Source organism: Tiliqua scincoides, chromosome 1, assembly GCF_035046505.1.
Source record: "Tiliqua scincoides isolate rTilSci1 chromosome 1, rTilSci1.hap2, whole genome shotgun sequence".
Taxonomy (NCBI): Eukaryota; Metazoa; Chordata; class Lepidosauria; order Squamata; family Scincidae; genus Tiliqua; species Tiliqua scincoides.
In genome coordinates this window covers 232,683,036-233,259,751 of record NC_089821.1, presented here as the reverse complement: position 1 = coordinate 233,259,751, position 576,716 = coordinate 232,683,036, and the positions used below count along the sequence as shown (strand labels likewise).

The 576,716-nt window shown below is 42.7% G+C and overlaps 4 protein-coding genes, 1 long non-coding RNA gene and 1 pseudogene across 19 annotated transcripts; 4 read left to right on the top strand and 2 right to left on the bottom strand.

Moving 5' to 3' along the window:
* Positions 1 to 11,172: 11,172 nt before the first annotated feature.
* On the bottom strand, positions 11,173 to 19,403 carry ZBTB18 (zinc finger and BTB domain containing 18). 7 transcript variants are annotated; one of them, XM_066617585.1, is made up of 4 exons: positions 18,105 to 18,518; positions 16,412 to 16,468; positions 13,994 to 14,681; positions 13,797 to 13,881 (listed from the first exon to the last, which is right to left on the bottom strand). In XM_066617585.1, exons 1-4 carry the CDS (start codon positions 18,115 to 18,117, stop codon positions 13,875 to 13,877), a joined length of 765 nt encoding a protein of 254 aa, XP_066473682.1. In that variant the 5' UTR covers positions 18,118 to 18,518; the 3' UTR covers positions 13,797 to 13,874. The 7 variants fall into 7 exon arrangements, with proteins under 7 accessions (XP_066473641.1, XP_066473632.1, XP_066473665.1 ...); XM_066617544.1 differs by lacking the exon at positions 18,105 to 18,518 and adding an exon at positions 19,023 to 19,066 and having other exon boundaries at positions 11,173 to 14,681; positions 16,412 to 16,494; XM_066617535.1 differs by having other exon boundaries at positions 11,173 to 14,681; positions 18,105 to 18,507.
* Positions 19,404 to 104,494: 85,091 nt separating this feature from the next.
* AKT3 (AKT serine/threonine kinase 3) lies at positions 104,495 to 305,300 on the top strand. 3 transcript variants are annotated; one of them, XM_066617492.1, is made up of 14 exons: positions 104,495 to 104,943; positions 127,903 to 128,042; positions 223,913 to 224,038; positions 246,960 to 247,071; positions 249,906 to 250,050; positions 259,468 to 259,599; positions 261,600 to 261,665; positions 263,146 to 263,214; positions 264,934 to 265,056; positions 276,922 to 277,050; positions 284,216 to 284,430; positions 286,231 to 286,318; positions 296,611 to 296,713; positions 298,032 to 305,300. In XM_066617492.1, the coding sequence occupies exons 2-14, from the start codon at positions 127,997 to 127,999 to the stop codon at positions 298,115 to 298,117; spliced, it is 1,440 nt and encodes a 479-aa protein (XP_066473589.1). In that variant the 5' UTR covers positions 104,495 to 104,943; positions 127,903 to 127,996; the 3' UTR covers positions 298,118 to 305,300. The 3 variants fall into 3 exon arrangements, with proteins under 3 accessions (XP_066473589.1, XP_066473597.1, XP_066473604.1); XM_066617500.1 differs by lacking the exon at positions 223,913 to 224,038; XM_066617507.1 differs by lacking the exons at positions 104,495 to 104,943; positions 127,903 to 128,042 and adding an exon at positions 222,481 to 222,527.
* Positions 305,301 to 308,730: 3,430 nt separating this feature from the next.
* SDCCAG8 (SHH signaling and ciliogenesis regulator SDCCAG8) lies at positions 308,731 to 459,374 on the bottom strand. Of its 3 annotated transcripts, XM_066617459.1 has the most exons (18): positions 459,180 to 459,374; positions 451,580 to 451,738; positions 451,412 to 451,497; positions 446,282 to 446,395; positions 440,268 to 440,393; positions 438,166 to 438,282; positions 434,887 to 434,951; positions 430,288 to 430,476; positions 424,946 to 425,084; positions 419,924 to 420,076; positions 418,298 to 418,432; positions 414,870 to 414,986; positions 404,196 to 404,338; positions 376,085 to 376,212; positions 370,883 to 370,991; positions 366,903 to 367,034; positions 321,766 to 321,892; positions 308,731 to 308,881 (listed from the first exon to the last, which is right to left on the bottom strand). In XM_066617459.1, the coding sequence occupies exons 1-18, from the start codon at positions 459,316 to 459,318 to the stop codon at positions 308,873 to 308,875; spliced, it is 2,187 nt and encodes a 728-aa protein (XP_066473556.1). In that variant the 5' UTR covers positions 459,319 to 459,374; the 3' UTR covers positions 308,731 to 308,872. The 3 variants fall into 3 exon arrangements, with proteins under 3 accessions (XP_066473556.1, XP_066473563.1, XP_066473574.1); XM_066617466.1 differs by lacking the exon at positions 440,268 to 440,393; XM_066617477.1 differs by lacking the exons at positions 451,412 to 451,497; positions 459,180 to 459,374 and having other exon boundaries at positions 451,580 to 451,665.
* On the top strand, positions 335,151 to 387,650 carry LOC136641590 (uncharacterized). Of its 2 annotated transcripts, XR_010793886.1 has the most exons (5): positions 335,151 to 335,213; positions 336,129 to 336,202; positions 378,073 to 378,233; positions 379,979 to 380,151; positions 387,346 to 387,650. It is a non-coding gene; the product is annotated as an uncharacterized lncRNA (long non-coding RNA). The 2 variants fall into 2 exon arrangements; XR_010793885.1 differs by lacking the exons at positions 378,073 to 378,233; positions 379,979 to 380,151; positions 387,346 to 387,650 and adding an exon at positions 344,699 to 344,913.
* An 874-nt stretch (positions 459,375 to 460,248) lies between the features above and the next one.
* Positions 460,249 to 568,516, top strand: CEP170 (centrosomal protein 170). Of its 4 annotated transcripts, XM_066617448.1 has the most exons (19): positions 460,249 to 460,395; positions 480,951 to 481,096; positions 486,667 to 486,756; positions 489,936 to 490,014; positions 493,334 to 493,392; positions 493,846 to 494,008; positions 496,224 to 496,355; positions 510,024 to 510,494; positions 513,176 to 513,813; positions 524,992 to 525,141; positions 536,619 to 536,739; positions 537,631 to 539,478; positions 545,207 to 545,441; positions 547,143 to 547,290; positions 552,684 to 552,851; positions 555,151 to 555,239; positions 560,223 to 560,316; positions 564,414 to 564,465; positions 566,308 to 568,516. In XM_066617448.1, the coding sequence occupies exons 2-19, from the start codon at positions 480,992 to 480,994 to the stop codon at positions 566,592 to 566,594; spliced, it is 4,929 nt and encodes a 1,642-aa protein (XP_066473545.1). In that variant the 5' UTR covers positions 460,249 to 460,395; positions 480,951 to 480,991; the 3' UTR covers positions 566,595 to 568,516. The 4 variants fall into 4 exon arrangements, with proteins under 4 accessions (XP_066473545.1, XP_066473527.1, XP_066473519.1 ...); XM_066617430.1 differs by lacking the exons at positions 460,249 to 460,395; positions 480,951 to 481,096; positions 486,667 to 486,756; positions 489,936 to 490,014 and having other exon boundaries at positions 493,340 to 493,392; positions 547,143 to 547,239; XM_066617422.1 differs by lacking the exons at positions 460,249 to 460,395; positions 480,951 to 481,096; positions 486,667 to 486,756; positions 489,936 to 490,014 and having other exon boundaries at positions 493,340 to 493,392; positions 547,143 to 547,320.
* On the top strand, positions 463,098 to 463,219 carry LOC136637813 (5S ribosomal RNA; annotated as a pseudogene).
* Positions 568,517 to 576,716: the final 8,200 nt, after the last annotated feature.

The window sequence follows — 576,716 nt, the reverse complement described above, 5'->3', positions numbered from 1 at the left end:
AATTGTATCAGGGGTTACAAAGTTTCTTTGGGCCCCTTCCCAAGGGGAAGGGGAGGAGGTGAAGCAGAGCAGGGGAAGATGATGAGAGAGTGGGCAGAATAGGAGTGGGGAGGGGGCAAAAAGAGCAAGGGGAGGATGGCGACATCTGGAAAAGTCTTTGGAGCCCAGGTCCACTGGGCTTCCCAATGGAGAGCCCATGTTTACCTACCCATGCAGCGCTGGCAGCTAGATACAGTAATACAGAAAACCAAATGCACTCCTAAGTCTCCTGAAAATCTTTTAAATATAGAAAATCATTGCAGAAAATTAGCATCATTATATTTAGGCTCACACTAGAATAGACAGTGTCCTGTGTGTACCAAAACTTATTCCTGCAGCAGCTATAATCCTGCAGCTGTGTCCCCAAGCTTCTATATGCTCCTTCATGGTAAGTGGCTCTACACAGCAAAGAGCTACTGTAGCAGACCAGTTTCCTACCAGATTTGACAATGTTTAGGAGTGTCATGTATGCATTCCTTGGTTCAGCACACATGGCTTTTAGTAACTGCAGCAGTCATGCACCCAGTATCCCATGAAGGCAACCAGTCCAGGTGAGACAGGGAATATATAAAATGTAAGATCTTGGGAAATTTCTGGGCCCCCTTCTTTGACTCTGGGCCTGGGTACAAATTACCCCCTTTACCTCCTTGTCATGGGCCCTGCCAGCTGATACTCCATTCCCGAGCCCAAGCAACCCAAGATTTTGTAGGTCAGCACCTGGAATTGAGCCTGAAGCCAGTGTCAGTCTCAGAACATGGTGAAACTTACTTTCCTTAAGAAGTTGCAAGCATAAAGTATGTTACAGTATAACCCTGTCTCATGCTTATTGACAAGGAAAGACATCAGCTTCAGTGATTGCAAATATTACAATTGCTATGATCAGCACTCAGCTGACATGATGTGTTGCAAATATTGCCTGCCCCTCCACAAAGTATGCCTGCCCTTTTTCTTTTTGATAGAGTGTTTTACTGTCCACGTATAGTTGGGATCTGGGCAAAAAGAAGAAGAAACGTCTCCTCATTGGTGTGGCAAATGGGCTGATGCACCCTTGTCTTAATCCATTTGTTTTGATTAGTTGAGGCACTATGCAGATGGGGATGTTCATTTGGACATGCCTCTGAATGAACATCCTATTGAAATGAGTCCATCTGCACTACATTACTTTCAATGGCATGTGAATTCACCAGTACCCATTTCAAGATCATTGCTAGGAGATGGGGCTGTAGCTCAGTTGCAGAGCACATGCTCTGAATACTGATGGTCCCAATTTCAATCCCTGGCATCACCAGGCAAGGCAGAGAAAATGTCCTGTCTGAACCCCTGGAGAGCTGCTGCCAGTCAGTGTCAACAATGCTGAGCTCAGAGGGCCAAGGGCTTCACTTAGTATGAGGCAGATTCCTGTGTTAACCATCATCCGTCCTAACTAGTCAGCTGTGCGCAAAGGGTTTCAAATGGGGAAGCAGTTGCCTCAGCAACGGGGATGCATTTCCTTTCCTTCCAATCCACAACCCCTTGTAAACAGTTTGACTCGCCCACATTAGGAGTTAAACTGAGGCAAGAGTCTTGCAATGCAAAGCTTGCCAGAATAAGATCACCAGCCCAAGACAGTAAGCATTGGTCCAACTGCCAGGACAATGGGCACTCATTCCCTTTACTTTCAGAGTGAGGGTAATGGGAGAATCTCATTTTCCCTCAATGATGTCATCACATAGCCAAATCTAATTGGCTGTGTGGCACTATGACTGAAGCATGCTCATTATATGATCCCTGATTGACTGGGATCATGCAAGGAAGCTGCCCTTTCTAGAAATAAGAAAAGCACAGAAGCTGCAGCAGATTGCAGCCATTGTTTCCCCAAGCACGCAGGGAAAAAAAAGTGTAAATTAATGGAAGGTTCTATTTTTTCCTTTAATGGACCTTTTAACCTGCATCCAAAGTAGCAAATTTCACAGAAGACTTTCAGGCTCATGAACACTGAGTGTAGCACTAGACATGCTGCTTGCAGCAAACCAACAGAGGGCGAAGACAACCATTTACCAAATGGTAATTTACCATGGTGTGTATGTGCCTATTTGATATATTAAGTGGACAGTCTTGTGGGGTAGTGAACATAGGTGTGGCAGAACAGTCATCTGAAACCATTCACAAGCACCTCCATTTTTTGATTGCTCTATTTCTGTTTCAGGCCACTTTCAATAAATAATTTTCATCCCACTGCACAGTTTGCTTTTATTGGCTATCAGACAGAAGACAGTCTCAGATAGCCAAGAAGAATAAACGCCTGTCAGCTTATTTAACCCTCACGTGTCATCTCATGCAGCCTATACTACGTAACAGCATGCAGGACTTCAGTCAATGCCGCCATGAATGGCAGCTAAGCCAGAGAAGAGAAAGTGAAAAGGAAGCTATCACTGCATTCGTGACATGATTTCACTCCACTCGTAATTCCCTTCAATGCATATGTTTACAATATCTGCAGTAATAATTATTAAATATAGTAAAATACCTCCAAACTTGGCTCCTCATATGATAGTACTTCTAGGCAGAAAAAAAAAATTCTGAAGTTTTGACAGCATGCCACTTCCTCCTCCCCCAGCTTTTAACAGAAGCAGCCTCCAGTGAAATAATCCAAGCTGTGTTCAAGAAGTTGGCAAGTGGGTCCAATTAAATGTGGTTTTAGTGTATTCTGGCATTTGCATATCTAGTGTGCCAAGATGTAACGTTTAAAAAAAAAAACCCTGCTTTTGTCCAGACACAGTCAAACAGATAATACTGCATTTTCAGAAAAATAAAATTACGTTCCATTACCCCATTCTGGGCTTGTAATGTGCTACAGTGTGGCATATTTGCCCATACATTCTATGTGACTTGATCAGAGATGATGCACCAAAGTAGCAAATCCTTATTTTCCAATTCATCTTTTCAGGAATAATAATAACCTTTTAAGAGTGAAATATTTTTTTAAAAAATATTTTGCATTCTGGCTCATTTATGCACTGGGTTAAGGCATTGGCAGTTTAAATATCCTTTAATTAGGATTGTTGTCCATTTAAGACTTATACAATTGTTGTTGTCATATGTCTAAGACAGAAATACATTTTCCCTTTAATATCCTCCATCTCCAAAGAGTATAGCATGGACAACATGCACAGGACAGAGTCCCCATTTAGTTTCAGAATTATCCAGTGAAATAAAAGTTCTCATCTATGCTCTCATGTAGCTTCCCTTAGTGAAGCTCTTAGGCAAAAGAGCAAACTCCCAATAACTTTACATATTAAAATTAATGAACATTTCAAATCTTTTTGCATACAAGGATACCATCTGCATGTATGATCGTTTATAATGAACACAGAACATAGAATTAGCCTACTAATTAAATTTATTTATTTATTAAATTACCACAGTTGGACCACTGTTTCAGTAAAACTCCCCACCTCCCAATTTCTTCAATGGAGCAGTTAATTTCTTTTGGACTCCAGCTATGGAGTCAAGCTGCTCCCCCCCCCCCGCTTAAGAATGAAACCTTTGCCCAAACAAACAATTAAATAATCATCAGATAAGAATATTTAACTAAAAATAAACATAGGGAACTATTAGATCCTAAAGATACAAATTAAATCCCTCCAGACACAAAAGGAGGTTGAGTCACAGTAAGGAGAGACTAAATGCATTCTGGTTTGGTTGTTACTGAACTTGGCTACCTCAGAGGACTAAACAACATGCAGATCTCCTTCATAGTAAGAGCCAAATCAGGGACCCAGTTACTGAATTAAATTTACAAGATGATAAATTCCTTACAAGTAAAAGGCTGTACTGGCTAGTGATAATTTGAAGGTATTTTTTACAAGACAAGAACTCCTTTTGGTTTGAGATGCATCACTTGTGAATGCAGTAAAGAAAATAAGACAGAGCTTTGTTTTAAACTGCCTTTGCCTTAATCAACTGTTTAAGTCAATGTACTTTTTTCATTAATAGATACAAAAAATGTTACAAAAACCAGTGTGTCACTTGTGGAAAACAGCCTAATGCTCTGATCTTATGAAGCTGCTCAAAGCAATGACCTTTCACTTTGATGGAAGTACCTGCATGAGCACACATGACTGCAAGTTTTTACTTCATACCTTTAAGGTAAGGGGAAAGAAAAGAGATGCTTTGCATGGAGCAAAAGACACAGTCTTTAATGAAAAGTGCTCATTGTGGTGACTTTCTTGCAGATTAAGTTGATGGATTAAGAGCAAAGTGCTGAAATTTCAGTGTTTTGTCCAGATCATATATGGATCCAATCATATATAGTGTTTTGTTAATACTTTGGTAAGTGCAGAGCTACATTCAAGACTGGACTAGATTTTAATTTACTGGATATCTGCTTTTCCACAAACAAGCAAACATGGCTGTCAGTTTACATGACTGCAATGGTAGGGTGCAGCATCTGATGGAGAGAACTGATGCTCCGTCCTTCTCGCACCTGCTGATTCTTCCCTGCAAATGTAATCCAGCCTGTTTTCTCCTCAGCAGGGCTTCCTTCGCTCTCCGATCCTGGGAGAATCAGTTATATAGAAAAAGTACTCCCCACCCACAAATCCTTTCTTGCAAATACTACTAGCATCACAAGGCCACCAGGAACACCTTGCACTTGTGTGGCAGCACACAGCTCCATCCTGAGGGCTGCTCTACTCATTTCACTGGCTACAGATAGTTCAGCTGAAATCACCTTTAAGGCTCCTGCTTTGTGCCACAACTGAAATGTCTAGTGCAGTTCAGCTTTCTGCAATCACATGTTCCTGACTGCAGTTGGCAGTAGCACACTAAAAGGACAAGCAAGAAAACCTGCTCTCACCGTGATAGCCATGGCATGAAAGCTACTTGCAGTGGCCACCATATGGAAAATTATAACATGTAGATTGACCTTAAGCGTGAAACAGGGGGGGAAAACTTGGAATCCTACTATGTCAGAGTCGCTACTGAACTGCTGTTTGATGACTGGACACAAGAGCTGAAACATACTAAGAAGTGTCACATATTGGCTGCTATAATCATGTTGTTCCCTGCCAGGCATAAGCAGTCACTGATAAGACAACGATTTTCACCACAGCTCCCATCCCTGAAACCGCCATGGCAAACATGGTCACTGGGCCATTCATGCTAGCAGGGCCACTATAACAGATTACAGTAGAAGCAGAAGGGCGGGCTGTGACATTTAGCGAGATCCAAAACTCTTGGGTGTCTCAAATGATAAGTTGCATAAAACACTGATTTTTCTGGAACACTTATATCTTTGAGGTATAAAAAATAGCCATTAGTGCAAGACCATCATAGAATCCCTTTTATCGAGCAAAGGGAACCACCTATTTAGTATGCAAACCAATTCTTATACCTATTTATAAATGGCGATGGAATGTGAAACCAGCAAACTGGTTAGAAAAATGGGTATGCTTGAAGTGTAATTGTATACACTCAATACTTTCCCCTACACTTGATAAATGGGATCCATGTATGCTAAGTTGCACATGTGTTCTCACTGAAAATGAACATACTATACAAGGATGACCACCATTTTTTTCATCTCTAATTTTAATAAGGATCCTAAAAGGAGAATATGTCACTGGATATCAAGGGACAGTTCCATAATGGTACTGCTCAGTGATTTGAATTCGATCAAGAACCTACTCTCTGTGTGTGAGTGTAAATCAATGACCAAATAATATTTTTTTCTGTGGGAACTGAGAGAAGAGGTGCAAATCCATAGAATTCTTCTGTTCCATAGAAGTATTTGGTTTGATACAGGGCTCCATAGAACTACAGTTTTGTTCTGATTTTAAAAATGCACCCAATAATCTTGAAGTATTTGAAAATGTATGGATTATGTTGAACAGGGCAAGGAAAGAGGACATACTCATTAGTCTTGCATTTATTCATTTCACATAGCTTCCATAAAAGCAGCTCAGCCACTTTAGCTTTGTATTTTATCCAATCTACATCATTACAGAATGCATTAAACTGATGAAATAACTGTGTTTCTTCAAAAAGTTAACATGTAATTTTGCAAAGGGTTACAGAATATTAAGTCTCCTTTGCATATGAAGAATTTCTCGAAGTATCAAACTTGTCTGCCGACACTTGAATGTATTCCCATAAAATTATAGTACATAAATTATTCTTAGAAATTAGGCTCTCACAATATTCAATTTTTTTTCCTTAAATACTGCTACAAACTTTTTTAAGAGGGCATACTTTTTGCATTCACTTACTTGGAATTTCCTCTACTATATATGTTTCTTATCACATAGCAGGAAGCACAGATGTTTAAGAGTAAACCTTTAGCTATAATCTAAGGAAACATTTTTGGCCTTGCTGCTTTGCTATTCTCTGGTTTTCCCAACACACCACAGATATAACATGAGGTTAGTCCGTTTGAAAATGTTACTAATTGTGTCAGAAAAAAGGATAAATTTTCTCTGTTTTTTGAGCAATTTCTAAGCAAAGCATGCTGCACTTTAATATGAAAGAATATCAGCAACATTACTACACGTCTATGGTGCATAGTATCTTTCCTTTTTACCATCAACAGAAGGACCATTAACCCAATGTTTGCCAACAGTGTGATACAAAACACTATGGCTGCAATCCTATACACACTATCCTAGGAACAAGCCCTACTGAAGCTATTGGAATTTACTTCCAGGTAAACATGCATAGGCCTGCACAGTTAAAAATGTAAATAAGGATGTTTAACAAGTTTATTCAAGAAGAGTAAAACAGTTCATATCGCTTTTTGGGTAGCATTTCCTCCACTTTGAAATATTTAGCCAAGATTTAAAGTGCTATAGATCTTAGCATCTTCATGTTGTAATCGCTACTTTGGACTGATTGGATGTGCTGGGTTGACCTTGGTTCATAAACCCCAGCAGACAGATAATATAACCCACTGGTCAACATTCACTGAAGCCCCGTAGAAATAAACAACAGTAGTTGCCATGTTCCTCTGGACCTCCCACTCACTTCAGCAGCGCTTACTGCAGACGTTTCTGCAGACGTTACTGCAGACGTTGGATTGGGTCCTCTGCATACATATTCTTTGGTAACATGTTACAACTATAGCTCTGCTCACCACTTCTGGAAAAAAAATGTTCATAAACTCACCCGAAATGCATCCCCTAAGGTTTCTATAAAAGATAGTCTCCAACCCCAGAAACAAAAATTTAAGACATCTCCAGATGATGTTTTTTTTTTTTTTAAATCAAACCTTGCATTTAGCATTCAGGTGCAAAAACTAGCCAACACTGACATTTAAAAGGTGTGTTAGTGATTGCCATTTGCACTAAGTGTACTTTTAGGAAAGTCTATGCACATTTTAAAAACTAAAAGTATACTTTAAGCAAAACATCTTTTGCTTTTGATTCTCCAGGTTCTAATTTTGTAACACATTGCTATACTGCCTGTTAACTCTTCTTTGAAGAGTCTCCTTCACAGTCATGAAATACACAACTTACTCAGTATAATTTTTTTTAAACTGAATATAAGGATGGGCTTCATGTACTAGCCTGTAAAGATTAACAATGCCCTATGATAATCCACATTTTGGCATGGTATTTTGGCATGTATCATACGTATGATAAAAATCCTTCTTACAAACCAGATTAACTCCATTAACAATATCAAGCAACCATTACCAGATATATCATACAAAGTTGCTCTAGAAAACCTTATGAAAATACTTTAAACATGGTGCTTAAAGTATCTCACAGATACACAATTTATATTTGAATCCCTTCGACCAATGTTACAACAAAATATGCATTACATTGAGATGTGCAGTGTTTCAGATTCAAGTGTGAAGATTTATCTTTAAAAAAACAACAAATTTGTGTCTTTGCCACAATCAATGAACTACAAGTTAAGCCATTTCTGCCCAAAGCTGCATATATGCAACAGGGACCAAATGTGTACACTGGTGGGCCAGGTAAAAATGGGTTTAATTTGCAAGCCCAAATTATGTATGATCCTAACAAGTTTTGAAATCTGCATTGTAACTTAGAAAAACATCCAAGTGTTGCAGGACAGAAAAGATGAGCCAATACCGATGTTAAACCACTCAAGACAATTTTAGAAAAGAAGTGACAAATTTTAAATACTACTAATGATGTCTAAATTATAAAAGAATTCTTATTTGCAAGTATCTTGCAATCTAGCAATAGTTGCGGGATTCTTAGCAAGCTGTCAAGTGAAAGAGCAAATAGAATTAATTCATGTACAAATAATATTTTACTGATTTAGATGTCAGAAATTCAAGAGCACTTTAAAAGTTGCTTAATTTTATGACGGGCAAGTTATCCAGCATCTCTAAGAGACTGAGAAATGTCAAACTTTTGTTTTATTAGGTTTTAATGTAAAGCTTAAAGTGATGCAGAAATCTCACTCAAGAGGTACAGTACTATTGAAAACTTTATAGCTAAATACAATGCTTTTTTCAGAACCATAATGATAAAAATGGATAAAAACACAATCTGTCATCAGTAAGGCCCTGTAACAGGTTTATTTGAATTTTATCACACTAGAATGAGTTTCCACTTCTAGACTTTATGCATTATTCTTTTGGACATAACTCTTGTAATGTAGTAGGCAGTACGCTCCTACCTTTTCACTGAAGAGTCTAGTAAGAGGAAAACCAAAAAGCAGTATTGTTCTATAACTAAAAACTAGCATCAGTGTGCTATATGATCCAAGTGCAAACATTCAACAAAAAATGTCAAAAGGCTGAAATTGACAAAATTTAGCAAACAAATGCAATGTCAGTATAGGACGATTTTCTTCTAATAAAAAAACTATACTCCTATGGAAACATTTTGAAAGCAACCATTCTGTTAACTAATTCTGTTCAATACGTATCAGATCAGTAGTCTAACACAAAACTATATTATTCTGGATTAAGTCAGTATGCTTCAGCATTGAAAATACCTGCACCACCACCGATAATTTTCCCAGTTCAAATCTACATTTCTAAAGATTCCTTCAGTAGTAGAGTAAATATTTTAATTCAGCAGCAAAAGTGAACCTCAGCATATTTCCTGAGCAGGTGAACAAATGCAGCTGCTACCAAAGGGGAGGATCAAACAGCAAAGAAAATAGGATGTTCTATTTTCACTGTAAAATGACTTTATTCTGAAATCTATATTCTTGCATCATTGCTTAGCAGGATTGGACAATTTATCTTGCTCTGCAGTGTATGCACACATATCAGAGATGCTTGCACGCAACCAATCCTTTTTTCCCCACATTAAAAAGTGTAAAATACTACAGTATTTTATAATGGTTACTAGCAAAAATAATGAGTTTGTTGCTTTAAGTTGTAAGACAAACATAAGAACAGGACCAATTTTTTTGGTCACAGTTTAGATTTTTAACATGTAGAAGACCATTTTCAAGTGTAATAATCCAAAATACCATGTGATTTTTAGGATTAAATAACTGTATGAATCAATGGCATTTTCAATCAGTGCTCAGAAAACCTTTCCAGTAGACCTACAACCAACTCACAGCCCAATCCTATGCACATCTACTCAGAAGTAAGTCCCATTAGATTCAATGGGGCTTACTCCCAGAAAAGTGTGGATAGGATTGGGCTGTCACCTGACTAAGATAGAGGAGTGTTGTTCTTGTATATACCTAGGCATTTTACTGCAACTTCTACATTCCAAGAGAATTTTGTCACACAAGCTTCAAATTACTGTACTGCAGCCTTCAAAAGCTTATTAAGGTACTGGCATATTCCATGAACAGAAAAGCAATTTAATGCATTCTTATAGATGTACGCAAACAACCCTGAGCATTTGCTCTTCAGCATGTGGTTTACAGGTACCTTTCCAGCTGCTTGTCCATATCTACAGTATGAAAAGAACCATTGCATAGCTTGATATTAGTTCTAATCACAACTTTTTGTATACTTCAAAAACAGTGGGAGGAAGAAGAGGCTACAATGGAAAAGTGTAAACACTACTTCTAAATTCACATCCACAAATGATCGCTGATTCTTTCATGGATATGTTTACCTCTGTTTTTCCCTGTGTCTTTTTTCAAGGCATTTGTACAATTTCTCATTGCAAAGAAATGAACCCCTTGGAAGTCTATTATGTATTACTTTTAGAGCATTAACATTCAGAAGAAATGAAGCCTCTGTTATGAATTCTTTTTAAAAAGTTAGTGTGTGGATAATATGCCATCATTTCTATTAAATACAACCATTATGATGAGGTACACTAAAGCACGCTGGAAACTGCCAATAACTACATGGTCTTGAGGTTTTTTCTTAGCTTATAATAATCTGTCAATATTTGGAGTGTTCCATTGCACAGGCTCCTAAGCTAGTAAAATGCTGATGAGAACCAGGCTCTTAAACTTTTTTGGGTCATGGACACTTATGAGAATCTGACAAAAGCTACGGACCCCTTCTTCAGAAAAATGCACATAAACACAATTTTTTGCTACTTGGTTCATGGACTCCCAATTAAGAAATTTGGCTCCAATGTAATAAGGATGGACATCTTTTGGACGACATGATCTGTAAAGTAGTTCTGCTTCAAAGGTGTCTCCAGGCATTGTTAAAGCAACCTGGGCTGCCAGGTTAACCAATTAATCTGACAGAGGAAGGATCTGTGCTCTCCCATAATGAAAAGTGGTTTGGGGCAATTTCTGATCATTGGAATGCAGACTATTTGGAATAGCCACTAATTCAATTTTCATGGGTGCCAATTATTAACCAAGCATTTCTTCAAATTAAATTACTCTCTCTCCCCACTACACCCTACTTTTTACCCAATATAAATCCATTTTGACACATCTATTTAGAGTTTTGTGCCTTCATAAAACTTTTAATAATGTCCTAAAACTTGATGGATACTACAGTAACTACTTGTTTCTCTGCAGAATAACAGAAACTTATTCACCAATGTATTTTAGAAATGCAGCCTTTTGGGATGTTCAATTTGTGTAATTGAAACTATTTTTGTTGCACATCCAATTCATACAGAGCATCATTCCATAAAGCCAGCAAAAAGAATCTAGACAAAAAAGGTAACAAATAGGGACATTATCAAAAATACTCAGTGACTTAAACAGTTAAAAAGGGGAGAAGACAACTTTTGATTTCTCAGTATGTATAATTTATTGCAGTTAGCACACAGTTTTAAAAATTCACCAACACACCAATAGTACAAAACTAAACAGCATTATAAGTTATTCCCCCTCCCCCTCAGGAAAATAAAACATACTATGATTGTCAAAGCTAGATGTCAGTCTAATTTTTAGAACCAAAGAAGAATGTGAAACTAAAGGGCAACATCCCCCCAAAAACAATCACGACCACAAAATAAAAAAGCCAAAAGTAGTCCATTTTTCTGAGACACTGATTGTCTTTTCTAAATTAATAAAAAGAATGAATTTTTAAAACCTAGAGACTATTCAAGTAACTAAAGATAATGCTCCAAGGCCATTTTCACAGCTTTTTTGTTTTGTTTTAAATGCCATTACAGCCAAATTAACATACATTTGACCAAAATATTTCCAAAGCAGTCCAGCAACACACAATGGAGTTTTCCATTCAGTTTCTTAAGCACAAAAATAGGCTATGTTTACAGTAGTTAAGGCGATCAAATTCTAAACAAAAGCAGAAAAAAGAAAAAAATTTTTCCATGCTACTCCCATAGACCTTATTTGTAAGTGCAAGACAGGAAAACAAACACTGTGCAAAATGCTTTCGCCCTGCGTGTTGATCATTAAAACCACACGTCAGGCTGCAGTCTTTGCTGCTTGGATACACAGTTCACAAAACCTCCCCCAACTTTCCTCCCGCCAGTCCCCCACCCCACCCCATGTCAATCAAGGTTTTCTAGTCCTTCCAGCCTGAGGCTTTTTCACTCCACAGAATCTTTTCAAGGGGCGAAAAATGAATGACCTATTGTTAATTTGTGCAGCAGGAATTCTAAAAATGCTCATATGGATAATGTATGCACCTAAAGTTGGAGCTGGCAGGAATTTTGTGCAATCAAATCTTTTTTGATAGATGTACACTGCACATGCAAATCTCTAAGCCTGTTTGTAAACATTACTATCTTCCTTTACATAGCTAAATCAACACGTAGCTTTTGTTCAACTTAAAGACAGTGGGCAATTTAAATTATATAAAATAAAAAAACAGTGCATTTATGTTCTTCATAACACCAAATTTTCCAGTGGTGTTTTCTTCCTACAAAAATTAAATAAGTTTAAAACTCACTCATTAAAGTTATACAATGCAAACAAAGACAAAAATATACTGAAACGCATGCATCTCCGTAGCATTAATATTTACTTTTCAAGACTCAACTGAGAGCAACACAACTTGTCAATTTCCTTGACACCCCTAGCCCATTTAATCAATTACAGTATACAACAGTAATTCACATTTTTAAATGCAGTTTGCAACTGCTGAAGCTGCAACTTCCTTTACCATCCCAAGCACACCTTTACACAGTCCCAGCAATTCCAGTGTATTTTCAAAAATCTTTTTTTTTTTTTGAAGTTGAGAACTGTTGCAATCAACAAATTACAATAATATCTTAACTGCTTGTTTAAAAATAGATACTCCATCATTTCAGAAATTTACTGTTTGGGTCTAAAAGCATTCAGGTTTCCCACAGCTAGAAAAAATGCATGCAGTTTTAAAAATTTAAACAAACTGATAACACTGGAGGGGGATTTTTTAAAAATTGGGTTTGAAATGATGCAGCGTTGCAAGTATGGTTAGACAGAACCTAAAAGTCACTTGTTCATTTGCAGTTTTATTTTTTTTAAGTACTTACTTGATGGGGAGACATGAGAAAAGTTTTATGAAGTTTATTAGTCTCATTTCTATATTTCATAACATCAGAGTACGAAAGTAGTGAAATGTTCATGCCGCCTTAAAGTGCATAAAACAAGCTAATGGTCAAACTTTCAGTTCAAGGAAACAAGACTGCTTTTAGACTGTACCACAATTATATAGATTTATATTTATATTTATATATATTAATTATATATATAAAAATTCTATTTCCAGAGTTCTTGTGAGCTATCTTCTAATGTCCAGTCTCTGACAGTAGGTAAGCTCAGTGCTTCGCTTTTGACAGACAATGAGTTCACTAACTCACAGTGAAACTTCCGAATATGTCTGTAAAGATCTCCAGACTGTGTGAACCTGCGCTCACACCACTTACAAGCATGCGGTTTCTCCCGTGTGTGAACTACAGCATGGCGGCTCAGGTTGTGGGAATACTGGAAGCTCTTTCCACACTGGGTGCAAGTGTAGGGTTTTTCACCTGAATGAGTCCTCTCATGGCGTTTCAAGGTGTACATGCAAGAAAAAGTCTTACCACACAAGGAGCAGGTCGGGACATTGACATCAGTGGCAGGCTTGCTGCGGATCCCGTCCTGCTCTCGAAAGTGCGTACTTAAGTGAATCTGCAGAATGTGGGGACTAGGAAACACTTTGTTGCAGAGGGGGCACATGAAAATTTGGCCTGCAGGGTTAAGTATGTTGGAGACATAAGGGAGCAGACTGCTGTCCATATTCCCTTCCACCTGAACTCTCTCGTTCTCTGGAGTTATCATTTCATCATCACTTGCTTTGTCCTCTCTATCTAGCTCCCTCAAAACAGAATCTTCCCTCATAGGAGCCAGATGGGCTGGCTCGTATGGTACCCTGTTATTAGTGCTCACACTTTCTTTCACAGTGCTATGTTCCATGTCATAGTCATTAGTGCCAACATCACTCTCATCACAGGAAGCCTCTTTCTCCACCTTCACCTGCACCAGGTTGTTTCTAATTATGTCCTGTGAAGAGAAATAAGAACTGTTCAGATTCTCAACTCCGGAAAGGCTGGACTTGACAGACAAGTCCAGGACACAGTCAACATCTGCTGAATCCCTCATGGAGGTGACAGACCTCTGGGACAAAGACTCTGTTGAGCTGCAGGGGCTGGCTACTGTTTTTCCAGCTGCTGTTGCGTGTGTCTCTGCCTCTCCACCACTCTGGGGAATGCCTGCTGAGTCCGAGGGCAATCTCATCCACATGTTCCCAGGCTCAACTGCCAAGTCCCTTTTGCTAGGCAGAATGCTCAATTTCTCATCTTCCCCTTCATCTTCATCACTGGGTATATCTCCTGCCATGTGGCTACTTCCATCAGAGAGGCTCTCCACTTTGTCGGAACAACTCGAAGCATCTTCTTCCTTTTTTGTACTGTCTGCCTCTGTGGTGGCCTTTTCTTTTAGCTTCTTTTTACAAACTTTCACTATGTCATACATATGAAGGTAACTGGCAGCTGCTAGCACATCTTCAATGGGCAAGTCTTTGAACTGGAGTTTCCCTTCATACATGAATTCAAGCAGGAGAGCGAAAGCTGGGGCTGTAACAATGTCGCTGTTCAGATGAACAATGTCTCTTTTGTCCAGCTGGTCCTTGTAAAATAGGTGGAAATACATGCTGCATGAAGCCAGGACAGCTCTGTGTGCTCGGAATTGGGCATCTCCTACCAGAACAGTGCAGTCACAAAGAAAACCCTGATGTCTTTGCTCACTCAGACACTGTAATAAATGCCTACTATGGTCAGGAAACTCCATGCTGTCTTCATAACCTGGAAGCAAAACACAAAAACGTTAAACATTAGTAGAAATCAAACAATTTCTACACTAGCAGAAATAGTAAAAAACCTTCATAGGATATGAAATTATTAATTATACTATTAGTATACAACAAACCATATGGATAAATCTATCAACTTCTTATCGCTTCTTCTGTTCAATTATCTCCTCAACTTCCATAGAGTCCTATCAACAGTTACTTCAATGTTAAAAAAGCACACTTAGAGGGAAAAAACACAAGTATCCAAACTTTATTAAGTTAAATGCTACCACAAATCTGACTGTGCTAAGGCAGAAGCAAAACCTTGAGATGTAACATACATAATCCCAAAGAGGTAGGGAAAAATAATCCTTAACTGATCAATAGGACAATAGCTACTAAAATGATTTGACAGAAATGCTGGCCTTATTTCTGAATATTGGCCTTTTCTATTATTTCTTTTTGGTAAAAGCTAACTGATTATTAGGTCAAATCTTAAAACATTAAAATTCAAAAAGTGACAGTTATACAAGACAATGTTATGCCTCTCCTCTATTAAGAATCCTAAATGTAAAGACTTGGAGAATGTTTTCTTAGAATGCAGAAATGATAAAAAGAAGTTAGGCAAGATTCCAACATTTTCCTTTTCTCTTTTGGATGCTACTAGGATGACAGTTTGGTCTCTGCGACCATAAGCAAAGGTTTCAAAATGAATATCTGAAGTTTCTACTTAAAATCCTGAACTATTTTTCCTCATCTCTGTGACTTACACTCAAAGTTGTGCTAAAGCACTTATGTACAGCAGCTGCTTCTTTGAGCAGAGATGTTCTTAAAGTTACAATCCTGACCCAGGTATATTCTATAAAATACTACTGCTAGAATAAAGCAAGAAGATTTACAATACAATCACTTTAAGTGCCCCACAGCCAACATCAATCCTAATCCTTAAGAGGGCTAAAAATAAAGATTGGAGGGCAGCTCACAAGGTAGCTGTGATCAAATTAGGAGGCTGAAAGGACAGAGAGGGACGAAGAAGGAAGCTTATAAACATCTGATCCAGCTGACTGTGGCCATATGGCAGCTGCTGCCCAGATAAAGAGATTAAGAATAGAGGAGTGCGATTACAGCTGTCTGGCCAATTCAGGCAGCTCAAATCTACAAGTTCTAAATTAGTCGTGAACACAAAAACCTCCCCTTGAACAATTATTGTTGTATTAAAATAAACTTTTATATATATCCAAGAATGAAAAAAAGAGAACAGACAAGTTTAACACACAAATGATTTCCATTTTTCAAAAATAGAAGGGGTGTAGATTTATGGATTTTGCAGTGTCTGGGTCTTTAAACAAAGTTGAACAGTGAAAATCACTAAGCATAAGACATCCACATATACTTTTAATTCTATCCTATACATTCAAGTTGAAACACTTGTTTAAAAAGCAATATCATTAGAACGTGCACAACTATAGTACTGTTATAATAATTTCTCCCTATATTATAATCTGTTGCCTCAGTACATAGGAAAATAAAAATAAAAAAACATCATTTAGAAAGTTACTTTTGATACAACTGCACAAAACAGAACGGGCAATATATATTCCAAGTTTCAAGTGCAATACAAACCCTTATCCCTTTTACACTGATTCTTCCTCAACCTCATTAAACTAGTAATATGAATTTTATTCCATAATTAAATTAACACCATGAGAGAAATGCACTTAGCTAGCCTATTGCTGCTCCTACCTTTAGTACACATAAACCTGATTAAGTCCTTTTGTCCAAGTCTTGCTGGCTCCAGGTCTGTTAGATCAGTGGAAAAAAGCAGACTAAGCAAGAGACAGATGCAAAGTGGAGATGATGTTAGAGAGGAATGAGATACCTTCCCTACACACAGATCGGCACACACACTAACTCCCTGTCTGTGTGTTAGAATAAAAGGCTGAGGGATGGCAGGCTGTCAGCTGCTCTGACATCATGTTCAGATGGAAATGCTACCTCCAGCTGTGCTCCTTTTAATGCCATATGCTACTCCTCTACACTCCTGCCACCAGCTTTTTCTTAGGAGAACTTTTCTTGTCTGTTAGTATAAACAAAATACTTCAAAGTCTCTTTTTTCAAAACTTTCTAACAGAGAAAAGTAAAAAAAAATCCTTAAACATATGGGGCTCCACTGCATGTACAGTATAGCAGCCCTTCTGTCATAACTTTGTGGAGTCTTTTATACACTGAGAACTTACTCAAGCCCACACTAATTCACTTTTACAGAACCCAGAGGTTTGTTTTAAATGACAACTTTTCTCTAACTGGTTCATCACTTCCAGGGATTTAGAGAGGCTTTTTGTTTTTAAATAACGCACATAGGTATCAGTGCAATTACAGCATTTTAGTTATATTTAAAAAACAGAATGCCTGTTTAGGAATTCATGTACAACAGCAAAGTGGAATGCTCTTTTATCACACTTAAAATAAAAAACAGAGGACAAAGTCAAATTGCACTATCGATTTTGCACTTGCAAAATAAGTTATATCAAAAGAAGGAATAACAACAAATCCCTCCTCACCCACCCCCTACACTGCAATGTATTGTATAATGATCTGATAAGGCAGTGGTATTCAAACTGGGGCGTCAGGACGCCCCAGCCTGTGGGTCCTGGCCTCTGCCCCCTTAAGGGGCGGGGGCAGCCAGGAGACAGGGGGAAGGCAGCAGTGTGATCCGCAGGATCCTGCTGCTCAGGGGTGCATCCCAGTCCCTACAGCCCCGAGCGACACGATCCTGGGGATCACATCACTGCCTTCCCCCTGCCCCTGCTGCCTCCCCCCGCCCCCACCCCACAAAGATTTACTGTGGGTAAAATACACCATTTCCAACTCTTTTGCTGGGGATTGCCTTCAGATCTTTATAGCCAGTGCTTCATTTCAGAAATGAGCAGTATCAGGGCTTTACTGTGGGTTTCAAACTCCAGGAGAGTGATCACTGCAGTGATAAGGGATGTAAAAATATAGTCTATGGTGGGTATTAATATTAAGTTTTCTATTTTTTAAATCAATGAAACAATATTGCAACTTGGATTAAGGCACACATTGCTACTTTTATTGTGCAGAGACAGAGAAAATTCATTCACGTGAAAAATGTTATGGCCTCTTTTTACCTGACAGAAAAGAATCTTGAGTAATGGGAAATAAGTTAAAATGAAGTGAGCTGCTCTTACGCAGCAAAAAGTCAACCCACTTGACTCAGTTTGCTTTATATTCAATGGACTAACTTTTCAGTGTAATTTACTCCTAATGACACACCAGCACTTCACTGCAGGAGCTACTAACTAATCCAAGCCCCACCTTTGTTGCCACCAATCTCAACAAAATATCATAAGGGGGGGGGGTGTAGAAATATGAGAGGAACACCCATTGTAAACTGACAAGCAATATGCATTTTCACCTTTGCGCTTCATGGAGATATAGGAAGTTGAAGATTAAGCCAGCTATCGCTTAATCTGTCCCTCTGACACTTTGTCAAGTGTGGAGACACCAAAGCAAGTCAAGTGTGCAGACTGGGGAGGAGGGGGAAGAGGAACAGCAACTCAGACAGGACAGGCGGAAGCAGCCAAATGCAGAAACAGACTAGCTCACAGTAGCCAAAGCGACAAAAGGAAAGTAGTGAGAAGAGTTGAACAGGGAGTCCAGCTGGGAGGAAGTAAGCCTGCTCTCTCCCCTCCTGCCTGCACAGCTGCATTGCTCCCCACAGCACCCACTCCCCCTTGACCTTCTGCGCTGCAAGACAAAACACACACTCTGCTTGTGCCACACACAAAGGACTCCCTCCCTGCCCCCCCATCTGTTCCTATTCCAGCCCAGCCCAGCCCCTGCAGGGGAGGCTGCAAACTGGGAGCCTTACTAACTTAGGGGCTGATCCTTTCTTCCAGTCGCAGCCCTGTTGCTCCTGCATGCCCTTTCCCAGGCAGGCAGGCAGGCAGGCAGGCAGGCGCTCCCTCCCACCCCATCTGGACCAGAAGCAGCCTGCCCCTTCTCTCCCTCTCCCAACCCAGAGCCCCATCCCAGGCACGTCTACTCAGAAGTAAGTCCCCTTAGAGTTCATGGGGCTTGCTCCCAGGGAAGAGTGGACTGGGCTGGGCTGGGCTGTCACTGCGCTGCCCGGTCCCTTCCAGGAGCAGGTGTGACCTCTCGGCCCCCCACCCCCTTCACAGCCTGCGCCTCCAGGACCGTCCTGCCTCCCGACAGCTCCTCGCCCGAGTCCACCGGCTGCCCCTCCAGCCACCTGCTGCGCTCCTCCCGCCTCACCCGCGCGGGGCCACCACTGCAGCCCCAGCCCTGCCGGGGTCGGGTCGGGGGGACTCACACTCTGGAGCGGCCCCCGAGTCCCTGCACCGCCGCCGCCGCCGCCGCCGCTGCCTCCTCGTCCGGCCGCCGCCCCCTGCGCTCCCCCGCCCGGCGTCCCGCTCGCTCCCCGCCCCGGAGGCAGCGAGGGACGACCAGCGGGGCACGGCGAGCGGAGCGGGACGGGGCGGGGGAGGAAGGAGGGAGGGAGGGGGAGGCGGGAGCGAGGCGGCCCCCGCGTGCTCAACGGCTCCCCATGACAGCGCCCCGGGAGCCCGGACCGTTGGAAGGGGGAGGGGGAGGGGCGGGGGCCGGGCGCACGCAGCGCGGGAGCACGCACGGCGGCGGCGGCACAGACGGGCCCGGGCGGCGGCGGCCAGATGTTTCCTTCGCTCCCTCCTTCCTTCCTTCCCCGACGGACGGCGCGGCCCGCCCCCGGCACAGCTCCCGCCAATCAGGGGAAAGGAAGGACCCTGATCGACACGCGGGGCCCGCCCAATGACGAGCCGAGGAAGCCGAGCAAACTCCAGGCTCGGGCTAATCAGGGCTCCGGGGGCGGGGCTACCGTTGCCGGGCACGGAGGGGGCGGGGCCTGAGCAGTCCCGGGTCAGCCCGCGCGCCTTCCTCTTCCTCACTGCAGTCCCTGCGCCCTCAGGAGAGGTAGCGGTGTTGCTCCTTGCGCGGCTCCCTCTCCCCGGGCGCGGTGCATGGTGGGGGAAGAGGCCAGGCCAGCCTGCCGGGAAGGGTGGGTGGCCCAGGCGGAAGACCTCCAAGCGTTGCGCCGCGGGCTTCCCCACACGCAGAGCACGTCCCTGCCAGGCTTCTCTCAAGGGCTGAGGGGAGAGAAGGACCGCAGCTTCGTCCCCCACCAAGTTCCTGCGCTGCTGGATGGCTCCTCTTCTTCCCCCCCCCCTTGCACGCAAGCCCCAAGCACCTTCTAGCATCTTTACAGTATCCAGGGTGTGATAATCTGTGGAACTCCCTGCCACAGGATGTGGTGATGGCACCTGGCCTAGATGCCTTTAAAGGTCTATGCCAATAAAAGTTCTACTACTACTTTAAAAGGGGACCAGATGCATTTCTGGAGGAAAAGTCCATTAAGGGGTACAAGCTGTGATGCAACCTCCAGACTTCAGAAGTGGGCTACCTCACAAGGCCAGGTGCAAGGGAGAGCACCAGGATGCAGGTCTCTTGTTGCCTTGTGTGCTCCCTGAGGCATTGGTGGGCCACTGTGAGATACAGGAAGCTGGACCAGGTAGGCCTTTGGCCTGATCCAGTGGGGTTCTTCTTATGTTCTTCAGTGGGAAGAGGGAACAGCTGGGCTTCCATTTCCCCTAATGGTGTATTTCTACAGTTTTGGAAACCATAGCAATCTACCACACCACACGGGATTTTTCCTGAGACTTTGCGCACACACTTCCTTCAGCTTTTACTGAGGAAGGCTGAAATCACACAGGTGTGACTTTTGCCATTGCAAAGTGGTAGAAGGGGGTGGTGTGAAAGCTGCACCACTTGCTGCCTGTACCTGCTACTAAGTTCATAAAGAGGCAGGTGCTCCCCTTTGTTAAAAATATAAGGAGCCTAATGTCTTCTGCTCCTTAGCGGAAGAGATTCCTTTATCAAAGGTATGACTTCCAAGCCCTGATACTGCTCATTTCTGAAATGAAGCACTGGCTATAAAGATCTGAAGGCAATCCCCAGCAAAAGAGTTGGAGATGGTGTATTTTTGCTCCCAAGTCAGGGTTGGAACTGAGTAGTAGATCCTGAAACAAAATTAAACAATTTTGAGTTGTCTTAATATGAGAGCCCTATCCTTATCCAACTTTCCAGCGCCAATGCAGCTGCAATGCAGTCCAGAGGTAAGTGAACAAACATTCCCTTAACTTGTAGAGGTCTCTGTGACTACTTCTCCACTGCAGGATGCAGCACAACTCTCCGTGGCATGGCTACATCAGCACTGGAAAGTTGGATAGGATTGGGCCCTGAGTTTCCGTGATCAAAAGGTTGACTGAATTTTTTTCCCTTCTCTGTTGGATGCACTGGTCTTTGAGCATTTTTATTAAAACATGTATGAGAGGAACTGTAGCGTATGGTGTTTTCTAAGACTCTTACTCTGTGCTTGATTTTTCCTTTCTTCCCTCTTGTTTATTTGTTTATAAACAGCTCAGACCATATCCACAGAACTGGAGAGGTATGCTTTGCAGCAGCTGAAGGCTTATTTGCTCAGTGACTCTTTTGTCTTAGGAGGGCTAATACTGTTTGCTGTCACAAGATGTCACTACTGTGTTGTGTGCTTCACATGAACACAAGAATATAAGAACAGCCCCACTGGATCAGGCCATAGGCCCATCTAGTCCAGCTTCCTGTATCTCACAGCGCCCACCAAATGCCCCAGGGAGCACACCAGATAACAAGAGACCTCATCCTGGTGCCCTCCCTTGCATCTGGCATTCTGACATAACCCATTTCTAAAATCAGGAGGTTGCGCATACACATCATGGCTTGTACCCCATAATGGATTTTTCCTCCAGAAACTTGTCCAATCCCCTTTTAAAGGCGTCTAGGCTAGACGCCAGCACCACATCCTGTGGCCTTAAAGCAAAGGCCTCTAAACCAACACCAAGTGACAGAAAATTAGCATTACAACGCTGTTGTAGCATATCAAGCAAAAGCAGAAGTGCCCACATATTACAGTCAAAGAAATGGATATGTTTAAGCTAGAAGACATTAGTTTATATAAAAGGCACAGGAATTTAATGGCATGTACTGATCTTGTAAACCAAATGGACAGGAAGAGGCATGCATGTGAAGGAACTTCTTCATGGGCTCCCATTCTTGCAGTCTAGATGTTCTGCATCAAAGCACATAGGAGTGCTAATCTCAAAGACTCACACTTTCCTCAGATAACATAAAGGCTTATCTCAACACTTGTTGTGTATGCTGGTGTAGCTTAACTTGTTCCATCCTACACAATATGTGAGATTAACAAACTGTTATATCTCTACCGTATCTTTTTTTGCTTGTTCTTGCATAATTAGGAACCCGCCCTGGAAACACAGGGCTAACAATGTGCATCTAGTTAGCTAGGCAATCTTTTGAAATAATGGAATTACATAAGTTTTCAAGGTTTTAAAAATGAAAAAGTTATTGCAGGTGGGGAAAGGGCTATAGTTTCTGAAAAGGGACATTACTAGAAAAATGTGAAATATGGAGAATTCTACTATTCATAAAATATAACTATTGCTTTAGATTCAGTTTTATAATATGATCTAAATTAATGCAAATGTTATAACTACTCTGGTATTTCCTATTCATTATGGGCAATGTTTTGGGGACACAAGCCTGGGAATGTTGAGTTCGTGGAGAGCATCAATGGCTTTTCCAAAGTGATCATATATGAGTATCCAAGAGCCTTGTTCATAGACGCATATAGCAACAAACTGCTCTTTCCCCTTTTTTGCTATGTTACAAGAATGAGTACGAACATTACCAAGGGAACTGTCTACTCCTCCCCTCCCCCCCCCCCCCCGGTTATATTCAGAAAGGCAGCATCATTTGTTTTCTTAACCAAGTGGTCTTTACCAGTCTAGATGTTATAGTCACATGCTGCTAAAATATGAATTAAAGGAAATGGAGAACATCTGTTAAAAAAATTGGCTGCAATTCTGAACACAGTTGCACATGGTTTAGGCCCTATTGATATGTGAGAAACTGGTCTCAACTGGAATCACAATACAGTGGAAATGCCTCAAAATGGTAATTTTTAGGTAAACTAACAGTTTTTAAAGAAATTCTTTGGGGACCATGGCCTAAGGAGTTCTGGGAAGGAAGGAGGGCCAGCTGAGTCTTACCTTGTAGTTACTGCCACCATCTTTCACTAAATTCTGTGATTTAAATTGCACTGTACATGCATGCATAATATACAGTATTTCAAATGGTGGTGCGAGGGAGATGGTTGTGGCAACAACAAAACCGAGCCCCAACTGGCCATAAGGAGTTGGTAAGAGCCATACAGAACTGAAAAGAGAAATTGAATTAGCTAGCCAGTGGGGCACAGAATAGCAAGTTTTTCCCTCAAAACCTTAGATTCTAAATTTTTGAATTTAGGAAATAGGAAACTTGTGGCTGCTTAGTGAACTTTGTTGAGAAGTGATATAGAGTAGCCCCCCCCCATATCCATGGTTTTAGTTATTTATGGATCAAAAATATTTGAAAAAAGATTCCAGAAAGTTCTTCCTCCATCCCTCCCTTCCTACTGCCTGCCAGTGGTGCCATTTGAAGTGCACTGTGTGTGACTGCAGGCTATAGCTTGCTTCAATCATCGCCATGTTGTTCAGTAGCACTTTACCAGCAGGCAGCTTTTCAGTAGCCACGGTGAGGTGGAACATGGGAAGCTGCTGCATTTCCCCCTCTGTCTCTCAAAAGTGCCTCACCCAACAGCTTCCTCCCGCTTAGGTAGCTGTCAACATGGAAGCAGCCAACCAGTCTATCATTCAAGCAGGTTGCTTCTGGGTCTGAAAGCCTGGAGTCTCCAAATACCACACAGTATGCCGGGTTCGCTACTATCCGTGGTTTCTATTCCGTGGTAGATCTTGGAATGTATACCCTGCAGATGCAGGGGGAATACAGTATAAGTATTCTCAATAAATGAAAGTCATTTTAAGAGTGGTTCATTAAGGGTGCAATCCTAACCTCTTAAGTCACTGCTTTCCAGCACTGACTTAAGGGCACTGCAGCTCTGAGGTAAGGGAACAAACATTCCCTTACTTTGAGGAGGCCTCTGTGAGTGACACCTAAGTGCAGGATGCAGCACATGTCCCATTTGCACTGCTATGTCAGTGCTGGAAAGCACAGACATAAGGGGTTAGGATTGCGCCCTAAGGTAGTATACTTACACAACAGCAACAAATGCAACAGAAGTAGGAAGAGAGACTTGCCCTCCTCCAGTGGGAACTTGAAAATCTTACAGCCCAGTTCTGTTATCTGCTCAGAAGCAAGTCCCATTAAGTTGAATGGGACCTATTTACAGGTAAGTGTGCTGTATATAGGATTGCAGCCATATGATTGTACTATTTGTTGCATTATACACTGTTTTGTATAAAGATGAATGATGCTCCTGCCTTTGAGAAAATATGAAATAAAAATGGTGGCATGACTCAACAAAATTCCACCCTCTTCAGATATCACAGCACAATGAAGAGAGATGGCAAACGGTCTCAAGTTTGATCCTGTTGATTCCTGATAACCAGGGAGAGTAGTGATTTTAAAGCGCAACATGGGCAAGCAGGAGAGGGTGTGGATCCCTTGTGTTCATGCTTTCTACCCCAAGCTAGTTTTTTGAGCCATTTCTTTCCTCACTAGTGTTGGAGGATATCCTAGCTATCCTTATGGAGGATTCAGCAGGAGAAAAACAGCTAAAACATTGGGAGGAAAGTGAGGGTTTAGTTTCCCATTCTCCTGCCCACACATGCTGCACTTTCAAATCCCCCTTCCCTGCTGTAGGGGGATTCTGTGGCAGACTGGATTCTGCCCATGAGTCTGCTGCTGTCATGTCTAGTTTGGCCCTAAGCCTCTGTGAGAAAAAATTAAATACAAACAGGAGCTGTTTAGCTGGAGTGCATTTGTTTCTGCACGACATCTGGCAATGCATCTGGCCTCTACATACATTTATAAAACACCTTTTATGTCAGGCTTCCCTAGGTAATACACAAAACAAGCAAAAATTTAAGTGAAGAGCGTTCATAAACCAGAGAGAATGGGAATGTTTCTCATTGACAGTAAATCTTGTTCATGGGGGGGGGGCACATTTGGGAGGACATACTACAGTGAATCTAGGAAACACTTCTACATTTAAGCCTGCCAGCTTCAGTTTATAACCCCCAAGCAACACTAAACTTCAAGGTTGTTGGCTTGGGCTCAGTGCTGACATTGCAATGTGGAACTGTACATTGCTGTGTATTACCAGAGCAGTGTGTAGCGGTTCTGTTGGTGATGCCCATGGAACAGATCTTTGAACACAGAGGTACTGTGTTTCTATTTTATGTGCCTCTCTACCCAGAATCCTAAGATCTCATTGTTTTGAACAGAAATAACCTCCTTATTGAAAACCTGTTGAAGCCCAAGGAAACAGCATCCAAGAAAATAACCAAGCTCAGATGACTCTAGATCAATCTTTTTTTATTGTAGCATAATCACACAACCTGATCTTAAATGCATTTACTGAGAAATATATGCCATTGTTTTTAATAGTGATTGTTTCCAGGTAAAAGTGCTTAGGATTGCAGCCTTATAGATGTCTTTGTAAGACTTGTATGCATGCAGTTGATTTTTGGCCTTAAAAAGGGAAAACACTACTTCTTTAAAGCATATTAGAACAATTGCTCTGTAATATAAATGGTGGTAGTTTGTTTTTTTTAATTATTATTCAATCGGAAGATTGTTTTGGGTTCTGAATGGCAGATTGCTGAATTGAAAAGGGTCAAGGATAAAGAGAAACACAGAAACTGAAGGACAAATTTTATACAGGTCTAAATTTAATTTTTTGTAAAGTGCATTTGTAATGTAAAATTGTCAAAAGACTAGCACTTAGTATTTTACTTGAGCTGACAACACAGTTTTGTACTGTCTGAATGAAGTGACACATTCTTGTTTTACCGCAGTGAAAACTATGCTGAATACTCCTTCACCATTCCAGTAAAAAGAATCTAACTTTTGAATGGAATTGAATTATCACACTATTTATTTGGGCTTTTCAGTCCCTCATTTTGTTCCTAAATGATGTTTGAAAATGTGACATCCATCCTTCAAAAGCCACATTGTTGGGGTGATAGGATGACTAGGGCAATAAATCTGTGCTTATGTAGTTTGTGACTGCTATCTTGAAAATCTTCAAGTGATGGTAGTAGTGACTCTGTAGGGTTTTGACGTTGCAGAAGGACATTTTGAATTGGTAGTAGCTGTGCTGTGAAATTGTGTAAATAATGAGTGATTGGTAAAGTAAAGCTGAACTTTAACTTTGGTATTTAAAGTTTGGGATTCTAGTCTGCATCTCATAACAAGTTCTAAAGCATTGTGATCATGTACCTGATGAAATAGGTCCTTGTCTACAAAAGCTCATGCCCCAGTACATTAAGCAAGTCTTTTAAGGTAGGTCAGGACTAGGTCAAACAGTTAGAGAGCACATGTGATGCAGATGCTGAGTGCTGGTGGGGTGTGGAAGAGCACTTTGGTTCCCCCCTTCCATTGAGTATCCTGAGATTTGTCATAAGAATCCTCATCTCTCCACCACTTATTTGCCATCTCTCATTTCCCCAGAGAAATAGAGCATTTGAAGCTTTTATTAAACAGTATCTGAGGTGGGGTGAGTTTTGAAACAATACAGATGAATGAAGTCGCTAGTCTTTTTGTTCTAGCAGGGCACCTGTGCCTTTGAAATCTGCAAGACAGCAGAGAAACAAGTGTAGCTTTCCACATCACTGTATTACCATGCTAGGCATGGCTGCAATTAGTATATAACTGTTAGTTGTGTAGCTTTCAAAGTCGTAAGAGTTCTGCTGGAGCAAATAGGTGGCAACTGCACATAGGAGCAGCTGACTACAAAACCAAAGCTACAAGTACCAGACACTAGATACAGGAAATTCCACCTTCTTTGATGTAGAACACTTCATGCTCTGCTCGAAATATATTTGTACTGCTGAACACACTTCTGACATACACTTTATGCAGCTTCAGCCTGAATCTCGTGCTCCTTTCTTCCTTCATTCAACCTGTGCTATCTAAAATAGCTATTTACAAAAAAAATTTTCACCCACCACCACCTAAAGTTTTATGTAATTGATCTCTGTAATTCTCTGTAAAAAAAGTAACTGCTATTTTAATAAAACATGCCTTTTGCTCGTGGGCCTCTATTTAATATATTCTATCTCCTTTTGAAAAAGCTCAGTTACTAGTTACTGGTAGCCGAATTAGAGGCACTTTGAAGTTGTTTGCACTGCTGTCCATGTCAACGATCCCCAAACTGTCAGACGCTGCTAAATTTGACCATGCACTCTAGAAGTCTTGCTAATTCTCCCAAATCGAGTTTAATTCTAAGATGGGCAGATCTGAATCTGAGATTGTGTGTGTTTGTGCATGATATGCATAGGAGTTGACAGATGTGTGTGTGAATGAGCAATGTTGGCAATAGTGGCACTTTTCCCTGGGGAAGGATACAATCCAGACTAAGATGGTGACTCCTGTGATCTTCCCCCACCATTTCTCTCCAATATATAAATTTCTTTTCCCTTATACCTGTTTTACTTAAACTGACAGATGATTTGCATTGAGTTCAGGTTATTATGCCATCACTGCATTATTGTAACCTTCCAGCATAGAGGGTTTTGTTGCAATCCTATCCAGTTGTAATTTGAGAATAGGATTGCGCTATCAGGTGTTTGGCTTACTTTTTCCTTTTTTTTCTTTCGGGCTTTTCCCCCCATTTAATTGACTTACTGCACTGTTTTAAGTCCATCTGCAAAAATCTGTTTTGAATTCTGAATTCCCTGAAACTACCTAATGCCTATTCGGCATTTCACTTGCTGTTATAGCTGATTACAGAGACAGAAGCTGTCTTCTTCCAATCAACCTGTTTGTGCTGCTCAGTTCATTCACTAACTCATCTAATTGCATGATGCCATATGTTATTAGCTTGTGTAAAAGGTATGGAAAAAGAGAGAACAAGTACAAATACGCACAAAAGTGTCAGAACTCAACAACACTGTTCTCACAAAGATGGATACAATTGACTCTGCTTACCTGGATGCTTTGGGGGAGCAGAAACTTAACTGCATTTTTTAAAGTGACCAAAACAGGAACACATGGGCAAAAGGAAAATACAGGAATGCCTGACTCTTTGGGGCTCTCATGAAAATGTACACACACTTTATAGTGTCAAATTTTTTGTGCTATGATTCATGAATATACTGTACTTCTCACAAATACTGCATATGGTATACATAGAAGCAATTGACTGACCCAGGTTAATTAATCAGTTAATGAATTAGATCAAGTGCTTGAAATGTTCCCCATTGTCAACGATACACTGATGACATCATTGAGTAAAGGATATGTAGACACCCACCACCACTGTGTGTGCACACCTTTTCAATTGTACATCTCTTCAATTGCTTCCCCTTAGATGTGTAAGCGTTGCAGATTTTCTCGAATGAAGGAATTAGAGCTCGTTAAAACGTGTACATTTTTGGTGACACTCTGTAGATAATCAAGATTTAAGAGAAGCTGTCACCAGAGTGTGTAAAAATAAGATATAACTGTGTAGGAAACTGTATTTCACTAAGGAGAGAAGTAACAAGTTTTAGTCGGCAGTTGTAAACTTGCGTCTTGTGAACTAATGCCAGTCCTCATACTGCTTCTTGCCAGTGTGCAGTAAGAGAATTAGTTCACATATAAGCCTCTGACCTACTGGTAAGATGTTGCCAGAGTTTGAAGCTATTGGGCTTGGAGGTTGCCCCATGGTATTTAGTCGTGCCCCATGGCATTTTGTAGCAGGGAAACATTTAGTAGGTATCACATGTAGCATTAAGGTAATACAAGCATAGCAAACATATTCCTGTATTGGCAACCTTCAGTCTCGAAAGACTATGGTATCGCGCTCTGAAAGGTGGTTCTGGCACAGCGTCTAGTGTGGCTGAAAAGGCCAATCCGGGAGTGACAATCCCTTCCACACCAGGAGCAAGTGCAGTCCTGTATATTCCTGTAGTTGCCCAGAAAACCTGTGTTTTGATTAACAGAAAGTTGTTGATTGCATTTCCAGTGAAGTTGGTGGGGGAAGCCAGGGGCTACAGGTGTACCTTTTTTGACCACACATGGTTCAAGCCTAGAAGCTCCCAGGCATTGTTTACAGATCTGAATAGGATGGCCAAGCAAGGTATAGCCACTAATGGAATTTCCCAAAGGCAAGGCTTCTTGAAAGCCAGCAAGTGGTGCGGGAGTGGAGGTTGGTCCAGTGATCCAAAGGTCAGTGGGCCCTATTGCTATCTTGCCATCTGTTCATCTTGCCTAGGTCATGCCCTTTTGACATGTACCCAGCACTGTGTGCACATACATGTTGGACAGCCATGCATGTAAGAAAATTGTAGAAGGCCTCAGTCTTGTGGTGCTGAGATCTTCCTTTTCTTTAGGATAGATCATCTCTCAAACAATTAAAGTAGTCCAAGCTTTCCAAGGGAGATTGGATTAGTACAAATAGATCGTTTTGTGAATCAGAATATCCAGCTTGAAGTTCTTAGCATCGCTGTTGGGGGGGGGGGAGAATATATACTTTGGAATTGTGCAAAACAATTTATCCTGTAACTGTGAAAGCATAAAAGATTCGATTTTCATTTGCATGGTTTGCTGACTTTTATGTGGCAGATTCAATAACAACAGGCTACACTAAGCTCATAAAACAAAGTGAGACCAGCAGCTTTTTTTTTTTTTTAAACTGCAAAATGCAGTAGTTATGGCTGATGGCCTTTCATCATTCACCTTAAAGTTGGATGGCTGTATTTATTATTGCTTAAATGAAAATTAAATGGTGAGGGCCATAAAGAGGCTTCTGGTATTCTGGTATCATATCAGATGCTTGATTCAGTTGCCTTTTTTATTTTTTGCCATTCTAATGAGAAGCTTCAGTTTAATATATTTCACTACTATTGTGATATACATTGCATTGTATAAGGTGCAATTCACATCTCTTACTGTTTTTCTTCTCTCTGTTGGAGAATCTCCTCTTCCACATTGCATCCTTGACCTCTAATTTTTAATCCTAAAATATATATCTTGTGCAATATATTTAAAAGAGATCTATGAACAAAAAGATAACCAGTCTGTATTACAGACCAGTCTTGTGGATTTAGTGGAGAGTGTAACTTCCCTTGAGGTAACAGGACCTTTTAATTGACCACTATCTACTTGAAGTTTCAAAGCTCATTTTATTGTTTACGTTTATTTAGGCTTCAGTCCTGTTCCCAGATTCTTTTGGTCCAGGGGTTCTTAATTTATGAGGCATGTATCTCTATGTGAAAGAGCTCCATAGGGTGTATCTGGTGCTCCCAGAATTAAGAAAACATTTTGCCTTGATACACATATTTTGGACTAGATAATTTTTTTTAAATTCTCAAATTTGATTTGAATTTGGCCATGACTAGTGATGGTTCAATAAAAGCCAATAATATAGTTTATTATTGGTCACAATATTTATTGCTTTTAGCTTTCATCAGTATTTAAATATACCTACTGAATATATCTCTAAATGGTCAGCAACCCTGGACTTATTTGTAAATCTGGATTTTAACCAGTCTTCTTTATGATTTTTCATGTGAGTTTTTTGATGTCTTTGAATCCTATGAAATGAACACATTTTTTTCTATGATAAAAATTTAATGTTCTTTTTTGAAATCTCACTTTCTGCCATATATGTTCAATGCAGGAACATAGGAAATAATAATTGTAACAAAATAAACAAACAAGAATATATAATTTTGGTGGGGTGTATGAGCAGTTTGATATTCTCTGGAGGTGCATGAGACACAAAAGGTTAAGAGTTTTGGTCAGTAGTCCCTCTAAATGCAGGATCATAGAATCAAGAAAAGCATATTTTTCCTTTTTGTTTAAACAAAGTGAGTACTGAATACCTGCTAATTCTTACCAACAAACGTTGTCCAATAAAACCAACTAATGCACCCACTTTGTCTTCTGGGCCGCCATGTTGTCAACTTCAGAAGATACTCATATAATGGACTTTGATGCTGAAGGACATTAGGGTTTCAGTGAACAAATTCAATAAAATCACCTAAGGCTGCAATCCTATACTAGTGATTCTCAAACTTTTAGCACCACTTTTTAGAATGAGAATCTGTCAGGACTCACTGGAAGTGGTGTCATGACTGGAAGTGATATAAACCAAAAGGAAATTTTTTAACAATCCTAGACTGCAATCTTACACACACTTATCTAGGAGTAAGTCCCATTTACTATCATTGTTAAAAGCAAAAACAGAGTATTCTGTTAAAAGTGCAAATCTTTAACATTTCCCCCAGTGCAGTCACATGCCATGGTAGCATCAAGTCTATTATATTAAAAATAAAATATTGAAATGAATGGGGACCCACCTGAAATTGGCTCACGACTCACCTAATGGGTCCCAACCCACAGTTTGAGAAACACTGCTTATATACACTTACATGAAAGTCCCATGGGCAGCCCAGTTCTAATCTGTGCTGTCGCAGTGGGGCTGCATGGTCTTCGCTTCATTCAGTGCAGCTTTGGAACAGGCTGGAGGTTTCCTTGGGGTAAGGGGAATTTTTTTTTCCCTTACTCCAAGTAACACCCCAGCCTGCCCAATGGGGCTGCTTGGAAATGGTCTTTTCAGCATTCCCAGGGCAACGAGCCCTAATCATAGGACAGACATTTTTTTCTGCTTGGCATGAGAGGTTTTGCTATTTGCTCTCTGTGTCCATCATACTCCACCCCTGAAGCTCCAAATGCAGCAAACCCTTCTGCTGATCAGCAAGTGCCATTCTTTACCCCATCAGGTGTCACAAGGCTCCATCCCTAGAAATAGATATACGGTGGCCTTGTCACTCAGATGGCTGGGCTAGAGGCTAAATGGAACTTGGGAAGAAATATCATCATTGTCTCCTTGGCTTTTGAAAATAACCCCACCCCACCCCCCAAGAAAAACTACAAATGAAATATGAAGGTTCTAACTCTTTGGGTGCTACTCCATGATAGATAATTAAAATGACAACTGTTTTTTTAAAAAGATAAAACCTCTACTGCAGTTGCTTTATCATAGCTCTAGTCTATGTGCCATTGGCATTGAATTGATGGGACTGTTTACTCTCGTATTCAGTTTTTTCAATCCGTAACTGTGGCTGCCAATATATTTTAATTTTAATGTATTATTACACAGATCTCTGTTTTCCTTATTTTCTCTTCTATAACATTAACACATTTTTGTGTTAAAAAATGTGTGAAAGATTAATTTGTAGAATGACGGGATATGTGGGTGCACAGCAGGGGACAGATGGAGGGGGTGTAACATGATGGTTTTCTTCTGCAGCAACATTTTGTTTGTGCTGTTGCAAGTGAGCAAAGTATAGCCAAAATGATCATTTCTTCTCTGGGCAAAGCACAAAGAGTAATAGTTGACCTTTCTATCCAGCACCCTCTTTTAGAGCTATAAAATGCAGCTCTACCAACTTAGTTGACAGGTTACATTTTCTGTTTCTGAGCACTACTCTGTTAATTGACAAAAATGGACTCCCAAGTGGTGTTCCGCAATTCTTTGCTGCTCTTAAGAATGAAGTGATGAAGTGCACAGCAAGTGAATAAGATGAACAATGGCCTGTTCTATCCATGCATATTCTGATAAGTTCCATTGAACTTTGTGGGACTACAATCAAGTAAATATGTTTGATTGCAATTGGACAGCTTGATCATACGTATGTAAAAAATTCAGATGTCAATGTTGTTGAGTGCACCAGGACTTAGGGCCCAATTCTAAAGAGTGCGTGCCGGCTTACCACTGGTGTACACTGTCGCAAATGTGCCGTAAGGCCCTAGCGCCAGTGGAGCGCCAATACTAGCCCAGTGCTAGCTGCCATTGGGCTAGTGCTGGTGGAACACTGGAGCTCCACTGCTCAGTGGTCACAAGGACTGCCGGGCAACAGACAGGTAGGTCGGTGGGTGGGTGGGGGAAGGCGGGGAGGAGGTATTCCAGGGCAGGGGGAGCGGACAGAGGGTGGGGAGAAGGTGTGCTGGGGAGGGAGCGGGATGGGAGGGAGGCTCCACCAGATCCTGAGCCTCCATGTTGGGCCATCCACCCCACACAGAGGCACTAAATTCTATGGTTCTAAATCCCTCAGTTTGTCATAGAATTGAGAAGCCCCATTGTGGGGCTATTCCCTTTACGCGGGGCAAGGGGACGAAAATCCCCTTCTCCCAAGGAGGTTGCTGCAGCTGCCCAGGCACACTGGATGCAGCGGCAGCCATTTTCAGTGCAGCTGCAGCCCCACGCACCGGGCAGCTCAGAATTGGACTGTTATTCCCAAATAGGGATGCACTGTATTACAATCCTAGTGATTGATTAGTTTTCCTATGAGGAACTTTCATTTCCTTATTATATGACTGTAATTGGAAAAAAAATGCACACATCAAAGTGTCTTGCTATATTTGTAGTGATGCATGTTCAAGAAAAGGTTTTTGAATGGCCAGGCAGAAGCGCATGAAAGGTGGCAATCATGGTTTGTGGCCAAATCTTAAATTTACACATACGTATGGTAGGAGTTTAGTACAATAAATGTCCCTTTCAAAGAATAAAGCAATTAGCACAGAAACTCACTGTCATCTGGTACATAGAGACATTCCAAGAAAAAGTAAAACTTTGGGAGAGAAATTTAGGACAGCATGTGGGAGAGGAATATGGAGATGCTTTTTATGCCATTCTGAAGAGCAGAAAAATGACAAACATGGTGATTAAAAATTGTTATCAGTTTTTTACTTACATTAAAAAAAAACTTTGTTGATTTCTACAACAAAGATTTTTAGCCTCACTCTCATCTGTGTATAATGATGATGGTACAAGCATTTCAACTGACGCGAGCCTTGGTCATCTGATTGCACCAAGATTGTAACCATCTTGGTGCAATCAGATCTTCTTATGAAGGCAAGGCAGCAGTGCTTGTCTCTAACATTTTTAACCTCAAGGAAATAGTCAAAATTACAACACCCTCTTCTGGTTTTGAACTCTTGGAGGAGGCAAGTGGAGGAGAGATTGTACAGGTGCAACCTATACAAGGATTTTTTATACACAGATTTGACTCAACATGAATGGCCACTGCAAATGAGAAGGAATGTGCTGATCCCTGGAGAAGGGGAAAAATGCATCCCTTTAAAATCAGTTTTAAAAACTGCTTTTCTTACTATTGTAGAGAGAGTCATGCAAGGGATTGCAGGTATAACCTAATTATCCACAGATTCCACAGATTTTTCTATCTCAATTTGATGAGAAGTACCCTTTAAATTAAAGGAAAACAGTCCTTTAACAATAGTCTCTTGTTAATGTGGGAGACGGCAGCTGGCTGATTCTCTCTCCAAGGGGAAGTGACCCCTCCCTTCCCCCCCCCCACCATGTGAAAGAAAGATCACTTTGCTCTGGGTGAACAAAGGGTTTGTAGAGGGTTCTCTGGCTTGCCTGGAAAGAGACTGATTGATGGATTGTCTGCCTAATGACTCTGTCTTAACATCACAAAGGTCAGCAAGGCTGTTTTTAAATCACCAAAGCAAAGGGACTTTGTTTTTTAAATTGATTTGCTTTAGTTCGATTTTTGCCATCCAGAGTTCTGGGAGAGGAAACCTCTCTAATAATGAGACTCAACCTGTATTTTGCTTTATAGGTGTCACATTACACAAAGGTCATAACTGCTCCCATACTGTGATTTCCTGGACTTTCTCTGGGACTGAGGGCCTAAAAAGAAGTTAGTCATCTCATCAAGCATGTGAAATAACCTGAAGAGGGCAGTCATCTAACCTGAATCAGTTTTGGTTACACAAAGGATTTTGTAATGGTCTTAAAGCATTAAAACCTCCAAAACAATCTCTCCATGCTGCCTGAGTGGACAACAAAATGGTAAATAAGATTGAGCATAAAGAAGTACTACATTCCTTTGGAGGCAAAGGACCCCAATTGCACATTAACACTGATGCTATCTGCACTGGCAGTTACTATCCAGAAAACAAATCTTGAAGTTTGGCTGGATAATGCAATGAGATATCAACTCAATGTGAGACAACAGTGAAAAAGGCAAATTCCATGCTAGGGATTATTAGGAAAGTGATGGGAAGGCAGCTAGTACTTAATGCTTTCATTAAGGCTTTCCTGTGGGTGGAACACTGTGTACAATTCTGTTATTCTCATCTTAAAAAGGATGTCATAGAGCTGAAAAAAGTTTCAGAAAAGGACAACCAATATTCTCAAGGGGCTAGAGCATCTTTCCTATGAGTAAAGGCTAAAGCCTTTAAGACTTTGTAGTTAAAAAAATAAATAAACACAAAGGTGGGACATAATACAAATTTTAAAAGGTTTGCTTTGTATAAAGAGTAGCAGAGATTTCATACATCCTATAATTAAGTTATGGTATGAAAAAGTGATGGCCACTGGTTTAGATGGCTTTAAAAGGGAATTAACTAAAGTCACAGAGGAGAGATCTATCAAAGAACATTAACCATATTAGCTAAATGAAACTTCCAGATATTACAGGTAGCAGTAGGAGTCTTGGCCACTGTGTTGCCCTGGGGCAAGCTGGAAGTGGGCAAGCTGGAAGTGGAAGTTCACTTCTGGTTTTCTCTGTAAAAACTGCAAGTTACATTTTTAGGCCCTCTGGAGGCCTTAGAAGGCCTCCTGAGGGTTGGGGAGGCCATGACCAGCCTCTCCAGCCCTCAGAATGCCTCCAGGCGGGAATGCAGTGGGCATGGGCGAACTTCAGGGTAGTAAGGCTAGGGGTCACTGGTGCGCTGGTGCACCCCAGCTGTGCCACTCAGGAACACTTGCACCCATGGATTCCCCCTAGGTATGGCACTGACAGGCAGTAGATGTCTAAACCAGGGGTGTCAAACTTGTTTCATACAGTGGGCCAAATAGCACTCATGTTACTTGCTGAGGGCTGGAGGTGACATTATTAAACAGGAGTGACATCATTAAGCATAAGATGGCTGAAATGTGCACTTTGTTTTCACAAAGAAACCCATTAGCTGCAAGCGACAGAAGAGAAAATGTGTAAATATTGTTCATAGTTTCAAGATACAAGAAAGAGGGCCCAATTATCATTCTGAGAGAGCATGATGGGGGCTGGATAAATTGCTTCCGGGGCGGCATCCAGTCCATGGGCCTTATGTTTGACACCCCTGGTCTAAATAGAAATTGCTGAGAGAAAACTTTGAGGGATGGTTGTTATGCCTTGTTTGGCCATTGGTTGCTTTCAGAAAATATACAGTGTTGGAACCATGATGCAGAAGTGGATTGACTTTTGATCTAGCTGAGTTACTCCTACATTCTTAACCCCTATTGCATGACATTAGGGTGGCATGAACGTCCATTCCTTTTGGCACACTGAGACCTTAGACATGTTGTGCTGAACCCAGTGTTTTCACTCCATGACTGGAAGGAGCTTCTGACCTTGACTAAAAAGAGCTGTGTTCATAGAAGGACCGGTATATTCATAGAGCAAAAACACTGAATATAACACAACATTTTTCTAAGTCATGTTAACCTGGGATAATTTTTGTCTCTACTTAATATCTCTTCTAATTACATATTGTTACATAACTCTGTTTCTGTGCATACCAGCGTGCCCCCGTATCCGTGGGGGTTACGTTCTGGAACCCTCCGTGAATACGGGAAACTGCAGATTCGCAGGATGCCCCCCTATGCACCCTGGACCTTCTGGAGGCTCTTCTGAGCCCTGCAGAAACCGCTCACGTGAGATGCCCACGGCCTCTGTGGACCTCAGAATGGCTGTTACAATAAATAAGTGACATTTGGTTTATGCCTTTAAAAGGCATTATGGGAGCCAGGGAAACCTCAGTGGAGGGCTTCTGAGGGGTGTGTGGGGTGGGGGGCTCCCGTACCCATTGTATTGTATTGGCAACCTTCAGTCTCGAAAGACTATGGTATCGCGCTCTGAAAGGTGGTTCTGGCACAGCGTCTAGTGTAGCTGAAAAGGCCAATTCGGGAGTGACAATCCCTTCCACACTGGGAGCAAGTGCAGTCTGTCCCTGCTCTGTCTCCCTGGCTATGGGTCTTCCTTCTTTGCCTCTTTGCCTCAGACTGTTGGCCAAGTGTCTCTTCAAACTGGGAAAGGCCATGCTGCAAAGCCTGCCTCCAAGCAGGCCGCTCAGAGGCCAGGGTTTCCCACTTGTTGAGGTCCATTCCTAAGGCCTTCAGATCCCTCTTGCAGATGTCCCGTACCCATGGAACTGCATATAAGTGAAACTGCAGATATGGGATCCATGGTTACAAGGGGCCCCCAGTACATGAACTTTGTTGTGCTCTTTCTGTTTCCAGCCATTTCTCAGTTGTTCATGCCATTCTTGGTCAGCAAGCATAAAAAGTTATTTTGAAGACAAAAATAAAATCTGAGAATCCAGATCAGGTGTTGCACTGGCCCTGGCATATCTCTGGTATGTCTGGATTCTTAGATTTTATCTTGCAGATCTTTATCTCAGAAAGATCTTGCAGTACTTCAGTTTGGAATGTTATTTCCCTGATTTTCTGAGCAGGCTGATGTCATGGTCAAAGCAGACTGGGTCTTGCTAGGAGCTTGGTACATGAGCCAATGTAGAAGCCGCTTTGCTAATGCACAGGACTTTATTAGGGATGGTTCCTTCATGATGCCTCAGTGTTTTGGTGAATGTTTGAACTGCCTGGCATTGTCTCTAGACATGCACTAGGTCCCTGTACCTACTGTATATTGGCATATTCTTGGTTGAAAAATCCTTTGCATTCAAAGTATACATATTTTCTAATTGTAATTCTTGCTCATTCATACATTTTCTTGTTAGCTTGTAGTCCACATACATTTGTTCTCTACCCACTCTCTCCACCCCTTTGCCATATGTTTATTGTGACTGTTCAAGGGAGACTGAAGGAAGTTCTTTGTATTAATCATGTACCAAAAATAGTATTAACAATTAGTTCTATGAAGCCTTCTCTGAATACATGCTAGGAAAGGGTTTTCTTCCTTTGGCTGTTTTTACTAAATGTACAGGGTCTGCCATTCATAAATTGTAAGAGAGCCAGTGACTGACAGAAAGATCATGTTGTCAACAGCTTTCATTTGGTTTTTTCATTCTAATGAGCCATGCAAAATTGAAATATAAAAGTGTGCATGCATATAAATTGTTCTGAAGTTTCTCTCCTGTCACAGGGACAACCTTGGCCACTATGAGAAACATCTTTACTGGATAAACTACTATCCAAGTTTTTACTTTTTTATCGTTCTGCATTAGAGATGTAAAAAAATAGAGCAAAAAGAATGGATCTCATTTTACTCAATGTTTTTTGCCTCCAGTGGTATTTTTTTCACATTTTTTATACTGCATTTCTAAGGAGCTCAGGATGGTGTACATAATTCCTTTGTCCCTTTGTCCTCACCCTGTGAGGTAGGTTAGGTTGAGTGATAGTGATTGGCCCAAAGTCACCCAGGAAGCTTCATGTTCGAGTGGGGATTTGAATCTGGCTCTTTGTGGTCTAAGTCCAATTTCCAAACCACTACATGAGCTTTAATTCTCAGTTTAATTCTCAGTTTCTTTAATTCTCAGTTTAATTCTCAGTTTCTTTAATTCTCAGAAAAGTTACTTACCTTTGCATGGAGTAGGGGTTCCCACACTGGGGCGTTGGATGCCCCAGACTTGGAAGCCCTGTCTCTAGCCCCTTAAGGGGTTGGGATGGTGGCAACGCAATCACCACATTTGTGCTGCCACTGGAACAGAAAGGAAGGTTTTTCACTTACCACAGCCAACACTGGCCTCAGGGAGTCCCATGGACCCCTCTGCAGTGCCCCCTGCACTTCTGAAAAGTTAAAAATAGTGATCATGATTCACTTCCAGTTTGCAATAGCTATTTATAACTTTTCTGGGGCATGGGGAGCCCTACAGAGGGGTTCAAGGGATTCTCTGCACCCTGCGCCCCAAGGCTGGTGCTGGCTGTGGTAAGTTACAAAAAAAAACCTTCTGTCCCCGGTGGCAGCAATCATGGTGACTGCATCGCCACCATCTTCCCACCCCTGCAAAGTCTTAGAGCGATTCCTAACTCCCAGAGAGTTTAGGAACTGCTGGGCTGGAGGCAATGTATAACTGTAACAAATGGAACTAAGCAGAGAGTTAAGAGGAAAGTATTGACATTTTTCTTTGCTATGGAAATGCATCTGGCACAAAATCTCTTTTGTTCTTTAGAAAGAAGTTACTTGCCGGTAACTAGACCAAAGGGGAGAGAGAGAGAGAGAGCATGTGCACACAGACACTTTGCAAGCTGGCTCTATGCAATGCAGTCTCCCAGTGGTCTAAACTAGTATTCTTTCTCAGCTGATTTACTTTGGACTTGCCTGGAATTGGTGATCAAGTAGAGGGCTGGCTAGACGATCAAAGAATGTTTGCTACAAGCTCATTTAACAAGCTCTTTGGACAATATGCAATGCTGGTACAAGTTTGCTGGGGGTCCTGGGGCAAAGTCCTGCACTGCGTCCCTCTAGTACCCTGTGGATACCCTGATCGGGCCCTGTCACTGGTACTGATGCTCTAGGGCTGACCAAGCAGGTGAACCTCTCTGATGGTCATAGGACTACTGGAACTCCTAAAGCATACTCTTCCCCGCCTCTGCTGATTATGGTCAGTAGATAGGAACATGCTCAATGAGACCTGCAGTCTAAAGTATGAACAGAAGTGTTGCAACAGAAAAAACGGATAGCAGAAAGAGGCGATTCCTACAAACCAGCCTACATTGAGTTCTGCCACAACTTAGGTTTGCCTCTAGATCCTCAAAGCTGGAAGGCAGGAATAAATGGAGGTCTTCCCAATTAGGCACATCTGCTGCTTGTCCCATGTAGGTGGTGTATGCCAGCAATGCTGTCCCATCCCTTGTGATGTTTCTGTTCTGTTTTATTTTTATATTTCTGCCAGTTGAATTGTCCAAATGTTTCATTTCCCCCTCCAATATGGAAGGACCTATTTTAAGTGTTGAATAACAACATTTATTTATTTCAAGCATTTGCACACTGCCTTTCAAATAAAGCATGTTCAAGATGGTTTACAATTAAACACCACCTAGGCTGCAATCCTATCCACACTTTCCTGGGAGTAAGCTCCAATGAACATAAGAACATAAGAACAGCCCCACTGGATCAGGCCATAGGCCCATCTAGTCCAGCTTCCTGTATCTCACAGCGGCCCCACCAAATGCCCCAGGGAGCCCACCTGAAAACAAGAGGCCTGCATCCTGGTGCCCTCCCTTGCATCTGACATATCCCATTTCTAAAATCAGGAGGTTGCACATACACATCATGGCTTGTAACCCGTAATGTATTTTTCTTCCAGAAACTTGTCCGGTCCCCTTTTAAAGGCATCCAGGCCAGATGCCGTCACCACATCCTGTGGCAAGGAGTTCCACAGACCAACCACACGCTGAGTAAAGAAATATTTTCTTTTGTCTGTCCTAACCCTCCCAACACTCAATTTTACTGGATGTCCCCTGGTTATGGTGTTATGTGAGAGTGTAAAGAACATCTCTCTTTCCACTTTATCCTTCCCATGCATAATTTTGTATGTCTCAATCATGTCCCCCCTCAGTCATCTCTTTTCCAGGCTGAAGAGGCCCAAACGCCGTAGCCTTTCCTCATAAGGAAGGTGCCCCAGCCCAGCAATCATCTTAGTTGCCCTCTTTTGCAACTTTTCCATTTCCACTATATCCTTTTTGAGATGTGGTGACCAGAACTGGACACAATACTCCAGGTGTGGCCTTACCATCGATTTGTACAACGGCATTATAATATTAGCTGTTTTGTTCTCAATACCTTTTCTAATGATCCCAAGCATAGAATTGGCCTTCTTCACTGCCGCCGCACATTGGGTTGACACTTTCATTGAGCTGTCCACCACCACCCCAAGATCTCTCTCCTGATCTGTCACAGACAGCTCAGAACCCATTAGCCTCTATGTGAAGTTTTCATTTTTTGCCCCAATGTGCATGACTTTACACTTACTTACATTGAAATGCACCTGCCATTTTGCTGCCCATTCTGCCAGTCTGGAATGATCCTTCTGGAGCTCCTCACAATCACTTCTGGTCTTCACCACTCGGAAAAGTTTGGTGTTGTCTGCAAACTTAGCCACCTCACTGCTCACCCCTGTCTCCAGGTCATTTATGAAGACATTGAAGAGCACCGGTCCAGGACAGATCCTTGGGCGCACCGCTTTTCACCACTTTTCTCCATTGTGAAAATTGCCCATTGACACCCACTCTCTGTTTCCTGGTCTTCAAACAGGTCCTCAATCCAGGAGAGGACCTGCCTTCTAATTCTCTGACTGTGGAGTTTTTTCAGTAGCCTTTGGTGAGGCGTCGAACGCCTTTTGAAAGTCCAGATATATAATGTCAATGGGTTCTCCTGCATCCACATGCCTGTTGACCTTTTCAAATAATTCTAAAAGGTTTGTGAGGCAAGACTTACCATTACAGAAGCCATACTGATTCTCCCTCAGCAAGGCTTGTTTGTCTATGTGTTTTGAGATTCTATCTTTGATGAGGCATTCCACCATCTTACCTGGTATAGATGTTAGGCTGACTGGCCTATAGTTTCCTGGGTCCCCCCTCTTTCCCTTTTTAAAGATCGGCGTGACATTTGCTATCCTCCAATCCTCTGGCACTGTGGCCGTTTTGAGGGACAAGTTGCATATTTTAGTCAAGAGATCAGCAACTTCATTCTTCAATTCCTTCATAACTCTAGGGTGGATGTCATCCGGGCCTGGTGACTTATTGATCTTTAATTTATCAATGAGGTCTGAAACATCTTCTCTTTTAACCTCTATCTGACTTAATTCCTCAGTCAGGAGGGGCCGTTCGGGCAGCGGTATCTGCCCGAGGTCTTCTGCCATGAAGATAGATGCAAAGAACTCATTCAATTTCTCTGCCATCTCTAAGTCTCCTTTTACTTCCCCTTTCCCTCCCTCACCATCCAGAGGGCCAACCGCTTCTCTGGTGGGTTTCCTGCTTCTAACATATTTGAAGAAGCTTTTATTATTCCCCTTAATGCTGCTGGCCATGTGCTTCTCATAGTCTCTCTTGGCTTCCCGTATCACCTTCTTACATTTCTTTTGCCACAGTTTATGTTCCTTTTTATTCTCCTCATTAAGGCAAGACTTCCATTTATGGAAGGAAGCTTCCTTGCCCTTTATGGCCTCTCTAACATGGCTGGTTAGCCATGCGGGCACCCTCCTGGATTTAGTGGAACCCTTCTTCCTTTGCAGTATACACTTCCGCTGGGCCTCTATTACTGTTGATTTGAGCAACCTCCATGCTCCCTGTAGAGAATGAACTCTTTTTACCTTCCCTTTCAACCTCCTTCTAACCAGCCTCCTCATTTGAGGGAAGTTCCTCATCGGAAGTGAAGGGTTTTTGTGAGAGATTTGCCCGGTATTCTTCCCCCGACGTGCATGTCGAAACGAATCGCAGCATGATCACTGTTCCCCAATGTCTCAGTAACATTGACATCTCTAACCAGGTCCTGAGTACCACACAATATTAAATCCAGAGTCACCTGTCCTCTGGTGGGCTCCATGACTAGCTGCTCTAAGGCACATTCATTTAGCATGTCAAGGAATCCGGTCTCCTTTTTATGACCAGAACACAAATTGACCCAGTCAATATGAGGATAATTGAAGTCCCCCATGACTACAACCCTGTCCCTCCTTGTCCCCTCCCTGATCTGTTTCCTCATTTCAAGGTCCCCTTCCGGTTTCTGGTCTGGAGGACGATAGTACGCCCCCAGTATTACATTGCTCCTCAGGCTTGGTAATTTAACCCACAGAGATTCTATGGAGTCGGACCCGCCTTCAATCTCTACTTTGCTGGATTCTATCCCTTCCTTAACATAAATGGCCACCTCCAACATACCCCTGCCTGTCCCTCCTGTAGAGTTTATAGTCCTGGATTGCGGTATCCCACTGATTCTCCGCATTCCACCAGGTTTCCGTTATGCCCACTATGTCAATGTTTTCCCTTGTCACCAGACATTCCAGTTCTCCCATCTTTGCTCAGAGACTTCACGCATTTGCGTAAAAGCATTTGTACATGGAATGCCCCAGGATGGGCTGCTTATTAGCTCCTTTATCCCTGAATCCTCTCATTGTGCCAAACCGTCTATCACATCCCATCATGCTACCATTCCCAATTTCTTCTCCTACTCTGCCTTTGTTGTTCTCTAACCTCCCCATCGTCATTCCATAGAGATGAGGAGTCCCGAACTGGATGCCCCTCAGCTCCTGTCGGCCTTCCCTCAGGGATCAGTTTTAAAGCTGCTCTGCCACCTTTTGAATGTTATGCGCCAGTAGTCTGGTTCCATTCTGGTTCAAGTGAAGCCCATCCCTCTTGTACAGACCCCGCTTGTCCCAAAACGTTCCCCAGTGCCTAATGAATCTAAACCCCTCCTCCCTTCACCACCGTCTCATCCACGCATTCAGACCCCTCATCTCCGCCTGTTTAGCTGGCCCTGCGTGTGGAACATGTAGCACTTCCGAGAACTCTACCTTTGAGGTCCTGGCTTTCAGCTTCCTACCTAATAGCCTAAATTTGGCCTCCAGGACCTCCCGGCTACACTTGCCCACGTTGTTGGTGCCGACATGCACCACAACCACTACCTCCTCCCCAGCACTATCTACCAGCCTGTGCAACTTACTTCTAAGTAAGTGCAACCTAAGTAGACATGCATAGGTTGCAATGCTGGTGCTGAATTCTGCCGCATTCTTTGTTTTGGCTCCAGACTCTGAAGGGTACTCCCCCCTGCCCCAGTCAGTGATTGCCAGCACAAGTAAATAGGAATTCATTCTGTGAGGTTTGCAGTCTAGAGTAAGAACTGCCCCATTCATCATCTTGGCACCATTTTTGGTGCCTAAATATTGGAGTACTGCTTTCTAATTATTCTGATATCAATGTGGAGTTTTGATATTATAAGAATGTATTAATGTTTGTAATATACATAACATTTATGAACATTCTAAGCTCCCTGCTACACTGAGATCTGCCAACACTAATCCAAAAGAATTACACACTTTAGGCCTGAACACAACATACTGTATGCAGTAACTCACATCAGATCAACCCATATGCTACTGTTCATGTGCCAACTGACACATGTTAAGCCACAAACACGGGAAAGGATTGGAATTAAACTGAATTTTTATACATTGCTTATTCCTAAGTCCATATATTAAATTTTATTTAAAAGCTACCATATTGTCTCCTTTTTTCAATAAACATTCTGCTCCATCTACTGCATCTTCTACACCCCCTAGTGGATTTCTTTCCGGATATGTGTTGTCTCTTGAGGATTACACACTGCAAATCAGTTAACAAGACCTCTTAGATATGTGCATGTGTGGAAAATCAGTTTCCTGTAATAACTATCTAGGTCACTTTTCTTCCAATCCATTTGATTGCTGTGTCAGAAAATTAAGAATCTTAGAATGGAGCAGAGTTCTAGTCCAAGTTTAAAAGCATACAAAGATATTGCTTCAACATGCCGGTAAAATAGTAGTGTTCAAAATTTGCTGCCTGATTGCTGTAAATGGGCATGTCACTATGGTTTTGCTTAAACCTGTTTGTGCATTTGGGATTTGTCAATGTTATTGGTTTTTTTAATGACTGTGGATGTCATTAAATGATCAAGATGAATGTTTGATGGATTGTGTGTGACAAATAGCAGTCTTGGATTTGTAGACACAGGAAGCAATGGCTAAAAGTGACCCTACATTCAAAGTGCACAGTATCTGTGCTGGGGTTCTGATGAGGGTCATGGATCCAGCTTGTAGGAGTACCTGTTTGCCCCCATTTACATTCTATTTGTAAATAAAACTCAATGACACTTTGAGACTCAGACTTTATCAGTCAAAGAAAACTAAACTCGGTAACGCCTGGAACTTATCAGCTGGGGACATAGGGTGTGCATATTATCCTATTATTGACTTGGTTATTTAAAAAAAACACTCATCTGGATGGAAGACCAGACCAAACACATTGCTGTCAGACTGGGCCTTCTCCAGTAAGTTCATGTGCCCTTGTCCTAGCCTGGCCACCTGTCAACAGTGATGGTCAGATTGAGGATGCTGATGATCAAAGAGGTAGACTTTGCTCCAGTTTGGGATACTTTGGAAAGAATTTTTGTAACTCACTGAATGGGATGAGTTGAACCAGGATGAGTTCAGAGTCTAGTTATGATGACCTTTAGTACCACTGAAGCAACAGTACGAGCATAATAAAACTGCTTCCCGGTGCCAATGATAACACTTCTGGAATAGAATTCAAAGGAGAGCCATGTATGATGGAAGTCAAAATTATATGAGGAAAAACAAAACAAAATATGTTTAACATAGGCTAGAGCAGTGTTTCTCAAACTGTAGGTCGGGAACCATTAGGTGGGTCATGAGCCAATTTCAGGTGGGTCCTCAATCATTTCAATATTTTATTTTTAATATATTAGACTTGATGCTATCATGGTACGTGACTGCATTTGGGGAAATGTTAATCTGTACTTTGAACAAGCTACTATGTAACTTCTTTCTTTTAACAATGATAGTCAATGGGACTTACTCCTGGGTAAATGTGGGTAGGATTGCAGTCTGGGATTGCTAAAAATTTCCCTGCTTGATGATGTCACTTCCAGTCATGACATTACTTCTGGTGGGTCCTGAACAGATTCTCAGTCTAAAAAGTGGGTCCCAGTGCTAAATATGTGAGAACCACTGGGTTAGAGAAAGGGGTCATATTCAGTACTCAGATGTTTCTAAGAATATGTTAAAAAGAAAAAATGGGGAACAATTGTTCATTCTATCTCCTGATATTTGAGTTGAAGTAGTGTGTTAAAGTTAGTTATTTGATTTTCTCTGTAAACTGCATTGGGAACTTTTTTGTCAACAAGTGGTATAAAAATATCCTTCCTAAGAATAATAAAAGTACAGTAAGGTCAATTTAATTAAATTAAGAACTTCCAAATCATGATTTGAGTAGCAGAGGAAGCCCCTATTAACAAGACAAAGAGGTGCCTTTCTGAATGGTAGTTTTCTTATACTAAGTGGGGAGGGGGGACACCAATTACGGAGCTGAATGCTGGCCAGTGACAAGAGAAGCTGAATGTCACCTTGCTGTCATGGAGACAAAGATGCTGCATTGGATCGGTTGTATCACTTGTATGACCATGTGCGCAATGACAACATCTGGCAGTGGTATGGCATAGCTGCAATTGCTGACAAGTTGAGAGAAACCCAGCTTCAGTGGTAAGGCCATGTTCTTTGTGCCGACAGCGATACACTGGCGCAGAAGGACCTTCAGTTGGGGGTCAATGGCAAATGACCGAAAGGCTGAATGAAGCAGCGCTGGCTTGATACACTGCACAGTGACATGAAAATTGCCAGCCTATAGCCAGACCAAGCCTGCAACAGAGAGAAATGGTGACTCCAATCCAAAATAGCAGAACCCACCACCACATGGGACAAACACTAAGGAAGAGGGGGGCACACACCAACTGCCCCTATTAATTCCATCTCTTATAGTGGCTGTTGATGTATTTAAGATTTCAGTCTTCTTTGGGATAAGAAGCCATTTAAAAAATATCTTTTACTATGTCATTTGTGAACTTTTTTGGTTGAAAAGCAGGGTATGAATAGTTTTAATAATAATTGTAAGCTGCCCTGGGAGGTTGCGGGGTTTCTTTGCCTGGAGATTTTCCAGAAAATATTGTACAGACATCTGTCAGGATTTTTATTTAGATATCCTGCCCTGGGGTATGAAGCTGGACCAGATTATATATGATGATGCCCTCCATTCTTGTGATTATTATATGAATTCCAGATGACCAGGAGATCATTGTGAACAAACTGCAGAGGTTGTATACCACAGAAGGCAACCAGAATATGCATGCTTTAGAAACAAGAATGCCTTTGAGGACTCATCTATATAAATATCCTGGAGAAAATTTAGAAATTTGTTCCGTTCAGATCAATGGAACTTGTTCCTGAGAGATGGGTGCCCACTTCTCATTCTATTCCCTCTCATAATCCTACCGAAGAGAGTAGGGTTGAAACACTGTATTCAGAAGCAGAATTTGGCCTCTTGGCTGTTGTGGATTTAGTTCTTAATGCTGTATTAACTTAGTTTTCAGCATTAGGCCTGAACCGCAGATCAAAACATCAGGCAGAAAAATTTCTTTAGATGTATTAAAATACGACATTGCAAACAATTCAGAGCCCATCCTATGCACTTCTTCCCAGAAGTAAGCCCCATTAGAGTCAATGGTGCTTACTCCCAGGATAGTGTGGATAGGATTGGGCTGTCAGCTGTGTTATCTAATATTTGGAACCTGGAAGCAGAGGAATGGAATCCATGGCCAGTTTTCTAAGGTAATTTTGAAGAAGGATGTTCCTTCTTTCTCTCAGAGAGCAGACAATCTCTGAATGTCATTTCTTTAATTTTGCGATAAACATTTGGAGCTTGAAGCAAATAATCACTTTCGCTTTTCAGGATTGCTTCTTGTTAATGGAATGCCAATTCCATGTTAATGGAATGCCAATTACTTCTGCAATGTGTTACCATTGCTACTTACTTCCACTTTACAATTTTACCCGCAAGTGCCCCTGCAATATTTAAATGACTACATACTAAGTTCAATGCTGTTTTAAAATAAAAGAGCACTACTAAAATGTAGCAAGCTGGCATTTGTACTTCATGCACCTATATAATCATTATGGCAAAGCAGATGCAGAATATAAGACGGCTTGAACAATCAGCATTGCAATTTGCACAGTAACATTGTTTTAGACCTAATTAGTGCTTATGCAGACCCCTTACAAAAATATGAAAACTGCACCAGTATGTAATTGTTTAATGAATTTCATGTAAAGCTCATCTGCATAAAATTACATTTTAGCAGGGGGAAAAAAAGCCCTAAGTTCAAATGCTATTTGCTTAAGAGCCAAAACATTGTGGATTTTGCTGGCTGTGTTTTAGCTTGGGTGGGCTGGCTTTGATACTTCAAATAAATACTACAAAGTTAAAGCCTCCAGCTGCAGAACAACCCATCTGTAGATGTTTGGTATATTTGGCAGTTCTGAAAGATGATTTCCTCTCCCACTGAAAACAACATGGAAAAGGAAAGGATTTTATCTGCAAAAATCTCCTCAATTGTAATACTTGTCAGCCAAATAAATTTGAAACTTGAAAAAATTTTGACAGTATTCAGTTGACAGAACTCTTAGAACAGGGCTTTTCAAACTGGGGCATTGCGATGCCCTAGCCTGTGAGAAATGGCCTCTGCCCCCTTAAGGGGCAGGGGCAGCCTGGAGGCAGGGAGGAGGCAGCAGCGCGATCCCCAGGATCGCACCGCCCAGGGGGGCTGCAGGGGCTTGGGTGCACTTACCCAAGCCTCCTGCAGCCTCCCCAGGCTGCGGGGAGCCTGGCGCGACCTGCAGCAGGGCTCCCCGCAGCAGTGAAAGTAAATGCAGTGCGATTGCACTCCATTTCTGCTTTAGTGGAGGTGGGGTGCGATCGCTCCACATTTACTTTCACTGCTGCAGGGAGCCCTGCTGCAGGTCGTGCTGGGCTCCCCACAGCCTGGGGAGGCTGCAGGAGGCTTGGGTAAGTGTACCCAAGTCCCTGCAGCCCCCTGGGTTGCGTGATCCTAGGGATCGCGCTGCTGCCTACTCCCTGCCCCCGCTGCCTCCCCCGCCCACGCAAGTACTTAGTGGCTCTCAAACTCTCCCAGAGAGTTTGAGAACCACTGTCTTAGAACATCAGACACATCCACAGCCTGGCCTCCTACCTAAGGGCACTTCAATATGGTGCCGTTGTTCCAGTTCCAGTTGTGCAAGAACCTGCATATCATGATGCTTGTCATCAATTGCAGAACCACCACTCTCAAGCCATATGGCACCACATCTTAGAGCCAATGATGCTGCCAAAGGTGTTGCTATCTTCCCAAGAAGCAATAAATGGTGTGAATTGGGACATGGAGCATTTTTTACAAGACATAAATTAGCATTTCATTAATATAGTAACATGCCTGAAACTTCCAACCTGTGAACAAGCCAGGACCATACATTAACTTTTGCTCTGAGGATTACTAGAAGAACTAAGAAGAGCAACTCTTTTACCTGGGCTACTTTAGACCTGTGTGCCCTGAAGGCAAGGCAAAGAAGCCTAGGTCAGGGGGTTCATGCTTTCAGCTCCTGAAGGGACCTCTAGTGATTTGAGGGAACTGTTCAGGCATTCCTTCCCCACTTTTTCAGGGCCTACTTAAGACCTATGTGCCCAGATGGAGAATACAGCAGAGAAGAAGTCTAGGCCAAGAAGCTCATACCATTCACTAATGGGGTCCACCAATGGCCTAAAGCAATTATGTAATATATTTTGTAATGATGGTGTTCTTAATATTAATAAACTGTAATTGCCTTGGGTGCCTCAGCTGAAGGCAGTGTTTAAATGCAAAAAGTCAGTCAGTCAATAATTTAATTTTTTGTTGTCCAGTTCTGCCTGTGCAGGTGAAAAAAACATGAAGCTGCTTCAGTGAATTACACACACACAAGCATGAATGTATACATTCACCACCTGCACACATGTGTTAAAACCAAATAGTTATGGGCTGTGAATATTTTACTTATTGAGCAATTCACCTTTCTTTGTCACCCCAAACAGTAAATGTGCTTTGGCTTATATCCTGGACTATGGGGTGTGGTTTTTTGTTTTTGGTTTTTGGCATATGTTTGCCTGCATTAGAAAAAAGAAAAAGAATGAAAAACTTTCAGCAAAAAATTGTGGCTACTGTGAAAGGGGAACAAAAGGACATCTGTGATGTAGGCCACAACTGGCAGAAATGCTATTTTACCTCCAGTGCCAGCTGCAAGGGAAATGTGTGCTCATCGCCCCACAAAGCCTTCTTTGTTTTGCTGCATAGACCATGGAGTGGCTGGCAACTTTTTAAGTGATACAACTCGAAGGCTGAAATCTTGCTTGATTTATTTATTTGCTCTAGCCTGTTATCTTATTCTTGAACTCCAAATGGACTGGGCATCTGTTCCTTTAAAAGCTCCATGCAGGAGGAAGTTCTGTCATGATTCTGCTGTAAAAGGGGAAGCTACATCCACCAAATGCACTGCCAAGCAGGCCAACACATCCAGGATGGAATGTAGCAAAACTGTTTTTACTTTAAAATACAGCCTTTTTGTTCACAACTTCCTTATGAGCTCAGCCACAGGAACTAATGTTCATGCTTGTACGTACTGAGGGGATGCATCTACACAGTCTACCCAGAGGGGGACTGTTGGCACCTCCCATTTGTTTTCCTGTCATCAGTGTAAGAATAGTTTGTGTTGTATCAGACCAAGAGTCCATCTAAGTCCATTTTTCTCCCAACACAGGCCAACCCATCAAGCTCCGAAGGAATGTGAGATAGTGATAATCCTATCATTAGGATAGTGATATCCTATCATAGTAATAACCTATCATTTTCATTTTTTTACAAGATCCTCGTGGCTGCTAACAGCCACTATCACCACCACAAATAAAAACTAACTCAGAAAACTAAAGTAAAACAATCAGAAGACAGTCAGACAAAATTATTCTACTCCAAAGTGCCTAAAAAGGATGCACATACTTTATATAGATACATAGGAGTCTGACTGCTTGCCTGCTTTCCTACCCCTCCTCACTTTTTAAAAATAAGTTAAGGGTTTGTAGTAGTAGTAAGTTATGAGAGCTGCAATTGTACACCCATTTTCCTGGGAGTAAGCAGAAAATGACCATGGGGGAAATTTTGATTGGGAAAACTAATCTGGATAAAAGGATAAATCACCTACTGCTGCAGTAAGCAACTTCACAGTTTAAAATAAGATGCAGCCCAGTACTCCCCAGGGCTTACAGCAGCAGATCATGAGATCAGCCACCACAAGCCTCAGACTGGCAGTATGAAAGCTGAACCTCTGTCATGTGCTTTGGGGCCATCCCCTTGCAAATGGCTGCAGGCCCCTGTTCACAACAGTGGCTCCCAGATGCCCCACTGGTTAGGTAGGTTGGCAGCAGAGGTTTGGGGGAGTATCATAAGTGGTATGGGGTGGGAGTGGGAAAATCTTGGCAGTGGTGCATGCCTCAATCCTATGCCTGTTTCCCTGCCCGAACTGCCCTCTCAGTCTCCTTGGACGTATGCCAGTAAGATAGCCAGCATAGGTGGTTGATAAGACCCACCGGCCAGGTGACTTACAGTGAGGTAAGAAAAGTGTTACCTCTCATGGGCTTTCTGATTCCCTCCCCATAGCATGCAGTGCACACTGCATTACTGCATGCTGTGAGCTGGCATGGGATAGTATTGGGCCTCTAGAATCATAGAATAGGAAGAAGCCTTTAAGGCCACCTAGTCCAATCCCCTGCTTGAAACAGGAAATCCCATCTAGAGCATCTTCAAAAGTGCACAACAAGCCTCTGCTTGAAGACCTCCTGAAAATGAGAGCCCACAACATCCCTTGGTAATCAGGTCAATTGTCGAATTGCTTTTACCATTAAAAATGGTTTCCTGGTATCCAACTGAAATCTCCCGTCCTGCAGCTTAAGCCTGTTAGATCTAGTCCTACCCCCTGCAGCAACAGAGAACAAATCCTTGACCACTTCTATATGACAGCTCCTTGGGTGTTTGAAGGTCACTATCATGTCCCGCTCCTTGGTCTTCGTTTCTCCAGGTTAAAATATTGAATTCCCTCAACCTTTGCTCGTAGGACTTGTTTCCAGACCCAACCATCTTCACTGCCCTCCTCTGAACCTGCTGCAGTTTGGCTGCATTTTTCTTAAAATGTGGCACCCAGAATTGGACACAGCACTCCAGATGAGGCCTGACCAGCATAGAGAAAAGTGCAGCCATTACTTTTGTGACTTGAACGAGATGGTTCTGCTAATGCAACCTAAAGTCTCTACCTTCTTTGCTGCTATATCACTCTGGTGGCTCATGCTCAGCTTGTGATTCACTGCAACACCGAGCCTTTTCACACATTGTAAGGTAAATTACATCCACAGCATTCTTACTATCTGCTAAGCTGCTAAATCCAAAAACAAGATGAGATTTGTCTGGCAAACTTTTTTTTATGTCCATGTTGGTTTTTAGTAATCATTACATTGACTGCTAAAGCCGCCAACCCTCCACCATAGTTTTGCTCCCCTCCCACTACTGATAAATTTAACACTGCTTCAGTCAAATTGTGCAATGAAGCACATGTCTAACATGGAAGGTTAGATTCAGTTGTTTGGGAGGGGTACTGAATTCAATTTCCCCTCATTTCCCAATGCTCATTCAACAGTCAGTGGGATTTTAACATTTTAGAAAAGGCTCCTTATGCATAGCCTTGGCAGCCCTGCACATAGTGTTCTGAATCAGGTTGAGTATGTATATTTTAAATATTTGTACACTTTGTGTAAGACATGTCAAGCCTGTGCTTAATTGATAAGATGAGAGGGTCACATAGCATATTCAGCTAATTGTGCTGCTTTTGTAAATCAAGTCTTGGAATGGTGAGATCTGCTGAACTCTTCCTTCTGACATGCCAGAAGCTTTACATACCACTCACAATATGTTGTGTATTTACTGCAATATGACAAATGGCAACTGTGTTGGGTGAAGGTGAAACCAAACAGTCTTTGAGCTTTCAAATAAACACACATAAAGAAAGGATCAGGGACAAAAACAATTTATCTCCTATTGATAGAACTGGTGAACATTCACCCTAACTTGATCACCCCTTTGCAGGGCCATTTTACACATCATCCACAACCAAATGGGCTTTAACTGAGTCCATACTAAATAGTGAGCCACTGCTAATCAGAGTGCTCTGCAAAGTATTTCTGTGTGTGTCATACAATGAAGCGTTTGTTGCATACATTCATTACGTGGGCAACTACAGCATTTTAGCTGTATGCCTGACATGAGTAGTGTCTGAAATAGCCCTTAGTCCTTCTCTTACTTGTAAACCTGCTGTAAAGGAAGATGGAGGGAAGGACACATGCAGTAGCTAGTTAAAAGAGTGAAACAAGGATAAGGGAGGTGGGTTCCAGTCAATGAATGAATGAATAAATGAATGGTAGTATGCTGCCACTACCCAAGGCTAAAGAGCCTGAATACAGGGAGGCTGCCTTGGGAAAACCTTCCTCCCAGGTAAAAAGGAAGCCGCTAAAACTGGGGAACCTCCTTAAAATAAAATAGTAGCAGGATATGGGCAGTCTAGGAGACATAGAAACTGTGTTCCTCCCAAGCAAACAGAGCCCAGACTGGTAAAACAGTAAAATTACAGAAAGTGTATTGGAAGGCTGGGAGAGATATCAAAACAATGAAGGAAAAATGTAAGGTTTAAAAAAAAAAGGCGCTAAAATTCAATGAAGGAGAAAGGGGAGCACAGCAAAGATGGGCAAGGATGTTAAAAGGCAAACAGCAAATAAAATCTGACATGATATACAATATCTGGGGAATCTCCCTACTCCACTTACTCATGCTGTTCCAGGTTTTTGCAGGCCCTTTTTAGCAGGATGGGCAGTTGAGACTCAACAAAGCATAAGATACTCTTGATGCTAGTCCTGGGACAATGCTCCAAGAGGGATGTGTGATTTATGACCTGTGAGCATTAACCAGCTTTACCTGTGAGATTAGCTACTGAGTGTCACCTGGGCCACATTTCAAGCAGAGCTGGTCCAAAACCAAGTCCATTGTTTACCAGTCACTTGGGGAAGAAGGAGATTTTGAACAATGACCATTATATCTGGACTCCGCAGCCCCCTTGGAATGCTAAAGCATCACAGAAACCTCTCAGGTGATAGAAAAGCCCCAAACAGGTAAAATACAGGCAAAAACCAGGAAAATTAGGGATTTCTGACACATCTATAAGCACTTTTAAAAGCATAACTGGATTGAAATGTAAAATCTCACTGCAAAGATGGAGTATCCTTTGGTTTCCAGTAAGTGGATTCACAGAACCAAGTGAGAGGTGGGAACCTCCCACCAAGAGAGGTGGGAACAGGGCTAAGCAACCGCTGCTCTTGATATCTCTGCACTTCTCTCCCCCCTTTTATATGGGAAGATATGTCAAATGTATATATCAAACATTTTCTGATTCTTTTTCACCAGCAATACCCAGGATATGATTAGATAAATGAAACCTGTCGGTAAATCTGCTCAGATGGCAGACCATACAGAGTCGCGAGTACTGAAGTGTGGAATGTAAACATTGCTACTATCTTTCTCTTCTATACAGTGCCTGGGTGCCCTTTCATTCTTTACCACATTCCCTGATGTCTTCTCCATTTTCTTTTTTCTTCTTCTTCTTTGCCCTCAGAAGTTGACCCTTTGTGTTCTTTCACCTGTGCTTTGTCAGCAAGGGTAAGCCCAGGAACTCCTCTAGGCCAGTGGCTCTCACTCCCTTAGCACCAGGACCCACTTTTTAGAATGAAAATCTGTCAGGACCCACCAGAAGTGATGTCATGACTGGAAGTGACATCATCAAGCAGGTAGGAAAATTTTTTAACAATCCTAGGCTGCAATCCTACGCACACTTACCCAGGAGTCCCATTGACTATCATTGCTAAAAGCATATTCATAGTAGCCTGTTAAAAGTGCAGATCTGTGACATTTCCCCAAATGTAGTGACATACCTTGGTAGTATTAAGTCTAATATGTTAAAAATTAAATACTGAAATGAATGGGGACCCACCTGAAATTGACTCACGACCCACTTAGTGGGTCCCGACCCACAGTTTGAGAAACATTGCTCTAGTCAATATTTCTAATCAATATTTCCTTAACATAACTGTTTTTAAAATGATGGTTGTAATATTATAGACCAATGGTCCACAATACCCTACTAGATTACTGTGGAAGAATTTTGAATAAAAATTGATACCCAGCTGTTACCATGGATACAACTGAGAGTACGAGAAAGTACTGTGCATGTTCTGATTCTGAGTGATGGCAAGAGAGGCACCAGGATTATCAAGGACTTTCAGAGATGTATCTGCACTCAGCACTGAAGAGGTGCAAATGTTGCAGGAATATGGGGAACTGGGAAGGATATGGATAAAATCCCAATATCATTTCATGTTTCATATTTTTCATTCATTTGCTTGCCCTTCTTGAAACCCTTATGCTTATGAACCCACTGTTCATTTCTTCCCATTTTGCCATTAAGACAAGAACTGCATGCCTAATAAATCAAGGGCGTGCATGGAGATGCTAATTAGTAAGATATACAAAAGCAAATCACTTAATGCAAGCAGTTACTCTATATAATCAATATGTTACATTTGATTCCAATTGTATATGATTATTTGTACTGATACTAACCTACCAGGAGCTGATCTGATCTTATAAGCAGGGGGTTCTACAGCCTGAGTTGTTTAGGGACAGCAGCTGAATGGGACTTGCCCACTGCCACTCTGTGTGTGTGTGTGTGTGTGTGTGAGAGAGAGAGAGAGAGAGAGAGAGAGAGAGAGAGAGAGAGAGACATGTTTTGCTTCCAAGAGTTGCTCAACTTGTATTGAATCTACAAACAAATTTGTGAGAGTTTGTAGTGTACCCCCCTGCCTAGCCTCCTCCCAAGTCAATGGTTCAATATTGCAAGGGTTAGGAAGGCTATGGTGGGGCAACCAGTGCAGCTGATGCAGGTTAGGCTTCACAGTCTCTTAGGGACGGGTTCCAGAGTACTCCTTTGGATGGCCCCTATCCTCAGTTGTTGATTGTCCAGACCATCTAGACTTCCTTGCTATGGAAGGAAGGTCATTCAAAGACATTTCCACCACTTCATGGTGTCAGGGCTTGATTCAGGGCTTGGTTCTGCATCCTGCAGAAGAAACTCTGCAAAAGGAATTCCCTGGTTCTGCCAGCATCCTTTGGCACTCAGTGATGACATCATTGCTGAGCAGCCAAAACAGACATGATGTTTTCAGCCCAATCCTAACTTATGCTGGAACAGACAGGCCAGGGCCTGCACAGTAACCAGTGCAAGTTTGGGGCCAGAATTAGCACAACCTGAGGCAAGCGGAAAACTTTCCCCTTAACCCGTGTCGCACTGCACTGACCCCAATGGGTCTACTTGAATTTGCGTCACCTCAGGAGATGGCGCAAATCTGAGCAGAATGGAGCTGCCAAAAGCCGCGCCACGTCGCCAGGGAACGGGGTCAGGATCCGACATAACCACTGGATCCTGGCCTCGTCTCCCATTCCCCATGCACCCGCCTCTGGAAATGCCCGCTGCCTGCCCTGAAACGCCACTTCCCCATCTCCTTCCCAGGCCCCCCTCAGACCCCTCCATTGGCTGAGCTTGGCCGACACAAACGTACCCTGCCGGGCCTTGATCCCATGCAGGGAGGCCACAGCAACTGCTTGTGCTGGCCTTCTGACTCTTAGGTCGATGCAAACGTACCTTATAGCATGTTTGCAACACCCCTGGGTCAACACAAGTGACTTGTGCCGGCCTAACCTGGGGGTTAGGATTGTGCCTTTTATTATTTTATGCTGTGGTGAAACAGTACACTGCACCACACTATAAGGTGTTTGACCTTCCAGAATACTGTAGCTCATTCACATTCCTTCTTGAAAGACTATTGGAGAAGAGACAGCCCACTGACCAGTTGGTGAAAAGGATTAGAAGGCTATTCCTGAGCCAGCTGCTGGTGTCCTGTCCCTTCCTAAAAAAAAATTTTTTTGCCTATTGACAACGCATCGAGACAGCTGTTTTGCCTGAATGCCTGAAGGAATTCTCTTCAGTCTTTTGCTTCTGAGCTTGATCCTGTGAAACACTCAACATCTTCCGCTGGTTTGAAAGAAAAGGAATGCATGCAATCCAGTTCTGCTAATCTATTGAGGTCCCGAACAAGTCACTCATTGCTTTTTCAGTGACACTATTCCTTGGTGGAAATTAATGGTTGTGCATGTCAGTGAGGGGGCACAACATGGCAGCAGGCTCCACACTGACATCTCATGCATTCATTCCATGCCTGTACAGGTCTCCTGCACATAAAGTTGTATGCACACAGGCATACAACTGTGCGGGCAGAGACTTCTACATATACAACTCTATATGTGGGGTTCTGGTGTATGAATATGTATATGGAGACTGGGGATGGAGCCTGTTACTGTTCTGCCATATGTATTCATTTTGAAAAGTAATATCTGAAAATGGCAAAAAAAGTGTAGGAAATCCCTGGAGTTAGGGGTGACCTATGCTTTACAAATGTATGCTTAGCACTTTTGGTGCTTGGTTATTTTATAAGTAGCAGTCAGATCACCACCATAATCACACATTGGGACTGTGGCAGGACATGAGAGGCTTTAACCCTGCTGCAGCCCTGATGCACATCAGGAGTCCCACAGCTGTTATTTATCATGGGGGGAAAGTTCCCATGAATGCCAATAAGATCTCTCTCTTTTGCCAATAGCAGGTGTGAGGGGACTTGTCTGGATTGAGACCGTGGTGAGGAGTAAGGTTAAAGATGCCCCTCCACATCATGGCCCTGATCTGGGAGGCCCAAATCAGCAACTGCTTCCTATAGAACAAAACAGGAACAGAAATTTCAAGCAATCACTTCCTGTACTGTTTAGTTTGACTGTGAAATGTGAAGGAATTGTTGGAATATGGGTGCAATGCCGCCTGCAGGACAATAGGGGTTAGTGCAGAGCAGTGCAAACTCCGGCCTGTTACTCCGGGGGCCAGATCCAGCGTTCAGGCAGATCCGCCCATCTGGTGAGTGGACCTTTCAGTTCTACCTGGGCACCATGTGAAGTCCCCCTCAATTGGGGGACAGGGATGCTCTGGGCAGTCACATCTGCCTAGATGTCCTGTCACATGACCTTCTGGAATGCTGGGCAGACAATGCAACTGCCCCGAGCATCCCTGTCCCCCGATTGAGGGGGACTTTGCATGGTACCCTGCCAGAAGTAGTAAGTTTGAGTGCTGCTGGTTTAGTGTATTGACCAAATACCTGAGATGCCTTATCTGCCTTCTGTGGTATCTGTAGGTGGCGTGAACCTGAGCAACTTCCTTCCTCCCTTTCTCCCTGTTCCTGCTCCCTTTCTCCCTGTTCCCATGTTTCTCTCTCTCTCTCTCTCTCTCTCTCTCTCTCTCTCTCTGACTCTTGAAGAAGAAGTAGCTAGGCTGGTGTGCTGTGTTCCCAATAGCAGGCAGCCATTGCTGATGAGCATCACACCCACACAAAGAGAAAAGCTATAGGGTTCTTGTTTCCCTAAGTTTTAGAAGCCTCTGATACTTCAGAAGATGTGTACATTTGAGAAACTGTAAGTTATTTCTCTCAAAACCTTAACCGCCTTTGCTACTGTGTGAGTTCACTGATCACAGCAAACTAGCAGCAAAGTAGCTTGGTGGTAGAATTTACCATAGGAAAAGAGTACTTCTGCTGATTGCTCTGCTTGCTAGAACCCCAGAACCCCCATTTCCAACAGGAATGTCATAGAGATTCTTGCTAATTCTTTGACATGCAGCATTAAAAAGAAATGTAAAGTCTTTTGGTGCCTAGCACTTTTCTTGTATGTGAAATACTTCCCACTCATAAAATAACAGAACTGTAGGATTAGAGTATATCTACAGATCTTTTTGTCCAAACTCCCTGTACTGAGAGATACCATGCCCAGTATCTGAAACATTTATAGATCTACAGTATCTGTTACAGTTGGAGCATTGTCCACATTATTGCATACTACAAAAGCAGAATTGCACATCTTTTAGCCTGACAAAAGTACTTGTAGAATAATACAGAAATATTTAACCAAGCAATTAGATTGTGTGCAATTTTCCACTCTTGCCTCCATTAATACTTCAGTTGTTATGATCTTTATAGCTCTAAAAGAACTTGCTGTGTGACTACATATATTTGTACTGCCAGTTTTATAAATCTACATGGTGCTCTCCTCTCTACCATACTACCCCCATAATCTTTTTGGTCATACATAGTTCAGTTTTCACCCTATTCTCCCGCTTTTCTCTGGCACTGAAAAAAATGTTGCCCAATATACCAAATAATGCTACCCCTTTCCACATTCACTGCCCATTGAGAAAGAAACTCAGGGGAATTAATATTCAAATCATATTGGTGAAAAGACTATATGTATTTAGTCTGTGGATTCTATTGTGTATGGTAGAAGCTGTGGGTCTTGTCAGCACAGTGGAAAAAGTATAGATATTTGCTCTTTGAAGTTTTGCTCTGTGCAATTTTTCTGTATAGTATGCCATAGCAGAAAGTTGCATTATGTCTGTTTAGTCATTGCTGCACAGAACTATTGTCTCTTCTTTATTCATACTGATATAGCAAGCAGACAATAGTAGCAAGGAGGCTGCATTGGGTGATAAAGACTGTTCACAACATCCTAATTCTCAGAACGACTAGACAGATACTTGGAAGTACATAGTTTACTCGACCTTTACTTTCTCTATAAATGTTCATTGCAAGAAGCCCTAAAGTCTTCATTTTGCATACTGCCCTCCAGCAAGAAGATGCAAGTTGCAAATGAATGTGAAAGTCTGTTTTATCTAATGGTCTTATGTCCTACCTCCTTCTATCTATCAAAAATAGTAAGAATTTTGTCAAAATCTGGAATGTCCATCACTTGCAGGGATGCCTATGACATTTCCAGCAATATCTGTAAATGGTAATTTATTTATTTTTTGTTCTGCACTCTAACAAATTTGGCTTTAAAAAAATTTCTTTGGAAATCTTTGGAAGGTACAGATTGAATTTCTGGAAAATTTTCAGGTACAAAAATAAATGTCCCAATTGGTTTCCTGGCAAGTGTCCCTAGAGGCCTATTGTACATAGTGTATCAAAGAGACAGCTGAATGAAGATGTTCTTCCTGTCCATTTTGTACATCTATTTCCTACACATATATTATCTACATGAAGATAAATGTCACATGTGAAAGCGAACTTAGAGAGTTTTACTGTGCTCTCTAACTGATTTTCCTGTTGGCCAAAAGTACAACATGATGTTCTCAAGGAACAACTGTAAGCTGGAATGCCAGCAAATCTTTGAGGGCTTACAAAATAACATAAAAAAATGATGTTAAGATTTGATAAAGAACAGTTGCCTGACACATCATAAAAAGCCCTGTGAGCACAGATAAATTTTGAATGAGATACAAAGCTCAATCCTATTCTCTTCTTTACAATAGCAGGACGACTGAGGAGGATCTGAGGAGATGCATAGGCCATCAGGGGGTATGGAGGTAAGGTTCAAGACTGCCTCTGGATCACCACCACCCCCACCCCCCAATGGATGCAGTGCATACCTCTGCAGCACATTGGCACCAGTGGCAGGGGTTAGGATTGGGACAAAAGTATTGTGAAGTTATGGAAATGGAATGTGTTTGTTGATACACAATATCTTGGGTAAGGCAAATTAAATTAGTGCACTATACTATGTCATTTGCAATTCCATTTCATTTAGATTTAAGTGGCAGAAACAATTACATGGAGGTGAATCACTCCTAGGCACATCACCCATTTACGTGTGTTGGATCATAACTTTGGGTGATTCTGTTCAGTATTAAGGTTTATTGTTCCTGACATACTAATTTTGATAGGGCTTGTGCATTCTACCTAATTGTCACTACTTGCTCCTTGCCTTGCAAAATGGCTTCCCTAACACCTTTTAAAGGTAATGATGTCCACTAATGACATCCACTAAAATTGAGTGTTGGGAGAGTTAGGACAGACAAAAGAAAATATTTCTTCAGCATGTGGTTGGTCTGTGGAACTCTTTGCCACAGGATGTGGTGACGGCATCTGGCCTGAATGCCTTTAAAAGGGGATTGGACAAGTTTCTGGAGGAAAAATCCATTACGGGTTACAAGCCATGATGTGCGTGCAACCTCCTGATTTTAGAAATGGGCTATGTCAGATGCAAGGGAGGGCACCAGGATGCAGGTCTCTTGTTATCAGGTGTGCTCCCTGGGGCATTTGGTGGGGCCGCTGTGAGATACAGGAAGCTGGACTAGATGGGCCTATGGCCTGATCCAGTGGGGCTGTTCTTATGCTCTTATGTCATTTTGCCATCATGGCCGTGAAATAAAGGGAAAAGGAGCTCTGCAAGATAGGAGGCCCCACCCAATTCCCCATTAGTCAGGAGGAGGGGCTAGGAGTGAGTTAGAGACTCTTTAAGATACATCAGTTGATTCTCGGAATGCCTTCCTACTGAATTACGTCTGATGGAAGATTATTCACCCTTATCCTAATGCTGAAAATCTGATTGCCCAGACCACTGGGACTAAGAATTTGGCTGCCCTGCCCCTTTGGGGAAAATAATCATCTTTCACCCATCCACTACTTCAAGGGAATGGAGATTCCAGCCTCAGCTGCCTGTTTTGCTAAAGCAAGTCTAGGCCAGCTGTCTTTGGCTTAGCTGAGGGCAGAGGACCAAGATGGGGGATGGACTCACTATTCTCAACATGCAGCCATATGTGATAGTAATTCTGAACCACAGTGCAGTGCTGTCATGACATCCTGGATCTGACTGCAGTGTGGCATGGTGAACTGCAGTGCATCATGGTCACTTGTTTTCAGATGACCCACTGGACTAGAAGCACTTAGATATAAGCTTGAATTTTTTTTTTTCAAAAACAAATTCCATAGGCCTTTCCAATTCCATGGGAAAGACCACTTGTCAGTGTGATCCAGTCATTTAAAGATTCTTCCAGCTGTGCAGGAGCTGCTCATAGATAATTATACCATTGGGAGAACATCTATAGGGTTTAATTGCTCACTACAGTATGTCCAGTTACAGGCCGAGGTTCACAGGGTCTGCCATGAAGCTCTGCAGGAACCTAGTTAAGGGATCAGGACCATGGTCAGTTCACACTGCCACTGGGTATAGGCACTTAAGAGCAGTGAGCTAGGATGTTGCTGGTGTCTGCTGTACCAGCAATCTAGTACAACTGATGGTTTAAATAGTCCCTTTGTCAGGTTTGGTGAATCTAACTCTGTTCCCCACTGAAGAAAGTGAGGGTGCTTGCTGGGGCCATGACCTGGTTCTCAGGTATTGGCTTCTGCTGAGCTGAGGAATCTCCCCTTGCCTGGAGGATGTTATAGTAGAGAAGAGATGCCCTCCTGAATTGCTGAGCATTCTGAGGAGTCCTCAGAGACATAGGAGGTAAATGACTACCTCTTCAGGCTGTGTAAGTGAAGCATCACTGACTCTTAGGGTGCCTGATGCAGTGGTATCTGATGCAGGGATGTCTTTTCATGGTTCTGTTTCTTACAACCCAATCCTAGCCTAGCCCCCTCCCCCACTGATGCAGCCATGCTAAGGAGGCTTGAACTGTGTCCTGCAGGGGGTGGTGCCCAGATGTGGCAGGAACAGGAAGTAGGGTAAAGTTTTACTTATCCTACTTTGCTGCACCATGGTCTTCTATGGGTCTTCTCAGACCTGAGCCAGTTCTTACCTAGTGCAAGTCTGAGGAGTTGAAGGGGGCATGCCAGCTGCTATCAGAGGAGATAGAATCACCCACGCTGGGTATCACCCCTTCCCGCCTCACACCCCATCCCACTCTTCCCCCACCCCATTCATCCTACCTGTGTTGGCTCCCATCAACCTACCTGAGTCAGGCTACCCCGTCCTGTGCCACCCATGGGACCACGCACTGCCAGAGTATGTTTTACAACTGCTGTAAGGCAGGAACCACTGTTAGAACACTAGATCCAGCAGCAGAGAAGTCCAATAGGATTGGGCTCTTACATTTGAGTAGGATGGAAACTTCATAACTGTATTTTGAAAATATTGACAAGTACACCATAATCTTACTGATTTCTTCACCCTCATCAAATAAGTCTACCCTTGAGAGTACTTGTACTCTATTAAGATATAAGCCTTTTCCATATGAAAACCAATGTTTGAATTACCTTTTTGTCATGACGAAAGATGGTTTTCTTCATTCAGAGGCTTTGCTCACAGTTCCCTTTTCAAGCAAACAGGTAACACATTTTTGGCAGAAGGAACCCAGGGGTGCCATATTCATACTGGTGTTTATCAACCTCCATTTCGCTGTGGAACTCTGCACTTAGGAGAATATAGGAGAATATCAATATAACCCACCAATTTGATGGTAAACAAGCTTTGGCTTGAAGACAAAGCTTGCTTTAATCTCTGCAATCAGGATACAGATCTGAATATGCTTCTCCACAAATCTCTTATGAAGAAATCCTATCCATGATTATTATCTATATGAGAAATTGAAAATGTCTAATTGCCTTCTATTAAATCTGTATTTATCAATTGCAGCTTTCTCGGGGAAATTATAATTTGCAAAAATGCTCTGCATTCCAAGCTTTAACAGTTGGAGGTGGATGTCCTTAAGGATAGGGGGAGAAAAAGTTCCTTTTTAAATGGCACATTTACTAATTATAAAATGCTCTTATCTCTCTGCAGCCAAAGCCAAAATGAACATGTGCCTTGCACTAAGAAATCCCAGGATTGTCACAACTTGTGCCAGCTGTTGAGGTTATGACACCTGTGCCAGCATCGCCAGCTCTGCCCACTGTCATCTGTTCCAACTGTTCCATCTGCACTGTTTGTACCAATTCTCCCATTTCTGCATCTGTACCTTCTGCAGAAATGGTTCCAACCATGCCAGCTGTGTCATTGGTGCCAAGTATGCCAGATGTTCTATTTGTCCACCCTGGGCCAAATCAATGTAGTTTTGTGCTCATTAGTTTTAGCTGGTAGATTCCATTTCACATTTTTTTTAGACGGAATAATTACTAAATCACAACTACAACTGCTTAGCATCTATTTAGTCATCTATCTATCTGTAAACACAACTTTGCCACTGTGCATTCTGTCAACATTATTTTGATCATATTAAATCATGTGTGAGGACTGGAAGTTCTGTCTCCGTGACAATCTTTTTGTCCCCCCTCCCGTAGGGTATATAGCTCAGAAAAGACATAGAAATAAAGTTATGGAAAGCAGCCTGTAAATGGTGTTAATGACAATGAAAAACATTCACCAGCAATCAATGTACTGAATTGTTCAAAGTGTTGTAGAACTATTCAGAGATAACACTTCAATTTAAATCAGGTCGGTCTTCACTGAAGCCATTCTGGTTGGGTGATGTTACTTAACTGTTCTTGGAATCCTTAAATGTCCACTGTTGATCAATCATGGCAGACAGCCTCTCTCTCCTTAGCATTGTAGGTAAGCTGTTTGCCCGAGTTGCACCGAAGAGGCTCCAGGTACTTGCACAGAGCGTCTACCCAGAATTGCAGTGTGGATTCCAAGCCAACAAGTCATAAGAACATAAGAACAGCCCCACTGGATCAGGCCATAGGCCCATCTAGTCCAGCTTCCTGTATCTCACAGCAGCCCACCAAATGCCCCAGGGAGCACACCAGATAACAAGAGACCTCATCCTGGTGCCCTCCCTTGCATCTGGCATTCTGACATAACCCATTTCTAAAATCAGGAGGTTGTGCATACACATCATGGCTTGTACCCCATAATGGATTTTTCCTCCAGAAACTTGTCCAATCCCCTTTTAAAGGCGTCTAGGCTAGACGCCATCACGACATCCTGTGGCAAGGAGTTCCACAGACCGATCACACACGGTCGGTTCCACAGACTGACCACACAGTCCACCACTGATATGGTATTCTCCCTTAGACAGCTGCAGGAGAAATGCAGGGAACAACGACAGCCACTCTTTATAGCCTTCATAGACCTCATGAAGGCTTTCGACCTGGTCAACAGGGACGGCCTTTTCAAGATTCTCCCCAAGATTGGATGTCCACCCAGGCTCCTCAGCATTATCAGGACTTTCCATGAGGACATGAAGGGCACTGTAGTCTTTGACCTGCTCAACATCAGACCCCTTCGACATCCGAAGTGGAGTGAAACGGGGCTGTGTTCTTGAGCTGACCTTGTTTGGTATTTTCTTCACTGTCTTGCTGAAGTACAACTTTGGAACTGCAACAGAAGGCATATATCTCTGGACCAGATCAGATGGAAAGCTCTTCAACCTCTCCAGACTGAGAGTAAAGTCCAAAGTCCAGCTGAAATGTCTGCGTGACTTCCTCTTTGCAGCAAACAATGCAGCTGTCACCACCCACTCTGCCAAAGATCTTCAGCAGCTCATGAATCGTTTTAGCAAGGCCTGCCAATCAGGACTGACAATCAACCTGAAGAAAACACAGGTCATGGTTCAGGATTTGGAATCACCTCCCTGCATTGCAATCTCTGTGCATGAACTGGAGGTTTTCCATGACTTTGTGTACCTTGGCTCAACAAACTCTGACACTCTTTTCCTCGATACTGAGCTAAACAAATGCATCAGTAAAGCAGCTACCACATTTTCCAGACTTACAAAGAGAGTATGGTTCACAAGAAGCTGACAGAACATACCCAGGTCTACAGAGCTTGTGTTCTGAGTACACTTCTGTACTGCAGTGCGTCCTGGACTCTTTGCACATGACAGGAGAGGAAGCTGAACACTTTTCACATGCGCTGCCTCCGACGCATTCTCGGTATCACCTGGCAGGACAAACAACACAGTCCTGGAATGAGCTGGAATCCTTAGCATGTATACACTACTAAAACAGAGATGCCTGCATTGGCTTGGTCATGTCATGATAATGTATGATGGAGAATGGAACACACTAGACGCTCTTCCAGAACCACCATTCAGAGCACGATACCATAGTCTTCGAAGACTGAAGGATGCCAACAGATTTCAAATACCCCTGCACTGGTGGATTCTCTAGCTGTAATTAATAACACAGGCCTACAAAATTGAGGATCAGAAAAGTTTTTCCAAACTTTATGGTGGTGTGATATGAATTTGGGGTGCTGATCCCAAAAATGTCATCCGTTTTGCCCTATCACGTCTAGTTTTGGAGATATAGTATAGCCTCATTAGTGAATGGTTCAAGCAGCTTCCTCATGAGGAAGCCACGGTGTAGGCTTCCTCATAAGGAAGCTGCTTGAACCATTCACTAAAGAGGCTATGCTATATCTCCCAAACTAGATGTGATAGGGCAAAACGGATGCCATTTTTGGAATTGGCACCCCAAATATACCCAGGAATTGGTGTAATGTTTAAGGAAGCAAAATGTGTGTTGGCCTGTATAATCTTTACACATTTCTAAAACTTCTAAAACAAAACTAACAGTTATTCCCCAGATAACCCCAGTATCCACAGGGGTTCTGTCCTCCCCCCGCCCCATGGATATAGAAACCGCGAATATAGGAGAACACTGTATAAAGTGTAGTACACTACTCCATGCCCCCCTCCATACCCATTACTCTTGTTTTTCGTTCCTAGCTGTTAAGCACACATTTTCTTGTTTAACACAAGAACAATTTCTTAACACAGGAATGCGACAAACAGGCAGGGAGCCTGCATGCTAGAGGGAAGAGGCTAACCAAATGTTAACAGGAAGCAGAACAATTCCTGCATCCGGTTAAGGTTCAGGCTGCTTGCCTGCACATCACATTCCTGTGTTAAGCAAGAAATTCTTCTTGTGTTGAGCAAGAACATGCGTGCTTCCACAGCTAGTAAAGAAAAACAAAGGTAATGGGTGCAGGCCCCTCCACGGAGAACCATGAATAAGTGAAACCACTAAGTGGATCCTATCCAGATCCTATTTGGATCTGCCTGCAGTTTCAAATCAGTTAAATTTATGTCTAGTGCCTCTTTACCCCAGATAATAGGAGTTGCATTCATGGGAAGGAACAAGAAATGTCTAGACACCCTTTTGACACTATTTACAGCGCAATCTTATCAGGATTCCTATGCTGCAATGTAGCAGTGCTGAAATACCCTCTGCTGTATCCAGTGTAGGAACAGAGGTTGCTGAAGGTCTTCCTGTGGGAAGGGGACTTTTGTCCCCTTGTCGCAGGGTACACCTGCAAAATAATTGGTGCAAGTCCAAACAGCCTTGTATTGGGAAATCAGGCTCTGGAGGAGGTTAGGATATGGTGGGAGCCAGCCCTGCTGGTCCTGCCCCACTCCTGGTCCTGATCTGCCCTCCTCCCCCACCGCGCTACACTTTCTCTCCACCCCTGTTCTGCCATCCCCCTGTCCCTGCACTGACCTGTGGAAAGCCTACCTGCTTTGACATGCACTGGTGCCAGCAGGCCAGTGCAGGCCTTTCTGCCAGTGCTATGAGCCTCTGTGTTGCTGCAATGTGCTTTCTGGGACATTTGCAACAGTGCATGTGCTTACTCTGCTGGCACTAGGCCTGTTAGGATTGGGTTGCCCACTACCCTGTTATGGCCATTCTCGGGGCAGCGGAAGCATGGACATTTTCTACCTTTCAGCATCAGTCTATGAGAATTTTAATCTAGTTATTCCTAGACTTGACTAGGAATGTGACTTAACCTAGAACAAAACGGCATGCTGTTACAGAGAAAATTAAGAATTCTCAGAAAACTCCTGATTCCCAAGTATCTTGTAGGGAAACTATGACTGTAAAACTACCTTCAAAGTGGTTTGCACCTGTAGGGTAGATATAGACTTAGAGATATGCTTGCAGCTACCTAGGGGTAAAAGCAACCAATACTATTCAATACAGCAAACAAAGACTGAAACATGATGAATGCACAAAGACTAGGTAATTTAAGCACCTGAGCAGTCTCATCAAAGTCAACAAACTTAGGTTTTGCTGGAACTGGCAGAGGGCCCAGATCTTTGTAGAATAATGTCCTATGAAGTCATAGAATACCTAAACCTTGTTTATTAAGGTTTTAATCTCTCCTCATTCAGAGAATTCTCCCAAATAGTTCACTTGGTACATCCATCGATCGGATGAACATCTTATTAAGGTATACTAAGGCTGCAATCCTAACCTCACTTTCCTGGGAGTAAGCCCCATTGAACACAATAGACTTACTTCTGAGAAGACATGCTTAGGATTGTGCCCTTAATGATATATTGTTACATTTACAAGGATATATTTACAAAGGTATGTTTACAAATGTGTCATCAAAGGTCATGCAGCCTGACCAGGAAGCAAGTCATTACAGAATATAAGAACAGCCCCACTGGATCAGGCCATAGGCCTATCTAGTCCAGCTTCCTGTATCTCACAGCGGCCCACCAAATGCCCCAGGAAGCACACCAGATAACAAGAGACCTCATCCTGGTGCCCTCCCTTGCATCTGGCATTCTGACATAACCCATTTCTAAAATCAGGAGGTTGCGCATACACATCATGGCTTGTACCCCGTAATGGATTTTCCTCCAGAAACTTGTCCAATCCCCTTTTAAAGGCGTCTAGGCTAGACGCCAGCACCACATCCTGTGGCAAGGAGTTCCACAGGCCGACCACAGGCTGAGTAAAGAAATATTTTCTTTTGTCTGTCCTAACCCGCCCAACACTCAATTTGAGTGGATGTCCCCTGGTTCTGGTATTATGTGAGAGTGTAAAGAGCATCTCCCTATCCACTCTGTCCATCCCCTGCATAATTTTGTATGTCTCAATCATGTCCCTCCTCAGGCATCTCTTTTCTAGGCTGAAGAGGCCCAAACGCCGCAGCCTTTCCTCATAAGGAAGGTGCCCCAGCCCTGTAATCATCTTAGTCGCTCTCTTTTGCACCTTTTCCATTTCCACTATGTCTTTTTTGAGATGTGGTAACCAGAACTGGACACAATACTCCAGGTGTGGCCTTACCATAGATTTGTACAAAGGCATTATAATATTAGCCGTTTTGTTCTAAATACCCTTCCTAAAGATCCCAAGCATAGAATTGGCCTTCTTCACTGCCGCCGCACATTGGGTTGACACTTTCATCGACCTGTCCACCACCACCCCAAGATCCCTCTCCTGATCTGTCACAGACAGCTCAGAACCCATCAGCCTATATCTAAAGTTTTGATTTTTTGCCCCAATGTGCATGACTTTTGCATGATTTTTTGCCCCAATGTGCCCCAGTGTGCATGAATACAGGTAGCATTGGGACAAGCCATAGATGCAGTGCAAGCTTAGAGTTATCTTTTTATGGCTGCAGCTTATCCAAATCAACAGTTGACCATCAGCCAGATGGCAATGGGATCCCAACTGTATCGTGCTTAGGCACTTCTGAATCATTTATCAGTTTTAACATGGTCTTTGGGAGGTAAAAAGCACTCTTCCTGTTTTATAAATGGGTTAATGGGGTGAAGGAGAATTAATCACCTTCCCAAGATCAGTAAGGGCACAGTCCTAACCAGGGGCTTACTGGTTCAATGAAGCTCTGTTCAGTGGGGCTTACTGTCAGGAAAGTGTGGTTAGGACTGCAGCCTAAGACTGCTTTTATTTTTATATAGTGCCTAATCATACCAGGTATGCAATCATTACACTAGGCAGCTCACAGCCTAGAGAGAGGACAACACAAAATAGGAGAGGCCACTAATAGGCTTAGAATAGCATGGTACTTCATTCCCCAAAGTTTGTAAAAATAAATGTTACAAAGAAACATGAACTTGGTTCTCAGGACGGCTAGCCTAGAACTCAGGCTTCCACATTTGCCATCCATGTTACTACATATAGGGATGAATATTGCAACTTCATGGCAGATGCAGAAATAAGAGGTCTGATGCTATATACATTGCTAAGATGGGGAGGCAGAGGCAGAGTGTTTTCAGGGATTTTGTCTGTTGACTCTTCAGAATGGCTTCTGGTTTCCTCATGGGAAGCCTTGAACTAATTTAAGGGGAAAAAACTTGTGGTAATGGTGGTATTTTTTCCTGATAAAATCTAGCTGAACACCAAGGGTAGAGCATGCAGGAGCCTATCAGAGATTGGCCTAGGAAGATTTATTAATGGCCTTACTGAGAATAGCTGTGAGGGTTGCCCCGTGAAGGGGTCTCTAGGGGTCACTCCGCAGGGTACCAAGGGTCAGCTGGTTGGTCTCTTGGGGCCCCCTGGGTGGGTATGTTCACTTCCCTGGGGTTCCCTGCAGGGGATGCCTCAGACCAAGCCAGGGGGAGGGGGCTCACGACACCCTTGTCCTCTTCCCTGGAGGCAGGACCTGAGGCCCTTGTTCTTCAGGCAGGAGTTCCAGCTCCAGCCTTCCCTCTCCAGAACCGCCTGTCATCACAGGCTTCCCTGCTTTTATCCTCCCCAGCCACACCCTCAGCTCCTCCTCTTCCTCCCTCTCCAGGCTTAAAGAGGCTCCGACCCTAGCCTGCTTCCCTCCTCTCTGGTGGTTAATGGTGATCCTGCCCTGCTCATTGCTCTAGTCAGGTGAGCTCCGGAGCCGTCTCTCCCACCCAGCCGCCCTGTTCCTTGCCTGGTCAACTGGCGAGGTGATGGTGGCTCTGTGGCTGGGCGGTTCTGTCCCTGGCCCGCAGGCAGGTAAGGCGGGGTTGGACAAGGGCTTCACCCCTGACATAGCCTTATCCAGAGAATAATAGCCTTATCCAGAGAATCAGTGAAGATGTGTGTTAATTATGTTTTGTGCTCGCCATTAGTGCAATAACTCTGCAATCCTCTCTGTTCACTACTCAGGTTAGACATTATGGAAAGTTATTGCAGGTTATATGCTGATGGCATTAGCAATGTTTGCTATTCTTTTCTGAGATTGAAGGTGCAATCCTAACCCTTTATGTCAGTGCTTTCCAGTACTGGCATAGCGGTGCCAATGGGACGTGTGCTGCATCCTGCAGTTGGGTGTCACTCATGGAGGCCTCCTCAAAGTAAGGGAATGTATGTTCCTTTACCTCAGAGCTGTGTTGCCCTTATGTCAGTGCTTTAAAGTTAGGATTAGTTAGTGCTGGAAAGGGGTTAGGATTGTGCCTTAAACTACATTTTCCCAGTAACTATTTGTTGTGGTTTGAATCCTGGGAATATGCGATACCTCTGCTGCAGAAGGAAGGGAATACATGTGGATCCCCTGCAATGAAGGGATAACAAGTGTGCATTTGTTGTGCAAAGATACAATAATTTGGAAAGACTTTAAGAAACATTGTGTTCCCTTTCTATTCAACAGCTTTTAATATTGGAGCAATTATAATGGAGATTAGGTCTGTGTTTTTATCCAAGTTCCACATTGCCATGCAGACAAACAGCATGTCACTGCAGAGACATAATATTGTGTGGTGAAGGAACAAATGGTGTGCACAAATGCAAGCTGCAACCATCTCAACTCTACTGAAATCAATAGAGCTGACAACTCATCATCCAAGAAGAGTACAAATGAGAGGGAACAAAGAGAGGAGGGGAAGTTAACTTGGGAGGGATTTGTGAGAGCTAATAAAAGAAAGTTGAAGTTCAAACAAAAAATTAGAAATTACCATTGAAGTTAGGCATTGCTTTTCCAGAAAATGCACAGTCCATCCCTAAGGAAATGATCTTGAAAACACAAGAAAATGCAAGCAGTGATCCCAACCGGTTTTTGTTACATCCCAACAAAGCCTCTATTACCTCTTCATTTACTTGTATTCACCTACCAACCATCCCTTTCAAAGATTAAGCACAACTTTACCTCACCTTTGTGAGTGAGTGGTCTTCAATCGCCAGTGATCTTCAGTGGTCACCAGTGGTCTTCAATCTTTTTTGTGCCATGACCCACACAGTACAGTTTCTACCTTGTGATGGCCAGCTCTGCCCCTTCCAGCCTTGCTGATGTGTCACTTCCCTAAATGGCTGGTCTAGCACAAGTCCGTTCTGGGGCATTATCTGGATGGTGTGTCAGTCACCGTAACTGGGCATGCTGAGTCACAGCACGCAGACACTCCACTGCTGACAAGAATCAGCATCCTCTCAGGTCCCACAGCAACACAGGAACCACTGGGCAAGTGAGGCCCAGTAGTCTGGCAAGTGTCTGGCAGGTTAGCAGCTCAGAGGAGACTGGGAGCTCCTTGCAGGCTGGATTGGAAGTCCCCAAGGGCCGCAAATGGCCCCGGGGCCGGAGTTTGGGCATCCCTGTCCTAGATAGTCACCTCAATTCACCTAGTGGAAGAATCAGCTCTGCCTGAGTGATGAAACTCTGCAATCATCTTCTCTGACAATCTGAGGAATATTGTTTATAATATTTCAGATTTTATGTACCTCTGTTAGAAAAGCTCTTGGACTCAGTTCTTATTTTTTTGATGTGGGAATTAAGCAGCATAAATGCTGCTTAATAGGAGCATAGGAGCCATTTAGTTATTTGATTTTTCTCTGTAAACCGCTTTGTGAACTTTTAGTTGAAAAGCGGTATATTATTAACAGTATTTATATACCGCTTTTCAACTAAAATATAAATACTGTTAATAATAATAATAATAATAATAATAATAATAATAATTTTTATGTAAATGGTTTAGGTAATTGTTTTAAAAACTGCCGAGACAGACAGCCCTCTAATCGAGAATCTATTCCAACTAGTCTAACAAAACACTCATGAATGATTAATTTAAAAAGTAACTCTGTAAATTATGCATCCAGCATAGCTACATAATCTTATGTTCTTATTACTGCTACACATGTCTTCTCCTCCCTTCCCCTCCTACTGTCATATGCCACAGCCACCTGTTATGTTTTGCTGTTACTTAAATTAAGTCATTTGGAGTACATGCTATATTTTAATTTTTGTACAGTGCCTAGCACAGTAGATGATACTAAAAATGAATTTCATAGAAGCTCACAGGTCTATAGCAGAATGCATGATCTGCATGTATAATGTCCCATTTCATTCTTAGATATCTCTCGGTATGGGATCTCAGAACTAGCTATGGACTGCTCTATGTGTCACTTTTGAACTGATACTACTTTAACATAGTTGTGGACTTTCCATTAAGCCCAATGAGGCAATTGCCCCAGGTGCAACCATCTAGGACCCCACGAAAGCCTCTCTGAGGCTCCTGATGGAGTCAGAAACTGTGCTTCTGGTTTCCCAGAAGCACAGTTTATAGCGTCAGGGTTTTGTGAGGCTCCATGAGCCTCAAGTAAGGGGGTTGATTTTCTTGCGACAGCCTGTGGGGGGCACCATTGCAGTCCTTCGCCCTGGGCGCAGTGCTGGGGAGGTCTACTGCAGTTTCAACATAGCCTCTGTTGCACCACTGTAGTATCATTTCCTACTGTCTATCTCCTTGTTACCTGGTACATCTCCCACCAGCGGTGGAGGCACTGACACATAGACATAACAAAGAGCTAGGAAGTGGATTCTGTTCCAAAAACTTTTTAAAAACCTGCTCCTTAACCAGAACTGTAAATATTGCTGATTCTCATTTGGACGCATGTTGCTTATGTTTTTATGCTGCTGTTTTAGTTGTTTCATATTGTAATTGTCAAGAATTTTTATACATTCTTAAACATGAAGTCAAACATGATAATTGTTGCTCTACATTTCTTTGAATACATTGTATAAGGGGTAGTGGTAGTAGTAGTAATGACGATGATGATGACGACAATGATAATGATAATAATAATATGTTTTAAAATGGTTTGTATGAAATAAAAGGAACGTATAGAGTGATCAAGGCAGACACCATTTCATTAACATAGTTTTCCACTCTCTTGCTTTAATGTGTAGTATCACTTCTCAAATGGAAGCTCCTGACAACTTGGACATTTTCCAGATCAGTCACAGATGTTTTGTGCTATTGCAGGCCCAGATGGGCCTTCACGTCATTGGGAGTTTACATGTGAGAAGCTGTACTACATGTCATAGGAAGGGAGTGAAAAGCTGCAGGAGGAGGCATAAACTGCATTGATAATATGAGACTGGCTCTGCAACCCTAGATCAGGAGCAATCTAACCAACTGGGCAGCTGAGTGGTCCTCTGTGGCCGAGATGGTGGTGAACTGGTATTAGTGCTTCTTGAAACATAAGTGTTATAGCCATAGGGCAAGCAGTTCAAGCAGAAGTTAAACCTCAAACATAGGTTGCTAGCAGAAAAGAAGTAGCTCAGTCTGTAAGTAGCAATTTTATCCTAAGTGATCAGCTATCACACTATACAGAGGAAGAGGGAGTCACCAGTATGAAATGATGTAAGCATAGCAAATTCTTTTCCAACCCCTAGAAATCTGAATTTGTTTGAGGGTTTTTCCAGGGGAGAAAAAAATAGAATGGTCTGTTAGCACAAAAGCTACAGCTAAATAAACATAGCTCCATTTGGGGAAGCAGCAGTGTACTATCTTACATCTGCAGATGTAACTGGTTGTGTGAATTAGATCAGGGGTGTTCAACGTTTTTGGCAAGGGGGCCACATCATTTATCTGACACTGTGTCGGGGGCCGGGGGGAAAAAGAATTAATTTACATTTAAAATTTGAATAAATTTACATAAGTTTTACTGTTCTTATGTTGTTTTGTTCTTAATATATTAAAGATGAACATATATGATTGAATGAAGGTCTTGCAATAGCTCAAGGCCTATAAAAGGCCTTGCACAAAGCAAGGCTGGCCTTTCCTTTGCTGCTGCTACTGCATCACAGACATGAAACAGCAAGCAGTGGAAGGAGCCCTCTTCCCACAGCTCATGCAAGAGGTCAAACAGTCGCCCTCACGCTGAGAGCAGTTATGTCGGGCCAGTGCGGGCTCCAACAAATCTCCAGAGGGCCAGAGGCTCATTGGAGACTGGGGGCTCCTTGAGGGCCGCAAGTGATTGCGGTGCCACGGGCACCTAGGAGCATTTTCGCATATCCAGAGCAATTATGCAGCCTCCCAGAGAGTCCTGGAGGCTCGCAGCCCCCTTCCGCAAGCCTCCCCTCTGCAGCAATGAGCTCCGCTTCCAGTTTTGGAAGCTCTGTTCTAGATGAAGCTAGGAGTGATCAGAAGCTAACTCACCACATGGTCTTCAAAGTTTCAGTGTGTAAACATACCTTCTGGGCTGTTTAATAGCACCAGCAGAAAGATGCTAATAATTCTAGGCATACCTTCTACATGCAATGAACCAGGCATCTATTCATTTCAACAGTGTCCCTAGATCCCTAATAGGCAAGTCAGTTGTGTGGGGTTTTGTTTGTTTTGTTTTGTGGGGTGCATCTTTCATCACATACTCATAAGGGATCTGGGCAAGTGGTTAAACCATGAAATTTTACAACTGCAATACCACAATAAATCATTGGTTATGAGAACCAGGTCATATGTTTGAACCCATTCAACCAAAGTAACATAATAGTCAAAGGTTACACAGGCCTATAAAATTGAGGGTTTTCCCTCACTTTATGGTGTTCTGATATGGTAGCTTCTGATCACTTTATGGTGTTTTGATATGAATTTGGGGTGCCGATTCCAAAAATGTCATCTGTTTTGCCCTATCATGTCTAGTTTTGGAGATATAGTATAGCCTCAATAGTGAATGGTTCAAGCAGCTTCCTCATGAGGAAGCCATGGTGTAGGCTCCACATGAGGAAGCAGTTTGAACCATTCACTAAAGAGGCTATGCTATATCTTCCAAACTAGATGTGATAGGGCAAAACAGATGCCATTTTTGGAATCGGCACCCCAAATATACCCAGGAATTGGTGTAATGTTTAAGGAAGCAAAATGTGTATTGGCCTGTGTACTTAGATGATTCATTGACTTAATCAAGCAATAGCTATCCATAAGGAGGCACAGGATGCAATCCTAACCAACTTTCCCACAATGACACAGCTGAGCCAATGGGGCATGTGCTGCATCCTGCAAGTGGGGGACAGTCACAGAGGCTTCCTCAAGGGAAGGGAATGTTTATTCCCTTACCTCAGAGTTGCATTGTCCTTATGTCAGTGCTGGAAAGTGGGTTAGGATTGCAACCTAGATCCCTGAGCAGTGATGCAATGCACTTGTGCATGCTCTGAAGCATCCTGTGGAGGAATTTTGGCTGCTGGAGATCTCTTTTGGGTAAGCCCTAGCAATCACTATGGGTCAACTTGAACCTGCACCAGTGATATTGATGGTGCAAGTTTGAGTCGATCCATGTTGGCGAATCTGGCCTGGGAAGGGGGACAGGATACAACATACACCGACACTGCTGATCTCGCCTCCTCCTGGGTCTGATCTGCCTACCCTGTCCCATCGTCGCCCTTCCCCCGCCTTTGTGCTGGACCTACCTGCTATAGCAGATGTTTCTGCAAGCAACAGCACACATGGGAAGGCTCTGGCCTTCACACCAGCATGCCAACTTGAAGTGCTGTTGCAAAGTGCTTTACAACACTTGTGACAATGTGCGCTGGCACATGCACTCTACCAGCACGCTGCATAAATAGGATTTGGCTGCTCATGTATATCAATGTGTATCACCACCCAGTGCAGTCAGAATGTTGCGGGACCAGATCTGGCTGGATACATGCTCAAGTTCCATCTATTATAGAAATAGCCTCTGTTTAATAATGGATAGCTGTAGCATAACTATAATATTCAGTGCTTTGACATGACTTGAAAGGGCAAGAAAGTCACATATTTTACAAGCGCACCTCAGCCTCTACTATCTATGTAAATATCGTCTTTAAATGGCTAAAATGGAGACATTTGGTGAGCATCCAGATTGTTGTGGAGCCAAGGAAAGGATTGTCTGCACCTTTGCTTATAAGGGCCACTAAACATTGCTGATCAGTGAAAGGCTTAGCAAGCAGCAGGTGTGGGATGCCTATGGCTGATATAATGTCAGTGACTCTTGGCAGGGGTTGATATAGTTCATGGTCATATTCTAAGTGTCTTCAAAGGAATGAGCAGAGTACACTGTAGTGCATTATTGGCAGAATAATTCCCTTTTCTCCATTTAAAATAATCTAAAATAAAGCATCCAACATCACAAAGTCAGTTCGCCATGTTGTATTCTGCAGAACTACAAAACTACAAAGGAAAGTCATACATAGAAGATCTTGTATCACTTGGAAAATAATTGTCTCACTTATCTTGTGACTTTCAGGTCTGGTTTCTTTGGGAATAGCAAAGTAAAAAGGCAAACTGGGAACTTCCTGAATTTTTAGTGTGGACTGTTGTATTTCCATTGTTGTTTTTTAGGAAAATCCTGTCTTCAACCGTATCTTTATTTTCTTCATTTTGCATTTCTATATTTCTTATATATAATTCCCATATTATTGTATAAAATAAATCCATGTCAGAAGCAAAAGTAGGTTTACGTGCAGTCAATGTACTAAATCTTAAATTATGTAAACCCAGTAATTCATGATAATGGGGTTTCACTGGCAAAGCATGTATAGATCTGCACCCTCACACTGTAAAAAACAACTCGTTTGTCCCTTCTTACACTGTGAGTCTGTAGGAAAGACCCTTGCCTTGTTTGGGGAGGCAGCTTAGAAAACAATCCTATTCATATATTGCATCCACTGGGCAGGAATAGGATTGCTACTAAACTCTGTTCTACTAGCATAACTCAGGGTCAAATCCTATCCTTTCCTCCCCTCTGGTGAAGCCACACCAAAAACAGGTGCTGTATCTAGTGAGGTGGCAGAATGGGAGGCTTCAGGGGGAATGGGATTTAAATCCACTATAATTTCATAAACTTCACACACTGCAATGTGTCTCCTCAAAACTGCACCAGCACTTAAGCTGATGCAAGTCCAAGAAGAGAAAGGGGTGGTGGGGCTGTCCACAGAGTGCATAGGATCCAGTGTGCACCATAGCCGCCAGATCCATCCCCTCTTCTAGCATCCCTGCCCACATTCCACCCTCCCCCACCCCTCCTGTCTCCTCCAACATCCTACCTGCCTTGATGGGACCAGCACACTCCTGTGGTGGGAGCACTACTTTGCATGCTGCCAGAATGCCTTTTAAAGCAGCCATAAAGCAAATAGCGCTGGCAAAATGCTAGTTCCACCAACAGTAAGAGCCCATAGGATTGGGCTGTTAGTGTTTTACTGGTATAGCATTACCATTGCACCAGTAGAAAACAGCACCAATCTAACCATTTTGTTAGTTGCCATCCCAAAAGTCAAAAATATATGGGGTTGGATGTGGAGAAGAGAAGCACAGTTAGAATATAAGAACATAAGAACCGGCCCACTGGATCAGGCCATAGGCCCATCTAGTCCAGCTTCCTGTATCTCACAGCGGCCCACCAAAAGTCCCAGGGAGCACACCAGATAACAAGAGACCTCATCCTGGTGCCCTCCCTTGCATCTGGCATTCTGACATAACCCATTTCTAAAATCAGGAGGTTGTGCATACACATCATGGCTTGTACCCTGTAATGGATTTTTCCTCCAGAAACTTGTCCAATCCCCTTTTAAAGGCATCTAGGCTAGACGCCAGCACCACATCCTGTGGCAAGGAGTTCCACAGACTGACCACACGCTGAGTAAAGAAATATTTTCTTTTGTCTGTCCTAACCCGCCCAACACTCAATTTTAGTGGATGTCCCCTGGTTCTGGTATTATGTGAGAGTGTAAAGAGCATCTCCCTATCCACTCTGTCCATCCCCTGCATAATTTTGTATGTCTCAATCATGTCCCTCCTCAGGCGTCTCTTTTCTAGGCTGAAGAGGCCCAAACGCCGTAGCCTTTCCTCATAAGGAAGGTGCCCCAGCCCCGTAATCATCTTAGTTGCTCTCTTTTGCACCTTTTCCATTTCCACTGTGTCTTTTTTGAGATGCGGCGACCAGAACTGGACACAATACTCCAGGTGTGGCCTTACCATAGATTTGTACAACGGCATTATAATATTAGCCATTTTGTTCTCAATATCCTTCCTACTGATCCCAAGCATAGAATTGGCCTTCTTCACTGCCGCCGCACATTGGGTCGACACTTTCATCGACCTGTCCACCACCACCCCAAGATCTCTCTCCTCATCTGTCACAGACAGCTCAGAACCCATCAGCCTATATCTAAAGTTTTGATTTTTTGCCCCAATGTGCATGACTTTACACTTACTGACATTGAAGCGCATCTGCCATTTTGCTGCCCATTCTGCCAGTCTGGAGAGATCCTTCTGGAGCTCCTCACAATCACTTCTGGTCTTCACCACTCGGAAAAGTTTGGTGTCGTCTGCAAACTTTGCAACCTTACTGCTCAACCCTGTCTCCAGGTCATTTATGAAGAGGTTGAAAAGCACCGGTCTCAGGACAGATCCTTGGGGCACACCACTTTTCACCTCTCTCCATTTGGTGGGCCACTGTGAGATACAGGAAGCTGGACTAGATGGGCCTATGGCCTGATCCAGTGGGGCTGTTCTTATGTTATGTTCTTAAGCAGCCCTGAGCTAGTACAAGTGTGTCCCTGTATCTGTGGGTGTTCCATTCTGGAACCCCCCACTATTACGTGAAACCATGGATATAGGCGAACACCTTCCCCTCTCCAAAGCCTTGGGGAGCTCCTCTCCTCTCGCCTCTGGAGGGTACCGTGAGCCCAGCAGAGGCCACATTTGTCCATCTGCAGCCTCTGCTGGGCTCAAACTAAGCCTGACATTTAAAAGAAAGCTACTTCTGGTTTCTCTGTGAAAAACAATGCCAATATCAAGTTATTGCAGCAACTTGCCTGTGTTTAAACTATGATTGGGCTAACTGCTTTCCAAGGTCCTGAAATAGTTTGAATTACAAAGCTATTTACTTGATACAGGTTGGGCATCCCTTATTCAAAATGCTTAGGACCAGAAGTGTTTTGGATATTGGAATTTTTGGGTTTTGGAACACTTACATATACATAATGAGAGAATTTGGGGATAGGGCCCAAGTCTAAACACAAAATTCATTCATGTTTCATATAGCCCTTATACACATAGCCTGAAGGTAATTTTATACAATATTTTTAAAAATAATTTTGTGCATAAAGCAAGGTTTGTGCATGAAACACAGTGCGTGGTTTTATTTCCTTAGGCAAAAAAAGTTTTTAAAAGTCGTGTTGGAGCTTTAAAAAGTTCCCTGTTTTGGAATATTCCTTATTTTGGAATTCCAGATAAGGGGTGCTCAACCTGTACTAAAGTTTTATATTATCATTTTCAGCTTAACAAAGCATGATGGAAAGATTCATTGCTTTATATTAAAACATTTATATTCTTTCTTTTTCTTTAAAGTAAGGAACCAAAGTAGTTAACAATAAATCAAAATTTAAAACTATAAATAAAGGTTAGCAAAGGGAGGGAAGGACATCATACTACCAAATTCTCTCTCTCTCTCTCTCTCTCTCTCTCTCCCCTTTATTACCCTTTACTGCCTTTATAGCTTAGGGCTGAAGTATCTCAGGGACTGCCTTCTTTCATATGAGGTGGCTCAACCCTGAGGTCACCTGGAAGAGACCTCTTGCAGGTGATAAAAATCTCTGAGGCTCAAAGGGCAGCAACAAGAGGAGGGCTTTTTTAAATAGTGGCAACACAACTATGGAGCTTGCTCCCTATGGAACTTAGAACTGAACCCCCCTATTAGCCATCTTGTGGGGGCATAAGACTGTTTTTCTTTCAAATTACTTTTGCTCTTTGTTAGTTTTGCTGCCTTTGTTGCTATCTTTTTTGTTATGTTATTGCTGATTTTATGACTGTATTTACTGTTTTATTTATGGTTTTAAATTTTGATTTATTTTTAGCTACTTTGGTCAACTACTGCTGTTAACTTTTTGGCACAGGCAGATCATCTGGGAGCTACTGCCACATGTACTGCACTTCTTGATGTTCGTAGCAGCAGCCTGGAGGTGTGCAAAAGTAGTCCTACATAAAGGGCCTTGCACTACTGGAATGGGAGTGAGATTGGGCCCACAATATATTGATCAGGATGTTGCCATATCATGTTACACAGTAAGTGAATATGGAGCCACTATACATATTCTTTCTGCTTGTGTTCATGCCTGTAATTGCAGTCCCAGTGCTACTCTTGCTGATCACACTTCTTCTGACTACATCTTCTATGTTGCATTTCAAAATAATAATAAAATAACTTTCATCATGTTTGCACAACAGGTTTGTACAACATGTCTGCATATTTTGTCATGTTTGAACAACAAGTGTGATGTGATAAATGAGCTAACTCAGGGATGTTAGACTTGGTTTATACAGAGGGCCTGAGTTAGCATTCATGGTGTCAGCCAAGGACCGGAAGTGACATCGCTAAGCAGAAAGTGACATCACTAAACAGATGATGGCCAGAAACAAGCACTTTCTTCTCACTTAGGAATTCATTAACTGCAAACGACAGAAGAGAAAATATATATGATCACACTATAAATTAAGTCAATTTATTTCAATAGGACTTAGGCCCCAGTCCTACCCCCACCGCCAGTGCTGATACCAAAATCATGTTGCATACTATGGTGGGGGGGGGGGGTACTTGGACAGTCTGCAGAAGGTAAGTAGAACTATGTATGTATTATTGGCACTTAATCACCCACTCCTGCCTCCTTCCTACCCCATTCCCCACCGCCACTTCCAAACCCACCCCCTTCCTGGGCCCAATCTGCCCAATGCACACCCCATCTCCTCCCCGTTCTGCCCCCTGCCATGGCCAACCCCCTCGTTACACCTCCTCCATCCTGTTTTGCCCCCTGCACAAGACTTACCTACTCTGGTGACGCTCTGATACTCAGATGATGTGTGCAGGATGGCTACCATGATAGGAAGGTAGCCACCTTGAGCACCCTAATTTTTAGGGGGAAAGATGTGATATAAATCTTTTCAATAAATCAATGCTTCTGGAGAAGTAGCACATTGAGAAGTTTATTGCAACCACTGTTCCTATCATGTAGCAAGCTGGCCTTTTTAAACATTTTATCTGTTAGGGAGTATTTCTGGTAATGCTATACAGTACCCCACCAAGCTAATTAAATCAGGATTATACTGGGAATGGGAAATGCCAGACCCAATATAAACACTGCCTTTTAAAATAGATTTATGGCCCATACTTGGATAGAGTACTGTCCTAAAATAATTGGGCATTTCTTCAAATAACAAATTATAAGTTCAAATGATCATAGTGTCAAGAGAAACAATGCAGTGATGGAGACAACACTAAACAAAATAAATGTACAGCTGGTGGGCTCAGAACAAACAATGTTGCTAAAAACACAAATTTAGAAGTTTTCTCCAATTTAATTACAGTTTTGGACACCTGGTCAGAAAACTGGAAAGGAAGGATGAATTTAATCAACAAGAAATTATCTGGGTGCTTCATCATCAAGAGCAGTTAACAAAGTGGAAAGACATATTTCTGGCCTGGAAGACATGTGAGTTCATCATGAAATTAAGTATAATCAGGCCAAAGTGCAATCAAGACGTCTATTATAATCAGACGACAAAGACAGTATGTGTTCCATCAAAACCATGTGTGTTGGCATCCTTCAGTCTCGGAAGACTATGGTGTCACGCTCTGAATGGTGGTTCTGGAACAGAGTGTCCTCTCCAGGGCGCGAAGCCTGGGTAAAGTAGGTATGGAGGATAGGCTGTTACCCATGCAGCAAATCCCCCCTCTCCACGTCGCTGAAATGGTCCAATGGAAAGGCAGAGGCCAATACGGTTGGTTCCAGCAGCATCGCAGGAGTTGCCAGAACGTGACTGTGTTCAGCCATGAACTGCCTCAGGGACTCCGGCTCCAGATTTTGCCTCGAGGTTGACTCCTGAAGCCTTTTCCATAACTGAATGTAGCCACAAGGCAGTGGAGGTTTGGGATCAGAGTTTTCCTTCTCTCAGATGAGCTGCCTTCCCAGGCTATCGAGTCCCATCTACCCGGTGGCTGTTTAGTCGCCTCTTACGACAAGTACAGCCAAACCGACCATAAAAACCATAACTACTGTCTTTCTAAAACAAATGAGGAATTAGACATTACATTCTCTTTGGGGACCAGCTTTTTTATATGCTAGGATCAGAAATAAACAAAATACATTAATGGCCCAATCCAGCACACTCTCCATGCCAGCATAGCATGTGCTGTGCTGGTCTAGCCGTTGCAAAAGTGCTGTAAAGCACTTCATGATGGCATAGCAGGCACTGGTGTGAAGGCCTGCTCTGGCTGTGCATACTGGTAGAAGATCCAGTGCATGCCACATTGGTAAATTCTGCACCAAGCAACACAGGGGTGCGGAAGAACAGACAGAGGGAGGGTGGGGAGGAATGTAATGGAGTGTGAGAAGGAGCAACAGGGGCAGAGGTGTGCAGATTGGGCCCTTACTCTGTGGAAACCTCCAGTCTGCAAAATTCTTGTGCAGGATCCAGCAGAGCCTGGCTCTGCTGTATGCAAATCTGTGCTAGACTGGGCTGCCAAAGTGTATTTATAAAAAGTGGAAGAATCTCCGAATAAATAAACATCTATCCATACCAGTACAGGAACTTTTTTGTCTACTTTAGAAATGGCCAAAGTAGGCCTTGATTTTTTTTTTTTTTTTTACATTTTTCACTCCTTTTAAGTTTTGAAACACCATGCCCCTTGGGTGAAATACCTAAAAGAGTATTGTAATTCAGTGTTCAAAAATTGGAGTACATTTGGAACACTGTGCAAAATAGATTTGTAATTTACTAGAGGAAATTTCTAGCCAACCTTGTTATTTAGTTGAAACTGAATGAGATTTGGAAAGGACCCAGAAAGTCATCTATTGTTTCTAGAAAATGAGAACCATTTAGATAAAATTGTCATATTCCTAGGCCATAGTTTTTATACAAATTATTCCTCTCTCTCTCTCTCTCTCTCTCTCTCTCACACACACACACACACACACACACACACACACACGTGAATGGACATCGGAAAATTTTAACCAATTTACAGCCCAATCCTGAGCTGCCTGGAGCTGCGGTACCCAGCGGCTCCATGGAGGGCTCCCGCCGGATCAAGCGCCTCCCGCGCTACCACATATTAACATATTATAGGGCCTTAAACATATTTTTAAAATCACATAAAACAATATTAGTACCACTGAGGTAGGAAATAAAGCTCACACTGGATTCAAGGACAGCAGAAGGAAAAACTAAGGATGTTAACTAACAGCAGCTGAATCCTAACTAGGACCAGGCTACTCTTTATGACAATGGAATATAGTTCCATTTATGGCATTTGTGCAAATGGCCATAGGGTATAAGGCCATAAGGCAGCTGCTGTTTTGGGACCGCTGCTGCAAACAGTGGTAGCACTAGAGGCTCACTGCGGGACCCAACTACCTCTACTACCAAAGTTAAGCCAGTGGTGGGGGCACCGGGTGGGCAGAACAGGGTGGGGTATGGGACCTCTGGGACTGGCCAGAGAGCAGATAGGTGGCAATGGCTCTGCCAATATGCTCCACTCAGTTTTGGCCCCAACATGCTCTCTTGCTTCCACTTAAACTTGCATCAGTTAAAAAGCTGGTATAGGTCTAAATAGACCCATAGTGGCCCGTGTGGGAGTGGAGTAAGTAAACATCTCTCTGCCTCTGCATGATCTCTGGCTTTCCTCAGGATGTAGCAGAGCCTATATCAGTGTTGTTGAGTCCTGCAGGCAGCCTTTAGTTAGGATTGGGCCGTAGGATATATAAGCTAATACATCTTATAAACAAATAATGCAGATATGAAACAATTTAAATCATGTGCATGATTCCCAAAGATTATATCCAAAAGTTTTTCATTTGATTATTGTTTGATGACATTTACCTAAGTTTATTTGAAGAGAGGACTTGTTTTTAACAATCATCTTAAATCCTAGTAAACTGAAGAATTAATTAGCAAGAACATAGGATCAGCAAACTAATGCTTTAGTCTGTTAAACCATCTGTTCAGGAGCACCCCACTCAAATCCTGGCATTACTAGAACATGGGTGAATACTTTGCTTCTTATTACTAGTTGCAAGTTGCTCTTCTTAGCTGAGAACTCCTTTATCTTAATCTCAGAGAGGAAAAATATTTAAAAGGTTAATAATTGATCCATCTTCTGCTATCATGTCAAAGTTTGGCACAACTTGATGCATGTTGGCAGGAAATCCATTTTAAATATCTCTCATATTGTGCACCAGATTACCATATACAGAAGCTACGTAGATGTGTCAGCACAGCGAGTTATATATGTTGTACTGACTGAGCTGCCTTTGTGACACAGCACTGTTTGAAATATCTCTTTAACTAGCCCAAACGGCACCAAACAGCTTAATGGCCTAATCCTTTCTGCACCATGCACTGTTGGAACATGCAATATAGCAGTGCAAGACCCTCTGTGGCACTGCAAAAGCCAGACTGCCATCGCAGGCTTCTGGGCCTCTGCTGCAAATGGCAAGATGCACAGTGTGCAACTCCAACAACTCCTGGACACTCTGCCTATCTTGATGGGAAGGCAGCAGTGCCCCTCAACAGTGGCACGATTCTGGCAATCATGTCATTGCCTCCCCCCTCCCCCCCTTAAGGAGGCAGAGGTCAGGACTCTTTGGCTGGAACGCTGCAACGCCCCAGTTTGAGAACCACTGGTATAGGATGTCAATATGCATAATCCTCCTCCCACCACTGAACTGCTCCTGACCTGACCTGCTCCCCACCCCACCAGGGATGTGTGGTGCAGGGGCAGCAGGTGAGGCAGAACTACCCTATTATAGTCTGTGAAAAAGCACCACAGCTGCCCCACCTGCTTACACCCAAGGAGGCTCTCCTTATATCCGAGGAGGCTCTCCTTACACCTGCTTTCTTGGGTGTAAGGAGAGCCTCCTCAAGTATAAGTGGGTGGGGTAGCTGCGATGCTTTTCAACCATAGTGGGTGAGGTGGCTGCGGTGTTTTTCACCTGCCACCCCTGCACTGCATGTCCCTGCACCCCAACCCCTTGATCCTTCCCTGAACCTCCCCAGTGGTTGGCTTACTAGTAACAACAGGAACAAAAGAGGTTCAGCAGGCCATAGCTGCCTCTGACCCTTTGCCCTGGTGTCCATGGCCTGCTAAACAGCAGAGCATCTTTCCCGCTGCTGGTCTAGGACTTACACTGATAGACTGTGAGATCCACCAGTGCAAGTCTCAGATAGGTTTGGACTGTAAGAGATGTAGACTGAATTCACTCTATGGTTTTCACAGCCTTTGCTCTTGGTGAACAGAACTGAGATTATAAAAAGAGATAAACTGAAGGAGAACATGTGCAAAAACATACTCAGATAGGTTTGTACTGGTATTAGGGATAGAGTGCTGAAAAATTAAACAGTGTTGTAGGAAAAATCCCCAGCACCCAAAATAGCAGGAAATCTTATTATACCCAGAGCTTTGTGAGACTTCTACCTGGACCTAAGGCACAACTGATAAACATAAGAAAAAGTCAAACTACTGTAGTTTAAGGGTAGAAATGTGCCCCGAAGATATGTGAAAAAATCAAACGGTTCATCACCAAATTACAGAACAACACCAAATTCACAGTTGCCCATAATTATCATCATATTGTTATTAAGAATATTTACAAGCTGGAACTCACAATAAAACAGTAATATCCCATTCTAATTCTTACCCCTTCCCTTTCTCTGTCCAACCAGTCATGTAACAAGAGGACAGTTCTTCCATTTACTGGTAACTGGTGGACAGTCCAATTCTGAGCTTCCTGGTGCCCGCTGAAGCAGTGGTACCAAAGCAGCTACCGCTGTTATCCAACACATGCAGGAAGCCACCAAAGGTCTCCTTGGGGGAAGAGGACTTTTGTCTCCTTCTTCAATGGGGCTTCTCAAATCTCAACCTTCCGCAATGGGGTTTCTCAAATCTGCACCAGCTATTGAGAGACTCTTTGTCGGGCCTTCTGGCCCGACATAGAGTTCAGGATCCGGTGAAGCAGTTCTCCACCGGTCTCACATCCCTCCTGTTCCTCCCTCTGCCCTCCCTCCCCCCACCCCATGCTGCCCACTCCCCACCCCAAAACGACTTACCACCGGCCACTGCTACTGGAGTGCTGGTTGGCCTTCTGAACAGTGCTGAGGCTCAGCGCCATCGGCCCCTCCTCTCCAGATGCCATGGACATGCCTTAAGGCATGTTTGCACCACCCAGTGCCAGCACTGCAGCTCAGCACTGGCACTGAGGTGCTTTATGATTAGGCCCTAAAGCAGCCATTTTCAGCCACTGTGCCATGACACACTGGCGTGCCGTGAATGGTCTGCAGGTGTGCCACGAGAGTTTGGGGGAGAGTCATTTATTAGTAGAGCCACTGGGAGATATGAGCCCCCCATCAACAGCATGGTGTGCCTTGCCAATTGTCCAAAAATTGATGGTGTGCATTAACCATTTTAGCACCTTCTCAGTGTGCTGTGAAACGAAAAAGGTTGAAAATCATTGCCCTAAAGAATATGAAAGAGAGTAGAAATAAATGGGAAATTTTCACAGTAGAGGGAAGAAAGAAGTGTGGCCCTCAAGGATCTGTGCTTTTTAACTTGTTCATAAACTATCTGGAATTAGGGGTGATGTGGCCAAATTTGTAGATGGTACCAAGCTATCCAGGGCAGTAAAAACCAAAGCAGATTGTGAAGAGCTTCAAAAAGATGCCATGCTCAGGGCTGTGATGTCATGGACAGATGATAAAGTAGGGCCATTCTAATTATATCGTTAATCAAATATGGTTGTCTGCACATAATTATGAAGGAAAATATAAAGATTGTGATACTAAATTAACAATAAAATTTTTGTGAATTTTGAAATTACTTTAATTAAGATCCTGAACTACTGTCCTGTGTTATTTTTTGTTAAATATAAAAACACAGTAACAGTTATGTAACAGCATAATGTACAGCCCAATCCTATCCACACATTCCTGGGAGTAAGCCCCATTGACTCAAATGGGACTGACTTCTGAGTAGGCATGCATAGGATTGGGCTTTAAGTCTCTAAGGGAGCTTTCTAGCAATAAGGGCTATGCAGCTCTGAGGTAAGGGAACAAATATTCCCTTACTTTGAGGAGGCCTCCCTGAGTGACACTCAATTGCAGGATGTGACACATGTCCCATTGGCACCGCTATGCCAGTGCTGGAAAGCACTGATATAAGGGGTTAGGATTGCTCCCTAAGAAGCTGCTTTTATAATTCTCTGAAAGTTTTGTACTTTCCTTGTTAAGATATATATCATTTACCTGCCATAATAGCAGTAGCGATGATAGAAAGTAGCACTTCTGATTCTGTTGAAAATGAGAAAACTTTCATCAGCCTGGCTTAATTGGGAAACAATTAAGAATATTTGAATTTCAATTTAGTGTGGATGAAGACAGATAAGACTAGGCGAAAATTTTCCCAGGCCAGGGGGAATCTATAACACCAGATTCCATGGAGATCAGCACTGGTCTGATAGAACTTTTGGTGTCATACCTCCTTGATTTTCCTAGGGTTGTCTTGAGATCTGCATGCCCTGAAGCAACAGCGGACCCCCCAGCCCCATGCCGGGGCAAACTTCTGCAATGGCACCCCTCCTGTGGGCTGTTGCTGCCCCATGCAAAAACTCCCCCTACTCACCTGAGGCTCACTGAGCCTTGCGTGACCTAAGCCCATGTTGGGGAAGCCTCTCTGAGGTTCCCCCATGCTATAAACTGTGTTTCCAGAAAACTGGAAGCACAGAAAACTGTGTTTCCAGAAAACTATTGGGAGCCTCAGAGAGGCTTCCGCGGGGTCCTAGAGGCTCATGGCTGGGGCATTTGCCCCATTGGACAATGGTAGGTCTGCAACTGTCCTTAGGGAATAAGAAGAGGTGCCCAAGCCAGAGGGAGCTTATAATTAGTTTGTTTCTGGTGAGTAAGGTAGAATTACAGTCTTACTGAACACAAAGGGCTTACTTCTGTGTAAAGTAAATAAGACTGTTTTGTAAACACCTCTATAACACCAGTTCCCATGGAGTTCTACACTGACGTAAGAGTTTTATTTTGTTATTGTGTTTTGTGAGCATTTTGTAAGCTGCCTTGAGCATTTACTTTGTCAGTGGAAAGGCAGAGTACAAATTCTTTAAGCAAATAATCCTATGCATACTTACTTTAGAATAAGTACCATTGAAATACATGAAAGTTTCTTTTGAGGAAGTAAGGGCTGGGATGCAAATTACATTGTATTTTAAAAACTCTGTGGTTGATCAAAGCTAACCCACTTATTTCATACAATAAAATACTTCAAATTTTTAACTACTGTACTTAATAAGTTTTGTCAGAACAATTGTCTGCTCTTGTTCATTTGTCCTATTCCTTATGCAGATCTTATAGACACTAACACAAGTATATGTGGTCATTTGATCACTGCTGTTGAAATAAAAAATTTGTCTTTGGCTATCTTATCTCTGACCATCTGTCAGCCCTCTTATTCATGTGATTGCATGACTACATTTACGGTAATTTATTTATTTAATGTGTACCTGACTTTTTTGATGGCAAAATGATGACACAAGACAACCTTACCACTGGCTCGGAGTTATTTTGCACTGCAGTTGTTCTTCAATAGCCATTAGGCTACCATGTTGTAAGATCTGAATCCTAGATGAACAATTCAGCCAGAGCACAGTGGCAAACACAATGAATGCTAATGTGTTTTCATAATCTCAACAATGATTTCACTTCTTAAAATACCTGGCTTCAAATGCTGTAAATACTGGAGCGCTCATGAACAATAAAATGTGTAGTGTACCTTTCAAAAACACTTCCTGAAAGTACAAACTATTCATCTAAACAAAAAACTACTGAAAACAGGATGCTGGTTATTGTAAGAATGAGGGAACAAAGCAATACCAAAACATACACATTGTCCTAACTTTTTCTAGGAAACATGCCGATGCACCATATAAATACAGTAATAGATAATAATTGCAGAAGAGTAAACTGTTTTCTTCTAATGAAAGTATTCACGTGTTTTATGCTAAATACCATGTTGGCAACCTTCAGTCTCGGAAGACTATGGTATCGCGCTCTGGATGGTGGTTCTGGCACAGCGTCTAGTGTGGCTGAAAAGGCCGATTCGGGAGTGACAATCCCTTCCACACTGGGAGCAAGTGTAGTGTGTCCCTGGTCTGTCTCCCTGGCTATGGGCCTTCCTTCTTTGCCTTTTTGCCTCAGACTATTGGCCAAGTGTCTCTTCAAACTGGAAAGGCCATGCTGCACAGCCTGCCTCCAAGCGGGCCATTCAGAGGCCAGGGTTTCCCACCTGTTGAGGTCCACTCCTAAGGCCTTCAGATCCCTCTTGCAGATGTCCTTGTATCGCAGCTGTGGTCTACCTGTGGGGTGCTTTCCTTGCACGAGTTCTCCATAGAGGAGATCCTTTGGGATCCGGCCATCATCCATTCTCACAACATGACCAAGTCAACGCAGGCGTCTCTGTTTCAGCAGTGCATACATGCTAGGGATTCCAGCTCATTCCAGGACTGTGTTGTTTGGAACTTTGTCCTGCCAGGTGATGCCGAGGATGCGTCGGAGGCAGTGCATGTGGAATGCGTTCAGTTTCCTCTCCTGTTGTGAGCGAAGAGTCCATGACTCGCTGCAGTACAGAAGTGTACTCAGGACGCAAGCTCTGTAGACCTGGATCTTGGTATGTTCTGTCAGCTTCTTGTTGGACCAGACTCTCTTTGTGAGTCTGGAAAACGTGGTAGCTGCTTTACCGATGCGTTTGTTTAGCTTGGTATCGAGAGAAAGAGTGTCAGAGATAGTTGAGCCAAGGTACACAAAGTCATGGACAAGCTCCAGTTCATGCGCAGAGATTGTAATGCAGGGAGGTGAGTCCACATCCTGAACCATGACCTGTGTTTTCTTAAGGCTGATCGTCAGTCCAAAATCTTGGCAGGCCTTGCTAAAACGATCCATGAGCTGCTGGAGATCTTTGGCAGAGTGGGTAGTGACAGCTGCATCATCGGCAAAGAGGAAGTCACGCAGACATTTCAGCTGAACTTTGGACTTTGCTCTCAGCCTGGAGAGGTTGAAGAGCTTTCCGTCTGATCTGGTCCGGAGATAGATAGATAGATAGATAGATAGATAGATAGATAGATAGATAGATAGATAGATAGATAGATAGATAGCATAAGCATAGATATGCTAAATATTCAATGTTTATGACTGTTCCTGGTTATGATATTGTTCAGTGTTTCAAATGCAAGAACAAAATTACAGGACTGTGAAGGCACATTTTGATGATATATCAGTGGCAACAGTTGACAGGGTAGCGTAATACAATTTCGTTAAAACATCTTCCCAATGGTTTCCACCTTCCCATTTGGAATTCTACAACATCCTTCTACAAATCACTACTAATTGTACTGTTAAAAAAAGAGTTTATTTCTACAGAATTAAATGGCAAATGTGGCCCGCGAAGGAGGCTGCTGCTGGATCCTATCTCTCCTCTTGCGCCTGAAAGCCCTACACAGGTCTACTTTGATCTGTGACAGCGATTGAGAGGGTCCCGATCTGAGTTGACTCACAGAGGCTGCCCAGGCTTCACATAAGGACCTAAATTGACCTCATTAGGACTTACTTGAGGAGTCCTTCTGCTCTACCCCTGGGATACAGTGGTGGCCATTTTGCTGCTGCTGTACTGTGGCACAGGCAGCCTGGATAGGTTTGGGTTGTAAATGGAACGAAATGTTTATTTATTTGTGGAACTGCTGTAGGGTAAGAATGTGAACAGGGAGATTCCTATTTCACCACAGCCATCGTTATGTTGCAACACGATTATTGCTTAAGCCTCATTCCTGCCTCTTTTACTGTATTTTGGATATAATATTGGCTTATTGTACCAGGCTATTTAAGGATTACTAAAATAAAATGAAGCACCTTGAATGCTTTGTTATTTTATTGTATTGTTTGAATTTTAATGGTTGCATGTACATTACTCAGTGTACTTAGTAGAAAAGCAGTTAATGAATGCAATAAACAATTGAAATATGCTATATAGAGGCTGTGGCATCGTTATAATAATTTATAGGAAACTCTTGCTTTTATTGAAGTTATGGTCCCACTGTGGTATAATCAGGATAGCAGAGGGACTCTCTATGCCTCTAAACATTAAAAATCAGATTGTTGTTTGAGACCTTAAAAAACCTTGGACATCCAAGGCAGAACTAATTGTACTCATTGAACTCATTAGGTTCATTGGACCTAAAGTAAATTGACCTCATTTGGACTTACTTCTGAAAAAACACATACAGAGGATAAGATTGCACATTTTGGATATATAGTAATACAGCTATGCAAAATATGATTCCACTGTTGCTTAACAATTATTTACTCTGATTATTAGCAAATAATAATTTGGTCACACTTCAAATACCTTTTCAGCCATGAAGCCTCCTGGGTGACCTTGAACCAGTCCCAAAGACCTTGGGCCTCTCCAAAGAGGGGAAGAACTATGTATATTACCCTGAGCAACTTGGAGGAGGGCAGTATACGATGTGGAAAATAAATAAATAAATTTGAGCAGCCTCATTTCAGGTCATGCATTAAAATTACATTTTCCAAGACCCTGCTGCACTAGAAATCTGTTTGGGGGTGGACTAAGATCACACATAAAATTAAAAAATGGTGTTTTGAACATGTGTGTCAACTATTTAATAACCAGCATTTTTTTTGTATTGGCAACCTTCAGTCTCGAAAGACTATGGTATCGCGCTCTGAAAGGTGGTTCTGGCACAGCGTCTAGTGTGGCTGAAAAGGCCAATTCGGGAGTGACAATCCCTTCCACACCGGGAGCAAGTGCAGTCTGTCCCTGGTCTGTCTCCCTGGCTATGGGCCTTCCTTCTTTGCCTCTTAGCCTCAGACTGTTGGCAAAGTGTCTCTTCAAACTGGGAAAGGCCATGCTGCACAGCCTGCCTCCAAGCGGGCCGCTCAGAGGCCAGGGTTTCCCACTTGTTGAGGTCCATCCCTAAGGCCTTCAGATCCCTCTTGCAGATGTCCTTGTATCGCAGCTGTGGTCTACCTGTAGGGCGCTTTCCTTGCACGAGTTCTCCATAGAGGAGATCCTTTGGGATCCGGCCATCATCCATTCTCACGACATGACCAAGCCAACGCAGGCGTCTCTGTTTCAGCAGTGAATACATGCTAGGGATTCCAGCACGTTCCAGGACTGTGTTGTTTGGAACTTTGTCCTGCCAGGTGATGCCGAGGATGCGTCGGAGGCAGCGCATGTGGAAAGCGCTCAGTTTCCTCTCCTGTTGTGAGCGAAGAGTCCATGACTCGCTGCAGTACAGAAGTGTACTCAGGACGCAAGCTCTGTAGACCTGGATCTTGGTATGTTCCGTCAGCTTCTTGTTGGACCAGACTCTCTTTGTGAGTCTGGAAAACGTGGTAGCTGCTTTACCGATGCGCTTGTTTAGCTCGGTATCGAGAGAATGTGTGTCGGAGATCGTTGAGCCAAGGTACACAAAGTCATGGACAACCTCCAGTTCATGTTCAGAGATTGTAATGCAGGGAGGTGAGGCCACATCCTGAACCATGACCTGTGTTTTCTTCAGGCTGATTGTCAGTCCAAAATCTTGGCAGGCCTTGCTAAAACGATCCATGAGCTGCTGGAGATCTTTGGCAGAGTGGGTAGTGACAGCTGCATCGTCGGCAAAGAGGAAGTCACGCAGACATTTCAGCTGGACTTTGGATTTTGCTCTCAGTCTGGAGAGGTTGAAGAGCTTTCCGTCTGATCTGGTCCGGAGATAGATGCCTTCTGTTGCAGTTCCAAAGGCCTGCTTCAGCAGGACAGCGAAGAAAATCCCAAACAAGGTTGGTGCAAGAACACAGCCCTGCTTCACTCCGCTTTGGATGTCAAAAGGGTCTGATGTGGAGCCATCAAAGACAACAGTGCCCTTCATGTCCTTGTGGAAAGATCTGATGATGCTGAGGAGCCTGGGTGGACATCCAATCTTGGGGAGAATCTTGAAGAGGCCGTCTCTGCTGACCAGGTCGAAAGCCTTTGTGAGATCTATGAAGGCTATAAAGAGTGGCTGTCGTTGTTCCCTGCATTTCTCCTGCAGTTGTCTAAGGGAGAATACCATATCAGTGGTGGACCTGTTGGCTCGGAATCCACACTGCGATTCTGGATAGACGCTCTCTGCAAGTACCTGGAGCCTCTTTAGTACAACTCGGGCAAACAGCTTTCCTACAACGCTAAGGAGAGAGATGCCGCGGTAGTTGTTGCAGTCACCCCTGTCACCTTTGTTCTTGTACAGCGTGATGATGTTTGCATCCCTCATGTCTTGAGGTACTCCACCTTCTCTCCAGCAGAGACAGAGGATTTCATGCAGCTCAGTGACTATGATCTCTTTGCAGCATTTTAGGACTTCAGCAGGGATGCTGTCTTTTCCAGGTGCCTTGCCAAAGGCAAGGGAGTCCAGGGCCACGTGAAGTTAAGAACATAAGAACATAAGAACATAAGAACAGCCCCACTGGATCAGGCCATAGGCCCATCTAGTCCAGCTTCCTGTATCTCACAGCGGCCCACCAAATGCCCCAGGGAGCACACCAGATAACAAGAGACCTCATCCTGGTGCTCTCCCCTACATCTGGCATTCTGACTTAACCCATTCCTAAAATCAGGAGGTTGCGCATACACATCATGGCTTGTACCCCATAATGGATTTTTCCTCCAGAAACTCGTCCAATCCCCTTTTAAAGGCGTCTAGGCTAGACGCCAGCACCACATCCTGTGGCAAGGAGTTCCACAGACCGACCACACGCTGAGTAAAGAAATATTTTCTTTTGTCTGTCCTAACCCGCCCAACACTCAATTTTAGTGGATGTCCCCTGGTTCTGGTATTATGTGAGAGTGTAAAGAGCATCTCCCTATCCACTCTGTCCATCCCCTGCATAATTTTGTATGTCTCAATCATGTCCCCCCTCAAGCGTCTCTTTTCTAGGCTGAAGAGGCCCAAACGCCGTAGCCTTTCCTCATAAGGAAGGTGCCCCAGCCCCGTAATCAACTTAGTCGCTCTCTTTTGCACCTTTTCCATTTCCACTATGTCTTTTTTGAGATGCGGCGACCAGAACTGGACACAATACTCCAGGTGTGGCCTTACCATAGATTTGTACAACGGCATTATAATACTAACCGTTTTGTTCTCAATACCCTTCCTAATGATCCCAAGCATAGAATTGGCCTTCTTCACTGCTGCCGCACATTGGGTCGACACTTTCATCGACCTGTCCACCACCACCCCAAGATCTCTCTCCTGATCTGTCACAGACAGCTCAGAACCCATCAGCCTATATCTAAAGTTTTGATTTTTTGCCCCAATGTGCATGACTTTACACTTACTGACATTGAAGCGCATCTGCCATTTTGCTGCCCATGCTGCCAGTCTGGAGAGATCCTTCTGGAGCTCCTCACAATCACTTCTGGTCTTTACCACTCGGAAAAGTTTGGTGTCATCTGCAAACTTAGCCACTTCACTGCTCAACCCTGTCTCCAGGTCATTTATGAAGAGGTTGAAAAGCACCGGTCCCAGGACAGATCCTTGGGGCACACCGCTTTTCACCTCTCTCCATTGTGAAAATTGCCCATTGACACCCACTCTCTGCTTCCTGGCCTCCAACCAGTTCTCAATCCACGAGAGGACCTGTCCTCTAATTCCCTGACTGTGGAGTTTTTTCAGTAACCTTTGGTGAGGGACCGTGTCAAACGCCTTCTGAAAGTCCAGATATATAATGTCCACGGGTTCTCCCGCATCCACATGCCTGTTGACCTTTTCAAAGAATTCTATAAGGTTCGTGAGGCAAGACTTACCCTTACAGAAGCCATGCTGACTCTCCCTCAGCAAGGCCTGTTCGTCTATGTGTTTTGAGATCCTATCTTTGATGAGGCATTCCACCATCTTACCCGGTATAGATGTTAGGCTGACCGGCCTATAGTTTCCCGGGTCCCCCCTCTTTCCCTTTTTAAAAATAGGCGTGACATTTGCTATCCTCCAATCTTCTGGCACCGTGGCCGTTTTGAGGGACAAGTTGCATACCTTAGTCAAGAGATCTGCAACTTCATTCTTCAATTCCTTAATAACCCTTGGGTGTATGCCATCAGGGCCCGGTGACTTATTGATCTTTAATTTATCAATGAGGTCTGAAACATCTTCTCTTTTAACCTCTATCTGACTTAACTCCTCGGTTAGAAGGGGCTGTTCGGGCAGCGGTATCTGCCCGAGGTCTTCTGCCGTGAAGACAGATGCAAAGAACTCATTTAATTTCTCTGCCATCTCTAAGTCTCCTTTTATCTCCCCTTTCCCTCCCTCACCATCCAGAGGGCCAACCGCTTCTCTGGCGGGTTTCCTGCTTCTAACATATTTGAAGAAGCTTTTATTATTCCCCTTAATGTTGCTGGCCATGCGTTCCTCATAGTCTCGCTTGGCCTCCCTCATAGTCTCGCTTGGCCTCCCTCATAGTCTCGCTTGGCCTCCCTAGTTCCCTCCTAGTTCTTCTAGGGTTGGTTCACTGTCAAGCTCTTCCAGCACAGGCAGGCACTCAATGTTGTTCAGTGCTTCTTCGGTGACTACATTTTCTCTGGAATATAGCTCAGAGTAGTGCTGCACCCAGCGTTCCATCTGCTGCGCCCGATCCTGGATGACCTCGCCTGTGGCAGACTTCAGAGGGGCAATTTTCTTCTGTGTTGGACCTAGGGCCTGCTTGATACCATCATACATCCCCTTGATGTTGCCCGTGTCAGCTGCTATCTGTATTTCGGAACAGAGCTGGAGCCAGTAGTCGTTAGCACATCTCCTGGCAGTCTGTTGGACTTTGCTGCGAGCAGTTCGGAGGACCTGCAGGTTGCGCTCACTGGGACAGGCCTTGTATGCTGCTTGAGCTCTCCTCTTTTCCTCAATGACTGGTGTCAACTCCTCAGAGTGGGCTTCAAACCAGTCTGCCGCCTTGTTGGTCTTCTTGCCGAATATGGACGAGGCGGTGTTGTAAACGGTATTCTTGAAATGTTCCCATCTGTTGGATGCGTTTGCGTCGGCCGGGCCTGGAAGAGATTCCTCAAGCGCTTGTGCAAATTCCTCCACTTTTCTCTGATCCCGGGTCTTGCTGGTATCAATGCGAGGTCTTCCTTCCTTTTTCGTGTGATACAGTCGCTTTGTTTGCAGTTTCACTCTGCTGCACACCAGGGAGTGGTCAGTGTCGCAGGCAGCACCATGATAACTGCGTGTGATCTTGATGCTGGGAAGGCTGGAGCGTCTGGTGAGGATCAGGTCGAGCTGGTGCCAGTGCTTTGATCTTGGATGTCTCCAAGAGACTCTATGTTGGGGCTTTGTGTTGAAGAATGTGTTGCTGACACAGAGACCGTGATGACAGCAAAACTCTAGCAGGCGTTGGCCATTTTCGTTCATCCTCCCAGTGCCAAACTGACCTAAGCAAGTGGGCCATGAACTGTTATCAGCACCAACTCTAGCATTGAAATCGCCGAGGATGAACAATGGCTCTTTTACAGGGATTTTCTTGACAGTGGTGGCCAGGTCATCATAGAATTTGTCTTTGGCTTCTGCTGGAGATGACAGAGTCGGTGCATAAGCACTGATGAGAGTGATAGGTCCTGCTGATGACTGGAGCTGCAGGGACAAAATTCTTTCACTTCCCACAGTAGGTGGGATGATGGATTTCAGCAGGGTATTTCTGACCGCAAAGCCAACGCCATGTTCCCTGGTTTCGTTTGGTGGTTTTCCCTGCCAGAAAAATGAGAAATTTCTCTCCTTGACAGATCCGGAATCTGGCAGCCTAGTCTCTTGAAGGGCGACGATGTCCATCTGCAGTCTGCTCAGCTCCATGTCGATGACAGCTGTTTTGCGTGCGTCATCTATTTCTTGCAGGTCATCAGAGAAGCCAGGTGTCATTGTCCTAACGTTCCAGGTGCCCAGCTTTAGGGCAGTAGTTTTCTGTTTTCTGTTGCATGGTGCAGAGTTGTCGATCCGCTTGTCGGTTTTCACCCTAAACCCCACGCACCCCATGAGGTTAACGGACCGTGGCGAGGCAACACCTTACTGGCTGGGGACTGCCCAGCTTAAGGCGGGCGGTAGCTGCCCAATGAGATGCAATGATCTCTCCCACCGTCGGAAGCAGCCCCTGGCGTCATGCTCTACGCCAATCGAGCAAAGACTTATAACCGGTAAACTGCTGCTTCCCGTGTTGTGCCGACGCCGTATGGCGAAGTTGGAGTGTCCTCTCCAGTGCGCGAAGCCTGGGTAAAGAAGGTATGGAGGATAGGCTGTTACCCATGCAGCAAATCCCCCCTCTCCACGTCGCTGGAATGGTCCAATGGAAAGGCAGAAGCCAATACGGTTGGTTCCAGCGGCGTCGCAGGAGTTGCCAGAACGTGACTGTGTTCAGCCATGAACTGCCTAAGGGACTCCGGCTCCTGATTTTGCCTCGAGGTTGACTCCTGAAGCCTTTTCCAGAACTGGATGTAGCCACAAGGCAGTGGAGGTTTGAGGTCAGAGTTTCCTTCTCTTAGATGAGCTGCCTTCCTAGGCTGACGAGTCCCATCTACCCGGTGGCTGTTTAGTCGCCTCTTACGACAAGTACAGCCAAACTGAGGGCCTATTCTTAGCCCCCAGCCCCCAGGGGTTAACCAGCATTATCAAGGGAGATAGCATATTACACTGTGTTCTATATCTTTCTTGTTCCCCATGGCACAAAGTTTGTTGTTATTTAAGTACCAGTTTGATAATATCTATCTATCTATCTATCTATCTATCTATCTATCTATCTATCTATCTATCTATCTATCTATCTATCTATCTATCTATCTATCTATCTATCTATCTATTGCTGCTGTTGGCAACCTTCAGTCTCGAAAGACTATGGTGTCGCGCTCTGAATGGTGGTTCTGGAACAGCGTCTAGTGTGGTTGAAAAGGCCAATTCGGGAGTGACAATCCCTTCCACACTGGGAGCAAGTGCATCTATCTATTACATAGTAAAATAAATCCATAAATGTAGTTCATAACTGAAATATAAAATGATGTCCTGAATCTATGCATCAACTTTCATTTCAATGTTTCAGTTTGAAGAAAATGGAAAAATGAAGAAATTTCATTGTATTGTGTTCCACATTTTACCTATCCCCTTTGAAAAGTAGTGTAGTGGTCAAATTGGTACTTGAATTTAAATTTAGGGTGCAATCCAGAAATGATGATGGGCTGGTGCACTGGCACACCGGTGTAGCGAAAGTGTCATAAAGCACTTTCTCGCCACTGGGAGAGCAAAAAGGCCAGTGCAAGCACTGCTTGGCCAGCCCAAGAGGTAAGCCCGTGTCAGTCGAGTCAGGCCAGCATAGGGGTCAGGGGGGCATGGGGAGGACGGCGAGGAGGCGTTTTGGGCTGGAGGAGGGTCGGTGGCGGGCAGGCCTGTGGGCAGGTGACTGGTGAGTGGGGGTGGAGCCAGGATCCGGCACTTATGCAGGATCCTATCCTTGGTTCAGGGCAGCCTGGTGCAGCTCTGGGGAGTTCCATTTGGGCTGCTGCAGCTTTCCCGGGGTAAGGGGAAGCGATTTTCCTTGCCCTGGGTGAGTTGCACTTGGCCCCAAACCTGCTCTGGATGCAGGGCAGGCCAGCTGGCTGCCTACTCCAGGGCAGGTTAGGATTAGGTTGTTATAATTGTTCCTTGAACATGTGTGTCACAGATGCAATATTGTATTGTATTTGGCATTTTCTTATGTCCTTTGGACATAAGTGTGGGCTTTGAGCTTCAATTAATTCAAATGTGGAAATGTGACCAAAACGTTTTTATTCATTACAAATAATCTTGGGAAAGTGCACAAGCATTGGTGGCTATCCAATTCCAGGATCTCTTGGATGAGGCTGATTATATATATTTCACTTGGGCTTCAAGTCTAGTTTCTGGAATGAAAACTGCCTTTGTTGCTCTTATGGATGACAAATACCTGGAGAGAAACAGAAGTGCAACCCTTTCGCTTCTCCTGGATCTCTCAACAAATTTTGGATACCATCAACTACATTGGTTTTTTGGATTGGCTGAATGGGTTGAAAGTAACACTTTGCAGTGGTTCCACTCCTGCTTGGATGACTGATTCTTAAATGTGATGCAGTACTTGATTTGATGCAGTACTTGATTTGTTGGCATTTATACCAAGTGCTTGATTCCTTGATAATTACACCTAGTATACTAAGGTTGCAATCCCAGCCCTCCAATCCCAACCTGCAAGTCCCTTGTGCCAGCCCAGAGGTGTCACAAAAGTGCTGTAAGGTACTTTTTTGACACCTCAAGAGTTGGGAAGTCGGCCCATGGATGTGTGCTGGCATCCAGAGGCCAACTCTAGTGCCACTGTGCCAGAGAAGAGGTAAGTTTACACTGGCCATCTCGGACCGGTTCAGGGGAGGGAGGGGGAAGAGTGGAATGGAGGCATTCCAAGGCAGGAGGGCAGATGGGGCAGGCCCATAGGTGGCTCAGTGCTGAGCAGGTACTTAGGCCTAACCCAACTCCTGGGTGACCAGCACCTCTTTAGGTGGTGCATATCCAAGGAACCTCATTAAGGCTGCTGCTGCGTTACCTGGAATAAGGGGAATAAATTTCCCTTGCCTCCCTTAGCCCTGCACTGGATTCGGGGCAGGCCAGCTGTCCTGCCTCTTCCAGAGAGGGTTAGGATTGGGCTGTAAGAGTTTCTTAGGGTTTTGTTTTGACCCCCATGCCATTCAATGTATATGTGAGACTACTGACTAATATCATCCAAGAATGTGGAACTGGGCGTCATCCATATGTATATGATTCCCAGTACTGTCTTTCTTTTATGTCTCATTCAGATGAAGCAATGGCGGGACTGAACCAGTGGTTGAACTTCACTATGAGCTGGATAAGGGCCAATATTCTGAAACTCAATCCTGACAAGACAGAAATGCAGTTGGTGGGCAGTTTATCTGTTGAGAAAGGTTGTCTTCAGCTTATTTTGAATTGGGCTGTAATTCTCCTGAGGATTCAGGTTTGTAGCTTCTGGATGCTGGCAGATTCAGTTTTGTCATTAGAGTCTTGGGTGTGCCTTCCAAGGTGTGACCCCCTTCTGGACAGGGATAGCCTGACCATAGTCATCCAGGTTCTGGTAATCTCTGAACTGGATTATTGTAATGTTTTGCATGTGGGAATCAGTTCTGTTGAGAAACTGCAGTTTGTTGCTGTTTCTAGGCTGTTAACTGAGACTGGTGTTGCGATCACATCTCACCAGTCCTTAAACAGATAAATTACAGACCTGTACTTTTACCAGGCTACTATGTATAATCTTTTAACAATGATAGTCAATGGGACTTACTCCTGGGTAAGTGTGGGAAGGATTGCAGCCTAGGATTGTTAAAAAATTTCCTGCTTGATTATGTCACTTCCGGTCATGACATCACTTTCTGAGAGATTCTAATTCTAAAAAGTGGGTCCTGGTGCTAAATGTGTGAGAACCACTGGTTTCCCCAAATGCAGTTACATACCATGGGAGCATCAAGTCTAATATATTAAAAATAAAATATTGAAATGAATGGGGGCCCACCTGAAATTGGCTCATGATCCACCTAGTTGGTCCTGACCCACAGTTTGAGAAACACTGAGATAAACAGTACTATCTCCTCATCCTTTCAAGTTATTTGGTGCTTACATTTAAAGCTCTATGTAGAACTCCTCATGAGCCTGTCTGCATGCTAAGATCCTATTGGAAGCCCTCATTCAAGTGTCCTCACTATTTGATACTAGACATGTGGCAATGAGAAAGCCTTTTTAGTGATGATGTCCCATTTAGTGATACTGCTGGACCCAACTTCATCATCTTTTTGAAAGTGAAGCCTATTGCATAGCTAGAGGGAGGGGTCAAAATGCTAACTTTTTCAGGTGCCTGAACATGTGTGTAAGGTGGCCCCTCCCCCTTGCTACTGGAGCCATACCAGGTGGTGGAGCAACGTGGAGGAGATGCCCCAAATAGCTCTGAAGGCAAGGGGAAGGGGCAACTTTTCATGGGTGTTTAGGTGCCTGAATTGCATTTTGACCCCCAACTACACCACTGAGTAGTTTTCTATTTACTTTCTATTTTCCCTTTCTATTCTATTTCTATTTCTATCCCTTTCTATTTTCCACCTTTCTATTTTCCCTTTCTATTTTCCACCTTTCTATTTTCCCCAAGCCTTTCACTGTGATTTTAGTCCCTGTCAAATATTGTTTACTGCTTTTAAGTAAAGCCTCACTTCCTTTAGTTTAAATGATTACATTTTTTGATGCATTTAAACTTTGCATTCATTGCTATGGAAAAAATTTGTTTGGAAGGGCAAGATATGTTTTTTAAATAATAATTTTTCAGGTCCATTAGACATCATAAGCAATGATGTAACCAGGTATAGTAATTTCAAGGTAAAAGCATGTTACTTGGCCAGGATGGCCTCAAGCAGCAAGCATGATAGTTCTCTGGCAGACTAGAAACTCTTCTGTCACTCTACATCCATTTTGGTTCTTACAGTTAATCCAGATAACTGAATGACACAATTCCTTTATAGGTTTAGAAGAGCAAAGAAATCTTTCCCAAAGTAGTAGCAGGTTCTGCCTGGTGCTGAAAAAGTTGTAGAAACATGTATTGTGACTGATATTCATTTTATTTTTGGTTTTATATCTTGCCTTTGTGTTTATACAATTATACAATACAGCAGAAATCACTGCTGCACTGAAAAATGGCAAAACAAACCTTGAATTAAAAAAACATAATTTTCTGTTACATTATTTGTTGATTGTACATGTATCAATGTGAAAAAGAGAGTGATTAGTATTAGTCTTGAGCACAAACCCTTCCCAAGATTTGCAGTTACTCCTGGAGGAGACTTGGTACTACTAAGCTGGTACTCTCACTCTGTACTTACACAGGTCCAAATAACAACATAAAGCTAACAAAATCACTATGCACAAAAATCAACTTTTCTTTTTTGTCTGGGAAGAAAAACTAAAACCTGATCAGACTGAGATTTTAGCCAGGCTGTTTGGGGAGGGGGGGGGGTGGCCCTGTGGCTGGGCCTTCCAGGGGGCCTGGGCCATGAAAAATCAAACTATACGGTACAAAACAAATTTAATACAAAATAAATTTGGGCACCTCAATTTAAGTCTATTCAGGACTATGTATTCACTACAGCTTTCATCCACTTTCAATGTACTTCTATTTCTTTACCCAGTGTGTAATTAGACTGTGGAATTCCTTGCCATAGAATGTGGTGATGGCAGCCAGCCTGGAGGTCTTTAAAATGGGATTGGACAGATTTCTGGAGGAAAACTCCATCATAGGTTACAAGCCATGATGGGTATGTACAGTCTGAGATTAGCAGGTCGCTCATTATGAGGGCTGGGTAGAAATTTTTTTCTGTCATCCGAATTGGCCGTGGGTGGCAAGTTTTTTTTGCCCTACCCCAGACTGGCGAAGGAGGGAAGGTATATTCAGTAGGTTTCATGCATTAAAAATTGGTGTTTAATAAGGTAGCACAAGTTAAACCCAATTGCAATCTAGTGTGTTAGCTGGGGTGTGTGTGAGTGTAAATAGAATGCCTCCAGAAATCTGTCCAATCCCCATTACACATTGGGTAAAGAAATATTTTCTTTTGTCTGTCCTAACTCTCCCTTCAGTGGATGTCCCTTGGTTCTGGTATCGTGTGAGAGGGAAAAGAGCATCCCTCTATCCACTCTATTGATCCCCTGCATAATTTTGTATGTTTCAATCATGCCCCCTCACAGGCGCCCCTTTTCTAGACTGAAGAGCCTCAAGTGCAGCCTTTCCTCGTAAAGGAGGTGCCCCAGTCCAGTAATCATCTTAGTCGCTCTCTTTGCACATTTCCCATTTCCACTCTATCCTTTTTGAGATGCAAAACTGGACGCAATACTCCAGGTGAGGCCTTACCACTGATTTGTACAATGGCATTATAATATTAGCTGTTCTATTCTCAATACCTTTTCTATTGATCCCAAGCATGGAATTAGTCTTCTTCACCACCGCCGCACATTGGGTCAACACTTTCATTGAGCGGTCCACCAGCACCCAGGATCTCTCTCCTGAGCTGTCACAGACAGCTCTGAACCCATTAGCCTATATTAGCCCAGGACAACGGCCCCTGTGGTCCCCCTCCATGATACGCCACTGGGAATGAGTTTGCTAGGAGAAAGGGGGGCGGACAATAATAGGTATTTTGCCCCATACCCCATGGCAGCTCACTTCCACCTTGGTTTTAGCTACAGCTTTGTAATGAATTCTTCCCTTGTCAAGTCCACTAGAATTGAGTGATGGGACAGTTAGGCCAGACAAAAGAAAGCATTTCTTTACCCAGCGTGTGAGTGGTCTGTGGAACTCCTTGCCACAGGATGCGATGGCATCTGGGCTGGGTGCCTTTAAAAGGGGATGGACAGTTTTCTGGAGGAAAAGTCCATCCTGGTTGCAGCCCGTGTTTGTGCAACCTCCTGACTTTGGAAGTGGGCCACCTCAGAGTGCCAGTGCAGGGGAGGGCACCAGGATGCAGGTCTCTTGTTGTGCTGGGTGCTCCCTGAGGTCTCTGGTGGGCCACTGGGAGCTGCAGGAGGCTGGCCTGGATGGTCTTGGCCTGATCCAGCAGGGCTCTTCTTGTGTGCGTGCTTGCTTACAGCCCAGTCCTGCCCACACCTTCCTGGGAGCAAGCCCCATGGACTCTAGTGGGACTTACTTCTGAGTAGACTTGCGCACGACTGGGCTGTGATGGGCACTCCCTCCTCTCCCTGACATCATCTCTCTCAGCAGCAGTGACCCTTCTGCGGGTGGCTTCTCCCCTCCTTCGCTTGCGGCCCTGCCTGCGCGGGGATTCCTGGCCGCGCCTTTCACCTCAGTTTCCCTCGAGCTCCCTGTCGCTTGGTCAGCCTGCCTCCCTCCCCCCGCTCGCGCTCTGTCTGGCTCCCCCGCCTTCCCCCTCCCGCTCTGTCTGGCAGCCCCCCGCTCCACCGCGCGCTTCTCGCGAGAACTGGGGGATGCCGCTGCCGCCGCCGCCGCTGCTGCAGCCGCCGCCACCGCCGCCTCGGAGGGGGAGACACGCGGGGGGAGCCAGTGACGTCGGGAGTTTTCCTGAAAGTCAATAACGAGCCTGGCTGAGGCGGCGGCGGCGGCCAGAGCCGAGCCGAGCCGAGCGCTGGGCCCGGGCGGCTCCGGGGACCCTGAGCCGGGAGGAGCCGCCGCCCTGCCTGCCTGCGTGGATGCTGCGGCCGAGCTGCCCGCGCGGGCGCCTCCCTGAATAGCGGAGTGCCGCTGTCCATGTAGCCGCCGCCCTCCGGCGTCTCCTAAGGTCGCCGCTCGCCGGGCCTGCCCGGGGCTTGCGCGCCGTCGCTGGGCGGCCGTGAGGGACCCAGCCCGGCGGGGGGGACGAGGGAGGAGGGCGCGGGGCCCCCCTGCCCGGAGACGCCGCCGCCGCCGCCGCCAACCGCCCTCCCTCGCCTTTTCAGCAGGTAAGGCGCTCGAGCGAGGCGCGCGGGGAGGATGGGCGGGGGGGATGCTGGCAGGGCGCTGGCCGTTCTCGGGGCACGTGAGGTAAGGGGGGCCGGGGATGCCTCAGACCTGCGCAGGGGGGCGAGGCGGCCGCAAGCCCTGGCGCTCCCCTCGGGCCCCCCTTCGAGGGACCTGCCTGGCCTGGGCGTCCCCCAGTGCTGCATCGCTCGCTCAGCTCCTCCCCCTCAGTCATCACAGGCAGCCTGACATGTGTGTGTGTGTGTTTGTGTGGTGTATACACACGTGTGTGTTGTGTGTGGCGGGCCCTGCCAGCCTTCTGCACAGGCAGAGGTTATGTAACGCCGAAGACCACGCGGTGGGGGTGGGGGGGCTGAGGAGTGATGTGTGCTTGGCCCCGAGGCACAGCATCCAGGCTCGCTCACAGACACACGCAGCTCTTTCTGTGGGGCGTCGCGCCTTTGCATCAGGCGCGAGGGGGGGTGGGCAGGGTGGAGGAGCTGAGCACACTCACCAAGGTCTCCCTTTTCCCAGGCATGTCTACTCAGAAGTAAGTCCCATTAGAGTCAATGGCACCTACTCCCATGAAAGCGTGAATAGGATTGGGCTGTTAAAGGCTTGTCATGAATGAGAGGTGAAGCCTTCGTTAATAAGTCATCACTGCTTCATCCTCTGGCTCCAACGAGCCTGTGTGCTAAGAATAGAAATGGGAAAGGATCGTCTGTTCGCTTCATGGGAGTGCATTGCTCCAGCGATGCTGTTGCTGGCAGCTGTGGCTGCAAGTAAACAAACCAGCCTCTTCCTGCGCATCAGTCTTGCTGGAACAGCCATTATGATGGCTGCCTTGCGCATACATCAGTTGATGTGCATTTGTGAGTGTCGGATGTTGTGCCTTCTCTCCCACGCCACTTGTACGGAAGAGGTTGAATAGTACTGTATATTCTGATGAAAGGTCCTGATTTGGTAACCTGTGGGATTCACCTTTTGTGGATTCACTCAGTCATTTGTAAACAAATCCTGAAACACCACAATATGCAGGGGAAAAAGATTAACAGTGTGGGATTATGGGTGTGTAGATACAGAGGCATTCTCAACTCTTTTCACAGGCTCTTTAAACAATTTGGTATCTTCCCAAGAAAGTTTAATTACAGGAGTTTATAAATCCATACAAGGAGGTCTAGCATGGCATATGAGGAATGTTTAAATAAAACAAAACACTGGGTTTTTTTGGTGGTTGTTTTGCTTATGTTTTAAGCAAAGATGTTATTTGATTATTGGACTCCAGTCATCTTTAAAATCAGGACATATAATTATGAAGTAGATAAATGTTTTGAACATTGGGTCAATTAATATGTTTAATGAATTGCCAAATTAAATTTGTATAAATTATGCACACAGGAGTTTTGGAGAAAGTCTGGGGCTGAATTGAGTTCATAAACATATTTCTTGTAGAAGTTGACAAATTATTTGCTAGCATACTTTAAGGAGCCTAAAAATCTCTTCTGTGAGTATATTTATGAAAGTTTGATAGTGGGACTGTGTATATTCTAGCTGGAATATCTTTTATAAAAATTATTTGCAGCAGAAGGGAAGTGATAATATATAGTTACGTGTATATTTTAATGAAATATTTCCCACAATCTCTTATTGTTTTGCCAGATTTTTCTTAAAGAAAGTGTATTCTTATTTGCATAACGCAATCTATAGAACCCATTAGGAAAATGAAATTAACTGTCCAAAGAAAACTGCTTTGACTTCTTTCAGTATGCTCATTAAGGAGATTCTGTTTGTAGTTCTGTTTGTTTTCCAGTGGAGAGTTTTAAGTTGACCCCAATATCTTTAATTGGATTGGACTTCTAATTTTAATGTATGTGTGCTTTGATTGGATGAGACAAACATGGTAGTTCAGAGGAAGAATACACTGAATGATCTCTACTATTTCAGAAGTTCTGTGTGTGTATATTTGGTTAGTAAACTCTTTGAATTCCAGTGACCACAGTCTATTAATACCTTTGTGAGATCAAACAAAGTTTGTCACAAAAGTGTAGGTTTTGAGTTTTTTCTATGGACCAACACACAGCTCTCTATTATTCTTGTACAGTAGTCCCACCATGTCTGCGTGGGATATGTTCCCTTTGCTACTGGATACCCAAAATCGCGAATAGCAGTAAACTCTATATTTAGCATGTCACTGCAAGGCATTCTGGGGTGCAGTACTAACAAGTTCACTAATTCTCCCCCATTGCGCAAATAACTTATCTGTTTCTGCAGCCCTCCTATCACTGTTTACTGTGTTTCTTGTGCTGTCTGCTTCCTGTTGGTGTTGTTTTGCTTGCAGCCCTCCAACCTGCTTCCTGTTAATAACACACAAGGCAAATGCTGACAGGGAGTGGGTTGGAGGGTTGCAATCAACACGATGCTAACAGGGAGTGTACAGCACATGAGACAAAGAGAGACAGGAAACAGTGACAGGAGGGCTGCAAACAGAGAACAGATAAGTCATTTGTGTGATAGGCGAGAATGTGTGAACTGTGTTAAGTGAAACCACCAGCTACTATAAATTTTCTATGATTAGAGATCTGTGTTTTTCTTTTTAATTCTTGCTTTACAAATTGAATTGAAAACTATTGTTGTAAAGTTTTGCTATTTGTTATCAAACATTACACAGATAATTATTTAATTTTTTTCTGGATGGAGTTTGCAGTGAAACATATACATCAATATTTTACATGGAAGGAAGGGAAACTGAAGTCAGTGGGACATACTGTCAAATAAGTGTGCAGGGGATTAAGCATATCCTCAAAAAGAAATAGTTTTATATAATAATGGCCCTTTCCTAGCCATGTTTACTTAGAAGTACCATTGTTCAAATAAATTTATTTCCAAGTAGGTATCCATTGGATTATAGCTTTAAAATATTCTGTTGCTTTCCAAACAATTTACTTTTGAGAAAATATACTCAGGATTGTGCTATTAGAAATGGAAGGAACTTCTTGTTGTGGGTTACGAGTCTAGATAAATTTTAAGCAGGAAAATACAAACACAGTTTAGATAATTTTTAATAGTTAGAAGAATATCATTCTCACATAGAAACTGTTGTTGTCTTACATTTTGCATAAAAGGAATGTAAGCGTTTGTTTTTTTTTAAATGCTATTGTTTTTGTCCAGGGTTTTTAAACCCTTCCATGTTGAGCTGCACCTGCCAAAATTTCCTCTTCTGTACTTTGGTTAATGATACAGACACTCTGCTCTCCATTGTATCTGGTCACCCTGTTTTTGTCATATCCCAAGGTTTGTCCTGAGACACATGATGCTGCCAACTTACTGAAGTGGAGCAAGGCTGGTCAGTACAGGCAGGCTCCCTTATCTGAGGATATGAAGATCCAGGAAGACCCCTGCGCCCCGCTGCATGCCAATTTGTCTCTCTGTAGCATGCAGGCTGGTTGCCTGAAATTTGGTTCTTCAGTAAAGCAAAAATGTTAGGCAAGAAGCACCTACGCTGCAAGTGCTACTACAGTAAAACAAAGGTACTTGTAATGGGTGCTGGGGGCTATGGAGGGTGCTATTCATATAGCATTTCCCCATATCTGCAGTTTCCTTATCAGGGGGTGGGGAAGTGGAACAGAAGCCCTGCAGATACTGGGACCCACTCTTACTTGCATAGGAGACCACCTGGTGACCCCTTGAGTTCCACCATGGAAGAAAGACAGGATGTACATTTAGTAATAAATAAGTACTGGCTACAGTTCTATCCAAATTTATGTGAGAGTAATCCCATTGAATTCAATAGGACTTCTGAGTAGATATGCATAGGATTGTGCTGACAGTATATGAAAACCTATTAGATTTTTAAAGACTTGACCATGTTTTTAAAACATATTTTATCATCCTGATGAACATTCTAGGACTCTATAACTATCAGCTGGATTCTGTGTTTATTTACTTGAGCACAAGCTTTATTGAATGTGTTAAGGTTTACTTCAAAGTGAGTTTCATGTAATCAGAATTTTTTTATAAAGATAAATCCTAAGCAAGTGATAATGATAATAAACTTAATGCTTCCAAAAGTTTTACAGCCTGATCGTGAGTGTGCTTACTAAGAACAACTTTTACAAAGCTCATTGTGATTTACTTTCTTGTAAGCGTAATTTAGGATTAGCACTGTACTGCAGCCATTTTCAACCGCTGTGCCGTGGCACACTGGTGTGCCACAAGTGGTCCACAGGTGTGCCACTGGAATTTCGGAGACGGTCATTTATTAATAGGGCCAATGGAAGATGTTAGCCTCCACTGGCAGCATGGTGTGCTTTGTCAATTGTCAAATACCCCAGGGGGTCCCCTCATCTCCAATGGGCACTTGGCCCTCACCCCAGCCTGCGCTGGCCCGGCGTGCAAGCTCCGCACCTTGCTTTCCCTCGCTGCCTCTGAGCACAGTGGCAGCGAAGGAAAGACAGCAGGTCCTTTTATAGTGGGAAGGTAATGTGAGACTTGCAGGTCTTGCGTTACTTGCCACTTTAAAAGACCCTGCGTGCTTGCTGGCTTGCCCATGGGTTTTCTGCCTTGCCCATGGGTTGGGCTGGGCTGGGCTGGACTGGGCTACGATCAACTGGACTTGGCTCCCCTCCCCTCCCCTCCTGCAACCTGAGCCAGGGGAGGGCAGGAGAGAGAGAGATCCCCTGGGGGGGGAGGTCTCTCCCTGCCTTGCCCATGGGCTGGGCTCCGCTTGGCTGGGCTCCCCTCCCCTCCTGCAACCTGAGCCAGGGGAGTGCAGGGGAGAGAGAGAGAGAGAGATCCGGAGGGAGGGAGGGGAGCTCAGCTCAGTCTGCAGCACATGTCTCTGAGGGAGGGAGGGCTGGTTGGCAGCAGCACATGCCGCCCTAGCTAGCGAGGAAGGGCGGTTAGGTGGGCAGGCAGAAACAGGCAGACAACCAAGCGGGCGAGTGGGCTGCCAGGCAGGAGCACATACAGACCAAGCCCAAGAGGGAGGGAAGGAGGAAGGGTGAGGGGGCAGGCGAGCAGGTGGGTATATGTGTGTGAAAGTGTGCAAGATCCCCCCTCTATTTTTGTGTGTGTGAATGGGATCATAAACTGGCATGAAGATCTCCCCCCCCCCTTATTAGGGTGAATGGGATCATAAACTGGTATAAAGATCTACCCCCCCCCTTATTAGGGTGAATGGGATCATAAACTGGCATGAAGATCTCCCCCCCCCTTATTTTGGTGAATGGAATCATAAACTGGCATGAAGATCTCCCCCCCCCCCCCAATTAGGGTGAATGGAATCATAAACTGGCATGAAGATCTTATAAGAACATAAGAACAGCCCCACTGGATCAGGCCATAGGCCCATCTAGTCCAGCTTCCTGTATCTCACAGCGGCTCTACCAAATGCCCCAGGGAGTACACCAGATAACAAGATACCTGCATCCTGGTGCCCTCCCTTGCATTGGCATTCTGACATAGCCCATTTCTAAAATCAGGAGGTTGCACATATGCATCATGGCTTGTAACCCATAATGGATCTTTCCTCCAGAAACATGTCCAATACCCTTTTAAAGGCATCCAGGCCAGATGCTGTCACCACATCCTGTGGCAAAGAGTTCCACAGACCAACCACACGCTGAGTAAATAAACATTTTCTTTTGTCTGTCCTAACCCTCCCAACACTCAATTTGAGTGGATGTCCCCTGGTTCTGGTGTTATGTGAGAGTGTAAAGAGCATCTCTCTATCCACTCTGTCCATCCCCTGCATAATTTTGTATGTCTCAAAAATGCCCCCCCCTGAGGCCTCTCTTTTCTAGGCTGAAGAGGCCCAAACACCGTAGCCTTTCCTCATAAGGAAGATGCCCCAGCCCCGTAATCATCTTAGTCGCTCTCTTTTGCACCTTTTCCATTTCCACTATGTCTTTTTTGAGATGCAGCGACCAGAACTGGACACAATACTTCAGGTGTGGCCTTACCATCGATTTGTACAACGACATTATAATATTAGCTGTTTTGTTCTCAATACCGAAGAAGCACTGAACAACATTGAGTGCCTGCCTGTGCTGGAAGAGCTTGACAGTGAACCAACCCTAGAAGAACTTCACGTGGCCCTGGACTCCCTTGCCTTTGGCAAGGCACCTGGAAAAGACAGCATCCCTGCTGAAGTCCTAAAATGCTGCAAAGAGATCATCGTCACTGAGCTGCATGAAATCCTCTGTCTCTGCTGGAGAGAAGGTGAAGTACCTCAAGACATGAGGGATGCAAACATCATCACGCTGTACAAGAACAAAGGTGACAGGGGTGACTGCAACAACTACCGCGGCATCTCTCTCCTTAGCGTTGTAGGAAAGCTGTTTGCCCGAGTTGTACTAAAGAGGCTCCAGGTACTTGCAGAGAGCGTCTATCCAGAATCGCAGTGTGGATTCCGAGCCAACAGGTCCACCACTGATATGGTATTCTCCCTTAGACAACTGCAGGAGAAATGCAGGGAACAACGACAGCCACTCTTTATAGCCTTCATAGATCTCACAAAGGCTTTCGACCTGGTCAGCAGAGACGGCCTCTTCAAGATTCTCCCCAAGATTGGATGTCCACCCAGGCTCCTCAGCATCATCAGATCTTTCCACAAGGACATGAAGGGCACTGTTGTCTTTGATGGCTCCACATCAGACCCTTTTGACATCCGAAGCGGAGTGAAGCAGGGCTGTGTTCTTGCACCAACCTTGTTTGGAATTTTCTTCGCTGTCCTGCTGAAGCAGGCCTTTGGAACTGCAACAGAAGGCATCTATCTCCGGACCAGATCAGACGGAAAGCTCTTCAACCTCTCCAGACTGAGAGCAAAATCCAAAGTCCAGCTGAAATGTCTGCGTGACTTCCTCTTTGCCGACGATGCAGCTGTCACTACCCACTCTGCCAAAGATCTCCAGCAGCTCATGGATCGTTTTAGCAAGGCCTGCCAAGATTTTGGACTGACAATCAGCCTGAAGAAAACACAGGTCATGGTTCAGGATGTGGACTCACCTCCCTGCATTACAATCTCTGAGCATGAACTGGAGGTTGTCCATGACTTTGTGTACCTTGGCTCAACGATCTCCGACACTCATTCTCTCGATACCGAGCTAAACAAGCGCATCGGTAAAGCAGCTACCACGTTTTCCAGACTCACAAAGAGAGTCTGGTCCAACAAGAAGCTGACGGAACATACCAAGATCCAGGTCTACAGAGCTTGCGTCCTGAGTACACTTCTGTACTGCAGCGAGTCATGGACTCTTCGCTCACAACAGGAGAGGAAACTGAGCGCTTTCCACATGCGCTGCCTCCGACGCATCCTCGGCATCACCTGGCAGGACAAAGTTCCAAACAACACAGTCCTGGAACGTGCTGGAATCCCTAGCATGTATTCACTGCTGAAACAGAGACGCCTGCGTTGGCTTGGTCATGTCGTGAGAATGGATGATGGCCGGATCCCAAAGGATCTCCTCTGTGGAGAACTCGTGCAAGGAAAGCGCCCTACAGGTAGACCACAGCTGCGATACAAGGACATCTGCAAGAGGGATCTGAAGGCCTTAGGGATGGACCTCAACAAGTGGGAAACCCTGGCCTCTGAGCGGCCCGCTTGGAGGCAGGCTGTGCAGCATGGCCTTTCCCAGTTTGAAGAGACACTTTGCCAACAGTCTGAGGCTAAGAGGCAAAGAAGGAAGGCCCATAGCCAGGGAGACAGACCAGGGACAGACTGCACTTGCTCCCGGTGTGGAAGGGATTGTCACTCCCGGATTGGCCTTTTCAGCCACACTAGACGCTGTGCCAGAACCACCTTTCAGAGCGCGATACCATAGTCTTTCGAGACTGAAGGTTGCCAATACCTATACCTCTCAATACCTTTCCTAATGATCCCAAGCATAGAATTGGCCTTCTTCACTGCCACCGCACATTGGGTCGACACTTTCATCGACCTGTCCACCACCACCCCAAGATCTCTCTCCTGATCTGTCACAGACAGCTCAGAACCCATTAGCCTATATGTGAAGTTTTAATTTTTTGCCCCAATGTGCATGACTTTACACTTACTGACATTGAAGCGCATCTGCCGTTTTGTTGCCCATTCTGCCAGTTTGGAGAGATCCTTCTGAAGCTCCTCACAATCACTTCTGGTCTTCACCACTTGGAAAAGTTTGGTGTCGTCTGCAAACTTAGCCACCTCACTGCTCAACCCTGTCTCCAGGTCATTTATGAAGAGGTTGAAAAGCACAGGTCCCAGGACAGATCCTTGGGGCACACCGCTTTTCACCTCTCTCCATTGTGAAAATTGCCCATTGACACCCACTCTCTGCTTCCTGGCCTCCAACCAGGTCTCAGTCCATGAGAGGACCTGTCCTCTAATTCCCTGACTGTGGAGTTTTTTCAGTAGCCTTTGTTGAGGGACCGTGTCGAATGCTTTCTGAAAGTCCAGATATATAATGTCCACGGGTTCTCCCGCATCCACATGCCTGTTGACTTTTTCAAAGAATTCTAAAAGGTTTGTGAGGCAAGACTTACCCTTACAGAAGCCATGCTGATTCTCCCTCAGCAAGGCTTGTTCATCTATGTGTTTTGAGATTCTATCTTTAAAGAGGCATTCCACCATCTTACCCGGTATAGATGTTAGGCTGACCGGCCTATAGTTTCCTGGGTCCCCCCTCTTTCCCTTTTTAAAGATCGGCATGACATTTGCTATCCTCCAATCCTCTGGCACCGTGGCCGTTTTGAGGGACAAGTTGCATATTTTAGTCAAGAGATCAGCAACTTCATTCTTCAATTCCTTCATAACTCTAGGGTGGATGCCATCAGGGCCCAGTGACTTATTGATCTTTAATTTATCAATGAGGTCTGAAATATCTTCTCTTTTCACATCTATCTGACTTAATTCCTTGGTCAGGAGGGGCAGTTCGGGCAGCGGTATCTGCCAGAGGTCTTCTGCCATGAAGACAGATACAAAGAACTCATTCAATTTCTCTGCCATCTCCTTTTATTTCCCCTTTCTCTCCCTCACCATCCAGAGGGCCAACCGCTTCTCTGGTGGGTTTCCTGCTTCTAACATATTTGAAGAAACTTTTATTGTTCCCCTTAATGCTGCTGGCCATGTGTTCCTCATAGTCTCTCTTGGCCTCCCATATCACCTTACATTTCTTTTGCCATAGTTTATGTTCCTTTTTATTCTCCTCATTAGGGCAAGACTTCCATTTACAGAAGGAAGCTTCCATGCCCTTTGCGGCCTCTCTAACTTGGCTGGTTAGCCATGCGGGCACCCTCCTGGACTTAGTCAAGCCCTTCTTCCTTTGAGGTATACACTTCCACTGGGCCTCTATTACTGGGCCTCTATTACTCTATTATCTCCCACCCTTATTTTGGTGAATGGGATCATAAACTGGCATGAAGATCTCCTCCCCCCCCTTATTTTGGTGAATGGAATCATAATCTGGCATGAAGATCTCCCCCCCCCATTAGTGTGAATGGAATAATAAACTGGATTGAATTCATTCATTCATTTTCCGTCTCTAATATATTCATTTATGTAAATTTATTCAAATTTGAAATGTAAATTAATTCTTTTTTTTCCCTGGTCCCTGACACAGTGTCAACGAGATGTTGTGGCCCTCCTGCCAAAAACTTTGAGCACCCCTGATGTAAACAGTAGCAGCTTATGCAACACTTTGCTATAAGGTTTGCAACACTTTGCTACACTTTGCTATATGTATTCTTATATGCAACACTTTGCTATAAGAATTTCTGCTTCTGCTGCTGAGCACTGCTGGAAGGAGGAAGGGGATCCAATACTCTTTCCAGTGTGTCAGGACATGTGTGACATGTTCCTGTTGTGTGTGATATAATAGCACAATTGCTAAGAACCTGAGCAGAATTGGGACACTATCTCCTAGTACCTGGAGTACACTGCTCTAGTACTCCTAGTACACTGCTCTACAACATGCAGAAGGGTTCACTGCCTGATATCTGGGTTCTAAACCATTTAGCCCTTTATGGGTTAAAACCAGCAACTTGAATTGAGTGTGGGCACAAAATTGGTAGTCAATGCAATTCATGAAGAATTCGGGCAGGGGTGTCACACTTGTTTTATTCAGTTTTATTCAGTTTTATTCAGTAGGTTGAATAGCATTCATGGTGGCTGTTGAGGGCAGGAAGTGATATCATTAAGCAGGAAGTGATGCCATTAAATAGGTAATGACCAGAAATAAGCACTTTTTTTCCTCATGTAGGAACTCATGAACTGCAATCAGGGCTTTTCAGTGACAGAAGAGAAAATATGCAATCTTGATCATATTCTCAAGATATGGGAGAACCCAATTATCACGCGAGCCACCCTTTTAGCAGCACTGCTTTGCCAAGGTGTCACTTCACAGCTTAGTAGCTGAGAGATGCTCTGCAAAGTAACACCTTTGCAGAAGCAGCACTGCTGAAAGGGTGGCACTAGGAGAGCCAAATTATCATGCAGTCTGCCCCTTTAGCAGTGACACCTCAGTACTGTTGAAAGGGTGACCTGCATGAAAATTGGGCCATCTCAGCACTTCCATTTCAGCAGTGCTGCTTGTACCAATGTGTCACTTCACAGCTCAACCTCTGAGAGCAGCTGGTGGTAGTGGTTGGAAGAGCCCAACTATCATGTGGTCAGATAAAGAGCTTCCATGAACCACATCCTGTCTACAGGCCTTATGTTTGACACTCCTGAATTAGGGTGATGTGACCTCACCAAGCAGCCTGAGTTAACAGTGTGGCTGCTGCATTTAGCACCAACTGAAGTTTTCGAGCATTTCATGAGCAGTGCTATGTAAAGTGTATTATAGTAGTTCAGCTGAGAAGTCACACCTGCATGAATGTGTGGACACACATGCACACAAATATATGGTAAACTCCATTTCAGTTAAGTAAGATTTGCGAGATGTTTTTGTGACTTGATAATGTTAATGTTAGCTGCCTTGGTTGCCCTTTGGGGAGAAAGGCGGAATACAAATCGAATGAATGAATGAATAAATAAATAAAACTTGAATGACAGCTCTGTTAAATGATCAACAGTGCAAGCCTTTGCTTGTCTACTCAAAAGTAAGCTTAAGTTGATGGTTGTATGGAGTGATTTCAGCTGAGCAAGCTCTAACATACTCTTAACTTAGATTTTGGATAAAAATGAGTGTTGGGATCTTCTGTACAGAGAAGCTCATATCTCTCTCTTGACACATTTCTAGTTCGTGTTTCAGCATAGAGTTTCTTTATTCCTATTCTAGGATTCTTCAGTCTATGTCAGAGAGCAATACTGTGAATTTACTTGTGTTAATGTAACTTGATAAGAGAGTGGGGGGACTTTATTTGTGTTTGTGAGAAGAATCAAAATGTGGCAGATACAAGGTACATAGTCCTGAGAAATTCTCACAGAATTTAGTCTGCTTACACTTGTGCATATAAGCACAACAGAGCATAATAAACTGAATAGTAAAGATACCTTAATTGTTATCTGTGCTATGCTTAGATATCTAGAAGAAAAGGTATTTTCAAGAATTTACCTAGTAGAGATTTCTGTTTTTTCTCTGGAAAGATCTCTTCTTCTTTAATCCAGTTCTTGATTATGGTGTTTCTGGAGCTGAGAATTGATGTCAACCTGGAACTTGATACAGGTTTCCTGGAGAATTGCTGTTGTGCTTGTTATTTGCTTGTATGAAGTTACTTGTGTCCACTGATCTTGAAAGAAAGTGATGCTTTAGGAAAGAATCTACTTCACTATCATTAATACAGTAATATATATGTTTTAGTATTTCCATTGACTTTGACAAGCCGCTGTTGCAAGCCTTTATTGAATAAATCCAAAAGTGACTGCAAAGTTAATAGTTATGAAAATAATACAATATTATACAAATTTTGAGAGATAACAAATTCCCATCATTTTGATTTTCACAAAAGTTGAGCTGGCACAAGAGAAATATTGAATGTTTTGTCACTTTGTCTCAGAGAATGTCTTTTTTTGGAGTTTTCAATATACTAGTTCATAAACAATTAAATACAGATATAAAAAGAAATTTGGATGTATGTTCATATAATGTTTTTGTACACAAAATGGCAAACATAATCATTCTGGAAAATAGCTGTTTGGCTTGCATGTTTTCTGAGGTTCTTGATGATCTCCAGGTTTTTTTTTGAGAAATTTCATAGTGTTCCATTCCATTTTTTTTTATCTCTAATATATTTTTACATTAAACTGCTCAATTTTGAACAGGTGGGGAGAACTGTTCTAAACAGGGTTAGGTAAATGGAATGCTGCTGGATCATTGAAATAGTTCTGGGGCATTTTTCTTTAATATTTGGTACAATGTGGGATTTAGCACTTGTTGAACATATTGCCTTGTGTGGTTAGTTGGACAGAAAGAGTGGAAGAAATGGCTGTTATTACTATTTTGTGGAGAACAGTGTTACCTATGTAAGTATGTAGTTACCTTTGTTGTTGTGCCTTGATTGATAATATTCTGCTCTGGGCAGCATGAGTTAAAGCCCAATTTTGAGCTGCCCGGGGTGTGTGGCTGCGGTGGTGCTGAAAATGGCTGCCGCCACATCCTGTGCGCCCAAGGCAGCTGCTGCCAGCAGTTCAGGAGAAGGGGTAAGCTACTCGATTCACCCGCAGTGGGGCTACTCGAAGGTTGGCGGTGAATCAAGTGCCTTTGTGTTGGGCAGTGAGGCCAACACGGAGGCTTTGGATCCAGTGGAACGTTGCTCCACCGCCTCCCTCCCCCAACGCGCTTCCCCCCGCCCTCTCCCCACCACACCTCCTCCCTCCCCTCCGCCCATCCTCTGCGCAACCGCCAAGCTGCGGAGGTTGGGTGCCCGCCCAGCAGTAGCCCAGTGCTGGCCAGCACTGGGCTACCACCAGAGCTCGCCTGGTGGTAGGGTCCGCAAACGTGCCGTATGGTATGCTTGCAACAGTGCACGCCAGTGATGAGCCGGCGTGCCAAGCTCAGGATTGGGCTCTAAGTCCACACCAGATATATTTTGGGAGACTCGCTTAAGGATCTTCTCTTTCCTCTATCCATCGAACACTTCTCTGCCTCATAGGCAATAAGCAGAAATGAGCAGCAAAAAATGAAAGGGAAAAATGAGAGCTGATATTCTGTTCTTGCTTTCTTCCATAAGGAGCAAACCAGCTCCTTTGCTTACTGAAACAGAGAAAGAGATGTGAGTTGTTGAGTGGGTAGTTTCTTCTCAGGTTTGTCACCTTTTTCCTTATGTGGATGTAGATGGACATAGGGATCAGCTCTGTATAAATGATGTAGAATAATCAAGAGATGAGGCATGAAGTCTACTTTTGGTGTTTCTGAGTGGGTTCAAATACCAGAATCCAAAGTTAACAGATAGGCCACTTCACAGCCCTGAACGCTAAATACTAGTTTTCATATGAGTTCTAACCAGCATAAGCATGACTTAGTCCCTTTTGACACAGAGAATGGGGATTTTAGTAGTTGATTGATCCTTATTATATTGGGAATTGAGCGTTCAAGGAGTCTCCTGCCACTGGGGTAAAGAATTTCCTAGGAAAGATTCATAGGTGAAAGAGAAGTGACTCAGAATCTTGTTTTGAGCATGCACTTCTGCTTCTTGTCAAATTAGTCCTTAACAAAGCCAAGGCTTCACAAAGAAGTTTTATGAGTGTTATACTACTAAAGTAAAACAGAGATACAGTAGTTTCTTCAAATTTTTCTTTGGAGAAGGGAGTGTTGTCTGGTTCAATCACCCACTGGAATAGGAACATCAAGAACAATGTTCTTCCTCAAGATGTATTTGAGAGAATGATAGATAAGATTATAAAGACTCCGGGAATTTCTGTTACTGGGCAGACCAGCTTCTCTTCTAGTTTAGTCGTCTAAATATGTGCCTGCTGGATCCAAACCAGAGATAATTATTCCTTGATTCTGCTGTTGAACAATTTCTGAAGAGAGACTGGGGAGTAACCGCCAGGTGTCTCAAGATGAGCAAGTCCCTTCTTAGACTGTATGTTTTTACTAAGGCAGAGAAGCTGTGGTTCAATATTCCCTGGACAGATTCATCAACTGATGCATTGTCTCAGGCAAACTGTACTCTTGCAAGTAACATTCAGCTAAATAAATTGTATTGCTTTTTTACTCATATTGCTCAAATAGGTGCATCATTGCTATGTTTTTGCTAATGCCCTCTGAGTGTTCAGTAGCTGAATCTTATTTTGCGATTGCTCTCCTTTTCGGTGGATGAGTTTCGGGTTTATAAAAGTGCACATCTTCTTTGGCCAAGGCTTTTTCTGTGGCAGCATCCCTTGAGGCTCATTTAAGCAAAGCTATAGCTACTGTTGGGACAACTTAGAAACATTTGTGACTTAGACCTGACATCCCAGTGCAGACCCAGCTCATTGACATGGCTTTAGAGCAGCCATTTTCAACCTTTTTCAGCTCATGGCACACTGACGAGGCACTAAAGTTGTCAAGGCACACTACTAGTTTTTAATTACATTATTATGTTACAATTAATTTAATTAATATAACTAAGGGCTCAAGCCTAACCAGGTCTACTCAGAAGTAAGTCCTATTTTGTTCAATGAGTCTTACTCTCAGGAAAGTGTGGTTGGGATTGCAGCATAATATACTGAGGGCACAATCCTAACCAGGTCTACTCAGAAGTAAGTCCTATTTTGTTCAGCGGGGCTTACTCTCGGAAAAGTGTGGTTAGGATTGGAGCCTTAGTTCATTACATGACAATGAAAGAAATTCCCCAGAAGCTTGGAGAGGGATGTGTACGTGGTTTCTGGAAAGGAAGAACAATGTTTTGAAGCAGGTCTGTTCAAACTGATATGCTCTGAGATGCCAGGAGGTGCTGGCAAAGAGAGATGAGACTGAGCATACTGGAGAAACGGGGGGGGGGTGAGGGACAGTGAGAACATGTGGCTGAAACAAGTGCAGGATTCACCGGGGTGGGGGGGGGGAGAGAGAAAGAGAATGGGAGGCAACTGGTTTTGTACTTTGGAAGGTGGGGAAGAGGGAGGGGTGGAGAGGGGCAGTCAGAGGGGTTAACTGCAGTGATGATGGGGGATGTGTGTGCAGGAGCGGAGGAGGTGGGGTGGGGGAGAAGAGAAGAGCATCACTTGGCTGCTCATGTGTTCAAGAAAGAGTGCGACCAAGCCTCTGTACATCTATTCAGAAGTAAGCCCCATTATAGTCAATGGGACTTACTCCTAGGTAAGTGTGAATAGGATTGTGACCCAGCACTCCTCCTGCCAAAGTCTTGCCAGGTGAGGTAATGCCGGCAGGGTCACTTTGGGGCATTGCTGGGAAAAAAAAGGGTTTCTCCAGGATCTTCTTCCAGCCAGCTGCTTCTGGCTCCTACCTGCTTCCACCTTCAGGCTTGCTCTCACTCCCTCCTCACTCACCCTCACTCCCTCCACGTTCCCACCCGCTCTTCCAGGCTTCTCTAGCTGCCTGGCTGCCTGCCGAATCAGCGCGTGGGGCAGGCAACAGGAGCGTCCAAGCCCCTGCGAGGCTGTTCCTTTTTTTCCTGCTGCCGCGCGCAGCTCTGAGCAGCTGCTTCTCCCATGCGGGCAGCCGCTGCCGCCGCTGCCTAACTCCTTGGCCCCCCCAGCACACCTGAGGCAGCCTCATGGCACGCCAGTGTGCTGCGTCACAGCAGTTGAAAACCGCTGCTTTAGAGGAAGAAAGGTACTGTAATTTGAAGGCCAATTGATTGCTCAAATGTCTGAGACAGAAAAAAAAGGTGATTTCTATCTTCAGTTCCTCAAAAGACTTCCTTTTTTTCCAAAGGATACACCACCACATAGCTTCTGGGAATTGTTCCTTTTCACAGACTTACCTTTCAGCCATACCAGTCCATTCAGCAGTGCTTAAGAGACGGGAACATAGCAAGGCTGGTTTAGCAACCAGTGAGGATCAGGGCAGTTCATGCAGGCTCACTGACAGATGTCTTAAAGTGGTTTTTACTGATGGGGCCAGTAACACAGAAATTTCCACAGAAATTGGTGGATGAGGAGATTCTCAGTTGATATAGCATAGTGGCTAAAAGATTCCGCTGTGAAGCAGAACTTCATTGATTTAAATCTCTACTGCATGAACTCTTCTGTCATGAACCTTAAGCAAACTACTCCCTCAGCCTCTTAGCTTTCCAGCTACAATATGAAGATAGTAATGACTATTTTCTTTGTTTTTGTAAGCATTATATCAAAAATATGCATGCAAAACACTTTGCAAACTCAGAAAATGTTATACAAATGTTAAATATAACTGTATTCTCTGTTCCAAGATGCTTTGTCAAATTACATTTAATTTATTTAAATAATTTATATGCCTCCATTTAGTAAAAATATTTCCAGGGTGGCTTGCAAATTGAAAAATAACATACATTGTTGTACTGCCATTTCTTTTTTTTTAAATTGTAAGAAAGAGAACCAGATAAAAGCAGCAGTAAAATAGTTTAATAAAAACAAAAGAGACTGGAAATTTAATAGGTTTTTGCCAGGTGTCCAGAAATATTGAAGTAGCCAATGTTGTATTTATCTATATCTAGACAATTTCCTCATTCAGCATTTTCTTTGGAAGGATGCTCAAAGAACAGTTCTCAGAATGGGAGATGTTTCAACACAACACAGATTCTTGATAAATTGCAGCAAAATTCAAATGGAACTAGTTAATGGGACCAGCACTCTTATTTGGAATAAGAGTCCTTTTTTAAAAAAGGAAGAAGTTAGGTTTAGCTTATTAATTCAGTGATGCATGAGGATTTAGTGATTCAATGAGGATCAAGAGTCTTTCCAGGTCTGCGTAGTCTAGTTATGAACAAATGATGGAATTCTTCAGTTAGTGAGAGGACCAGAACAAGGCCAGACTTGTCTACCTAATGACAGATCTTGAAAGACTTATTATTACAACCGTTGTCAGTCTATGGGGAGCTCCCAAATTGTTTCAAACAGTACAAGTGCCTCCCGTATCTGCAGGTTCCATATCCATGATTTCACTTATCCACAATTCTCACATTTTCCCATCATGCTGATGACTCGCCTATCTTTGTTTGCAAATCCTTTGCAAATGGAAGATCTTTCTTCGTTTTGCTTTGGAATGGGAAGCAGACAGTGAGAACCTATATTTGTGGCTGCTAGAGGAACATTGTAGGAGGTGATTGTGAGAACACTACCAGGAAGTACTTTACTCTTCATTTCCTGTTAACGTTCTCATTATCATCTCATGTAGTGGTTCTCTAACAGCTATGAGTCTCAGTTCTTTCTATCTGCTTCCTGTCCTGAAAGATCTTCCTTTTCCAAATGAAGAGAAGTAACTATGAGTTTGATTGGGGGGGGGGATTTGAGTAGAGTTTACTGCTATCCACAGTTTTGGGTATCTGTGGTAGCAGCAGGAACCTATACCCTGCTGATTCTGGGGGACACCTGTAAAAGGCAAGTGATTATTGAAAGAGAGGTACACATCAGTTTTCTGGAACTGCAATTAGTATGTGTTGTGTTGCTTTCCATGCAGTTGAGTGTGCAGGCAGTATATAGTCTAGATCAGAGCAATTATGTTTTGATAGTAGCTTTCAACAAGGAGGGGTGACCAACTCTCTCATTCTGCAAATGAAAATACAATTTTTTTTAAGCAGAGATCCACTGTCTTTTTTTAGTGGAAGTACACATTAAGGGTATTGGTAAGCAGAAGGAAGGTTGGCTCAGTTGACAACACTTTGCTCTGACATGTTCTCTCAGTTGATAGATGTTCAACTTAATTGTCTGGACTTTTGGAATCAAGATGTAGATCTCTCTGCTTTCAGACACACTGCACAAGTGAAGACGTTGCAGAGATCCATTAATCCTGGTAGCAAACACGCTGTCTTGGAGATGCTAGTGGCTTCTGCTGTGTGCTTTTATACCTTTCTCACTTCTAGGCATAGTGCTTTACAACACTATTGAGGGCCGGATCCTCCTAGTGCTTTCCAGTGCTGGTGTAGCTGCAGTGCAGCCCCAAGGTAAGGGAACAAAAGTTCTCTTACCTTGAGGAGGCCTCTGTGACTATCCCCACCCCCCAACTGCAGTTTTCAGCACACACCCTGTTGGCAAGGCTATATCAGTGCTGGAAGTTGGACAGGTTTGGGCCCTGAGTGTTCTTTGTGCTGACGGTATAAGTAACTCTAGTATCTAGTGGGATTATATTCGCTGCACAGATGGGTCTCCAGGATTCTAGCTGTGAGGATTAGGTTTACTCTTACTGTAGATTAAAGTCCACATTTTTTAGAACAGTGTCTCTCAAACTGTAGGTTGGGACCCACTATTTGGGTCACGAGCCAATTTCATGTGGGTCCCCATTCATTTCAGTGTATTTTTTAAATATATTAGATTTGATGCTACCATAGTATGTGACTGCATTTGGAGAAATGTTACAAATTTATGCTTTTAACAGGCTATGATGTATACGCATTTAACAATGATAGTTAATAGGACTTATTTTCTGGAAAGTGTGGATAGGATTGCAGCATTTGGGATGTTTGGGGAATTTTTTAAACATAAGGAACTGCTCGGAAGGGTTAGGAAGGTAATTCTTAATTTTAAATAAATTTTTAAACCTACACTTATTGTAACTTTCAATTTACTTATAGTGCAATCCAGTGCTTGTCTACTCAGAAGTAAATCCCATTGTCTTCAGTGGTGCTTACTCAGGAAAGTGTGCATAGGTAGGATTGCAGCCTTAATTACTTAATTCATTTGATTTTGTCAAATTGATTTTGTCAAATTGTGTAAAATTTTTCTGTTTGATGATGTCAGTTCTGACCACAACATCACTTCCAGGCAGTGGTGTTGCTAGGGAGGTGCAGGGGGACGTGCCTCACCGGGCGATGCACAAGGGGGGTGACGCACCCTGGGAGGGTGACGTGCTAAAATCGCGGTGGTTAGGAGTAACACCATCATGTTAAATACTGTTGGATGTGGAATTTCCAGCAGAATGCAATGCAAAAAACGAGAGGTGAATATCTCCTTTCTATCAAAAGTTATTGGTAAAAAACCAGAAAACAAAAAATGCATGGAGCCCAATGGAAAGTGAAACCAAGCTGTATCACGCGTTTACTCATGAGTAGGCAAACGTGCCTTAGTCTCTCCGAAAGGGCAGGCTGAGAGGAATCTAACACCAGAGTGGTCCTGATCCAATGAATGTAGACCCCCCAAAAAAGGAGGTCCCTCCCTCCAAGCTGGCAAATGTATCAAGCCCTATGGAAAGTGAAACTAAGCCACATGGTCGCGTTTACTCACAAGTAAGCAAACGTGCCTTGGCTCCTGGGCAGGTCAGGCAAAGAGAAATGTGAGGCCACCAAAATGGTCCTGATTTAATGCAACTGGAGCTCAACAAATGCTCCAGAAGGCAGCCCCCTCCCCAAAAGAGTGAAACAGAGTCTTGACAGGGTAAGGTGAAATTTTTTTCTGTTTTAGGCTGCAATCCTATCCATACTTTCCTGGGAGTAAGCCGCACTGGCTATAATGGGACTTACTTCTGAGTAGACAGGCATAAGATTGGGCTCTCAGACTTGCAAAGCCAGGTGGGTCCTGATAGTGATATGCTTGAAATATAAGAACTTAAATTGAACTGGGTACTGGGTAGGGGTGAAAATCTTACTGATTCTTTTTCGGGGGGGGGGGGGGCTGTTAATGCAGGCAGGCTACAGAGAAAATTCACTTGGTGTAACAGGGCTGGCTCTCCCTTATTTATTCATTTTACTTTAATTTATTTATAATTATTTTAATTTGCTATATGATGGGTCCTGAACGGATTGTCATTCTAAAAAGTGGATCCCAGTGCTAAAAGTTTGAGAACTGCTCCAATAAGGTGTTAGTAAGTTGACACCCTGGGGGGAGGTGACACCACTAGTGACCAAAATCACTAAAATCACAGTTTGCAAAAATAATACCATCATGTTCTATATCAATCAATGTGTAATTTCATGCAGAATGCGATGAAACAAACTGCATTGAAATATCTTTATTCTATCAAAAGATAAAACCAAAAAGCAGTGGGGGCAGGGCGATGATAGAGCACCACGCCCACCACCTGGAGTGTTGCCCCACCCACTGCATGGGGGTGACACGCTGTCTCCCACACCGGGTGATGCGAACCCTAGTGATGCCACTGCTTCCAGGTTAATGACATCACTTTCAGTGAGTCCTGACAGATTATCATTCTACAGAGTGGGTCCAGGTGCTAAAGAGTTTGAGAACCATTGTTTTAGAACAAGTTCTTGCTCTTCATTCCAAGTTATTAGTCATGAATCGAATTTCTGGAAGTTGAACTGATGAGGTCTCTTTTTTTTGGTTGCGTCTGCTGCATGTAGGAAAGTCATCAAGTCATCAAGGAAAGTGCTGCATGTTTGGGAAACACTGAGTCTTTGTGGGGGTGGAGAGAAGTCAGTGACATGATCCCCAAGATCATGCCACTGCCGGAGACAGAGTAGGGCACAACTTTAATTTTTTTAACAGCATACACCTCTGCAAGGCTCCCCAAACCTTAGAAAAGTTAAAAAATAACGAGGAAGCCACTTCCTGTTCCACAATAAAAACTGGAAGTTGTTTCCAGTTGCTATTTTTTAACTTTTCTAAGACGTCGGGAGCCCTACAGAAGTGTAAGTCAAAACCCCCTGATTTGGACCAACCCACAGCCCATGCAGTTCTTTTAAAGATTGGGAGAAAGGAGTACACCAAGCCCAAGTCAAGTGCAGAGATCTTTTTATTCCCAGTACGCAGAGTAAACAGGCATTAAGTGCGCACGTAATAGACAAAATAAAATGAGACTTACAAACTCCATGAAATGGTGCGGGGGTGCAGAGAAGATAGAGTGTCATGCCAGTGGTGGATTAGCGTAGGGAAGTAATACTGGGGGTGTGGGATGCGAATTGGCCAAGACACATCAGTCATCCACCAGTGGAGGAACACTCCCAGCTGTTGTCAAAGCTCATAGCTGGCTGGGAAAGATATACCTTCTCCAGTAATGATCACTGCAGAAGCAGCTTGATCAGAATGGTGGAAGATGGGCAATTTTTTTTTATATTGGGTTGTATCCAAGTTCTTGCTGAAAGGGCAGGTTCTGGCCTTGGCCATTACACCCCACCCCCAGAACTTAGGCACAGAAAAAGGGGCCAGGCTTCCAATGAGGCCAAAGGGCCTATCTGCTCCACATCACAATATCTTCTTACCCAGAGGGACCAGATCTTGGCTCTGCCTTTTGACCTCTGGGCACTGGTTATCCCCACAGGGGCTTGTGAATAGCCACACATATACATCAACATCCTTCACACAGCAGGAACACACACACACACACACACACACACACACACACACACAGCAGCAACAGCAATAAAAGCGCATATCGACAAATGCTAGGCTGCAACATGCGGTGGCAGCAAAGAATAAGATTTGCTTCCACCATCCCCCGGTGCCTTGAAGCCATGCAAGGATTGAATCATCTTCTAAGTGGCAAATCTTGGAACTTTGCCTGTACAGGTCCTCTGCACTATGGTTCACCACACTCTGTTCGTTGGGAACGTACAGGCACCATTCTTGTTGGATCAAGGCTTACACTTTTCCGCTGGCCGAGGTTAGCATGTCTAGGGTGAGCTAATTCTGTAAAATGGCTGTCCTCATGTTGGTTATTTTGGCTCTTATGGCTTCCAGGGCGAGGGCTTTGGTGTTGAGCGCGGCCTCCATAGCCTGTTGAAAGATATTAACCTTATACTGTACATCATTGTGGCTATGCCACTCTCTGGCGGGAGGCCCAAGCATATTCAACACTGTGGAAAATACTTCTTTCCCACCTGACCTTCCAAGCTTGATAATTGCCAATCTTGAACTGTCTAGAGTGTGCACATACCAATGGGGGCCCCATAATACCCTTAGGGAGCATCTTCCAATCCATCCTGGAGGTGGCCAGGGCCAGACCTTTTCCCCACAAATTCAGTAGTTCCCATTGGGAGCACCCCGATTAATGCCTGGCCGCCACTTCCAGTTGGTGCAAATCCAGCTCTGTTCCCCCTCACTGGGGCACCCATGAATCTTTGGAACCTAGCATTGTTTCGCTATGTATTTGTTACTCCCAACAAATGAAGGGAGGGGGGTCACCCATCCCACGCTTTCAAACAACTGCTGAAAGCCACCATGCTGGTGAGCGGTTGCATTGGATTATTGGATCATCAGTTGAATGCTCTCGCCCAGGTTGCATGGGCGTTGAACCACTTTTGATCAGGGCTGGTACCATTGGGAACCTGTACGCCATTCAGTTGTTGGGCCTTAACATCAGCTAGATGGTTATAAAACGCATATAACAGAGTTTAAAGTCCAGCACTACGGTACTACTACTTCCTAAAAATTGTTTTGAGAAAAATCTGTTCTGTAGTTAATTGTGGGTACTTTTTTAACGAATGAGAACATTTTTAGTGAAAAAATATAAGAATAATCAACTGAGGGCCCAATGCTATCCAATTTTCCAATGCTGGTGCAACTGTGCCAATGGGGCATGCACTGCATCTTGTGGTGGGGCAGCAGTCACAGAGGCCTCCTTGAGGTATGGGAACATTTGTTCCCTTACCTTGGGGCTGTATTGCAGCTGCACTGGTGCTGGAAAATTGGATAGGTTTGGGCCTTAAGGCTGCAGTCCTAACCACACATTCCTGAGAGTAAACCCCATTGAACAAAATAGGACTTACTTTTGAGTAGACCTGGTTAGGATTGTGCCCTAAATTTTGCCTTCTTAGCAGAAACTTTGCTTGGTCAGCAAGGCTCAGCACACCGTTGTACACCCTTACTATATTTATATAGTTGTTTTCTTGACATTTTGAAGAACTTCTAAAGAAGTGTGTTGTTTTTGAAACTGGTGATAAATCTAAAGTGATGTTTAGATGTCAAGCAATAGGACACATCAAGAATTAATTTTGTGTTTTGCTTGTTCTTTCAGGATCATTTAAGTTACTAAAAAGCCAGAAGAGACGTGAAACACTGATACTGCAAAATACAGTTTCTCTGAGTCACGGGCTCAGTGTGGAGCCATCATGAGCGATGTTACAATTGTGAAAGAAGGTTGGGTTCAGAAAAGGGGTGAGTGTTGCAGAAAGTGAAATATATTGTATAATAAGCATTAATACTTGAACTTTTGCTGCAGTCCTGTTTTTTTATCCATTAATAGGGTATTTATATTATTATAGTAGATATTGATGGTTAACAAGGCTAATACTAGGAACAATTTTGGTTGAAAAGACAATTCTGAATATATAAATAAGAACAGTGAAATCTAACTATATTCCTTGTCCTCATTAATTTATTTACATGACCATGATTGTAGAACTCTAAACACATGAATTGTCTGCAACTACAAACCCACTATTTGGAATGTGCACTGAATTCTTTGTTGATTTGCAGACCATTTAGAGTAGGTAGAAATTATGCTGTGACCAGAGTACCTAGTTTTTAAAAACAGTATAAGAGAGATCCAAAACATTTTTGACCAGGAAGTGTCCTGGATGTTTCCTTCAAACTTTCTACTTCTTTACTGCTTAAAAATTTGATTATGGACAGAACTGGATAATATTTTTTGTTGATTACATGATGAATGATACAGTAGAATATTTATTTTGTTTTCCTGTTATTTGATTCAGCATTTTGGTCTGTTATAATCATTGTTTGCAGATTTTGTAGATTCCATTCAGGCATTTGACAAGTAACAGATTTATTGGGAGCTAGAGTGGTGCAAACCAGTTTAAATAATAAATTTACAACTTCAAAATATTACACAGATATACTTTAGGACTTAGGGCCAGCTTCTTACACAGCTTTACTTTGGGCCAGTTTTTTGAACTGCTTGGGTTTCTTTTTTTCCCCTCTTTTAAAATTTTTACCAATAATGGTGTGCATAAATTTTATTCTTGACTGTCATTTAAGTATTTTGTTGTATTGCATCAGATCTGATGCTGTTGTCAATATACAGACTTTTTTTAGTATAGTGAGTAGGAATTTCTTTCTGTTAATGTTAAGTAGACCAAAATTGCAACTTCTTGTAAGAGCTTCAAAATACAGAGATGCAAAATAGCTGTGGGTTTGGTTGAATAAGTTGCCTCTTTTCGATATGTAGGAGTAATTTTTGCATTTGTGGTTTAAATATTTTCAGAGGTTTAAATTAAGGCTTAGTGAGCATCGTTTGCCTTAATTTGTTTTGCAAGAACTTGTGGAAGGAATTTTGGTAAAATCTGTAATTTGGTATTTGAAGGTTGTGAAAGGTTGAAACCTTGCAAACTATCCTAAATAAATTGCGTGTACCCCCTTCCCCCTTTGACTTGAGGAAGGCTTATTTGTGAAGACTTAGGTTAGGCACTAGTAAAAATTAAAATTTATTTTCTCAGCAGCTTGGTACAGATTCAAAGGGTTATATCTAAATGCTGCCTCATATTTTGTCTTTTGCTAGTGCAAGAAAGGAAGTGGCATGAACTCTGGAAATTTCCACTTCCTTCTTCAGCCCCCAAATTGGCACCTGAGGACTGGGGAACCTTCTGGGCCAAATTTTCAGTTTCTGCAGAGTAGAAGAAAAGGGGAAGTGCCTAAAGTCATTCAGATGCCAGATGCAAGGGAGTACAGGATACAGACATCTTGTTGTCCTGTGTGCTCTCTGAGGCATTTGGAGCTGGGCTAAATGGGCCTGATCCAGCAAGGCTTTTCTTACATTCTTATTCTTCCCATCTTCTCATGCAAGTGGAGATAGCACATATGCAAGAGAGGATTTGGGTATGACCTATATTTTTTTCAATGGACTATAATTACCATATTAAGGCATTTTTCCCAAACTGTGGGTCACAACCCAAAGTAGGTTGGTGGTGTGTGAAACTGATAGCTGACAAGGAAAGTGTATTGAACCCCATGGAAAGTGAAACTGAGCTGTAGCTGCATGTTTACTTATGAGTAGACAAATTTGCCCCAGTCCATTTCAAAAAGCATGCTGAGAGGAATGCAACACCACCAGAACGGTCCTGGTCTGATGAATGCAGGCCCCAGAAAACACTTGAGAAGGAAGTTCCCATCTCCAAGCTGACAAGGAAAACTTGTTTTTAGTCTTTTAAAGCTAGGTGAGTCCCAGTAGCTAGGTTTTAAAAAGTGGGCCCTGATGCTGAAACATTTGGGAATCACTATTTTAAGGAAAAAATTAAGAAGCATTCAAATTGATCCTCAGTGTGAGTGATGCTATAGATTCATTTTTGTGAGTGTTTGGTTTAAATGCTTGAACAGATTACTAAAAATTCTGCTGTGGCTAAGAGCCCATTCCTATCCGACCCCTGCCGATGCAGCCACGATGCTGTATTCAGTGAAGGGGCGGATTGGGACGCTTGGAAGGGGAAAGGAGTTTATTTCTCTAAACTTCCAGCTTGCCTACATCTCTTCAGACCTGTTCTGGCTCATTAGCTGGTGCAAGTCTAACGACAAGAAAGAGTTTGATAGCCTCAAAAAGGAAGGGATAGGATCTGGCGTATAACATTCACTTTTCATAGGGCTCAGTACATTTTCTTTTTCAGCTTGGAGGGGGAGGATTTCCTTCTTGAGTGGTTTTTGGAGCCTGCGTTTGTCGTATTAGCACCATTCTGGTGGTGTATTGTTCTTCTCGGCCTGCCCTTTGAAATGGACTGAGGCACAGTTGCCTACTCATGAGTAAACACACACTTAACTTTATGTAGGGCTCAATACATTTTCCTGATCAGCTATCAGCCTGTCAGTTTTAGTTTCACAGCAATCAAGTTGCGAACCACAGTTTGGGAAATTCTGCTTTAGTTTTACTCACTTGCTAAAATGTGCCTGTCTTTGCTAAGTGTATTAAATAATGTTCAAGGGAGAGAAGTGCTGCTGTTACCAGAGGGCTAGTTTTATGCAGGGTGTGCCCTAATGCTGGTACCAAGGGATCTCTTCTTCCTGGGAACATGGGCCACAGTGAAGGGTAGACCAGCAGCTGCCACTGCCTGTACTTATGGATGGAAGGAAGATGCCTGTATCTCTTCTGGAGGCTAATACAGGCAGTGGGGGAGGGGGTTTGATTATCACATATTCTGTCATGAGACTATTGAGTGAAACGTCTTGTAGCTGTTCAAGTGGCATTGATAGCTATATTGCTAATCTATAACCAGAACTAGGGATAACCCAGTTTATAAGCAAGTATTGTTTTAGACGTGCTACTGATTTGAAAGTGCCAGAATGTCAGACGGTTTTGTTTAGCAACTTTGCAGCAAGACTTTTATTTATTTCGTTTAATCTGTTGTATTCTAAGCAGGTAATCTCCTACTCTTATTTCTCTTTTGAAATACTTGTGAATCTCAAGAAACTCCTCTGGATCATTATGCTACATTGTTTGGCCTACGCATAGTGTTCCACTACACATAGTGTTCCATGGTTCTTGTCCTAATGCTATCAAAGAACATTCTGTTCAGTGTACTTTAGTTAAAGCAATAAAATGGCTTAAGTAGCACAGTGAGTTTAAATTGTTTTAAGCAAGTGTTCAAAGTTAAAATCAATTATGCTGAAACTTGAGTATTTATAAAACTTCTACAGAAACTCTGTACTGGAATACATATCTAAAAATGTATTTATAAACAAATGGTGAACTTGGTACAGTTTGTTCAATCACTGTATCCTTTGTTTTCAGTGTTGTATCATAAAGTATGCCTTTTCAAGCCAGCTTTTCCTTTTTGCTGGATTTACGTAGATGAGGAAACATTTTTGTCAGGTAGTTGTATTACAATATTAAATTGGACTGTGTCCCACAGTTTCAGACATATTTTTACATGCATATACTTTCACTATTCACATGTGTATATAAGATGCCATTACGTAGAAAGGCATAAACTTTTGCTTTCATCGAGGACATGCAAGCACACCCTCTTTTATATTCAAAGTGTTGAACAGCGCAGGCCTTATATTTGAAACTTCTTCCTGGAATCTCAACCTATAGTTGCTCCTTGTCCTTGGTATAGTGCCCTCTGGGTGACAACAAGGACCTGCTGCAGAAGAAGATCTGAGGGTTACAAGAGAAGGACGCTTGGACTGCAGTTTAGGGAGTTGGCAGTAACTATAAAACGGAGAAGAAGGAAAGGGTAGAGACATTTTAAAGATGACAATGAGAAATGCTTGTTTTTTTTCCTCCCCCAAAACCCTCCAGTAACTTAGAGGACCATTGTTGCAGCTTAGTTCTGCTCTATACATGTAGCTCTCAATTTCCATGGGCTTTATGTTCCTGGGAAATTGTGCTTATATCAAAAATGTGTAAATGAAACACAGCTTTCCCATAGAAAACAATGTCTGGGTTAGGGGACAAGTAAGCAAGCACTAATGTTGATGTCTGGTGATTACAGAGAGAGGGTACTGGGAGTGAATAAGCAAGGTTGCTGATTTTGAAAACTCAGATGGTTTGTTGTTTCGGGGTGTTTTTGAGGAGTAGGATAGCAGTTTCTTTTTGCATGACTTTCTTGTTTTTCCCTGCAAGATCTCTGGCAACACTACATAGCTGAGCTTGCATCTCTGCTCACACTGGAGTTACATTTGGTGTTTGGCTCGTCCTTGTCTAAGATAGCCAAAGCACTCTTGATTATATTGAATGTCTCTGTCGACTGCTTAGCTGTCAGCATTCACACAACATCAACTTCCTCTTTTCTCTCCTCCTCCTTGTGTTCCTTCTGTTTCTCAAGCTGATTGTGGGGCAAAATCTCTTCTATGTGTGACTCTTCTGCACATCTTCTCACTCCACTTCCTCAAGACCTACTTTCTTGGCCAGGCTCATAATGTTTTCTTTGGTTGAAGGTAGGTCACTTTCTACACTAAAGCCTTGAGAATCGCCCAATAGATATGGGCACAACTTTCTCCAAACCCCATTCATACACAAATGACTGTCTTCCATGCCTCATCAACAGGCATGGAAGAGTCTCTGATGTCAAATAACTTACTTTCAGAATTCTTTAACACTCCTTGTCCCATTGTTAAGAGCCTTTAATACAGCATCAAAAGTTTTTTTGAGATAATAAGTCTCAAACATGCTTATCTCACCCTGATCCATTGGCTGGATGAGGGAAGTAGTGTTGTAGGGGAGATAAGATGTTGTGTATGATTTTATAAAAATTTTGAATGGCGCTGGGGTGTCCCGGGGTCATTGCCTGCTAGGAACGATCTTAAAGGACAAATTCTCTCCTTTGCAATAATGATGCAACTACTTATCTTTAGCCATGAGATGGTTGCAGAAAATACGACTGGTAATCCACCCCTTTTTGTTTGTGAAGAAATGACCTGGTAAAAATAATGGTTTTTTATGCACCCTTTGAGAGCTCAGAGGTTTGGAAGGTGATAGACAAGCTCTGGTTTCAACTTGCAGTCTCCTTCCCCATTATCCCCAAACACCAAAGTATAGCAATCCTTAGAGGACTTGAAACTAGGTGCCATTTTCTCCACCCAAGGAATGCAACATCGTGCTGGCATAAGAGGTCATCATGAAATTGAACAATGTGAGTAAGAAAGTCACTGGAGGAGCCAGCAGCAGAGTGGATGAACCTTCAGGGAGGAAGCTGGGGAAGAGAGAGTTGGAGGGAGCCTCCTTAAATTAATATCTTCTTCAACTTTCCTCTTTCCAGAAGAGAAAAGAGATTTGCACAAATTATGAATGGGTAGAGAGAGACACAGAGAAACAAAGATGTGGAACAGAAGCTACAGCATGTACCTCTGTTCGCAGGCTTGCTGCCACAGCAGTCACCACTGCCTTCACAGGCTCAGTCTCACCATGCTGCTGTTATGGCCTCCATGTGGCACTTGTGCTTAGTGTGCTGACAGAGGCACCAGAGTGTGAAGGTGGGATGGCAATTCAAAGACTGCTCAAGTCTGCAGCAGATCTCCAGGAGTCAGACAGAATAAATATGAGGCTCCATGATAAACCTTTTAGGGCGCAATCCTAACCTCTTATGTCAGTACTTTCCAGCATTGGCATAGCGGTGCCAATGGGACGTGTGCTGCGTCCTGCAGTTGGGTGTCACTCACGGAGGCCTCCTCAAAGTAAGGAAATGTTTGTTCCCTTACTTCAGATCTGCATTGCCCTTATGTCGGTGCTGGAAAGCACCAACATAAGGGGTTAGGATTGTACCCTTAATTGTCATAGCAACCTGACTCAGGCTGTAATCCTAACCTCATTTTCTTGGGATTAAACCCTGTTGAACACAATAGGACTTACTTCTGAGAAGACCTGGTTAGGATTGTGCCCTCACAGTGTTTGTCTAGCGCTTGCTTATGATATATCTAGAGGTGATCTTAAACATTTTTATTTTTTCACAGATTTCATTTTTTCCCATGAAGAAAGCTGTGTTATGTGTTTTTATTCCAAGGGTGCATTTTTATAAATTACAGTGATAAATTACAAATACTTTGAAAGTGTACTAGATAGGTGGTATAGTGTCAGCAGATACACCCCATGTACTCCCCAGTCCAGCCCATTTTTTATTTTTTCATGGATTTCCATATTTATTTTTTCACAGATTTTTTTTTTTTATTTCAAAAAGTAGAAGTGCAGAAAGTGATGTTCTGTGTGTTTATTTCACTACCACACACACAAAACATCATGTCTTTAGGCATTTCACTTTCATACATTTAAAAAAAAACACACACATGAATTTTTCAGGTATTTGAAACTTCTGCTCAGGGTGGTCAAAAGCGTCTTTGATATCTGAAAACAACAGCTCATACCAGAACTACACATGTAATACAGTGGCCCCTTAGTATCCACGGAGGATCTGTTCCAGGACTTCCCCCCTCCCCCCGAGGATACTGATTCCACAGATAGTGGGGTCTATGGAAAGCCTTTAAAGGACCCCCCTGTTTCAGGACTCCCCTCCCCCCAAGGATACTGATTCCAAGATAGTAGGGTCTGTGGAAAGCCTTTAAAAGACCCCCCTGATGTGACACAGTGTTGCAGTTTGCATACTGTGATGCCAGAATTCTCCCTCCTTGAACTTGAGTATGGAAGGAAGGTCCAAGGACCATTGGAGCTGGTGCATTTCACAACAACCTCTCCGAAGGGAAATATATTATTTATTTTGTTGATAATCTAAAAAGCATGCTAAGGGAGATGCCATCTCTCACACACAAGAACTTAAGGGATGCTCAGCAGAAGTGAAAGGCACAATACAACAAGCAGGTAAGGAAATGCTCCTTTAACATTGGGGATGAAATAATGGTGTTGGGCAGTAAGATCTAGAAAACTGGAAACCACTCAAGAAGGCTCATTCTAAATTAAGGAGTACCTTACTCCCATCAACTATCTCATTGATTTTCCAGAGACAAAATAAAAGCCCCACATTCATTCCATAAGCATTCTTATACCCTTTTTCTCCCAAGACACAATAGTGCTTAACAGTGGTGGAAGTGGTCAGTGGGCATCTGTGTAGAAAGCTACAATGGCAGAGACACAGAGGAGATGAGATCCCAACCAAGAGGACCAAGGCCACAAACTATCTCACCAGGTTTGTCATAATGTTCTCTGCCAAGTGGGGTGGGGGACACATATTGAGCCTGGAACACCAGTGATCATCCCCTTACTTTGACCCATTTGTACCCAGCTAACAGAGCATGGACACAGTGTATTCATGAAAAGATTAAAGAAATGTTGGAGCTGTGAATTATTTGACTGTCCCATAGTGCTTGGTCTTCAGTGGTTTTCCTAATTTCTAAACTAGAGAAGTCTGTTTCCTTGTAGATTACCGAAACGTCAGTGCTCATCATTCTCTGAGACACCTACCTGGAGTGAAGTTGCCAGTGTACACACTGGGCTGAATTAACTACAGGAGGTCCTCACGTAATGTCATTGATAGTTTCTTAGAAACTGTGACTTTAGGCAGAATGACATATAATGAAACTTATTTTTACCATGTTAATTGATATACAAGCCAAATATCCTGTACCTTGGACACTTGGGATCGGAATTGTTCCCTATTTTGGAATATGCAAAGAATGTACCTGCACTACTTTCTGTATTAATTTAGTAAAGCTAAGTTTCAGTATGATGAAGTCGAATGTTCAGTAGACCAAGCATCCTACCTCCTGCAAGGCCCCTTGAGCTGCCCACTTGGCTCTGCATCACCTTCTAAACAACCTGAAGCCAGAAGTTGCAGCACAGCCAGCTTCCTAGCACCCAGCATGCTTTGCACCATGCTGGCCAGCACACAAAACAGTAAAAGAAGTTTTTAAAAACTTACCAACATGCTAAAAACTTTCTGATTTTGGGCTTGATTCTCATTGCTGTTGGATTAAGTGAGGATGTCCTGTATATAATAAAAAAATAATAATAATAAAACTTTATTTTTATCCCGCCCTTCTCCCAAAAAGGGACCCAGGGTGGCTAACAACATATAAAACAAATTAAAACATAATTTCACAGATAAAAACATATTAAAAAACACATTAGCAGAACCCATAAAAACAGTAGTCAGAAGAGTCAGAATAAAAGAGCATAAAACAGCAGTTCTTAGAGGAATCGGGCCTGTAAAAAAGCAACTAAAAGATATATAAAAGATGTTAAAAAGGCCAGAACGTCAGAAGGCTTGGTTAAACAACAAGGTCTTCAGGCCTCGCCAAAAGGACTCAAGAGAGGGAGCCATTCTCAAGTCAAGGGGAAGGGAGTTCCACAACGTTGGTGCCACTACTGAGAAGGCCCTATTTCTTGCCGCCGCCCCACGTACCTCCTTAGGCGGCGGCACTTGTAAAAAGGCCTTCTCTGATGACCTGAGAGGACGAGCCGGATTGTATGGGAGTAGGCGATCTCTAAGATAACCTGGCCCAGAGCAGTATAGGGCTTTAAAGGTCAAAACCAGCACCTTGAATTGGGCCCGGAAACGAATGGGCAGCCAGTGTAGCCCCCGGAGAAGCGGGCTGACAGAGTCAAACCGCCTAGCTCCAGTGACCACACGGGCCGCCGCATTCTGCACTAATTGCAGTTTCCGAACCGTCTTCAGGGGCAGCCCCACATAAAGCGCGTTACAATAATCTAACCTCGATGTCACCGTAGCATGGATCACCGTGGCCAGGTCTGCACGATCCAAGTACGGACGCAGCTGGCGCACCAGCCGAAGCTGAGCAAAGGCCCCCTTAGCCACAGCCGCCACCTGGGAATCCAGGAGCAGCTGCGAGTCCAGGTGGACCCCCAAGCTGCGGACCTGCTCCTTCAGAGGGAGTGCAACCCCATTCAGAGCAAGCTGATAATCCAGCACCTGCATCGAGGATTTCCGAACCAGGAGAGCCTCTGTCTTATCCGGATTTAATTTCAGCTTGTTAGCCCCCATCCAGATCCTCACTGCTTCCAGACAGCGCTCCAGGCCCTCAACCGCCACCCTGGAGTCTGGAGGAAAGGAGAGATAAAGCTGGGTGTCATCAGCATATTGATGACACCCCACTCCAAACCCCCGGATGACCTCTCCCAGCGGTTTCATGTAGATATTAAATAGCATGGGGGACAGAATTGAGCCCTGCGGCACCCCGCACCTCAATGGCCAGGGTGTCGAACAGGCATCCCCCAGCACCACCATCTGGGACCGACCTTCCAAGCAGGAGCGGAACCACCGCAAAACAGTGCCTCCAACTCCCAACTCGGCCAATCGGCCCAGAAGGATACCATGGTCGATGGTATCGAAAGCCGCCGAGAGGTCCAGCAGGACCAACAGGGACGCACTCCCCCTGTCCAGTCCCCGGCGTAGGTCATCCACCAAGGCGACCAAGGCAGTTTCCGTCCCAAAGCCCGGCCTGAAACCAGATTGAAAAGGATCCAGATAATCCGCTTCATCCAAGACCCTCTGGAGTTGGGCTGCCACCACCCGCTCAATTACCTTGCCCAGAAACGGGATGTTGGAGACTGGCCGATAGTTGTTCAACACATTGGAATCCAGGGAGGGCTTCTTCAGGAGGGGGCGAACCACCGCCCGCTTCAAAGCAAGCGGCAGTGTCCCCTCCCCCAAAGAAGAGTTGACCACCCTCCCCGTCCACTCAGCCAGTCCCCCCCGGGCAGCTCTTATCAGCCAAGCTGGGCAAGGGTCAAACAGGCAGGCAGACGGCCTCACACTCCAAAGGAGTCTGTCCACATCCTCAGGCTGCACAAGCTGAAAAGAATCCCACAACACTGGACAAGCAGTTGCCAGGGGGACATCATCAGACATTGTCAATGTGGCATCCAAGTCGTAACGAATGCGATCGATTTTATCTGCAAAATGTTGCGCAAACACGTCACAGCGGCTGACCGTGTATTCCTCCTGGTCCACTGGCGGGGCCTGATGGAGGAGGCCCCGCACCACACGGAACAGCTCTGCCGGACGGTTATCAGCAGACGCAGTGGTAGCAGAGAAGAATGATTTCTTCGCTGCTACCACCGCCACGGAGTAGGCTCTGTAATGAGCTCTACTCCGTGTCCGATCGGATTCATCACGAGTTTTCTGCCACCGTCGCTCTAGATGCCTGCCCTGCCGCTTCATCAGTCGCAGCTCCTCAGTGAACCAAGGAGCCGCTCCGAGTCTGCGACGTGGCAGAGGTCGCTCCGGAGCAATCTCATCCACTGCCCTGGACATTTCCCTGTTCCAGAGGTCAACCAGGGCCTCAGATGAGACGCCAGTCTTGGCAGTGGGGAAATCCCCCAGAGCCCTCAGGAAACCTTCAGGATCCATTAGCCTCCGGGGGCGGACCATAGAAAATGGTCCCCCGCCTCTGCAGAGGTAGGAAGTTGCAACCAGTCTAAACCTTACCAGGAAGTGATCTGTCCATGACAACGGACAACGGGTATATTATGTTGGACTTGAACAGGGGCTACTGACAGGAACCCTTTGCTGTCCTAGAAAAGTCCCATCTTGTTTGAAATGGTCTCTTCAAGTTTATGTCCTGCCATTCAGCCACCAACCTCCAAAGATTCATTAACCAGTTAATAGATGGGCTTGGCCAACATTACACTGTGGTGTACCTGGGCTATGTTGTCATATTTTTGGACCCTTGGGAGGAGTATTTGCAGCACCTGGTCACAGTACCCGAGGATGTTGAACTGTTAAGGACAAAGAGTCCTTAAACAGGTCAGCCTTAATGAAGTAACTTATCTGGGATGTGGAGTGGGAAAAGGTGCAATGTATCCCCTATAGGCCAAGGTGGAGATAATCCAAAACTGGACCATTCCTGAAACCATGAAGCAGGTGCAAACTGTCTTGAAGCTGGCTGGATACTATTAGTGATTTGTGCCCAATCCAGTGAGACTACCACCTTCTTATTGGACTCAACAAAGAAGCATATCCTCACTCAGGTGCAGTGGTTAGAAGCCTACCGAAAGGTCTTTGACCAACTGAGAGCTAAACCGATGTTGAGACAGTGCTGCAACCTCTGATTTTTATAAGCTGTCTGTTCTCAATATTGGTGCCTTAGATCAGTGCCTTTTTGATGCAGGAGGACCCAGACTCGGGTGGCCAACTTGCAATGCGCCACGTGCCACTTTTTAGCTATAGAATTGTTGAATGTTCTACTCCACTTGCTCCTGGTGTCATTCCTGCTGTTTGTGGCTCAACTGGGTTGCACCATACTGTTGAGAGGGAGCAGAGCATGGTGCTTCTAGGGGCAGCTAGACACACCATGTTTTGTCCTAACATGCCGTACCAAATGCCTGCCACTCCAAAGGCCCTGTCAGTGAACTGGGTGAAGCCTTCACACTCAAACGCATGGACCGGCTCAGAAGAAAGGCCACCACTGAGCCAGAGCTAGCACAGGCCGGTTGGCTATCAGTCAGCCACACCAAATGCTGGACCGGGGAGTTGGTACCCCAGCATGTCTTGTGTGCCAGCAGCTGGCCTTCGCTATCACCCACTCGCTGGTGGCCTTTGCACTAAGTTGGTCTGCATGGTTGGGTAGAGAAGCTTCACACAAGTCACCAACAATGGAAACGCGTATGCCACTTGGGAAAGTGGCCACGTGGCATTAGTGACATGCATGCCACAGTTTGGCCAATGCTTACCCAGACCAAAAACTACACTCAATGGTTTACATCAACAAGAAACTGACACCTCAAGAATTCTTCTACATGGTAATAAAGAAGAAGTTTATACTGTCATGTATGCCATAGAAAATGACCAAATTGTGCTGTGAGATTTGTCCTGCAAATGGGCCACTCACATTGAACTGCTTGGCCAGTAGAAAGGCAACAGCCAGAAACTTACATTGGAATTTGATCCGCCAGGGATTTTGATTTTCACATTCCAGGGAAAGCCAAAATGGTGGCAGAGGCACTGTCCTGGAACGTTTTCTGAAAATCTCTTGACTATGTTTCTGCTTGGAAATAGCATTCTCTTCTTTATTGCCTCTACACCTATGTAATTGTATTGCTTTGCATGATATGTCTTCTGTGGAACCCATGTACTTTCTGGTTTTAGCAACCAGTAAATAATGTGTAAATCTAGTTATAAGGAACCTTATAACTTTCAGAAGGCGTTTGACACGGTCCCTCACCAAAGGCTACTGAAAAAACTCCACAGTCAGGGAATTAGAGGACAGGTCCTCTCGTGGATTGAGAACTGGTTGGAGGCCAGGAAGCAGAGAGTGGGTGTCAATGGGCAATTTTCACAATGGAGAGAGGTGAAAAGCGGTGTGCCCCAAGGATCTGTCCTGGGACCTGTGCTTTTCAACCTCTTCATAAATGACCTGGAGACAGGGTTGAGCAGTGAAGTGGCTAATTTTGCAGACGACACCAAACTTTTCCAAGTGGTAAAGACCAGAAGTGATTGTGAGGAGCTCCAGAAGGATCTCTCCAGACTGGCAGAATGGGCAGCAAAATGGCAGATGCGCTTCAATGTCAGTAAGTGTAAAGTCATGCACATTGGGGCAAAAAATCAAAACTTTAGATATAGGCTGATGGGTTCTGAGCTGTCTGTGACAGATCAGGAGAGAGATCTTGGGGTGGTGGTGGACAGGTCGATGAAAGTGTCGACCCAATGTGCGGTGGCAGTGAAGAAGGCCAATTCTATGCTTGGGATCATTAGGAAGGGTATTGAGAACAAAACGGTTAGTATTATAATGCCGTTGTACAAATCGATGGTAAGGCCACACCTGGAGTATTGTGTCCAGTTCTGGTCGCCGCATCTCAAAAAAGACATAGTGGAAATGGAAAAGGTGCAAAAGAGAGCGACTAAGATGATTACGGGGCTGGGGCACCTTCCTTATGAGGAAAGGCTACGGCGTTTGGGCCTCTTCAGCCTAGAAAAGAGACGCTTGAGGGGGGACATAATTGAGACATACAAAATTATGCAGGGGATGGACAGAGTGGATAGGGAGATGCTCTTTACACTCTCACATAATACCAGAACCAGGGGACATCCACTCAAATTGAGTGTTGGGCGGGTTAGGACAGACAAAAGAAAATATTTCTTTACTCAGCGCGTGGTCGGTCTGTGGAACTCCTTGCCACAGGATGTGGTGCTGGCGTCTAGCCTAGACGCCTTTAAAAGGGGATTGGACAAGTTTCTGGAGGAAAAATCCATTATGGGGTACAAGCCATGATGTGTATGCGCAACCTCCTGATTTTAGGAATGGGTTAAGTCAGAATGCCAGATGTAGGGGAGAGCACCAGGATGAGGTCTCTTGTTATCTGGTGTGCTCCCTGGGGCATTTGGTGGGCCGCTGTGAGATACAGGAAGCTGGACTAGATGGGCCTATGGCCTGATCCAGTGGGGCTGTTCTTATGTTCTTATGTTCTTACGTAACCAACCTTAGGCTGTATGTAAAATTGGAGGTAGGTATGATGATTGAAAAGTTCTAGGAGGTGCATCCAGCAGCTTGAAGATCAAGTTCAAAATCTTTTTTGACCCAGGTAGCAGATAGATGCCTTAGCTATGCCACTTGCTGGGGTGGAGGCGGCAGAGCAAGTGGGTGGCGAGCTTCTGAGGGAAGGAGGCAGATTTTTCCCTAATTTTCACTTTTTAAAAAGCCCAGGCATTATGTCACTTCCTGTTGTGACATCACTTCCGGGGCGACATCATCTTAAGCTATGCCGCTGCTCCCTCACTCTCTCTTTTTACTGAGTATGTATATTTGAATTCTTGCAAGTAAAATGCACATATGATGCAAGCTGACTGTATTTTAGCCTGCTACATTTTCTTTTCAATGAGAAGTAACAAGAGGGTTCTAATTTTTATACAGGTCCATGCATATGAAGGATTTAATTGATATATTTTTAGGATATTTTTATAGTAGTTTTATATTCTGTCAGTACAGGTTGAGTTTTGGCATCCAGGAGGGTTCTTCTACAGTAACCTCTGTGGATGCTGATTTTTGTGTTAAACAAAAGCAATTAAAAAACCCTTTAGGCAGCAGTTTAAAAACAGCCTGCTTACCATTGTAATGGGGCAAGCAGGCAATTGATCAAATCTCCCTCCTCCTCTCTTAGAACAGCTTAGACTTATAACAGCTTTGTTTCAACTGGGAGGCAGACCCCTCCCTTCCCCCTGGAGCAGCAAAAGAATGCAAAGCAAAAATTGGTTCCTAATTGCTTTGCATTCCTTCCTGCTCCAGAGTGAAGAGAGTTGTCTATGTTCTAAGCCCTGGAGTCTGCAGCCTTACCATGGTATTTTAAGCCATTGACCATTGCATGATGGGATATTTATCTTTTAATTTAAATGACTAGTAACATTTGCGCTGAGATAAAACCGTGGGTGGAAAATCAGCTGATAATTAGGTTATACTTGTATATCAGAAAAATTGATCATACTCTGATGTCTACACACACACTCCAATTTATTACTGGAAGTACAGTTTTCTACTTTGTTTTCTTTAAGAACAATTGCGTTACACAGCTTAGTCATATTAGTAAAATCACCATGAGGAAAATAGATTAATGGCCCAATCCTATTTGGATGCCGTACTCATGCTGCATGTACACTAGCTGAATGCTTGTCTTACCATAAGCCTATCCTGGCATTTCCACACCAGTGGTGCACTAACAGTGGCATAACTAGTGCCAAATGCCAAGCCCTTTCCATTCCCTGGTATCTATGGAAATGCTGACACAGCCTGTCGTCCCCAGAAGGATGTCCTGACGGCAGTACATCATCACCATGACGTTGATGCATCATTCATGTGTCATCTCGGTGAAGTTGGCATGTCATCTGTGTGATGTCAGTGTGCCATCTTGTGAAGTCAGCATTATCTGTGTGACATCTGAGTATTGTTGGTGTGATGTAAGAGGAGCTAGTAACGCCATCCCAGAGAACTGCTGCCAGGATGAACTGAGCAGTGGGAAGGTGCAAGGCTAATAATAATAATAATAATAATAATAATAATTAATACAGGTAATATACTGCCTTTCTTGGTCTTTATTCAAGGCGGTTTACATAGGCAGGCTTATTTAAATCCCCATAGGGATTTTTACAATTGAAAGAAGGCTCTATCTTTCAAGAGCCACAACAATTCAGATGTTTCGTTCTGATCTGGCCCCCATCCTGGCCTCCATCCTCCCACGCTCAGAGCAGATGGAATAGCTCGGCTTCAGCTTGTCAGCTGCTTCAAGGTCGCAGGGTGCTGGTGGCCTTGAACTGGCGACCTTGTGGATGTTATCTTCAGGCAAAATGGAGGCTCTACCCTCTAGACCAGACCTCCTGCCCTCCTGCCTAATGAGCAGACCTCCTGCCTAATGAGTAGCCAGTGGTAGGAGGACACCCCCTTACTATGGACTATGAATGAATTACGCAGCCACAGGTATCACCTCAACCACGGGACAGACGGGACAGGACGGACGACACCAAGGATACCACACATACACAAAACAGTGCAGCACCTCTGCCTCTTGCAGGAGTTAGCAAAGGGAAAAAAAGCAAAGAACTACTAGGGGCCCCTGCACCCAAGATTCAAGTCCCTTTATTCCCACTTATACAAACATATACACCTAAGGGATACCCTTTTGATAACAGCAGAGCAAGGGTAGAGAGATAGCTCCCTTGGAAGAGGGCTGCCTTATGAAACAAACAGACAGGCTCTTCTTATCTCAGATTCCCACTCTGATACATCACTCTGAGGCAGCTGATATAAGGAACAACAAGGATCGAAGAATGACTTCCTATCTACTAGCAAAGAGACTAGGGTGATGTAGCCAAAAGTTTAATGAACAGTATCTGTGATAGAGCAGTACTGAAATAGAAACACATGTGAAGTGCCCAACCATCTTCACCCAACAGGGCTGCTGTGTCATTGCAAGTTATACAATAGACAGCCAAGTAACAGATACCAATGAGGTCTGGTGCACCAGTTGGTTCTTTGTCTGCCACAGAGTTTGAAAAACCACAGGGACCTGACTGGAATGAATAGGTTAGCAACCTCACTGTCAACAGGTGGGCTCACCTGTTGCCACCACTCTTTTGCACTCCCCCTTAATGGTACCCATGTTTTCCACCTTTTTTTCACCATCCTCCTGGAGGAGAAGCTGCTGCTGCTGCAACTATAACTTTTAAAAAACGGTGGCTCCCACCGACCTGAGGAGACGGAGGAGGAGAAGCCACAGCACACAAGAGACCAGAGTGCAACAGGGCGGGCAGTGGAACCTCTGCAGTTACACCCTCCTAGGCGGCCTCTGATCGCCTCCCCTTGGCACAGAATGGGGGCAACATTTCTATTTCCATAGCTGTTTCATAGCTGTTTCCGAAGGAAGGGATGCAGTAGGTAGAGAAACACATGTAATAATCTTAGATCAGCCTGATCCAGCCTTACATTCTTATGTTAGAGTTTAGGGGATAGAGACATCAGAGGGAGATGCAGCATCAGTATATTGCAACATGTGCTTCTCTTCCCTGCTTTGCTTGCCTATATGGGGTTAATTGTCCTCCTGTTGGGGTGCTGAGGTAGAGGTTCCAGTTGAGTGTCTTTTGTGGAGTCCTGCTACGGCAGACAACTTGCAGTAAGAATTCTGAGAGAGTAAATGTTTAACAAAATATCTTGCCATCCATGTTGTGAGGGGTGAGATGTTTGTCTGATTGTGTGTAGGGAAACAGAAAAAGAGGGGATAGAGGTAAGGTATTGGTGGTGTGCAGAAAGACTTCTGTAGTTCTTACACAAGAAGGTAAACTTTTTTTTTTACTATATTTCATGCTGCAGGTGGCAGCTCACATGATTGAATTCTCTGTGTAAAATAATTCTTTGCACATAGAAAACTAGCCATATCAGGGAGAAGGATTCCTTTGAATCAAGTTGTGAATCTCTGTATTAGCATATTTCTTTAACATTAATTATGTTTATACAGTTCAAAGGCCAGGTAAGATGCATACAGTTACAAATGTTGATGAAATACTTCTGAATGTGTAAAATAATGTGGTTTTTATTTCTGGGAAGCGTAACTGTGATGCTTAAGAAGCAGATAAGGAAAAGGACATCTGCTTTTTAAATGTTGCTAAATGATAATAATTAAAAGGTTAAATAAAAGCTGGAAAAGCCTAGAATTTTGAAATGTTTGTAACAGCTAGTAATATGACTTACTGCAGACATTTTTGTCAAAGTTGAAGAAGTTAGAGCTAATTAATTTCTTGGGAGACATATGATGAAATGGTAGGTGTGATAACATATTTGAGTAACATATGGTCGTTATGGGGCACCTTTCTAATGACTGAGCAGCAAGTTAAAAATAGACTTTCTGCTTTTCAGTACTTCTTATACTACTTCTTTGTTTCTTTTTTATTTAAATATGCTTAATTTCATTGTATGTTGATTTTAATTCTTCATGTTCATAATGGAATTATGAAGTTGTAGCCAGGACTGCAGCACTCTGTAGTCTGTGGACTATCCATATGGAGTTTTTACATGGATATTACAAAGAAAAAACTGTCGGGAGGGGGTGGAAGGCTGCTGCGAAATTTGTTGCTTTAAATTTGTATTTTCCTAGTTAAAAGCCTTCAGGTTTGGGCAGGGCTAGATTGACATTTCCAGTCCTTTCCCATCTCCAGATATTAGCCAGTGAAACTTTACACCACAACTGCATTGGATGAAGCCAAGAGATATTCTTTTTAGATCATAAGAAATGCTCTACTGGGTTAGGTAAAGGTACATATAGTGCAGCATCCTTCCTGTTCTTCAGAGTGGCCAGCCAGATGCCTTTGAGAAGCTGGTAAAGTCATAGTTGCTCCTCTGCAACTGGTATTCAGAGATAATATTTTCTCCTAGAAAATGCATTTCCTTTTTCAGCAGGTGCACCTGTTGGTACTGTGAGTTCTGTTTGGATTGTGGCTGCATGAATCTCATGGGAATACACTGAGGTCACAGTCCTACCCTGTGCTGGAACAGGCAAGCCAAGAGGCTTGCGCTGTATCCAGTGCAGGATAGGGACCCAAGGAGGCTCAGTAGAGGCAAGGGGAACCTTTCCCCTTACCCCTGGATAAGGTACCCTTACCTCAATGGGTCTCCTTGGACTTGCACCACCTCCTGAGGTGGCACAGGTCCAAGGAGAACGGAGCAGCTTCAATCCGCTCCGATCTCCCTGGGAATGGGGGTTGGCATCTGGCATCCCAGCTCCGCTTGCCCACTCCCAGGGCAGCCCACTGCCTACCCTCCCCCTGCCCAGGAGCGCCTCCTCCCACCTCCCTCCCGTCCAACCCAGAGCCTTGCGTCTGCCCAGCCGGGTTGATGCAAGTCTCGCAGAGGAAGCTGGCACAGAGGCTTGTGTCAGCCTCTGCAGGCTGGCACTCCTTTGAGCGCCAGCCCGGCTTCCTCCCAAGGAGGTGCAAACTTGCTGTAAGGCACTTTTGCAGCCCTCCTGGGCCGGCACAAGGGACTTGCGTCGGCACATGGGCGCTTCAGGATTGTGCCCTGAATTGTAGCTATGACATTGCTAATGGGAACTCCTTCCTTTCCCAATGGGTGCTTCATTTTGTGAACTTAAAAAAAAAAATCTCCTCTTTGAAATATTTTCTGATATCCGCTGTAGTTGTGTATACTGTTGGTATTTCTCCACAGCTCTGGAACCATCTTCTAGTCCTGGTTATTAAACCAGTTTTAAAAACAGCAAGGTGTCCTCTCCACTTTTTCTGGAACTTTTGCTTGGATTTTAAAAATATTCCTTACAGTGATGCTGTCACGCTACTGGTGGTAGATTGGGGCTAGGGTGGATACTGCCCTGTGGATAAAATCTGGGTTTTAAAAAAAATAGCCCAGAAGTGCCGAAAAAGTTCCAAATATCAGCAAATCCTGGAATAATTTTTTCCTGCTGTAAATAACATTTCAGAAGATTGGTTCAGCCACTTTTGTTTTCTTTACTGTCTTTCTTTAAGAAAGAGGAAGCAGTGTTGGCTTTGTTTCTCAGTCTTTTGAGCTTTTGAAAATAGTCCAGACAGTTGTTTGACCTCAAATAGACCTTTAGTCTCTGGCTTGTCAGACGACACAGACAACAGGGAGAGTGCAGTTAATTGGCATTCAGATCACATGCAGCTACTGGGCTCAATGCATAGCCAACTATTGCTCTAGGATTTAGACAAAGCCACTCTGGCAAAGCAATCCAGTTGTCAGGGTAGCTGGTGGTTTCCTAAAGAACTGTTACATAATGGAGAGACTGACAACTATTGGGGGTGCAGGTTTTTTTTTTTTTAATATAAAAAGTGGTCTTAAACCACTAAAATGAATATCTTTTCCCGTGGAGAGTGCATTTCCTGCTTCTGTTTCTGGTCGCAAAAATAGCCACTATTTGCTGTGTATATTAACTGTTTAAATTTTAGTTATCAGGTCAGTCCGAAATTCTTTAAAATAGTGTGTTGTGATTTGGAAAGTAAGGATAAAAAGTGACTTGGAATTGCAGCCTTTACATGCACTTAGAGCTTTTACTCATTTTTGAACTTTTATTGTTCTGAGGAATACTTATTGAATATTTAAAACAGTTTTGTTTTATAAATGTAGTAAAAAACAAGATGATTACTATAACTATAAAATGCTGTGCAAATTTTGAGGATTTGTTGATGCTTGCTTTTATCGTTTGTTCAGATGTTCGTTCCATTAGGATGACATCATGTTCATTTAGTCTTTTGAAACTCATTTCCTTCATTTCTATTTGCTCTGAAAACAGGATGTTACAACTCCATTCTGTGTCGACCAAATGAATGTGACAAATCAATAGTACATCCAGAGGATAATTTTGATGTTCTTTTCTGCTATTGACAGCACAATCCTATCTTGCGCTGGAACAGGCAAGCCAGGAGGCTTGCACTGTACCCAGCGCAAGACAGGGCTGCAAAGTGGCTCAGCCAAAGGTAAGAGGAAACTCTTCCCCTTACCCCCTGGGAAAACCACTGCAGCCCCTATGGGTCTCCTCAGACTTGCACCACCTCCTGAGGTGGCACATGTTCGAGGAGAGTGGAGAGACTTGAAGCCTTTCCGCGCTGCTCAGGGAATGGGGTTGGAATCCGGCATAACTGCTGGGTCCCAGCCCCACCTCCCACTCCCTGCCCGCCAGGGCAGCCCACTGCCCTCCCCCACCCCAGAACACCTCCTCCTGCCTCCCCCACTTTCCCCCTTCCCGCCCCAGAGCCTTGGATCAGCTGAGCTTTTCTGATGCAAGGCTCAGTCCCTCCGTTGGCGCAGAGGCTGAATTCAGTCTCCATGGGCCGGCGTGTCTCCGCATGCCAGCCTAAGTGACTCATGAGGAGATGCAAATGTAGCTTATGGCACATTTGCGACTCTCCTGGGCCAGCACAAGAGACTTGTGCTGGCCCAAGGGTGCCTCAGGATTGCACCCTTAGTGACTTTGAAGTTCTTCCATGAGTTCTTGAATGTTGAAAAATTACATTGAGAAAGAGATATCCAAACAATATTTTCCAGTTTGATTTCTTAAATAATAAAACTAGGGTGTTAACAAGATCACTTTGGAAAGTATTCAGATAACTGAATTGGACTATTTACAGTTGTACGTACTCACCCTATCACTTCATAAAATCCCTGCATGATTATGACAGCAATTAATGCTGAGTGAACTGTAGTAACAAGTGAATTGTTATGATCTAATCCTCAATAATTGGGAGGAACTGTTTGATGAAGTGAAGGCAGTGGGAACAGGAGCGAGTGACAGTGTCCTTTTAGGATTCATGGTATGGAGAGGGGGGAAACCAAGCGGAATCATACATGTACCCTGGACTTGGAAGAAAGCTGACTTTGATAAGATGAGGAAAACAGTCAATTCCCAGTTCTGGGTGCCACAGTTTAAAGGGGTATTGACAAAATGGGGTAAGTCCAGAGGAGGGCAGCTTGGATAGTGAGTGGGCTGGGGATCATAACCCATGATGAAGACAGGTTGAAGGATTTGGGCATGTTTAGGCTGGAGAAGAGACAGTTAAGTGGTAGGTCTATAACTGTTTATAAATATTTGAGGGGCTGTTTGTGGTGGATGGAATGGATTTGTTTGTGGTTGCCCTCTGGTAGGACCAGGACAAATGGGTTGAAATTACATTAAGGAAGATTTTGTTTATATGTTAGGAAGAACTTTCTCACAACATGAACAGTTCAGCTACAGAACAGACTGCCTTGGAAGGTGGTAGGCTCCATAGTTTAAGTAGAGGCTGGGTAGCCATCTATCCAGGATGTGATAGCTATGGACAGCCTGCATTGGCAGGAGATTGGATTTGATAATCTTTTATATCCTTTCTAGTTGTGAGATTCTATGGGGGCTGCTCTGCAGGTTTTGTCTCTTCTGTAAGTTCTGTGGGACCTGATGCTTCCTTACCATCAATCCAAACAAAAATGCCATTAGAGTGGTTTGGGTCATGCTTACTGGGCATGCAGCCAGCATGACTTCCACGTGCATATAAAAATGTGTCAAGCACAGCATATTTGTTATCTCTCCTCGCCATGTTCTATTTCTGCATGCCCCCTGCCCCAGCTGGCCTCTCTTGCCATTTGAAAACAGCAGGAGTGGTTGGTATAAAAGGTAGTCATGTAGTCTCTCAGAATCACCTTCTGGAGTTGGCTGTCAAGTTAGGAGTGGAATCACTGAAGTACAGTGCCCCCAAGCCCAACAGTTTCTCCTGAAGGATGCCATCGTTGATGATACTGAAGGCTCCAGAGAGGTCCAGGCGAATAAGTAAGATAATACCCTCCTTCTTTAACGCAGAACAGATTGTCTGTCTATTGTGGTGACCAAAGCGGTTTCTTAGCCACACCCAGGCCTGACACTAGATTGAAATGGATCTAGAAATGGATAGAGAACAGATGGAGTTGCAGGGCAAACTTTTGCTTAAGGTCTTCTCCCAAGAAGCCCATAGTTGCTTGGGCTTACTTGGGCATAGTTACTTGGCCAAGATTTCTTCATGTCGCAGGAAAGATTTTTTAACAAGGGTTTCACTAATGCTGTCTGTAAAGCTTTTGAGACGGCTCCCTTTCTTTAAGTGCATTAATTACCTCTCAGATCCAGTCATCCAGTCTCTGCATGGTTAATGTAATCAGCTGTAATGAGCAAGCCTCAAGTGTAAAGGTGCCTCAGATACCTTCTATGTCTTGATGCTGCAACAACTGAAATCCATTCAACAAAATTGAACCAGTGCACTTGATTGAACCATTACACCAGTGCTTCTGCTGACTGTATTAAAAAACTGGTAGTGTCAGGATCCCAGTGGATATGAGCGATTTTTTTTGTCCTCAAAGTGCTTAGCAACTAGTTATAGTGGTTGGCAGAAGGTTCTTGCACATCATCATGGGGGTTCAGTTGGAGAAAGCTGTTGACCAGCTCTGCTTCATGGTATTCAAAGCAGTGGTTCTCAAACTGGCGGGGTATCACCTACCAGTTAGTGTAACGCTTCCCCCAGCCATTTAAGGGGTGGGGGAAGGGGGAGGCAGCAACATGATCCCCAGGATTGCATCACTAAGGGCGGCGAAGGGAGGTGCTTTGACTTAGTATGTGTTAGGGCAAGCAGCAGGAGATGCAGGGAGCTCCATGCAACCCTTTACAGGGCTCCCCGAGACTTGGAATGTTCAGAAATAGCAAGTGCAAGCCACTTCCAGTTTGCGAACGCAGCCAGGAGGTAGTTTGCGCTTGCTATTTCTGAAGATTCTAAGCATTGGGGAGCCCTGTGGAGGCTCCCCACACCTCCTGCTGCTTGCCCTAACACACAATAAGTAAAAGCACTCCCCTTGCCCCCACCCTTAGTGATGCGATCCTGGGGATTGTCCTCAGGGTGCTGTCCTCACCCCTCCCCTGAAAAGACTTATTTTGGGAGTAAAGCTCCCAAAAAGTGAGAATCACTGATTTAAAGGATGCAGTGATGATAGAATTTGCTGTCTTCACTGACACAGAGTAGGTTTGATAATAAGCTTTCACTTGTGTTCAGTTGGACTTCTGAATTTTCCTCCTCCTACGTTGTAACCATCTCCCTAATTACTTATTGTTCTCAGCTCCCCCCGTGAATTTCTTAAAAGGGAGATGGTATCCTGTAATGCAGAGCAAAGCCCCTTCTGACCTATGTTGGTGCTGTAGTAAGTACTAAAATGGTACACTTGTGTTAAGGGGTGAAGATGCACTGCAACATAAAATACATAGCAACAACCAAATGAAAACAATGCTGAATATAGAGCAGAACCATATATTTGTTTAGTATTTTTAAATACTGATCCCATACCTTTCAATGAGTAATTGTGCAGTGTACACCACCTTGATCATTCAAAAACAATAAACATTTCACCTAGCGTTTCACCCAACAGTGAACTCTTGCCAAGAACTGATTTAAAAATTAAGAGCAAATAACAAATCTGAACCTGGCAAACTGAAGATATTTTCATAAGTGAGTTCTCATCAGTAGTGAAAAGGTCCTGTCCTTGATGTCCTCATCTGATGGAGACATCCAGTGGAAAGTCTCTGATGAGCTTAATATCTGAGCAGTATAATGTGAGAATAGGCAGTTCTTCAGATATTTGGGTCTCATGACATTTGTGAGTTTGAACATTATAACTAGTACTTTGAATTGTGCCTGGAAACACGAACTGGCATTTAATAAAGCTCTGTAAGTACCGATAAGAAATATGTTAGTTAATAGCTTTGCAGCTGTGTTCTTGAGTAGTTGGAAGTACTGAATAGCCTTCACATACATTACATACCATAAAGTGTTTTACAGTAATGCTATAAGAGGATGTTATCAGAGGATGGATAACTGTGGATAGCTCCTGGTTATCCAAGAGGGCTTGAAACTATCATGCTAGCTGGAATTGGTTAAGGGCATTTCATGCTACAGCAAACAACTGAGCATCCAGTCACTGTTTTGCATCTAATATCACACTGAAGCTGTAGGTCTGACTGTATGGGGAATGCAATACTTCCAGAAGGTAATGATTCTTCATTTCCCAGTCAGCCTCATCATCCACCAACAGAACTTTGGTCATATCTGAATTGAGTGTCAGTTTCCTGACCTGCATCTAGCTCTTTACCAACTTTAGACAACTACAGGTGCAACCTATTTATCCACAGATTTTTTATCACAGATTTTCATCATGGATTTTTTTATCACAGATTTGTCTGTTAATGGGGTGGGGGGAACAGAAAGTCAAACACACCTTTGGCTCCTTTGCCCTGCGCTGGCATCTCGATCAAGGCAGCCCAAAACACTGCAAAAAGGCTCCACCTGGCATAGGCAGGGAATAACCCTGGAGCCATGGAAGAGGTTCCCCTTTTGAAAGAACAGTAACACTCCTGGAGCCCCTGAGGCAGCAAAGAGACTGAAGAGGGGAAGGGGGGGGCCCCAAAACCTCTGTAGCCAGAACACATGCAGCAAGGTGGAGGGGATTGGTTTAAAAAACCCAGGAAGTGTTTGCTGAATTCCTCCCCCCCTTCAGACTGAGATAGTGCAGGCTCTCTGTGCTCCAGCTGACATAAACAAAACAAGTCTTCCCAGCAAGCCAAAGCATGAGATTTAGGCTACAATCCTCTCCACACTTCCCTGGGAATAAGCTCCGTTGACTAGAATGGAACTTCTGTGTAGGCAGGCATAGGACTGGGCTTTCAGGCTACAGTCCGATCCACAGTTTCCTGCGAGTAAGTCCCATTGAACTACAATGGGGCTTACTTCTGAGTAGAAATGCATAGGACTGGACTCTTAAAAGCTCAGTGTCCCACCTGTGAAAGAAGTGGGGACAGCTGGCAACAGGGAGGGCTGAGTATGGAGCGGAGCGGAGAGGGAGGTGAAAGATCGGAGGGGAGGCGATTGATAACAGCTGCCTTAGTTTCCTTCTAGCCCCAAGTGTCAGGCTGCAGCGTATTTGCATAACTGTGCAATTTAGCACAACTCGTTTTTTCTTAATTGCAGCAGGTCACGGAATGGAACTCATGCGCATAAATAGGCTCAGCCTGTATACAGAATACCCACTGCCTCCCTAAACTTGTTGAAAAGGGCTAATGTTGGTTAATAGGTATCATCAGTGTAGTAATAACACATCATTCCAAATCCTTGGATGTCCAATTGCAGCAGTTTCATGTGGATGTTAACTACAGAATGGAGGACAAGATGAGACCTTGTGGAATCCCATAGCACAAGTGGTCAGAGCCGCATTCTCTTGGTACTGTATTCTAGAATGAATTCCCTAGGTAGGAATTGAAAGAAATATAAGCAAAGACCTTCTCCTGTAACTTAATTAGAAGTGTATTCCTTGCAGTTTCTACCTCTCATTCTTCCCTGTCCAGGGAAGGGCATTGCTTGCTGAATTGCTCTTAATTAGATGGGTCCTGTTCCTTGTGGGAGAGCTTTCATTACTGGTTTCCTTTTATTAATTTTTTCTTATCTTTTTAAATCGTAAGATTGTGCTACAATAAAAAAATAAAAAGATTAAGAAGAAACCACTAATTAAACTGTTCCTCCCCTCAGGGAACAGGAACTATTCAATTAAGGACCCATCTACACTGAACAAGGACCCATCTACACTGAACAAGAAGCAATCAGAGACAGAAACTTCAAAGAGGAAACTTTTAATTAAAGTCCTCTCAAGGCCCCAGTAATATCTTGTCAGTCTGTAGTGGACAGGCTGTTGCTGCAATAGTGGAAAATGAATCAGGTCTATAAAAAGATAGGAAGGCAATACAGAAACACTGAAATGCAATCAGTTGACTCTTACGTCATCCTGGCTCTGTATAAAAAGTGAGTAATGAGAAATGGCAATTCTGGCAATATCAATTTGAGTTACACCCTTGATCCATCTAACTCAGTGTCTACAGTGAGTGGCAAAGGTTCTTCAGGTTTTCAGAGATCTCTCAGCATTATATATAGATCTTGGGACCTTCCGTATGTGGAGTATGTGCTACTGGGATTCAGGCGGACTTGAGTTGCCGAAAAAGCATTTTTGGTGACTCATTCGAACTTGAGTTACGCGTGTTTTGAAACGAAAAGTGACTCCGGACTTTTTCTTGGGAACAATTGGAGACACCAGCTTGGAAACTTGAGTCTTTCTGCCTTCAGATCCTTTCAGCCATTTAAAGCCTACTTTAGAATATTTAGCTCTCCTTGTCAGGAAAGCAGCAATGGTGGTTTTATTGTTACATCACAATAAACTTCCCTTTGCCCATAAACCTTCCCCAGAACCACACTTAAGGAGGAGGGTTTCTGTCCCTGGGATCCCAGAAACACTTCCTCACAGTGGGCCATGTCTGCACAGTGGGCACAGTCTCCAACTTGCTGTCTTAAGTTGCAGAACTCCTTCCTTCCTCTCTTTGCAGTTTTCCCTCAGTTCTGAGAAGCAGAGCTTCTCTAATCGAAGCAGAGAGAGATAGAGAGAGACTCTCTCCTCAACAAACACTACTTTTGTTTCCAAGGTCCTCATTAACTCAACTTGATTGACCCACACCCACTGCAATCCAAAGTTCTGGTTTTTTAATCCCATACTTCTCAGATCTGCCAAAACAAGGAACCACTGCTGACACCACACTATCTCCTTGATGGATATTCCACCTTACCACTACAGCCACTACTCCCCTTGGTCTCTCCATCTCTCTCTTTCACTGTGTGGCAGAACCTGTGGACATTATATATCTGGACTTTCAGAAGGCGTTCAACACGATCCCTCACCAAAGGCTACTGAAAAAACTCCACAGTCCGGGAATTAGAGGGCAGGTCCTCTCTTGGATTGAGACCTGGCTGAAGACCAGGAAACAGAGAGTGGGTGTCAATGGGCAATTTTCACAATGGAGAGAGGTGAAAAGCGGTGTGCCCCAAGGATCTGTCCTGGGACCGGTGCTTTTCAACCTCTTCATAAATGACCTGGAGACAGGGTTGAGCAGTGAAGTGGCTAAGTTTGCAGACGACACCAAACTTTTCCGAGTGGTGAAGACCAGAAGTGATTGTGAGGAGCTCCAGAAGGATCTCTCCAGACTGGCAGAATGGGCAGCAAAATGGCAGATGTGCTTCAATGTCAGTAAGTGTAAAGTCATGCACATTGGGGCAAAAAATCAAAACTTTAGATATAGGCTGATGGGTTCTGAGCTGTCTGTGACAGATCAGGAGAGAGATCTTGGGGTGGTGGTGGACAGGTCGATGAAAGTATCGACCCAATGTGCAACGTCAGTAAAGAAGGCCAATTCTATGCTTGGGATCATTAGAAAAGGTATTGAGAACAAAACAGCTAATATTATAATGTCATTGTACAAATCGATGGTAAGGCCACACCTGGAGTACTGTGTCCAGTCCTGGTCGCCACATCTCAAAAAGGATATAGTGGAAATGGAAAAGGTGCAAAAGACAGCAACTAAGATGATTGCTGGGCTGGGGCACCTTCCTTATGAGGAAAGGCTACAGCGTTTGGGCCTCTTCAGCCTAGAAAAGAGGCGCTTCGGGGGGGCATGTTTGAGACATACAAAATTATGCAGGGGATGGACAGAGTGGATAGAGAGATGCTCTTTACACTCTCACATAACACCAGAACCAGGGGACATCCACTCAAATTGAGTGTTGGGAGGGTTAGGACAGACAAAAGAAAATGTTTATTTACTCAGCATGTGGTTGGTCTGTGGAACTCTTTGCCACAGAATGTAATGACAGCATCTGGCCTGGACACCTTTAAAAGGGGATTGGACAAGTTTCTGGAAGAAAAATCCATTACGGGTTACAAGCCATGAAGTGTATGTGCAACCTCCTGATTTTAGAAATGGGCTATGTCAGAATGCCAATGCAAGGGAGGGCACCAGGATGCAGGTCTCTTGTTATCTGGTGTACTCCCTGGGGCATTTGGTGGGCCGCTGTGAGATAAAGGAAGCTGGACTAGATGGGCCTATGGCCTGATCCAGTGGGGCTGTTCTTATGTTCTTATAAGATCTTCATCTTATGTTCACAGTGCTTGCTTACTTTTTTTGCGGCTTCCACACGACCCCATGGGTGATCCAGAAGCCACATTCAAACTGTGCGAGCAAGAGACCTGGAGAGCGGAGGGCAGGTTGCCTGTAGGGGCAGGAGTGAATGGAAGGAGGAAGACTTAAGTTTTGTTTTTAAGGCCTGCCCGCCCATCTGCCTGCCACTCGCACTGCTCATCCCTTCCTGCCTTATTCAACTGGGACATTTCCTCCTCCCTCCATGTAGTTCTGTCCGTGCTCAGCAATTCTTCTGAGGGCAGAATGAGGAGTCGTGATGTAAATGGAGGTTCATGGCTGAGGTTCGTAAGGGTACGATCAGCACTTTTTGCACTGCTGCACTCGAAGAACGGTAAAGCTTTTTACAGATGGGGTGGGGATGGGAATATCAGGGGAAAACTCTCACGCACGCACACATGCACCCACACACTCCGTTTTTTTAGTGGAGCCGCAGCTGGCTTGTTTGCATAAAGAGTCTGACTTGAGTCAGAGTCCCCAGAATGTTCTGGAAGAATCCCCACAGCTGCCCATTAAGACTCGCACATGAGTCAAATTAAGGGGGGGAGTGGCTAGACTCAAGTCTAGCCATCCCTTATGTGCTGTATCACTGAGGTATAGTTTCTTTTAATGAAAATTTGGACATATAAAATGGACTTATACTGAGCTGGAGCATTGCTTCATCTGAAATAGGCAACAGCACGGGGAGAGGTATTTTCTAGCACTTATTGCTTTAGGGTTCAATCTTATTCAATTTAGGGCGCAATTCTAACCCACTTTCCAGCACCAACATAAGGGCAATGCAGCTCTGAGGTAAGGGAACAAACATTCCCTTACTTTGAGGGGGCCTCTGTGACTGCCACTCAACTGCAGGATGCAGCACTCATCTTGTTGGCATAGCTATGCCAGTGCTGGAAAGTTGGTTAGGATTTGGGCCTTAGCATGCCAACCACCATATATACTTGCCTAGAGGTCGAAAAATTTATGCCTAAAATAAAAAAGAGCCTGAGATCCTGGGTCGACTTATACCCGGATCAATGCAGTGAATGAGGCTGGATCCTCTGGGAGCTTCTGGGAAGCTTATGGAGGCTCAGTAGCTGTCTGGTGAAGGGGAGGCGTGGAAATGGGCTGAGAAGCAGGAAGCAGGTGGAGAAAAAGGAGAATTTTTACCAGTAATTATGGTATTCAGAGGCAGCCATTTTAGCCTCTTCTCCAGAAAGGAAGAGAAGGCGCTTCTGGGAATTGTAGTCTGTATGGCTGCTGCTATGAAATGCAGCACATACTTCCACAAAGCCTCCCCATAATTCCCAGAAGACCCTTTGTCTCCCTTCCAGTTTGGAGAAGAAGGGAAATGCCTCCTTTTCTTTGCTGCTGCCTCTGAACATTCCTGGCAAGTCAGTTGCAAAGAATCCCCCCCCCCCCAAGTTTGGTCCTGTCGACAAGGTCCCAGGCTGCAATGCACCGTTACTTAAGAATAACACCCATGGAAAGCAGTGGCTCTGCTTCTGAGCAAATAGGGTTGCAACTGTGTGCAGCTCAGTCTTTGTTACTTGTCTCCCTGCTGTGAACTGAATTGCACACTCCCAAATACGTGTTTTATGTTGCATATGTTATATGTAGCGCCTGTGGCTTACACCAGGCACCTTAAAGAAGGATTTGATTGTTGGTTCTACTGGTATGCTGTTTAGAGGCACTTACTCTGACACCGTTTACACAAATGTTGTGAAGACCAGAATTTTAAAAGCTAATGTCAAAAATGCATTTTATGATCTTTTACTGTATTTTTAATAAATTAGAAACTGTACAGTTTTTAGGTAACAATTACTGGAAGGTTATTTTTCAGGATCAGGCTTCAGGTAAAATCATACAAAATTATATTCAGACCCCACTTAGTTTAACCCCTGACTTATCTGAGGTTCATAGAAAATTCCATGATTTGGAGCTCAAAACCTGCCCTCGACTTATCTGTGAGATCGACTTATAGGCTATCTGCGGTATGTGTTCTACCATGAGCTATAGCCCCCATCCCTGCTTTCTTTTCCAAGAAAAGATATTTTCTTTTCAAGCAGACGGAGGGGGGCATTGCACCTGACCTGGGTCATGGGGGTACTCTTCAGGAGTCTATAGGGCCTCATGTGGGATTCCCAGCAGCTGCACCTCCAACCAAAATGTGCCTGACCGGTCACCCTGTCGCGCCAGGAGACTGAGGAGCTCTGGTGGAGGCAGGGCGATGCAGGGTCAGCCTGTCGGCCTGGCACTCCCCTGCGCCTTTCTGGAGTCTGCCACGTGCACTCAGATGCCCTCACTCACCTGCTACCAGCAGACTGGTGGAGGGCAGTGAGTGTGCGGAGAGCATCCTGCGCTGCCCACTCCCTGCCATGTGCTCCCAGCTGCAGGGGCAGCGTGCCTCCCTCCCTGTCTGATGCAGCTGCACACTTGGAAGCGGGCAGCACTGGACGCACCCAGCTTGCTCCCTCCTCTCCATCGGTGTGGTGGCAGCACTGGCAGCAGCCAAGACGCCCCCTGGTCCGTTCCCTCCCTCCACGGATGGCAGAACTGTGGTGAGTGCATGTGGCAGGCTCCGGGAGGACACGGGAGCACTGGGCTGGCAGGCTGTCCCCACATCACCCTGCCTCGTCCTGGGCTGCTCTGGCTCCTGGCGCGATAGAGGGGCCGAGGCAGGCGGGAGGCACAACTGCCAGGAAACCCACATGAGGCCTGGAGAAGGTGTCGATGGCTGTCCTCCTGGAGAAGGTCTACTTCTGAGTAAATCGGCTTGCAACTATGTACAACTGCACTTGTTCAGTCATTCCTTGTTTCTCTACTGTGAATTGAATTTCATATTCCCAGTTACGTGTTTTATATTGCATGTTACATGTAGTCTCTGGCTTAGCACCTTAAAGGCACCTTAAAGGAAAGTTTGATTAATGGCTCTACTGGTAAGTTGTTTAGTGTTTACAGTGCACTTAGAGTCCAATTCTAGGCTTGTCTGCTCAGAAGTAAGTCCCATTAAAGTCGATGGTGCTTACTCCCAGGAAAGTGTGGATGGGATTCTGGCCTTGCTCTGATAGTGTTTCCAAAAAGTTGTGAAGAATACAATTTAAAAATTTAATGAATAAAAATGTATCTTATGATCTATAAAATAGATAATAGTTTTTAATAAATTAAGAGACTATTTTTAATAGTTTCTACGATGCTATGTATACATACTATATATGTATGCTGCGGTTTGAATACTTACCGTAGATACTCGCCTACGACTCATCTTACAGATAAGTCGGAGTGCAGGTTTTAAGCCAAAAATCATGTGATTTTCTATGACCCTCAGATAAGTTAGGGGTTAAACTCACGTGGGGTCTGACTAGTTTTTTCTGATTTTACCCGAGACCAGATCCTGAAAAATAACCTGTCAGTAATTGTTACCTAAGAACTGTACAGTCTCTATAAAAAATATAGTAAAAGATCATAAGATACATTTTTATTCTTTAACTTTTTAAAATTCTGGTCTTTGCAACTTTTTTGTAAACACTTCAGAATAAGTAATGTATGGCTGTGAGAACTGGACCATAAGGAGGGCTGAGCGCCAAAGAATAGATGCATTCTTTTAATTATGAATTATGGTGTTAGAGAAGACTTTTAAAAGTCCCCTAGGCTGCATTGAGATCAAATCAGTCATTCCTACAGGAAATGAACCTTGACTTTTCATTGGCAGGACAGATACTGAAGCTGAAGCTTAAATACTTTGGTCATCTCATGAGAAGGGAGGGCTCTTTAGAAAAGACCCTGATGCTGGGAAAAACTGAAGGCAAAAGGAGAAGGGGACTGCAGAGGATGAGATGGTTAGATAGTGTCACGGAGACAATGAACATGAATTTGGACACATTCTGGAAGTTAGTGGTAGACAAGGAGGCCTGGCGTGCTGTGGTTCATGGGGTCATGAAGAGTTGGATATGACTTAAAGTCCGAACAACAATCAGAATAAGTGCACTGTAAGCAACACACCAGTGGTTCTCTACCTGAGGTACATGTACCTCTAGGGACATTCGACAGGACCTTTAGGGGTACTTGAAAAAGAATTGAATAATGGCAGAAAAAGGCAGGTAGTTCTCAAGAATTCCTTGCAGGGCCAGGAAGGCAGGTAGCTAATTGGTCTCCTGGTGCCGAGCCGCGGCACAGTAAGCGGGACGGGGACGAGGATGGGGATGAGGCGTTCTGGGGAGGGGGGAGGCTGGCAGGGGGCAGAGAGAGGGGGGGGAAGCGTGACGCAGAAGTGTGACGCGGGGAGGGGGCAGGCTGGAGGTGTACCGGGGGAGGGAGGGAGGTGGGTCCGTGGAGCTCTGCTCCGCAGGATCCAAGGCGCTTGTGGAGGGCTCCGTGCCCTACACAAGTGCCTTTAAAAGGTTGACGGTAAAGTGAGTAGCCCCATTGCGGGGCTGCTTACCTTACCCGGGGGAAGGGGATGAAAATTCCCTTCTCCCGAGGGGCCTCCTGCGGTAGCCTGGGGCATGCAGGATCCGGCGGCAGCTGTTCTCAGTGCCACCAAGCCTGGGCACCCTGGGCAGCTCAGGATTGGGCTGTGAGTGTTTAAAAAAACATACCTGCAAAATGCAAGCATTTGCAACATGGAATGAGACTGCAGCAACATTTGCAAAATTGTACAAGGTTTGCTTGATTTCAGAGGAGAATAAAAGGTTAATTTTGGCTAGAGTTTCCCAGGGAGGTTACCATGGAGATTAACAGCTCTCTAATGATCTCTGCATTGCTTCTTTGGTGCCTGCAGCTTGAAAAGCATCTTCTCCAGAGCTGCTTTAAAAGCCCTGTCCCCTGAGTGACCTCGGAGATAAGGCGAGGTGATGATCTAAGTTTGATTTATTGGCAGAAATTTCTTGCCCTGTAGACGAGTATCTACCGTACTGTTTTTAGTAAATTAGAAACTGTACAGTTCTTAGGTTAACAATTACTGGTAGGTTATTTTTCAGGATCTGGCCTCGGATAAAACCAGACAAAACTATAGTTAGACTCCCCCTAACCCTCAACTTATCTGAGGGTGATAGAAAATTCCATGATTTTTGGCTCAAACATTCCCTCAACTTATCTGTGAGATCAACTTATAGGCAAGTATCTGTGGTAATTTATTCAGTGCATTAATTTCAAGGCACTTATTTAATTCCATTTGTGAAGAAGTGCCTTGAGGAACAGATAAATCTCCATCATAAAAGGCAGGCTAGACCAGTTCTAGGAGGCATGCATCCATCCTATATTTCAAGAAGAAATTCACCTTCTCCTTAATTTTAGGTTAGAAGGAGAACTAATGCAAATGTGACCAAATATTGTGGTCCTCTCCTCATGACATTGGATTGCAATGGCAATTGATCTAACCTGTAACTAGTTCTGGCATGGTGGACAGGCGCTGAGACATTGGAGACATTGGACATTGGAGAGGCTATGCTGGAACTGCCTGCTCATCCCATTTTTCTTTCATTGTCCTTTTCATTCTGTATATGTATATTATTCATATTTACATACCACTTTTCAGTAAAAAAGTTCACAAAATGGTTTACTGACAAATCAAATTATTAAATGATTTCCTGTCCCAAAAGCGTTCACAATCTAAAAATTGAGAAAAACCTAACATGTGCATTATAGTGCTGGAAGGTGTTCATAATTAATGTAATGAAGAAAAGGAGCAAAATCGTGGAGCAAAATTGTCACATGGAAAGTGTTTTGCCAAATTCCCATTCCAAGCTTGTTCTAGAGGACTTATGCTCACTTTAAGTTAATTAGTTCTCCTTACTCCAATACAGCTAGCTCTAGCAGCATACAAAACTATCACTGTACCCCAGTACCACTGAGAAGATAACTAGTTGGTAGCTTGTCTGGGGTCTGCAGAGTCCCTCTTCCAAGCAGCAGCTCTTGGGTGTGGCAGCCACACACTAGTCTCCAGCAGTCTCTGTTCCAGTATTTTGCCAGGCAGTCAGTCCATTAGCCAGTTTGTTAGTCAGTTAGCTAGTGTGTGAGTCAGTCCGCCAGTTCATTGTCAGACTGCTAGGTTGCCTGCCAGTCCATTGTTCTGACAGCCAGTGAATCAGTCAGTTTAGTTTTCTCCCTCCCTTCAAGCTCTCCTCCTTCTACTACCTACCCCCTTTCACTGCTTCAGGGTCTGCTTCTATCCCTGTAATGACCTGGCTGCAGCTGTGCAGCACACCTGCTGCTATCTAATGGTATCTTTACCTTTCTATTTGCTTCACAGTGGGTTTTTCAGTTAACTGTGCCATTTAGTTATTTAGTTACAGATTTTTCTCTGTAAACCGCTTTGTGAACTTCTAGTTGAAAAGCGGTATATAAATATTGTTAATAATAATAATAATAATAATAATAGATATTCCACTTAATTTGTAATGAGACATTAGTGATTTTGGTATTGTTGCTGTTAATCCAGACTAGCAGGATCATAGTGGTTTACACATCGAATTGTAGCACAAGAGCAGCAGTTGTGTTGGAATTGGTGCAACTCCGTATGCTCTCAAGGGGTGGCAGGAGACTGTCCTAAAAAGGGTTAAGCCATAGCCCAGTGTCCTTTGCAATCTACCTGTCCACTTCTAATGACCTATGTGGGAGGGGCGTGACCCAGACCCTATATAACTCCTGAGCACGCTCTCCTCCCTCTCTCTTACCTCTTCCTCACCACAACTAAGCAGACAAGATGGCATGCAGCAGGGATCTGCTGGCGCCACCATCTTGACCACATGGCATGCAGGACGAGGCAGCTATAGGGCCTTGTTGTCTTACGTTAGTGTACCTCTGAACATATTCAGATGCTGTAACCGTACTACTAAGGAACTGTGAGTAAATGAATCTGTTCTTGCAACTTCAACCAGCCAATGTTGTTGTTTTTCTTGACTAGCAGTCAGCCGGGTGTGGGAGGCTCCCTGGGGTTGATTCCCAGCAAAGGGGGGGTTCTGCTGCTGAAGCGACTCTGCTCCCCCCCCAACGGAGGAAACGAGGTTTAAGAGATTCTTCCAACAGTTGTGTACCCATGCTAGTTGGTATCTTCTTTGTGAGGAATGTTCCCCTACACTTCCTGTTTAGAGTTGTATGGGGATGGTGTTTTCTGAGGATAGTCTTGCAGCATAATCCTATGCTTGTCTACTCAGAAGAAAGTTCCATTGTATTCAGTGGGGCTTATTCCCAGGAGTATAGGATTGCAGCCTTAATAACCAAGAGCTGTGATCCGCAACCTGTGTTTTTAGAGCCTCATGCGGCTCTTTCAGCCATCTGCTCTGGCTCCTGCAGGCTGGGATTTAAAGGGGCAGGACAGGCGGCTGCTGCTCTGGCTCCTGCAGGCTGGGATTTAAAGGGGCAGGACAGGCAACTGCTGCTCTGGCTCCTGCAGGCTGGGATTTAAAGGGGCAGGACAGGCAACTGCTGCTCTGGCTCCTGCAGGCTGGGATTTAAAGGGGCAGGACGGGCGGCTGCTGCTCTGGCTCCTGCAGGCTGGGATTTAAAGGGGCAGGACGGGCGGCTGCTGCTTTCCCCTTGGGTGGAGGGGGAGATTGTTTTGTGCAGGAAGGGCTGCTGCTGCTTTCCCCTTGGGGGGAGCGGGAGATTGTTTTGTGCTGCGGGGGAGGGAAAGGGGGGCTTGGCCACTCCTGTCTGGGAAGATGGTGTGCTGGGGCTTTGCCTGCTCCCGTAATGCGCTGTGCGCCCTCTACATCGTGTATATGGTGAGTGTGGCTGACAGCAGCCAGGCTCCCCTCCTGGCTTCCTGCCACCCTGAGTGTGGCTGGCAAGGGGTGGGGGCGCCAGGCGGGTGGGCTTCCAGTGGGGGGTCGGTGGGGGCGCAGAGGCAGGAGGGGGAGCCCAGGCAGGGCTGCCTGGGTGGGGGGAGGCAGGGGCAGCTCCCAGGAGAGGGCAGAAGGCGCCTGCAATCCCCTTGTGGGCATCTCCTGTGCACACAGCTGTGGGGTGGGGCTTGGCACAGTGAGACAATGGGGATGACCTCACTTTTGTCTTATAGGGCAATAGGTGAGACAGAGCAGTGGGAGAGGGGGGGAGTGTTGACTTTGCAAGAGTGGGTGGGTGGGGAAGAGGGAGGCTGTGGAAGGGCTGCCTGTGTAACTCCATCTTTACCTTGCTTTTCTGGGGTGCCATGGGGAGCAGGAGGGCAGAGATGGGGCTGTAGGAGCCTTAGAAAGGGGTGCTCTTTCAGGAGCAAGAGAGATGGGGGTTGACCTGGAGAAAATGAAGAGTGCTAAATTCAAGGGTGCCGTCTTAGCATGCACCGTCCCAGTGTGTGCCCAGGGTGACCAGAGGTCCTCTTTTTCCAGGGCATGTCCTATTTTTTAGCCCCATGTCCGGGAAAAGAACTTAAATGTCCTGGTTTTCCCTGTGAGCAGGCAACGCATCCCCTCTTGTAATTAATAAATTATATGTAATACAGTTTTAAATTCAATAATAAGTAATTTTAAATTAGGCACATGAGATCAATAATACAATATATAATAAATATATAATCTATATATTGATCAATATATAATCAATATAGATGAGTGTTTTAAGCTTTTATTTTGTGGTCCTACATTTTTCTTCAATATCCTACATTTTGGGGTGACTTGTCCTCTTTTATTGTTATGACATCTGGTCACCCTGTGTGTGCCTCAGAGTGCCGTCTCAGGGCCCAATCCTATCCAGTTTTCCAGTGTCGGTGCAGCCATTCTAATGGGGCATGCACTGCATCTTGTAGTGGGGAGTCAGTCACAGCGGCCTCCTCAAGGTATGGGAACATTTGTTTCCTTACGTCTGGGCTGCATCAGTGCTGGAAAGTTAGATAGGATTGGGCCCTCAGTCAAGATATATCTATCTTGACAATAAGTATATTGTCTGGTTAGGACAGGAAGGGGAGCTTGCAGCAGATCATAAAGGTAAAAAAACTATATATGCAGTGTTATCTTCATTTTAGATGTCAAAAGGGTTTTGTGGCTCCCAAGGTTTTATTTTCTCTGGAAAACGGGTCCAAATGGCTCTTTGAATGTTTAAGGTTGCCGACCCCTGACCAAGAGCAACAGTATTTTGACAGCAAGGCACACTCTTCTTTCTGTCCATTACATGCTAGACAGGTTGCCTCTTCCACTCCCACAGAACTGAGGCTGAAAATATGGACTTGGGTGGATCTTGGGAGATAGTATTACTTTTAAAAAAATAAGAGCTTTAAGTTTATGGCTTATCATTTGCAACCAGTGCTACTATTGGACAGGTAGGAGGGAAAAAAGTGCAGGAAAACAGCTAATTATAGTAATTGCAGCTGGTTTCAAAGTACTTCTAACAGTTTGTGCAAAATGCTTACTTGAAAGCATCAAATGGGCGCTAGTTGTGAAATAGAACACCTGTTTGTTGTTGAGCATGTGTTTATGCAGATGATTGTTGTTGTCAAAGCACCTTGATGTAGAGTAGCCCTGTTTACATTTAAATTCTCCCCAAAGGATTAACAGTGTTCTCTCAATAAATTTGCAGTCTATTCTCCTCTCAAAGGCTGCTGTTTGGAGGGTGGTGTGAACAAGGCAACAAGTGCTTGCTAATCACTTGAATATACATAATTAGCGCCAGTCTGGTGCACTGGAGTCTTTGTAAAACTAGAACAATGTTGATTGGCAGCAGCAAATAACAATAGTTGTGGCAAAATGTTGCCTGCTGGCTGTTTTGAAGGTATCTTTACCTTTCTATTTGCTTCACAGTGGGTTTTTCAGTTAACTGTGCCTTTGCTCTAGTTTCTTATCATTTATGAGTTAATAGCAAAGGTAGGCCACATGACTCAGCTTCATTAGCACCTTCTCTATCTATCATGACCCCAAATTGCAGTTATGATTACCAAAATTCAGAATTTCTTTTTGGTCTCAGGAGACTTATGGAGGCATTTGTGTTCCCATTAATCTTTATTATGTTAATAATAGAACCTACAACATAGCCATATTTTATATCTTACTGGTCTACACTGCTTTGAACACTTGCATAAACTATATAAAATGGTAAAATATTTTGTTTCCTTTGAATAAATAAAACCTTGAGAGGTAACTAAGGTGAAGTTTCATCTAATGACTTTTTTATTTTTATGAATTTACTTTCATTCCAGTGTAATATTTTCATGTGATTTTCATTTCCTGTTATGTTTTATTTGATAAACAGCCCATCCTTTTTTTATTTTTATTGCACTGTTTTTTTATAATTATTGTACTTTATATTTTGTTTTTATATTGATTTTTTCTGTTTTTTACTATATTGTATGCTACCTTGAGCATTCAAATTATTTGGAGGGAAAGGCAGGATATAGCTAACTTGCAGCCCAATCCTAAGGAGGTCTACTCAAAAGTAAGTCCATTATGCTCAGTGGGACTTTCTCCCAGGAAAGTGTGCATAGGATTGTGGCCTTAGATCTCAATCCTATTGAGGCCTTGTGCTGCCAGACCCAGTGTACTGGTAGTGCAAGGTCCTTTACAGTGGCACAAAAGCTGAGTCACTGTTACATACTGGCAGGCCGCTGCCACAAATGTGTGCTCAGCAATGGCTCCTGGAAGCTTTTCAGGCACAGGTAATTGGGAAGTTTAGGGGAATTCTGAGGTAGGGCGAAGGAGGGCAGGGGCAGGCAAATGGCCAGAGGGAGAGGATTGTGGTGGCAAACACACATGCCAGATCATGTCCCCCATTTTTTTGGCCCTTCCTGTCCCCTTTATTTCCTCAGACTTACGGCAGCTATATAGCTGCCGTGGGTCCAAAGAGACCCATAGGTACCCAGAAGTCCTACTCAGAGGTAAGTAAAAATACTTAATTCTGGCAGGTCTCCTGATTCCCCCCCCCCCCCATTGGATGCAGTGAGCCTTTCACCAGTGTAGCTGCATGAATGTTGGGAGTCAGAATTGGGAAGTTCCCAACAGCTGCCAATATTGGGAGATAGAATTGGGAAGTTACATAAATAACCTTGTCCTTATACATAACTGAATGCTGTTAGTCTAGAACTGAGTTCAAAGGTGTTTTGCCAAGATATCTGAATTGTAATAGACTAAGGCCCAAATCCGAACCCACTTCCCAGCACTGGCATAGCTGTGCCAGTGGGATGTATACTGCATCCTGCAGTTGGAGGACACTCATGGAGACCTCCTCAAAGTAAGGGAATGTTTGTTTCTTTACTTAGGAGCTGCATTGCCCTTATGTTGGTGCTAGAAAGTGGGTTAGGATTGCGCCCAAACGTTGAAATTGCTCTGAATTCTTTAATGTGTGTTTCTTGTCCAGGACTACCACACAATAGCGGATTTGCATGCTTTGACCTCTTATCCAATTCCAGTGTATCATCAGAGCTTATCTTTTCCAAGGTTTGTAGATCTGTTGTTGCCCACAGACTATCTTCCCTCCAAATCTGAATCCTCTCCTTGCCAGTAACGGTGACTACATAGAAACTCAGCCCTGGATGCAACTTTGTACCCATAACTGTTCAGACAACAAGTATAATTATCCAACAGCATCAGCCATGGCATCAAGAATGCATTTACCTATATGTAAATGCATTTACTACCTATAATGTGTCTTGTAAACATATCATCTACCACCAGTGCCCTTCCGCTATTTAAGCAGGCCATATCAGTCAGTTTCTACACAAGAGGATAAATAGACACTGCTCAGATTTCAGAATGGTAACATTCAAAGACAGTGAGGGGAAATTTCAATTTCCCAGAATGTACACAAGCATTCGACTGAATAGACCAGTGATTTTCAACCAGTGCACCATGGCACATTGGTGTGCCATGAATGGTCCACAGGTGTGCTGCAGCAGTTTGGGAAGGGTCATTATTTAGTAAGGCCATTGGAGAATGTGAAACCCCCCCTGCCACCAGCAGCATGATGTGCCTTGTCAGTTGTCAAAAGACTGATAGTGTGCATTGACAATTTTAGAATTTTGGCAGTGTGTCATGAGATGAAAAGGTTTGAAATTATGGGGTACAAGCCATTATCCATTATCCAATTATCCATTATGGGGTACAAGCCATGATGTGTATGCGCAACCTCCTGATTTTAGAAATGGGTTAAGTCAGAATGCCAGATGTAGGGGAGGGCACCAGGATGAGGTCTCTTGTTATCTGGTGTGCTCCCTGGGGCATTTGGTGGGCCGCTGTGAGATACAGGAAGCTGGACTAGATGGGCCTATGGCCTGATCCAGTGGGGCTGTTCTTATGTTCTTATGAAAATAGCTGGAGAAAAGCTTATTACTGAGGAAAGGCTACGGCGTTTGGGCTTCTTCAGCCTAGAAAAGAGACACCTGAGGGGGGACCTGATTGAGGCACACAAAATTATGCAGGGGATGGACAGAGTGGATAGAGAGATGCTCTTTACACTCTCACATAACACCAGAACCAGGGGACATCCACTAAAATTGAGTGTTGGGAGGGCTAGGACAGACAAAAGAAAATGTTTATTTACTTAGCATGTGGTTGATCTGTGGAACTCCTTGCCACAGGATGTGGTGACGGCATCTGACCTGGATGCCTTTAAAAGGGGATTGGACAAGTTTCTGGAAGAAAAATCCATTACGGGTTACAAGCCATGATGTGTATGTGCAACCTCCTGATTTTAGAAATGGGCTATGTCAGAATGCCAATGCAAGGGAGGGCACCAGGATGCAGGTTTCTTGTTATCTGGTGTGCTCCCTGGGGCATTTGGTGGGCCACTGTGAGATACAGGAAGCTGGACTAGATGGGCCTATGGCCTGATCCAGTGGGGTTGTTCTTATGTTCTTATGCCACAATCAATGTATTGATCATTAAAGTGTCATGAGATTGATTTACATACTTTATCTCATATGAAAGCTTTCTATCACTTTTGTGACATGTTGGTCTACAACAAAAATTTGCAAAGCAAATAATCAAGAGAGTATTTTATTTTATTTTTTATAGCTAATCATTCCAACTTGAGACCTGGAAGGGAAACTTCATATCTATTTGGACTATACAGTATCCACATTCGATGTCCTCATAAAACTTCTGTGATTTACTGCTAGGCTGTCATTTTGCTTTCCCTGGTCTGTGGCAAAATTTAAGGACCTTACTGAATTAATTAAAATAAAACCATACAAAAGAATGTTATTTTTAAAATAATGGATTAGAAGTATAACCATTATACTTCTAATGTTGGGTTTTAGGTAAAAGCTATAGGCATAGTCCAGAAAAAGTTAAGCGTGCTAAGGCCCATTTAAATCAGTAGGACACACAGCCCAATCCTATGTAAATCCCCGTGCAGCAATGCAGCAGCACCAGCATGGATTCCACTGCATCCTACAGGGGTTTTCCATCCTGCTGGAGGTCTCTTTGGGATAAGTGTGGGCAACCACTATGGGGCAACTTGGACCTGTACCAGCTCAATCACTGGTGCAAGTGTGCATTGCCCCGTACAGAGAGAGATCAGGCTTGGGAAGGGACAGGATTCGGCTGCTGATCCCACCTCTCCCAGGCCTGATCTGCCCCATCTTCTCCCAATTCTGCTTTTCTCTGCCCCATTCTTCTTCCTCCACGCCCTTCCACGCCCTATTCCACCCTTTGTCCTGGGCTTACATGCTCTGTCAGGCTTCCTGACATCTGCCAGCACACACATGAAGGCTCTGGCCTTCTCACTGGCATCTTGCACTGCCAGAAAGCTTTACAGTTGCTTTGCAGCAGCCTTTGCTGACAGAATGCGTATTCTGCTGGTGTTACTATTGGATAGGTTTGGGCTGTTAAGTACGTAATGGTTTGAACAAATTCTGTTTATTTCAGTGGGAAGTAATCACACTGAAATTTATCTGCATTGTATGTGTTGGTTTTGGTTTAGAGAGTTGTGTTGTGCTTTCCTTTCCCGTTCCTGACCTATAGTCCTCAAGGCAGCATTTTACAAATTGTTGTCTTCAGTCAGTAATAGGCTGAATGTGGGCAAACAAATTGAAATTAAATCTGCACAAGACAGAGGGGTTGTTGTTTAGGAGAACTGTGACCTGGGGAATGAATTGTCATCTTGTTCTGGATGGATTTGCAGTCCCCTTGAAGGATTGGGTTTGGAGTTTGAGGGTTCTTTTGGACCTTGTGTGGCTCCTGGATGCATAGTGTCTGTGACCTGGAGTACCTTTAGTTGCTTAGATTGTTTGCCATTCTTTCTTAGATCAGTCAACCCTGGCAGTGGTTGTCCATGTACTGGTTACATCAAGACTGGATACTGTAATGTAGTAGTTCTCAAACTTTTAAGCACTGAAACCCACTTTTTAGAATGATAATCTGTTGGGACCCATTGGAAGTGATGTCATTTACCTGGAAGTGATGTCATGGCCAGAAGTGACATCATCCAGCAGGAAAGATTTTAACATACAACAAAATGAAATAAATAAATAAATACAAAGTTTACAATAAGTGTAAGTTTAAAAATTTATTTAAAATAAAGAACCCTCCTAACCCTCTCAAGCAATTGCTGATCCGTTTTTAAACAATTCTCTAAACATACCAAAGGCTGTAATCCTATCCATCCTTACCCGACAGTAAGCCTCATTGACTATCATTGTTAAAAGCATATACATAGTAATCTCTTAAAAGTACAGATCTGTCACTTCCTCAAATGCAGTAATATACAAAGGTAGTATCGTCTAATATATTAAAGATAAAATACACACTGAAATGAATGGGAACCCATCTGAAATTGACTTGCAACCCACCTAGTCGCAACTTCCCCACAGTTTGAGGAACATTGCTCTGCATTCTTCTTGAGGATGCCCTCAAAGACCATTCAGACAACTTAGTTAAGAATGCTGCTGCAAATGTGCTGCGTGGCATCAGGCAGTTTGACTGGGTCTTACTCTGGCTGCTTACCCATTTCTGTGTGCGATTCAAGGTTCTAATTAGCATTGAAGTTCTGAATAGATTTAGACCAGGGTACCTAAAGAAACTTCTCCCCACTTACTTGAAGTACACTCTCTAAGGTTGGCAGGGAGTGCAGTCCTATGGGTTTTGCTGCAATCAGAGGCTTGGCTGACAACAACATGGGAAGGGCATTCTTCATGGTGGAATCCTACATATGGAATTCAGGAGTTCCCAGAGTGTGCAGGGATACAGTGGGATGTCTTTGGTTGTCCCTCCTACCTGTTCTCTTACCATCTTGGATGTCACAAAATCTTGCAAGATCCAAGATGACAGCGTCCAAAACTCACAAGATTTGTGCACTGCCGTCTTGGGTTTCATGAAATCTCTTGAGATTTGGGCATTACCACCTTGGATCTCATGAGATTTAATGAGATTCATGATGGCAGCACCCTACTGAAATGGGAAAAAGAGGCTGCACGGACATTGTGATCTAGGTAAATTTGGGTCTTGAAAGTGGTCTGTGTCTTGGAATCAGTGTGGTTCCCTCTTTATCTGTTTTTTTACCCTTTGCAGCAGCGGTTTTCAAACTGGGGCATCTTGACGCCCCAGCCTGAAGGCCCTGGCTTCTGCCCCGTTAAGGGCCAGGGTCAGCGAGGAGGCAGGGAGGAGACAGTGACACCAGGTGCGGGGAGCCCTGCATGAGCATCTGCACGGCTTCCCGGGCTTCTAAAAGTGAAAGTGGAGAGATTGTGCTCCACTTCCGGTTTTGCGGAAGTGGAGTGCAATTGCTCCACTTTCACTTTTGACGACATGGGGAGCCTGTAGACACTCACGCAGGACTTCTCGTTCCCCAGGACGGCTGCTGCAGGGACGGGTGAGTGCATCCCAGTCCCTGCAGCCCCGTTAGTGGACTTCCCCCTGCCCCCACCAAGGCTTCCTACTGCTTTACAGTGTGGTTCTCTCTTTACATATTAACTGTATCCAATGGCAGATAAGTTCATTTTATTTTATATTTCATTAGAAGATTGACTTTAATTTTACTGCTTTGGTTCTGGTTCTGTTTTGGCTTGCTGCTGCCATATTATATTTTTTTGTGTAGCTGTATCTGGTTAGTGGTTATTTTTTTAATTTTTGTTTTATATTCTGTAAATCAACTTCAGCACTTCCTTTTAGAAAGATATTTTAGTAAAATAAATGAAGAAATTAAGATCTTGTTTTTCTACTTGAAGGAGTTAGTGCAACTTGTCTTATGAATAAGGTTGACAATACAGTGGCCTTCAACCTTTTTTGTGCCGTGACCCAAATGAAAGACCCACTAGGGACCCACGGTCAATCCCGCTCCCTCTTGAGACCCTGTCTGCCCATCCCTACTCCCATCGCTGCCCACTCCCAGCTCTCTCAGCACTGTTCGTTGTAACCAAATAGCCATATTAGAGAGAGCAGGAATAAAGTTACCATGAAGCCTGGCACTAATTAAGCTATTTTAGTACAATTGCTAAGAATCTGTGCAGGATTGGGACACAGTCTTAAGGGGTACATCTCCCCATTTACCTGATGGTGGTCTTCAGTCCTTTTCATTTTCATAAGTTGCCACCACTCTACAACTGAGGCTTCGTGATCCCATTGTGATCATGGTCCCAAGTTTGAAAAACACTGCCCCAAATAAAGGCACTTCTGGGCATGGAAGTTATAAAGACCAGGCTTTTTCATTTTTTCTGAGGAAAAAAATTTTAAAAACATAGAGCTACATAGATTTGGAGTGTAATCCATGCATACCTAATCAGAAGTTAACCGTGTTGAGTGAGTTGAATGAAACATATATCTAGAGAAGCATGCATAGGATTGCAGCCTTGGTTGGGCACAGCTTCAGTGGTTAACTGCTTCAGCAAGTACAAAACATGATTTTTAAGTGGTTGAATATATTTGTTCAAAGATGAGAGATAAGAGGTTTGGACCACAATTGTATGTATGTGCAGTGTTGCAGTTTTGATCTCTAACATACTTCAAAATTGATATTCTTTAAAATGTTGTGTGATCATTTGACCTGAATTCAGTGGCATAGCTAAGGGGGTGCAGGTATAGCAATTGCACTGGGGTTAGAGAGGGGAGGCTTTGCAGGGAGGGGGAGTTGCAATGGTGTGTCGTGAGTCCATCTCCCTTGCCAGGTGCCCTGTTCAGCAGTTCGCTGGGTTTGAGTGTCTGCATGTTGTGTTAAGAGGGCTAGACAGGATTGGAATTCTGCTGGTGAACCACACACCCTGCTGCCCAACAGTCTACCTGCCTGAGCTGACTGGGGTGATCTTGGGGGTAGCATTGGATTCATCCCCCTCCTGTTATTCCTGGGGGACTTTAGTGTTCATGCCGAGGCCCCTTTGGTTGGTGCAGCTCAGGATTTCGTGGCCACCATGACAACTATGCGCCTGTCCCAAAAGATCCTGGCTTCAACACATACAGCAGGGCATGTGCTGGATCTGGTGTTTACAGCTGAGCAAGGGGGTGGTGAACTGGATGTAGAGGAGATTAAGATCACTTTGTTGTCATGGACAGATCACTTCCTGGTAAGGTTTAGGCTTGTTGCAGCTTAATACGTTTGCAGAAGTGGGGGACTGCATTGTATGGTCCACCCTTGGATGCTAATGGATCCTGAAGGTTGCCTGAGGGCTCCGGGGTTTTTTCCCATTGCCAAGACTGGTATCTCATCTGAGGCCCTGGATGACCTCTCGAATGGGGAAATGACCAGGGCAGGGAAATGACCAGAGATTGCTTCGGAGCAACCTCTGCCACGTCGCAGACTCAGAGTGGCTCCTTGGTTCACAGAGGAGCTGCAAATGATGAAGCGGCAGGGTACGTGTCTAGTGACGGTGGCCGAAATCTTGTGATGAATCCGACTGGACACAGAGTAGAGCTCACTATAGAGCCTTTTCCATGGCAATGGTAGCAGTGAAGAGATCTTTCTTCTCTGCTACCATTGCATCAACTGAGAACCATCCAGCGGAACCCTTCTGTATGGTGCAAGGCCTACTCCACCAGGCCCCTCCAGTTGATCAGGCAGAACACACGGTCAGCTGCTGTGACATGTTCGCTAAACATTTCACAGATAAAGTCAATCAGATTCATCATGACTTGGATGCCAGAGTGACAATGTCTGATGATGCCCCCTTGGCAACTGCTTGCCCAGTTTTGTGAGATTTGGAGTGGGGTGCCATCAATATGCTGATGACACCCAGCACTATCTCTCCTTTCCTCCAGATTCCAGGGTGGTGGTTGGGGTCCTGAAGCACTGTCTGGAGGTAGTGGGGATCTAGATGAGGGCTAATAAGCTAAAATTAAATCTTGATAAGACAGAGGTTCTCCTGGTTTGGAAATCCTTGATGCAGGTGCTGGAGTATCGGCCTGTACTGAATGGGGTTGCACTCTCCCTGAAGGAGCAGGTCGGCAGCTTGGGAGTCCGCCTGGACTTTCTGCTGCTTCTGGATTTCCAGGTGGTGGCTGTGGCCAGGGGGGCCTGTGCTCAGCTTCGGCTGGAACGCCAGCTACGGCTGTACTTGTATCACGCAGACCTGGCCACGGTGATCCATGCCAGGGTGACATCAAGGTTAGATTATTGTAATGCGCTGTATGTGGGGCTGCCCTTGAAGATGGTTCGGAAACTGCAACTAGTGCAAAATGCGGCAGCCTGTGTAGTTACTGGAGGTAGGTACTTCGACTCTGTCGGGCCACTTCTCTGGTGGCTGCACTGGTTACCCATTTGTTTCTGGGCCCAATTCAAGGTGCTGGTTCTGAACTTTAAAGCCCTATATGGCTCGGGGCCAGGGTATCAACGGGCCCAATCCTATCCAATTTTCCAGTGCCTGTGCAACTGTGCCAGTGGGGTCTGTGCTGCATCCTGTGGTAGTGGGGGGCAGTCACAGAGCACTTCTCAAGGTAGGGTAATATTTGTTCCCTTATCCTGGAGCTGCATTGTGGCTGCACCGGTGCTGGAAAGTTGGATAGGATTGGGCACTAAGAGACCACCTACTTCCATATAGTCTGGCTCATCCCCTTAGGTCATCAGAGAAGGCCCTCTTACAGGTGCTGCTGCCCAGGGAGGTACGTGGGGCAGTGGCAAGAAATAGGACCTTCTCAGTAGTGGCACCAACACTATGGAATTCCTTCCCCTTGATTTATAAATTGCTCCCTCTCTTGTAACTTTCCGTTGAGGCGTGAAGACATTTCTTTTTATACAAGCCTTCTGAGGTCTTGGCCTTTTAAACATCTTTTTAACAGCTGATTCACAGGCTTGGAGCTTTTATAAAATTGGTATTGTTACCCTTTTAATGTTCTGAGTGCTGTTTTAAAGATTGTGAAGTGTTTTTCATGTGTTTTGTTTTTAATTGTGCTTATATATATATATTTTTTATTTATGTTGTAAGCTACCTTGGGTCCCTTTGGGAGGAAGTTGGGATACAAATACAGTAAATAAATAAATAAATGAAAACACAACTGCCTTATGGAACAAAAAGTGAATTTCTTGAGCTCAAAACTGACCTATGAGACTGATTGTTCTAAGAGCCAAAGAGATGTTGTTATGATACAGCAGGGAACCTGTAAGGTGTTAATGAGTCAGCTCTCATTTCCATGTATCACAATACAGTTACCCGTGCAACCTGGGTAAAGAGACACTTTTTCAAGTGGCGCTCCTTTTATATTTAGCAGGGTGAGAATAACTGTCCCTCTTTACCCCAGCTCAGTGTCTCTAACCAGTAAGGGGTGCACTTTTTATTTATTTACTTAATTTGATTTTGTCATGGGGGGGCTACAAAATCTTTGATCCCAGGTAGCAGATAGTTGCCTTAGCTATGCCACTGGCTTGGGGGGGGGGAGGTAGCAGAGCAAGTGGGTGGCGAACTGCTGGGGCGAAAAGGAGTGATTTTCACTTTTTAAAAAGCTTGGGTGTAATGTCACTTCCAATTGGGATATTACTTCTGGTTCTGACATAACTTCCGGGGCATCATTTTGAGGTCGGCACTGGGCTACACGATCATTATCTACACCACTATCTGAATTGGTATCTGGCTTTCTTCATGCTGTTTAATTTCAGGGTTAGAGCTATGTATTGCTGTTGCTTAGAGCTATGTATTGCTGTTGTGATGAGTAGCCCATAGGGCTGGTTGCCTGGAAACCTGCTGGTGAGACCAGATCTGTGCTCTCTTAGGCATTTTGTTCTCTGACTTGACAATCTTGTGTAAGTTCCTTCAAAAAGGTTGTAAGATAACAAACTAGAAATGTACTTGGACATTCAGAAATTGTTGCTAATCTAGTCCCACTAATCTGATCTGCATCTGCATCTGATCTGATCAACCTCTCCAGACTGAGAGCAAAATCCAAAGTCCAGCTGAAATGTCTGCGTGACTTCCTCTTTGCCGACGATGCAGCTGTCACTACCCACTCTGCCAAAGATCTCCAGCAGCTCATGGATCGTTTTAGCAAGGCCTGCCAAGATTTTGGACTGACAATCAGCCTGAAGAAAACACAGGTCATGGTTCAGGATGTGGACTCACCTCCCTGCATTACAATCTCTGCGCATGAACTGGAGCTTGTCCATGACTTTGTGTACCTTGGCTCAACGATCTCCGACACTCATTCTCTCGATACCGAGCTAAACAAGCGCATCGGTAAAGCAGCTACCACGCTTTCCAGACTCACAAAGAGAGTCTGGTCCAACAAGAAGCTGACGGAACATACCAAGATCCAGGTCTACAGAGCTTGCGTCCTGAGTACACTTCTGTACTGCAGCGAGTCATGGACTCTTCGCTCACAACAGGAGAGGAAATTGAGCGCTTTCCACATGCGCTGCCTCCGACGCATCCTCGGCATCACCTGGCAGGACAAAGTTCCAAACAACACAGTCCTGGAACGTGCTGGAATCCCTAGCATGTATTCACTGCTGAAACAGAGACGCCTGCGTTGGCTTGGTCATGTCGTGAGAATGGATGATGGCCGGATCCCAAAGGATCTCCTCTATGGAGAACTCGTGCAAGGAAAGCGCCCTACAGGTAGACCACAGCTGCGATACAAGGACATCTGCAAGAGGGATCTGAAGGCCTTAGGGATGGACCTCAACAAGTGGGAAACCCTGGCCTCTGAGTGGCCCGCTTGGAGGCAGGCTGTGCAGCATGGCCTTTCCCAGTTTGAAGAGACACTTTGCCAACAGTCTGAGGCTAAGAGGCAAAGAAGGAAGGCCCATAGCCAGGGAGACAGACCAGGGACAGACTGCACTTGCTCCCGGTGTGGAAGGGATTGTCACTCCCGGATTGGCCTTTTCAGCCACACTAGACGCTGTGCCAGAACCACCTTTCAGAGCGCGATACCATAGTCTTTCGAGACTGAAGGTTGCCAATACAATCTGATCTGCAACCATCAGTTAAGGTGGGTCAAAGAGAAAGTAGGATAGATGGTTCTCTAACAAGCATCGCTCTCCGAGAGCTGCTATGCTGAGGCAAGTCCTGAGAAAAACCTCTCTAGCATCAGCATCTTCACGTTGTTCCCACAATGCCTTCTTTAGTTCAGGTGTGGCTGACTTTACTTCTGCGCTAGATATGAACAGCATGGTACCTTATAAAGACATTTCATTTTTTATTTTCAAAATCCTGTCAAACATTAGGTTTTAGTAGTACAAAATATAAATGGCAATTGTGCTTTAAAAATAGCCAGCAATTTTTTTTTTTTTGCAATAAGAATTGCCTCTAACAGGTTCCATTTTTTAAACTGTTTTAAAATACTTCTACCTTGCTTCTTCCCCATCTAAACCCAACCCAAAGTGACTTACAATTAAATACACTTTACGATATGGTTATAACCCGCACAGTTGAACCCAAATGATGCCTGCATTTTTGTTATCCTATGTCTTTGTTTATTTTGTGTAAAATCTCAAATAATGCATTTTATTAAAAAGGAACCAATCCAATACAAAGCAATAACACAACTGCATCAACCACAATAAAAACAATCTCTAAAATGTAGTCACAGCCAGGAATGAAATCAGCAAGCCAAGAAAGGACGAACATATGCCATCTCAACCGCTTACCCCATCCAAAAGTTTTAACTTGGCATTTGAAGGAATATAGATTCATAGCCTGACAAGCCTACAAGTAGAAGTTTTGAAAAAATGACAAAACCACCACTAAAAAGCCCTTTCTCCTAGAATATGCCCATCTCACCTTGTCAGGCAAAGTTACTTGGAGTCATAACACTTTTTGTTTTTTTGTGATTCAGATAGGCTTAGACTGGGGCAGGGGTCTCTAAACCTTTTAACACATCTAAACTCTAAACACATCAAATATCTGGCACCGTGTCGAGGGCCGGAAAAAAATTAGATATAAAATTTAAATAAATACATTAGAGATGGAACTTAGATGAATGACTGAAATGAATGAATGAATGGGCTCAAATGTCCAGGATTTCTCCAAGCACCAATACAGCCCAAGAAATAAAGCACACACACTTAAATGGACCCCCATTTCCCCACCCCACAGGCACAACTCTGGTTGTGTTTGGTCAACTGGGCCAGAGGCTCACAGGGGATCAGAGGCTGGCTGCGGGACAGACAGAAGCTGTCCGTGGTCTGCATCTGGCCCCCAGTCCTGGGTTTGGAGACCCCTGGACTAGAGGAATGAGCTGTTTTAATCACCAAGGGCGCAATCCTAACCTACTTTCCAGCACTGACATAATGCAGTTCTGAGATAAGGGAGCAAACATTCCCTTACTTTGAGGAGGCCTCCATGAGTGACTCCCAACTGCAGGATGCAGCACACGTCCCATTGGCACCACTATGCCAGTGCTGGAAAGCACTGACATAAGGGGTTAGGATTGCCCCCCAAGTCAAGCACGTTCAAAATTTCTTCCAGAAACTTTCCAAAAAGTTTTGATTACAGAGTAGTTCCACTGCGACTGCACAAAATATTTACTGTATATGTAAAATAATGTGCATTTGTCTTATTGTCTTACCACCTTGAGAACCTTGAGAACATTCTGTTTAAAAGCAATATTTGAATTTCTTTTTAAATTAAATTTAATTTTTTTGTAAACAAACTTGGTTTTCACACATCTCCAATATATTTCTCTATTAGTTTCATATGACATGCTCAGTCAATGTGGTAGTACATATCAGTGATTTAAAAAAATCTCATAATGATGTTTTGTCTGGTAGAACATTCGCCTTAAGTTCTGCAAGTTCTATGGTAAGAAATGGGAAAACCTACTACTCTTCCCCGTATGTACTTTTCTGTACAGGCACTTAGCAATGCTTCACCTAACAACCAACTGCATATACAATGGTGGTCACCTGAAATTAAATATAGTATAAGCTCTCAAGATCAAAGGCTGTAGCGCAAAACATGCACCTTGCAACAATCTTATCCGAAGGTTTCCTTGCTTGACAGCTTGAGAGTGCTCTTTTCTCCCTGCAAACATGAATTTCTGAACTGCTTCTGGTCTACCTGCATCACTTCCGCTGTTCCTTCAGTGATTGTTAATCAGGCAAGCAGGACTCCCTTTCCCTGCCTGCGCACGTCTGTTTACTATGCAAACTTGATTATCGTAAATCATAAGAACATAAGAACAGCCCCACTGGATCAGGCCATAGGCCCATCTAGTCCAGCTTCCTGTATCTCACAGCGGCCCACCAAATGCCCCAGGGAGCACACCAGATAACAAGAGACCTCATCCTGGTGCCCTCCCCTACATCTGGCATTCTGACTTAACCCATTTCTAAAACCAGGAGGTTGCGCATACACATCATGGCTTGTACCCCATAATGGATTTTTCCTCCAGAAACTTGTCCAATCCCCTTTTAAAGGCGTCTAGGCTAGACGCCAGCACCACATCCTGTGGCAAGGAGTTCCACAAACCGACCACACGCTGAGTAAAGAAATATTTTCTTTTGTCTGTCCTAACCCGCCCAACACTCAATTTGAGTGGATGTCCCCTGGTTCTGGTATTATGTGAGAGTGTAAAGAGCATCTCCCTATCCACTCTGTCCATCCCCTGCATAATTTTGTATGTCTCAATCATGTCCCCCCTCAGGCGTCTCTTTTCTAGGCTGGCCCAAACGCTGTAGCCTTTCCTCATAAGGAAGGTGCCCCAGCCCCGTAATCATCTTAGTCGCTCTCTTTTGCACCTTTTCCATTTCCACTATGTCTTTTTTGAGATGCGGCGACCAGAACTGGACACAATACTCCAGGTGTGGCCTTACCATAGATTTGTACAACGACATTATAATACTAGCTGTTTTGTTCTCAATACCCTTCCTAATGATGCCAAGCATAGAATTGGCCTTCTTCACTGCCGCCGCACATTGCGTCGACACTTTCATCGACCTGTCCACCACCACCCCAAGATCTCTCTCCTGGTCTGTCACAGACAGCTCAGAACCCATCAGCCTATATCTAAAGTTTTGATTTTTTGCCCCAATGTGTATGACTTTACACTTACTGACATTGAAGCGCATCTGCCATTTTGCTGCCCATTCTGCCAGTCTGGAGAGATCCTTCTGGAGCTCCTCACAATCACTTCTGGTCTTCACCACTCGGAAAAGTTTGGTGTCGTCTGCAAACTTAGCCACTTCACTGCTCAACCCTGTCTCCAGGTCATTTATGAAGAGGTTGAAAAGCACAGGTCCCAGGACAGATCCTTGGGGCACACCGCTTTTCACCTCTCTCCATTGTGAAAATTGCCCATTGACACCCACTCTCTGCTTCCTGGCCTCCAACCAGTTCTCAGTCCATGAGAGGATCTGTCCTCTAATTCCCTGACTGTGGAGTTTTTTCAGTAGCCTTTGTTGAGGGACCGTGTCAAACGCCTTCTGAAAGTCCAGATATATAATGTCCACGGGTTCTCCCAAATCCACATGCCTATTGACCTTTTCAAAGAATTCTATAAGGTTCATGAGGCAAGACTTACCCTTACAGAAACCATGCTGACTCTCCCTCAGCAAGGCCTGTTCATCTATGTGTTTTGAGATCCTATCTTTGATGAGGCATTCCACCATCTTACCCGGTATGGATGTTAGGCTGACCGGCCTATAGTTTCCCGGGTCCCCCCCTCTTTCCCTTTTTAAAAATAGGCGTGACATTTGCTATCCTCCAATCTTCTGGCACCGTGGCCGTTTTGAGGGACAAGTTGCATACCTTAGTCAAGAGATCTGCAACTTCATTCTTCAGTTCCTTAATAACTCTTGGGTGGATGCCATCAGGGCCCGGTGACTTATTGATCTTTAATTTATCAATGAGGTCTGAAACATCTTCTCTTTTAACCTCTATCTGACTTAACTCCTCGGTCAGTTAAGTTAAGTTAAATCAGGCAATTGAGACTCCCTTTCCCTGTCCGTCAAACCTGATGAGTGCAACTGTGAAGTACTAAAGACTTGTGTGTCTGTTTACTGTGTGAACTTGATGTTAATGAGGCAGTCCAGGCTCCCTTTCTCTGCATGCACATCTGTCTGCACTCTCTTGTCTTCTGATGACCTCTTAATCAGGCAGTTGGGGCTTCCTTTCTTTGCACGCATGTCTGCTTACTATGCAAACTTGATGATAATACATCTGATGACTCTGAACATGTTAAGAGTTCTGCTCAGATTTGTGTATGTGTGTGTGTGCAGCAGATGCAGCACAGTACAGTACAGTATGATACTGTAATTACCACTGTGTTACAAGAGAAGTTAACTGATGAACAACCCAATCCTGAGTTGCCTGGGGCATGGGGCTGCAGTGGCGCTGAAAATGGCTGCCTATGCATCCTATGCATTCTGAGCATCTGTCACTGGCTCCTCAGAAGGGGACTTTTGTTCCCTTCCCCTAGGTAAAGAGAGTAGCCCCACAATGGGCTACTCCAGGGTTTCTCAAACTGTGGGTCACAAACCAGTTTCAGCTGGGTCCCCATTCATTTCAGTATTTTATTTTTAATATTTTAGACTTGATGCTACCATGGGATGTGACTGCATTTGCGGAAATGTTACAGACCTGTACTTTTAAGAAGCTACTATGTATATTCTTTTCACAATGATATTCAATAGGACTTACTCCTGGGTAAATTTGGGTAGGATTGCAAAAGATTTTCTGTTTGATGTCACTTCCGGTCATGAGATCACTTCTGGTGGGTCCTGACTGATTCTCATTCTAAAAAAGTGGGTCCCAGTGCTAAACATCAAACCACTGGGCTACTCGATTCACTTCCAACCCAAAGGTCAGCAGTGCATCAACAGCCTCCATGTAGGGTGGTGAGCCCAAATCAGAGGCTCTGGTTCTGGTGGAACCCTCCCTGCTCCCTTCCCCTGACATGCCCTCTCCTTACCTCCACCCTCCCTGGAACACCACCTCCCTGCCTCCCCCCATGCCTCCACTTACCTCTCCGCTGCTTGGTGGTCCATGCGACCACCGAACGGTAGAGCTCCGGTGGCTGTCCGACGATAGCCCAGCACTGGCCAGTGCTGGGCTATCACCGGCACTTGCCTGGTGGTAGGGCCTGCAAACATGGCACGTTGTGGGCCCCTTATGGCACGTTTGTGACTGTGCGCACCAGTGGTAAGCCGGCACACACTGTTCAGGATTGGGCCCTAAGGTCACAGTCCTAACTAATTTTTCAGTACTAGGATAGCTGTGCCAGTTTTATTAAACAGTTTTAATTAAATAAAGTTTTATTGAACAGTTACTAAACATTTTAACAAAATAAAAAAGTTCATATACAGAAACTACAGTTCTTGCCATTCATTCTCTTACAATTTCCTACTGTTATCTCATGCTAGTCAATTTTAGTGTCTGGTGCAGTGGTTCTCAAACTGTGGGTCGGGACCCACTTGGTGGGTTGCGATCCGATTTCTTGTGGGTTGCGAGAAGCTGACGGCAGCCATCTTGAAAGATGGCAAAAGACCTAGGCGGCACCATTTTGGAAGTGAGCAAAACCTGGGTCTCGCCATTTTAAGCTTCTCGGCATTGTGATGTAACTAAGAGCGGCTTGCACATGTGCAAAGAAAGCAGTGTGCCGCTTTTCCCCAGAAAGTGTGCTGCTGCCTTCCAGCTGGACCTCCCTCTGTACTTGGAGGCTTCCCTTAGGGGGGCCAATTGCAGAGTGCAGGCTTGGTTTGCAGGCAAAGAAGGACAGGGAGAGACGTGGATGAGCCAGCCAGGCTTCTCCCCACCAACCTTTGTCAGCTTGGCTGCCTTGACGGGTTGGGCTGCCTTGGGGTTGCAAGACAGAGCAGCTCCCCCCCCCCTGCAGCTGGACTGGGCTGGAGAGTGTAGGCGGAGACCTGAACACAGGGTTTGCTTTGAAAGCAACATCGCTGCCACCACCACACTGCCGTTCTCGTCCTCTGCATCACAGCCTCTCTCCCTCTCTGAAATCGCCTGGAAGCCGTGATCCTTTCCTGCCCTGACTAGCACTTTATATCTCTTTATATCTTTGCTGGGATGAGGGGGGATCCCTGGTTGCCTGGCTGCCAAGAGAGCAGCCAGGAGGTGGGGGAGGAGCAAGCCTGTGGGGGGGGGGAGCACCCAGGGAGAGTGCTGCTCACCCAGCCGCTTCTCTGATGTGCACCCTTACCCTCTTCTCTCTTAGGCTGCAATTCTGTCTACTCTTACCTGGGAGTAAGCCCCATTGCCAATAATGGGAGTCAATTCTGAGAAGATGGGCTTCAGCTTGGGGGAGATGAGGGGAAGTGACCCTGCTTATCTTCCTTTTGAGGGGGATACTACTTTTTTATTTCCTTTATTTCCAAAAGCTACTTCTTGTATTGAGGTGCATGAGTAGGGTGCACTTGTTTCTGTCTAATGCTGTGCACAGTATCAATAGCCACATCAGTGTTCGTTAGTTTCAAGCGCAATACAAGAAGTAGCTTGAGATTTTGTAAATAAAGACCGAAATAAAAACAGTAGTAAATAAATACACAAATATTTTGTTCCAGATGTTTTATTTTTTGCTTGATAGCAATGGTAGCGAGGGCAGGGAGAATTGGAAGAAGCTTCTGAGCTGGAATACTGTCTCTTGCCATTTACAGTTTCAGTTTCTAGGCAGGAACTTCCTGCTTGATGACATCACTTCTGGCTCTGACATCACAGTGGTGTCACTTCCTGTTTGATAGTGTAATTTCTGGCTATGACATCACTTCCGGGTTGCTGACATAACTTCCGGTGGACCCCAGTCAGATTGTCATTCTCAGAAGTGGGTCCCGGGCTAAAAAGGGTGAGAACCACTGGTCTAGTGCAGGGGTGCCCAAACCCCAGCCCGGGGGCCACTTGCGGCCCTCAAGGCCTCCCTATGTGGCCCTCAGGGAGCCCCTAGCCTCCAATGAGACTCTGGCCCTCCAGAGATTTGTTGGAGCCCACACTGGCCCGATGCAACTGCTCTCAGGGTGAGGGCAACTGTTTGACCTGTCAAGTGAGCTGTGGGATGAGGACTCCCTCCATTGCTTGTTGTTTCACGTCTGTGATGCAGTAGCAGCAGGAAAGGAAAGGCTAGCCTTGCTTTGTGCAAGGCCTTTTATAGGCCTTGAACTACTGCAAAACCTTCATTCATTCATATAAGTTCATCTTTAATATATTCATTTATGTAAATTTATTCAAATTTGAAATGTAAATTAATTCGGCCCCCGACACGGTGTCAGAGAGCTGATGTGGCCCTCCTGCCAAAAACTTTGGACACCCCTGGTCTAGTGCATTACACTCTCTAGTCAATTTCACTCATGCTAAAGGGATGTACCTCATTCTCCCCTAGATGGCGATAAATGTTTGTATAACAATGGAATCACATAAGGACAGGGATCTGAGAATGTCAGATTGACTTCTCTGGAAGACAGAGAATGACTGTCTTCCAAGGATAGTAAAAATGAATACTGTTGGGTTATCATATTTTTCTATTTAATCCTGTTACAGTGTTCCCTCTAAGCCAGTGTTCTTCAACCTTTTGGGTCATGACTCCAGTGAGGTTGCAAAGCCTCAGTTGTTGGGCCATGGAAACTTATGAAAATGAAAAAGGATGAAAACCACTGGACTAGAGCACCATCAGGTAAAGGGGGAGGCTACTGGTTTATCCCTTCAGGTACCAGGAGATCATGTCCCAGTCCTGCTCAGGTTCTTAGCAGTTGTACTAGAACAGCTTTCACAAGTGCCAGGCTTCATGGTAACTTTTTCTGCTCTCTCTAACAAGAATATTTGGCTGCAGCGAGCAGTACCCGGAAGATGTAAAGGAGGTGGGGAGTGTTTAGCAGTGGGGGCAGGGTTGGCAGAGGGGTGGTATTGATGGTGGGTCCCCTGTATCATGATTGATTGATGGATGGATTGATTGATTGAGGTTATGGCAGGAAAAAGGCTTAAGACCACTGCTGTAAGCTATGCAGCCAAGTGGCTGTGCATTTCCAGGCTGAGCTCTACTCAGTGCAGAGCTTGTCAACCTGGAAGTTCAGTGATGATGTCATCACGTTACCACCAAATATCCAGAGGCACTGTCACGATGCTGTGCAGCTGCAGGAAGGGTTCATTCACTGGCACATACCCATTACAGGGAACACTGATTACAGATTAATAACTCAAAAGGTGTTGGCTCTGGATTCAAAAAGAATGTGGCTGATTACACAGGCCTACAAAATTGAGGGTCAGAGAAGTTTTCCCAAACTTTATGGTGGTTTGATATGAATTTGGGGTGCCGATTCCAAAAATGGCATCCTTTTTGCCCTATCACGTCTAGTTTTGGAGATATAGTATGGCCTCATTAGTGAATGGTTCAAGCAGCTTCCTCATGAGGAAGCCATGGTGTAGGCTTCCTCATGAGGAAGCTGCTTGAACCATTCACTAAAGAGGCTATGCTGTGTCTCCAAAACTAGAGGTGATAGGGCAAAACAGATGCCTTTTTTTGAATCAACACCTCAATGTGTGTTGGCCTGTGTTATCAATCTGATATATAGCTTTGACCAGTGCTTCTGAAACTTACCTCCATCACAACGCTCCAGCACCTGAAAGTAAGTGGCAATGGTGCAATATCATCCCCACTTATTTCTGGTTGGGAGACCATAAGCAACCCTACAAACAGTGGTAAGAGGCTCAGAGTGGATAGGAGGGCTTTTTCAAGTACACAACAGCTCTGCATGCTGAGCCTTCTACCGTTGTTTGTAGTGTCGTGTCACAGTCTTGCTGCTGCGTAGTGGGCATCCTGTAATACCCTGGTGAATGCTGTGTGATGTCGCAGCACAGGGTTTCTCTAATTGTGAGTTGCAACCAAATTATTGGTGGGTCATGAAGCTGAAAGTGACAAGCAGACAGCTGAGAAGGGAAACTGAGCTACATCATGCTTTTACTTATGAGTAGGCAACAGTGCCCTGGTCCATTGCAAAGGGCAGGCAGAGAAGAATCCAACATCACCAGGATGGTCCTGATTGCAGCACCCTAAGAAACACCTGAGAAGGAAGTCCCTCCGTCTAAGCTGATGAATGTATTGGGCCCTATGGAAAACGAAACTAAGCACGCAATCCTGAGAACTACTTGGGCCAGCCCAAGTCCCAGAGTCATAAGTAAATTGAAAACCCATTGAACATTTCTTGATTTCTTTCAGATTATTTGCAGGCTCTGTTCTGAGTCCAATGTGATCTTTTATTGATCAGGCCTCTCTTCCTCTTTTGACTTTCCCAAACTTATAGGGGGTGGGGAAATTGCAGAAGGTACTAGGGTAGTGGTTCCCAAACCTCTTTGCACCAAGACCCACTTTTAAAAATGACACTCTGTCAGGACCCACCTACCTTTATGGGACGAAAAAGAAAAAGAAAACAGTTTAACCTTACCAGCTACTCATGTTCCTATTTTTATCTTTTTTACAATGGGGGTGGGGAGGAACACCGCCTTCTGGAGCACTTGTAGAGCTCCACGTTCATTAAATTCAGATCATTCTGGTGCACTTGCATTCCCTTTCACTTGATCTTCCATAAGAGCCAAGGCATGTGTGGCTCTGTTTCACTTCCCATAGGGCTCAATACATTTTTCTTGTCAGCCTGGAAAGGGGGAGGGACTTCCTTTGTGAGTGTTTTTTGTGGCCTGCTTTGATTGGATTGGGACCATTCTGATAGTGTTGCATTTCTCTCAGTGTGCCCTTCAAAGTGCACTAGGCAAAGTTGACTACTCATGAGTAAATCCACAAGGGTGGCTCAGTTTCATTTTCCATAGGGCTCAATACATTTTCCTTCTCAGGTTGTCTGTTTCAGTTTCAAGACCCACCAGCAATCAGGTCGCAACCCACTGGTGGATCCCGACCCACAGATTGGGAAACACCGCACTAGGGAATTATTAAAGAAAGACTTTAGGATCCAGATTCTAAACATGAGCCAGAACAGTGTAGTGGTTCTGATGTTGGATGTACCTAGATCAGTGATTTTCAATCCTTTTCAGCTCATGGCACACTGACAAGATGTTAAAATTGTCAAGGCACACCATCAGTTTTTTGACAATTGACAAGGCACACTGCACTGACAGCAGGGGCACTCATCCCCCAGTGGCCCTACTAACAAATGATCCTGCCCCAAACTCCTGTGGCACACCTGCAGACCGTCCATGGCACATTAGTGTGCCATGGCAGAGTGGTTGAAAATGGCTGATCTAGATTGAAATCCCTGCTCAACCATGAAGCTTTTGGGGTGATCTTGGACCAGTCTCTCTCTCTCCATCTGCGCTACCTCACAGGGTTATTATGAGGACAAAAGGAGGGAAGGAACTATGTACACCACCCAGAGCTTCTTAAGGAAGCTGTAAAAACATGAAAAATGTATTTACCAGCTTCCAAGGTTCCTGGGAACTACATTTCCTAGGATTCACGAATACAGTGGTGCCCCAGTATGCACAGGTTCTGTTCCAGAGACTGCAGATACATAGGATGCCTTCATCTGCATCCTGGACCCACCTGGGGCTCTTCTGAGCCCAGCAGAGGCCATGTGTTTCTGCCTGCGGTCTATGCAGGGCTTGGAGTGACTGTTAGAAGAAGAAAAATACGTCTGGTTTTCCAGCAAAACCAGAAGTGACATTTTTAGATGTTTTTTATGCCTTTAAAAGACATTTTGAGGGTGAGGGAAGCATGTGGCCTTTGAGGGGCTTGCAGGCCTCTGCATGTCTCAGAAGAGCCTCTGGAGGTGGGGGGTGGGGCCCTGCATCTGCAGAACCGCAGATAAGTGAAACCATGGATATGATCCCACCCCCATACTATTCTTTACATACTTGAGTCATCATTTTGGGCTTGCAGTCTGTACTAATGATGCATCTTAAAGAAAGTTTGAATTGCAAGGAGAAAAGGTGGAGCAGTAGAGAGAGCTCTTGCTTGGTGCAGGTTGTTGGGAAGTGCAATGGAACGTAGACCTCACTGATTTGGAATTGATCTAATTTTAAGTTGGATCAGTTTGGACATCAGCTCTGCCATTCTAACTGCAGTTTTGTCAGATTTAGAATACTGTGCAATTCTAGTCATCTTGCAGCACAAAGAGCCCTAAAAAGAGCTTAGAGAGCTGAAGAAAAGGATTTTACAATAAGAAGGGCTAGTTAAAAATATAATCTTATTTAGTGGCAGCTGAGGATAAATACCATGGGGTAGTTATCTGCAAGTTCTAATGTGAGCTTCTCAGAGGTCAGCTGCCTGTCACTACTACAAACGGGTTTATGGGCTAATCCAGCAAGACTGCAGTTTTGTTTCAATAACCCCCATCCCCACCTTGTTACCACAAGCTTGAAAGTTATCCTATATATATTTCAGGTATCAGGTTGATTGTATCTATTATTGATGGAATGTGCTGTCAATCCCAACACACCTTTGTTCAGTGAGAATTGTGACTCTGTTGATGGCTAACTAAGCATATGAAGGATATAGATGCATCCATAATCATTTCAACTGAATCAGGGTCCAAGAAACCATCTGGTGTTTTTTTTTTTGTTGTTGTTTTGTAGTCACTTTTCTTTGGTATCATAGATGCAATTTTCAGATCACAGTGGTATGGTTTGTGCTAGCTAACGGTGTTAGCATACTGTTATGCTTACGTACCCACAGTAAGTTATTCAAAACATACCCCCCCCCATAAGTTAGGGAAAGGAAATGGAGACAAGGAGGGTCTGCTGAGAATCTCCAGATCAGTGATTTTCAACCACTGTGCCATGTAACACTGGTGTGCCACAAATGATCTGCAGGTGTGCCGTGAAACTTTGAGGAGAGCTATTTATTAGTAGGGCAATTGGGGGATATGAGCCCCCTACCAGCAGCATGGTGTGCCTTGTCAATGGTCAATAAACTGATGGTGTGCCTTGACAATTTTAGTGCCTTGTCAGTGTGCTGTGAGATGAAAAACATTAAAAACCTCTGCTCCAAATGGAGTCTGCATTCAGTCTGAAATGGATAATGGAGTGTTCAGTGCATGTTCAAATTTAGATTTGCTTGGAACTTAACTGTTAGTTTTCCAGTTATTAGTCCCTTATTTTGGCTTTGTGTGTGTGTGTGCCATTGTGTCTGCTTTGAGTTTCCCAAAAGAAATGTTGCAGCAGATTCTTCCAAACCATATGTTAGCTTATTTCCCAAAACACTAAAATTGAACAAAGAAGGTTCTAGTCTTAGGAACATGCATCTCCTAAGAGCTTCAGTATAAGGCAGTGGTTCCCAAACTGAGCCATTGCTCCCCAGGGAGCTAGAGAAACCCAACAGTGGAACCACGGTGTCTTAAAAAAAAAGACCGCTATCCTATACAATGTATAGGATTGTAGCTCTAATGAAGCCCTAATGGGGAGCTGCAGCCAATGGTTCAGTAGGCCAAGGGAACCACCAGTCGAAAAATGCGCTGACGTTGATCAGATGTCACTCAGATGCCAGTTCAGCTGCACCAGCAGAGAGGCCTAAACAGGAAGGAGACAGGGGAGTGATGTGGGAAGGACAAAAAGGAGTCAATGCCAGATTCTAACCTCCCTTCAGATGATGCACATGCCCCTGATGCCAGAAAAGTTCTATGTCAATGACAGGGCTAGCACAGGTAGGAAGAACCCCATAGCGAACAATAGGGAAGGGAAGAACAGCAGAATACTGCAACCCTGTCATACCACTGCCCCATCCATTCCCCCATGTTGGAACTTAGGATACATACTTCATTTGCCACTCAAATCCCATTACAAACGGTATATAAGCCCCTGCCAGGGAGACTACAGCTCAAGTCATAAGGTGTTTGGCATGGGGCCATATTTGGTCTCTGAACTTTGTTGGTGGGAACTATGGTGAAAATGCACTTTGCACATAAAGAGAGCACTTTGCACAAACAACCTTTTATCCCTCATTAAAAGGATGGCAAGGTATTTTGTTAACACATCTTCTCAGAATTATTATTGCAGGTCATCTGTCCAAGGAGAACTCCACACATAAACACCCAACTAGAAGCTCTTCCTCACCACCCCAATGGGGAAGCAAGCACAATGCATCCTAAACAGGTAAGCAGGAGGGGGGGATTTGCTGCAGTGTATCAGTGGTGCATCTCTGTCTCATGCCTCTACTCCCATCATCCTGACACCTCAAAATTATCAAATGTGTCTTCACTGTCAAGTGTGTTGCCTAACCATCCCTTTCCTTTCTAGCAGCTAAGAGCTCTGTTTTGGTGAATGTCTGAAGCTCCAACCATTGCTACTACAGGCCAAACGCTCACATGAATCCCTTTTGTTTTGGAGGCCTTCATTATTGCTACAGGAGTTGAACATTGGCCCTCTGCTGAGTTCCATTGCAGCTCCCCCCCCCCCCCATGGAAAGGTAATGTACCAAGCCACTACGCTCTCTCCCCCTACAGGCCACAACAGCATGTACTGTCTCTCAAACACTGAGTATGCATCTCGAGCTAGAGAACAAGTGTGACTAATTGATTTTTTAACTCCCTCTGTTTCTCCTTGCTTTCCACAGGCAGCTGTCCCACTGGTAAAGACATTGCGCAGGGATGCATACAATCTGCCTACCCTCCATAACTATAGTGCGAACCCAGCTGCGCTGCTCAGTGAGGCTGCTGACCTACTCCTTCCAGTCAGACCTCTGTGACTTTTTAAACTCCCTAGGAGACAGTGAACCAATTGGTGAAGCTAGACCTCACTGGCACCTGTTACTTATCTGTCTTTTGGAAAACCTTGCAGTGGAACAAGGAGGCTCTGCAGGGAGGAGATGGATGGGAACCCCACTCATGTTTTTCTCTTTCAGATGCCACTCTTATCATTGATACCATTCAATAAAAACCTTGACTGGATCACAGTTGTTGTTATTTTGTTAGAAGAATAGGAATCCCTTCTTCCCAGAACTGTTTCTTACCTGAACTGGCCTGAACTTTAGCACCTACTAACCACTGCTAATTGGTTAAGAGGCACTTTTTCAAGTGGGTGCTCCTCTTTTATTTATCAGGGGGAGAGTAACTGGCCCACCCCAGCAGTGTCTTTTCTAGTGGCTGTCTGCTAGTGTTCTTTTGCATCTTTTTCGATTGTGAGTCCTTTTGAGACAGGGAGCCGTTAGTTATTTGATTTTTCTCTGTAAACCGCTTTGTGAACTCTTTGTTGAAAAGTGGTATATAAATACTGTTAATAATAACAACAACAACTTTAGGGTAGAGGGGCCTCTTTGCTCCCAGAGTTCGCATTGCCCTCACTTCATGGCTTCCTGTGCTGTGGAGAGTGGATGGTAATGCATCTTAGCAATTATGGCATCCCTGTTCTCAGCTCCCTTGGTGCGCAGGGGCAAGAGGTGTAGTACCAATGGTAGTACCAACAGCCATGTCAGAAAGTGCCTGTGATGAATCAAAAGGCATGGGGCATGTGTGAGTGTGGCTAGCTGGGTGGGTCACTGCAGTCGGAGCCCCATGTCCCATGCTAGCCCAGTGATTCACTCCTCCCTAGGTTAGGTTTGTGTGTAGCAGCCCTCAAGCAGTTGTGCCTGTTTGTAGCAATGCAAGGTGTTATAATGTCATGTGAGTTGCTCTGTGCCTGTCTTCTGCTTTGGTTGGGTGTTTAGAGAGCAGCTTTGTGAAGCAGCTGGCGTGGGTTCTAGAATTGCTTCTCCCTCTTCTTTTTGTCCCTGTTACGTGTGTTTCTTGCGAGTTATGCATGAAGTGAGTACCATGCTGGTAAGGGCAAGTCCCTTGGCTGGGCTCAAACATCCCAACCTGTATCTTTGTGCAGTGAGCTACCAACAACCTGCTTTTGAGCACCCATTTTGACTTGTTCCAGTCCCTCTTCTCAAGAACTTCTTCCAGTTGGTGGATTTCCTCACATGGATACAAACCTCTGCCATAGAGGTTTGTGTGTTTCATAAAGCCGTGTTTGTTGCACATGGTTGCATTCCTCTTTCTTCTTGCTCTTCTGTGCTCAAGAATGTATGCCTTGGATCTGCATTTTTGTGTGAATGGGATGAAAGGACTCAAACCCTTGGTGCATGGGCTCCTAGTGGTTTTTTGCTGCTATTACCACTGTAACTCATGTAGGTAGCCTTGTGTTGTGGTGTGTGCATGTATTTATGTGTCATGTCCTTGAGGCATTTCTGCAATGGTTGGGACTGGTGCCTGTTGCTCTTTTGTTCATTCCAGGGGGCTGGCACCCTTTGGCCGTTCACCTGCCTCCATCCTCCTGGTCAGTTCACCCTGGTAGTGCTTCTCTTGTGGTCATAAGAACATAAGAACAGCCCCACTGGATCAGGCCATAGGCCCATCTAGTCCAGCTTCCTGTATCTCACAGCGGCCCACCAAATGCCCCAGGGAGCACACCAGATAATAAGAGACGGTTAGGCTGACCGGCCTATAGTTTCCCGGGTCCCCCCTCTTTCCCTTTTTAAAGATAGGCGTGACATTTGCTATCCTCCAATCCTCTGGCACCGTGGCCGTTTTGGGGGACAAGTTGCATATCTTAGTCAAGAGATCAGCAACTTCATTCTTCAGTTCCTTAATAACTCTTGGGTGGATGCCATCAGGGCCCGGTGACTTATTGATCTTTAATTTATCAGTGAGGTCTGAAACATCTTCTCTTTTAACCTCTATCTGACTTAATTCCTCAGTTAGGAGGGGCCATTCGGGCAGCGGTTTCTGCCCGAGGCCTTCTGCCGTGAAGACAGATGCAAAGAACTCATTTAATTTTTCTGCCATCTCTAAGTCTTTTATCTCCCCTTTCCCTCCCTCACCATCCAGAGGGCCAACCGTTTCTCTGGCGGGTTTCCTGCTTCTAACATATTTGAAGAAGCTTTTATTATTCCCCTTAATGTTGCTGGCCATGTGTTCCTCATAGTCTCACTTGGCCTCCCATTTCACCTTTTTACATTTCTTTTGCCACAGTTTATGTTCCTTTTTATTCTCCTCATTAGGGCAAGACTTCCATTTATGGAAGGAAGCTTCCTTGCCCTTCACAGCCTCTCTAACTTGGCTGGTTAGCCATGCGGGCACCCTCCTGGATTTAGTGGAACCCTTCTTTCTTTGCGGTATACACCTCTGCTGGGCCTCTATTACTGTTGTTTTAAGCAGCCTCCATGCACTCTGGAGAGATTGGACTCTTTTTACCTTCCCTTTCAACCTCCTTCTAACCAGCCTCCTCATTTGAGGGAAGTCCGCCCGTCGGAAGTCAAGGGTTTTTGTGAGAGATTTGCCTGGTGCTCTTCCCCCAACATGCATGTCAAAACGGATCGCAGCATGATCACTGTTCCCCAGTGCCTCTGTAACATTGACATCTCTAACCAGGTCCTGTGTACCACACAATATTAAATCCAGAGTCACCTGTCCTCTGGTGGGCTCCATGACTAGCTGCTCTAAGGCACAGTCATTTAGCACGTCGAAGAATCCGTTCTCCTTTTTGTGACCAGAACACAAATTGACCCAGTCAATACGAGGATAATTGAAGTCCCCCATGATTACAACCCTGTCGGAGACTTTGGGCATTCTCATAAAAGCATTTGCACACGGAATGTCCCAGGGTGTGCTGCTTGTTCGCTCCTTTGTCCCCGTATGCGCCCACTGTGCCAAATCGTCTATCACATCCCATCACGCTACCATTCCCAATTTCTTCTCCTACTCTGCCTTTGTCTTGTTGTTCTCTAACCTCCCCATCCTCGTCCCATAGGGATGAGGAGTCCCGAACTGGATGACCCTCGGCTCCTGTTGGCCTTCCCCCAGGGATCAGTTTAAAAGCTGCTCTGCCACCTTTTGAATGTTATGCGCCAGCAGTCTGGTTCCATTCTGGTTCAAGTGAAGTCCTTCCCTCTTGTACAGGCCCCGCTTGTCCCAAAACGTTCCCCAGTGCCTAAAACCCCTCCTCCCTACACCACCGTCTCATCCACGCATTGAGATCCCTGATCTCCGCCTGCCTAGCTGGCCCTGCGCGTGGAACAGGTAGCACTTCAGAGAACGCTACCTTTGAGGTCCTGGCTCTCAGCTTCCTACCTAAAAGCCTAAATTTGGCCTCCAGGACCTCCCGGCTACACTTGCCCATGTCATTGGTGCCGACATGCACCACAACCGCTACCTCCTCCCCAGCACTATCTACCAGCCTGTCTAGACGAGAAGTGATGTCCGCAACCTTTGCACCAGGCAGGCAAGTCGCCATGTGGTCCTCACATCCGTCACAACCCCCCTCTATGTTTCTAATAATCAAATCCCCCACTACAAGAAGCCCCTGAACCCCCTCCCGCCGAGGAGTATCCCGAGTGCGTTCAGATATGGGCCCGTCCCCTGGAGAAGGGTTCCCCCCAGGGGATTGTTTCCCTCCTCTCCGGGATGACATCCTCCAGCCCCGAGACCTCCCACCCAGGCAGCTGAGGTGCTGCACACCTGAGGTTGGGACGAAGCCTGATCATGCCTGGAAGTCTCCCCACGGTCCTTCTCTGCCTGCCTCTGCTTCTTCAGGTCGGCCACCAAGGCTTCAAGGGAGTGGACATGTTCCCTGAGACCCTGGAGCTCCTTGCACCAAGGACACACCCATGATTTATGCCCCAGAGGCAAATAGTCATACATGTGGCACTCTATGCAGAACACTGGATAGCCCCCGCCCTGCTGCTGGCTGTCTGATTGCATAGCTTTTTTGTTGTTTTTATTTAGGGGTACTTTTAAAAACCCTACACTGGTTAGCAGCCCTCTTCTCAAGGGAAGAGAAAGGGTGGTATCTGGGGCCCTGGCTTCCTCGCCCTGCTGCTGAACTCACCCAGATGCTAAACTCATGGTGCCTTACCTGACACTTAGCTCCCAGAGGCACTGGGGGTCCCAGAGGCCATGCACTCCTGCAGAGAGGCTCATGCGGTGGCAGGCCCTGGCTTTATGCCCCTAGCTAGCTCCTCCTCCCTCCCTCCCTGCTGATTGAAAGGGGGGCTGGTCTCCCCAGGTGTGATTACAAAAGCTCAGGAAAACAAAAGGCTATTGATGGGCTTAATCCACTCTGCAGGCCTCTGAATGGGTTGCTTGGATTAGCCTAATGGAGCTCTTATCACCTCCTAAAGGTGGTGATGCTAAAATTGCTGAAATTGACTATGCTAGATTGCCTGGGTGGTTGGGAACTGGCCCTTCCTAGGTTCTTACCCTCCTGGTTCTGTTCTTTTAGGCTGGACTGTTTTTGTAACCTCAAGCTGGTCAGTGTTGAGGCTGATCAGATGCTATGATTGGTTCTTCGGATATTACAGGGATGACGGACCAACTTCAGAGTGACATGCTGGCATCATGGTGATTATACATGGACATCGCACCAATGGTGTGCTGATGTTACAGTGATGATGTGCTGCCATCTGGATGCCTCTCTATGGATAACAGCCTGTGTTGTTGTTTTCATGCTGGGGAAGTTACTAGGAAGGGTTACATGAGCATTGCTCTGTCAGACCAGGCTTAGCATTTGATCCTTGTTGTGCTGGCTTTAGTGTTGCCAGGCTTCAGTCATGATGGATATCACACTGTATGGCATCTGAATAGGAATCAACTGTAACTGCCTACTCCTGTTCATGTTTATTCAGAAGTAAGGCCCATTACATTCATTTGGCTGACTCCCAGGAAAGTGTGCATACGGTTTTGTATGGTTGCAGTCCGAAAGAGCTTCTCTTCCATCCCCACCCGATTGCATTTGGAAAATGTTTGCTTTCACAGGGAAGCAGAGTTCCCTGCAGGGCCTAGGAGAGAGGGGTAAAGGGGGTCATTTGTACCCGGGCCCAGGGTCAAGAAGGGGCCGGAAATTTCCTGGAATCTTACATTTTCCTATCTACTCAGACTTGTTGCCCTCACGGGATGCTAGGAACACTATCACAAGCGTTCAGCTGAAGCTACTGGCAAACCATATATGTGGGCTGAGGAATGTATACATGACACTTCTTAACACAGTGTCAAATCTGGGAGGAAACTGGCCTGCTACAGTAGCTCTTTGGCTTGTGGATCTGTTTACCATGAAGGAGTGTATAGGAGCTGCTGCAGAAGTCAGTTTTGGTCCATTCAGGACACTTTCCATTCTAGTGTGAGCCTAAGTATGATGATGCTAATTTTCTGCATGATTTTCTGCAAGATTGAAAAGATTTTAGGGAGAATTAGGAGTGTGTTTGGTTTTCCGAATTACTGTCGATGCCACATGGGTGGGTAGACGTGGGCTCCTTTTCCAGCTGTCTCCACCCCCCTACCCTGTTTTGCCTCTCACTGCCCCCATTCTGCTTACCCATCATTACCCTCCCTGTTCTGTTTCACCCCTCCCCTTTTGCAAAGGGGCCCAAAAGAAACCTGTACTCCCTGATAAAATTCCTCTCAAAAGCCCTGGTTCCCTGGTAATATTTTCTTGGAAACTGTTACCTGAATTCATTAAATAACAAATCTCTGAATTGATTAGTGTGCAATTGATACCTGATAATAAAGTTAGGAGCTTCAGGTAAAACTAAGATTCTGAAGTCTGATTGGTCCACATCTCTTCAATATTATTAAATCTAAAAAAGTGAGTGCTCCATAAAATACTTGTATGTATTCAATGTTACATTTCCTCATAGGGTGTCTAAACCCTATGGCAAAAAGAGTGGCAGCAGGGTATGCTAAGGAACCCCACAAAAAAGTTCCAGCTCTCCTTACTGTGAAGCCATGTGGATTTTTTTTCAAAAGGCAAGATTACAAAGAAAAATAAGATGCTCGAACCACCAGAGTATCAAAATAAAATGAGATAACAGGTGAAGTGCCCTTCCCATTTCAACCTGAAGAAACAGCTATTTGGGTTTCTCTAGAGCAGGGGTCTCCAAACTTTTTGGCCAGAGGGCTGCATCAAATATCTGGCATGGTGTTGCAGGCCGGAAAAAAAAATTTAAATATAAAATTTATTTAAATAAATTAGAGATGGAACTTAGATGAGTGAATAAATGAATGAATGGGCTCATTCATTCAACCTCACTGGACCTTGAACATCCTCCAGACACAACCAGAGCATAGTTCCAGTCATGTTTGTCCAAGTGGGCCAGAGGCTTTCAGGGGACAAGAGGCTGGCCGCAGGCCAGATAAGAGGCTTGCTGTGGGCCACATCTGGCCCCCGGGCCTGGGTTTGAAGACCCCTGCTCTAGAGAAGAACAAAGTTGGGTTAGGTAGATCTGTGGGGGATGGGTGTGCTTCAAAGATCAATCTTATGTCTGTTTATGCAGAAGTATCACTGTGGTTTACTCCCAGACAAAGAATGCCTAAGGAACAGTGTCAATTTTTAAGAATAAGCTGAAGGTGCAATCTTATACACACTTTCCCGGGAGTAAGTTGCACTGAACACAATGGGTTGTACTTCTGAGTAGACACTCATTGGATTGTGCTGTGACTCCTACAGTGCTTAGTAGAGGGGATCTTTCCCACAATGCCTACAGTTCAACATGAGGATGATTGGGTAGTCTTCTTCTTTGCCTTTCGCTAGCCTCTTGAATTGGGAGAAGTGTATGTGAATTTGTAGAGACAGAAGGAAAAGCAGAGATGCTTGAAGAGTAAAAAGATTAAAGTGCTTATTGGATAGTTAGCTTATAGATACTTCTATGTGATGAGAAAAACATTTGTTTCAAGGGTTAGCTTTATATTCAAGGATTACGGTAGATACTTGCCTATAGTATGTGAAATTTTTGCTAAGTAATCAAGCTCAAATTCTCACTTCACCTTATCTCCGGGTCAATCAGAGGGTAGAGCCTTTCAACCCAGAGTTTCAGGTGCACAGTTTCTCAAGCAGCAGGCAGGCACAGCTCCTTAGAAGCAATTTCTTAACCTTTTATTCTCCTTCCTTCTGCGCAGCCTGGTTCTGCTTTGCAAATGCTTGCAAAGCAGGTCTGTTTTTTGAAACACCAGGATGGGAATCCTCCTTTCCATTTGAAGCAGGCTGCAATTCAGTGCACCCTTACTTAAGAATAACACCCAAGGAAAGCAGTGGGTCTACTTCTGAGTAAAAAGGGTTGCAAATATATGTAGCTGCATCTCTCTGCTGTGAATTGAATTGCACACTCCCAGTTATGTGTTATGGGTTGTATGTTGTATGTAGAGCTTCTGGCTTAACACACCAGACACCTTAAAGGTGGATTTGATTCATGGTTTTCCTGCAGTGGTTCCCAACCTTTTCCACTTGCGTATCCTTTGGCAGCCCATTTCCATAAATTGTACCCTTCATATCAGCAAAATGTTTGTAATTAATAATACAAGCCCTCATCTCCTCTCTATGAAAGCCGAGACATCATGTATTTATCACAGTGTTTTCTCTTTTTATCTGTTTGAAGAACAGAAGACTCTGCCTTTGCACTGTTTTGCACCAGAAGTGTGCTGAGAAATTCTGGGTGATTGATCACTTTCCATATTATTTTTCAGCTTTTTTACTGTGCTGGTTTTCAATCACTGTTTCATACATGAATTGATGACCAAAAACTTGCTATTGGTGGGGCTTTCACAGCCAACTAGATACCTCCCTTCCTGCCTTGCTGGTCCTTGCAAGGCATTCCTGTCTTGCAAGGCATTCTGGAGCATGACCTGCCTTTTTCTACCATTATTCCATTCTTTTTCAAGTACCCCTAAAGGTCCTATTGAGTGTCCCTGGGAGTACATGAATACCAGGTTGGGAACCACTGTTTTAATAGTATGTTGTTTACAGTGAACTTACTCTGATAGTGCTTACAAAAAGGTAATGAAGACCAGAATTTAAAAAGAATAAAAATGTATCTTATGATCTTTTCCTATGTTTTTAATAAATTAGAGACTACAGTTCTTAGGTAACAATTAGTGATGGGTTATTTTTCAAGATCTGGCCTCGAGTAAAAGCAGACAAAACTATAGTCAGACACCCCCCTAAGTTTAACCCCTGACTTATCCAAGGGTCATAGGAAATTCCATGATTGTTGGCTCAAAACCTGCCCTCGACGTATCTGTGGGATCGACATAGGCGAGTATCTACGGTAGTTCTCTTTTTTATTGGGGAAATCATAGGTATCTGCAGCTGCATGTATGTGTTTGAGAAGCAGCCCTTTGTGTGTGTAGTAAAGCAGGCTAAACTTTTCAGAAGCTGATCCAAGTCTGCATAAAACTTACAAAACTCAGTTATTACATCTCACAAACTGCAGATTATTAGGGCACATATATCATATTGTTTCTCCCCCACTATCTTTTGCTTATCTTCTGGCTTAATCTAGAAAACATTTCATTAAGCCAGACTCCTTCTGACTCCTAGAAGAATCAGAAGTTGCTGTTTGATACTTTATTGTTTTTCGGACGGTCCTAATAAAGACCTTTCTCTACTTTGGATTGTGGGTTTTTCTGTAGTCATTTTCACATCTGTGTGACTGTTTCAAAATCAGCCCATAGACACATGTGGCCAAATATCATTGGCATTGCATTCCCAATCTGACTAGTGATTGTATAACATTGATTTATGTATTACAATTCCCCATGCCCACTTCACTTGCGTAGTATGGTGTGTGCTTTGTAGAATATAGTTATGCAAGTGTCACATACATATGTTGGCTACTGCCTGTGTTATATCAGTGTTGACCAACAAAAATTTGCTTTTGGCTACAGGCTAATGCATTGCAGGTTTTATTCTAAACTTTAAAACACTTTTTACTGTTTCTGTAAGAATTTGAGAATAATGTTGGGCAATTTGAGGGAAAGAACTTCTGGAAAGAGATGCTGGAACTCACAAGTTTTTGCATAACTTTAATATTTTACTATATGTTGTATGTGGCCTTGGATACTTTTCAAGCAGAAAGTTTATTATACTATGCATATTTTAATTAAGTTTTATCAGTGCAATACTATGCATATTTTCTCAGATGAGGGAAGGCATGTGGGTAGAGAAGGGGAAGAGACCAAAGATAGAAGTAGTGGGCTTAGAAGAAGCGGCAGTGTTGAGGGGGAAGGGCTATAAAGGGCCACCTGATACACTCAGCCCCGGGGTCCACATAATTGGCTCTGGTATCCATGTTAGTTGTGGCTTCCAGGGGGGGAAAAAATAAAGTTTGTAACAATTCTTTGTTCAGTCACCTGAAAACTACTTTTTCTCAGTCTTAATGACCAAGATAAATAGCTTTTTAGGAACTATCGCAACCAAGCTGCCACACTTGCAGATTTCCAGTAGCATTCACCCCATGTCCCTGTTGGGAAGGATGACAAGATGAGGAGACAGAGCTCTGGTATGATTAAAAGGGGAGCAGAAGACACACATTGTGACTAAGAAGAGACATAAGCCATGCCTTTCCCCCTACATTAATTCATGTACAAGATTTCTCTTCTTCTTAACATTTTATCATCACCTAGATCAGAGGTTCCCAAACTCTCCCTGAGGTATTTGTGGGGGAGGGGAGAGGGCGGTAATACAATCATGCCACTGCAGGGGAGGAAAGGGTTTTTTTAAAAAAAAATTACCTGGGGGTCGCTATGGATCTCTGGAGGGTCTGGGGCTTTCTAGACCCCTTCTGCAGGCCTCCCCGCACCTCTAAACTTCTGTAAATAGAAAAAAAAGCCACTTCTGGTTTCACAATGAAAACTGTAAGTGGCTTCCCCCCTCTAATTACAGAGGTTTAGAGGTTCAGGGAGGCCTACAAAGGGGGTTTTGGGTTCCTCGGACACTCTGGAGAGCCATAGGGACCCCCCAGGTAAGTTTAACCATGTCACTGCAGTCTCTGTCACCCCCCTTAAGGGGACAGTGACAGAGGTTCCCTGGCTGGGGTGTCGTGCTGCCCCAGTTTGGGTATTTCTGACCTAGATTCATTCTTTTTCCCCTTCTCCTTTGTTAGTGAATTTTAAAGAAGGAAAATAATACATAATATAAATGGAATACATAAGGATTATAGAGAATATTAATAAGCAATCTCCACATAAGCCTCTAAAAAAGCTTCCAAATATCTACAAATTTATCAATATGTAGTTGCTCTCCATAAGCCATATGTTCAAATGCTGATAAAGTTAAGACATCAAGCCACTGAGTAATGGTAGGAAGGTACTTATCTTTTCAGTGTTTTAGTATACAGTGAACCCTCCTTATCCACAGGCTTGGCATCAGCAGATTTGATTATTCGTGGCTGCAGGGCCTTAGAAGACTTCCCAGACGTGATTGGAAGTACATTCCGGTCACATTTGGGAGTTGTTCTGAGGTGCAGGGAGGCCTCAGAAAGTAGTCGTAGTAGTAGTAACTTTATTGTCTTTGTGCTACAGTGCAATGAAATTTTTGCACCTTAGAGATACAAGCATATACTACAATTCCAACAATCACACTCTACACACTCACCCACACATTCTATACAACATGCATCATAATATAAAAACAGTATAACAGACCATAATGCCCAGGAGCATGGTAACAACTGTATCGTCTTATTCAATGTACTTATGGCTGTGGGAGAAAAACTGTTCAGGAATCGTGTGGTGCATGCTCTAATAGTTCTGTATCGTCTACCCGAAGGCAACAGTTCAAAGAACTTATGAGCCGGATAGAAGGGGTCTCAGAATACTATGTGACTTCTGCAGACAGCGAGGTGTATAGATGTCCTCCAAAGCTGGTAGATGAAGGTTGATGATGTGCTGCGCGATCTTAATAATTGTCTGCAGAACTTTTTTGTCCCCTGCAGAGCAATTTCTGTACCACGCCAAGATATCATAGGATAGGGCATTCTCAATGTCTCTTGATCATGACCTGGAGTCGCTTCTGGTTCATGCTGGCAACTTCTGGCCATATCTGGAGGTGTTCTGAGGCCCTCAAGCCACAGATTACAAAATGATTATGTAATGATTATATAAGGGGCACCTCCCTTATGAGGAAAGGCTACAGCGTATGGGGCTCTTCAGTCTAGAAAAGAGGTGCCTGAGGGGGGACATGATTGAGACACACAAAATTATGCAGGGGATGGATAGGTGGATAGAGAGACGCACTTTTCCCTCTCACATAACACCAGAACCAGGGGACATCCACTAAAATTGAGTGTTGGGAGAATTAGAACAGATAAAAAAAAATTTTGTTTACCCAACATGTAATTAGTCTGTGAAACTCCCTGCCACAGGAAATGGTGACGGCCTCTCGCCTAGATGCCTTTAAGGAGGGGATTAGTCAAATTTCTGGAAGAAAAGTCCATCAGGGGTTACAAATCATGGTAGGTATGTGCAAGCTCCTGATTTTAGAAGCAGGCTATGTCAGAATGTCAGATGCAAGGAAGGGCACCAGGGCGCAAGTTGTGTCTTCTTGTCTTGTGTGCTCCCTGAGGCACTTGGTGGAATGTGGGAGGCTGAATGGGATGGGCCTTTGGCCTGATCCAGCGGGGCTCTTCTTATGTTTTTAAAGATTCATTCTTTAAATGAATTTAAATTTTTAATTCAGAGTTAACTCAGAATGTTAATCTAGCACAGTGGTCTCCATGGTGCCACCTGACGACTGTGTTTGGCGGCATTGGAGCCTTACTGTTTCGTTGTAGTGACCTGTTTTCGCACCATGACTTTGCGGAGCTTTGCCCTGGCCAGCCGCTTGAGTGCCCCAAGAAACTCCACACTCTGATTTCCCGGCAGAAGCAGCTGCCCAGTACCGAGCTCTGCAAAGTCATGGTATGAAAATGGGTCGCTTCACACTGGAAAGGTAAGACTTTAGCACTGCCACGCCTGGATGTGCTCATTGGACAGGCCAGAGTTTGGAGGCCCCTGGTGTAGCATGTGAATACAGATCAAGTTTATATTCCTGTGACATTATGGTCCACAAATATCTAACTGAAGAAACTGAAATATTCTTTGTTTTCACAAGTGTTAATTGTTAAAATGTATGCCATCTGTATAGAAAGAGGGACCACAACCTAGATTCATTCTTAACACATCTGCTTTCTTTCCTCTCTATGGATTCAGGCATTCTGATCCAGACAAACTATTCTTCGATTATTTGTGTTAACAAGAAAACAATTGGATCAGTCTCAGAGTTCCAAGGCTTAGCCTGACTGATAACCATGTGTAGGGAACCTTGCATAGAATACAGCAGGTACCTGATATACCAGCATCTCAGAGCACTCAGTTCATCCTGCACATTGATTCCTTTTGAGGCAGCCTGTAACTTGTACTACTACAGTTGACTGGAGACAATCAGGAATGTTGCCTTTTGGTGTGAACCAATAGAGGTTGAGCTTAATGAGCTTAGTCACTGAAGATCATCTGAAGCATGTAGTGTGTCTCTGCTATGTCCAGAATGTTCAGCTGTAACTCAAGTAACTGGGGGTCAGTCCCATTTTCAGACTCATTTCCTATTCTACATTTTATTTATTTATTTGCAGAATTTATACCCCGCCTTTCCACTCCAGAAAAGAGCACTCAAGATGGCTAAAAATTATAAATTATAAAATTGTAGAGCTGGTGATCAGGGATCCAAGATGATGAGCCACTCAGCCACAAGGGCCACAGCAAAGAGTCATACAGTCTCCTGATCCACTGGCAAAGAGCCATGGGCAAAGAGCCCTTTTCCTACTGCAAATCTCAGATTATTGTGATTAAGAAATTTAGGAATCAGCACATATTTAACCTACTAGTTACTAGTAAACCAGAAGACAGCTGACTATGAAAAAGGGAGATATGGTTTTATGGAGGCATAACCATTCTGGAATCTCCTAGAATCAGTGACCCATCATAAATAGTAGAGAGACTAACAGTGTAAGCCTATTCATGTCTACTCAGAAGTAACTCTCATTGTGTTCACTTAGGAGTAAGTGGGACTTGCTCAGAGAAAGTGTGTATAGGATTGCAGCCTAAAATTTATTAAAAGGATCTTGCATAAAGTAAAAACTTTGTCTAGCTGATTTCAAGTGGTCAAACAGCATAATTTTGGAATTGTTATAAGAGTTCTATCACAAAGGCCAGTATCTCCAATACTACGTATAAATGAGATGTGGTTAGGGGGGCTGAGGCTAAGAAATAGTGGCTTGTCTATGGTCACCTAAGTAAATAAATTATTTTATTTAGGAAATTGATAAACCGCTTTTCTTTTGAAGTAGTAGTTAAGGTAACTGAGAACATTAACATCTACATGCAGAGTAAGCCATCAACATATAAATAAATATGCAATAAATTAACATATATAAAGGTGGGGTTTGTATTGGAAAATTTGGCTCCTACCCCATATTCTTGAGTACATAAACTTGTTATTGAAAGTACTAAAATCTTTCCATTTCCTAAATTAATACTGATCCCAAGAAAAAATACCTCAGAGCCCAATCCTGAGCTACCCCAGTGCACGGCTGCGGCGGCACCAAAAATGGCTGCCACCGCATCCTGCGCATCCAAGGCAGCCGTGGGCAGCACCTTGGGAGAAGGGAACTTTCATCCCCTTCCCCTGGGTAAAGGGAGTAGACCTGCAATGGGTAAATGAGGTAAATTTTCCATGTTAGGCACTGAGCCTGACGCGGAGGTTCAGGATCTGGCGGGACATTGCTCCTCTAGTCCTACCTCCCTCACTCCCCGCCTTCCACCTCCCCATCACGCCTCCTCTCCACCCTCTCCCTGCACTCTGCCTGTCTCCCCCCTCCCTGGAACACCTCCTCCCCGCCTTCCCCGCCCCCACTTTCCTCTCCGCTGCTTGGCAGTCCGCTGAGCGGCGGAGGACGAGCGCCCGCCCTGCGCTAGCCCGGCACTAGTCTGAGCACTCGCCCAGTGTTACTGCTCACAAACATGCCTTACAACATGCAGAGCTCAGGATTGGGCTCTTAGGTAGCAGTGCTCAAACTGGGTCTGGGACCACCAGTGGGTCTTGACCCAATTTTTGGTGGTTCGCAAAACTGACAGGCCAGATTAGGCTATGTGCATTAAAGCTTAAATAAGCTGCTACTTTGGGGGCTGCACTGCTGCCCAATCACCATTGTAGCCACCCCCATGGCATTTATATCCCAAACCTAAATGCCTCAGCACCTAGGTCTACAGTGGTTCTAGCATGGCAACCGCTGCATCCTGTGGGTACCGAGACTACCTCCAGGGTCTCCTTGGTGTAAGGGAGCATTTGCTCCCTTATCCCAGGTAATGCTGCACTGCTACCAGTGGCTTAGCTCCTTAGCTCTGCACCATGTCTGAGTGCCCGTTCGGCCCACTCCCCACCTCCACCCACCTTGAGAAGACTTACCACCGGCTGCTGCTGAAGGACCACCGGCCAGCTTACCATGTGGCACAGAGGCTCAACGTCTGCTGGCACTTGCCTGTGCTCCCTCCTCCCCCGGTGCTGTAAGCCTGCCTTATGGCGTGTTTATGACTGTTAGAGCTGACAGTACGTGCATACTGCCAGTGCTATGAGCTTCAGAATTGGGTCCTAAATCAGGCAACAACCTCTAGGGCCTCTAAAAAGTTTGGAAAACACTGCTAGAAATAAGAATTTTCGCTTCTAATAATCTATTGATGGGTCAGTAGAACTGCTTCAGGACTCTTAGGGGTACTTGAAAAAGAATGGAATAATGGCAGAAAAAGGCAGGTTGTGCTCCAGAATGCACGACCTGGAAGGGAGGTAGCTAGTTGGCTGTGAAAGCCCCACCAATAGCTAGTTTTTGGTCATCAATTCATGTATGAAACAGTGATTGAAAACCAGCACAGTAAAAAAGCTGAAACATAATATGGAAAGTGATCAATCACCCAGAATTTCTCAGCACACTTCTGGTGCAAAACAGTGCAAAGGCAGAGTCTTCTGTTCTTCAAACAGATGAAAAGAGAAAACACTGATGAATACATGAAGTCTGGGCTTTCATATAGAGGAGATGAGGGCTTGTCTTACTAATTACAAACATTTTCTTAATAGGAAGGGTACAATTTATGGAAATGGGCTGCCAAGGGATATGCAAGTGAAAAAGGTTGAACCATGAATCAAATCCACCTTTAAGGTGTCTGGTGTGTTAAGCCAGAAGCTCTACATACAGCATATAACACATAACTGGGAGTGTGCAATTCAATTCACAGCAGAGAGATGCAGCTGCATATATTTGCAACCCTTTTTACTCAGAAGTAGACCCACTGCTTTCCATGGGTGTTATTCTTAAGTAAGGGTGCACTGAATTGTAGCCTGGGAAGGAGGGTCCCATTCTGGTGTTTCAAAAAACAGACCTGCTTTGCAAGCATTTGCAAAGCAGAACCAGGCTGTAGCAGAAGGAAGGAGATTGGAATTTCCCAGTTGCTGTAGAAATGATCTCTGCCCTGCCTGCCTGGTGCCTGCCTGCTGCTTGAGAAACTTGGCACCTGTCTGCTGCTTGAGAAAGGAAACTTTTCAGAGTTGAAAAGCTTTGCCCTCTGATTGACCAGGAGGTAAGGCGAAGTGCTTATGCTGTAAGTTTCCATTTTAAATTTCTTCCTTATGATCTGTTTGCTGTGGAGTGAACTAGAAATGTAAATAAACTATAGGCACTTTTATGTGGAGAATACATTATATTCTGGATTATAAAATACATTCATATGCACCTTGCCCATGCTTATGACCGAAATGCTGATTATTTTGCTCTTTAGCAAAATGAGTTATAAGCAGATAGTTAATACTACGTATATCATTTTTACAAATGTTTTGATATACTGAGAATTTGGTATAGGTGAAATAACATTATTTTTGAAGTTGTGTATCTGCATTCTAGTTCTGTGGATTGCATAGCAACTTCTTCACATGTTTTGTATAGAAAATGCTGCAGTAAGAGCTAGAATTACAGTGTTATGTCATTAGCAAACTATTTCTATTTTGAAGGACCCTCCCAGCGGACTCCAGCTTTTGAGGGTTGTTTAACAATGTGCTGAATTTATGTGCAAGGGCAGTGTAGTATGTCCATGCATTTTTTTGCCATAATTATGCTCAACTTCCCCAAACTATCAGAGATTCAGATCCATCTTTATGAATGTGGTAGAGAGAATAACAACTGTAAAACAAAGCACTGTGCATGTAAGTGACTGTTTGCGTGTATTTCAGAAGGGATAAATGCTCACCATATGGTACAATTACTGTGTCCAAGTTTTCAAATTAGCTTCTCTCATCCTCCTTATTACTGTCTTTAAAAAGAGAGGGGGGAAACCCAACATGATTTATCTACTCTGCAGCAGAACTCTTGACGCAAAACAGCAGCCCAGTTCTGTCCAGTTTTTTTCCCTAGCATAATAGAGGCTGTCGGACTTTTTTATACTAATTACTGTGTGAGCCTCAGATGAACCCCCTTCAATTCACAAGGCTTTGTTAAGGGAGGAGCTGTCAATGTGTCTGCCCGTTTGCAGCTGTGCTGTGGCTTTAGCTTGCTTAACATTATGCTGCTTTTTAGACTTGACAGAAGGGATTTTTTTTATTAAAGCAAAGCAGCCTTGTAGCGAAATGGTTTAAGCAGCTGCATTGTGGCAAAGCACAAAGAAGTTATTATTGTGTCTGTTTGGGGGGGTAGAATGGAGGGGAGAGATATTCGGCTGCTGTTGATGCCGATTGTTGACTTGCCATCTGCCAGATACGGAAAAGAAAAAAAAATGACAGCTCCAGCAGGGTGTTCAAGAGGTTGTTTGGAGAGACGCATAAACATGTGCAGATGTCGAACTGAATAATGGCAAGAACTTGAGACGGTTTATGATGCTGCTGCTGTGTGTGCATATACAGAATAAATGTATGTGGGGGTTTGGTTGGGGGGAGGATACACACTAATTATCCTTGTTCCTCCCCACCTCCTTTCGTCTTGATAATTAGTTCAGGAGTTGAATATTTTCCCGCCCTTCATTGTTTATAGCTGAAAGAAAGCTTTCAAATAGTTAAGCCAACTTTACTTCATAGTTTTAAAGTTTTATAAATGTGTTACTTCTTGAAGGAGGAGGATAATGCAATTATCTGGATCGTAGCCCCAGTACAAACAGGTGCTCTAATGTTCTCTCAAGTAATGTCAGATCTGTATCTTAAAACTGGAATATTTTCATTCCTTTTATCACTTTTTTCTTGTATAGAATATGTGAATCAAGAAAATTATCTTTATTATTTATATACAGAAATAATTAAATTCCTCAGGAGAATAGTGTTTGCTTGACTTTAATCATATTTTACTTTTTTTCTTGGAAGACAGAGTAGTACAATGAACATGAGCAGAAGACCACATTATTCAGTGTGTTGCTGCAAACTAGCGTTATTGTGTAGACTAGATTAAAATTTCAGTCTTTTTCTTTACTCTATCCCCTCCCCTTTAGTTGTTTTTATCAAATGGCAAATTTATTAGTGATTGACATGCGCACACAGTGGTAAGATTGGACCGCTGTATTTTTAGATAATGAAGCTTAATTTCTATGGATACATTATTTTTAATGTGAATGGACATTTCACCCCAAATGTGCACATATAGCCTATGAATGATCATGTGATTCTTACAATCTTTTGCACTCATGTACAGGTAACAAGTACATGTATCATCTGTCTCATTTCTGCAGTTGTGAACTTTCTACATTCACAGCTAATGCACAGTATATGTGCTTTGTACTCTGGCATGTATACCAGGTTCATTGTTGTAAGAAGTGATGGTAATTTGTACACTCACCATACCAGTTTCAAGACATAAATATGAATACTAAAATAGATAATGTTGTTTGGTTGTTTTGAACAGTAATTCAAAAGGCTTTAATCCTGTACATTCATGATGTGGGAATAAATTCCTTCAACTTAATGAGACTTATGTCTAAATATGCATGCATAGGATTACACAGTTCATTGATGACTCTTCTCCCAGGGAAAGCCCCAAGCTCCGCAGTTGGGCTTCTCAAGTCTGCGCTGACTATTTTGCCAGCATAGAGTTGCGAGACTCCGTGTCACACCTTATGGGCTGACACAGAATTTAGGATCTGGTGGAGCAGAGCTCTGCCTATCCCAAACCCTCCCACCCTGGTTCCTTGCCCTCTATGCTCTTCTCCTGCCCCTTCAGAGGCCGCATCACCACCCAGTAGTTGCCACTTACCCCCAGTGGCAGCGTGTCCTCTTCCTGCCTGCTGGTGCTGGGCCGGTGGCTGATCGGCGTGAGTTGAACACCAATGCCCCTTACTTGTCGGGTGCTGTAAACATGCTCTACTGCACTTTTACACCACCCAGAGCCTACTGGTGCTGGTGCTGGCCAAGTTCAGGATTGTGCCCTCAATCACTGATCTTTGAAAGTTATATAGCAGGTATTTTCTAAGTAGTAATAAGAAACTTTCTTTACGAGATAGTTACAAGTACAATCATCCGTCGCTTAGCGAAAGGGATGTGGACCAGCACCCCTGTCACCAAGTGAGGCTTGACATTATATGAAGTCTTCGAATGTAAAGGGAGCCGCACTCTCCTCGCCTCTGGAGACTTTTCTGAGCCTTGCAGAGGCAGTGCACATCTGCGTGCTACCTCTATGAGACTCAGAATGCCCATTCAGGTGAAAAGCCATGACAGGTCAAGTGTTTTTTGCCAAAATGCCCTGTCTGAGCCTCCTCAAGGCTCAGAAAAGCCTCTGGAAGTGAGGGGAGCCCTTGCCTCCGGAGGCAGGGAAGGTAAACAGGAACCAGTGGCAGCCATCTGGTATGTGGGCTGTCATGGTCAGAATGTCACTGTATAAGTAAGATTAGGCTTATTTAAACATGTCATACATTGCAAGTGCTGTATAAAAGACAAGGTAGTTGGAAGTGTTGTTGAGAAGGAACTATTCCAAAATAGCATAGTGTTAAAAGCAGATGTAAAAATCTGTTTGCAGAAGTAATGCTTGTTCAAATATTTTAGTCATTGTTGCTTTTAGTTAATATTTAATAAAAGCGTGGTTAGTATCAAACTGCAAACAGAGTTTTTAAAATCATTGTGAAAAATGAGTTGATAAGTGAACAAGCAAGCACGGAAAGTTGAGACTTAAGGAATCTCTTATATGTTTTAGTACCATTTATTCTCTCACTGTCTTTTTTTAGTAAACAAAGCATGATGACTGTCTTCTCTTGATATGATGCATATGTTGCCCAGAATATGGTGAATGTCAGTAGCTGAATGCTAATAGTGATTTGAAGATCACCATTGTCCACAAACTGTCCATAAATTTCTGATTAATCATCAGAATCATCTGTAACACTAAGTTGTATTTGATACTTCAAAATACCCCCAAAATTCTATAAAACTTTCTTCTTAGTTATTCAGAGGGAAGAGTGGAATATTCAATATCCCACTTAAATAAACACTATAGTTTATGAAGGAATCTGTCAATTTACAAAAGATTCAAAGAATTAAATCCTTCAAAGGATTTAAAAGGCAAATCTTATAAGGAAAAGCTAAAGAAACTTATTATGTTTATCCTAGAGAAAATTATCTTAGGTCCCAATCCTATCCAACTTTCCAGGACCACTGCAGCTGCAATGCAGTCCTGAGGTAAGGGAACAAACATTCCTTTACTTTAAGGAGGCCTCTGTGATTGCCCTCCCCTCAACTGCAGGATGCAACCCAGTTGGCAGGGCTGCATCAGCTCTAGAAAGTTGAATAGGATTGGGCCCTTTGGCATATATAACCTGCTGAATCGTAGACAGGTATATTGGCTACTTTGAAATATTTAAAAGAATATTGTCAAGAAAGTAGGCAACAGCATCGCTCCCTCTTCAGCTATGGACAGAACATGAAGTAATGGGTTTGAATTCATTCTAATGAGTCTGAGATACAGTAGCTTTGGATATTATGTCTTAAATAGGACTAGAGGTTTCCCCTCTTCTTTGGTTTTATGCCTGTGATTTCACATGTTGCTTAATGTAGATTGTATAACTGCCTCCTCTGAGTCAGTTTAGAAGTGTTCAAAATAATCAGTTTACTAGAAGAGATCCAGCAGGGATTTTGATCTGGATTGGGTCACATGTGCACAAAAGGTGCAGTGCACAGTAGAAACTCTACTTTCAGTACTTGGGGCTGTGTGTGTAATTATCTTTGCTGCATAAGATCTGCATAGGCTTCCCCCAAACAGATGGTTAGTGTAATCAGCTTTGCAGCACTGAATTTCTTTGTTGGTGTGGGATTGAATGCAAGATCCACTTTCTTTTACCCTGGCAATAGGTGATCAAATAATGTCAAAACGGATCTCTCTGACTATCCACAACCTTCTACTGTATATAGGAATTTGTGAATCAGCATCTATTTTTTTAAAATAAATTCTTGATAATTTACAGATCACTTTGAAGTGTCAGGTTAGATATCATTTGGAAACTAGCATTTCTAACTACACTACTTGGGGGAATGTGTTGATATTTAAGGGCAAAATCGTATAAAATGTAACATTTAGGTAAATAATTGTAAATTCTTAAGAACTGAAATATGACATTTTCATTTATCTCTGCTATTAAATTTATAAGAATTATTTTTTCTGTATTTTTTTCATTTGGGCATGTGGTAGAATTTTGCAACTTCATGCAACACATATTATACTATCATGTAAAAACTTTGAAGAAGAGTATGTTGGCAGGAACCAAGCAACTTTACAGTGTTTGTCACACTTTAGAGAAAGCAACTGGAGATCAAGGCATATCTCTATTATGCTGACATAATTCCTGTGCTGGTGTTGAGGAATATATTTATACAACTGCTCCATGTTTGATTCCATCTCCATAGATCAGGATTTGGGATTGGCCCACAGTGGCATGTTGATATGGGAAAGTAACAAATGGTAGTATTGGCGATAGTAACAGAGGGAGAGTTTGGAGGAGCAGTGATGTTTTATTTTTTTAAAAAGGATCAAACTAACAAGTACTTCACAACCTGTAGTTTGATCCTTGATTATAAGGGTGAAATGCATCCTTATCAGTTTCTGTGATTGGTGTGTTTCAGTGCTTTTTAGGAAATAAATTCTGAATGAAGTTCATGTGTATAACAGTTCAAATTAAGATTTTGTTCGTGTTGATGTGAGTTGAGTGGTGAATGTGCATAAAGTTTGGTTTTTGTTCTGATTCACAAAAAGGCATAGGGAATTGGCAGAAATGGACAGTTTCAACAGAATTTTTTTACATTGCCCAATCATTATGTATGCTACCAACAGATGCTGGTGCATGTGAACTGATGAAATATTTTCTATATTGTTTGGCTAATGTGCATAGCTTTTACAGTGATTTCATAACATTACCCAGGCAAAGGATGTAGTCCCCCAAGCTGAGAGTATGTACATCAACCAGTGGGAGTGAGCTAAAGGAAGTATATCAAACTTGAGCTGTGTGTGTGTGAGAGAGAGAGCTTCACTGTCTTCAAGTTTGTTTCCAGGAATTTTTCCAGGAATTACTAAAGTTCTAGAGCTAACCTTCGAAGCCCTAAATGGCCTTGATTTAGTCTAGCGAATACATTGCCCCATATGAATGCTGAGATAATCTGAACAAGCCATGTTCCCAATTGGGGAGGCAACAGCTACTAGAGGCTAGACCAGTGGTCTCCAAATCCTGGCCCAGGGGCCAGATGCGGCCCATGACAAGCTGGCCCACAGCAAGTCTCCGGCCTGCTTGTTTTTGATATCTAATTTTGATTTCAGGGGAATTATCTGTATATTCATATCAATAGTTCTTTTCAAATATTATGATATGTTTCCTATAAATTAAGATGTATGGTTAATGTATTGGAACAAAATGAGTCTTCTGTTTCTTTGGCAACATATTTGTCCTCATAAAAAGCCCACCATATTTTTATTGAGTTAATAAAAACTTTTGTTCCTCTCAACACTGAAAAACTTTGGGATTTTTTTAAATGTGTAAGTCAGATCTGGTCAAATATTGTACAATAATACAGTGAAAAGTTAATGAATATTAGGGGTATGGATCACTTTGTCCATATGGATAAAGCTTTGAAATACATTTGGCCTCATATGGGTCAGATACAAGTACTCAGCACTGATTATGTGCATTTCTTACAAATGTGGAGCATATACGTGCATTGGATTTACCTGTGCTAAAGATGACAATTGAATATAATTTAGTGCATAAACCAACAATTAACATGTGATTACCTCAAAATAATTGTGATAGAGGAAATTGAAAAATAAATAGAAATGGCTTTCATGTGCTTGCTCAAAAAAAAAAAATCAAACAAGCTTTATTTTGATTAATATTCTACTGTGTGTAATTCTGGTAGGTCTAGCTTGAGCTGGTTTAAAAACCTGAAATGTTTTCACAATTTAGGAAAGAATGTATTGGACTAAATAGTATTGAGCAATCATAGTTTTCCTATAATTATATTGCAGTAAAATTAGTCATTACAACATTTTTATTGAAATATTAGCACATTTGCACACATACCTAGTCTCACTAAAATAAATTGTATTCTCTGTTATCATCAATATTTTACCTTTTAACTAATGGAATGGTATATGAATACCAATTGTCTGCTGGGTAAGGTTATACAGTTTAAGTGTATAGTTTTTTTATAAATTACATAGCAGTTATTCTTTCTGGTTTAATTTGTTTGTTGCAAAATTCACTTAAGAATGAGAGATTTAGAGCCCAATCCTGAGCTCGGAGCTCTGGCTTTTTGCCGGAGCGCACTGTCACAAACGTGCTGTAAGGCTTACTGGCGGGCTGTTCAATCCCAGTGCCAGGCTAGCGCTGGCTGGGCATCCAACCTTCGTTACTTGGCAGTCTCATGGACTGCCAAGCCGTGGAGAGGAAAGCTGGGCGGGGGGAGAGGCGAGGAGAAGGCATGACGGGGAGGGGGGAAGCAGGCAGAGGGCAGAGAGAGGGCTGGGAGGAGGTGTGACAGGGAGGTGGGAAGCATGCCAGGGGAGGGAGCGGGGAGACAGAGAGGCGGGTCTGGTGGAGCTCTGCTCCACCAGATCCTGTCTGTTTGTGTAGGGCTTGGCATCCTACATGAACGCCTTTACCTTACCGCTGACCTTCTGGTTGGCGGCAAAGCGAGTAGCCCCATTGCGAGGCTGCTTCTCTTGCCTGGGAAAAGGGGACGAAAGTGGCAGCCTGAGGTGTGCAGGATGCAGCAGCAGCCGTTTTCGGTGCTGCCGAAGCTGGGCACTCCAGGCAGTTCAGGATTGGGCTGTTAGTGTTGGCATAATTTCCTTCTTAATTTATCAGATTAGACTTCAAAAAGCATAGTTATCTCTTTTAACCAAATTTTCTGCTAATTTCTGTCCAAGGATTTTGGAAATGCGTGTACTCAGCATTTAATAACTACTGCACATGCACACCTTTCACCGGATCAAACCTGATCTAACCTTGCCCCATGTGAAACATTGGATTTGCACAGCTCTCATCCGATGAGAGGCTGATGATGATGAGGAGGGAAGAACAAGAAGCAGTGGAAGAATATTCCTACATACCAATCAGCATGTATGTGAGGGAAGGATGGAATAGGGGCCTGATTATCTTCCACATATTCCGTATGTGCAGCTCAGCAGAAATCAAAATATTGTTTTTAGCATTATAAGCGCATACATTCCTATGCACATGAATTCCTATGTCAAATACTGGTATTAATTTCTGTGTATGTGTAACATAATCTTCTCAGCTTTCTATACAGTTAATTAAATAAACAATTTTAAAAGTGTGAAATGAATTGAAATCTCTCATCAACAGGATTTCCATATACAGATAAATCCTATCATGTATGCAAGAGATTGCTGTGGGGACAAGGTAATTCTTCTGTGTCCAGCAGTTCCACCTGTGCGTTCCAATCCATAGATATCAAAGTGCATCAGGTAGTTCATATGCCACTTCTGTGCTAATGGGGCCCCTTTTCTGTCTCTGTGAAGGTGAAAATACAGGTATGGTCTTGTCATCTTTCACTAATCATCTAATCCACAGAGAGCCACATAATTGTACTTACAGTTATAATCTTAGAAAAATATATTATGAGTTGAAATGGTTAACTTGGAAAAAAGGGAAGAGGAGAAATTTATACCAGATTATATGTATCTGAAGTCCTTAGGGTAAGGTTTGTATAGTTGACAAATGTATATGTTGGTAAAGTCAGGACCCTGACTTTGATCCTAACCCTTGGCAAAGTGGTACTTCATTGTTTGAAGGTCCTTTCACTTACTGTGGTACTCCTTACATGAGTGCAACTCTTATTCCATTCACAGAAGAGTTGCCAGCGATGTCCAGACCATGACTGAAGGCTACAAAGGAAGAACTTTTCAATTTTATATGAACTTTAGGAAGAACTTTTCAATTTTATATTGGAGTCACAACATCATAGGGACAAGTTGCTCTGACAAGAGTCAGAGGCGTGTTGAGGCTTTAAATCTTCTTCACTGATTCTAGCCTTTCTGAGACATGGTTTCTCTACTTGAAGAACGGGAGCCTTAAGAGAACAGCCTTCTAAACCTGGAGTCTTGCACTTCTTCTCTGATCTATCATGTCTTATCTAACCTATTGCCAGTGCTGATGTGCAGGCACAGATGACCATGAAAGTCCTGGCATGAGAAGCGCATTGTGAGAGGTGAGGGTGGGGAATTCAGGCTTTGCAGATGTTATTTCTGTCTGCTCCAGCTCTGGAGGCTCTTCAGGTTCTGTTACATGTTGGGGCTTGGGATTGGGTCCAGTGCTAGTCCTGCCTTCTCATACTTGTCCTCAGAGTTGCTACTCAGAGTAGGAGTTATGATAGATGATAGAGCGCTGCTCCTCCCAAAGGTTGGATTGGACTCAAATCTTTACTTGTTAATCTTAATATGTCAAAATTCTTGTTTTAAAGGGGAGAACTTTGCAGAGACCGTGTTTCTCTGCTTTAAAAATTCTGTACAATGCATGTGAGGTAATGCGTTGAGTTCTCTGCCTGTGTTCAGCATTTCTGAAAAACTCATAATGTTTTACCTTAAATTTCTTTTCCCATAGATATGGAATGCATCTTGAAAGTCCAATTATTCATTGTAATTTCACAACAGGGTCAGTCAAAAGTAAAACTGAACAGTTATTTTACCATTATTTCCTATTTCATGGTAATGACTAAACTTAGGAGAATAGTTGAGCTTCAGCTATAGGTACTTTTTCATTTATTTAATTTAAACTACCATATAGTTCTTCTGTGATACATAGACAATTGACAGATATTTACTTTTGTCTTAATATTGAAATTGTAACGTTCTTCAATTTTAAATTCTTTAAAGAGTTGGGAAATACATTTGATTTTGAAGTAGACCTGAATATTTTACATTTAATATGTAAAATATTGCCCTTGATTTGTTTTTGTTTATCCTATTTGATCTTAACATAATACTTTCTTACAAAATATGCAATTTTCAATTACATTATAAATGCAAACCACAATAAAATTTATTAAGAAAAGTGACAGTTCTATAGTCCTTTCTTTGAGGCAATGGCAACAGTCATTCTGGATAAAAATACTATTCTTACATTATGTTAGGTAACACTGCCCTCAGAGGGCCAAGGTAAGTAAATTCAGTTTTTAGCAAATATTGCTGATGTCCTTTTTGGCAAAGAAACATTTATAAGGCTACTTGATTTTTCAAAAGGTATTTATTTATTCATAAGATCTTTGATTTCTTCCATGCAGTTAAGTTTTTATTTGGCTTATTTCCTTTGCCCTATTATTGTATGGATAATTCTAAAGGACTTTCTTTGGTAAAAGCATCTTTGTAAAGTTTTAGAGAAAAAAACTTTGCCTTCCCTGTCTCTTCTCAACACTGTGACCACTTGGTAAATTGATGGAACATTTTAGACAGATTTCTGTTGGGAGGGGGTTAAATCTCACTTTTGTCTATGTGACAGCTGTTGCTGCTTTCTGGGAAGCATGATGCTGAACTGAAAGAGTTCCATTGCCTGTTCGCTCTGTATATTAAAAAGATTTTGTAAAGGAAACATAAATAGCTTGCAAAAGTGTCTCTGTTAGGCACCTTTACATGCACATTTCACATCATAGAGTCTTCCTTTTTTTAACATGGTTAGTGCTGAGTGCCACATATACAGAAAATGTTTTAATTCTGATATATTAAATACGAGTGAATATGTGAAGCTGCATGAGTGAATATGTGAAGCTGCACTCGTACATATGTGAAGCTGCACCTTGTTGCTTATTTTCTTCATAAAAAGGATCATTCATTCAAAATGTCTATTCTGAAGTTCATTCAATCTGTTCTGCTTTCATCAAACCATTTTAAACACCTGAATGTGCTTTCTTGCTAGATATATTATTTATACACAGGGACAGATACATTAAAGGAAACATGATCTTTACACACATGCATTTTTCATAACTGACAAGTATACATGTGCATTTTGTACACAGGCATTGGAACCTGATTATAAAATGGCTCTGTCTCCACAGTAATAAATGTTGTGATAAAGTCAAGATTGGACTGCAGCAATTAGCTTTATATGGAACTGCTTTTGGAGGTGTTTAGAAACTTCCAGTTGTCCCAAATGCAGCTGTGAGGCTATTGAGAGGTACCAGCCCAAGAGTCCATATGACATTGATCCTTAAGGAATTGCACTGGTTCCAGTTTGTTTCCTGACCCATTCAAAGGCTTGCTTTTTACTTGCTTTTCACTTGAATCCTGAGGCCTACCTCCTGGAGCCAGATATAGAATGGTTGCTATGGGGGTGGAGTCAGAAGCAGAATGGTGGGTCAAAGGTGAATCTAGTTACCTGCTGCACCCTATACAGCAAGATAATCTGCATATGCAAGCACAGATTTATAGCCAAGGTATTACAGATTAGGGATTCTATCACAGAACTCTCCAACTGGCCAGCAGATCTGCACAAACATCTGATCAAAGGCAACCATACTTCTTGGGAGATGAGTGATTTAACACATAGCCTACCATGTCAGGTAATTTTTTTTTTAACTTGCAACTTTACTTGCTGCTGTTAAATGTTTGAGAGTCAACACTGCCCATTCACATGAACATGTGTGTTCCTGTACTTGTCCTACGTGCATACGCACATGCACGCATGCACACTGAATCAAATTGGGGGAGTACTTTAGCAGTACTTTAGAGCGAGAAGTCAGATTCAGCAGTCTCTGACAGTTTGAGGATTGTTGACATGGGTGATTCAAACCAACCTCAAAGTGCCTCAAAGTCAGGCTATCGGTAACCATGAGACTGAGCTTTTCAAAAGAATATAGTTTATTAAATAATATAGGCAAGTGAAAAAGCATGTTTACTTTCAATTACTTTGTTTAGGATGGCAGTTCTCAAACTTCCGGGACCCACCAGTGGGTCGTGACCCAATTGTTGGTGATTCGTGAAACTGACAGGTCAGATTAGGCTGTGTGCATCAAGGGTTAAACAAGTTGCTACAGGAGGGGAGAGCACTGCTGCCCTATCATCATTATAGCCACACCCCTTGGCATTTATAAATAAGGCAGCAGCCTGAAATAAGTACTTGTGGGGGGGGGGGAGAACTAGGCAAATTTTGAGTATGAAGTCTGTTCTCATACGTTTAGCACCTGGACCTGCTTTTTAGAGTAAGAATCTGTCAGGACCCACTGGAAGTGATGTCATGAGAGAAGTAACGTCATCAAGCAGGAAAATTTTTTATCAATCCTAGACTGCAGTCCTACCCACACTTACCCAGGAATAAGTCCCATTTGTTATCATTGTTAAAAGAATATACATAGTAGCTTGTTAAAAGTACAGCTCTGTAACATTTCCCCAATGCAATCACATCCCATGGTAGCATCAAGTCTAATATATTAAAAATAAAATACTGAAATGAATGGGGACCCACCTGAAATTGGCTTGCGATCCATCTAGTGGGTCCCGACCCACTGTTCGAGAAACACTGGTGTAAGCTAACAACCATATAGCTACATTGCTGTCACAGACTTTTTGGCTGCAATCCTAAACAACTTTCCAGCACTGACATAAGGGCAATGCAACTCCAAGGTAAGGGAATAAACATTGCCTTACCTTGAGGAGGCCCCCCTGACAGCAGGATGCAGCACATACTCCCCCCCCCCCCCCGGTAAAGTTATGTCAATGCTGGAAAGTTGGTTAGGATTGCGCCCTTTGTTGCTTTGTCTGCTAAGCAACTCCAGCCAGCGTACAAACTTCCCCACAGGGTGGGTTGGGAGGGGTTTTTGGGTAGTTGCTTTGAGCAAGGATACTTCCTTGCTCCATCTGCTGGTTTAGGGTTACTGCATCCATTTGGTGAAAACTTTGCTCTTTCCAACCAAACTCAAGCGTTTTTGTACTGTTACTATCTTTCTTCATATTGTTTAATTCCGTTCTCTCTAAAGAGAATTTTTTAAAATAAATGAGTTACTTTTCAACTCTTTCTTTGTGTGGTCCATGTTCATGGATAATTCAGTGCATTGTCACATCTCTTTGCCTTGCAGAAATTACTCTGGTTTTGATTTTTAATAAAAATACCTGTGGTTCAGTGCTCGGGGGAGGGGGGGCATCCCAGACAGTCCTCCTCTGCCTGGTTTCTGTAACCTGGGATGGTGGCAGCAGATACAAAGTACCTAGGCTTTTTCCCATTCAGCTGCTGGTCCCGTAAAGGGAATGCAAAGAGTGATGGCACTTGGGTTCTACCTCTGACATTGGTTTTTATGCAGTGAATTTTAAAGTTTTGTTTTCCTGACTCTATCAAGAAATAATCAGTTTTTTTTAAGGAGCCAAGTTGAACTTGTTCTGTTCTTATTTTGTTGATAAGTTGAAACTGGTTTGTTTTATTTATTTGCCTCTTATTTGAAGCATTGTTCTATAGTAAATATGTGAATTATTTGGCTTTCTCCAGTGCAGTGTACAAAATTAGAGACTTCTTCCTGATTTTGTAATAATACGAATTAGAGAGAGTATGCTTTTGCAATCTAAAAGGGCGTAAAAGTAAGCAAAATAATAATTTAGGTTACATTTAACACAGCAGGAAGTTGGATAGAAAATAATCCTCTGAAGCAAAACTACTGCTATATTAACTGCTTCAGAGATGCGTTTCATTAAATTGTCACAAAGTGTTTTCCTCTGTGTTTAGTCTATGGATTTCGTTTTTTCTACCCTTCAAACATGAATATATGTGAATATATGACTTGGTCTTTTTGTATTATGGGCAAAAAGTCGTAGTTTTGTTTTTAATGACATAGCACAGTTCTTTATGTCTTATTTTGTGGCTTTCATTTGTTGCCTATGAAATAAAAAGTAAATACACCATATAGGGCAATCCTAACTTGTGCTGGTACAGACAGGCGAGCGGGCCTGTGCTGTATCCAGTGCAAATTTGGGGCTGACTGTGGCTCAGCCTGGGCAAGGGGAAACTTTTCCCCTCACCCCGGGGAGAGCTGCAGTGGCCCCAGTATATTTGTATAATAATTCCAGTGGTATATGCAGGATGCAGTTATTTGAGCTTGAGAACTGACAACATGGGTGTAACTTTACATGATGTTGTATTTCCAGTGTGCCTTAGTTCAGTTCTGTGCTTCTTGATTAACAACAATTTTTCATTAAACATTTTATACTCATCTTTTCATTGGCTGAAAATTGACAGTGACTGTGCAGTTTTTCATGTTTTCTTTAGTTTTGACTAGAATGATAGAATATTAGAGCTGGATTATTTATTTATTTATTTATTTATTTATATTTGTATTGGCAACCTTCAGTCTCGAAAGACTATGGTAACGCGCTCTGAAAGGTGGTTCTGGCACAGCGTCTAGTGTGGCTGAAAAGGCCAATCCGGGAGTGACAATCCCTTCCACACCGGGAGCAAGTGCAGACTGTCCCTGGTCTGTCTCCCTGGCTATGGGCCTTCCTTCTTTGCCTCTTAGCCTCAGACTGTTGGCAAAGTGTCTCTTCAAACTGGGAAAGGCCATGCTTCACAGCCTGCCTCCAAGCGGGCCGCTCAGAGGCCAGGGTTTCCCACTTGTTGAGGTCCATCGCTAAGGCCTTCAGATCCCTCTTGCAGATGTCCTTGTATCGCAGCTGTGGTCTACCTGTAGGGCGCTTTCCTTGCACGAGTTCTCCATAGAGGAGATCCTTTATTTATATATAATTATATCCTTTATAATTATAAATTATATATATAATTATATATATATATAAAATTATATCCTTTATTTATATATAATTTCACAATAAGTATCTTTCTTGCCAGGGGCTTAGTTGCTAACGTTCAACTTTTTAAGCATGAAAGGTCCATGCAAATATACCATGTGATGAAAAGTAGATACATTGCTGCACATTGTGAACACTTATAGAAACTAAAATGAGGTCAAAACAAGTGCTCAGTATGACCTCCTTTGAGTTTTGCAAGTATCCTGCAACAAAAACAAACAAAAACACAAAGGAAGTTAGCACTTCCTATTGATCTCTTTCAGTTTTTTTCTAAATGTGCTGGCTGCTGGGAGTCCGCTTACAGAGTACCTGCAAGCATTCAAAGCTTATAGCACTCAGTTTAAGCAAGATTTCTTCACCTGGTAAGGATTTAGACTAGATAAATGGGCGTGGGAGGGCGCCACATCCACAAATACCTGAAACCATAGATATGGTGTCCCCCTGTATACCTCATTCAGCCACTAGAGGTGCTAAATGTAATGCAATGTAATGGAATAATTTCTTTCCATTACATTGCATTACATTCAGCACCTGTAGTGGCCGAATGCAGTATATATCCATGCTGGGAAACCTGGAAGTGCATCTTTTGAGCTATTTTTAGCTCTGAGATGTTGGAGAACCTTGTGGGTCAGATAAAATTCTCTGGGGGGGCTCCATTTGGCCCCTGGGCTGGGGTTTGGAAACACTTGCTCTTGAGCATTGTGAGGATAAGTGCTTTCTTACTAATTTGAGAACCATGAAAGGAGAAAGAAGCAGAATCTTCTCACCTTTTGTAAGCTAAACATACACCATAATTTTTTTTTTCTTTAGGAAAAAGGAAAAAAATGTGGGCATTGTATTAGGGCATTGCAACCCCATTTTCATGCATTCCCCCTGCCCCCAAGAGATTTCCTTTGTGCTCTACCTACATAGGTGTGATGCAACTAGTCACTTTTAAGAAATGCTTCAGCTGTGGTGGCAATATCCCAGCTTCCTGCAGCTTCAATCACTGTTTTATGAACAGTTTTCACTGAAGTGGTAAAGTGTTTTTCATCTGCTGTGATATCCTTGCTTGTAACTTGCTTGTAATTTGTAACAGTTAACAAATTTTAACAGAAACCACTTTTCTCTGATTTTGCATGTGACAGGGAGCAGCTTCTAAAACTGAAAGCAAAAGCTTTTACTTTTCTCCTTTGGTGCTCACTAGAGAAAAAGAAACAGAGAGGAGGTAGAGCACATGAACTGCCACTCTGGTATGCTTGTTTACATAGTGCTAAACAATGGTGCAGTGGTACATTAGAAAATGAGCTGCATTTGCAGAGGAGATCAGCTTAAGGGCGCAATCCTAACCCCTTATGTCAGTGCTGTCAGTGCCAATGGAGCATGTGCTGCATCCTGCAGTTGGGTTCACTCACGGAGGCCTCCTCAAAGTAAGGGAATGTTTGTTTCCTTACCTTGGAGCTGCATTGCCTTTATGCCAGTGCTGGAAAGCACTGACGTAAGGGGTTAGGATTGCGCTGTAAGTGACTTATGCTGCAATGCTTACAGCCCAACCCTAACTAGGACTAGCTGCCCTTTATGACAGCACAACACAGTTCTGTTGTCTTTGTTTGCTATTTTGTCATTGGAAAAATGAACAAAATAGAACTTACTCTAAGTAGGCCTGGTTAGGATTGTGCCCTAAGAAGTGGGCATGGCTTATCATATCTGATCTTGAACCACCCCATTTAATGCTAATTCAGGCAGTTAGAAGTGACTTCGAATGTAAAAACATATATTTAAAATGAATTGAGGTGATTATATAAAGAGCAAGAATAGACTCTTTGGGTTGCAGATGATCACCCCTCCCCAACCTTTAACATTTTTGCACCCTTGTAATTATTGTGCCCGGAGCACTCACCCCACCGTAGTTATGTTTGTGGTCAGCACATACAAATGGAGATTTTATGTTTCTTAATACTTTTTAGAAAGTTATGGCCCAATCCTATCCCACTTTGGCACGCAAGTGCTGGGTTGCCAACTGAAGTTACTGTGGCCTAAATAACAGTATACAACTAATTAATATTTTAATGCATGTTTGAAGGTAGCATTTGTGTAAAAATATGTGATTAAAAAGACACTTTTTAAAATAATGGAAATTATAATTTTTATCCTGTAAGATAAAATGTAAAAGAAAATTATTTGAGTCAGAATTGTTGGTCTATTTTACCAGCCAATGCTACTGTGTCATTAACAGCAGCTACATCTGCGGATATTAGGAAAAGTTCCACATTCTAATTTATGTGAATCAAACTGCTGTTAAATACACAGGAACAGGCCCGACCCCTTTTTCCTTTTCAGTTGGCAACTCTGCTCCAAGCAGATTATTTTAAAATAGTTTTACACTTCAGTGCTAATAATTTTTTTTTAATATATATATGTAGGAGAATATATAAAAAATTGGAGGCCGAGATACTTCCTGTTGAAGACAGATGGCTCTTTCATAGGATATAAGGAGAAACCTCAAGATGTGGATCTGCCGTATCCTCTAAACAACTTTTCAGTGGCAAGTAAGTATCTTCAGTAATTACTATTAAACTTTCTCTTAAAAGATCATCAGATTCATAGTGTTGTACCTTAAATAATCCTTTTACTTGCTTAGGAGGCTCATGCATGTGGAAGTGATCGCATAAAATTCTTGTGCTAGATCTGTCTTGATGTTGCATTTGTATAACACATTGCCCAGCATGTTACACAAGAGTCAACACATAACATTGTCAGTTTCTCATTGTTGTGCAGTTTTTTTCTGCATCTATTTGTGCAACCTCATGAAGAACACTGCAGATTGCCACCTTTTTTCTTTGTTTGCTCTGCAGGATGCAGCCCACCGTAACCTGAAAAACCTCTTGAAATGCATGGGTTTTAATGTTGTCATATCAAAAATTATTTAATTCTTAGATAGGATAAACGCAGGTATCTCTAAAAAATTAGTGTAGGTTATGAATAATTCCCATTATGCAAATGCTTATACCTAGAAAGATTGCAGTCATATACACAATTAGGAGTAAATCCCATTGAAGTCAATAGTAATTCTGATTAATATGTGTCAGATTCATTTTAAGGCTACCATCTATGAACACTCACTGAAGAGTAAATCCTATTGATCAGTCAGACTTCTGAGTAAATATGTGTCACGCTGGACTGCATTACTGCAATTCTGTGGAGACTACCCTGGGAGAAAATCCCATTGAGTTCAGTGGGATCTACAGGCATCTTCCTGTATCCGTGGGGGTTCCATTTTGGAACCCCATGTGGATGTGGATATGGAAAAGGCGGATACAGGGGAACCCTATGTGAATAGCAGCCCTCTATGCCACCCCCCAACCCAATATCTTAATTTTCCATTAGAAGGTGTTGAGGCATGGGAGTTTATTGCTTAACCAAGCAACAGTCTTGCTTCACTGAAGGTGATGTGCTGGCAAGTAGGCTGCATGCTAAAGGGAGGATTCTAATAGAATGCCAACAGGAAGCAAGCAGTGAGAATGTTAGACTCTGCTTCCTGTTAGCATTCTCACTGCCGCTTCCTCTAACATTCCTCTAGCACAGTGTTTCTCAAACTGTGGGTCAGAACACACTTTATAGGTCGTGATCCAATTTCTGGTGGGTTCTACAGAGCCTCCAATGAAAACACAGATAACTGATTTCCTCAAGCCCTGAGTCTTTTCAAAAATCGGATTGCTGCTAACTGCCTTGCAAAGAGCTGAGCTCCTGCCATTTTAAAGATAGCTGCTAATTGCTCTGCAAATGGCTGAGCTCCTGCAGTTTGCAAGCTTATGTAAATATAGGGAGATAAATATTTGAGTGTTTTTTCCTTAGTGTGTTTTTTGTAAGGGGACAGGTGAAAGCTGGATCTATAACTAAGCCCCTCATGCCTTGAAGCTATTCGTTAGGGCTGCCTCATTACGAGAAATTGATTGAGGTGCTGTAGTTTTTTTGTTTTGCAAATAAATAAATAAATAAAGTAAATAAATAATGTGTAAATATATTATTTCTTTCTAGATCATAGTTCTTTGTCTCGCAAAATTAGGTGGGTCCTTATAGAATGTCATTTCATAAAGTGGGTTCCTGTGCTAAAAAGTACCACTGTTCTAGTTGGTACAAGTCTAGGTTCTTGCTGTTTGCTTCTTGTTCCAAAGCAAAGGGGGGAAAAAACCTTTCTTTTGCAAAGCATTTGCAAATGAGAAAACATGAATCATGAATATGATGGGGGGAATTTGAGGGCCGCAGATAAGTGAAACTGGGAATATGGGACCGGGAAATGGGGAGGAGGAAATGCCCATAATCTTCTATGAAGTATTTGGAGTGTCAGTTGTAAAGGAACTTTGGAGGTTTGGTGTGACTCAGGGTGCAACTTAGAGTAAGGGAATTTTAGTCTCCTTACCCTGAGGGATGCCATAGGCAACTTTATGGGGCTACTCGGATCTGCACTTGCAATTTCGCAGGTGCAAATCTGAGCAGCCAGAGTAACTCTGCTTGGGCTGGGGACGGGGATTGGGATCCAGCCTGTGCGGCTGTGGCTGACCCCACCCCGCCTCCCAGACTCAATCCATCCCCAGGCCACCCTCCCCCACCCTGAAACACCCCCTCCTCGCCTCTGTTCCTCCCTTCCTCTGCCCTCTTCCACCCCCTTTGCTGGTCTGCCTGGACCATCACAAACTTACCTCCTCCAAGTGTGGGGCTGGCTCAGCAAGGCCATCCATGAGCTGGCCTATCCTACTCCCAAGTCGTCACAAATGTGCTTTATGGCACATTTGCAAATGCTGGGAGCCAGCTGGATTGCACTGTAAGAGCTTTATTGCTTCAGTTCCTTTACAACTGACATTCCAAATACTGTACTTCTTAGTAGATTACAGGCATTTTGCCCCTCCCCCATCCACGGGTCCCATATCCGCAGTTTCACTTATCTACAGCCCTCAAATCTCCCCCATCATACTCGTGACGCATGTCTCTACATTTGCTCTGCATCCTGGGAAATCACAACATACCGTGTTTCCACGAAAATAAGACCTACCTCGAAAATAAAACCTTGTGTGTTTTTTGAGAATTGCTGAAATATAAGACCTGCCCTGAAAATAAGACCTAGTTGTGATCAGGGCCAGGATGGGGGGGGGTGGTCCTCGGGCAGGGGTGGGTGGACAATGTGACCGGGAACGCTGCACTCCCATGGGTGCCACCTAGAAAGCGCCTGCTATGCTGCCTTGGGCAGAGGATGCTGAGGAGGTGCTGAGGTGGGAAGAAGCAAATGAGGCAACCCTGCCTACCGGGCTCTGAGGCTCTCCACACTTTCCAGGGAGTAAGTCCCATTAACTATAAAGGGACTGACTTCTGAGTAGGTAGGCATCCTCCTGGGCACTGAGGGGATATTTTTGTACTGTATATTTTTGTACATGAATAAATGTAGACTGTTGTACATGAATGACTATGGATTGTTGTACATTTAAAAAAAAGAAAAGACCTACCCTGAAAATAAGACCTAGTGTGTATTTTTTGAGCCAAAAAAAATATAAGGCAGTGTCTTATTTTCAGGGAAACACAGTAGCATGTCATCTACAGAGCAGTGTCCTGCCATTGGTGCATCATAAGCATGACATGGACACAATGTCCATGCACCATCTGTGTGATGACCAAGGAGCCAATCGCCACATCCACTCAGCCCCAGTGCTGTTGACCAGAGAAGTACCATCAAGATGAACAGACCTAGGGGAAGCAGATACAAGGCCAATGAACAGCCAGTGCTGGGGGGACCACCCTCTGACAGCCACTGGGAGCAACAAAACAGACCCCTCCACTAACCATGGGGAGGTGCCCCAAGGATACCACACACAATCATCATGACACAAGGATGCAGTACCACCTGCCACACCCTATAGGAGCTACAGTGGCATCAGCAAAGAAAAGACAAAAGAAAGAACTAAGAATGTTTGCATCTAGGATTTGAGTTCTTTTATCACAAATACACAGATCCAACACTGCAGACAAAGGACAGAAAGATATCTCCCTTTGAAAAAGGCAACTGTGTGCAACAGACACACAACTCCCTCCTTGGTGAGGGTTTAAGTCCCTATGGGGGCATTTACCACCTGGAATGCCAGCGAAGGGACTTTGAGAGGTCACATTTAATCCCAACAGCATGCAGGCAAAGCCGGCTCCTGGTAGCTCACTGCCACAGGAGCCAGGTAACTGGGGTTGAGCCCAGCCAAGGGATATAATCTAAGTATGAAAGCACTCATCTTTTGCATGACTGGCTGGTAAACGCTCATGCCAGTGATAAATAAATAGGGGGAAGCAGTTCTAGAACCACACCAGCTATTCCACAAAGCTGTTCTCTAACCACCCACCACAGTTGGCTAACAATACGCACATCTGGCATTAAACTGCTTACATCATTGCAAACTGGCAAACCTGACTGAAAGTCAGAGCATGTGGTCCTATCAGAAGGAGCAATGCAAAGACGAGTCACTGAACTTGCATGTGACATAGGGCCCCTCATGCAGTCGCCCACCCAGCTAGCCACAGCCACACTTACCTCATGCCATTTGCTTCATCAGTGGCACCTGCTGTCATGACTGTTGATATGCTCCCCTCTTGTCCCCCTTCCACTGCCCACTGTATATCATGGCAGCAAGAACAGGGGCATCATAATAACTAGCATCTCCCCCCCCCCCCAGAGTGTATAAGCCATGAAGTGAGGATGCTGCAGGCTCTGGGAGCAAAGAGGAACCCTCCCTTAGCAGAGTCTCATCCTGAAGCAAGATGAGATGAATAACAAGGGTGAGAAGAAGAGGTCTTCTAACAAAGTAACAAGTGTGATCCTGTCAAGGTTTTATTGAACTGTGTCAGTAATCAAGCAGCATCTGAGAGAGAAATACAGAAGTGGAATTGCCAACCATCATCCTCCCAGCAGAGCTATTGTTGCATTGCAAGTTATCCAAAAGACAACCAAATAACAGGTGCCAGTGAGATCTCGATGCACCAATTGGTTCACTGTCTGCCTTGGAGTTTGAAAAGCTACAGGGGCCTGACTAGAAGGTGTAGGTCAGCAGACTGAGCAGTTGCTGGGCTCCCCTAGTCATGGAGGGCAGGCAGACTGAAGGCTTCCCTTGGGGTCTGCATGTCTTCACCTGTGGGACTTCTGCCTGTGGGAAGCAAGGAGAAAAATAGAGGAAGTAAAGAGGAATCAGCAGTATTAGTCAGCAGTATTAGTGTTATCTGGCTTGAGCTACATACTTTGTTTTTGGGATGAAGAGTGGTGCCACCAGAGTGTACATGCAGTAGATCCTTGGGGGGGGGGGGGTCAGCATAGTGCAGCACATAGTGTAGTGTTTCCCAAAGTCTGGGAGAGTTTGGGCCACTGTAAGTGGTTGTGAGGGAAAGGGGGAGGGGAGGGGCTGGCAGTGGTGCTCTCATGATCACGCTGGTGAGAAAAGTTCTATTTTTGAACTTTAAAGGCTTACTGGGGGTTGCTGCTGCTTCCTGGTGGGTGCTGGGAGCCCGCAGACCTGTCTGCAAGCCTCCCCATACCTCTAAAGTGTCCCAAAATGTGATCAGGAGCTACTTCCAGTTTTCATCTGAAAACTATTAATACACGAAAACTGTGTAAAATACCTTCTGATGGTCCAGATAGAAAATATTAATGTTTGCCCATTTCCATATGCCTGTAGACCTTGTCAAAGAATTCAAAAAAGATTTGTAAGACAAGATTAACCTTTATGAAAGCCATGCTGATTCCCCCTCAGTGAAGCTTGTTCTTCTGTATCAGCAGTGCTCAAACTTGTGCCCTCTGCGTTCCCGGAATGTTGTACCTGTCCGAACTACATCCGAGTGTTCCTGTCGGGCACTGCGCGGTGTTCTCTTTTGGAGGAGAAGGGCACGCTAGGCAGTCATGCTGTCTGCCTGGCATCCCAGAAGGCCACATGACAGAATATCTGGGCAGATGCAACTACCCAGAGTGTCTCTGTCCTCTGAAAGAGGAGGACGTTGTGTGGGGCCCGAGTGGAACCGAAAGGTCTGCTCACTGGGCAGATGGATCCGTGCAAATGCTGGATCCAGTCCCCGGGTCTGGGTTCGTGCGGTCCTGTTCTATATGTTTCAAGATTTTATCTTTGATTAGGCTTTCCACCATCTTACCTAGAACAGATGTTAGGCTGACTGGCCTGTAATTTCCTAGGTTCCCTCTCCTTCCTTTTTAAAGATTGGTGTGGCATTAGCTATCTTCCGGTCCTCTGGCACAGTAGCCATTTTAAGGAACAAATTGCATATTTTAATTGGAAACATAGTAATTTCACACTTGCATTTTTAGCAACCTCCAAGTCCTTATTAATCTCTCCTTTTCCCATCTTCACTGACCAATGGGCAACTGCTTCTCTGGCAGTTTCCTGCTTCTTTGTTCTTCTAACATATTTGCAAAAGCTTTTATTATTTTCCTTAATGTTGCTGACCATATGTTCCTCAAAGTCTTTCCTAGTCTCCTGTACTGTCTAATGGGACAAGAAAGAAGAAACTCTTCTTTCTTGTCCCATAGAGGAGGGACACTATTGAGAAAGAAGAAATTCCAGGGGAAGGTGTAAACATATGGAAGCATGTGACACTGAGGAACAAGATAACCAGGAGACATTCTGTGCCACTGGGGCTGCGCAACAAATACCAAGCTGTAAATATTGAGTACAGTATATGCCCATTCAGACAATAATTGCCACCTCAAGCTCCATAGACCAGGGAGGAGGACTCTCAGTTACCCACAGATGGGAGGAACCCATGCTCCAGTTCATGGAAGAGATAATGTGTGTTGGTCGCAGGGGTCTTCCTACTAAGAGAGACTCTGTAGATGGCATGCTATGTTGTGATTTCCCTGGATGCTGTTGGCATTGCTGGAACAGGTATCAGCAGTGTTACTGGGAAAGCTGCACCAGCATTATTGGGAGGACTGCAGGGGTAGCTTTGCCTGGATGGACAAGATGTGATGGGCACCACGTCCATGTGATGTTCAAATACGAGTGAACCATAAGGGCACTGCCATTAATCTAGCTAATAAGATTAGGATAATATAGAACTAAGGCTGCAATCCTAACCACACTTTCCTGAGAGTAAGCCTCACTGAACAAAATAGGACTTACTACTGAGTAGACCTGGTTAGGATTGTGTCCTAAGTTGTAAATAAATGCTGACTGGATTTGTATCCAAGCGTGCTTACAGACATTTCTAACTAATTGGAATACGTAATTGAGGGCGCAATCCTAACCCACTTTCCAGCCGTAACATAAGGGTAATGCAGCTCCAAGCTAAGGGAACAAACGTTCTCTTACCTTGAGGAGGCCTCCATGAGTGCCACCCAACTGCTGGATGCAGCACATGTCCCATTGGCACAACTATGCCAATGCTGCAAAGTTGATTAGGATTTGGGTCTATAATAATACAATAATCAGTGTGCATACCAGACAAATAATCTTGAAAAGTGTTTTTTTCTTCTTGGTGAGCATATATCCTGTTGTGATGTGGAGATTGCTTTGAGACTGATTAAATCCAGTGTCTGCTACTCCTTTCTGCTGTTCAACCTTGGAATAAATGATACTGCCTGTAGTAGACTTTGAAGGATCTGACGAGACTCAGAGGCTCTGGGAAGCAAAGAAGTGGGGGGCACAAGTGACGTTTTCTTCTATCTTTCTGTCAAAGGTCAAAGCATAGCTGAGAAAACAGAGTCCTGGCAGGGAACAGCTGGCTGCAAAGATGTTGTTGACAGGAACGTTTTGGGTTCTTGGACCACCGCCTATACTTTGAAGGGCTTCTGGCAAGATGTAGGTTACAACTCACAAGGCCTGGGAAGAATGTGTTTGGCAAGAACCTTGCAAGTCTCATCAGAAAGGCTTTAAGTGAAAGGAGATGGTAGAACAGAACACAGAATATAATATAAAGATGAGAATTGGAGACAAGATTGTGAGAGACAAAGGAAGAACCTGTCTTGCAGATGAAGTGATCAAGGATTTGCAAAAAACTGCACCAGGGAATTTAGGAAGTATCTATGGTCTCCAGTGCTTTTATATTTGTTCACTGAGTATGAGGAACAAATGGGATGAACTTGAAATCCTAATACAGGAAAGCAAATACAATTTGATAGGAGTCATGGAAGCTTGTTGGAATGAGACCAATAAATGGAACATAGGACTGGAAGAGTATATCTTGTTCAAAAGGAAGAGGCCCAACAGGAAGGGAGGGAGAGTTGCACTATAAGTAAAGATTTCATACACCTGCACAGAAATGCCAGACTGATCATGGAACCCAGATAGAAAGCGTCTGGGTGAGAATAAGAGAAGAATAAGGGCAATTTGATTGTTGGAAATTTTCTGTAGACCACCAGACCAAGGAGAAGTCACCAAAAATGCTTTTCTTTAACAGATAACCAAAGTTTTTGCAAGGCAGACAATAGTAGTAATGGAAGATTTGAACTATTCTGGTATCTGCTGACATCTCACTCAACTAAGAGTGAAAGGTCAAATAAATTTGTGACTTGCTTTGTGAACCACTTCATCATTCAGAAGGTGGAGGAAGGAGCAAGGGGGTGTCCTATTCTGGACTTACTCCTTACCAACAGGAAAGAATTGTTAAAAGAAGTGAAAAAGGCAACTGTGTGGTAAAGTTCTTTCTCCCCTCTAACTTCTAGGGCAGGGGTGTCAAACTCATTTCATACAGAGGGTTGAAGTTAGCATTCATGGTGCCTACTGAGGGCCGGAAATTACATCATTAAGCAGAAAGTGACATCATTAAGCAGATGAGGGCTAGAAATAAGCACTTCATTCTCACAAAGAAACTCATTAGCTGCAAATGACAGAAGAGAAAATATGCAAATCTTGTTCATATTTTCAATATATGAGAGAGCCCAATTATCACACTGGGAGAACTCAGTTATAACAGGGGCCAGTTAAATTGCTTCCAGGGGCCGCATTTGGCCCATGGGCCTCATGTTTGCCATCCCTGTTCTACAGCATCTTACCTATGTCTTGTTTTGTTGGCAACCTTCAGTCTTGAAAGACTATGGTATTGCACTCTGAATAGTGGTTCTGGAACAGCGTCTAGTGTGGTTGAAAAGGCCGATTCACGAATGACAATCCCTTCCACACTGGGAGCAAGTGTAGTCTGTCCCTGGTCTGTCTCCCTGGCTATGGGCCTTCCTTCTTAGCCTCTTTGCCTCAGTCTGTTGGCCAAGTGTCTCTTCAAACTGGGAGAGGCCATACTGCACAGCCTGCCTCCAAGCAGGATGCTCAGAGGCCAAGGTTGAGGTCCAATCCTAAGGCCTTCATATCCCTCTTGCAGATGTCCTTGTATCGCAGCTGTGGTCTACCTGTAGGGCGCTTTCCCTGCACAAGTTCTCCATAGAGGAGATCCTTTGGGATCCGGCCATCATCCATTCTCATGACATGACCAAGCCAACGCAGGAGTCTCCGTTTCAGCAGTGTATACATGCTAGGGATTCCAGCTCATACCAGGACTGTCTTGTTTAGAACTTTGTCCTGCCAGGTGATACCGAGGATGCATCAGAGGCAGTGCATTTGGAAAGCATTCAGCTTCCTCTCCTGTCATGTGCGAAGAGTCCATGACTCACTGTAGTACAGAAGTGTACTCAAGACACAAGCTCTGATGATATGCAATTGTATGTTTCCCTGGTCAACAGAAGCCATCTGGTGAGGGAAACAACACCATAATGACATGTCAAGGATTAACTATCCTAGTTATTTGATTTTTTCTGTAAACTGCTTTGTGAACTTCTTGTTGAAAAATGGTATATACTGTTAATAATAATAAATAATGAAACAGAGAGGAGAGGGAGGAATTACATATGTGACTGCTATACTTGGTGGCAGCCAAGCATTTAACAGTTCTGGTCAAGGGAAAAGCTACCAAATGCATACTCTAGTCACGTAGCTAAAATTTTCTATGAGGGATCTAACAGTCCATGACACAAATCTCTGAAACGATTATAACAGTAGTTCTCAAACTTTGAAGGAGCTTTACTCCCTCAGTAAGTTCTTGCAGGGGAACGGCTAGAGAGGCAAGGGGGTGCTTTGCACTTACTTTCAGGGGCAGGGCTGCAGCAGGCTACAGGAGGTGTGGGAAGCGCTGTGCAGGGCTGCGCAGGGCTTCCCGCAACTCCTGTAGCCTGCTGCAGCCCTGCCTTCTGAAAGTAAGTGTAAAGCACCCCACTCGCCCCCCTCAGCGACGCGATCCCCAGGATTGCTGCCTCCCTCCCCTTCCCTCACAGGGGAAGCATTATGCAAACTGGTGGGTTGCCACTGTAGAACCACTGTATTATAACTGTGAAATTCCATATAGTAGCTTAAACTAATTAAGAGATGTCTACACTATAAGAGGAAGGCAATCCAACAAAAAGCAGTGCAGAGCATATTTGTATGAACATGGTTTTCCAAGACTATTCTCTTCATGTAATACCTGGAACGTCAAGTTCCAGGGGCTTCTCCTGAACTCACAGCTCCTACTGGATGTCCAGGTGTTGGCTGTGGCCAGGAGCACCTTTGTCCAGCTTCGGCTGGTGCACCAGCTGCGGCCGTACGTGTCTCGGGTGGATCTGGCCATGGTGGTCCATGCCATGGTGACATTAAGATTAGATTATTGTAATGTGTTCTATGTGGGGCTGCCCCTGAAGATGGTCCGGAAGCTTCAGCTAGTACAGAATGCGGTGGCTTTTGTAGTTGCTGGAGGTTGGCGGTTTGACTCTGTCACACCACTGCTCTGGCGGCTGCACTGGCTGCCAATTCGTTTCCGGGCTAAATTCAAGGTGCTGATTTTGTCCTTTAAAGCCCTAAATGGCTTGGGACCAGCATTTGAAAGATCGCCTTCTTCCATATAGTCCAGTCCATTCTCTGAGGTCATCAGAAGGGGCCCTGTTGGTTGTGCCATCATTGAGTGTGGTGATGGGGATGGCAGCCAGAAACAGGGCCTTTTTGGTGGTGGCACCTGTACTATGGAATTCCCTCCCCTTTGAAATGAGGACAACTTGCTTGTTATTAATGTTCCAGCGGGGCCTCAAGATTTTTTATTTAGGAAAGCCTTTGAGGACCTATAAGGGCTGCTTCTATAAATTATATCTTTTACTGTGTGTTTTTATCTGCTGACTGTATTTATCTTGTTTTAATTGTTTTTAATTGTTCTTTTATTTTTAATGTTTATTTGTATTTTACTTTGTATTTCAATCTTGATTTTTAGCCGCCTTGGGTGCCCTTCAGAGAGAAAGGTGGAATATAAATCAAATAAATAAATAATAAATTTTCATGTAATGTGTGGTTCTGGTCTTAGAAGACCTTATTGCATTTGTGTTGATTCTTAAAATAGATTCTTCTTAATAGTTTCAAGAAATGTTTTGGGAACTTTCTATGAAATATTCTATTTTCTTAATGGATGATTGAGGAAAACTAAGCTGGAAGTGAAATGATTAAGCATTTAACAATTCAAACATTAAACTTTTAATAAATTCTGAACAGATGATATGTTTTTGGGTGCTTTTTTTTAAACTGGCAGGTTTTAGGCTGTCTAATTGGGTTCCTAGCTTTACAGAGTAATTGCAACTTCAAGCAAACGTTGTCATCTGTGGTTCAGAATGGTAAATAAAATGTTTTGAAATACAACTTGTATTTAAGAGCATTTAACATAGCGATGTAATTTTAAAACTAGTGTAATTTTATTTCAAGATAATATTATAACTAATATCTTTGAGTGTGTCAGACAGTATAAGGATGTAGCAGAGAGAATCAGGTTCTGCTTAATGTTATGGGTATAATTCCAGTGGCTCAGAAACTGTTAAAATAATTTTTCATTACCTTGACCATAGGAACAGAAATAGTCTCAAAGTGGTGAATGGTTTTCCCCTTAGCATTATTTTGCCACTTTCCTATTCTTATTTAGGATTGTTTTAATAGGATTAATAGTCAGATGTTTGAGCATTCCAAATATTCTTTTATTCATAACAATAGTCATGAATAATAACTAGAGTAAAAGAAGTAAAATAAAGATATATATTTCCAGGTTTTGGATCTGTCATGCTGAGTCTGTTTTTACTGACTCATTCATCTTTTTCAGTGATATTGTAGAGTTCCAACTGTTTTTTTAATCAAGTTTTTTAAAAATTGCATTTGTTTATGTGCAGCAGCTAATTTGAAGAAGAGGTTATTGCAATGCTTGTTTGGTAGTGACTCAGGTATCACCTGAGCATAACAGAGAGTTATCAGTTTCATGTTTTCAGTTCCTGGCCATTCTGTCTCTCACCCTGTTGTCCACCGCTTTCCCTGTTGTTTTTTAAAACTGCCTTTCAGTGTGTGGTATTGGAGAGGAAGGGGAACTTCTTCCCTGACTGAAGCCGACCTAAGAGGTGGTGGTGAAGGGGGAACTAGTGCCAAATCAGACATTTTGGACAACTTCATGTTTGTTAAATGCTTGCTTGTCTTGCTTGCCTACAAAATTAGCTACCCAATCCTCACTTTGCCCAATCTTCTGTTTAATGACAGCAGAACAGCATAAGTTTGAAATTGCCAGAGGTGTGGGCGCCCAACAGTAGCAGAAGCTTATACTTCATAGGCTTCTGTCTGGGCAAAGAAGCCTCGTCCTTTGTGATGCATGTTTAATAATAATAATAATAATAATAATAATAATAATAATAATAATAATAATAATAATAATAATAATACAGGTATTTATATACCGCCTTTCTTGGTCGTCAGATTTCTCCTCAGACTTTATTCAAGGCAGTTTACGCAGGCAGGCTATTTAAATCCCTGCAGGGTTTTTTACAATTGAAAGAAGGTTCTATCTTTCAAGAACCACAACATTTCAGATGTTTCTTTCTGATCTGGTTTCACATTCTGGCCTCCATCCTCCCACGCTCAGAGCAGATGGAATAACTCGGCTCAGCTTGTCAGCTGCTTCAAGGTCGCACGGTGCCGGTGGCCTCGAACTGGCGACCTGTGGATGTTATCTTCAGGCAAACGGAGGCTCTACCCTCTAGACCAGACCTCCTGGGCATTCTTTTCCAGAAGAGACCCTGTTTCATTAAAGACTTGTTGAGGAAGGTAGCCCTCCTTCTCAATGAGCTCTTGAAACTCCATCTTGTAAACTTTAGCTGCTTCCTGGTCAGCACTAGAATTTTCTCCCCATCTTATGACTCTTTTAACATTAGATCTTTTCCTAAAGCAGTCAAACTGACTTTTGCTGGCTTTATTGCATGTCACTAATTGAGGGCGATTTAGCCTTCAGTAATCAAAAATGAGCTTTGCAAATTTGCAAATATATTGCTCAGGACCTTTATCTCCTACATCTGTGTTTCTGTTATTCACAGTAACAAAAACTTTTCCATTTCTACAATCAGTTAACTTCCTTTTTGCACTGTAGTGGATTCATCACTTTATAGCGCAATCCTGTCTTGCACTGGAACAGGCAGGCCAAGAGGCCTAGGCTGTATCCAGCACAAGATTGGGACCAGAAGCAGCTCAGCTGGAGATAAGGGGAAACTCTTCCTCTTACCCCCGGGTAAGCCACCACAGCCCCAATGGGTCTCCTCGAAGGTGCCACAAGTCTGACGAGAATGGAGGTGCCTCAAGCTGCTCCGTGCTGCTCCGTGCTGGTTGGGATCCAGCATAACAGCTGGGTCGCAGCCTCACCTCCTGCTCCCCGCCCACTCCCTGGAACGCTCTCTCCCTGCCCCAGAACGCCTCCATCTTGCTACCTCCCCAGACTCCTATGTTGGGCGAGCTCAACTGACACAACCCACCCTCCCCAAGTCAGCTCAGAGATTGGATGCAGCTTCTGTGGGCCAGCGCACGTCCCTGTACCGGCCCAGCCAACTCCTGAGGAGGTGCAAATGTGCTTTATGGCATGTTTGCGACCCTCCTGGGCCGGCGCAAGGGACTTGTGGTAGCCTAGGGCGCAGTTAGGATTGTGTCCTTAATTTTCTTAAGGATTCCTTTTTATTTAACATTGACGGAATGTTTGACTGGAAGAAATAATATTCGTGAGCAAATGAACTAATTTTAGCAGTATCATCATATTTTTTTTTCACTATAGTGGCCCCTGTATCTGTGGATTCCATATCTATGGAATTACTTATCTATGTATTAGGTCGGCAGGCGTCCCCACATGCACCCCCTCTGAAGGTGAGGGAAGTTCTGCTTTCCTCACCTCTGGAGGGTCTTCTGAGTTCAGCAGAGGCTGCGTGTATCCACCCATGGCCTCTGCCAAGCTCAGACTGACTCTTAGGAAGAAAAAAGCAACTTCCAGTTTTCCAAAAAAATCAGAAGTGACATTTTTAATGTCTCATAAGGCATTAAAAACATCACTTTGAGTTTTACGAAAAAAATCAGAAGTTATGTTTTTCATCCTAAGAGTCAGTCTGAGCCCGGCAGAGGTTGCACTTAACCATGGGGGCACACTTGTATTTGTTGTTTAATTTTATTTGAAATTTTCTGCCTGCTGCTCTCTTTACATACCATGATTATATTAAAAACATTGCAGCTGACTGAGACACTTCCTAGAAGGCTTGGGTTTGCATGACCATTTACATTGACTATAGCCTTCCCTCAGTACACACACAGCCACTGATGTTCAAAATGTTGTTGGCTGAGATACTACAAGTTGACTGAGATGCTACTAAATGCATCACTGATTGGCTTATCTATCACTGAAATCTAGTTGTCAACAATTGTAAGCCCATTGTAAAGTAAATGAATTATATAGAGAACTCTATTTTACTACAGAGAGTCCATCATGAAGCGATTTGATCATATGATAAACCCATTGTCAAGCAGGGATCCACTGTATATATTCTCATGAGTGCCCTAGAACTTGAATTTTTTTTGAGAGAAGAGGAAAGCACATATTCTTGCAGTATTGTAATTGTATTGTAAAGGAAGAAGTGGCATTACTTGGTAGCTGACTGAATGTGAAGAATAAAGGAGTCTGTAAAACCAAATATTTGTACCTGTTGAATAGCGTTGAACAGAATAAAGAGAGAGTAAAAGTAGGCAAAGTTGTGTGAAGAAAGATCCAGAGTTTTTCTTCCGAAACATTGAGCTTAACATAGCAATGAATCAACCAAGCTTAAATGTCTGGCAGTTGGAGGTGTGGATTTAAATTTATTGAAGGGAGAAATTTATGGGATAGGGAACTACAGCTGTATATTGTTTGTGTATATGTGGTACTGAAAACCATAGGATTTGATGAAGGTCATTCAGGACATACAGTGTGCTGATTGACAATAGCAAGGGAGCAAGAACAGAATCTTGAGGGTCCCCTGCAGGCTTGGTGTTATATGTATTCTTGCAACTGGAATTCTTGTAAATGAGTCAAAATGTCCAACTCATTTTGGATATGGACTGTCCTGAAGATTGAAAATGGAATTGCATGCTGCTTACCAGTAATTGCAGTTACTGTCTTTATTGACGGTTGACAGACAGCATAAATGTAACTGTTCTCTGGTACAAATTTAAAAGTGTGTGAGATTTAAACAATTAATACTTCTTTTTCTAGCAGCTGGGTAACTATTCAATGACAGATGAAGATGTGAGAAGAAACCGACTAGCAAGTAATTGAAAAGAACATTTGGGTCAATTTTTTCTTCACAACTTCTGATTAAAAGCCAGGTTGTCCTAACCCCTTAAGAACATAAGAACAGCCCCACTGGATCAGGCCATAGGCCCATCTAGTCCAGCTTCCTGTATCTCACAGCGGCCCACCAAATGCCCCAGGGAGCACACCAGATAACAAGAGACCTCATCCTGGTGCCCTCCCTTGCATCTGGCATTCTGACATAACCCATTTCTAAAATCAGGAGGTTGCGCATACACATCATGGCTTGTACCCCGTAATGGATTTTTCCTCCAGAAACTTGTCCAATCCCCTTTTAAAGGCGTCTAGGCTAGATGCCAGCACCACATCCTGTGGCAAGGAGTTCCACAAACCGACCACACGCTGAGTAAAGAAATATTTCCTTTTGTCTGTCCTATCCCGCCCAACACTCAATTTTAGTGGATGTCCCCTGGTTCTGGTATTATGTGAGAGTGTAAAGAGCATCTCCCTATCCACTCTGTCCATCCCCTGCATAATTTTGTATGTCTCAATCATGTCCCCCCTCAGGCGTCTCTTTTCTAGGCTGAAGAGGCCCAAACGCCGTAGCCTTTCCTCATAAGGAAGGTGCCCCAGCCCCGTAATCATCTTAGTCGCTCTCTTTTGCACCTTTTCCATTTCCACTATGTCTTTTTTGAGATGTGGTAACCAGAACTGGACACAATACTCCAGGTGTGGTCTTACCATAGATTTGTACAACGGCATTATAATATTAGCCGTTTTGTTCTAAATACCCTTCCTAATGATCCCAAGCATAGAATTGGCCTTCTTCACTGCCGCCGCACATTGGGTCGACATTTTCATCGACCTGTCCACCACCACCCCAAGATCTCTCTCCTGATCTGTCACAGACAGCTCAGAACCCATCAGCCTATATCTAAAGTTTTGATTTTTTGCCCCAATGTGCATGACTTTACACTTACTGACATTGAAGCGCATCTGCCATTTTGCTGCCCATTCTGCCAGTCTGGAGAGATCTTTCTGGAGCTCTTCACAATCACTTCTGGTCTTCACCACTCGGAAAAGTTTGGTGTCGTCTGCAAACTTAGCCACCTCACTGCTCAACCCTGTCTCCAGGTCATTTATGAAGAGGTTGAAGAGCACCGGTCCCAGGACAGATCCTTGGGGCACACTGCTTTTCACCTCTCTCCATTGTGAAAAATGCCCATTGACACTCACTTTCTGTTTCCTGGTCTTCAACCAGTTCTCAATCCATGAGAGAACCTGCCCTCTTTGTATGCTTACAAAGTTTTAAAAAATGAGTCCTCCTGGATCAGACAAAATCTACCTACTCCAGCATGCTGTCTCCAACAGTGATCAGCAGCTGATCATTTATAAAGCATGTATAGTGCTGTGTATTAATAATATATTTTTAAGATCTGCATTTAATTAATGATATGATTAATACAATTAATATTAATATAGTTAATATTTCTGGCCACTTCCTGTTTAATGATGTCACTTCCAGCCCTCAGGAAAATGATGGGGAGTCATGGCCAATAGCCACGGGGATCAAGGGAGCCACTGGCCGGAAAAGTTTGAGTACCACTGCTCTATCCACTCTATCCTTCCTGTGCATAATTTTGTATGTCTCAGTCATGTCCCCTGTCAGGCTCCTCTTTTCTAGGCTGAAGAGGCCCAAACACTGTAGCCTTTCCTCATGAGGAAGGTACCCCAGCCCAGTAATCATCTTAGTCGCTCTCTTTTGCACCCTTTCCATTTCCAGTATGTCCTTTTAGAGATGTGGGGACCAGAACTGGACACAATACTCCAGGTGTGACATTACCATAGATTTGTACAACGGCATTATAATATTAGTCATTTTGTTCTCAATACCTTTTCTAATGATCCCAAGCATAGAATTGGCCTTCTTCACTGCCGCTGCACATTGGGTCGACACTTTCATTGACAGCTCAGAACCCATTAGCCTGTATGTGAAGTTTAGTTTTTTGCCCCAATGTGCATGACTTTATACTTGCTTACATTGAAATGCATCTGCCATTTTGCTGCCCATGCTGCCAGTTTATAGAGATCCTTCTGGAGCTCCTCACAATCACTTCTGGTCTTCACCACTCGGAAAAGCTTGGTGTCGTCTGCAAACTTAGCCACCTCACTGCTCAACCCTGTCTCCAGATCATTTATGAAGAGGTTGAAGAGCACCGGTCCCAGGACAGATCCTTGGGGCACACTGCTTTTCACCTCTCTCCATTGTGAAAATTGCCCATTGACACTCACTCTCTGTTTCCTGGTCTTCAACCAGTTCTCAATCCATGAGAGAACCTGCCCTCTATTTCCCTAAGACTGTGGAGTTTTTTCAGTATCCTTTGGTGAGGGACCGTGTCGAACGCCTTCTGAAAGTCCAGATATATAATGTCCACGGGTTCTCCTGCATCTACATGCCTGTTGACTTTTTCAAAGAATTCTAAAAGGTTTGTGAGGCAAGATTTACCCTTACAGAAGCCATGCTGATTCTTCCTCAGCAAGGCTTGTTCATCTATGTGTTTTGAGATTCTATCTTTGATGAGGCATTCCACCATCTTACCTGGTATAGATGTTAGGCTGACCAGCCTATAGTTTCCCGAGTCCCCCCCCCCTTTTTTAAAAATTGGTGTGACATTTGCTATTCTCCAATCCTCTGGCACTGTGGCCATTTTGAGGAACAGGTTGAATATTTTAGTCAAGAGATCAGCAACTTCATTCTTCAATTCCTTCATAACTCTTGGGTGGATGCCATCAGGGCCCGGTGACTTATTGATCTTTAATTTATCAATGAGGTCTGAAACATCTTCTCTTTTAACCTCTATGTGATTTAATTCCTTGGTCAGGAGGGGCCGTTCGGGCAGCAGTATCTGCCAGAGGTCTTCTGCCGTGAAGACAGATGCAAAGAACTCATTTAATTTTTCTGCCATCTCTAAGTCTTTTATCTCCCCTTTCCCTCCCTCACCATCCAGAGGGCCAACCGCTTCTCTGGCAGGTTTCTTGCTTCTAACATATTTGAAGAAGCTTTTATTATTCCCCTTAATGTTGCTCTCTAACCAGGTCCTGAGTACGCACAATATTAAATCCAGAGTCATCTGTCCTCTGGTGGGCTCCATGACTAGCTGCTCTAAGGTACAGTCATTTAACATCTACAGACACAGTAACAGGCACAGTCATTTAACACATACCATGGTAGCATCAAGTCTAATACATTAAAAATAAAATATTGGATGGTGACCCACCTGAAATTGACTCGCGACCTACCTAGTGGGTGAGAAACACTACATTAAAGCATTTCAAACCTCTGCTATTAAGCTGACTCTTCCATTTTACCTCTTTTAAGTAGCTATGGGCGCAATCCTAACCACTTATGTCAGTATTTTCCAGCACCTGCATAGCGGTGCTAATGGGACATGTGCTGCATCCTGCAGTTGGGTGTCACTCATGGAGGCCTCCTCAAAATAAGGGAATGTTTGTTCCCTTACCTCGGAGCTGCAGTGCCCTTAAGTCAGTGCTGGAAAGCACTGACATAAGGGGTTAGGATTGCACCCAATGAAAAATTAATTTTTTTCTCTTTAAGTTCTGAGTAAGCATTTAAATATAATTGTATCATTATAATTATCTGAACTATAGAAATTCTCAGAGATGACGAATATCAGATCCATGAGCTGTGTAATCTAAATCCAAACATGAGGGAACAATGGAGAAAGGGAAGGGAAACCGATGTAAATGGGAAGAATATGCATAAGCTTATTTCAGTTACATATGTTAGGCTTGGTTATTATAGGGCATAACCAACTCAGTAAGGATTGCCAACTCTGACTAAAGCTATACTTAGAGATTTTGTGCTCCAACATAGCATGATGTCATTAAACAAGGAAGGCCCTGCAGAAATTGCTTCAATAGTCACTTGGAGATTCTGATCCTGGGAGACTCTAGGCCAGTCTTGGAGGGCTGGCATCTCTACAGTAGGGACTGAGTGACTGAACCAAAGGTGTCTTGTAAAAGATGGGTTTTGAAGACCTAGCCACAAAATAGCAGGAGCAAGAGCAGGTCATGACTCATGGAAGTTTTTCTTAAGGAACATGATTCTTCTCAAGTTTTTTCTCGAGGAGAAAAGAAACAGTTTTGGCCATTCTGTCATTTTGGCCATTTCTGTTCACTGGAACCTAGAAGAAAAAATTGGATTTGTGAAAGAGAGATTGTGATACTACAAGGATGCTTCCATACTTGTATGTATCTATGCAAGGGGCAAACATGGACACACAAGTGTAGGTTTTTGGGTGGTGTGTTCATTATTCAAAACAAGTTCCTCACTTTGATAATGAACAAAATGGATATATAGATGTGTTCCCCTGTCCGTGGGGGATCCGGAAACAACAGGTATGGATCCGGAAACCACAGACATGGAGAACTCTGTCTCCGTGGCCCCTGTGCACTCATTAACATTACTTAAATGCTTACCCCGGTGTTGCCCGAGGACTTACCCCTCAGCGGGAAGGACCTGGGAGGACGTGGCAGGCAACCAGGAAGCCCTGCAACCCTGGGCAGGTGGAGGTGCGGGGCGAACCGCAGGGCAACCTGCGGGGCAGGGGAGCAGGAGCCCGCTGACCCAGCTGGCCCCCGAGCAGCTGGCAGAGGCGGCGCCACTGCCCAAAGGAGCTGCAGGGTGACCAGCGGGACAGCCCGCAGGGCGGGGAAGCCGGAGCCCGCCAGCTCAGCAGGCAGAGGCGGCACTGCCACCTGAAGGAAGGGGAGCTGGCTGCGGAAGCAGCCACCTGGCCATGCTGCTCCTTCCCAATGCGGCAGGCACGGGCGGCTGGAGAGCCAGATGGCCAGAGATCTCGCAAGATCTTGGGCCCAGCCGAACCCTGGAAGGTGCGGAGCCAGGTGACAGCACGGCAAGGCTCATAAGGAGCCCGACTGCTGAAGCGGGAGGTGGCTCCTCCTGAGGCTTGGGTGCAAGGGAGGGGGGCAAGTGGAGAGAGCAGCCACTGACGCCCGCCCCCTGGTGGCCGGCAGGAAGGGCTGTCTTGCTGGGTGAATCCCGGGACAACCAGCCAGTGCAGGAGGCTTGGGAGAAGTGGGCTCCCACCCACCCGGGGCAGAGTGAGAGCAGAGGGGCAGGCAGGACAGCCTATCCTAGCCACCTGGGACACCAAGAGGGCATCCTAACTGACCCCCTTGAGGGAGTGGCATGACAAGGGGTCAACCAACTATAACAGAGATGCAGGGCCCTGACCTCCCCAGCGCCAACAAGAGATACCCAAGGGAACAGCAGCCTACGCTGGACCAACAGCTGAGCACCCTCAACCTCAAGGCAGTATTATTAATTAATGGACTTCACACCCAGTAAAAATGTTCTTCCATACAAGGTCACTGTAAGCATACAAGATTATAGTGATGTGCAAGCTACTTCCCATCAGTCTGAATGCTTCAAAAGACTAGATCAAAGTTAACAGAAAGTGGAAGTTAACAGCTTCCTCTTAACCTCAATCTAGTCCAGCCATTTTCAACCACTGTGCAGTGGCACACCGGTGTGCCGCAAGTGGACCATAGGTGTGCCACAGGACTTTGGGAAAGATAATTTATTAGTAGGGCCCATGGGGTTGTGAACCCCACTGGCAGCGGGTGTGTCTTGTCAATTGGCAAAAACCTGATGGTGTGCCTTGACAATTTTAGTGCCTTGTTAGTGTGCCATGAGATGAAAAAGGTTGAAAATAACTGATCTAGTCTTTTCATTCATGCTACCAGGAGGCAGCTTGCACAACGCTATAAGCTGGTATTCTTATAGCGACCCTGTGCAGGGTGGGCAAGCTTGCAGCTTTAGGGATCCTAACAATTGTGTAGGAAAGAGAATTTCAGAGCATTCAAATAACGTTAATGGGCAAGTAGGGGGACTCAGGCCTCCCTGATTTATGAATAATCAAATCCACAGATAAGGGGCTGACCCGAGTAAAGGAAGAGAGGGGAAGAAGCAGTGTATATAACATGGATATCTTAAATTCTTTATTAAATAAGTTCTTCTTAGCTAATGGTAATGTTATGTATTAATGTATGTTCTTTGTTAAGCATGTGTATCTCTGCCTGTGATATATGCAAATGTGTACAGAGATGGCCCAAGATATATGTATTTTATTCGTATAAAATTAAGAGAGTTTTACTAGAAAAATATTTGCATTTCTCTCAGAAAATATATCAACAATAACTTCCAATAATATTTTTGCTTCAAACCTATATAATTATAGAAATATGGTCAATGAAAATTGAGGTTGATAACTATGGCTGCAATCCTATACATGCTTTCCTGCAATCCTGTACACACTTTGAACATGACGGGAGTTACTTATGAGTATACAAGCATGGGCTTGTGCTGTATGAGACTTCACTGTTCATAACTGAATTCAGGAATATACACTAGAACATAAGAACAGCCCCACTGGATCAGGCCATAGGCCCATCTAGTCCAGCTTCCTGTATCTCACAGCGGCCCACCAAATGCCCCAGGGAGCACACCAGATAACAAGAGACCTCATTCTGGTGCCCTCCCTTGCATCTGGCATTCTGACAAAGCCCATTTCTAAAATCAGGAGGTTGCGCATGCACATCATGGCTTGTAACCCGTAATGGATTTTTCCTCCAGAAACTTGTCCAATCCCCTTTTAAAGGCATCCAGGCCAGACGCCATCACCACATCCTGTGGCAAGGAGTTCCACAGACCAACCACACGCTGAGTAAAGAAATATTTTCTGTTGTCTGTTCTAACTCTCCCAACACTCAATTTTAGCGGATGTCCCCTGGTTCTGGTGTTATGTGAGAGTGTAAAGAGCATCTCTCTATCCACTCTGTCCATCCCCTGCATAATTTTGTATGTCTCAATCATGCCCCCCCTGAGGTGCCTCTTTTCTAGGCTGAAGAGGCCCAAACACTGTAGCCTTTCCTCATAAGGAAGATGCCCCAGCCCTGTAATCATCTTAGTCGCTCTCTTTTGCACCTTTTCCATTTCCACTATGTCTTTTTTGAGATGCGGCGACCAGAACTGGACACAATACTCCAGGTGTGGCCTTGCCATAGATTTGTACAACAGCATTATAATATTAGCTGTTTTGTTATCAATACCCTTTCTAATGATCCCAAGCATAGAATTGGCCTTCTTCACTGAAGAATTATTGTGCTGGAATCCTATATCTATATCTATCAGCGTGATGACATTGAGGCCCCTATGACAGTGCTGACTGCTGTAAGGCAGCAGCACCTGTCATAAAAGGTGCTCCAACAGTGTTTGAGTCAGCATGCTGTTGGGAGCGCTGGTGGGAAGAGGGTGGGAATCCCCACTCACAGGAGGAGGTAGGATGATGGGGCAGATGAGAGAAAAGACGGGAGGGTGGAATGGAGGCAGGGAGGGGGAGGAACCGGGTAGGGAGGGAGGCGTAACGGGCTTGAGGGGACTGCAGGAAGGGGAAGATCCATCGCGATTTTGTCCCTTCTGGTAGCAACCTCCTCGCCCCGTTTCTCTCCTCATACTTGTGCTAGCAAACTTTCCAGTGCAGGTCTGAGGAGACCCATTGTGGGTTGGGAGGCTTACATGGGGGTAAGGGGATTTTATAATTATAAAATCCCCTTTCCCTTCTGAAGCCTTCTGGCCTTCCCATCCCCACCATGTTTGGCAACACTGTGATGTTGGATGTGTGTGTAAAATAATAAGATTGAACTTTGAGTGAAGTATTTGTATCCCTCCTTTTCACCCATATGGACTTGTAATTGGTACAAAATAATTTTGTTGTTGTCCCCATATTATAAAGGCAACTTGTTTTAAAAAAATCTTTATTTTTCTAGAATGCCAGCTAATGAAAACAGAGAGACCTAAACCAAACACATTTATTATCCGATGTCTTCAGTGGACCACTGTGATAGAAAGGACATTTCATGTAGATACACCAGAAGAACGGTGAGAAATAAAACCAAAGTGGGGTTTCTTTTTACATAGGCTGAGTTCTGTAAAAGATTCAGCACATCTTAGTCTTAATTAAGGGCACAATCCCAACCTTGCATTGGGCTGGTGCAAGTCCCCTGTGCTGGCCTACAAGTGTTGTGAATGTGCTGTAAAGCACATTCACGATGACCTGTGAGCCAGATAGGCCAGCGCAGGGATGTGTGCTGACCTCCCAGCGCTGAATCCCAATTAGACAGAAGTATGTTTTACACCAGCCAAAGATGGCCAGTGTGGGAGAGGGTGGCGGGAGGGCAGAATGGGGTAGTTTTTGGGCAGAGGGAGGATGGGCCAGTGGGTAGACCAGGCCTGAGAGGGGGGTGGAACTGGCCTTGGCAACTTAGACTGGATCCTAACCCCCCTTCCAGTCAGCCTGGTGTTACACTGAACTTCCTGGATTTGTGCCAATGATTTTGCTGGTGCAGATCCAAGTAGCCCCATAGGGATGGCTGGCTTGCGGCATAGGGTAAGGGAAAACATATCCCCTTACTCCGAGTTGTGCGCCAGCCACCTCCTAGTCTGCACTGGATATAGCACAGGCCACTTGTCCTGCCTGTTCCAGTGCAGGTTAGGATTGGGCTGCCTGCCTGTTAAAAATGTGACACTTTCAGATTGTATGTGCATTTATTTAAAAATAAACCTTCACAAAGCATTCTGAATTCATAAATTCTTTTTTCCATGGTCTTTTTACTCTGCTTTTTCATCAAGATTAATTTTCAAAGTGGTTTACAAAATTGACACACACACCCCAGCATCTGTTTGTACCTGAAAGTGCCATTACAACAGATTATATCTTTCAGGAGGAAATAGCTGTTGGAAGGGAAAGTTTTGGTGAGACAACAGTATGGGGGCGAAGAGTTAACCCTCTTTCCATCTATGTTTGCCATGGTCCTGATCTGAACCCCATCATGGCTGCTATTTAAAAGAGAAAAAGAACAAAGCAGATAATGTGTTTAAGGTTGAACTATTTGAATAGTGTGGATTGTGTAAGACATAATTACAGATTGCTTTCAGAAGATAGTGTGTTTTACATAGAATATTAACCCTTAACATTTCTCACACAATAAGAGAGATGTTCAGTTCAGGATTGTGATTTGTTGTTAACTAGGATATGGTTAATTCAGTTAGATGAGATAACGTAGCCACAGTAATTTGACTTCTGTTAAACTGTTTTATTTTTAACCTGTTGTTAAATTATTGATTTGGCTTTTCTTTCATTATTGGCTACATTTTATTTTTAACATTGTATTCATAAATTTAAATGTGCTTTAAATTGTTCTTCTATCTTGATCCTAAAGACATTACTAGGAAGTAAATCCCACTGAAAGCAATTAAATCTACATTCAAGGAATATGTTTAATATCAGGGTAGTAATAAGTAAAACAGCCCATTTTGGGTTATTTATGTTTCAGAAAAAGGCATGGGTATGCATCTGAGGAAGTTTGTAGGCCATTTGTGTTGTGCCTTGAGCTCCAATACACTTTTTAAAAGTTTACCTGGATGAAAAACTACTTGCAAAACAATTCAATTATTATGAAATGGTCTATATTGGTTGGTGGTGGATTCTTCCTCACTGGAAATCTTCAAGCAGAGGCTTGATAGGCATCTCTTAGAGATACTGTAGGAGGATTTCCTGCTATAGGCAGTGGGTTGGACTAGATGACCTTGTGGATACCTTCTAACTATGAGTCTTTGTTTTATTATTGGCTTTTGAACATTTGGGATCTGATCTAATTAGTCTCTTCAATATTATTAGTTGTTACTTCTGTATCTCACCTTTCTTCCGAGGACCTCAGGGCAGTGCCTCTTCCATTTTATCCTCACACTACCTATGAAGTAGAGAGAGAGAAAGGGGTGGCCCTCAAACTTCCCCAGTTAGCTTCATGATTAAGTAGATATTGGCCCTAGTCCCCCATTCCTAACCACTGTACTAGACTATGCTTGTAGAAAGGACTGTGCTCATTGGAGGACTACTGAACTCTTTTGTTCGGAGAAGTATGTGCAGGAAGAGGAAAGGAGAATGCAGCAGATTGCTGGGTTGGCACCTTGGCATTTTCAAGCAAAACAGGGTTTATGTAGGGATTATATAGTAAACTGCAGAAAATGGCAGGCAGGTAAATCCTTGTAGTATAATGCATGATGTAAGTACAGGGTGGCCCTTGGTATCCATAGGGGTTCTGTTCCCGGAACCCCTGTGGACACAAAAATCCATGGATGGTTGAATCAGCTGATTTTGGGGCCCCTAAGCCCTCTGAACCCGACTGGAGCTGTGCTCACATTATGTCCGGAGACCCTTCAGAGGGCTGGGAAAGCCTCCCTGACCCTCAGAAGGGCTTCTGAGGTCTTTGGAGGGCCAAAAAGCACACTTCCAGTCTTCTGACCAAAAACCGGACATTATGATTTTCAGCCCTTAGAAAAGCCTCTGGACTCAACCAGACTACTGCTCCAGTTGAATTTGGAGAGCAACAGTGGCTCACTCCACTGTTTCAGAACCCGCGGATATTCAAATCCATGGTTACCAAACCTGCCAATGCCAAGAGCCACATGAATTTTATTTGTGTAATGCAGTAGGCAATATCACATAAGTGAGAAGAACCTCAAGATAAACTGCTGCTTTCTCATTGACTACTATGGAATGATTGTACTTCTATTCCTTTCATAGCCCATAATAGGATTTGTTTCATTACACAGATTTCTGATTGATACTCTTCTTTTATACATCACTGTACCCCTCTGTTGGCTGTATGTTTATGAAACTTATTTATTAATAGCAGCTATCCTATTTTTGACAGGGAAGAATGGACAGAAGCCATCCAAGCAGTAGCAGACAGACTTCAGAGACAGGAAGAGGAAAGAATGAACTGTAGTCCAACTTCACAGATTGATAATATAGGAGAGGAGGAAATGGATGCTTCTACAACCCATCATAAAAGAAAGGTTATTAGATATTCTTGATAATCCATATCTTTTTTAAAGCAATCCTTGAAATTGAAGTATAGAAATGCTGTAATTATGTGTAGTTCCGTTTTCCATTAATTTTGTTAATCTAATTGTAGGAGATTTCAAAAAGCTCAAATAGACTGATGCAGCCATGCCAAAAAGGCTTGTACTGCCTACAGGAGGGAGGGCAAATTGGGAGGCTTGGGAAGGGTCCAAGAAACTTGTACTTCTCCCAGTGGGGACCGTTGATGGGGCCTCTTGCTTGCCAATGGGTCTCATTAGTTCTATACCAGCTCTTTAGCTGGCACAAGTCAGAGGAAAGAAAGGGGCATGTCGGGAGGCGAGGAAGGAGATAGCATCCCTCACAAATCACCTGCACTGGGTGCCATACCTTCCTGCCTCCTGACATGTCTCCTGTCCTCCCCTATTCCTCACCATTCCACCCTTCCTTACTTTGTTCCACCCCACTACCAATTCACCATTGTCATTGGGGGCTGCTCTGGTATGAAGTGGGCTTCTGCTGCCTCTCTGCTCATGTTCTGGCAGTGCACGACTATGTGTGCTGCTGGAGTGGCTTTTACAACTGCCATAAGGCAGGCTCTGCTGCTCCTATACTATCTGCTCCCCCAGGCTCTGTTGGCAGGATATGCATCCTGCTGGTAGAATAACTACAATCCAGGCAAAAGTGTTGAGTCCTGGAGTGTGTTGCACAACATTGTTGCATACACCAGTGCCACTAGTAGGAGCAATGAGGCAGCCAGTACAGGTGCTTGGGGTTGCATATGGGGGCTGATGGTGTGGCCACCATTCACTGGGGCAGGTGCAATTGCATTGGCTCTAGGGGTAGGGGATTGGATTGGGCTGTAACTTGTGTGATTCAAAAATTTGAAAACCACACATAGTTTCAATATAAATAGACATATTGTAGATACTTGCCTGTAACAGATAAGTCGAGGGCAGGTTTTTGAGCCAAAGTCATGGAATTTTCTATGACCCTCGAATATGCCGGGGGTTAAACTTAGGGGGGTGTCTGCCTATAGTTTTGTCTGATTTTACCTGAGGCCAGATCCTGAAAAATAACCTACCAGTAATTGTTACCTAAGAACTGTACAGTCTGTAATTTATTAAAAATATAGCAAAAGATCATAAGATACATTTTTATTTGTTAACTTTTTAAATTCTGGTCTTCACAACCTTTTTGTAAGCACTATCAGAGTAAGTTTACTGTAAATAACATACCAGTAAACCAGTGGTTCCCAACCCGGGGTACATGTTCCCCCAGGGGCACTTAACAGGACCTTTAGGAATGCTTGAAAATATTGGCAGAAAAAGGCAAATAGTGCTCCAGAATGCCTTGCAGGGCCAGCAAGGCAGGAAGAGCGGTAGCTAGTTGGCTGTGAAAGCCCCACAAATAGCTAATTTTTGGTCATCAATTCATGTATGAATCAGTGATTGAAAACCAGCAAAGTGAAAAAGCTGAAACATAATATGGAAAGTGATCAGTCACCAAGAATTTCTCAGGACACTTCTGGTGGAAAACAGTGCAAAGGCATAGTCTTCAGTTCTTCAAACAGATAAAAAGAGAAAATACTGTGATGAGTGCATGATGTATGGCTTTTTCTATAGGTGAGATGAAGGCTTTTATTATTCATATTAATTACAAACATTTAGCTAATATGAGGGTATGCCAGTGAAAAACGTTGGGAACCACTGCAGGAGAACCATTAATCAAATCATTCTTTAAGATGCCTGGTGTGTTAAGCCAGAGGCTCAACATATAACATAAAACTTCCAACACATAACTGGGAGTATGCAACAAATTCATAACTGGGAGTATGCAACAAATTCAATTCATAGCAGAGAGACAAGCAATAAGGAATTTCTGTAAGTGCAGCTGCACATAGTTTCAACCCTATTTACTCTGAAGCAGATCCATTGCTTTCCGTGGGTGTTATTAAGTAATTGTGTACTGAGTTGTAACCTGGGACTTTGTTTCAAATGGAAAGGAGGATCCTGAGCCCGATGTCTGGCTGCATGGTCCAACGTGGGGCTCTCCAATTCTACACTGGCTCAAGAGCTGCCACAGAATCGAGTAGCCCCATTGTGAGGGCTACTTCTCTTACCTGGGAGAAGGGGATGAAAGTCTCCTTTCTCTGAGGAGCTGCTGCGGGCTGCCAGGTTGCACATTGGATGCCACAGTAACCATTTTGTTGCTGCGGCAGCTCCGCGTAGCTCAGGATTGGGCTGCTCTTTTTGTGTTGAACCAACAATGGCCATTGGTTTGACAGCATCTGCAAAAAAACTTACTGTGTTTGGTGCTATTCAAAAGAGACCCACTGGGGTAGCGGAGGCTTACCTTGAAGAGGTAATAGATGCTGGATGCAGGTCACACTGCATTTAGAGTGAAAATAGTTATGATAGAAGTTATGTACATGCAAAGATAGAATCAAAAAACTTACCTTCTGAACACAGTTCTGGATGGCATTGTCTTTTTTTTTTCTCTTGGAACTGGTCAAATCTCGGTCACTTATTATGTCTTTTATAGGAAAACATGCAACAGTGGCAGGTTTGAAAATAAATAACGATAAATCCAATTACTTATTCTTAAACATCTCAGAGGGAATTTAGACTGGAAAAGATAATTAAGAAAGAAGTATCTTTAATTTAAAGATCTTTGAATTGAATATACTGAATACAGATGTGCCCCCGTATCTAGTCCATTCCGGAATCCCCTGTGGTTACCTGAAACCGTGAATGTGGGCAAATGCCTGCACGTTCACTCTCCAGAGGCGAGAGGAGCTCTGCCCCCCTTGCCTCCTGAGGGTCCTCTGAGCTCAGCAGAGGCCATGAAGTTACATTTTAAATGCCTTAAATTGTGTTGGGAGGCCCAGGGAAGCTCTGGAGGGCCTACTAATGCCTAATAAGGCATTTAAAACGTCATTTCAGGTTTTTCTATGAAATTGAAGTTGCGTGTTTTTAGCTGCTGAGTTCAGTCTGAACCCACCAAAGCACAAGGACAAGCATATGGGCTCAGAGGATCCTCCGAAGGCGAGCACAGGGAGGGGGACCCTGTGGACCCGATCTGCGGATAACTGAATCCACAGAGACGGGATCCACGGTTATGGGGCCCCCTAATATTAATTAAAATTGCCATACAGGTCTCTTACAGCCCAATGCCAACTAAACTCTCCGCTGATTCAGATGCACCAGCTGAGCACACATGGATGGGATCAGTCCTCAAGGTAAGACTCCCCTGCCCAATAGGTCTCCTCAGATTTGTGCCAGCCATTTTGCTGGTGAAGAACTGAGGAGAGTAAGAGAGAGGGAATGGGGGAAGGAATAGGGATAGGATCCTGGCACACACTAGTGCCATTGGTATCCCTCACTCTGCCTCCGACCTTTCCCCCTCCCTGCCCTGAAACTCTCCCTGTTCCTTCACCACCTCTTCTGCCCTGCATCCATTGCCCACCTCCAGGGACAACTTAGGTATCTCCGTTCAGGTCACCCTCTGTGTCAGGGCCGCTGCACGATTTGCAGCAGTGTCCCCAAAATGGCTGCCAATGTTGCACTATTTGCAACATCATAAAATCATGTATATTGTCATACAAAATTTTAAAGGCCCATAGCCAGGGAGACAGACCAGGGACAGACTGCACTTGCTCCCAGTGCGGAAGGGATTGTCACTCCCGAATCGGCCTTTTCAGCCACACTAGACGCTGTTCCAGAACCACCATTCAGAGCGCGATACCATAGTCTTCTGAGACTGAAGGTTGCCAACAGAGAGTGCTAATTTTTACCCTACTTTTTCAGAGTGTGAGGTTAGACTGTTATTGTTGGAATTTCTTTATTAGGTTGCCTTGCTGCATTCAGTATGATTTTATTATCAAAACTCAAATTTCTTTTTTCTATTATACCAATTTCACTACCAAACAAGAAACTACCATTTCTTTTTGAAATGGCATTTTGTTGCTGCTAGCAGCCATACTTTAAATCCTCAAGGTTCTCTACCGAGATTCTTGAATTAATAGTGTAGAATGTATGCACCATAGTGATTTCCTAAAAGATGATTCTTGCATTTAGATGATTATTATATCCCAGTCTCTGACTGGCATGCAGATATACACTGGGATGATCAGAAAACATACACTCATGTGTGGCATAGGTATATGCCCAGTGGTTCCCAAACTTTTTGGCACAAGGATCCACTTTTTAAAATGGCACTCCAGTCTATTGAGATCCACTTAGGATTTGCTAGATCTAGAAAGAAATATGTATTTATTTATTTATTTATTTACAAAGAGTAATAACCAGAAAAAAGAGCCTCAAACATTTATCTTCCTATGTCTACACATGCTTGCAGGAGTTTAGCTCCTTGCAGGACAGTTAGCAGCTATATGACAAACTGCAGGAGCAGAGCTCTTTGCAGGGTAATTAGCTGCTGTCTGATTTTTGAATACCTTCAGGGCTTGAGGCAATTAGTTATCTGATCTTTCCATCACCCTTCTGTGACCCACCAAAAATCAGGTTGCAACCCACCAGTGGGTCTTAACCACAGTTTGGGAAGTACTGCACTAGCCACATTCACATTTGTTTATCTCCAAAGGAACCCCATTTTAGATCCAATTATCCCTTCTCTTATTACTACAATGGACAAATGTGGAGTCACCTAGCATCGTATTCAGGTTCCACTCATTGCTCTGGTGGCAGCGCTGACAACATTTTTGCAGTAACTACCATTTAATCTTCCAGAGATCACTGTCACTATACTCACTATTGTGCCGCATTTATCAGAGACTGTTAAATTTCTGGGTTATGCATATGAACTACCTAAAAGTGTTGATTGTGTGTAGGGCTCTGACTTGCTTTCTTATGCTTCTTCCAAGTTGGATGGTACATGTAGGCATAATAGTATAAATAGCATGACTATGACATTTTACATCTTCAAATAAGGGGGCACAGTGTCATGGGCCCTGTGCTGTGTAGCAGTGAACCTTTGGCTGTGATGTGTAGATCACAGTGCATATCTTAACACTATTCAACTTGTCAGCATTAATAAAACAGAGATAGGCACCCTCTGCAGAATAGCAGAAATAAAACATTTCTTTATTTACTCAATTTATATCCTGCCTTTTTTCCCTAAGGGCATCCACAGCAGCTTTGAACACATTAAATATACATACAGTATACATTAAAATATATACAACTGTGAAAAATGTAAAAGCACCATATTGTTTTTAATACCATAAAGTATGAGTGATCCCTGAATCCTTGGTGCTTAGCATGCATCTTCAGAGCTTGGGGCCATTTTCATAGCAATCTTTTTGATCTCAGCCAACATTGTGTCATCTTTTTTGCAGCAACTCATTAGGGAAGGATTTGTAAGGCTATAAAGGGGAACAGTTGTGTTTAGTTTTCCCCCACTTCCACAGACACCAGTGATGTTTCACAAAATATCAAGGGATAATATTAATGTGTTTTGATAACTCCATGGTAACCTTGGTTCACCAAATGTCTTTAGCTAGAGAGCATCAATTACCAGTGTCCTCCATTGAGAGATGACCTACTTAATCTATACTAAACTGCTGTTTCACAGTGTTTGAAAAAGGAAATTAACAGCCTGGAGGACCCAACATCTTTAGGCACATTGGGAGAGTTACGGCCTAGTCCTATGGGCCTTTCATGACAGTTGATCTTTCTATCTGCTGGCACAAAAGGTCCAGTGATGGTGCCATTGGCAGAAACAGCCAGTGGCTCAGCATGCACTCCAGAATTTTCTGGATGTTCTGCAAACCCAGGTAAGTTGGTGGAAGGGGTGGTTTGTGGACAGGGGGCAGGGAACGTGTTGGAGAGGGTGGATTTTGGTTGCAGAAGTGCACACAGGTCCTATCCCTGATTTACCAACTTGCCCCCATCATGGTGTTGGACTTACACCATCAACATAGCTGGCATGGGTCCAAGGAGACTTATAGACAGCCAGAGGTTCTACCCAGAGGTAAGTAAAAAAGTTACCTTCGGTTGGCCTTCTAGTTCCCTCCCCGACCACTGGATGCAGCATTTGCCCAGTCAGTGTGACTGCATCATGTGCAGTGGTGGAGGATAGGATTGGGCTGTTAGTCCTATTCCATTCATTAAAGCAGTCTATTAGGATGTCTGTGTAATCAAATTAACTTGCTTTGTTTTATATGCTCGTGACCACAGATTCCCAGTGTTATGTGTTTGTTTACTTTTAGATTGCATTTTGTATCTTGAGGCTGTTGGTGACATTTTTCTGTTTCAAGTTTATGTGAAATAGAATAATCCTTCTGTGTTACATATTCCCATAGAAGGGTATGTGCTTTCTTCATATTGTTTGGTAAAACTATGTAAAGTCCTCCAGAATCTTCACTTTTCTATTCAATCTTTTTTGGCATAGAAAAAATTACCAGAGATAAGTGGAGTATTGAATCCTTCAGATATCCTAGTCCCAAGCTATTTTGTTCAAAGTTCAGAACCAATATTTTGGCTTGGGATCAGACATTTTGGCTTGGGTTTTGAGGCTAGTGAACCTTTTGCAACAATGAAGTCACATGCTCCCAATATTCATTTCAATTAATAGTCTGGCGCCTGCAATCTGAAAGTTAGTCCCATGTAGAGCGTGTTGCAATAATCCAGTTGAGATGTAGCTAATGCATATGTCACCTTAGATAGCTCTAATGTCTCTAGGAATGGACACAGTCGATGTACCATCCTAAGCTGGGCAGAAGCACTCCTGGCTACAGCTATTTCATGGGCATCTGAGCTGAAGGTCAGATTCCAGAGCACCCTCATATAGTGAGCCTGTGTTTTTGAGTGGAGCATGCCCATCTTGCACTGGCAGATCTCCAGTTGACAGAGAGGCAGATCCAGAAGCACCTGTGTCTTACCTTGATTATCTTACTTTGTTAACTGCTATTCTGTCTGTTAATGGCCTCAAAACACTGATTCAGAATGTCAAACAATTTCTGTGATGTGATGGGAAAGATGGAGTTAGCTGTCATCCGTGTATTTATGACACTACCTTCCAAATTCCCAGTTGACCACCTCCAGTGGTTTTGTGTTGATATTAAATAGCATTGTGTTCAACTGTGAAGCACTCCACTAGGACATTGATACGTCCTCAATTTTTTTCTAAAGGCTTTTTTATTATTATTTGTGCAAGACTGCTAGTCCTTTGTGCTGCCTGTGTTTTTTAAACAGTACATCCTGAACTTTCCATGCTCACACATATGTAGAATCTCTTCTCATGAGGTAAGCGATTCCTTCCTCTTCCAGATACTTCAGCTCATTAGTCTCCTATATATGGGATTGTATACAAACTATGAAAAAAACAAGTGACATCTTCAACAAAGGAGAAGGGCAGGTTGCATGATTGCATAGACATCCTCTGTTTCACCTATTATGGCTAAGGAACGGGTCTTCCTTTTTCATGGTTTCTGTATAGTCCCACATAATGCTGACATACATGATGGAGAAAGATGCTGCTGTCTTCACAAGAAGAGGTTCTGTCTCTGTCTGAGCATGGAAATCCAAGATGTCCTGCTTAATTACCATAGAAAGAGCAACTATAATGGATGTTCTTTGAGTGGACATCTGGTAGTTGCACAACTTGACCTCCTTTCTCTTGGGTGATATTTGTTGCTCTTTCTATGTGCATATTCTGATGATAGCAAAGGAACTAAGTGGGAAGGCATTCATTCTTAAGGCATGCATAAATTCTGAAAACAAATTTTTGTTTGTTCTTCTGGTTCCTTTCCTGTGCTTTCAAAAGTCAAAGGGGAGGGGGGGAAGGAAGCAGGGATTGGAACTACTCTAGGCTACCAGCCTCAGCTCCCCTCCCCACCACTCCCTCCCCTACCCTCTATATCATTGTTTCTCAAGCTGTGGGTTGGGACCTACTAGGTGGGTCGTGAGTCAATTTCAGGTGGGTCCCCATTCATTTCAGTATTTTATTTCTAATATGTTAGATTTGATGTGACTGCATTTGGGGAAATGTTACAGACCAGTACTTTTAACAAGCTACAATGCATATTCTTTTAACAGTGATAGTAAATGGAACTTTCTCCTGGGTAAGTGTGGGAAGAATTACAGCCTAGATTTGTTAAAAATTTTCCTGCTTGATGATGTCACTTCCCAGAATGACATCAATTCTGGTGGGTCCTGACAGATTCTCATTCTAAAAAGTAGGAACTTGAAGGAGGATAGAAGGTTTCTGCAGGGCTCCCAACACAGCCCCAGATGCTGACGCTGGGTTCAGTAAGTAAAAAATACTTTTCGTGGCACTGGATCAATCCTGGGGATCATGGTTGCTGCCATCGTCCCATCCCTTAAGGAGCCAGGGTTGACTGCTTCCCTTGCTGGTGGGTTTTGACCCACTAGTTTGGGAACCACTGGTTTAGCTGTTAACAGGCAACCAGTGTGGAATTGTTTGTAGGCATGCCTGGGTTCTAATTCCCACTCAAGCTCCCTATGTCAGTTTAGATCAATCCTGTTCATAGGATTTTGGAAAGGTTAAAATGAGCAGGAGGGAACCATGTACACTACATTGAGATTCTTGGGGCAAGGATAGTTTAAAAATGTTGCAATAAATAGATCAAACCATGTTCTGCAGCTTGTAAATGATTTGTCCTACAACTGTCTTTTGATACACTCATATATTCTAATAGTTAATTGCTAAACTAAGTTTCAGTAAGCTTAAAAAAAAGTATCATGTAGTGAAAATGTAAACAGTGGAGAAGCAAGTTTACACGTGAAGTTGATGTTCAGGTTTGCGTATTGCTGATTTGATTACTGGGACCTGTTTAGCACTTTCTCTGATAGCTGAAAATGTATATTTGTCCACTTATACTACACACTGGGTCTGAAAACAGTCTGCAAACTCTGTACCCAAAGAAAATAAATAAGCTGATTATTGACATTATGGTGCAGTCTGTTACTGGCATGGTATATGATCAGCAGACCATGTACATAAATCTGCCTGTTCAGAGCTCCAGAGCCGGCAGCATTATGGCGTTAAAGAAAGCTTAGTGAGCTGTCATATTTCTTTATCCCTAGGCTCCTCTGTAGTTGATAATTATTTTTAAACTGGCAGAAACAAGGAAATTTAGCCATGGCTAATAATTTTTCTTGTATGTAGTGTATTGCCACAATCATTAATGTGATATGTTGACCTGCCTCCCTGCTAAATACAGCTTTGAACATTTTATATTGAAATATTAAAATATATGTATATGAATAAAATGTATTATGAATATGATAAAGTTCCAAACAGAACTTCGTCAACGAGATCTAAACTTGTTTTTTAAAAAAATGCATAGTATTTGATGGCAGGACAGAAGCATTTTAATTAATATAACATCTGCAAGGTGTAAATCCTATTAATTCTTGTGCTCCATACAGACAATGAATGATTTTGATTACTTAAAACTACTTGGCAAAGGCACATTTGGCAAAGTAATTCTGGTCCGAGAGAAGGCAAGTGGGAAATACTACGCTATGAAGATTTTGAAAAAGGAGGTTATTATTGCAAAGGTATGCTTACATTTTTTTTTTGTCAATATGTTTATGTATGAAAGATAGCTTGTATTCACCGCTACACTCGTATTAACTCTTATTTGGTTAATCATGGTATCTTTTACACCTGCTTTTACACATCTTTTACATGGTAAAAGATACATTTTACACATCTTTTACTTTTAAAAGGTACATTTTACTTTTAGGTACATCTTACTTTTAAAAGGTACATTTTACACATCTTTTACACATCTTTTACTTTTACACCTGCTTTTACACATCTTTTACATGGTATCTTTTACATCTTTTACACCTTTTATAGGGAGTTTGAGACTGCAGATAAGTCTTGGCACAGGTGGGGGGAAGGCAGCAATGCGATCCACAAGGTCATGTTGCTGCCAGGGTTGCAGGGGCTTTTGAAAAACTTACCCCTGTCTGAAGCAGCTTCCTGGGGGTGCAGGGAGCCCTCTGGAGCCCTCTGCCTGCCCCCACTCATGCTTCAAAATTATTTCGCAATTGTGACCCAGATGTAGGCCATAATCACATTTTTTTTTAAATTATTTTGAGGTGTGGTGGGGCCTTGCAGAGAGCTCCGTGAGGCTCCCCGTACTCCCAGGAGGCTGCTTCAGGCAGGGGTAAGTTTGGAAAAAGCCCTGTGACCCTGGCAGTGATGCAGTCTTGCAGATCGCATTGCTGCCTTCCCCCTGCCCCCAACCCCTTAAAGTGCCTGAGGAACTCATTCTCAAGTTGGTGGGTCATGATCCACCGGTTTGAGAACTACCGTTTTAGATAGTTGTGAAAGTTGTTTATCTACTTGCATAATAGTGGAATTATTTAGTTTGAATTCACGTATTCATTAATGGTGTGGTTGCTGAATTCACAACTCTCGCACGACTGCAGCAGTTTTCTCCAATTTTTCTGTATGATGCTTCATCCGTATGGTTTTTGAAAGTAACATTGTCATTCATGAGCATATGAAACACCATTAGAAATCCAAAAGCAAGTACACAGGTATTTGCAGAAGCTGTACTCTTAAGAAGATGAAAATGACATGAATTACTGTATTTCTTACAGGCCAATCCCCAATCCCAAAAGTGGGGGACAGCTACCATCCTGATTCATGGCATCATTAAGGATGCTTGAATAGTCATGTCATCATTAATGGGCATGCCATCATGGTAGGGTTTTCTTGTTTTAATATTGAATTGAAATTGAAGAATGCCTTTTTCAAGGCATTTTGGATAGATCTGGACAACTCAGCTTACCAAACAGTGTATCCCACAGTTGAATTTTACAAGTTGTGGTTCCACTAAAAGAGTTTTTAGGATGATCTGTATTGAAGCTGTACGTTGTGACTGTGTTACTTTCTTTAGGCAGATACTTTAAATGTAAAATGATGCGCCCATATTTTCTTGATTCTTTGAGCATTCCTTGTGCTTTTCTTCTCTTTTAAATATGTTTTTGACTTTCCAAAATCTATTTGGAGTTTCTTTTCAGTTGGTAAGATTTTACTTTCACTGCATTAGCCACTTCATCTAAGTCAGTGGTCTTCAACCTTTTTTATGCCACTTTTGTGCCATTTCATCTAAATCATTGGTCTTCAACATACATACACACATATATACATACGTACATACATACATACGAGACTCAGGACCCCCATCAATCCTGCTGCCCCCTCCTGGGATACTATCCGCCCACCCTGCTCCCTTTCCACCCTCCCATCGCTGTTCACTGTAACCAAATATTACTTTTAGAGAGAGCAGAAAAAGTTATGATGAAGCCTGGCACTGTTGAAAGCTATTTTAGCAGAATTGCTAAGAATCTGAACAGGAGTGAGATCCTGGTACTTCAAAGATACTCCCTCTTTACCTGATGGTGCTCTAATCCAGTTGTCTGCAAACTTTTCATTCCTGTAAATTGTTGCAACCCCACAACTGAGGCATCGCAACCCCATTAGGGTCCTGACTGTGTGGTTGAAAAACACTGATCTAAATGTTACTTTCTTTATTCCATAGGATGAAGTGGCTCACACACTTACAGAAAGCAGAGTACTGAAAAACACTAGACACCCTTTTTTAACGGTGAGTATAGGTTATTAAGGCCATTATTATGCAAAGATTTGTTATCAAGTTTCAGAGCTTTTCTTTATTAAGAAAATAAATGGATTGCAGTACATATAAGAAAACAGAGATATTCCATGAGACCAGTGTTTCTCAACATTTGTCCCCTGCTGTACCACTTTGGACAGTTCACCGATTGGAAATACAACTGGAAGTAACTGGTGGTGATGTCATTTCCAGATTGGGAGGTGAAATGCAACATGAAAAACCCAGGTAAGAGGCTCAGGGCGAATGGGAGGGTTTTTTCAAGCTCTAGAAAAACGCATGCTAGAGCTCTGTCTGCCAAACTGAGCCTCCTACTGCTGCTTGTTGTTCTGCATTGCAGGTCTTCTAGGGGTCTTGCATGTACCACTGTGCACCACCTCAGGTACCACCAGTGGTATGAGTGCCACAGGTTGAGAAAAACTGCACTAGACCATTGTTTCTCAACCAGTGGTACTTGTACTACTGGTGTACTTGAGGGTGGTGTCTGGCAGTACCCACAGAACCACCAGACTCCTGCTGCCTGGCAGTGAGACCAGCAATGCAACAATGTGCAGCAGTAGGAGGCTTGGCTTGGTGGGCAAAGCTCCAGTGTGGGCTTTTTACTGAAAAAGCCTGTCTGTCCTGAGCCTCTCCCATGTTTGTTGCATTGGGTTGGGCCTCCCAATCTGGAAGTAACTGGTAATGACATCATCACCAGTTACTTCAAGTGGTACTTCCAATAGGTGTACATGTGAAGTGGTAAAATGGGGGGGGGGGAACGACAAACATTGAGAAACGCTGCACTAGACAATAAAGCATAAATCTCACAGTAAAAATCTTAAAGTCATTCTTCCTCTAAAATTTGAGTTTCTGAGTCATTTTTGAGATTTGAGTTGTTTTAATTTTCTTATGTTTTAATATTTTAACATTGCTTTAATTTTTTGTCTTGTTTTTATTGTTGTAAGTCTCCTTGGGTGCCCAGTGTGTGTTAGGCATGTGAGGTGGAAATTCTGCAAATAAATAATACCCAGATAAACATTTATAGCAGTTTATGTGTGAGAGACACAATTAGAATATATGGTTGTACCTAAGTGTGTGGCTGTTTCATTTCACGACAAAAACCAGAAGTGGCTGGTTTTCACTGTTTTTGGAAATTTGGAGGCTTGGGGAGCCCTGCAGAAAGGTCTACAGGCTCCCCGGATCCCCCCACAAAGGAGGCTGGTGCTGCCTCAGGTAAGTAAAAAAAACAAACATTTTGCCCCCCAGAAGTGGTATGATTGTAGCGATCGCGTCACTGCCTTTACCATCACCCTGCCCTGTAAGGGGGCAGAGATAGGGTTTCCATGGTTGTGGCATCGCAATGCTCTAGTTTGGGAACCTGTGCCTTCACTCATTAAATGAAGAATAGGTTGCTGTTTACCCTCATTATTAAAAGTTGGGATATTTCATAATTGAAATTTTCTTTTCTTTTTTTAAGTCTTTGAAATATTCATTCCAAACCAAGGACCGTTTGTGTTTTGTAATGGAGTATGTCAACGGAGGAGAGGTAAGTCGAACAATGGGAGTTTAGTGATAGTGTTGCTGTTCTGACCTCCCACTCTGGGGGCAAAAAAGCTTAAGGACCTGATCCAGAGACCTGTGCACTGGCTCACCATTGGCACATTTGCGATCCCATGATCCCTTACCGTGGGCGCAGCATCAGAGCTTCCCCAGTGTTGCCTGAATTTTTGGCAACGTTGTGTGCGCTTGCAACTGCTCTGCAGTATGTAAAAATACTTAAATTGTGCATTGGGTTTTTGAAATTAAGATTTTATTCAAGGCAAAAGAAGGGTAGCCAGTTAAGATTTATCAGAAACTATGCATGTACAATAATATTTTTAAAAAAACACAGCCTAATCCTGAGCTGCCTGGGGTGCCAAGACTCAGTGGTACCGAGAACAGCTGTCGCCGGATCCTGTGTGCCCTGGGCTACCGTGGGAGGCACCTCAGGAGAAGGGGACCTTTGTCCCCTTCACCCCGGTATGGTAAGAATTCCTGCAGTGAGGCTACTCACTTTACTGCTGACCAAAAGGTTGGTGGTAGAGTAAAGGCGTGGGGCATGGAGCCCACAAGCACCTTGGATCCTGTGGAGCGGAGCTCCACGGACCTGCCTCCCTCCCTACCCCAGCACACCTCCAACCCACCCCCCTCCCCATGTCAAGCCTCCCCCCGCCCTCTCTCCGCTCCCCGCCACCGTCCTCCCTCTCCAGAACACCTCCTCCCTGCCACCGTCCCCACCCCTACTTACTGTGCTACGGCTTGGTGGTGCTGGAGACTGCTGAGCCACGGAGGCTGTGTGACCGCCCCGCACTAGTTCAGCACTGGCCAGTGCTGGGCTAGCGCATGCTGGAGCCCAGCGGAGAGGCTCGCAAACATGCCTTACGGCACATTTGCGACAGTGCTTGGTGGCACGAAGCTGTGCTGCCGAGCACAGGATTGGGCTCTCAGTTGTCATAGAAGGTAACATTGGCGCAAGGAGCCCCAAAGCTGGTCTCGGATATGGTCTTATGGGGAAAAGCATTAACTGACATTTTGTTAGTACAGCAACTGATTCCTGATGTTGGGGAAGATGTACCTGGTTGGGGGAATTATTGGGGGAATGTAATCCCTTGGTTAAAAGATGGGTGCTATTACTTTAGGAAGATAAATGGTAGCCAGTCTGTGTTCACAACTAACAATGATCAAATGGTTGCATTTGTATATTTAAAAACATTGGTTAGCCTCACAGTGCAACAACATTTAAATGAAAGATTCTTTCTGAAGATCCAAGGAGCACTTCCACCACCATTCTCATGAAATAAGATCGTTTAGCTTAAACTACTTGGAAAGTAGTATATTGCCATGCACTTGAGTGAATGCAGTAATTATTCCAGCTGCTTTTATTGCTAAAAAAAAAAAAAGAAAAAACAAGGGAGGGAATGGATGAAAAAAGTACAGAATGATGATGATGCACTTTTTTCCTCTGGTAACTGAAGGTTAAATGGGTAGCAAGAAGAATGCCTTAAACAAGATTGGTATATTGATTAAAACGCTGATTTAACAGCTCGCTTTTCCCCTTGGAAACCTGGAAAAGATAAGCCAGCTGCTGTCTAAGAGTGCTGAGTGTCCACTGAGAGTACACTATCTATCATCACAATATGGTGATGAGAGGTGTTTTATGTTTGTGTTAATTTCCCCCACTAAATCAGTAATTATTGCAATCCTGTCCCTGCTGTTTACCCTGCAGCTGTTTTTCCATTTGTCGAGAGAGCGAGTGTTCTCTGAGGATCGCACACGCTTCTATGGTGCAGAAATTGTTTCTGCTTTGGACTATCTGCATTCTGGAAAGATTGTGTATCGTGATCTCAAGGTAAAAAAAAAAGTAATCAGAATTTTGTTTCTGAAAAGACTGTTGGGACAAACACAAAGTAATTATAAAGTTATGCTGTTTTGATAAAAGTAGCTAGTAGAGAAGAGAAAAAAGTGTACTGTGGATTGAAGTCCTGCAAAATATCGTACATCTCATTTTGTGGATGCATCCCATTTTCTACCTCCATATCATCTCATTTGTTTAAGTAATTGATGTAAAATATGGACTATAATTGCACCAGTAAAGAGGAATTGCATTAGTCCTTACTTCCTTAAGTATATCTAAAAGTAAAGTACAAAAATCTTGAGATTATAAATTAAGAAAGCTATTTGTGTGAATAATGACATCTGGGCTTTTATTTGTTTAATGGCATGAAGACAGTATTCGTTTTCCTTTGTTGGTATTTTGGGAGTCCAGAAACAGTGGCTCATAGTGGAAAAAGCTAGTTTTATGTATAACATTACTAAAGAAATCTAGTGTTAATGGGTGCCACACACATTCAGAAAACAGGGTGTGATGTGTGGTCAAGGTAGAGAGCTCCAAAAGCAGTGATTCTGCTCTTGCTTCAGAAAGTCTACAGAAGATGAGTTTGACTGATATAGAAAGAGGAAGGAACCTTTCTTTTTCACAGAAACTGTTACCTATCCCAACATTGTGGGTGCTGTCTGCAAATTGATATCAGTATCAGAGTGGCTGAAGTCCTTAAAGATGCATTCAGTCTTCTCTGACATTAAGAGCCTAGTAATTCTGGTGAAATGATACCATCATCAGTTCTGTTGGAGAGATTGTTAAGTCCACCCTTAACAAACACACATCACTGTTCTTTGAATCAGTTGGCATTCCATGGTTAATCAAAGAACAGAGATAATATTCAAACATTTTAGCATTCTATGAGGAGTCATTTGAATCTAATGAAAGTGGTTTGAATGAACATTCAGATCCTATGTCTGCTCAGTTCTTCACTAAGATGTCACTTTGCTTCAGTGAAAACCTGCTGGACAGAGCTTAGCCTTGTGACTTACCTCTGGTATTTTCCTTGAAGAAAACTTCAGAAGGAATGTCTTACGACAGCACATTCAAGGATGGCCAGTGTTGGTGGAGTACCTTAGTTAATTTATTGTGTGCTACTGTACATAAATTTGTTGTACAAAAGTTACAACTTTTGTAGGCTGTTTCAGTGAGGGTGTGTCCTCTCCAAGTTGTTTGCCATAGCTAACTCTCCATATGCCAGTCATTATCAAAACTGTCTGTGCATTAACTGACCTGTCATCTTTCTTCCTTGTCATACCAATTCCAACAATATTTGCACTCTTCCCCCAAATAGCCACAATACTATTAATAACAGACATTTCTTTGAAGAATTTAAGTAGCTAAAGAACTTCTCAATATGCATAATTGCAAAAATGTAGTGAGGAACGACGAAATATTGATTCCCTCAGCACCACCTTCCACCTAGAATTGACCTTCCAGGAAGGTCTAGAGCAGTGGTTATCAACCTTTAGGAGACTGCGGACCACTAAGGCAAAAATTGGAATTGCAGTGGACCACATGCAACCTCCCATTCCCATGAACAAACAATACAATTAAATTTGTAATATAGGCAGCCTTCATTATCCATGGGTTTCCATTCCCAGAACTCCCACAGTTAAGGAAAACCACGGGTATTCGAAACCTGCAGTTACCCCTCCCCCTGAACACAACCGGAATTGAGCTCCGGTTGGTCTGGAGGCTCTTCTGAAGTCCACAGAGGCCGTGGGCAGATGCACATGTCCTCTGCAGGCTTCAGAAGAGCCTCTGTAGGGGGCAGGAACACAGCTCCTCTCACCTCCGGAGGCTCCAGGTTAATCATCACCATGGGTTCTGGGACCCGTGGATGAAGAAATCTGCAGGTACCTAACCCACAGATAGCATGAGCTGCCTGTAATTAGAAAAGATTTATTAGAGATTTATGATTTATAGATAAGATTTGTGGTTTGCTGCTTTTGCTGCCAGCAGTAGCTGGAGGCTGTTGGTTCTCCACCCTCTCTGGTGGTCCACATGGGGAACTGCTTGCTCAGAGAAGTGATCAAAAGCATTTTTTTTTTCTGAGACCTCGCGAACTACTTTCTCGGGGTCTTGCGGACCACCTGTGTTCCCCGGACCAGAGGTTGGGAACCAGTGGTTTAGAGCCACCACAAAATGGTGCCCTCAAGCCCCATCTTGGCCTAGCATTTCAAAAGAATACCATGGTTAATGGTATCGAATGGCATTGAGAAATCCAATAGAACCAACAGGAACACGGTTCCCCTGTTAAAATTCTACATAGGTCATTCACCAGGTTTATCAAGTCTGTTTTCCTCCCAAACCCCAGACAAAAGCCAGACTGAAAAGTGTCCAGGTAATCAAGTTAGAAACTAGAGTTATCACCACTCACTCGAGCACCTTGCTCAAAAAGAGAAGATTTTAGACTGGCTGGTAATTATTTAAGACTGTGGATCAAGAAAATGTTTTTTAAGAAAAAGAGTCAATGCCATTTTAATGAAAACTCACCGTCTCCAAGAGATTACTTAGGGCCCAATCCTAACCAGTGTGGTCTGTCTTACCGCAAGCACACACTGTCACAAACATGCTGTAAAGCATGTCTGCAGCCCTCAGCGCTGGTCCAGCGCCGGTGCTAGCTCAGTGCTAGGTGGCGTTGGGCTAGCACCAGTGGATCACCGCTGCTTCGCCTCTCTGTGGTCACCTGAACCATTGCGCAGTGGAGAGGTAGGTTGAGGTGTGGGGGCGGGCAGGGAGGACTGGGTGGGGGAGGGCAGGGAGGAGACGTGCTAGGGAGGGAGGGAGCAGGGCAGGGGGGAGGGAGCAGGGCAGGGGAGAGGTGGAACCGGTGGAGCTCTGCTCCTCTGCATCCAAAGCCTCCGTGCTGGGCCACGGGCCCAGCACGGAGGCTCTTGAGTCTATGCCAGCCCAAGGGTTGCCACAGAATCAAGTAGCCCATTGCAGAGCTACTTGCCTTACCCAGTGGAAGGGGACAAAAGTCTCCTTCCCTAGAGGAGCTGCCACTGGCTGCTCTGTTGTGCACAGGATGCCGCAGCAAACATTTCAGCGCCGCAGCAATTCCAGCGCAATGGGCAGCTTAGTATTGGGCTATTAATCACTCTCTCAATCCAACCAACTAGTAAACCTTCACCCTACAGTAGCAGCTTTTATCAACCAGGGAGAACAAGAATCAAGTGAGCATATGGGTGAACCCACATGTCCCAGAATCTTGTCCACTGTCTCAGACTACAGTTTAAAAAGGACCGATAAAGCTGGATAAGCATCTGCAGTGGATACGTCATTGGAAATTGCCAATGTTGAATTGGAAGATGTGGCAGATGTGAAAGATTTAATCTGTGAAGTGTTTCACAAATTGGTTACAGCAGGCTGTTCCTTTCCTGCTTGGGTGCCAAGATGTAAATACTCCTAATGACTTAGAAAGTTCCATTAGATGACTCTCTACACATGCAAATGTGGCATAAAAGTACATTTTCTTTGCTGCCACCACCATAATGGAGTAGATCCTAAAATCTGCTGAGAGCCTGTTCTGTCATACTAGTCACAAGTCCTGTTTTCCTGTTGCTCAAAACATCAACCTAGTTGCTTTATCACCAGCAATTTTCCAGAATACCTGGGTCAAGCTTGGATCTACAACTAAACAGAGGATGCTTAGGAGTGATCGTGTCAGTGGCCTGGGTCATTTTCCTATTTCAGAGGTTAACCAAGGCCTTGGCAAAGTCTCTAGCTCCAGCAGCAGAAAAATCTCCCAGGGCAATTGGGAATTCATTCAAAACTATAAACCTGTGGAGGTGGATTTTCTGAACATGTTCGAGATCCCCCACTCCTGCAGGGAGTAGAAGAATAGGATAAAACATTCTTTTCAAAAATATATTAAGATCTCCCAACACCAGAAAACTCCAGGGACTTCAATGCCACATCTGAGATGACTCTAGTCCACTCAGGCAGAATGACTGTTGGGCAGCAGGGTGTGCATTGTATCAACACAATGTCAATCCAGTTTCACCTACCAACCAGCCTTTTCTGACATGTCCTCTTGGATGAAGGAAGTCTCAAAAAGAGAAATTGTCCTTGTATGACTGTTCTACTTTCTCCTGGGATGGTTTGCCTGATCCCCTACCACCATACCCTATTTATGTTTGCACCCAGAACACCCTCCCTCATCTGTGCTCTAGAAAAATGCACAGTCATAATTCTCAATTACAGTTATGTTTCTAAGATTTAGGCGTAGTTCTCACAAACAGCAGAGGAAAGAAGAAACCTCCATTTCAGACTGAAGGTCTCCATATAAAATATTCCTTATACATAGAAAATTAATGTGTTAGGGGAAAATTTAGGTTTAGGAACTTCAGTCCTGACACCTGTTTTGCCAATCTGATAACAAAAGAGTTTTGTTTTTTTTACCCCAGTTTGTGTTTGAACAGTTTTTAAACCTCCTTTATACACAAACATGTTTTGTTCCTGAAAAAAGAAGGGTTATCAACATCTTTGAATGTGACACCACTCTAATATGTTTGAGACCTATGTTTATGTGTAAAGCAGGAGTTGAAAGAATCTTTTCATATAGGACATGTTTGTTCATACTTTAAGATAGTTCAAAGGGACATACTGCCAGTTAACAGCTGACATCAGGATATCCCATACAGGCCAGATATTGCCACTAAATCTTGCCTCACATGAAATTTGACATGAATTGGGTCTGACTGGATGAATTGCGAAGTCAAATCAAGGAGGGAGCCCTCTGGTTTTTCTAAATCCTGCAAACATTGTTGTGTTATATTGCTCTTGTGTAGAGACCTCCAGGTGCTGCCCTGAGATAATGGCATCACTGTCTTGTGCAGATATTTGAGTAATCTACCCAGGCTTGGTATGATCTAATGGCAGTTATTATAAACAAAGCTATGAAGGATGTTTACCTTTAAATCTGTCAGTAAAGACTGCATGCACAGTGGAACTCTACTGTGCAAATCATTCTAGGATAGTGACAACTTGGATCCATCTATCCTCCTCCCTTTCACAATGATGCCTGAGCAGATGTTTTTGCTCACGATGACCACCATTAAATTTGTTGGAGATGATAAGAGCATCTAAGATGCTTTCTAGAGTACCTAAGATGGTGCCTCTTGCATACACATCCAAGCAGGCAGAGTCTAACCACCCTAGGAAGCATTTTGGATGCACCTTCCCTTCCCATCATAAGTGACTTCTATAGATTTGAGAGTGAACTCCTCAGTTTCTCTGTAAAATACCTCCAGTGTAACATTAAGTACCTGTTTTATATTAGACCTGATTTGAATCTGATTCACATTGGCACTTCAGACTTTACTGAGTCCTAATAAGGTCCAGCTGCTACTCCCAGTATTGGGTGTATTTATGGGCACAGGGAGGAATTTGAATTTGGGCACTCTAGTCAGGATCTGCAGATATTTTCATGGAACTCCTTCATGAGATTTGCCCATGCTTCTATGCTCATATTCATTTCCAAGTATTGTAGCATATTTGAGTTTGGTTGGCAGAGTGTCATAAGAATCCTTATTCACAGATTGGCAAGGGCAAAGGCATCTGTAATCCCCTTAATTGGCAGATTTCTTCCTTCCTTCCTTCCTTTTTTATTTTTTTGCAATTTATGCTACAACAAAGAAAGTATTGTGGCAGAAAGACAACAGTTCCCTTCACATTAGCACATTTCTTTATTTTTTTCTTTAAATTCACAATGCAGCTTTGTTCTGCTTCTTTTTCAAGTGTAAAGTTTGCACTTGTACCAATATACATAAGGAAGCCATTAAGCACCAGGAGGAGTCACTATTAGTGTTCAGAATGCAGAGCATTTTCCACCCTGGTTTTTTAGTAGATTTTTTCTGTTTGAGTTCCAGCTTGATGATCAATGCTTTATTTCCATGTGTATTTTTATTTCACATGAGGAACAATAAGTTGTTAGGGATTCATAAGGAATTTACAAAAGATTTTGATACGTCCTTTGTAGGTTTAAGTGATGCAGAAATAACATATCAAGAAAGAAATTAACTGATAGTGTCTAGCAGATTTGCAATGTTGTAATATTTTGTTAGTGTGATGTGATCCCAAATTTCACTATAGGTGTCTACAGGGCCAGCTGGCCATGAAATGAATGATGCAGTTCACATCAGTAGCTGGGGAGCAGCAGGTTGGAGTTCTCTTCACCTCAAGTCCACCGCTGCCTCCCTCCATTCTGTTGCAGACCGAGCCACATCATGTTTTAGATTATCCACTTCAATTTCCCTACTTGCTCACCTCACTGCTTCCCTTGAATGGTCCCTTTAAACTTATTGGGACCAAGTGAAGTAGGAACAGGATGAGTGGGTAGGGAAGCAGATTTGCTGCCTGTGCCTGAAGAAACTGCGGACAACAGCAGTCTGCTTCACTCACTGCACTTCTTTCATGCACTGCCCTTTAAACTCTGAAGGATTGTGTGAGGAAGGAACAATGTAAGGGAATGGGGAAGCATCCATTTACCTGACTCCTTCCTAGAAGTCCCTTGAAAGAAAACAGAAAGTGTGGTGCATGCTGGGATTTCCTTAAATGGCCCACGCTTCCTGTTTTGACTAGAATGATTGTGTGGGAAGGAACATGGTACAGTAGTAACTGTGGTTTTATTTTATTTTATTTTTTCATTTTTGGGCTGTGTGTGTGTGTGTGTGTGGTTGCATATGATTTCTTCTACACGTCAAAGTAGAAAAATGATGATAGTTCATAGCTCAGTCCCATATGTGTTTACTCAGAAATAAATTCTACTGTGTTCAGTGGCATTTACTCCTGGGAAAATGACCTAAGATTGCAGCTTTAAAATGTTAAATATCATTTAACTGTGTTACACAACATATTTGATCATATTCCCTGTGAATGTCATGTTGGGGCAAATTGGCAGATAAGCTTACCATTGCTAGTTTTATGGCTAGTCTTTACAAGATTGAAAGTTATTAAACCACATTGGTTGTACATTGCAGGTGTTCATCTGAGTATGTTTGGAGTGAAATTCTTATCCTTATATTGCAGGACCACTTTTACAGTTATGTAAATGTTAATTTTCAGTTTTCAAAACAGTTGTTTCTATGTAGCTATAATAATTTTCATTTTACATCAGCACTGGGACAAAATCTTGGTAGTAGTTATTTAACAGTATTATATAGGATAATACAGGTTGGTCCTCTGTATCTGGAGTTTTAGGACCCATGGATTTCACTATCTGCGTGTCCCAAACCCATGGGGTTGGTCCAACCTGAACTCTCCAGAGGCGGCCGGAGCTGTGCTCTAGTCACCTCCGGAAGGTGTTCTGAGGCCTGTGGAGGCAATCTGCGGCTTCCTAGGGCCTCCAGAAGGCCGAAAATCATGACTTCTAGTTTTCATCCAAAAGTTGTGATTTTCAGCCTTCCTAAGGTCTCAGAAGGGCTTCTGAAGGTCAGGGAATCATCCCCAATCCTCAGCAGTTTCTCCAGATGTGGTCCTCCTGAGATCCTCCAGAGTTCAGGTTTCCACACCCATGGATTTCATCATCCATGGGTTTCATAATCTGCAAGGGTTCTGGGAGCAAAACTCTCACAGATACCAAGGTCCCACTGTTTTTTTGCATTTACATTGTGGATATTTCTAGTGAAACAGAAGCCTGTGGTGTTTGGCTGAAGACATTCACGTTATATAGCGTTTTTGTTTTTGTTTTTTCAAAAGGATGTGAAGCTTTTTCCTTTACCAGAGTTTAAGAGATATTTAGAACAGATTAGATCAGTGGTTCCCAAACTTTTTAGCACTGGGACCGATTCTGAACAACACTCTGTTGGGACTCTCCTAGCTTTATGGGACCTAGGAGACCTAGAAAGAAATATCTTTCTTACTTATTTACAAGTAACAATTTTTTTTCAAGTTCCTGAGAGGAACTAGGCGCTATATAGGATTTCTGGGGTTCTTTACTTAGAAGGAAATGCATACAGATTGCAATACCGTGCACATTTGCGTGGGAGTCGCATGAAAAACAGTGGGGCTTACTTCTAAGTTAAAAGTGCACAGGGTTTTGTTGAGAGAAGAGTTCCTGCCCTCAGACTCATCTCATACAAGAAAATGTGAGGAAGGAGCAAGATTGAATTGAATCAGTGCAAACCAGTGTATCAGCCCTCTCCTCCTCTGCCAGGCCACAGGAAGGCACCGCTGCACGCAGAGCTCTACAGAGTTTGGGATCGAGAGAGGGGGAGGGGTGGTTCAGTGAGCACTTGGCTAGCAATGAAGCAGCCTGAAGTGAGATGCTAGGAGCAGGCAAGCCCGCATCTCCTTGCACAGCAGGCAGATCTGACTCAGAATGAAGCCATTGGGCAGGGGGTTGGAGAATGGGGGGTAGTGCAGTGCACACTTGCCCAGCAAGGAGGCCGTGTGAACCAAGGTGTTGGGTCCAAGGCTATTTGTCTAGCTCTCCCCTTCTGTGGGACGAAAGGAAGGGGAGGTGTGGTGGTTTTTAATAACATGAATTATTTTTGAAGTTGTATCCCCCTCCCATTTCTTTCTTGGAGTTGCTCCCCCCCCCCCCAGCCGATCCTCTTACTTCTCTTCTGGTATAGCAATGGAACCAACTGCATATCTCCTGTTCCTTTTTCTTCCACTCAGAGAAAGCTCTTGGCTCCCACCTTTGTTCTTTCCCAAGCCAATTTTTTCTTCCTCCTTTGCTCCTCTTCCAGTTGTCTCTCCCCAGCATTTTCTTTCCTTCCAGCCCCATATCAGAGGTCAATGCAATCCCCTTCCTGGGCTACCCAGATCTTGCCATCTTCCCACCGGGCTCATACGGTCTTCTGCAATCAGAGTAGCCTGAGTATTGGCATCAGCAGCGCTTTGCAATGTCTCACCCGAAGGTAGAGCAGACGGCTCTTTATTGCTCCATGAGGATCCCCTTCTCTCTACCCCCCAAACCAAGACAGTGAGTGGGGAAGCTGCAGATCAGGGAAGGGAGGAGAACAAAAAAGCAGGCAGGGAGAACACAAGCTGCTTCTTCTGCTGTTGTCATCACTGTGCAGGTTGGCTGCGAGAGGCTGAGTGAGAAGCAAAAGAGAAAGAGAGAGGGATGCACTAGAACAGGGGTGCCCAAACCCTGGCCCTGGGGCCACTTGTGGCCCTCGAGGACTCCCAATCCGGCCCTCAGGGAACCCCAGTCTCCAATGAACCTCTGGCCCTCTAGAGACTTGCTGGAGCCTGTGCTGGCCTGATGCCACTGATCTCAGCGTGACGGCCAGCCATTTGAGCTCTCTCATGAGCTGTGGGATGAGGGCTCCCTCCACTGCTTACTGTTTCACATCTGTGATGCAGCAGCGGCAGCAAAGGAAAGGCTGGCCTTGCTTTGTGCAAGGCCTTTTATAGACCTTGAGCTATTGCAAGACCTTCATTCATTCATATAAGTTCCATCTCCAATATTTATGCAAATTTATTCAAATTTGAAATGTAAATTAATTCTTTTTTTTCCCTGGCCCCGACTCAGTGTGAGAGAGATCATGTGGCCCTCCTGCCAAAAAGTTTGGACACCCCTGCACTAGTTGGAAGGGGTAGCAATTCTGGGTAGTTGGATCCCCCCAGCACTGCCCATCCCTGAACATGGCTTCCTGTCTCTTTCACTGTTGCCCTGCAAACCCTCTCTCCTGCCCCACAGAGGCTGAGACTCCTTTTCTGCCACTCCCCTACCCACACAAACTTCTTTCCAACCTTGTGGAAGCTGGGGGCTATTTTCTGATGATGAGAAGCAGGAAGTGGAGAGAGAGGCAGGCAAAAGTTGATGGTACAGCCCAGTGCTTCCCTTTCTTTCTCAATACCAATCCTCTGCAGAGTGCTGTGTGGTGCCTGCCTGTGGCCTGACAGAAGCAGGAGGAGAGGGCTGCTGTGGACTCTCCACGTCCACGTCATTATCTCTTGCCTGCCTCTCCTCATCCTGTTTCTCTCCAGCAGAAAAGGAGCCCCAGCCTCAGTGGAGATAACATTTGCTTGGGAAGTGAGGGAACAGGGCTTGAGCAGGCTTACGTGACCCACCAGAAATCGGCTAACACAACTGGCTATCAGATTGGTGGGTCCCAGCTCACAGATTGGGAACCTAGATTAGATATATGACTGAACTATGGCTGGACTAGATGTACATATGACACTGCTGATACAAGTGCCTGTTAATTCCCTGCAGGAATCTATGAAGTTAGATGTATTTGTAGAAGGGAAAGACAGCAGTTGCATGATGACATGACCACAAAGATTTCTTCTGTGACTAACTGGATTTTAAAATTTGACCTAGGTGCAGGAGTGCATGTATCAGGGTGTATCAGACTTAAGACTTAAGAATTAGCAACAGAACTAATGTTTTACATACAAAATTTGTATGCATATTTCAGTCAGAATAAGTTAAATTATTATTGATACTTATTACAAATGGCCTAAAAAATGACTTTTTATTGGGAACAGCATTTCTTAGAGCCTTTCAGTCAAGCCACAGCATGTCTCTAAGGCTGCAATTGAATATACATTCTCCTGGGGGTAATCATAATGGGACTTACTTCGGCATATACATGATTGCAGTGTAGATGTCATTGTCCAAGCACATAACAAAACAGCATAGTAAAGAGATAGCAGAACCATTGGATTCTGTCTTGGAAAGATGTGGTCAGACCTTGGAATGTGATTAGATTCCAGAACAGCTGTTTCAGGCTCCAGATGAAGCCAGGAGCAACTGCTAAATCTCACTGGCTGTGCAACTTGATTGAGTTCTCCACAGTATCTGTGGTAGAGAGGTAGTGAGCTTCTTGTTAGACTGAATTGGCAAGGCATGGAGGTTTGAATATTTTCTTAGGGTAGCATTTGGACCAGATTGTTAACTGCAAAGGGTTTGAGTGTATTTTACGTACTTTGCAAGTGAATAGCTCAACAGTAATACTATCAAAGATTAATTAATCTTTGACCCACGAAAGGCAGCAGCTAAGCTTGAATCTGCTATTCTCTCATCTCCCTTTGCTTGCTGTCTCTGGACTGGGTCACATGACCCTCCAATCATCACTGATGGGATAAGTGGAGAAGCTGCTGTTTATGGTCCTTTTCTCATACCATTTCTACATATTCAGCATAATCCAGAGTTTGCCTTGGCAGCCAGTCATTTTCTAGCCTGTCTCCCTGATTACTATTGTATTCTCTTTGCAAGGTGTATATATAGATCTGAGTATCTGAACTAGGAACATAGATTTGCCTTAGTATTTGTTTTTGGAAAATATATTATAATAAAATTGTGATAATCCTAAAAGATAGTTATGGCTGTGCAATATGCAAATTCTGGTTTTACGGAGAAACCGGAAGTAACATTTTAAATACCTTATAAGAAATTTAAAACGTCACCTCCAGTTTTCCCATGAAACCAGATGTTGCATGTTTTTTAGCTTTAGAGCTCAGTCTGAGCTTGGCAGAGAGCGGGGATGGATGTCCTCGGCCTCTGTTGAGCTCAGAGCCCTCTCTAGCGGCGAGGGGAGCAGAGTTACCCTTGCCTCTGGAGGGGGTGTCTGCTCTCGGAGGGGTGTACCCAATCCACAGATAAGTGAATCCGCAGATATGGGATCTGTGGATATGGGGGCCCCTGTACATGAAGCCAGTTGAATCTGAGCAGTGCAAATCAATGCAGAAATGACCTTAAACCTGAACACTGGCTGTAGGAAGCAAGGTGGGAGCTCGCACATTCATCTAGTTTGGTTTTTAATGACGTCAACATTGCAATAATAGGTACCACAATTTCTTTTTAAAGTAGTCATTGTCTGTTATAGAAATGTTAAAAGACCAATTTTGTGTATTTGTAAAATACAGTTAGAGAATCTAATGTTGGATAAAGATGGACACATAAAAATTACAGATTTTGGACTTTGCAAAGAAGGGATCACAGATGCAGCTACTATGAAAACGTTCTGTGGCACACCAGAGTACTTGGCTCCTGAGGTATGTCAGCATTTTACTTTGTGCATTGTAAAAATGTCATATTTCATTTAATTACATATCCTATATGAGCAGTTGTCAGTATATTTAGATGCAATATATTATTATTAAGAATAATAGTTTTACTAAAACTGTTCACCTAGAAGATTTTAAAGTATGATGATTAAGAAATGGTGGCAGGTATTTGAATTCAAATTAGAAATTTTAATATAATTCCTATAGTTACTAAATTTTGTAGAATTTGGATTCTGAAAAATATTAAAACATTTTATTTACCTAGATTAATTCCTATGTATATTTAATTGTAAGTAAATCGTATGTTTCTGAAAAGAAACCTGCCTTCTTTGTTAATTTTTTTTAATGCAGCAATCTAAACGTGTGACATTGTAAGGTAGAAGTGCAAATTATGTAATTGAAAATAATAGGATGGAAATTTAACTTCCTAGGAAGAACCCTGAAGGAAAATTATTACTCATTATAATAATGAATACTACTAATGCATCTATACATGAAGCCAACTAAATCTGAGCAATGCATTTGTTGCTTAGTAAATGTTTAATAATGAGAATAGCTCTTCTGTTTCTGCCAACCCATTAATATTTTATCTTAAGGTGTGTCTTTACCTGTTAGAGTGGTTTTATTCCTACTCACCTCACAGCAGGAAGAAGCTAAAGATCAACAGCCTGTGCTGTATATAGCACAAGTTAGGAGGTAGCTGGAGGTCTTGTTGGAGTAAAAGATATATTTTCCCCTTATTTCAGGTAAAGTCCCCAGACACCTCTATGGGGCTTCTTGGATCCATGCCAGCTAAATAGCTGGCACAAATCCAGGAAGCCTGGTGTAATGGCAAGCGGGTCAGGAAGGGGGTTGGGATATGGCAGAGATCTGCTCTGCCGATCCTGCCCGGCTCTGATCTGCCCCCCATTCTGCTCCTTGTTTCACACTCCCATCAATTAGAAATGTCCCTACCACCCTTCCCATGTCCCTGCACCTCTCGGTGCAGCCTTACCTGTGCCAGCTGGCACTGCTTGTGAACGCAGCATCGGCAGGCCGGTGCAGGCTGTTGGGCCAATGCTGCCAGCTCGTGAGTCGTCGCAGAAGTGCCTTATGGCATTCTTGTAACACTCTGAGCTGGCGCAGGATAGCTACGCCAACTCAGTCCTTGCCCTATGAGAAATTCTGGTTTCAAATCTTCCTGCCCCAGGGAGATAAGTATGTAAGCCCAAGTCCTGATCCCAATATCTTCCAGGTGCAATCCTGAAAGGAAAATATTATCTGAACAGGCCCATAGTTTCTTCTCTGATAGTATAAAATTCATTGAAGAATGCTGAGACTGAGGATATAAAGAATTGGCATGTGTACTTTCATTGTCTGCTTGCTTATGTTATTGGCCAATTGGGTAAGTGAGGTATTTTCCTCCAAGGCCTATACGCTATTAACTCTGTCCCAGGATGGTACAATCATCACAACATTTTCCTTTGTAATATATTGTGATATATTTTCCTCTGTGATGTACTGTGATACATCAGGCATTGCTGTTCTCACCCCCCCCCCCCCAATCTCTAGTACTAACAGGAACCGATCCTCTGTCTGTAAAGGATTGGACTAAACCCAGTGCCCAAAACTTTGACCTAACTGATGTCCTAACTAACTGAAAGAGTTCCGGGATGTATTGGAGCCCTATCCTTCTTTCACTGGGATGGCTAGTTCTTTTCCTGACTTTTGCCAATAATGATAAAGACCAAAAACCAATTCAATATTCTTCTTTGGTTCCAGTTCTGTTTGGATATATGTAAATCTATGGAGAGATATCTACCACAGTTAAAGCAATAGTTTGTTTTCCAAAATTTTTACCTTCTTAATTTCAGAGTAATTGAAAATGTGCAGTGGCTTACTCTTGATACTAAAGGAACCCTAGCACAATTGCATATGTTGCACTCTGACCTTTATGTCAAATTTAGACAGTGAGTGTGTGAAAGGAAATACTTTGGAGACTTGTGTCTGCTGTTTAACTAGTGGACTGTTGCTTTGCAAAGAGTGAAATCCTAAGGCGCCCTTGGGCCAGTGCAATTCCCTTGTGCCGTCCCAGGAAAGTTGCAAACATGCCGTAAGGCACGTTTGCGCCTCCCTCAAAAGTCGACTAGGCTGGCGCAGGGACACATGTCAGCACGCGGAGGCTGAATCCAGCTGCTGCGCTGACTTTGAAGGGATTTCTTGCATCTGCTGAGCTCAGCCAACGCAAAGATCTTTGGAGGACAGGGAGGAGATGAAAGGGAGGGGTTCCAGGGTGAGAGAGTGCGGGTGCAGGGCGGTCCTGGGGATGGGCGGGGAGTGGAAGGTGGGGCTGGGACCCAGCAGATATGCTGGATCCTAGCCCCTGTTCCTGAGCAGTGTGGAGGGACTGCAAGCTGCTCCGCTCTCCTCGGACTTACGCCACTTCCTGAGGTGGCTCAAGTCTGAGGAGACCCATTGGGGCTGCAGTAGCTTACCCGGGGGTAAGATGAAGAGTTTCCCCTTACCTGCGACTGAGTCACTTTGGGCCCCTATCTTGCACTGGTTACAGCGCAGGCCTCCTGGCCTGCCTGTTCCAGCCCAAGATAGGATTGTGCTGCACTTCATCAAAAAGCCAAATATGAACATCATGTAAAAATTGACAAGTTCTGTAACAGAACTGTATTTATTCTGTCTTTTCTGTATGTCAGTTAGAATTTTGTGCTAGGCTCAGTGAGTGGTCTGAGAGTATCTGACACTGTATTGTTGCTGAAGCTAAGTGGGTACAGTGTTGCTGAAGCTAAGTGGGCCCTCATCGGTGGAACTTGGCTTCTGTGGATTTGAGCATCTGTGGATGCTGAGCTGATAGCTGGAGGACCTCAGAAGGCATCCTGAATTCAGCATTGTCCTTTCCCGTTCATGCCAGCAACTCCCAGTTGTATTTGGAGTTGTTCTGAGATGTGAGGATGCCTCTAGAAGCCACTGGTGTGAACCAGAAGTGACGTCTGGTCATGTCTTGGAGGCTTCTTGGGAGGCTGTGCGTGGCCCCCAGGTAAGTTATTGTTGTACCATGCCAGGCCTCCCTGCGGATTTAATTATTTATGGATTTCGGTTTCCACTGGGGGTCCTGGAACAGATCCCCTGCTGGTACAGAGGGTCCACTGTATAGACCCAATGAGCCTCTTGGAGGGAAGACCAGTAACAGCAGGGTGTGTGTGTGTTTATATCAGCCATTTTCAACCTTTTTCAGCTCACGGCACACAGTCAAGGCACTAAAATTGATAAGGCACACTCCCAGTTTTTTACTTACTTTAAATTACTATAGTGCAATTAATTTTTAATTAATATAATTAATACAATTAAATCATTACATGACAAAGGGCACAATCCTAACCAGGTCTACTCAGAAGTAAGTCCTATTTTGTTCAATGGGGCTTACTCTCTGGAAAGTGTGGACTGCAGCCAAAGACTGGGGGGGGGCACATTGGGGGGGAATGTGCCTGTGGGACTTACTTCTGAGTAGACATGCCTAGGATTGGGCTTTCAGTTGCACTCTTTTTTCTCAAATACGGGAGCAGGCAATTGGCACTTCTCTCTCTCCTCCTTTCCCTCACCCCACCCCCTCCCACAGGGACATTCCCCCATCTCATAATTGCAGTTAGCACCTCTCCTACTGTCCCTCCCCTCACTTGTCTGCATCTTCCAAAGGTCCAGAATCGCTTGCCTCACACTCCCCCCATTGCCTGCTCCTGTATTTCAGAAAAAAAGTGTGACCAAAAGCCCAATCCTAGGCATGTCTACGCAGAAGTAAGTCCCATTATAGTCAATGGGGCTTATTCCCAGGAAAGTGGGGTTGGAGAGGAAACTGAGCCCAGCCCAGCTCAGGCATGTCTGCTCAGAAGTAAGCCCCATTATAGTCAATGGGGCTTACTCCCAGGAAAGTGTGGATAGGATTGTGGCCCAACGCCTCTCCTCTGAAAGGCAAAGGCAAGGCAGGGGGGGTCGCTTTGGGGAGCTGAAGGCAACTGTGGCAAGGAGAAGGGACTTTTGTGGGCCCTCAGCCAGCCCATTCTTAGGCTGGTGGCCTCAGCAGACTTGTTGGCTTCCTACCTGCTTGCCTGCCCCGGCTTCCTCCTTCTCACTCCGCCCAGACCTCCTCCAGGCTTTTCTGGTTGCCCAGTCAGCAGGCTGGGTGGACAAGGGACTTGATACCCAGTTCTAGGCATGTCTACTCAGAAGTAAGCCCCATAATAGTCAATGGGGCTTACTCCCAGGTAAAGGAGGATGGGGTTGCAGCCTTCCTCTTGCTCACAGCAGGAGATGCTGCAAAGTATGCATAGCTGCTCCTTTTTCACCGCTGCTGCGTGAGAGTCAAAGCATCAGCTTCTCCCTCGCGCAGCTGCTGGCTGCTGCCTGCCTCCTCTGGCCCCGCAGCACACCTGAGGCTGCCTCGCGGCACACTAGTGTGCCGCAGCACAGCAGTTGAAAACCACTGGTCTATATGTTAATAAAACACTGCAGAAAGAGTACTTCCAGAGTTATCTGAATTTGGAATCCTTTGATCTAAATTGTATTTGTTTCATATAACTGTGCACAGTATCTTACAGTTCTCTAACTGCATTCTCTAATTTCATTCAAATTTTCTAATCATATCCTTTAATATTGACTCGATAGTGAATTGTATTCTTCAAACATTCACAATAAAAATTCAGTATCTTTAATCATTAGTTTCCTATTTAATTACAGAGGTACTTATATGTTTACATTTGTGAATCATAGTAAACTATTATTCTGCTAATTACTGAAACTGCCAGGTTTTCTTTTGGATTAGCAGTAGCTGCTCAAACCTCCAATTGTAAAACAGTTTAAAAAACAAATTTAGATCACATGTAAGTCCCGACAAAATTAAAAGTGTCAAGTACAGTTTTGGCAGTTCACTTTTATTATGCCCAGTTCTCGAATGTACAAGCAAATAATCATCTGAATGTTAGTTATTTTTCACATGGTTATGTGATCACACAAAAAGTACATGCTAAAAAGAAGCAGATGGTGACAGATGGGGAAGGTTGAATAAGGTGGTTTTGGAAACCTAGGAAAATGCACTTCTGTAATAGTGTAAAAATAAAAAATTATTGGATTGCCAAGTTGGAGCTAACAGAACAAGAACTGGAGATGGAACCTTGATTGTAGAAGAAAATTTATTTTGCAGTGTTCATTTGTATATGAAAAATAATAAAACATAAACAAAATACGTGTTTTATTGTCAAAATTATTTCTTATTATACTTCTAGAATATTTTTGCCACTGGGAAATGTCCTTAACTCAGAGTGAGCTCAGTAAGATTTATTTTTGAATGAATATACACAGGGTTGGATTGTGAGAGGAATAGAGTTCAATTATAGTTTTTCAAAAAGGCATTATTTCTTCTCCAGAAAGTATGTCATTTTATGCTTCAGTTTCTCTGTTAAGGCATAAGTTTTGTTGAAATTTATAGGAAGAGATTGCTCTTGATGAGTTGCAAGATACATTTTCTGAGCCTGAATTAAAAACTAACATACTCCAGTAATTTAATAGATTCTAGGTATCTTAAAACAACTCTCATGAGTTTTTATGCAAAATCAAGAAATGTGTGCTAAATTGCATTTCACGTTCATTACAGTAAATACCCAGTTCCTAATTAGACTCCAGTAGTGGATTATTGTGTCTTTGCATAATAGAAGGGGTAGTCTTGCTAAGGGGAAGTAGCTAAGATGACACATGACCAGAAAGGCTGGAGTGGGAGAATAAATAGTTTGAGTTCCTGAAATAGTACACAATGCAAGGGAAGGATGTAGCTTTGCTGCTGTTCAAATTGTTTTTTAAAAAGATCGTACAAGATAACTGCCCCAGTGCTGGGCTCAGTGAGACACAACCAGTGTGGATATATTATTGTCTGTAAACTTTAGGGCACAATCTTAACCAACTTCCAAGCACTGACTTAGGTGCAATGCAACCCCAAGGTAAGCTAACAAACATGCCCTTACCTTGAGGATGCCCCCTTGTCTGCCTCCCCACTGCAGGTTGCAGCGCATGCCACATTGGCACAGCGATGTCAGTGCTAGAAAGTTGGTTAGGATTGCGCCTGGGCAGCCCAATCCTGAGCTGTCTGGGGCATGTGGCTGCAGCAGCGCCGAGAACGACTGCTACCGCATCCTGCATGCCTCAGCCTGCCATGGGCAGTGCCTTGGGAGAACAGGACTTTCCTTGGGTAAGGGAAGCAGCCCCTCAGTTTAGTGCCGACCAAAAGTAAAGGTGTTTGTGTAGGGTGCCGAGCCCTGCACGAATGGACAGGATCTGGTGAAGCTGAGCTCCACCAGACCCGCCTCCTGCCTCCCCGCTCCCTTTCCCCGGCATGTATCCCACCTGCCCTCTCTCTGCCCTTCCTATACCTGCCCTCTCCCCAGAACGCCGCCTCCCTGCCCCTGCTTACCGTGCCGTGATTTGGCAGTCTGTGAGACAGCAGAGCAGTGGAGGATGGGCACCCACCTGGCACTAGCCCAGTGCCGGCCAGCGCTGGGCTAGCACAGGTGCTGACCTGGCAGTAAGCCTTGCAGACGTACCTAATGGTACGTTTGCGACAGTGCACTCCAGCAAAAAGCCGGAGCAGCAAGCTCAGGATTGGGCTCTTAGTCAATTAATTGGAGCAATCAACTGAAAACCCTTTAAAGGATAAAACAGTGCCCCAACTAATTGGAGAGTGTAATTTTTTTAAAGTTTTTTTTAGTAAAAGTACAAAAAAATAATCATGGCTGGTGGTGCCATCTTAGTGCCCAATCCAGACCCCTGCATGCTGGCTTACCACGTGAGTAACTTGCATTGGCATAGAGAGGTAGGATGGGTGGGTATGTGGAAGGGAGTATCCCATTCGCTGTGGTGCCACCTTGCATTGCCCGTATCCCTGCATTGGTGAGGATGGAGGAAGCAATGGCAATTCCTTCATACACACGCACAGTGCATGTGCCTCATGTTCAATTGATTGAGCCTTTGATTTTGACTCTTTGAGGGGTGCATTAAAAAAATAAGTTGAATAAGGCTCATGTTAGGAGACCTGAAAAACAGATGCATGTACTCAAGTTAATGTTTAAAGGAGTGAAAACAGTTAACATAAATGTTAGTGCCTTTTTTGTTAATATTTTAGGTTTTGGAAGACAATGATTATGGTCGTGCAGTGGATTGGTGGGGCCTTGGGGTTGTCATGTATGAAATGATGTGTGGTAGGTTACCATTCTACAACCAAGATCATGAAAAGCTTTTTGAATTGATACTTATGGAGGACATCAAATTTCCTCGAACTCTCTCATCTGATGCAAAATCACTGCTTTCGGGTCTCTTAATAAAAGATCCAAATAAACGGTAAGTCTGAAAGAATTGCAATGATAAACAACTTTACATTTAAAAGTATATGTACTTGGAAAAATGATGGGTAGCACATAGGGAAGTAATTTTAAGGTCCTCCAGAGTTCCTATGCAGATGTTCTTAAAGCACATATGTTTTTGTATATGTCTCTTCTACTTTTGCTTACACAAAAAGAATCGCTTTTATGGGAATGAGACAGAGGGAAACCAAAATTACTTGTTTCCAGAGGAATTACTCAATACTTTTTCAATCCCAGCACAATAATTTTTAATAATAAATAGCTACAATGTTAATTAAATTTATTATTTAATTAAATAATTATAATAATTAAATTGCTATATGAGCAGTTTCTCTTGCTACAATGGAGAACTTGACCCACCCCAGAATAGGTCCTGAGAAATTCTTGGTGGCTGATCACTTTCCATATTATGTTTCAGCTTTTTTACTGTGCTAGTTTTCAATCACTGATTCATACATAAATTGATGACAAAAACTAGCTATAGGTAGGGCTTTCACAGCAAACTAGCTATCTCCCTTCCTGCCTTGCTGGCCCTGGAGCAGTACCTGCCTTTTTCTGCCATTAGTCAATTCTTTTTCAAGCACTCCTAAAGGTCCTGTCGAGTGCCCCTGGGGTACATGTACCCCAGGCTGGAAACCACTATTGTACTGGTATGTTGTTTACAGTGCACTTACTCTGATAGCATTTATAAAAAGGTTGTGAAGACCAGAATTAAAAAAGTTAAAGAATAAAAATGTATGATTTTTTACTATATTTTTTATAAATTAGAGACTGTTCTTAGGTAACAATTACTGGTAGGTTACTTTTCAGGATCTGGCCTTGGGTAAAATCAGACAAAACTATGGTCAGACACCCCCCCTAAGTTTAACCGCTACTTATCTGAGGGTCACAGAACATTCCATGATTTTCGGCTCAAACCTGCCCTTGACTTATCTGTGAGGTTGACTTATAGGCAGGTATCTTTGCTAATCTGGATTTGCTGTAAAACTGGGGATGCAACTAAATAATAAGGCAGAAAATGTAAGATTGTTTTTTTAAAGAAAATAATTAGGGCTGAAATCATAAGTGCATGTACTTGGAGGTAAACCTCACTGAATTAATTGGTGCTTGCTTCTGAGAAGATATGCATAGAATTGAGCTATATGGACATTGGTGCTGGGGGAAGGGGTTTAATCCTTCCTTCTGCCATTTTCTTGATCCAAATTCTCTTTCCCATTCCTAAAGCCGTGTTAGTACCCCTAGTACTGCTTTTCACTCAGATAGAAATTGTTCCTCTCCAGACAATGAGGTGGGATTAGCATTTTTAATCTCTATATCCCTTAAGCATTATGTAAGCTCTTGAAACAGAGGTCCCACAGATCCTGGAAGCTCAAATAGCCATTTAAAAAAAAAATGTAATTTGTGTTCAGGTTACAAATCTACTTACCTCTGCATACCTAGGAAGACCCAAAACCACTACCTTATTTGTGGAAAAATCCTTTTCTGTATCTAAAGTGATAGGCATTCAACCAGTTGAGTTTGAAATTAGAGGAAATAAATCAGTAGCTTAGTTGTAAAGTGCCTCAGTGTTTCATAGAATGGTTTTAGTTTTCTGTGAGCCCAATCCTATGCATGGCTACTCAGTACTGTAATAGTAAATAGGGCTTATTTCCAGATAAATGTGGAGAGAATTGTAGCCTGTGTTAATCATCTGAATATAACATTTGTAACTAGAAATCGCATTCTAGTTTTTCATTTTTCTTATTAAGCCTTCTGTAATTCACACTTTTTCCAATAGCCTTGGAGGAGGACCAGATGATGCTAAAGAAATTATGCGACACAGTTTCTTTGCTGGAGTAAATTGGCAAGATGTATATGATAAAAAGGTAGGTTTGTGTTGGATTACATTGGGTACAAGGTTCTCCAAAGATAACATTGCATCCTGAGTTGTGATTTTTTTTCAAAAGTTAAATATTATTCTTAAAACAGCATTTTTTGAACAACTCTGTTAATCAGAAAAATCCAGATACACAGCCAAAACTAAGTACTTTTAGGTCTCTATGGTTTCAGAGAAAGCATTCATCTTGTGGTTCAATCTCTTCCACTGAGCTCAGTAACACTTAAAAATGGCTGGATTAGGCACATGTTTCATAATGAAACACACTCTAATACAACACAAAACTGATGTAAGTTGTTTCTTCTACTAAGCATCTATAAACCTTTGCTCTAATACAGCTGGGGGTGCAGGTATCCTTGAGTAAAAAGGAAATTTTGCTTCTAAATGACTGCTGCATGTGTAAGCTGGTTCATCAACTTTCTAGCAGCCCAATCCTGTGCTCCCCAGCTCTCACTAGAGCAGTGGTGCCAAAAGTATCTGGCAGACACTGAGAAGCTGCTGGGAGTGTTCTCAGAAGGGGCTTTTATCCCCTTCCCCTGGAGAAAGCCCCAAGCCCCACAATGGGGTTTCTCAAGTCTGCGGTGGCTGTTTTGCAGGTACAGACTTGAGAGACTCTGAGCACAATCCTAACTGGGTCTACTCAGAAGTAAGTCCTATCTTGTTCAACGGGGCTTACTCTCAGGAATGTATGGTTAGGATTGCAGCCTTAGTGTCAGACTTTTCAGCCTGACACGGAGTTTCGGATATGGCGGAGCAGAGCCCCAGTGGTCCCACCCTCTCCTACCCTCATTCCTCACCCCTTTCCATCCTCCCCCACTACCCAAAGGCCACACCATCGCTCAGCAGTTTCACTTATCCCTGCCAGTGGCGCATCCTTCCCATGCCTGTGCTGGGCCATGCCTGACTGGCGCAGTCCCAGAGCCAGCGCTCCCTACTCTCCCAGTTTACAGCACATTTACAGCAGGTTTACGGCACCCATCGCTGGCACTAGGGCTCAGCGCAGGTGCTGGGAGGGTTTAGGATTGGGCCCTAAGACAGGAAGCAGTGATCTGGATGTACACTATTCTGGCACTGTCCAGAGGGTCCAAATTGGGCCACATATATGCTGTGGGTTCAGGCTGAGAAATTGGTCCATTCTAATTATAGAGTTTTCCCCAGCCTTGTTCTCTGTGATGAATAAGTACAGAAGTTGAAACAGATAGTGCTAGGCCAGCAAGAACCATTGTGCTTGTACCAGTAAACGACATACTGTACCTGCACAAAAGCGCCAGTGCAGTCATCTGTAATTTGGATGTCCATTACTTGGGAAGACAATGTAATATAGTATGAATTAAATTAACTTATTCCTGCTAATACTTTGAATTAGTTTTTGATTGGTCTCTACCATACTGAGGAATATAAACTGGTATTTTTTCATGGTTTGCATTATCATTTTTTTCTGTCATAAAAACATTTTTTAATAAGTAAACATTATTTTTGTTTGCTTTCTGCTCAAATGATGGGATGAGAACTGCTATTCAGCATGTTTTCCTATAAGTGTAGCATTTGTTAGTTATTGCTCTTTGGAATTTAGAACTATGGTGTGACTGAGATACTTTATATGATAGCAGAAAAGGAAATCTTGTTTGGATATATATTTATGAAGAAAGGGAGAGAGAGAGAGAGAGAATTTCTTCAGAGTTATAATGTTTCTCATAAAGGCATTTTAATGTAATTCATGATTTCAAATTATTTAGTTTGCCGTTTTAATATTGATTTTCAGTTTCTTACAGGGTTTTAATACATTTTCGTCTCCCAGGCAAATACATCTTTGCTAACACCTTTTGTACCTGTTTGGGCTTTGCAAGAATGTCCGTTTATTCATTTTTGCTTGCCCCAAATTCTCTTTGTTCTTTTCTGATAATCTTCTGTTACCTGGCACCCCAGCCCTCCACAATATGTACAATGGTATGATATATTGGACCCTTCTGTGCCTCATCTAATCTAATTATTAAGATGGTAACCCTTGAATCTTACTGGAATTAACATATATTGTCAGCCTTTATTGCTGTATTGAATACCTACTTGGCTTTGGCACATACCTGAGGAAGTTGCAAAACTCTAACAGCCTTCATTTCTCTGGAAAAGGTTTTCCCTGGCTCTGACAGAAAGCATGTTGAACATCTTTCAACCATATTTGGTTCAGATAGTTTTGTTTCTTAAAACAACCAATTTAATTTCCATTCTGTAAAGCAAAAATGAGTAAAGTTTACATCAAAGTTACAGGAAAATCTTCAAGCAAGCCCCTGTATCCTTACATAAGAACATAAGAACAGCCCCACTGGATCAGGCCATAGGCCCATCTAGTCCAGCTTCCTGTATCTCACAGCAGCCCACCAAATGCCCCAAGGAGCACACCAGATAACAAGAGACCTGCATCCTGGTGCCCTCCCTTGCATCTGGCATTCTGACATAGCCCATTTCTAAAATCAGGAAGTTGCACATACACATCATGGCTTGTAACCCATAATGGATTTTTCCTCCAGAAACTTGTCCAATCCCCTTTTAAAGGCATCTAGGCCAGATGCCGTTAGCACATCATGCGGTAAGGAGTTCCACAGACCAACCACACGCTGAGTAAAGAAATTTTTTTTTTTGTCTGTGCTAACCCTCCCAACACTCAATTTTACTGGATGTCCCCTGGTTCTGGTGTTATGCGAGAGTGTAAAGAGCATCTCTCTATCCACTTTATCCTTCCCATGCATAATTTTGTATGTCTCAATCATGTCCCCCTTCAGGCATCTCTTTTCTAGGCTGAAGAGGCCCAAACACTGTAGCCTTTCCTCATAAGGAAGGTGCCCCAGCCCTGTAATCATCTTAGTCGCTCTCTTTTGCACCTTTTCCATTTCCACTATGTCTTTTTTGTGATGCGGCGACCAGAACTGGACACAATACTCCAGGTGTGGCCTTACCATCGATTTGTACAACGGCATTATAATATTAGCCGTTTTGTTCTCAATAACTTTTCTAATGATCCCAAGCATAGAATTGGCCTTCTTCACTGCCGCCGCACTTTGGGTCGACACTGTCATTGAGCTGTCCACCACCACCCCAAGATCTCTCTCCTGATCTGTCACAGACAGTTCAGAACCCATTAGCCTATATGTGTGATTTTTTTGCCCCAATGTGCATGACTTTACACTTACTGACATTGAAACGCATCTGCCGTTTTGCTGCCCATTCTTGGATCTAGTATCAGCAAATTCAGTTATCCAGTAAAAAAACTAGACTGATGCTAACAGGGAGCAGTTAACTTCATGCTTCCTGTTAGCATTGATCTAGTTCCCCCCCCCAAACCTGCTCATGTTGCGCTATAAACTTGAATGCATCTAGCAACCTGTTAAAGGAAGAAACGCTTTGCTGGTAAGCTTTTAAACAACGCTAATGAGCATGGGGGGTACATGGGGGCAGCTATCAATACAAGCACCCCCTGTATCTGTGGTGGGGGGGGGGGTCCCTGGAACTGATCCCCCATGGATACAGAGGCACTCCTGTATTCTGTAAGAAGCTGGTTACCAGTTCCTTATCTGAAAATTAGAGATAGTGGAGAAATAATATTTGACTAGTATTTGTGACCTGTAGTATGCTGATCATTTAATATTAGAACTGGAAATGTACATACACATAAACCCAAATAGTTTTCCTGTACACAAAGTCAGTGTACAATGGCAAGAATTTCTTTACCTTGGGTATAGAATTTGCAACCAATCTGTTTATTTTCAAGTATTTATAAGCTTAGATCCAGAGATTAAAGAGTGTTGAAAACACCTGCACTTGTGTAAGGGTGAATCTGAAATTTTCATAGATTCCCTCACAGCTGCAAGCTCCTGCACCATGTTCCACACCAACATGCAGGGTCCCTGGAAACAGAAGATACTGTGGTGGGAAGGAGATGTGAAAGTTCTGCTGTATAAGCAGAACTCTTGCTTGCACTTCTCTGGATCTGAACAATAATTGTGTTTGACACGTGACATCACAGGCGCTCAAGTCTGAAATCATGAAGAGATTTACAAGTTATTCTCATTGTTGCATCACCAATGCATTGGTACCATCTAGTGTTAATTGTTAATTGAGGATCTAAGTTATTCTTGTACTTTTGAAGTAAAATTTTGAAGTAAATTATCCTCTACCCAAAATCTGTAGCAGCTATACATTCAATCATAATTAATATTTTTTGCATATTTTGAAAATATTTAAAGGAACAAAGGGCTCTATACCGAGCATCACATTTTTTAAAAAGTATTTATCTATATGTATTAGGAATCACATAAGAAAGCACCCACAATTGTTTACTTCAGAGGAAGAGTTTTTGCCAGTGGTGTAGTTAGCGATAGTGTAACCTGGTGCCAAGTTCAAAATGATGTCCTGGAAGTGATGTCACAACTGGAAGTGACATTATTGGTTAGAGACACTGTACTAGGGTGAAGAGGGATGGTTATTCTTCTGCTAAGTATAAGAGAAGTACCACTTGAAAAAGTGCCTCTTTACCCAGTTAGCAGGGGTAACTGTATTATGATCCATGGAAATGCGAGCTGACTCATTAATAATAATAATAATAATAATAATAATAATAATAATAATAATTTTATTTTACCCCGCCTTTCTCTCCGAAGAGACTCAAGGCGGCTTACAACAGGTTAACACCATTAACACCATATTGGTTCCCTGTTTACATGAATAGCAACTCATTGGTTCTCAGAACATTCAGTCTCATAGATCAGTTTTGCATTAACCCATTTCTGCCCAACCCACAGGTGTACACATTGTGTATATGCAACGCTGGGGCTTAAAGAAATCCACTTTTTGTTCTGTAATGCAGTTGTGTTTTTATTTTCTGGTTAATTGGCCATAACCTTTAATAGAATACAGATATTCCAATGCGGTTTGTTTCATTGTATTCTGCATTAAATTACCTTTCCAAAGGTATGTAACATGATGGTATTATTCATACATACCAAGGTTTTGGCCCCTAGTGTCAAGTGGGCTTGTTGCCCTCCTAAAACTAGTTTCCCAGTGCAGTTGCTACCCCCTGCACCCCCTTAGTTACTCCACTGGTTCTTGCTCTGGAGAGGGTCTATGGATGCTAGTCATAAAATTGCAGTGCCTTAAAAGTGCACTACTTCAGTGTCCTCACTGTGTAGGTAAGCCCAAGGCTTTCTTTCACTGAACAAAAGCTATATCAAGTGACATGATGAAATTGAATCAGCAGTTGACACTGTTGCCATTAGAACATAAAAACTATTAAAGAGCACATATTAAATACTTTTTTAAATTAAGCATCAGGTGCAGAGTAGTACCCATTTCTAATTCTAGACATCCCTAACTTATACGTAATGGAATGCATTAGGTAGCATTCCAACTAGTACTTCTGCCATTGGCATCTCCTTCAGGAGCATTCTGCTTGTACAAAGAAAGGTTCCTCCATTCCATTCACAGATGTAGCTTCCATTTCTGTAGGGAACTCTCAGTGATGGAAACCCTAGTCAGGATGCTACCCATTATTTTTACTATATTTTTCATGATGCCACTGTAGAAGATATATTTTTAGGAGAGGGTTTTTTACTGCATTTCTCTTATTTTTGGTGGGCTGTGGGCTTGCTTAGGCCAGGATGCTGCAAGGTAAAATGGCGAACTATCCAGAAGTCACTTCTAGGACACACACACTCACCGTGACATTGGTTGCATTGCATTACAATTCCTAAAGTGTGTTGTGCCTGTGGGTAAGTAGTGACACACACTTTGCAAAATGCAGCATGATATGGCAATGACATGGACCAGGCACTCACAATCTGGAAGTGACTTCCAGGTTGTCCACTATTTTACCTTGCAGAATTCTGGCCTCAGCGGGCCCGGATCTACCGTGGACAACACCCCATTCCAGCTGCCCCACTATCCCCTACCACCTCTCCTGCTGATTTACCTGCTTTGGTGAGCAGCAAGAAAAGCTGTGGAGAGGGTGGGAAGATGCAGACCTTCCCTCCAGTGTGCACTGTCAGAATGCCTTTTAACTGTTTTTACATGAATTGGTGTCGGCATAGGAGGTACGCCACCACTGGGCAGTGTGCATAGGATTGGACAGTTAACAGATTTATATACCACTTCTCCAAATTAAAATCTGCACAAAGAAGTTCACAGTAAAGCTGTGTAAAGTCAACAAAGACAGAAAAACTCAGTAATACAAAACCATTATATCAACTAAAATTAATGTGTCTACTAAAACAAGAAAGCCCAGCCAACAATAAAAGCAATGCCAACAGTGGAGCATTAAGCTGAAAATTGATTAAAAAGCAGGCAGAAAAGATACTTTTGGGGAATGCGTAGAACGTTGGCGGACAGTGTGGGGCCTGATGAACCTCCTTGGGGAATGCAATCCATAGAAGAAGTGCTACCAACAAAAAGACCCTGTCTCTGGTCACCTGTAGCCAAATTTGGATCAGTGGTGGGCTAGAGACCAAGAAGACAACTTAAGGAACTGAGTAGGCTGATATGAGCGAAAGTGGTCTTTCAAGTAGTATGGTTCTAAGACTTTAAAAGGTAATAACCACCTAAATCAGGCCCAGAAACAAACTGCTGTTTGTGGAAGATAGGTGTGATAAGCTCTGAATGTCTCATGCCTGTCAACAACCTGGCTCCTGCTTATTGTACTGGTGGATGTTTCTGAACTGCCTTGTGCCAGTTGTATATGGGCTTATTAAATAAAGTAAGTCTTGGACCAGAGTCGACATAATTGTTGTTACCAGTTATGCCTTGCTTGTGAGTACCCAAGGGCATCTGGTTGGGTCCTGTTGGAAACAGAATTATGGACTAGATGGACTTTGGCTTGATTCCACAAAGCTATTCTTATCTTCTTGAAGTGGGAAATGATGATACTTAAGCCTATTTGGAAGTTGCATATTCTGATCTGGAAGCCCTTCCCTCTTACTCCAGATGCATGAGGGTGGTTTGTAGTCATTTAGTGGTAAGCAAAGGTACTCAGGTCATGGCTGTGACTTTCTTTCTTATGGCCCAATCCTATCCAGGGCCGGCCCAGAGCATGCAGTGCCACCGACAGCATGTGCTGGATGCTATGGGTTGGCCATGAACCAGTCAGCCTGGGAGAGGCAAGTTTAAAAAAAAAAAAAAGAATTACTTGCCTCTCTGCAGGCTGCTTGCTTTCCAGTGAGATTCCCAAGTCCTAAATCAGCTGTTTGGCTGACAGAAGTCTGAGGGACAGGGACAGGACAGCCTTTGGGGACAGGTCTCGGCCAGGAAAGAGAGCTAATACCTGGCATGTGCATCTGCTACTGAATTCCACACCAAGCCTGGCCCCATCCCCATAATGATCTGCCCCCACTGCCAACTTTCTGGTAGCTGCAGAGGCTCTGAGGCCTTCCACTCCTAGTGCTCTGGCTATCATGCCTCCAGAAGCAAGCCACAGAAAAACGGGGCAGCTGCAGTGATGGAGGTTCCAGCATTACACTGATGGATTACAAGATCTGCCAGTGTAGAGAGAGGACAGGATTGGGCCATTGGTGTATCATGTGCTTCATGCCACAAAAAAATAGGTGTAAAGATTAAAGTTTGAGCTCTGCTTCACACTCTTCATAATGCTATTGATTGTACCTGATAGGCTAACTTTGTATTATCCCTTTGTACATTTTTGTAATGAATATATAATTAAGTAACAAAGTAGAAATTTTCGTAAGAGGAATAATTGTTATTTTCAGAATGTAAATATATATTAAAAGACGTAGTTTTGAAATTTGATTGATTAATCTATAGCAGCAATTCCCAAACTGGTGGGTTGTGACCCACCAGGGAACCAGAAGTGGGCCATTCCCCCTTAAGGGGGGTGGCCCAGAAATTGGTGCCCCAACAGCACCACAGCAGTTCTGGCGCTGCCGTGAGAAATGGGTTTTCTCCCTTACCTAGGCCTCCAGAGGATCTGGGAGGCTCACAGCCCCTGCTGCGAGCCTTCCCAATGCTCAGTATTGCTCTGATCAGCTATCAGAGCACAGTTCTGGTTTTTGCACTATCTCTGTGAGGATCCCCTCTGCTGTGCACAGGAAGGGGGAAGATCATGTTTCATTTCCCTTCTCTTGCCCATGTGAATTTTTTACTGCTTTTCCCCATCTTCTGGCTCCAGTTCTGTTCTTTGTACCTTTATGAGATACTCTACAGTTCAGTACAAATACTTAAAACATAAGACCTACACTCCCATATTGTCTGTTTTTATGGTCATATTACTAGTAATGCTCATTGAATTATTTGTACCAAATCATATTGAAAGCAGTTTATCGCTATTAAAAATGCCAGAAAAATAATATAACTTTATAATGGACATACCGGATGTTGTTGCTTTTATTATAAACAGAGCTACAAATAAGTTTGCTAAACTACACATTTAAGTACTATCTGACATTACATTACCACATGCTTCTTATGTTTGCAATAAAGTCACATTTAAGCAGCAAACAAGTAAATGTTTGCTGCTCAAAGACAGATTGGCTGATTCATGAGTAGTTCTACTTCTTGTGAGGGCAAAATTCCCACTTGTAGAGAACAGAAGCAAAACGTTCTGGATGAATAAAGATCGACAAAGAGAGAGACTTCATTTCTCTATGTCTCAGGAAGCAATGGATGGTGCAAACATGCAGTCGCTAGTGGTAATAGTGATGAACAGTGTAACCTGCTATAGGTAGTCATAGAATATTGGCATCCAGGATGTTCTTGTAACAACATCTGGGTCATATTAACTTGTTACAGACTATAGTTTTGATAACTGTGGATTAGAGATTGTTGGGCCATTGAACTAGCTCAGTACAGTCCTACAATAAATATACATGCAGAAATTGCATGGGTGGCATGGGATGAAGAACGTTAGGCTTAAGTATGAATGGTTAAGAATGGTAGAGTTAAGTATGGCTATGAAGACATCAAGCAGAGTTTCCAATTTGTGAATTAAATTGAGTTCAAAGAATATCATCATTTTAAATCAGTGTCTCTTTTTAAGAATAAAGTGTGGGTGGAATAGAGACTTTATATGAGGTATTTTCAAATTAATCATGGCACTTTCTCTTAGGCCAAACACATATGCCCCAGCTGGTGTGAAATCTAAATCTATTTAAAATTCTTTATTTTGAAAATTCTGCTTCTGGTTTTGGTACTCTAGGAAATGTTTTCTCTTTTTGCTATACATTGAAAGAAATTATGTACTGTATCTGATGTGACCTTGAATTGGTGTTTGACTAGTTGGATGTTAGCAGAGAGCAACTAGCTGGGACAATTTGTGGCTGTGAAGGTGCTCCTAAGTATTTTACACTAGTTTTGCAATAATCTCTGTAGCCCAGTAATTATGGGGTTAACAAATTGAGCTTAACTGAAGATGAGTCCCTGAACACAAGAACAACACTAATTTCCAAAGCAACAAAAATCTTTATCAGTTGACATTTCTGTTGTCTTGAATGCAATAGATTCAGCATAAGTACCACCTGAACGTCCACACACACGTGCCATAACTGAATGTATCTCAGGCAACCCAATCCAAACTAAATCCCTGCCCGGCAATACAGTGGTGCCAGTATTCTGTGGGGGATTTTCAGCTGCTGGAGGTCTTCAGTGTGACGGAACATGCGTCCCTTTGCCCTGGGGTAAGCCCCAGCAGCCACTATGGGTTAACTCAGACCTGCACCAGTTTTATCACTGACATAAGTCCAAGTTGATCCATGCTGGTGGATCAGGCTCAAGAAGGGAGTTTGAATTTGGTGTGTGCCACTGCTACCAAACCTATCACTCTTGGGCCCACTCTGCCCCATTTCCTCCCCTGGCCCATTTAACCCCTCCCCACCCTCCCCCCACTTTGCATCTCTACCATAATTCCTTCTCCAGCAGGCCTCCATTCTGATCTCCCTGCTGCCCGCTGGCTCCCTGAACTGCTGCAAAGTGCTTTTAGCCCTTTTGCAACACACACATGTTCCTCCTGTGCTTCTTTTCCATAGGAAAGATTTGAAAAACTAATAGGAGCTATAGATCTTTGGACATTATATTGTGCAAACTAATTAATGACATTTTGCTTCTTCCAAGTTTCAAAAGCTGGCATCACATGGAATAGCGACACAAAACCGATTCCTTCGCTGACCTTTAGTCCAGTGCCATGATTCTTTGTTCTAAGTGCTAGACCACAAGAACTTCATCTTACTCCTATTTCTAACTTGGTTGTGTCCATATTCATTAATGTGATTATTTTCTTCCCTGCTCCTTCAGCTTGTTCCTCCTTTTAAACCTCAAGTGACATCTGAGACAGACACCAGATATTTTGATGAAGAGTTTACTGCTCAGACTATTACAATAACACCACCTGAGAAATGTAAGTATCTCAGAAATGTCTGGATATACTTGGGCTTATGCTCTTCTTATTACAGAAATCTTATAGAACATACATTTTAATGTTCAAGTAACTCACTACAGACTGAACTGATATTCTGTCTCCCTAAAACATTGTCATTAATTGCTAATTATCTTAGCTTTAAAAAACGTGAATGGGAATAGTCCCCAAAAGACTTTCATGGGGCAAGCAATATATCCTTAGTTCAGGAGAGTACTTGACATACCTGACTATGAACATCTGTTTGAAGCAAGTAATTTGTTAGGCATTTGGCTGAATCAGAGCCAAAACTAGAGCACCTGTTCTCTTGTGCATATTAGCATATCGCAAAATAAGTTTGATAGGACTCCTTAACAGTCATGTTGTGTGTTAAACCTAACAATTTAGTCCATTCTGCATATAGGTCCAATAAATATTTGCTAAAGCACTCTTTAGCTTTACAGGATCTCTGTAAGGTGTTAGTGAACTTTAACACAGTAGTTTTGCTTTATATTTTCATGTAAGCTGTTTATAAATTTCCGTTGCATCCTATATCTGAAATGTACACAGAAATGTTTTGCAAAGAAAAACTTTCAAAGCCTAGCACAGTGTTAGGCATGCATAAGCTCATTTAATTCAGTGGTGTTCAGGACCCAGCACTGTGTTGGATTGTGGTCTCTTACATTGTTTCTGTAATCCTGTAATTCAGTTAACCTAACCAGAAAAAGAAAAAGGAAAAAAAAAACACCATGTCCTCTTCCTGTAATAAAAACAGGGCCTGTAAAATTGAGGGTCCAAAACACTTTTTCAAAATTTATGGTGGGTTTATTTTAATTTTGGGTGCTGATTCCAAAAATGACATCAGTTTTGCCCTATCATGTCTAGTTTCAGAGATATGGCATAACTTTGTTAATGAATGGTTCAAGCAGCTTCCTCATAGCCATGGCATAGGCTTCCTCACGAGGAAGCTGCTTGAACCATTCACTAAAAAGGCTATGCCGTATCTCTGAAACTAGATGCGATAGGGCAAAACCGATGCCATTTTTTGGAATCAGCACCCCAAAAATAGCCATGAATATGTCTAGTGTTTAAGATAGCCAAATGTGTGTTGGCCTGTGTGATTATATGCTACGATAGAAGAAATATCTAGGACCTATTCTGCCTATGCAGCTCCATCAAAACATTAGTTAATTTCTACTATGTATGATAATACTAAAATATCTGCAAAACTCTCTGTATCAAAATGAAGCAATAAAGTATTGTAATGCAGTGTATGAGAAACTAATTTTCCTGAGGCTACGTTCCAATTTCCCTCCCACAGATGATGAAGACGGTATGGACTGCATGGACAATGAAAGACGACCACATTTCCCTCAGTTTTCCTATTCTGCGAGTGGACGGGAATAGCTTGTTGTTTCGTTTTGCTGCTTCACAGTCATATTAGATTTATCACTGAAAATGATTCTGAACATCACCACCAGTACTTGCTATGATTTAGGATAGCAGAGCACTTTCAGAGATCATTCCAGATGGAACCATTTCCCTTCCTGCCCAATCAGACTCTTTGATTTATCTGCATGACATTTTATCTTGGTCTAAGGTCCCCTGCTGTTACTGCTGTCCACTGTCTCAGCATGAGGGTAACAGCAAGAAGCAATCCAAAATGTTAGATGGCAAATTCTCGATGGTGCATTTTGTGCACAGCTGGTTATCTTTCTCTTGTCTTCTCAGAGCAGAGGCTAAAGGACATGTCAGCCTGAGATGTATTCCTCACTTCTTCTAGAAGACAAATCAAAATTCTAGACAGAAATGACATAGTTTATGATGTTTTCTCACATCTATTTTAGGTGGACAGAACTGGGGAACGTAGAAGTGGTGGTGTACATACGTAAAGTTTTTGGTAGGCATATCATCACTTGAATCAGATTTGTCATTAACATCTGGATGAAAACATTCAGGAGGACTTATAATTGTTAATATATATATATAAATATATATAAATATATATATATATATATAATTTTTTAATTACTGTTGGAATACTACACAAGAAGCAGAAAGGCTGGGATTTCCTAGCCTCCCACTTAGACTTCCAGATTCACGTGCAATTATGGAGAACGGAACCTTTAAAATGCAAGAAGTTAAGGTTTAAAAGCGGCACTTGAAGTTGTTTAAAGGTCTTATAATTTGCATCAGATAACATGTCTCGCATGCTTTTCTTTTTATTTGTTGATATTCATCACCTCTGGTGGCTGAAGAATGTAGACAGGCATAATAACAGCGCTTTTCACCAAAATTTGTACATTAAGGTAAACAGGAGTTTGCCTTACATGTTTTTATTTTGAGTTCGTGAATTAGCTTTTTTTCTTCAGGTGTTTAACTGAATATTTTTGTTACACTTCAGTAGTATTTATTTTTTAGTGACAACGATTGTATGTGTCATGTTTGCAAATGCTGCTACATCCTAGAAGAGGCTTAAAACAATTTATTTTGTAATGTATGGAAGGACTGTACAAGCTGAACAAAATAATGCACTTTTTCTCCCACGTGAAACTGTTGACAAGATTCTGAAAGTGTACCTTATACTTTGAATTGGGTTTCTGAAAAGCCAAAACATTTTATAATGGTCTAAAGAAAATCCCAAAGCCATGTATCCAAAGGATTTGTGTACTCTCTACTCAAGGTGAATGAAGTATGTAGGAGATACTGAAAAGTTCAAGTTACTACGTCCACAGTGATTACAAGAAAACCATTTTACTGTAAGTTGCAAATGATAGATTAAGTTGATGGGAATAGCCGTTTTAACTGATGTTTGAACTCTGACCACACAGAATCATAATAATATTAATAGAACAGGATTTCTGAATTTTTTATTTTGTGATTTTAAAAAAGATACACAGAGGAAGGCAATCTGTAATGCAGCCTTTGGTGCTAGGAGTTGGGATTTTCCAGATGAGCCAGTAAATGTAATAACAGTGCATGCCAGTGATAATGACATCACAGAATGCTACTCCATGGGAATATCATTGAAATATCTTGGCTTCACTATCTTTCAACTCCTGTAACAAACTGTGATTTAGCCAAGTATTATGATTGCTGTGTATGAATGTGTACATGACATTTGAGAAGAAAATAATAGATACATGCAGATGTCTCAGCCTCTTGATGCTGAAAATGTAGATACCCTAGAATGAAAATCCCTGCTGGCAGTGGAACACACTGGGGTTTTCAAGAGGCATGTGGGCATTTTATTAAGGCAGCTAAGACAAACACATACTTTCCATAAGTAAAGTAGATTTTATTGTATCTTTGCATCACAACAGTTCATGATTAGTGTAAACCGTTTGAGTGGAAAGAATACAAAATAAAACAACATCTGCTCTTCTCGTTAGATATTGTGACACTGAAGTAGTAAGGAGCGAGCAGAGTGAATTAGGGGCTAGAAAGAACTTTAATTTATGAGCAGTGTCCCAGCATACCAAAGGTGACCACCTAATATTTTTGACAAATATTTACACTGGTCCTAGGTCCCAGTCTCAATGGACAGTGCAGTCTGTTGTAAAGCATGAGTCACCCTTGAAGGTGAGGACAGGGAGCAAAGAGGTTGGAAGGATGCCCTCCAAACTGTTGATTAGCACTGTCAACAATAAGCACTACATTCATCTCTATGTCAGAGGTGTGCCAACCTGATTTTGCAAGGACCCTCACATGCATTGGCCCTAGTGCTGGATGTGGGGCTTCATGTCCACACACAGTACCCTTTTAAGCATGGGATCTGTACATGGATCAGAATTGCTGGGTTGGAACAAGTATGCTGCTCCACAACATAAAAATATTTCCTAATTAGTCCAGACTGCAGTTAATGGCAGTGCTTTTATAGCTGGTTCCTTATCAATAGAAAAATCCTTTTAGATATGCTAAAATGATCAAATATATTTCAATATTTACATACTATTTATAGAAACAGTAAATTATTTAAAAACCATGCAGTAACTCAACTGGGGTGGGGGTCATTCCATGGAGTCCTACTTTATTATATTTTGGACAAATACAAGATATTCTGCACTCTAAATTGTATTTGTTATTTTCAGCTAATGCCAATCTTCAAATCACACTCCTGTTCTGTTGACCATGTGTGTACTTGTGCCCGCACCTGACTGATTTCTGAATTGGTAACATCCTGGTTTGGGACCATAATGGAGTAAACTCTCATTTTGTGAAATGGTGGTAAGATAAGAGAGTTCCTTAACATGGAGAAATCTGCAAAATAGAATTTCTCCGGGGTTGCTTTGCACTGTGGTGGGATAGATGGTTTGCCTTGCATGGTTTCCCCAGCTCTAGTTTCTTTCGTAACTGGGTATTAGGAAAGTGTCATAAAAATTGGGTCATTGGGTATTGTATGAAAGCCCTTTCTGTCATAAACAAAATGTAAACAAAAGTGACAAATTTAGGCCCCAATCCAAAACACAAGTTCTGGCAGTGCAAGGTCCTTTATGTCAGCACAGAAGCCAGTCACATGCTTCTAGGTCTCTGCCATAAACAGCAGTATTGCATACAGAGCATCAGCACCAGAAGCCTTTGCTGGTGTAGGTAAAGTTATGGGTGGGGCAAAAGAGGGCAGGAAGGGGGGGTGGATTTCAGTGGCATTGCTATGTGCCAGATCCTATCCCCTCTCTCCCAGGCCACCCTGCTCCTTTAAGTCCTTGGACCTATGCCACCAAAGTGGCTGCCATATGTCCAAAAAGACTGATAGGTGCTTGGACAGCATAATGGGGGTAACTAAAACATGTTTTTACTTACCTCCTACTGGTTCTCCAGTTGCCTCCTCCACCATTGGATGCAGCGTGTGCTCTGCCAGCATGGCTGCTTCTGCACCAATAGCAGATGGATTCGCAGATGGGGAACAGGATTGGGCAATTTGTATGATTATGGTGGTGCAGGTTTAAAAAACAGATCCTGAAAAAGAAACCTGATTGCCCTAATTCAGCCAGTTGCTATACATTTGAAGTTGACGTGTACACAGCCCTAGCTGGATGAGCCAACGCATGCAGAAATGGATTCGGTGTATTCCGTTTTTCCTCATCAAACTGTGGTATTTTATATGTAACTGGTGTGATCAGTCTGTCCTTCAAGAACCACCTATGTCAAATAGAAGAGGGTTTTACTGTGCTGGAGGCATTATGTGGCTTGATAGTTTGCCCTCTTAATCACAATTATACTTGTGAATCACAGATTTCCAATGTCACTATCAATTTTTCTCCATTTGTTCTGTGCTTCTTTGGAACACTCTCCAGTGAAGTTTTGCAAGTATCATAAGGTTAGTCTTTAAATGATGTGGCACAGGAATGTCTCATGACATCATCAGTGACTTGTAGATGTTCCTGGCATCTTCAGAATAAGGATAGTATTTTCAGATGCCTTTCAGTGAAATAATTTAGTCTTACTAGTTTGAATTAATTCAATTATAATCTTGAATTATATCAATTATATCTTGAAGGCACATGGAAACCCAGGCACTGCATGCTTTGAGCAAAATACAATAATCCAGTTCATCAGCAGCTAACCTAGAACAATCTTCTAGTACTGTAGGATAGCATCTTACACAAACTCTGAAACATGTGTCTGGTGGGGAAAGTTTTTAAATTTAGTAGCACCTCTGTCTGTGTCATTGAAGGCAATAGAGGTGTGTGGGTATAGTCGGTGATTTTGTGCAAAACAGTTGTAATACCATATAGTTTATTTATGGTAATTATTTTAATTGCTATGTATGTGTTCCATTTTAAAAGAAAATGGGCGTTATCATACATCCAGTACTTTCCCTGCAGCCTAATCACAGGTGCTTTGGGACCAACCTTAACAGGTACAAATAGTTTCTTGATTGACAAGTGCTTTTCCTCAGCCATACATATCAGCTATGATTTTTGTACTGAATGCCTCATAGGCCTAATTCAGATGTAACCCTAAACCATGGCTCAGTGAACAAGCCTAAGGGAGAAACTGGCTTGCAGTTTCTTTCTTGCATGAGAGAAGGAGAGTGAAATCCTTTGTTTCACTTTAAAACAAATCACAATTCCTTGTTACACACAAACTTGGAATATTGCAGATACTGAATTGAGGGTACACTCCTATGGCGCTGTTGGAACTCTGGCGCTGTTTGCCAGCAGTACAAGGTGCTTTCCGGTAGCAGTGGAAATGGATAGTGGTGCAAGAGGCAAAGCAGCGGCTCTGAAGGCCTCCATTGGCACCAGAAAATTAGAAGTGGGAGAGCAGGGGGAGTTTCAGGAAAGAAAGAGGGGAGGGGAGGGATCTCAGCAGCTCCAGTGCCCACCAGATCTTATCTCCTCCTTCCCAAGTCACTCTGTCCCTTTTCCCACCTCAGACATATGGCAGTGAAATGGCTGGTGCATGTCTGAGGAGACCCATAGGCAATTGGGCAGGCTACCAGGGGATAAGTAAATTCTACTTTTTCTAATCACTGTCCAATTGCCTCCCCCATTGGATGCTGCACCCGCATCTCCACCAGTGTTGGGGGATTGGATTGAGCAGTGAAAGTTCAAGCAGTCAGGATATCACATCAGCTTTTTAAAAGCATGGTTTAATATTCTAGCTTGTTCTAATCTACTTAAATAACAAGTCACAGTTCCCCAAATTCAGACATACTATAGAACTGCAACTTGTTTTAAAACCAAAGATTTTACTCCCCTCTGTCACCCTACAACTACCTTTATGCTCATTTATGGAGCACTAAATTATGGTTCAGTATTACATCTGAATCAGGTCAGGTCATATTAGTAAGTGCCTGCTTAAGCTAGGAAGACTGTGCAGCATGTACAGTTGTTTATTTTTCACCTGGCACATTTGAACATCAGTTATGGTATTGTAGAGAACTCATACTTTCCCAAAGCCAATCAGGGAACAACTTCATGTTGTCATCTGAACAAAATGTGAGAATAGGAAACAATGATCTATCTATAGTTAGCTCCACTGTAGTCCCTGTTATCTTCACCCTGACGTTGCTAATTAATGAGATAAAAGGGCTTGCAGAAGATACCTACTGACCCATTTCTTATGATTGTGAATTAGCATAATGCTAACTGATTGGAAAATCTGGACACAGGAGCCAGGATGGGGGATGAATATGGGATCTGGTATTTAATATTGTTGCCTGTAACCATTATATTAAAGGTAAACATAAGGCAAAAGTGACCATTAGGGCCCAATCCTATCCAGTTTCCCAGCACTGATGCAGCTATGTCAATGCAGTGTGCACTGCATCCTGCGGTGGGGAGAGCCATGCAGGCCTTCTCAAGGTAAGGGAATGTTTTCCCCTCTTTTGGAGCTGCATTGTGGCTGCATTGGTGCTGGAAAGTTGAATAGGATTGTATCCTAATCTCACATCCATACATGGAATGACCCTTTAGAGCTTGGAACTAAATATCTTCAACTCAGGCTCCCAGAATTTTAAAAAAATTAAATTGTAAAGCTGTGGCCGAGAGAGGCTATTTAAACTTCTCTTCTGCTTCCCCACAGCTTCCTCTGAATTAGGCTAGACCTTGAGGGGATTTTTTTTTTAACAGAGTACGTTTCAGACTTGTTGACTCCGGCTTGTACTGGCTTCCAGGATCTGCTGTGTGCCCTCTTGTACTGCAGCCATCTTTGAGGAAATAGATCATTTCTGTTTATATTTTGTCAGTTTTGCACACAGCTTTGCTTTCCACACTAAAGATACTTCCAGCACATTTCTGCTAATTACTGAGCATCTATTCCAGTATTGTTTTATAATTTTCCACTTTTCTTTGTTTGCTTCTTGAAGCTGGCAGTTCTTGCACGGGCCATGTGCTTCTCCTAGAGTACCAATGTAAGGTTTTCCTTACTAACTGCAGGGTCTCTATATTACACCTCAGTGTACACACTTTGCTGCTACTGTTTGTACTGTCTACAGTAGAATTTCCTTAACTTGCTCCTGATAGTGCATTACAGGCAAGCATGAAATTGTAAAGTATTTATTTAAATAAAAACTCTAAATTGGTAATTGAATTACCTCCCTGTAGCTTTGCTTTAGAGTTTGTGAAATTTCTTGACCTTGCTAGTTCTTTCATTAGACCCATGACAGATCTAGTCATATGGTTAAGGATATTAAGCAGACATGACTACAAACCCAAGAAACCGTATTACTGTTGGTCATACTTAAACTGTTTATTTCCTTAAGTATATGACCCACAAGGATGTGAAATAACTACAACCGTTTTTGTACACTGTACATCCTTAGTATTTTTACACGTATATGATAGGGATGCACATTATTTTCCTTCGTACAGACAGCTTAAATAAAGCACTATGTCAATCTGCTAGTTATGTGTTCATTCTTGTTGCTTTTGTTCTGAGGTGCAAATGCTGTGTAAAGGTTGCCACAAAGGAGTTTTTAGTTGTAACTATGACTTAAGATGAGAGCAACTCTGTCCCATGAAAATGGTAATAATAATAAAGCAATATTTTAGTTATTTCAAATTATTGCAGATGTTTGTGGTACAATGTAGAAAAGTATGAAGCCTAATAAGCAGCCCATATTAAAAAATATATAAAAAGACAATACTTTGTCAATTTCCCATCACACAAGTAATAATTGAAAGAGAAGGCCATGTGTATTTTCAGCTGATTTCAATTCATTACAGAAACTACTAGAAGATTACACTAATTTGCTGCTCTTCTATATGGACATTCCTCCTTTCAGTATAATTGCAAACGCCGTAACAAGATACATTCATGACATTAACTTCATAAAAGGCCCTTTCTGACCACAGTCAGAAAAAGATGAGGGAAAGGGATAAGGAGTTGAAAGGAAAGGTGTACAAATGGGGGGGGGGTACTTGTCTAGGCAGGTTTAATAAGAAGAAAGAAGAAAAATGGGAAAGGCAAGCTAGGAGGAGGTTCAGTGAGAAATGCCAGTTTTTCTAAGGGGCAAGGGGTGAGAGCATGGCATGATTAGGATGGTGCAAAAGGTGCAGGAGGCCAGTGCAGGTTTAAAAAAGGTAGATTATGAAAGACAAAGAAAAAGGAGCTAAGAAAGAGGTCGAATTAATGATACGAGAACCTTCAAATGGTGTAAAGAATGTTTTTCTAGGATTGAAGCTATCGAATATGCATTCCCTTTCAGATGTTGAACCATCTTGGCAAACGTACAGATTCCAGTATGGCAGCCATGTAAAACTGACAATTTATTTGTTTCTCTCAACAAAAAATATAATAATACTTACGATGTTTGTTTTGTATTTTGTGAGATCAAGGAATCAATTTACAACTATCAGACTTCATTCTGAGTCAAAACTGAAGCACAATCATTTATATTTACACAGTTATTCTAATGTAGTATGTGTTAAGTTTCTACAAGCAAGGTAAAAATAGATGAACAAGCTACACAATGGATAAAGGTTTACCTTGGGAAAATAACGGGAAACAAGATTTTTTTTCTCTTTTTTTGGACAAGTAAATAATTTTGACTGACAAAGCCATTAAAAGCAGTAGTCTAAATCAAGATTTAATGTGCAGAACAACAACTAATCTTTCCATTAGTTTTCAGGAGGTGTGCTGCTTGGTCAGTGTAGTTACATGCTGTCACTGTTAGGATTCTGTGATATAATTTTGCTGGACAAATGTTTACTTGAAAGACTGAAAGTTTACACATTGACACAGGAAAGCTGAGGTTTTCAATGTATGCATGTAGAAGATTGACAGGCCCACATTATGTAATCTCTCCACAATTTCCTTTTTCTCATTTTGCCATTTGCTGAAACAAAGTACATTGGCAAGGAGGTTCCAAGTCAGTGTGGTTTATTGCTTTGCTTCCAGTTGGCTTACAAAAACATTTACAAAAAATCAAGAAATTGTGATAGATGATATTAAGTTCGTTACTTAATAATGCTCATTTTGATGCCAAATCATAGCAGTCTGGGATCTGTTGCCTTAAGGATTACCAGCATTCATATGAGCCTGCCTGAGCTTTAAGACCTGCTCTTGAGCCTACTATTTTTGCAAATTAGATTGCTGGGTATCAGAGGCAGGTCCTTTTTGGTGATGATGCCCTGGCTGTGGAAATCCCTCACCAAAAAACTCTATGATGCCCCCTCTTCCAGTTTGGGTTTGAACTATTTGACTTTTCTACAAGGTTTTTAAATACTTGGCTGAACCTGTCTGAATTTAACATTTTTATTTTGTGCTGAATTTTCTATTATTTTACTGTGTTTTCTGTCATTATTTTTACTGGCTTGGATTCAGAGAACTGTGATGACTTGTTTCCTCATGAAATGGGGCTCTGGACCTCTGCCTGATAACTCTCAACATTCTCTCTAAATGTTGATCTTGTGGGTTGGACTCCCAGGACTAATATGGGGATATGGATGAAGATGTAGAATGCTGTGGTGGAAGAAGTTGGAAGAGGAAATTGTACTCCTCGCACAAGTGGAAGTACTGTTCCGCTCATGCTAAGACTAGTTAGGTTCCAACCCAGTGTGTTTTTATTTTGTTATGTCAGCTGCCTTGAGGGAGTATAGTTTCAAAAGGTGAGTCATAAATCTGTTTTAAGAAATTGATGCATGATTCCATAAAGAATCATAGAGGTGGCCAATTCAACCCAAGTTCTTCCATGCCACTGTAGTGTGGCTTTTGTGGCATCCCATGGAGGAATTTTACATTCTGGAGGTCCCTTCAGTGTAAGGGGGCATTTCTCCCTTTGCTCCAGGGTAAGTCCCAGCAGGTGCAGCGGGTGAACACAAATCTGTGCCAGCTATATAGCTGGTGCAAGTCTGCATAGATCCATGTCAGCAGATTGGGCCCAGGAAGGGGGATAAAACATAGCATGTGCTGACACCATCGATCCAACCCCTCCTGGGCCCAATCCACCCACCACTGCTCCCATTGCCACCCTCACCAGTGTGCTGCATAGCACTGGACATCTGCTGTGGTGGGCATAGCTCAGTGTGCTGGCACTAGCAGGAAAGCCAGCTGGCACTACAAACAGGTATTCCATTGCAAAGTGCTTTATGGCACTTTTGGGCTCACTTGGGCCAGGCAGAATGTGCATTTTGGCACCACAAATGATGAATAGGATTGGGCCATTCCACAGCCATTCTGAAATTGTCCATTGAAAGTGTCGTATGCTCAGGGTGTCCTGCAACTGTTTTTGCAACTCAAATATGAGCTACTTCATCAAAAATCAGAGACAGACATGTCCACTGGAAACCATCACCACTGAACTTTGACTTTTATTTCATCATCAAGTTTACTTGACATTGTTGTCATAGATCAGGAAGTACTATTTCCCTGAAAGTTTCCCCATCATCTGTAGAAAGTGTGTGTGAATCCTGTCATGCCGCATGGGCAGATGTGCATTCTGTATGGCTTCACTGTTGAACTTTAGCTTTATGCTTTTTATTTCGGTTCACCATTTTGTATACTGGGTATATTTCATCTATTTTTCTCAAAATATATTTGAAATATTAATAACTCCTTCTCATAACTGAACAAAGTTGGTCTTCCTCACTGAGTTGTTTCCCTGGCCTTCTAGAGGCCAACCAAACTGTCTGCATAACATTTCACTTCCAGTGCTTGGAAATGTTAGCCTTTTTGTTGGCCAGTTCCAGTGTTGGACCTGCTTGTCTGCTTCAAGGATTGTAATGTTAAATGATGCATTTAATGTAAGCATTAAAATTAATGCATTGTAAGATGAAGATGAGTATTTGCAGAAAAAAGTTTGTGTGTGGATTTGGCTAACTTCCACAGTACTTTATTGAAGTCAACTATTGCTTGTTTATTGCTTGCTTCCTCAATTTTTTTTGCTCATGCTCTGCTCACTTAGTAGAGTTGAATTGAAAAGCACCTTTTGGCATAATTTAGCTTTTCTTTGAAGAAACGTGTTTTTCATTCCTTAATGGCCTTTGCAAAATTTTTGCAGAACCAGGTCTGCGACATCAGTATTTTTGAATACTCTCAGATTATTGGTCAAGTTAACGTAACAACCAGTATGGTGAGGTGCCACATTATTTTTATTTGTTCAGCAGCAGAGATCATTACCATTTCAATCTTGGCAAAGGATGCTTAATGACCATTCTAAAGCATATTGGTGTCTTTGGCATTTATTGCCTTCTGTTCCAGGGATTTATGACATCACTAGCACACCTGTAAAAGGAAATATGAAAATTAATATTACTAATACAACATTTAAAATATTTTCATTTTAAAATGAAACAAAGAATTTTAACATTCACTCACTGATTCCTTGCCCTTAGAAACAAAACCAGATCAATTCTAATTATTATTATTTGTTTATTCACAGTTTATATCCTGTGTTTTGTCACAACAAGTGAAAATACTATACACAGGATCACTAGGAAACCTTCCAACCTGTCACTGGCCACACCCAGAGTTCCAGCAGGGTGGCTCTCTCCTGTGCCTTCAGAACACAGCAGTAAATGGCATGGGAAGGTTTTGATACAGGAACAACAAGCTGCCATTTTTGTATGAGTTCATCATATCACAGTCTGTCAGTATGATGGCTTCACATCTGAAATTGAACTATTATGCATGCACACCAACTAGGAAAATGTTCTGAAAGACAAGGAGTAGCTAGTTACTGAAAACCAGTCCAGATGCTCTTCTGGTTCCTTAGCTAATGATTATCCTTAGGCACAGAGTTCTGGTCAGACAGCGGCAATCAATACAGAAGGCACAAAAGTCAAGTAAACAAGCATCTCCAGTAGCCAAAGTGTCAAGTAACTAAGGAATAAACAGATGCCTTCTGGGTGGTTCACAGATTCATGTAAATCACTTAGGCTGCAATCCCAAAGATATTTACCTGGGAGTAAGTTTCATTGTACTCAATGGAGCTTACTTCTGAGCAGGCATGCATAGATCTCTATTGCTAATCTCGTAATCTGTTTATTGCTCTCAGTTGCATGTGTGGTCTCCATTGAATGTGTTGTGTTGGCATTAAATTACAAGAAAACTCAATTTGTAATGACTAATCTGTGATGTCTCACTCACATCTGTAAGGCACCACTTGATACATGTTCATGCGTGTTCACGTGTGAACCTCGGTGTGGATGAATAGGGAAGGGAAGCTTTACGGTAAAGTTTGGCAGAAGATAAGGACAGAAAGTTTAGCAGTAGAATAAGAGGGCCAAAGAAAGGAAGTAATCAGACATGGTATATGTCAAAGAAGGAGAATGGTGACAGGTCAGTGGAGATGGAAAATAAGGAAGGTCTATGCAGAAACATCTACTTTAGTCTTGTGTAAGGTGAACTCAGGACCTCAGAAATGAAAATAATGACAGCCAGGAAATGAGCAACATTTGTCTCAGAGAAAGGGAAGGTAGTAGGGTTTAAAGAGAAAACAGTAGTTGCAGTGGGAACCAGTTGTTAAGGGGGGGCAAAATGATAGCTGGTAGGAGGGCAACAACTATGATGATTGCTTAAGTCTCTTCCTGAAATCCAATCAACTACAAATCTTTGACTGGGTTGTACTTTAGCTATATGTGGTTAATTTTCTTGATGTCAGTACTGACTAAAGGAGAACCATATTTTAATGACTGGAGGCACAAATAATGTGTAGCTGTTTCCATTAGGATACATATATTAAAGTTTCACTTTAGAATTTGTTTTAAATTGATATTCCAGAGAACTTAAATGTTTTAATAGCTGTTCGCTTTAGCCATTTTTTAAAATTGTAAAATGATTTAGTATTTCATCTCTTTTATTTATTTCTGTCAAATATGTAAACCTTTATTTATTTGTTTTCTGGGGGTTTTTTTGTTTGTTTTTTTTAAAAGAAAACCACCCTGTTGCTGAATGCTTAGGGTGGATAACATTAAGAGGCATTTTAAAAAATATTTAATAAATATTTATTACATATTTATAAGGAATGAAATTATTGCCTTTTTAATCAATAAGAGCAAGTATATGTAAGTTCATGTCCAAAAACTTCTTTAAAGCATGGATTGCCAAGGACTTGGATATGGAACACTGGATAGTATCAATAACTTCTGGTAACATTATACAGTCAGTTTTCTCTTTATGATGGGGCTCACAATGTGATCAAGTCACTTTACAATGGACTCTCCATGGCAGAACAAGGCTAACTACAGAATAGGGTATTCGCTGTACAATGGGCTTATGATTGCCTCCGAATCTCTTGAGTGACAGATAATCCAACCAGCAACTGCAAACGTTTGGTAGCATGTCAGCCAGCAGTGTGTTTAAGGTAGGGCCTCTGAGAGAAATTTTATCAGAGGCTACAAAGTTTCTTTTGGGCCCTTTACAAAGGGGGAGGGGTGAAACGGAGTGGGGGAGGTGGTGACAGGCAAGCAGAATGGGGCAGGGGGAGGGGGAGACTGCTGAAAAACTCTTTGGAGCCTAGGTCTACCCACCTATGTGGCAGCTAGATACAGTCTCTCCAAAATCTTTTAAATAAAAAATCATTGCAGAAAATTAGCACTGTCATATATAGGTTCACACTAGAATGGAAAGCATACTGTGCATAACAAAACTTGCTTCTGCAGCAACCATAGCCCCACAGCTGTGTCCCTGAGCTCCTATATACTCATTTGTGACAAGCAGATTCACAAGCCAAAGAGCTACTGTAGCAGGCCAGTTTCCTCCGAGATTTGACACTTGTGTTGTGGATGCATTCCTTGGTCCAGCATATATGGCTTGCCAGTAGCTGCAGCCGCATGCTTGTGGTAGTGTCCCCAGCATCCCGTGTGGCCAACAATTCTGAGTAGCTAGGAAAATGTAAGATCCCTAGAAAATTCAGGGATCCCTCATTTGGCTCCTGAACCCCCTTTTTGACCCTGAGCCCTGGTACAAATTAACCCCTTTACCCTCCTCTCCTAGGCCCTGGTTTATGGGTAGGATTAGATTCAAAGGCAAAAGCAAACAAAAGACTTTGTAAGGGCCCAGCTCTTGTTAACTGTGTGTGTGTGTGTGTGTGTGTGTGTGTGTGTGTGTGTGTGTGTGTTCACAGAAGGAACCAAGGGGGGGGGAATGGAAACCTTTCAAGCAGCTTCTACGAGCCTGTTTAGCATTATGGCTTTGTGTTTGAGAGAAGGAGAGATGGAAAGTGGCATCTCAGCTACTACAGCAACATATACCTATATGAGCATTTCTAACTCAGAACAATGGTCTCTAAAAACAGTAGGCACCTACTAAATCACTTATTAGAGAGGGAAATAGCTTACAGCCCAATCCTGAAGCCAGCGGCTCCACCAGATGCTCCACCAGTTCCACCCCTCCTCCCGCCCCAGTTCCTCCCCTGGCCCCATTCCACCCACTTCCCATCTCCCCTGACGCCGAATCTACTTACCACTGGCTAGTGCTGCAGGAGTGCCAGTCTGCCCTCCACACAGCACTGAGGCTCAGCGGATTGGGGTTGCTCTAGCATGCAGTGTTATTTACCAATGTTTTCAGCAGTTTTTATCTTAACTGATCTTAAACTCTATATGCCCAAGACCAAACTCCTCTTTCTGTCACGCCTTCCTGTCCTGTCACGTTCCTTAATCCATTGAAAGCATCGCTGCCCACCCTATTTAACAGGCATGTTACCTTGGCTTTCTTTTTTGCATCTTTCCTTTGCTCTCTGCATTCATCCACTTGCCAAATCATGCCAAGTGTCCCTTTACAATATTACAGAAACTATGGTTAGCACTTATCAGCATCAACTTGACATCTAACCATAGCTCACTTTAAAACTATAGTTAAAAACTGGAATAAAACGAACTATAGGTAGAACTGAGCTTTAGGGTTTTACTCTGCGCAGACCTAACACTAACCATAGTTATTGCTGAAAGAGGTAATGGGAGAGAATTCAAGGCAGAGAATGCAATCCTGTGGAGCAAGGAGGGAGCAGAAGACTATGTGAACCTGAATGAGCCTTCCAATATCATAACCATGGTTAAGAGTGAAAAATATTGTATCTGCACCAAATATCCACAGAGCATCCTGTGTACCTAAACCTTGGATCACACAGAGGCTACTGGCTCAAAGTAGCCTACTCTGGGCACATGCTGTGGATGTTGTTCCGTCACAACAGCCTTGATTTTTTCAAGCTAGACCAGTAGTTCCCAAACTAGTGGGTTGTACCCAGCAGCCAGGGAAGCACTTGTCCCTGCCTCTTTAAGGAACGGACAGGGGGAAGGAATACAATCCCCAGAATTGCGCTGCTGTCAGGGATGGGAGGGTTTGTTTCTTAAACTTACATGCAGTCAGCACTGCAGTCCTGGGGGGTCAGGGGAGCCCTCTGCAGGGCTCTCCATGCTTGCAGAAGTCTAAAAAACCAAATCAGGCACTTCCAGTTTTGTGGCGAACTATGTGCATTCTGCCCTCCTCTGCCCAGCTTTGGGGTGAAATCTTTGGAAGAGGAAGCACCAGCCCCTTAAGCAGTCCTGAGCCACTGGCTGAACCACATGCTAAGAGTTCTTTCCGAGCAGCAAGATGTGTTTACAGAGGCTTAAATATTTAAGTGCTTCAGGTCCAGAAGCTGAAACAGGATAACTGATATCACTTGCCAGCATTTTCTTTGAACAAAGCCTGTTTCAAACAAAGTTCCCAGCAGCAGTTCAGCATGATGGCTGTGGTGCAGGGGATAACTGAACTAGAAAAACCAGAGGTGGGCTTCTCAGTCATTTTGTCACTTGCCAGATACAAGGCACATGGGCCATATCTTGCTGTGGTTAAGGGGGAAAACAGTTGATCAGGGATCAATTGCAGGGGATGTGGAAATGCTTTTTAAACAACTATTTCCAAGACTTGTGCTTGTCCTGGACCTGCTGCCCTTTTTCTTTGAGAGGCCAAAAATAATGGTAATACTTTGTTCCAGGAAGGGGGGGGGGGAACACTAGGTTTCTATGACCTCTAAACATAGTCCTTGTTTAGCCTCAAATAACAGAGCCCTTCTTCTGGGGTCCTGTCTCTTTTCCTGGAAAGAGTGGTGGGTTTCTGCCAGGCTACTGTTGACTGTGAATTTTTCAGACTATACAGGGGCTGGGCAGCTACATCATGACAGGAAGCTGGCTTGATGCTATTAAAAACCAAGCAAAAATGGCCTCTGGCAGAAAGGCTGGTTTGCAGCTTTTAAATGATTGCTATGAATGGCTATCAGCATACTACTTCTCAAGCGATATTTTGGCACTTCAGTCCAAACAGAAGAAGCTGGAAGATCTATTGATGAATATGCACAATACTGAAATGTTTCTATACAATATGTGGAAACTGAAGGGAAATATGCCTGCTGGTTTTCTCCACTTCTCATAGCATGGTCCAGGGCATAGTATCTAAAAGACTCTGGGTGCAATCCTAACCCCTTATGTCAGTGCTTTGAGGTAAGGAAACAAACATTCCCGTACTTTGAGGAGGCCTCCATGAGTGACACCCAGCTGCAGGATGCAGCACATGTCCCATTGGCACTGCTATGCCAGTACTGACATAAGGGGTTAGGATTGTGCCCTATGGCAGCAATGCAGAAATGCCCAAACTGCAGAACCAGATGAATAATCAAGGCAAACTCAAGCCTCACTCTGTGGAAGCATCACAAAGGCAAGGGCATATTCCTGCCCATTCATTTCCAGTGCTGACTTGGAGGTACTTGGTTTATGTCTGCAGGGATCCAGTGTGTCATCTAGTGCAGCCTCACCACTACTACGTCCTATTGAGCTTCACCCCATCAAAACTGGAAGGAGAAACATGAGGCAGCTAGGATATTCTAATGAGACTAGCAACCCAATCTTAAAGTGGCTAGTGCCACCAGAATACTAGTTCCAGTGGGACTAGGTGCTTTCCTGCAGTCATAAAATGTGACACGCCACAGCGAGCTGCCAACTCCATGTGCCAGAAACCTCCAGACACTCACCTGCCCTGATAAGTAAGTCTAGGGGATAGGAGGAAGGCATATCGAGATCAAGAAGGTGGCAGGTTCGGTGGCAGCAGTGTCCGCCAAATCCAAAGCCCTTTCTGGGCTTGGTCCGCCTTCACAGGTCCATGTGAACTTGTGCCAGGTCCAAGGAGACCCAGTGGGCTGTCATGGGGTTACCCTGGGGCAACCCTAAGGAGGCCTCTGGAGGCTGAAACTTTCCTGGAGGATACAGTAGGATAAACTCACCACATGGGGAGTTGCACTGGATTGGACTTCAGTTTTCTCCTTTCTATTCGGTTTAAGGTGTGTCTTGTATTATTACCACCCAAGCCTGCTTCTACACAGTATCTGGAACTTTCCCCTGGCAACTGGTCTCAATATGCAGAGATCTCCAGGCCAACTGTTCATAGCGCCAAGAAAGGTACAGTGCTGCCATGGAAACGTGCCATGTAAAGGAACTAATTCACACTGGCACAGTAGTTTACAAATGCTGCAACTTCTCATGAATGAAGTTTTTGGTTGTACCTAACACAGAGGAAATGGCCCTTGGATTCAATGGAGGAAGCTGCAGCATTTTTAGGAATGCAGGAAGCCAAAGCATCTTAGGTTATCTATATATACAGTCGTTATGCATGAGGCTACGGAAGAGCTCATCCTGTTTACTTTCTTCCTCTGGTTCTTGAAATGGCAAGGGTGTTCACTTGAGCGCTCCAATCTAGTCTCCCTCTGATGATTTTGGGGAGATGTGGTTCTAAGATGCTTAAGGGGGGCAGTTCTGAGGTCTGACAACAAGTTAATTCCACAGGACTGGATCAGAAGGAGAGGTGAGTGACTCCTCTCAACCAACTGCCATCTGGCTCGTCGATTTCACCAGGAGGCCTGTTGCACTGGCTTGGATGGGGTTAATTCCTACAGGGCTATTGCCCCTGCTGGAACGGTTTCCAGTAGCGACCACTGCAGTTGGTTGCATCAGATGACAAGGTGAGGCAGTGATGTTCTCTCTGTTGGCGTGGCTGGGAGCAGTTGCCATGGGATATCCTTGAACCTTTCCTCTCAGAAATGTCTGCCTCAGTGGCTGTTCCATTTGGTGTATTATCATGTAACCATTACCTATGTCTTGGTACTTGAATTTACGTATTTTCTCCACTCTCACACTTTTTTTTCTTTGGTACTGTACTTATTTAGACTATAAGCCATTATTTTAAATTCTATATGACCTTGAATTCTCTAGTGAATCGAGATCTTTCACACTAAAACAAAGTCTCTCTGTGTGTGTAATTGTGAAGTGGAGAAGTCTGTTTGGGTAGTTCCAGAACTTGCAGAAGCTACCTGTACAGTGCCAAGCACCCCTCTGCCCCCATCCCCGAAGGTCAACAGAGGAACCACAACAAAGTAAGTGCTTCTGAGGCAGGAATTGGGGCTAGGAAATTGCATTCGGTTTCATTGTCCTTATTGCCTGTTTTGCTTATTTGATCTCCCTATTTCGTTTTTGTCTTCTTTAATAAGCTCTTGTTATTTTTTCAAGATACTTGCCTGTTTCATTTAGCCAGAGCTATTGCCCTGTATTCACTGACATGTTCCTTGGGGGTGAACACTACTAAAGCCAAAAGGTGCAAAGGAAATGAAGGTGGCTGGGCTTGTAGCTTCTCAGATCACTTCCTATAGCAACCATGCTGAGGAAAAGGGGAGATTTGAGCTTACCTGTGAATTCCGCTTGTCGGTGGTCTCCATGGCAGGGATCAGTCTTTGACATCTGGGAAGCTCCTCCCTCTCAGGCAGGCAGGTCAGATTACAAAGTCTTCCTGATGGGAGGGGCTCCCTCAATTCCCCAGACTACAAAAGCCTCGATGGCCCCCTCCCCAGATCAGTTCTGTCTTGGACTTGCTCAGGTAGATGTCCATTCTTGAAGTCCAATGTGTCGAAAAGCCATCTGGATGAACTCCAGTGACCTAAATCTCAACATTCTGAACCAAGAAAGGCCAGGACCATACTGTATCCCAGTTCAGGGACCTAATAAGGACCTGTCAGGGATGTTTCGTCCTTATCTTCTACCACCCCATTGTTTTGTGCTTGCTGTCTTTTTTTTAAATGCTTCAGGCTGTGAGGGTGGGCGAACTGACCCTGCCATGGAGACCACCAAGAAGGAAAATTCACAGGTAAGCTCAAATTTCCCCTTTCTCTGGTGGAATCTCCATGGCAGGGTCAGTCCTTGACATCTGGGAAATACCCAAGCCGTGCCTCCTCAAGGGTGGGAGCTGCCCGAAGCATCTGAAACTATGCTCTACAGCATGCGCCTGGCAAAGGCAGTGTCCCTGGAAGCATAGGCGTCTGCCTAGTAGTGCTTAATGAACATATGGGGGGGGGGAGCTGCAGGTGGTTGCTCTATAAACCGTCTCCAAAGACAAAAAACACTCTGAATGCTAGAGGTAGCAGCACCTCTTAGCGAATGAGAAACTATGCCCTGAGGCAGCTCCCTTCCATGAGCCCTGTAGGCTTCAACTATTGCATCCCTTACGCATCTGGGGATGGTGGATGGTGAAACTTTAAATCTCTGTTTGCCTTGTGCAGCAAAAAACAGCTTTCATATGACTGAAGGTAGAGCTTCTGGAGATATACTCCCTGTCCAGCACACATCCAAAATGTGCCAATCCCACTCTCTAGGTTGAAAGGTTTGGAAAGACAGACAGGATCTGGTAAACAAAGAATTAACCTTGGGTAGGGTTGGTGAGGAGAACTACCCTGTTCTTCTGAAACAGACACAAGTCCTAGCTACAGAAAAAACTGTCAATGCAGACACCCATCTAGATGATGTTATTCCCACTAAAAAAAGGGCAGTTTTCTGGGAAGATAGGTCTAGTTCTCAAGGCATTAACACAGCTTCCTTTCAGGCCTAAGTTCCACAAAGGGACCCTGGTCACCAGAGAGGTTGGTCAAGGCCACTCCGCTAGTGAATTTTCCAACATGAGGTTAGGAAGAACAGGAGTCAACCCTTAGGATACCCCAATATACATGAAATTGCGAATACTTATCAGAGTGGCTGTACTCAGACCCTTATCCAGACCTGCCTAAAGGAACTCTAAGAGTTCCCTCACTTTAATTTTCTCTGGATGGACCTGGTTTTGGAAACACCAGCTCATCAACCCCTTCTGGGAAGAATATAAACCCTCTAGATGGCCCTCCTATCAGCAAGTAGGATCTTGAGAACTAACTCTCAATACCTTAAGTTAGGACAGTGTATGTCGCTCAAGTTCCATACAGTTAGCTGCAGTGTTGCTTTCTTAGGATGGATGCTGGGATCCTGAGATAGCAGGTTCAGCCTCAGTGGAAGGTGAAAAGGCTGGTATACTCAGGGAACCTTGAGGTTGGAAACCCCTTCCAACGTTATCTTTAGTAACACCCTTAGAACATCTCTGATAGGAAGGAAAGCATGCAGAACACCTCAGGGCCAAGGGAGATGAAGGGTGTTCAACCCTTTGGCAACTCCCTTGGAAAAGAATCTCATCAGCTGGTTGCAGTGTCTGCTTACACAACAGGTCTAGCACCAGTTGCCCAAATCCTCTCTCAGGCTGATCACCAGTCGAACCAGCACTTTCCCCAATGCTCTGGGGAAAGGGAACTTGACCCTGCATACACTAAAGCAGAGACTCAGGCATGTTGTTGCGTCCCTGGAAGCCATGAGGGAACCATGACTCACAAAATGGAGTCCTTAAGGCACTCCTCAGCAAATGCTGTGGAGAAAAGGCAAAGCTTGGAGCGTGTCACAGGCTGGGTGCCAGTCTTCTCTTAAGTCTGCCTGACCCTCAGCGTGCCAAAGTACAGAGCACAGTCAACAAGAGTCTGCCAGCTCCTGAACCCTCCTTCTGAAGGTCTGTGTCGCCCTCTGCCTGGCCCTCACGGGGTCTTGGCAGCACCTTACCTGCTGTGTGGTGCTTTGGCAGGAAACAGGTTTGTCTTGGCTTCGCCCTCTGACAAGCACCGCTGTTTGAGCAGGAATCGGGAGAGTAGATCTGCCTTCTCCACACAGCTTCTGGGTAGCAACCTACTGCTGTGGTGCAGTTTTGGCAGGAAAAATACAGCCCACTGCTGTGGTGCTGTCATCCACCGCCAAGAATCGCCCTGCAGCCAGGCTCCTATGCTGTTCCCAAAACCAGGGGGAAGCATGAGCCCTATAGTTGTCCGGCTGCTAGAAGGGTGAGAAGCAACCCCATTTTCTGCCCCAACAAGGACGGCAGTCAGGGGAGCTCAGGCAGGACGGTTGCAGTCCTTTTCCTCACAACTTGTTTAAAGGTAAAGAAGGGGCCAAAGTCCCAGAAAAAAACAGTTTTGAAGGTTAGGTAAGCTGACCAAGAAAAAACCCAATCTACCGTGCCTAGAGGCAAGGTCAGTCTGGGGAATCGAGAGAGCCCCTCCCATCAGGAAGACTTTGTAACCTGAGCTGCCTGCCTGAGAGGGAGGAGCTTCCCAGATGTCAAGGACTGACCCTGCCATGGAGATTCCACCGGAGCAACCCAATACAGTAGAACCTCCAAAGTTGACCGCCTCTCTATATTGACCACCTCTCTATATTGACCTAATTTTCACAGTATGGACAGACACTGCATATACACTATGGGAGACCCTCTATATTGACCACCTCCATAAGTTGTATCTTGACCACTTTGACCATTGCACAGAGCATTAATTTACCCTCTGTAAGTTGCCCACTGAACGCGATACTATGGGCCTGTGTTTTGTATGGTTTGTCCCATCTTGGAAAAGTTAGAAGCCATGTGACAATCCCTCCCCTACGCCTACATGCTAGCGTGTGTGCAAAAGGGTTTTTATAGGTGGGCACACTGCACCTGTGCTGGCTGCCGATTGTACCTGGACACGTACCAAGTTGCGAGGGACATGAGATTGCTTGTGCATAGTGAAGCCACTGTCCTTTCACTTTGGTTCTCATCACCAGTGCATTACACTTATATGGAAACACAACTGCTATTTTGCTGCCTATTCTCCCAGTTTGGAGAGATCCTTCTGGAGCACTTCACAATCCCTTCTGGTCTTCACCACTCAGAAAAGTTTAGTATCATCCACAAACTTATCCACCTCCCTGCTTATCCCTTTTTCCAGGTCATTTATGAAGATGTTGAAAAGCATCAGTCCCAGGACAGATCCTTGAGGCACTCCATTTTCCACCTCTCTCCACTTTTTTTGTCAATTGCCCATTGACACCCACTCTCTGTTTCCTGGTCCTCAACCAGTTCCCAATCCATGAGAGGACCTGTCCTCTTATTCCCTGACTGTGGAGTTTTTTCAACAGCTTTAAGTGAGGGACCGTATCAAACACCTTCTGGCATTTAGTGAATCTGAGGAGACCCAGTGGAGGCCAGGCAGCCTAAGTAAAAAAGTGTTTTGGTTTTTTTTAGCTGTTGGGACTATAACATGCTACGGGCTGGCAAGGGGTAGCATTGGTCTGCCTGTCTGCTATGAAACCAAGTAATTTTTTAACTTATGAATTTTCAGGGTTTTTTTAAAACACTGATTGTGGGCTGTTTATTCTGTCTCTTGATATAGATATAGATGATATAAATAGCAAGCATCAAAAGAGGATCAATTCTTATTGATATTTGCAATAAAACTTTTAAAAAATCCAATCTTTTAAAAAATCCAAAAATAACTTGGCCTTGCATTTGTTGTCCTGGGAGCTAAACATGATAATATTTAAATGCCTTTTTCCCATATGTTGACCACCTCCCTATGTTGACCAATTTCTCAAGTCCCTTGGGTGGTCAACTTAAAGAGGTTCTACTGTAATTGGGTTACCCTTTAGATGGGTGATAGGTTGAGGAAGGGGCTCCCTTTCTGATCTTTTCCCTTCCTGGTGGTAGCATCTACCTCTTTTTTGGGTGGCTCCTCATTACATGGAAGATTCAGAGTGCACTGAAAGGTAAGATACATGGGCTGTGTGCCTTGCTTCTTCTTTCATTCCTGCAAGATGAGCTGTGGAGACCTCATAGAATCACCACAAGTACATTGGCAGAAAGGTAATATATAAATGTAGCAAATAAATACAATTTCAAACCTGTCAACCCAGCAAATGTTTAGAAAGATTCTTTGTAAGATAATAAAAAAATCTCTAGAGTGGCTTAAAGTAGGGAGCAGCAGGTTAAAGGAGAGTTCTCCACATGTCACACTTCAGGGTGACATAATTCTTTGCGTGACATTTCTGATAAGAATGTCCTCACCTGGACAGATTTCAAGTCCTTTCAGAGGATTATAGAAGAGCAGATACTAAATTTTTAAGTCACGGGTTCCCCACCTGGACTCTAAACATGATTCTTAAATCTCAGGGTCTTGACTAGATCACACTCCCATTTGTGCAGTCTTGCTTGATTCAAGATGGTGGCACCTGGAAAAGCCAGTATGAGTTCGCTGCAGCGCCCTTGAGTGTTATGGCACACAGTTTAGGAACCACTGCTAAGGATCAAAGTATACATTATATCCACCTTATTCCTCCCTGCACTAGGGAAAGAAGCAGAGAACTAACTAGCAGAAAAAGGCATGCATTCCATATCTGGTAAATTGCTGAATGCAGAGCACAAGTATTTGTCCCACCTGGAGAAAGTATGCTGCTCCACCCACAAATAGCCATTTCTAGAGATCTCAAGTGCTTGGCTCAGTCAAATTTGAAGGAAAGACTAATCACTTTATTTTACACACACACAAACCCAGGACCTGGAAGCCTTTAGCTTCAAACTAATTTACACTTTAGGAATTATTCTGTTTCAACAAATTAATTTTGAGCCCATGAATATCACAATACTCTATGATATTCCAGGCCCAAATGCATAAAGATACAGTGTAACTACAGAGACACCACTGAATAATCACAACCAGATTATATGGATGAGGGCTATGCTTTTGTTTTATAGCTGGATTTCAAAAGAGCTCTTTTCCATGGTCTTAGTGAAGCAGAAGGGACTAGGAGGTGGGAAATTCCAGAAACCCTGGTGCAGGCTTAAGAACATCAAGATCCACTGCTGTTCAGAGCTGATGAGAAATATCAATTTCAAAGACCCATCACTGTCTGAAACTTCATTGTACCAGCTGCTTCATTTTGCTTGCCAAACATTTTTCTCAACATTTTGTTAACTTTGCCCCTGTTGTTTGGGGGTACCTGAGTCCGTAGCAAGTCCACCTCTTCTGTAAGCATTTGCCTCTCCTTATATAACTGGTTCTGTTTGTTCAGCAACTCCACCAACTGCTGAGCACTGGTCTGGCAATGCTTGTCGAGTTGGTGTAACCTGGATAAAATACATAGAAGAGGTTGCTCCAGTGAGTTCATTACCAGAGTGCAGTTGTACAAATACACAGCAAAGGCCTCTTGTCACACTGAAGGCGAGCAAGTATGCAGGGGGTATCCTTAGATAACACCTTTTTCTGTGACATTGTTTACACTTTTATGTTATACACTTGTGTATACACTTTTATATCAAAGTCTTATTTCATAAATCACTGTTGCCATTAAGTAATATCATAACATCAGTGTAGAAAGATTACCCAGTGTAGAAAGTGTAGATATATTATCAAGTATCCAGTTACATGGAAGATATTTCTGAGCTATTACTAGTAATAGCTAGTAATCCAGCTAGTAATTCAGACTTTACATATACAGGTCTGGATTGAGGTTTGTGGAGACCCTAGTAGTCCATACATTAATAGATGTCAAACTCGTACAGTATTGACCATTCCAGTGAGATTAAAGATACAGAGTTGGATCTAAAAAGTTCCCCCCATGACATGTAGAAAGTGTCTATTGCTCATGGGACCATTGTTTTACAACTTGCACTGGAGTGTTGCGTGACAAAAATGACATTAGACATAGTCTACTTCCACAGGAGAATAACCTCTTACACGAGCAGAAGCATGAGGACTGCTGCTACAAAATCTCTTTAGTATTGCCTGTGTGAACTCTTCAACAAGCTTTTTGGGCAGCACCTGCAGAATAGCACTTGGGGCCATTTGGCTGCTGGTCCTGATTCCTTCAAGTCATCCTATACTAATCAGATTTGTGTTTTGTGTTCAGACTTAAAAAAAAAAATCAAACAGATGGTCCTGAATGTATCAAGATGACAGAGCTGGCCCCTTTCTCAGTTTTGCTTGAATTACAGGTGGGGCCTCTGTATCAGTGGATTGTGTATCTTCAGATCTGGCTCAACATAGTTCCCCCTGCATTCAGCCAGATTTGGCCCTACCTGAGCCCTCTGGAGGCAACCGGAGCCGTGCCTTCAGGGGCTTTTCACAGGCCTCAGAATGTCTTATATGTCATTAAAATGTCACGTCCGGTTTCCTCAGGAAATCGGAAGTAGCATTTTTCAGCCAAAAAGACCATTCTCTGTGGGTTTCAGAAAACCCTCCAGAAGGTTTGGAGGACTTAAGGGGCCAAAGATCACAGATTTTATTGTATGCAATTTTCTGTATCCACGGGTGGTCCAAGAATGGATTCCCTGCGGTTACGGAGGCCCCATCTCTACTCAGGCACCACTCTGAAGCTAGAAGTTTAATCCACTGCAAGAACTTGTACTGTATTGATATAAATATTTATTTAGTAAAGAGGTATCACCACTCCTGTGTTTTTGCAACAGGACTCATTTCTTGCCTTCAGAGATTGGGCATCCCTTAAAAATATGAAAGCATTGACACTTGCCTGTTTGGCCTAGTCCTGGCCTTGTGTGTGTTGGTTTGCATCCAGACAACCACTTGTCTGCAATGATAGATGCCATCACCAGTTTACCTGCCAAGTGATACTGAAGGCATGTAGGGGCACTCCCCAGTCCTTAAGGGTTCAGAGCAGTGCAAACCCATCAATGCTCTCTGCCCCCAAGGCCATAGGAAAATACTCAGTAATGTGGCTGAAACAGCCAAGACTGGATGGAGGTGAAGCAATTCCTTCATAAATTTATCAAGATAGGATAAATATTTAGGCTATGCTAAACTCAAAAGTACTTAAATAGGTTTACAGGTGACAGTGAAAAGCACTGCAGTAAGTAAAACATTATTTTTCACATGTAACCTTCCTGTATAAACTGTGTGCCCAATATAGCTTAGACATAACCATAAAATATGTCAATGACATATAAAAATAACTGGCTAGCTAGATATCAAATAAAATCAGGAAATAGAAGATGTAAAGTTAAAACTCAAGACATTGCAGCAACAGAGCCCAACCAGCTTCCAGGCCAGCCCTCCAATTCAGCCTTTTCCTGGCCATGGTGCAAATGTTCATGGGTGAGTACCCAAGTAGCAAAGGCATCTGCCTGGCCTGGCCTTCCTGTCTTTGTACCACTGTCACCCTGAGAGGGGCAGCTGAAACAGCTGGGGAAGCCAGATGCCCCCTCAAAATATATCGACCCAGGTGGATAATGAGATGCAAACCACTGCCAAGGTTGTTATTTCTTTCTAGGTGTGGGATTTCTCAGTGCTTTACAATTGCTGCCATTATAAAGATCACTCCCCCCCCCCCAGCAAACTCAACTCCTTCTACAGCTCCTTCTAGTTACTGGTTTTACATGTCACCAAATTGTTCATAATAAGTAGAGATATTCCCTTCCAATTTGCTATAAATATGCTGAAGTTTTGTGAGCAGTGGATGCTGAAGGGCAAAACGACATCCAGGAAAGACCAAACTTTTCCACTGTGCATGATCAGACGATGCAAGCAACGGATTTTAGCTTCGCTCTGCATTGCTGAATGTGCCATAGAAGCGATATTGAATTACAGTATCCAGCAGCAGCTAAATCACCAAATCCAATAGTCCCGCTGCACTTACTGGCACACATCTTAATTAGGTTTTAATATAAGTAATCTGATAACTACTGCTGGCTGGCCAGAGCTGAACTGTCAGCACTGGAAGCTTTGCTGCTCTTCCCATAGACAGTGGCAGTCTCCCTACTGACCCTTGTCAAAGAACCCCATCTGCTGGTTACCACGGTAACTGAAGGAGACCAATTGAGCTGAACAGAGAGACTCAGCATAAAGTCTGCAGCCAAAGGAATTTGACAAAAATGCAAAACATCACTCAGGAGAGGAAAGTCTCTGCACTGGGATTGGGTTTGTGGGGTAATACTAACAGCATGACTCAGTAGGTTACAAGCACAGCAGCGGATCAGGTAAACATTAGGAGACAGACAATGGTTTTTTCAGAGTGCTGAAGGTGATCAGTGTTTCTATTGTTTGAAAAAAAACACAAAAAACTTGTTTGACCAGTAAGATATAGGAAACATGCATACAACATGGGAAGTGAAGCCTCTCACTTTGAAAGTACTTTCATTTATGTTAAATAAATTATTTAAACCAGGGGTGTCAAACATGAGTTCCACGGGCCAGAAGCAATTTCTCTGGCCCCCGTTATAATTGGGTTCTCCTGCTTGTTAATTGGGCTCTCTCATATCTTGAAATTATGAACAAGGTTTACACATTTTCTCTTCTGTCATTTGCAGCCAATGAGCTTCTATGTGAGAACAAAATGCTTATTTCTGGCCATCATCTGCTTAATGATGGTACTTCCTGCTTAATGATGTAACTTCTGGCCCTCAGCAGGCACCATGAATGCTATTTGGCCCACTATATGAAATAAGTTTGAAACCCCTGCTTTAAACTCTCTTCTTTTGTGTTGGCAGACACAGAAGACGAAATTGACCCTGAGCTGAGCAGAGGTGTTGTCACTGCCCCCCCCCCCAGTTATGGCAGCTTCTCCCCCAAAGGGATTACTTTTGGAAGTGCAAATGGGGGGGAGGATGCTCCTCACCACCAAGAACAAAGGCCCAGGCCTCCATCCCAGCCACAAGCTGAGGCAGTGAAAGTGGATTGCACAGAGCTTGCCAACACATAAACAAGCTACTCTAGTGCTACCACCCTCACTGGATTCTTCAGAAGGGCCAATGCCTTTGGAAATAGCTTCCTTGTTTTTTATGATTTTCAAATCCTCTGTCAAAATGCAAGAGACTCCAGTGACACAGAAAGCCCTACACTGGAACAATATTGTACAAAACAAATGGATGGCAGCCTCTATCTTTCGCCCTTCAAGTTTACCTACTTTTTCTTTTCTTGCCTTTTCCCTTTATCTTTCCAGTCCATAAAATTAAAGATGGTAATCCTAGTATTAGGGTGGTTATGGGAACACAGCATGGGAAAAGTACAGGCTCATTTGTCCCAGTGTTCTCTACTTTCATGCCCACTTTTAAAATAGACTTCAACTACAGGAAGAAGCCAACCCTCCTGATCTCTGAATAAGCAAGCTAAGAACTAAATCACATAGCAACTTTAACAGCATAGAACAGCGGTCTCCAAACTGTGGGACCACTGTGTTTGAATAAAGCCTTTCCCATGCGGCACAGTGCTTACCGTTCTGTCCTGATCTCCTCACAAGCAGCTGCTTCTATTGCCCCAACAGGCTCTGCGCCCTGATTTCCAGGCACAGGCAGCTGCCCGGCACAAGTTTTTGAGGAGGTTAGAGGGAAAAATAAGAGGCTGCAGTGCAGAATAGTAACCATTTCACCGCACAGGGAAGGCTTTCATCAAACACTGGATCCGGCCTGTGGGCTGTAGTTGGAGCTTGCTGGTATACAACAGATGTGTCAAACATAAGGCCTGTGTGAGCCATATCTGTCCCATGGATATGCAGCCTACAGGATAACTGGGTTCTCCCATTGCCACCATCATAAGAACATAAGAACAGCCCCACTGGATCAGGCCATAGGCCCATCTAGTCCAGCTTCCTGTATCTCACAGCGGCCCAACAAATGCCCCAGGGAGCACACCAGATAACAAGAGACCTCATCCTGGTGCCCTTCCCTACATCTGGCATTCTGACTTAACCCATTCCTAAAATCAGGAGGTTGCGCATACACATCATGGCTTGTACCCCATAATGGATTTTTCCTCCAGAAACTCGTCCAATCCCCTTTTAAAGGCGTCTAGGCTAGACGCCAGCACCACATCCTGTGGCAAGGAGTTCCACAGACTGACCACGCGCTGAGTAAAGAAATATTTTCTTTTGTCTGTCCTAACCCGCCCAACACTCAATTTTAGTGGATGTCCCCTGGTTCTGGTATTATGTGAGAGTGTAAAGAGCATCTCCCTATCCACTCTGTCCATCCCCTGCATAATTTTGTATGTCTCAATCATGTCCCCCCTCAAGCGTCTCTTTTCTAGGCTGAAGAGGCCCAAACGCCGTAGCCTTTCCTCATAAGGAAGGTGCCCCAGCCCCGTAATCATCTTAGTCGCTCTCTTTTGCACCTTTTCCATTTCCACTATGTCTTTTTTGAGATGCGGCGACCAGAACTGGACACAATACTCTAGGTGTGGCCTTACCATCGATTTGTACAACGGCATTATAATACTAACCGTTTTGTTCTCAATACCTTTCCTAATGATCCCAAGCATAGAATTGGCCTTCTTCACTGCCACCGCACATTGGGTCGACACTTTCATCGACCTGTCCACCACCACCCCAAGATCTCTCTCCTGATCTGTCACAGACAGCTCAGAACCCATCAGCCTATATCTAAAGTTTTGATTTTTTGCCCCAATGTGCATGAGTTTACACTTACTGACATTGAAGCGCATCTGCCATTTTGCTGCCCATTCTGCCAGTCTGGAGAGATCCTTCTGGAGCTCCTCACAATCACTTCTGGTCTTTACCACTCGGAAAAGTTTGGTGTCGTCTGCAAACTTAGCCACTTCACTGCTCAACCCTGTCTCCAGGTCATTTATGAAGAGGTTGAAAAGCACCGGTCCCAGGACAGATCCTTGGGGCACACCGCTTTTCACCTCTCTCCATTGTGAAAATTGCCCATTGACACCCACTCTCTGCTTCCTGGCCTCCAACCAGTTCTCAATCCACGAGAGGACCTGTCCTCTAATTCCCTGACTGTGGAGTTTTTTCAGTAGCCTTTGGTGAGGGACCGTGTCAAATGCCTTCTGAAAGTCCAGATATATAATGTCCACGGGTTCTCCCGCATCCACATGCCTGTTGACCTTTTCAAAGAATTCTATAAGGTTTGTGAGGCAAGACTTACCCTTACAGAAGCCATGCTGACTCTCCCTCAGCAAGGCCTGTTCGTCTATGTGTTTTGAGATCCTATCTTTGATGAGGCATTCCACCATCTTACCCGGTATGGATGTTAGGCTGACCAGCCTATAGTTTCCCGGGTCCCCCCTCTTTCCCTTTTTAAAAATAGGCGTGACATTTGCTATCCTCCAATCTTCTGGTACTGTGGCCGTTTTGAGGGACAAGTTGCATACCTTAGTCAAGAGATCTGCAACTTCATTCTTCAATTCCTTAATAACCCTTGGGTGTATGCCATCAGGGCCCGGTGACTTATTGATCTTTAATTTATCAATGAGGTCTGAAACATCTTCTCTTTTAACCTCTATCTGACTTAACTCCTCGGTTAGGAGGGGCCGTTCGGGCAGCGGTTTCTGCCCGAGGTCTTCTGCCGTGAAGACAGATGCAAAGAACTCATTTAATTTCTCTGCCATCTCTAAGTCTCCTTTTATCTCCCCTTTCCCTCCCTCACCATCCAGAGGGCCAACCGCTTCTCTGGTGGGTTTCCTGCTTCTAACATATTTGAAGAAGCTTTTATTATTCCCCTTAATGTTGCTGGCCATGCGTTCCTCATAGTCTCGCTTGGCCTCCCCTATCACCTTCTTACATTTCTTTTGCCACAGTTTATGTTCCTTTTTATTCTCTTCATTAGGGCAAGACTTCCATTTACGGAAGGAAGCTTCCTTGCCCTTCACAGCCTCTCTAACTTGGCTGGTTAGCCATGCGGGCACTCTCCTGGATTTAGTGGAACCCTTCTTTCTTTGCGGTATACACCTCTGCTGGGCCTCTATTACTGTTGTTTTAAGCAGCCTCCATGCACTCTGGAGAGATTGGACTCTTTTTACCCTCCCTTTCAACCTCCTTCTAACCAGCCTCCTCATTTGAGGGAAGTCCGCCCGTCGGAAGTCAAGGGTTTTTGTTAGGGATTTGCCTGGTATTCTTCCCCCAACGTGCACGTCAAAACGGATCGCAGCATGATCACTGTTCCCCAATGGCTCAGTAACGTTTACATCTCTAACCAGGTCCTGCGTACCGCACAAAATTAAATCCAGAGTCACCTGTCCTCTGGTGGGCTCCGTGACTAGCTGATCTAAGCCACAGTCATTTAGCACGTCAAGAAATCCGGTTTCCTTATCGTGACCAGAACACAAATTGACCCAGTCAATATGAGGATAATTGAAGTCCCCCATGATTACAACCCTGTCCTTCCTTGTCACCTCCCTGATCTGTTTCCTCATTTCAAGGTCCCCATCAGATTTCTGGTCTGGAGGACGATAGCACGCCCCCAGTATTACATTGCTGCACAAGCCTGGTAATTTAACCCACAGAGATTCTACGGTGGAGTCGGACCCACCTTCAATCTCTACTTTGCTGGATTCTATCCCTTCCTTAACATAAAGGGCCACCCCACCTCCAACACGCCCCTGCCTGTCCCTCCTGTAGAGTTTATAGCCCGGGATTGCGGTATCCCACTGATTCTCCGCATTCCACCAGGTTTCCGTTATGCCCACTATGTCAATATTTTCCCTTGTCACCAGACATTCCAGTTCTCCCACCTTTGCTCGTAGACTTCGGGCATTCGCATAAAAGCATTTATACACGGAATGCCCCAGGATGGGCTGCTTATTCGCTCCTTTGTCCCCGCATCCTCTCATTGTGCCAAACCGTCTATCACATCCCATCACCCTACCTTTCCCAATTTCTTCTCCTACCCTGCCTTTGTCTTGTTGTTCTCTAACCTCCCCATCCTCATCCCATAGGGATGAGGAGTCCCGAACCGGATGCCCCTCGGCTCCTGTCGGCCTTCCCCCAGGGATCAGTTTAAAAGCTGCTCTGCCACCTTTTGAATGTTATGCGCCAGCAGTCTGGTTCCATTCTGGTTCAAATGGAGCCCGTCCCTCTTGTACAGGCCCCGCTTGTCCCAAAACGTTCCCCAGTGCCTAACGAATCTAAACCCCTCCTCCCTACACCACCGTCTCATCCACGCATTGAGACCCCTGATCTCCGCCTGCCTAGCTGGCCCTGCGCGTGGAACAGGTAGCACTTCAGAGAACGCTACCTTTGAGGTCCTGGCTTTCAGCTTCCTGCCTAAAAGCCTAAATTTGGCCTCCAGGACCTCCCAGCTAGGACCTCCAGGACCATCCAGGACCATCAGCTGCTCTCAGCTGTCAAGCTGCAAAATAATGCCTTAGCAGAAGTAAGGGTGGTACTAGAAGAGCCCAACTATCATGCGGAGCTGGGAGAATTCAATTATCATTTGGCTCACCCTTTCAACAGTTATATGTCATCATGGTAGAAGCAACCCTAATATTATAATGCCGTTGTACAAATCGATGGTAAGGCCACACCTGGAGTATTGTGTCCAGTTCTGGTCGCCACATCTCAAAAAAGACATAGTGGAAATAGAAAAGGTGCAAAAGAGAGTGACTAAGATGATTACTGGGCTGGGGCACCTTCCTTATGAGGAAAGGCTACGGCGTTTGGGCCACTTCAGCCTAGAAAAGAGACGCCTGAGGGGGGAAATTATGCAGGGGATGGACAGAGTGGATAGGGAGATGCTCTTTACACTCTCACATAACACCAGAACCAGGGGACATCCACTAAAATTGAGTGTTGGGCAGTTTAGGACAGACAAAAGGAAATATTTCTTTACTCAGCGTGTGGTCGGTCTGTGGAACTCCTTGCCACAGGATGTGGTGCTGGCGTCTAGCCTAGATGCCTTTAAAAGGGGATTGGACAAGTTTCTGGAGGAAAAATCCATTACGGAGTACAAGCCATGTTGTGTATGCGCAACCTCCTGATTTTAGAAATGGGTTATGTCAGAATGCCAGATGCAAGGGAGGGCACCAGGATGAGGTCTCTTGTTATCTGGTGTGCTCCCTGGGGCATTTGGTGGGCCGCTGTGAGATACAGGAAGCTGGACTAGATGGGCCTATGGCCTGATCCAGTGGGGCTGTTCTTATGTTCTTATGTAACCCTACTGAAGTTTTGAAGGCAAGAGCTGTGCAGTCAGGATGAGACTGCACAATGAAGGGAGACATCTGGAGGGTTCTACAAGTTTCTCTTGTAGAATAATACTTGTAAAAACCCCATTTGATAAAATAGGGTTTATGATCTGCTCGCCTATGTAAACTGCCTTGAGTCTATGAGCAGTATATAAACAAACACCCCAAAGTTACTAAATAACTCAAGAGGCATTAGAATTTAGGGCTCCAAAAGTGAAGTCAGGTTACAACAATCATATCAGTGTATCAATTTGCTTATCATGAATGAGCAATCACACTTCTAGTGTTCACGTGTTTCCCTTTGCATGCCAGGGAAGGAGCCTGAAAGCTTCCATTTTCAAATAAACCACAAGTTTCTCATTACATCGAAATTCAGGAAACTATTTTTTGTTGTAACCATGATTCGTTCATAAACCAGGATCTGAAACCAAAGTCTGAATCTGGTTTGTTTGAATAAACCACAGTTTTCAGACATAAGGCATACACATTACATATTGTTAATTCAAAAAACTACAAGTAGAAACTTTCAGTTCCCTCACCTTGCACATGAAGGAAAGGGGAGGGGAGCCTGTGCGCTCCAGGCTTGTTGGTAGTGACAAACAATGGTTTCCTGAAATGTGTGAACTGGGCCTTCACCACATCACACATTACTATTTTCCTATTTGGGAGTGACATCCCTATAATATAACAGCGTGTGAAGCACAATATACCTGTTGCATTGCAAGTTCATGGATGGTGAACCAAGGCATGTAGAAACAGTTCAATCAAAGTACGCATAGCATAAAACAAGCAGACTTGTGCTCTACTTAACACTTTATAATAAACTGCACAACTGCATGTGGACTGCAGTCCAGGAAAGCATATACCACACTCATTTGTTAGTCTTTAAAGTGCCACAAGACTCTTTGTTATTGTTCTGGAATTGAACAACAATCTTTGCGGAAATCACACAAATTACCGTATTTTTCGCTCCATAAGACGCACTTCCCCCCCCCCAAAAGTGTGGGGGGGGGAGTGTGTGCGTCTTATGGAGCGAATACTGCAAAGCTGCAGGCATTCTCAGGGCAGCAGAGCCTCCTTGGCAGGTGCTTCTGCCCCTGACCAGGGTCCTGCCTGCGCTCAATGGTAATGCAAATGCAAATGCAATGGTAATGCAAATGCAAATTGTAATGCAAATGCAGGCGCTCAATGGTAATGCAAATGTTCACCGCTTAGTGACAATGCACTTGCAGAAAAATACTACAGTACCTCATTCTACCAGTGCAAGGATGATAAAGCAGAAAAGGCTAGCATATAAAATTCCTTTTAAACTAGAGATAGTAAAATATGCTAAGGAGCATGGAAAAAGAGCAGTGGAGAGACATATTTTATTTGGTTCAGAATATTTTTTTTCCTGTTTTCCTCCTCTAAAAACTAGGTGCGTTTTATGGTCAGGTGCATCTTATAGAGCGAAAAATACGGTACTACAGTGAGACCTTGATCTAATAGAGTAACGGGAGGAAAGGGTGTCTATTAATGCTAAAGTCAGTTAAATCTGAGTGCATTGGAGCAAATGAAGATATGCATGTGCAAAATGCATAAGACTAGTTTTTAATAGAGCAGATCATGCCTTGGGCAATGAGAATGTGAGAAGCTAACATTCCCTAAGTAAACTCTTGGTTGTGTGCATGATGCTGCTCATAGTGAGAAGCAGGATTAGTCAGTGCCAGCTGCATTCTCTATCACTTCCTGTTGGGGACTATGTGATTAAGCATACACTTACACAACTAAGGGCACAATCCTAACCCCTCATGTCATAAGAACATAAGAAGCACCCTGCTGGATCAGGCCAAAGGCTCATCTAGTCCAGCTTCCATTATCTCACAGTGACCCACCAAATGCCCCAGGGAGCACACAAGACAACAGACACAACTTGCGGACTGGTGCCCTCCCCTGCATCTGGCAATCAGAGGCAGCCTGCCTCTAAAACCAAGAGCTTGCACATACCTACTATGACTTTAACCCTTATTGAACTTCTCCTCCAGAATTTGTCCAATCCCCTCTTAGAGGCATCTAGGCAAGATGCCTTCACTACTTCTTGTGGCAAAAAGTTCCACAAACTAATTACATGCTGGGTAAAGAAATATTTTCTTCTGTCTGTCCTAACTCTTCCAACACTTAACTCCCCTGGTTCTGGTGTTATGTGAGAGGGAAAAGACCATCTTTCTATCCACTCTGTCCATCCCCTGCAAGATTTTGTTTGTCTTAATCATGTCCCCCCTCAGGTGCCTCTTTTCTAGACTGAAGAGGCCCAAACGCTGTAGCCTACTTGTTTTGGAGTGTTCATACCAGAGGTGTGATTTTTCAGTTTTATTTTTCCACATATTTCTTTTTTTAAAATGAGAAATGCAGAATGCTGTGTTAGATGTTTTTATTCCAAATCCATATTTTTAAAAATTATAAATGCTTTAAAAATATACTAGGTAGGTGATATAGGTGGTAGTTAGCAGATGCAGCCACAATCATTACCTATGCACGCACGTCCAGTCTAGCCCAACCAGCTTACAATGACCAATATGCAGAGCTGTTAGAAAACAATTTTATTTTTTTCACAGATTTTGGGGTGTGTTTTTTTGGGTTTTTTTTTTTTTTTTACAAAAATGAGAAGTGCAGAAAGAGTTGTTATGTGTTTTTATTTCATTACCACCAAAAATTAACACCTCTAGTTAATACAAGTCCAGAGCAGTTACAGTATAGATAGGTCTGTCCCAAGACTTCCCACTTCCTGAGGTGGTGTGCCAACTGACACCCCCATTACCCAGTGACTCATCAGCTGACTACTCCATTTCTTTTTTCTTCTCCCTCTCTGACACTCTAACCCTGCAGCAGAGGCTTAACTAGGGCTGAGCCTGAGGGGCACCTGTCTGGTGTACTATGCTAAGGGGGGTGCATGACTGCCCCTTAGGAACTACGCTAATGGCAGAGGAGGTCTATGAGACTCCTTCAAGGGGAGTCTCATAAATGGGCCAATCCAGGGTACAGAAATTAACTTCATTCATTTCTTGTGCTTTCTTGTGCATTCATTCATTCATTTCAGTGCTTTCCAGCACTGACATAAGGGCAATGCAGCTCTGAGATAAGAGAACAAACATTCCCTTACTTTGAGGAGGCCTCCGTGAGTGGCACCCAACTGCAGGATGCAGCACATGTGCCATTGGCACCGCTACGCCAGTGCTGGAAAGCACTGACATAAGGGGTTAGGATTGCACCCATAGTCTTCATTTGATAACTATGGCCTGATAACTGAAGCTCTGTTGAACTCAGTGGGACCCATTTCTGAAGTTCTGAACTGATAAACCTACAGATGCACTGTACAACTTAAAAAGCCAAGTACAGCAAGCTTAATTAAGCTGTAGGCTAGATGAAAATGTCTCTGATACCAATATCTATGCAAATTCTCCTACATATCATAGAAAAGCAGTATTTATTCTAGATAGTCCCTTTCCCTCTCCTTTTTAGTTTCAGAGACATTTCTACTTAGGACAGTAGATCTTTGGGGTGATATCTGCCAATTTCTGGGTAGAAAGCTGGGTAGATGAAAGCTAGCTCAGTCCTGGATGATTCATATGGAGTTCTATGAAACAAGATCAAGAGGGGTACAGCCCGGGGTCAGGGTAAAAGAGGTCAAAACCTGACTTTTCCCCCAGATACTGGGGTCACAAGTGACAGGGGGCTGGTTTAATTTCAATTTCCAGACATATAGAATAAATGGCGGGAGGAAAAAAAACCGCAGTGGAGGTTGGAGGAAGTGTGGAGATGGATAGTGATGTAGAAATATTCAAAAAGAAGTCATCACTGCACCAGTAGAAGCATTTTATTTTCTTTCCCACAACCCAGCCCAGAAGATGTGTATCTTCTGAAAGAGCCTGGGGAAAAGTGTTGAGCACTTACATCCAAACGTCAAATAGACATTTTATTTGGAAATAGCATCAAATGAGGTCGGATTTTTTAACCCAAAGACACATTTCTGCTTCTTCATTCTTCTGTTATGGTTCTCTACACCCAGGGTTTAATACAAAGATTAAATATTTTTTTAAAAGGTGCACAATAAGCTTCCATTCTGCGAGAAGAAACACATTAGTGAAACTATCAGTAACAGCCAAATTCCATGAGCTTGTAGTGCAGCCACATTATCTGCTTTCTGGCTGCTGCAAAAGTGCTTCCAGCAGCACGTGAAGTAGAGAGCTAGCTGAGCGATGACAAGAAGGCAGAGACTTCCTGCTCGCATTGTCAGATTCTTGGCCACCTGCCGGAGCAGATAAGCCAGCAGGGAAGCTGGGGGGGGGAGGGTGGAATGGGATGGGGAGGGGAAGGAATGGAGGCAGGGAGGCTGCGGGAGGGCGTGGATCTGGTGGTGATGACACACACCAGATCCTATCCCCTCTGGCAGCACCTTCTCCACCCCCTTTCTCTCCTCAAAACCACTGGTGCAGGTCCAAGACCCAAGGTCCAGAGTGGGAGGATCACAGAGGGGTAAGGGAATTTAAATGAGACTTTTTAGGAATGTAGTGTTATTTTACAGGTGGGGAACTGAGGCTGAGGTAACTACTATGCTGATATTCCAGAAGAGGCATTTGATTTAAAGCCAGGATTCCAAGGTCAAGATTTACGCTTGACATCTGGAACATTTAACTCTGGGGGTATTACTGAGAAGGGCTACTCCTGCACTGTTTTGCCAGGACAGGTTTGATATCTGATCCTTGCTGTGCTAGCATTAATGCAGTGTTGGTGTGGCTTTGCTTAGGATATTACAGATGTCATGATGGCATCTGTGAATTGCCAGTGCGGCATCCAAATAGGATTATTAATAAATGAAAACATTTTTAATTGTTGACCTTTCTTTTCCAGTTGGCTCTGATGCTTTCATAAGCAAATCTTTTTATTACTTCTGCCTTTACTGTGCATTTCTGTGTCTCTCATTTTCTCCACATCTCTGACCCAAAAGGGTTTTTACTGACTTCTAGCACAAAGCTAAGCACGATAATCACTACACTAATTCAGTTCTGAGCTAGGATTGTCTGCTGTGAGCTGCCCAATCTGAACTCTTTCCTTCAGAAACACTTTGCCTTTAAAAAGAGCCTCCCAGCATGAGCTTCATAAGAAGTGACACATAGCAGACAGTACATGTGGTGTTTGAGCATGCTGTGCAGAAAGAAGAGAATTCTTTACTCGGTTTTTGATGGCATGTGCAGAGCGTATGGGAGGCCCACAGAGACATCAGGCATTTCAAGACATTTAGAAAACCATGTTGATAAATGTATCAGCTTCTGTTAACTCTGTCCATTTGCTGGTCACTGTCTTCATAAAAAAATAACCCAATCAGTCTCAAAATGTGGCTGTTTAGCAACAACTGCTCCAGTCATTTTAAACATTTTTTTTTAATTGCAGAATTCCTTTGGATTCGGGCCTGGATCCTTAAGATGCCAAATTCTAGATGAAGACCGAAAGGACTGCTGTGATGGGTAAAACATCCCATTCATTTATGACTTGTACAATCTGCCCTTTGATGCAGATGCATCATAATGAGCTTAACTTTTAAAACAATTAAATTTTAGGAGAGTGGGAAGGAGAGAATCATGCAGAATAACATTCTGCTACAATGCAAAAAAGTCTTGGTTTTTGGTCCTATCATCTGCTGTGATAAATGGCAAAAAAAAAAAAAATACATACGACAAAGACGTGTACATCTGTCTTTTTATGTTTTCCATGTGAATTATGTGACATGTGGAATTGCACATTTTCTTCTTGGTAAGACAGAGGATGGCATTACCCAAAGTGCAATACACAGGATCCTCAATCACACATGTTTCTGCTTTTTGCTATTGCTTAACATGTTCAAAGGCACTCTACCAGATGAAGTCTTCAAAGTAAATAGTATGACATTAATGCAAACAACATCCACACTTTTTAATAAGAGACCAGCTAATGGAATCCTCTTTCTTGGTTCCACAGCACTCAAGCCTTTTAGGGTTGTCAACTGACTGATTCAGATCTAGTAACAAGGAATCACTGGGATAGATTACCATTATATCATACAATCATACTGATTTTAACTGGAAACAAAATATTATGTTGTTAGATAATTGAAAAGGCTTAAATAATCAGAAAAAAGACAACACAATAGAAAACTCAAGTCACTGGTTCAAATTCCACGCAGACACTAGGCCCTGTTAAAAAGTGTGTTGGCCATTTTTCATTGTTCATTTCCGCCTCACAATGTCAACAATGTTCACTCTTTGAAGTTCACCCTGTGAAATGCTGACCACAAACTCTCTCAAAATAAGACATCAACAACCTGTTGTCTATTTTGCATCTGAGACTGAAGGCTTTCCAAATCAACAACAATTAATTACTCTTCAATTAATTATCAAATACAAATAGCATAAACGGATAGGATTGCCTATGCCTAAACACTCTTCATTGAAAATACCCTAATTCCCACGGCAGAAAAAATGAATCACAGACATTTTCCAAAAGATACAACAAATCCAAATACCATGGTTCAGATCCTGTATCAGTAGAGTCAACCAAAGTTAATTCATCAACATGAGTGGGATTTCAGATTGCTTAGGAGCAAATGGAGAAACATGTCAAATAAATAGCAATGCCAAATTGGTGTGCTTAAATGCCAATTCTTTCCATCGAAGGGGGCAAATAAATGTACAGCATAGAACAACAGCCACAACAATAAAGACACAGATAGGCTAATTAGTGTGTTAAAAATTGTCACAGTGACCAAACAACTTCAATTTCATGTAAAAGTGATGGCAGATTTCTCTGGGAGTGGGAGGCAAGAAAGAAGCTAAGCAAGTGGGAAAAACCCCAGCAGCTTATTGTATAGTCAGAAAAAAAAGTTCAGAATCAAATCACAGAGTTTCCAAGACATGAAAAAATACATAGATGAAAAAAGGCGAGAGAGAGAGAGAGAGAGAGAGAGGATGAAGCAGTAGGCGCCTGGGGGCCAATTGCCTCTCCAGCAGCGGTAAGGCTGTTACAAGGCTTGCAGTACCATTTGTTCCATTACACAATCTCCTGAAGCCTTTTACAGAGAGCTAAAACAACTGCCTGTACCAACACGACACATGGCTTTCCATCCCAACTCTTTGCTAATCCAGACGCTCCAACCATCTTTCTTTAAGATGCCATATGGTTGGCAGAAGCTTGTAGATCTAGCAGCACATCTGCTTGTACGTTACTTCTTCCCTCCAAGGCTCCCCTTCTCCAAAAAAGAAAAAAAAGAAAAGAAAAAAAAAAGAGGAGCAAGTCATTTTAATATTGTTAACTGTTACAGGAGATGAATTATCTAATCTTGCAAATATTTGTAAAAATATAGTAAACCATAGATATGTCAAGCAACAATTAGAAATGGAGCAATAAAATAAAGAGAATGAGAAGTTACTGTCAAAAATGTCTAGTGCTTTTTCATTATTCTAATTCTTGCCACTTCAGACACCAAAGCGTCAGAGATTTTATTCACAAGCAGCTAGTTCACTGAAGAGGGGGGACAGGGTTTTGTTTGTCAGGGGTAAATCAAACAAGAATCAAAGTGGGAAGCCAGAATAAATGAAGCTCTGCTTTGTTAGCAGGCAGAGTGAAAGTCGGTATGAGAGTGAATCTGCATGAATACACTGACACAGATTAGTGTGTGGGGGGGGGGGTGGGGGGGAGGAAGGGAAGTAAGATGAACAAAGATTATTGACACTGTTGAAATTCTGGTTGTACTGGCATGCGTGCACCCAGGCTGCTTTCCTTGGAATCCAGCCGCTGGCAAGACAGGCTGCAAAAAAATAAATTCTACTCACAATATTTTTAGGGTTTTTCATTTTGAGTATCAGAAGCATGCAGCAACCTCCAACACAAAAGAAAACAGGTAGAGTTGGAATGAGAAAATAAGATTTAACAGATAAATCTTTAGTATGCAATGCACTAGGATGCTTAGCTGTAACAACAAACGAGAGAGACAGAAGCAAGTAATGATGACTACTGGGTGCAAACTGTTAGCTACAGCTAATGTTTGTATATTGTTTAAACTGCTGTCATACATTTTAATTGTGAAAAATTTATATTCCATATGGAATCACTACAAACTATTCAACTCTTCTGTTGAAACAGTATCTTAAAAAGTTATGGCCCACCCCAAGACCTGTCTGCTGTATATACAGTACTATTCATATACAACATTTCAAGCTTTCAGCTCAATGCTTTAGAGCAGTGGTTTTCACACATTTAGCTCCAGGACCCACTTTTTAGAATGAGAATCTGTCAGGACCCACCGGAAGTGATGTCATGACTGGAAATGACATCATCAAGCAGGAAAAGTTTTCACAATCCTAGGCTGCAATCCTGTCCACACTTACCCAGGAGTAAGTTCCATTGACTATCATTGTTAAAAGAATATTCACAGTAGCTTGTTAAAAGTACAGGCCTGTAACATTTCCCCAAATGCAGTCACATACCAGGATAGCATCAAGTCTAATATATTAAAAATAAAATATTGAAATGAATGGGGACCCACCTGATATTAGCTCACAACCCATCTCGTGGGTCTCGACCCACAGTTTGAGAAACACTGCTTTAGAGAGTTGCTAAGAGATCTGCTCAGGAAGCTTGTACAGAGAAGGCAGCAACTTGTTCTTAGAACTCCTCCCTTCTCCCAACTCGGACCACTGAAACTGGGCCAGCTTCCTCCTGCTCTTGGGCTTGTGTCTTTGACTTAAAGCACTTCTATAGAAACATACATTAGCACAGGCAGGTCTCAGATCTATATGGGTATACTTGAGCAACTTCGATGGAACTCTAAAAATCCTGGGAATTGTGTCAGCCTACCTGACCTTCACCATGTGCAAGCAAATAAGTGTGTGCACACACCAATACACAGAACTGTTTCCTTAAGGACTAAGCAATAAACCTAGAGAGAGGTAGACAGATACTCATGAGAGTCAAAGTACAAATGAGAGCATCCTTCTCCCTTAACACCAGCAGTCATGCAGATGATGTTCAATGAATTTTCATGCTCAGCATGTCTGCTGTGTGCATAAGTAGGTACAGAACCATTGTACTAAAAATCCACTTGAACACATAGCAGAATAATTATAAACTGTACATGTATCACACAAAGAAGTCACTCTCTCATCAGAAGTAAAGAAAGAAGGCTCTCCCTTCTGACAGGATGGCATTTACTCCCTTAGATCAACAGCTAACTGTTCAAATGAATATTGATTGATAAATAGTGCCAGCTGTAATTTTCAGTATAACACTTCCTTTTCCAGCACTCAGAACTTTCTGAAATGTTCATCGTTAAGTGTGAAATTGTCCATGCTTGTTCTCTGCCTGGAAATGAATGTTTCTGGCAAGTTGAAGAAAATCCCATTAGTTGCTTGGGGGGGGGGGGGGGGGAATACTACTTTTTTATTTAAAAAAATTAATTTCACATATTAAAAATACACCAATACCACAAGAACAGACTATTCACATATGAGTCAAACTGTGGTTCAATCTTAGGTTTTCAGAATTAGAGCATCCAGAAATCAATCCTGTGCACACTACAGAGGGACTGGGCAACAGATTCCCAGTGGTTCTGTTCAGGAAATACGTTGTTGTTTTTCTGCTCCAGAGCTAGGAGTGAGCCTTCCTCCCCTATCAGTACATGTTTATATTGTTGTCCCTACCAAAACCCTTATGCAGTACACAAGTCGCATGTAAAGCAGCAGTGGCATAGCTAATGATCGTGTAGCCCGGTGCAAAGTTCAAAATGTTGCCCTGGAAGTGATATCACAACCGGAAGTGATGTCATGCTCGGGCTTTTTAAAATGTGAAAATTGGGAGGAACCCACCTCATCCCCCCAGGAGCACACCACCCACTTGGTCTGCTGCCTCCCCCCCAGTCAGTGGCATAGCTAAGACATCTATCCACTACCCAGGGTCAAAGAAGATTTTGCAGACCCCCTGCAAGATAAAATCAAATTTAATTAAGGAAATAAATTAAAAGTTATTGGTTCCATGCTGTATCATAATAATATCTCATTGGCACTCAGAACCATCAGCCTCATAGGTCAGTTTGGAGTTAAGCAAATCCACTTTTTGTTCCACAAGACAGTTGTGTTTTCATTTTCAGGTTAATTGGTCATAACTTTTGATAGAACACAGATATTCCAGTGTAGTTTGTTTCATTGCATTCCTCATTAAATTACCTTTCCAATGATATATAACATGATGGCATTATTCATACATACCAAGATTTTCACAATTTTGGTCACTAGTGTCAAGCTCAGCTTGTTGCCCCCCCTAAAGCTTGATGCCTGGTGCAACTGCTACCCTCTGCACCCCCTTAGCTAAGCCACTGTAAAGCAGTTGCAGAAAGGAATGAGTAGAAAAGGAGATCAACAGAACATGGTTCTCAGCATGACAACTTCATGGCCATGGGCTAACTGTGATCCTCTAGCAACTTTGTGCTGACAATTTAGCATTGCAGAGTGTAGTACAAATTGAGTATCCCTTATTAGGACTGCTTGGGACAGGAAGGTGTCTGGATTTTGGATTTGTGGATATTGGAATAATTGCATAATGAGAAACGCTTTCTCTTGCTCTTTTCACTGTTACCCATACAGGTGTCTGCTGACCTCTTTGACATTTTTCAACAATGTCTGTACAGGTGCACACCACAGAGCACAGAATAGACCTTACAACCTGTACCTGTACTGTATGTGGAAAGAAGACCTTCTAGGGTTCACACTACAGGAAGAGTTTTTTTTTTTTTTAAGTTTTAGACAAAATAGTTTAGATTTCAGATGTCTGGATAAGGAGTAATCTACTTGTATAGTGTTGTTTAGTGTATAAGGATGAATGAAAGAAATGTTTAGAAGCTTTGGATATTTCTTTAAGCCTTGCTATCCAAACCTTTTCTTGTGCAATGCAGCAGCCAAAGCCCTGGACTAGATCAGGATGCCCAGAGCAAAATCCTACTTGTGCATGCTCCCCTTTGGAGCATGTGAAAATTCTTTCCCATTTGACATGTAGAAATTGAGCATGAGTTCAAGTACCTATACATTCATTTTTCAGATCTTGAACAATTTCAGGAGCCATATGTTTTAAGATTCACATTTTTAGTTTTTGAAGTGCTCATAACCTTTCATAGTTAAATTCCAGAAACTTCCTTATAGAACTCTCAGTATCGTCTTTCTTTCAATACACATATCCAAAAGAAAAGGTTCTACAGCATAGTCTGAAGGCACAAGACACAACAGCGCTGAAGCTAAGCCAGTGCTGGTTTACTTAAACAATGCTTGGGACCACTTGGGAACCACACATATAATATAAATATATAAATAAATATATAAATATTTATAAATATATAAATATAGCTAGGGTTAAAACACATACATTTTAATTACATGATCCAGAGGCAGGCCCATTGAAATGAAAGACACAAAGTAGCAGATTTAGAACTGTGGAGTAAAAGACATACACAATACTTGACCATTACAGTGGAAGGATGCTACTGAAGACAAATACTACTTTTTTGCAAACTGATACAACTAAGTATACTTGGAAGAATTTTAGATATTTGGTTGATTATTGCAATTTTTATTTGCTGATTAATTGCCACTTGACTTCCTCAGGTCATTTTTTATGAAAAGGGATAACGAGCTGCTAGTCTTCAAAAAGACCTCACCCAGTTTTAAAATGTGTATCTTAGGGCACAATCCTATCCTGTGCTGCAACAGGCAAGCCAAGAGGCTTGCACTGTATCCAGCACAGGATAGGGACCCAAAGTGGCTCAGCCAGAGGTAAGACACCCTGGCCCCTATGGGTCTCCTCGGACTTGTGCCACCTCCTGAGGTGGTGCAAGTCCAAGAAGAGCGGAGGGGGTTGAAGCCGCTCAAAACTCCCCAGGAACGGGGCTGGGATCCAGCATAACTGCTGGAACCCAGCCCCGCCTCCCACACCCCACCCACCTGCCCTCCCCCCACCTTCGAAGGCCTCCCTCCCGCCTCCACCCTGCCCACCCCAGAGTCTTGCATTGGCCAAGCTCGGTTGACACAAGACTCAATGCCTCCATCGGCGCAGAGGCTTATGTAACCCTTCTGGGTCAGCGCAAGGAACTTGCACTGGCCCAACATGCAGTCTGAATTGCGCTGCACAGATAATTAAATGAAACTAAGTACATTTTAGAGGTAAATGCTTAATGCCAATTATTATTTTAGTTTGAGTGAAGACAAAACAAGAAGAGAATCTGTTTTTCACTGCTAGAACAAAATATTTGGGACTAGATTTTAAACAATAAAATATAAATATTTAAAAGGGAAGTGCAGAATGTAAGGGGAATTCCTTTACACTGCTGAAGAAAGTCAGCAGATGGAAATTGCCTAGTGCCATGCACTAGCTTTTTGTTTGTTTAAGTCGAGCTCACCCAAATTGGCTGCCCATGTGGGATGCTGGGGTTGCTACTGTGAATGCATGGAGGTGGTTGCTGCCACAAGCCATATGCACCAGGTTGAGGAATGCATACATGAAACCCCTTAACACAGTGTCAAACCAGGGAGGAAACTGGCCTGCTACAGTAGCTGTTTGGGTTGGGAACCGGCTTTCCACGAAGGAGCGTATAGGATCTCAGGGACATAGCTGTGGGACTACAGCTGCAGATGTTTTGGTACACACAGGACACTTTCTATTCTAGTGTAAACCTAAATATGATGATGCAAATTTCCTGTAATTATTTTTCATATTTAAGAGATTTTAGAGAGACTTAGGAGTAGTTTTCTGTATTACTATATCTGGCAGCTGACACAGTGCAGGTAGGTAGAGCTGGTTCCACATCAGGAAGCCCAGTAGACCTGAACTCCAAAAACCCTTCAGGCTGTCACCATCTTCCCCCCTCCTCATTTTGTCCCCTTCCTGCTCCCATTCTCTCCATCTCCATTGCCACCCTTCCCCTCCAAACTCCCCTCTCTGTTTGGCCCCCTCTGCTCCCCTTTGGGAGGGTGCCAAATAGAAACTTTGCATCTCCTGATAAAATTCCTCTCAGAAGGCCTGAGCCAATGCCACTGAATAGAAGCAGGAAATCTCATACTGCGATGATAGCTATTATGGTAGAGTGCCCGCTACAGTAAAGCGATTTGTAGTGGCACCCCTCATGGTAGCCACACTACGCAGCACAATTCTAAGTTGCTGAAGAACATCGCTGAATATGCAATGCGTAACATTTGTATAGCCCTTTGCATGTAAATGCTACATGAGCATGATGTCGTTTTTACAACTTAAGGTAAATACAGTTGTATTAACCTTATATATCATTTGCAGAGCTGAGGCTGGGAAGGAGTGGCTTGCCTAAGGTCACCTTGTGAGTTGTCAGCAGAGGAGAGGTTCAGAGTAAGAAGTCTGGAGTGGCAGTTCATTCTCTTAGGGCACAATCCTAACCCCTTATGTCAGTGCTTTCCAGCACTGGCATAGAGGTGCCAATGGGGCATGTGCTGCATCCTGCCATTGGGTGTCATTCACAGAGGCCTCCTCAAAGTAAGGGAATGTTTGTTCCCTTACCTCAGAGCTGCATTGCCCTTATGTCAGTGCTGAAAAGGGGTTAGGATTGCGCCCTTAGTCACTATAGCTAGATCATCTCTTTTTTTTCTTGCTGCTACAAACACTTTTCAAAAGTCTGCATTCAGTGAAGAAGTAGGGAACATTATGGTGCAGTACTCTCTAGGTTAACCCATTTCTGCCCAGCCCAAAGGTGTACACATTTGATTCCTGTTACGTATATGCAATGTTGGGCAGAAATGGCTTAAACAGAAGTATACTGAAATGTAGTAAAAGGGTTGATGGCTTGGTCCATTAAGCCTAAGTGAGTGCCTTCTCTCCTACATTCTGCTACACAGGCTCAGGTCTATCAAGCACAACGATAAAACAATATCTTCTGAACACTATCTTTTGAAAGCAAGGGTACACTTTTTTTTGTCTCTTAGGACTCAACCTCCTGCGGAGGGTAGAAACGACTAAAGACATTCACCAAAATGTAAAAGCTCTGAAGCAGCATTCAAAACAGGTAACTTTGACCAGCTAAGTTAAGCTACCACAGACAAAATGTGTGTTCGCCTACAAGTTTGTCAAAACTTTAGTTCTATCCTTCCCAATATATAACTTGATAAATGATTTCTGTAACAGTCAATATATTTTTAAATGTCCAAAAATAAAATTATCTAGAATTCATTCCTTCAATGCTATGGTTTGGCTTTCTGACTGTTGAGAGCTTAATTATGTAGCTCTAAAAATGTGCTGAATGTGGCTTAAATAGACATCACTTCACTTGGAACAATGTGCCATATTGATACTGTAAATATGAAGCCATTTTACCTAAGGTCTGGAAAATATAATACACATTATATACAATTTTTATCATTTATACATTATCCATATAATCTCAAATAAATTTTAAACAAAACAGGCAACTCTACATAAAGAGCTTTAAAAGAATGTAAAATATTTGCAAGTAGAACACATGTTGTTGAAAGGATGCTTTCTTTTAAAATATTACAGTCAAAACAAATGGGTTAAACTGGATTTTCAAAAGAAATCCCTGTTCTGAAAGCAATGCTTGAACATTTGGAGATTTCTGTTCAGATGATGATGTTGTGCTATGCGACTGGATGCAGCAGGAGCCTGGATTTCTGGTTCACATATGGTTGTTAGAAGAACAATCCCTTTACATCAAGCCACTGGTTCTCATGCTCAGCCTACCTTAGCTTCTAATGTCATCTCAAAAGAATCTGACAGTTTTCTGTATCACAGCCTGTTCTTCAGCTGCCTGCTGTTAGAATTAGCATCTTTCACCTCATGATTCCCTAATTCCTTGGTCAAAAACAGAAACTGTGTTTTTCCAAGGGAGTCTGCCTTATTCCTGGACATAAATTATATTTCAGCTGATGCAAACAATACTCTGGATGAGCTAGATAAGAGTTTACTATTGCCTGATGTAACAGCATCAGCAGAGAAACTGAAGGCAGTATACTGAATGTACTCGTATATGCTGCCTGCCATGATCCCACCAATGCATCTGAAAACTCTGCTGACTCAAATTTAGTCATATAAAACCAATGAGAAATTGGAAATCTCAGGTTTCTATGTGTAAAAAAAATTACTACTCTGAGTAAACAGTCACACTTTCACTCTGGAAAACACAGAAAAATGAAGACGTTTGAGAAAGGTGATGTTCAGTGTCACCTCTGCCCCTCCCTCTACCTCACCGATTTTCAACCTTTTTCATCTCATGGCACCCTGGCAAGGCACTCAAATGGTCAGCGCACCATCAGTTTTTTGACAATTGACAAGGCACAACCCACTGGCCACAGAGGCTCCCATCCCTCAGTGGCCCTATTAACAAATTATCTTCCCCCAAATTCCCACAGCATACCTGCAGACCATCTGCAGCACACCAGTGTGCCATGGCACAGTGGTTGAAAATGGCTGCTCTACCTCCTCCCACAGGGTGAGGTTCATGTTGAATGGATTGGGGAATAACATGTGAAACCCTGGTCAAGAAAATTGTTGTGACACTCACAATTCCTTGAACATAGTTTAAGAGCAGTCACTGAAGTCATAGATGAGATCTGCCTGCTCTGTCATTGACCATCTTCCCTCCTTTACTCTGCCTCCAACACAGAAAGGCCCTACTGCCCAGTCACCCTCCTTGAGGATCAAAGGATTTGCCATAGGAACCTCATCTGGTCCCATGGCCCATGGGCTGTTGGCCTCCTGCTTCTCTTTCTTGCCTGCTCTGCCGGCCATCTGCCTCCTGGCCCCATCCAGTGCCTGCTCCTTTCTCTCCCCTGTTAGGAAGCAGTCTCCCTTCTCCCCTTGTCCTCTGCTTTCCTTGCTTGGTCTTCCTCCTGTCTGATTTCTTTGTCACTTATAACCCCATACTTCCTGTTCTTTATTAAACTTTGGTTCTTCCCAATCTTTACCCAGCTCCAGCCACTATCCTTTCTGTCTTTTCCCTTGTCATCTTCACTCCACTCTGCCCTAGAGCCTCTTGCTCTGCTCTACCTTGTTCCTGAATCCTGTTTGGCTCCAGTTCAGTCACCCCTCTCTACCTTTGCTTCAGCTCATTCATCCCCACTCAGTTCACTCTGACCTGTCCTTCTCCCCCTTGCTTCTCTCTGATCTGCTCTCTTCCCTCCAGTCTCTCAACTTTTCCCTCTGCACTCGCCCAACTGTCCTCCCCTCTGTATGCTATTCCTTCCACTCTCCTCCCTCTCCCACTGCTCTGCTTTCCTCCTTCCCCTCAACCTACCCTCTCACCTTCCTTTGTACCTCCTTCCAACCATGCACCTTGCCGCTAATTCGAATGTTGACAGAAGTTGCTCACTCAGTGTTCCAACTCCACACTCCACCCAGTGACACCTACTCTGCCAGGCACAAGCTTGTTGTCTGCTGGCTGCAGTAAGTGCCGCTTCCTGGAAGCTTCATTGAACTACACATAGACACAAACATGATCACACACCTGCTTATTTATACACTAAAGATACATCTATGACCAGAGATTCATATAGGAATGACCTAATGATCCTTTAGGCAGGATCTAGCTATGGTTATCCGTGCATTGGCTACATCTAGAATGTATTTTTGCAATGCATTTTCTATAGGGCTGCCTTTCAAAACAATTTAGAAGGTTAGCTTGCCGAGAAGGTGGAGGCTACATTGCTGATAAGTACAAAGCAATCTGCATATATAACATTTTTTAAATCAGTTGCCCTGTTTAAGATTTTGCTTCTGGACCCAATTCAAAGCATTGGTTATCATCACCTTGAGAGTGCAAACCTAATTTGTGCTGGAACAGCCAGGCCAAGAGGCCTGCACTGTAACCAGTGCAAGTTAGGTGCCAGTAGGAGGCCACTTTGGAGTAAGAGGACATTTTCGCCCTTACCCCATGTCAAGCTCCAGCCACCCCATAGGGATATTCAGATCTGCAACAGCTATTTCACTGGCGTAAATCCAAGCAGGCCATGTAAAGCTGATTGGGCTGGAAGTAGGAGTTAGGATTTTGCCTGCACTGCAGAGGTCAATCCCACTCTCTCGTGGGCTTGATCTGTCTCCCGTTCCACCCTTCCCCATCAAAAAACGCCCCCTCCCTGCCTCCATTCCACTCTCTTGTCACCCTCTCCCACCCCCTGTGCTGCCCACCTGTTCCAGCCTGTGTGAGACAGGACCTGGCATCTGGAGGCTGGCACACAGCATTGTGTCAGCGTGCCCTGCTCACGAGTCAGCGCAAACATGCCTTATAGCACCTTTGTGACACTACTGGGCCAGCACAATACCAGTTTAGATTGTTCTGCCTAAGCCCTAAATGGTCTAGTGCGAAGTTATCTGAAAGATTGCCTTACCTGGACATTTAGATTTAGATCTTAGACTCTGGCCTCTGACCTGCCTATAACACTGATTTGCTTCTTGAGTACCAGGGATAAGGTCTTTACAGTGGAGGCACCACATTTTATGGAATTTACTCCACAGGTTTCTGTGTTTCACTGGCTGCTTCAAGAGAGTGTAAAGATATTTTTACTAAATCTGGTGTAGTAGGTGTTTTGATGGTGTTTTGATGGTTGCTGTTCTAAGGACTCTTAGCTGGTTTTATAAATCCCTGTTTTATGCAAATAGTTAAATAAAACAAATCAAATTGTTTTATCCTGCTGCCATTTGTTTTACAGCTTTTGTCTTTTTACTAAAATAAACACTAGAAATTCTTCTTTTATGTTTCTATTTTTAAGAAAATTTTACCATTAAAAGCAGTATATCAACAAGTCAAATAAACGGGTCAAATGTAAAATTTGGCTTCTAAGATTTTACGAGGATCATCCCAACTGGAAAGAGAGAAGAATATATTCATGTGACTGGGATGAGATTACAACCAAAAATTATACATAGAGGAACTGTGTAATAATCACCAAATAACTGAATAAAGAAAAGCTATGTTGCAAAAATTCCCACAAGGTTAACAAAGAAAGTAACCAAACAATCCTGTGCATGTTTCCTTAGAAGATGCAATATTTTCAATCGGTCTTGCTTCTTCGTAAGTGTATTTAAGGTTGCAACTTAAAGCCCCTAGAAACTAAAATTCTAAGGAATCTATATGTTTCAGCAAGGACTGTAAACTGAAATCTGAATCTCTGCTTCAAGGTGAAGTATACTATAGTGCAGTGTTTCTCAAACTGTGGGTTGGGACTCACCAGGTGAGCCGCAAGCCAATTTCAGGTGAGTCCCCATTCATTTCAATATTTCATTTTCTATAAATTAGACTTGATGCTACTATGGTATGTGACTCATTTGGGAAAATGTTACACATCTGTACTTCTAACAGGCTACTATGTATATGTTTTTAACAATGATTGTAAATGGGACTTACTCCTGGGTAAGTGTGGGTAGGATTGCAGCCTAGGATTGTTAAAAATTTCCCAGCTTGATGATGTCACTTCTGATCATGACATCACTTCCGATGGGTCCTGACAGATTCTCATTCTAAAAAGTGGGTCCTAGGGCTAAAAGGTTGAGAACCACTGCTATAGTGGCTACTGAGCAAATTCCTTCTAAAGAAATAATAACTAAATGCAGAATCACTGTATTACTCAATATGTTATAAATCATTCAGCCAATTTGCCTCCTGGGATATCAAACTGACTCCAAAAAACAATTAGCAATATAACAGTAAGTGGGAAGAAGAAAATGGGTATGTACATAATAGTTGTAATACCTCCCATTTCCTGGGACAATGAGATGAAAACATGGGTATTGTTGTTGATTTGGATTGACGCCAATCCATTATAAGATTGAGGGAAAGCCCAATTAAATTATGTGATTTACTACTATCACTCATAATACATTACTGTAAATCCTTGTGCTCTGGGGACAAGACACCCCTTATACTGATCACATATATTGCTTTCTGTATGCACTGACATATATTAGGATCCACTGCTGTGATGAGGTCAACCATTGCAGAAGTCTGCATGTATCCAAATTGACCCTAAGTATATATATTTTTCCTTTTTCATCTTCCTTACATTTGACTGCATTTCAGTGAATTATCCATGTAGTTTTTATTTTGACAGCTCTCTTTACAGCAGTAAAACAAAATGTGTGCATTGCAAATGGCAAGGATTCAAACTTCAGCTATGTTTATCCAAAATAGCACTGAACTGCTTCTGTACTTATGCTATACTGCCTACAGCCTTACGGAAGGGGAGACAGATGGGATGAATTTAGCAGGGAAACAGCTGGGGCTTGAAGAAGAGACAAGCAAAAGTTTTGCTATCAGGCTTCATTATGTATCAAGGTACCAGTAAAATGTGTATCCGTAAGGCAGCCAAAAAAGTGTGTGTCATTTGACTAGTGATAATTACCTTTCCTTAACAGCTGACAATATTCTAAGTAGCATTAAATAGGTATAATAATTAAGCAATAAGACAAGGCAGGCAGTGCTTTGCTGGGGATTATTGCTTGCCTCAAGTGTGTTGTGAGGCATAAGGCTGAAGGGCAAATTATTTCAGCCACCTGAGAAATACAATAATCTCCCAGAAATGAACTGCCTGGAATATCACATGGCTATTTTAAAAATGAAACTCCAATAGATGACAAAATGGTAGATATTTTGGTATTCTGTTAGTTTTGTTAACAGGGGACTGATATTTTGACAGCCAACTCTATTGAAACTCAGCCTTTCAAAGACAATTTCATGTATGTTTTATTTCACCATTTTGGGTAGCTTATTTATGATGCTCAGCATTATACTGCATTTGTCACGGTACACACTGTGGTATAGATTACAACAACTTTTAAGGCAAGTAATTGCAATTGTTATGGCTATGAGACAGTAAGAAAGGCTGGTGTTCTCTGGTTCAGTGGCTCCCCAGTATTTCTCCTTTGAGGTTCCTCTTGTCTTATGTCATCACAGAAGTGTTTTAACTCTTGCTTTAAATCTACCAAAAATATGCAACAGTTGAACAAGGAGACTTACAATGCAAGCCTATGCATGTCTCCTCAGGTAAGCCTCATGGAGTTCATTGGGACTTACTCCCAGAAAAGTGAATCTCACACACATTTACCTGGGAGAAAGTAACATTTTATTCCATGGGGTTTACTTCCCAATAGTAATGCACTCTTAATGTATTACTGGTGCGTCAAAAAAAGCTGCTCAATTAAGTTCAAGACCATATAGTTTTAGTTGCACTTAATACTCAGCCATACTTGGTGTTTAAAGGTAATGAGAGCAAAGATTTTCAAGGTCTTACAAGACTTGAGAAAAAAGTGTTCATGCATTTCCCCAGGGTCAAAGAAAATAATGAAAGAAATATTGCTTAGTTGATGAAACCCACTCACATTTTGTTTTCAGGGCAAGGGAAACAGCAGAATCATACAGCATTAACCTGTGCAACTTTTTATAGTCCAAGGAATTTATTGAACAACTTATATAACCAAACTGACATAACACGGTAATTAAAAAAAAAAAGCATCACAAGTCTAGTTGACAGTGCCGACTTCAGCAACATAAGCAACATAAGAATAAGCAGTAGATGCACACAGCCCAATGCAAGACTGTGACCCAACTAAAGATGCATAACAGAATGCAACTAGAGGAGTGTTCACCAAAACATGCATGCCTTCCTCAACAATGGGCCTGATCAGCATGAGACAGAGACCTGCCTCGAGGAGTGCAGAATTATAGAAAAACAAAATACCTTCAAAGCTATTTTGGTACTTTGTTCTCAATTCACTTTTTAGGATTAGAGTCCAAAAACAATAGAGCGGAATATATGTTGCAGACTGCAGTAGGAAAAGCAAAAACTCTGGGCAAGCTGATTTCTGGTAAATATTGTGCTTAGCTACCAACAGAGCCTACAGGTAAGCTGCCTGGCAGAATATGAATTTAAAAAATGAAGAAATTAGCCCTTTTTGTGCTCTTCTAGGCAACCATAACAACACAGAAATCTCCATTTCAGAGGAAGGGGTAAAAAATATGCATGTTCCTTACTAACATTACTTTCATACAAACCCCTAGTATTGCGGTTTTCAAACTCCCAGGGAGTTTGAAAGCCACAGTAAGTTCTTGCAGGGGCGGGGGGAAGGCAGAGGCGAAATCCCCAGGATCAAGCCATTCCGGGGGGCTGCAGGGGCTTGCGTGCACTTACCAGAGCCTCCTGCAGCCCCCCAGGGGTGCGGGAAGCCCTGCGCAGCTGTCCGCAGGGCTCCCCGATGCTTAAAAAGTGAAAGTGGAGCGATCACGCTCCGCTTCCACATGATCACTCCACTTTCACTTGTGAAGCTTCGGGGAACCCTGCAGACAGCGGCGCAGGGCTCCCCGCACTCCCAGGGAGGCTGCAGGAGGCTCTGGTAAGCGTACCTAAGCCCCGGCAGCCCTCCTGAGTGGTACAATCCTGGGGATCGCGCCACTGCCTCCTCCCTGCCTCCTGACTGCCCCTGCCCCTTAAGGGAAAACGGGTCAGGGCCCACAGGCTGGAGCGTCACGATGCCCCAGTCTGAAAAGCCCTGCCCTAGCATAACAAAACATTGTTAAGTATGGTGGAGCCTGAATTTACATTTAGCTTAATAGGTCTGCAATGATGATACATGTTACTTTCATCTAAACTCTTAAAATTCTGTACATGGAAAAGAAGATTTCAAGATACCTTGAGTGATAGAAAGCATGGCAACTAAAGCAAAACCAACAGGAAATGTGATACCTCTTAAAGTACTTTGCCAAATGGGTTGGTAATTAAATTTTACTACTACTCGGAGTTCACATAAGGCCAGTGGAAAGATCCCAATTACTGATAAATACCCAAAGTGGTTATTTGCTGTGGAACTGCTGTGCAGTCTCTGTCTCTAACTGGTACTTGCAAAACATCATAGTGTGCATCCTGAAATATCACCAAGATATACCACACAGAAACTGAAATTTAAGCATACAGATGTATCCACACTATGGAATGAGACAGATGTAAACACACAGGTATTTAAATATCCACTATTTAAAGAGAGATTACATCACAAGAAACACGTACTTTAGAAACACAGTATGTAAACTATTATAGACTATGTACCTAAAGATATGCCAGGGTATTTAGTTATTTTTGTGTAGTTTCTGAAACAGATGCCTACTATGGGATATATCATGCTATACTTGTTATCTAGTATTCCTTAAACAATTTTCTTCTACAAGCCTGCTAAAATTATGCTGCATTGGTTTAGTTCTTTGATCTCAGATTAGCAGCTTGATGCTGTCCTGAAGGCAGAACACACTGAATGTTTAGGTCAAGCTAACAGATTTTGGTAATGAATTTTCCACTCAGCCAAAGTAGATATACTTGGGGGAAAAAGTGTGTGGCTTGAACAAAATTCAAATTGATGGCCTTTATGTACTCATAACACAACCACTCAAGTGTGCCATTCTCATAATCACACACAGCTCATCAATGGCTCCAAGTTTTAAAAGTCCCATACGAATTTGAAGGATAGTGATTGCTTGAGATATCCAGTTCTTATAGTTAGATCCAGATGATAGCAAGGTAAAATATAAATCTTATATGATTCACAACATGATTTAGGTTTAAAAATAATGATATTAAAAATCATATTTGCCAGGAAAAAAATGTTTCCAGTCTGGTATAAATAAGTCTTATATGGTGATTGTTTGCATCATGTAGCAATGCTATACACTGATTTATGTATACTGCATTTTATATTTAATGAGAGCTTATGACAATCTATGTGTGCAAGATAACTTAGGTTTAATACATCGGATGCTTCCACATTCAACAAATGAATTAAGATTCTTTTCTTTATGTTTAAAACTGAAGCACAAAAATGCTAAATAGAGAAATTTCATACAGTATAAAATAAAAAAGAATGATGTAACAAAGAATGTTTAAAAACCAAAGGGCTATTATGGGTTAATTTGTAGCAGTAAAACACATCACTAAAAACCAAACACATTTTTTCACCGAATATTCTCTCTCTTACTCTTTGTGTGTGTGCATGGGTGGGAGGGAGGGTGGGTGGGTGAGTAGTGACTGATGTTTGGTCATCTTGCACTAGATAATGCAGTAAAAATAGCTTTTAAAAAATAAATTCCAGTAATGAAGTGCTAGACAAAAACAAACCCTCCCCAATAGTATTTCTCTTCTCCTTGCAATTAGAAAAATATATACCCAATCTAAGAAACAATCAGTTTATGTAAGGGATAGAATACTTGTGCATACTTGTATGCAAAACATACATACTTGTATGTAAAATGGATTCTACTGTAAATGACAAAAAAGACAATCCAAAGTACTCCTTTCTATGTATGTGGGTCATTGTTGTATACAGTTCCACATTTGGCCAAGAACATGACCAAGAGAATACTTATGCAATCATGAAAAGTATCTCCAGCATCTCTATATATGGCATGAGGGTCACCATCCCGCTCATCCTGCATACAGTAGCAAATTCCAGAAAGTTGGTTGCGCTAAGTCTGTAGCAACACAACAAAGGCTCTCATGGTATCTTAAAGGCTAACACATTTCTTTTAATGTAAGCTTCCAATGTAATAAAAGGTATCACAAGTTTCTCTGCCATCTCTCAATATGGATGTGAATGAATATCCACATACCCAGGAGCTCATGACAGGCATACATGATGACTTATTGCAACATCATCTCTTGATCAGGGCCCAAGGGCAACTTCTATGTATGACTCTTCTCTCAGATTCTAACATGTATTAAAATACTACTATTAGATGCAAGCCCATGTTGAAACTGAAAATTATGAAGCCTTCTACACAAGAAGACAATATTGAACTGTTGCAGCAACTCAGTTGCTAGCCACCTTGATGTTCCTTTGGAATCTGGGAGCATCAGGCTGGAAGGCTTTGGGATACAAATATTTCAAAAACAGACATATTCAGTCAGTGCACATTAGGGAGTAACATACATTTATGACAGAATTTAATACAGGTGGTAAAACTGCAGGGGCATGATCAAATTCACTGTGGGCACATCACTGACATACAGAGGCTTCTTAGACTAAAGAGAGACCTTTTCTTCTCCTCCTCCTGCCTGTGCGTGCACATGGGTACACGTGCAGGAAGCACCACTGCACTGAGATGAGAGATGAACCATATCTAATAGCTCATTATGCTGCCTATAAACATGTCCACAGATGGAAGGATGGAGGAATGGGACAGGAGGATAACAGGGCACTGTTGAATGGTGGAGGAAGAGGACAGGAGGATAACAAGGTACTGTTGAATTTTGGGGTAGCTTCCATGTAGGTGATATAATCTCCTAGATTATGTCCCAGAATTGAAAAAAAAATGTACCGCAGTCATAAAGAAAAAAGTGTCAGTTTATGTCTGAAGACTGTTTAGGATAGATCATAATATTTCTACATTGTGTTAATCCATATCAAATGAACAATATTTATATATATATAATGAATTGTAATCATTTACTATGCTTTCACTCAGTCAGATGGAAAAGAATGAAAGTTCAATTTAAGATCATTTTGCAATGGAAGAGGAGGAGGCAAGAGCAGGAGAGAGAAATCAGGCATTTTCCTTGGATAAAGTGCATATAAAAATCATGTAAGGCCTCATATGTTTTGCTGCAGAAACAGCTTTCCAGAAATGCTGTGCTTCTCTAAAATGTCTGAAGGGAAGACCACTACAGGTATTTGGCTGCCAACACATCCCAGCAGCATGGCACACAGTTAGGATTTGACACATCGAGTCTTTATAAATCCAACATCTATGAAATCAGACAAGTTTCCTTATTTATAGTAACAGGCATGTGTGGATCTCTGCCGTCTTGTTACACAGATGGCTGCAACTTTTTTTTTTAATTGTTAACTTACAGCCACTGATGCCTGAGGAACAGACACACATCTGCCCCAAACTGCCAATCCTCTAGGCTTTTCCTTGGAACTCCAGTGCTAGAAAGAGCTCAAGTATGTGTTAAAAGCCTATTTTAAAATACAAAATATCAATCATATAGCAGGTGAAAGAAATATAGGCTGGAAACCCACTGTTGTTGATTTTTTTTGGGGGGGGAGAAGATTTCACATCAAGATAATGTTTAGCCAGTACAACTGAATATGGTGGGAACGGAAGGGGGATGGACTAGGACCATGCAAAGATGCCTTCTGCAAGTGGGCAAGCTTTGATCAACCAGAGTAAACTAAGATAAGTAAAAATGCAGGAGCATTTTCGGGGGGTGGGAGGGGAGAAATCTTACTAGCTACCCAAACCATTATCCTTATAAAGAAAGTCCAAGGCACCTTACTTAAGTGCTTCACCTGTCCTTGGAAAACCGAATTAAAATAAAATCTCAAAGACCATTTATTAAGACCATCACAAGAGATTATTATTTCTCATAGATTTTCATTTAGATAATGTCTTTGTAAGCATCCCCTGTCTGCCTACTGCAAACAGGGCAAGAAAGAATTGGACTGATATGCAGAATTATCAACTGAGTACCTAAGGTTGCACTAAGCACTAAGAAGTAAGGTCAATTGAGTTTACTTCCTGTGCATACATGCTTTGCACTGCGCTGTCAAACCTACCATCCTCCCACAAAAAACATGAAACCAAAGTCAGTGCAAGGTTCATTTTTACCAACTTTCATGTCACCCCAAAGAGTAGCTATCCAGTATGAAAAAGTAATTGAAGGAATGGATTTTAACTATCACGGCCTTAAGGAAATAGCTTGTGCTAATTATAATTACGTGAGATTGTTTCATGAAGGGGTAAAAAAGTAACAGATTTTTTTTAAAATGACAAATGTTGCCTGTCTTATTTCTTAGCCACTCATTCTGCCCAAACACACTACCATATTAAAGTCTCAAATGTTGAGTGATTATTTATCATTTTGATTTAAAACGTATAATGCTGTTACTATGCTGTGTGTGTGTAAAAACACACAAGACTTACGGGAAGGGAAAAGATTGCAGACTACTGTTTCTCCACACAGTAAGTTTTAAAGCAACAGCCATGTAATAGAGGTTCTCTCTACTGCCTTTCACTTTCTCTTGTTCATATTACTTTGCATTCTTTTCCTAAAAATATTTTTGCCAATAATAATAGCAAATTTATTACTATTATTAAGAGTACATGTAAAGCTTACAGACTTATTATCCAAATGTATAAGATTCTTCTCATCAACTAACTGTGTTATTGGGCTACTTTGACATCTAGGGCAACTGGTGGCACTGCAAAGCACCTTTCATATATTTACTATAAAATGTGTGCCCATTTTCTCTGTAAACCCAGATCATATTCAAGCCAACAAAAATAAAAAAACACTGAAATAGCAAAACATCTGTGCAAGGCTGATTCTATTTATTTAGAACTCCATGGAGACAAAAGTTTTCTTTTGTATCACATGTTCACATACTGAAGCTAGGAAAATCGCCGGTGTTTTGAATCGTTATGTACCTAATTGTATACAAGGGGTTAACACAGAAATAACACAGGCTGTATCTCTTGCATTTCTTGCTCTTTTGGCCACATTGTTCCAAATGTTTTACTCTATACCTGTAGTAGCAAGGGAGGGCACCAGGATGAGGTCTCTTGTTATCTGGTGTGTTCCCTGGGGCATTTGGTGGGCTGCTGTGAGATACAGGAAGCTGAACTAGTTGGGCCTATGGCCTGATCCAGTGGGGCTGTTCTTATGTTCTTATGTTCTTATATCTAAAGGTGCCACAGATTTTTTTTCTGTTACAGAAGAATAACACAGTTATATTTCTAGAATTCCTCTTTTCTGTTCCTCATGTTGCCAGTCAGTAACTGAAAGATCAGTTGGCAACTCCCAGGGACCTAGACTTGACCCAGGGTTTGCCACAAATTGAACTCTAGTTTAAGCAAGCATTGTTAGAGTCAAGTTACAGCCTAATGCTAAAGCAACGCCACTGCCAGGTGCAGAAATGTCAAAGCGGCTAACACTGCATCCTGTGGCCCTGTGGCAGTCGCCAAAGGTCTCCTCAGTGGAAGAGGACTTTTGTCCCCTTTCCCCAGAGAAAGCCCCAAGCTCCAAAGTGGGGCTTCTCAAGTCTGCGCTGGGTGTTTTGCAAGTTTCTCAGAGTTGAGAGACTCTGTGTTGGGCAGGAGGGCCCAATACCAAATTCAGGATCCAGTGGAGCAGAGCTCTGCTGGTCCCGCCCCAGTTTCTCCCCCCTGCCCAGCCCTCCCCCCATCACGGAACACCCCCACCCCCACCCCTGAAGTCCTCTTAGCTGCCCAGAGGTCTTACCTAGGTCTGGGCAGCATCCAGCCTGCACTGGGCTCAGCACCAACACTGACTCAGCAGTGTGTTGCAGGCATGCTTTATGGCATGTTTGTGACACCCAGTCTGGTGTTGGAGGTTGGTGCAGGCGTTGTTCCAGCTCGGGAACGGGCCCTTAGTTAAATTCATTATTTTACTGTGAGGACAACTGACCATGCATTTGCTTGACAGTAACTTTGGATGAGGTTCAGAGGCAAGCACATTCCTCCATGTGAAGTGGTCTAGCTATTCTCATGGATGCAACCAACAGAAACAACATCATCCGACTCAGCGTCCTGGATACAGCCACCACTTCTTGGCAATGAGCACAGAGGCACATTTTTCAGCTAATAAAACAGTAGCTATTTTCAGACCACATCAAGCCAGACATGCCATTACTGCCATGCAGCTGCATCTGGTAGCTTCCATACAAACATTTACTCATGTCTGAGCAGTCCCGCAGTATGTATCAAGAAAATTATACTTGCAAATTTTAATAACCTGAATTATATAGGCTCAAAGAGTAGCCTATCTATTCCTGCTGTTTGGGGATCTTGCCTGAAGAGAAAGTGATTGTACCTTTATTATAACAGTCCTACAGTATAGAACTCCCTTCTTCCAGATATCATTTTTCCTCTCTTCCTTCATGCCTATCCAAAAACTCTCAAAACCCTTTTTGTTTTCCCAACTTATTTTAAAAATCTATTCTCAATTCACTTTTAATTTATCCTTCCTCCTTCTTCCAATTCTTCCTTAAAAAAAGGGGGAGATGATGTGACATACGTTTCTAATGCATAGACTTTTGTACATTTTGTAAAATAATCTGAGTACCAATCAACAGGGATCACTGTCTCTGCAGGTCTCTGCAGTCTCGGTTTTCTGATCTGTGCTATGGAAATGTCCAAATATTCCATAGTTGTTGTGAGGATAACACAATAAAAAGATGAAGCCTCTAAAGCAGGCCTGGATTTGAAAAACAACTGCATGTCTAGAATGAATAACATGTAGCAGAAAGAATGTGATAACAAAGAAAGAAGAGATTCAGCATGTTGTCACATCAAGTAGGTAAACGAAGAAATTAAAAAGTTCAGGCATAGAGAACAACATGGGTTATTAAGTAACAACTGAAAACCCATTTAATTTCACTGAAAGTCTTAACTTTTTTGCCCTTCCCTCAATAATACATTCCTGAGCTAAATCAAGAACAATAGATGTCAAAGATTCAGATGTCATTCAGATGGACACCCACTTTTTAAAATGCTACACTTCACTGACTAAATACTCAGCAAAAGTAATGAATATTTACATGATATACAATGAGGTGATTCAAAAACTATTTTAACCACTGCAATCTAAACATGAAGCACTCTTGGCCTTTGAAGACAAGTTTGCATATCCTGAGAAAAAAGTATGTAAGCAACATACAGTACTTGCTGAAGAGAAAGCATGCAAGATCTGTCCATTTCCAGGCCACACAGGCACGCGCACACACCACAAACCCATTGCAGTGGAGTAACAGCTTGCAAAGACATTCAAGAAAGGCCTTTGGTTTGATGGGGCATAATATCAAAATCAGACCCTTGAACAAAAAAGGAGCAATTACCACAGAGAGAAAGTCTTAACATTTTTGTGTTCTTTAAGGGTAAAATTTCATGTTGTTCCATGAATCTTTTTCATGACTTGTTTTACAAAATGCAGTGAATGAGACTGCAATCTGAAGGGAAAAGAGTGGTGCAGTGGTTCTCAGACTGGTCCGGGAACTACCAGAAATGAAGTCATCAACCTGGAAGTGATGTCATGGCCAGAAGTGACATCATCAAGCAGGAAAATTTAACACTCCCATACAACAAAATCAAATCAATCAAGTAAGTAAATTGAAAATTTACAATAAGTTTAAAAAGAAGCTCTCATCCAAGATGGGATGCACAGGAATATATGTGCCCTATTTGCCATGTGGCTTTGGTTTGATGGGGGAACCTCCAAGTGAGACCACAACCTGGCATACCACCAGAATCCACTAAAGATTCACCAAGGTCATTAGTCTATGTTGCTGCCACAAAAGAGTGGTGCTGTGGATCTTGCCTTCTATTCTCTTGGCAAAGGGAACCCCCTTTTTCAGATGGTGATGAAACTGAGCTTCTTTGGTCAGCTTTGGTCATGGCAATTTTGCTTGCCATGGGGATGGGGACTTGATCAGAATGTCAGTGAGAAAGGGATACATTGCTACTTCTTATAACTTCAGATGCACTACAAAGTGCCATTAAGGCCTTTGTAGAAGTTGTCAGGGCAGTACAGGGTAGGACGGGGGAGGGGAAACAAAGGCAAACCTGAAAGTTCAGTATTGGATGTCCTTCCTACTGCACACAAATCTGAGAAATCATCTGTGACTGGCTCTGATGAGACCATAGGGATAGATTCTACAGAGATCTACAGTCTCCCTGAACTATTAAAATCAAAATTGTCATTGGATTCTCCATCCTGAAATGGCTCTTTATCAGGTACTTATTCAACCTTTCTTGGTTGCTAATGGTGTATATGTTCCCTTTTTTCTTTGGAGTAGTAAAAAGAATTGCCAAGATGCCTGATGCCTGTGAAGTGCATGTTCCACTGCATCCAAATCTAGAGATACTGGATCATTGCCATGTACAAATGGGTTTCTGGACCTTACTATTCTGGGGATACCCAGCTTGCCCCAAGTCAAATTCCATGGACACCATCTCAAACATTTAGGTGCCTGTGATAGAGCGAGCTCACATTTTCACAAAATGAAAGATGGACCAAAATTGGACCAGAGTTGGCATCATATTTGCTTCTTACTTTCCTTGGAGGGGAAAGGCTAACTGGGAATGCTGATGGAGGTGGTTTCTTTCATGATGGGCTTAGTGACACTCCACTTAGTAGAAAAACCTGTAGAATCTGGGCTTGAGCATGGTCTTTTGATGACTGAATTCCTTTGGCCCCTCTCTCTTCCTTCTTGGGAAGAGACATGGGAAGGACATGGGAAGAACCTTCTGCTTATCTTTAACTTTTGTCAGCATAGCATCTGCTGTGCCTGCACTTGTGCCTCTGTGTGCATGATAACAAAAAGCTTAAATTTCAAGATGACAAAGTTCACTACTGAGCCTGGCAACCAAGGCCCACATCTGTGCTGTGAACTTGAATATTATGGTTCACCACATCTTAGAAGTCATGTCCTCATTACCTAGCTGCAGGGCATCTATACAGTAATTGACCAGGAAAGCTCCAATTAGACTTTTCTCAGTCCTGTCTGGACATCTTTTGGAGGTCTCATAAGTGACTGACAGTGCACTTATGCACTGCATGTCTACTCAGAAGTCATGTTCTGACATGCTCAGAATGCTTGGAGCCCTGTCTAAGGTTGGCTTAAGGTTTTTTTTTGTTGCAGGAATACTTTAGGGCTTCCTCCCTATTCACTGGTATATAACTATGGAGGAAGTAAGGGCTACAATCTGTGGCTCTCAGAATCATTTCATTACCCTCTGGCAGAGAGCAGTGTATGAGAGTCAGTCTGTTGACATTTTTGCTCCTGGTGAGATCAAACTTCTCTGACTGTACCAACCAATTTAAGAAGTTGTACCAACCAAGCTAAGAAACAATGAGAGGCTTAGCCAGACCCTGAGGAAATACTGAACGAACATCCTTAGGCTGAAAATGAGTGAAATGTGCTTTCATTGGGTGAGCATGGGGAGACAGTGGCAATGTGTGCACAGCTTTGGCCAATAACTTGGGAATAAGAATCTTTGGTCAGGTCACATCTTCCACCATCACCATTTTCCACATGTGGGAAAATCACACTGCTAGGCTCCTCTGGCCCTTGAGAACTAACCATACTGGCCATTATTTAAAAGGTGAGGAGGTGGTCAGATGCAATATCCTGCTTCCAGAATCTCTTCAAGAGAGGGTGGAACAGAGCCATGCCAAACATGCCAAAGTGAGAGTTGAGGCTTGTAGATGCCGTTGTAAAATTGCAGCTCATCAGGGTAGATATCACAGTCTTTGCACTATACCCACTTTTGGCCTGTAATTTCTAGTCACAGACATAAGTTTGTTTCTTTTGAATTTTCTACTTTACTGAACTTTATGCCTTCTTTGACACACAGAGTACCACCTTCAGTATGATCCATCTTGTCCTTTCTGTAGATATTATATTTAATTTTAATTACAAGCCTGGTGGCTTTCATTGTTCCATCAGGTTTCAGTAATGCCAGACTATTATGAGTAGGACCAAGCACTGAAGGTTCTAGCAAGGTGTGATACACAAACCCACACTGAAGATCCCCTGTGTTATTTCCCTAACCAACTGTGGGGAAGCCACTGGGAAAATAAAATGCCTGCTCATTCTTCCTAATCAGCCTGAAGAGAAAAAAAAGTCTAAATCTTTCTACTTCTCAGTCTGATACAAAAGGGACGAGGCACCCAAGATGCCACATTAACTTACCAAGATAGTCACAAACATGACTAAAGGAAGGAAGATCTGACTCCCTAACATCAATTTGATATCCTCACTCTAATGGACATCTACAAATGGCACTGAACATCTACCACATCATATGGACTAGTGTCTGCAAGGCTAGGGAAGAATTTATTTATAAGAAAACAGTTCATAATTTAGAATAAATCACCAAATCAGTAAACACAAATATGCTGCCATTTATGAAGCATTTGACTCCTAACATGCAACTTAATAGATTCTGATATGAATATTACCAAGGGGACTGGAAACTGGGCCAAAGGATTATAAATGACAAGATTCATAAACAGCAAGTAAGACATTTAGAAATTCAGCGAGAGGAAAAAACTGGAGAAGCAGCATTTCTTACACAGATGTAGGGGAGATTGCAGATGGCATATTAGAGAAGGTCAGCTGCCTCTGAGGCAAAAAGCAAGAGGTTTGATTTGTGATTGAATACAAAGAAGAACCACATGAGAAGAGAAAAGATAGCCTTTATGATAAAATCATCTAGTGCAGCATACACTTTCAGCAGCTACTACTTAGTGGAACTATACAGTCAAATGTAACCACATACAAAGTAACACAATCATCTCATTACCGTCTATCCACTGTTGCCAGCTGCTGCCATCTTTTTATATACACATGAACATAATGTTTGGGGTCAGGTGAGGATGATCCAGACCAGTCTTGTGGTGTTTTGCTTGCATGATGGCGATGGTGATGGCATGTAAACACCAGGCAGCAGCTCTCCAGTATTTCAAACAGGACATTACATTACAACTGGAGATGCTGAGAATTGAGTCTTCTGCATGAGGTGTTCTACCATTTAACTACAGTCCCCCTCTGCTAAACGAAGTAGGGTTACTTATGTTCAGTGGCATACCAAAGTGGTGGGTCCATGGGTGCAAGTGTCTGGATGGCATGGCTGGGAGGGTGTCACTATGCCCCCAGTTGTGCTGCCCCTAGAGCTGCCCGCAGCTACTACTTCCCTTCTGGAGGCCTTCTGAGGACCAGAAGGGCCACATGCAGCCTCTTCAACCCTCAGAAGGCCTTCTAAGCCTCCCAGAGAGTCTTAAAACATCACTTCTAGTTTTCTCTGAAAAACTGGAAGTGACGTTTTAAGGCCTTCCGGTGGCCTTAGAAGGCCTTTTGAGGGCTGGAAAGACAGTGCACAGCCTCTCTAGCCCTCAGAAGGCCTCCAGACACAATCACTGGGGGGATCTTTTTGCATTCCTGCCCCTGGGCAGCACACTGGTCAAAACTGCCACTGCTTATGTTGACCTCTTGCTAACGTCACTTTCCTCCTAGGGCAAGCAAATTGGTACCACTTGGCAAAACCACAGTTCAGCTGGGGAAACATCTTTGTCCTCACCTTAGGAATGTGCCAAACTTGGTATTGCTTCTACAAACTGCTAATAAAGTTGTAGCTTATGGTTGAGAAGGCTTGACATGTGAAAATGAGATAGTAAATCAGAAAATGCAGATCTCACAAAACACAAGAACTGAGATTTAAGCGGCTCTCTTCCAGTATGTCCCAGAATAGGATTAACTCTCCATTACTATAATAGGTGAGTCCACATCCTGAACCATGACCTGTGTTTTCTTCAGGCTGATTGTCAGTCCAAAATCTTGGCAGGCCTTGCTAAAACGATCCATGAGCTGCTGGAGATCTTTGGCAGAGTGGGTAGTGATAGCTGCATCGTCGGCAAAGAGGAAGTCACGCAGACATTTCAGCTGGACTTTGGACTTTGCTCTCAGTCTGGAGAGGTTGAAGAGCTTTCCATCTGATCTGGTCCGGAGATAGATGCCTTCTGTTGTAGTTCCAAAGGCCTGCTTCAGCAGGACAGCGAAGAAGATCCCAAACAAGGTTGGTGCAAGAACACAGCCCTGCTTCACGCCGCTTCGGATGTCAAAGGGGTCTGATGTGGAGCCATCAAAGACAACAGTGCCCTTCATGTCCTTGTGGAAGGATCTGATGATGCTGAGGAGCCTGGGTGGACATCCAATCTTGGGGAGAATCTTGAAGAGGCCATCCCTGCTGACCAGGTCGAAAGCCTTCGTGAGATCTATGAAGGCTATAAAGCAGGGGTGCCCAAACCCCGGCCCTGGGGCCACTTGCGGCCCTCGAGGCCTCTCAATGTGGCCCTCAGGGAGTCCCCAGTCTCCAATGAGCCTCTGGCCCTCTGGAGATTTGTTGGACCCCACACTGGCCCGATGCAACTGCTCCCAGCGTGAGGGCGACTGTTTGACCTCTCGTGTGAGCTGTGGGTTGAGGGCTCCCTCCATCGCTTGTTGTTTCACGTCTGTGATGCAGTAGCAGCAGGAAAGGAAAGGCCAGCCTTGCTTTGTACAAGTCCTTTTATAGGCCTTGAGCTATTGCAAGACCTTCATTCATTCATATAAGTTCATCTTTAATGTATTCATTTATGTAAGCTTATGTAAATTTATTCAAATTTTAAATGTAAATTCATTCTTTTTTACCCCCGGACACAGTGTCAGAGAGACAATGTGGCCCTCCTGCCAAAAACTTTGGACACCCCTGCTATAAAGAGTGGCTGTCGTTGTTCCCTGCATTTCTCCTGCAGTTGTCTAAGGGAGAATACCATATCAGTGGTGGACCTGTTGGCTCGGAATCCACACTGTGATTCTGGATAAACGCTCTCTGCAAGTACCTGGAGCCTCTTTAGTGCAACTCGGGCAAACAACTTTCCTACAACGCTAAGGAGAGAGATGCCACGGTAGTTGTTGCAGTCACCCCTGTCGCCTTTGTTCTTGTACAGCGTGATGATGTTTGCATCCCTCATGTCTTGAGGTACTCCACCTTCTCTCCAGCAGAGACAAAGGATTTCATGCAGCTCAGTGATGATGATCTCTTTGCAGCACTTTAGGACTTCAGCAGGGATGCTGTCTTTTCCAGGTGCCTTAATGCAGGGAGGGTTCCACCTCCCTGCATTACAATCTCTGCGCATGAACTGGAGGTTGTCCATGACTTTGTGTACCTTGGCTCAACGATCTCCGACACTCTCTCTCTCGATACCAAGCTAAACAAACGCATCGGTAAAGCAGCTACCACGTTTTCCAGACTCACAAAGAGAGTCTGGTCCAACAAGAAGCTGACGGAACATACCAAGATCCAGGTCTACAGAGCTTGCGTCCTGAGTACACTTCTGTACTGCAGCGAGTCATGGACTCTTCACTCACAACAGGAGAGGAAACTGAATGCTTTCCACATGCGCTGCCTCCGACGTATTCTCGGCATCACCTGGCAGGACAAAGTTCCAAACAACACAGTCCTGGAACGTGCTGGAATCCCTAGCATGTATGCACTACTGAAACAGAGACGCCTGCGTTGGCTCGGTCATGTCGTGAGAATGGATGATGGCCGGATCCCAAAGGATCTCCTCTATGGAGAACTCGTGCAAGGAAAGCGCCCTACGGGTAGACCACAGCTGCGATACAAGGACATCTGCAAGAGGGATCTGAAGGCCTTAGGAGTGGACCTTAACAAGTGGGAAACCCTGGCCTCTGAGCGGCCCGCTTGGAGGCAGGCTGTGCAACATGGCCTTTCCCAGTTTGAAGAGACACTTGGCCAACAGTCTGAAGCTAAGAGGCAAAGAAGGAAGGCCCATAGCCAGGGAGACAGGCCAGGGACAGACTGCACTTGTTCCCAGTGTGGAAGGGATTGTCACTCCCGAATCAGCCTTTTCAGCCACACTAGACGCTGTTCCAGAACCACCTTTCAGAGCGCGATACCATAGTCTTTCGAGACTGAAGGTTGCCAACTACTATAATAGTCAATTATAAGGCCACTTACGTGGAACTCAGTGTAGCTACGTTGCCCACAGAGTATAAACTGCTAATTTCTATGACCTCCAAAATGTTTTCATTTAATTGACTTCCTTTGGGTTAAAAGCTCACCTTCCTCAAAGCTGATGCTGGTCTAAACTGGCTTGAGTAAAAAAAACAACAAAAAACTGCATGTTCACACCTTTTGTTAAAATTAGAAGGTTACTGCTATTCTCCTGATACTTAAAACTGATTTTTAAAGTATTATATTAAAATACTGCAAATAAATTTTTTAAAAGTTAAAATAAACACTGTTGAAAAATATTTTACAAAAACTGCAAATAGATAAGGACACATTTCAATGTATTTAGACAACTGATCTAGGGAACAGAGCAGGCAACAGAAACAGCCTAAAAGCAGGTGCTCAAAGTATGCATCGTTTAAAGAACTATGAGATATACACTTTTCTTTTATCTGTTAAAAACTATTTGAAGAATATTAAGCAATGAAACTTTGGTTTAAAAGATTTTGATTATTTTTTTAAAATGAAATCAAAGTGTTAGAATGTCAACAGACCCACCAGGTTTATAGCAGACCACATCAAGCTATATTAATAGATCCTCTTACCTTAGTTTCATTTTCTCATGCATCCTTCCATGCTGGATACACTGCTCCTCCAATTCATCATTCCTTTTCTGCATCTTCTCAAGTCTGTCATGGACATATTCATTTTCCTGACTAAGCTGGGTGATTTCAGACCTAGAGAATTATGAACACTGATGATGGATGTTGCCAGGTTTTATCCTGCAGTGTAACAACACCTAAACAAAATTCTAGTGCACATCTGCATGAAAAGCATCAAACTTCAACACAGAGAATACCAAAAAGATGGTTTTTATCAACATAGCTGTTGTAGTGACTGAGGACATGAATCTATGAAATAAATAGTAGCCACTTTGGGTCCACTTAGGGGGAGAAATGCAGGGAAAAAATGCAGAAATTAAATAAATAAATTTTTGACCAACGGGTTACAAAATGATGCCCATTAGTTATACATTTAACACTCTTATGTAATATTGGTATGGGTCACCATTGTAGAAGCAAATATCAGGAAAATAATTCAAATTTAATTTAAAATTTAATTTTCTGCTAAGAATCTGCAATCTTAAGCCTGCTTACTTATAAGAAATATGACTCCATGGGCTTACTGCTGATCATCATCACTTATTGCAATTTCATTCTATAAATAGGATTTACATTATTTATTGTTAAGAAAATACAAGGCAAGAAAGTGATTTGAACAGATTTGTTCTTCTGATATTGATCTACAGCAACAAAACATACTGAGTTTTGGAAAGTATCATGATTGAGGAATAGTCTAAGGCCTGTTGTTTTGCTACCACACTGAGGGCCCAATCCTATCCAATTTTCCAGTGCCAGTGCTGCTATGCCAGTGGGACATGCACTGCATCCTGTGGTGGGGAGGTAGTTATAGAAGCCTCCTCAAGGTATGGGAACATTTGTTCCCTTATGTCGGGGCTGTATTGCAGCTGCACCAGTGCTGAAAAGTTGGACAGGATTGGGCCCTGACAAACCCTGTATTCTGGAAAACAAACAGAAGTAGTTAACTACTGTAGCAGTTTCAGATGATTGGACACAGCATCAAGAAGCCACTAAAACAGGGAAAGACCTGCACTATCCTTTAAATCAATTCAACATTTAGGATATATACAAAGGTGGCTTATGGTCAGTTTTTCCCTTCCAAATTTTTGGTAGGCAGTCTACACATTCGAACTTAGGTGTTCTGTCCATTAGAAATGTTTTCCACTTCTCAGACACCCAGCCTTTGTAGACTGCTATAATTAAATGCGAGTTAAGCTATATTAATTTTAATTGAGATCAGGACAATTCTTTTTAGAGACTGAAAATCACTAGTAATGGTTTAGATTTTTTTCAGACAGGTACTGTGTTGCATTTGGATCCTCTAGCTTGGGTATATATTTTGACTCCCAGTGTTTGAATGCAGTGACTGCAGTATTCTAACACAGCATCAATCGAACAAGCAGAAAATCAGTTCAACCGGGTGTGTGTTCTTTACTTCAATTAAACTCACACAGTTGGATGCCTACTGTTGCCAAAACTGTAATATAATTTATCCATTATAGTCAAACAGTAAAACTACACTAAAAGTCATTTAACAATATTTATAATACCATAAAATACAGTGTTAAAATATATGGACTGCAATATGCACCAAAATTATAAAATTTGTTTCTCATCATCAGTGATTAAAAACAGAATCATTTCTCTAGCTTCAATACACTCAACCCTGGTGACAGATTAGAATTCAAATCTTAATGATCAATTTACAATTAACAAGATAGAAGTGAAACAAATTAAACCAACCATTATATATAACGAGACCCAATGGACTCCCATTGTTGCCCTTAATTACAAAACGCAAATCACAAATACACAATGGACAGTGTCAAGCATCAATCCACAAGCCTCAAACTCTGAGACAATCCAAAAAAGAGCAAGCAAAATTACACAGAGAACATGAAAGGATTATATTTTTACATTTGCATGTGTACACAGTGTCAGCTGTGCAGCTTGAGGGGAGTACATTCTGCATTTCCAAGATCCGCCCATATATGTAGGGAAATTTTCGCTCATGACAATTTTTATTACTATACACTCCACACACCAATTATGTCTGAAGGCTAGCTACATTAATACACTACTTAAGGTAGCATCCAAACAGAGTTACACAAGTTTGCAAATCTTCTTGCATAATGTAAAAGCATCCATATGCATTCTAAATATGTCCAACATAAGCCCTCAAGATATCATATGTACATTTCATCAATATTTTACACACCAAGCCATCTTAGTGAAAGAGTTTGAGCATTTCAACCACATTAATTTGTGGTGCTGTAAAAGAAAACCAGAGGAAACTGTGCTTGAAAAATATAGTCTCCCATTCTTCAAACCAAAGTGTACTTTAAATCTTCTGTCCTTTCTATGCCACAAATTTTTGTGAAAGAATATTTTTAATTTTCTAAATCAAAACCAAACTGCTGCTAAAGAAATGAATAATAATTTAACCAGCTTCTCTTGAGCACACTCATCTCACACTCATCTCAGTGTTTGTGAGTACCCTGCATAATTTCAAGTAAGTTGTCAGCTAATCCCAATATTATTTTATAGAACAAAAACAGGTGCAACCTTAGCTTGCATTGGAGAATGAATTGAAGATTAAGAAGAATTGCATAAATACTTACAATTTTATTTACACTGGGTTGTATCTAAAGAAAGTTAGGCTACAATTCTATAAACATTTGCTGGGGAGTAAGTTTCACTGAACTCAAGGGCTTACTTCTGTGTAGAAATGCAAAGGACTGTGCTGCTAATTAGGGCTATCCCTCTGAAATTAATGGGACATTGATTTCAATGGTGCTTAGTCATGACTAACTTCCTTTGGATAGAACTTGCTGTATAGCCTCTGAACTATACAACAGAGAGCAGAATGTACCCTGATCTGTAGTTTAAACCAATACAGCGATCAGGGTGATGATAGGTTGAATAAGAAATCTACCTTGCAAAAACTAGCCAAGACTATTTCAAGAAATCATCTCCCACCATCTTCCTGCCCCCATGGCAACTCTCAAGAGACAAAAACCTGACACTATGAGACCCAAGGAACAAGAAAAATAGTTCAGTCCTTATTTATAGGTCAAATAATGTGAAAATAAATAAATGCATTAACTTAGAAAGAGAACACAGACCCAAAGAAGTACAGTAGCCTCTTCCACATCCGTGGGAGTTTGGTTCTGAGACTACCCACAGATTCCAAAATTCATGGATAGTCAAGCCCCTACCTGTAAATCATGATCCAATGTGTGGAGGTCAACAAACCAGGCCAGTTACAGAGCATAGGACAGTACCAGGCACTCCTGGAAGCTACTTCTGGGTTGTGCCGAGGCTCACAACCTGCTCTGTTGGCCCCAGTGCCCCCCCCAATGCATTGTGGAAGTGTTTCCCAAACTGTGCATTGCAATGCACAGTTTGGGAAATGCTTCCCGGAACAGGTTGGAATGACTCAGAAGCAGCTTCCAGGAGTGCCCAATACTGCCCTGTGGTACTGAAGCATTTGTGATTGGTCAAATTTGCAGATGCTGAGTTCATAGATGTAGGCGCACTGCAGCCAGACTATCAGTCTTGCATGTCAACTCACCCTTGTGGACCACTTCATTCTGTATCAGCTAAAGCTTCCAAACAAATTTTCAATGGCAATTCCATGTACAGTGCATTATGGTCTCTAATCAGGTAACCTTAGATAAGACTGATTACCAGGACCCATATAAGTCTGGTTTCCCACAAGGTTTTGGGATTGAAATTGTTGTGTTATGTGAATATACTGTCATTTTCTTCACATTTTAAATAGATATGTTGAGGGATGGGGAGAGGGGGCAAAAGGGAAAGATAAAACACAATATGAAAATTTAAGTCTTATAAAAACTTCATTATGGTTTATCAAACCAAAACCAGCACCATGCAAGTAGCTTCAAATAAAAATGTTATCACAAGCAAAAATTATTAGGTACCTGGTTTTTTCCGTGATGTGTTCAAGCTTCTTTGCCAGTATGCGACATTCTTCTTTTAATTTTGATATGAGCATGTTCTGGGCACTCAGCAATGAATCCAGTTCATTTACTAGAAATCATATATTTAAAAAAAAGTCTATGTACACAGGGATTTAAACAGTATACAAGAAGTTTTAAATGCAACGTTTAAAAAAAAAGGAACAAAACAAATTTGCAATGGAATAGTGCTCTCTTTTGCCTTCCCCATTTCTACTGCAAAACATTAAAAACACTCCAAAGTGTCTACACAAACATACATTCAAGCCTTTTTTCTGTGAATTTTTGCTCACTAGTGCCTAAACCTGCATGATGGAAGCTCCCTAGAAAAAGAATGTAGCCCCTTGGCTCTTCCTTCTAATGGCAAGAGTTATCAATCTCCTCTACAAGAGACATACACAGTGGGATAACAAACATTTGCCTATAAACAGAAATAATGTAAAATGCAATTTGCTGGGTGGTGGCAGTTTTCCATTTTCACTGTGAAAGGTGCTTCAAATTTGAAAATATTCCTACCAAAAAAGTAATTCTGAGTAGGAAATAGCATGCAATCTCCCCTATAGATAATTCCACATATTCTGCAAAGGAGCTGTGTAATATTTGAAGCAGTCCTGAATGCAATGCATTTAGGAGACATCACACTGACAGTGGGCTTTATAGTTTTGCATATACAGAGCATTCCGCAGATACCCATTTGTATGTTCATCTTATGGTCAATTATGGCTTATCTAACACTTTCAAAAACATACTATTTAGCACCCAAATTTTCCTGTGATACCAACACATCACACCACACCACACTTCTTATGCTATAGTCCCTTGCCCATAATGTCTCCCTTACCCCTAGTATTCTGACCTAGATGTCATAAATTTAGCCTTGGGAAAATACTCTTTTGTGTTCTACCAGCTGATGTTATCAGAATCACTTTTGCATGAAATTAACTGAAGCAATGCTATGAGTCAGACTTACATGCAGGGTGTATCGCAGAGAATATGGAAGATATCAGACAAGAAATAACTGATAAAACACAGTTTTAAAATTCCCAAGTGTTAACAGGCAGATTATTATAAAATCACAGGACCAGAATGTGAAAAGTGCAGAACTTCCAAAATTTCCATTTGATACGATTTAAATTTCCACTTGACCTTCACCTCATTCTCCCACAATTAATACCCCTCCAGCCCCAAAGTATTTAAAAAGTACATTAAGTACTGGGAAGTAAAGACAATACTAATAAATCAAAAAGGGCCACAGAGATTAGCTTAAGAAAAAATATTGTATTATCAAATGGTGTTTACCATCCATATACAAATTGAGGCTAAGTAATTTTCCAGTGAATTATCTTAGGACTTCAGGACTAGTAACCAGTAGAAGTTAGTAACCCTTATCTGGAATGCTTGGGACTGGAAGTGTTCTGGATTTTAGATTTTGGAATATTTGCATAAACATTATGAAATATCTCAGGGATAGGACCCATCTAAGCATGAAACTGATTTATATTTCATATACATCTTATACAAATACTGTAGTCTGAAGGTAATTTTATACAATATTTTAAGTAATTTTGTGCATTTAATACAGTTTCTGCATGAAACACAGCTTCTCCCCTTTGCTAGATGGGACAATCATAAAAAGGTGGGAGGGAGAGTGGAAGACTGGGGAGCAGAGTTTAAGCATACAGCCTTCTCTCTGGGGGCTGAGGAATAGGCAGGCTTTCCTTGTAGGAGCAACACCCCAAGCCTAAGTGGGGAGGGGGGGAAGTGGTGCTGCCTCAGTCCAGAAAAGTGCGTAGTTGTTGTGTGTTGCCCAAAGTCTCTCTTGTCAGATTGGATTGTCCCCAGTCAGCCAGAGAATTGCGGCTCCTCCGCCCAGTCAGCCAGTACCATGTGTGCTAAGAGCCGGCTTCCTTGGCTGGGTAGTGTCATCAATCTTTGCATGCCTTGTGCCAGCAATTGAGGTTATATCAGCACTCAAATAAGTTCCAGATTATGGAGCATTCTGGTTTTCAGAATTCCTGATAAGGTGTAATCAACTTGTATTATCATTTTTACACAGAACAGCATAAGGTACAATAAGCACAATATGCTTAGTGAAAATGTAGACAAGGAATTTTTCAATCCCTTCATCAGTAAGCCAGTTTAAATACAATCACAATTGGCAAGTGATCCTTTTGTATAATGAGTTTCTCCATTCTTGTTAGTCTTATTAAAACAGACAATCATTCTCCAATACAAGCAAATTAAGTGACATTTTACAGATAAGGAAGGAAAAATAAATGAAATCTTGTTCTAAATATCTGTGCCAAGTCACAGCTGCTTCTACAAGGGCATTCAGTATACAGAAGTGCTGTATGAAATGCAGAGATGTTGCAAATAGTCCCCCTCCCCCTAATACAGTTAGGTAGAATGAAGTCCCAAAGCAAATAATTCCATCAATTTTTAGCAAAGATGGGATTGCTAGGATTGGTGTCACTGCTGCATAATTCTAACAGAATGCAGTTTGAAATTCAGATGGCTATTAGTTTAGTGTTGAGCTAGCAACAAAAGAGAAGACAGAAAAGGATGTAAAATAAGGCAAGATAATAATCTTCAGGGGATGTTAAGCATCCCCTGAGCTGGACAGGATCACATGTTAAACTTGTGCTGTGTTTGCTAGGACAAGTGGTGCATGCAGAAATGTGACCAGAAACAGGGAGGAGGCATTGCTAGATTATTTAGTCCATTTAGTCTACCTAGCCATCATTCCAAAAATGGGGTCCTGACCTGGCATACACTGTACATGGAAATATAACTGACAGCGCAATCCTATTTTTCGCTGGAACAGGCAGGCCAGGGGGCCTGCACTGTATCCAGCGCAAGACAGGTGCCAAAAGAGGCTCAGCCGGAGGTAAGTGGAAACTCTCCCCTTACCCCAGGGTAGGCCACTGCAGCCCCAATGGGTCTTCTTGGGCTTGCGCCACCTCCAGAGGGGAGCGAGAGTCTGCGGAGAGTGGAGTGGCTTGCAGCCGCTCCACACTGCTCAGGAATAGGGGCTGAGATCTGGCATAAAATGAAGCAAGAATTTCACAGACATGGGCCATAAAAAATGGACTTTATGGGTGATGGAAAAATTGCTGTGGATAAAGGTTATGTGTTTTGCAAAGACTTCTGCAAGAAAGCAGATGAAACTACTACCAACTCAATACTACTACTATTACTAAGTTACACAACTAATAATGATAGTTTGTACATTATAATTACTGCACTGGGTCCTATCTGTATAGCAGAAATATAAGAAACAGAAACATAAAAGCTATTTGTAGAATTGTTCTGCAGCTGGCTTCTAGTAAGACCTTGGGGCCGGTCAATGCACAGGAGAAAGCCTCAGGGATGAAGCACCACAAAATACTTTAGTATTGCAATCCTTAGTATGAACTATGGCCTGAAATTGTTGCATGAGTTTACCTCATTCACATTATTCTTTTACTTTTTTTTTCTACAAATGAGGCCTACGCATGTCCAGGTTGCAGATCACAATACATGCAAATAAAAGGCTCTCTGCTACATGTATGACATGGACACAAAAGACTATGGGTAAATTGGCCCTCAATCACACTTCTAGAAATAGATCTCCAAGGGTATTATTTACTGGGGTGGGGAGCATTTACATAACATTTTGGAGAAAGCTATTCTTCATTCTGTTCCTTTCCCTTAAAAAACCAAAACCAAAAACTATTAGATCTATAGAGGGCTATATTATATATTAGAACTATATATAATATATATAATTATATATAGAACTATATATATATAAGGCTATAATATATATTAGAACTGTAGAGGGCCCAAACCTATCCAACTTTCCAGTGCTGATACAGCCATGCCAATACGATGTGTGCTACATCCCAAGGTTGGGAGACAATCACAGAGGCCTCTTCAAGGTAAGGAGACATTTGTTCCCTTACCTTGAAGCTGCACGGCAGCTGCATTGGCACTGGAAAGTTGGATAGGATTGAGCCCTGAGTCAGTCAAGCAGAGATTGGGGGAAAGGTTGACTACCAGTCTGAAAAAACGAATATTGGTATATTATTCCCTGCTTTACTAATCTGATTGGCAACATTTGTAGCGTGCACACCCATTTAACTATACTGCCAGGGAAGAACCAAAGTGCCAACAGTAAAACATCCACCAACTGTATTTGAGACCTCAGGTTCTGAAAATATGCAACATGTATATTTTCTGTTAATAAATGCTCCTTCCAATCTAAAATATGCCAATTTGCTGCAGTTCTACAGCTTATAGTAAATTTCTAGTATGAACCTTAAAAGCAGTTTTGACCACTTCAATATAAATGGCCCAAGGATAATTTTCTCATCATCAATGACGTCTGTTCTTCTCTTTTGTAAGAATAAAGAATTACAGGTCAGCTGAGCCAAGATATTGAAACACATCAGGTTCCAGTCAAACAGCCAGCTGTTCCCAATGTCCCATATTTATCAATTTATACTGCATATTTGAGGTTCCCATAACTGCAAAAGATTAAAGATCTGTCTAGGTTTTAGGGGGAATAGAATGCACAAATTATAAAAATGTGTGAGGCTGCAAAGATTAAATAAAGGAACATATTAATTTGGAGCCAGTGAATTACATCCAGCTGCGACAGTGAATTAAGTACCGATTAATGGCTAAAGCTTTTCTCCAGTTTGGATTCTGAAGCAAACTCATTAAGCTTTTAGAGTAGCTATAATGTGTGTACTGTGGGAACTGTTCAATGCTATTCAAGAGACTTTAACTGTAAGCTCAGAGCATTTCCTGCAGTGCTTCTGATGCTATTTTCTTTATATAACATGTGTGCCTGAAAATCCAGCCAAAAACAAGTCCTTTGTTTTTCTACTTTGTTGTGGTCCCTCTCAGCTTTACGTTTCTTGAACACAGGTAAATAAACTCATAATCCAGATGGTGCAACAGATGTGAGAGCAGCACTCTGAAATCAACAGACAGTGGGCAATACTTTCCATTTTCTCTTTTAAACGCTAACTAATATGTAATTCGGAATCTCCGGTGTAGTTAGCATCTGCTCCCTTCGGCCAGCCAAAGGTTACAGGTGTTCCTGATGTCATTTCACAGTAAGGCGTGGGCCGGGCTTGTGAGTGAGTGCCCAGGCTCTAATCTTTCCCTACCACCTACCAGTTTTATCATGCTGGGCCTCCATTTGCTGCATCTTCTGTGTCAGCTCCTGCTCTCTCTGTTGGGCCTGAAGGGCTCGGTTCTTTGCCTCATTGCTAAAGCTGTGCTGAATGTTCTCTTTTTCCAACCTACAGAAAACAAAAAATAAATAAAGAGTAGGAAAACACAGAATTTTAAAAAGAATATATTACAATTTAAGAATGGTTATTCAGAAACCAAATATTTGATAATACTGCATTGAGATATTGTTACACTTATGTAAATGATGAGGCTTGGGATGCCAAATAATTATTTTCACTAAATTACATATTGATTTTCCTGTTCAAACTACTATTTAAAAACTAGATAAATTATAAATTAATAAAAAACATAAGACAAAAGACACCAATAAAATAAAGACAACAGTAAACTACATTTTGATCAAAACAAGCACATGAACAAGCACACAAAAAAAGGATAACCACATTCACATAATATTCTACAAAAGCAAAGACGACAGGGAACAAGACTGGCCCATCCACGAGGCAAGGCGAGATGGGCTGCCTGCCTTGGGAAAAGACACGTGTCATTATCAACCTCCACAGCGACCTAAACCTTTTCCTGTTTATGTCCCCCATCAGAGCAGGCCAGAACAGGAAAATTGGGAAAAGTCTCTCCTCATTTCTAAAAAAAAAAAAATGAAAACAAGAAAAGAAAAAACACAACTTTTTGGGAAATGGTGCAGGGTTTCTCCCAGTTTTCATGTTCCAACCTGCTCTACTGTTTTTTCAAAAGAGCAGCAGAGAGCAGACGGAAGAAAAAGGTAAGAAGAGGCAGTGTGCGGGTGAGCAAACAAGCTGAGGGGTCTAGTTCCATTGTTCTGCCCAAACTGTAATAGTGAAGCTGGAGAAGACTGCTGCTGAGATGGATGGAGACCCACCACTACTCCTCCATGGCCTCCTCTCTTCCACTGGTTCCTCAGAGAAGATGGTAGTGGCAGATGTGTGCCAATAAACAAACCCAAAAAGGGAGCACTTTTTTCAGGGGTGCTGGGCACATGGCAAGGTGGGAGGAGGAATTTAGGGGTGGGGGTGGGATGGCACATCAGTCACCATTGGAAGGTATATCAGCTGGGGTCATACCCAACAGTGAGATTTGAGGATGCAGATATGAATCCACCACGGTTCAAAAATATAGAATGAATCAATTGCAACACTTCAACAGTTTTCTAGGAGAATGAAGAAAAATAAAACTACACAAGGAATAACATATCGGTAGTGATATCAAACTACCCATTCTACTTCACACTGGGGTGCATCCTAACCTTGGTGCTCTGTTGAAAAAACTCTCCCAATACACCCCTAAATACCCACAAGAATAGACCGCAAATACTACTCTACTTTCCAAAGATGGCTTCCCTTAGCTCTTCACTAGCTAAGAATGTTGCCAGCTGCGGTTCCTTCTCAATGGCATAGCTAAGCCAGGGTGGGAGGGTTCATTGCCCCCTGTGGGGGAGTGGTGCTCCACGTCTCAGGTGGGCCTCTTAAGATGTTACTATCTGATTATATATTGATGATAGTTTTGTTTACAGTTTAATTTGTGGAATGTGTATTTCATCATGTGTATGGCTAGGCCCAGCTAAAGTTCAAGCTTGGAGGTGGCCCAGTTCCTCCTCCCTCCTACGTTTCCTGCATACGCATGCCATTGAGTGCACACGGCACCCCACTGCCATCACAGTCTCTTTCTTGCCTCCTCTCTCATCAATGAGTCTTCAGAACTGGGGTAAGTGTGTGCATGTATGTGATGGAACAGATTTATACCAGCCTATTTTGAGCAAACATTGGCAGGAGAGGAGGCAAGGAACAAGTGAATTTCTTCTTGATGGTGCTCCTTCCAGGAGCACCATCAGGAATACGACTGCAGCAGCAACTACTTTCTCCCTCCAACTCTGCGGCCATGGCTCTTGGCAACAGTGAAGGTAAGGCCCTGTTCTCCTCTCTTGCTTTCAGGGGAAAAGAATGTGAAAGGAATGTCAGAGGAAAGCAAGTGAAAAAGAGGATGGGGTAGCAGCCAAGGGGCTCAGCTGAGAAAGCAACTGGTTGAGGAAGGTGGATGACAGACGGATGTATGGAACCTACCAGCTTTCTGCCTCCCCAGCCCACTGCCTGAGGTAAACACTTTTGGTCAGCTTCATAGCTGGGACACCCCAGCCTAAGGCTAAATGCAATAAATCATGACCTTGAATGTGGCAGATGTACAGCAGACCTTGGCAGAGAAATTAACACTGAAAGCTCTAAAGTTTGAAAACCACAATCAAAAGTACAATACCTTAAACCAAAAATTAACAGAATTTTTTTTCCTCCTGTGGTAAGGACCCATAACACCAGTTCAAATCAGTTAACAGTGTGACAATTCTTTAAAGAAGGAATTGCTACCCATTCACATCCTCATGCAAGTGTAACATCTCCAGACTTCATCCTTTCAAAAAACTTTCTTATGAAAGCTCCTAACCATGTTTTGCGCTCAAGGGAGTTTAGCAAACAGTTCAGAAGATTGGAAATACGTACATGATGTTCATGATTTTCTGTGCTCTCATGCACAAAACAGTATAAGGAAGTTGTAAGAGTAAGATGGAAGAATACAGAAGTACTGAGCAAGCATTTATTATTATTTAATAATTGCATCATCATCAACAAGATTAGACAACTCGATGGCCTGCAAAATCCTGAAGTATTTCCAAGTCACTTTTTTCTAGCCACCAGTGATCCTAGCAAAGTACAACTGAAGAATAGGGAGGGGAGGTTGGGGAGGAGAGGTTTCTTTTGGGGATGGGCGGTTAAAAGTCTATGTGTACTTTGTCCTGGAAAGATAATAAGAAATGAAGTACTGTGTATTTCATTTAATATTATATAGCTGTTGTGCACTTTCTTGAAAGGCAGTTTGCATCTTAAGGAGATTTTTTTAGGAAGAACATTCATTTTCAACCCTCCCACGTAATCTGTGAGCTCTTTATGTCTGCTAGGTTATGTGAACTCTATTACATAGTATGAATACCTGAGATTCTCTGGTTTTTCCCAAGGGCTAGGCTACTGTCTGGAGAATACAACAGTCCAGCGGTGCCCTCTGCTGGAAGACAGGGACTTGACCCCTGTCATCTATGCCTTATGGCCCATTCCTGTCCCCCTTCCTCACTCCCAGTGTGAGTTTCACCTGGTCTATCTACACAAACCAGCCAGGGTAATAAGTAATTAAACCTGATAATTGATTTAGATCTATCTCAAGCAGCCAGACAGGGCAATCAACCAATCAACCCTTCTGGCAACTAACACCAGATTCTATATCACCAACTCAGAGTATAAAACACCCTAATAACACAAGGGGTTACTTAACACCCAGCAACTTCTGACCCAATCTGGGGTTTGGCTCTAGCCAGCAGCCCTAGAGTCCAGCAGCAGCTTAAGCCATGTATCTATATGGTGAATGGCCAAGACTAAATTTAGATACGTCCCCAAACCCCTCATATACTCAATAGAATACTTCTGTATATACTTTTATTTTGGAATTTAACTTTAAGTTACAGATAAAAACAAAGAAACAAACACAGGTACTTAAACAAAACAAACAATACACAACAGTCTTAAAATAATTAATTTTTTAAAAAACTAACTCCTAACTCTCACTCAAAGGTTACACTTACAACTCAAGAACAGAGCTTCAACCTGCCTTCCCAGGTGTGACCTGACAGGCATCCATCTCAAGGAGTAAGACTCCCTTTCTTACCCAAAGGGTGGTTCTTTATACTCAGCCAGCTTTCAATAGTCTATCAAGAGCTAGACCAGCCAATCACTCCAGAATGTTACATGATTGCTCACTACTTGCTCAAGGAAAATTAACTCTTTCTTGTGACATTTGCAGAGGAGGATTTGCAAAGAAGCTTGTGAAAACTAGCATTTGCAGGGGTGTTTGTGTTATGGCAGTCTAGATGACCTTACAGAAGTGTGCAGAGCCATGCACTTCCACCGTGCAACCAGGGAGGCTGCAGAGGCATCACACACAGCGATGGAATCCAGAGTAGCCGCTGCCTGCAGGTAAGCTGTAGGAGTGGAGAGGAGGGGGCAAGAGTGGGCAGGGAAGGGAACAGGGAAGTGGTGGATCTGGCAGCAATGGTGCATGCCGGATCCTATCCCCTCCTTTTCGAGGCTGGCCACATTATGTTGCCCACTTTCCCCTACCAGATCACTAGCTGACACAAGTCCAAGGAAACCCACTGCAGAGAGAGAAGCTTATGGAGAAGGGGAAATAATTCCTCTCCGAAGCTTCCTATTGGCATGACTGCATCAGGAAATGGAGGGGGGAGGATAGGATTGGGCCCTTTGTTACCTCAAGATGAATGCATTCTACATGGAATGCATTCTACTGTTCAAAAACTGTTACTGGTACAGAACTTACTACCTTTCATTACATTTTTGCTGCCCTCTTAGCCATTCTGGTTTTCTTTTGGGGAGGGGAGGTGAACCAATTTGTAGTGAAAATGCAAGCATATTCCTTGGGCACCACACTTTTCATTCGTGCTCCAATGATGCAAGGAGAGAATGAGCCATACCACAGCAACCCAACCTAACCATCATTGTTCTGCCCAGTCTGGTTTCTTTGGGGTGTGTGTGTGTGTGTGTGTGTGTGTGTGTGTGTGTGTGTGTCAAAACTGTCACCAGAGGCAGAATTGATGGCCTCAAATCAAGCCTTTACCTAGCCTGGGTTTAGCTGATCAACTTCTGGATCTCTCAATGCTGGAGCCTATTGCTGGAGGGGGAAAAAAGGATGCCATAGACCAAATGGTCTCTGTTCCCACATATACAAATCTTTGCACTCATAGGGCACTTATAGCATAGACTCAAACAATGCCAAGGTAATGGAGCCTAAACACTCTAATAGCTCTAGGTTTTATCTTAATGAGACAGGCACTATTCTTATACAGTAAAATTTTTATGTAAAGGTAAAATTAGCAAAGTACAAAATAGAGAAAATAAGATGCTTGTGATCAGATGCAGTATAAAATAAATTAAATGTAGTTTCTAACTGCATATTGCCTGCACTAAAAAAAAAATCCACTTGTGCAGCACAGAGGATGAATCACCTGCATTACTGGATAGAGGAGTGGGACATCTTTGGAAGTTGGCTCTGTTCTCCAAAGTCAATTGCAAAATTTTGACCCATCTTTCCCGTTTTAAGGTATATCCAGGCTTCGGTTTCAGTCACTCCCATGGGTAGTACTGAGGTGGGAAAACTCAACCAACCTTTGGTATTTCCCCTAAACTATAGTCAGGTAGGAGAACTCAGCCAATAGACAGGTATGGCCAGAACACAGCATGGTTCCAAAATGGGTCATTTTATGCTCATTGTTCTAGAGGACCTTTAAACTCCTCCAGGATCTCTCCAGACTGGCAGGATGGGCAACAAAATGGCAGATGCGCTTCAATGTCAGTAAGTGTAAGGTCATGCACATTGGGGCAAAAAAATCAAAACTTCACATATAGGCTGATGGGTTCTGAGCTGTCTGTGACAGATCAGGAGAGAGATCTTGGGGTGGTGGTGGACAGGTTGATGAAAGTGTCGACCCAATGTGCGGCGGCAGTTAAGAAGGCCAATTCTATGCTTGGGATCATTAGGAAAGGTATTGAGAACAAAACGGCTAATATTATAATGCTGTTGTACAAATCGATGGTAAGGCCACACCTAGAGTATTGTGTCCAGTTCTAGTCGCCGCATTTCAAAAAAGACATAGTGGAAATGGAAAAGGTGCAAAAGAGAGCGACTAAGATGATTACGGGGCTGGGGCACCTTCCTTATGAGGAAAGACTACGGCGTTTGGGCCTCTTCAGCCTAGAAAAGAGACGCCTGAGGGGGGACATGATTGAGACATACAAAATTATGCAGGGGATGGACAGAGTGGATAGGGAGATGCTCTTTACACTCTCACATGATACCAGAACCAGGGGACTTCCACTAAAATTGAGTGTTGGGAGAGTTAGAACAGACAAAAGAAAATATTTCTTTACTCAGCGTGTGGTCGGTCTGTGGAACTCCTTGCCACAGGATGTGGTGACGGCACCTGGCCTGGACGCCTTTCAAAGGGGATTGGACAAGTTTCTGGAGGAAAAATCCATTACGGGGTACAAGCCATGATGTGTATGTGCAACCTCCTGATTTTAGAAATGGGCTATGTCAGAAGGCCAGATGCAAGGGAGGGCACCAGGATGAGGTCTCTTGTTATCTGGTGTGCTCCCTGGGGCATTTGGTGGGGCCGCTGTGAGATACAGGAAGCTGGACTAGATGGGCCTATGGCCTGATCCAGTAGGGCTGTTCTTATGTTCTAAACTCCTTTGGATGCAACACAGACTTAATAATAATCAACATCATCATTTATATACTACTCAACAAAAAGTTCACAAAGTGGATACACAGCAAAAGAAAGGATAATCAATCAATCAATCAATCAATCAACAGTATTTATATACCGCTTAGTGGGATATACTGCTTTCTAGGATAGGTCTTCCCCTTGGCCTTCCCCTTGTTGGGGACCTGAAAATGCCTTGTATGTTCTGGCTAGTGACAGCAGAAGGAGAAGCACTGAGAGTGTCAGTTTCTGTCTGCATCAGTTTGATAGTCAGTGGGGACCACTGGTGAGAGCAGAGGGAAATCATAGTATTGAACATACTGGAGGGACCCTCTGTGAAAAAAAAGTGTCTAGTATCATGTGAATGAAATTTGGTCATCATTGCACACATAGACATTTCCTGTAAGATAATTGTTTGTCACGAGAGTAAGGGTTGAAGTTGGAGAGCTGGAGAATGAAGAGATCCCTGTTTGGTCATTGCTAGTGTGATTTTACCAAGTGAGGGCCCAAACCTATCCAATTTTCCAGTGCTGGTGCAGTTGTGCCAGTAGGGTGTACACTGCATCCTGTGGTGGAGGGGCAGTCACTGGGGCCTCCTCAAGGTATGGGAACATGTGTTCCCATACCACGGGACTGCACTGCAGCTACACTAGAGCTGGAAAGTTGGATAGGATTGGGCTCAGTCTCTTAGGTTTTTTGTTATATTTATGTGTACTTGGTATAGGAATTCTAAATGTGTGCCAAAAGATGGTTTAAATAAACCAAAAATGGCCAAAAGATGGTTTAAATAAATTGTGTGCCAAAAGATGGTTAAATAAATAAAATGTGTGCCAAAAGATGGTTTAAATAAACCAAAAATGGCCAAAAGATGGTTTAAATAAATTGGTAATATGAGGTTAAAATAGTTAAACTACTAAAATAAATGTTTTCATAACTGATAGATCTTGTATAACTTGTCCATGGTTCTGAAATCTTTATCCTTTACACTTTATTTTGCATAAATGTTTCCTCAAGTGGTGTGCCTTCTCACTTATTCTTTTGGCTTCTGGTGATGCACTCTGGTGCTGTTCATAATGGCATGTATGTGTATAGTTGCTTTCCCCCCATTTAAATTAATGAGTGATGACATTACCACTTATGGCAATGTATATAATCATACATTCTTAATGCTCTAACACAATATACACACAAGTATTACTTGGGGGGGGGGGTGAGAAAGAGAAACAGAGACCCTCTGCTTCCCACAGTAGGCAACTGGGATACAGAACATACTGCTCTTGAACCCAGAGGTAGTGCATAGCTTTCATGATACACCTGCCATTCATGGCAGGTAGGTGGCTACTAAACAGCCACCGGGTAGATGGGACATGTTAGCCTGGGAAGGCAGCTCATCTGAGAGAAGGAAAACTCTGATCCCAAACCTCCACTGCTTTGTGGCTACATCCAGTTATGGAAAAGGCGTCAGGAGTCAACCTCGAGGCAAAATCCGGAGCTGGAGTCCCTGAGGCAGTTCGTGGCTAAACACAGTCACATTCTGGCAACTCCTGCGACACCGCTGGAACCAACCGTATTGGCTTCTGCCTTTCCATTGGACCATTTCAGCGACGTGGAGAGGGGGGATTTGCTGCATGGGTAACAGGCTATCCTCCATATCTACTTTACCCAGGCTTTGCGCACTGGAGAGGACACTCTGTTCCAGAAAAACCATTCAGAGCGCGATACCATAGTCTTCCAAGACTGAAGGATGCCAACATTTGTCATCCATGAATTTGTCCAATCCTCTCTTAAAGCGATCCCAGCTAGTGAACATCAGAACTTGTGGCAAACAAACTCTATAGACCAGTGGTTTTTAAACTCACCAGGAGAGTTTGAGCCACTGTAAGTTCTTGCGGGGGCAGGGGGAGGCAGCGGGGGTGGGTGGAAGGCAGCGGCACGATCCCCAGGATTGCGCCACTTAGGGGGCTGCAGGGGCTTGGGAGCACTTACCCAAGCCTCCTGCTGCCTCCCCAGGGTGCAAGGAGCCTGGTGCAAACCTTTGTTAGAGCTCCCTGCAGCAGTGAATGTAAAAGCGGAGCGATCGAGCCCCGCCTCTGCTAAAGCGGAAGTGGAGCGCGATCGCTCCACTTTCACTGCTGCAGGGAGCCCTAACAAAGGTTTGCACCGGGCTCCCTGCACCCTGGGGAGGCTGCAGGAGGCTTGGGTAAGTGCTCCCAAGCCCCTGCAGTACCTTGAGCCTCCTACCTGCCTCCAGCCTGCCCCCACCCCTTAAGGGGGCAGAGGCCAGGACCCACAGGCTGGGACGTTGCAACGCCCCAGTTTGAAAAGCCCTGCTATAGACTAATCATGGGCTACGTGAAGAAATGCTTCGTTTTATCCATCGTAAATCTCCAGCCAATTAATTTATTGTTTAAGAAGGTGGCCTCATACTATCATATAACTAGGAATGGCCACCTTTGGCCTGAACTCAACCACTCGGGGCCAGACTTCCATGGCACCACCATTCATATGGTGCATACTGAATGAAGAAGTTTCACTTTCACCTGAAGCTGAAGAACGATTTTAGTATTTCCCTTCCCATTCACTAAAGAGGTAGTGCCAGTTTACTATACTCATTCTGTAGTCATACAGGCTTCCTAACTCTGCCCAGACTAGTCTAGAAGAACTGAAAAACAACCTCCATTCATGCCAATATTCAAATACAGTATACTGAAGAAAACAACATGACTAAACAATAGGCAGAACATGTCAAAAGGGTAAACAGAACTTTACCAAGAACAAGAAAGATGGAGTAAGAAGCAGTACATCATCCTGGAATCCCCCAACTACCTCTCCCCGCATGTGACTAATTGTCCAGAGCTTAAACATATATCACCTTCTCAGGGAAGTTATTAGGAGAAGCCAGGTCACGGGGAACAAAGAAGCCAAGGGGAGTAGCACCTAATGGTTAGTATGCACACCATGCCCTTTCCTGCTCTCAACTTTTATGGGGCCAGCAACTGAATGGGGAAGAAACTGGTAGTTTTAGCCACTACCACCATCTCAGGTTAAAGAGTTCAGGCAGAGAAGGGCAATCGGGGAAAAAACTTCTTCCCGGGGAGCACAGACCTTAAAATCAAGATTACAGTACTGTCAGAATGATTAGTTGTGAAAACCCACTGTTTTACCCGTGATTGTGAACTGGGCAGGCAAAAGTCCAAAGAAAACAAGTTTATTGAAAATCCAAAAGAAAAGGAATTAATGAGGAAGGGGGGGAGGTGAGGAAAAGTATAAGTAATGCCTGAACTTGGCTGCATGAACACAAAGAAAAAGTTTGACCAAATTAGATACAGTAACTAGTAAAGCCCAGTAGATGGAGAAGACAAGTAAGTTAACCAACCTCCAAGTCATTGCAGGGGAAAAAAAAAATCTAAAGAATGCTCTAACATCTAGACTCTGTCACTGATTTTGTTCCAACAAAAAGAGGGAAATTCACTGCCTATGATCTATGAAAACTGAATTAACCTGAGGCAAAAATGTTTAATCCAGGTTAAGGACTTGGTCAGCATGAAATGCACATAATTCTGTGAGTTAGAGGAAATCGTTTCAGGCACAGATGTCTGGGCAGATGTGATAACCAGTAGAAACAATATCTTAAATGCAAGTTCCCACATTGGTACTGTAGCCATGAGCTCTGTCAAAGCTCAGTTCAAATTCCAACTGGGAAAATGCTAAATAGGAGGTAGATTAGGAAAAGTCATGCCTTAAGGACCCTGCAAACGTAGGAGGAAAAGGATTCCTTATGCCATTTCAAATTGTTCCTGCTAAGCCCCTTAACTAGCTAATCCTGGGGGAGACAACCAACTGCACACCCATTGTTCCTAGGGCAATTTGCCTACCTGAGCACCAGTTCAGAATACTTCCCATGTATCGCAATTTACCATACCTACTGGTAGACTGCTGATTAGAAGCCAGGATTATATTCAGCATCTCATCAGAATAACCAAACAGCATAAGAACATAAGAACAGCCCCACTGGATCAGGCCATAGGCCCATCTAGTCCAGCTTCCTGTATCTCACAGCGGCCCACCAAATGCCCCAGGGAGCACACCAGATAACAAGATACCTCATCCTGGTGCCCTCCCTTGCATCTGGCCTTCTGACATAACCCATTTCTAAAATCAGGAGGTTGCGCATACACATCATGGCTTGTACCCCATAATGGATTTTTCCTCCAGAAACTTGTCCAATCCCCTTTTAAAGGCGTCTAGGCTAGACGCCAGCACCACATCCTGTGGCAAGGAGTTCCACAGACCGACCACACGCTGAGTAAAGAAATATTTTCTTTTGTCTGTCCTAACCCGCCCAACACTCAATTTTAGTGGATGTCCCCTGGTTCTGGTATTATGTGAGAGTGTAAAGAGCATCTCCCTATCCACTCTGTCCATCCCCTGCATAATTTTGTATGTCTCAATCATGTCCCCCCTCAGGCGTCTCTTCTCTAGGCTAAAGAGGCCCAAACGCCGTAGCCTTTCCTCATAAGGAAGCCTCAGTCAACAACTCTTGGATCTCACACTATCAGCTGAAATGCGTGATTGATGCATCAGTTCTTGGGTCAGTAAATCTGTCCATTCTAGAAGCCTTCAGTGCTACCTCAATTCTTTTGACCACCAGGTCCAGGATCCAAATTCAGCAGTCAGGATCACTTCCCCCTCCAGATTTCATGATCTCTGCATGATTCTGGAAACTGACAATCAGTGGGAAAATACAGAGCAGTTGTGATTGCTGGGGGGGGGGTGCTTCCTGCTCTGAACAGCCAGCAATCCTTCTGAAGCCCTGATTGACCTTTGGAGGGGAAAATGGCAAGACTGTAGATGAGATCACTCTTGAATGACTTCTGCCTTTCCACAGAGCAAAGATGGGAACCCGCATCTTTGCAACAAAACAGCATGGGAGACATCTCAAATGATGGTGCCAGAAAACTCAGGATACGTCCAACTGAACATATGTTCCTCTCACCAATGTGGTAGGCACTTTGCAGATAAAATGGCTGATCTTGGTGCCTGAGGTGAACATTTTAGTTGACCTCATGGATGGGTCAACCTGTAGGTGGGGCTGCCTTTGAAGAATGTCCAGAAATTTTTAACCCCAGCACATCTTTTCATGTAGCTGTTGCTGGTGTCTCTTCTGCCAAAGAGCATGAGTTTTTTGGGGGACAGGGAATCATTTATTATTTTGCTTTGTAAATAGTTTTTGTAGAAAAATGGTATATAAATAAACTTAATAATTACTATTATATTGTTTGTATTGTTTTTAAAAACTGTGTTAGCAGTTTTGTGCACCTTAATGTAACAGATGGAGCAGAACTGTTTTAAAATAAACACCTGTAATTAAGGCCAGGACTTATAACAGGTCAGCACTTCCTTATACATTTGTTTGGAGGTTAATAATGACATTGCACAATGTATATGATGCTGTAAGTCTTGTTTTAGTTGTATATTTGTACTCTTCTGTTGCCTCCTTGATAGCTCATTTGCTGTAACAATATTAATTCGTTTGATACAACCAATTGTAATCAAAAAGAGCCAGTCATAAGGAAGTCCCAAAGAGAAGCAGACCAAATATGCAAATTTGCATCTGAAAGACTTGAGGGTGTAAGGTTCATTCCGAATCTTGAATGGTCATCCAGCAGAGCCAATCCACTACAGGCTAGATGGAGACACACCTGCCAGATACTCTGTCTTAAGAGTATCTCTGTCTTAAGGGATGCCAGCTGACTCTCTGCCCACTGAAATATTCTGCAGGTTGCCTTGTGCAAGAGGGCTACCTCCTTGCTCAGATATCAGAATTACATTCTGCCCTGACAGTTGATACATGTTTTTGCTGTCAGAGCAAGTCTTATGCCTTGGAATTTCAGCCAACTGATGCTCTTCCAAACCTTTTCCATATGTCTTGAATCACCTATTTTATTATGTGGGTACCTTAGCCTGTGAGACTAAGCTATCACTATAGTGAGGTCTTGTTACCCTGCTAACTTACATCCTGCTAACTGATTTAAGAGGCACTTTTTCAAGTGGGTGCTCTTTTATTTAGCAGGGGGAGAGTAACTGGCCCACCTCACCCCAGCAGTGTCTTTTCTAGTGGCTGTCTGCTAGTGTTGCATCTTTTTAGATTGTGAGCCCTTTTGGGACAGGGAGCCACTAGATATTTGATTTTCTCTGTAAACAGCTTTGTGAACTTTTTGTTGAAAAGCGGTATATAAATACTGTTGTTGTTGTTGTTGTTGTTGCTGGACTGCAGTCTGCCAGCAGGCAAGTCTGAGAAAGAGTACCAGTCCTAGGTTGACATCTACCAGATTTCATCTTGCTTATTGGGAAATACAAGCGGAGCTTTCATCAGTGCTCAAAAGAAACTGCCAAGAGTCTGTTTATTACAGAATTGGTTATGGCTTCTTGAGTTTAGAGCAGCGGTTCCCAAACTGACGGGACCCACAACCCACCCAAATTGTGAACACATTACATGGCTCCCTGCAGTGACTGGCAATGACTTGAGGAGTCAGAGGCCTGAAATAACACTACAAACAGGAAAGGGGTCCAGGGTGGGCAGGCTTTTCCCAGTGTGTGAAAAACCACACGCTAGAGCTCCTCCTGCTGCACCAAGCCTCCAACAGCTGATTGGAGTGGTGCAGCATGATCTCCCTACCATGTGGCAGGTATCCCACAATGCTCCTGCAACTGCCTTGCAATGCTCCAAGGTGCCGTGACACATAGTTTGGGAATTCAGTATAGGTTTCAGGCAACCAAAAAATTTTAGGTCTATCAATTCTGATTTACTGAAAACCCCTCTCTGAACTGGTTTTTGAGTCTGGTTAGACTAGGGGTGTCTAAGGCCAGTGGGCCAGATACAGCCCACGTAAGCTCATTATCCAGCCCTCGGACTCTCCCAGAACCACTATCAGCTGCTCAAAGCTGTTGAGATGTGCCAAAAGGGCAACCCATGTAATAACTGGGCTCTTCCATATCTTGAAAATACGATAAAGATTTCTATATTTTTTGTCACTTGCAGCTAATGAGTTCCTAAGTGAGAAAAAGTGATTATTTCTGGTCATGACCTACTCAATGATATCACTGCCTGCTTAATGACATCACTTCTCCATTTGCAGTTGTAGTCTTGGAATCTGTGAGACTGTTCAGAGGCTCAACTTTCTTGTTGTCTCCCTGCTCATAGATAAAGCCATCTTTCTAGCTTTTGTTTCTACAGAAGGGCACACTCACCTGGCAAGAATGTGAACTTGGATCTACTTCCCAGAATTTATAGCCAGACATTCCTTATGGCTACAGTGTTCAAAATCATGGCCCTAAATTGGGTTGAACTTGGGTATCTAATGGCTGAATTGGGTATCTAATGAAGAGACTGTCATCAGGACAGCTGACAGTGAAATTTCTTTAAGCCATCCTCAACTGCCTTAAGAAGATCAAGGTCCAATGCTCAGTCTTAAGTCGTTGCTCTGGCAAATGACAAGGGTGAAAGAGACATGTAGAAAAGTTGCTGAAGCCTCAATGTTCTATTTCAGGACATCTTCTACAGTTGTCACAGATATCTTTGAGTCCATTGCCCTAAGAAAGAATAGTTGAAGAGGAGAGTTGAAGAGGAGAGTGCTACCATCAGTGCACCTACTGCAGGATCCCTTGATGGTTCATGACATTTTATTGTTGACTTCAACAATGTTCTAGATTGCGACCAAAAGGTTTAATAATATTATCAAAATGTTTCTTTTTTGGCAGCTTTTTTACAAACTTATATGAAAGTAAATCTCTTTCAACACAGAGGGGCTTACTTCTGAGTGAACATGAGAAGTCATGAGCTGCATATCTATTTCTTGATGCTGATTTTTTTATTTTTCAACTATTTTATTGACATTTGAGATTGAACCTTTGCTCCATAATTGTAGGATACAAACAACAAATCCCTTCAAGCATATGCCCAGGACTTGTGTCCTCAGCAGGTCATTTTATCTTGGAACAGCAAACACCTAAGTTACAACAGAATCTGTTTTTGAAACTTTCAGAATTTTCAAAAAATTGCCATATAGCACAATGAGTTGCTCTTTGGGAGGAGTGGGTGGGTAAAAAGCCTTACAACATAAATCTATCCAATTGTCTAGTTTTCACCTTTTTTTTTTTTTTTTAAGAAGTGGCTTTCCAAATGCCATTCTAAGAGGATGGTACTAAAGGAGTAGTGAGCTGGTCTTAAATGTCATAAGAAACTTGGTTCTGTGAGTTTAAAGAACTACACTATCTCATAAAATTATACCCCATTTACAGTGAAATCCTATCCATTTACTAAGAAATAAGTCCAACCATGTTCAGTAGGACTTACTCTCAAGTACGTGTGTACAGGATTGCAGCTTTAATCATCCTAATGATACAAAAATGCACAGTAAGATGCTGTAATGTTATAGAAGATAAGCTTTAGGGCAATCGGATGTGTTGAACTTCCATATTTTGTCAGAATGAGATATTTTCTTAGTAAAAGGGGGGAAGCAAAATTTACTAAAGTTAAAGATGACACTGTAGCTAATATTGAAGTCTTATCTTGCTATCATCTTGATTTGGCTTGCCTGCACCACAACATTTTCCTAATCATAACTTTTGTGTGTTAACATTACAAAAAATTGACAGACAAAGCAATATCCTTGTCAATTTAAAAAGTGTTTTAAACACTTTATGTTATTTAGAGCAATGGATGAATGGATTTTAATAGCAACTTTCCAACTAAACTCACAATTACTGTCATTACGCTAAGTGCTTGATATCCCACTGTGCAGTTTTGCTTTCTGCTTTTTTACCTTCTTCCATGCACACTTTTAGCCACGAATTGTACAGACTTTCAGTGTTTTCTGCCTTTTCCTTTAAATAAACTGGCTCTGGCTCCTTCCATCTGGTTCCCCTTCCGTCAGCAACCCTGCACCTGTTCACACCTCCTCTCCTGTTGGATTCCACTGAACATTTCCTCCTCTGCCAGGGCTATTCTGGCACTCACAACCTTTCTGTCATTCAATCCATCTGTCAGAAGTGAACTTTGTTTACCGCAAGCTTCTGCTTTCTTCTTCAAGATGCAAAACCCCTCAAGGTCATTGTCAAAAGAACTGTCGGCATAGATTTAATCCCTAGCAAAAGACAAAGCTGGACAGTTATCCATTTGTGAAAATTACTTTTCTGGTTTGGAGGAGACAATAGAGAAGTTAAATAATAGGATATTTAATGATCATTGCAAAATCCTGCAACGTTTTCATTTATGCCTATTCATCTGACTGCAGAATCTTGTTCATTTTATCCACGTAGCAAATATGCAAGAGACAGGGGAGAGAAATTCCTGACCAAAAGAGTATAGAATAAATACCCTTTCTTGAGTTAAGACAACAAGAGGGAAATTTTGTGGTTCAGGAAAAAAAGATGGAAGAGAAATGAACTGAAATTTTGAAAATAGAACATTTCCTGTTCTAGCTTTGATCCAGCTTTGAGCTGGATCACAATTATTTCTCAGCCTACTAATCTATGATTGAAACATCAGATTTTTTAAAAAACACAATTCACCACTGATCACTTTTTAAAAGTCACTCCTTTGGTTTGTGGGATTATCCATATTGCTACTCAAATGCTTTCTGCAAGTTAACGGAAAGAGCCGTGCAGTTACTTTGAGACATTTCACATTGTCAACAGTATGTATTATGCAGAGCTATTCAGGCATGCATCTGCTTTCATAAATTGGTTCCGATAGCCACATAATACTGAATTATTAACTAGCCTTTTAAACAGTTTTACTCATCTGGAACAAGAAACGACTTGAAAAAAAATTTTTTTTAAGAGACAGAAAGCCAAACAACAAGGTAGTTTTCTTTACTACTCATAAAGAGAGAAATGTGTCAGAAAGTTAACTGAAACATACTTTCACTTCGTAACTAATTAAAAATTTTATCCAGCATATAATTTTTTTAAATCAAGTTTTGGAGTTCCCTACGGAATTAAATGTCATTTCTTGTATATGCCACTATTTTGTTCTCAAACCTTTTAGAAAAAGAAACATAAAAACAGTAAATTTTTCAACATTAGACAATATATGGCTGTTAAATTCAGGATCTGTTTTTAAAATGTATTGCATATTAGAAACTAGCTTTTGTTTTTAAATGATGTGTTCCATAAAATAAAATCCATCTAATATTAAATCAAGAGTATAAAGATAGCCTAAGGTGTTCTAGGAAAGTCTACTGTAGAGCAATATCTGACCTATCCATGTAATAGAATGTATTCCTTTTTACAAGTAATATTCTGCTGGCAACATGAAATAACCATAGTCAGGGCAATAAGTCATAGACCAGCTGCACTTCTGCAAAATATTCACAGACTGCAGGAATGAGACAGGCAGTAGTGGGACAGTTCATGGCAGCATAACTGCCACAACTATAAAATGCATCTATAGAGGTCTGCTCTCTGTTATAATTGAATAGACCAGAGACAGAAGAGAGTTACCAGATGGGAAAGATACAAGTAACCATACATTTGTGCTTCTCCTGTTCATCATCTTTATTTCTCTGTAAGGACAGGGCTGGATCCGTGATATGGCAATAACATTTTACATATAGGAAGTTTCCCTACAACTTTTGTCAAGCAGGTCAAACACCACAGTCAATGCCACCAGAATTACCACAATGTCAGTCCTTCAGTTATTCAAATGAATGGGAACTCATTTACAGACTTCAAGAAACAGGCTCACCAGGTTACCATTTGGAAAGAAAACTTCATGGCCAGAACTAAATAGAATAATTATACACACTGTAGCAGTAGAGGTTGCTTTTATGCAGGGTGATACATTTTAAATCTCTATCACAAAAGAATAGTTATATTTTCCATGCTATTTTATAAATGTAGACATATTTGCAAAAGAAAACGAATGCTGGAAATAAAAATACCAGCATAATATCAAAATGTCAAAACAATCTTTTCTAATTAAAAAGGTAAATCATCTATTTTTTTAAAAGACCTATCAGGAAAGGACTTGGAAATATTTATTATAATAAACAGATAAGCAATAAGTATCCTGCAGCAACTGAAGTGTGCACGAGTCTTCCCTTACTGGACCAGTATCAATACAAAATAGTACAAATTAAGTATTATATCTAAATAGATATAGGTATATATCTAACCTAAGATATAGGTTTCTTGCTTCAGAAACTGTTGGAGTACTGCAAATAATATTTTCAGATATAAAATTCCCTACTAATCACAGCAAGATATTTACACTTTACCCAGCTATTAGGTTTCATAACATATTTCTTTTTTTGCTTAATACTTAAGAATTTTGGAAATACTGTGATCTCAAACAAGATATTTTAAAAGATAAAATATATCAGACAACTATATTTTAGCCAACTGACAGTTTATAAAGTCCATTGTTATATCAATTTCTAAAGACATTGCCAGAACAAGAGATCTGATTTGTTCCAAATAATTCAATATATGTCATAATAAAAAACGTATGGTCTAAATGATGTCAGAAAATATTTCTTCCTCCATAATATTCAGAACAGCGTATATATCTCTAAGAATCTAATCAAGAGAAGGTCAGTGTCCCCAACTAGAACTACACACTTCATAATAAAGGATTATTAATTGCTGCACCCCCTTTTTTATAAAGTTACCTTAAGCAAGACCTTCTTTTCAGTTGTGGAAATATTTGTGGTTTGTACTGCTGCAGGACAAAGAACCAAGATTTTTTTCAAAGAATAGTTCGGGGAAAGAAAAAAATGTCTGCAAGATTCAGTTACAAATAAGGAGAACAAACGGCAACTTTCAAGTCTACTGCAGTCATTTACTAATATGCTGTTATATCAAATAAGTCTAATTTTTTTCGACAGCCCCAAATTAGATATATTGCAGAAACTGATGCATAAATAGCATATGGCTCTGTTATACCACCTATTTCAAATCCCTGTAATGTTTCCAGCCCTCCCCACTCTAAATGAATAATTGAGCCAAGCCATAAACCTTCTGCAAAGAGGAATTTATACACACACACACACACACACACACACACACACACACACACACACAAAAGCAGGAGCTGCAATTCCCTTTGTTCAACAAAGTGATGCATCATCTATATGCACTTGTTTATTTTCCAAAGTATTTTAACATTCATCTTGGTCATCTGGCTACAGTAATCATTCTATGTAACAGGTCCATTATTTCAGATGCAATTAAATCAATTTTCTAACACAGAGTTGTATTTTCTTTTGCAGCTTCACTGTCACCATTTCAGACTCTGATCATACATTTTTCATCCACAGGTCAATACAATTCATGTGCTTACTACAATGATGGTGGTTGTGTTACTTAAAACCGAGTCAAGTTCAAAATTACAGACTTAAGACACAATGATTACAGTTGTAAAGAGCACAGAGAACAATGTTACATGACCTTTATCTTAAGAGAGGATCCTGTCTCAACTCATGACAAATGATCATCGACTTAATAAAAGGATGTATAGCATTTACTCTGTGTAAAGTTTAGTTTCAAATTAGCATTTCTATTCATTAAAGGAGAAAAGCATACTGAACTTAGAGGGTAAGCATTTCAGTATGACTAACACCAGACATGCTACAAATAGTAGCAAAGATCCAGATTTTCAAAAATTCACAGAGTCAGTTCATCAGTGGATTTATACATTCCTTATGCTGCAAATTTTCCAGTTAAACTGCCCAGTTGACAAAAGTTTGTGTGTGTGTGTGTGTGTGTGTGTGTGTGTGTGTGTGTGTGTGTGTGTGTGTGTGTGTGTTTTGCAGTAAAAAGGCATTGCAAGGTCTTATATCAGACCAATGGGCACACCACTGTAAACATCATGGAACTCTGCAGCTATCCTGCAGCTTCTCTCTCTGTGGTCAGTCTTCCCAGCTGCCCTATCCGTTACTGTCTGATTAGTTCTGCTAAGGAGCCCCTCCCCTGCCAGCTTTCAGTGCCATCTGTTCTACACAAGATGGCTGCTGCCCAGCAACCTAACACTGCCCTCCTACCTGGCACCCGGCTTCCATCCTTACCCCAAAGTGCTAACACAGGTTCTCACTGCTGGCAGAGTCAGGATTTCATTACTACTACTTTGACAAGTGCAGGGTTGTTTGTAATTTCTCTTTTATCCTGATTTTGATTGTACAACCACCTCCCACTGATTCAGTTTGCTTCAGTTTTGTTGCTCACAGATTTTACTCTCCACATTAATCTCCCTCTGGCATGTTACTGCATCTGTTCCCTTTTTTATTATTAATTTTCAAATTCCCACCATTTTTGACAAAAAGGAGGTAATCTACACTCTGCTTCTGCCCATTTCATTTTCTTTAATTTGGAAGATAAGTATAAAAGCATGCCAAAGAAGTTAATTCTCCATTAACAGTTTATTTTCTGGCATCCCAATGCCTTTGTATATGAAAAACAGATAGGAATAAATGTTGACTAAACCACAAGCAATCCTAAACGTAATGACAAATACACATACAAAACAGAAGCGAATAAGTTTATTAAGCATGGTAACTTATTGCAGGGTTTTACATTTCTCATCAATTATAAATTTCCAGGTGATGGTTATGAAACTAGGGATAAAAACATGTTTTAAGATTATTATCCTGGAGCTTGATCAAATACATATTTCCATGAATCTGTGATATTACTGATTTTAGTTTTAATGATGAGATATATTCTGCACTGAGAAAGTAAATGAATGCTTTAAATTAGTTTGTTTGAATTTTGTGCCTAACTAATGTCATAAGCGTACCTCTATATGCTACTTTTTTTTCTTTAAAAAAGAACACCATAAAAAGTATGCCTCTTTGTATCATGTATGACTTAGGAAACAGTACACCTAATATCTTTATTAAAGTACCTGTGATACTCATCAGTGATAGCAACGACTTGCATTAAAAGATGAAAAGTAATGTAAGAACCTGGGGGTGGAGTGGACACGCATGCATGTGCAGACACAGTTTTCTAGCAAAAGGGGTTGCTGGTATGCTAAACTGCAAAGTGAAGTTTAACCAACATATTTATATCACAAGAACCTGAAAGGTAGAAGGATAGCTTTAATTTATGTATCTTATTTATTATAACACAAATTTCAATTAATGCCAATGAAGCTGTTGAAAATATGCTAGTGGATAATAGATGAACAGATCAGCAGTACATATTTGAAGCTAAAAAGGAAGATGTGTTGCAAATCTCCATTGTATGCCCTGATTTTCAAGATATGATTTTCAAAAAATATTTTTGCATATCAACAAATACTGTTGAGCTCTTCTACTGAAATGCAACACTACCAATATTTTTAAGCAGATTATATGAAATTAACATGTGTCTGCTCCAGAGGCATCACTAGGGTTTGAGTCACCCAGTGCAAGAGCTCATTGCACCACCCTCATGAAAGCCTCCCTGTGCCTCAGAAAGCCTTCCAGACATGATGGGAAGGTGCTTCTAGTCATGTCTGGAGGTCAGGTGAGGGCCTCGACTCACAGACTTGGTTATTCATGGGTTTTGGCTTTCACGGGTGTTCTGGGAACAGAACCCCTGAAGATGCTAACGGCTGGACTGTATATAATTCCAGAAACTAACTTCTTTTAAATAGGATTGCAACACAGCTTCCAATGTATTGCGTCCACTATTGCAATCATTGTCAGAACTTCCAAAGTTGTTCAAACAGCAATAATTTAAGGGTTTAAAATGGGTGGAAAATTATGCATGTGCATTTCTGAATTGAACCCCTGTTCTAGGCAAAAAAATAGAAATACAACTAGTTAATTGCAGAAATGTCAACATGTTTCCTTTTACTTCCTGGTGTTTCTTTCATACATGAAAAGGGAGAAGCTCATCCAAGAACAAGCTTCACTTTAACACAAATGTATTATTGTTGTTGAAAACTATTCATGCCTATCAGTGGGTCTCCCTGGTGACAATATTCCATGGCAGGCAACACACTGAGAATACCCTACACAGCATACTTTTGGGAAGTGAAATCCTATAGAGAAGAACTCTACTAAAGACCTCAAAGATGACACTCCCACAGACGTGCCAGGTTCTGGCCACGCAGGGTTCTGAAGATGATAACCAACATCTTGAATTGGGCCAGAGCAGTTAAACAAAAGTCAACTTGATGAGCTTGCACCCTACAACCTGTTTAATTCAGAGATTGTTCTTAGATGAACCTTCAAGGGCAGCTTCATACAGAGTGACACCATAAACCAAGCAAGAGAAAACAAGATGATAGTCTGATGAACAAGATGATGAAGAGGATGATAGTGCCCAGAACTCCACTGAACTAGGAACTCTGAGGGAATATCAGCATTAGTTGAGAAAAAGCTGGCACAGTCCTAAACTGAATTCTAAAGCAAACGTTAATTCAAATGATTTGTAGAGCAGAGACAAAATTTACTTTTACTTAATAAAAGGGAATAGTTAACTAACACTGTTGTTTTCAAACAACAAATCACCCTTCTTCCCCTGCCAGTTCATTAGAACAGTTGGATGCTATTTGCAGAATGCTTTCAATCAATTATATTAAGAATGCACTAGAAACGCTTCCATCTTCTATTCCTCAATCCTTCTAACACATTAACCAAATTACATAGTATTTTTAAAGACACAGAAGTACAGGACACTACATCTTCTAAGCCAAAATCAAGGCTTACACTTATGACCTCTAAAGGCTAAATACCTTGATCTGTCAAGCACTCTGCATGCACTGCCAATTCTATATCTCAATGCATTCTGTAAAATTGACCAGAGGCTTCTAAGCTTCCCATCTGTGTGTCAGCTTAGGGATACAGGGGGATACAAAGAGTCAGTCTTGGTGGGTGCCATTATCTGTGGAACACTCTTCTACGCAGGACACACAATAGCCTAAGTCAGTGGGTAATTTCAGTAACATTACATTTCATTACCTCTCTGCATTTTCACTGTAGGTCAGTCTAGTCCAGTGGATCCCAAACTTGTGGGTTGTGGCCTACCAGGGAAACTGGAAGCAGGGCACTTCCCCTTAAGGGGAGTGGCCCTGCAGCGATGGCACCACAACGATTGCGCTGCTGCTGTGATCAAGGTCTTTTTATAGTACCCGAGGGGTAGCGCTGGCTTCCAGTGGGCGTGGGGAGCCTGCAGATGCCTCCACGGGGCTCCCCAAGCCTCAAATGTCTAAAATTAGCAATCAGAACCCACGTCCAGTTTCATGATTGCAAACCATAAGTGGGTTGCGATTGCTATTTTTAAACATTCTGATGTTTGAGGAGTCCTGCAGAGGCATTCGCAGGCTCCCTGCATTCTCCAGGAGGCCGGCGCTGCAATTCCTCCCTGGCAGCAGTGCAATCCTGGCGATAGCATCACTGCCTTCGCCCCTCCTCCACAAATACTGACTAAGTTCCCAACTTCCCTGTAGAAGTTTAGGAACCAGTCATCTAGCCTTTTCTGTAACATCTGAAGAGCATTCACATTTTCAAGAACAAGTGGAAATCTTGTCCTCAGAAGCAGCAATTGGTTGGGGCTCCCATGTACATTTGTCACATGATTTTAGGTGCATACAATTCATAGAAGAGAAGAGGCTAACCTGTAGTGGAAATGCAGAGACCCTTTTAGTTACATGTAAAACAGCCTTAAGCCACTGATACAAGCAACAACTGGGTATTGGGGTTAGAGTGAGCAGAGTTATTGTGGTTTATATGTATGTATGTCACACTACATTTGCCATTTGAAACAGAGTAAACTAAAAATCTGTGGAAGGAAGAAGGTTTACATTAACATCAAGGTTTTCAATACTTCCCTATCACTTTGATTACAGCACACCCACTTCTTAAAAGCCTTCACTGGCTTCCTGTCCACTCCTGTTTTAACAGAACCTTCTGGTCCTTTCCTTCAAACTTCTCCATAGCCTTGTTTTTCCTTACCTCTCTCTTATCCCGCAACACTCCTACCCATGTCCTCTGCTCCCCCAGCAACATCACCCTCAGTCTCCTGCCCCCCCCAAACACCCCCTTCTACTTTGCTGTCCATTAAGGCCTGGAACATCCTTCCTGATCACCTCTTACTTCCTTTAAATCCCTCCTCAAAACTCAGTTGAAGTCTTTGGCAGAACACCTCATAGTACCTCTACCTTACTGCAACTTCACATTAAGTTTACCTCTACCTTACTGCAAGTACCTAAAGGCCTGATCCTATTGGGCTTCAGCGCCCGTGGTACGCTCATACCGCTGGCCCAACAGTTGTAAAAGTGTTGTAAAAGGCATGGGTGGACAGAACTGGATGGGGAAGGGGAGGCCCAGGCAGGGACCAAAGATAGTGGAAGACTCTGCCGCCATAGCCTGTGCCCCCTCCCAGGCCAGGAAGCCTGACATGAGCCTCAGTTCTATGCAATTTAAATAGCTGGCGCAGCTCAGAGAAGATCCACTGGAGCTACAGCTGTGTTACTTGGGCTAAGGGAACACATTTAGGCGCTCCTATCTTCTAGGTGCTGAGTCAGCTTAGGACTAGGCTGTAAGTTGGTTTATTTAAAATTTTTTGTCCCACATCTTCTAGCTCCAAAGGGACCACCAGCATCCATCCAAAACAAGCAAAATAAACAAAAACATAAAAAACACACACCAGAAGGGGGGCACAAGCAAATACATAAGTGAAAAACAACCAAGGGAACAAGGAACCTCAGCTCCAATAAGAACCCTATACCTCAACAATTCTGAACTTCAGCTCGACGAGAAGAGCCAAATCTGAATCTTCCAATTAAACCAGATGTGAATTCCAAGGAGACTTCTTTTAAAGGAAAATAACCAATGGAACCTCCTAATTATTCAAAGACTGAACTTCACTGCTGTTAACAGACAACACAACACAATCCCGCCATGAAAGTAATATACCTCTTTTGATACTACATTCACTCCATAAGGAAGAAATATGCAATCTGTATTTCTTATGGCTTAAGCCAGTGGTTCTCAAACTCTCTGGGAGAGTTTGAGAGCCACTAAGTTCTTGCGTGGGCTGGAGTGGGGGAGGCATCAGGGGTGGGGGAAGGTAGCGGTGTGATCCCCAGGATTGCACCGCTCAGGGGGGCTGCAGGGGCTTGGGTACACATACCCAAGCCCCTGCAGCCTCCTGGGGTTGCGGGGAGCCCATCACGACCTGCAGCAGGGCTCCCCGCAGCAGTGAAAGTAGATGAGGAGCGATCGCGCCCCACCTCCGCTAAAGCAGAGTTGAAGGCATACTCCTTTCAAACCCTGCTCCTCCACAACTGGTATTCAGAGTCATTCTACCTCTAATCCTGAAGGTAACATATGGCTATGATGACTAATAGTCAATAACAGACATGTCTTCTATGAATTTTTCTAGTCTCCCTTTAAAGTCATTCAAGGTAGTGGCCATTACCACATCTTTCGGTAGTGAATTCCACTTCTTAATGATGCACTGTGTGAAGTTCTCTCCACTGTTCATTCTAAATCTCCCACCAATCAGTTTCACAGGACTGGCCCTAGTGTTGTGACAGAAGAAAAACACTTCTTCTACACCATAAAATGAGACATCTTCTAAACACTGCTTATAAAATTTCAATCATATCCTCACTCGATTGCTTTTTTTCTAAACAGACATCCTCAAATGTGCCATTAAAATATGACAGAATTAACTGACAACATTAGTTACATTCATACAATATTAGGAAGCAAAAACATAGTAAATTTGTGCTTGCGAATGTACCCTGCATTGTAATTCAGGACGATGTAATTCCAAAATGAGGTGATGGCATGGAGAAGTTGCTGGACACATTATAAAAGGACATTTCTTCATAAGGAAATACAGCTCATTAGCCAGTTTTTAGGTAAAAACAACAGGGTTGAAACAGAAAAAGTGCATGAGACAGCAAGGAAGTAGATAAAGAAAGAAGGGAAGAGGGGGAAAAAAACAGTGGTAGAAGAGGTGAACGTGAGTAATGAGAAAAAGAAGAACAAATAAAGCAATTGACAGTAGGCAACACAGAAGCTGCAAGAGGTTTATCATCTGGAATTTGGTCTCTTTTTCCTTTTCCTCATTACCACAGAATTACAAATCATTGTCTAGCTCTCAGACAAACTGGAGAGGAATTGGAGAGAATGAGGAACATGTGTACACTATATGTATAAGAAACATAATCCCTTGGAGAAAATAAATGGACATGACAAAACCCTTTTCATTCAAGCATAGTGTCTTTTCCAGTGGCTGTTGCAGGTGTCTCTTCTGCATCATTTTTTTTTTTTAAGACTGTAGTCCTTTGGGGATGATTTGTTTTGCTATGTAAAACATTTTGTGAACTACGTTTTGTTGAAAAGAGGTATAATAGTGAGCAGTGAAGTGGCTAAGTTTGCAGACGACACCAAACTTTTCCGAGTGGTAAAGACCAGAAGTGATTGTGAGGAGCTCCAGAAGGATCTCTCCAGACTGGCAGAATGGGCAGCAAAATGGCAGATGCGCTTCAATGTCAGTAAGTGTAAAGTCATGCACATTGGGGCAAAAAATCAAAACTTTAGATATAGGCTGATGGGTTCTGAGCTGTCTGTGACAGATCAGGAGAGAGATCTTGGGGTGGTGGTGGACAGGTCGATGAAAGTGTCGACCCAATGTGCGGTGGAAGTGAAGAAGGCCAATTCTATGCTTGGGATCATTAGGAAGGGTATTGAGAACAAAACGGCTAGTATTATAATGCCGTTGTACAAATCTATGATAAGGCCACACCTGGAGTACTGTGTCCAGTTCTGGTCGCCGCATCTCAAAAAAGACATAGTGGAAATGGAAAAGGTGCAAAAGAGAGCGACTAAGATGATTACGGGGCTGGGGCACCTTCCTTATGAGGAAAGGCTACGGCGTTTGGGCCTCTTCAGCCTAGAAAAGAGACGCTTGAGGGGGGACATGATTGAGACATACAAAATTATGCAGGGAATGGACAGAGTGGATAGGGAGATGCTCTTTACACTCTCACATAATACCAGAACCAGGGGACATCCACTAAAATTGAGTGTTGGGCGGGTTAGGACAGACAAAAGAAAATATTTCTTTACTCAGCGTGTAGTCGGTCTGTGGAACTCCTTGCCACAGGATGTGGTGCTGGCGTCTAGCCTAGACGCCTTTAAAAGGGGATTGGACGAGTTTCTGGAGGAAAAATCCATTATGGGGTACAAGCCATGATGTGTATGCGCAACCTCCTGATTTTAGAAATGGGTTAAGTCAGAATGCCAGATGTAGGGGAGGGCACCAGGATGAGGTCTCTTGTTATCTGGTGTGCTCCCTGGGGCATTTGGTGGGCCGCTGTGAGATACAGGAAGCTGGACTAGATGGGCCTATGGCCTGATCCAGTGGGGCTGTTCTTATGTTCTTAATAATAATACTATGAGAACTTGTAAGATAGGAAAAATTATATCACTGAAGAGATAAAGAAGCAAAAGCGAAGACCGTTATTAAACCCATTCCACGTCTAACAAATACCCAACATTCAGCAGAATAAAACACACAACCTTATTGTCACATATACTCACCACTGCAGAAGTATTATTTAGTCATTAATTTTGGCAAACTTGAATTGCATATTAGTTGGATGCTTAACTTAATTAAGCTTTTAGTATCCTTATTAAGAGTGTGGAAGTTTTTCAGGAAATTATCTACAGTTTGGATTTTCTCCAAGACACCACACAGCTTCATAACTTGTATGATTAGCTTTAGGAAGGCAATTGGTAAACCATTTGGTTAACTATCACAACAAATCATTATAAAAGAAGTTCTGCAAAATCCAAACTTTAGCTGTCTTAACAACTTACCCAAAACTTTTTTCAAGTTCATTAACCTCTAGCATATTTGTTCTCTAAATACAGGCTGTGAGAAGGGTGTTTTTCTCCCCATCTGCTGCTAGACCATGATCTGAATTTACACCATTTTTTTTTTTTAGAGGATGGTGTGATCATTTAAGAGACAAACTACAATCTCCTAAATGAACCACCTATATTCATCAGCATGTGCATGTACATATGAACACACACCTCTTACATGTAACTCCGTTCTACCTAATACTTCATACCTTAATGTTTTCTGGCATATCTGAACATCAGGACACTTTCTATTACAAATTTCATGTCCTCTAAAGAGACCACTGCTATACATGGAACCCACTCTGATTAAAAGCTATATAAATTTACTATTAAAAGAAATGAGCAACAACTTCAGAAAGAGTTTTGAAAAACCACAAGCTTCTTTATAATGTGCATAACATGACTGCTTTGTGCATCATCCATTTTCTCTGAAGAATATATGAGTATCTGACTGTTATCTGCAACAAGGAAGGTGATATTTGCTTTTGGCTTTTATCTGCCAATAGAGACCAATGTACTATACAATCTCAATCAGTGCCTTAAGCAAGTGCATCCATGATTTTGAAAGAATAACTGGGTTCACATAACTTTTACTGACTACAATTGTTCTAAGATGACATTTCACAACTTTCTTGTTTGAAAAAGTACTGCAGAATGAACTGGATGAATAGATTTAGTGTTATCTTTACTGAATCCCAGTCACACTTCATCTTGTCTGGATGTTTTACTCACGACATCTTCACTTCTAATCTGCCTGAAAGCTGTGCAGTCAGTCGATCTGCAACAACTGTGGATAAGCTGCTGGCAAAATTAGCAATATGAAATTGAAATTGGTCCTAAGGCCCAATAAGATGAAGAGTACCTGGCAAGGTGCAGTTGGTGGTCAGCTTTCCCCAGAAGCTCTGTTAGTTTTATACATTCATCCTTAGCTCTTGCTGCATCCTGCTGTGCTTGTTCCCAACGCTGCTTATTTTCATTGAGTTCCATTTGTAATTTCTCTATTTCCTGAAAAATATAGAGAGAAATACAGAAAATTCAACAACACTGAATATCTAGTTTCATTCGGACATCATAAAGAAAGTGATAAACATCACAAAAATAGAACATGTTGATATTTTATTAAAAAATTCAAGTGAACTGTTCCTTTATATTTTGCCTGTAACAAAAACTAATAAAATAGAACTGTGACACAGTAGCTTAAGAAAGGATGGATTAAGCCAGGAAACTGCATTGTTTCTACTGTTATTTAATTTTTTCCTCTGCACTCAATGCTATTTTTAATTCAGTATGAATTTCCTAAAACTGACATAGCTACCTGTAAAACAAATGCACTCATCTCAGCACTCATACAGAGAAAACTACCCTGTTAAACATTATAACATGAAATAATTACACTCTTAGTTGTTCTTAGTTTGTAAAGGAATTAATGGTTTTAAATGAAAATTACATCCATTTTTACAATTTGTGATCAAAGTAATTCAGGAAGATGCAGATCACTCTCACTTTCACCCTATTTTTCCGCTTTGCATTGTGACCCTGAAAAGCATTTTTAAAAACCCAAAAACAAATCCTCAGACATTTGTTTAAAATGAAAAACAAACAAAATTTGACAACTGTCAGCTAATGCCAAGACAACCTCATAATTTCAGACTATAGGCATAAATATAGGCTCTGATTATTTTCTCAAGGGAAATGTCTAAAGTGAACAGATGGGCTTTATACGATCCCCTCAAGATAAATCAACTCAGGTTCTGTCGGAACAACAAAAAAGCAAATTTTAACATGAAGGGACTTTTGCTGAAAATGGCCTCCCTTTACCTGCCAGATGTTTGAACCTCAGGATTTAAGGCAATACTATATCTGCTAATCTTGACTGTGTACAGGTAGCAGCTTCACAGTGAGCTTGGACCCAAGTATCCCATGATAAAGTTTTTAATATTTTTTTACAAATCATGACTTTCACCAGAACATCACAGAAGCATGTATTTCAAACACTTGCTTAGTATTCTTTGCATAGTCTAAACCAACTTTAGTAATGAAAAAGTATTTCTAACTGTTCCTTAGCACTTACAATTTATGTATGCAAATCAAAAAAATGTGAATTCCTGCAGCAAAATTAGTAGGAAAAAATAAATGCAGTTTTAGTAAAAAAAATCCTGCACTACAAACCAAAGGCAAAAGGAATAAAGAGGCATAATGGAACTTTCAGGTCTACACAGGGCATTCCACAGCCATCATAGATTGACCACCTACAAATTTACCCTTGCTCCAGCTAGATACAGAAATAGAAAGCAAAACCCTATTTATTAAAAGGGGGTTTGAAAAGCTTGAAAAAATAATAAGAAAGAATCAATTGCTAGGCGATAAGAACATTTATATATTTATTAAAATGATTTCTATTCCACCTTTCCCTCCAAAATTAATGGAGCACTCAAGGCAGCATACAGCAAAGAGAAAAACACAGTAAAATGCTAAACAAAACAGAAAGGGAATATAAACTGAGAACTGTAAGTATAAAATCATGAAGAATACAATAAAAAAAATCAAATCAATATATTATCACAAAGTGTCCAAGCAACTAATTAAGAATGGGAGGCCAGGTGGGAATGATAGGCAGCCCTTGATGGGCTATCAGGGAGGGGGGCAGCTCTGAATCCCACTGGAAGGGAGTTCTATACTAAAGGTGCCACCACAAAGAAGATCCTGCTCCTCGCTGCCATCAATCTGAACTCTGTCAGAGGCAGGACATGAACCAGGACATGCACCCCTCTGCTGTTACACTCTTTACATTCAGCAAGTCAGTATATTCTATCTAGTACAGTGCGGCCCATTTTACTGCTAATGGGCTTGGCACCACAATCCCTAAGGGTGCAAATGTGGGAAGTAATTGGTAGTTACATGGTGATGTCACTGCCAATTACTTCAGGGTTCTGAACCACTGAGGAGATGGTAGAAGAAGCAGGTGGAGGAAGTGGTGGGGCTTTTTGATCTCCCTGCCACACCATTCTGGCTTCTCCCAGAAGCTGGAATGGTACAGCAGGGAGACAGAAAAGCCACTGAAGCAGGAGGAGGTGGTGAGTACAATGGGGTTTCTTGAGGGCCACCAGAAGAGGCCTCATGGACTACATGCAGCCTGTGGGCCGCATATAAAGTAATAAAGTAAATAAAGTAAATCTGCAAAGCATGTACCTGCTACAAAAACATTTTGAAGCAGTCATATGTAGGTAAATGAAAAAAAAGGAGAGCAGCAGCGAAGGAACAAAGTAAAGGGGAGGCCTTGAAGTAACAGTACTGACAGTAATGTGTTTCAAGCTGATTCTTTTCAAGAACAGCTGGATCAGTTTCAAAGAATTATCTCAGAATTATGACCACATTTTAGGTTTTGAGCTTCCAGAAGGGAACTCAAAAAGTGGAGTACTGATCCTTTAAACCTGAAGAAGGTGAGTAATAACTGAAATAAGCACTAAAAACTTGCTGAGTTACAGTTGCCATTAATCCTGTCTGAAGTAACAGTGAGCATAACCTTGCAAATGTTAACAGGTATATTTAAACCTGTTAATTTCAGTGACAGTGAGTTAAATTCATGCTTAACAGTGCAACTGTTAAGCAAGCCAACTGTGCTAACTCAGAAGTTCTACTGTGTTTGGTGGAACTTACTCTAAATCAAGTGTGTTTAGGATAGTAGTCTAAGAGTCCAATCCTGTGCTCGGTAGCATGGCTCTGTGCCACCGAGTACTGTTGCAAACGTGCCATAAGGCTCGTTTGTGAGCCTCACCGCCGGGCACCTGCCCGTGCTAGCCAAACGCCATGGTACGGTAAGCGGGTCGGCATGGAGCGTTCTGGGGAGGAGGGAGGCCGTCGGGAGGCGAGCTGGGGGAGGGAGGGAGGCAGATCCACGGAGCTCTGCACCACAGGATCCAAGGCGCTCATGGAGGGCTCCTCACCCTTCATGAGCGCCTTTACTCGGCGGTAAAGTGAGTAGTCCCATTGCAGGGCTGCTTACCTTACCCAGGAGAAAGGGACGAAAGTTTCCTTCTCTCTAGGCGCCTCCCGAGGTAGCCCGGGGCACGCAGGATCCAGTGGCAGCCCTTCTCGGTGCCGCCAAGCCTGGGTGCCCTGGGCAGCTCAGGATTGGGTTGCCCCTCCTGCTAAAAGCAATGAGAGAAAGTATTTAATTTTGTCTGCATTTTTCCCCAGTTTGGATTAACTGTCTTGTAAAAGTAGTAAACATTTTAGTTTGGGCTGCACCAGGACTGCAATCTAAAATAATGGTTAGTTACAAATAAAGTGCTATCTTTATACAGGATTTAGCTTTATAAACAGAATAATAGCCAAAGGAATCTTTTACAAATCTCTCTGTTGACAACTGGATCAGTTACCAGTTAAAACACACATTTCTATCATTTCATTGACATTTTATAAGACCAACAAATGTTAAATGTCTGACATGCAAATGGTAATTACTAACAGAGTACTGTAGCTGCTGAGAATACTTTGATTGCTAGCATCTCCCTAGTCCTCTGCAGTATATGTATGACAGGACAATTCATCACCAGCCTAAAGCACCTCTTCTGTCAACAATAACTAAGAAATAGGATGTGCTCACTTTATAAGGCAGGTATTGTAGAGGTGAAGAAGAGCAAGAACATCACCTCATGAATTCAAAGTGTGTCCCAGAGCACCATGCAACATCATACATGACTTCGTAAGCAGCTTCACTGATGGCTCTCCATATAAATTGAGCATGTGTGACGCAATATTACTAAGATTGTCCACAGAGTTGATCTGTGGATCACTGGCATCGCTAGGGGGGTGCAGGGGGCGCGGGTCGCACTAGGTGACGCACCAGAAGGTGATGCGCCCTGGGGGAGGATGTGCTAACTACAAAGCGTTAGGACCCAGCCTGTCATGCCATACACCATTGGATGCAAACTGGCCAGTGGAGTGCAGTGCAAAAAACAGAATTGAAATAGCTCCTTTTGTTCAAAAGTTATGGCCAAAAACCAGAAAGAAAAAATGAATAGAACCCTAAGGAAAGTGAAAGTGAGCCGTATCGTGCGTTTACTTGCAAGTAGGCATACTTGCCATAGTCCATCAGAAAGGGCAGGCTGAGAGGAATCCAATGACACCAGAATGGTCCCGATCCAATGAATGCAGCCCCCAAAAAACACCAGAGAAGCTCCCCCCTCCCAGCTGCGAGTCTGAGCCGGAAATGAAGCCACATGGTCGCGTTTACTCGCAAGTAGGCAAACTTGCCTTAGTCAAGGCAGGCTGAGAGGCTTCAAGGACATCAGAATGGTCCTCATTCAATGAGTGCAACCCCCAGAAACACCGGAGAAGGAGGTTCCACCCTCCCAGCTGCCTCCTTCCCAGTCTATGGAGCCTTATGGAAAGCAAAGCAGCCTCACACTCATGTTTACTCGCGAGTAGGCAGGCGTGCCTTGGCAGGTGTTCAGGCCAGGAAAAGGGGAATGTGAGGACACCAGAAGGGTCCTGATCCTATAGAGCTGCTCCAGAAGGCAGCCTACCCCCCTAAAAACGAACAAAAAAGAGGCTTGAATGGTAAGGGGAAAGTTTTCTATTTTGCACTTGCAAAGCCAGGTGGGTCTTTATTCTGATATGCCTGAAATAGAAGAACTTTAAACTGGGCACTGGGGAGGGCTGGAAATCTCACTGATTCTTTTTGGGGGGTTGTTACTGCAGGCAGACTACAGAGTAAGCCCCATTGACCACTATGGGACTTACTTCAGAGTAGACATGCATAGGCTTGGGCTCACAGGCTACAATCCTACCCACACTTTCCTGAGAGTAAGACCCATTGACCACAATAGGACTTACTTCAGGGTAGATTCACTTGGTGGAACAGGACTGGCTCCCCCTTATTTAATTATGTGTGTGTGTATGTGAGACTCTACCAGTTTTCAAAATCACTAAAATTGGAATTTGGAGGAATAATACCATCATGTTATATATCAATCAATGCGCACTTTCATGCAGAATGCAATGAAACAATCCACATTGAAATATCTGTGTTCTAACAAAAGGTATAGTCAAAAAACCAGTGGGGGCGGGCGATGGTACATCACCACGCTCACCTGGGGTGTTGCCCCGCCCACTGCATGGGGTGATGCGCAGGCCTCCCGCACCGGGTGCCACGAATCCTAGTGACGCCACTGCTGTGGACAACTGAAAGAAATGCTTTAGCTGAAAGAAATGCTAAAGTCTGGATTCAAATGTTCCCCTCTGGTATACCAGATAACTCTTCAAATTGTGCTACTCAGGGTGACTGCCTAGTCTTGATCACAGTGTCAAGTCGCATTGTGAAAAAGTTCCACACAATAATTTTCACAAGCATTTGATTTTATAGATCCTTTCCCATGGACCATAAACTCACATGGGTTGCCTTTTCAGCAGTGCCACTTCTGCCAAGCAGCTGAGAGACATTCTTGGTAGAAACAGCACTGATAATTGGGCTCTCCCAGCACCATCTCTCTCTCTCTCCCCCCCCTTCCTCCCTCTTGGTTTGCCCCTTCCACTGCAGTGTCCTTTGCCTTTTGAGGCCTTCTTCCATATCTCCCTTCCAGAGCTTTGGCAGAAGCAGCACTGCTGAAAGTGTGGCGCTGGGAGAGCCCACTTATCACATGGGCCAGATAAAGAGCTTCTGCAGGCCATATCAGGTCCATGGATCTTATGTTAGACATCCCTGATTTAAACTATTGTTTACATAAAAGTGAAGAAACCCTCTACAAGTCTCAGAGTGAGTGCTCCCTCCACACTTTCATACATGAGACAAGACTGAAATTTTCTGCTTTCACTTTTGAATAACATTCAAACTTAGGAACCGTGGTTTGTTCAAACTATGGTTCGCAAATAAATTAAGATCAGTTTGATTCTAATATAACAAACCACATTTCCTGCGGTTTGGACCTAATAGATAACTCTGGTTCAAAAGTGGAAGCAGAAGCTTTCAACTTCCTTCGCTCATATGCAAAAGGAGCAGGCGGACTACACAAGCTCAAGGCTTCTTCAGATTTATTTGCAAAATGAGAAACCATGCTTTGTTGTCAATCTGAACCATGGTTCTAGGTTCCTGTCTGTCCACTTTTATTTCTTCTTCTCATACCTGTGCTTCCATTGACATTGTCCCTCTGAACCAAAACACATCTTTCAAGCCACTTCCCACTCTTCAAGTCCTTCCTCAAAGGAGCAAAGATTTAAAACATTTTCTTTAGAAATCACATCTTATCTTGCTGTCCACTTGTCTCCTCTTAGTCACTCAACTCACTGTGTAATCTGAGATAATGTCTTACATTCTATTATCCTGACTATTGACACAAATTATAAATCTTATGGGCAACATCACTTCTATATATTCTGTATCAGTCTACCACATTCCTGACACTAAATAATTATTTATATCACAGCACCACTAAAAGAAACATTTCTTGGCAAATGTAAAGCAGTAAGTCAAAGAATCTTTGTAAACAAGATTTCATGGAGCAAGAAAAAGTGTTCACTCACAGTACTGGGATTTGGGTAGGTCACAACATTATTAAACATTCACATAGTTTTGCAACTAGAAGGCAGGGACCCAAGGATTCATACTGCTCATCCTATTGGCTGAGTACTGAAGGGTGTAAAGGAGAAGGAAATGCAGCTTAATAACTGCTCCCCTTAGCCAACAGCAGTTCACAACAAAATAAATGTGCAATCCAAACAGTTTTAGATGTGCAGCAGCGGCTCGCACAGGAGAGGCGGCGGCTTGCACCCTCTCGCAGCAGGAGAAGAAAAAGGGGCATCCGCACAAGGGCTTGGACGCTCCTGCTGTTGCCTGTCCCACATGTTGATTGGGCGGGCAGCCAGCCAGGCAGCTTGAGAAGCCTGGAAGAGTGGGCTGAACATGGAGGGAGTGAGGGTGAGCGGCGAGAGCGAGGAGGGACTGAGAGTGAGCCTGAAGGTGGAAGCAGGTAGGAGCCAGAAACAGCCACCTGGAAAGGATCCTGGAGAGACCCTTTTCGTTGCCAGCAATGCCCCAAAGTGACCCTGCCTGCGTTGCCTCCCCTGGCAAGGCTTTGGCTTTAAGGGAATGGGTCACAATCCTATCCACACTTACCTAGGAGTAAGCCCCATTGACTATAATGGGGCTTACTTCTGAGTAGACATACAGAGGCCTGGTCGCACTCTTTCTTGAATACATGAGCAGCCAAGTGATGCTTTCCCCCCCACCTCCTCCCCTCCTGCTCACACATCCCCCATCATCACTGCAGTTAACCCCTCTGACGGTCCCTCCCCACCCCTCCCTCTTCTCCACCTTCCAAAGTCCAGAGTCAGTTGCCTCCTATTCTCTCTCCCCCCACGCCAGTGAATCCTGCACTTGTTTCAGCCACATGTTCTCACTGTCCCTCCAGTATGCTCAGTCTCATCTCTCTTTGCCAACACCTCCTGGCATATCAGAGCATATCAATTGATAACAGTTTGAACAGACCTGCTTCAAAATCTTTCCGGAAACCACATACACCTCCCCCTCCAAGTTTTTTGGGAATTTCTTTCATTGTCATGTAATGATCTAAGGTTGCAATCCTAACCACACTTTCCTGAGAGTAAGCCCATTGAACAAAATAGGACTTACTTCTGAGTAGACCTGGTTAGGCTTGTGCCCTTAGTTATATTAATTAAATTAATAAATTAATTAAACTAATTAATTAATTACATAATAAAGTAATTAAAAACTACAAGTGTGCCTTGACAACTTTAGGGCCTTGTCAGTGTGCTGTGAGCTGAACAAGGTTGAAAATGGCTGGAATAGAGGGTCATCAGCAAAGACCCAGCATGTGCCTGGGCACTTGAGGCATACAAGAATATTTCAACAAAGATCATGTTCCCCAGTCTTCCAAAAAGAGGCGGAAACCACAGGTGTCCCCTGGAACCTGCAGAGAATACTTTCCTGGGCCTCCCCACTGATATCGGAAACCTATAGTAAGTATAGGATTCTTCGTAGCCCCCCTCCCGCCTATTACTTTGTCTTTGTTGTTAACCCTGGCACCAAGACAGCATGGTTTTTGCTTTCACAGATTGCTAAAAATCCTTCTTTTATAGGTCGCTGAAACAGGAACGCAACGAGCAGGCCGGCAGCTGAGACCATAGAGGCAGAGACTGCCAGAAAGTTAACAGGAAGAAGGGTTTCTTCTATCTCCCTCTATCATGCTGTCTGCCTGCCTGCTCATCAAATTCTTGTTTTAGTGACCTACAAAAGCAAGATATTTTTGCTTTTACAAAAGGTTTCCCACCAGTATTTGGCCATGGAAAGAGTCAACTGTGTTTTCTACCTCACATAACATGGCTGAAGGAGAACAATTGGCTCTTCTGTCTAAGGAGTTAAACAGAATGAAAACTCAGGATGAGGAAGTGTTTTAATACAGGTTGGACATCCCTTATCAGGAATTCTAGAATCCAAAGTATTCTGAAAACCACAACTTTTTTGAGTGCCAGCACGATGCCACAATGAAAAATTCCACACCAGACCTCATGTTAGGGGTTGCACAAAACACCAAAAATTACAAATATTGTTAAAAAATTACCTTCAGGTTATAAGGTGTATATGAAACAAATTTTGTGTTTAGACTTAGGCCCCATCCCCAAGATTTCTCATAAGGAATTTGCAAGTATTCCAAAATATGGAAAAATCTATCCAAAATGGTTCTGTTCCAAGCACTTGAGTTATGGGAAGCCCAATCTGTATTTTCACAAGCAATGCTTTATAATATGCTTTGGTCATCTATTTCACAGTGGATACAATCCTCACACTACTGGTATAATGCAGATATGCAGAATATTCCAGTGAGGATCATCTTACTGAATGCCATTTGCCTGCCCTAAGCTTGCAGTGATATGTGTGTAGACAGGACATTAAGGGAGTGGGAAGTACGTGTACACCACCAGTAATCTCATTCCAACTTTTTTCTCCATGTGCCTCCCAAAGAGAAGGAAGATAGGGATAACGAAGACAAGCACAGATCTCTCATTATCCTTAATGATCCACCATAGCACCTGCACGCATACTAATCAGCAGTGCACAGATGAGATTGTTGGGGGAAAGGACTCTGCTGAGCCCTGTTGCGAACCGCCTCACAGTTTTTGACAATGTAAGTGAATCCTTCTCAGTGCATTTATTATCATCACCAATTACTAACAGTACTGAGTTGGGTCCAAACTCTCTCCAGCTGTAAGTACTGTCTCATGTCTCTGCAAAAGGAGGATAATTTTTGGCAATTCCCAGATGCCCTCTTCCCTACCTATCCCTTTGCGAGGGTACCACATTATCCTTGAGAGTCCCCACACCCCGAGAGGCAGATTTGGGGGGGGGTGTAGAAAGGGGGAATTGCAACTTGTCGAAAATTGTGCCTTCCCCCTCTTGCACTAGCTCAGAACTGCTTTTATGCAAGAGAGACTGAATCCAAGTGGTTGTACTTGAGAGAAACAGCTGCCCACATTATAGTTAATAATTGCCATTATTTTTCAATTAGTTGAAAAATGGATTTATCTGCATATTTACATTTCATTCAACATTGTCCATAGTTCTCATTCTACTTGTATGCTATGTTATAGCTGCAGTGTACCCCATATGAGGAAAAATAAGTGTTCTAACTCTCTCGAGAAATTAAAGTTGTAAAAAACTTTCAAGGTTTCTGTACTAATACATGATAACCAAATCGTTTTAAATAGTTTAGCCGGGGGGAGGGGAAGGTGTGCCCTTCATCAACTCAACAAAATATGTTAAAGCAGCATTTTAAATGGCAACTGGAAACATAGAAGTTTTAATTCACAATACTGATCTTCCAGAACCTTTTACTTCACTTGAAAGAGAAGAATTGTGATACAAAGCTCTGAGGTGTGGTCACAGCAAATTTAAACAGGTGGAAAGGTATTGTAAACATAGTATGGAAGGTTGGTATGGTATGGTAAACATATCCAACTTAACTGTTCCCTCAATAAGCTACGGTTTATCCCAATACCAAAGCTGATTAATAAGGAATGCCTTCCCTCAGCAATCCACAGAAAAATTCCTTAATCTATATGATACTGCAAAGAAGTCTATAAATTACCAACCTTAATCAGGAATAACTTAGTTGTTTTGACAGACTTTACCTAAATGTTGATTAATAAAACAGGGATTTTTTAATTTTAAGTAAAGAAAGGTAGAGAAACTATATTTTACCTTTCGATTTTAAAAACAAATTATTGTTAGTATTTGGTAGGACTTATTCTTCCTTTGAATTTTTTAAGATATTAAATAACAGAGGAACAACGCATTACACAATACAAATATATTGTGCATCAATATGATAGACATGTTAAGTTTCACATTGCTACTTACACCCATTATCTTTTGAGGGTTGAAAACAACACTCCAAAATAAGATCATTTATTTTATGTTGGCTTCTTGCCATTTAGAAGCAATTACAACTAATGGTCACTATCAGAAGCATGAAGGATTTAAATTTCTAGTAACAAGCTTGATCATTGTGATATCTCTTACCTGGTCTTTAATTTCAAGTTCCCTTATAGTTTTTGTCTTATACTCTCTGTGCTCCTTTTCTGCCTCATCCTTCTTCATTTTGGTCTGATTCAATTGATAACGTATTTCTCCACACACCTGTTAGATTGAATAGATAACAGCCTGTAGTTTTAGGACTCTACAGAGCAATATTTACAATGAGAGCTTTTGATGCCCCCTAGTGGCCATCAACTATATTTATTATATACTGATTCTCCTTGTACAGTACTGAACTTTGGTTATGCGGTGATGTCACTGAGTGCAAAGGATGATGCACTGCCCTCGTCTTGAATGAGTTCCCATAGAGAGGTAGAAGAAGATAGCACTCCACTTCTGAGGCAACCTGTTGCAGTGCTACAACATTATTTACTGGCGATATATTCACCCTTTACCACCACCATCATTTTCATTGTTTCTATCCTCCTCTGAAAAAGTGCTAAAAGAAAAACTTTTGAAGGGGAACACATAATCACAAAAGTCACACCACCACCCTAACTCTCCTTGTGTCAAATAATCCCCAAGTAATTTACCGTCAGAAAGAATCGCATTTCCAAAAATAGTTTTGCATTGCTTTTCACTATCTTACAGATCATGAGATGTGAACTTTATAGTCCTTGTTAAGATGCAATCAATCTGCTTCAATATGTTCTACTTAACACACTTAATATAAAAGTTCAATGTAAGCTTCTTTATCAACAGCTGCTAAAACTATAGTTTTGAATGGCATTCTGTATGAGGACTGTTCATTCAGAAAAAAATGTTTCTGCAAAATAAATGCATGTCCCATTCCTCTTTCCTTGCAGGGAAACCAAATGTTTTTCTTAAGCTATGTAACAGTTTTGTTGTAGCGACAATTGTAATTTCCAGCACTCAAACCTCAAATTGTTGTTGCTAAAATAATTCCAGTTCGCCCACAATTACTATCATTATTTCTAATGTGATTACCATGCTGAAAGGGGTCATGCAAGTGACATTTTCATGTACAGTATCTGATATTTGTTACAAACACATGATCCAATCACTCACATCTGCTTTTACACACTTAACATTGCAGAGATCAAAAAACACAAATTCAGGCACCTGGCATGTCAAAAGTCTTCTGGAGTACAAAGGTCTTAACTTGAACAAGGACGTCAACAGGAATCTCCCAAGGCAAGATATTTAAAAGTCAGGGCAAAGCCGTACAAAAGATTCTGCCTCGTGTTCTTGATAAGGAGGCGCAGGATACAAAACAGGGCAGGATACAGAACAGGACCCAGAAATGAACCAACAGCCAGAGATCATGATATAACAAAGAAACCCCATGATACCAGTTAACTGCCCTCAGCAAGCAGCCTTGCTGCAGTATTTCACACTAGCTGAAGCTTCCTGACATTCTTCAAAGGATGCAGCCAATACACTAGACCAGTGGTCTCCAAACTTTTTGGCCAGAGGGCTGCATCAAATATCTGGTGTAGTGTGGAGGGCCGGAAAAAAATTTAAATACAAAATTTAAATAAACAAATTAGATATGGAACTTAGATGAGTGAATAAATGAATGAATGGGTTCAATCATTCAACCTCTCTGGCCCTCAGAACACCCTCCAGACACAAACAGAGCACAGTTCTGGTCATGTTCAGTTGAGTGGGCCAGAGGCTTTCAGGGGACAAGAGGTTGGCCGCGGGCCAGAAAGAGGCTTGCTGTGGACCGCATCTGGCCCCCAGGCCGGGGTTTGGAGACCCCTGCACTAGACTGTTGGGCTAATACAATCTTGACCATAGCCACAATCTGAACACCCAGGAGCAAAGCCAAGATCAGAACACTCCCAATCAGAGCCCTGACTTTTTTTTCTTCTTTTTTTTTTGAGAAATACTCTTGGTATCCACAGGGGACCAGTTCCTGGACTCCCCATGGATACCAAAATCTATGGATAATTAAATCTTTGGATGGACCTTACAAGACCTCTGGATGCAAACAGAAGTGTCCTCTGGTTGTATCTGGAGGTGTTCTGAGGCACAGGGAGGCCGTGCAGAACCTCAGCCTGCCAAAGCCTTCTGAAAACACTAAAGGCATTTAGTGAAAAATCAGAAGTGCCTTTCTGAAGGTTCCGGCAGGCCTTCTGGTCACCTCTGAGAGGTCATCTGTAGTCCTCCATCACAGACTTGCAATCAACAGTGAGTCAAATCAGCAGATCACAGATCCGCAAATGATGAGGACCAAGTGTATTTCCCCATCAAAAATAGGCTGCAACCTAGAGCTACTAACCAAGAATACTTTTCTGTAGTGTCGATTCAGTTTCATTTTATACACGCTTACATAATCCATTACTCCACAGCCTCTCCAGAATGTGATGGAGAAGAGAAACACTGTGGTCATTTCCACAGGAAGGAGTTGAGGAGGTGGGGATAACCTAGGATAGTGATTGTTTCCTGGCGAGATGGAGGTGGGCATCTCCAATATGCAGATGATATCCAAATCTCCAGAAGACGTTTCCCAGCAGTCGCTATCCTGGGCTACACTAGACTATCCCTATCTCCTCAACTCACTGCAGCACCCTTCATTTTGTGGTAGATGAGAAAAAAAGAAAACAAAAAAGTTGTGTTTTTGGATCTCTGGAAAAGCAGAAAAACTGGAGTGCACTTTGACTATCAGGCTAAAAGTCATAAGAACATAAGAAGAGCCCTGATGGATCATGCCAAGGGCTCATCTGGTCCAACTTCCTGTATTTCACAGTGGCCCACCAGAGCACTCAACAACATAACTGCATCCTGATGCTACTCCCTTGAAATAAAAAGGGCACTATTAGATCCAGAAGACACTGCTTAAGAAATAACAGCCCAAAATAAAAAATGGCTGCCATGGCATCCTTAGCAGGACGGACTGCCAGAAGCGGCTCCTTGGGAGAAGGGGACATTTGTCTCCTTCCCCTGGGTAAGGGAAACAGCCCCGCAATGGGGTTTCTTGACTCTGCATTGGTTATTTAGCAGGCGCAGAGTTAAGATGCCTTGTTTTGGGCTCCAAGGACCAAAACAGCCCCAACTCACCTCTCCACCACCCAGCGCTCGGAGTGAGTGCCAGGTGGCAGACCTCCAGCCTCTGAACCATGCTGTCCCAGTGTAGGCTCATGCTGGGCCAGCAGTAACACTCGCAAACATGCCTTACAGCACGTTTGCAACAGTGCACACCGGCTGTGAGCTGGAGTGCACAGTTCAGGATAGGGTCCTAAAAGAGTTGGAAGCCATCACATTGCATTATAAATCTATGTGCATACACAAGTTAATGTAAGCAATATTAAGGCAAATATATGAAGAAAAAGTACTAGAAAGGATCTATCAATAATATTGTTCGTACACAGTTAAAGCATTTGTCCCAAAGACTGCCCAAATATGTTAAATCAACTGAAAACTTGTGTTTTCAAAAGCATTACTACCTTATTAATCTCTATATCTTGAGAAGCATTTTGATTTTGAGCTTCTTCCAGCTGATTGGCTAATGAAATCTTCTCCCTTGTAATTCTGTCAACCTGGGTCTCCAGTGTAGCCAGGTTCTGAGATAAAGACATCACCTGAAACAAAGCAAAACCTGAATTCAAAGAACGGGCTAAAACTGAAAATCATTATCTGAAAATAGAAAACATTCTGCCTTCAATGGACACTGAAAACAAAAGCTCTACTTAAAAGCAAATTCAGTCGTGAAAAGAAGCAGAAGCCAAGCACAAAAAAGTCTTATTTTTATAATACAATAAATCTCACCAACTCTGAGAATGTATCATTTCAAAACATATACAATATTTATCCAACCTGGTATACAGGAATGATGTATACCAACATATAGGAAGCTTACATCTGTGTCCATTTTACCACGAGTACCCATTCCCATCCCATTCGCATTGAGACAAATCTGTATCCGTGGATAAACAGGCCACACCTGTATTACTTACATGACATTACATGTTAGTTTTCCCTTGTGCCAATATAGCAGATAAGTATTTAGCAGATAAATGTGTGAAGTAATCTTCAAGGAGTTCCCAGAATGAGAGCATCAGCTGAACAGCTAAGCATAAAAAAGATCTCTATAACTGAACTGCCACCTAAGTACTCCTTACTTCAGGCCAGTACGAACAATGCAGGTGATCCCTTAACCATAATTAAGGGAGCTGGCATGGGTCAGAGGAATACACATGTTTTCCTGACATGAATTCTCTCTGCCTCTTCTCCTACTAGACTTAGAGCCTGATCCTATCAGGAGCAGCACCAGTGCTCTAGCCCCACTGCCAGCGCTGGGTATCACAAAAGTGCTGTAAAGCACTCTGGTGCCAATGGAAGACCCCCAGCACTCGCAGAGAAGCCATTACCAGTTGGCACTGGGTCGTAGCACCAGCAAGACACAGAACAGGAGTGCTGGGCGGCAGGAAGGATTTTTGGGGCAGGGGGAGAGAGGGGGAAGGTGGGGAGGGGGCAGAACTAGTGATGGGAGGGAGGACCAGAAGGTGGATTGGGCCTGGGAGGGGGTGGGGAGGCAGCAGAGGCTGCCACTGAATCCTATGCCACTTCGGGTGCTGTGGAACCCAATGTGGGCCTCCTTGGTTCTATATCCACTAAACCGCAGGTGCAGACCCAAGGAGACCCATTGGGGCCATTGGTGTTATATCGGTGTTTGGCTGCTCCAACAGCTACTCTGGCTCTGTAGGATACAGCAGTGGCCCTGTTGATGCTGCTGTACCTTGCAGCACTGGCAGCCCATAGGACTGGGCTGCCCGGCTGCAATTCTGCACAAAATTACCTAGGAGTAGGCCATTTAACACAACAGGATTTACTTCTGAGTAGACTAGAATAGGATTGCATTGTTAACTATGAGTAAGACATAACTGTACTGTTAAATATGAGTAAGGCACCAATATTAACCAGGATCTACTCTTTATCTGGATTTGAAACCAGGCTTTGAAGCCATTTAGAACAACTGAGTGCAAGCTAATTAAGCCTCCTAAAATAGCTCAGTGGTTAGAGTTTTGTTTTATAAACACTCCCATGTATTTATACAGAAAATGTTAAAATACCAAGGATGACAAGTTCTCTTTTTCTTTTTTCATTTCTTCACGAATGGCTTCTCGTTCTCCAGCTCTCTTATCTAGCTGAGCTGCTAACTCCCTTTCAAGACGATCTCTTTGTCTCTCCATCTCACTTTTAAGCTGCTCACACTGGACTAAAGCCTGAGGGAAAATATTTTAGAGATTAAAATTAATTACATATTTCTTTAATCTGTAACAAGACTTAGATCTGAAGAAGATGGCAGATAGTGGTTACAGACTAAAAATATTTCTGGTAAAAAAAACACACTCTACCTTTTATGGCTGCCTACAGATGCAGAGAATGTCACACATGTATACAGGTGTGCCCCCCCTATCTCTGGAACTTTTGTTCTGGAACACCCCCAACCCTGTAGTTAAGTGAAACCACAGATGTGAAGGAATGCTTCTCCATCTTCCAGAGGTGAGGGAAGCTCTGCTACCCTTACCTCTAGAGGGTCTTCTGAGCCTCTGTCAGTCTCAGATGGACTCTTAGCGACTTCCATTTAAAAAAAACAAAAAAAAAACCCTGACAGATTCTGTCAGTCTGAGCCTCACAGAGGCCACGGCCACACACATGTGGAGTCTGCCAGGCTCAGAAGTCGCTCCAGAGGGAAGGGGAGCAGAGCTCCCCCCACGTCCTGAAGGGGCACGTGTGTGGAGGCCCCATGAAACTGATCTGCAGATAAAATGAAACCGTGGATATGGAATCCATGGATATGCCCCCCCCAATATATTCTGTGGGTTACGTCAGAATGCCTGATGCAAGGGATGGCACTGGGATGTGGGTCTCTTGTTGTCTTGTGTCCTCCCTGAGGTACTTGGTGAGCCACTGTGAGATTCAGGAAGCTGGACTAGATGGGTCTATGGCCTATCCAGCAGGGCTGTTCTTTTGTTCTGTACTGTTTTCCATGAACAAACTGAGTGCTCAATCGTGAATATGTCTGAAGACTCAATTCCTATGACTTTTACACAGCATTATGACAATGATACTTTTGGCCAACTTTAGGAGATTCCCATGCTATGCACAGTCGAGTCTCACAAATATGCTAAACTTCATGCACTACACCCAAGTGCATGCCTTCCTAAGCAGGAAATAAAACCTCAAAGAATGTAACTATTTTACTTCCACTTGCCAGTTTCTTAGGGTATAATCCTGGTGCAACATCAGAGCATGATTATTAAACTGTCTTGAAAAGCAATTTCTGTATGTGCAAATGAGCAAGATGGACACTCTTACATTCTTATAAAAACAGGTTAAAGAGAAATATTAATGGGTAGACATTTCTTCCCTGTGCCCTATGATGAAGAGGGGAAAAAAGTCAAATGAAAACAATCTTGTTCACACCATTTTTATCACTATGAAATGCAGGCATAGTACTAATCTTCTTAGTTCATTGGTTCCCAAATTGAGCCGCGGCTCCCCAGGGAGCCACAGAAACCAGCCAGGGAAGCTGCGAAATCCTCGCAAAAAACCCACCACCCTATACAATGTATAGGATCATGGCCAATGGCCCGTGGTCAAGGCAGCTGCCAGTCAAAAACATTTAGGAACCACTATCTTAGTTAATCATGTGTCTGGAAGGATCCCTGTTTAAATGCTATTGGCTACAGTATCTCCTCGTGCAGCAGTCTTCAGTCTTTTCAGACACAGGACCTACCTTCAGTCTTAAGCAGAAGGATGGAACCCCCTTTACTTTTGTTTTTTCCTACAATTTATGTCTGTTTTCCTATCTTTAGCAAAAGGAAGGGACCCATATTTTTAATAGTCGCACAGAAAAGGAAACTTTGGCAGAGATCCAGTTTTATGCATGGATAAAAAATGTGCATCTACTAAAAGGAGTGGCCAGCCATGAGGTCTACCCACCTGTCACCTCCCCAAGCTCATCATGTGCCTGCTCACTCCACTCAGCCAATGACCCACCTTATTCCCATGTGCCTTCCTTAGAGAGTGAGAAGAGAATGGAGGGCCTTACCAGCTCCTTCAGTGCTGCTGACAAAGACTGCCACAAAGGAGAAGGCAGCCACTGTAGTGATCCCTTTCCTGGGCCCCTAAAAAGGGTTGCCTCCTCCTCCTCTGCTGTTTCTTGTAAAGAGAGGGGGAGGAGAGCAGCCAATTCTGCACATAGTATCACCCACATTTTACAGGTTGCTCCAAGTAATCCAGTTGGGCAGCTCACACAGTTTTGGAAAGGTGGCATTACCTTGTAAGAGTTTAGTGAGTGTCTTTGTGTAATTCCATTTTTAAAGAATGTAATTTCATGAGGGGAAGTGTGTAACCCACTACCACAATGCCTGAAATTGGGGTCAGGAGAGAAACCCTCAGAGCACATTTCAATTAATATTATGGAAGAACTAACTCCTACTAGCTCAGTACAGTGGGCCCCCATATCTATGGATCCTGTATCTGCAGTTTCACTTATCTGCAGATCAGGTCTGTGCCGTCCCCACATGCCCCCCTCTGCTCCCCTTGCCTCTGGAGGGCCTTCTGAGCCTGGTAGAGGCTGTTCACGTCCATCTGTGGCCTCTGCTGGGCTCAGAATGACGATCAGAGGTAAAAAAAAAAAAAAAAGAAGTGACTTCCAATTTTTGTTTAAATCAGAAGTTATGTTTTCAATGCTTTATAAGGCATTAGGAGGCCTGGGGAGACCCTAGGTGACTTGGCTTAGCTCCCCTCTCCTTCGGAGGTTGGGGGCCATTCGTTGGTATCCGCAGTTCCACTTAACTGTGGGGGGTTCTGGAACAGAACCCCTACAGATACTAGAACATGCCTATATAATTTTGTTGTTCATTAAAGTCATTTTTGATTACACATTCTCCTAAATGAGGCAATTTTCTAATTACACAGCAGATGGCACTAGTTAACAGGATTACGAATTAGCCTATCAGAAAAAGGTATTTAAAACTGGTCACCTAACTCATGCTAGATTAGAAAAGCTGTTTAATAGTGCTCATACAGCACCCACCTTAGTTGGGTTAAACACGAAACTGTGTGAGCTCTGGAGGATTAAGTGAAAGTAAAGTTCACAAAAGCAAACTCCTCAGGTCAAATAGAGGAAGTTCAGCTGAGTAATATGATATTTTCACTATGAAAACTCCAATCCTAGACAGAATGTCGGCAAACTAACCTGAATATAGCATTTAACTGAAGCCAAACACAACATAACTATTCTTTCTTAATTCTCAAAGAAACAGATACATGAAGACAAGCAGTTTGGGGACCTATTCTATTATGGTGGGTACTAATATTACTGCCTACCCAATACAGTAGCAAGTTAAAAACTGTCTTTTAATGGTACCTTTTTCTGGTACACAGTGTAAACTTGAGATTGAAACTAGGGATTTGCAGTTCACTTCTGAGAAATGGTGCTCTTCTTACTGAAGCTTTCTGTGTCCCTTAAAATGTATCAGTTCTCCAAACTGGCAACCATGAAATTAACCTCAGAATTTCATTTTAGGTGAAAATCTGTGGCAACCCAAGTTGAAGCAATTTTTTTAAATTATAAAAATATTGAGTGAGATTCAAGGCTCTAATTTCCCCCTTTTGGCAGCTATTCCATACGCATTATTACTTGCAGTTTTTGAAATTTAAAAGGTGATTGGACAGATTTATGGAAAAAAAGTCCAGCACAGGTTACAAGCCATAACTGACTATTTGCAACCTCTGGGTTTTAGAGGAAGTCTATCTCTGAATGCCTGATTCAAGGGCGTGACAACAGAATATACATATCATGCCATCTTGAGCGCTCTCAGAAGCATCTGGTGGGCCACTGTGAGATACAGGAAGCTGGACTAGATGGACACCTGGCCCAATCATGCAGGGACCTTCTTAAGAAATACCCTTTTGTTTGGGGCACGGAAAGACTGCTGATCAAGAAATGCAAGTATAAGTCAACCAGGGCACACTAAATGAGCTAAAGGGTTTTTTTGTAGCTTTTTGAAGGGTTTTGAAGGGTTTTTTGGGTTCATTGCTTGCAGCGTATACATCAAATTTCATTCTTTTTCCAAAATATATGCTCCTTTAAAGTCAAAATGATTTATACAGATTGTTGTTCATTCAAAGTTGATTGCCTATGGAAACAGGGAGAGCTGTGATCACAACTAATAATTACAGGGATGCCTTGGCAGTCAAAAGGGAGCAAGATGGGGAAAAGCAAGAGGAAGAAGTGATGAAGAACAGGGACATTTGACCAAAACGATGAGTGAGAATAAATGAAAAGAAAGTTTTTGTTGAACCTAGTGCAACAATGTATTTTTCATTTCATTCATTACTTCTAGCATTACTTCTAACATGTGTCTTTAGTATCTAATGCTTCATAGAAAACAAAAGAATGATCATAGGAAGAGCTCTGAAAAGTCAAGCCAAGACTATCACAGTGGTTCCCAAACTGTAGGTCAAAACCCATCATTGAGCATGAAAACTGGGCCATTCCCCCTTAAGGGGAGTGGCCCAGTAATAGGGTCCCTGACGGCACTACAGTGATCACAGCTCTGCAGGGTCCTAGTAATATTTGAGTGTACCAAAGGTGGGGGCTGTTGAAGCATCCATGGGGGTCCTGGAGTCGAGCAGCCCCCTCCGCACGGCTGCACAGCACTCCGATTGCCAAACTCCAATTGATCACTCACGCAAACCGTGAGTGCCATTAGGCAATCAGAGTGCTGTGCAGTTGGGCAGAGGGGGCTGCGAACCTCCAAAACCCTCATGGACGCTTCAGCAGCCTCCCAGGTAACTCAAATATTGCTGGGACCCCACAGCATCGCAATCGCTGCGGCACCATCAGGGCTTCCAGCATCACTCCTGTCCCACAGGAACTTACCAGGTTCCTTACACTCTGGCAGGAGTCTATCTAGTCCACAAAACTGTTTTCTAAAATGGTTACAGCTTGATGCCTCCAGGAAGCCCACAAATAGGACATGAAAGCAATAGTCCTTTGCTCCCAAGCAAAAGCATCCAGAGGGATACACTTTTAATTCCAATCTAAAGTAGCACAACTGAAGCTTTTGTGATTTTACCTTCGTTCTTTCCAAATTTGCTTCTTCAGTCATGTGTACAGCTTGCTTCACTTGCTCATAAGCACTACATTCCCTTTGCTGCATTTCATATAGGTTTGTTCGTAGTGAAGAAAGTGCTGACATTAATTCATCCCTTTCTCTATAGAAAGAAAGGGGGGGAAAACCACAAAATATTTTTGAAAATCAGGGCAATGAAAGGCACTTAAGCAGGACTAGTATCAACTTAAAGAGTTAACATTTACTAAGATTTCAAAATAGGTGGTACCAGGTTCATCACATAATGCAATGTGCAGCTTCAGCACCTGGCAGTAATGACAGGCATCCAATCATGATGTATGCAAGCTGGAATGCACTTCAGCAGCACACAAAAATGCAAACACACATAGCCAAGCAAAAACATATGACAGTCAGTGCATCTAGCAAAAAAAGAAAACTGATTATAATAATAGTAAAGAAATAATTCCATATTTATGGAATTAATGGAAACAGTTACAAAGGGAGTAACTGCATTTAAAATACTTTTGAACTGTGGAATATATATCCTAAATCCTGTATAACCTGCAGCATAGTAGCAAAATTCTACTACAAAAATTCTAAGACTGCATCACTTCAGTATTTGGATCTTTAAAGAGCAATGTACATGGTTGTCAGACATATATATGCCAATTTAGAAAAAAGCTACAATTTCCTGCTAAATAGTCTAGCTCAGAGGTGTCAAATATAAGGCCTACAGGCTAAATGTGGCCCCGGAAGCAATTTATCCAGCCCCCATAATAATTGAGTTCTCCCAGCATGAGAACTTGGGCCTTCTCATATCCTGAAAATATGAACAAGATTTGCACATTTTCTCTTGTGTCATCTGAAGGTAATAAGTTTCTATACAAGAACAAATTGCTTATTTCTGGCAATCATCTGCTTGACACTTTCTGCTAAATGATGTCACTTCCGGCCCTCAGGATGCATCATGAACACTAACTTTGGCTCTCTGTATGAAACGTTTGACATCCCTGGTTTAGCTAGCATCTAGACTAGAGTTCCCATCCTGGGGCACTGTGACGCTCCAGCCAGGGAAGCACTGTCTCTGGCCCCTTAAGGGTTGACGCAGGGGCGAAGGTAGTGATATGATTGTTATGATTGCATCACTATCAGGACAAAAGGGGTTTTTGAGACTCACCCCTGACAGCACTAGCCCTACGGATGGTGCTATGAGCCTGTTGACCCCCCCCCCCTTTCAGGGCTCCCCAAGCCTCCAAAAAGCTAAAAATAGCAATCATGACCCACTTGCGGTTTGCAATTGCAGAATTGGAAGTGGGTCACAATAACTATTTTTAGCTTCTTGAAGGCTTGGGGAGCCCTGCAGAGGGCTCCATAGGCTCCCTGCACCATCCGGAGGGCTGGCACTGTCAGAGGTTAAGTCTCCAAAAACCCCTTTTGGCCCTGTAGCAATGCGATCGTGGCAATTGCTTCACTGCCTTAGCCCCTCCCCCCACACACTTACTCTGGTTCTGTTGATCTAGGCCAGAGGTGCCCAAACCCCGGCCCTGGGGCCACTTGCGACCCTCAAGGCCTCTCAATGCGGCCCTCAGGGAGCCCCCAGTCTCCAATTGGCCCTCCAGAGATTTGATGAAGCCCGCACTGGCCCAACACAACTTCTCTCAGCATGAGGGCGACTGTTTGACCTCTCGTGTGAGCTGTGGGATGAGGGCTCCCTCCACTGCTTCCTGTTTCACATCTGTGAAGCATTAGCAGCAGCAAAGGAAAGGCCAGCCTTGCTTTGTGCAAGGCCTTTTACAGGCCTTGCAAGACCTTCATTCGTTCATATAAGTTCATCTTTAATATATTCATTTATGTAAACTTATGTAAATTTATTCAAATTTTAAATGTAAATTAATTCTTTTTTTCCCCAGCCCCTGACACAGAGAGCTGATGTGGCCCTCCTGCCAAAAACTTTGGACACCCCTGATCTAGGCAGTGGGGAAGGAACAGTACTGTAATAAGGAAAACATGCAAGACAACCAAAATGTTAGAAATAATGTTTTAGCTAACTTAGGACCCAATCCTATCCAACTTTCTAGCATTGATGCATCTCTCTGATTTGGATTATTAGGTATCCATGTTTTATAGAAAGTGAAACAGTTGTTGGCAAGTCCTCATTGAATAACTGGTAGCTCAATCTTATCCATGTTTACATGGAACTCCTTTACGTGACTACCTCCCAAATAAATGTGTCCATAAATTGTTAGCCTGAATGTATGAATTCTTATTGGTTAAAATCTCATTCTCCAAAGGAGAAGATAACAGATGGGGTTATCCAAGGTTAGTATAACATCATGCCTCACCTATCATTCTGTGGGGACCTAAATTAGATATCAGGTGTCTAAGTTCTTACCCACGAGAAGTGTTGTGTTGTTGTGTGAACACTTCTTGTTGCATGAAGGAAGAGAAGGAAAAGGAAAAAAACAAAACACCAGAGGTGAGAAAAATAAGTTTAGGGACCATAAGCAATAGATCCATAATTAAGACTGCCAGAGCCTGATAGCCTGAATGCCTCAGCTACTCTAGAGCAGCAGGACATTGTACTAAGTGCAGACATTCGCAAGCCTTCATCAGTAACTTTCCTAAAATCAGTTCATAAGTAAGACATGGCTTCCAAAACCTGGAGCCAGTTTGAAAACGTAAGCAGTTCAACATAGAGCACATTGCAACAATTCATTCAAGACGTAACTAAGGCATGTGCCAACCTCCCTCAAATCAACCCCCCACCTTAAAATTGTGGGGGGTGTTATGCTACTTTGTTTCTAATCACAGCTTTAAGAGCTACAGCACAGTTGGTCGACATCTTAAATCTGACTGACTTACGCAATTCAAATATATGCACTCAAGCCCCCCACCCTCAAAGGCAGAGAAAAACAACAGTTTAAATATTGCAAATGTCTCTACCCATCATTGCATTTACTTTTTTATAACCCAGAGCAAGTCTGAAATGGGAGAGTGAAGCTGCTGTTGCCTCCGTTTCAGTGTGTGTCTCAACTATGATTTTAGTTTTTAAACAGGCAGTACATATTGTTGGCTTTAAAGTTTATACATGATTTTGTCATTATGCTCATATCTCATAACATAACACTCATATAAAATGCAGGCCAACAGTAAACATCAGAAACAATTTCAAATACATAAACAGTAGAAACCAATCCTCAAATTATAGTGGCAGAAAGATAAGATAGGATCAATACTAAATACTTTATACTAGAATAATATAGTTTGGTATAGTGAGTGTTCCCTCTAAGCCAGCCATTTTCAAACACTGTGCCATGGCACAGTGTGCCGTGAGATGTAAAAAGTTGAAAATCACTGCTCTAATCACTGAGGGGGAGTGTGCAGTCTCATGTGCTGGTTGCACAAGACTGGCTACGAAGTTCTGAGCATTGAAGTTACTGCTAAGCTCTGCAGCGCCAGCAGCAAATCTGTGTGGGGCTTCCATTCATCTGCCCAGCTTTAGAGGATATAGTGATTATAGTATTATACTTTTGGAAGGCCCCTGCAATAGCTCTCTCTTCAGTTAGTCAAAGGAATGGTGGTACTTCCCTAGAGAGGCTCTTCCTCCTCAGAAGCCTGAGGACAGTCTAACCTAGCTCATCATGGGTTTCATAGCCTCCAAGGGCCTAATAAGGCTCCATAATTACCTCACCCATGCCCAGCCTCTTTTCCCTCTCCTCTTGGGGCTACCCCCAGACCACCCGCAATGGCCTTGCCTCGTGGGCCATGCTCACTATGCAACAGCCTGTCACTAGAACTAGGCCTGGAGCAGACACCTCCATGCTGGACTGCGACATCACGGGCATTCCCTCAGACCCATCCCTGAGTGCTGAGGGATCCTTCTCAACATTGGTCTTCTCACTTCATACCGGGCACACCATACTGGCTCATCATCCTAGTGTGGGTATCCTTGGGTATCCTGGAGGCCTTGTCAGGAGGTGCTTAGCAGTCAACCCCATCAGTGGGAAGTTGATTGTCCAGCCAAGAGTCCATGGCTAGATAACTTTTACAACATTTATGGCCCGACCTTATGTTCTGCTTTCTCCTGGTCCCAATAAGTTTCACTGGTGCCGACTACTGTAAAGCACACCCGTGGATTCCCAGCCGCCCACCCATCAAGGTGGGGTGGGGAAGGCAAGAAGGAGCAGGGGGAAGGCATAAATGAGGGCAGGAGGGGGCAAAACAGGGCTAAGGAGGCATAATAAGTAGTAGGAAAGATGCAGGAGGGTGTGGATCTTGTGTTAATGGTGCACTAGTGAAACTACTAGTGCAGATCCTAAGAGACTCACTGCAGAGTGGGAGGCTTACAGAGGTGAAAGGGATTTAAATCCTCTTTCACCTCTGAAGCCTCCCAATCCACGCACACACACCTGCTGGAAAAAGCACTCGATTTTGTCACGGCTGCACCAGCAGGAGTGTAAGGATAGAATTGAGCTGTTAGTGTAAATGCTGTGCCATTGTAAGGGGAAAAGGTAATTTGGAGTGTGTTGAAAGAAAGGCCAAGTTTAGATGGAATCTTATACTCTTTCAGAAGTTGCTCCCGTCCCTTATGCTAGCATAATATTATGCCTACAAAGTAAACAAAATACATTTCCAGCAAAATCAATGAGAGCGTTAGTCAACTGCCCTCCTTATGGCAGAGAACAGAATTCTGGCTAACTAGGTAGGCAATCACTGTGTAGTTCCATGAACATATAAGCCCTGTCAAGAGAACATAGCTTGCATATAAAGAAACAGAGTATGGGGTAACATCACTCTGTCCCCATATCTGCAGAAACATGAATGGACAACTACAAGTAGGGAGTTAGTGATAGGAAAAACTATGCTCTAAGAACAAAGAAGAAAAGAAAAATGATCACTGGTTTTCTCAGAAGACATTCAGTCACTTTTCTTCAGAATTCTATGCATAAACACTCAACAGAACTCCAAATTCCAACAGAACTCCAGGCTATAGCAGAACTGCAAGTCCAGCAACCTCACCCAAAGAACCTTGACCTATTTCTCAATATGTGATTCCTAGACATCTTCAACCTCTCCTCACCCCCAAAGCAAGCAGACATGAAAGAAGCACACATGAAAGAAGAGTGGCTTTTAAAGTGAAATTTTAAAGTGTATTTAAGTCTCTCCAGAAAATTAAAGCAATTAACCAAAGTGTACTGTTACTTCGGTAGCAAGCAGGAAGAAAACTGTGTTCTTCCAAAGTCTCCACTATAAGGTCTGTACAGGAGAACTCCACAGTGAACTGTAAAACTTTAAAAAAATTCTTTAAAACATTTTAATTCAGATTTAACCATCTCAGTACTTACTTTGTTAGCCTTTCAATGGCTTGCACATGGACATGTGAATGAGTCTGGGAAAGAACAGCTTCATGTTGCGCACATTTCAAGCAAAGGCCGCCAACCTTATTAGAACTAGTTGATGCACTAAGCAACTGCTGATGCTTCAATCTTCCGTTTAGATCTTCACAGTTTTTTTGTGATTCTGATAATTCCTTTCTAGAACAGAAATGACAGACAACGTGATAAATAGTAAATCAGCCTACATTATTGCAGAGCTTTTCCTTATTGGTACAATGGCCACTGATCTAGCATCGATAGCTTGATCATTCTATAAACATAATAAGATGAGAGGAGACTGAAAGCAGAGGGGAAAATGTTTTCTCTATTTTATTAGCAATTAATTTCAGCAATTCCATACAAGCCAACAGAAAGGTGAAATTGCCTAGAATAAATTCTGGTCTAGTCAACTCCACTCTTAAGGTAAAAATAAATAAAACAAAAAGTTCTTGAATGCACTGGTAGGGGCAACATAATGTGCAAAGTAAGATGGCTTTGGGAAGAAAAAAATTATTTAATGACGGAGCACTGCTGTGGGGAGAGGAAGCAGTACTATACCTTTTGAAAATTTACATGCTGGTAAGTGGACATCTAGCCATACTAAACAAAACCAAAAATAATTTTTCTAGGCATTGAAAAGGAATACAAGGCATTGTTAGTATCTGTGATACAACTCATCAGCAGTGTAACAACCTTTATCTAACCGATGTCTTTGAATGTTTAATTTAAATCAGCCCTGGTTGTTGTGCTGCTGGAAAATAGTTTCCAGGTACTGTCTAGTCTACTTGAAGCAAGCTAGTCTACAGACCAGCAAAGACCTGGTCTGGCTGGAGAAGAGACAGAAAAAAATGAACCTACTGTAGATACGCAAGTGTAAGTTGATTTCACAGATAAGTCAAGGGGCAGCTTTTGAGTCAAAAATCATGGAATTTTCTGACCCTTGAACAAATCGGTGTAAAACCTAGGGATGTGTGAAATTCTTTGAAAACGACTGACCAGGAATTGTTCTGAGCAGCAAAAAGCCAAAAAGAAGGGAGAAAAAACTAGACTCATTTTACCTTCTTCTCCAAACAAGGAAATAAAGGTTCTTATGGGAGTTGCAGGTTTTGTAAGGAATACAGTGTTGCACTTTCATAGCAGCAGCCGTCACACAGACTACAATTCCCATAAGGGCCTTCATTTCTCTTCCTGTTTGGAGAAGAAGTTAATATGGCTACTTTTTTGGTTGTTTGCTTTCCGTTACTGTCTCAGAACAATTACTTGTAAGTAAAATTGCTCCTTTCCTCCCACCTCCTGCGTCCTGCCTCTCAGTCAAGTCCCACCCCTATCTCACCCCTGGGGGAAGGCCGACAGGAGCCGAGGGGCATCCGGTTCGGGACTCCTCATCCCTATGGGATGAGGATGGGGAGGTTAGAGAACAACAAGACAAAGGCAGGGTAGGAGAAGAAACTGGGAAAGGTAGGGTGATGGGATGTGACAGACGGTTTGGCACAATGAGAGGATGCGGGGACAAAGGAGCAAATAAGCAGCCCATCCTGGGGCATTCTGTGTATAAACGCTTTTATGCGAATGCCCGAAGTCTACGAGCAAAGGTGGGAGAACTGGAATGTCTGGTGACAAGGGAAAATATTGACATAGTGGGCATAACAGAAACCTGGTGGAATGCGGAGAATCAGTGGGATACCGCAATCCCGGGCTATAAACTCTACAGGAGGGACAGGCAGGGGCGTGTTGGAGGTGGGGTGGCCCTTTATGTTAAGGAAGGGATAGAATCCAGCAAAGTAGAGATTGAAGGTGGGTCCGACTCCACCGTAGAATCTCTGTGGGTTAAATTACCAGGCTTGTGCAGCGATGTAATACTGGGGGCGTGCTATCGTCCTCCAGACCAGAAATCGGATGGGGACCTTGAAATGAGGAAACAGATCAGGGAGGTGACAAGGAGGGACAGGGTTGTAATCATGGGGGACTTCATTTATCCTCATATTGACTGGGTCAATTTGTGTTCTGGTCACGATAAGGAAACCGGATTTCTTGACGTGCTAAATGACTGTGGCTTAGATCAGCTAGTCCCGGAGCCCACCAGAGGACAGGTGACTCTGGATTTAATTTTGTGCGGTACACAGGACCTGGTTAGAGATGTAAACGTTACTGAGCCATTGGGGAACAGTGATCATGCTGCGATCCGTTTTGACGTGCACGTTGGGGGAAGAATACCAGGCAAATCTCTAACAAAAACCCTTGACTTCCGACGGGCGGACTTCCCTCAAATGAGGAGGCTGGTTAGAAGGAGGTTGAAAGGGAGGGTAAAAAGAGTCCAATCTCTCCAGAGTGCATGGAGGCTGCTTAAAACAACAGTAATAGAGGCCCAGCAGAGGTGTATACCGCAAAGAAAGAAGGGTTCCACTAAATCCAGGAGGGTGCCCGCATGGCTAACCAGCCAAGTTAGAGAGGCTGTGAAGGGCAAGGAAGCTTCCTTCCATAAATGGAAGTCTTGCCCTAATGAGGAGAATAAAAAGGAACATAAACTGTGGCAAAAGAAATGTAAGAAGGTGATATGGGAGGCCAAGAGAGACTATGAGGAACGCATGGCCAGCAACATTAAGGGGAATAATAAAAGCTTCTTCAAATATGTTAGAAGCAGGAAACCCGCCAGAGAAGCGGTTGGCCCTCTGGATGGTGAGGGAGGGAAAGGGGAGATAAAAGGAGACTTAGAGATGGCAGAGAAATTAAATGAGTTCTTTGCATCTGTTTTCACGGCAGAAGACCTCGGGCAGATACCGCTGCCCGAACGGCCCCTCCTAACCGAGGAGTTAAGTCAGATAGAGGTTAAAAGAGAAGATGTTTCAGACCTCATTGATAAATTAAAGATCAATAAGTCACCGGGCCCTGATGGCATCCACCCAAGGGTTATTAAGGAATTGAAGAATGAAGTTGCAGATCTCTTGACTAAGGTATGCAACTTGTCCCTCAAAACGGCCACGGTGCCAGAAGATTGGAGGATAGCAAATGTCACGCCTATTTTCAAAAAGGGAAAGAGGGGGGACCCGGGAAACTATAGGCCGGTCAGCCTAACATCCATACCGGGTAAGATGGTGGAATGCCTCATCAAAGATAGGATCTCAAAACACATAGACGAACAGGCCTTGCTGAGGGAGAGTCAGCATGGCTTCTGTAAGGGTAAGTCTTGCCTCACGAACCTTATAGAATTCTTTGAAAATGTCAATAGGCATGTGGATGCGGGAGAACCCGTGGACATTATATATCTGGACTTTCAGAAGGCGTTTGACACGGTCCCTCACCAAAGGCTACTGAAAAAACTCCACAATCAGGGAATTAGAGGACAGGTCCTCTTGTGGATTGAGAACTGGTTGGAGGCCAGGAAGCAGAGAGTGGGTGTCAATGGGCAATTTTCACAATGGAGAGAGGTGAAAAGCGGTGTGCCCCAAGGATCTGTCCTGGGACCGGACAGTGGAAAAAAAAGTGGACCGGACAGTGGACATCTCAAAAAAGACATAGTGGAAATGGAAAAGGTGCAAAAGAGAGCGACTTAGATAATTACGGGGCTGGGGCACCTTCCTTATGAGGAAAGGCTACGGCGTTTGGGCCTCTTCAGCCTAGAAAAGAGACGCTTGAGGGGGGACATGATTGAGACATACAAAATTATGCAGGGAATGGACAGAGTGGATAGGGAGATGCTCTTTACACTCTCACATAATACCAGAACCAGGGGACATCCACTAAAATTGAGTGTTGGGCGGGTTAGGACAGACAAAAGAAAATATTTCTTTACTCAGCGTGTGGTCGGTCTGTGGAACTCCTTGCCACAGGATGTGGTGCTGGCGTCTAGCCTAGACGCCTTTAAAAGGGGATTGGACAAGTTTCTGGAGGAAAAATCCATTATGGGGTACAAGCCATGATGTGTATGCGCAACCTCCTGATTTTAGGAATGGGTTAAGTCAGAATGCCAGATGTAGGGGAGGGCACCAGGATGAGGTCTCTTGTTATCTGGTGTGCTCCCTGGGGCATTTGGTGGGCCGCTGTGAGATACAGGAAGCTGGACTAGATGGGCCTATGGCCTGATCCAGTGGGGCTGTTCTTATGTTCTTATGTTCTCACCAAGCAGCTGCTCCTAGCAGCTTCATTTACTGCATTTACGTGTGTGTAAGTCGACCCATGTTCTCAGGACCAATTTTAAGGCATAAATTTTTCTACTTATACACAAGTATACATGGCATGTATAGTAATTAAGGATCTATAATACGGCCTTTCAAGTCTTCAAGAAGTCTTTAAGACTTCTTGTTTTACAATTCAAGTTTTACAATTCAGAAAGAATGACTGATGATTTATTATAACGAACTGTTATCTGGTGTACTCCCTGGGGCATTTGGTGGGCCGCTGTGAGATACAGGAAGCTGGACTAGATGGGCCTATGGCCTGATCCAGTGGGGCTGTTCTTATGTTCTTATGTTCTTAACTGTGACTAGATGCAATGAGTAAAACCAAGGAAAATAGAAAATTCAGTTGGCAGTCACCAAGCGAAAGAAAGAGAACTAACTTTGTTATTTTTACCTTAAAGACAGGACCTGAGATTCAAATACTTCTGTTCTTTCTTGATAAAGACATTTTAGCCTCTCCTTCAAACAAAAGAAACACAAATGACTGCTTTCACTTTAAATTAGAGATGGTCTGGGAAACAAGACTTCATAAATTCCACTGTGAGTTAATAAATTGAAGGTTTTAACTCCCATACACTTATCTGACAGCAAAGTCTCACTGAACTCAGTTGGGACTTCTGAGTAGTAGAGTACTTCTGAGTAGAGTGCCTTGTGGTGCTGCAGTAACTATAGGGTTCACTACTATCAGCAGTTTCAGGTGTCTGCAGTAGCAGTAGGAAAGTATCCTAGTGGATATGAGGGGGATGTGACTGATGGACTACTAATACTAAACCAGACTTAACAGTTAATCTAATCTTGCATTGTTCATAAATGACTGGCTCCCCAAAGATCCCATTATCTAAAATCAGGGAGGTCAGGCCTAGGGCCTTGTAAAGCTAAGATATAGCTCCCCAGAGTTAAACTAATCTATGCTTTTGAAAATAGATTGAATCCTTAGACACAGCTATCTATTATTTTGGGCTTTACACAATCATGTAGCCCACATTTTAGGATAACACTTGTTTTCCCCTGGCCTTTTACACACAATTGAATGGCTAACAAAACAAAATCTAAACAAAGAGAGTACTGTATGCGGGTTTGGAAAGATACAGGCAATTTCAAACTGATTATATGCTTTTAAGGAGATATACCCCTTCCCCTATCCCACAATCTTTACATTCAATTTCTTCCTCCCATACTGTCAGGAACCAAGGGGCATGAATCACGAAGTACCTAGTCTGCAACTGAGACCTAGTCTAGCCACGAACTATTATGAATTGTATACATCTGAAACCTTCAGACCCCTAAGGCTGGGATCGGCAACCTGTGTTTTTAGAGCCGCATGCGGCTCTTTCAGCCATCTGCTCTGGCTCCTGCAGGCTGGGATTTAAAGGGGCAGGACGGGCGGCTGCTGCTTTCCCCTTGGGCGGAGGGGGAGATTGTTTTGTGCAGTGCAGGACAGGCTGCTGCTGCTGCTTTCCCCTTGGGGGGAGCGGGAGATTGTTTTGTGCTGCGGGGGAGGGAAAGGGGGGCTTGGCCGCTCCTGCCTGGGAAGATGGTGTGCTGGGGCTTTGCCTGCTCCCGTAATGCGTTGTGTGCCCTCTACGTCGTGTATATGGTGTGTGGCTGACAGCAGCCAGGCTCCCCTCCTGGCTTCCTGCCACCCTGAGTGTGGCTGGCAAGGGGTGGGGGTGCCAGGCGGGTGGGCTTCCAGTGGGGGGTCGGTGGGGGCGCAGAGGCAGGAGGTGGAGCCCAGGCAGGGCTGCCTGGGTGGGGGGAGGCAGGGGCAGCTCCCAGGAGAGGGCAGAAGGCGCCTGCAGTCCCCTTGTGGGTATCTCCTGTGCACACAGCTGTGGAGTGGGGCTTGGCACAGTGAGGCAATGGGGATGACCTCACTTTTGTCTTGTAGGGCAATAGGTGAGACAGAGCAGTGGGAGGGGGGGGAGTGTTGACTTTGCAAGGGTGGGTGGGTGCGGAAGAGGGAGGCTGTGGAAGGGCTGCCTGTGTAACTCCATCTTTACCTTGCTTTTCTGGGGTGCCATGGGGAGCAGGAGGGCAGAGATGGGGCTGTAGGAGCCTTAGAAAGGGGTGCTCTTTCAGGAGCAAGAAAGATGGGGGTTGACCTGGGGGAAATGAAGAGTGCTAAATTCAAGCCGTCTTAGCATGCACCATCCCAGTGTGTGCCCAGGGTGACCAGAGGTCCTCTTTTTCCAGGACATGTCCTATTTTTAGCCCCATGTCCTGGAAAAGAACTTAAATGTCCTGCTTTTCCCTGTGAGTAGGCAACGCAGCCCCTCTTGTAATTAATAAATTATATGTAATACAGTTTTAAATTCAATAATAAGTAATTTTAAATTAGGCATATGAGATCAATAATACAATATATAATAAATATATAATCTATATATTGATCAATATATAATCAATATAGGTGAGTGTTTTTAGCTTTTATTTTGTGGTCCTACATTTTTCTTCAATATCCTACATTTTGGGGTGACTTGTCCTCTTTTATTGTTATGACATCTGGTCACCCTGTGTGTGCCTCAGAGTGCCGTCTCAGGGCCCAATCCTATCCAGTTTTCCAGTGTCTGTGCAGCCATTCTAATGGGGCATGCACTGCATCTTGTAGTGGGGAGTCAGTCACAGAGGCCTCCTCAAGGTATGGGAACATTTGTTTCCTTACGTCTGGGCTGCACCAGTGCTGGAAAGTTAGATAGGATTGGGCCCTCAGTCAAGATATATCTATCTTGACAATAAGTATATTGTCTGGTTAGGACAGGAAGGGGAGCTTGCAGCAGATCATAAAGGTAAAAAAAAACTACATATGCAGTGTTATCTTCATTTTAGATGTTAAAAGGGTTTTGTGGCTCCCAAGGTTTTCTTTTCTCCGGAAAATGGATCCAACTGGCTCTTTGAATGTTTAAGGTTGCCGACCCCTGCCCTAAGGGAACAGATTGTGCAACACTGAGCCTTGTAATCAGCATTTGGTATAAAGCTGGATGATTCTATTTTAGAACTCGAAAGGGTGCAAATACTTTTGTAGAAAACATAATACAGAGGTGTGCTGCTTAACAAATTTCCGCTTAATGAAGGACCACATATATGATGGTGGTCAAAGCACAACAAAGAGGCTCTTAATGAGGCAGAGGTCTTCCACAGCCTGCAGCAGTGTGTCTGTTCACACAACAAAGAAGCTCTTAATGCAAAGAAGAGGCAATCTATCTCTAGTATCCTGTGTAGCCAGCTAGTTTCTGGCAGGGAGTGCCTATTTACACAACAAAGGCACTAGATTCGGCTTAATGTTCATTTAACAACCTAATCGCATCACAGTGGGAACTAGAGAATGTATCCTCATTGTTAAGTGGTGCACACCTGTACTGTGAATACCAAATATGGAAAAGTAACACATTATTTTTGTAAGTGTTCTAGAAGCATCTGGCTAGCTACTGTTAGAGACAAAATGTTGAACGTGATGGACTTTGAATTCAGAAATCCAACCCTTACATTCTTGGCAAATAAAAACTCTTGTGTAACTCTAAAGCTTGTAATTAATTTTATCAAATAAAATTGCATATAAGAATACCATATACTTTTCTCCATTTTCTGGAACAACAGGAGAAAAGTTTTCTGTATCAGAATGGCATTAATAAATATGCTACAATTTACATTTCAATAGATGTTTTAGGACACTGACCAGCTCCATGTGCCATTTATCTACTTCTGTTGTAGCTGCTGTAGTCTGTTCAATGATACAAGATGATTTGACAGCTTCACCAATATGGGAATAATTGCTACCTTTTTGAGGATCTGTCTGAAACAAAAGCAGTAATATTTTCTGTTTGTCTATTTTGTATTTATACATTACACACACAAAACACAATATATGAGGGAGAAATATAATAAAATGCAAATAACCTTACTACCATTTTTTGAAATAGAAAATAGCATATCTGAAGATTAAAAAAAACTTACACTGAAGTTTACATTGAAAATTACATCTTTATATTCAGAGGTATTAAACTTTGGAAAGATGAGGGCACATTTAAGATTATCTCACACAGAAGATATCCCTATTTCTTACATACAAGAACTTATGATCCTTGCCTATATAACACAATACACATTTCACTCTATTGACACCACACATACATGTGGCAAAACAGACATGTATTTGTGAAGTATATAGATCTGAAATAATTTTCTCCCCATAACAGCAAAGTCAGATCATTAGCACCAATCAAGTTGTATCTAAAATAGGACCACCCAAAGAGAAGATGAAGGCTTCTGCTACCCATTTGACTCCAGAGATTTGCAGAAATTAAGAACTTTCAAACAAGAATCCCCAAGAGGGCAAAAACCACCAAAACGTTTTGCTTCCTATCAATAATCCTCTTAAGGGGTCCACTTCAGTGTGCCTTTGACTGCTATGCTAGCGCCCTGCAGTGTTTCCAGATAAACGATGATGTCGTACATCATCGCTGTATGGAGCTTGGTTTCCCAGGGCTTTGAGCTGCACAACTTAAAGGGAATATTGCTAGGGAGTATAAATGAACAGATAAAGTATGGATTCCTGGAGTGGCTTCATAGTGCTTGAAATAGTCATTTCCTGCGAGAAACAGGGTAGAACCATGCAGGAGAAGATTTTTATTTTCTTTTAAGGACAATGCATTTGAAATGCACTAAAAGCAGACTGTGAAAGAACAAGACAGAAAGATTATAAACACAGTGAATGAGTGCTGCAGCACAACAATATGATGCAGGGCACATTACTCTGGAGCAGGGGTGTCGAAGGTTTTTGGCAAGAGGGCCACATTGTCTCTCTGACACTGTGTTGGGGGCCAGGGGAAAAAAAAAGAATTAACTCACATTTTAAATTTGAATAAATTTACATACGTTTACATAAATGAATATATTAAACATGAACTCATATGAATGAATGAAGGTCTTGCAATAGCTCAAGGCCTATAAAAGGCCTTGCACAAAGCAAGGCTGGCCTTTCCTTTGCTGCCACTGCTGCATCACAGATGTGAAACAGTAAGCAATGGAAGGAACCCTCGTCCCACAGCTCATGCAAAAGGTCGAACAGTTGGCCGTCATGCTGAGAGCAGTTGCATCCAGCCAGTGCGGGCTCCAACAAATCTCTGGAGGGCCAGAGGCTCATTGAAGACTGGGGGCTTCCTGAGGGCCGCACTGAGAGGCCTCGAGGGCCGCAAGTGGCCCCAGGGCCGGGGTTTGGGCACCCCTGCTCTGGAGTAATGGGGCAGGAGGTCTGGTCTAGAGGATAGAGCCTCCGTTTGCCTGAAGATAACATCCATGAATGGTGAGACCTTGAAGCAGCTGACAAATCGAGCCAAGTTATTCCACCTGCTCTTTGGTGTGAGCGAAGAAGCATCTTGGCTGCCCTCCATGTGAGAGATGAAGGAGCTGCTTGTCAGCTTGCGTGGGAGGAAACTGGAGGCCAGAATGTGATACCAGATCAGAAAGATCCATCTGAAATGTTGTGGTTCTTGAAAGAGAGAACCTTTCTTCAATTGTAAAAATCCCTACGGGGATTTAGAACAGCCTGCCTTTGTAAACCGCCTTGAATAAAGTCTGAGGAGAAATCTGACGACCAACAAAGACGGTATATAAATACCTGTATTATTATTTTTGTTGTTAATGGAGTCCAGTGGAACCTATTCCAAGGGAGATATGTATGTTACAACATCGGCCCCTTTTTGTTTCTTAACTATTTTCAAGTTTCATGACAACTGAAGTATTAATGCAAGTGAATGTTTTATCTTAGAAGAGACTTACTGAGACATCCAATTGTATTTGTTCTCTAAATGTGTGCTCTACTGCTAGCGTTTTCAGTTCATTGTGCAGCTTCTCATTTTCAAGCACAACTACATGTATACGAGCTTTCAGTTGAGACATTTCCTCCTGGAAAGTTAAATATGTGCACTGTGAAAAGAATGGCCATGCACTGTTTTAAGCAATTGCTCCTAGCACCCCCCCCCCCCCAAACAGAGTGTATTTAAAAATATTCTCTCACATTAGCAGTTTGGATCCCCTTAGTAGCAGCATGAGGAGTTAATCACTTTCACAGAAAATCTGACTATAAATCAGGAAAAAAATGCTGTAACTTGGAGACAATGAGGACTGTACTCCACCGTCAGAAATTTCAGTCAATCCTCACACCAGTTCCAAAAAGAATGCAAGGCTACAAAGATGGCTCCAAAAGGACCTTCTCCTTGAACAGAAGATTATACTGAACACCAGGATACAGTGTAATAAAAAATTCAGGCTAAAAAGAAGGTGAAACATATCCAAAAGTGGATTTACCTAATTTCTTAAACCTGTCTCAGATCAAAGAGTTATTTTCTACTCTGACTAGTAATGTTCAACCATGTACGCAGAGTCCTTCTGAACTACGAATTAGGGTACTAGTTTGGGTATCCCTGAAGTCAATAAGACAAATTGAAATTGAAAGCATAGCTACTCTACATAGAAAAGCAATGAGAGGAAGTGGGGAACCCTATTCATGTACAGGATGTAGCCAAGGGAACTCATCTCCAATAAATTAATGATTTGCTCTCAAACCGATTGCTGAATGAACCAGGTAAGGCCAAGACTATATTCAGGTGTTAATTGTAAAGTATAGTATGTAGGAAGAAAGAATCTAAGGCTGCAATCCTATGCACACTTACTTGAAAGTAAACTCCATTGAACACAGTAGAACTAGAGTAAATATATACAAGACATTGCTGTACATTGGTAAATTGCATGATTTCTTCCCATGCCAGCATCAGAAGCAACACAAGGGGCCAAGTGATGATGATATGGAAAGGAAGCACATCACTTGAGCAAACAATATAATGGCCATTCATCCATAAGGCAGACTTGAGATTGACTACTACTTTAAGTAGTACATTGGCATAGAGAGATCACCATCACTGCAACAGTCTTCACCATCCACTATATCCATCCTTGCTCCTCTTCCCATGCTCACTGTATTAAGAAAGAAAGAAGGGAACAGAATGAAACAAGAAGTGTGGAGGGGAGTGATGGCAGTCTCCAAACTGCAGCCCACTGTGCACTGGAATTTTCACACCAGGTGTGGAGGTGGCACGGCCTTACTGTTCTGCCCTGCAGCCACAATTTTTGTGCCCAATCTTTGCAGATGTGCTGGGGAACTGCTTCCTCTGCCTGTTGCCCCAGAAGACTCTGCACCCCAATTTCCTGAGGAAAGCGGCTCCCCTGTGCAAGGCTCTGCAAAGATTGGGCACAACAAAAGGTGGCTGTAGGGCAGAGCAGTAAATCCTCACCACCACCACGCCCGCAGCAGAAATCTCAGTGCACCAGATCCAGCCGGGGCCAGAATTCGGAGGCTCGTGTCCTTAAAGCAACTCCCTGAGACAATCTAGCTCAGGGGTGTCAAACTTGTTTTATACAGAGGACTGAAGTTAGCATTCAGGGCACCTGCTGAGGGCCAGAAGTGATATCATTAAGCAGAAAGTGACATCATTAAGCAGCTGATGGCCAGAAATCAGCACTTTGTTCTCACAAAAAAACTCATTAACTGCAAATGACAGAAGAGAAAATAACAAATCTTGATCATATTTCAGGATATGGGGGACCCTAATTTTCATGTAGGCTGCTTTTCAGCAGTAACACCTCAGCACTACTCAGCAGCTGAGAGCCTGAGGGCCAGATAAAAAGCTTCTGGGGGGGTGCACCCCCGGGCCTTATGTTTGACACCTCTGATCTAGCTCATCACACATTCTCTCCCATTCTGCCATCATCCTTTCTAAATACTGCAAATGCAGACAGAGAATACAAGAGAGTGCTTCATCTGCTGCTGATGAGCCAGGCAGAGGATAATGGTTTGGAGGAGGGTAGTGGCAGCAGCAAGGGAACAGGGGAGGAAGGGCAGCATTTGTTGCCCACCTCAGTCACCCAAAAGCTTTGGGCTGCCTCTGCATATAAGCTGCTTACACTGAAAGCAAAAGTGCAGCATGGAATTCAACTATATAGGCGGGCCATTCTGAAACTAAATACTGCTTGGCTGTTAAAAATACAAGATTTAAGGAAAACAATTTAATACAGCTCAGAAGGCTCACCATGTCCACACTTCTTTCCCATGCAATCTCCATCTGAATTGAAACAATTGTCATGTCCTGGGACAAGCTTCTTTATTCCCTCCACAAAGAGGGGAGCTCTGTCAGCTGGTAACCTGTTCTGTAGGTCACTGTGTATGAGCTGCATTGTCAGGCAGAAGAAGCATGTTCCCCTCTTTTTGTTTCTATTTGCTCTCCTGCCTCCCAGCTGATTGTCATCCTTTAAGGTCCTTCCTTTAAGGTCCCAGAACACAGTGGCCAAACAGACAAGCAAACAATCAAAGGTTGTTTGAGTGCCCTGTTTGCTGTTTGACCAGTAAGCTCCGAACCCACAGTTCAAACAAACTTTCTCCAACAAGAAGCTAATGGGACCTTAAAGGAGGGAAAACTTAAAGGACGACAATCAGCTGGGAGGCAGGAGAGCAATTAGAAACAAAAAGAGAGGAAGCTGCTTCTTCTGCACACATCGACCTGCAGAATGGGTTACAAGCTGGCTGAGCCTGATGGAAATGTTCTTCCTGGAAGGGATAAAGAAGCTTGTCCAAGGACATAACAATTGTTTCAATTCAGATGGAGATTGCCTGGAGATGTAGTGTGGCCATGGTATTTAACTTCTGAGTTGTATTAAATTGTTTTCCTTACCTCTTGTTTTTTTAACAGCCAAGCAGTACTTAGTTTCAGAATAGCCCTTGTAAAAGCAGCTCCCATGCTGCTCTAGTATCCTGTATATTATTCAATATGCAGTCTCCTGAAGCTCAATGATTATTTTTATAAAGCTTTATAAGATAGTGGAAGGGAATACACCAGTGATTTTCAACTTTTTTCAGCTCATGGCACACTGACAAGGCGCAGAAATTGTCAAGGCACATCATCAGTTTTTTGACAACTGATAAAACCCTTCTGGTGGGGGGTCAGATCCCCCAATGGTCCTACTAAGAAATAACTCTCTTCCAAAATCCCGTGGCACACTTATAGACCTTTTGCAGCACACCAGTATGCCATGGCACAGTGGTTGAAAACTGCTGGAATACACCCTACAGTATGCCATTTATTTATTTAAAATATTTCTACCCCGCCTTTTCTTCACTGAAAGCAGATCCCCAAGGCGGCTTACAATTTATAGTTAAAAAATAAAAATAAAAATACAATAGAAAATAGAAAATACAAAACTATAATAGAAAAAAGGGGAATACAATGAGGGGGGGGAACACCAATTGGAGGAGAGCAAAAAAATATTCAAGGAACTGCTATAGAGGCACAGAAGGCAGACATCCCAAAACAAAAACAAAACAAAAAAGTTAAGCCCTCATGGCCGAAATGCCATGAGGGAGGGGCAGATCTTAATTCCCCTGGAAGGGAGTTCCATAACTGTGGAGCCACTACTGAGAAGGAATTCTTATATGGAAGGAATCTGCTCTATTGACCTAATAAGAACATCTCTACTCATTTCTGAATCTTTTTCAACACACAGGCTGATGGGTACAGTACATCTGGGCCGCATCTCACAATGTTAGCCTCTCTCCTCACATTTATAGTTGCCAAATCTCTGTGTGGTAAGGCACCAAAGTATTCTCTATATAGCCGATACCACATTTCCAAATTTGCCAGTAAGTCTATGGACATCAGCAATGAGACAGAAAGCAGAAAACCATTAAGTAGGGCAGAAAGGAAAAAGATTTCCATTGCTGGGGCCCAATCAGGAGCAATATCATCTTGGGGGCAAAGTCCTAAAGCTTCCCAACCCTCTGACAAGGAATGGGAAAGATAGATACTCACCTATAGTGTGTAAAATTTTTGCCAAGTAATCAAGCTCCAATTATCAATTTACCTTATCTCTGGGTCAATCAGAGGGCAGAGTTTTTCAACTCTGAAAAGTTTCTTTTCTTGCTCAAGAAGAAGCAATGCATTAGAAGCAATACAGAGATTAGTTTCTATAGTAACTTTGCTAGGAAATTCCAGCCAAAGTTAACCTTTTATTCTCCTCTGTTCCATTTTGCAAATGCTGTTGCAGCCTGGTTCTGTTTTGCAAAGACTTGCATTTAGCAGAAATCTGTTTTATTCAACACCAAGATGGGATCCTTCTTTCCATTTAAAGCAATGTCCCAGGCTACAATTAATGCACGCTTACTTAAGAATAACACCCATGGAAAGCAGTGGGTCTACTTCTGAGTAAAAAGGGTTGCGAATATATGCAGCTGCATCTCTCTGCTGTGAATTGAATTGCACCCTCTCAGTTATGTGTTATGGGTTGTATGTTGTATGTAGAGCTTCTGGCTTAACACACCAGACACCTTAAAGGTGGATTTGATTGATGAATCTCCTGCAGTGGTTCCCAACCTTTTTCACTTGCATACCCCTTGGCAGCCCATTTCCATAAATTGTGCCCTTCATATTAGCAAAATGTTTGTAATTAATAATACAAGCCCTCATCTCCTCTCTATGAAATCCCAGACTTCATGTATTTAGCACAGTGTTTTCTCTTTTTATCTGTTTGAAGAAGACTCTGCCTTTGCACTGTTTTGCACCAGAAGTGTGCTGAGAAATTCTGGGTGATTGATCACTTTCCATATTGTGTTTCAGCTTTTTTACTGTGCTGGTTTCCAATCACTAGTTCATACATGAATTGATGACCAAAAACTAGCTATTGGTGCGGCTGTCACAGCCAACTAGCTACCTTCCTTCCTGGCCCTACAAAGCATTCTGGAGCACGACCTGCCTTTTTCTGCCATTATGCCATTCTTTTTCAAGTACCCCTAACTGTGGCGCCACTCCTGTTAAGTGCCCCTGGGAGTACATGAATCCCAGGTTGGGAACCACTGTTCTACTGGTATGTTGTTTACACTGCATGGATAGTGTTTACAAAAAGGTGGTGAAGACCAGAATACAAAAATAAAAATGTATTTTATGATTTTACTATGTTTTTCATAAATTAGAGACTGTACAGTTATGAGGTAACAATTAGTGGTAAGTTATTTTTCAGGATCTGGCCTCGGGTAAAATCAGTCAAAACTATAGTCAGACACCCCGCTAAGTTTAATCCCCAACTTATCCAAGGGTCACAGAAAATTCCATGATTTTTTTTTGCTCAAAACCTGTCCTCAATTTATCTGCAAGATCAACTTATAGGCGAGTGTCTGCGATAGTTAGTGGAACTCTGGGCACTACAATACATGGTTGTGTATATATATACGTATGTGACTGAGATATGAAGTCTATTTGAGTGAATGAAAATTGAGAGAAACATTTGTAGGTGTTCAATGTGAATGAAGTGATAAGAATGCACATGCATGTACACAACACAGGATTGTATATTTGAAGGCATTGCATGTATGTACCTGTACATGTAATGTATGTACCTGAGAAAAAAAGGTAATCCACTGGGATGGGGTGAAGGGGATATTAGTGAAAGAGTCTGAAGGACAGAAATTATTGTTCAGCTGCCATGAAAACAGAGAAGGATGGGAGCCAATTTGTTGAACAAAAGTTCCTTGCTTTTTCAAGGTGTTGAAAGGGAGAGTTACTCTACATTTCAAATATCTCTGTTAAAAAAAAAGATAGTTATAACCAATATATAGAACAGATAATCTATTTTCACATGCAATATTTATTTTTATACATATGTTTCAGTTTTTAAAATACATACAGTTTCAGCATTAAACTATTAATGATACTCTATAAATAATTGTAAAAATGAGTAATGATATACAATACCTTGCAAAACTTGACTTCAGCCTCTAAGTGATTAATATATTGTGACTGATCATTAATTATGGGAACAAGATCACCAAGGGTGGGCAAATTAGGATCTGGTACTTTAGACACTCTCTGGAAGAAATAAATTAATTGCATAATCAATTTATAGGCAAACCTCACTCCAACAAGCTTTATGTTCAAAAATTAATTTTAATTTAAATGCCTTGTTTTCATCATAAAGCAAAGCATTTATTTAAATAAAAATCAATTAAAAAAAACTGCAAAGTGCAAAGCTGTGAAGTCTACATGTAAATTGTCCTATTTTAATCACATTAAATATTTGCATTGGATATTCACTTTTCTGTAGAGGGAAGAATGTGAAATTGAATCCTCTGTTTCGGCTGCTTTCATTAGCATCACTTACAAGATCATTCATATTTTCCACTTAGGACAACCTCTTAGACTGACAGTATGTTAGCCACAGTGCTCCATCACTGGTTTTAATTTCATTTTAGTTGTCTTCATATTAATTGTAGAGGATTCCTGTACATGCTTGCTTCCTTCACTCACAATTCAAGATGATGAATGAGAATATAGGCTGAAATAGTTTATGGGAGATTTGAGACTCTAGGACAATGTGATCAACCTGCTGTTAATAGGGTGTAGCATGCTATTATTTCAGAACAGATACATGGCCTGGGCATTCAGGCTAACCCTCTAACAATCCCCAATGAGATCCACATTCCAAACAGCAATTTCAGGATAGAGGCAGCAGAACCAGCCAGTCACAGCCACTGCTGAATCCACCACTCCTACAGGCTGCCACCCCAGTTGTCTGCCCCATGACTTTCTTCTTCCTCACCTGGGGCCAGAAAAAGGTGGAATCATAGCTAGAGCAGCCACCACTACCCCTCCCTACAATTCTTTTTTCCAGTGCTCATGCTGCCACTGTTTGTAGATGACAGGAGCGGCTGGCTGAGACAAGGCAGAGGAGAAGAGTGTGGGGCCCCAGCAGCAGAAAAGGTTCACATCAATGACAGTAGGGAATGAGGCAGGGGGTGGGAGAGTAGGCACACCTTTGACTAGTGTTAAGTACAGGTGGCCCCAAGGGGGCATGTCGAGGCCTGGAAGGGGCACTTAGCATGGCACTTTTTCGGCACTCAGAACAAAACAAATTGGTGGTAAGGACCTCAAAGAAGGATTCAGCACCAAAAGGGCTAGGACTAGGCCTGTGGGAGGTTTCCTGAACAATCTGAGATCAACAGAGAATGCTTCTCCTTATATCCATCTTTCCTTTAAAGCATTGCTCCAGGTCCCTCAGTTTGGGAAGCTGAATTGTTATCATTAAGGAACAGGACATTCTTAGCAGTTGTCCTAACTTCTTGGATGACCTCTCCAAAAGGAAGTAATCCAAAAAGCCCTTTTGTTTCCCTCCTTGTTGATTTTCAGGCGCTGATGTAAAGCTTATCTGTTTATCAGTGGAAAGGAGAAATTCGGTGTGAACTTCTGGTTAGTATATCTCACTGATGAACTTTGTTTTGATACTGCATTCTCTATTAGATTGTTCTTATTGAGAATGTTACTATGTTTGCTGCTTGTATGATAGTAAGTCATCTGAAGTGTTGTGGAAAGGTGGAATGACATCATTTAAATGTTATTTAAATTTAACATTTAACAGACCTTTTCTGTTCCTCATCAAAATTTACTCCCTTTGCAGAGCCTTCATTGCCACTTACTTACATTCCCTCAAATCTTAATATTGGAATTCTTTCCCTGCATTACATAATTCTTATTAACAAAAAATCTAATTTTCTAACAGCCCAATCCTAACCTGCCCTGGAGCAGGCAGGCCTTTGAGACTGCATCCAAGGCAGGATTGGGGCTGAAAGCGGCTCAGCCTGGTGCAAGGGGAATCGCTTCCCTTTACCTCAAGAGGCAGCGCAAATCCGAGCAGCCCAGGACTCCCCTGGGCTGCCCGGGAACAGGTTAGGATCCAGCATAAGTGCAGGGTTCTGGCCCTGCCTCCCACTCCCCATCTGCCCCTGGAAATGCCTGCTGCCCACTCTCTCTCCTGCCCTGAAATTCCTGCCTCCCACCTCCTCCCTGCACTCCCCATGCCCCTCCAGACCCCTGTGCTGGTTGAGCTTGGCCAGCGCATTCTTACCTGGCCCAGAGCTCGCGTTGGCGTATTGAGGCCAGTGCACAGATGTGTGCTGCCCTCTCTCTCCCGGGAGTGGCACAAAAGTGCTTGACAGCATTTTTGCAACACTCCTGGGTCAGCGCAATGGACTTGCATCGGCCCAATGGCACATTAGTATTGCGCCCTAAAATAAAGTTAGCAAGTGGTTGTGTATAGATTTAACAATTTCACAATGGTAAGGAAGAAATAACTGTGCCATTATTTCCTGTATATATATTTGCTACTATGAACCTGGATCAGACTGGATTTAGAAGTGTCAAGCAACCTTCAAAGTAAACTGAAACTAGACTTCCTCCCAGGAAGGAAGGTTGATTCCACATGCTTATGGTCACATTGCCTTTCCCCAACAGCTAGTTTTCTTGACATCACTGGAAACATAACACACTTCTCTTCCCCCTCAGGCACCATCTCCTCATTTTTTTTCTAGTAAGATGAGATAAGTCATCCCAGCTGGTGAGAGAAGCAAAGGATGGACCTTCTCCCCTCCCCTTCCAGTGAGAGTGGAGTGGAGTGTCAGCTATGCAGAGGAGGTAAATGCAGCCAGAAGGAGACCAGGATACCACCTGGAGGATGCCACCTGGAATGAAGGCGTTCTTGAAAGATAGAACTTGTTATTGTGAAAAAACCCTACGGTGATTTATTAAGCCTGTCTATGTAAACCGCCTTAAATAAAGTTGGAGGAGAAATCCAATGACAAGAAAAGCAGTATATAAATACTGATATGATTATTATTAAGATAAAGGAGGGACACATATGTACATAAAATAATGCTCATTCCACAACACCATCCCACCACTTCCAATATAACAGCCCAATAATACCTTTGGCCAGTCCATAGTGTTCAATGGCATCAGCGTGGCCGCTGTGACATGTTTTGGGCTGACAGGAGACCATGCCATGGCAGAAAGGTAAGTAAAAGAATGTTTTACTTACTTATTCCGCCATGCAGAGTAGGTCCCCAATGGTTCTACTCAGATGTGCACCAGCCCTTTGAATGGCGTAAGTCCGAGTCGGGGAGCATGTTGAGACCTGGAATGGGCACTGGATACCAGCAGCGCTGCTCCCATCCATGGCCCATCCCATCTGTCAACACACTGAGGGTGGCTGGGTGTTCAGTGATGTACATGCAGTTGCCAACCGTTCATGCTGGCGGCCCTGTTCCACTCACCGTCACTGTGACTGCAGCACCAGTGGCCTCAGCCTTCCCTTGACAGAACATGAGTTCTGTTAGCAGAAGGCCCAGACAGGATTGGGCTGTAAGTTTCTTAAAATAATTATTATAATAAAAAGGGATTCTCCTTTCCAGTTCTAGAGCCAACATATCCTGAGATTTAAAATCTTCTTTTCCCCCAGAAATCTGCCCCCTATTTATTTTGCATTTTTAGGGCTTCAGTGATTTGCAATCAAAGCGGTTTTTCCTTTTTAAAATAGCACATGTTGATACAGGCACAACAGAGAGTGAAACCAAGGTGGGGGCAAAGTCCTAGAACAGTGTTTCTCAAACTAGGCGGGACCCACTAAGCGGGCCGCAAGTGGATTTCAGGTGGGTTCCCATTCATTTCAATATTTTATTTTTAATATATGTCAGGGGCCAACTGAGAGCCCCTGACTTACCTGCGGTGGATGAGGGGGGATGGATCTGCGCCTGGAGCGCCACCTGGAGGCGGTGAGCGCTAGCCAAGGCAGGGCCTCCAACCACAGTCCCAGCAGGGAAGGCAGGGAAGGCATAGCCTCCCTGACTGCCCCTGCAGCCAACCAAGGCACCCTTTTAACCTGCTGGGCCAGACAATATGGACAATATATTAGACTTGATGCTCCCATGGTATGTGATTGCATTTGGGGAAACGTTACAGACCTGTACTTTTAACAGGCTAGTGTGTATATGCGTTTAACAATAATAGTAAATGGGACTTACTGGATGAGTCCTGGGTAAGTGTGGGTAGTATTGCAGCCTAGGATTGTTAAAAAATTTTCCTATTCGATGATGTCACTTCCCATCATGACATCACTTCCAGTGAGATTCTCATTCTAAAAAGTGGGTCCAGGTGCTAAATGTGTGAGAACCACTGTCCTAGAGTGTCTTCATTCCCTCTCATGCTTCTGCTCTTTTTCATGTACTCCTGATTGCCATTAAAAAAAGTCAAAAAGCCATCCACGGGGCCACACTGTGTGCTTAGAGACACCTCTGACTAGGCCCTTAATATTCATAATGTTTTACATCATTCATAGAAAGAAAGATTCAGAGATCTCTTAGATATCTATAACTCTTTGGAATGGGTTGCTCTCTGATCTTTTCCCCTCTTTTTGTATCCCCTTTTCGATTCTCTTTCCTTACAACCATATTTCCTTTGTTATGAGCAATTAAAAACATCATAGTACCCTGGTGTGCACATCACCCACACAACCAGGAAAAGTTCAGTTCCCTTGCTTTCTACCTCCTATTGTCAGCTCTATCCATGTTGCTTTCATTTGGATTGATTTATGGTGCTGAAGTAAAGCCAGACAGCTTCAAATGAATATAAAAGTTCACATCTTTAATAAATATATTTAACTTTGCACACTAGCCAGGATGGTGTAGTGGTTTGGGAGGTAGACTTAGACCTAGACCTTAGGTTCAAATCTCCCCTCAGCCACAAATCTCCCCTCAGCCACAAAGCTTCCTGGGTGACCTTGGGCCAGTCACTTTCTCTCAGCCTTACCTACCTCACAGGGTTGTTGTGAGGACAAGAAGGAGGGGAGGAGCAGCTGTGTAAACCGCTCTGAGCTCTTTGGAGGAAGGGCGGTATAAAAATGTGAATGAATAAATAAATAAATAAAATAGCCTATTAATGCCTTTTAAAATTTCTACATGATTCACCAAGTGTGACAGCATAAATGTTGCTTAGATAGAGACTTTGCCAACAAATATGCAATTATTTGTTCACTTAAAAAGAATAAATAATGCTTACTGAGGGGGACACTGTCCTCCTCCTTGAAGAGGAAATTTCACTCTCTTTCTCTTCTTGTTGTCGTAATAAAGCTTTAAGTTGATTCACTATAGGAGAATGACAAAATATATTGTAAATAGCACAATTCCTTTCATATTGAAATAAAACTAGAAAATGAAAGTTTCAGACCTGCATGGCTGTGCTGTAGTTCCTGCCAAGCTCTGTCCTCATTCTCATCATGGCCTGTATTAGGAAATAATTGGTCAAATGTTGTTGCCTCATCTCCCATTGTTAGGTCTTTCTCACCCAAGGTGTACTTCAGCTGATCAATGCTTTTACTGGCACGGTCTGTGAACAACAACAATTTTTTTTAAAAACCATGAATAGAAATTCCTTCACACCTGAATAAGGAAATATAGATTAATCATCAAAACTCACCTACCTACAGAATTCAGGATAATTAATACCAATATTCTTTGTTTCCACTACTTACCCCTAAATATCTAATATCGAGTACAATAAAGAACACCCTGGTGCCCTTCCTCATGGGTGCAGATAATGATAGCAAGGTGATGGCTCCCTGCCATGCAATTCTACTTATACTGGGCATGCTGCAGCTTTTAAAATAGCAGCTTTAAACAGCAGCAGCTGTTAAAACATCTGGGTTGAGCCAAGGACTGTTATTTTGTTCCGTAGCCCTTAGTGCTGCTTGGAGTCACTTTGGAAAGGAAGAGACAGCAACCAGGAGCTGCCCTTAACAGCATAATACATATCAGAAGCAGTGGCAGCACCCAGTGGCGTCACTAGGATTTGAGTTACCCGGTGCGGGAGGCTTGTGCGTCACCCCATGTAGTGGGCGCGCAACACCGCAGGTGGGCGTGGTGATGTACCATTGCCCCGTCCCACCAGTTTTTTGGCTGTACCTTTTGTTATAACACAGAAATTTCAACGTGGTTTGTTTCATAGCATTCTGCATGAAATTACGCATTGATTTTATACATAACATGATGGTCTTATTCCTCTGAACTCTGATTTTAGTGATTTTGAAAACTTGTAGAGTCTCTCTCTCTCACACACACACACACACACACACACACACTCACTCTCCGTGTCAACTTACTAAAACCTTATTGCAGCAGTTCTCAAACTTTTAGCACTAAGACCCACTTTTTAGAATAACAATCTGTCCAAACATAAATTGGAAGTTATGTCATGGCCAGAAGTGACATCATCAAGCAAACTAAAATAAATTATAAATAATTAAATTAAAATAAAATAATTACATAAGGGGGAGCCAGTCCTGTTCCACCAAGTGAGTCTACTCTGAAGTTCCATAGTGGTCAATGGGGCTTACTTTCAGGAAAGTGTGGGTAGGATTGTAGCCTGTGAGCCCAATCCTATGCATGTCTACTCTGAAGTAAGTCCCATAGTGATCAATGGAGCTTACTCTGTAGTCTGTCTGCAATAACAACCCCCCAAAAAGAATCAGTGAGATTTCCAGCCCTCCCCAGTGACCAGTTAAAGTTCTTCTATTTCAGGCATATCAAGATAAAGACTCACTTGGCTTTGCAAGTGCAAAATAGAAAACTTCCCCTTACCAGTTCAAGCCACTTTTTTGTCCTTTTTAGTGGGCGGGGGGGGGGGGGAGGCTGCCTCTGGACATTTGTTGCACTCCAGCTCCATCGGATTAGGACCCTTCTGGTGTCCTCACATTCCCCTTTGCATGGCCTGACCAGCAGCCAAGGCACATCTGCCTACTCACGAGTAAACGTGACATGGAGCTGCTTCACTTTCCATAGGGCTCCATAGACTCACAGCTGGGAGGGGGAACCTCCTTCTCCATGTTTTTGGGGGCTGCATTCATTGGATGAGGACCATTCTGACCTCTTTGGAGTCCTCTCAGCCTGCCTTGACTAAAGCAAGTCCGCCTACTTGCGAGTAAAGTGAATCATGGCTTCACTTCGGACTCAGACTCGCAGCTGGGAGGGGAGAGCTTCTCGGGTGTTTTTTTGGGCTTTATTCATTGGATTGGGACCATTGTGGTGTCGTTGGATTCCTCTCAGCCTGCCCTTTCCAACGGACTATAGCAAGTATGTCTACTCATGAGTAAACACGTGCTACGGTTCACTTTCATTTTCCATAGGGTTCCATGCATTTTTTCTTTCTGTTTTTGGCCATAACTTTTGAACAAAAGGAGCGATTTCAATTCTGTTTTTTTGCATTGCACTCTGCTGGGAATTCCGCATCCAACAGTGTATGGCATGATGCAGTCGCTCCTAACGCCAAGAAGTTAGCACACCCTCCCCTCAGGGCGCGTCACCCCCCCAGCGCGTCACCCGGTGTGGCCCGCACCCCCCACACCCCCTAGCGTGTGCTGGCTGCTTTGTGTACACTAGATCAGGGGTGTCCAAACTTTTGGGCAGGAGGGCCACATCATCTCTCTGACACTGTGTCGGGGGCCAGGGAAAAAAAAGAATTAATTTGCATTAAAATTTGAATAAATTTACATAAATGAATTTATTAGAGATGGGACTTATAGGAACGAATGAAGGTCTTGCAGTAGCTCAAGGCCTATAAAAGGCCTTGCACTAAGCAAGGCTAGCCTTTCCTTTGCTGCCATTGCTGCATCACAGACCTGAAACAGCAAGTAGTGGAGGGAGCCCTCGTCCCACAGCTCAGGCGAGAGTTGAACAGTTGTCCTCATACTGAGAGCAGTTGTGTTGGGGCAGCATGGGCTCCAGCAAGAGACTCATTGGAGACTGGGGGCTCCATGAGGGCCTGATTGGGAGCCCCCAAGGGCCACAAGTGGCCCCCGGGCCGGGGTTTGGGCACCCCTACACTAGATCAACAACATGCAATCCAACAGACAGCAAATCAGCCCTTCCACTAGCTCACCAGCTTGTCCATATTGGTGTTTTCGGTATTATTATTAGTAGTATTGGTATTACTATGTCAAATCCACCTTTCTGCCAGCTTTCCTTCTATTAACACCCCTCCTCGAGCGGACCCTGTGCTCCGCAGTTCATCAGGGCTGCTTTAAGAAGAGGAAAGGACTAGAGCAGGAAATGAGCCATGAGCAGCTTCCAACAATGACAGCTGTATGTGCTTTTACACATGTGAACATGCACAAGAGAAAAAGAATAGAGAATCTGCTTGTCTGTGGCATTTACTGAATATCTAAGCCATTTTTCATAAAAATTAAAAGTTGTACAAAATAATTAATGTAAAAGTACAGTAAAGCATAAATCAAATAACATCTAAAAGTAAGAACAGAATGACAATAAAGGCAGAGAAGAAAATACCACCTAAAATGAGCAACAGTTAAACCAGCATACAGTAAAATCATTCAAAGAACTGGAACAGCTCTGCAGAATAAAAATGCTTTCAAACATTTTTAGCTGCTTTAAAAAAAATTGCAAGCAAAAGTACTACATAGATCTTTTCAGGAAGGAGCATCCAGAGTTCTAAAAGCAATCTCTCTCCGTTGTTCACCAAACAGATGCCTGTCAATTGCAAGCCAGAGAATAGGGTTGCTGGATCAAATCTCAGGGTCTGGGTAGTTGCATGAGAGAACACAGATCTTTAGGGAAGTTTGTTTCAGATCATTAAGAGATTTTAAGGACCCAACCAGTCCTCTGAACTGGTGTTGGGAGCCTGATGCAAGCTGGATGTTAGAACAGGTGCAATATACAGTATGTGTTATACGCTCCCATTTACTTGCCCCTGCCAATAATCTAGTGACAGCATTCTGGGCCAATTGAAGCTTCCAAACTACAGCCCTAGCTACAGCATTTTGCAGGTGTCTACCAAGAATGTCCTATGTACAACTGAAAGCATCAGTGTACATTTCCTGGGTCTGTCTATATTTTCTGAGCCTGTTTTGTGCGTGTAAGAGTTTGTGGCCATATCTATCTGTGTGTATGCCAGAAAATATGCATATGTTCAGGGGCAAGGGAGCTCACGCTTTTGTCTGTACTTAAAATTATCTGCAAGGATTGATTAAGGTTGATAAATAATCACAGAGGTCAGTAGGAAAAAATTGACTCATTGGCCTTGGTGCTTATTTGGCAGCTTCAGACTGAGAAAATGTTAATAAATCTTGGAAGAGAATCTGAGAAGACGGGTTGTAGTGGTGGAGTTTGGGGTTTAGGTCTGAAATCCAAAATTCAAATCCCCACTCAGCAATGAAATCTCCACTCAGTAGTTTAGTTTTTTGGGGTTTTTTTTTTGGAGGGGGGGACAGACACTAACCCTCAAGTCTACCTCATGGGATTGTTACAAGAGCAAAATTTAAACAATACCAGATAGCTTTATTTCAAAAACAACAATACCATTTGGCTGGTTTGATTAGGGCCATGGTTCTTGCCTTAGGTCCTCAATTCAAAGGAGGACCTAAATTCAAATTCCCCTCAATTCAATTTTCCCTTCAATTCAAAGGGGAGCCATCCACTAGGGAAGAGAGTTCCATCATCTTTAGGGAAGAAATTGTTGGAGAGAAGCATGCTTTCCATTCCTGCTTGTGGGTTTCCCTGAAGCAGGTGGTGGGCCACAGTGGAAAACAGAATGCTGGACTAGATGGACCTTTAGCATGATCCAGCAAAGCTTTTCTTATGAACCTGATCCAGTTCTCAAGAACTAAAGCAGAGCAAAACCACACAATGTTTCTTTCTTTTCTTTAAGCAGCTAAGGGCATTCAAATCATCTTACCCAAAAGCTTTTTGAAAGAGTTGCATCTTGGTTTGACATCTAAAGATGAGATGAGATAGTGAGATTTGACAAGTCTTCCATGGAATGGCTTTTCACAGCATTGGTACTGCTGCTGAAAAGGCTGTTCCTAGTAGACTACAATCAGATCTCATTTGATGGAGGCATCCAGAGTAGTAAGGGAGGTATCAGGGGTCAGCGAGGTCAAGTACTAGCCAGAGAGCTGACCAAACTGGACTGTCTCTTGAACCAATGGTACTGGTTGCAGTGGTAGCATCCAAAGTGCCTTCATAGGGAGGTGGAGCACTGGGAACCCAGTGTGGGGCTTTGCCCCAAAACTCCCAGCACTGCAAAGTCTCCGAAATGGAGCAGAATCTGACAAATGTAACATAAATGAGGAGGTGGTAATCAAGACACCTTGTTCCCAAACCATTTAGGGCTTTAAATGTTAAAACCAGAACCTTGAATGGAGCCCAGAAATTTAAAAAGTCAGTACAGAATGAATATTGGAATTATGAACCCGGCAGCAGCATTTTGCATCAGCTGATGTTTCTCAACAAAGTTCAAGTGAGCTACAGTTGTCAACCCTTTAACAACAGTAGTGAAGTCCAGTTTCTTCAGAAGGGACACAACTGGCATATCAACTGAAGTTGATACAAAGAATTCATCAATATCATCACCACTCAGAAGAACAGACCTGATCAAGAAGCACTTCTAAACTATGAGTCTGATCCTGGAGGGGAGGGGGAGACTCAATTCCATACAGAACAGGGGATATACAGTGCTTCTTATTTGCATGGATTTAGTTTCAACTTATTCTCATCAATCTAGTTTCTCAGTACAATCTAATAGAAATGAGAGAAAGAGAACATACCAGTAATCGGATGATGCCTCAGCCCAAATCTCTACACTATTTCATGTAGATGCTAAAATGTACAAGGAGCAACAAGGGACCCTATTGCACTCTGTAGGGTTGTGCAGAAGTCCCCCCGGCACCATTTACTGGAACCCCAGGCCTGGTTAGTACTTGGATGGGAGACCGCCTGGGAATACTGGGTGCTGTAGGCTTACACCATAGTCTTTCGAGACTGAAGGTTCCCAAACAACCATTGATGATGTAGATCTTTCCAAGAGCAGTGCTCCAACAAAAGCTGCTAAAGGCACACTCCCCTATCAGAACCAGTTCTGGCACAAGTAGTCCAACATGGCAACCAGAGGCAGTTTCAGTCTCCAAACTAGACTGAAACCACAACTCAAAAAGATTTAGATTATGGGTCTGCAACATTCTTCCGCATATGGACTAATCAATAGTAAGAGCACATGTGTACTCAATATGTATGCACAATCCTCCTGATTAGGCCATAAAGCTAAGAAAGAAATGGGCACAGCGTGAAAAGACGCATATCCAGTCAGAGAATGACACTCAAAGGAAGCTTCTGCTGTTGCTCTGCTTACACTGTAAGCCTTACAGAATAGAACTACAAATTTGAATTGCATACTTGAGTTCTTTTTTAGGACTGCCACAGGTCAAGTAAATATATCTTTTTGGGACTATGAGATGAATTATTCCAGGTGGTGGATGAATCCAGGCTGTAGGCTGCCTACCTCTGATCTAGATACTGACATAGTAAAACGTGTTGCTGTTTTGTCATATGCCTCCTTGAGCTGTTTGTGGAAGGATAGAATACAAATGTGACAAATAAGCCATCAACAAATGAAAGAAAAAAAGGGCAGAGCCTTATTAAGGGAGCTGAAGGAAAGCAGAAAGAATTTCATATATAATTTTATGGAGTCTAATAATCATAATTCAGTGCCTTATTCTGAGAGGAAAAGCCAGTGAAACATTGCAACTTGCTTATGTATTTAGAAGTACACTTGAGTCACATGCCACTTCACACATTATGTGTCTTAGGGTTATGCCTAAAGATATGAAATGCAGGGAAACAAATGTGCATTTGGAAAAGCCATGGATAGAGTTTGAGTAGTCAGAGGGTGGAGGCTGGTGCACTTTGAGTGTATTGGGGGGGGTGCTTTACATTTTTTGTTTTGGCAAGGGCAGAGCCTCCGAAGTCAACTCATGGGATCAACAGAAAACAAAGTTTCAACTTTTTACCTGGTGTGAACCCATGTTCAAGGCAGGTTCTAAAAAGGTGGCACCCTGCTCTCTGAGAGTCTTCTACTTTCCACTCAAGAGTTATGTATTAAATAAAAACTTAAGAGCAGCCCCACTGGATCAGGCCAAGGGGGAAAAGCCTCCACACAGAAAGGTCACTGCTGCTGGGAGAGAGAAGATGTCAGGGAGAAGAGGGAGTGCTCTGGAAGCTCATCACAGCCCAGTCCTTTGCAAGTCTCAGAAGTCCCACTAGAGTCCATGGCGCTTGCTCCCAGGAAGGTGTGGGCAGGACTGGGCTGTAAGCAAGCACACACACAAGAAGAGCCCTGCTGGATCAGGCCCAATACCATCCAGGCCAGCCTCCTGCAGCTCCCAGTGGCCCACCAGAGACCTCAGGGAGCACCCAGCACAACAAGAGACCTGCATCCTGGTGCCCTCCCCTGCACTGGCACTCTGAGGTGGCCCACTTCCGAAGTCAGGAGGTTGCGCAAACACGTCACGGCCTGCAACCAGGATGGACTTTTCTTCCAGAAAACTGTCCATCCCCATTGAAAGGCACCCAGCCCAGATGCCATCATTGCATCCTGTGGCAAGGAGTTCCACAGACCAACCACACGCTGGGTAAAGAAACACTTTCTTCAGTCCGTCCTGCCTCCCCCAACACCCAAGTTTAGTGGCCGCCTCTGCTGCTGGTGTCGCGCGAGGGGGAGCAGAGCGTCTCTCCATTCACCCTGCACAGTTTTGTGTCTCAGTCGTGCCCCCCCCCCGCCCCTCTTGAACGCAGAACTGCTGAACTGTCCACTCAAGACCCGCCCGCGCGTATTAGAAGCCGGTCTAGGGAAGAGCTCCGGGGCGCCTCTGCCTCTTTCCACACACGGAGGCAGAGCCCGAGGGAGCCCAGCCGGGGAGGAGCGGGGCGAAGGCACCCAAAGACCGGACTTCCGAGGGGGAACTGGCAAGCCGCCCGCTCACCCCGGAGGCTGCTGTGGTACCGCTCCAACGGCTCCTCCCAGTCGGGCTCCCCTCTGGCCTCCCTCAGGGGGTTAAACAGCCTCGGGCTGCAAGCCGCCGCTCTTTCCGCCGCAGCCGCCGCCTCCGGGCATCCCTCCATCGGGACGCCCCTCAACTTTCTCCGCTGGCTCTTGGTCGCTGTAGTCCCAGAGGAGGACTCTCCACAGCGGAAACCGAAGAGAAACGACGCCTGAGGCAAAAACTACAACTCCCAGGGACCATCTGGGCCTCTTTCTCAGGACGCTTGTTGCTACACAACCAACAAACGGTCTGCTTTTTTTGTCCGCGCCCCGCTTGAAGGCGGAGCTGCTCGCCGCGTCTGCATCTTCCTAGTGTGCGGAGCTGCCTAGCGTAAACCTAGCCTATGACTCCCAGCATGCAATACGCCATTACGCATATGCACGTCTATTAAGCGTTTGCCGCACTCCCTTCTGGGACATGTAGTTCCTTCATTCCACCACCATGTAAAATACCGCAGAACGTGCCGCGCTTCTTTCTGGGACTTGTAGTTCTTTTAAGCCACTAAATAATTGCATCTCCTCTCTGACCCAACGCACGATGTCACCGGTTCAGGCTGCAGTCCTATCCACACTTGCTTGGGAGTAAGCCCCACTGACGATAATGGGGCTTACCTCTGAGTAGACATGCTCTGAGTACTGGGCTGTCAGTGTGCCTCCTTCACAGCCAAAGCAGGGCTGAGGGGGACCAGCAGGTTGACCACCATCCCAGAATATGCATTCTGTTCTCCCCGCCTCCAATCTCATCATATGTCCATCACCACATATCCACCCTATGCTGTACAGCACTGCCAAAGAGGAACAGTTCCCGCTCTCCGGGTTGATCCCCATCTATTGTTTGGAATACGACGCATGCGCACTACGAACCCCTCCGAGGGTGGGAGAGCATCGACCGTTCAACTTTGCGCCTGCGCAGCGTGCTCGTTCTGTTCGCGTCCCTTCCCCCATCCGCGTCCCTCTGGTGTGTGTGCGGGCGCGCGCCGCGGTGGCGCGTGCGCAGTAGCATCCCTTAGCTCCGCGCCGTTAGGCAGCCGCTATATGCAGGGAAATAACGTTTGAGCGGTTGCCGTTGCTCAGAGCTGGGCGGAGAGCGAGCGGCCTTTCTTCTGCCGGCGCTGCGGAGAAGATGGGTGGCCGCTGAGCTGCGCTCCTGAGGGAGGGTGAGTGAGGGGCGCCGCGCCCTTGCCGGAGAGGGGCGTCGTCGTCGTCCCTTCCCGGGGGGCCCTGAAGGCGGCGCGTGTCCCGTCCCCCCCGCGCCGCGGGCTCCACTGCTGCCTGCCGCTCTCCCTTTCTTCTCTCAGCCGGAGACCCCGAGGCAGGTGGGCGGGGACAGCTCGCAGCTGCGCCAGGCTCCGTAACGGCTGAGAATCGCAGCAGCAATGTATTTCAGGTGGCTTTTTCCCCCGGCATGGCCAGTGGGTGTCCCAGGGCTTCTGCTAGCTAGTCCTACGCTTGTCTGCTCAGAAGTGAGTCCTTTTGTAGTCGGTGGGAGAGACTGCATCCTCAGAGCCCCATCCTATGCATGTCTACTCAGAAGTAAGTCCTGTTATAGTTAGTGGGGCTTACTCCAGGTAAGTGTGGATAGGATTGTGTCCTAAGATGCATAGCCCACGCCTATGCCTGTCTACTCAGAAGTAATTCCCGTTATAGTCAATGCTCCCAGGATAGGATGGCAGCCCATGTCCACTGAGTGCTGCCCCTGGGAGACTCGGAGAGGTGGCGGTTGCTGTTGTTGCTGCTGTATGAATATGAAGGGGGATGGCCCAGATTGGATGCAGATGGAGCCGTGAAAATCTCCGTTTCCTCTTTCCCTTCCCTCCCCCCCTTCATGATAACAAACCTCTCCCGAATCCTCCCTCTCCGTGGAGTGGAGGCTCTCTTCACGATTGCCCTTTCCTTTTGCCTTCAAACCCGCCCCCACCCGATTTCAAAGCCACCCACCCCTCTCAAAGCAGGTCTAGGGAGGCGGGAGGGCAGGTTATATTTGCCTTTTGTGATCAGTCTGAGGCTGCAAACCTATCCACACTTTCTTGGAGTAAGCTCCATTGACTATAGTGGGACTTACTTCTGAGGAGACAGGCCTAGGATTTGACTCTGAATCATGTTCTTTCTCTCCTGCTCTTCTCTTTTATGATTACCTGGTGGTTTTTCCTTTGTTCATCTCTTTCCAATTGATTTTATGGGCTCCTGGAAGGGGGGGTTGCTGGGGAGAGACCTTCCAACAAATTGTATATACACCGTTTTTGAAAACAATCTTGAAAACAATTGGAACATTCTGTCTTCCAATCTGTCACACTCCATGAGTATAAAGTAGTCCTAATTTAAAGTGTTGATAAATAACTTTACACCTGATTCAGGAGAGAAGTCCAAATGGAAGAGACATTAGGGAGTATTACTAATATATATATTTTTTTCTACTGATGTTTGCTCTGATACATGTACATTTCCCTTGTGGTCCTCTGGGTGTATAAAGGATCTACAGAGAAATGCATATGGCTTCTCAAAAACTACATTCATCGGGGAGAGAATTGCCCTTTTGTGGAAAACATCATCGCAGATCATTCATTTTGTGCTCCTGTTAGATTTGTGTCTAGTCATGGCCGTTTGCTCAAAAGAGATATGCATGGGTGACAAAGACCATAAAAATCTCAGAGTGGTTTTGAAATATCAAGCATTTTGTGGAAGAGGAAGCTGACTCGACTGAGAACCAGATGACAGCTCTATGGATGAGCCTTCTTTTGTGATCTCATCCACTCATTGCTTGGAGCCAGATGCAAGTGAGGGGGAAGGGAAGAGGCGGTTTTCTGCTCCAAATTGTGTTCTGGTACTATTCAGTTAGCTAGTTTCTTTGGCATTAGACATGATGTTGCTTGTGCATCCAATCAGGAAACTGCTAAATGCATTAAGAAAGGACAGTGGGTATTCAAAATACAGTACTCATGTGTAAGCACTGCACTCTGATTAAGATGACTGAGCACCTGCGCTACTTGTTTTTAAGCAGATTTGAAATGTGTGCTGTCAACAGTTTTCTGTGTAAGCAGTTTGTCAGCATTCAGGTGCTGTTTGTCATTCAACTTTTTTTTTTTAAATTAACACAATGTCTCCATGTTTATTGAGTCCCTTGTAGCCTTTTGTTTTCCCACTTGGAGCAAAAGCTATTTTTCATACAATATTTATTTGAAAGACTATGCTCAGATTCCTAAGCTATGACAAGGATTGTTTTTATTTGGCATCTAATGTTTGCTGACTGCAAGCAGAAGGAGTATTCTTGAATAGCAAACTATTTTCTTTAGGAATATTTGAAGAGAGATTTTGTCTCCATCTAACAGTATATTTTAAATGAAATAATCCATGGGTGAAAATTACATAGAATAAAAAGAATACCACTTAACTAGCATGACAGTTTAGTGCAGTGTTTCACAAACTGTGGGCTGTGACCCACAGGTGGTTTGCAGCCTGTTGTGCAGTGGGTCGTGAACTGGGTCATGTTCCCTGCTGTGCCGCAAAACCTTACTTGGAGCCTTTAGGGGTCATTTCCAGGTTGTGCTGGAAACCCATCCATTGACCTCAGAATGTTTTTAGGAAGTGACTACCTGTTTGGGCCCACAACTTCCAGGTTGCTTTTGCAGGCATTCTGGATGTCAGTGGGGTGGGTTATGGGCCCAGCATGTCCTAGAAGCGGCCTCTGGAGGCTCCCAGTAAGGCTTTGTGGTGCAGCAGAGAGCACTACTTGGCAACCTACCCCAGAGGACAAGGTTAGTTGTGATGCTAAAGTTTGGGAACCAGTGATTTAATGCAATAGATACTGTGTTTCAATTTTGAAAGTGATATGCCTGGTAAACATTGCTTTTGCTATTTTGGAATCTGCACTCAGAATGTTACCCTGCACATGCCTGATCTTGTCTGATCTTGGAAGCTAAGCAGGGTCAGGCCTGGTTAGTACTTGGATGGGAGACCGCCTGGGAATACCAGGTGCTGTAGGCTTATACCATAGTCTTTCGAGACTGAAGGTTGCCAACCAGTCAGAATGATTTCTGTGTTGTTGCAGGTTGTCAAAAACACTGAAATAGTTTAGTTTCTGACATTGGTGTGGGCACAGATCAAGTAGCAAAGTTGTTACTGTCATAACTATCATTTTCAGAAGTTCCTTTGTTTAGAATACTGCATTTTTATACAACGTTAAAAGGTTAATGTTTTCATTGTTAATCATATCTCTTATTTTAAGGTTGAAAAAGGCAACATGTGAAAATCTAGCATAAATTGTACAACTCCTAAAATCTTTTTTTTTACCAGTAAAGGACTTGTGAAGCTCTTGCTATTTCATTCTGAGAGCTGGAGCACCCTAATTTCCTACAATATACAAAACAAGTATATTCTGTTTCCCCTTTTTTGCTGCTTACAAAAGACTAAGTGCAATAGTATCTTGATTCTGCCTTTTGAACTAGTGGTTTCTTGTGATCCTACTTCTTGTAATTTAAATATGACCTTTTTGTATAGAAATACTTGTTGAAAGGAAGCAGTGGAAGGAATCTTTATTTCCTAGAGCAAACTCACACACAAAAAGAACTCTCCCACACACAAAAAGAACTCTCCCACGCAAAAAAAGAACACAAACAAAAAATGATTCTCCTTGTATACCTACTTTTGCTTCCCTTCTCATGTCCACCACTGTAAGATTGTGTTCTGCCAGGGGTGTCAAAAATAAGGCCCATGTGACAATTGGACTCCACCAGTGCTGCCTTTTCAGCAGCACTGGTTCTGCTGAGGCTCTGGGAAGGAGAGATGGAAGGAGGCCTCAGAAAGCAAGGAACACTAAGGAACACAGGGCAGACCAAGAGTGGAGAGAGAGGAAGACTCTACTGAGGTGCTGGTATCCTGCTATCACGTGGTGACCCACATGATTAATTGGGTTCTCCCATACCTTGAAAATATGATCAAGAGCTGCATATTCCCTGTTCTGGCATTTACAGCTAATGAGTTCCTATATCAGAACATAGTGCTTATTTCTGACCATCGTCACTTCATGATGTCAATTCTGGCCCCCAGCAGACGCCATAATGACTGTTTGGCCTTCTGTATGAAATGGGTTTGACACCCTTGTACTAGGCATTATTTTGTCAGTGATTCAACCTATTTAAATTGCTGCAAGTAGCTCCTGGCAAAAATTAAGGTCTGAGGCAAAACTGTTAGCCTTTTGAGTAATGAAGCTCGCATTTTATCTTTGAGTGAACAATCAGTGAACTAAGTGAACAGTGCTTAGAAGTAGTAATCAAAATTGTATTGTAAACATTCTAGTGGATTTTGTATTGTTGACTGTGAAGTCTTTGGCAATTAGTGATTAAGTTCCTATGATGTCAAAGAGGTTAAAATTTTTTTAGTTACAACTAATTGAGCTGCTCAGGTCTTAAAGGGAGCAATACAAGCTGAAGAGCCTTGGAAAGAGAGTGTACAGAAGGCAGGTGTCTAAGAGCATCTTGGGAAATAGAAGGGGAGGACTAGGAAAGGAGAATTTGAACTTCTAAAGGAATTGTGGGGGTACCAGAGGAGAGGGCCTTGAGGAGGAAAAGGCTGGCTGTTGGGAGAGGAGAAAATATAATGATGGAAAAAATGTAATGATGAGAAGTGTGCATAACCAGAACTGCATAGGAAAATAAAGTGTTTCAGACCGAAGGTGCATTTAGTCCCGCACTCTGTCATACTCAGTGAGATGCCTTTGGAAAGCCTGGAAGTAGGACATGTAGGCAATATAGTCAAATGTAGCCCTTTCCTTCTGTTTCCATCACCTGATATTCAGAGGATATTGCTTCTGAACCTGGCAGAACGTAACTTGTAGTCATTGTTGCATATAACCATGACTTGTGGGTTCTTTAGTTTTTATATAGTATGTTGTTGGTGTACGTGATGCTTTCCCTAACAAAAAGATTGGCTGCTGCTCTAAGGGGTTTACAGACTGGAGACAAAGACACAGGAACATGAGAGAAGGAAGGGGAATAGAAATCCAGGGTAAATGGCTTATAGCATATGCAGTTGTTTCATATGCTTATCTTAGTTATACTGGAGAATGTACTTATCTTAGTTATACTGGAGAATGATGACTGTGGTGTAGTGCCAAAGGCTTTATGCAAAATGTATTTAGGGAGGTATTTGAAGGAAGTGAGTGAGGAAGCATCCTGCAGGGGTGTATTTTGTTTAATGCTGGTTTGGCATGATGTTCAAGTACAAAATTGCACTTAAGGTTTAAACCTTAGGAAGAATGTTGCTGTAGGACAAAAAATAATTATTTGAAGTTTCTATAGGGAATGGGAGGAGCAATTTCTTCCTCATTTCTGTCTCTGTAATTTAAATTACATATTTTATGTACAAAAATATATTGTCAATAATATTGATTATGGTTTTTCTGAAAAATAGGTAGTATTGCAGAATAGATTTAATCATGACTTTCTCTGAGTATAACTCTTTATAAGATACAAGGAATTGCTTCACATCCAAACTAGTAACTCTTGGTGCAAACTAGATATCAAAATAACAGTCATGAATTAGCATATATTTTCAAAACTTTTCTCTGTAAAAATTACAGTACTACTTAACTCATACTAGTAATGTTAATAGGACTTGAGTTTATCACAACTAGGTTTGTCACAACTAGTTTGGCCATTTCGTTTTAGTGGTACAGTAGTCATGACTGACATTCTTTTGATGCAGTCCAGTGGGTTTATTGTCAATATCGTGGATGACAATAATTCACATAAGTTTTGGCTGTTACTAAATTAAATATTGTCGGCACTTGATTGGTTCTCAAACTTTTACCACTGCAGCCCACTTTGTTGGTTGTGGCAGTCACATGCCAGAATGTCTTGCAACCACAAGGCATTCTGAGGGCACAACATGACTACCATGTCCAACAAAGTGAGTTGCATGCCAGTACTACCTTGAAAGCCACAAGGCATTCTGGGGCGCAATGCAGCCCATTCTTTTCCATTCTTTCTTTAGCTGCATACTTTAAAATGAGACTGATACTTCTCTATTCATGCTCATCGGAGGGCAATGACACATTTGTAGCACAACCAGCAGCAGTCACAACAAGAAAAAGAAATGTTCCTAGGAAGACTCTTAAAAAGGGAGCAGTTCTTAAACCAAAGAACCCATAAAGCAGATGCCACTGCCAAGAAGGCCTATTTCTACTTATCACTCCTCTGACCTCTGTGAGTGGTAGAACATCTAAAAGGTTCCTCTCTGATGACCAAGGAGAATGAGCAGGATTATATGGAAGAAGGTGATCTCTCAAATATTCTGACCTCAAGCCATTATCAATGTCAATTATGTGTGATCATCTGGATTATTACCAGTTTTTTGAGGCAATACTCCTTTTTCCTTGAAGAAAAAGATTGTCCTTTAAACCTTGAAGGTCTGTTGAACTGAATGCCTTTTAATAACATTGTCTTAATATTTGTTTTTATTGTGCAACTAGGGAGACTTGCAACAAAGTGCTGTATCCCCCTAGTCCTAATGCCCAACTGACTTGGGCAGACCAATTCCATCTCCCTGTCCTCTATTGGTGTCCTGCTACTGTGTTTTTCACATTGGATACCTGAAAAGTTCTTGAGGTATTCTTGAGCATGCTCAGTGTATATCACGTTGCCAAGAGTTCCCTGTGGTTCCTAACCAGGGGTATGTGTCCCACCAGGGGTACTTGCCAGGACCTTTAGGAGTACTTGAAAAAGAATTGAATAATGGTGGGAAAAGGCAAGTCTGTATCAGAATGCCTTACGGGGCTGGCAAGGCAGGTAGCTGGCTGCAAAAGCCCCAGCAACTGCTAGTTTCTGGTCATCAATTCGTGTATTATCAGATATGGATCAGTAGTTTAAAACATATAAATTTGAAATAACATCAACTACATTAATTGCAAACATTTTGCTAATATGAGGGGTACAATGTATGGAAATGGGCTGCCAAGGGCTATGCAAGTGAACAAATGTTGGGAACCACTGCCCTTGAACATGTGAAACTTGCATACATAAAGAAACCAAAAAAAAGGATGAATATTTTATCAATTGGCATGTGGCACATGCATTGGAGCTTGGTATTTGGCAGTGATGAGAGGGACAGACAGAAAGGTGTGTGTTGGCATCCTTCAGTCTCGGAAGACTATGGTGTCACGCTCTGAATGGTGGTTCTGGAACAGAGTGTCCTCTCCAGTGCGCGAAGCCTGGGTAAAGTAGGTATGGAGGATAGGCTGTTACCCATGCAGCAAATCCCCCCTCTCCACGTCGCTGAAATGGTCCAATGGAAAGGCAGAGGCCAATACGGTTGGTTCCAGCGGCGTCGCAGGAGTTGCCAGAACGTGACTGTGTTCAGCCATGAACTGCCTCAGGGACTCCAGCTCCGGATTTTGCCTCGAGGTTGACTCCTGAAGCCTTTTCCATAACTGGATGTAGCCACAAGGCAGTGGAGGTTTGGGATCAGAGTTTTCCTTCTCTCAGATGAGCTGCCTTCCCAGGCTGACGAGTCCCATCTACCCGGTGGCTGTTTAGTCGCCTCTTATGACAAGTACAGCCAAACTGAGGGCCTATTCTTATCCCCAGCCCCCAGGGGAGTACAGAAAGGTACGATTAATTTATTGGGAGGGTGGATAAATGTATAATGGAAAATGGAAATTGGGAATAAAGTACAATACACATGGACTGCTGAAGCTTGATTTTTTGCTAGGTGGATTGGGGGTGAAGGAAAGGCCTTATAAGAAGAGGGAAGCATGAGCATATCAAGGAGGGTGGGCAAAAGGAAGAGGAACAGGATGCAAATGAAGAAAATATTTATTTTCCAACTGAATGGGTGGTCACACAGATCAGAAAATGGGTGGTTTGGAACTAGGGCTAAAGGAGAAGAGGGAGAAAAGAGGGAAGTATGAGAAAGAGAAAGAGACATGAAGGAAACAGATGTTCCAGCCACAGTGCAAGACCATGATTGGGGGCAGAAGTCACTGTAGTCTAGAACAGTGTCTGTAGTGTGAATCCCTGAACAGTGTGAATCGCTGGACGGGCCATAAAGCACTTCATGTCTTTGTAGTGGGAGAGCTAGTCTCTCCCACCATACAATTACTGTTAGGCAATGCTGCAAGTCTTCAAGAAGAATCAAGTGGATGAAATGATTCTCTTTGTTCTTTACAGCCCTTGCTGAATTACATAGGGGAAACTGTACATTAGGAGATCTCCAGGCCTCTGCCTTAGACCCACAAAGACAGATTTTAATAGATAACAACACCTCCTGTCTTTCTGGCTGGCAGGGGTCTGCTTGGCAAGGGGTCAGCAAGGCAAGTTGGAAATAGCTCACTTCCTGTCTTGCTTTCTCTCTTCAGGGTCTTCAGGGAAACTTTGGTTGTCCAGGGAGAGGGAGACTCAGGCAAGTTGGGAAGAGTTCTCTTTCTCTCTCTCTCTCTCTCTCTCTCTCATGATGTTTCATTTACAATCCCCATGTGGAAAGTCCCCATTAGCGAAGTGCCTTCTTCTTGATGATCAGCCTCTAATCTCCTGGCAACGGGTTCCTCCCCCTTCTTCAACAGATTAGGTGCCACAGGCTAAGCCCAGTTTTAGGAGATAAAGCTTTGTCCCCTGGGCTGCAGCAGCAGCTTCCTGACTTTATTAATGACACTGTTCCTTTAACTACATTGCCCCAGCCCCTAAATACACACACAGGTGTGTGCCACAGCCTCACTTTGGTTTTAGTCTTGATTCAGCCAATCCCTACCTAAAAGTACTTCCTGGTAGGGTTTGCCCAGCAGCCACCTGGAGGCTGCAGCCATACGCAGGGAAGTAATTTGCGCAATGGGGGGGATTGCAGACCACATGTTTTGTGTTTACTCTTATCCGTGGTTTCCAGAATCGGGGGGGGGGGGGAGGAACTGAATGCCTGCAGATATGTAGGCACCCCTGTACTGATGGCCAACTGTATAAATGTTAAGCAACAATGAGGCTGCTTGTTGAGTGCTTTTGGCCTTTCAATTTTGAAATCTTTGTACTTCTGTGTACCAAGACAGTGTCCCTAATACGTATTTAGAAATCACTACTTTGTAGGTGGCTGCATTTTCACAGAAACCTAAACATAGTTAACTGCCTAACAGCCTAATCCTGAGCTGCCTGGGGTGTGCAGCTGTAGAGGCTGTAGACTTTTGTCCCCTTCTCCCGATTAAAGGAAGCAGCCCCAAAAGGTTGGTGGTAAAGGCGCTTGTGTAGGGTGCCGAGCCCTACACAAATGGTCAGGGTCCGGTGGAGCCGAGCTCCACCAGACCCACCTCCTGCTTCCCCACCCCCTCCCCGGCACACCTCTCATCCGCCCTCCCCATGCCTCCCCCCCTGGAATGCCTCCTGCCCCCCTCCCCGCCCCCGCTTACCATGCCATGGCTCGGTCCATGAGACCGCTGAGCAGCGGAGGACAGGCACCCGCCCGGCACTAGCCCAGCGCCGGGCTAGCAGGGGAGCTGGCCCGGCGGTAAGCCTTGCAGACATGCCTTATGGCACATTTGTGACAGTGCACTCCAGTGGAAAACCGGAGCACCAAGCTCAGGATTGGGCTCCAAGTCTGCTATTTAATACCTATCCCTCCTTATTTATGCCACTTAGGGTTACCCAGTTTCAGAATTATAGTATTGGAATATGCCTGAATATCAAACTATTCTAACAACACGATTGAAAGGCAGGGGCATTAAGTTTAAATGACTATTGAAAATCATTTCTAGAAGTCTTGCCTCTTCCTCCAAATCCAGTTTTTAGATCATTGGTTTGGAAGACTGCTGCAATTGTAATACACTTTAAGGTTATCTAGTCTGCCTTAAAAGGCAACATTGTTAAATATCCAAGATTAAGATCTGAGTTGGGTAATTTGAGATTGGTGCATGCAACATGAGAAGGAAAGAAAAACAAAAAATAAAACATTTAAAAATATTCCTTTATTACCCAGGAATGTAAATGGCTGCATGCATTTAGCACAGAAACAAAATTATTAAAATTTTTGCATTAGAATGTTGATTTAATTTTATGAAAGCAGAAGGAATGTAATCCATTCCACTCAGAAATTACATGAAAACATTTCTTGGGCAACTGGAAGAAAGCTTATTGTGCCATTGCTTAGCACAACCTCTACCCAGTAATCTGATTACAGTTAGATTACAGCAACATATAAGTGGATAAAGAGAATTAAAGATTGAATCTTGACCTTAGTGACTTGAACAGTACTTTATTTTATTTTGATGACAAAGTAGATATTGGACCATTAACTCTGTGCTGATGAAACTGGTATCCATTATTAATCTATTATGGTATAAGATGACCATATAATCTATTATGGGATAAAATGGTTCAGATTATTGAAATATTGTACATTATATATTTCAGATCAGGGGCAGTTGGATCTGTTGAGAATTTGATGACAATTTGTATCAGTCTTCAAGGTGCAAAATACTTGCAAATGACAAACCGATTAGGTATGTAGTATTTTCTTAATGAGAGATCCTGATATGTTTGATTTAAATAAGGTTATAAAGCATTGGCTCAACAAAGCATATTTATTTAAAAAAGGAAATTTGTTTCAGATTTGGCAGGAATCCTTTTTCAGCAGGAGATTGTTTTTAATTGTGCAATCTTTCTAAGGGGATGCTTGGTCCTGCTGCAAATTCCAAATTGAAGAAGTGGTAGAAGTCCATGACCTGTAATTAAACTGTTTTTATTTTAGCAGAGAATTTATATCAGGGGTTATCAAGAAACTTTCAGCATGACCTGTGGTAGAATTACCATCAATTTAGGCATTAAGCATCACTCTGAGTTGGTAAGGCAGTTGAGGAGTATATTCTTTTATGCTCTGTTTGAGTGTGATCCAGTTGAAAGAATAGGATCTAGTACTATAATTGCCCTGGGGAAGACCTTACCTTGGACTATATAATGGCCTTGTAGCTGGATTCCTTCTCCTATGCTGCCTGGGAAAAATTTAGGGTTTTACTTTGTTGATGTGGGGATTCTCCTTTGTTGACTAGGTGGGAAGATTTGTCTCCCCTGGAGTTAATTTACTCACACATCAGTCTTCAATCATTGTCAATACTATTTTATATATTAAGTTTCTATGGAAGGACTATAAGAACATAAGAACATTGCAACAGCCTGACTGAATCAGACCATAGGCCCATCTAGTCCAGCTTCCTGTATCTCACAGTGGCCCACCAAGTGCCCCAGGGAGCACACAAGACAACAAGAGACCTGCATCCTGGTGCCCTCCCTAGCATCTGGCATTCTGACGTAGCCCATTTATTAAATCAGGAGGTTGCATGTACACATCATGGCTTGTAACCTGTGAGAAACTTTTCTTCCAAAAATTTGTCCAGTTCCCTTTTAAAGGCATCTAGGCCAGATGCGATCACCACAGCCTGTGGCAAGGAGTTCCACACACTAACTATGCACTGAGTAAAGAAATACTTTCTTTTGTCTGTCCCAACACTCAGTTTTAGCGGATGTCCCTGGTACTGGTGTTGTGTGAGAGGGTAAAGAGCATCTCTATCCACTCTATCCTTCCCGTGCATAGTTTTGTATGTCTCAATCATATTCCCCCTCAGGCACCCTCTAGACAGAAGAGCCCCAAATACAGTAACCTTTCCTCGTTAGGGAGGTGCCCCAGTTCAGTAATCATTTTGGTTGCTCTCTTCTGCACCTTTTCCATTTCCACTATATCCTTTTTGAGAGGTGGCAACCAGAACTGGACACAATACTCCAGGTGTGGCTTACGATCAATTTGTGCAATGGCATTATAATATTAGACATTTTATTCTCAATACCTTTTCTAATGATCCCAAGCATAGAATTGGCCTTATCACCACTGCTGCACATTGCGTTGACACTTTCATTGAGCTGTCCACCACCACCACCCCAAGATCCCTCTCCTGTTCCATCACAGACAGCTCAGAACCGATTAGCCTATATGTGAAATTTGGATTTTTGCCCCAATGTGCATGACTTTACACTTACATGTCCAATCTTGTTAAACACGGATTTTTTATGCACGGATTTGACTCAACATGAATAACCACTGCAAATGAGAAGTAATGTGCTGATCCTGGGAGAAGGGGAAAAAATCCATCCCTTTAAAATCACAGTTTAAAAAACTTCTTTTTACTGTTGTAGACGGACAGTCATACAAGTGATTACAGGTATAACTTAATTTCCACTGATTTTTCTTGGGGTGGAGGGAATCCACAGATTTTTCTATCTCAAAGCGATGAGGAGTACCCTTTAAATTAAAGGAAAACTGTCGTTTAACAATAGCCTGGTTAATGTGACAGAGGGCAGCTGACTGACAATCCATCAATCATTCTCTCTCTAGCTTCACTCCTCCCTTCCCCCTGAGCATGTGAAATAAGGCTGAATGGCAGTGATTATCACCTTCTCTATTCTTTCCCCCTCACTGTGGCTCCTGGTGAAGGGAGGGATTGCTAACTCCTAGAGAAACCTAAGCACCTGGAGGGAGACTGACTGCCTCTGGGTGCATTTCAAAAGGTCAGCAAGGCTGTTTTTCACTCACCAGAGCAAAGTGACTTTGTTCTTTAAATTTATTTGCTTTAGTGCGTTTTTTGCCATCCACATGAGTTCTGGGAACAGAATCCCCGCGAATAATAAGACTCAACCTGTATTTACATTGAAACGCATCTGCGATTTTGCTGCCCGTTCTTCCAGTTTGAAGAGATCCTTCTAGAGCTCCTCACAATCTTTTCTGGTCTTCACCACTTGAAAAAGTTTGGTGTTGTCCTCAAACTTGGCCACTCTGCTGCTTAACCCTGTCTCCAGGTCATTTACGAACAGACTGAAAAAGCACCAATCCCAGGACATATCCTTGGGGCACACTGCTCTCTCCATTGTGAAAATTGTCCATTGACACCTGCTCTCTGCTTACTGGTTCTCAACCAGTTCCCAATCCATGAGAGGACCTGCCCTCTTATTCCTTCACTGTGGAGTTTTCTCAGCAGCCTTTGGTGAGGGACCATGTTCAATGCCCTCTGAAAGTCCAGTTATATAATATCCACAGGTTCTCCCACATTCACATGCCTGTTGAACTTTTCAAAGAATTCTAAAAAGTTTGTGATGCAAGACTTACCCTTACAGAAGCCATGCTGATTCTCCCTCAGCAAGGCTTGTTCATCTATGTGTTTTGAGATTATATCTTTGATGAGGCTTTCCACCATCTTACCTGGTATAGATGTTAGGCTGACCGGCCTACAGTTTCCCAGATCCTCTCTCCTTCCCTTTTAAAAGATTGTGTGACATTTGCTATCCTCCAATACTCTGGTACCATGGCCCTTTTTTAGGGACAAGTTGCATATTTTAGTCAAGATATCAGCAACTTCATTAAGTTCCTTAATAACTCTTGGGCGGATGCCATCTGACCCTGGTGACATTGTTCTTTAATTTGTCGTGTCTTCTCTTTTAACCTCTATCTGACTTAATTCGTTGGCCAGGAGGTGCCATTTGGGCAGTGATATCTGCCAGAGGTCTTCTGCCATGAAGACAGATGCAAAAAACACATTTAATTTCTCTGCCATCTTCAAGTCTCCTTTTATCTCCCCTTTCCCTCCCTCATCCTAATATGTTTGACACCCATGATCTAGATTTTTTAAATCCCCTTTTCCTGCGTATGAGAACGTGTTTCCTAACTGCACAAAAAATATATTTTGTGAAATGAAGTTTTTGTCTGTAGTTGGCCCCATTTCATTGCTCTGTTGGTCAGTATGATACTGCTAAGTTTATTGTTAGAAGGAATAATAAGTAAGACATACTGAATATTAATAGTGCAACACTAATTTTAAGTAGATTGTCCAGAACACTTTAAATTTTGTTTTTCAAAAAGAACGTTAAATATTTTATTATATTTGGGACCCAAGCCCTGAGGTAAGGGGACAGATGTTCCCTTATCTTGAGGTGGTCTCTGCCCCCCAACCCACTGCAGGATGCAACACATGTCAAATTACCACAGATGCATCAGCACTGGAAAATGGATATGATTGGGTTCTTGCTCTCTTATTGCATAAGCTGTTTAAAGAAATTTCCAGATGAAGTAATACTGCTTGGATTTCTTGCTGATCTTTTAATGAAACTTTTCTTTACGTATTTGTATGGCAGAAAACTGTACTAGTTTTTCCACAGTAGTATAGTTTTGACTTACCTTAAAAAAATCAAAGGAAATTGTGAGCAGGCTTGTTTGTTAATAGATAACTCAGTGCTTATTGGAAACTAAATGAGGCCACCAAAAATAAGGTAATAGTTTCTACTAGGTATGCAGAAGTTAAATAAATTTGTAAATTTAAGAGGAAAGAAAAAACAAACCCAGCGACTACCTGATGTAAACTGAGGATGCTCAGTGGCCTCCAAGACCGAGAAAATGTTGGTGTCCATTTTTGGAAACACAAGTGTGCAGTGAGTGGGAGAGGGGACTGGCCTCCTTTAGCAGTTTATAATATCCTGTAGATCAGCATTAGGGTGACCTAGGCTGCAATCCTAAACACACTTTCCTGAGAGTAAGCCCCATTGAACAAAATAGGACTTACTTCTAAGTAGACCTGGTTAGGATTGTGCCCCTAATGTTTTGGGCGTAAGATGCAATGGTCTAAGTATCAGTTTTAATATATTTATAATTGCAAGTTGCACTGATAGTTTCTTCAGTGTGATTACACCCAGTTTTGATCGCTCCTATTTGGCTTCCTATTTCTCATTGTCCCCATTAGTATCCTGATTCCTGATCAGAGAGCAAAGCTGAAGGCAGTGAGGTAGGTGTGAATTACTCAGGTTCCTTATCCCTGGGTAGTAGGGTCACATAGGAACATTGTCAGATTGGAATTTTGTGCATGTATGAGTGAAGTAACTCTATTTACAACCACAGACAGGAAGGGTATATTTGATTATGTTTGTAGTCTCTTGATTCAGTTAAGAATTTTGTTGCTGCAATAATATTTTAGCTTAAATATTGGTAGACACAGCATCCGTAGATCTTTCTGAGCCTGGGTTACACCCATCATTTGGCTACAGAATGTAAAGCTTCAGTTCTAAATTATGTTGATTTTATTGCTAGTTTTGCAGCTGTTGCATCATCTGCTTGACACACTTCTGAGAAAAATATGTTTGCTGCTTTTTAGACACTGAAGAATGTAGCTCCCAAAACTGCAAAAATAATGCCCCTCCCTTTGAAGGAAAACTATGGTTTCTTACAATAGACAATCCAGAATTTTTGTCATACATGGAAAATTTTAAACTTTTAGCAATTTCTTTTTATGAAATAAATGGGTGCTAATTTTTAAACTGTATGATATTATGCATAGTGTTATTGGTTGATCAACTCTGAGATAAATTAGCACAGTAATAGCATAAACTTTACTTGCACAAGCTCCTGGGTTCAGTCCTGTTGTCTCCATGCATGGCTGGGACAGATCCCTATGTGAATCCTTGGGGAACAGCTGCTAGTCAGTGTAAAAATTGCTCAGCTAAATGGATCGGTGATCTAGCTTGGTGTAAGGCAGTTGTATGTGGTCAAATTGGAGGAGGTACACTGAACAGAAAGAAATTTTTTTCCTTGTAATTAGGGACGTAGGAGTGATCTGCACCATGAAATGCCTATGTGAACAATGCACAGACATCTGAGCAGCTGAGACTAGAGCCACGTTGAAACTACTTGCTGTATTTTACCAAGATTTTCAGCAGTGTCAGAAAGACGTCCTTTCTTAGTATTCTGGTCTCCAAAACGTTGACCTATTCATTTACACTGCCCACACTAGCTGTCCCTCTCAATGATATCTTCATGTAGCCAAATCTGATTGACTGTAGCACTGACATCAACTTGATCCCTGAATGATTGCCCACAATGAAATTCAGATCTGAATGTAAATGTCTTTGTAGCATTGAGATGTCATCCAGTTGGCTATGTGAATCCTAGTTAGCTCAAATTGCCTATGTGACTGGATGGTGGGAAGAAATACAAGCAAAACAAGTTGCAAAACAACCCTACAAGTTGGGATAGGAATGATGACAAAGCCAAAGTGTCAGATAGGGGAATTAGCAGTAAACATGACTGGCAACAATAATACTAATAATAATACAGGTATTTATATACCGCCTTTCTTGGTCTTTATTCAAGACTTTATTCAAGGCGGTTTACATAGGCAGACTTATTTAAATCCCCGTAGGGATTTTTACAATTGAAAGAAGGCTCTATCTTTCAAGAGCCACAACAATTCAGATGTTTTGTTCTGATCTGGCCTCCATCCTGGCCTCCATCCTCCCACGCTCAGAGCAGATGGAATAGCTCGGCTTCAGCTTGTCAGCTGCTTCAAGGTCGCACAGTGCCGGTGGCCTCGAACTGGCGACCTTGTGGATGTTATCTTCAGGCAAATGGAGGCTCTACCCTACAATGGAGAATCTTCTTGCAATTTGAAGAGGTTTGCGTGGGAAAACTTCCGACCAGTCTCTAATATTCCTTTTCTGGGCAAGGTGATCGAGCAGGTGGTGGCATCCCAGCTCCAGAGGGTCTTGGATGAAGCTGATTATCTGGATCCTTTCCAGTCTGGCTTCAGGTTGGGGTTTGGGACATAGACTGCCTTGGTGGATGACCTGCGCCGGGGAATGGACAGGGGGAGTGTGTTCCTGTTAGTCCTGCTGGACCTCTCAGTGGCCTTCGACACCATCAACCATGGTGTCCTTCTGGGTCAGTTGACTGAGTTGGGGCTTAGAGACACTGTCTTGCAGTGGTTTCGCTCCTTGCTGACAGATTCCAGAAGGTGGTGCTGAGGAATGCTTGTTTGGCATCCTGGCCTCTTAGATGTGGGGTGCCGCAAAGCTCCATTCTGTCCCCCATGCTGTTTAATATCTATATGAAGCCACTGGGAGAGGTCATCCTGAGGTTTGGGGTAGGGTGCCATCAATATGCTGATGACACTCAGCTCTTTCTCTCCTTCCCTACTGATTCCAAGGAAGTAGTCAAAGTTCTGGACTGCTGTCTGGAGGCTGTTGGGAGCTGGTTGTGGGTGAACAAGCTGAAATTGAATCCTGATAAGACAGAGGTTTTCCTGGTCCAGAAGTCCAAGACTCGGGTATTGGACTACCATCCTGCTCTGAATGGGGTTGCACTCCCTCTGACGGAGCAGGTCTGCAGCTTGGGGGTGATCCTGGATCCGCAGCTGCTCCTGGATTCCCAGGTGGTGGCTATGGCCAGGAGAGCCTTTGCTCAGCTTTAACTGATTCGCCAACTGCGACTATACCTGAGTCGTTCAGACCTGGCCATGGTGACCCATACCCTAGTGACATCCAGATTAGACTACTGCAACATGCTCTATGTGGGGCTGCCTCTGAAGATGGTCTGGGAACTACAATTAGTGCAGAATGCGGCCGCCCGTGTGGTTGCTGGGGCTCATTGGTTCAACTCAGTTGGGCCACTGCTTCCGCTGCTACTCTGGCTGCCAGTTTGTTTCCGGGCTGAATTCAAAGTGCTAGTTTTAACTTTTAAAGCCCTATACATCTCAGGTCCAGGGTATCTGAGGGACCGCCTCCTTCCATACAATCCGACCCATCCTCTCAGGTCATCAGAGGGGGCCCTTCTGACTGTGCTGCCACCAGTGAAGGTGAGGGGGATGGCTGCAAGAAAGAGGGCATTCTCAGTGGTGGCTTCCCGTCTGTGAAACTCCTCCTGGAACTAAGAACAGCTCCCTCTTTAGAGTCCTTTTGGCAGGGTCTTGAGACCTTTTTATTTAAAGAAGCCTTTTAATGTTAACATAAGGGGGCATGGCTTTTTTAAAATTTAATTTTGGGTTCCAAGTTTTATGGTTTTTAAATGTTTTATTTTTAGACATATTTATATATTTTATGTTTTTATATGATTTCTGTTGTAAGTGCCCTTTACCAGGCCAGAAAGGTGGGATATAAATTCTATAAATAAACTAATAAATAAATATTTTACCCAACAATGGAAATGGAAGAATATTTGGTGCAACCCTACTTGCAACTAATAAAATGTCATCTGTGATTTTGTTGTAATGGTTTTTCAGTAGAACCAATAACTAATTCTTTTCTACAGGGCACTAATAAATGCTCATGTAATACTTTTTTAAGGGGCTTGTATTATGTCTCAGTTTCACAAACAGAAGGCACTTCCATTTGTTCAACGGGGGCAATTTTTGCAATCTCTCCCTTAATTTCCCCATCCCTGTTTCCTCTATGGAGATCTGTTCTGGGAGGGTTTCCTGATCCCCAGAGGGCTCCTGTGCCAAGGAGGTGGTGAAGTTTGGTTCTGTAATCTTCTTCCCCTATGTGCTCTTTAGTATATAAGCCAATAGATTCTTTGTAATGGACTAACTTTCTGCTTAAATTTCTAAGGCTGCAAACTCAAACATACTTAATGGAAGGGCTGGTAGTAAATACTACTGAAATCTGTGGGACATTCTTCCAGATAAACATGTATAGGGCTAGGCTGCATATGTCTGTTTTTTTTGTGTTGTTTTTTTGGTATACATTTAACCAGTTTCAGTACAGGAGGTTTATAGTGTTCAGAGGCATTCTAAAATATGTATCTGGGTTACAAATCTGTCACAATTCTGCCAACTCTTTTTGCTAGCTGTAACTTTTTGCTGTCAATGCTTTTATCTTTTGAAATGCTACCTAAAGCTATTATGATGGCCTGACACAATAAATATTTAATCTCTTTTCAGGTATTTCAATTTATTCGGTTAATCATCAGCTGTTGCATTTTGACTGCTTGATTCTGACCTAGTTGTTAATGTTTATTTTTAAATAAAAACCTGTTCAATGTCAATATGCAGAATGGCATTAGAATTTATATTTCTCATTCCCAGTAGCACTGAGACATGATGATTTGCCTCTGTGAAAGGGGGAATTTTCTCTTGGTTATTGCTAGTCACATAATCTAAGATATACACTTGATTCTTGCATGGCCAACCAGCCTTGCAAGAAAGGAATTTCATGGAATTTACTTTTAGGCAGTGAAAGGCCTGCCACTGATAGTGTAGTCCAGTGGTTCCCAAACCTTTTCAACCTGTGACTCCCTTTACCTACTGGTTGTTGATTGAGGAGCTCCATTAAGTTACTTTTGGGTGGGGGGGATGTGGGGTAAGCCCAGCCTTGCAGCCTGCAATGGTGCAGCTCAAACACAGAATGGGTATGTCACTGAAAATTAGACCAAGTTCTGATTTTCTGCAGCTTGCTCCTGTGTGCTGTCTAACTTCCTCCTCCAAAGACACCTGTTTAAATGGCATACCACAGTCTCAGTGGCATGTAGCTGGTGGTAACCACTATCCTCAAGTGTGAGTGATGGCTGGTTTATGTGCAGGCAGGTCCTGCTCAGAAAACGCCTTCCTCAGCCTGTCCTTTTTCTTCTGTAGCATCCCTTGTACAACTCAGCAGGCACCTCACACAACAAGGTGAGCTGGCAGCGCCAGAAGGCTCCTCAGAGAACCAGCATGCTGCACTGGGGAGAGAATCACCTGCTTCTTCCCAGCCCAATGCCCCCCCCCCCGACTTTTGTGAGGAGAAAGTAGAGAAGGGGGAGTTAGCCTTCCTGTCAACTGGAGAGAGGAAGGGGTGCTACTGTAGCACGTTGGCAGGTGGAGTGCAGTGAGACTCTCAACGGGATGCAATCAAGGCTGGCTGAGCAGTGACCCTTACAAGCTCGCACCACAAAACTCAAAGCCTACCCACATTACCATTTTGTGGCCGTCTCCTTAGGCCACATTTTACTTTAGCCAGCCAGATGCTTGGCTAGTGAGGTGGCACTTCTGCTCTGGTGGGGAAGGGAGAGAGAGACGATCCTGCCTGTCCTCCTCTGCACAGCTCTGTGCTCTAGGCCACAATTCTGATCTCAGCCACAGTGTCACAGCAAAGATGAGCAGCCCAACACTTCACTCACGCTCTCTTTCTTGTGTCGCACTCCCCCAGCAGATGGGCTACACAAGCCCTGGAGGGCTCGCATCTCATCCCACACTGGTGCCATGGCATCACGCCCCCACTAGTGACACCACTGTTCTGCGGTGCCCCTAGTTAGTTTCAGTGGTTCCCTGGGAGCCGTGGCACACAATTTGGGAACCACTGGCGCAGTTTAAGGAATTGCCATAATGGTATGTAGCCATCAGAAGATCTAGAGAACTACTGCCAGTCATTGCCAACAATACAGGTCCAACCTTGTTATACACGGATTTTTTATACACAGATTTGACTCAGCACAAAAGGCCACCGCAAATGAGAAGGAACGTGCTGATCTCTGGAGAAGGGGGAAAAATGCATCCCTTTAAAATCACAATTTTAAAAAACTGCTTTTTCTTCCTGTTGTAGAGGGATAGTCATGGTTTGAAGCCACGTATCCATTCATACATACCATCATGTCTGTATGTTTTGCTGCATGTGCCCATGTATTGAGAATTGGTTGTTGGTCACAATTTCCAATTGTATGATGTGGCAAAATGGTCATGTTCAATCACACAGTATGATGTGCATGTGCCTTTCTGTGTCAGAAAACCAATGTTTGTGAAGCATTCTTCAGAATGGATGTGAATCTGAATCCCTGTATCAATTGCAACATCTGGTTTCCATTCACTGAAAAAATATAGAAAGCCTGATGCATGTCAATGTTGTCTTAATAGGTACAAGAATGAAAGTTTAAAATAACTATAAAATCTTCTCTTGATGTCTCACTGTAGGATGACGTAGCCTTGCTGAGGATTTATCAGCTAAGCAGAAAATGAGTTTAACATCCTGGTTTTTGGTGAGCAGTGGAGGCACCCGTCATAGGCTGCCCCGAGAGATGATTTTTGTTGGAAGAGATGACTGTGAGCTGATGTTGCAGGTAATTTACAGTTGGAGAAGTGATACAAATTTTGAAAGTTTGAATTGAATGCCAACGGTACACACTGACCTGTATGTAAAAATTAATACAGTAGCCAGGCTGCATGGCCTGTACTGTATCCAGCATAGGTTAGGAGCATGCTGGAGGTCTCCTTAAGGTAAGGGAATATCCAGTTTGCCCTATGAGGCTACTAGGATCTATGCCAGCTATTTAGTTGGCACAAATTTGGGCAGCCTATGTAAACCTTCCTGGCCTTGGAGTGGGGGTTGGAATACGGTATGGTTGCTGCCACTGCTTCCACCCCTCTTCTAGGCCCCATCCCCATCCCTGGAATTCTCTCTGACTCTCTGTGCAGCCTGGCACAAACCTACCTTTCTCTGCTGGCACAGGGATGGGATATGATGGAGTCAGGCTGGTTCATGTCCTTGTGCTGGTGTGGCCTGACTTGCTGCAGATGTGCTTTACAGGCCCATTTGCAACATTTGGGAGCCATCACTGGGGGGGGGGTGCTGATCCAGCGCTTGGGAAGGTTTGAATTGGGCTGTAAATATGGTAATGTTGCTGAATTTTTAAATGAGGCTGCAGATCAGGCCAAGGTTTTAAGTCTTGAGGTAGGCTTGTAGAGAAACCATAGTTTCTGTTGAGTTTACTGTACTGTGTACACAAACCTCATTTAATGGCTGAAAACTGGTTTTGCCTTCAGCTAAGCCTCAGCAACGAAATGGGTGGTGGGGGGAGGGGAAGTGAATGCATTTCACTTGTAGATAAGGTGAATCTCCAAGGCAAAGAATAAAGGGTTGGTATTTGAGTTCACCATAACATTGGATAAAATTAAATTGGGAAAATATGTAATGCCAATGTTTTAAAATAAGGAAAATTATGTAAGTCAGCATGATGTTGCTGCAAAAAGTATGCAGAGAGTGGCAAAAATCAAAACAAGTGTGGCAAGCTTGTAATGCAATTCTTCTCACCAAGTATTTCTATTGCAGCCATTTGATATCCAATTTCAGATGGCTCTTGTGCCATCCCTTATTGCCCTCTGGTTACATTCTGCTACACATCCTCCTCCCTCCCCCTCCCAGTTTCATTTGTATAAGACCATGTGGTGGAGAGTGTGATGTCTGATAACATTTCCTCTATGCAGACTACTGTACTGGCATAACATCCGTTAATACTTGGCAGCAATGCTATGCTGCCATGTGTTGTGATACTGCTCTAGTAAAGCAGTCCTTGTTCCTGTTTTCATAATGGCAGCTCATAGGATCAGAGGGTAGTGGGGGTTCATATATGAAAGCTATCAGTAAATCCAGTGGTCCTTACACAGCAACAATTATTTCTCTTTAATTATTTCTCCAGCCTTCTGAAGAAGAATTTGATCAGAGCATAACACACCACTAGCACTGAACAAATGTTTAGTAATTTGAGTACTCATTTGTTTTGTAGAAGATAATGTTGACTTCCAGCTGTTAAACCCAACTAATTTATATTTAGGGTATGCTTTAAAATATATGATAACTCAAGTTCAATTTCAGAATATTTAACAAAATTAAAATAAACAGTTAACGATCAGTAATTTAACAGAAGCTCCCTTATTTACTAACACATTAGATTCCAGGGATCTGTTTGTAAATCATTTGATAGAATCATAGCATTGGAAGAAACAGACAAGGTCAACCACTCCACCTGTCTGCAGCAGGAAAACCTCCTAGAGTACCTCCAGCAAGTGCCTGTCAAGCCCCTGCTTGAAGATCTCCAGTGAGGGAGAATCCACTACTTCCCTTGACAATTTGTTCTACTGCTGAACTATCCTTCGGAATTGTTGTTTATAAGTACAGCAATACCTTGTCATTCATCAGTTTGCTCTTTCAGCCGTTTTCTGTTGTAACAAATTTTTTCCACATGCTTTCCTCTTTTGTTGGATTTCATCCAACCTTCCATGATGTTCGTCAATGTTTATGCTTATTTTTCTTCTGTATATTTAAGTTTCACACGCGTTTGCATGTGTTATAGTCATTTACCAAACTACTTTGGAATTCTCATATAGAAATATCTCCATCATTAACAAGTGTTAACCCGCTTTTGTTCTATCTTAGGGACATTGTTTGAGGGCGGTAGATTCCTTCACACATCAAATTACAAATCTGCAGCACCATTTTGTTTACTATAAATTCACTTCACCAGAGAAGAGTGCTGCAGGTCCTCTTTCCCCCAGCTCATTCTTACTTTTATTTTGGGTAAGAAACAGAGTCTTAGGCTGGTTCAGACATCTCGCAGAATCATGGTTTTGGTATAATCCTGGTTCTGGCAATGTTCATAAAGTTCAGGTTCGTGTGCTCTCCCTTTCCCTTCGCATTCAAGTGGAGAAAGTTTGAAATTATTGTCTGTGACATCTGAACCTAGCAAATCCTTGTTTGTTCTAACCTGACTTTGCCAGCAAGTCAGAAATGTAAAACTGGGATCTGTATTTGATCTTGAAGTAAAAGATGGAATATTGTTTTGCTCCAAAGTGTGATCTTTATTGAGCAACTCTTTCTTGTTATCCTACAATTCTGAATATTCAGGATTTCTGCCTGTCTAGCTGGCGTTGGTGTACAAAAAGTTGTTTCCCAGGATATAGGCATATCACTTTAAATTCTGAGAGCAACCTGATAAAGGAACAGAACAAACTTGAATTGCTGACCAGCTCTCTTAGCAGAGTATAGTAGTCTTCAGCAGTTCTTAATCTCTTTTTCATTAAATTACACTTTCTGCATTGCTTATTTCCTTTTAGTCCTTATAGTTATAGCAGGTAGATCAAAGCAGTATTGTCATAAAAACAGAATAATTTCAATTTAGAGTATATAGTGTGTATTGTACTAGTCATAAGGATTGACCACCCATACCACGATTTTAGTAGCCAGCAGTCATTTAAGGTGCTGGTCCTACTCAGAAATAGGAAATATTTCAAATCTCTAGTGAGTAGGTACCTGGGATTTTTCCAACTTTCATGGAAAGCATCCTGGCTAATGCTTCTGCTGTTAGATGCTTCTCCCATAAACAGAGGCTTCCTCTGTGAACAGCTGAAGTACTCTGGTCATGGAATGGATACTTGCACGAGTGGAATGTTCCTTTCACTTGCAAAACAAGCTCTTGATAGCAGAAGCACTAGAAGCGCCCTGCTTCTGCTATCACTAAAAATGCAGTTATCAGAAATCTAAAACTGCAATAAATTTCAGTATTATGCATACTTCATCATATAACTTTTTGTAGTAATAGTAAGTGGCTACAGAGCACACAACGTGTAGTCTGTTAAATATGTATTGTTAGTTGGCAACCTTCAGTCTCGAAAGACTATGGTATTGCGCTCTGAATGGTGGTTCTGGAACAGCGTTTAGTGTGACTAAAAAGACCGCTTTGGGAGTGACAATTCCTTCCACACTGGGAGCAAGTGCAGTCTGTCCCTGGTCTGTCTTCCTGGCTACGGGCCTTCCTTCTTTGTCTCAGTCTGTTGGCCAAGTGTCTCTTCAAACTGGAAGAGGCCATGCTGCACAGCCTGCCTCCAAGCGGGCTGTTCAGAGGCCAGGGTTTCCCACCTGTTGAGGTCCACTCCTAAGGCCTTCAGATCCCTCTTGCAGATGTCCTTGTATCGCAGCTGTGGTCTACCTGTAGGGCGCTTTTGCTTCACAAGTTCTCCATAGAGGAGATCCTTTGGGATCTGGCCATCATCCATTCTCACGACATGACCGAGCCAACGCAGGTGTCTCAGCAGTGCATACATGCTAGGGATTCCAGCTCGTTCCAGGACTGTGTTGTTTGGAACTTTGTCCTGCCAGCTGATGCCGAGGATGCGTCGGAGGCAGCGCATGTGTATTGTAGATTATTTGAATTCCTACACATCTGTAATGTTGCCAAGATGGTGGTTATGAGGTCAACAATGATATTTTGTTTTATATATATATGTATATATATGTACGCTGTTTTTCGCCCCAGAATTTTTTAATCTAGACTTACAAATTCATTTGTTCTTTTCTATATGCAGAGAATGGGGGCAGAGTGTAACAAGCATATAAAATGACTTTTATTTTCTGTGTTGGCCCTAAGCATCTACAGTTCCATTTGTTCTTTAATAAAGGTTTATATTTATACAAAGCATGATGTGTATAATCACTGCTGTTTCAATACATTTTACTAGATTGTACAGATAATTTTGCAGTGAAGCTTGCTCCTCTAGATTTACCTAGACACCTGGAGATACTACACTTTCATTTAGAATTATAAGCATCTAAAATAACAAGCAATTTTGTAGCTGTGTAAGTTCTGCTTCTTTTTTCTGTAATTCAACTGGAAAGCCTCATTGTTCCTTGAATATTCTCTAAATTATCACCTGAATGAAAAAAATGCAAGTTGCTGATATAATTTTTCATTAGTAATACGGTATCTTCAGTATGTCCACATAGGAGAATGAAGAAAGAGTTGCATTAATGCCTTCACTATATGCCAGTGGTTCCCAAAGTCCTTTGTAGGAGCTGGGAACGACTTGCATCTTTGCAGGGGCGAGGCTATGGCAGCAACACGATCTCCAGGATTGTGCCACTGCTGGGACAGAAGGGTTTTTTAAAAACTTATCTGCAGCTAATGCTGGCCGCCAGAGGGGTGCAGGGAGCCCTGCAGGTGCCTCCACAGGGCTCACTAAGCCTTTGATTAACTAAAAATAGAGATTGGAAACCTCTTCTGGTTTCACAGTTGAAAACCAGAAGTGGTTTCTGATGTCTGTTTTGAGGCTTTGGAAGCCCTGTGGAGGTGTCCGTGGGGCTCCCTGCACCCCAACCCTGCAGGCCAGTGCTAGCTGCAGGTAAGTAACTCCCCTTCTGATCTGGCAACGGCACGATCTTGGGGGTTGTGTTGCTGCCATCCCTCCTGCCCCACCCCTTGGGGTCAGGGCTGATTGCTTCCCTGGCTGGTGGGTCACAACCCACCATTTTGGGAACCACTATATGCTGTAACAAAGTACCGTTTAGAGAGCTGTTTTGACTTTCTGTTAACTTATTGTCCAGTGCTATTCACACCTATTAAAATAATCCTTGTCTATTTCACACTGAATGTATACTATATTTTAAAACTTAATATTGCAGCAAACAGTTTTTATAAATATATCCTCAAGATTTAACCATTACCCTTTTATTTGCTGGACTTCCAGACATTCACATTGCCTTTCTACAGATTAAGCAAATATCAGTTGCTAAATAAATATCTATTCCTGTAATTTTCGTTTTGTCAGCTATTTTGACTATTTCTGTTGGTCCTCCATTTTGTCCCTTATATCAAATTCTTTGTCTATCCTTTGGAGCCCTTCACAGCACTCCTTTTGTTATAAGTAGAGGTGTTTGAAAATGGTATTTATTTTATTTGGAAGTAGCGCCATTGTGTTTAGTAAGACTTTTAAGCTGTAATCCTGGAAACAAACACCTCTAAATATAAGTTTTTCCTGTGTGTTATGATATTCTTTAAAACTTTTTTTTGAAACAAGTAACATTTATTATCTTTTACATTATTTATCCTAGCTTTATGTTTAAATCTTCTAAATATTTCAGTCACGTAGTGTGGATAAGCAACATGCTGTAGTCAACTATGATGCCTCTGCTGATGAACACTTGGTGAAGGATTTAGGCAGTCTAAATGGGGTAAGTTAAATATAACTCTATGCTCTTACTGAGACTTCTAGCTTAATTCATAGAGCATTGACACCATGCTGTAGTTTGTAGCACAATTGGAAACTAAAGTGTTTCCAAAATATTTTTTGCATTGAAAAGGTCGGCTTTATAATTTAACTTGGTAATACTCAAACTTTTTAGAACTGGGACCTACTTTTTAAATAGACAATCTATCAGAACCCACCCAACTTTATGAGACTTTTAAAAAAGGGTGATCTAGAAAGAAATATGTATCTTTACAAGTAATAATTTATTTGCTAAAAACTAATCAATTTCTCATAATGATGCAGCCCCAATGAATTGCAGCCCCAATGAATAATCCCAGGCTTGAGGGGCTTAGTTATGTGACCCATCCTTTACCTGACCCCCACTACCTATCATTGAGGGACTTTGGGGGGGGGGGGTTTGAGAATTCAACAGAAAAAAAACACTCAAATATTTATCTCCCTATATTTACATAAGCTTGCAAACTGAAGGCGCTCAGCTTCCTGCAAATTGCAGGAGCTCTGCTGTTTGCATGACAATTAGCAACTACAGGTTGATGGTGAAGCCCCATAAGAGCTTCACCTCCCTTTATCCAGCACTCCAGGCAAGCCAGGCTATGGTGGGAAAATGGAAGTGGAGGCTGGGTGGGTTGATGTCCTGAAGGCTTCGAGCTTTCTGGAGTCAGTCTGCCAGAAATTTTGAGCCCTGCCCTCTCTCCCATGAACAGTCTGAGATTAGCTGGTCACTCTTTGGGGGGACTGGGTAGTAATTTTTTGTCACCAGCTTGTTTGGCCTTGGCTGATGATTTTTTTCACCTACCCCGGACTGGTATGGTGGGTTATATGTTTAGAGTTATTTACCTTGAGCAGTCAGTCACTTGAGCAAGTATAGCAGGGCAGGGTAGCCAGAGCAGTAGGGAATCCAGCATACATTTTGAGGTCAGCAAAGTCGAGGGGTAATCTAGGTCTGCTCAGATGATACTTGTCTGGGTCGCTGAGGCTGGCTGGCAGGCCCCCAGGCTGGATTGGGCAGAGGACAACGATTGGCGTGGCCTCGGGGTATCTGTTTGTCCAGCTGCCTAGGGGTTGGTGTTGATAAGCTCTCTTGGTTGATGACTGAGGAAGCTTAGAGCCAGATTTTGATGCCCCTGTAGCCCAGGGCAGTCAAAAATTGCAGTAAAGCCAAATCCATTTAAAAAACAATGTCCTTTTGCTCAGCCATTTAAAATAGCCTTGCCGACCTTTTGTAATGCACGCAGAGGCAATCAGTCTCTCTCTCCAGGCCTTCGAAAGAGTTCACTCAAAGGCAGCGAACTCTCCCTTTCCTGGGAGCCCAGCGCAGGGAAAGAATGGAGGAGGTGATAATGACTTGCATTCTTTCATATGCTCAGGAGAAGGGACAGGTTGCTTTCCTGTGAGTGAAGCTGTTCTGAGTGCCTGGAGAGAGAATGATTTATGGATTGTCAGCCAGCTGCCCTCTCTCGCATTAATGAGGTTATTATTAAATAACATATTGCATTACGAGGGGTGAAAATTCTGTGGATAATTAGTTTATACCTGTATCTTGCAAATGGTAGGAACTCAGTTCTTTGCCATTAGCAGTTATCTGATTTTTGAATAGCTTCAAGGCACCTCTTCCCTGCCACCTCCCCCTCCCTGGAACACCTCCTCCCCCCCCAGCCCCTGCTTTCTTCTCCGCTGCTCGGCAGTCCATGTGACTGGCCCACGCTTGCATGGGTGATCGCCCGGCGTTAGGGGTGACAGTGCGTGCTGGCGACAATGGCGATGTTTGTGACAGTGCATGCTAGTGGTAAGCCGGTGCATGGAGCTCAGGATTGGGCTCTATGGCTGCACATTAAGTTCATGCAAGATGTATGTACTTGTATTCTGCCTCACTGGCACAGCAGCCCTCTATGCCTACCGAAAATCCACTGAGAGGGTATGGAACACCCACCCACCCCCTGAACAGAACAGCAAAGGACACTGGAAATAACTTAAGGAGAATAATTAAGGAGAGATTGGTGAAATAACTCCCTCCACACAAACAGAAGCATGTTCTGTTCATGGAAGAGAAACTTGGGATACAAGGCAATATACATAAATGCTAACTAAAATAAAATTTCATTTACAGAACACATTTGGTTTCTAGATATGAATATTATTTAAATCTTCAGGGAAACATTTTAAGATGAAAACTAAAGATGTAAAACTGCATTGCGGTGTTATGATTGTAACTTAAGAAATGTAAACAGAAAGAAACTTGTAACTTAGCAGAAAGAAATTTGTAACATGAGTGTAAAGTGCAAGCAGAAAGTTGTTTTCCCATCCCCCTACTCAGCATAGCAGTATGCTGAATTCACCTAAAATCTATTCAAAGGGATGCTCTGGAATAGGATACTGTAGTGCAGTGAAGGATACAGCATTAAGGGGAGATAAGTGAAAATGCCCCCCACCAGGAATACTACCCGTGGTTTGTAGGATCTGTAATAAATAATGTGAACACCTGCTAGATCCCGTCAAGCACTTAGGGCCCAATATTATTCAACTTTCCAGCACTGGTGCAGCCACAATGCAGTCCTGAAGGAAGGGAACAAATGTTCCCTTACTTTGAGCAGGCCTCTGTTTCTGGCCTCCTACAGGATGTAGCACACACCCTATTGGCATGGCTGCATCAGTACTGGAAAGTTGTATAGGATTGGGCCCTTAGCTTAATAAAATACTTCCTGGTTTGTCAAACCATGATCTGCCTCATGGCAGTCTGGTTAGACAAATTGGGAAGTAGTTTATTAAGCTGCGTGAAGGGGAAAGCATGGTATTACTCCAACAGGCAACAGAATTGTAATATTCTTGGACCGTGTGGGCCAAGTGCATTGTTGTTTGGGGAGAAGTGTCTACTGTTATGGAAATAATACACATTAGTTCTGCTATTATATTTCCCTCGCACACATGGTGTTAATAGCAAATATTAAGCCAGGGTCATATCGGCAGTAAATAAACATATCTTCATGCATTTGATTTTTTGGATAGTTGAGTTAGATTGATTCTTGAGCATGTTCTTCAACAATTAAATCATGGTATTGGTGCTATGGCTTTGCTTGAAATGCTAAATCCAGATTGAGAATTCAATTGCCACTGAAATATTTAATACTGCTTTCCTTTTTGCAGACATTTGTGAATGATGTGAGGATTCCAGAGCAGACTTACATCACCCTAAAGCTTGATGATAAACTGAGATTTGGATATGATATCCTATTGTAATATGCATTCATCTTTTATGTGACAAAAATATTGTAACTGTTCATGTTCATGAATTTGCATACTTTATTCTTTCATGAACTTTGTGTGTTTACATTTTTAGAGTTGTCAGAAAGGGGGCAGAGGCAGAAAGGAACCGAAAAAACTTTAAAAAAGCTAAAATTTTAAGATGATCTTGTCTGTGTAATAATATATAATAATATACTTTGGAATATACATTCCAAAGCTGGAAGCTACACATTTTCAAGAAACCTTTATTGGCATAATACACATTTAATAATTTATTATTAGATATTATCTAATAATAGATATTGCCACATTCCTCTTTCATTTCCTGGAAGTCAGAGTTGAGTAACTTGTTCAATGTCAACGTTACAGCAAAAGCTTAAAAAAACAAAAAGATAGCTGTGATTTGGTGCTTTATTGGCATATAATTAATATAATTTGCACATAATTTGATAACATTTAGGTTGCAAAGTACAAAAACAAAGTACCAGGCATCTGCAAGCAAAGAGGTGATACACAATATTTTCATTCAATCAGAACAAGTTATCTATGATACTTACAAGTTAGAGCAGTTCTGGAAATTGGAATGAAGAGGAGAGAGTGGAAGTATACCTCAGAAAAAAAAGACAATTGTGAAGATGAAATGTTTTTTGATGTTGTCACAGATGGCAGCAGCCTATTAAGCCTATTAAACCTTACACCAAAAACACAATAAGAGAGTAACAGCCCAATCCTGAGCTGCCCGGTGCACCCAGGCACGGTGGCGCCGAGAAGGGCTGCCACTGGATCCTGCGCCTCCCGAGCTGCCTTGGGAGAAGGGAACTTTTGTCCCCTTTCCCCGAGTAAGGTAAGCAGCCCCGCAGTGGGATTTCTCACTTGACCACTGACCAAAAGGTTGGCGGTAAGGTAAAGGCATTTGTGTAGGGCAGTGGTACTCAAACCTTTCCAGCCAGTGGCTCCCTTGACCCCCGTGGCTATTGGCCATGACTCCCCATCATGTTCCTGAGGGCTGGAAGTGACATCATTAAACAGGAAGTGGCCAGAAATTTTAACTATATTAATATTAATTATGTTAATCATATCATTAATTACAGATCCTAAAAATATATTATTAATACACAGCAGTATACATGCTTGATAAATGATCAGCTGCTGATCACTGTTAGAGACAGGGTACTGGAGTAGGTAGATTTTGTCTGGTCCAGGAATACTCATTTTTTTAACTTTGTAAGCATACCAATAGAATTGTTTTATCAAATGAACTTCGTGAACAACCAGTCTGACCAACATTACACGCGCGCGCACACACACACACCCCCTATGGACCGAAATCCAACTAGTCATTTCTCCCATTCTCCTTGAATAGGATTGAACCCTTTATTAATTTAATGAAATTAAATTTTTCCAGCAGCTGGTGGGGAAAACAAAAATAGACCATGAAAATAGATCAGAGCTGATAAGGGTTTGGTTAGGAAGCTGATTTGTCTCCTATACTAAGAGATGCACAGCTCAAGCCTATGCATGTCTACTCAGAAGTAAGTCCTATTAGAGTCAATGGAGCTTACTCCCAGGAAAGTGTGGATAGGATTGGGCTGGCAATCACTTCATCAATGGCTGATTAGGATTCCCTTCAAATAGCAAGATTCATCACTTTAAAAATATAGCTTTTCCTCTTCAGTCAAATAACGTTTAATAAATCACTTTAAAAACAGTATCCTTTTTCTTCTCCTGGCCAAATAAAGTGTGTGCTTGTCTCTCTCCTCCCCCTTTGCCAACTGCATGGAAACAACTTTAAGGGGAGGGGGAGGAAAGGTTTGGAGATCGAAAGGGGGGAGTGGAAAGAGGGAGGGGGTTGAAAAGAGAGCTTTCACTTTGATAAGAAGCGTTCCCAGGCTGGGAACTAGGAACCACCCAGACAAGGATCAAGGAGAGCTTTGCATACAACATGCAGCGAACAGAGAAGGCAGCAGCCTCAGAGTGGAGGGAGAAGAGGGCGGGGCGGCAGCAGCCACTCTCGCAGCTGAGCAACTGTTTCTTCTGCTTTAAAAAAAAACACGCAGAGATGGGCAGAAGATGGACTCGTATCCTGCCCAGTGGTGTGACTGTATCGCTGAGAGAGGACATCCCATGCCTCCCCTTTGAGTTCCTGATGGCTCCCTAACAAGCCGCGCCTCACAGTTTGAATAACACTGGTGTAGGGCTCTGCGCCCTACACGAGTGCCTTGGATCCTGTGGAGCAAAGCTCTGTGGACCTGCCTCCCTCCCTCCCCCCAGCACCCCTCCAACCCACTCCCCGGAACACCTCCCCCTGCCCTCCCCCCTCCCCGGAACACCACCTCTCCACCCCTGTCCCCGCCCCCGCTTACCGTGCCGCAGCTCGGCGGTCTGGGAGACCGCCCCGCGTTAGCCCAGCACCGGCTGGTGCTGAGCTAGTATGGGCGGGAGCCTGGCGGTGAGGCTCGCAAACATGCCTTATGGCATGTTTGCAACAATGCTCAGCGGCACGGAGCTGTGCTGCCAAGCACAGGATTGGGCTCTGAGGGCGCAATCCTAACCAACTTTGCAGCACTGACATAACTGTGCCATTGTGGTATGTACTGCATCCTGCAGTGGGGAGCCAGTCAAGGAGGCCTCCTCAAGGTAAGGGCATGTTTATTACCTTACCTTGCAGCTGCATTGCAGCTAGGTCAGTGCTGGAAAGTTGGTTAGGATTGCACCCTAATTCTCTCAATTCAAATATTGCAGTAAGGAAATTTACCTGTGGTTTAGCATTGGATTTGAAATGCTAAACCATAATTATGTCCGTTGGTTTATCTCCAGAGGTTGCTGCACCATGGAGACAGGAAAATATATGAGACTGAGAGGGCAGAAAATGAAGACAGATGCATAAAGCATAGGTTGCTGGATGTAGTTTTTGAAAGCTCAGACCGTAGTTTGACATAATGTCTGAAGTGTCTTAAGTTGCAAGAGTGCTCTTCTCACTTGCTGCTACATACTAATAGCCATATAAATTCTTTGATTCAAGCTGATGAGCAAATATGTTACTTATGTTAAGATACATTTTGTGAGTAACTAGATGTGAAAAAGAAGCATTATGATAGATACATGAGATAATGTGTAACCTAGCATAGTATACAATGCTTTATTAATATGTACTTCTTAATTATAGTCACAAATTGTTCCACAACTAAAAATTTGAAACTGTGAGTAATATTTACTGCAAAAATCTTGTATTTCTTCCTCTCCTTTGTGATATTTCTGAAGAATTTACACACATTACTATTTTCCTTATCGCATCACACATACCAATCTTTTTACTGTAGTCAGAGGAGAGATGAGAGTCCCTGAAGAAGCACTTAAGGTAAAAACATCAACTGTGTGTATATTGTTACTTATTCTGGATTGTGATACTAAAGAATTATTAACTATCTGTAGCCACCATGCAAGTATTTGGGAAGCTTGTGGGACTGCTCTTACTATTCTCTAGCTCAAGAAATGCTCATGTAAAACCTCAGTCTCTGTAAATCAGTGTTTCCATACTGGAATTGTGTGTGGGCCCAGTGTGATGGTTCAAATCATAGCAACTTGAAGAGGAAAGGCTACAGTGCCTACAAATGGAACCTCCACAGGCATTCTTCTCGAGGTCCTCATGGGGGCACTAGCTTAAAGTATATTTACATAGAAACTGATTCTTTTCAAACAAATCTCAAGGTCTTATTCATACAGTAGTTTTAGAATAGGAAGATAGATAGTAAATGATTACAAAATGAATCTTTCTGTTTCCTTGTTTGGTGGGATTTTCTTTAATCTCTAGCATGAGAAATTTACAAGTCAACTTCAGTTATCCCAAAAGTCCTCTGATGCAGAAGGATCAAAGCCAACCAATGTTAAAGCTGCAGAGTCAAAGCTACAAGATTCTGTTGCTGAAGTGCACCACAAAGCTATAGAGATGCTGAAATCTGAAGAGAAATCTGCAGGTGAGAGAAAGGAAACAAGACATTGCTGTTCTAGCCATTAAAATGTACTGACAGTTTTTGGTTACTGTAAAAACAATATTCTAGATATTGCTAATATATATGCAATAATAAATGCACAGATGTTGGAGTCTCTGGTTTTGTTAGTGAGGCAGGGTCTTGAAGACACTTCAGTTAAATATTTTCTACTGCTACTCTCAGTAACACTGTGATTATGAAATGTTTTTTGTTTTTTTTAAATCTGCCTGGTATTTCTTTTGGGAGACTGGAGACAGCTTACAATAGCAATTAAAAAAATATTGTTGTGGGAGGTGGTGGTTGTGTATGGCATTGGGAAGCAGGCTACCAATTGCCTGCTGCGCAGGGGGATCCCAGTTTCATGCCTTATGTAGACCGTGCCAGTTCAGAAATCCAAGATTAACCCTGCCCTTCAGAGCATCAATGAGGAGAGGGTTAAGGTTGCATCCTGTTGTCTTGCACTGGATAGCTGTGTCTCCTTGAGCAGGTTGTATGCCTCCGCCTGAGAGACATGGCCAACGTCTTCTCAGCCTTGCCTTCCTAGCTGTCCTCATTAGATATTGTAGGGTGTTTTAAATCCAGTAGTGGACTATGCTCACTACCCACATTCTGGGCCACCCCTCCTTGTCATGTTGCAGCCATTGCCAAGGGCACTGTGGCATTCCTTGTGAACTGTGCAGGAGCTGGAACTGTATGCAGCATGATCTGAAATGTGGGGTACTGGTTGTGTCTGCAGAGCTGTACCTTAATGTATACCTAAACTTGCTGCTGTGATAGCAGGGTAAGGTCTTGAGCCACCTGATGGTGCCTGCAGAGTTGTGCCTAAGCTTGCTGACTCCAGGTCATTCTTGCAGGCAGGTCCATGGTCCATTATCTTCCCGGGTATGGCTGAGGTTGAATGTTGTCCCTGTGGTGCCAGCAGAGTAGTGCCTATGCTTGCTTCTGGCATGAACTGGAACACCTTCTGCAACCTTCCAGACTTGTTTTTGCTGGAGTGTCATGGTGAGGTGAGGAAGGCTTCCAGTTCAGGCCAAGGCCAGAAGCTGCCCCTGTGCCCGCCTGCAGAGTTGCACCCCAGCAGGCCTTGCGCTGCTCAGGCTGATGGAAGGCATGTGGAAGAGGCTGAGGATCAGCTGGTCCATGCAGCGTGTGGTGATATTTAGCAATATACAAAAAGGCTATATTTCATTTTATTGATTAAAATTGGCTTTATTTCATTATTTTCTGCAAATACCAAAAACAAACGCCTCTACCCATAAGTAATTGGCCAATTATGAAGTAATTGGCAAAAGCAAACAAAAAGAAACACGTAAAGATTCAGCTGGATCTCTGGAGGGAAATAGAGTCATGAGAGAAATATGTAGGCAGATGCAGGCAGCCTGCTGCTTCTGTTGTTGCATGTGAATGTCAATCTAGTGGTGGTGGTGATGATGATGCTCAGCATTTGCCAGTATATTAGAGGCTTTCCTTGCTGGACTATCTCATTGCTGTGGCAGCTACATGAACTTCTTTGTCCTTGAACTGGTGGGTGGGGTGAGATAAGAGAAAATAATGTTTGGTGTTTTAAATGTGGTGAATGTGTGGCAGGATGGACTGGCAGAATGTGTGACTAGGAAGGCAGTAGTAATGCAAAATACCAACAGCTTCACAGTTGGCCTTCCAATATGCTATAGAAAGGTTAGGTGAACACTTTTTCAGATCATTGTCTTTCCCCCAACAATGTGTCACCACTGCACCACTCCCTGGGTTGTTTCATACCTCAAGCTGACTCTGTGGACAACTGTTTTAGACAATAGCCCTTGTGGATAACAGTTAAGCCATTTAATCACTGCTGCATACTTGCTAGGCCTGCTATGGCCTTTCAGTCATTATTGGCTTTGAGAAATAATAGATACTGCCTCTTTGTCTGATTACAAGCCTGATCAATCAGTAATCAGGTAAGCATAGGATCCAAAGATGAATTCTGAAACAGATTATTTGTATCTCGCTTCAGAGCAAGGAACTGGCAGTCCTTCTAAGGATTCAATATGTTGATCATATACAGGTGGCTCTATATACCAATGCTTCATATCCCTCCTGAAGAATACTAGGTCTGTTCTTCATAGTGTCAAATTTTGCCAGTTAGAAGCTATAACTATCATTTTTCCCTCATCTGACTCCTCTTGGTGCTTCAAACAAGCAATCTATTTTGTTTATATAGATCTTTCTGCCATGCCTCGGGGTACACCATTATATGGGCAACCATCATGGTGGGGTGATGATGAAGCTGAAGAAAATGGTTACAAACAAGATGGTAAATCTGAAGAGAGATTTCAAGAACCTGGCGTTTTAGGTAAGGTTACCTAGAAAATAGATCAATTTGTACCTTTCCTGTTACCCATCATTCCACAGGTATATACTTGCATGTACAGTAGCCCCCCATATCCTCGGGGAATGCATTTGGGCACCCACAGATGCCCAAAACTATGGATATCCTATATACAATACAGTATTTGCAAACGGCTGGCTTTAAGACTCAGAGGTTTCTGTAACTCCCCCCACCCAATATTTTTGATCTGTAGATAACTGAAACCACAGATATAGAACCTGGGGATACAGGGAGGCTATGGTATATAGTCCATCATTGCTCTGTATTAGCACTTCCAAAAAAACATCACCAAATCAGTGTTGACAATAAGTTCAATCTGAACAAATGTTCAGATTGAAGATCAAGATATATGATAACAAAAATGTCTGAAGGGATGGAAGAGGTAGAAAGATTTGCACATTGGTGTGGTTCCTGGGCTGTGTTTGGAGTTCCCCTATGAGCATGCACAGTGAGTTTGGTTCAGCCAGTGCCAAATCTTAAAGGGATAAGACTTTTACTGATGGCAGCCTAGTTGTTGCATATAACTTAGGATGCAATCCTAACCCCTTAGTGCTTTCCAGCACTGACATAAGGGCAATGCAGCTCTGTGGTCAGGGAACAAACATTCCCTTACTTTGAGGAGGCCTCTGTGAGTGACACCCAACTGCAGGATGCAGCACATGTCCCATTGGCACCGCTATGTCAGTGCTCGAAAGCACTGACAAGGGGTTAGGATTGCACCCTTAATGAGATAACAACCCTATGAGAGAGCGAGAGAGCTCTACTATAGGTTTTGTTTCTTGGACATGGCAGAATGTGCTAAATCCAGAAACTGGGTAGGTGGTTGTGTGTGTGTGTGTGTGTGTGTGTGTGTTGAAACACTGTTTTACAATACTTGATTTGAAAGCTGTGGACCTAAGCAATAAAGGTTCTTTAATATGCCCAAGAAACAGTTCTGCAGTTTTGTTTTACTTTTTTGACTGTTCTGGTTAATTGTGGAACTGCTTGGTTAAAAGAGTAATACAGTGGTGCCTCGCATAATGAAATTAATTCGTTCCGCGAGTCCTTTCGTTATGCGAGTTTTTCATTTTGCGAAACGCGTTTTCCCATAGGAATGCATTGAAATTTAATTAATGCGTTCCTATGGGCAAGAAAAGTCAGAACAAAGTCACATTTGGTTTACAAAGTGTTTGTTAAGTGCCCTTTAAAGGCATACATACTGTACTGAGGATTTCAAAAAGGGGGGGATGCTGAGTGAGGAGCTTGAAGGCTGTAATCCTGTGCACACTTTCCTGGGAGCAAGCACAATGGGACTTACTTACATAAACTGACATGAAGATCCTCCCCTTACTAGGGTGAAGGGGATCATAAACTGACATGAAGATCCCCCCCCTTAAAACAAACCAAAACAAACAAACAAACAAAAATTCATCTTGCGAAGCACGGGTCATAAAAATTGGTTGTGCGAGTCACCAAAAATCGCAAAACGCTTTCGTTCTGCGAGTTTTTCGGTGCGCGAGGCATTCGTTATGCGAGGTACCACTGTACGTAGTTTCCCAACAGTTTCTCAGTTGAATGTCATGCATCTCATTAAGATGTGGTTCAAATTATTTTGACAGACCTGGTCGCTGTGATTCAGACTGATAGAAATTTAGGTAATGGAAATGACCACTTATAAATAAAACCATACAAGGCAAAATAAGTTAATTAGGTCACTTGAGAAACAGAAACACTCTTTCTGAAAATTCTGAAAGTTATATTTTTGGTTGTCTTTGGTATTGTATTTCAATGGCTGCAGTTGCTGTATCTTAGAGCATGTTAGCACATTTTCTGTACTGTTTAAAAAAACTGACCCTGCAATCCTGTACTCATGACCCAATCCTATCTGATTGGGTCTGCCGGTGATGCTGTTATGTTAGTATTTCTTCCCCTCTCCTAATACTCACATTCTTTAACTATTTCTTGTTGGTGGAGCTGGGAGATGCTAATACAGTCACATCATATTGTATGCTTTTTTGGATTTAGTCAAGCATCCATTTAAATATCCAACTTGTCCTAGTTGGGGCTTAGATTTAAGTATAAATAGGGATTGTCAGGGCACAAAATAGGGTGGAACTATGGCAGTGTAGGGGAACTTCAGTAGTCTCCCCCCCCCCCCGCTTTTCATACCAGTCATGTCCTTAAGTTTATTTTTACATTTACATACCCTTTCATTGGCTTTCACTACAAGCTTGCTTTGTGTTTGGCTTTTTTTTTTTTAATTTTAAAATGGTGCTCAGAGGGCAAGATCAAGATAAAAAGCATGGTGAAGGCTAACTACTGAATGCTCTGACCATGGTTTTGCAGACCTGCTCTTCCTATTTATATTCAAATTAAGAATACCTGATTTGCATACTAATTTAAATTTTAAAAGTGTCTTTGTAATAGTGATGTCACTAACTTTCCTGTGTGGGTAAGAATTTTTACTAGTAACATTTAAAATACTGTTTCAGTTATGTTTTTTGTTGTAAGCCATCTTGGGGGGGGCTCCACTAACTGCTGAACAGTGAGATATAACTACTGGATAAATAAGACAAAGTGTATGGACATGCATCATTAAGGGTTCTGATAGAATGCTTGTGTGTGGTGGTCCCAATACTGAAATCATTAAAGGAGTTTGCTCAAGAAACCTGAATGTTAAAGGGTTCAGTAACTCTTCAGTTTTGTTTAGGTATCTGTCTGAAAAATTGCACTAGAAGAACCTTCTTCTATCTATTAACAAAAAATTAAGTTCATTTTTCATTGTGGTGTTCAGTTATAGCATATATACCTCACAATTTGACATATGGAATTTAAAAAGAAATTACTGTGACCACAACTTAAAACACCCTTAAGCAGATGTTGACTTTTTCTGCATTGGACTATAGTTTTTGTGTCTCTCCATATTATTCCTGATTTTGGGGCTGACTGGTGGTACTTGTTTTAAGCACTTAAATACAGTGAAGAATTAAATTATGTGAGAATAGTATTCTTGTAGTTGTGCATTGTGCTTTCTTGTAGGATTTAAGGTATTAGCATGTAACCTTTTAAAAGATAGGATTTAAGGTACTGAAACTTTAAATCCTAGAATGGGTTCTCCAAACGTTTTGATCTCCAGAGCCCTTAGTGCTCCTAAAAGGAGTCTCGGGGAGCCCCTGAGCACCGGTACATTTGTGGAGTGGCACAATGCCAAGATCAAATCCAAATACCAATGGAGATCTGAAACTGGATGGGAATGAGGAAGGAGAGCCACAAACAAGGAAAATGAGAGGGACTGGTGAGCAAACTTAGGATGTGCTTGTGGAGCCCCTGAAACAGTCTCGGGCCGGTCTCCTAGGAGCACACTTTGAGAAATGCTGTCTAGAAGAATAGGATTCCTATTTTCTTACTTAGATTTTTATGTTGATTTTTTAATAACATTTTGTATATAATTTTATCTGTGACATTTGGTGAAAGAAAAGTAAAACTTCATATTTGTTCATACTTCTTCATACTTCATACTTCGTTGTGAAGTTCACATAGATGGAACTCCTCAGGTCCAGGACACCCCATGCCATCCCCACTCTTTTATTTACCATCAGGGCTGACTGAGAGCCAATCAGTTGTAATATTTGTTCCTCCATTAATGAATATGCATGAAGAATGCATTTCAGAAATTAGGCAAAATTCCTGTCAATGGAATATCTCGGTTCAAATGGGCAAGTAGCTGTTTATAAATATACCTGCCCAATTACCTTGGATTTGTGCAGCACAATCCTAACTGCATGTTAGGCTGGTACAAATCCCTTGTACCATCCTAGGAGGGTCTCAAATGTGCCATAAAGCATGTTTGTGCCCCGCCCAGGAGGAAGCTGCGCCTGTGCATACAGGTTTGCTGGCACACGGGGGCTGAATTCAGCCTCCATGGCAGCTTTCCCCAGGTAAGTTACGTTGGCAGAGTTCAGCTGACTCAGGGGTCTAGGGGGGTGGGGGAAGCATTCTGGGGAGGGCAGTTCCGGGGGCAGGCGGGGAGAGCAGAAGGCAGGGCTGGGATTTGGCTGTTATGTCCCGTTTCTGAGCAGCGCAGAGCAGCTTCAAGCCACTCCGCTGTCCTCAGACTTGTGCCACCTCAGCACAAGTCTGAGGAGACCCATAGGGGTTGCAGTGGCTTACCCAGAGGTAAGGGGAAGAGTAAGAGAAAGAGCCACTTTGGGCACCTATCCTGCGCTGGGTATAGCGCAAGTCTCTTGGCTTGCCTATTCCAGCACAAGATAGGATTGCACCCTTAGTCTGTTATTTTTTTCCACATGCAGTCCTCCATGGACATTTCTTCATTGAACATGAATATTGTTGAAATTTTTCTGCCATATAAATATGATAAACTATGAAAATTCTGATGCAACTTTTCTGTTCAGTGAAGGAATGCCCATGGAGGAATACAGTTGGAAAAAATAAACAGTAACATGATATAGAATCCTTTATTGGCATATAAAACAAACTAATCTACAACTATATACATTTGGTCAGCCAGATAACAACTCAATTGCACAGTTCAATGAGCTGAGTTGCCACAGTATCTGTTATTTCCGCAGAAGAATCAGTTAGGAGGTAGCGTATTCTTGTCACGTCTGTAAGTCCTCCTCTTGTTCTCAGTATAGGATTTAAATATCTTTGACGGATCTCAGTGTAGAAGGGATAATAAAGAATGGAATGGACAATGGTCTCAATACAACCCAGCCCACAAGGGCATTGCCTTTCAGAATGAGCTGTCTTATGAAATTTCCCAAAAACGACGGCTGATGGGAGCACATTAAATCTAGCAAGGGAGAAAGCTTTCCTTTTTGATAAGTGTGCAGCGAGTAAAGATATGAGGCTACTTGACCATACAATATAGGAATCGCCAGACTTAACAGGGGTCATGCTCTGTTTGCCATCCTATAAAGATCCTGCCTTTCAATGTCAAGAAATCTGCACTTGATGCACTGTTATGCCTCTTGATATGGAAGCAAGCCTAAACATTCAAAAGACAACCCGTCTGAGTTAATTTTCTTTTCCAAAATGGTTATGGCAAGGGGCCGATTAGATTCAAGGAACATCATATAGAGCAAGCTTCAAGGGTCATAGCTGTAATATATGTGCAGCCAATATTTGATGGCCATCAGCCCGACCCTGGTTTCTAACAATGATTGACCCGTTTCTAGACATAGGGCAGCATAAGCTGCACAAGTTGGAAGACCCAAGATTTTTGCAGAAATTTACCTTGGACAGAAACCAGGGCTTTGTTTAACACCCCAGTCCGAAGGGAAATTCCATTAAATAATTGGGGAATCACCTTGGCATTAAAGGTCTTCAAGGTTTCTTGCATAGAAAAGCGAGTGATAGACTGACAGGTAGCTACATTAATTGCCAATGTAGCTACATTAATTGCCATTTTTCCGTGAATAGCTCAGGAGAGATTATAATGTAAATTTAGACCAAGGTATTTTATTTAAACTGCTTAACTTGTTCTAATTTGTGTCCATTCTTTGCCAGTTATACAACTTCCACATTCTAGAGAATACAAGTATTTTAGACTTGTCAAAATTCAGCTGTAACTGGTTTTCTTTCAAGTACTCCAAACCAAAGAGAGCATCTATCCAGAATCGCAGTGCGGATTCCGAGCCAACAGGTCCACCACTGATATGGTATTCTCCCTTAGACAACTGCAGGAAAAATGCAGGGAACAACGACAGCCACTCTTTATAGCCTTCATAGATCTCACGAAGGCTTTCGACCTGGTCAGCAGGGATGGCCTCTTCAAGATTCTCCCCAAGATTGGATGTCCACCCAGGCTCCTCAGCATCATCAGATCCTTCCACAAGGACATGAAGGGCACTGTTGTCTTTGATGGCTCCACATCAGACCCCTTTGACATCCGAAGTGGTGTGAAGCAGGGCTGTGTTCTTGCACCAACCTTGTTTGGGATTTTCTTCGCTGTCATGCTGAAGCAGGCCTTTGGAACTGCAACAGAAGGCATCTATCTCCAGACCAGATCTGACGGAAAGCTCTTCAACCTCTCCAGACTGAGAGCAAAGTCCAAAGTCCAGCTGAAATGTCTGCGTGACTTCCTCTTTGCCGACGATGCAGCTGTCACTGCCCACTCTGCCAAAGATCTCCAGCAGCTCATGGATCGTTTTAGCAAGGCCTGCCAAGATTTTGGACTGACGATCAGCTTAAAGAAAACACAGGTCATGGTTCAGGATGTGGACTCACCTCCCAGCATTACAATCTCTGCGCATGAACTGGAGGTTTTCCATGACTTTGTGTACCTTGGCTCAACGATCTCCGACACTCTTTCTCTCGATACCGAGCTAAACAAACGCGTCGGTAAAGCAGCTACCACGTTTTCCAGACTCACAAAGAGAGTCTGGTCCAACAAGAAGCTGACGGAACATACCAAGATCCAGGTCTACAGAGCTTGCGTCCTGAGTACACTTCTGTACTGCAGCGAGTCATGGACTCTCCGCTCACGACAGGAGAGGAAACTGAACGCTTTCCACATGCGCTGCCTCCGATGCATTCTCGGCATCACCTGGCAGGACAAAGTTCCTAATAACACAGTCCTGGAACGTGCTGGAATCCCTAGCATGTATGCAGTGCTGAAACAGAGACGCCTGCGTTGGCTCGGTCATGTCGTGAGAATGGATGATGGCCGGATCCCAAAGGATCTCCTCTATGGAGAACTCGTGCAAGGAAAGCGCCCTACAGGTAGACCACAGCTGCGATACAAGGACATCTGCAAGAGGGATCTGAAGGCCTTAGGAATGGACCTCAACAAGTGGGAAACCCTGGCCTCTGAGCGGCCTGCTTGGAGGCAGGCTGTGCAGCATGGCCTTTCCCAGTTTGAAGAGACACTTGGCCAACAGTCTGAGGCAAAGAGGCAAAGAAGGAAGGCCCATAGCCAGGGAGACAGACCAGGGACAGACTGCACTTGCTCCTGGTGTGGAAGGGATTGTCACTCCCGGATTGGCCTTTTCAGCCACACTAGATGCTGTTCCAGAACCACCTTTCAGAGCACGATACCATAGTCTTTCGAGACTGAATGTTGCCAATATATATTCCAAACACTTTTTCAAAAGTCATTTTAAACCCAAATCAGTTCAAGACATTATTATGGCATCATCCGCATATAGGAGGATCGGTACCTGAGTGGATCCTAATCTGGGACAGTGCCCATCCACCTCAGTCAGAGAGGGAGCCAAATCATTAATAAATAGAGTAAATAGGGCGGGGGCCAAAGCACACCTTTGTTTGACTCCCTTGTTTAACAGAATAATATACAGAATAACAATCCAAGTAGTTTATAAGCCTGTCTGCATAAACAGATTCTTGTTCATTCTAACTCATGAATCTGTCTTGTAGAATTGATGGAAATTTCTGAAATGCATTCTTTCAGTTTGATTTTCTAGAATACATACCAAAATCCAAATAGAATAGCATTATGAAAGTCTAGTTTCTAATAGTAATTATTTAATGTTGGTGAACAACTTAAAATAACAAGCTTGTACCTTTATTTCAGATAAACCAGTGGTAATGCTTTTTTGCCACTTCATGGTTATGCAGTGTACACAAGGGGAAAGTACATATTAATAACAGATGGGGCATGGTTAAATGATGAGATTGATATGGGAGATTAGTTGCTGCTAAGCCAACTAGATACAGTTAGCTTCTACAGTCTTAAGTTAATAAGATTATTACTGTTTTTCAGCTGTAATGGAAACCTCTAATGGAAAATGTTGCTAGTGAACAGACCTCAGTGGAATTTGATTTAAATGTCACAAACTTTACCTTCAGTAGAATAAAATTGATATATTTTCTTTGCATACGGAACCAGGAAATAAAAAAGAAATGAATGAAGTGTTTGCTGATATACAGCGTTTTTGAAGCCCACGGAGGTCACGTGCAGCCTCTGCAGGCCTCAGAATACCTCCAGACACAACAAGAGAACATCTCCAGTTGCGTCAGGTGGTCATATTGGACCAGACCCACAGATTTACTTATCAGCAGGTTTCTGTATCTATGGGGGTGTGTGTCTGGGAATGGATCCCCCATAGATACCAAGGTCCAACTGTAGTGGAAAGGCAGAAAACGCAAATATAGAAGCGCTGACAATTCTTATGTAAAACTCAAATGCTCTATAAAGTTTAAATAAAAATAAGTGCCATGACAATTCACAACAGTAATTGGCAACAGAAGTTGCTTTTTAACAGGTTACTTCATTTTAAAACTACGAACTATTACCTATGTTTGGCAATTTAATAGGGTAGTGACAGCAAGATTTCCAGAGTGCTTCAATCTCATCTCATGCAGAGGCTTGTAGAGTAAAAAAAAAAAAAATTGTGTTTATAATGGATTTCTCTGTTTCAAGTCTTTCCTTCCTTGGAGAAAATAATATTGAAATATTGAAATAATTGAGTGGTCCTGAATATCACTGTGTTATAGTCTTAACATTATTCATAAGAAAGCCACTACAAAAAACCCCCCCAAAATGCAAGCTTGTGGTTATACTGGGTTAGGAGAAGGAGAAGGAAAAGGAGAAGACTTTTCTAGCCCTCATATGGTAGGTAACTAGAGTCTGGTTTGAAGCAGGACTCCTGTGTATTGGAGCTTCGGATAATTGAGTGTGTGATCTTGTGACCAAAGTAGATGATACATTAATTGCATGATTTGGGCCCATTTTTGTGTGTTTAATTGTAAATAGCAATCTCAGAGGGTCCTAATCGAGTTAGGTGGTTCTGATACTGTCCACTGTGGTCCTGATCCAGAGGGCCCACAACTCTTATTTGTCCTGGGAGGACAAACAGCCATGTGTGATCCAGTTTATGGCAAAACAAAGTGGTAAAGTCCTCCTTGCCTGTTGGATCAGAAGCCTCCCAGCTGTTGTTTACATGTCAACAAACACATATGTAGGCCTTGTTATGCAAATAATGTATAATCTATTATATGTCCTGGAGGTTACTAAAAACCTTCTTCAACCATTTGAGTTGAAAATAAGTGTTAGTTAAAATCCATAACATATTTTATAAACATTATTAAAAATTCAAACTTTCTGTGGATCCATTTATCTTTATTCTGACACAAAACATCTTGGAGAATGCCATGATTCACAGTGCTTGATAATGGTAAATATTTCCCAGCTTTCAGTATGTTAGCATCTGATTCATCTGTCCACATGTATACCTACTTGATTTGATTGTTCTAGTTGTGAAAATGTACACTGTTCTTATATTGCTGTGTAAACTTAAAATATCCTGTTTCTATTTTTGGATAAAAAGATTACCTTGGTATCATAGTATCTTTTCCAGGGAGGCAAATTTGTATGTTTTCATCATACAAACTCAGTTGTGTAGACTGTGCAGTAGAAGGGTATCAAAATAGTGTGTGCCTCTTAACTGTACACAGTATAACTGAATTTAACCTTACACATGTGAAATTGCTTCCTTATATTTTCACTTATGGAGTTTGAGAAATGGAAACACTGTATCCCCAACACATGATTGCTTACTTGGTATGAAAGAAACAAATTGTGATTGTGTGTCTGTGCTTTACCATGTCTCAGTGATCTGGTGTTTATGGTTTATCAGGGCAGTCCTTAATCCTGGTTTCAGTCTCTACACCTAAGCTCGTTGTGAAATTGTTAAGGGAGAAAGTAGCCCTGGGCTACTTCAGAGAGTTACATCCTAAGTCTGGACATAGTGCAGCTCCATCACTGAATTCTTTCTGCTTATGGAAGGCCCCTTGTATGAATGCAACTTATTTTGTCAGCAGAAGAAGCTTCCAGTTACCAAAATACGTTCCTTCCAAACTTAAGATACAATCCATTTTCCTGAAGCTGTTATGGAAATGCTGAAGATTCCAAGATCCAGAATGCTTTGGTAAACCCACAAAACGATGACATAGATAAACCTTATTAATGTATATCTTTGCAAGCTTTTTAGATTCTAGCAGCAAGTTAATGATTTTTCTGACTATAACAGTAATTAAATGTGCAATTCATAATCTTAGTGATTTTCCGATCTGATGAAATTGCATCTAGATCTTGCATTTTTGTCAGTTTTAAAATATGTAATAATGGGAACTTCTTTTTCCCTCAACTTTCAGGGCATTAATACTTAGAACTAAGTTGTCTGTTCATCCTTGAAGAATTTATTCCAGTATTGCAAGGAGCTGAAAATAACCTTTCCATAAGGCAATATTCTCTTGAGATTATTGCACTTTGATAAATACAGTACTGTGGTTGCCACTCTCAGCTACTGCCGGTATATCTTGAGACATATGATTGAGTTGATGAATATTGTAAAGCTGTCTGTTCCCCTCCTTCTGCTCAGAATCCTTTTCCTCCTGCTTCCAAAATCCAGAACTCATTGTGTCAAACTGCTTCTCAGAAAGCACCGCATAACACAAGTTCAGTCTTTGTTCTTCCACAGCTTACCTGCAGCCTTGTCTTCTTTACCCAGCTTTGCTCTTAACACCTGCTGTTCTTATCCTGCTGCTCCCCAGCTATCAGTCCTGAGCATTACTTACTTCCTCCTCTGTGCTGTGTTTCATTCCAAGCAAAAGCTTTCTGTTTTCATCTTCAGAAACCTGATCTTTCCTAATATTGTACCCATACATTTTGTATTCCTATACAGATACAGTTTATCTTCAGCTCTGAATTACATGTTCACTAAAACTTCTTGCCTGTGGAATTGCTTATCAGTACTGCAATATACAGTATTCTGGTTGAGAAATTTATTTGGGGAACATAACATTTTGCATACTTTAGTGCTTACTTGAGAAGGTATGGCTGTTTGTCACCATAACCCTAATATCAAAAGTGTGTTGGGTTGAAAGGATAGCAATTCAGGTTAGAAAACATATCCAAAATGAATTTAAACCACAGTGAATATGAACCACAAACTGCAGCACAGCTTTTGTCTCTTACACTATAACTGAAAGTATCACTTTTTCATGGTACATCATAAGAACATAAGAACATAAGAACAGCCCCACTGGATCAGGCCATAGGCCCATCTAGTCCAGCTTCCTGTATCTCACAGCGGCCCACCAAATGCCCCAGGGAGCACACCAGATAACAAGAGACCTCGTCCTGGTGCTCTCCCCTACATCTGGCATTCTGACTTAACCCATTCCTAAAATCAGGAGGTTGCGCATACACATCATGGCTTGTACCCCATAATGGATTTTTCCTCCAGAAACTCGTCCAATCCCCTTTTAAAGGCGTCTAGGCTAGACGCCAGCACCACATCCTGTGGCAAGGAGTTCCACAGACTGACCACGCGCTGAGTAAAGAAATATTTTCTTTTGTCTGTCCTAACCCGCCCAACACTCAATTTTAGTGGATGTCCCCTGGTTCTGGTATTATGTGAGAGTGTAAAGAGCATCTCCCTATCCACTCTGTCCATCCCCTGCATAATTTTGTATGTCTCAATCATGTCCCCCCTCAAGCGTCTCTTTTCTAGGCTGAAGAGGCCCAAACGCCGTAGCCTTTCCTCATAAGGAAGGTGCCCCAGCCCCGTAATCAGCTTAGTCGCTCTCTTTTGCACCTTCTCCATTTCATAAAATGGAGAATGACATTTTATCATATCATAAAATGTCATTCCATAAAATGAAGAATTTCTAACATGGAAGGAGGCATGGTTTCTGTTGGTTCCCTTCCCCTCTCCCCACAGCCCCATGACCCTCACATATCTACTCCTGAGAATGAGAGGCCTTTTAACAGAATGGTGTGTGCAGTGGGTGCTGCAGTAGAAAGGGAGGTTTAATTTAAATTGCCCATTGTAGAAATGGAAATTCTCCTTGTGGAACAATGCAAATGCTTTTAATAGTTTAAGGGCGCAATCCTAAATCCTTATGTCAGTGCTTTCCAGCACTGACATAAGGGCAATGTAGCTCCGAGATAAGGGAACAAACATTCCATTACTTTAAGGAGGCCTCTGTGAGTGACACCCAACTGCAGGATGCAGCATGTGCCCCATTGGCACCGCTATGCCAGTGCTGGAAAGAACTGACATAAGGGGTAAGGATTGCACCCTAACTTGAACAGATTTTTATGGCTCTTAATTTTGTTGCTTAGTGGATACTTCAAAGATCTATAAAAAAATTCTTACATCTGTTTTCTATTGTGATTATTGACAAAAAGAATATGTTAAAATTTAAAAATATAAACTAGTATATATTTTTCAACAGAAAATAGTGGGAAAAATTGCATTCCAAAAAACAAAACTTAAGATGCTGCATAACTGGCAGTATTGCAGTCTTTTAGGTAAATAGATTTTGTCCAGTAAACTTTAACTGCTTCTTTTAAACTGAGGATGAGTACCACAGAATGCTGTTTACCAGTTCCATGCCAATATCCTTCATTCCTCAATATCTTTACATGTTTCTTCTATTGCAGTTTATTGATGCCAGGTTAATAGAGGTACAGCCAGCCCATCTCTATTTTTAGTGTCTTCATCGCTCTAAAGAAACTTGGTGCTGAAAGTAAACTAAATGACTTTTAAAAAGCAAGCAGTCTCTGATACTATCTTTTCCCCATCCCTTCAGCATCAAGAACATTCTGTTTGCTGTGCTATCAATTTTAAGAACAGCTTGCATGATACATAGCCCTTTTTTCTTTTACTAATAGATTTCTTCAACATTTGTTCATATTTTGATGTTCTCCCGATTTGTTATTTTTTTCCTGTACATTCCAAGATAAAGTGCTCAATTCTTCAGTTACCTGCTTCTCAGTACTTGCTTCAGCAGCAGTTGCTTGTGGTGCATCCGCGTCCCTGACACTTGGCAAGCAAGCTTATTATGCCAAATGCATAATGTTTTGCTAGCAGCTGCATGAAAAACTTTGAATTGAAATTTATTCAGAATGTACATTGCGCCTCTCTTCTTCTCCCACTTTCTTTTTGTCATCTAAACGCAAGATATTTGCAAAATTCTGCATGTTTCATGCTGCTGTAGTTGTTATAATCCATTTTAATTTTATCTTTCATTTCTCCTTTCCACTATAAATTGGATTTTTAAAAGAGTTAAGGATCACTGCAACCTGACATTTCCTTGATTTCTCCATTTGTAGGTATATTTTAATGTCTTAATTAAACCAAGTCCATATTTGCAATTACTCCGAATCTTATGCTTTGTTGCATAAACAGTTGTAAAAATTTTAAAAAATCTTCACAGATATAATTCTGTATAGTTCAGGAAATTGAGATTAATTGCAGAGTGCTGCCCTTCAAATGAACAATGCTGCTACAATAAATCTTGGTCAATTTTTAACTACTACTATATAGCTGACAAGACTAACTTGTCAGGATCGGTTCTTAGTTGTGTTTTCCCATGGCACCATTAGATCTTACCTCCTTCTGACATCTATGAATCGGTTAGAACACAGATTTTCATCTTTAATGAGCTTCTTTCAGTTAGACATGCTTAAATTCAATCACTTCTTCAATAAGAAAATAGCAACAGAGAATAGAAATGAGTTACAGTTCGGCTCGCTCTTGCTGCAGACTTGTCATTCCTTTCCGACAGTGATCACCTGGATTGTATATGAACTCTGAAATTCCTTGAAGACTCTGAAATTCGCCAATACTGTGAAATGTATCTCTTTATTTTTCTTACTAGGGTGCAGCACAGATGGCAAGCAAGCTGAGGAGCAATCTGCAGCTGCAAGTGAAGAAGAGCCTTATCCTTTTTGTAGGGAGCCAAGTTATTTTGAAATCCCTACAAAGGAATTCCAACAACATTCACAAATACCAGAGGGTACTATTCATGAGATTCCAACTAAAGACACACACATAGCAGGGGCAGGGCATGCTTCATTTACTATTGAATTTGATGACAGCACCCCAGGAAAAGTTACCATCAAAGATCATGTCACAAAATTTACTCCAGATCAGCGCCACAAACCTAAGAAGCCTTCCCCTTCTGGTGCTCAGGATTTTTCTGGGCTTCAAACTGTGATGATGGCACCGGAGAGTAAAGTGGCAAACTGGTTAGCACAAAACAATCCCCCAACTATGATCTGGGAAGCAACAGAGGAAGATTCAAAAAGTATTAAAAGTGATGTTCCAGTCTACTTGAAGAGACTGAAAGGTAAAATAAACAATTTCAGCTGTTTATTTTCTTTGCCTTGAGTATTTCACAGTAAGTATATGCTAATTGAACTATGTACAGTTACTGCAGTCTACAAGGATCCTTTCAGACCAAATATTTTAGACAAGCATTTCGAATGACCATGAATTTTGCCAGGTCCAAGGAATGGCGTATGTGTGCTTGTCATAGTCAAAACTTCACAACATAGAGCATTTTGATATATTTTCAAAACTAAAATGTCCATCATAATACTATTAAAAGTCTCTTGCCTTATATTTGCAAAATATTAAGAATAGAGAGATATTCAGGTACCAGTTAGAATAATGCAGGTGAATAGACCTGTTTGCAGTCATTGTTTGGCTTTTAGTTTTTGTTATGTGCTAAAGTCATGCAGCTTTTTCAAGTGAAAGTACATTTAATAGTTGTAATACTTTCCACAGACATGTAAAATATGCCCAGGCTTCCCCCCCTCGGCAAAAAAACAAACAAACTAATTTTAAGAGCCCAAACATTTTCTTGAATATTGACCACCTTCCCCAATGCCACATGTCAACTGCTTTGGAATTTGAAGGTGCTTTGAAAAGCAGTCTGTGGTATGGGGCAAAGGGCTCAAATTCTCTTACATGAAGAAATAGCATATGTATCTGTGTTGAGTTGCACAACATTCTTAGGCATGAGTTGCCATTGGATGAAAGTCAAGCATGGTAAAAGGTGATGGGTTTGTTTGTTTTAAAGAAAATAGGAGATCATGTGGCATTCAAAAATAAGAGAAAGAAAATTATTGTATACCTGTTTGTAAAGGTTAAAATATACAGATGGTTTTTCTACATTGATTTGTGAATACAGGATAGCAAGCAGGTTCGCTAGACTTGGTAGTGTCCCATGGGTTCCTTTATTTCTGGCTTGGCAAATGGTTTCAAAAATGGAGTTTGCAACGTTTGGTCAGGATTCTGCAGCTCTCAAAAAACCATTCATTTCACCTAGGCATCAGGAGGGTGATTTCTGACCTGGAGCAAGAGAATATAATTTGTCTCCTACAGAAATAAATTACTGTATTAGCAAAGGGTGCTCACTGCCTAACAGTGTGGACTAATGAGTAGCCAATGAGAAGCCAGACACTTTAAATGAAAAACTTCAGAGAAGGATGCAAGAAATGACTTGAATGGTGGCACTTCTAGGCTGAGGAAGTGTTTGAATTTAACAAGCAGTATAGTTTCAACTGGGTGGGGAATAACAAGAGATAATGCAGAATCCACAGCTTTCTTCCAATAAACATATTTGGATGATTTCTAAAGTTAATTATACAGCAATTTTCTGAATAAGCATTTATCATAATATTTAGTATAAATTCAGGAAAACAACCTAAAGCTGCAATCCTATGTTTGTGGGAGTAAGTCCTTTGAACTCAGTGGAACTTCTGAATAAACACTCATAGGGAAGGTGTTTTTAGTGCAAACCTATGAACTCATAGTGCATTTCTTTATGTGCTAATGAAGATCTTTTTAAAGCTAGTGTGAATGTCATTGGATATGGTTACAATTCTTTTACATTTTCTCACTCTACCATTACGGAGTTTATAAATATATTACATCAGCTGCCTATCTTGAAGTTTCTGAGCACAATCCACAATCATTCTATGACTGTAACCATCACAGACAGCAAGACCTTGGCTCCTAGTTAGCACAAGTTTTATATGCTATATAAGAACAGCTGGCACTACTTGCAATGAATTGCAGGCAGCACAATAGCTTATGCCCAGGAAGAACAGTTATAATTAAGGTATATAGAGTATCAAAATCCCACATATGTCTAAGCATTGCTCAGAAACTCTGGTTGTTTGTGGAATCTGCACTTCATGCATAACCCAGAAGACATGTGAATTGCAGCATAAGAAATTTCACAATTTTATATAACCACAGTAAGATCTTGCTTATCTTTTCTGGTGTTCCTGTATAAATCCTGTTGTAAGATTTTATTATATATGTATCGATTTTTTTTCCACTTACAAAAATTTATTGTCCACCTAGAACTCATTATTTTATGGTTTGTAGAAATAGTTCTATTCTAATACTATGAAGAATATTTATTTACCACTTCTGAATAAGAAGGTTCACAAAGCCTTTTTAAAGGCTAAAGCTACCCTATTTTGTTCTGACACTGTACTCAGATGAGTGAATAGTTTTGGAAAAGCTCATCATAAGTTTATTTATATGTTTACTGCTGCTAATGATGAATCACGTTTTGGAAACTATTGTGATAACTAGGTGGAACATTTATTCTGGAAAAACAGTTCTAAACAGTATTCCAAACCTCAGTATTTTGTAAGCAGTTTGACTGATAGGTATGTTGATCTGCTGAATCCAAATCTTGGTATAGCTGTGATACCATTGTTTAAATTTCATCACAGAACAGAGTGTTTTCTGAATAAGATTATTCAAATGCATTTCCCTCTCTGATTAGCTAACCAAAGAATCCATTGTTGCATGACCAGTCTGAATGTGTGTAGTGTTGCTATGGGAAGCTTGTGGAGCTTGTCACTAACGGACAGTTGAGCTTCCAACAGAAAGACAAATATTGTCCCTGCATCTTATGTTCTTATGTTCTTTTTCATTTAAGTTTGAGAGGGTCTTTTCATTAGTGCCACATAAGTAGTGCTAGATTTCTAACCTTTGTCTTTGCAGGAAATAAACACGATGATGGGACACAGAGCGATTCAGAAAATGCTGGAGCACACAAACATTACAGTAAGCGGTCAGCAATTGAAGACCAGTTAAGGCATCATTATGCTGAACAGAAAAAGTTGCATCCAAAAGCCCAGGAGACAGAGAGACATGCAGATCAACCTGCTGTAAGTCAGACTGCTTTTATGATTGAGTTTTTTGACGAAGGCCATCCCCGGAAGAGGCGATCGTACTCCTTTTCCCAGAACGTAGGAGGCTTGTGTTCTGAAACACCTTCTGCAGCACCTCATACAAGAACTGAAAAAGTAAGACCTGCATCAGGTGACTCTAAAGGGAGTTCAGCACCTTTACAAAATAGCTCTACACAACAACGAGTGGTACATGCAAAACTTTTGAAGCAAAAATCAGAAGAACCTTCTGCTGCATTGCCTTTCTTACAAACTGCATTGTTAAGAAGTTCTGGAAGCCTTGGACATAGACCAAGTCCAAACGAGGACATGGAGAAAAAATTAAAAAGCCAGCTGGCTTCTGTGACTGTCGAAAAGGATGATGATGACCAGAGTGACAAAGGTACTTACACTATTGAGCTGGAAAATCCCAATGCTGAGGAAGTAGAAGCTCGAAAAATGATTGATAAGGTAAGCAATTTAAATGTGCATGCTGCTGTTAAAGTCAAATATGTAGTGTATTTAATGGGACACTAGTAAGAACAATTATTTGAATAAATACAATACAATGGTATTGCAGTATCTTCTTTGAAAAACATCATGTGGAGCTCTTTGTTTTTTGCTGACCAGGATTTTGTAATCACATCTTCACTTCAAAGGTAGGCACACAGATTTGGAGCTCATTCCTGCTATGTCAATGATCCAACAAAATGGTTTGTCTGATCTTCTGAACTTGCCAGTTCTGCTGAGTAGAATAATTTTTCCCCTTAAATTGCATATTCTAGTTATTTTGTCTGGAGTGTATATGAAGACAATTGTCATAAGAATTTTTAATTTGGTGTTGAAACCAAGAGAACCGAATAGACACATTACTTGTGGAAGATAAACGTGATATACTTCATTATGGCTTTTGTCCTGTACGATTCTTACATTACGTCTAAATTTAATTCTCCATGTAACCATTCTGTGTAGTAAAGTCCAGCACAAGTGATCCACCCATGCCCTTCATATTATGGGACTATTTCACAAATGTTGATCTTGGTGTGAGGACCATGGATTGTTTCCAGAAACGATGTGCATTTCCATTAATGCTGAATGCATGAAAAAATAATTGGGAAACATGGGGTGGAGGAAAATGCTGTATAAAAAATATAATTGGAATCTATACTGTGCAGACTTTAAAACTTTATTTAGTGCAGGTCAAGAATCTTGTAGTATCTTAGAAAAGATGTCTCTGTCCTACTCACTGAGGCCAATTTAACTCAGCCAGGCATGTCATTTGGGGGGAGGGGGAGGGAAGTGGGGTAAAAATTCATTAAATAAATATTATGTTTAGGCAGAGGTATAGATGCTCCTGAAGAATAATCATGTGTTGTCTGAAATATGGAAGGAGGGCTTCCCTCTCTAAGTGGTGATCCTGAACTCTGTCCAAGTAAGTTGCCAAATAGCCCTGCCAGAGCCTAATAATTGCAAATGTGAAGTTACCTAGTTCAGCAGTATTTTTCTGTGGTCTGTTCAGATTATCTTACTGCTGTCTGTGGTGACAGAGTAAGATTGGAAATTCTGGGAATGCTTCTCATCTTCAGCCAGATATATGAGGGTATGTGTCACATTGCTACAGCTTCTACTTGCAAAAAATTTAATGTGTATATTTCCAAATCAGGTTGTAAGTTCCCAGATATTGTCTGGTTTGGACTTACATGTACTTTATGTTCTGTGCAAGGACAAAGTCAAACAAGATACATGTGTATGTACACCTGGCAGACCTAGTGAGATTGGTGCTCACACTGGCGAGGGCAGGTGCTGCAATCCCAGTTCCCACCTCTTGTAGCCAGTAGGATAATTCAATCCTACCCTATGTGTAGTGGGTGGGTAGTGGGTATGTAGTGGTTGGTTGGTGGGTGGGTGGATAGTTGCTCCTGGGGTCCTTGAAGTGTTGAAACAAGAAGATATTTCTAATTTTTAGTATAAATTGAGTGCATACTTCACAAATTGGATTGCAATTTTTGATTTGTTCGTCCGTGCACAGCAGGATGTGTGCTTGTTGTACTGTTGTCTTGAAACTCAGAGAGCCATACTTGCTGCCTTGAGTTCCAATACAATCAGATTTCTCTTGAAATCTGTCACTGACCAGGTTACTTGTGACACAGCTGCCTGCATGTGTGCACCCTAACCCATCCGACTGGCATATGTTATTACTATAATCCTCTCTGGAACAGCTAAACTTGCTCCTTCCATCAGGCACCCTGTGCTTAGCCACCACTGAACCTCCTGCAGAAGGCTTGAATTATTTTGTGCCTCTTTTTCTCCACAAGACGAGCGTAAGGTCTTATTGCCTGTTGGAAGGGACTTGTGTGGAATCTCGCCCAATTTACTAAGCTTTGGCAAGAGACCAGTACTTGGAGAATGCAACTAGGCACTTGATATCTGTGCTTTGTGATACACTCAGCTCTGTCAGCTTCTGTATTAATTTCTCCCACCTCTGTGGAGACAAGTATACCCTGTGTATCTGAGAGTCTATTACAACTCCTAGATGTTCTAGACCAGGGGTCTCCAAACCCCAGCCCGGGGGCCAGATGCAGCCCACAGCCAGCCTCTATCCGGCCCACGGCCAGCCTCTGATCCCCTGAGAGACTCTGGCCCAGTTGCCCAAACACAACCGGAGTTATACTTGTGGGGTGGGGGAATGGGTGTCAATTTAAGTTTGTACTTTATTTCTTAGGCTGTGTTGGTGCTTGGAGAAATCCTGGGCATTTGCACCCATTCATTTATTCATTCATCTAAGTTCCATCTCTAATTATTTATTTAAATTCTATTATTTAATTTTTTTCCCCAGCCCTTGACACTGTACCAAATATTTGCTGTGGCCCTTCAGCTAAAAAGTTTAGAGACCCCTGTTCTAGACTGAGATGGAACTAACAAACTTTTTTTTGTATGTTTACTACAAATCCATGTGTCTCAAGTTAGCACAGTTAGCACTGTGTGGATCTGAGATTGAGAGTGGGTGGAGTCTCTCAGCATCAGATTGTCCAAGTAAAGTTACACATAGATTCCCTCTCTCTGAGGTATGCCACTAGTGTGACCAACACTTTCATGAACAACTTCAGTGCGGTCACTAACCCTAACGGAAGAGCCTTGTATTGAAAATGGTAGGAAGCATAACAAAAACGGAGTATTTTCTGTGCTATTGCATGTTGGAAATATTTATTTATTTATTTTTCACATTTTTATACCACCCTTCCTCCAAAAGAGCTCAGGGCAGTTTACACAGCTGCTCCTCCCCTCCTTCTTGTCCTCACAACAACCCTGTGAGATAGGTCAGGCTGAGAGAAAGTGACTAGCCCAAGGTCACCCAGGAAGCTTTGTGGCAGAGGGGGGATTTGAACCTGGATTATCCAGGTCTAAGTCCACCTCCCAAACCACTACACCACCCTGGCTCTCCAGGTAAGAATATGCAGGTAAGCTTCTGTTAAAGAAGTCAGTCTCCTGCTTCCAGCGCTGTCAGGATGGACCTTGTGGTCTTCATCTTGAATTTGCCCCTGGCAATGTAATGATTTAACCACTTCAGATCCAATACTGCTCTTAGGTGTCTGTTGTTTTTTTGGAACCAAGAATAGGATGTAATTTACCCCCCCCCCCGGCTCTTTGTTCAGGAAAAACTTCCTCTATTGCCCCAATTTCTACTAGAATGTATGGCTTTCAACATCGCCTGGTGTTTTATGGGTGATTTGTAGTTTGGAACACCCCAGAACTGATCTCTTGGTAAAGAATGGAATTCTATTGAATATTCTTGAGACACCGTTTCCCGCACCCACACATCGGTGGTAGTCTTGCACCACTCGCGTACAAATCTTAGGAGACGGCCCCAACCAGCGGGTGAGATGTGGGACACTTGGTGTCAGGTGGTAATTGATTTATTGAACTTGACTGCCTGATTTTGTGAATTGGAATAAGGCTTTACTACAGGTTCTTATTCCCTTTATGTCGGAATTTTTGTTGTTCTTTAGCTTTAAATTTCTGTTTAAAGGGCTGAAAAAACCGATTACGCTGCACAACAAAGTTTTTGCTTCTTGAACACTGTTGGGTGTTCCTTATAGATTTTTGGCTGCTGATCACGAAAATCACATCCAAATTTGCCCTTCACATACTGTTTCATTGAAATCTTCAGTTTTGTCATATTTTTTCTTATATTTGTGTCCAAAAATTTTCATTTCTGTAAGAGACCTATGAACAATGTTTTGTGCAGTCTGGGCATGTCCAGGCATGAAATCAGACCAGGTTGGAAGCTGTTCTGTGGATGTATGCAACCTGGGCATGCCTGGGCAGGCTGGAGCCAGCTTGACACTGTCTCAGCAGGCTATAAAAGTGGCTTGCATACACAGATGCTGATCATTGGATTAATATAGACCTTATGGTGTGTACGTATTGTTTCAGGATATAGCATTGCCTCAGTAGCGCTGTAACAAGTAAGTTAGATGTTATAGATGTTTTACAGGACGATTGTTGTCAGTCGATATGTCTCGTCGATGTCGTAACAGGCGCAATACATTCTGCTCTATTTGTGGCGAGTATACGCTTGTTCATCAGAGACGCTCAATGACTGCTCTTGTGAAGAAAGCATATCATCTGTACTTCAGCAGTAAAACTGGTGATCAAGACAAGGAATGGGCGCCTCCCATTTGTTGTGTGACACGTGCTGGCTGTCTGAGAGCTTGGCTCAGAGGCACTCGATAGATAATGCCGATTGATGTCCCGATGATATGGCGAGAACAGAAAGACCATGTGACGGATTCTTACTTCTGTTTGACTAATGTGTCTGGTTTCTCTGCCAAAAACAAAAAGTCAATTGAATATCCTAATCTGCCTTCAGCAATGAGACCTGTGCCCCATGACGACAGTCTTCCAATTCTGAAACCACCAGAAACATGTCACTCAAGGTCCATTTCCTCCACTCACACTTGGACTTCTTCCCTGCAAATCTCGGTGCTGTCAGTGACGAACACGGTATAAGGTTTCACCAGGACATTGCTACAATGGAAAAACGATAGCAGGGCAACTGGAATCCATGAATGCTTGCTGACTACTGTTGGACACTGCAACGTGATGCACTGGGCATTGAATACAAACGAAAATCAGGAGCAAAACACCTTTAATTATGTTGAACTTAATAGTGTATTAGAAACATAAACATGATTAAATACGTTATTGCTGGTAAACAGTTAACTATTTCTCAGAGTTCCTATGTGATGCAGTAAAACCAAAACTATATTTGTGCATACCCACCAGGTACCTGTCACAATCAGCAAAAACTTTTCAGGAAGCAAAACTTTTCACAAAAATTATTGTGCAGTGTTATTCTTTCCTTTTCCACTTTCTGTTTGCAAAGTGGGCAGGACTTTTTTTAATTCTCAACCAAAACTGGATCCAGCACTTGCCAAGAAGTTTTATTCCAGCAAAGGACGTGCTTACCAACCCTGCCTGTGACCCTGAGTCTACGTCCCAGTGATGCAACCATATGTTCCTACATGCTATGATGATGTGTGCTATGGCTATCAAAGCAAATTTTAATGCATCCAGGAATGCATCTGCTGATGAGGCATTCAAGGAAATTTTCTTTATTTTGTCCTTAATCAGTTTTGGAAAATCAAATGCTGAATTAGCCAGCTCCTCCAACTATAACACAGCTGCTCTAGAAAGAATTAAATTCTCTGCAGCAGCTCATAAGGCATATGAGGAGGCTTCAGAACTCTTGTTTAGTGATGCCTTGACTCATCTGACACATGGGTCCTTAGAACAGCCTCTGATGGTATGATTCCTTTTGTTGATAAGGCTGCCACCAGAGCGTTGGCACATTCAGCAAATCTAGAACCTCCCAAGGTAGAGTGTAAAGCCTCCTCACAACTCTGGGAGTACATTGGTTCTGATAAGGCAATAACTATTCTGCTTGCATAATTCTTTTGAACTGTTCCGGAAAAGGAACCTCAGTTGGTTTGGTCAGACCCTGTGGAAACTGCTTAGCCGAAAAGGCAGCCAGTTCATTAGTCTCAGTTACTGCCTCACTGGGCATCAGATTGAGATCTCTTATTACTTTAGCCAGTAGTCTTGGAAAGAGCTCATATGAAAAAAGCCTATCCATTTTGACATCTGCTTCTGTGTGCTCTTCAGCAGATAATTCACCCTCCCCTCTCCCTGAAACTTCCTGAGAACATGAGGATTGATAAAATAATAGAACCTCATCGCCTAGCTTCTTTACCCCAGCATGAACTGCATTGGTTTCTGCACTTTTTAGCATGGGCTTTATCTCTTGGATGCACAGACACCTGAGGCACCGCAGAAAAATCTGAAAATCCAAAAAAGAGGAGGGCAAGGAGTCAGAGGAATCGGAGATTGGACTTATATGTTTAGGCTTCTGCCTTCATTTGCAGTGAAGCCTTCTGCCTCTATCAGGCACAGAGATATTTTGTGGATTAGCATTCCCTACCTTTGCAGCTAGCACTTCTTCCACAAGATCTCTGATCCATGATAAAACTTGTACTTTCACTTGGGGATTCCGATGAACCTCCCCATATCTGGAAATCCTCTCTTCTGTAGACATTCTAGAGGGCATAATCCTGATAACATACCTCTTCAGCAGCAGGAACGACCAAGCTGTTGGTGTTTCTCCGCCCAGGCGCTGCAGTGTTCTGATGTGCACCAGGATCAAATAGGGAATGCAAGAGGGTTCCAATAATGGCTGAGAGTACTCAAACCCTTCCCAAAATGCCCAATCAGCAGTTTCTGGCACCAGTCAATCTCCCACAGGAGAGGTGAAAAGGCCTGGGTGGATTTGGGAGGCCTGTCTACTCCCTTTTCCTGGCCGCTACTTCTGTTATAAGGGAGCAGGAAGCTAGACCTTTCTGGTCAGAGCATGCCTTTACAGGCTAAGCTACTAGGCAGAGCAGTGTGCTGAGGCAAAGGGCCCGCGCCTAGCTACAGAAGGAGAATAGGAGACAATAAAATACAAGGTAGGAAACACTGAAAACTACTTTAAAAACTGCTTGCAGGTGAGGAGCCCTGCAACGGACCACCTCTCTTCAGCGAGGTAGGGTTGGACTGGGCCTACTATCATCCCTTGCATTGAGGAAACCAATGGTTCTAACAGTTTCAACAGATCCTACCTCCAGCTGGTGCAAGGGGGGACTTCCCACACTGTAAGGATTGCCATTTCCTCTACCTGGAAACAGATAATTCAAAGGTAAAGGAATTCTGTTTTTCCCCAACTCATATAGTCAGTAGGGTAATCCAGTCCTGTCCTATGTGTAGTAGTTACATAGTAGTGTGGGAGGGTTCAGGTATATAACCTAATTATCCATGGATTTTTCACCCACAGTTTTATCTCAAGCGATGAGAAGGGCCCTTTTAAAGGAAAAAAAATTGTTTAACAATAGCCTCGTTAATGCAAGAGAGAGCAGCCGGCTGACAATCCATCAATCATTCTTTTTCCAGGAACTTAGAACAGGGTCACACCAAGGCAAGCAACCCCTCCCTTCCCTCCTGATTCTGTGAAAGAAAGATATTCGCTTTGCTCTTCGTGAAGAGAGGGGTCTCTGGCTTGGAGTGATGCTTTTCTAAATACCTGGAAAGAGACTGATTGATGGATTGTCTGCCTAATGACTCTGTCTTGCATCACAAAGGTCAGCAAGGCTGTTTTTAAATTACCTAGCAAAGGGACATTGTTTTTTAAATGGATTTGCTTTAATGCCATTTTTGCCATCCATGTGAGTTCTGGGAGCAGAACCATCTCGAATGAGGAGACTCAGCCTATAGTCAGTTGTTAGGATTCTTGAAGTGTTGTAACAAGATGTTTCTAATTTTCAGTGTAAATTGAGTGCATACTTCACAAATTGGATTGCAGTGTTTGATTTGTTTGTAGTCTTCCTTGGACCTCTTGCAGATTACTTTGTTGCTAGTGTCCTTATTGTTTTCATATATTTATGTAATTTTTTCAAGATACAATGTGTAACACTGTTTTTGCTGTTTACTCTTGTTTAATCAATATTTGTGTCAGTAGTCGAATTCACATTCTCTTGAAGACTCTTCAGTAAAATGCAATATGTCTTAATGTCAATTTTTGGGAGCCATTAATTCATCCTAAATTAAATATCTTGACTTCAGGCAATTGATATTGCAGAACTAAGCATTTGTGATTCAGTGTTGGTGTTCATTCGTATTTTATTTTTCAGATTATGCTGTTCAGGTATGTTAAATGCAGAATTTTGAAATCTGTAGTAATGTAGTTCATATGGTTACTCAAAGTCAGATTTGCTACAAAGTCTTGTCACTCATAGTGTGACTACATAGAGATGCTTAAGCCTTTTGATTACTGTATAGTTACAGAGTTGAAGAATAAGTGTTCGCCAGCCTCATATTGTCATGGGATACTCGGTGCTCAGGTTACATTACTACAGTAGTGACAGAACACACAAAGGGTGTGTGTGTGAGTGAGAGAGAAGCCTATGAGTAGGAAAAGCACATTAGTATTCACCTTTATGTTTACTGAATTATATTTATATCCTGCCTGTTAACAGTTCTCAAAGTGGCCAATAAATTTTGAACCAGAAGCAGCTGTGATTGATATGTGCAGCAATATAAATAGATGTTAAAGAACTGGGTTAGGCATAGAACGTGATTGTACAGCAAACTAGCTGAAGCTAAGCTGGTCTGGTTAATGTCTGGATGGAAGATTGCCCGTTTATATTGTGGAGACAGGAAGACGGAAGAAGTTAATGATGTTACGATGACTACAATGAGCGCCCTGGTTTTACCTTTTTATACTGACTCACTGGAAAGAACTGAAGGAGGAGGTTTTATGTATGTATATGTATCATTTATTGTAACATCATCATCATTTATTGTATCAAATATGTATCATTTATTGCACCATCAGCAACACATCACCCTTACTTTTCACATGTTGTGGAACCAGTGTAGTGAATACATATGCTAGGTCTTTATGACCATTAAATATTGTTGCAATACATCTACTTATCTAAGCAGCATATTAAAACTTATCTGCAAGTCCTTAGCAGGTAGTCAAACATTTCGGCATAAAGCATTTAGTTGAGTTTCAAGTCTCTATCATGTGCTATATTAAATAGGAGTATTCCATACAGAGGAAAAAATATTACTGTGGATTTGCTTGGGAACTCCTGAACAGCTTACCACTGAACTTTCATGTTTGGAAATACATTTAACAGTAATGAGACTTACTTCTGAATAGACCTGGTTAGGATTGTGCCCTTAGTTACCTGCTTTTTCAACAGAACTCTAGAACAACAGCGGTATCATTGTTAAGTAGTACTGGTTCGGTATGATTTCCTTGCTATTTCCAGAAGTGATCTAGATAATCTTCATTTTCTAGCCTTAGATAGCATAGTTGAGTTACTTTGTTTTGGTCTTACCTTTGTTCTGGTCTGTTATAATTGCTGTGACTTTGTAGAATTTGCATATAAGCTTAAAACTGCTTTGAGAAGCTTGCCCATGCTTCAAAGACATACATTAATGTGATTTTTACAATCTTGCATGAATTTGTAAATTAGTTATTTCCATGTTCCCATGCCTTCTGCTAAGGGAAAAAATAGTTTTCACAGTCATTGAAAACGCAACTGCAAATAAAGTTGGTGTTAAAATGATTTTAATGTATGTAGTTCATTTGCTAATGCAACATTTTATTTCAAGGGACAGTAAATAGTAAAGGTGAAAATCTTTTGAAGGACCCAAACTGCTAGGGATAAAATTAAAAATAGCTGTTGGTACAGATGTCCCTTCAGTTCTGTTTGGGAAATATATGTGACACTTTCACCACATCTGGTGCATCTTCATTCTAATACTGAGCAACCTGGCAATGTTAAGAGTTCACATAGTATGGAGAAAACACATTGTTTTGTGTTGTATAATGGTTATGATCCTCTCCATGTTTAAGCAGCATCCTAAAACTGTGATGGTCATTCCCCATGGGCTACAGGGGTATTTTTTTATGTTAAGGAATCAAAATAAAAATATCCATCTGTGAACATGCACTGGCACATTATGGAAAACTATCAAGATTAAGTACTACTTGTCTTGCACCATAATAAAAATTTAGACTGGGATTCAAAGAACTACTTTAGATGGTGGACACAGCTAGTAGAAATTTTCTTTTTTTACTTTTTTACTCAATGAATGTCAAAACCCCATGCTGTATCACAAACTGCCCTGTAGGTTTGCCGTGTGACATTGAGGGACTATGGTTCAAGGAACAGAAGTTTAACATCCTGGTAGGCTGTGCAATAACCAGGCCATAGTATTTAAAAACCCTCAGGTACAGCTGTGGTGGGCGCAAGGGTTGTAGAAGGAAAGGGAAATAACTTACCCCTCCCTCCTTACGCAAATAGAATGTCTGTGAAGAAAATATTAAAAATTTTAGCAGGGAACATGCCATTCTTTTTTTTTTTTTTGCAGTGTTAAAAATTTTAGTGTAAGAAACATTTGGATCCAGTGCAACAAAAATTATTGTACTCTACTGTAAATGTAGAAAATATTTGTAAGATAATAGGAATAAATACATCTTGAAATGGTTATAAGCCAAATAAGATGGATCTGTCGGTGGGGACATACTAATAATAATGAGCATTTAAGAAGATTAGTGGCAGACAAGCAGAAAGGTCAAGAAGGGGAAAAAAACCCAGAAGAGAACAGAATGGAATGAGAGACACTTAAAGGTAAGTAGAAATTTGAACTGAGCACAAAAAGGATAAATATTTGTTTTAAAATGCTACTATGAGGTTTTGTAGTGATCAAAGCAACACAGAGAAAAATAGGCAAATGGTTAATATAGTTGTCTTTGTAATGCATATGCAACTTTTGTAAATCGGAGACTGCAATGGGGCAAAAGAAGAGGATAATATGCACACAATATGGTCAATAAAGTAACCAGTATCTGCTACTGATTAAGGCCTTTATAAAAGAATTATGCTTACGCTTTTTTGACTGCTACAAGAGCTGATAGCACATGCTTGCTTCTGTATTAGAATTTAACAACAATGCAGTTGCTTTAACTGCATTTGTCACGGGGGAAAAAGGACTTGATCAGACTAATTCTCTCTTGCCACCTGCAACACCACTTCATACTTGTAGTATTGATAGAACTATTGCCCTTTCTCACACAAATCACCATTGATTTTTCTTTTTAAACTCATTGATCTCATTGACTCTAAATTTTTGACTTTCTATGTTATTATCAGACAAAGCACAATGCTAGCAACAAATGCAGAATACAAGAAAGCTTAAATACGCATAGGAGCTGCAAAAATACAACTTTAGGTATTGTGAAGATAGTATATTTTTGCAAAGAGGCCATGCTTCTTATATGCAGATGAGGCCAGCTTTCAGAGAATATCAGTAGTTATATTTGGAAGAAAGCTTCAAAGAAATCTATCTGTACTGCTTACAAAATTCTGTTTTATTTTTTATAGCAAATTGCAGGTAAGATTTACATAGCACAATGAACTACTAAAGCTTACAAAAAACAAATACTGGTCTCCTGTTGGTAGTGGCACCACCCATACACTCACTGAATATTATTAGGAAGGCTTTCAGTTTAATGTGTGTGATGATTTGTTTTATTTTCAGGTTTTTGGAGTGGATGGCAGCCAGGATTATAATAGGCCTGTTATCAACGAGAGCCAGAGAGATTTAGTAAAAGATTGGGCTATAAATTCTGCTACAGTAGTGCTGGAAGAAAAAAGACCACTGAGTACAACTGGATTTCTTGACACAGAGGTAGAATTCAACTTTTGATGGGTCTTCATCTTTTTTCTTCCAATAAAGGAGAGGACCTTGATATAGCCAGTGTTAAGTAGCTCACAAGCAAAGCTTGCTTAGCGAATATTAACTAATTTCTGTTTTAATCCTTTCTATCTCTGTTTGCTTTAATAAAACTTGTAATTCTTCTAGAAATTGAAAAACCATGGCTGTTTGCCAACTTTTATTGCTACGTAGGCACATGCCCAACTTTTATTGCTCTGTAGGCACATACTATCTAGCATGTTTTTTCTGTGCAGCATTTCATTTCTGTACAGAACTGCACTTCTTTGTACTCAAGACGCGCTAGAAACTAACATTGAGTGTGTTGGGCAACTAAGGATAAAAATAAATGTGAGATCTGCTGCATTGTTTGAGTGTACATGGGAATTGGTCAGGAAAAATTCAGAAGTTTGTGGAAGTCCAAAGAGAAGATTCACAGAATCTGTGAAAGATGGTCAAAAGAAGGATGGAAAGATATAGTTCATTGCTTCACTGCCATCCTGTGCCCCCAGGAGTCAGTATGGTAGACACTTGATTTCGGCATTACTCTATGCCAAATTTTTGTCAAAGTTTGGCAGATTTTAGCAGTAGATTTATGACTTCTTGAAGGTTGCTCAGATGATTAAAAAATTAAAGCAAAAATTCAAAGAACTCCAAAAGCCTTTCAAGCCTCTCACACCAAAAGAAGTGTAAAAACAAAACTAAAGGCCATCTTTGAACAATAGAGCAGCAAGGGGACTTCAATGAAATAGGATAAAAAAATCTGAAGCTAGATATATGTTATAGATACTTAACAGTCTTGTGTTATCAACAGGACAGGCTTGCTATGTATACTGACATTTTTCTATGAGTGAGATAACAAGAAAGCAAGAAATGACACGAGTGTCCAATCTTCTCCTAAGGAGTTGGGCTGCTGCAGCAGTTCAGCAGCACTTCTGGATGCACAACGATGACATCATTGTACTTCCAGGAATGCCAACCTGTGTGGTGCTCAGCTTGGCTGGGTTTTGAGCTCTGTTGCTGCAAAACTTGAATGGAGTGCTATTGTCATGTTTGAACTGTTTTACCTTGGTTTTACAGTACTCTTACTTTTCACCACTTGGAACAGATTCTTTATTCTGTTCAAAAACATATGTCCAAGTTCAGTACTACTAATTTAAGCAATATTTAATTATGTATTCTTTTTGTATTCTGTTATGTGTATTCTAATTTGTATGCATTTATCCTCCTATCATAGATTTTATACCCTGAACCTGCATCTGGTATCAGCATTTTTTTTTTGTTTTCTTGAATGTATTTTTAAAAATCACTTTTATTACATGCATCTATTTAATAGCAATAGAATTTGAGATTTACAGAGTCCCTTAAAATGGCACTATTCTTAAACTTTAGAATTTATTTTTAGATGACGGGAAAATTTTTAGATGAAGGGAAAAGCAGCTGAATACTCACTACATAGAACCTGTTATTTCATTTTAAGATTGCAAAGTAGTATTTAAGGAGCAATTTGCGTTTATGTCCCCAGATACCAGGCAGAAAAAATCTGTTGTACTTCCAGCCTACACAGGCTAACCCACTCGTTGAACAAATTTGTCCATCTAATTCGGTGATCACGTCTCTTTTACCGTAATCCGTCAGAATACTGAAAACTCAGTGTCCTTCCTTTAAACTGACATTGAAAGTTTGAAATGGGAGCAAATGAAATGTGGAATATTGTAGTCTTTTTAGTGACTATCTTAACAAAGACTGAAGTAAATAGAGATGGTGGAGGAAGTGTGTGTTTTGAAAAATTGACAATATAGCTTTGTTATGGTAACCCAAAGACAGGCAGATTCTCAGAAATATATCATGGAAATAAAGGGCTTTTAAAAATTAGTGCATTAGTTAACAATTTGTATAACTTTTACAGCACTGTTATCATCATAACAGATGCCAGTCTCCATTTTTTGCTATTCAGAAACTTTCCAACAAATAGATCAGAATTGGGATGGAGTAGTAGTGAGAGAAGCTTAATTTAGCAGCAGTTAGAGATTAAGCAATGAAACAATTGGGCCGCTTTCACTTGCTCCTGTGTTTCTAGTTCCTTAATGTTTGGCTCTCATTTTCCAGCTATCCCTACAATCAGGAGGGACAATCAAAAGCAACTTGTGGTGAATCAAAGCTGAAATTACTAGTAATCTTATAAAGGTATTTCAAGGGCTATAATGGCTTTATGGGCAATGCACTGATCACCCCTGAATTTAACTTCAGTATTTTGGCCCTTCAAAGTAAACTACCACAGCATTCTTCAGTCTATCTCTAAAGATGATCTGTTTTTCATAAAATGTTCCTTAAAGTAGTCATGCTATGAGTATGTAATATGAGCAGGCTTTGAAATGTTCTCTATGGTGCCTGGAAAGAATGTTCCTGCCTTGTACAATCTGTAGCAAGTGACTCCATAACGTATCCATAACAACCCACAGATACATATTCCATGTGTCCTTTTTAACATGAATGCCACCAACATATAAGTCAAGCTTTCAAGTCCAGAAGAGTTTGTGTTTGGACCCCTGGAACAACTTCAGAAGGTGAATAAGAAAGTATGTGGAATAATGATTCTTAAACAGAAGTTATTTCTTAAATAGTCAGTGTGTGTTATAACAGATAATTGTTAGTGCTTCTTACATTTGGTTAGCAATCCGCTGTCCTTAAGATGTTGAAAAATCTCAGGCCTTTCAAATTGTATTCTACCCTTATTTCTCTCCATTATATAAGAGAAATGCAGATGTACTTTTATAGAGAATACATTTCTATAACATCTGCTTTAGTATCACTTGGCACTTTAATTCTGTCCTTCCCCCATCCTTTTTACTTTGTTTTGAGAACAGAAGAATGAAAAAGACAATTTGATGGCTTATAAAGTAGCCAGAATAATACTGGAGTAAGTATTCAGAACGTGCTGAATTATTGTAATCCGAAGGCCAAGTTAATTCATAATTTTCAGGCTTAATTCATATCTTAAGCTAGAAATAGCAAGTTTTCTTGGAAAACCGAAAGTGTCAGCCAGTGCAGACATCAAGCTGAAGAATGAATTGACAGCATTACATGGTAAAATGAATTGCATATCTGTAGGTAGGTAGGGGCCCAATCCTGAGCCTCATGCACTTGCTCACCACCGGCACGCACTGTTGCAAATGTGCCATAAGACACGTTTGCGAGCCTTACCATGGGCCTAGTGCCAGAACTAGTTCAGTGTGAGCCCGCACTGGGCCAGCTCTGGTGTTGGGCCTGCATTCCACCACCTGGCAGTCACTCAGATTCAAGAGCTGCCGCAGAATTGAGTAGTCTTATTGTGGGGCTACTTCCCTTACTCGGGGGAGGAGGGTGAAAGTCCTCTTCTCTCGAGGAGGAGGCGGCGGCTGCCCTGGGCGCATTGGATGCTGCAGCAACTATTTTGGCACTGCGGCAGCCCCGTGCTCTGAGTAGCTTAGGATTGGGTTGTAAGTCAGTTAGTTTGATCCTATGTTTCTCTTGTCATCCCTGTGAATATATGCACAAGGAATTTCTCATGTGCAGTGTACCAAATTTTCTGGATGCTTGAATTGAAGGAGCTAGTACTGATATCCTCTGATGTTTCAACACTAGAATGGGTGGGTTGGTTCAGAAGATCTAGCAAGTTTGAGAAGGGGAATGCAACTTGTAAAGTGCAGTTTTTAAACTCAGTTTCTTGAACCACTAGTAATACTACATAAAAGTCAGTCACCCTTCCGTATTTTGTAGAGTATAAATTTTGACTTCAAATTCCAGTTGCAGCTGAAGGTTGTGCCAAAATCTTTTCCCCAGTAATTACTTAACATTTTGAAATGAACCTTTTTCTATGGGGACTGCTTTTACATGAAGCCATATTTAGTGTGCAACTTTAAGAAATATGTTGACAGTAATATGCAAAATCAAGGTAGTTCCACATTCTTTGTGGATAATATGTAATAAATGTGTAAAACTCTTTCAAGTACAGTAAATGTATGTTTTCCCCTCATGTGAATTAAGTTTTTCAATCTTGAAAAAAGGAAGAAAGCTACTGCTGTTATTTAATACAGTAGTCCAAGAGTTGAAGTAGTCTCTGTGACAGCCACCTGCTGGACAAAAAACTAATTGCCACCCCAGTGCTGAAACATATGCCTATTCAATCCAAATTGTTGTTTTTGTTTGTTTGTTTTTTCCAAGATTTCAAAACATACCCAAATTTTGTCTCTTTTATCCTTGTATCTGGCAAAATACCCTTTCCAATCTGTGTTGAAATTAATTCCATAATATTTAACTGTACTTTTTGTCCACAAAATATACTTAGTCGCAGTCAAAGCTTAGTTGCAGCCCTTCTCATTCCATAGAGGTTATGGAATAAAGCACAGTGTTTCATCAGTACCCCAATCAAGGCTACTTCAGTTACATGGGGGCAGGATGAGCATAGCAACTAGTGGTTAGTGACCAGCATCCAGGTTTCTGATCCCCATTTCATCTTTTTAATTGGGTAAATTGGGAATGAACTGGGAAAAGGTAGTTTGCTGCAACTATCCAAACCTAGGAGAGCTTAGAAAGCAGAAGGCTGCCTTGGGAAAAATGTCCCTCTGAGTTTAATCCATTTCTGCCCAGCCCATATTTGATCCCAGGTGTACATATTTGATCCCTGTTGCATATATGCAACATTGGGCAGAAATGGCTTAACTGGGAGTCCTAAAATCTGGGGATTTCCCTTCAAAATGAAAGTAGCAGAATGTGATGGTCTAAGAGACCATGGCAACTTCTGCCTCTTTAGCGAACTGAGACCAAGCTAATAAATGGTATGAGTACAAGAAGTTAATGAAAAGGCTTCAACTCAAACCACTTGTGGGAAAATAAAAGGAATAAGTTGAAAAATTAGTTGAAAAGCGGTATATAAATACTGTTAATAATAATTAATAATAATAAAGGCAAGACACTGAAACTGGAAAAAGAAGAAAAGGCTGTGTGGCAAATGTTGGCAAGGATGTAAAAATGCAAGCAGCAGATAAAACAAACTCTCACATGACTTTTCTGGGTATGTTCCCTATTCTTTCTTGCTTTTCCTGAAGGCAAACATGCAGCAAAGTGAGTGGATAAACCCCTTTGAAGTAGCAGAAGCTTCCCATATCAGACATGTGCAAATGCACAAAGGGAACTGTATGAGCCCATGGGGATTGACCAGGTGTTACTGTGGCTTTGATACTGGGGAAGGATCAACTGATTTCCTTAATTTCCTAGTCTTGCAAATCAGGTGGGGTTCATGATCCAATGAACTGGCACAAAGCCAAGTTCATTATCAGTCAGTTAGGGAAGATGATGCTTTTCAAACAGTAAATAGACCAAGCATAGCTACTGGTTTTGAATGGCTCTGTAGCCCTTCCAGGTTACTGAGGCAGCACAGAAGCCTCAGGAGTGATAGAAAAGTAAAATGGAGGAAACTGGGAATTTCTGCCATTAATTAACTATCCAAATTACTTGAAAGAGCGCAGAAATGCCAGTACTCCGGCAAAATCAAAACCCCCTTACCAACACTGTTGTCAGTCTTCCACTGCACTTAATGGTAGAATTGCTAGGTTCATCACGTCAGTGGTCCTCATGTGGATCAGGAGAAAATGAAACTTGTTGAGAGCTTATTCTTGCGGATGTTAGGGGCAGACTCTGAACTCTGGTTGTGTATTGTGGCAATGAATCTCCAGATTGTCCTCTGGTTGTGTATGCCATTCAGAAAACCTCTGAGGTGAGTAACAATCAAAGTAGGGGAAGAGTTGCAAGAGAATGCATGTGAAACAGTCATTGCCTTGACTGAACAGTATTGGTGGTGGAGTGAGTTCTTAGACCACCCAGAAGGAATAGAATAGTCAAGCTCTTTATTTCCACAAGATTCCTGTGTCTCAGAGGCATCACTGTAGCTTTCCCTGTCTCTTTTCTCCTTACTGGATATCACTGTACCTGTTGCATTACTGACTGTTATTCTTGAAAACGTAAGAGCCTGAATTGATGGTATCTAACACTTGTCTTTGGTCCCTGATGGCCATTCTTATGAACTGCATGAACCTGGGATAGGGGACATAATTGAATTGCATGTACTGAATGGTCCACAAATTTTGGCTTGGCATCTTCACTAGCAATCATTTGTGGGGTCATGATCAACCCCTTTGTATTTTCTTGGTTTTCTAGCACGTGCACACAGGACACTGGCAAGGTTTTCCATTTGTGCCACCCTAGATAATATAAAACATTGGAAGTGTCGTGTAAGAAATTTACAGTATCCTGTAATAATTTCTACTATTTCTGATCTTCTCTTTGATTAACTTAGAATTTGGGACCAGAATGTCCCTGGACATTCTGTTTGCCAGCTGGCATGAGTTACTTGTTCTTGACCTTTGTCAATTTGTAGAGACCTATGGAGAAGAAAAGCACAGGAAGTGTGGGTAACAGCCACAAATGGAAAGTATCTGAGTGATTGAGTGAGCTTATTATAATACCTAGATGCTTTTCCATCCCATCCTGCATACCCATTGTTCTCCTAGTGCTAGTTCTTTGGGGTTTACACTTGGGGATTCACCTATTAAGGAAAATGATTAGTCATTTTAGATTTTTATATCCCCATCTTTTGATCTATTCTGAAAGATTCGAAGTGATATATATTATGCAGTGCAATACAAAAGCAATTTTGGTGGAATAAATAAGAGATGTTGAGGTTCATGATGTTAAAAGGTTCATGATGTTCTTGGCAGTTCTCTGGTGTTCCTACTGCCACTACCGCTGGTCTCAGTGGTTATAGCAAGCCCTGGGAAAATAGCCCCTCCAGGACGTTTGTTGCCAGGCAGCACTTGATGTCACTGTCACTTGAGGATGGGGCTTCTCATGTGGTCCAAATAGAATTCACCCATCTCATATATAGAGTTCCATTCAACTCTGTCTACAGCGGGTGGTTGCTCCCAATGTGTTCTGGCTCTAATCTTGCAAGGTAGAATATGTTCTGATTGTTTGACCAGCAATGTAAATCACTTTAATGCTTAGTGTTCAAGAAAGATAGCTGTGCTCCCAATTGTTTGCACTGGAGCTTAGAGGGAGCTTATATACATTTGAGGTTCGGTGGCCACCAGGCCTTCGTTTTTGCAACCTGCATACACATTCCGTACTGCCTGTATTGGGAGACGCTATTACCACTTATGAAATGTGGAAGGCTTCCTTAGCTAGTACACGTTTTCCTATACTGTACTGTATGGAGATGTCAAGATTCTCTGACCATAGGTGTTCATGTCCTCTGTTTGTTTTGAGTGTTCTAAGTGGTGAGTGGGAGTTCGTTTAGTAGTGCCACATAGAAGTATGGTGATGTCCTGTCAGCTTGTGTGATGTCTTATCCTTTTAGTCCTACTAGCAACGGTGCAGTTGGTGTTGCTGTGCAATATTTGTGCCTGGAGTTTTGAGGCAGAACACTTCAAGCATTTTGAGAGGAATATAAACAATATGCCATTCCTAATTTGTGAGTCTTGGCTCTTCATTCATTTTAAGGTCCCATATACCCATCACCACTTGTGTGCTCTATGCTCCATAAATACGAGTGATGTCAACTTATGCCGTTAACCTTGATGTACGAAATCAGAGTTTCTTTGCCTAGATCTTATATATCCCTTATGGTGTACTGTGATTAACTGCAGAGTTAATTGGAATACTGTTTTGTGTTGCATTTGTGAGGAATGGAAAGATAGGGAGGAGACAGTCATCTGGGGCTATTCCAACAAAAATGGGAGTGTGATATCCACCACCTTGTTTGCAGGTTTAAATTTCTGCTATCATGGGAAATAAGAACAAGCCTGAAGGAAGCATAATATTTGTTCTCCACCTTCACTGTGGTCTCACTTTTTTTTGCCTCTTCTGCTATTACAACAGTGTCACTCCATTGGCACAAACTACTATTTGCCAGTGTGGCATGACAGCTTACTGGCATGGGGGATTTATGAATGATCCTATCTCTTTCTTAATCTGTAACTTGAGGATAAAATCACTGTGTGCTTTTCCCAAAAATGTCTTGGAATCAGAGACGTATGGCTGACAGTGATGATCCCACAAATGGGAATATAAGGGTTCAGTATAATACCATCCAAGTATTTTCTACTATTCCATATGAATTATCATAAGTCCTTTCCCCTGAAGTCAGTTAATATTGGTATTTATAGGTGCTTTCTGTTAAAAAAAAAAATTAAACCTACCAGAATTTTAAAACTATATCACTTGAATCTGTTGCCCATATGAAAACCAGATATTATTACATGGAGAAAAACATTCTTTTTTATTTCACTCATAATAATTTCTTCACCTTACTTCACCTATCATGCAATATTTTGTCCCAGCTAACTTACTATTTGTATTTCTGACACATGAGGCACAAAGTTGTAATCATTCCAAAAGGAGGAAATGGGGTTGGATCCAAAGCCCTATCTTGCATTAATGTTGTCTTGCACTCACACAAATAGGGAGGTGATTCTCCCTATCGTCTCCAACGCCTGTATGTGGAACAAATGAGTATGTGGCACAGGGGACTGGAAGAGGGAAGAAAGAATTACCAGAAATTGTGACCCAGTCCTCTAGGGCAAAAATAAGACAGTGCTCATGCAGGAGAAGATTTCGATCCAATCACATAGCATTAAATGGATTTGGACTAATGATAATGGATTCAGGCGTTTTGTTGAGATTGTAGAGCAAATACTGAATCAATTACAGCTTTTTAAAATCTGCACAGCTCTCACTTATTAAAATAACACTAAGGGTGCAATCCTAACTACTAGTTAGGCTGGCGTAAGTCACTTGTGCCAGCCCAGGAGGGTCGCAAACATGCCATAAAGCACGTTTGCACCTCCTTGTGTGTTGGCTGAGCCAGCACAGGGACACGCGCCAACCCACAGAGGCCGCAACCAGCCTCCGCACCGATGTGGAGAGGAAAGGCTGTTCTGGCTGAGCTCAACCGATGCAGGGGAGAAGACGGGAGGGAGGCGTTCCAGGGGGTGGGCAGGCGGGGAGCGGGATCCCAGCCCTGTTCCCCAAGCAGCTGGGAGCTGCTCCGTTCTCCTTGGACTTGCTTCATCTCCTGAGGTGGCACAGGTTCAAGGAGACCCAATGGGGCTGTAGTGGCTTACACAGGGATAAGGGGACAAGTTTCCCCTTCCCTCCAGCTGAGCTGATTCTGGCTGCAATCTGGAACTGGATACAGTGCAGACTTCCTGGCATGCCTGTTCCAGCGCAAGATAGGTGTTGTAAGTGACATAGAAAATAAGTCACTTTTAAAGGATTTGTGAATTTGATTTTCTGGTCTGACAAAATGAAAAGATGAAATAAGTTATTGTATATAAAAAGCAGATTATTTGGCACTGGAAAAGATCTGAGAACAAAGGAAGTCTAGGCATATATTTAATTTGTTTGCCCAAGCCATTTGTTCTTGGAATTCAGCGCTTCTGTAATTAGAATGATAAAGGAAAATGTCAGACTTTTGCAAGAAGATGAACCAGACTCATGCAACAACTGTGTTAATTTACATTTAAGCATACTTTGTTTTCACAATTTGAGTGACGAAAAACGTACTTGAATGTGGCTGTATAAAAATTTGGTAATTCCTTTGAGGCTCACATTTTAATGCTTGCCAGATTAATTCTATCATCTTAATCTAAAACACTTTTTAAATAGATTCAAATAACTGGTATTAATGATGAAGCAAGCTCTAGAATTGGGGGTACACTTCTGGTTGGATGTGGCCTGATCTGTGTTGGGCCTCTAACATGTATTGGAGCTTTCTGCCAGTACTCCTCTTCCTTAAGACTAACAAAGATGGTGGCAGTGGGAGGGGGAGGATTTTTACATAGGAGAGAGCAGCAGACATCAAGCCGTAGGTGCTGCTGTGCATGTTTGCGATAGGATCAAAGAATGTCGAAGTATGGGAACTGTATTTCATAGGGCTTATTATATTTGGAGGAAACCAGTGAAGCTAATCAATGCTATTCAGCTTTGGAGGGAATTTTTTTTTTCTTGTGAACACAGATGATATGCAGCCTCCAGACCCAGCTTGGCTTAAGACTGGGTATTTTGTTCCATGGTAATCTGTCCTGAATTCTGTGTTAGTGATTTCTTGGAATGCATGAAGTTATTTTGCCAATGGCTAAGTAATTACATACTTACATACTTAATGGCTAAGTAATTACAAACATACTTACAATATTATTATTGGCATTGTTTTATAGAGGTGCCTAAAATTTCATTCAAAAACACTCATCTAATTTTTTCTCTTCCACCCTGAGAATGTTGTTTAGGTATTGGGGAGGGAGTCACCCAGGTGGAATTTGGAGCCCATTTCCCCTCCTTATATTTAAGAGGCACTGGCTGTTATTGTGTACTTAGTGCTGGAGTGTCACACGTATGCCATGAATGCTGAATCAGAGAGCCTTCTCACATGCACACTCAGCATTTGTCAGTTTTCTCTGTGCTTATTCAAATCAACCTTCCTGAAATCCGAAGTACAGGTTTCATTGCAGCCTTGGATTGCAGCCTAGTAGATACCCACCACAATGTTGTGTTTGTTAATTTTACCCTTTCAGTTTATCCAGATGCTCTTCATAGGGCTACGTTGGCCATTTTGGATTTCCCTCCCGTTTCACCACATCTGTTCTTCCTAAACAATTGATAGCCTTCCCTTTGTGCATTCCAGTCATGAGAGTCATCCCACCAGGTTTCGGTTGTTCCTATCAAGTCAAATTTACCTTTACTTGCTAGAAGTTGAAGCTCATGCTGTTTATTTCCCACACTCCGTGCATTCATGTATATGCAATGTAAGCCCTGGAGATTACAACCCAATGTCCCTCCCCACTTCTTTAGTTAGTCTGAGCCTCTCCAAATGCTTCCTAGTTCCAGCATTGTTTCAAGGGTTCCCATTTGGAGCACTTACCTATGAATTAAGCTTCAGGCTTACGTCTTCAACCCCTTCAGCCTTCAGTTGTTCCAGAATGTGTTTCTGCCTGTAGAAGAGGTCTTTCAAGCAGAATATGAATCTTTCATACTTCTCATAGCAATTCAATATTTAACTACTATTGAATAGCAAGTGTCAGCTTCATCTTTTCATTGGCACTCTAAAGTATGTGAATGCTTTTAAAAACGCCTACAGTTATGCATAACTGCAGATGTTTCAATTATTTCATTGTTACTGGTCAGCATTATAGAAAACAATTGCACAGACTGTAAGTTAATATCTATGCATATCTACTCAGAGATAAGCCCCACTATATTCAGTGCTGCGTACTCCCAGAATTGCAGCTGTCTAAGGCTATCATAATTAGCCGTAGATACTCTAAAAAATTCTTATATTCATTTTTTCTGTGTTTTCTCTTAAAGTTAATATCTATCAAATATTAAAATATTTGTATCTGTGTTTTGACATTTCTTATCAGGAAAGCACTTGTACATCTGGAAGCAAACGTTGGGTGTCACAGTGGGCTAGTCTGGCTGCTAATCATACAAAACATGAAGAAAGCGAGTTGCGAATGGAATCATCTGCTCCACTAGAAAATGGTACTGTGAAAAGTAACCAGTACTGTTTTTAAATATAAAGTTTGGGAACTGTCTTGACCATGACTATTAGTGTGTTTCATTATATTCAGATTACAAATAGTTGTACCTGCTTTTAACATTAAATTTACTCTTATGTATGAAGCTATGGGCATAATCCTGCCCCTCACTTGGACTGACGCAAATCCCTTGCACTGGTCCAAAAGTGTCACAAAAGTGCTGTAAGCCACTTTTGCACCACTTTCCAGGGAGATAGGTTGGCGCACAGATGTTGACGCGGGGAGGCCAGCACACATGAGCCCCAGAAGAAGTGTGAGTTGCGTCAGCCAAGCTTAGTTGATGCAAAGATCTGTTGGGGGCATGGGGAGCGCAGATAGGAGGCAAGAGAGAGGCGTTTCAGGGCAGGGGAGGGCAGGCGACGGACGTTCCCGCATGCAGGTGGGTGGAGAGCGGGAGGCAGGGCCAGGATCTAGCAGTTATGCTGTTTGTGGGCAGCACGGCATGACTCTAGGCTGCTCGGAGCTGTACCACCTCATCCAAGTAGACCCATTGGGACTGCAACGCGACATGGAGTAAGGGGAAAGGCTTCCCCTTACCTTGAGCTGTACTGCTTTTGTCCCCAAATTTACGCTGGATGCAGCACAGGCCCACTGGCCTACCTACTTCCAGTACAAATTAGGATAGCTCCCTTTAATTTAATAAATGTAAATCGATGCTCTTATTCTATCTGTTATATATTATAAATGGTTGCAGAAAGTCTAATTACCTGTATGATGGAAGAAACAAATGGGGAAAATCCAGGTTTCTTGTAAATTTAGCAAGCTGTTGTATTTCAGCCATTGGCAAAATTTCATTTTTTCCCCCTCTGTTTTACTGTATTTAATTTGGCTTTAGATGCTGACATAAGTGAATCGGGCATATCAGTGAGAAGTGCTGGCTCAGCTGCCTCTTTGGCAAGTCGAGATCGGAAGAGGCGAACTCTTCCACAATTGCCAAAGGAGGAAAATGTCACAGAAGGACAAAGAACAAAAACTGCAACTCATCAGAGATCAGAGATAGGTGAAAAACAAGACACTGAACTTCAAGAGAAAGAAACTCCAACTCATACCCAAAAAGAAATAGGACAAGATATCAATAGAAGCCTAACTAAAACAAGCAGAGCAATGAATGGCCTCACTTCTAAAACAGACCAGACAGTTTTTCATTCCAATAGTTGCTCCTCTTCTGGCAAAGAGAAAAGTGAAAATGGTAGAGAAGCATCGGTTGTAAAACAAGCTTTAGCTAAAATTCAACAGCAGGAACAAAATGAGCTAAAGCATTGGGCTCCCGCTAAATTATCGTCTACAAAATCTGCAAATCATGTTGAAAGAGGGGGAGAGGAAATGTCTGTTTCCCATAAAACAGATAATAAAGAAAAGGCATCGGGGAGAAGTGCAGGCAAAGCAGAAATGAAAGTGATCCAAAATGAAGGGAAAAGAAGAAAAGCAGAGGAAACAACAAAATGTCAAACTGCAAAAAGTTTTAGTGGGGATAAGAAGGAAACATCCAAACCATTAGTGAGACAAGGGAGTTTTACCATAGATAAACCAAGCACAAATATACCTATAGAACTAATTCCTCATATTAATAAACAGGGTGGAGTTACCCCACCTTCAATTTCTTTAGCAACTACTAGTAGAATATCTGAGAAAAGTGATTCTGTGGAAACAGATTCCAGTCTAGATACAACGCTTATTTTAAAAGACACAGAAGCTGTCATGGCTTTTCTGGAAGCGAAGCTGCGTGAAGAAAACAAAACTGATGAAGGACCTGACACTCCCAGCTATAACAGAGACAATTCCATTTCGCCTGAATCAGATGTGGATACAGCTAGTACAATTAGTCTAGTCACTGGGGATAGTGAAAGAAAACCAACTCAGAAGCGAAAAAGCTTCACCACCCTGTATAAAGACAGGTGTTCCACTGGGTCTCCTTCTAAAGATGCTTTAAAGTCATCTTCTATGAGTGTTAGAGACAAAATTGAAAAGAAAGCAAAAAGCCGTTCTTCAGATCCTGGGTCAAGAAGTGATGCACGCAAGATAGTGCAGAGCAGTGGAAGAATAAGGCAGCCTTCAGTAGATCTAACAGATGATGACCAAACTTCTAGTGTACCTCATTCTGCCATTTCTGATATTTTATCATCTGACCAGGAAGCATGCTCTGGCAAATCACATGGAAGGACTCCTTTTACCTCAGCTGATGAACATTTGCATTCCAAAACGGAAGGCATCAAATCAGCTAAGTTGAAGACCTCTCCATCATCTACTTCGCAATCCAGTAAATCAACCACTCTTCCAAGGCCTCGCCCCACAAGGACTTCTCTCTTACGTAGAGCACGGCTTGGTGAAGTCTCAGATAGTGAGCTTGCAGATGCAGATAAAGCATCAGTTGCTTCTGAAGTGTCTACTACAAGTTCTACATCCAAACCGCCCTCAGGAAGGAGAAATATCTCAAGAATTGACCTGCTTGCTCAACCACGCAGAAATAGGCTTGGCTCATTATCAGCTCGTAGTGACTCTGAAGCAACAATAACTAGAAGCACTACAGCATCACGTACACCAGAAGCCATAATCAGAAGCGGCATTCGGATAACACCACCAGCAGATAGTACTAAAGTTACTCCTAGAATCAGAGCAAATAGCATTTCCCGGCTATCAGATTCCAAATCCAAATCTTTGTCTTCAGCGCATAATTCTCCATCAGGTACAAAAGCATTTTAACCTTTTGTTTCAAAGTTCAATAATTTGGTCTTTCTGTTTTTCCATTTTCAGTTGATAATTGGACTCATAGCAATGCTGTAACATTTCTGTGTACATATACCAAATGGGAATAGCTTCGGTTTTCATCCATTTGAGGTCCAGGAACTTAAGAGCTATGCATACACTTAGGGTTTTTCAGACATACACAGAAACCAACCCTGAATCAGAGGTGCATCTGACATGGGGCTATTTTCCAAATGGAAAAACAAAATTGCTACATGTGCACAGTACTTGCAGAATCGTGTCTTCACCTGTCTTCAGTGTTAACCATCTTTGAGCATGTAGTTGCATGTTTTTAATCTTAGTGCAGTGGTTCCCAAAGTGTAAGTCGTGTGTCCTCAGCGAGCTGTGGAAACCAGCCAGGGGAGCCACAAAATCCTTGCGAAAACCTGCCATCCTATACAGTGTATAGGATTATAATCCTAATGAGAAACTGCGGCCAATGGCCCAATAGGTCAAGGGAGCTGCCAGTTGAAAAAGTTTAGAAACTACTTAGTTTCCAAACTTAGTCTTAGTGCTTTCTGAATATCTTTTTTGCTGGATTTGTCAGCACTGTTTCAACTGTTGAAACTATTTATAGATCATTTTTTTTCTTCAGGTAAGAGTACCGCTGTTGTTAGGGACATACAAAAGTAGTCAGTCTATAATTTCCTTCTGGTTTAATATGCCTGGATCTTTCAATGCAGAAGACCAACCTTTTCTGGTGTGTTTTGTCTTTGTGATTGGTTTGAATATTAAGTAGATGTTGGCTTATGTTGAGCAGAATCGTATTTTCTGACCTAAGAAATAATGTTCAAAAATTACTAACTGGAGGATTTGATATGTCTATGTCTTTAAATCAATCACTGTCATTTAACTTTCCAAAATCACATTGAAATAACTTCAAAACTATGCAAAAACAGTGGTTTTTTGTGTGCAAAAAACAGTGTGCAAAAACATTATATATATATATATATATATATATATATATATATATATATATATATATATATATATATATATATAAAATGATGATGTACTTTGCTTGGGGCAACAGACAGTTCTTACTCCCCATAAACTACCAGGTATCACTTTGGCATCTGGGCAAACTTTTATGGAAGTAGGATATGAGCTGTTGCAGCACCACTTCAATACATATGTGTGACACATGTTCTTGCCTTGTATTCTAATTGTTGAAATGTGAATACTGGGTAAAGCCTACTATACCTACATTATTTTTAGAGCAGCTTTGGACATCATGAATTTCAGGAACAGAAAGTGCAAGTAGCTCACGCTTCCTGTTTCCCTTAGTTCTCTGTGTTGTATAAAATATAATTTGGTCCTGGCTTCCTCCCCCTCCCCATAATAAGATGGACATACTTCCAATGTAGAAGTCAGCTTGCACCAGAGGAAGATGTGAAAATTTGGGAACTAGAGGTGAACAAAAGTGTCCAGCCTCAAAAGAGAGATGAGACATGTCATTTGCAAGGAACCGGCATTGTGTTGACTACAAGATAATTGGTCAATCAAGTATTGGAGTGGGCCTGTTTAAGAGGGGGTCATTCCCCACTGGCCATCTTTCCAGTGTATCTCAACGCTCCATTCCAGCCCTATTCTGATGTGAAGGGATGACTCACCCGGGAAGAAGGGCCAGCCAGGTGCCACAACAGTCTTAGCTGCACAGCACAGTCACCAGAGACCATGCCAGGCCAAGCTGTGCCACATGCAGAAGCTCCAAAGATTGCTCCTGTTGCTGTGGCAATGGGAATGTTACAGCCAGGGATTTGGGGATAGGAGGGCAGAGAGTTTGGTAGCACAACAACACAGTCAGAAGCCCATCTGCAGGCTAATGATGAGGGGAGCAATCTAGGATAGCATGCATGAGGGGCTGAGGTGTACAGGGCTTGTTGTGCATGGCTAGTCTGTAGTAGAGAGCCTGTGGTGATGCCCAGGGTGGCATCAAAGTGTTTGGGGGGTTCTCATTTTTCTGGCTTTTCTCATTTTTCTGGTCCATGTGAGATGATATAATAGAACATGGGGGAACTAGAAACACAAGCTATTTGCACTTTCTGTTTATTCCATGTTTTTGTTTTTGCAAGTTGTCAAAATGAAATGGGGGGGGGGGAGAATATTCACTGAGGACCAGATAGTTTTGGAAGTGTCACTTTTTAAAAAAGAGGCAGCCAAAAAAAATTCCAAGAAAATGCAGACCTTAACACAGGAAACCATAGTACAGGAGAAGTAATACAGAACAAATAACAGGTGTGTGGAGCAACTTACTTAAGCCATTTCTGCCCAATGTTGCATATACGCAACAGGGATCAAATGTGTACACCTGCGGGCTGGAGAAAAATGGGTTAAACAGATGGGTATCTGCAAGTATTCAAACATTATTTATTCAGTAGGGAGAGTCTTCCATTCTCACATGCATCTGCTTCACCCCCTGAAGTATGATCCAACCATTCTTATCCAAGCAGAATATTTTCCTAACCTGCATTAGAAGCTCCCATATTTTTCCAGTAACAGAAGGTGGGCATATATATAGGCCACTGTCTAAATCAGATGTTATTCTCCGGTGGACTCTCATGGCGGGTTCAGTCAGTCTTCCTAAAAAAGTGATAGCGTGGCCGAGTGGTCTAAGGCGCTGGATTAAGGCTCCAATCTCTTCTGCCTTAATCCAGCACCTTAGACCGCTCAGCCACGTTACCACTTTTTTAGGAAGACTGACTGAACCTGCCATGGAGTCCACTGAGAAGGGGAATTCACAGGTAAGCTCAAATCGCCCCTTTTCCCAGTGATGAAGAGTGCCCAAGATTCTTAACTGCTTACAGTTTTCCTTGATAAGTAATGTTTGGAGACCCAATGTATGCTTGTTAGCAGAATGCTTATTATGAGAGAGGACTGTAGAAGCTGTAATAGGCTGGAAAAAATGCATCTGATTTCACCGATGTAAAGAGGTTGCACCACCACACTTGTGGACGCAGAATTAATTTTGCAGGAAGCCCAGTGTATAAATTTGTTTACTTGAAGTATTAGTGGCATATCGTTCTACTGGATGATTTTGGGAGGGGGTGGGTGGGAGAAATGTCCTTGGTGACTCAATGGTAGCTATAAGCATAACATTTCAAGGACTGAAACAGTTAACACATGTATTTCAACAGTAGTAAATTATCAGTATTATAGTAAGTAATCATGGATCTGTAACCATGGGTGCTTTCAACAGGGTGAATTCCAAAACTTCACCCTAGAACTTCACCAACTAGAACAGTAGTTCTCAAACTTTTTCTAGGTCCTAAAACAGTGGCTCCCAAACCAGGGAGCCGCAGAAACCATCCAGGGGAATGAGGAATAAAAAATCCTCTGCCCTAAACAATGTATAGGATTGTAGCCTTAATGGGGATCCTCAGGCAATGACCCAGTAGGTCAAGGGAGCCATCAGCTCAAAACATTTGGGACCCACTGTCCTAGAGACTGCTGCCTGATTTATATATGCTAAGGGGTGTGGCTATAATAGTGATTGGCAACAGTGCCCTCCCAATTAACAGATTATGTAACCCTTGATGCACATTGTCTAATCTGCCCTGTCAGTTTCGCGAACCACCAAAAATCGGGTCATGACTCACTGGTGGTTCCCAGACCTACAGATCTAGAATAAAACATCTTCTATTTTTCAGTGATAAGCTCTTAGAACAATTCACCTTTTAAATGGCATTTTATTAGCCAAAAATTGCTGATATTTATAAAGCTTTTTCATTCAAGGAAGTAGCTGCTCAAGGAGGAGGTTAGGGTGGTTTTTCTCAATCTCCCATCCCTCCCCCCCTTTAAAAATCTATTCCCAATCCTCAGGATTAAACATTCACAGTCCTGCGGAGGGAAAGTGAGAGAAGAGACAATCACCCTGCTTTTTCCATGAGTAGAAGAGATACTCGGGCAACAGCCCAAGCACAACAAATCTTTGAAACGTTGTTAAATGTCTTAAATTTTGAAAATGGGTTTGTAAATTATGTGGTCATACAAATACTTTAACTTTCAGAAGTATTAAAACTAATTGTACCTCCTACTGTCTATGATGTAGTTGGATATTTGGATTTCCAGATTGAAGTGAATTCTAAAACACTGGTTCAGTGAGCTGGAATGAATGTTTTTATCCCACCAATTTTAAAAGATTAGATTTTAAGCAAATGCTTTAAGAAAATCATTGTCTTCATTAACATGATTAAAAAAATATTTTGTACACAGAGCCATACCATCTTCTCCCAGACCCAGATCCTGCTGAAACTTGCAGTGGTAGAGTACTAGAAATCATATCTTGTTTCTGAAATTCACTCTGAAATACTTGGTTTATTAAGTTTTATTTTAAATGCTCATGTTGTATAATGCTGGGTTCTAAATTCATAAGGCATCATTTTTGACTATGTAAACAAACTATACAGGAACAAAATTCAAGCTTAAAGAATAAGTATTTTTAAAAAAACAAAAGCCCAACTCATAACTCCTCTTTGGCTCTCTGTTATTTTTGTTTTTGCATGCTTTTAGGCATAAGTGCTTTTTCTGCTTATTCAACTAATCAATAAGCTTTTGTAGCTCAAAAAAGTTATCATAAAAGTTGAAAATAAAAAGAGCCTTATTAACTGGAATTGGCATATAAACTTGAAAAAAAAGCTGGTGATAAAATTATGTTGTGAACCGATTGGACTAAAACCACATTTCAAATTTACGGTCTTATTTAAAGAATGTCACATTCTGTTTTCATTCAAAAGTTACACTAATGTTTACATGTTTAATTAGGTGTATATTTGTATTGTAAATTATTTACAACTTCAGTGATTTGAGTAAGTAAACTTGTTTGGATACAAGTTTTAAAGTATCATTTATGTACTTAACCAGCTTCAGCAGAAATGACATCAACCTTCTGGTCATCACATTTAAAAAACAACTAAAAAATAACTAAAGCGGGCTACTTAAAAATCTAAATCAAGGTAACTGACCTTCAGAGCCTCTGCTTGCAGAGACAGCTGGCATTTGAATCTTCAGTTATATAAGATTGTTTGTTGTTTCAAGAGTTGGTGTTCATATTCATTTGGATATTCTTCAAAAAATTAAGGAGCCCTCAATGACTGACTTTTTGCTTGCTGTCAATTGTGTGCCACTGCTATTCCTCAGGAAAGTGGTGTTGGAGCATGTAGTTCATTCTACTGTTAATGGTTGGTGGATGCTACCTCATGTTTCAAAGATGAATTTCAAATGACACCAATTTCTGACTTTATTTCTGCTACATATGCTTTATTTTAATTACAGTACTTATATTTTGTTCTGTTTTCTCATATACTTAGTCTCTTTTTTAACAGTACGAACAATTTGCAGAAAAAGTACAGACTCACAGTATAGGTAAATGGAAATGAATTGGGCCTTTGTTCTGATTTGTATATTGCTTTGGATAGTAAACTAGTAACGTTCCTGTTTTTATTAACTCACCATTGTACAAAGAGCATCCTTTTCACATTCTGTAACTTAGCATTTATTATTTAACACAATTACAGTAGCTTTCTTCTTAAGCCATAGTGAGCAAACACTTTATGAGATACTTTGGGTTTGGAATTAAGTAATTGGTATGTGTCATGATGTTTTTAAATTTTGTTTTAATTTGCAAAAGATCCAATAATAATTCTTTTTTAATAATTAAACTAATTTAGTAAATTCAAGATGGAGGCGCTTTCCTACAGATTATGCTTCCACCTCAGAAGATGAGTTTGGATCAAACCGTAATTCTCCTAAACATGCCCGTCTGCGTACTTCTCCAGCCCTGAAAACTACTCGACTGCAGAGCACTGGAACACCAACGCAAACTAGCAATATCTTCAAGCATAGGATAAAGGAACAAGAAGACTACATTAGAGATTGGACTGCTCATCGAGAAGAAATAGCAAGGTTGGCTTTCAAGGAATTACTTCTTAGTAATAAAAGAAAAATCAGATTTATGATTTTGTTTTCCTAAAAATAGATTGTGAATCCCTAATTATAACAGCAGGTGTTGTAGACATGTGTAATGTAACTATAGCTGCTGTTTAACATTTACTTAGTACCATCAATGTGTTCTGGCCTCTGAAGGTTAACGAAGTGATGCAATCCTTGAGGACAGGTCATACAATGTCAGTCAAATGCAAAGGGAAAAGAAGGTATGAGGATGAGGTAGATGGAGAATTTACCTGTTGCTAAACATGAGGTGGTGGTTGTGTTTAAATATGTGAGCTTGTAAGAGAGGTTAGAAAAATGAGAAGATTTGTAGTTTATCATAACATTATGTAATTTGGATACAACTTATAACAAAATGAATGAGCTGTTTAATTTCTTTGTATCTGTTTTTTCTAAATCTCCAAATTAGTTACCTGGGCTGATGCACTTCACCTTGCTCCATAGGCAGAGTCATGCCAGTGAAGGTCATTGCAATAGTCTAAGTGGGGTTTTCTATTGAGACCTGGGCAAAATTTTGGGATTTTGTTTCTTCCCCCCCCCCTTGTCTTAATTCTACAAACATTCCTGTATAATCAAAATTTGCTGCAGGTGTTTATCAAGAAATGTCTGGTATCAGCTCATTATGAATAATGAAAGGCATCTTTCACCAACATCATTGCATTCATGCTACTTTCTTTAATTTAGTTTGTTGACAAAGCAATGCTGTTGTTTAAAATGATGTATATTTTAAATGTTTTATATCTGTAAAAGGTAGAGATTGGGAGTTATTCTATAATGTGAAGTAGTAATGACTTCCAAGTCTGCAGTGTAGCAATAATGCATATTTGTATTAAAAGTTGGTTAAGAAATCAGATGTGGCAGTTCTGGAAAACCAGAATATTAGTCCATTTAACAGTTGTTTTTTTTAAACTCCTTTCTAAGAAGCTGTATAACAAATTTTGGTATAATCTATACATCTTTATTCTGTGTTCACACTAGTGCAAATTACTCACTGGGTGTGAGAACACTTTATGCCGCTTTTGCAACGCGAAAACCATTGTTATAGCACGCAGTCAGTTTTTTTAAAAAGGTTATATTCAAGCTCTGAGTACTTCCAAAATATTTATCTTTTATTTCCAAAAATCTCAAGTACTTCATACAGGATAATATATGCAAATAAAATATATTTTTCTTCATTCTGAGACTACAATTTATAACTTCGTGGCATTTAGCAGGAAGGCATAGATAAGCAGAATGTGTAAGAGCATGATGGTAGTATTAAAAAAAATTGAGGAGGAAATATTGTAATGAGGAAATGAGACTAGTTGCAGGGTTATCAGATGTGGCCATAAGAAGAAGAAAGGAGGACTTGAATCATGCAAGAGTTGTATTGAGGAAACATGGGGATAGTATTCAAGGGTGAATTTCTGGTATTAAATATATAGAATCACATTTACAGAATTCTCATGAGAATTGTGCATATTGAAGGCGATTGACTACTGTTCTTGTAGCTACCCAAAACACAGAGGCATTTTTAATTCTAGCATCTGACAAAGTCACTGTTAGAAGAAAATTGCAAGATCTATAACATGTTTCAAATTGCAGGAACCAAACTTTAAGACTGACTAGTTGAGGAAAATAATGCTTGGGAGATAATACTGTGTTTATCATTAACAGGATCAGTCAGGACCTGGCTCTCATCGCACGAGAAATCAATGATGTAGCAGGAGAGATAGATTCGGTGACTTCATCAGGCACTGCTCCCAGTACCACAGTAAGCACTGCTGCCACCACCCCTGGCTCTGCCATAGACACTAGAGAAGAGGTAGGAGATCTTCATGGAGAAATGCATAAGGTTCTTTCTTTTCTTTATTTCTTTTGCTTTATCCTTTTGACGTAACTTTAATTATTCCCACTCTTCTTTGCATAGGTCTCAACACTCTCTTACTTTTATTTTAAGATTACATTGTTTATTGACAGACAAATTTCAGTGGCCTGTGAATACATTTTTAGTACCGCCTTTACAAGGACAGTCAAACTGTGCACACTCTTTTAATGTCGAACAGAAGTAGTTTTGCTTATTTCTGTCCCTGCCCTCAGATGTGAGTAGTATCTAAGTGCTCCCTAGTAAAGAGGAATCTGTAGAAATACATTTATATGTGTTTTATAAACATCATGTACAATACATAATAGTGTGTGTTGTTGGTGCTTCTAAATGACTTAGATGATCTTGAACTTTGCTAATTGTTCCTTTTGAATTATTTGCTGATAGTAACCAAAGTTGCCCTCCTTGGTGTATTGTAAACAGCTAAATTAGCATACTTCATGCTACGATTCTGTATTTCACTTTCTCTGATGTGCTGTGTTTCCATATGCAACCTTGTTTATTCTTGTCACTATCGCAAATTCCAGTAAGCATTTTGAAAATTAAGTAAATCCCATTGTGTGTAACTATGTTTGTCTTAATTGTATGTTTTGTTCTCAGGGTTGGCAGTTTCCTGGAAAAATGTGTTTGGGGATAGGGTAAATAGTAAATACTTTCCAGAAATGAAAAGTGTGTGACATATTAACAGAAACCTATTTAGTAGTTTGATAACAATTCCTCAATAAAGTTACCCCCCCTTTTTTTTTTTTTACTTCTAAGAGCATAAACCAAAACCCATCTACACTTGCAGATTGCTTTGGCTGCCTAAATTGATGGACAGGGGACTTCTGCATGTGAGAGTTTCTTTTGGTGGTAAAGATAAATTCTCATATACTGAAGTGGCAATTTGTTTTCCAACATAAAAAATGACAAATGAAATGGATTCCCACAACAGTTGTATTGCCAGCAGCATGATTATGGAGTAGTTAGATACATGTTAAATTGTTTATAAGACAACATTCCACTTGTGCAGTCACCATAAGGTGAAGGCAAAAAGTAATGCTGGAGGGAGAGAGATTATTTTATGAATTCACCCTTAAGCCATCTTTCTGGCAGCTATAGCAGCATATCAAAGAAAGCTTAAGAAAAGTGGTCTTATCTGGGATGGAGAATCTGAAAAAAGAAAAGTGGGTAGGAACCAATTGGAACCTTTTACAAAGGCACACCAAAAGCAGTTGTTTGAGGATCTTACAACTACATTGCTGGTACCAAACTGCTCATGTGACTAATCTACTCGTGTGAGCAATGTATTGTCTGATGAGGATACTCACAATAATCCTTGGGGCAGTTTCTGCAAACAAAGTATGGTAAGAATGTGGCAGTCTCCACATACAGAAGCTGCCTGCCTTTAGGACTTGAGTAAGTATCAATCCAATGTTAAACAGCATGAGAGTGCAGCACTCATCTGTGTAATTACTAGCACAATAATATACTGATGGTTAGAACCAGCACTTAAAATCAAGTGCATAATCTCCATAATGCCTACAGCTACTATCCTGGAGAAGGCTTCACAGTAGTGCCCTTTTTTCCTTACAGAGCTCCTGTGCTTTTTGTACAGCAGGCAGAAATGCAAAGAAAACTAATTGCAATCTTATGCATCTTTAGTGATAAGTGCTATTGAGTTCAAAGAGGAGTTCTGATGAAGTAAAAGTTGTGCAGTACTGTGCACGCTTACTTGAGAGCAAGTGTCTTTGAAACCACTCTACTTTAGAGTAAAACTACAGATTTGCCTCCCATTTGGACCATCGTTCATTTTTTCCTCTTGCCACACAAATGGGAAAAGCTTTTCTGACTCTAAAATGAAGATGAAGAGACAGTGCCCAGGACCCACTTACCAAAGGATCCTCAAAGTTAAGTTTTCACAGCCATCCCTGGTTTGAAGAAGAAGGCAAAAGAGAAAGTAAAAATCAGCATGCTTTTTTTAGCTTCTCAGGGGTTTCAGTTTATAAAAGTGCAGTGTCTGCCATTCCTCTACATAATTTTTTGCTATCTTATATATGTTTACTCAGAAGTAAGCCTTACTTGGTTCCAAGTTGGCTTGTTCTCAAGTGTGCTGCAATCCTATGCATGTTTACCTGGGAGTAAGCACCATTAAAAATGCTCTGATACTTACTGCTGAGTAAATATGCTTGGATTGCTTCACGGAGTTGAATGTGTTGGTGCTTCCTTGCCTCCAGCAGTCCTTCCATCCCCTGTAGGCTCCACTATGAGGGTTGCAAGTCCATGGGAGGGGTTGAGAGCGTTTAGGAGACAGGAATTCCTGTTAACTGCCCTCTAGCGTGCAGGATGATTGCCTTACATGTTTGACTCTTCAGTGAAGCAAGATTGTTAAACAAGAACACCTGTGCTGCAAGTGCTTCTGCTATACAACAAACGTAATTTATTGGACCCTCAGGGCCCCAGATCAGTGAATAACTAGGTCCCCAGATACAAGGGCCTGCCTGTATATCACTCATTTGACAATGAATCAAATTTTTAGGGGTGGGGGTACTTGAAACCTAATTAGCCTGTATAAAACTTCAGAAAAGTTAGAAAAGCTTATTTTTGTGAAGAAAAAGCATGGTCAGGCCTGAAAGTGTGATGTCTCATTCATTGATACTGAATTTCGGGTGCTGGTAGATTGTGACCTCTAATTAGTTTGCATTAAATTTCAGAAAGATTGGACAGGCTGCATTGATTTTTATGAACAAAAGAAGTTTTAACTTGGGCTGCTCACTGCTCAGCAGGTAGCAGCCATGTTTTCTGATCTGCCCTCCTCCCAAAATTAAGCATGCCCTAAATGGACATGTGTGTCATAAATGCTGGTACAATCAGCCACTGAAAACAGGACTTTAAGGGCTAGTTACTCAAAAAGGATGAATTCTTTTTCAAAATAACAAGAAGAATATGCTCCAGAAACTTGAATTTTTGAAAACAATATCAAAGGCATAAACCTAAAGGGAATTGAGTACTTAGTGGCTGAAAAAAATCACAAATATTATGAGGCTCCTCAAGACCAAGGTAATTTTTTTAAAATGCTGTTACTTCCCTCATTTCTCAACAAATTTGCACTAAGTTTTGGCAAAAACTGTGGCCCCTAGTTACTCTCACAGTTTTCAGAATGATTGACTGTATAGTTGAGATTTTATACCTGATAGAATGGTTTTACACTTCACCCTGTAATTCAGGCATTTATAGTGGCCTGTATAATTCTTCCAACAATATAAAAATGACATCATGTTTTGTCACTGACAAAAAAGAAAGGTAATCTAGATTTATGTTGGACATAAAGATATGAAACTTAAATAGAACTCCAGAACTAGTATGAGAAAGTTTTGAAATGTAGAATTTTGTCTTATTGTCTTTTTTTTCTCCATTATCTGAACTTTGAAGTTTTCAAGCTAATAATCAGCTGCCTTTAAATAACTTAAATGCAGTCATTCTGAAGTGAATGTTTTTGTAATTACAATAGAGTTTGTTATAATACTAACCCCAGACATCACTGGGATTTCTCAACATTTTTCTCAAAAATGGAATTGGGGTTGAGGGGGACTGGTGCAGTAAAATTTGGGGCTTTATAAGGTAAACAGACCTAATGGAAAATACAATGCCAACCCTGAATGTTTTCTGTTCATCTGTTTGTCCCTTTTGATTTATTTCAACTTCTTGTACATAAGACTTTGTTAACAACTTTATGTTCCATGTACTTTTTTGTTAACAAGATGTAATCAGTTGAAAAAGGCACATACATTTTATCTGAAATGTGATTTTACCATGTTTATGTTGGTTTATTTTTATTGTCTCCTAGCCATACTACTAAGCTACTAAGCCTCTTCTGATGTAAATATGATTTTTCTCTGAGTTAGGTAATTCTTGCATCTTTATAAATGTGAGTTGCTTTTCTTCTACTGCTCATCATTAACATAAATTGTAGAATACTGACATAGTACTGTATGTAACTGTGTCCCATTTTTTTAACCAAATTTTCTTTCTGTAACATCAGTACTAAAAATTGTTATCCTTTTCATCAAATTAATAAAATGCAGTAGGTCCCCAACTTGCATAAGGGTTCCATTCTGGACAACCTTACGTAAATCAACTTTTATATACTGTATATCGGAGCTCTTTTTGAGTATGCACAGCTCCATGGAAAGGTTTGGGATGACTGGGGAAAAGCTGCACAAAGAGAAGGTAGGTGGGAGGATTATTATGCATGTACTGATTGAGCAGGGAAAGGATAGGTCTACAGTTTTTGTATCGAATAAGGAACTACTTAATGGAGTCTAGTATTTCATGTTTCCATAATATTTTATTAATTTTGTCTGGGTACCTTGTAAGTTGTTGCAGTGCCCCCTGAGCATTGTACAGTACGGTATTGTGTGATGTTCAGGGCTGGTTCAGCAACTTCACTCACAAAGAGACTAGACAAACTTTATAAACCTAAACTTCTCTCCTAGAAGAAGATGATGATGTACAGGAGGTACAGACTGTACCTCCTAGAAGAAGATGATGATGTACTTGATGATGTACAGGAGGCAGACTGTACATCATCAAGGCCATCATCTTTGGGAATGGCAAAGTGGGAGCTGAGGAAGTGGAAGGCTGTGGTAGTGTGGAAGGCTTGGGTTGTTCAACCTTTCTTTCAAACTTATCAAAAGATGACTGGGTAGTGGCCTTTTTGTCCTCTTTATAGTAGGATAGCATAATTCTTCTTTTGACTTTTAAGGATCTCCTCACATTGGGTCCATCCTCTCAAACCATGCCATCACTTGTTGCAGTCTCCCTGCATGCAAGTGCCATGTCCCCATCACAAAGCATTGTGGCTCCTCCTGGAGGTCATCAGACTCAGCTGCCTTTTCTTGGCTGCCTCCAACTCTATAAAAAATTCTTTTGATAACTGCCTAGTGAGACTGTATTTAAATTGTGAGACAATTAAGCAATAAGAACACATGAGAAAGAGGGTTTTGCTGCATGATGATGGCTCTGCTTGGTCATTATCTTTTGTGCTTACTGAACTATGGCCCTAAGTTTATGACCAAGTGTAATGCACATAAACAGCATGTTTATTGTTATGGCTTATGAAATGCTTTGCATAACATCAAAATTACATAAATTGAGACTTGTGTAAGTTGGGGACCTTCTGTAGTTTAAAAATATGCAGGGAAATGGAAGACATCTGTTATAGTTTTGATTTTTTTTTCCTGTGCTTTAGTAGACAGACTGACCAAATTGATGGGCCTCAATGCGTGTCTCCACTTGGTTTAATAAAAAGAAACTTTCTTAATAATAATATGTATTTATGTTTGTTTTTTCAGCTAGTTGATCGTGTATTTGATGAAAGTCTGAACTTCAGGAAGATTCCTCCAGTAGTAAATGCAAAAACAGTAGATGGGAACGGTCGGCCTAATGATCCCAAACCACAACCAACTGACATGCCTGAGCCCCCCACAATTACACGTCGACGAACCTGGAGTAGGGATGAAGTAAGTAGCCACTATTCTAGAAATATATTTTGCTTTTCAAAGAGCTAAGATCCAGAGAGCCACTAACTTACCTGTCTTTGGCAAATAGTTAGAAATCACTTAGGGGCAAGTTGCTTCTTCCACTGTTAAGACAAGCGTAGAGTGTGATAAATGGATTCTCCATTTTGCTAATGCTGCTACCATGGGATTCTTCTATCCTTCTGTGTAGAGGCAGAGTCAGTGGGTTAGTAATGACTCTCCCAGTGCCTTGGCATCATGTCACTTCTCCCACTCTTATCCCCCTTGCCCCTTCTCCCATACCGTTCCTTGCCTTCTAAGGCCTCCTCCTATCTTTTCCTCCCAGTGCCTTAACAGACATGGCAGTGCTGTCAGGGGTCCCTGCATTATAATTGGGCTCTCCCAGCTCCACTCTTTCAGCAGTACCATTTCTGCCCATGCATCATTTCGCAGCTCAGCAGCTGAGAGTAAGTGATCATGGTACTGGGCATGCCAGTTATCATGCATATACAGGTGGGCCCCTGTATCTGCAGGGGTTCCATTCTTTCTCCCCCCCCCCCCCCACACACACACAGATATAGAAACCATGGATAAGGGGAGGACACCTGTTGGGTATGCGGGGGTTGCTATCCAATTACATTACCTTTTGATTTATTATAGAAGTGCTTGCAACACTTTGAAGGAATGAATGTGCAGGCTTATCTGTAGAACTCCTGCTTCCTGTTAGTCACTCTCTAGCATGCAGGCTTATACCAGATTCACAGATACAGGGCCCCTGTATATACAGGCCCATGTTATGTGCAGATTTCAGTATCTGCAGGTCTCCAAACCCATGGGTTTGACCCACTCGGATCCTCCGGAGGCAAGGGGATCTGTGCCTCTGGGAGGAATTAGAAGGTCACGTCTAGTTTTTTTTTTTTGTACAGGGCCCCCAAACCCACAGATTTCAGTATCCACAAGTCTCTTTATCTGTGTGTGTGTGGGGGGGGACCTGGAATGAAACCCCCACGGATAATGAGGGTGGCCTTGTATTCCATTTTCTAGATTAAGGCTAAGTACAGGCACTTTGAGGTAAATTTCCATAGTGAGACCTACTTCTGTGCAGGCACACTTAGAATGACAGTAAGTTCTGATGAAGTAGTTCAGTTCTGTTAGGTAACATTTTCTCTGGAAGGAGTTCAATACTTCATTCTTCATTTCTTGTCCTTAAGAATTTAAGCCTCTGCTTTAGAACTGATTTACTGAAAGAGTTGGATCTAACTGGATTCAATACAAATAGTGCTTCTTAGAAACTGAACTCCTAATCCTTTTCTTGAGGCTACTGTAGAAAGTGTTACTGTTCTGCTGTATTTAAAATTCTTAAATCTAAAACATCAGTGGCCTTGGATGTAAATCCAAAAAGCAAACAACTTGGTTCCAAGCATCCAGGGTCTTGTTCTTGTATGAAGTGTGTTTTATTTGTCACATTTGTAGTCCATTTTTTCCTCCTGGGATATCAAAGTGGTTTACATGAGGCTATTCCATTTTACCTTTGCAAGAATCTTGTAAAGTAGGTTAGGCTAAGAATCATAAAGGGCCCAGATTCACACAGTGAATTACATCCCTGAGTGGGGCTTTGAACCCTACATGTTCTTAAATTGACTTCTTTAAATATTGTCGTGATATGGCATTTTGCTTTTGCTCAAGTGTAGAAGAATGTACTACTGGCATATTTCAGTATTACAGAATTATGTAGAATTGGCATATTAATTGCATGTGTTTTAAAATGTAAAATTCAGATGATTATAGAAAATCCTCCCATGACTACGCAAGGGGCAGCTCAGATATCCTGTTGCAGCTCAATATTGCCACAGTACAAGGGGCCCCCATATCCACAGATCCTATATCCGGAGATTCACTTATCTGTGGATTGAATCCATGGGGGCCCCCACGCACCCCCTCTGAAGCTTTGTACACCCCCTCCTAATGCCTTATAAAGCTTAAAAAATGTTTTTTCAAAAAACTGAAAGTCACAGGTTTTTTACTCTTACAGTCAGTCTGAGCCTGGCAGAGGCCATGGATAGACATGTGCAACCTCTGCTGGGCTCAGAAGACCCTCCAAAGGTGAGCGGAGCGGAATGGAGGGTCGGGAGATTGGGGAGGTGTTTGCCTTATCCAGTGTTTCACTTAACCACCTGGGGTTTTGGAACAGAAACCCCATGGATACGGGGATGCGCCTGTATTATTATGAAACTATTGATGATCAACAAAGATGTATTTTTTTTTCCAGTGAATAGTTGTATTTTCTTCCAAAATATTTCAGGTTATGGGAGATACCTTGCTGTTGTCCTCAGTCTTCCAGTTTTCTCGTAAGATTAGACAATCCATAGATAAAACAGCCGGTAAAATCAGGTAACTTCTGTCTTTCATAAATAAAATGCTTCTTGTTCCTACAAAAATTCTTAGAAGATTGATGTTTGCTTACATCAGCCATTTTCAACCTTTTTCAGCTCATGGCACACTGACAAGGCACTAAAGTTGTCAAGGCACACTACTAGTTTTTAATTACATTATTATGTTACAATTAATTTAATTAATATAACTAAGGGCACAAGCCTAACCAGGTCTACTCAGAAGTAAGTCCTATTTTGTTCAGTGGGGCTTACTCTCAGGAAAGTGTGGTTGGGCTTGCAGCCTAATACACTGAGGGCACAATCCTAACCAGGTCTACTCAGACGAAAGTCCTATTTTGTTCAGTGGGGCTTACTCTCAGGAAAGTGTGGTTAGGATTGCAGCCTTAGATCATTACATGACAATGAAAAAAAATTCCCAAGAAGCCTGGAGAAGAAGGTGTATGTGGTTTCTGGAAAGGTTTTGAAGCAGATCTGTTCAAACTGTTATCAACTGATATGCTCTAAGATGCCAGGAGGGGCTGGTAAAGAGAGATGAGACGAGACTGAGCATACTGAAGAAATGGGGGGGGGGGTGAGGGCCAGTGAGGAGATGTGGCTGAAATAAGTGCAGGATTCACTAGGGTGGGGGGGAGACAGAAAGAGAATGGGAGGCAACTGATTTTGAACTTTGGAAGGTGGGGAAGAGGGAGGGGTGGGGAGGGGCAGTCAGAGGGGTTAACTGCAGTGATGATGGGGGATGTGTGTGCAGGAGGGGAAGAGGTAGGGTGGGGGAGAAGAGAAAAGCATCACTTGCCTGCTCATTTATTCAAGAAAGAGTGCGACCAAGCCTCTGTATGTCTACTCAGAAGTAAGCCCCATTATAGTCAATGGGGCTTACTCCTAGGTAAGTGTGGATAGGATTGTGACCCAGCACCCTTCCTGCCAAAGCCTTGTCAGTGGAGGCAAGGCAGGGAGGGTCACTTTGGGGCATTGTGGCAAGGAAAAGGGTTTCTCCAGGATCCTTTCCAGCTGCTTCTGGCTCCTACCTGCCTTCAGGCTCACTCTCACTCCCTCCTCGCTCGCCACTCGCCCTCACTCCCTCCACGTTCTGCTGGCAGCTCTTCCAGGCTCTTCTGGCTGCCTGCCCAATCAGCGCATGGGGCAGGCAACAGCAGGAGCGTCCAAGCCCCTGTGCGGCTGCTCCTTGCTGCTCCTTTTTCTCCTACTGCTGCGCGTGGCTCTGAGCAGCCGCTTCTCCCATGTGCGCTGCTGCTGCTGCCGCCACCTGACTCCTTGGCTCCGCAGCACACCTGAGGCAGCCTCATGGCACACTAGTGTGCTGCGTCACAGCGGTTGAAAACCGCTGGCTTACATTGTAGTTCAGGTTTTACTGAAATCAGTAGGAAATTCTCAGTTTTCTTTATCCACTATAAATCGGCCTCTCTTGCCTCTCTAAACTTGTATGTTTTATTGAGCTATGTATTTGGATTTGAATTTCAGTGTTCTGCTTTGTGCAAGTTGTTGAAGAGAGGGCACAGTTAAATTTGCAGGATTTCTTGCTGCAGCATTATCCTTATGATGCCATCTGTGGCATACATAGTTAGCAAAGTATTTGTACTATTTAAACCAGGGGTGCTCACACTTTTTTGGCTCGAGAGCTACTTTGAAACTCAGCAAGATCTCCCAACCCCGGAGATCTACCAGAGTTTTTTTACAATGTTCGCGCCATCATAACATATAACATTTATGTGTACAATGTATGTTGGTGTACCTTGAGCCCCACTGAGTATAACAGGACTTACTCCTGAGTAGACATGCCTAGGATTAGGCTGTGAGGCTGCAATCCTAGCCACACTTACCTGGGAGTAAGCCCCATTGAGTACAATGGGCCTTACTCCCGGCGTTTCCTCCCAGAGGCACCTGAAGGGGGGGGGTCGGCACTCCACGATCTACTCATTTTGCCTCGCGATCTACCGGTAGATCGCGATCCACCTATTGAGCACCCCTGATTTAAACAGTTTGATTCTGAGGAGCAAGTCACATTTGGGATTTCTATTGGAAGGAGTCATCTAAATTTTTCCCCCTAACAGAGGGCTGACTATCGGCTATGTGTGATGAGGAAGCAGAATTGTGGCTGCTACTGTGAGCAGTTATTCCACGTCTGGGGCCACAAAAGCTCCATGCCTGTGTGTCTCAACTGCATAGCTCCCACACACACAAAATCCAACACATGGAGGCTTGAATCACAAAGCTAGTTCCTAGTCCTTGTGTGGGATATTGAGGTAGGATTTGAGCATATATGCCTTAGAGATTTTAATGTGTATACCCTTCATTTTGAAAACACTCCTACATGGATATTCAGCAAACAGGAGTCGCAGGATACTTGACAGGAGTGTGAGGTAGGCGTGTGACCCCCGTTCATAGGTACAGTTTCTCAAGTTGTATGTGTGCATCTTGGGCCTCAGCAAGATGACATTATGTTTTGCAAACTGTCAGGAGTAAAACAGAGTTTTCAGTAGTTCATGACCCAATATTACCAGACTAAAAATGGATTAATGTGCATCTGTGATTAGGAAATAAGGAGGTGTGAATGAAATTAGAATTTTCCTGTTTCTAACATCTGGGCTTTTAATTAGTCTTCCCACTTTGCAAAGTAGCATTAATAACTTCCTCTGCTATTAATAACACAGCTATAAGTTACTAAAGTTACGATGTGGTGTTTTAAATCCTGATTCCATTTGGAAATACAAAGAAAACTTTGAATGCAAATCTTTCCACTGTTGTAATAAAGAGTTTCTTTCCTCTTATGATCAGATCTGCTCTCGCCAAATGTACTGTTCTTCTATCAAGATTTTTCAAAGCTATCCTGTCTTACAATTTTGCATTAATTCTTTCTGGTCTCCTTTCTGTTGCTGTCTTCTCTCTCTCATCTAAACCAGTAAAATCTGTCACCAATCCACCTTCGCATTTTCAAAATTCTCTGTATTAAAAGGAAATAAAAATGAAGGCACTTTTTTAAAGTACTCAAAGCCATTCCCATAAATTAGCTTAATAAAATTTACAACTTTCAAAGCTGGAGGGAGTGGTATTAGCCCCATTCTACAAATATGAGAGACTGAACCTGAAAGAGCATGGCTAGATTTAAGGTTACAATTTATAGTGAGCTTACCTTGAATTTCAGCTCATTTTTGAAACCTCTGTTTTTCATCAGCTCCCAAAATAAGATCATATTTAACAAGCTAGTTTGCCACAGGTGTTTATATTGTAAATAAGGTTTCATGTATTTTGACATTAATAAAATACTTGGAAATTTTTGGATACTGGATCTTATTTGGAAGCCCTTATTCAGTAACAGTTCTCAGCTTCTGCCATTTTTACTGTTTATAGTAAAATAGCTCTTCTAGATGTGGTAGCAGCTGTCTTTCTACCCAAACATGCCTGCATAGAAATAAATCTAAATGGGAGGTGCAAAACAGCATCTATAGTGTACCCCTAATGCTCAGTTCCAAACATATTACTAATTATGGATACTCATGGTCAGGAGTCTGGGCCAGGGATTCCTGTCATCCAGAAGAGAATGTTCCAGACCTTTCCTTGTAGACTAAACAGTCTATGCCAGTGGTTCTCAAATTTACCTGGGTCATGACATCCCCACGACATCTTCTTCCCAACTCACCTGGCACCACTATCTTGGATCTTGTGAGATCCAAAAAGGCGGTGCCCAAATCTCATGAGTTTTTGTGAGATCTAAGATGGTGGCACCCTGGGAACAAAGAGAAGGGACTACCAGGGACATTCCTGTAAGTGATCCATGACACCCTAAGGCAGTGATTTTCAACCCTTTTCAAGTGTCCATCTGTCAGCTCACTAGTTGACTTGGCTGACTAAAAACTAGGTAGGCAAGCTAGCAAATGTGGGAGGAGTGAGCTTAAGCAAGTGCATGTACTCTTTGCATGTACGAAAGGGGCCTTTTGCTATTACCCCTGAATTCTCCATTCTGGTTTGTTTCTTATTCTTGACCCTATTATTAATGGAAGACTTAAAAAAAAAATCCAATCTATTTGGCATGTTACTTTGTAAAACACCTTATCCACAGTGGCACCAAAGCAAATAATCAGATCAGTTCTCTAATATTCTACTATCTGTCTGTTTCACCAAGATTCAGAGCTGGAATTCTCATTTCTGATTTGCTTGATATATCATTCCTCATGCTCGCCAAAGATAGGAAATACAATCTCTGTGGTAGGGTGAAAAGAGGGGAGGGTTATGTGGTACAAAAATACCAAGTAAACTTTGAAATATCAAATATCATAAAATCAATATTATAAGTGGACAGCAATTTAAAATGCTGGAAACAACAAAGAAGCAAATTCTGACCCATAATGGTATTTCAATCCATAGAACTAGATTTCCTCTGACATCTGGCTTCTGAATGACTGAGTACTCAGTTGTAGAACACATGCTTTGCTTTGCATGAAATCCCATGTTCAATCCTGGTACCTCCAGTTAAGTCTTGGTTAGCAGGACCGGGAACGGCCTCTGCTGAGACTCTGGTGGTGGTATTAATATTGATGATGATACTATCATCACTCAGTTTAGACGGTACTATACTCACATTAATGCTTTTTCTCACAGCGAGGAAACTTTTACCACAGCTCTGGTTAATGCCATGGCTGTGCTTAACCTATATTTCCCTTTATATTAAGGTGTATGACTAGGATGCTTTATAAAGCAAAGAACTCGTTTTTAGATCAGTCTTCATTTGTGGTTTTTCTGGATTTTTAAGAGCAAACTATGATTGTTTAAAATGAACTGGTTTGTATTTCTGCTGCACCTACAAGTAGAAGTGCAGGTACCACTCAAGACTGCAGGTACTTATGGGTATTTTGAACAGGATTTAGTTAGAACTTTCAAGATAGCTGAGCAGCATTTATTTTTGCTGAATTGTATAGCTTTTTGTATCAAATAGCTCATATTGCTCCTCTGTGCTTCTTGGCTATAGAGTATTATTTAAAGACAAAGATCGGAATTGGGAAGATATTGAAAAGAAACTGCGAGCTGAAAGTGATGTTCCAATTGTGAAAACCTCAAGCATGGTATGATAAGAGAATTTTTTTTCCCCGTTTCCGTTCACATAGGCATGTTGAAAAGTGGAAAGGCTCCATAATCTTTGTAAACACTTTAGAGAACCTTTAAGTCACTAAAAACATAATGATGAAAGATTTTTACTTTGTTTTTTGTTGACTACAGTGCAAAGAAATAAGCATGCATGCTGAAAATGGTGGTAACCATTTCTCCTAGACAACATTTTGTCGTATGTGTTAGTTTAGAAAATGAGCTTGCACCAGCTTATTTGGTATGAGGCCAGTCCTTGGTTTTCAGTAATTTAAAATGTAATTTAGTCCCATCCATAAACCCTTATTGGCATTAAAAACAATAAATAACACAGTGGCCAACACAGTGGCTATGATACCAAAGAGAAAGTCACAAGGGACTATTAAGGAAAAAAAGGGAGTAAACAAGGGAGGGACATGGGATCAAGGTGGGGGTTTTAACTTGGAAACTACAGAAAGAAACTCTGCTACTGCGTTGGTGGTAGCCACAGAGTTGTCACCCAGAAGGACAAGTAAAGGTTCGGTAGAAATACCCAAAAAAGGAGACCAGAAGGGTTTCAGGTGTGTATCTCGGAGGGATTGATGAGCTGGGCAACAAAGTAATATGTGGTCCACTGTGTCTGGTTCTAGGGAACAGAAAGGGCATAATCTGTGGTCACACAGGATATTGGAGAATCTGCCTTTCAGAAGGCGTTTGACACGGTCCCTCACCAAAGGCTACTGAAAAAACTCCACAGTCAGGGAATTAGAGGACAGGTCCTCTCGTGGATTGAGAACTGGTTGGAGGCCAGGAAGCAGAGAGTGGGTGTCAATGGGCAATTTTCACAATGGAGAGAGGTGAAAAGCGGTGTACCCCAAGGATCTGTCCTGGGACCGGTGCTTTTCAACCTCTTCATAAATGACCTGGAGACAGGGTTGAGCAGTGAAGTGGCTAAGTTTGCAGACGACACCAAACTTTTCCGAGTGGTAAAGACCAGAAGTGATTGTGAGGAGCTCCAGAAGGATCTCTCCAGACTGGCAGAATGGGCAGCAAAATGGCAGATGCGCTTCAATGTCAGTAAGTGTAAAGTCATGCACATTGGGGCAAAAAATCAAAACTTTAGATATAGGCTGATGGGTTCTGAGCTGTCTGTGACAGATCAGGAGAGAGATCTTGGGGTGGTGGTGGACAGGTCGATGAAAGTGTCGACCCAATGTGCGGTGGCAGTGAAGAAGGCCAATTCTATGCTTGGGATCATTAGGAAGGGTATTGAGAACAAAACGGTTAGTATTATAATGCCGTTGTACAAATCTATGGTAAGGCCACACCTGGAGTATTGTGTCCAGTTCTGGTCGCCGCATCTCAAAAAAGACATAGTGGAAATGGAAAAGGTGCAGAAGAGAGCGACTAAGATGATTATGGGGCTGGGGCACCTTCCTTATGAGGAAAGGCTACGGCGTTTGGGCCTCTTCAGCCTAGAAAAGAGACGCTTGAGGGGGGACATGATCGAGACATACAAAATTATGCAGGGGATGAACAGAGTGGATAGGGAGATGCTCTTTACACTCTCACATAATACCAGAACCAGGGGACATCCACTAAAATTGAGTGTTGGGCGGGTTAGGACAGACAAAAGAAAATATTTCTTTACTCAGCGCGTGGTCGGTCTGTGGAACTCCTTGCCACAGGATGTGGTGCTGGCTTCTAGCCTAGACGCCTTTAAAAGGGGATTGGACGAGTTTCTGGAGGAAAAATCCATTATGGGGTACAAGCCATGATGTGTATGCGCAACCTCCTGATTTTAGGAATGGGTTAAGTCAGAATGCCAGATGTAGGGGAGGGCACCAGGATGAGGTCTCTTGTTATCTGGTGTGCTCCCTGGGGCATTTGGTGGGCCACTGTGAGATACAGGAAGCTGGACTAGATGGGCCTATGGCCTGATCCAGTGGGGCTGTTCTTATGTTCTTATGCCAGAATGAACAGCTGAGGGAAAGATGTTAAATCTCGGGAGCATGAATGCTCTTCTCTTAATAGCGTTAATTAGATTACTGAAATAATTAAAAGGGCGACCTAATGAGGGGAGGAGACCAAAAACCGAGAACAGGTGGGGTTAAGAGTGGAAGAGAGTTGGTTAAATTCAGATTCCCAAAGTTTGGATTTAATGATTGAATGGGCCCTATGGAAGTTAATATCTGCGAGGGATTTGGGGGACAAACCTAATGATAATAGCTTGAGATCCATGAGTTTGAACCACTTAGAAAGATAAGAAAGAGGGACTCAGAAGGAATGTTTAAGTGTAGGCGAAGCCAGAACTTGAAAGTGAGGGGAGGTGGATCCCTAGTTCAAGCACAAGGGAAGATAATCTAATTAGCTTGGGAACCCCCAGAATTTGTTTGGGGAAAGAGGCTGCCACTTGGTCCAGATCTTGGTTCACAGCCTCAATCCAGATGGGGGCACCGTACAACAGTTGGGAAAGAATTTTAGTTTTAAATACGTGGAGAGCAGCGGGGACGTATTGGTTGCCACTAGAATAACGAAAACGAGCAATAGCATTTAAATGAAGTGAGGATAAGGACATAGCAGATTTCCTATGAGGGAGCCAGCTGTGACGAAAGTGAAAGGTAATCCCCAAATATTTAAAAGTTTGAACCTGTTGAAAAGAAAGATTGCCTATCTTCCAAGGGAGCGAGGTCCAGGATTTAGCAAAAACCAAGATTTTGGTTTTCTCAGAATTAATTGTTAAATCATTAGATAGGCAATAGTCTTGGAAGGAAAACAATAAGCGGCGTAGGCCCAGTCTTGTGACAGACAAAAGGACTGCGTCATCTGTATAGAGAAGAATGGGGAGAGGGACACCACTGAGAAAGGGAGGGGAATTCTGACCACTGGATAGGTGAAGGGGTAAATCTGCCAAAAATAAGTTGAAAAGTAGAGGAGCGAGTATACAACCTTGGCAAACTCCTTTGTTGATGGGGATTTTGTTGGAGGTGGTACCCAGGCCATCAAGACGAACCCTACAAAAATTAGATGAGTGGAGATGGCGAATTAAAAAAAGTAGATGGAGATCTATCCCGCAGCTGGCCAGTTTGTTCCACAGCATGGCCCTGTTAATAGAATCATACGCTCCGCGGAGATCTATAAAAGCCGCGAAGAGTTTGGCACCATGGTGGACAGAATATTTCTTGGCCAAGTAGGAAAGCAGAAAGGCATGATCGACAGTAGAAGCACCTGGGCAGAAGCCAATTTGTTCTCTACCCGGGAGGGCTTTGGAAAGACCCCAAGATGATAATCTGATGAGTAAGTATTTAGAGTAAAGCTTCCCTATGAAGGAAAGAAGGCTAATTGGTCTGTAATTCCTCGGAAGGCAGGGATCACCCTTCTTAAAAATAGGGACGAGAGTTGAGGAAAGCCAGGAATTTGGGAAAAGACCAGTTTGGTTAATTAAAGTAGAAAGGTTGGATAGGGGTTCCGACCACCATGAGGGGTTGCTGGTTAAAATTTCGCACAGAATATCATCGGGGCCGGGAGCTTTCCCGGGTTTCAGAGTATTAATCAGCTCTACCACCTCATCTGGGGTAACGGGTGGCCATTCCGGGAAGTTTGAGGGGGTAAGGGTAGGGGGGTTCACAAGAGTCAGTAGCGGAGAAAATTTCCGAGAAATGGGCTACCCAGGCAGACGGAGGGATAGGGGGAGGAGCATTACTAAAGGGAGGCAAGTTAGTACGGGTAACTAAAGACCAAAAAGATTTATGGTTATTACATAGGATTGCATCATAGAGACGCAGCCATTTGTGCTGAGCAAAAGAGTGTTTTTTTTCCAGAAGAATCTGGCAACATTTCCAGATTTAGTCTTGATATGAAATTTGGTTTTACAACTCATTTTTTCTCTTTCTGAAGTTAAGTTATTGTAATTTTATTATTATTTTATATAATATTTAACATGTTGAACTGTGTGTGTGTGTGTGTGTGTGAGAGAGAGAGAGAGAGAGAGAGAGAGAGAGAGATGAGAAATTGGCATCAACTTTATGGTAGTATGCATACAGTGATGTAACGTGGAGGATTTTTACCTTAATGATAGCTAATGCTTCTATTCCTACAGGAGATATCTTCAATATTGCAGGAGCTGAAAAGAGTTGAGAAACAACTACAAGGTATTTCATATTTTCTACTGACTTCAGTAAAGTCATTGTTGGAATGTTATTATCAGGCTTTTAATTTTGTTTGTTTGCTACATCCTTAATTGAAATAAATTCGAGTGTTGTGAGTGTTGACATGCAGGTGGCAAACAGAATGAACTTCAAAACCAGGTAGGGAGTCGGTAATCCATCCTTCCACATACACACCTAGATTAGTTACTTGCTTTTCTCCAGGCATTACTATGTGCCTTAGGAAAACCTGTTGTGTATTTACCCAATGGCCACGTAAATGGTGGATCTCGCAATGGATTGTAACATAAGAAAGATCGCCATGCAGTTTTTTTTTCAACCACAACTCCACAGCAGACCATTCTTCTAGCAGCTGGCAGATGTGTCAGGGGGATTCCTTGCCAATTTCATTTCCTTCCTTGCTTCAGTGACCACAGATACAATGAATGGGGGGTATGAAAGCTGTATGAAGGAAAAAAGTATTCTCAGGAATTTTGACAAGTCTCTGGGAAAGATGAACATGATCTTTCTGCTTTGCTTCCCTCAAGAATCGAGGCCCTCATAGATTCACAAGATGTTTGCTCTGTATTAGTTCCTGCTTGCACTGTGTTCTCCAATATCTTTTATAATTGATAGGTAATATGCTCAGGGAATAAATTATTTTACATATACCTAAGACTAAAGTACCTGTGTATAGTCTTTTGAAATGTCACTTCCACTTCCCAACCACTAGAGATTATTTCTCCCCCTCCCCCCATCACTTTCAAGTCTGTTTTTCTGTTTTCTCTTTTTGACACATTCCAAAGGGCAGGAGTAGTATGTGTAGAACCTGTGCATTTTATTTAGAAAGGACCTGACTGTTTATAGGAACGTTTATGGGCAAAATATGACTAGATTCAACCTTTTTTGATGGCCCCATAATAATAATAATATAACATACAGTATTTATATACCGCCTTTCTTGGTCTTTATTCAAGACTTTATTCAAGGCGGTTTACATAGGCAGGCTTATTAAATCCACGCAGGGATTTTTACAAATTGAAAGAAGGTTCTTTCTTTCAAGAACCACTACATTCAAGGTGTTACACTCCGATCTGGTTTCACATTCTGGCCTCCATCCTCCCACGCTCCGAGCAGATGGAACAGCTCAGCTGCAGCTTGTCAGCTGCTTCAAGGTCGCACGGTGCCGGTGGCCTCGAACTGGCGACCTTGTGGATGTTAATCTTCAGGCAAATGAAGGCTCTACCCTCTAGACCAGACCTCCTGCCCCATGATTAGATCATTAATGCTTCCTATAAGAACATTAGACTAAGGAGTGTGCAAACAGCACAACTTGTGCAGTTATCCTTGAATTATTCTTATCTGTGCTGAGTGCAGAAAACAGATGTATTTCATAAGCCAGTCTGATCTCCTAAAGACAGTCTTTTCAGATACATCGTCTAGAAGCTGTATCAAAAGATGCTTTATCAAGAATTATTCTCTCACAGGGCATGTAGACTTGCCACTTTAGTGAGAAGACAAGCATAACGCCCAAGACAATTTTTGGCTTTCAAACAAGCAGCCATTTTTGAAATCTGACACTGTCACATGGGAGAACTGTACTATAGCAACTCCTGAACTATTTCAGGGTAATGTATGTGTTCAGTTTCTTGCACTGAACTATAAAATAGGCTGATTTTCAATTCTGAAAAAAATGTTCATAAAGGGTGACTGCAATATTTTAAGAAAAGATGACGGTACAAAGAATTTAAGACTGAGTGATCACAGAGTAATTTTGACACACAGACGTGCATGTATTTACAAATCCTGATCTTGATTTTTCACAAACGTCTTTCTCTCTCTGTTCAGTGATAAATTCAATGATTGACCCTGATGGAACACTGGATGCTCTGAGCAATTTGGGATTCACTAACCCTGTACAAGCAGTTCATCCTAAGCAGAAGTCTAGCCCTGTGTCTCAGAGTGCCCATCCTCAGATACAGCCCAACTGTCAACCAGAAACTAGAGCTGTTCGACCCACCATTGCTTCTGCTTCAAGTGAACTTGGCAATGCTGGAGCTGAGCACGATTTCAGCATCCATTTTAATAGGTTCAATCCAGATGGAGAGGAGGAAGATCCAACTTTGCGTGAATGACATAAATGTTGTCAGTACCATTTAGTATTGGATGTGTAGAACTCAAAGAAACAGTCATAACATTGTTCGTACAAGAGTAAAACAAAAAAGCTTCGTAAAACTGCCATTTGCTTTGTTATACCAACTACTTAGCTTTGGATGTCCCACATCTCTTGATCCACTGAGGTTAACATTGGTGCAGACCTAAAAAAGAAGTTTGTGGTGATTTTACGGGCTTTGCAAGCACTTGTTTTGAATATTTTCCTCCATAATGTACTTCGATTTGAGCAGACAGTTAAAGAGACATGCAAGCAAGTGCAAGTCCAGCATTATTAAACTTCTGCTGTGCCAAAAGCTGATCTGTTGTTGAACCTCTTCATTCAAATTTGCGTTAAACGGTTGATTACTTAAATTTTATTCAGAGTGAGAAGATCTAAATTAGGATGTTACATTTGACTATCAGGACACGCTACTATGTAAGGAAAGGCAGGCTTCACAAAGCATTGATTCTTGAATACTGAAAATTTTCAAAGGGTTGTGATTTTTATATAACTTCCTTGCTACATAAATTGTCTTGGGGTTTACAGATCTCAGATATTATGTTTGCACTAAGAAATAGCTGGGAGTGGCAGCTGAGCATATCAATATCAATAGGAGCTAACAATGTTGATGTATATAGAAAACTGATCATAATTATCCTTTAAAAAACAAAAGCACAGTGGTCTGAGACCACTTCCCCCAAGGATCCATTTGGCCGTTACTGATCCTGTTCAATATGTCTTTTTGATTATGATGATGATGATAAAATGTCATATCATTTCTGTCCAAATGTTTGGAACTATGAGACCAGTTTAAATGTATAGCTAAATATTGTTTGAAATCCTCTCTCATGTTGTATTAACAAGGTCAAACACAAAATGCATTTGCAAATGCCTCCTTGAGATTATCATGAGTTGCAAAATTCTTCTTTAGAAGATTTGGAAACAAGAGTAGTAATTTGGTGAGTAGACTCACTCCAGGCTTACAAATGGTTCGCGTTTTCCCATATACTTTCTAGTAAGTCTCTGTCTTGTATGTTCATGAGGATTCTGGAATAAAACTACTAATATAAGCCTTTTGCTTATACTGCTTAATAGCAAAACTATTAAAATATCTCATATAAGCCTATTTACCTTTAAAATTGTCCCAGTAACTTAACATTTGGAAATTATAATATAAAAACAAACAGATTTGTATTTCCAGAACACTGTAATTTCAAGATCTTATGTTAAATGCAACTAATAACTGGAATTTTCTTTTCCTTTTCTTTTGCATCCGTCTTGATATTAAGGTTACAAATACAATTTTGAAGCTTTTATGGAATAATATTTCAGCAATAATCTTATGTGTCACTTGTTTGCCTGTACTTTTCTTTTTAAACTGTACAGGATTTTTGGAAGTCATTGCAAAGTTTGACCAATTAAATATACAAAAACACATTTTGTAGAGATGTAAAAATAAAAAGCCAATAATCCTCTTGTATATTGGATTTAATTTTTTTTTTTTTTGCTTTAAAAATTTAAAAAAAGAAGCCTCTCGTCCACCTCTGTATCCCACTCTGTTAGGAAAACACTAGTTTATAGATACTGTCAAAATTTAACCTGATGAAGAACAAAATAGCTACAGAAAGCAGGAGCAAGGATTTGGGCCATCATAATTCCTTCCTTTCATTTCAGTGCTTGGGAGAAGAACCACAGACACTCCAGTGCGAGGGAAAATGGGAAACGATTATAGGAAAATTACAAACATTTAGGCTCTTCACACAATTTTGTTTGTGTTCTTTCAGACGTTTACAACCTCTTGTGTTCTGTAATAAATGTTTGCATTTACAATGTTCTTATTTGTATACTCCTTATTTATTTTTGTCACATTTATTATGTATGTTATTGTTATAAGCATTTACAACTCCATTTTTAAATAAAGTGTTTCTGGAACTTTATACAATAATTTGATACATGTGTGGCTTAGTAAATGTTCATGATGTGTTTTGAATCAAGTTCAATATTTGAGGGCTTATTTTCTCAAATGTGCTATATGATTGTCTGATAATTTTGCTGAATTTTGGTCAATGTTTGTGCAAAGGACAATAAATCACTTTACATCTATAATAAGTGCTCATACAGAGATCTGTAGAAGCTTTAAAGGTATGCATAAAGTAAGGCAAGGTTTCATGTAGACCAGTGCTTAATTTGGTTAAAAAAAAGCTACAAGGTTTCATGCAGATCAGTGCTTAATTTGGTTAAAAAAACAATTGGGAACCACTGTTTTTTTTGGTTAAAAAAAAGCTACAAGGTTTCATCTAGACCAGTGCTTAATTTGGTTTAAAAAAACAATTGGGAACCACTGTTTTACTGGTATGTAGTTTACAGTGCACTTGCTCTGATAGTGTTTACAAAAAGGTGGTGAAGACCAGAATTTAAAAAAGAATAAAAATGTATCTTATGATCTTTTCCTATGTTTTTCATAAATTAGAGACGGTACAGTTCTGAGGTAACAATTACTGGTAGGTTATTTTTCAGGATCTGGCCTTAGGCAAAATCAGACAAAACTATAGTCAGACACCCCCCCTAAGTTTAACCCCCAACTTATCCGAGGGTCATAGAAAATTCCATGATTGCTGGCTCAAAACCTGCCCTTAACTTATCTGTGGGCTTGACTTATAGGCGGGTGTCTGTGGTAATTTTTGTGGCATATGAAGGATTTATGTTCCACTTTTCAACCAAACAGCACTTCAGTCAGTTTACACTGAATTGAAGAAGTAATTTTTCAAGAAGTAAACCACCAGGTTCCACACACACACATGAATGCAAGTCAGGGGCCCTTGGGTTTGATGCCAGAGGACTGATGGTGCTTTTCCTTCATGTCTTGGAGTTCTCAGACAATCAGCAATCAAAGCAGACTGTTCATTCTTGGCAGGAAGAGGGAGGAACAAGCCCCCTACTGCTGCTCCTTTTGGATACTACCTAAACTGGTACTATGCTACTTAAAGCATTGGAGTTTATATACCTGCTAGATTTGGGGTGTAGGTATACTGTGTAGGTACCCTGGTGAGTTTGTTGTGTAGGTACAGCTTTACTAGCCAACCTTGTTACATGTATCCAGAGATTATAAATTTTCTTATTTCCATGTTACAGTAGGTAAAGAACGTCCCCCATAACCTCTTGTTTAGTATACCCAGTAAGAATCTTAGTATACCCTGGAATCTTAGTTTCCAGGAAGTATACCCTGGAATCTTAGTTTAGTAATGTATGCTTGGCCCTCTTGTCTAGATTTGGCTTAAATCAGATCTTCCATCATGGCTAGATGCTGAATAAGCACTGCAACTACAGGCCATTGTTAGTCTCCCTTTGTGTGAAACTACATCTGTTTTATTTTGCCTGTATTTTCATGTACCTGCAAATAAATGCCACCTGCGTTCTGCAAGCTTTAAGATATATATATATAAAATTTGGCAAGCACTGTAAATCCTTCCTTAAATCTGAAGCTGGTGTGGAGTTTCCACAGCCTAATGTTGCCATCCTATCTGCGCTGTAGCCTGCTCTGTTCTGAGGGGGGAAAAAAAATTCAGCTGAGGTTGAATTAAGTGCTTGTAGTTATATCAGAAAAGTTCATAATTCCTTGGCTTGTAAAAACAAACTTTGATGCCTCAGGATGCTTGCCTGAACATACGAAGGCTGTGTGGCTCCAGCATTGTTCTATGGCTCTGATCATACTCTAGACTGGAAAAGACATCCTTATGCCCGCCTCCTTGCCTACCAGGCTGCTATGATCTCCTCCTTCATCCCCACCACTTGTGATGCATAGATATAACAGGCATCAGGGGACACCTCCTTTCTGTACCTGCAGCTGCTGAAAAGAGAAGATGTTTGGGGAGCTGGAAGAATAACAGAAGGAGGTTGGGATTTGGACAACAACTACAAATCAATTTAAAACATTCAGGGGAAGGAAGAACTTATTCATCATAGCTAGTCCCAAATCCAGTGGAGTCTGGCAGGCTTGACAGTTTTCAAATTACAAGAATAATGAAAAAGATTGAGACTAAAGCAATTGTATACAATAAAAAATACTGCACGCGAATCACTTCAAATAAACCTTTGAAGCTGTGAAGTTTAAAACTAGCTGTGCTCTATTCAACTGCTTATATGACCTGGCACCCTAGCTAGCATGTATAGAAATCAGGCAACATCCATCAGCCACAAGGATCAATCAAAGAAAAAGAACTGAAAATCATCTTGAAAGAAATCAGAAAGCCAAACCATAATATAAGAATGCCATAGGGGCTGTGCTGTCTATAATTTGAAGGGGGGTGGGGTGGGAGAAACAGGCCTAGCCTCAATTTATTCAGTCAAAAATCCAACTCAGCATGTTTGTGCTGTTTCTGCGGTGTGTTAACTTATATTTGAACACAGCTTCTGTTTCATGTTAGCTTCTGTCTGAAAAATTCAGGAAGCTATATGCAAATACAGATCAATGTGCCCAGGGATGGATAGATTCTCTTGGCCTCTTTTTGGAAAGGGGGTTCATTTATCCCAAACAGGAACATGCAAACTGAACTTTTAACTACACTTTGGAAAATCCACTCTCACAACAATACAACATGCTGAACTTATTCAAATTAATACAGAGAGAGGAGTAGGAAAACGGGCTCATACACATTCATGCACTTTCTTTAGGCTTCAATCCTATATACATGTGAATACCATTAAACTTAATGAGGCTTATATTGTATATTGGCAACCTTCAGTCTCGAAAGACTATGGTATCGCGCTCTGAAAGGTGGTTCTGGCACAGCATCTAGTGTGGCTGAAAAGGCCAATCCGAGAGTGACAATCCCTTCCACACCGAGAGCAAGTGCAGTCTGTCCCTGGTCTGTCTCCCTGGCTATGGGCCTTCCTTCTTTGCTTCTGCCTCAGACTGTTGGCCAAGTGTCTCTTCAAACTGGGAAAGGCCATGCTGCACAGCCTGCCTCCAAGTGGGCCGCTCAGAGGCCAGGGTTTCCCACTTGTTGAGGTCCATCCCTAAGGCCTTCAGATCCCTCTTGCAGATGTCCTTGTATCGCAGCTGTGGTCTACCTGTAGGGCGCTTTCCTTGCACGAGTTCTCCATAGAGGAGATCCTTTGGGATCCGGCCATCATCCATTCTCACGACATGACCAAGCCAACGCAGACGTCTCTGTTTCAGAAGTGCATACATGCTAGGGATTCCAGCACGTTCCAGGACTGTGTTGTTAGGAACTTTGTCCTGCCAGGTGATGCCGAGAATGCGCCGGAGGCAGCGCATGTGGAAAGCGTTCAGTTTCCTCTCCTGTTGTGAGCGGAGAGTCCATGACTCGCTGCAGTACAGAAGTGTACTCAGGACGCAAGCTCTGTAGACCTGGATCTTGGTATGTTCTGTCAGCTTCTTGTTGGACCAGACTCTCTTTGTGAGTCTGGAAAACGTGGTAGCTGCTTTACCAATGCGTTTGTTTAGCTCAGTATCGAGAGATAGAGTTTGTATCTCGTATCTCGTATTGTACTGATATCTCAGTATCGAGGGATAGAGTAATGGGGCTTACTTCTGAGTAAATATGCATGGGAATGCACTGTCAGACATAAAAATATTACAGTTGGAGCCTGGTATCCATGGGGATTCTGTTCTGGACTCTTCCCCCCTCCCCTGCAGATATGAAATCTGCAGATACTGGGGTCCAAATTTAAATGACTTTAAAGAAAAAAAAAGTGCTCCAAAATCAGGATTCCTACCCTTCTTGTCAAATCATGCCATTTCCAATCCTCCACAGCTATTTTTAGAACTGAAAGACCCACTTGCAATGCATTCTAGGGCAAGGCTGGGAGAAATGAACCTCTGTGCAACCCAGAAGTGGGTCTTCCAGTTCTGATAAACTGAAAGAAAACAGAAAGAGAAAAACTCCCAGCTAGGCAACAGAAATGCCAAGATGAATCACACTCTTTGCTGTCAAAATGATCCTTTGTACAGACTTTGCTGCAGAGTGCCAATGCATTTTCCTCACCTGTGTGAGATGCGCAGACTGAGGTCTGGCTCTTGTTAGCAGGGTCCCAAGTAAAGGACCAGAGAGCAGGCCAGGGCATGCAGCTTGCAGTCTAGGCAGGCGTTTAGACAAAGAGCTCCCATGCAATTTTGAGTCAGGATCCACATGCAAATCAGTGCACCAATTATACTATCTTGAAGAATAAATCAGTTTCTTGAAGTCAATAATTTGAAGAAAAAAAATCTGCTAGTTTTCTATTTTACCCTATACAAAATTAATCAGGAGAAAAAACAATGCCAGCAATAAGGTAATACTACTACAAATGTTCCCTTACCCCACGTAACACCCAGGCGGCCCAGTGGGTCTCCTCGGATCTGTGCCTGCTATTCAGTGGGTACAGAACTGAGGAGACCTGTGTCAGGTTTCCTGGCTGGGGGGGGGCCTGCCACCGTCTCCACCACCCCCCTTCCTGGACCTGCTCCTCCCCTACCCAGTTCTGCCACCTTCCCACCTCCCCCTGCCCCCAAGAGCCCTGCCACCAGCCGCTGGCTATACTCACCATTGGGAGCTCTCGGCAACTGTCTTCAGGAGCTGAGGTCCAGCACCAGCTAGAACTGGGCCCAGTGCCAGCAATGCGTTGTTAGTGCCAGAACAAAAGTGCCTTACAGCACTTTTGAGACAGCCCACGTCGACAGCATCTGTGGAGTATTGGCACTGCGGACCATAGGATTGGGAACTAATTGGAAAAACCTCTGAGAAAACAGGTATCCCAACACAGTGATATGAAATCTTATAAAACTAGGGGCACAATCCTAACCCCTTATGTCAGTGCTTTCCAGCACTGACTTAAGGGCAATGCAGCTCTGAGGTAAGGGAACAAACATTCCCTTACTTTGAGGAGGCCTCTGTGAGTGACACCCAACTGCAGGATGCAGCACACGTCCCATTGGCACCACTATGCCAGTGCTGGAAAGTACTGACATAAGGGGTTAGGATTGCGCCCTAAGAAGCAACAAATATTCCTGTAGATTCCTGGGACTTTGTCCTTGGACTAGATTGTAACAGAATTGTAGCCATATTGTCAGTTTTCTCTCTGTTTGACCTAAAGAGAAGTTCAAATTATGTTATCGATACCCAGCACATATCACTACCCCAGTAAAGTAGAGTCTATAACCGAAATATTTTTCAATGCTGAGAACGCATTGCTGGTTTTGCAAATGACTTGTCAATGCACACACACACACTGCCAATGTGTGCTGGAGGAGAGACATGAAGGGACTGGACCTCACTGCCAACTGTGCAGGCCTCAGGCTGTACAAAATGCAGAAACAAACAAAATGCTGGAGGATTCCCAGTGTGTTCAGTTCAGATGTTTTTTTGTTAACTTGCAGTGGAAAATGTCTGAGATCTTGTTTCTGGTGTACTGTATAGCTTTCACAAACACTAGATGGCACATTGGATTACCTTTTCAAAAAAAAAAGTTCCAAGCTGAGATAAATTTGTGCCCAGTTATTTTCTCATGCAGATACAGGAGGATTGTGGGACTGTGACAAAATGTCTGTCAAGTACCTAAAATATTCAAGAGCTAAACAGAATAAAACATTGTGTGTGAGAATTAGATGGTTCAATATTTCTTTGTTTGTGCACCCCCCAATGAACACTCAAGACAACAGACCTGGGAGAAAGGGCCACTTTATTAGTAGTTATAGTACAGAAGGAGAGGCTGAGACCTGCAGCTGCTTTGGCAGCGAAGCACCTGTGATGTGGAGGCTGGACCACTGGAAGATACCGGAATCACATCTGTCCCCCAGGCTGGGCGTGCACCTGACTCCAAGCCTTGCCCCTTTCTCAGGGGGCGCAGCTCATCCAGGTCTATCCCGTAAGGGGGAGGCAGCCAGACTGCGGGCATGCCACCTCGAGCCGCCTCTGAGGTGGACCCCGCAGTCCCAGCCAGGGCCCCATCTATGCCCTCGTGCCACTGAGCCCCTGAGGACTGCAAGTGGGTTCTGCCCTGCCTATGCTGCCTGAAGGTGCATGCCAAAGTCTATCTCACGCCTTCTAACCCGCACCACCTGCCACAAGGAGGGGTCAGCCTAGCGCTTGACTCCCTCATTCCCAAACAGGGGGAGAGCGCCCGAAGGCCACCCTGCAGGTCTCCCAGAACGATGACTGCACTCTCCTCTGACAAGTGAACCCCACCCCCCTTGTAGAGAGATGGCAGAGAAAAGTCAATTGCAGGATACAAGATAACCCGGCTGCCCACTCCTGAGACAAACAGGTCAATCACCCTGGTGACCTGCTTCCTGGGGCAGCAGTAGTCCCCATGCCACACATGATGCTGCAGGAAGTCTGACCAAAGTGGTGCCGGGCAGCCATCCTTGAAGAGGGGCAAACTTTGCACACTCTGAGCCCCAGTGAAAGACGGGACCTCCCGCCCAGATTGTTTCCACTGAATTGGATCACGACTACCGCATGTGGGGGGTGGTTCTTCACAAACTCTGCCATCATGGGCAACAGCTGGCCCCATCGCCTGGCCAACCAGCTGACCTGCATGGGGGGGGGGGGCCCAACCGCCAGTGGCTGCCCCTTGCGGGCCCAAAAGACATTGGAGTGGCCACAGATCAAAATGCGAACCGGGTTAACACAGCATCCTGCAGAGGGTTAAAGAAGAGAAGTTATCCCGAGCAAACCAGGTTAGACTGCATTCGGAGAAGAGAGGGGAGAGAGGTTACAACAAGTGGAAACTGAAAGGATGGTTCCTCCCCCCAGCCCAGAGAGGACAAAACCCCTCTACCTGTGCATACAGCACTTGCATGCTGAAGCACCCACAGCCCATCCACTGTAAGAGCTCCTTTGGCATGTTGCATCAACCAATGAAAGCCCAGAGGCGATTGGCAATGAGGGAACTAGGACCCAGTAGGATCCAGAGCCTGCCAGCCCCCCCCAAACGGCTGACGCCCCCTCAAGAGAGCAGGGGCAGCATCCCCGCAAAGGGGGTTATTAACAACAACCGGAGCCAACCAGCCCCTGAATGGTCAAAGCCTCATCGCCTGCTGTCCGAAGAGCAGGGGTAGCATGCCTGCAAAGCGGGTTATTTAACCACCGGACCCAACCAGTCCCTGAAATGGCCAAAGCCTCATCACCCTCTGTCTGTGAGCAGGGGCAGCACACCTGCAAGCGGGTTGGTAACAGAACAGCCTCCTTTCCAAGGAGTAGGGGGCGCAATCTTGCTAAGTGGGTTGTTAGCAAAATATTACCCCTCCCTGAAAGGAGTAAGGGCCACATTTGTGGCCCTCCCAGGAAAGCGCGGCTGGGGTTGCAGCCCCAGAGCCCCAGCCTCTGCCTGGCTCCTCAGATATAAACCCCATTACAGGCCCTGGGGCTTACTCCCCTGAAAGTGGGTGAACCTCTGCAGGCCCGGTGGGGGTGCTGAGCTGCCACCCGCCTCCTGGGCTGCATTCCCCCCATGGCAGCAGTCATGTGGCTCCACATGTGCGCAACACTGCGGGGATCCGGAGGTCGCCCGCTTGTTGGAACACCTCCTGGAGCCTGGGCTCGCCTGCCTACTGAGTGCAGGGAGCTGCAGCAGAGCTGCAGCGTGTGGCAGGGCGCCTTTGCCTTTCGCAGGCTCCAAGTCATGTGGCCCGCTTCCGCGTGGAGCGTGCTGTGACCCGCCACCTCGGGCAGGCGGGGAGAGCCCGGGATCAGCCCTGCGCTTGCGGAGCCCCTCGCCAGCAACCCCGGGTGACTCTGCAGCAGGCAGGTTGCACCCTCCCAGGAAGCAGGAGCTGCGAGCGCCACATGTGCTGAGGCCAGCAGGGAGACCTGGCTCCATGCTGGAAGGAACTGAGTGCACCCTCCAGGAACGTCTACTCAGAAGCAGGTCCCCTGCGTTCCACGGGGCCCATTCCCAGGAAAGTGTGCCTGGACTGCATCTGATCCTTCCCTTGGGCAGAGCCCATCCAAAGCCCCATCCCCACCTTACAGAACAAACACGGCTGGCACATGGGATCCAGCGCAGAAGAGGCTTCCCCTGAAGTTGCACTGGTCCTGAGACCAAGGTGGCTTCCTCTGAAGTTGCACTGGTCCTGAAACCAAGGTGGCTGGATGGAGTA

Coding starts and splice junctions, on each gene's coding strand:
- ZBTB18 (XM_066617535.1), bottom strand. Junction 14,682..16,411: donor CAGGTTTATGTGTACTAAAG/GTAGGAGCAGCA, acceptor TTTTGCTTCCAG/GTTATGAAGACAGCATGGAG.
- CEP170 (XM_066617448.1), top strand. CDS start 480,992: ATGAGTTTAACATCCTGGTTTTTGGTGAGCAGTGGAGGCACCCGTCAT. Junction 555,240..560,222: donor AAAACAGCCGGTAAAATCAG/GTAACTTCTGTC, acceptor TCTTGGCTATAG/AGTATTATTTAAAGACAAAG. Junction 564,466..566,307: donor AGTTGAGAAACAACTACAAG/GTATTTCATATT, acceptor CTCTCTGTTCAG/TGATAAATTCAATGATTGAC.
- SDCCAG8 (XM_066617459.1), bottom strand. CDS start 459,318: ATGGAGGGATGCCCGGAGGCGGCGGCTGCGGCGGAAAGAGCGGCGGCT. Junction 451,739..459,179: donor GTACCACAGCAGCCTCCGGG/GTGAGCGGGCGG, acceptor TGTTGTTCACAG/ACCGTGCCAGTAAAAGCATT. Junction 404,339..414,869: donor AACTTGAAATTAAAGACCAG/GTAAGAGATATC, acceptor TATATTTTTCAG/GAAATAGAGAAATTACAAAT.
- AKT3 (XM_066617492.1), top strand. CDS start 127,997: ATGAGCGATGTTACAATTGTGAAAGAAGGTTGGGTTCAGAAAAGGG. Junction 261,666..263,145: donor CTAGACACCCTTTTTTAACG/GTGAGTATAGGT, acceptor TCTTTTTTTAAG/TCTTTGAAATATTCATTCCA. Junction 296,714..298,031: donor AATAACACCACCTGAGAAAT/GTAAGTATCTCA, acceptor TCCCTCCCACAG/ATGATGAAGACGGTATGGAC.